This window comes from Canis aureus, chromosome 2 (assembly GCF_053574225.1).
Source record: "Canis aureus isolate CA01 chromosome 2, VMU_Caureus_v.1.0, whole genome shotgun sequence".
Lineage (NCBI taxonomy): Eukaryota > Metazoa > Chordata > Mammalia > Carnivora > Canidae > Canis > Canis aureus.
The window spans coordinates 48,661,225-49,237,940 of NC_135612.1; the positions used below are offsets into that span (position 1 = coordinate 48,661,225).

The window sequence follows — 576,716 nt, forward strand, 5'->3', positions numbered from 1 at the left end:
TATAGATTATTATTTTTATTTATCCTTTGTCATTCTAATATGTTTCTAGGAAGAAGGTGAGATATATATGTGAGTGAAACCTCCATTTTGAAACCGAAAGTCTACCCAAGTTTATAAAGCAGTGAAGAAATTGTCTTTTCTCTTTCTCCCGTATGTGTCTTCTCCTTTTTAATGCCACCACACCTCCCCCATTCCCTCATATTTTCCTAATTCATGACACATTTCCTCTCCCTTCTCTCTCCTCACAGTCTGTACTCTGGGCCTCTTAAAAAATACCTCAATTTCTGTGCTTTTTGGTAGTTAAATGCCAACCATGTGTCTCCTCAAAGCCTGTCATTTTCCTTTTTATTCCACTCGCTGACCCTGTAAATGACATTTGATGCACAAGAGCTAGAACAGTCATTAGCTCAAAATGATTTCTTTTTTTTTTAGGAAAAAATCTTTCACAGTTCTGAATCATGTCTAAAAAATTTTTTTTAAAGGCACCCTGCAGTAAACCCTCTTAATGTCCATTCCTGGCCCTGCTGGGGTTTGATTGCGCAGGAAGGGTGAGGAGCATTAGATAATGTAATTGTGTGCATAGTTAGGTGAATGACCAAAAGTACCCACAACCCTAAAGGAAGTCTCTTAATAGTGGCTATTTCTTTTTCATTACTATAAAAATAATCTTACTCCTCCCTCTGAAATTTAAAATCCAAGCTTCTATACTTTTCCTGTTTATTCAGTTTAAGTAGAATCCTTGGAAGAATCCAACACAAGGGAATGTCTGTTTGAAGACATATGTCTCCTGAAGTGAGTTGGATCACATCTTGCAGTTATTGCTAACTGAACACAGTAGGAAAGATCTCCTACCCCCATCCCCGGCTGGAACAAAGAGATAATGCCAATATAACATGATAATACTATTCTGTGTTAGGGTCTATCTAAGTTACTTCAGCCTGCACATTCTGCCAGGAAATAATGGTATATGCAACCCAGAGTATCCTGAATGGACCCCCACAAAGAACAGGTATGTCCATTCCTTTCTGTCCATATTCAGGCTGTGCCAACAAGCTCCATCCCATTTCCACAATTAGTACTTGAACTTGTCTCCCATGCTAATCTAAATCTGGAGTGCTTGCCTAAAGTGGTAAAAATGTTTCCTAGATGCCAGGAGGGGATGCCCCAGTGCTGGTCCCAAAGACAGGCCTAGAGGGTTCTGAGTCACTCTGAGGAATGTAAAGATATTTATGGAGAGAGGTACAAATTCTATAGGAAAATAATGGATAGCCAGATGTCAACATAGAAAAACAAGTCCTGAGATGGAATACACCAAGAGAACCACATACAGATTCAAGGTAACATCATGTATCCATTTGGAAATTACAGTTGTTTATAGGGGGAGATGACACATGCTATTAGGGCATAATTATGGGGTGGGTTAGGCCTGGATGTAGCACTGGAGTGAAGAATCCCTAAGGTCCCTTAGGGATAGTTTCCAAGATTTCTGGGTGGTGAGATAGCAGAATGAGAGCATTGCTGCACATCTGAAAGGATGAAGAGAGTTGAACATGATGAGTATAGCTAAGTGAAAGAGCACTGAAGAAGGCAGAGCAAACAGAGACCACAAAAGACCCCAAATAACCAAGCAATCTTGAAAAAGAAAAGATCTGTGGAGGCATCACAATTCTGGACTTTAAGCTATACTACAAAGCAGTAGTCATCAGGACAGGATGGTACCTGCACAAAAACAGACAGATTGATGGAATAGAATAGAAACCCATAAATGGACCCACAACCATATGGACAACAAATCTCCAACAAAGCAGGAAAGAATGTCCGATGGAAAAAAGACAGTCTCTTCAACAAATGGTGTTGGGAAAATTGGACAGCCACATGTAGAAGAATGAAACACCATACACAAAAATAAATTCAAAATAGGTGAAAGGCCTAAATGTGAAACAGGAAAATATCAAAATCCTAGAGAAAAACACAGGCAGCAACCTCTTTGGCCTCAGCCATAGCAACTTCTTACTTGGCACATCCCCAGAGGCAAGGGAAACAAAAGCGAAAATGAACTTCTGGGATTTCACTGTGAATATTACTCGGCCATCGAAAAGAATGAAATCTTGCCATTTGCAGCAGTGTGGATGGAGCTAGAGTGTATTATGCTAAGTGAAATAAGTCAGGGAAGGACAAACACCATATGATTTCACTCACAGCGGAATTTAAGAAACAAAGCAGATGAACATAAGGGAAGGAAGAAGAAAAAGGGAGGCAAACCGTAAGAGACTCTAACTTTAGGGAAGAATCTGAGTGTTGCTGTGGGGGAGATAGATGGGGGATGGGTATGAAGGAGGCTTATTATGATGACCACTGATATAAGTGATGAACCACTAAATTCTATTCCTGAAACCAATATTACACTAGATATTAACTAACTAGAATCTAAATAAAAACTTGAAACAAACAAACAAACAAACAAATAAACAGGGATTCTGGAATCTGCCAGCCATTAAATGATTTCTCAGCATTCTCTGGGAATAGGATGCCAGTAAAGGGACCAGAACTCAGAGTGGAAATGACAAACTCTGCACCCAAATAAGTTTTCACATGAACTACTTCCTGAACAGTTGATATAAAACTATTAACAGATCTCTGTCTATATAAGCAAAACACCATTTGTTTTTTTCCCTATTGCCTCTGTATACATTTCTGACTTTCATATGGTTCTATTAGTCTCCTTATAGATCTTTTATTATTTTCAATTTCTGGTTTTTTAAGTCTCCATGAGTCATAGTTTTTTAACTTTGTGGATGGCCTCTTTACCTTTTGATATTTATACCCTTTTGTAGTCCCCTCCTACACTGAATCTTTGGTTCTTTAAAAACAAAATTCAGTGGAAGTCAAGTCATTATGGTTTAGATTGCTTGCTCTGACAGAACCAGGGCATTTAAGAATTCCTGTGAAGAGGCACACATAAAGAAGGTTTGGGGACTCTAATCATTACCCGACACCAACTTGCTGGCCACATGAGTAAGCTACCTGAAAAGTAGATTCTGCAGCCTTATTAAGCCTTCAGATGACTATGTTCCTGGCCAATATCTGACAGTAGCCTTACGAGAGATCTTGAACCCAAGCCATCCAGCTGCCCCTGAATTCCTGACCCCCTAAAAATAGTGAAAAATAATAGTAATTATTCTTTTAAAAGACTAAGATTTGGAATAATTTATTATATGACAATAGTTAATAGGAAAGATAACAAGAGCACAGAGGGAAGGACAAAAAGCCAAAGTGAATCACTCCAAGGCAGTAGGACTGAGACCCAATTGAGGAACTAGAAACATGTGCTTGGCTAGATTTTAGAACTGCTATAGGCCAATGATTCCTATGTACCTCCCATCTTACCCTGTTGGTAGAAAAGTAGTTGTCCCTATGCCTCTTCTTCCATCATATATTCAGTGAGTTGAGGTAGAAAACATATATCTTTGGCTCAAACATATATCTTTCAACTCAGGAGAAGCTGCATTTGACCAGATATACTTAAAGAGCCATACCTGAAGTGTTTTACTCATGCCTAGTACCAATTAGAATAAATGATAATGCGCATAATTCTATAATAAATGACAGCTGTGGGGAGATCTTGGGTGGATCTGAGTGGATTTTGCATAGGTGAATAACATAAATAATTTCTGCCAGTGGAGAGATGGTAGTGGTTTTAAAACATATGCATAAATTCTTTGACTCCAGCCACAAAAAGTGGAGTCTAATTCCCCATCCTTTGAATATAAATCAACTTTGGGTGCTTTTAATTAATAGAATGTAGGAGAAATGATGTTATATGTTTTACAAAGCTAGGTTAGAAAAAACGATAGAGTTCCCATCTGGCTCTCATCTGTACTTTTGCCCTTGGAGCCCTTGAAACCCAATCACCATGTTGTAAGGAAGCCCAGAACACATAGAAAAACCACCTGTGGGTTTTCAAGCTAATAGCTCTAGCTGAGTTTTGAACAACCTTCAGGCATATATGAGTGGGGGAGCTTTCAGAAGATTCCAGATCTAGCCTCTAGCTCTTCGAGTTCATGCAGAGCAGAGACTGAACTATCCCCAAGCAACCCTACTCAAATGGTAGATTTATTAATAAAATGTATGCTGTGATTATTTTTGTACTGAAATATAGGTAAAATATGATATTACATTGGTTTCAGAGATATGCCATAGTGACCCAACAACTCTCTACCTTATGCCGTGCTCACAAGTGCACATAACCATCTGTTACCATACAATGCTATCACAACAGCGTTGGCTATATTTCCTACTTGGTACCTTTCATTCTTGTGACTTACTTATTCCATAACTAGTTGCTTGAACCCTCTTCCACCTCTTCACCCATTTTGCTCATCTCCCTCACACCTCCACTCTGGCAAGCACCAGTTTTTTTCTCTGTATTTATGGGTCTCTTTCTGAGATTATTTCTTTGTATTGGTTTTTAAGTTCCACATATAAGTGAAATCATATGGTGTTGGTTTTTCTTGGCTTATTTCCCTTAGCGTAATATCTTCTAGATCCTATATGTTGTCACAAACGACAGGATCTCAGACCTTGTAATATTCAATTGTATATGTGTGTGTATGTGTGTGTGTGTGTGTGTGTGTGTGTGTATATATATATATATATATATATATATATATATATATATATATCATGTCTTCTTTATCCATTCATCTGCTGACACTTAGATTACTTCCATATCTTGGCTATTGTAAATAATGCTGTAGTAGACATAGGAGTACATAAATCTTTTTGAATTATTGTTTTTGTTTTCTTTAGATAAATACCCAGGAGTAGAATTACTGGATCATATGATATTTTTATTTTTTAACTTCCATGAGGAACTTCCATACTGTTTTCCACAGTAGTTGCAACAATTTATATTCCCACCAATAGTGAATTGAGGGTTTATTTTTTCCACATCTTCCCAAAACTTGCTATTTCTTGTCTTTTTGATTCTAGCCATTCTGACAGGTGTGAGATGATCTCATTGTGGTTTTGATTTACATTTCCCTGATGGCTACTGGTGTTGAGCATCTTTTCGTGGGTCTATTGGCCATCTGTATCTCTTTGGAAAAATCTCTATTCAGGTCTTCTGCACATTCTTAAACTGGGTTATTGTGTTGACTTGTATCTATTTCTTATATTTTTTGAATGTACTAACCTGTTAGTGGATATATCATTTGCAAATATCTTCTCCTACTTAGTAGATTCTATTCATTCCCTTTATGGTTTCCTTTGCTGTGCAGAGGCTTTTTGTTTCGGTATAGTTTCAGTAGGATTTTTGTTTGTTTTACTTTTGTTTCCTTCCCTGGAGGAGACATATGTAGAAAAAAATGTTGTTAGGGCTAATGTCAAAGGAATTCTCACCTATATTTTCTACTAGGAGTTTCATGGTTTAAAGTCTTATGTTTAGATTTTTAACCCATTTTTTAATTTATTGTATATAGCATAAGAAAGTGGTCCAGTTTCATTATTTTGCATAGAGATGTTTAGTTTTCCCAGCATCATTTATTGAAGAGACTGTTTTTCCCTATTGTATATTCTTTCATTGTTGTATATTGACCATATAAGTGTGAGTTTATTTCTGTGCTGTCTATTCTATTGATCTATGTGTCTATTTTTGTGCAAGTACCATACTGTTTTGTTACTATAGCTTTGTGAAATCAGGGAGCATGATATCTCCAGCGTTGTCCTTTTTTCTCAAGATTGCTTTGAATATTTGGAGTCTTCTGTGGTTCTATAAAAAGTCTAGGATTATTTGTTCTAGTTCTATGGAAAATACTATTGGAATTTTCACAGGGATTGCACTGTATCTTTAGATTGCTTTGGGTAGTACAGACATTTTAATACCACTTCTTATCTATGATCGCAGTATATCTTTCCATTTGTTGGTGTCATCTTCAGTGTCTTTCATCAGTGTTTTATAGTTTTCAGAATACCAGTCTTCATCCCCTTGGTTAAGTTTATTCCTAGGTATTTTATTATTTTTTGGTACAACCATAAATAGAATTATTTTCTTAATTTCCCTTATTGTTACTTTATTAGCTTATGAAAATATGACAGATTTCTGTATCTTAATTTTGCATCCTGCAGATTTACTGAATCCATTTATTTTAATGGTTTTTTTTTTTTTTGGTGGAGTCTTTAGGGTTTTCTATATATAGTATCATATCTCAATGTAGTGATGGTTTTACTTCTTCATTACCAATTTGAATGCCTTTTATTTCTTATCTGATTACTGTGGCTAGGATTTCTAGTACTATGTTAAATAAAAGTAGTGAGAATAGACTTTCTTGTCTTATTTCTGATCTTAGAAGAAAAAATCTCTGATTTTCACCATTGGGTATGATGTTACCTGTAGGTTTCTCATATATGACCTTTATAATGTTGATGTATGTTCTCTCTAAATCCACTTTGTTGGGTTTTTGTCATGAACCAATGTTAAATATTTTCAAATGCTTTTTCTGCATCTGTTGAGATTATTTCATTTTATCCTTTATTATGTTAATGTGATGTGTCATGTTGATTGGTTTACAATTAACACTTGCATTTGAACCACACTTGCATCCCCCAGATAATTTCCACTTGATCATAGTAAATGTTTTAATGTATTATTGAATGTGGTTTGCTAATATTTTGTTGAGGATTTTGCATCTATGTTCATCAGAATCCTTGGAATGGAGTTATTGTGTGTGTGTGTGTGTGTGTGTGTGTGTGTGTGTGTGTGTGCTGTCTTCATCTGGTTTTGTATCAGGGTAATGCTGACCTCATAAAATATATTTGGAAGTTTTCTGTTTTGAAATAGTCTGAGGAGAATAGGTTTTAACTCTTCTTTAAGTATTTGGTAGAATTCACCTGTAAATCTATCTGGTCCTGGACATTGTTGGAAGTTTTTTTTTATTACTGATTCAATCTTATTACCAGTAATCAATCTGAACAGATTTTCTATTTCTTCTGGATTCAGTTTACAACATTGTAAGTTTCTAGGCATTTATTTCTTTTAGGTTATCCAATTTATTGACATAATTTTCCATAATAGCCTTTATAATCCCTTACATTTTTATGGTGTCAGTGGTTACTTCTTTTATTATTTTATTCTGGGGTCATTTCTGTTTTTCTTCATGAGTCAATTTTGTTGATCTTTTCAAAGAACCAGCTCTTTTCTGTTCGTTCGTTCTTTCTTTCTTTCTTTTCTTTCTTTCTTTCTTTCTTTCTTTCTTTCTTTCTTTCTTTCTTTCTTTCTTTCTTTCCTTTCTTTCTTTTCTTTCTTTCTTTCTTTCTTTCTTTCTTTCTTTCTTTCTTTCTTTTTTAGTATCTAATTTATTTCTATTCTAACCTTTATTTTCTTTTAACTTTGGGCTTTGTTCTTTTCTAGTTACTTTAGGCATAAGGTTAGATTGAGATTTTTCTTGTTTCTTATAGTAGGCCTTATCGCTATAAATTTTCCTCTGTTAACAGCTTTTGTTGCATCCCAAAGATTTTGGACCATACAAATTCATTTTCATTTGTCTCCATGTGTTTTGATTTCTTCTTTGATTTTCTCATTGACCCATTAGTTATTTAGTAGCATGTTGTTTAGCTTTTATGTGTTTGTTTTTCCAGGTTTTTTTCTTTTGATTTCCAGTTTCATAGGATTGTGGTCACAAAAGATTCTTGTTATGATTTCAATCTTATTAAATTTGAGACTTGTGGCCTACGTGTGATTTATCCTGGAGAATATTTCATATGCACTCAAAAAGAATGTGTGTTTTGTTTTTAGATGGAATGTTTTGTACATATATCTGTATGGTCCATCTGGTTTAATATGTCCTTCAAAGACACTGTATCCTTACTGATTTTCTTCCTGGATGATCAATCCATTGATGTTAGTGGGGTGCTAGAGTCCTCTACTATTATTGTAATACCATCAATTTTTCCCATTATGTCTGAGATTTAGGTCTTCCTTTGCTGGGTGTATATGTATTTACGATGGTTATGTCCTCCTTGCTGGGTTGCTCTCTTTATCATTATGTAATGTCTTTCTTTGTCTCTTGTTACAAGCTTCATTATAAAGTCTGTTTTATCTGGCCTAAGTACTGCTGCCCCCACCTCCCCCCCACTCCCCGCCACATACATACTTCCACTTGTATGGAATATCTTTTTCTATTTCTTCACTTTCAGTGTGCATGGGTCTTGAGGTCTGAAGTAAGTCATATAAATGGGTCTTTGGGTTATTTTATTTGATCTATTCAGTCATGCTATGTCTTCTGATTGGAGTATTTAGCCCATTTATGTTAATTATTGATGGGTATGTACTTACATTTTGTTCATTGTTTTCTGGTGTTTCTTTGTAGTTTCCCATTCTTCTCTTGTTTTCCTTCCTTGTGATTGATGACTTTCTTTAGTGTTGTGCTTAGCTTTTGTAAATTTATTTTTTCTGTATCTATTATGTTTTTGGCTTGTGGTTACCATTAGGTTCATATATACTATTTTAAGTTTGTATTAAGTTGGTCACCTGAGTTTGTACACATTCTAAAATAAGTTTTTTTTTTACTCCCCCCTCCATGTTTTTTATATACATTGTCATATTTTACCTCCTATTTTGTGAGTCCCCTTAATTTTTTTTTTACATGTAACTGATTTTACTACTTTTGTCTTTTAACCTTTATACTAGCTTTATAAGTGATTGCTATACTACTCTTATGGCATGTTTTCCACTTTTCATAATTTCTTCTTATTATGAATGTTGTTTTCCACTTAAAGAAGTCCCGTCAACATTTCTTCTAAAGCTGATTTTAGGGTGATGAAGTCATTTAAATTTTGTTTGGGAAACTCTTTATATTTTCTTCAATTCTGAATAATACTTGGTTGCAGATGTTTTTCCTTTCAGAACTTTGAATATATCATGCCACTGCCTTCTTGCCTATAAAATTTCTACTGAAAAAACATCAGCTTGTACACAACTACTTGTTCCCTCTTGCTGTTTTTAAGATTCTCTATCTTTAATCTTTGACATTTTAACTATTGTGTGTTGTGATGTGAACCTCCTTGGGTTCATCTTGTTTTGGAACTCTCTGTACTTTCTGAACCTAGATGTCTGTTTCATTCCCTAAGTCAGGGAACTTTTCAGCTATTATTTTTTCAAATACGTTTTATGCCTTTCTCTCCTATTTCTGGGACCCCTAAAATATAAACATTTATTTACTTGATGTTGTCTAAGAGAAACCCATATAACCTATTCTCACTTTTTAAATTCTTTTTGTTCTTTGGCTTGGGTGCTTTCTACTATCCTGTCTTCCAGATCACTGATCTATTCTGCATTTTCTAATCGCTGCTACTTTCTACTGCCTTTTCATTTCAGTTATTGTATTCAACTCTGATTAATTATTTATTGTTTTCTACCTCTTTGTTGAAGTTCTCATTGAGTTTATTCATTCTGCTTTCCAATCCAGTGAATATCTTTGTGATCATTACTTTGAATTCTTTGTCAGGTAGACTGCATATTTCCATTTCATTTCATTCTTTTTCAGAGGTTTTGCCTTGTTCTTTCATTTGGATCATATTCATGTGTCTCATTTTGCTTGACTTTCTGTGTTTGTTTCTATGAATTAGGAGGAAGGGCTACTTCTCCTAAACTGGGAGGAATGGTCTTGTGTAATTTTATCCCCTGTGTAGACTATGTGAACTTGGTGACTTTGACTGGCCACCTGGAGGTGTTACTGACATAGGCTGGATGTTCTGGAGTACTCTAGGGTAGGTATTTGCTGGTGGATGATCAGAGCTGAGCTGGGCACAGGCCAGGGTTATCCCAGGGCTTTCCACTCAGAGGGCACCCTAGCAGGATAGCTGAATCTGAAATGGGTATGAGCTGGGGAATCCTGGGGTGCTCCATGTGCTTCCTGACAGGGAAACTAGAGTCAAAGTAGTATGGGCCTGGAGTTGTTCAGGGTGCTTCATGCTTATCTCACCTTGGCAAGATGTCTGGAGCTTTAGTGAGTGCTGACAAGAGGTTTCCTGATGTGTGCTATATTGGGGCCACCATGGTCAGATGGCTTGAGCTGGAATGGGTTAGGACCTGGGGATAACTGAGGTGGTAGGCTAATGAACTCTACTTCTACCCACGCCAGCAAGGAGGGAATGTAAATAGAGGTGTTCTCCAACCCCTCTAACTGAGAGAGAGCTCTAGCTCTCTCAAACTGCCATTTGAGCAGTTCTAGAGATGGATCTTTTATATTCTAGTTGCTCTTTTAAACTATGGCTCTTTTTCTGTGACCCCAGACACCCAGGGCTAGCTAGGTAGGAGCCTAAGGCTCAGTGAGGTAGCAGGCTGGCTATGATACACAGACCCTGCTCCCATCTGCACTATCAAGGTGAAGGGGAAATGTAAACTGGTAATCACCACCCCCTCCAACCAAGAGAGAGTGCAAGTAGCTCCCTTACCATTTGTGTCAGACTTCTAGAGCTGGATCCTTTCAATTCAAGTTGTCTTTTTAAGCCATACCCTCCCCAACCATGTCCCAGAACAGACAAATCTGCTCATGGTCCCTCAGTACTATTCCTTCCCATTTCAGTGTTGAGGGTGGGAGTTCCCTTTGTTACCATGTCTCTGTCTCATCATTCTCTTTATGGTCTATTTTTGTTGTGCAAAAGCTGTATCATCAGCCCACAGTTGTTCTTCAGGAGGAATTGCTTTATAAATAGGTACAAAGTTGGGGATCCCTGGGTGGTGCGGCAGTTTGGTGCCTGCCTTTGGCCCAGGGTGCGATCCTGGGGACCCTGGATCGAATCCCACGTTGGGCTCCCAGTGCATGGAGCCTGCTTCTCCCTCTGCCTGTGTCTCTGCCTCTCTCTCTCTCTCTCTCTCTAAAAGAAAAAAAAAATAGGTACAAAGTTGCTGTGTCCATGGAGGAGGTGAGTTCAGGGTCTTTCTACATCACCATCTTTGCCCCTCTCCCCTCTTGTCATTGTTTTAAAGCACTAAGTGAAGTAGACATTTTTAAAAACTGAAGTAACTGGGAAATGTCCTCTTTAACTTCTTGTTTCCCCCCACTTTTTTTTTCCATCCTAGGTGGAAACCTAGGACACCTTCTGGAGTTCTTTTCATTTATTTTCTCATTATTGTTTCATTATTTCTTGAGGTAGGATAATAAAAGTTTCTGTCAGTGAAAAAAGCAAATGCAAGGACATTGTCCATTTGGAAAGAACATGCTCATATTAAATCACCTTACATTTTCTGTATCAAGGATATATTGTGAATAATTCCCATTTGATGCCCCTGTTCTCATAAAACTATGTTAACACAACAACTGTCTTAAGGTGGCAACTGCCTCAGAGAGGTAATCCATTTTATATATATATAATTTCAGGAATATCTCCCAATGGGGTTATGTATTCTCAAATCCACCAAATTATTGATTAAGAATTGGACAGCAGTAGCCAGCCTTAGTATTATTGATAAACCCAAACAATTCTGTATCCAGGGTCATATGTTGTTTCTCCTGTTGCTTACCATGCAGCTTCATGCAATAAAACTAATATAACCCCTTCTTCATGCATATGAACATCCTAAGTCTTTAAGATCTCTTCATGCTGATGATAGTAGTCTTGGAGGGAGCTAGCTCTCAAATTAATTTGATGCATCCTTTAGTCTCCTGCATAATGTGCTATATGATGATTAGTTTCAAACTGCCTCCATGGCTACAATAACAGCCATTCTGTTTTCCCTTAGTAACTCCCCTCGTTTTTGAAGTGCTAAGTGACTGTCCTGTTGGAAATGCTGGAGGTGGTGGATCGGGTTTTGCCCATGATCTCTCTTTTTTCTTTAATAATTTTTTTATTGGAGTTCAATTTGCCAACATATAGGATAACATCCAGTGCTCATCCCGCCAAGTGCCGCCCTCATTGCCCATCACGCAGTCACCCCAACACCCCACCCACTTCCCCTTCCACTACCCCTTGTTCATTTCCCCGAGTTAGGTGTCTCATGTTTTGTCACCCCCACTGATATTTTCACTCATTTTCTCTCCTTTCCCTTTATTCTCTTTCACTAATTTTCATATTCCCCAAATGAATGAGACCATATAATGTTCATCCTTTTCCGACTGACTTATTTCACTCAGCATAATACCCTCCAGGTCCCTCCACATCAAAGCAAATGGTGGGTATTTGTTGTTTCTAATGGGTGAGTAATATTCCATTGTATACATAAACCACATCTTCTTTATCCACTCATCTTTTGATGGACACTGAGGCTCCTTCCACAGTTTGGCTATTGTGGACATTGCTGCTATAAACATTGGGGTGCAGGTTCCCAGCATTTCACTGCATTTGCATCCTTGGGATAAATCCCCAGCAGTGCAATTGCTGGGTCTTAGGGCAGATCTATTTTTAACTCTTTGAGGAACCTCCACACAGTTTTCCAGAGTGGCTGCACCAGTTCACATTCCCACCAACAGTGTAAGAGGGTTCCCTTTTCTCCACATCCTCTCCAACATTTGTTGTTTCCTGTCTTGTTAATTTTCCCCATTCGAACTGGTGTGAGGTGGTATCTCATTGTGGTTTTGATTTGTATTTCCCTGAAGGCGAGTGATGTGGAACATTTTCTCATGTGCTTGTTGGCCATGTCTATGTCTTCCTCTGTGAGATTTCTGTTCATGTCTTTTGCCCATTTCATGATGGATTGTTTGTTTCTTTGCTGTTGAGTTTAAGAAGTTCTTTATAGATGTTGGATACTAGCCCTTTAACTGATACGTCATTTGCAAATATCTTCTCCCATTCTGTAGGTTGTCTTTTAGTTTTGTTGACTGTTTCTTTTGCTGTGCAGAAGCTTCTCATCTTGATGAAGTCCCAATAGTTCACTTTTGCTTTTGTTTCTCTTGCTTTCATGGATGTATCTTTCAAGAAGTCGCTGTGGCCAAGTTCAAAAAGGGTGTTGCCTGTGTTCTCCTCTAGGATGTTGATGGAATCTTGTCTCACATTTAGATCTTTCATCCATTTTGAGTTTATCTGTGTGTATGGTGTAAGAGAATGGTCTAGTTTCATTCTTCTGCATGTGGATGTCCAATTTTCCCAGCACCATTTATTGAAGAGACTGTCTTTTTTTCCAGTGGATAGTCTTTCCTCCTTTGTCAAATATTAGTTGACCATAAAGTTGAGGGTCCACTTCTGGATTCTCTATTCTGTTCCATTGATCTATGTGTCTGTTTTTGTGCCAGTATCACACTGTCTTGATGACCACAGCTTTGTATTACAACCTGAAATCTGGCATTGTGATGCCCCAGCTATGGTTTTCTTTTTTAATATTCCCCTGGCTATTTGGGATCTTTTCTGATTCCACACATTCTTAAGATAATTTGTTCTAACTCTCTGAAGAAAGTCCATGGTATTTTGATAGGAATTGCATTAAACATGTAAATTGCCCTGGGTATCATTGACATTTTCACAATATTAATTCTTCGAATCCATGAGCATGGAATATTTTTCCATCTCTTTGTATCTTCCTCAATTTCTTTCAGAAGTGTTCTGTAGTTTTTAGGGTATAGATCCTTTACTTCTTTGGTTAGGTTTATTCCTAGGTATCTTATAGATCCTTTACTTCTTTGGTTAGGTTTATTCCTAGGTATCTTATGCTTTTGGGTGCAACTGTAAATGGGATTGACTCCTTAATTTCTCTTTCTTCAGTCTCACTGTATAGAAGTGCAACTGATTTCTGGGCATTGATTTTTGTATCCTGCCACACTGCTGAATTGCTGTATGAGTTCTAACAATCTTGGGGTGGAGTCTTTTGGGTTTTCTATGTACAGTATCATGTCATCTGCAAAGAGGGAGAGTTTGGCTTCTTTGCCAATTTGAATGCCTTTGATTTCCTTTTGTTGTCTGATTGCTGAGGCTAGGACTTCCAGTACTATGTTGAATAGCAGTGGTGAGAGTGGACATCCCTGTCTTGTTCCTGATCTTAGGGGAAAGGCTCCCAGTGTTTCCCCATTGAGAATGATATTTGCTGTGGGCTTTTTGTAGATGGTTTTTAAGATGCTGAGGAATGTTTCCTCTATCCCTACACTCTGAAGAGTTTTGATCAGGAATGGATGCTGTATTTTGTCAAATGCATTCTCTGCATCTATTGAGAGGATCATTTGGTTCTTGGTTTTACTCTTGCTGATATGATCAATCACATTGATTGCTTTACGAGTGTTGAACCAGGCTTGCATCCTGGGGATAAATCCCACATGGTCATGGTGAATAATCTTCTTAATGTACTGTTGGATCCTATTGGCTAGTATCTTGCTGAGAGTTTTTGCATCTGTGCTCATCAGGGATATTGGTCTATAATTCTCCTTTTTGGTGGGATCTTTCGTCTGGTTTTGGAATTAAGGTGATGCTGGCCTCATAGAACGAGTTTGAAAGTACTCCATCTCTTTCTATCTTTCTGAACAGCTTTAATAGAATAGGTCTTATGTCTTCTTTAAACGTTTGATAGAATTCCCCTGGGAAGCCATCTGGCCCTGAACTTTTGTGTCTTGGGAGGTTTTTGATGACTGCTTCAATTTCCTCCCTGGTTATCAGCCTGTTCAGGTTTTCTATTTCTTCTTGTTCCAGTTTTGGTAGTTTGTGGTTTTCCAGAAATGTGTCCATTTCTTCTAGATTGCCTAATTTATTGGAGTATAGCTGCTCATAATAAGTTTTTAAAATTGTTTGTATTTCCTTGGTGTTGGTGGTGATCTCTCCTTTCTCATTCATGATTTTATTAATTTGAGTCTTTTCTCTCTTTAATAAGCCTGGCTAATGGTTTCTCTTATTAATTCTTTCAAAGAACCAACTCCTGATTTTGTTAATCTGTTCCACAGTTCTTCTGGTCTCTATTTCATTGAGTTCTCCTCGAATCTTTATTAATTCTCTTCTTCTGCTGGGTGTAGGATCTATTTGCTGTTTTTTTTTTTTTTTTTCTCCAGCTTCTTTAGGTGCAAGGTTAGCTTTTGTATTTGGGTTCTTTCCAGTTTTTGGATGGATGCTTGTATTGCGATGTATTTCCCCCTTAGGACTGCTTTTGCTGTATCCCAAAGATTTTGAATGGTTGTATCTTCATTCTCATTAGTTTCCATGAATATTTTTAATTCTTCCCTAATTTCCTGGTTGACCCTTTCATCTTTTAGCAGGATGGTCCTTAACCGCCACGTGTTTGAAATCCTTCCAACAAGAGGAAATATTCTCTGATTCTATATACTGTAAATCCCTCAACTTCCCCTGAAACTTTCCAGTGCTGCTTGGTCAATAACTTGCTTTTCCCCTATCCTCCCAGCTGGTCTTCTGGGGGAGGGGCTTGCTGTGCTGATTCTCAGGTGTGTGCACCTGGGGGAGCTGCCCAGCCCCCTGCCAGGTGCATGGCTCAGTGGGAGCTGTTTATCCTGTGAAGCCCCTGCTCAGTCCCAGGTACAAGGTGACACCAGGAGGAACAACAGTGGCAGCGGCCAGCTCTCCAGCCCTAGGGTCAGCTCCCGCATTAACTACCACAGCTCTCAGTCCGAGGGGTCCTGGATGCCCTGGGGGCGGGGCCGCTGATCTGCACAGCTCGGGGGCGCCTGGTGGCAGGAGCGTCCTTGCTGTCCTGGGCCCTCCCGGCCTCCGCCCGTCCTGGGGGAGCGCCGGATCCTGGGCTGTGTTCCCCAGCGCCCTGGGCTCCAGGGCCTGCGCGGCTGGAATCGCGCTCCCAGGGCCGTGCAGCCCCCTCCACGGAGCCGCCACCTGAGCCGCCTCCGAGCTGCTCCCGGGCCCGCCGGGCGCCCGCTGCAGCCCTTTAGGGAGCTGGGCCGCGGGGTGTTGCCCGCTCTCCCCCACGGCGCAGGTCCTCTGTTAGTGCCCCCGGGAGCCTGAGGGCATCCCCGCCCCTCCTGGGATCCTGCCCGAGCTCCCTGCAAGCGCCTTTCCGTCCGGGAAGATAGGTGAAGCTCCTGCTTCTCAGGGACGGGGCTTTCCTGTCCTGGGGACACTTGCCGGAGGCCTTAGCCCGGCTCCTCGTGGGGCCCCTCCCCCTTGGATGCTTTTTTATTTCTTTCTTTTTTTTTTTTTTCCCCATCTTCCTACCTTGATAGAAGCGCAAACTCTTTTCACTGTAGCATTCCAGCTGTTCTCTCTTTAAATCTCAGACCGAATTCGTAGGTTTTCAGGATGATTTGAAAGTTACCTAGGTAAGTTGGTGGGGACAGGTGACTTGGGGACCCTTCTCTTCTGCCATCTTGCTGCATATCGCCCATGATCTCTCTAGGGCAAGTGATAAGTTCCAATATCTTTCCTAGAGCCTAGAAGGCTCTTCCTGTTTTCATTTCTTTAAGGGCTCAAGAAAACCTCTAAATGCAAAGGAAGCAAGACATCAGTTTATGAACCTCATTGTCTGCCTTCATAGCCTCTCATATTTCCACCTTTTGCTGTAACCCTTGGAAAATATCCAGTAACCAACCATCCAACTTCAGCCAAGTAACTGTGGCACTGCTCCAGTGGGGGATCTCTGTCCCCCAACTTTCCATTTAAACCTTTTCTGGTTAAAAAAACAACACAACAAAGCATAATACCAGATCAATTGGCACTGGCAGGGATCCCTAGTGGGTACCAAACATTAGGACACAAGTGACCCACAGTTGTGATACCTATTGTGAACAAATTTATAAACATATGGAAGAAGAGTGCACAGGGGTGAGGTGTGTTTGAGCCAGTTGTACTAGAAGTACTGAGAAGACCACTCCAATTGAGAAAGTTTGCCTATATGTCTGCATTATTTTATTTATTGGGTTGGCTGAGAGAGGAAAGGAAGACTAATTTTCCAAATAATAAAGGGGTTTATTGTTAGGAGCCTAGAACTCAACTATGGAGTATCCATACCAGTGCTACTGATAATAGCTGGAGGCCTTGCTGAAGGAGGGGGGAAAGATGGAGATCTGCATGGATATTAGAGATAAAGGCTAATTTCTACTAGGCAGGTGATGAGACTCTTGAAGTGCTGGCACTGCTTTTGTTTAGACTGAATGAACAGGGTGGATAAAGAACTGCTTGAAGCACAGGTGCAGTGAGGACTTTGTTTACATGGTGTAAGTTGCCCTATCCAGCCAGTATAGGGCATCTCCCTAACAGCTTCTAAGGATCCTCTTGCCCCTATTCTTAAACCCCTCTGTGTTTTAATTTAGGTGATTCCTATTGACCAAGCTTCAAGCTGATTCTTTTCTCAGCTGTGTTGAGTCTACTGATGAGTACAAAAGGACATTTTAGATTCTTTTCACTGTTTTCCGTGGCTAGCATTTACTAATATCAGTTCTTACAGTTTCTGTCTCCTGAAATTAACCATCTGATCGTGCATGTTGCCCATGTTTCCACTAGGCCATTAATATATTAATATATATAGTTCTCTATCTAGTATTTCCAAAAGTTGTACAATATCTGAATCTAATGTTGATTGATTTGTCTCCTGATGATGTGTTTTTCTTTTTAAACACCACATAATTTTTGTTGGAAGTCAGATATTTTGTATAGGAAAGTAGAGACTGAGATAAATAGTTCTTATGCCTGGAAAGAAGCACATCTTTCCTTCTGCTAGGTATTTACAGTTATGAACTGAGCCAATCTGATCAGGAATTAAGCTAACCAGCCCCCATCTCAAATTCTGTCTTCAGCACATATTTCCATCATGACCACTGGTGGAGGTTTTTTTTTCTGTTTTATTTGCTGCAATGTAAAAACCAGTGCCCTAAGGGCAGTGGAGTTTGCTGCTCTCCCACAGTGGCCTAAGCCTTTTTGTTTGATAGGGAAAATAGAGGAGAAGCATCCAAATAGAGATTTCATATCCTTTCCCCTCAGTTAATACTGTTCCCATAAAGGGCTGCTTTATTAAAAATCTTGCCCTGCCTCCCATCTTTTTTTGTTACTCCCCAGTGAGGTATGTGGTAAGAGGCTGTAAGTGGGTGCAAATTCCCTTTATGTCTTTGCCCCTCGGTATCTTGTCTTCAGTCACATTTGGTCCTTACTAATTGGCTTTAAGAAGTATTAGCTGAATTCTTAGTGGCATCTGGCAAGATCTATCTCAGTTAAAACGTACTCATGCCACATCTTCTCTTGAAGATACTTATTTCTTAGGTTTTGTTACCCAGAAACTTCAGTTTTTTATAGGTTCAGGGTTATAAGTTTGGCTATCATCTTGCATTTTATTCTTGTTGTAAGGGTTAAAATGAAGCTCTTTATTTTTCTACATCCTAAGAGGAAACCGGAAGGTCTTCTCATTCATTTTAAATGAGTTAACAGAACTGCAGATATCCTCTTTAGTAAAATAATAATAAAAACAACAAGAAACCATCAAGTCATTTCATGAATTAAGCCTTTAATGTTATACCCTGCCTCATATTATTAATTGTATATGACACAGTATTTTCAGTTAAGGTCAAAAGTATTTAAAATCCATTTCTTAATCCTGTGTAGACATTTGAATCAGTTATCTGTTATTATTTCATCAAGGTGAATTTGCTTGGCATGTACCCAACGTAACATTATTTTAGCTTGTATTTTTCCTGTTTAGTTGTTCCTTCTTCTTTTTTCCCAGTTAATTGCATTTAAAAAAACTCCCCTAAGTCTTATATTCTCCTAATATGTTTTATGGCATTCCTATATAACAATCTGGTAGATTTTAGGTAACTTCACATGTATAAAAAACATAATATCTGAAATACCAGAGAACCTAGAATGATTGAAAATTTAAACTTAACTACCTCATTTTATCAATAAAATGAGAGGACATCCATTCTCTCCATTCTGTTTTGTTTATTATAGGATATGAGTAATATGGTGATAGATATATTTAGAAGATTTCAAATGATGTGTTTTATATTATATATCATGATGTATAATTTGTGAAATTTTCTGAGTACAGTTTGGATGGAACATGACATATATTTTGTGATGTTGATGGCCATTATGTAATCAATAAAAATCTAAGATTCTATAGTTGAAATTATCTTTGCCACTACAAGATCATGGCTATCTAGAGAGTGGATATCTCTACTCTGTAGAGAGTATTATCCTATAATCCTGAGGGAAACCATATCCTTGGCATTTCCCCCTTAGATATAGCTATGCCTGAAACAGTGTCGGTCTCCTGCTGAAGGAGGCATAAAATATAGATCTTATGATACATTTTAAAGGAAAAATTTTTATAAATTCAAGATTCTTTTGTGTTTTTGGAGGGAAGGGGTTGTGGTTTTGTTTGGTTAGATTTATTTTTTTATTTAAGAGAGAGGGAATGTGCACATGCCTGCACAAGTGGGGGGAGGGACAGATGGAGACTCAAAAAGACCACCCCTTGGTGAGGCTCATCTCATGACCCCTAAGACCATGACTTGAACTGAAATCAAAATTCAGTTGCTCAACCAACTGAGGTACCCAGGTACCCCATAAAGGATATTATTTTAAAACAATGTAATTCTTTAAAAAGTTTTTATTTAAATTCCAGTTAACCTACAGTATAATATTAATTTCAGGTGTACAATTTAGTGATTCAATACTTATGTACAACACCCAGTGCTCATCACAGCCAAAGAATGTAATTTTTTTCTAATTATAATTTCAAGTGTGAAAAAGCCCAAAGATTTAAGAAAAAGTTTAAATATTTTAAAAATGAAACAGCAAAGTCTGAACCAGTAGTCTTAGTGGTTGTGTGTGTGTGTCTCCAACCAAATATAAATAATCCTAATGCTTTTAAAATCATACATATATACATGTTTATGTGTATATAATCAGTGTCATGTATATAAATTTTTCTATCCTGATTTTTTCTTACTGCATCAGAAGTATTTTCCCATGTCATCAAAAACACTTCATAAATATTTTTAATACTGAATAATATTCTATTTTATAGTTGTGCCATAATTGAATATAAGCCTTTTGTGTATTAAAGTTGTTTCTGGTGTTTCTGTATTGAAGATAATGTCATGCTGAATTTCTTTATATATAAATCTTTGTCGTCATTTTTGATTACTTCTTTAGGATCCATTCATAGAAGTAAAATTACTGATTCAAAGATGATGAAATTTTTTATAGCTCATGACAGATATTTACAAATCATGTTCTGGAGAGCTTTAACAAATTGCGTTGCTACCAGTAGTTTATGAGAATATAGGTCTTAGTGAATCCTCACAAATATTGAATACTGTTATTTTAAAAATTTGTGTCAGTGGTGAATCATGAAGACTAGGATCTCCTTGATATTTTACTTTTTCATTTTTTTCCTTAATACTGGGTCCGAAATTTTTTCCACTTGTTTATATGCTATTTGCATTTCATTTTTTATGAAGAGACTGACAATATATTTTTTCTTCTTTCCACTTTTTCATAATTTTTGTTTTTCTAATGTGACTGTACCATTTTGCATTTCCAACAGCAGTATAAGTGCTTCAAATGTTTTACACTTTCTCATTGTGCTTATATTTTTAGTTAAAAAAATATTTTAGACATTCTAGAGGCATCTAGCTGGCTCAGTTAGCACGGAATGCAACTCTTGATCTCAGGGTTTTTAAGTTTGAGCCTCACATTGAGTGGAGAGACTACTTAAAAAATAAAATATTTTTAAAAAAACAAATTATTTTAGACATTCTAAAATATGTATAGTGGTATCTCATTTTAATTTGCATTTCCCTAATGGCTAATAACGTTGAATATTTTTTATTAGATTGGTTGTTTGCTTATTATTGAGTTTGAGTGGTTGATATTTATTCTAGATACAAGTCCTTCTTTGATACATGACTTGCAAATATTTTCTCCCATTTTGTGGCTTGTATTTTCATTCTCCCCAAGGTATGTGTTGAAGAGCAGAAGGTTTTAGAGTTGGAGAGGTGTAATTGTATTTTTTATTTAATGTATTATACCTTTGGGGATGTATCTAAGAACTCTTTGATAAATATCTCATTTGTCTAAAAGATTTTAGTTGTAGGGTGAAAATTTCAGTCTATAATCCATTTGGGGTCTAATTTTTACATGGTGTGAATGTAGTTTGAATTTTTTTTTCCACATACGGGCATAACACTTGTTCTAGAAACCTTAGAAAACATCCCTTCTTTACTGAGCTGCTTTGTAAAGTCTGTTGAAAATCAATTGATCATATTTGTGTGGATTTATTTCTGGAATTTTAAATAGTTTGATCTGTGGATCTAGCTTTTCACCAATACTACACTGTCTTGATTATAGTAGCTCTAAAATAGTCTTAAAACTAGATGATATGAGCATTCTTTTTTCTTTGTTTTCAGAATTATTTTGACTATTCTAGTTCTTTTGTTTTTCATATAAGTAACAAATTTATTTGGAAATATCTACCAAAAGAAAGTCCTGCTTGGATTTTGATAGGGACTGCATTGAAACTATGATCAATTTGAGGAAAACAGGCAACTTAAACAATATTGCTCCTTTAATCCATAAACATGATATACCTCTATTTATATCTTCTTTGATTTCTTTCATCGGTGTTTTGTAGCTTTCCAAATACAGTTCCTATACATATTGTTAGGTTTATATCTAAATATTTATGCGTTTTTGTATAAGTAGTACTTTTTAAAATATCCAGTTGTTCATTGTTAATATTCGGAATATGATTGATTGTTGATCTTGTATTCAGAGACCTTGCTAAACTTGTTAGTTCTATAAGTTTGTAGAGTCTTTAAAATTTTCTATATAGACAATTATGTTATCTGTGAATAGAAACCATTCTATATCTCCTTTCTAATGTATAGTCCTTCAATTTCTTTTTCTTTATTCTGACAGTAAATTTCAGTACAATGTTTAATAGGAATGCTGAGAGTGACACCAAATCTTTATTCTTAAGGGGAACATATTAATTGTCCAGTAGTAAGTATAATTTTTGCTACCGGTGTTTTATAGATTTTTAAAAAAGATTTTATTTGAGATAGGGAAAGGGGGGGGGGAGAATAAGGGGGAGAGGAGCAGAGGGGGCGGGAGAAGCAGGCTCCCCGCTGAGCAGGGAGCCAGCCAAAGGACTCAATCCCAGGGCCCTGAGACGGTGACCTGAGCTGAAGGCTGACACTTAACCAACTGAGCCACCTAAGTGCCCCTGTATTTTATATATATGTATATATTTTATCAGGTTAAAGAAGGTCCTTCTGTTGACCATGTTGCTAGAAAACTTTGCCCAGTGCTATGATTTCAAATCAATATAACTGGAGATAACACCCCTATATCACCATAAAAAGACTACTTTTGAATAACTATTTAAAAGTTAACAGGAATTTCTATACAAGATCATTAAATTTATTATGCATAAGAGCTTGAAATGAAGCATAAGCTAATTGCCAAAGAAATGCTTTATTTTGGTACCTTAAGAATAAATTGTATTTTCATGTCAACACAACACACACAAAAAAAGTTTTAAAAGATAAAAAACTCTAAGTGGGGTAGCCCTGGTAGCTCAGCGGTTTAGCGCCGCCTTCAGCCCAGGGCGTGATCCTGGAGACCCAGGATCGAGTCCCGCGTCGGGCTCCCTGCATGGAGCCTGCTTCTCCCTCTGCCTGTGTCTCTGCCTGTGTCTCTGCCTCTCTCTCTCTCTGTGTGTGTCTCTCATGAATAAATAAATACAATCTTTAAAAGATAAATAAACAGAAAAAATATAAAATTAAAAATTAAAAAAAAAAAAAAAAACCCTCTAAGTGGCGGGGGATTCCCCGGGGAGAGGTCCTGGAGGCCGGGCCTTGCACGGGGCTGAGTGCGTCGGGCCTCCCGGGCCAGGGAAGTGTAAGAACTGATGGCGGTGAGCCCGAGCGCGGGAACTAGACGAACAGGCCGGGGGCCAGTGTGGCCGGGCCTCCGCAGGCCCTGGCGGCCGCCGCCTGTCTCCTTCAGCCTTAATGGAGGAGCAAGAGCCGAGGCCCCGCTGGTTCCTGAGACAGCTTCTTGGGAGTGTGATCAGAGACGTGCAGAAGAATGAAACTAGACCATTCTCTTGCACCATACACAAGGATAAACCCAAAATGGATGAAAGATCTAATGTGAGACAAGAATCCATCAAAATCCTAGAGAAGAACACAGGCAACACCCTTTTTGAACTTGGCCACAGCAACTTCTTGCAAGATACATCTATGAAGGCAAGAAAAACAAAAGCAAAAATGAACTATTGGGGCTTAATCAAGATAAAAAGCTTCTGCACAGCAAAAGAAAGTCAACAAAATTAAAAGACTACAGAATGGGAGAAGGTATTTGCAAATGACCTATCAGATAAAGGGCTAGTATCCAAGATCTATAAAGAACTTATCAAACTCAACAGCAAAGAAAAAAACAATCCAATCCTGAAATGGGCAAAAGACATGAACAGAAATTTCAAAGAGGAAGACATAGACATGGCCAACAAGCACGTGAGAAAATGCTCCGCATCACTTGCCATCAGGGAAATACAAATCAAAACCACAATGAGATACCACCTCACACCAGTGAGAATGGGGAAAATTAACAAGGCAGGAAACCACAAATGTTGGAGAGGATGCGGAGAAAGGGGAACCCTCTTGCACTGTTGGTGGGATTGTGACCTGCTACAGCCACTCTGGAAAACTGTGTGGAGGTTCCTCAAAGAGTTAAAAATAGACCTGCTCTATGACCCAGCAATTGCACTTCTGGGGATTTACCCCTAAAATACAGATGCAGTGAAATGCCGGGACACCTGCACCCCGATGTTTATAGCAGCAATGTCCACAATAGCCAAACTGTGGAAGAAGCCTCGGTGTCCATCGAAAGATGAATGGATAAAGAAGATGTGGTCTATGTATACAATGGAATATTCCTCAGCCATCAGAAATGACAAATACCCACCATTTGCTTCAATGTGGATGGAACTGGAGGATATTATGCTGAGTGAAGTAAGCCAGTCGGAGAAGGACAAACATGTTTCATTCATACGGGGAATGTGAAAAATAGTGAAAGGGGATAAAGGGGAAAGGAGAGAAAATGAGTGGGAAATATCAGTGAGGGAGACAGAACATGAGAGACTCCTAACTCTGGGAAACGAACCAAGGGGTGGTGGAAAAGGAGGTGGGTGGGGGGTTGGGGTGACTGGGTGATGGGCACGGAGGTGGGCACTTGATGGGATGAGCATTGGGTGTTATACTATATGTTGGCCAATCGAACTCCAATAAAAAAAATATACAAAAAAAAAAAAAAAAGGAAAGGTGTTCTATATAAAACATTCACCCTAAATTCTGATTTGTCTAGTGGCCATCACTTCTCTTCAGACCTTGGCCAACCTTGGAGCAAGGATGATTTTGCAGTTATCTTGGCTCTCTGTGTGTAATAACATGCAGATATGCCCTGCTCTAAAGTGAGGGGACGGTATGGTTCAGTGGTCAAGAACCATCTGGCGCCACAATGCCTAGAGATAAAACCTGGCTTCTCTGCTTAAACAATTCCTTTACCTCCCTGAGCCTCAGTTTCATTACTTAAAGAATAGTGAGATACCAGACTGTATGGACTGTATGAAATAGATGAGATATGTATAAAGTGTTGAGCACAATGCCTAGAGCATGGTAAGTGTTCTTTAAAAGTCAGCCATTTTTACTATCATCATGGTTACTAGCTCAAGCTGCTCTGGCCATCAGGAGGCTACTGTAGCATTGGGGAAGTAAGTGACACTCTTAAGTCGTGTGACTCAAGACAAATCACCTCACCTTCCTTGGGCATCAGTATCCTTGGCTGTAAAATGGGGATGTCTCCCAGTTACTGAGAGAAGTAGATGAGATCATGAATGAGACTGCTTTGTAAACTACGGTAGAATTTCTCTTATATCTATGGCAACAATGTTGATTCATTTAAAAATCAACTAATCAAGAAATCAAAAAAGGTACATTCACCTTAAACATTTTGTTATAGTTTAAAATATATTAATGTTCATTCATCACTCTTGGTATGGAACCACAGCCTTCTCTTTGAGTAGGGGGCTGTTTATCAACTTTCTTACATGAACCACACACATACAGTAACATTTTGGTTTCCTTTTTTTTTTTTTTAATTTTATTGAAGTTCGATCTGCCAACATATAGTATAACACCCAATGCTCATCCCATCAAGTGCCCTCCTCAGTGCCTGCCCTTCACCCAGTCACCCCATCCTTCTGCCTTCCTCCCCTTCACTACCCTTTGTTCATTTCCCAGAGTTAGGAGTCTGTCATGTTTTGCCACCCTCTCTAATTTTTCCCACTCTTTCCCTCCTTTCCCTCATAATCCCTGTCACTATTTCTTATATTCGCCGTATGAGTGAAACTGTATTATGATTGTCCTTCTCAAAAAGTATGGAACACTTCACGAATTTGCGTGTCATCCTTGCACGGGGGCCATGCTGGTCTTCTCTATATCATTCCAATTTTGGTATATGTGCTGCCAAAGTGAGCACAGCATTTTGGTTTCTTTAAATTAGAGCAAAGGGTTCCTGAGTGACTCATTCAGTTCAGTATCTGCCTTCAGCTCAGGTCATGATCCTGGCATCTAGCCCTGCATCAAGCTCTCTGCTCTGTGGGGAGTCTGTTTCTCCCTCTGCCCCCTCCCCCTGCTCGTGTTCATGTGCTCTCTCTCTCAAATAAATAAAAATCTTGTAGTGGAACAAAGACTTAAAAACAAGTGGAAAGTAACGTGAGGGCAGATTTTTAAATTTTTACCCAGATTTACCCTTGATTGTCCCACAGCTAATTAAATAGCAGTTTGCTTAGTGCTTTTTTAAATCAGTCTTTACAAAAGTATTGAATGTACTTTTCATAGAAAATAAAAATGGGGCAGCCCTGGTGGCTCAGTGGTTTAGCACCGCCTTCAGCCCAGAGCATGATCCTGGAGACCTGGGATCGAGTCTCATATCAGGCTCCCCGCGTGGAGCCTGCTTCTCCCTCTGTCTGTGTCTCTGCCTCTCTCTCTCTCTGTGTGTGTCTCTCATGAATAAATAAATAAAATCTTAAAAAAAAAAAAAACAAACCCTCTAGTACGTCAATCAAGTTAATTCAAAGCTTCTACATATCTTTATGAACTTTACATATAGAATACCAAGATGTATTAGAAGAATTGCATCAACTTTTTACAGAATTAGCTACTCTTTAAATTTTCATTAAAATTCAGTCTGTTCATTAAAAATTGTCTGCTTACCAAAAAAATTCCCTTGCCAGTTTTCAGTGAGTTTTTAAAAATTTTGATTCTAGTATAATTAACATAGTATTATATTAGTTTTAGGTCTACAATATAGCAATTCAAGAGCTATATTACTCAGTGCCCATCAAGATAAGTGTACTCTTAATCCCCTTCTCTTATCTCATCCATCCCTCCACATACCTCCCCTCTGGGAACCATTTGTTTATTCTTACCAGTTAAGAGTTTGTCTCTTGATTTGATTTTTTTTTTTCCTTGTGTTGGTTTGGTTTGTTTCTTAAATTCCACATATGAGTAAAATCATATGGTATTTGCCTTTCTCTCACTGGCTTATTTTACTTAGCATTGTATTCTCTAGATCCATCCAGGTTGTTGCAAATAGCAAGATTTCATTCTTTTTTTATGGCTCAAAAATATTACAATATATATATATAAATTTCCTATATACAAAAATATAGAAAATATTGTTATATATTAAAATATAAATATATAATAAATCATATATAATTTATATAATATATAAAATGTATTTTCTATAATATATAATTTATATAAATATATAATTTATACTTTATATAAATTTGTAAAAATTATATAAGATATATAACTAAATATATAAATATAAATATTCATAAATATATACATAAATATATATTTATATAATTGTTGTATTATATATTTATATATACAAAATATTCCAATATATAATTTATATACATTATATCTATATCTGTTTAAATAAAATCTCATTTCTTCTTTTCCATTCACCTATCAATGGATACTTGGGCTGCTTCCATTGTAAATAATTGCCCCAATAAACATAAAGGGGCATGTATTCCTTCCAATTAGTGTTTTAGTGCTCATTGGGTAAATACCCAGTAGTGCAATTACTGGATTGTAGCCTAGTTCTACTTTTAACTTTTTGAAGAAACTCCCTACTGTTTTCTACAGTGGCTGAACCAGTTTGCATTCACACCAACAGTGTGTAAGGGCTCCTATATTTCCACATCTTCACCAACACTTGTTTCTCGTGTTGTTGATTTTAGCTACCCTGACAAATGTGAGATGATCTCATTTTGGTTTTGATTTTCATTTCCCTGATAATGAGTGGTGTTGAGCACCTTTTCATATGTCTGGGCCATCTGTAGGTCTTTGGGGAAATATCTATTAATGTGTTCCACCCATTTTTAATAGGATGATTTGTTTTTGGGGTGTTGAATTGTATTAGTTCTTTATATATTTCAGATACCTAATCCTTTTTTGGATGTGTCATTTGCAAATATCTTCTCCCATTCAGCAGGTTGTCCTTTAGTTTTACTGGTTGCTTCCTTTACTGTGCAGAAGCTTTTTATTTTGATGCAGTTTATTTTCGCTTTTGTTTCTCTTGCCTTAGGAGACCTATTTAGAAAGTTGTTGCTATAACCTGTCGAAGAAATTACTGTCTGTGCTCTCTTCCAGGGTTTTTACAGTTTCAGGTCTTACATTTAGGTCCTTGATCCATTTTGAGTTTGTCTTTGTGTATGTTGTAAGGAAATGATCCATATTCATTCTTTTGTATGTAGCTGTCTGGTTTTCTCAACACCATTTGTTGAAAAGACTATCTTTACCATTGAATATTCTTGCCACTTCTGTCAAAGATTAATTGAGCATATAAGTGTGGGTTTGTTTTTGGGTTTTCCATTCTATTCCGTTGATCTATGTGTACTTTTGCGCTAGTACCACACTGTTTGGATAGTATAGCTTTGTAATATAATTTGAAGTCTGGAATTGTGACACCTCCAGTTTTTTTTTTTTTTTTTTTTCCTTTTCAAGATTGCTTTGACTATTTATGGTCTTTCATGGTTCCATACAAATTTTAGGATTATTTTTTTTCTAGTTCTGTGAAAATTCCTGTTGGTATTTAGATATGGATTGCATTAAGTCTGTAGATTGCTTTGGATAGTATGGACTTTTTTAAAAAAAAAAAAAAGGTTTTATTTACTTATTCATGAGAGCCACACAGAGAGAGGCAGAGACATAGGCAGAGGGAGAAGCAGGCTCCCTGTGGAAAGCCCAATGTGGGACTCCATCTCAGGACCCCAGGATCACTCCCTGAGCTGAAGGCAGACCCTCAACCATTGAGCCACCCAGGCATCCCAAGTATGGACATTTTAACATTATGTGTTCTTCCCATCCATGAGTATGGAATGTCTTTCCATTCCTTTGTATCACCTTCAATTTATTTCATCAGTGTTTTATAGTTTTTGGTGTTCAGGTCTTCACCTCTTTGGTTAAGCTTATTCCTCGTATTTTGTTATTTTTGGTGTAATTGTAAATGGGATTTTAAAAAGATTTCTTTTTCTATGGCTTCATTATTGATGTAAAGAAATACAACACGTTTTGGTACATTGATTTTTTTTTTGTATCCTGTGACCTTTCTGAATTTATTTATCAGTTCTAATAGTTTTTTGGTGGAGTCTTTAGGGTTTTCTATATATAATCTGTTATCTGCAAATAGTGAAAGTTTTGCTTCTTCCTTACCGATTTGGATGTCCTTTATTCCTTTCTCTTGTCTGATTGCTATGGTTAGGACTTCTAGTACTATGTTGAATAAAAGTGGTGAGAAGGGACATCACTGTCTTGTTCCTAACCTTAGGAGAAAATCTCTCAGTTCTTCACTGTTGAGTATGATGTTAGCTGCACATTTTTCATATAAAGTCTTTATTATGTTGAGGTATGTTTCCTGTAAACTTTGTACTTTGTCAAATGCCTTTTCTGCATCTATTGAAATTATTTTGTGGTATTATACTTTCTCTTATTGATATGATGTATCATATTAATTTGGAAATAGTGTCCCACACTTGCATCCCAGAAATAAATCCCTTTGATTTTGCTGAATGATTTTTCTGATGTATTGTTGGATTCAGCTTGCTAATATTTTGTTGAGGGTTTTTGCATGTATTTTCATCAGAGATATTGGCTTATAATTATTTTTTGTTGTGACCTTATCTAAGGTTGGTATCAGGGTAACATTGGCCTATTAGAATGAATTTGGAGGGTTTTTTCCTATTATATGTTTTTGGAAATTTTTGAGAAGAATTGGTATGAACTCTTTTAAAATTTGGGATAATGCAGCTGTGAGGCCATCTGGTCTTGGACTTTTGTTCATTTGGAGTTTGATTACTGATTCCATTTCATTGCTGGTAATCAACCTGTTCAAATTTTCTTTCTTTCTGCTTCGGTTTTGGGAGGTTATATGTTTCTAGGAATTTATTCATTTATTCTTGGTTGTCTAATTTGTTGGCATATAATTTTGGTTGTTAACTGTCCTCTTTCATTTGTGATTTTGTTTGAGTCCATTTTTTTTTTTTTTTTTTAGTTTGGCTAGAGGTTTATCAATTTTGTTGATCTTTTAAAAAACCATCTCCTGGTTTCATTAAACTATTCTATTTTCTTAGTTCCTATATCATTTCCTTCTGCTTTAATCTGTATTAATTCCTTCCTTCTGCTGGATTTTTGTAGTGTTTATTCTTCCTTTCCCACTTCTGTAATTGTAAGGTTAGGTTTATTTGATATATTTCTTCTTGAAGTAGGCCTATATTGCTATAAACTTCTCTCTTAGAACTGCTTTTGCTGTATCCCAAAGATCTTGAATCAATGCATTTTCATTTTCATTTTTCTTCATGTAATTTTTTTATTTCTTCTTTGCTTTCTTGGTTGACTCATTGTTTAGCAACATGTTATTTAACCTCCATGTATTTGTGCTCCTCCAGATTTTTACTTGTGGTTGAATTCTAGTTTCATAGCATTATAGTCAGAAAAGATGCATGGTATGATTTCCGTCTTCTTAAAGTTGTTGAAGCTTGTTTTGTGGCATTATATTGTGATCTATTCTGAAGAATGTTCCATATGCACTTGAAAAGAATGTGTATTCTTCTTTTTAGAATGAAACGCTCTGGATACTCCTATTTAAGTCCATCTTGTCCAGTGTGCCATTCAAAACCACTGTTTCCGTATAGCTTTTCTGTTTGGATGATATTATATATGACATATAGATGTTATATACATATGTATTATATAATAATAAAGGATACAACTTCTTTTATTGTAAAGGGGAGGTTGTACCCTTTATTATTGTATAATGTCCTTCTTTGTCTCTTGTTCTAGTCTTTGTTTTAAAATCTTTTTTGTCCAACTTAAGAATTGCTACCCTGGCTTTCTTTTAACATACATTTACATGATAAATGTTTCTCTATCCCCTCACTTTCAATCTACAGATGTCTTTAGGTCTGAAGTGAGTCTCTTATATGCAGCGTATCAGTGAGTTTATTTTTTTTTAAATCCATTCTGCCACCTTGGGTCTTTAAATCCGAGCCTTTAGTCCATTTATATTCAAAGTAATTATTGATAAGTATGTACTTGTCATTTTGTTACTTGCTTTATAGTTGTTTTTGTAGTTCCTCTCTGTTCCTTTCTTCTCTTGTTCTCTTCTTTCCTTGTTTGCTACGTTGCTTTAGTTATATACTTGGATTTATTTCTTTTTATTTTTTGCATATCAGTTACTAGGTTTTGATTCGTGTTTATCATTGGGTTTGTATATAACATGTTCTGCATATTGTAGTCTATTTTAAGTTGATGGTCACTTAACTCTGAACCCATTCTTTACTCCTCTACCCCCTTCACTTTTTAGGTATATGGTGTCATCCTTTTATTTTTGTGAGTGCCTTGACTGATTTTTACAGATACATTTATTTTTACTGATTTTGTGCTTCCTTCTTTTTCACTCTCATGGCCTTTCCTTGCCATTGAATGAGTACCCTTTAATATTTCTTGTAGGCTGGTTTAGTGGTCATGAACTCCTTTAGCTTTTGTATCTCTGGGAAACTCTTTATCTCTCCTTTTATTTCTGAATGATAGCCTTCTGGATAGCATATTCTTGGCTGTAGATTATTTTCCTTTTAGCACTTTGAATATATCATGCCATTCCCATCTGGCCTGCAAAGTTTTTGTGGAAAAATTTGCTCATACCCTTATGTGGTTTCCCTTGTATGTAACTGTATATTGTATATTTTCCTGAGTTTAAAATTCTCTCCTTATCATTGCTTTTTGCCATTCCAATTGCTATGTGTCTTGGTATGGACCTCTTTGGGTGGATTTTGTTGAGGAATCTCTATGCCTCTTGGATCTCAATATCTGTTTCTTCCCCAAATTAGAGATTTTTAAGCTATTATTTCTTCAAATAAACTTTCTGGTTTTTTTCTCTCTCCTCTTTTCTGGGACCCATATAATGTGAATATTATTACACCTGATGGAGTCATTGAGTTTCCTAAGTTTATTCTTATTTTACATAATTTTTTTCCTCTCACCTCACGCTGATTACTTTCCGTTAGTCTTACATTACTTCCATTAGGTTGCTAATTCATTATTCTGCTTCCTCTAGCCTGATATTTATTCTATCTAGTGCATTTTAAATTGCATTTATTGTGTTCTCCATATTTGATTGGTTATTTTTTATCCCTTTCTTAAGAGTCTCACTGATGTCTTTCACTCTTTTCTCAAGTCCAGTTGAGCATTTTTATGATCATTATTTTAAATTCTCTGTATTAGTTATATCCATTTCACTTAGGTCTCTTGCTGTGATTTTACCCTGTTCCTTTATTTGGCATATATTCCTCTGTCTCATTTTGCCTAACTCTATGTCTGTTTCTGTGTGTTTGGAGTATCAGTATCTCCCACTCTTAAAAATAATGGCCTTCAAAAGAGATCCTGGGGTGCTTGGCTGGCTCAGTCAGTGGAGCATGCAACCCTTGATCTCAGGGCTGTGAGTTGAGCCCCACATTGGCTGTAGACATTACTTAAAAATGAAATCTGCAGTGCCACATGTTTGCCAAAACCTAGCACTTCAGAGATGTCTCCTATGTGTATTGTATGTGTCCTGCTGTTGTGTCCTGGCCATGTTTCCCTTCAGTCCAGGCATGTGCCATGTGTTTCTTTGCCTGCTATGGGCAGTGTTTGGTCCCCAGGTTCATGGGGGGCATGCAGTTTTAACAAGGTGAGCTCTGGCCTTCTTGGGAAATGATACCTGCTCTCATTGCTTGGACTGGGCTGGGATGAATCCACAAATTGTGTGTGTGTAGGGGGAGCATGCAATTTTAACAAGATATGCACCACCAGAACCAGGACCAAAGCCATACAGGGTGACCAAGTTGGGAGATGCAGTGTTGGCAAGGTTTGCACCTGGTCTTCTGAGGGAGTTGACCCGTAGCATTAGGACTGTGGCAGGTGTGATTGGAAAGGGCAGATTCACCAAAGAGCAAGGGGTGGGAGGGTGGAGCCTGGTGTAACCAAGTGATGTAGTAAGTCAGTGCCATGCTGGTTCCTGCAGATAGCCGTCTGTTTATACTGGCAGGTGATGGAGGAAAATGGTGCCTAATAGCTCCTTTGTTCCTGGAAAAGTGCCTCAGCAAAATCAGATTAGTAAATAACTCCCCCTCCTGTATGCCCCAGGCATTTTTCAAACTATTGTTTCTGTGCTGTACCTCTGTGGGGCTGTTTGTTGTGCTGGCTTTTTAAGGATGAGATTCAGCTTTCTATAGGGCTCCAGGATCTCCCAGAGTTGAACCCTCTGATTTTTAGTTTTAGGCTTTGAGTCCTGCTGGTTGTAAAAACTCAGGAAATTCAGCCCCTCCATCTTTCAAAGCCAAATCTTATGGGGAGTTTGCTTCCCTGTGTGGGGTTTTCTTTGTGATAGTCTGTTTCTTTTCCCTTTCCATGGCCAGGGTTCCTTCTCTCCCACAGACTGTTCCAGTCAGTTTTGCTCCCCACCTGTATCTCTGCCCTTCTATCCCCTTTGATGTGGTCCATTCTCTACCTTCAGTAGCACAGTTTGTCTTTGGGTCATTTTCTGGGTTATTTACACTGATGTGAGTGTAGGGTCCTCTTAGAACACCATCTCCTCAGCCTCTCTTGAGTTGTTTGTTGTAATTAAAAATGTGTTTTGATTTTGCCTAATTTGTTCACTTCATCTATTTTTATAACCATATGATTTTTCTTCTTTAATCTATTAATATTACGTATGCTGATTGATTTTAAAATGTTGAGTCAGGGGCAGCCACAGCAGCCCAGTGGTTTGGCGCCGTCTTTGGCCCAGGGCATGATCCTGGAGACCGGGGATCGAGTCCCACATGGGGCTCCCTGCATGGAGCCTGCTTCTCCCTCTGCCTGTGTCTCTGCCTCTCTCTCTGTGTCTCTCATGAATAAATAAATAAAATCTTTAAAAATAAAATAAAATGTTGAATCAATAATGCATTCCCAGAATAAGCTACATGTGATTGCAAAGTATTAGCCTTTTCATATATTACTGGATTTGACTTACTAATATTTCATTGACGATTCTTTTGTTTATGTTCTTGGGAGATACTGGTATGAAGTTTTTTTTCTTGTTCTTTCTCAATCTGTTTTCATATCAGGGTAATGTTGCCTTCATAAAATGCACTGAGAATTGGTCTCTATTTTTCTGTTCTTTGCAAGAGACTATGTAGTATTGGTAATTTTTCCTAAAGTGTTTGCCAGTGAAATAATCTGGGCCTGAAGTGTTCTTTATTGGAAAATTTTAAATTACAAATTTATTGTTTATAGTAGACATTGTAATATTTTTTCTTCTGGAATATTTTGTTAGTTTATGTCTTTCAACAGATTGGTCATTTTCATCTAGGTTTTCATATTGATGGGTACAGAATTAATTCACAATATTCCTTCATTATCTTTTTAATGTATATAGTAATGTACTCCCATTAATTCCTGATGTTGGAACATTGTTTTTTCTTCTTGCTCTGTCTGCCTCATGGTTAATTTTATTGATCAAAGAACCAGCTTTGGGTTATTGATTTTCTGTATTCTATTAATAATTTGATTTCTGCTCTTTATTATAGACCTTTATTTGTTTAAGCATTTTTCTATATTTTTTTCTGAGCATTAATTTAGTGGCATTCCTCAAATTTTGATATGTTGTATTTTCATTAAGCCAAGAATATTTTCTAGCTTTTCCTGACTTCCTCTTTTATCCATGGGCTAGTTAGAAATGTGTATTGTTTCATTTCCAAGTATTTGTGAATTTTCCATATATATTTCTCCTATCAAATTCTAATTTAATTTTGTTATGGTCAGAGAAGATACTCTGTATGATTTCGATACTTTTAAATGTTCTAAGATTGATTTAATGGCCCAGAATATGGCCTACCTTAATAAAAGTTCCTTGTGCACATAAATGTTTATTTTGCTGTAGTTAGCTGGGATTTCTATCCATCCATATCTGTTACATCAAGATGGTTGATAGTGTTGTTTAGGTCTTCTTTGTCATTTCTAATTTTCCGTCTACTTACTCAATTGATTGCTAAGTTGGTGTGTTGAAGTTTCCAAGTATACTTGTGGATTTTAAATTTTTCTCCTTTCATTTTTAGGTACATACACATTTAGAGTTGTTAATTCTTCTTGATGAAATTTCCCATGTTTTAGTCTGCCAGAACTGCCATAACAAAATACCACAGACTGGATGGCTTAAACAGATATATTTATTTTCTCACAGTTCTGGAGGCTAGAAGTCTGAGATCATGGTGCTATCAAGGTTGATTTCTGTGGAGGCCTTTTTCCTGGCTTGCACTGACTGCTTTTTTGCTGAGTCCTCACATGGCCTTTCTCCTGTGAGTGCATTACGTTTAATATAATTATGATAGTTGCATTTAGGTCTACTATTTTATTTTTTGTTTTCTATTTTTCTGGGTTTTGTTCCTCTGATTCCTGCATTAGTTTGAATTATTAGAGTCTTTTTTTAGTATTCCTTTGTAATTTATATGATGGATTCTCAGCTGTATGTCTTCACATTTTTGTTGTTCTAGGGATTATGATATACCCACCAAACCATTCAAAGTCTATTACTACAAGTACAAGGTAGGAGCCTTATAACAATACATCTTTTTACTCTTCCCTCTTCATGTTATGTTTTGCTTTCATACATATATAAAAGAATTTAAGATAGGAATATATATTTATCAAGATTTATTCATTTAAGAAAACATGAATAATTTTGATCATTATTTCTTTCCATTTTTTTTCTTGACAAATCTTTCTCTATTCTTTCTGGGATTTCCATTACATGAGTATTAGATCTTGTCATTATCCCAGAGGTCTTTCCAGACATGTTCTTTGTTATTTTTTCATTTTTCTGATTAATTCCTATTTATCTTCAAGTTATGGAATTTTTATTCTTTTTAAAAATATTTTATTTATTCATGAGAGACACACAGAGAGAGGCATAGGCAGAGGAAGAAGGCAGAGGAAGAAGCAGGCTCCCTGTGGGAGCCTGATGCAAGACTCAATCCCAGGACCTGGATCATGACCTGAGCCAAAGGCAGACGCTCAACCACTCAGCCATCTAGGTACCCTTGGAATTTTTGCTCTTTCATTTCTATTCTGCTTTGAGTCATCCACTAAATTTTTAACTTTACAAATTTACATTTAGTCCTTTAAAGTAGTTTTTCTGCTGAGGATCTATCTTTTTATCATTTTCTTGAGAATTTTTAAAGTCTTTATTTAAATTCCAGTTAGTTAATACAGTAATATTAGTTTTAGGTATACAACAATAGTGATTCAATAATTCCTAACAACATCTGATGCCCATCACAACAAATGCGCTTCATAATCCCCATCACCTATTTCACCCATCCCCCACCCAACTCCCCTTTGATAACCATCTGTTCTCTATAGTTAAGAGTCTGTTTCTTGATTTGCCTCTTTTTCTCTTTGTTCATTTGTTTTGTTTTTTAAATTCCACATGAGTCAAATCATATGGTATTTATCTTTCTGTGACTGATGTATTTCACCTAGCATAATCCTCTCTACATACATCCAAATGGCAACATTGCATTCTTTTTATGGCTGAGTAATATTTCATTTTGTGTGTGTATGTATCACATCTTTTTAAAAATTCATTTTTATTTATTTGAGAGAGAGAGAGAGAGCTTGGGGGAGAAGGGGGATGGCAGAGGGAGAGGGAGAAATGGACTCCCTGCTCAGCAGGGAGTCTGATATGAATTCCATCCCAGGGCCCTGAGATCATGACCTGAGCTGAAGGCAGACACTTAACCAACTGAGCCACCCAGGCACCTTATACCACATCTTCTTTATCCATGAGTTAGTCAGTGGATACTTGAACTGTTTCCATAATTTGACTATTACAGATAATGCTCCGTAAACATTGGGATACATGTATCACTTTGAACTAGTATTACTATATTCTCTGGATAAGTATCTAGTAGTGCAACTGCTGGATCATAGAGTGGTCTTTTTTATTTTTAAGTTTTTAAGAAACCTCCATACCACCTTTCACAGTGTCTGCAGTTTGTGTTCCTACCAACAGTGCAAGAGAGGTCCCCTTTATCCACATCCTCATCAACACCTGTTGTTTCTCATGTTGTTGATTTTAGCCATCTGACAGGTGTGAGGTGATATCTCATTGTAATTTGTTTTGTATTTCCCTGATGATGAGTGATATTAAGCATCTTTGCATATGTCTGTTGTCATATCTGTATGTCATCCTGAAGAAATGTCCATTATGTCTTCTGCCCATTTTTAAATTGGATTATTCATTTTGTGGGTATTGAATTTGATAAGTTCTTTACATATTTTAGATACGAACCCTTTATCAGATATGTTACTTACAAATATCTTCTCCCATCCCATAGGCTGTCTTTTAGTTTTGTTGATTATTTTGTTTGCTATATAGAAGCTTTTTATTTTGGTGTAGTTCCAATAGTTTATTTTTGCTTTTGTTTCCCTTGCCCCAGGAGACATATCTAGAAGGAAGTTACTACATACAGCATATGTCAAAGAGGTTACTTCCCGTGTTCTCCTCTAGGATTTTAATGGTTTCATATCTCAAGTTTTTTTTGTTTTTGTTTTTTTTTTTATTTATGATAGTCACACAGAGAGAGAGAGAGAGAGAGAGAGGCAGAGACATAGGCAGAGGGAGAAGCAGGCTCCATGCACCGGGAGCCCGACGTGGGATTCGATCCCGGGTCTCCAGGATCGCGCCCTGGGCCAAAGGCAGGCGCCAAACCGCTGCGCCACCCAGGGATCCCTCATATCTCAAGTTTAGGTCTTTAATCCACTTTCAATATATTTTTGTGTATAGTGTGAGGAAGTGGTGGTCCAGTTTCATTCTTTTGCATTATTATAGTTGAATTTTCTCAACACCATTTATTGAACAGAACAATGAAACAGGAACTGATTCTTTGAAAAAAATAGTAAAATTGATAAACTTCTGGCTGGACTACCAAAAACAAAAGAGAAGGGACCCAAATAAAATGACAAATGAGACAGGAGAAAAAACAACCAACACGGCAGAAATACAAATATTGTGGCTTTGATTTGCAATTCCATGATAATTAGTGATGTTGAGTATGTTGTAAAGTGCCTGTTGGTATCTTTGTGTTCTTTGTAAAAAATAATGATTTAGGGATGCCTGGGTGGCTTAGTGGTTGAGCATCTGCCTTTGGCTCAGGGCGTGATCCCAGGATTGAGTCCCACATCAGGCTCCTTGCACGAACCCTGCTTCTCCCTCTGCCTAGGTCTCTGCCTCTCTCTCTGTGTGTGTGTCTCTCATAAACGAATAAATGAATAAATAAAATCTTTTTAAAAATTAAAAATTAAAAAAATAATGATTCAGCCTCTGCTACTTTTTAATTGGAGTGTTTGCTTTTTATTATTGTTGTATAAGTTATTTATGTATTTCGGATATTAGTCCCTTATCAGATACATCATTTACAAATATATTCCCCCTTTTAGTAGATTACCTTTTCATTTTGTCTTTTGCTATGAAGAAGCTTTTAAGTTTTATATAGTCTCACTTTCTTTCATTTTCTTTGCTTTTGTTGTTAAAAGAAAAAAAAGTCATCCCCAAGACTGATGTCAAGAAGCTTATTGTCTTTGTTTTCATCTAGGGTTTTATGTTTTCAGATCTTAAAGACATTAAAGTCTTTAATCCATTTGAGTTAATTTTTGTGTATGGTGTAAGATAGCAATCCAGTTACATTCTTTTGCATGTGGCATGATATCTGTTTTGTTTCGTTTTTCCATTTTAACTGTGTTTACCTGTACCTCCTGGTCACTGCTGTTTTAAATTGTTATCTAGTAACTCTGAACTCTGACTCATCTCAAGGTTGACATTTGTTGATTGTCTCTTTTTTGAAACTTAGTCACATTTTTTCCTCTATATGGAGAGTAATTCTGTTCTGAACAACTTAAAAATTATGAGACTCTGGGTCTGTTAAAATTTTCTGGAGGATTTTGAATTTTGTTTGTTTTAGTAGGAAATCTGGTTGAGCTAAGACTGAAAGTTCTATCTTCATTTGGATGATAATTCCAATGTTAATTCACTTTTTAAGGCAATTTTTTGCTGCTTTGGCTCTGTCCCATCATTCACAGCTCAGGATTGAGTCCAAGATTTATACTTGCTCATATACAGAATTAGAAGATCCGTTTCTCCGTCTCTCCTTGATTTCCTCCTGATTATCTGGCTCACAATCTCTTTTCCTTGTTCTTTAGCCAGAAAAATGGAATTTCCCTTAGAATTTTACCTGACCATTTTGCTACCATAGATACAGCTTTATGATTAAGGCAACCATTAAGGAAAACTAAGAAAAGGAATGCCTGGGTGGCTCAGCGGGTAGCATCTGCCTTCCGCTCAGGGCATGATCCTGGAGTTTTGGGATCGAGTCCCACATTGGGCTTCCTGCATGGAGCTTGCTTAGCCCTCTGCCTAGGTCTCTGCCTCTGTGTGTGTGTGTGTGTGTGTGTGTGTGTCTCATGAATAAATAAAATCTTTTAAAAAAGGGAAAACTAAGAAGAATAAAATATAATTACCAGAATTGTTATATTATTAATATAATTTATTGCTATTTTCTCCCTATACTTTTTGGAATACTGACCTCTTTTACTGGTTTCTTTGCCTGGAAAGATAAGTTTTTTCCTCAGTGTTCCAGTTGCCCATGCTTTCATTGCTGCAGTTTAAGAACTATGGCCTACCTTTTGGTGCAGTGCCAGGAGAGAGCAAACAAGGAAAATATTGGAATCTTCTCCATCTATGATTCTCTGATCAGAAAGAAAATGTCTCTCTCTAAATTTTGTTGTCTGTAGCACTGTGTAACTTTGAGACTAGGGAAAACTTGGGGCCAAAGTTGTAAGAGAAAAGATGAGAATAAAATGGGAGACTAATCCCTCTATGGGTTGTTCTTCAGTTTTTCACTCTCCTACCTGATTCACTTTCTTTTACTCCGTTTTGAATCCTTGAGCAATTGCTTTTTCTTTTTTGTCTAGAGTTTTTAGTTGTCACAGTTACAGACATGGGTTTAATACAACTACTCCATCTTGATCAGCACTAAAAGAAGTCCTCCTTTTGTTTGAAATTCATTAATTTTACAAGAATATGAAATTATTGGATTCTCTTCCATTTTTTCTAGTATATATTGGGCTACTTTGATCCACAGGTCAATTTCTTCCTATAGTTCAAATATGTTCTCCTCTTTTATCTTTGAAAATTATTTTATTTTCTTTTTCAAAAATATTTATTATCCATTTATTAAATCTTCAATGTCTGCCTTCTATATATCTAGTGTACCCTTTTGTCCTGCTACTACTTTCTTTGTAGGTTTTCTTTGTAATTTTCTCCTCTCACTTAGTAAGTCTATTTTCCACACCATAGTTTTAATACTTTATAACTTCACATATTTTAGGGACACTCCAATAACACACTGTTGAATTTAAATAATTATTAAAACAATTCCAGGACTCTTATTACATCAGTTAAGTGTCTCATTACCTGGTCTCTAAAAAAATTTCTTGAGGACATAGTGGTACCAACAAAAATATCTCAAATAAATCTTCTTTAAAGTGTACTTTTCAAGTATCTTTTCAATGCTATGTGCATTTCCTATTTTTAGCGCACAGAACTGTTGAATATATTCTATACTGATATTCTGTTTATTGCACCAATTAATATGGGACAATTCATCCAAATCTTCAATTTACTTCCAAATAGTGTAGAAGGATTATCTTTTGATCCTCTATATGTTTTCCAATGTACTTTGAGAATATTTTTATTAACACTTAAGACCAGAGGTTTATTGATGTTGAACAATATTTTCAATTTAGTCATTTGTTAGCAAGTTTGTTGAAGAAGTTAAGGCTGTCATCTGAACCATATAAAAAACCTGATTTCCTAGTGTTTTTTCTCTGATCATTGGCCTAGTATCTCAAGATTCAGATCCTCCTCTCGTGTCACTAAAATCTTGCATTTTCAGAATAAACTCCAGATAATAACTAATTGGACTTTCAAAGTTCTGTCCAGCTTAATTTGAAAAAAATTAGAGTCTACACTGCTACTTGAGGAAAGTTGAATTGTATTTTTGTGTGTGCTATTATTGTCAATTTTGATCGGTTGTATGAGACTCATTTGATTTATTAAACCTGACACTTTCCATGTTAATAAATTATAAAAATGATAATATATACCATTTTGTTTGCCTAATAAGCCAATTCCTCTCTAGGTATTTGATGCGCATTATACTTTATCCTTGCAGTAACACTTTGAATAGCTATTATTTCAAATATTTTACATAAAAATTTTGAGTCTCAAAGCAATCTCAAAAACTTTGAGTCTCAAAGTCTTAAGTACTTTTTTCAGGGTCACATAAGCAATTAAATGACAGAGATAGATTTTAAATTCTCAAAAGGCATATCTAACATCCCTCTTTTATGAAAGCGTGAAAACTCAAGTCTTGGGAGTGAAATGCTTATATTGCAATGTTAAGTATAGTCAGAAAATAAGGAAACTCTTAAAACTATATTTACATTTGGAAGTACAGAAAACAGTGGCAGTAGGTAGGCAAAGAGAAACTTAGATATTCTAAGAGGAAAATAGAGAGCATTTGAACATTATACCTCCCAAAGTCTAAATTTCTAAAAGTATTCTGAGGAGAAAGCATCCCAATGTAAGTAAATTTCAAGTAAACCATGAAAGAGAGATGGTTATTTACAAGATAACATTTTCAGGAAAAAGGTTTATTTTTCTCTTTCCCTTTTCAAATTTTGATATATATTCTAGTTAGTATTTAGCATAATATTGGTTTCAGGAGTAGAATTTAGTGATTCATCACTTACATATAACACCCAGGGCTCAACACAAAAAGTTTATATTTGTGTCCACCAGTATGTTTTTACCTTCCTCAGTAGGAGCATTATAGGGTAGGCACATGACCAGAGTGCATTTCCCTGCAAGTTCTGTATTGCTTTTAAGCAGTAGTTGAACTTCCTCCATATTTTTACTCTGCTTTTAATAGGTATATGCCAATATTTATGAGGCCCTAACTGGGGATGGAGCTACAGATAAAAGGTGCTAGAGTCCCTGAGTCACTGAAAGTAGACCACTGCTAGTTAGGAATACTTGCCTTGGACTTCTGTGTGTATGAAATATTCCATTCCATTGTGTTTATAGTCCTCTCACAATTTGCTGTCAGTTTTTGCAATGATTTAGCATACCCTGACAAATGCATTTTTGTGTTGCATAATATGGTGGTTGAAAGCAGGAAATTTTGGAAGTCACAGAACTCAACTCACATAAAAACCTTTAAATCAATTCTGTTCTTATATTTAACTCCTTATTCTGATGAGGATATTAAAATATTAAGTGACATACAAATCCCAGGAATCACATGCTGAACTTAAAAAATGATAGCTATGTACATAAATGAGATTTCAAAAAAAGAATTATAAGTGGCTCTGAAAGACACCACCATGGTCATAGACAGTATGCCATTTACATTAGCTAAGAACCAAGAAGAGCACCAGGAATGACCCTAAGCTAACCTCATGCCCATTATTCACTAAAGAATGTCCTAGAATGGTTTTTCTTAGTAAATCTGGAGTTTTTCTTTGCTCATGGTGACTAAAACAAATAACCAGAAGTAGACTAGGCATTTAAATACAGGCTCAATTATCATAGAAAAGTAAAACAGTCTGATAAGAAAACTGATATTTAAAAAGAGTAACCTGCTCTGAATCATGCAGTAGTAAGTGGCTGAATAAGGTTTTAAATCCATTTAGATCTGAATTGTTTCTAAAAGAAACAATTTCTAAAGGATAAACAAATGCTTATAAGAAGTAGAAAAAGAACTCCCATGTCATTACTCGTCTTGGACCTTTCATGTTGGGACAAACAGGCCTATTAAATTGTTCATTCGATTCTTGAATAGTAAAACATACATAATGATGGATAGTGCCCATAAAGAATCATAATCTTCCAATATAGGGAAACCACCTCTGTTTAAGAGGCAAGGACTTCTGCTTTCAGAAAGATGGGGTAAATGTACTTTTCCCTATTCCTTCATCTGAGTACAAACAATAACCCTGGACATTATATACTAAACAAACGTAACAAAACTCTGGAAAGTGAAGAGATAGAGACCTGTGAGGAATTTGGGACTCAAAGAACAACATGGGAATAAGTACCTTTTGATTTTCATTTTGCCTGATATATTTCAGACTTGGCATATGGAAGAAGCCAGCAACCTAGAAATGCTGATCAGTATAGGAAAAACTCTAAAGCCCAAATAAAACCCTGGCCTCTCTATTCAAAAGACCAAAGAAAAAGGTTTTAACATTAATAACTCTATTATAGCCAAACAGCACAGTTCTATTACCACCAGACAGTGCTGAGTGGAGAGCCTAGACCTTTACCTTTACCTGGCTATAACAAGGCCGTGCAACATTCCTACTGGAATGGTGTCAGAGGAATCCAAGCAGGGAGTCAGGGCTTTCATCCCTGTCATCGCTAAGAAGGCTCTCCCACATGGTGTCAGTGGAGCCTATCTCCACTCCTATTTGGCGATAATGAAGTGCCCCTTACCCTCTCTGTTGAGATACTAACAGAGAAGGCCTAGTAAAGAGTAAGAACTTTCATTACCATCTAGTCATAATGAGGCCATCCAACATGCACAGTGAGAGTAGAGGCAATATAGGGAGCAATAATGAGACAATTCTACCCCTCCAGCAAGGAAGACATTAATAGAGGGCCTAGTAGGGAAATAAAATTCCCACATACATTCAGAAATAATGAGAAGCTCACCCTTGGTGTCAGTGGAAACCAACTGGGGAACCTGAACTTCTACCTCTGCCTGAAAGGAACAAAGCAGCACTCCTCCTTTTTCCTGTGAGAATGATGTCAGTTGAATTCAGCTAAAATGAAATATTTACATAAGATTAAGAGGCTCACAAGGTAGCACACAAAAGCACCAGTTTAAATTGGAAATCACTTTTTATGCCAAGGACCAGAAAGATCTCAAGCTGAATTTAAAAAGTCAATCACTAGATGCCAGAAACTAGATGATAGCAATATTTGAATTATCTGATAAAATTATCTGATGCAGCCATCATAAAAAAATGCTTCAAACAGTTAAACATACTTGAAACAAAGTTTCAGCAAAGAAAAAATTAAAGGAAAAAAGGAAAGGAAAACAAAATTTTAGAACTGAAAATAAAATAGCCAAAATTAAAAATAAAAAAATACATTGACTGAAAAGTATAATGGAAGTAACAAAGAATCTGTGAACTGAAAGGACAATAAAATTTGCCCAATCTGAAGAACACAGAGCAAATAGACTGAATAAGATGAACAGAATTTCAGGGACCTGTGGGACTATAACAAAGATCTAATATCAGAGACTTGGAAGGAGAGGAGGAAAAAGGGTGTGGCTTAAAAAGTAGTCAAGGAAATATGGCTGAAAATTTCTCAAATTTGGTAAAAGACATAAGTTTACATATTTAAGAAGCTAGAGAACCTAAAACAGGAAAAGCTTAATTGCCACAAAGCTCATATAGTCAATCTTCTGAAACCCAAGGACAAAGTCTTGAGGTGAGTTTGAGAGAAAAAAACCTTGCAAACAGGGGCAAAACCATTATGGCAACAGGTTTCTCATCAGAAAACATGGAAGTTAAAAGGAAGTAGCATAAAACTTTTTAACTACTTAAAGAAAAAAATGTCAATCCAGAATTTTATATATAATGGAAATATCCTTTAAGAATGAAGGGGAAATCCAGGCATTCTTAGATTAAGATAAACTAAGAATTTGTGACCAGAACGTATAACCGAAAAAATAGGTAAAGTTCTCAAAAAAAAAAAAAAAAAAAAAAAAAGAAAAGAAATAATAAAACATTTGGAACATCAGAAAGTAAGAAAGAATATGGTCAACAGAATTAAGAATAATTATAACACTGGCAGATGTGGTTGTAAATGCAGAGAAAACAGTTAAGGTTAATTGTATTATAAATGTAGAAGAGTTAAGAGATGTGAAGGGAGGTAAGATTTTTATACTTCTTTGGTATTACGGTAAAGTGATGATCCAGTAAACTGATAATTTGTGTGTATATAATGTACCTGGAACAAATTATAAAAACATTTAAAAAGAGATATACTAAATAAAATAGAATTCTAGAAAGTATTCAAGTTAACCCACAAGAAAACAGGATTAAGAAACAAACAAAAGGAGAAAACAATACATGAAATGGATGTCTACACTCACCACTTTTGTTCAACATACTACTGGAAGTCCTACCAAAGTTATCAGATAAAAAAAGGAAGGAGTAAACTGTTGCTACTTGCAGATGATATGATACTATATAGAGAAAACTCTAAAAACTCTATCAAAACGCTGTGAGAACTAACAAATTTAATAACGGTTCAGGATACAAAATCAAAATATGGAAATGTATTGCATTTCTATCCACTAGTAACAAAATAGAAAGGAAAATAAATAAAAATTCCATTACGGTTGCCCCAAAGAGAATAAAATATCTAGAAATAAATGTAACCAAAGAGGTAAAAGACCTGTACTGTGCAAATTATAAGACACTGATGAAAGAAATCGAAAGTGACACAAATAAATGGAAAGAAACACAATGCTCAGGGATTGGAATAATTAATATTGTTACAATGTCTATACTACTGAAAGCAGTCTATAGATTCAATGGTATTTCTATCAAAATATCAATAATGTTTTCACAGAACTAGAATAAAAAATTCTAAGATTTGTATAGAACCACAGAAGACTGAATACCCAAACCAATCTTGAGAAAGAAGAGAGCTGTGAAGGTAGCACAAATCTAGATTTCAAGGTCTCCTAAAAAGCTCTAATAATCGAAACGGTATGGTAATGACACAAAAAAGATACAAAGATCAATGGAATAGAACTGAGTACCCAGAAACCCACATATATTGATCAATCAATCTACAACAATAAAGAAAGCAAGAATAAACAATAGGGAAAAAACTCTTCAATAAATGGTGCTGGGAAAACTGTATAGCTACATGCAAAAAAATGAAACTGGACCTCTTTCTTATACCATACACAAAAATTAAACTCAAAATGGATTAAAGACTTAAATGTGTGAGACCTGAAACCATACAACTTCTAGAAGAACACATAAGCAATAATCTCTTGAAGATCAAACTTAGCAATATCTTTTTGGATCTGTCTCCTCAGGCAAGAGAAACAAAAGCAAAATAGACAACCTTTTTTGTTTATTGATGGTATTACATCAAACCAAAATGCATTTGCACAGTGAAGGGAACCATCAAAAAAGATTAACATATACCAAGGTAGACCATATCCTGGTCCTAAAATCTCAACAAATCTTAAAACAATTAAAATTTGTGTGACCTGTTGAAGCCATGCTGAGAGTGTTATTTTTAGTACTAAATACATACATTAGAAAAAAAGGAAAAATCTCAGATCCATAATCTATGGTCCTAACTTGAGAACTTAGAAAAAAAGACCAAAATAAACCAAAAGCAAGCAGAAGTAAGGAGATAGTAAAAGTAGAATGAGAAATCCGTGAAAATGAACATAGGAAATATTTTCTTTGAAAATAGCAATAAACTTGACAATCTTCTAGCAAGACTAATGACAAAAAGAAGACATGAATTACCTCCATTGGGAATGAAATACAGGAGTTTTACTGAAGACACTACAGACATCAAAAGGATTATAATGGAATACCACAAACTACTCATACACACAATAGTACTTTTTCATCTAATTGCTAAATTTACTTCCCAATATGAAATAAATTGCTCTATGACTATCAAATTTAACTTGTAATTTAAAACCTCCCCAAAAAAGAAATTTTTCATGTCCAAATGCTTTCACTGGAGAATTCTACAAAATATTTAAAGGTTGAGCATCAATTATATGATACCTCTTCCACAAAATAGAAGAAAAAGAAACACTTCCTAATTCATTTTATAAAGTTAATATTAACCTTATATAAAAGCCAGAAAAAGACCATACCAAAAACAAAACTACAGACCAATATCACTAAGGAATATAAACACAAACATTCTTTTAAAATATTAGCAAATAGAATTCAGTAATATATAAAAAGAATTATATATTATATGCTACAATTAAACAGTTTTTCCAGAAATGGAAGCTGGTTCCCATACAAAACCAATCAATGAAATCTACCATATTAATAGACTAAAGAGAAGACTATCATAACATCAATCATGATTTAAAAAACTCTCAAAAGTAGGAATAGACGTGCAACTTATTCAACTTGATAAAGAATATCTATTAAAAAACCTATAGCTAACATCATTCTTAATGGTGAAAGATTGACCAAGTTCTCTAAGTCTCTAAGGAACTGGGCAAGGATGTCTTTATTCCTGTCTCACCCCTCTGTTCAACATAGTTCTGGAAGTTCTACCCATGCAATAAAGAAAAAAATAGAAATAAAAGATATGCAAATCAAAAATGAAAAAATAAAGAATTTCCTTTGTTTGCAGAAAACAGGATTATCTATATAGAAAGTTACAAGCAATCTATTTTTTTAAAAGCCTTCTAGGTACACCTGGGTGGCTCAGTGGTTGAGCATCTGCCTTGGCTCAGGTCGTGCTCCTGGGGTCCTGTGATTGAGTTCTGCTTTAGACTCCTTGCAGGGAGCCTGATTTTCCCTCTGCTCCGCCCCTCTCTCTCTGTCTCTCATGAATAAATAAAATCTCTCTTTACAAAAACCTTCTAGAACTAATAATTATATCAGGAAGTTTGTAAGGCATAAAATATTGGGTAAACACACAAAAGTCAATTGTACTTCTACATACTAGTGATGAATACATGAATATGAAAGTTTTAAATATACAATTTATAATAAAGTGGAATTTTTTAAGTCTAAAAAATATGTACAGGTCTTGCATGCTAAAGACAAATACTCAGACGAAAGAAAAGATATGAATAGATGGGTGGATATACTGTTGGCACATGACATAATAAGGTTATCAATTTTCTTCAGATTGATATACAAGTATAACATCATTCCTATCAAGTATCAGAAAGGTTCTTGTCACTGTACATTATCTTAATCCAAATTTAAATGGAGAATGGACTCATTAGCCAAAAAAATATTTTTGAAAAATGGAACAAAGTGGGAAAAATCAGTCTGCTTAAATTCAAGACTTCTTATGTAGCTACAATAATCAAAACTGTGACATTCACAAATGGATGGACAACAGAGATCAATGGAACAAAATGAAGAATTCAATAGTAAACCCATCTGGAGACCCAAATGATTTTTTATTAAATTTCAAAGCAATTCAATGAAGAAACAATAAACTTTTCAACATGTGACATGAGAACAATGGGCTATTCTTACCCAAAAGAAATTTAAAATTAATCTTCTTCCTAAGTTTCATGGCTTTTACAAAAATAAACTAAAAATAGATCATAGATTTAACTGTAAAATGTAAAACTATAAAACTTTCAAAAAAAACACCAATTCTTTGGGATTTGGGTTAGGCTAATATTTTTTAGATTTGACACCAAACACATGAGCCAAAGTAGAATTTTATAAATCAGACTTAAAGACTTTAAGAGGATTAAAAGACTGGGAGAAAATAATTGCAAACCATATTCCTTACAAACGACTAGTGTTTAAAATATAGAAAGAATCCTTAAAAGGCAACAGTAAAAGAAAAATAAATCTGATTAGAAAATTAGAGAAGACATGAATGGACATTTCATCAAAGATGATATACAGATGGCAAACACAGGAAACATTGTTCAAAATCATTAGCCATTTGCATTAGGGACATGCAAATCAAAACCACAATTGGATATCACTATATCTATCTTAAAATGGTTAGAATAAAAAAAACACAGGAAAACACCAAATGCTAGTGAAAATGCAGAAAAATTAGATCACTTATTAAACATTTCTGATATGGAAAGTAAAATACTACAGCCCTACAAAGAAAAATTTTGTCAGTTTTTTTTTAAACCTAAATATTCCAATCCCATATGAATTGGAAATTGCACTCCAGGGCATTTATCAGAGCGAAGTAAAAAAGCTCTTTGCTCGCCAAAACTTGTACATTATATTTTTATTGTGGTAACATATACGTACGTAACATAAAATTACCCTCTTAGGGGCTCCTGGCTGGCTCAGTCAGAAAAGCATGCAACTCTTGATTTCAGGGTTGTGAATTCAAGTCACATATGGGATGTAAAATTTACTTACTTAGATACATACATACGTACACTTTATTTATTTATTTAAGATTTTACTCATGAATGACACAGGCAGAGAGACAGGCAGAGGAAGAAGCAGGCTCCCTGTTGGGAGCCTGATGTGGAACTTGATCCCGGGATTGCAATCTGAGCCAAAGGCAGACACTCAACCACTGGGCCACCCAAGTGCCCCACATACATATACTTAAAAAAATAATAAAATTTACCATCTTAAACATTAATGTTACACCTCAGTAGTAGTAAGCACATTCACATTATGCAACTATTACCTCTGACCATCTCCAGAACTTTTTTCATATTCTCAAACTGGAACTTCATACCCATTAAACAATAATTGCTCATTCCCCCCTGCCCCCAGCCTCTGAAGCCATCATCTTTTTTTTCTGTTTCTATGGATTTGACTACTCTAGGTACCTCATACAAATGAAGTTATATACTTTTTGTCCTTTTATTTAACCTTTCAAAAAATTCAAGTATAATTAACATACAGTGTTATATTAGTTTCAGGTATGCAATATAGTGATTCAACAACTCTATACTCAGTGCTCATTGTAATAAGTGCACTCTTAGCCTCTTCATGGTTTCACCCATCCCCCACCCATCTACCCACTGGTAACCATCAGTTTGTTCTCTATACTTGAGTCTGGTGGGGGGTTTTTTGGTTTTTGTTTCTTGGGTTTTTTTGCTTGTCTCTGTTTTCCTTTGTTCATTTATGCTAAGTGAAAGAAACATGTAAAAAAGGCAGATAATTTCTATAAGCATCATCCAAATCATGGAATTTCTCAGAATTTCTTTTTATGGATGAAGAATAACCAATTATATGACTACTCTATTTACATATATTATGAAAAGATCAAAATAAGTTTAGCTAACACTTATCATCTCATGTAGATATGAAAAAAATGAAAAGAACCCTGCTTTTTTTCTTTGTGATAACTCTTAGGATATTCTTTAACAACTTCACTTGTTAAATTTATTCCTAACAACTTTGCTTTTGATGCAAATCATTTTCTTCTTTTTCAGATAATTCGTTGTTAGTGTATAGAAATGACACTGAGATTTGTATGTTAACTTTATATCTTGCAGCTTTACTGAATTTGTTGATTAGATCCATTTTTCCCCCTGGTGGATTCTTTAGGATTTTCTGCATATAAAAAGTATGTCATCAGCCAATTTTACATCTTTTTCAATTCTGATGCCTTTATTTCTCTTTCTTGCCTTATTGCTCTGGCTAGAATTTCCAGTACTATTTTGAATGGGAGTGGTGAGTGTGTGCACACTTGTCCTGTTCCTGATCTTAGGGAAAAGCTTTCAACTTTTTATTATTGAGTATGATATTAGCTACAGGCTTGTCATATATGATCTTCATTATGTTGCAGTACATTTCTTCTATAGCTAATTTAATTATTTTAATTGTAGTGTAAAAATAGTGTTGAATTCATTTCAGGTGTACAATATAGTGATCTGGCCATATCCTATATTACTCAGTTCTCTTCAAGATAAATGTACTTCTAATCCCCTTTGCCTATTTAACCCATCCCTCCACCTACCTCTTCTCTGGTCTATTTGTTTTCTATAATTAAGACTGTTTTTAGGTTTGTCTTTTTTTTTTTCATTTTTGTTTTGTTCCTTAAATTCCACATATGAGTGAAATCATATGGTATTTGTCTTTCTCTGGCTTATTTCACTTAACATTATATATTCTGTAGCTCAATCCATGCTGTTGCAAGTGGCAAAATTTTGTTCATTTTAATGGCTGAATAATATTCCAGTGTGTATGTTTGTGTGTCTGTACATATACATCTTTATCAATTCATTTACTGATGGACTCTTAGATTGCTTCCATAACTTAGCTTTTGTAAATAAAACTGCAATAAATAGGGGTGTGTGTATCCTTTTTAATTAGTGTTTTCATACTTTTTGTGTAAATACCCAGTAGTGTGATTACAGGATCAGGTCTATTTTTAACATTTTGAGGAACCTCCAAACTGTCTTCCATAGTTACTGCACTCGTTTGCATTCCCAGCAACAGTGCAAGAGGGTTCCTATCTCTTCACATCCTTGCCAACACTTGTTTCATGCATGGTTGATTTTAGTTACCTTGACAGGTGTGAGGTGCTATCTAATTGTGGTTTTGATTTGTGTTTCCTTGATGATGAGTGATGTTGAGAATCTTTTTATATATCTCTAGGCTGTCTGTATGTCCTCTTCAGGGAAATATCTACGTGTCTTCTGCCCATTTTTAATTGGATTGTTTTGTGGGTGTTAAGTTGTATAAGTTCTTTATATATTTTGGATACTAACTCTTTATCAGATATGTCATTTGAAAATATCTTCTCCCATTCTGTAGGCTGCCTTTTAGTTATGTTGGTTGTTTCCTTTGCCGTGCAGAAGTTTTTTATTTTGATGTAGTCCCAATAGTTTGTTTTTGTTTTTGTTTCTCTTGCCTTAGGAGATATATGTAGAAAGATGTTGTTATGGAGGATATCAGAGAAATTACAGCCTGTGCTCTCTTCTGGGATTTTTATGGTTCCAGGTCTCACATTTAAGTCCTTAATCCATTTTGAATTTATTTTTTTTAATGGTTTAGCAAAGCAGTCCAGTTTCATTCTTGTCATGTAGCTGCCCAGTTTTCCCAACACCATTTATTGAAGTGGCTGTCTTTTTCCCATTACATATTCTTGCCTCTTTTGTTTAAGTTGAATTGACCATATAATTGTGGGTTTAGTTCTGGGTTTTCTATTTTCTTCTGTTGATCTATATGTCTATTTTTGTGCCAGTATCATACTGTTTTGATTACTATTGCTTTGTAATATAACTTCAAGTCTGGAATTGTGGCAACTCCAATTTTTTCTTTTTCAAGGTTACTTTGGCTTTTTGGGATCTTTTATGGTTCCATATATATTTTAGGATTGTTTGTTCTAGTTCTGTGAAAAAACGCCATTGGTATTTTGATAGGGATTGCACTGAATCTGTGGATTGTTTTGGGAAGTATGGACATTTTAACATTATTTGTTCTTCCTATCCATGGGCATGGAATGTCTTTCGATTTGTTTTTGTCATTTTCATTTTCTTTCATCAGTGTTTCATGAAATGTTTTAAGAGTACAGATCTTTGACCTCTGGTTAAGTTTATTCCTAGGTCCTTTATTAATTTTGGTGCAATTAAAGATGATCATTTTCGATTTGTATTTCCCTGATGGCAAGTGATGTGGAGCATTTTCTCATGTGCATGTTGGCCATGTCTATGTCTTCCTCTGTGAAATTTCTGTTCATGTCTTTTGCCCATTTCATGATTGGATTGTTTGTTTCTTTGCTGTTGAGTTTAATAAGTTCTTTCTAGATCTTGGATACTAGCCCTTTATCTGATACGTCATTTGCAAATACCTTCTCCCATTCTGTAGGTTGTCTTTTAGTTTTGTTGACTGTATTTTTTGCTGTGCAAAAGCTTCTCATCTTGATGAAGTCCCAATAGTTCACTTTTGCTTTTGTTTCTTTTGCCTTCATGGATGTATCTTGCAAGAAGTTACTGTGGCCAAGTTCAAAAAGGGTGTTGCCTGTATTCTCCTCTAGGATTTTGATGGAATCTTGTCACACATTTAGATCTTTCATCCATTTTGAGTTAATCTTTGTGTATGGTGAAAGAGAGTGGTCTAGTTTCATTCTTCTGCATGTGGATGTCCAATTTTCCCAGCACCATTTATTGAAGAGACTGTCTTTTTTCCAGTGGATAGTCTTTCCTCCTTTGTCAAATATTAGTTGACCATAAAGTTGAGGGTCCACTTCTGGATTCTCTATTCTGTTCCATTGATGAATGTGTCTGTTTTTGTGCCAGTACCACACTGTCTTGATGACCACAGCTTTGTAGTACAGCCTTAAATCTGGCATTGTGATGCCCCCAGCTATGGTTTTCTTTTTTAATATTTTCCTGGCTATTTGGGTCTTTTCTGATTCCACACATTCTTAAGATAATTTGTTCCAACTCTCTGAAGAAAGTCCATGGTATTTTGATAGGGATTGCATTAAACATGTAAATTGCCCTCGGTAACATTGACATTTTCACAATATTAATTCTGCCAATCCATGAGCATGGAATATTTTTCCATCTCTTTGTGTCTTCCTCAATTTCTTTCAGAAGTGTTCTGTAGTTTTTAGGGTATAGATCCTTTACTTCTTTGGTTAGGTTTATTCCTAGGTATCTTATGCTTTTGGGTGCAATTGTAAATGGGATTGACTCCTTAATTTCTCTTTCTTCAGTCTCATTGTCAGTGTATAGAAGTGCCACTGATTTCTGGGCATTGATTTTGTATCCTGCCACATTGCCGAATTGCTGTATGAGTTCTAGCAATCTTGGGGTGGAGGCTTTTGGGTTTTCTATGTACAGTATCATGTCATCTGCAAAGAGGGAGAGTTTGACTTCTTTGCCAATTTGAATGCCTTTGATTTCTTTTTGTTGCCTGATTGCTGAGGCTAGGACTTCTAGTACTATGTTGAATAGCAGTGGTGAGAGTGGACATCCCTGTCTTGTTCCTGATCTTAGGGGAAAGGCTCCCAGTGCTTCCCCATTGAGAATGATATTTGCTGTGGGCTTTTTGTAGATGACTTCTAAGATGTTGAGGAATGTTCCCTCTATCTCTGCACTCTGAAGAGTTTTGATCAGGAATGGATGCTGTATTTTGTCAAATGCTTTCTCTGCATCTATTGAGAGGATCATATGGTTCTTGTTTTTTCTCTTGCTGATATATGATGAATCACATTGATTGTTTTATTTATCCCCCCAGGCTTGCATCCTGGGGATAAATCCTACTTGGTCATGGTGAATTATCTTCTTAATGTATTGTTGTATCCTATTGGCTAGTATCTTGTTGAGAATTTTTGTATCCCTGTTCATCAGGGATATTGGTCTATAATTCTCCTTTTTGGTAGGGTCTTTGTCTGGTTTTGGAATTAAGGTGATGCTGGCCTCATAGAACGAGTTTGGAAGTATTCCATCGCTTTCTATGTTTCCGAACAGCTTTAGGGGGTGATTTGGTGACGGGCACTGAGGGGGGCACTTGATGGGATGAGCACTGGGTGTTATTCTATACGTTGGCAAATTGAACACCAATAAAAAATAAATTTATTTTAAAAAGGTGATCATTTTCTTAATTTCTCTTTTTGCTGCTTCATTATTAGTGTATAGAAATACAATAGATTTCTTTACTTTGATTTTATATTCTGCAACCTTACTGAATTCAACAAATCAGTAGGTTTGTTGGTGGAGTCTTAAGATATTTTTCTGTATATAGTATCATGTCATCTGCAAATAGTGAAAGTTTTACTTCTTTCTTATTTGGCTGTATTTGTTTTTGTTGTCTGATTGCTGTGGCTATGACTTCCAGTACTGTGTTGAATAAAAGTGAGAGTGGACATCTTGTCTTGTTCCTGATCTTAGGGGAAAATCTCTCAGTTCCTCACCATTGAGTATGTTAGCTGTAAGTTTTTCATGTAAGGCCTTTATTATGTTGAGGTATATTTCCTCTCACCCTACTTTTTTGAGGATTTTTAAATCATAAACAGATGTACTTTGTCAAATACTTTTTCTGCATCTATTGAAATGATCATATGGCATTTATTCTTTGTCTTATTGATGTATCACATTGTTTGATTTGCAAATACTGAACCATACTTGCATCACGGGAATAAGTCCTACTTGATCATGGTAAATTATTGTTAGATTTAGATTGCTAATATTTTGTTGAGGATTTTTCATCTATGTTTATCAAAGGTATTGGCCTATAGTTCTCTGTTTTTGTAGTACCTTTATCTGGTTTTGGAATGAGGGTAATGCTGGCCTCTTAGTATGAATTTGGAAAGTTTTTTTCCTCTTTAATTTTTTGGAAAAGTTTGAGAAAAATAAGTACTAACTATTTTTTATATGTTTTGTAGAATTCACCTAGGAAGCCATCTGTTCCTGGACTTTTGTTTGTTGAAAGTTCTTGGTTACTACTCAATTTCATAACTGGTAATTGGTTTGTTCAAGTTTTTTTACTTCTTTCTGTTTCAGGTATAGTGGGTTATGCTTCTAGGAATTTATCCATTTCTTTTAGGTTGCCCAGTTTGGTGGCATATGGCTTTTCATCATAGTCTTTTAGAATCCTTTGTATTTCTATGCTGTTGATTATTTCTCCTCTTCCAGTTCTGATTTTGAGTCCTCTTTTTTTTTTTCCTTTTCATTTCTTCTTTTCTTTTTTTTTTTTCTTTCTTTCCTTTTTTTTTTCCAATGAGTCTGGCTAAAGGTTTATCATTTTGTTATATTTTTAAAAGCCAACTCCTGGTTTCATTAAATTGTTCTATTGTTTTGTTTTGTTTTTAGTTATTTCTGCTTTAACCCCTCTAATCTTTATTATTTCTTTCCTTATACTGGATTTGGGTTTTATCTGGTTTTTATCCCTTTTTAAACTCCTTTTGGTGTAAAGTTAGATTGATTGATATTTTTCTTGCTCTTTGAGGTGGGCCTGTATTGTTATAATCCTCCCTCTTAGAACTATTTTTTTTTGCACACCTAAGATTTTGGTTTGTTGTATTTTCCTTTTTGTTTCTTTCTTTAAAAAAGAAAAGATTTTATTTATTTATTCATGAGACACACAGAGAGAGGCAGAGATGTAGGCAGAGGAAGAAGCAGGCTCCCTGACCCATTCATTTATCAGTAGCATGTTATTTACCCTCCATGTATTTGTACCCCTTCCATAGTTTTTTCCTTTTTTTTTTTTTTAACATTTTATTTATTCATGAGAGACACAGAAAAAGAGGCAAGACAGGCAGAGGGAGAAGTGAGCTCCCCACAGGGAACCCAATGTGAGACTTCATCCCAGGACCCTGGGATCACTCCTTGAGCTGAAGGCAGATACTCAACCACTGAGCCACCCAGGCATCCCCCATATTTTTTTCTTATGATGATTTCTAGCTTCATGGCATTGTGGTGAGAAAAGATGCATGATATAACTTTAATCTTTTTGAAATTGTTAAGACTTGTTTTGTGACCTAATATGTGATCTATTCTGGAGAATGTTCTATGCATATTTGAATTTGTACTCTGCTGTTTCAGGATGGAATATATTTATTAAACCTCTGAATATATATTTATTAAATCTCTCTGGTCCAGTTTGTCATTCAAAGACACTATTTCTTTATTGATTCTCTGTTTGAATGATCTGTCCATTAATTAGGTAGGGTGTTAAAGTCTCCTACTAATATTTTATTACTATTAATTAGTTAATTTAAGCTTACTATTAACTGTTTTATGTCTTTGGGTACTTCCATATTGGGTAAATAAATCTCTCTAATTGTTATGTATTCTTGTTGGTTTGTCCCCTTAATGATTATTTAGTATCCTTCGTTGTCTCTTCTTAATAGTCTTTGTTTTAAAATCTATTTTGTTCAAAATAAGTATTTGTACTTTGACTTTCTTTTCATATCCCTTTTCTTGATAAATGTTTCTCCATCCCCTCACTATCAATCTCCATCTGTCTTTAGGTCTGAAATGAGTCTTTTGTATGCAGCATATAGGTGGGTCTTGTTTTTTCACCAATTCTGTCACCCTATGTCTTGATTGGAGTATTTAGTCCATTTTCATTCAAAGTAATTATTGATAGGCATGTATATGTTGCCATTGTATTACTTGTTTTGCATTTGTTTTTGTGGATCTTTTCTGATCCTTGCTTCCCTTGCCCTCTTTCCTCACCATAAATTGCTTTCTTTAGTGATATACTCAGATACTCAGATTCATTCTCTTTTTTTTTGCATGTTTATTACTGTTTTTTTAATCTGTGTTTACCATTACATTTGTATATAACATCTTCTGTATATTAGCAGTCTATCTTTAGTTAATGGTTGATTGAGGTTGAAGCCATTTTTTTTACTCCTCTCCCCGCTGCCCTTTGTGAGTCTCTTGACTGATTTTTATAGGTATACTTTTTTTTTTTTTTACCTCTTTTGTACTTCCTACTTTTATTACTCTTACTCACGGTTTTTCCTCAAAGTGTCCTCTGTAACAATTTTTTCAGGGCAGGTTTAATTGTCATGAACTCCTTTAGCTTTTGTTTGCTGGGAAACTCTCCTCATCTGAATGATAGCCTTACTGGATAGCATAATCTTGGCTACAGATTTTTTCCTTTCAGCACTTTAAATATTTTATGCCACTCTTTTCTGGCCCATAGATTTTCTGCTGGGAAATCTGGTGATAATCTTATGGAATTTCCCTTGTATGTAACTGTATTCTTTTTTCTTACTGCTTTTAAAAGTATTCGTCATTGCTTTTTACCATTTTAATTACTATGTGTCTTGGTGTGAACCTCTTTGGGTTGATTTTGCTGTGGAATCTCTATGCTTCCTGGATCTCAATTTCTGTTGTTTCCTAAATTCAGGAAGTTTTGCCATTACTTCTTTTTTAAATTTTAATGTATTTATTTATTTATTTATTTATTTATTTATTTATTTATTTTGCTATTCCTCAAATAAATTTTCAGTCCCCTTTTTTTCTCCTTCTTCTGGATCTCTGCCATCTGCTCTAGAAACTTCTCCCTTCTACACATAGCTTTTAAAGAGTTTTTGTCATGAACTGATGTTGAATTTTGTCAAATGCTTTTCCACATCTATTAAAATAACCAAATGATTTTCTCTCTCTCATTTTATTAATGTGATGTATCACATTTATTGTATTTTGCATGTTGAACCATCCTTGCATCCCAAGGATAATTCCACTTGATCATGATGAATTATTCTTTTCATGTGATGCTGAATTCAATTTGCTGATATTATTTTTGAGAATTTTGCATCTATATTTAGGATATTGGCCTGTAGTTGTATTTGTGTGTGTGTGTGTTAGGCTTTGGTATCGGGGTAATACTGGTCTCAAAACATGAGTTTAGGAATGTTCTCTTGGAGTTTTAGGGGGGTTTTGTTTGTTTTTCTGTGGGTTTTTTTTTTTTTTTTTTTTTGGAAGAGTTTGTGAAAGGTTGATATTAAGTCTTTAAATATTTGGTAAAATTCAGGATACCTGGGTGCCTCAGTGGTTAAGGTCTTGCCTTCAGCTCAGGCCATGATTCCAGGGTCCTAGGATTAAGCACTGCATCAGGTTCCCTGCATGGAGCCTACCTCTCCCTCTGCCTATGTATCTGCCTCTGTGCGTGTGTGTGTGCGCGTGTGTGTGTCATGAATAAATAAATAAAATCTTTAAAAAATATATTTGGCAAAATTCACCAGTGAAGCCATCTGGTCCTGGGCTTTTCTTCTTTGGAAATTTATTTTTAAATACTGATTCATTGGTCCATTCAGATTTTCTGTTTTCCTGATTCAATCTTAGCAGTTTGTATGTTTCTACGAATGTTTCCATTTTTTCCTCCATTGTCTAGTTTGTTGATATATACTTGTTCATAGGAGCTTTTCATGATACTTTGTATTTTTGTAGTACCAGTTGTAATGTCTCCTCTTTATTATTTTGTTACTTTGAGTAACAAAGTAATGAGTTTCTTTTTCCTTTGGTTACTCTAGTAAAGGTTTGTCAATTTTATCTTTTCAAAGAACAAACTTTTGTTAATCTTTTATATTGTTTGGTTTTGTTGTTGTTGTTGTCCATTTTGTTTACTTCTGCTCTAGTCTTTATTAATTCCTTCCTCCTGCTAACTTAGACCTTTCTTCTTTTGGTAGCTCCTTGAGGCACATGGTGAGACTGAGATCTATCTTGTTCTTAAAGTAGATACTTATTGCTATGAATTTCCCTCTTAGAATTGCTTTTGCTGCATTCCTTAGGTTTTGATATGTTATATTTCCATTTTCATTTGTCTCAAGATATTTTTAAAATTCCTTTTATTTCTTCTTTGCTCTTTTGTTTAAAAGTGTTACAAGTGTTCCTTGTATTTATGAGTTTTCCAGTTTTCCTCCTGTTACTGACTTCTAGTCTCATACCATTGTGGTTAATGGAAATAGTTGTTTCAGTTTTCTTGAATTTGCTGAGACTTGTTCTGTGGCCTAACATATAGTGCATCCTAGCAAATATTCTATATGTGCTTGCAAAGAATGTGTATTATGCTACTATTGAATGAAATCTCCATAAATGTCAGTTCCATTTGATCTATGGTGTTCAAGTACTGGGTTTGGTTTGTTTTAAATTTTATTTTAAATTCCAGTATAGTTAACATATGTGTTATATTAGTTTCAGGTGTACAAATAGTGACTGAACAATTCTACATATCACACAGTACTCATCATGACAAGTGAATTCTTAAATCCTCATTGCCTATTTTACCCATCCCCACACCAAGTGCTTCGGCAGCACATATACCCATCCCCACACCTACCTCCCCTCTGGTACCCATCAATTTGTTGTCTATAGTTAACAGTCTGTTTCTTGGTGTTTCTCTGTTTCTCTTTCCCTCTTTTCATTTGTTTTGTTGTTGTTGTTTCTTAAATCCCACATATGAATGAAATCATATATGCTATTTGTCTTTGACTAATTTCACTTAGCATTATACTCTCTAGCTCCAACTATATCATTGCAAAGAAAAATATTTCATTCTTTTTTATGGCTGAATTAAAATTTTCAGTATTATGCTAGTTCTGTGAAAATGCTGTCAATATTTCATAGGGATTACATTGAGTCAGTAGATTACTTTGGGTAGCATAGACATTTTAACAATATATGTTCTTCTAATCCATGAGCATGGAATGTTTTTCCATTCATTTATGTCCTCTTCAATTTCTTTCATCAGTATTTTATAGTGTTTAGAGTATGATCTTTCACCTCTTTAGTTAAATTTCTTTCTAGGTGTCTTTGGTGCAATTTGTGAATGGGATTGTTTTCTTAATTTCTCTTTCTGCTATTCATTATTAGTGTATAGAAATGCAACATATTTATGCGCATTGATTTTGTATCCTGCAACTTTACTGAACTTATCAGTTCATTTATCAGTTAGTAGTTTTTTTATGGAGTCTTTAGATTTTCCTATATATAGTTCCTATATATAGATACTATATACTATATATAGTATCCTGTCATCTGCAAATAGTGGACATTTTACTTCTTTCTTACCAATCTGGATGCCTTTTATTTTTGTTGCTGTTGTTGTCTAATTGCTGTGGCTATGACTTCCAGTACAATGTTGAATAAAAAATGTGAGAGTGGACATCCCTTGTCCCTGATTTTGAGGGATAGCTCTCATTTTTTCCCCTATTGAGTATGTTAGCTGCAGGTTTTTCACATATGGTTTTTATTATGTTGAGGTATATTTCCTTTAAACCCTTTGTTGAAGGTTTTTATCAAGAGTGGATATTGTATATTGTCAAATGCTTTTTCTGCTTCTATTAAGATAATCACATGGTATTTATTCCTTATCTTGTTAATGTGATGTTTCACATTGATTCACAAATATTGAACCACCCTTGCATCCATGGCATAAATCTTCCTTTTCTTGGTGGATGACTTTTTAAATCTGTTGAATTCAGTTTGCTAATATTTTGTTGAGGATTTTTGTATCTATGTTCATTAGAGATATTGGCCTATAGTTTTTTTTTTTTTTTTTTTTTTAATGTCTTTGAGTGGTTTTGGTAACAGAGCAATGCTGGCCTCATAGAATAAAATTTGGAAATTTTCCTTTATTCTTTGGAATAGTTTGAGAAGAATAGGTATTAATTCTCCTTTAAATGTTTGGTAGAATTCAGCTGGGAAGCCACCTGGTCCTGGACTTTTGTTTGTTAGGAATTTTTTGATTACTGATTTAATTGATGACCAGTAATCAGTCTGTTCAATCTTTCTATAGCTTCCTGATTCAGTTTAGATTATATCTTTCTAGGGATTTTTCCACTTCTATGTTGTCCAAATATTTGCTTTTACCTGTGAATATTTCCTTTTATAATTTTCTTATGGTTGCAGTTATTATTTCTTTAAATATCTTTTCTCCTTTTCTCTTTCTCTTCTCCTGGAATTCCCATAATGCAGATATTGTTCTTTTGATTGTATCTCATAAGTCCCTATGAGCTTTCTTCACTCTTTGTCATTTTTGTTGTTGTTTTTGCTACTCTCACTTGATAATTTCAAATGTCATATATTCTAGGCCACTGTTTCTTCTGCCTGCCTGGTCAAGTCTGTTTTTGAAGCTCTATTCAGTTCTTCAGTTAAATTGTATTTTTCACCTTATGATATCTCTCCCTCTCTTTTTGATAGTTTCTTTTTTTTTTAAGATTTTATTTATTTATTTATGAGAGACAGAGAGAGAGAGAGAGAGGCAGAGACATAGGCAGAGGAAGAAGCAGGCTGCCTGCAAGGAGCCCCATGTGGGACTCGATCCTGGGACTCCAGGGTCATGCCCTGAGCTGAAGGCAGACACTCAACCGCTGAGCCATCCAGGCATCCCTCTTTTGATAGTTTCCATTTCTTTGTTAAATTTCTCATTTTGTTTGGTTTTCCCAATTTTGTTTAGTTGTCTGTGTGTTCTTATAGTTCACCTAACTTCTTTAGAAGGATTATTCTGAGTTCTTTTCAGACAGTTCATAGATCTCCATTTCTTTAGGGTCAGTTATTGGAGCTTTATTAGTTTCCTTTGGTGTTGTCATGTTTACCTGATTTTTTGTGATTTCTTTTTTATTCCTTATCTTGATATCTGAGCACTTAAATGCAGTCTCCTCTTCTAGACTTTGTTGATTCTTCTTGGCAGAGACAGTTCTTCGCCAGTCAGCTCAATTTGGGTTTTTGGATGTATCTGGTGGTAATATCTTTGAACAAATGGGGCTTGCTATCATTTTTTGGGGGGTGAGGCCACTGCCTAAGCTTTGAGATTAAGGAGTGGTGCTCCTGGATGAGAAGGGTTGGATAGGACTGCTGCTTTGTTTCCTACATAAGTGAAGGGGGCTGCAGGATTAGCTATGTGGTTACTTTAACCCTCTAGTTAGGCTTCCTATATGGGGTATTTATACTCAGCTGGGATATGAATTATCTTTCCTACCCTGGGATAGTCCCCAGTACCTGCATGACTCGTTGTTTGGAGACTAGAATTAGGCAAAATTGCGCACTAAATTCTTTCACCAGGCAAGGCCACTGATTTTGCTCTATAGATGAGGATGGCCATAGGCTTCACACTGTTTAAGTGCCACTGTAAGCAGGGTTGTTAGATGGGCTACATAGCTTCCTGTGTGTTCTGGTTAGGTTACCTGGACAGGCAAATTAGCAAAACCACTGGCTTGGACAACCACTCAGGTGCTGTAAGTAGAAACTCAGTCTGCCAAGATCTGCATTCTGGTTGCTGCAAGCTCCTCTCCTCTTCTTCCCCACAATCTGGTGAAGACCCATGGATTTCCCTATAGACCCCGCAGAGTGAGATTGGAGTTGGGGCTCCCAAGAAGAGACCCATACTCCAGGGCAACTAGATGTTCACCCAGGGCATTTGTTTCCTACAGGTGGAACTCTATAGGCTTAAAGGAAACCTCTCATTATGATGCTGCACTGCCTGGGAGAGGAGAATTTAGTCACATGTACCTGATCCTATTACCCCTCCAATGTGGTCTGTCTTGATCTCTATGATGCAGAGGGGTGCTTCAGCACACCATGTTCTAGGGTTTTCTCAGTGTCATCTTGTGCATGAATAGTTGCTACCTGTTTCTCTTATGAGGCAAATCTAAATCAGGAATGACCTATGGTGCCATGTTGGTGATATCATTCCTACCATATTGTTTAATCTATTCATCCATCAATTGAACTTGGGTTGCTTCCACCTGGCTATTTTGAATAATGCTGCTATGAACATGGGTAGACAAATAGTCAGTTTGAGTCCTGCTTTCAATTCTTTTGAGTATATACCCAGAAATGGAATTGCTGGTTTATATGGTAATTCTATTTTACAGTTTTTTGAGGATCCACCATGTGTTTCTTATGGCAGTAGCCCATTTCGCATTTCATCTAGCAGTGTATAAGGGTTCCAGTTTTTCTACATCATTACTAACACTTTTTTTTTTAATAATCACCATCTTAATGGGTGTGAAGTTGTATCTTATTATAGTTTTGATTTGCATTTTCCTAATGATTAGTGATTTTGAGCATCTTTTCATGTGCTTATTAGCCATTTATATATCTTGTTTGGAGAAATGTCGATTCAAGGTCTCTGACCATTTTTTGAGTTGTTTTTCTGTTATTCAGTTGAAATGTTCCTTTTATATACTATATATTAACCATTTTTCAGATATATGATTTGCAAGTATTTTCTTCCATTTTATATGTTACCTCTTCACTTTGTTATGTCCTTTGATTCATATAGTTTTAAATTTTGATATGATCCAATTTATATATATTTTTTGTTTCCTATGCTTTTGAGGTCATAGTCAAGAAATCATTGCAAAATCCAATGTTACAATGTTTTCCCTGATTTTATCTAAGAGTTTCATCATTATAGCTCTAATACTTAGGGCTTTGAATCATTTTGAGTTAATTTTTCTACAGTGTAGGATAAAAGTTCAACTCCATTTTCATGCATATGGATATTTAGTTTTCCCAACATTATGTTTTTAAAAGACTGTCCTCTATTGCATTTGACCATATATGTAAGGATTTATTTCTATGCTATTGTTTGTTTGTTTGTGATCTGTTTTTATTTTATGCTGGTTTTGAGTACTATAGTTTTACAGTTACTTTTGAAGACAGGAAGTATGAGATATCTATGTTCTTTTGCAAGATAGTTTTTCCTTTAGATTCTGTATACATTTTAGGATGGATTTTTTCTTTCTTTCTTTCTTTTTTCCTCAAAACCCAGTTTTGGGATTTTGATAGGATTTGCATTGAATCTGCAGATCACATTGGGTAGTATTGACATCTTAATAATATTAAGTCTTAAAATTCATGAATACGGGATAACTTCCATTTGTTTGTATTCTAAATTTCTTTCAGCGGGCAGACGGGGTTGCCCAGTGGTTTGGCACCGCCTTTGGCCCAGGGTGTGATCCTGAAGACCCGGGATCAAGTTCCACATCAGGCCCCTGCATGGAGCCTGCTTCTCTCCCTCTCCCTCTGCCTGTGTCTCTGCCTCTCTCTCTCTTTCTCTCTGCCTGTCATGAATAAATAAATAAAAGCTTTAAAATTTTTTTTAAATTTCTTTCAGCAATGTACCTGAGTTTTTATAGCAGCTTTACTCATAATAGTAAAAAACTAGAAATCACACAGATATCCTTCAAATTGTCAAAAAAAAAAAAAAAAAAAACCTGTGGTACATCCACAGCATAAAATATCATTCAGCAATAAAAAGGAACAAACTATTGATATGCTCAATGGCCCAGATGAATCTCCAAAGAACTATGGTGGGGAAACTCAATCCCAAAATGTTACATAGTGTATTATCCCATTTACATAACCTTGGAATGATCAAATTATAGAAATCCAGGGATTAATGAGTGGATGAGAGTGAGAGGGAAGTGGTGTATTTACCAAAGGTCAACTTTGACAGATCCTCGTGGTCTGGAAATGCTCTGTATCTTGACCATATCAATCTCAATATCCTGATTGTGATATTGTACCAAAGTTTTGTGCGATATTGCTGCATCATTTCTTATAACTGCATGTGAACCTCTGATTATTTTGAAATAAAAAGTACAATTTAAAAGAAAGGCAGGAAAACATATATCTTTTAGAAAGATTTTCATGAAATATTGTTAACAATAAAAGGAAATTTACCGCTATTTGGGAAATGGCTGGCTCTGATGATTCACTTTTCAAAGTCTCTGGAGAATCAAGTCTTTTTCTTTTTTCTTTTTTTTTGCTTTGTTTTAATGATGCTTAGAATAATAGTATCTTGCAGCAGTCACAGCTCTGAATGGCTTAGGAACACTGTTGCTATTAGAAACTAATTGTCACCAAAGATACTATGGAGTATCTGTCTAGTAAAGACTATGACATCCTTATCTAAGTCAGATGACTGTCAATTCTAGCTTAGCAGCATTACCCTGATGGCCTCGAGCAGGTGAGCAGGTTGGCACCTTACTTGCACTCACAAGAAAATCTGTACTTGCATGATCCTGAGAGTGAGTTCCTCCTTGATTGTTGAGCCCTAGGCACCTCACCTAACCCATCCTAGTCCTGGCCCTGTTCCCAGCCTTAAAATAAAAAGCTAGATGAGGAGCACCTAGCTACCTCAGTCGGTTAAGCATCTGCCTTCAGGTTGTGATCTCAGGGTCCTGGGATCAAGCCCCCATTAGGGCTCCCTTCTGAGCCTGCTTCTCCTTTGGCCTCTTAACTCACTCATGCTCTCACTCTCTCACTGTCTCTCAAATAAATAAAATATTTTTAAAAAGCTAGATGATCCAAACAAACTAGTTCTCAGCTATAATTGGGTAAGAGATTCAAGATCATCTCTAGGGTTTTAATTCCAAGATTAATAATAATAGCTACTGGGCATGGACTTCTGCTTTAGGATTAGGCATTTTATTTGCTAAATAATTTCATCTTCACTTTTGATGGGCATCTTATTATTATCTTCATGTTACAAATAAGAAAAACTGTGTTGGAAAGGTGAAGGAAATTTCCTGAGAACACACCATGAGAGGGGTAAGGAAGCTGTAAAGAAGGGGACCAATCATTCCAGTTTTCCCAAGACTGAAGGGTTTCCCCAGATGTGGGACTTGCAGTGCTAAAGCTAGGGAAGTCCCAGGTAAAATCAAATGAGTTGATTAACCTCACTGGGAGGCTAGTCATGAACTCCGATGATTCCAGAGTGTATATTCTCTCAGCTGTAGTATACCACCTCTCAGTTTAGAGACTGCCTGAGAATTGTCACTATTAAAACAAGCAAGACAAATGGTGTTTTTTCAAGGGGAAGTGAGTATAAAGATGCTACCTGGAAGAACAGGAGAAAATGGTAGGCAAGGAAACCTATATTTATATTTTATATTGTTCATTTTCAAAAGTAGTTGGTATAGCTTTTTCGCAACGGGTTTGCCGCCAGAACACAGGTGTCGTGAAAACCACCGCTAAACCTAAACCAAAATGGGAAAGGAGAAGACTCACATCAACATCGTCGTCATTGGACACGTAGATTCGGGCAAGTCTACCACTACTGGCCATCTGATCTACAAATGTGGTGGGATCGACAAAAGAACTATCGAAAAATTTGAGAAGGAGGCTGCTGAGATGGGAAAAGGCTCCTTCAAGTATGCCTGGGTCTTGGATAAACTGAAAGCTGAACGTGAACGTGGTATCACCATTGATATCTCCCTGTGGAAATTCGAGACCAGCAAGTATTACGTGACCATCATTGATGCCCCAGGACACAGAGACTTTATCAAAAACATGATTACAGGCACATCTCAGGCTGACTGTGCTGTCCTGATTGTTGCTGCTGGTGTTGGTGAATTTGAAGCAGGTATCTCCAAGAATGGGCAGACCCGTGAGCATGCCCTTCTGGCTTACACACTGGGTGTAAAACAACTAATTGTTGGTGTTAACAAAATGGATTCCACTGAACCACCCTACAGCCAGAAGAGATACGAGGAAATCGTTAAAGAAGTCAGCACCTACATTAAGAAAATTGGCTACAACCCCGACACAGTAGCATTTGTGCCAATTTCTGGTTGGAATGGTGACAACATGCTGGAGCCAAGTGCTAACATGCCTTGGTTCAAGGGATGGAAAGTCACCCGTAAAGATGGGAATGCCAGCGGAACCACACTGCTTGAAGCCCTGGATTGCATTCTGCCACCAACTCGTCCAACTGATAAGCCCTTGCGTCTGCCTCTCCAAGACGTCTACAAAATTGGTGGTATTGGTACTGTCCCAGTGGGTCGAGTGGAGACTGGTGTTCTTAAGCCTGGTATGGTGGTCACCTTTGCTCCAGTCAATGTTACAACTGAAGTAAAGTCTGTTGAAATGCACCATGAAGCTTTGAGTGAGGCTCTTCCTGGGGACAATGTGGGCTTCAATGTCAAGAACGTATCTGTCAAAGATGTTCGTCGTGGCAATGTGGCTGGTGACAGCAAAAATGACCCACCAATGGAAGCAGCTGGCTTCACAGCTCAGGTGATTATCCTGAACCATCCAGGCCAAATCAGTGCTGGATATGCACCTGTGCTGGATTGTCACACAGCTCACATTGCTTGCAAGTTTGCTGAGCTGAAGGAAAAGATAGATCGTCGTTCTGGAAAGAAGCTGGAAGATGGTCCCAAGTTCTTGAAATCTGGGGATGCTGCCATTGTTGATATGGTTCCTGGCAAACCTATGTGTGTTGAGAGCTTCTCTGACTATCCTCCTCTGGGCCGTTTTGCTGTTCGTGACATGAGACAGACGGTTGCTGTGGGTGTCATCAAAGCAGTGGACAAGAAGGCAGCTGGAGCTGGCAAAGTCACCAAGTCTGCCCAGAAAGCTCAGAAGGCTAAATGAATATTATCCCTAATACCTGCCACCCCAGTCTTAATCAGTGGTGGAAGAACGGTCTCAGAACTGTTTGTGTCAATTGGCCATTTAAGTTTAATAGTAAAAGACTGGTTAATGATAACAATGCATCGTAAAACCTTCAGAAGGAAAGGAGAATGTTTTGTGGACCATTTGTTTTTTTTTTTTTTTTGTGCGTGTGTGGCAGTTTTAAGTTATTAGTTTTTAAAATCAGTACTTTTTAATGGAAACAACTTGACCAAAAATCTGTCACAGAATTTTGAGACCCATTAAAACAAAAGTTTAATGAGAAAAAAAAAAAAAAAAAAAGTAGTTGGTATAGAAAGACTGGCAGACAAGCAATTAAACTTGAGATATATTAAAATGAGAAAATAAGGGAGATGAGAATGGAATTTATATATATTTTAAATGTCTTATAGAAGTTTTAATAAATAATGTATGCTCCATAGAAACAAATGCTAATAAAATAAATCTAGGAGGATGGCTTGCAGTAGGATTCCAGATCAGCAGATGCAGCACATTAATCCAAAGATTGGCAGAGTTAATGGCCCCGCACGCAAGAGTGCTTTGCTTTCTCAGAACTGTGGTTTGCACAGATTTAACCTCCCTTCTCTCCATAACCCTGCCTTTTGAATATGTGTTCTTTTGCTTAAAAAGTGTGATGCAATCCTTGGGGAGCGGAGTAGCAAATCAGGCAAAACACAGAACTGGCAACAGCTTGGAGAATGCCAAACCCAGTGACCGCTGGAGCAGAGTTGGGTAGCAGATGTTGTGTTACCATGGCAACCAGTGGGCGGCTCCAAATGAAGAAGGGACTCAATTTCCAAGGACTGAGACCTGAGGGAGTCTTTGACCCTGCCTTTTTCTAGAGCTCTGAAGCTTTGGAAATGTTGGGGGCAAAGGAAGACATAAAGGAGGGGCTATTACAGTTTTCTTTCCTCACTGCTATTGTAGTGTTGGTGAAGGAAAAAGACACTTTTTTTTTATATATCAACCTTCAACAGGAAACATCCTGCCAGCTGTGTATTAATGAGTTGCCTTGCCTCCAGGAGACTTGATAATCCCCCTCCCAGTTGAACAGTGGCTCCTCCTACAGCCTTTCCTCCACTTCCCTTGGCTTCCTAATAACTGTTGTTATTAGGAACAATAATTCCTAATAACTGTTGTTGGTGAGGGTTACACAATCCTGCAGAATGACTGCTCCTAGTCACAAAGGAGATTCTGCAGGCCACTTACCTCCTGGCTTCCTGGCTCTAGTGTCTGCCCTGAAGCACAGGCAATGGTTCCTGGGCCATTGCTGCAGGAACCCAGAGTCCATTTACTATGGTTCACATACACATCAGAGCCTCGATCACCAATGCTAAGGGAGGTTGTGCACACACCAAGAGACTGCAGTGAATGGAGACATGAACATACAACCTCCCACTTGTTCATTATTGTTCTACTGCCTCTGTGTGCTCAGAATTAATTTTTTCTAAAAAGATCTAATTATCTTGTGAATAGTATGATTATATTGCATTGTTTTTTTATGTTAGAAGCCTTTATTTTTTTTTGAAATGTAAACAATTAAAATATTTCTTGATATTTTAACCTTGTTTTGGCATTTCTTTGTTTTTGTTTTTGAATACATTGTGAGCCTCAAAAAAAAAAATAGCCGTGCTCTCTGATCTCCCTTATCCTCTGGGATACCCTGGAATCTGCCTGCCATGCTAGGAAGAACAAATCCTCTGCAAACTTTCTGAGCCTCAGCCTTTTCTTCTGGAACAGGGGTCTCCAAAAGCACTCCACTGGATCATGGACAGAAAATATTAAAATTTCTTCAATTTTTATTTTATTTAAATTTCAATATAGTTAATATAGAGTTTTATTAGTTTCACAGGCACAATATAATGATTCAATACTTTCATAAAACACCTGGTGTTCATCATGATAAGTGCCCTCCTTAATCCCCTTCACCTATTTTCCCTAACCCCTACCCACCTCCCCTCTGATAACCAACAGTTCTTTATAATTAAGAATCTGTTTCTTGGTTTATTTCTCTTTTTTTCCTTTGCTTGTTTTGTTTCTTAAATTCTACATATATAAAAACACTAATTCAAAGGGATACATACGCATTGTTTATAATGTTTATAGCAGCATTATTTATAATAGCCAAATTATGGAAGCAGCTCAAGTGTCCATCAATAGCTGAATAGATAAAGAAGATATGGTATATGTAAAATTTCTATTTTTCATCTCAGTCTATAAGTCTAGTTTCTGTATTTGTATTATAGTGTACATAGCATGTTAATGCAATGATGTATGTGTGTGCATGTATGTATAATTTTAAATTTAGTGAAGATTTGTGGAAGTTGTATTCTACAGTTTTTAAAATAGCTTTAATTCACATATAATACAATTCATCCATTTAGAATGTATAATTAAATGACTTTTAGTATATTCAGAGTTGTACATTGATTACCAAGATCAACTTTAGAACATTTCTATTGCCCCAAAAAGAAACTCCATTCCTCCCAGCCCCTGGCAGCCTCCTATTTTCATGTCTCTCTAGATTTTACTATTCTTGATATTTTATGTAAACAGAATTCTAATGCTGCTTTTGAGTCTGGCTTTTTTTTCACTCAGCATAATGTTTTCAAGTTTCATCTGTGTTGTAGCAGGCATCAGTACTTCATTCCTGTTAATGGCTAAATAGTCTTCCATTGTGGATATACCACATTTCATTATGTACTTACTGTTTCTCTTAGGAGTTAGCCAGATTTTGCTATAGACCTCTGATCTATATAATTTATGCACTATATGCACTGTGCATCAGAGACAACATTCAGAAGATTCATCAACAGCAAGATACTAACAACAACAGATGTTATAAACTCTGGAGCTGGTTTCTGGAAGCCCTGCTAATGCCAAAGTACAGTATTTGCTGGGACTTGGGAAACTGGGGGCAAGGTTCTCAAGGAACAGAGAGGAGAAGCTGTTTACAACTGTCATGGAAGGATTTCAATATTTCAACAACTGGTGTGGCCGTACATGTGTGCATATTTGCTGACCTCTCTCTGGCTGATCTGCCTTAAGGGTTAAATGAAGCCAGCACATGGAGAGACTGGGGGATCTTGCTCAGAAATATGTGGTGGCTTGTGACAGTAGCAAGCACAACTGCCAGCCTAGTGACTGCTCCTCATTCTCTTCAGTGTAGGACTGCTCCCCGCAGCTGAGTGACTCCCTCTCCTAGAAGCCTATTTTTATTATGCATCTAAAGGGAGTCCTAAGGTCTGTTGCATGTGCAAGTACATCCCACTGAGATAGCAGGGGGGAAATCTCTGGCGTGGTCCCCAGGGTTCCTTCCCTGGAAAAGAAGGAGGACAAATCTGGCTGGAGTCTGAGGGAACAGCCTGAATGTGAGGCCACTGGGATGAGCAATGGAAAAACTTCAAGTGAAATCCTGCTCTTTCTATTCCCTACTTGCCTCACCTTGGTCTTTATCCCCAGAATGTTCCCTGATTCAATCTAGGGCTTGCTGATCACTTCTCATTTTTGGCATGAAATCACAAAATTGAGGAGGAAACTGAGGCCCATGTGGGGAACATTACTTGCTCAAGATCACTCACAGCTAGCTAGTTGGTGGAAGAGCTGAGTTGAGGGCAGAGGTTTCCTGATGACAGGCTAAACCAGCCCTGCAAGAACAGCACATGTGATGGCACATCGTGACCTTCACTGAGCTCTTTCTCTGTTATGTAATGCTGCCCTGCTCCTGTGGGTCCTCAGGGTCTCCTCATCAGGACATCTCACACACCTAGCCTCTTCCTGGTCTCGCAATAACCATGTACAGTGGAGGGAATTTTAACCACAGAGGATTTTGGCAGCTTGAGGGACCTGGACTGGAACCAAATAGTTAAAAAGTTAGAAAATAATAGTTATGAGAATGGACAGAGGATTTAGTCTGAAGGAAAGAAGGATGAGGGGCAGATCGATGATGCTTTTAGATGTTTTAGACAACGAAGGTTAACTACAAAGGAAAGGGGAAGCTTCGCCCACTGCCCCAAGGTGGTGGAGGAGGAAAGCACAGTTGGGGGCCAGACAGAACTGACAGGTAGGTGTAAGCCTCGCAGATGAAGTTCCATGAAGGTCGGGGGTGGTCCTGGTGGATTAGGACTCTTCCCAGGGAGGTCTGTCCCCATCCCTTTGGGTTATTTGAATGCTCTAACCTGTTTGGCAGTGTTCTTCCAAAAGGAGAGTCAATAATTGGAAGCAGAACAGCAGAAATTGCTGCCAAATGGTGTGAAGGAAGTCACAGATCGCCTGGACCAGGGGCACCGGGCCACCTGCTCTTCTCCCATCTCTGGATCATTACCTGACATCATGTAGGGTATCTGGCTCCTCTGGGACTCCTCAAAGTGCTTGGAATCAGTAGAGACTTTGATCTGCAGGCAAGAGAAACCTCAGCTCCAGCTGGCTTAATCCATAAGGAGAGGCAATGTCTCCCATAACAAGTCATGGAGAACTGGGTCAGGATCCCTGGCAAGGAATGACAAAATGCTCATTGACACTGTCAAAGCCCTGGGCTCTTCATCTTTCTGTGCTGGTGTCCTCAGCTTTGCCTTCCTTCTAAAACTTTCTTTCATGGCTCTAATGTGGCAACCAGGAGGAACTCTTATTCTTGGGAGAGAGAAAATAGCCACTTGCTTTCTTTTTGACCTAGAAATCCTTTGTTTTCTTTGAGCTAAATTAGGTCACACATACCCACTCTTCAGGCAAAATCAGTCACCACAGAAATGCCACAAGCCAGCTGCTTCACTGCTGTAGACCAAAACCATGTGCATAGAAGTTTGGGCATTAACTGTGATGCCCATGACACTTCATTAGATTAGGACAAAACCGCCACACACAGTGCCTACCTTGATGAGGCATAAAGCTGGGCTCTCGGGCTCTTGAAATTATCAACTGGGATGTAGGCACTTCTGAATCCACATTCTGTCTCCTTTCTAGTACCATGTATGTCACACCCTCAAACTTCTGTCACTCAAATAACACCTTCACATTCTTTTTTGCAATATCAGGCCTCCATCTGTGGTATTCCTTACTATTTTTCTTTAAACAAGCTCCTTTTTTTATAAGTTTTTTTTAATCTTATCATCGTTGGAAATAGGAACCTGGTATCTCTTGCCAAAATTATAAGATTACTATAAACATAAATGATAAACAGTGTTAATTTTATCTAGACACTGTTGCCTGAAAAGGCACTGATTCTAAGACAGCTGTTTTAAACGGGAGGTGGGTGTTTGAAAGTGTTACAGACACACCAGCCCCAAACAGATTCTGTCTTTAAGCAGTTGATTTGAAAGAAATTGGAAAGAGGAATAGCTTTCCCACTGTATGATTCTGTGTTCTTTAATGACCTAACTGTGAACTACTTGTTCAATAACCAATGTGATTAACCAATAACCATAGCAAATAACCAGTTTTATCTCAATCAGGGTAAGGATAGACCTGACCCCATCTCAGGTACCACATGTCCTACTTTGGAGGAAGCTTTCTGTTGCATGAGGCTCCATGCCTTCAAATTTCACAGCTCCTTGGTAGTACTAAGGTAGTGAGAACAACTAGGAGAAATAGTGACATTGTTTGCTAGACATGGGGATGAAACCAGTGCATATTCATTGAGCACTTATTGTGATTCAAGAGGGTAGAAGGCCAGAGGCCCTCCCCTCAATGTACTTGCAATCTAGGTGAAGAAAGAGGACCCAAGGATTATAATGTAGAAGGGAGATGTGAGCGGAGATCAAAGTATCTGCAAACTCCCCCTTCTGCAGCTCAGAGGCAGCCTAAGGTGCCCAGAACACCTCAGTCCTCAGCTGGTGTCCAAGGGATGAGGAGCAGGGACCTGGGTCACTGCTTCGTTCCCCCCAGTCTGAGGTGGATTTTATGCCCGACAGCAGAGCTGAGAGCCCCACATTGTTCCTCCTCCCCGCCTCACCTGGATGCCAGCCGGGCTCTGAAGAGAGAGAGATTGTCTCACTTTCTAAAAATAACCTTAATGAAGTCAGCCCTGGTGGCTCAGCGGTTTAGCGCCGCCTTCAGCCCAGGGTGTGATCCTGGAGACCCTGGATCGAGTCCCACGTCCACGCCTGCTTCTCCCTCTGCTTGTGTCTCTGCGTGCCTCTCTCTCTCTCTGTCTCTCATGAATAAATAAATAAAATCTTTTTAAAAAATAAAAATAGCCTTAATGAGCAGCATAGCTGGGGCATCTTAATTTAGTTAGAGGAACTGCATACTGAAGTCTCCCTCCAAAGGTCAGGCTCTCACGGGAACTTAGCCAGGCCCTAGAAGCAGGAGAAAAACAGTCAGGGTATGGCCACCTCCCTAGATGAGCCAAGGTCCAGGGTGCTTCTTTATGTATGGAATTTTTTTGCTAAAGAGAAGCTTCCATTTACTTAATTTTAGAAGATTCTATGGTCTGTTCCCTGAACTCCTATTTGACTCTCTTGTCCTAGAGTTGGTTAGTGCACTGTGCTCACTGCAGTGGGAGGCATGTGCTTTGAAGGAGGCAGAGCAGGGTGGGGAAGTGAGTACACACTATGCCCTGAAAGATAACTTACTGTTTCAGGCTCTATCCGTGGATTCATTTTCCTCTGGGCCATCCAGTAGGGATACGGTTACTATTTCATACTACCCTCATTCATCCATTATCCTCAAAGGCTTATTGAGAGCTGACCCCAGTTATGCTCAGGCTCCACACAGAGGACCCTGGAACCCACTGCTTGGATCCTGCTGAAAGCGTCCCTTCCTCCCCCATGGGGCCATGGCTATGTTTCCTGATCTTGCTCACTGACCTCCCTTTTCATCCCCTCTGTCATCTGCTGGATTAATAATCTCTCCTTCCCACTCCTACATCAAACCCAGCTCCTGAATTATTTACCAAAACCTGACTAGCTCAAAGGAAGCCTTTTCATCTCCCCATTTCATGTGCTTTTATTCTTCCACTAGACAAGAAGTGTAGCTTTTTCTGGATTTCCAACTGGGACTTGGGAAGGATTTTTACTTTTTTGTGGCTTGCACCTGCCTTAGGCCTTGCTCTCCAAATCAGCTCTAGGTGGCCCTTCCCCTACCCCGGTTCTGCTGGCCCTACCTTTGGTTTCCCCCATGTGGTAAAAACAAAGATTAGGGAGCTAGATAGATACTGTGAAATTCTGGGTTGAAGCAATCCCTCAAACCCTCACATTTCTTACCTGTCAAATAGATGCAGCAGGTGCATATTTCACAAACATAGGTGTGTGATATATATAATTTTTATAACAATTTAATTTGTATTTTGAGTTCCTATTCTATATGCTATAAGACATGTACTATCAAATAATTTGAGATTTCTTGTGTTTCTCTCTCCCCCCACAGGTTTGCATTTATGTACTAGTTGACTTATTTGAAAACAGTATCATTCCAAGGCCCAACTGTCCCTTGATACCATTTGGGCATCTATTGAGCCATCCTCCCACTGTCCGGGTTTCTGTGGTCTATCCATGCAGTTGCCAGAGACCGTTTCCTACCTGGAGACTCCATCTGGAGCTCTCCCCTCTCCTCCTTAGCAGTTTTTGGGAGGACAGGAGAGGTAGACATTCTCTGACACTAAGTCGTCTTCTACCTCCAGTGGTATACTGATAAACACTTAACAACTAGCTTTGAGGGATGGAGGGCAGAAAGAAGTAACTCCTGATTTATAGTGTTTGCCAACTTCTGGGGGTATAAATCCTATCATCATGCTGATTTCAAGGTTCTACTGATTTAGTAATCAGCTCGCAAAATTCCTGAAAATTTACCAACAACTCTTGCTAACAGGCTTTAGCACACCATTGCATGACACATCTTAAAACTAATTCTCTGGATCTGAACTGTCTCCCTGCCACAATACCCAGTAAATCAGAAGTCCTTTTGCTCTCATATCCCAGAAATGAATCTGGGATTTTTACACCTATTCCAGGTCAATCCAGGGAGAAGGGCATAAGACTACTTTACAGGGGCCCCCAACATCTATGCTGCCTCTTTCTGCTTCTTTTCTGATTCTTCTTCCAGCCTAAGGAACATCTTTCTAGTTGGTTGGATGGCTTTGAGTTAGAGGTGGTGGCTTCTATTATTCAGTCCAACTATCAGGCTTGAGTGATTCCTACTGGCAAAAGGCCTTAGCTTTTGAAATGGCTGTGTTATCTGCTGCTCCCTGTTATTGTATTCCTCCCTTAAAGCAACTAATTACAAAATGGCCTACCTTACTGAAAAGAGGGAAAGGGCCAAGAGAGAAGAGCAAATACCAAAAGGAAAAAGTCATCAATATTTCAAAAGCACTATTTTATCATAGATATAGTAATACTTCTCAGGATGTTGGGAGAAATAAATGAGAAGTTGTGGGAATAGCTTCAGGCAGTGTGTGACATGAAAAAGATACTCCATGACATGGGTTATCCTTCTTTCTTTCCTCCAGCTGGAAGAAATCACAATTTCTACTGGTTTATATTTGTGTGGAGTCAGGCATGGTTCTACTGAGCATTGACCTTTTCCCTTCTCGTCCTTCCCCTTGAGAATATGGCACACTCTGGGATCAGAACAGACATTCCTGTACCTTTCCATTTAGAAGTTAAGAAACAACTACCCACCTGTTCAAACAGTTTAAAAATCTTGTGCACAGCATGTTTTAGCTAAAGAAGTTAAGTAGGAAATGACAATGCCATGGAGGGGTTAAACATATTTAAATTGTTTGAGACTGTATTTTGGCTCCCACTGAATTTTCTGGATGAAAGATATATTGATGATTGTACTCATATGCTCAACTTAAAAGATCTTGTCATTTTTGTTTTGTGTTCTAGTTAACTGTGTTTTCAACCTCAGCCTCCCTACTAGATGCACATCCCTGAGGATAGGCCTAGCACAAGAATTGGTGGTCAGAAAATGGCTGATGAACTACTTTCTTGATTTCTGGTTTCATTATGATTTTCCCTTTAAAAGAAACCATGCACTCAAGAAAGAGATTAAAATGTGTTTCCTCAACTATGCAGTGCTTGACTCTTGGCTTACAGCCTTTCCTGGGTCTATTGTTTCTACTGGTTCTAGTCTAAATGATCTTCTGTCCAGGGAATGCTAATTGTTCCTTCTCTGGTAGAGGGATTAGAACGTGATATTCTATTCTGGCTTTGTATAGGCTTCGATCACAGAGGTGCCTTTCAGCTTCTATAGGACAGGGCTATTTTTAGGAACAGAAATGGTCCTTGGAAACCAGAGAAGGCTGATTTTACCCTGGCATGGGAAAGGAAGGGGGTAGTTTCAGATTGCCTCATCGCCAGAAGCACAGAAACTCAGCCTGGATCTTTAGGATCTTGGAGAAATAGAAGTGAGAAAGAAAAGTGGGAAAAGGAATTGGAGATCATTGGTTGGCAATGAACTCTCCCACATCAATATTCACACTGGATTGGGAGAGTACCAGTTGACTGCAACCCTGGGTGGGTCCTTGACAAAAATAATATGGCCAGGCTCCAACCTACAAATCAAATCAAATGTGAGGCCAGATACTTGGCATGGGAAGATAATGAAGGGAGCTCTCAAGTCTAATGCAGTTTTCCTTTCAAGAAAAAGAGCTATCTGGAGATTGAAATAGGAGACAGAAGGTCTCTAAATCTTGCTGCAGATTCCCTGTACGCTTTGGACCTTAATCTCTATGCCTATGATGGCATGAAAATATTTTGTAGGATTAACAATACAACATGTTTTTAGTTACCCACACACACACCCTTTTTTAAACCTTCTAGTCTTTTCCCATTTAAACTAGCCTACAAGGCACCTACTGCCTCAAAGAAGTTTTGTTAGATCAGAAAAGTGGAAAGAATAGTTTAAAAGCTTGGACCTTTAAGTATCAAACTTCAAGGCCTTGAAGGATAGTGATTGGTCAGAGGTAATTTCCCTCCTCCTACTCCCCACTAAAAAAATGTTCTTATATGGGAGAGGAGAGAATCAGAGACTGGGGAGACACAGAGGTAGGTAAACTCTGATATGTGTTCAAAGGAGGTACCTTGAGTTCCTGCCCATCATTCCATGGTGGGGGCACTTAATGATGGAACTCCCAGGTAAGTCAGAGGATGCTTCAAGAGTAGCTTTGCCTTACTCCTAGATCAAAGCCTGGGGGAGTTGGTGAGACTTGCAGAATCCTCTCAAGACCAGCACAGCATGGGGAAGAATAGATTAGACATGGCCACTTGGTATTTCTTTAGGCATAAACATCCTTAAACAGTCTCCCAAGTTCCTTAGAGTATTCAGTAATGGTAGACAACAGCTGGAATTCCTCAGAAGAGTAGTAGTATGGAAGTAGCTGAGATTAGAGCTAGCTCTGGAGAGCTCAGTGATGACAAGGGGGATGTAAGCATGACCTTACTTCAGCCTCTATACTCTGCATCAGACTTGTTGTTATAGAAGAAACAGGGGTAGTGGCAGCAATTTCTTAAGGAATTTCTAATGATTGCCAAGGGATACTTTCCAGCCCTTTGACTTAGGAATTCTGCAGAAGACCACACCTCCAAGTTTCCTCATTTTCAAGTGGAGTATAGTGTGATCTTCTGGGTCTACGGTTCGAGTCCCCAGTATAGTAGCACTAATTGCAAGTAACCATTTGTTTATTTAAAGATTTTATTTATTTGTTCATAGACACACACAGAGAGAGGCAGAGACACAGGCAGAGGGAGAAGCAGGCTCCATGCAGGGAACCTGATGTGGGACTCGATCCCGGTTCTCCAGGATCACACCCCAGGCTGCAGGCGGCGCCAAACCACTGCACCACCGGGGCTGCCCTGCAAGTAACAATTTAAATTCAAGTTTAATTCAAATCAAGTTAAATAAAAAGTCACCTCTTCAGTTGTGCTCGCTGTATTTTGAGTACTCAAAATCACATGTGGCTAGTGGCTCCCATATTGAACAGTGCAACGTAGAGCATTTTTATCACCACTGGAGGCTCTATTGATCATAGCTATGGCTTTTGCCGCTATTTCTGCTAAGACAGTGACCACTGACCACATCCTTCTCCCCTGACAGGCACATACCCATACACAAGCAGGCTGAATCCAAAGAATTCTGTCACTAATCTCTGAGCTGGCATTTCCCTGGATGTGGCCTCATATCATCAGTGGTGGATTTTGGTTTTTGTTTGTTTGTTGACACTTCCTACACCCCCATGGTGCTCTCACCATCACCACCATAGCCATTTCTGACACTTTGATACTCAGTATAAGAAAGCCAGTGTCAGGAAGCCTTAGAGTCATTTCTGTGAAATCTGAATCACTTCATGACATGGATATCCCAAGACAAACAAGGCATCCTATGCCCAACAGAACCCAGAGTCAGCAACATGGTGGCTTGTATGAATGACGTTACTTTACCCTCCCAGGGACTGGTTGTCCCAGTCCAACTGAAATAGAAGGCTTTCCATTCAGCCTAAAGAGTACATTGGTCTCCGGAATGCCCCACTCCAGTCAAAACCATTGACTGACGTCATTCTCTCAAGATTGGAAAGGGGAAGATAATATCCTCTACTGGAGACAGAAGTCGTTGAGGTTGGGACTTGGACTCCAGCTCCGCCCATTCTTGACAGGGATTTTGAATACTTCTTACTTTTTTTGAAAAGTTAGATAATTGTACCTACCTTATAAAATTGATTGTGTGGATAAATTAAAACACCTAGGGCAGTGGCTGACACATTATTGGGTCTTAATAAATAATAGCTGCTATTTTTATTTCTTAGCTGCTCTCTGGGATAATCTGCATTTTTAGGGCAGAACAGTAAGGAGGAAAACCAGCAGTGGCTTCCTGCACTGCAGGTCACTTGATCTTGCAGTCTGGCATAATGAGAAATGTCCTGCTTAATTTATGAAAACTGTCTCATATCTCTGGCTGCACCTGGGTTACCCTGGTAGGTGTTGGGATATTTAGGTAGGACTATGGTTTCACGTGCCTGGAAAGAGTGCATCCAGTAGAAATTCTTGGGATCTGCCTTAAGGGTCTTTGTAGAAGAAATCCTAAACCTCTTCCCATGAGAGCTGAACATACATTGGGCTTAGGCATAGGTCTGCCTAACCTAAGGTGACATGATCTCAGCACTACCATGGTGGCCAAAATCCGGTGGGACCTCTGGAGGAGAGGGGAGTATAGTCTGTCTGTCTCTGAGCATTCAAGGTGAGTTGACCTTAGTTATTTAAATGGGCATCCTCATAGAGAAAAGGGAGAAAATACTGTTGACTTAACTCTTTCAGAAGCAGAGTGTCCCATTCTGCAAACTTTGCACTGGATAGATTCAGTGGAAATTTATAAATAATCCAGGCTACACTCAGTGTCTTAGAAGAATGTAGACCTAAGAAAAGGGTATGCATTACCCTCTCCAGAGCTAAGAGGATGCTGATAATCCCAAATGTCCCCCAACCCTGCCATTGTCCTCCCTGACATAAATGCTCTAATCTAGCCAGATGGACAAATCACAGTCATCTCCTGGAAGGATGGATGGAGAAGTGATTGATTGTCTACCCTTATCCAGGGGATATGAAATCTTATGACTCCCTGGATCCATACAATCCAACATACCCAAAAATGAAATCTTGGTATACTCAAGATGGGGTTGAGTATGGTCCTGTCCCATATCACCTGTACCTCAGATCAGGAATTGACTTCTAATTTCCCTGCAAAGACAGAAGTAGTATGATAGAAGGAAAAACACTGAACTCTTGGAGGAAGGATTTTAATTAGGTCCTTAATTTTAGCTCCATCAGTTATTAGCCAAGTAGCCTTCAGTAAGCTACTTAACCCCTGGAGCTCCAGTTATTTCTTTGGGTTGTTGGAGAATCAAGAAAGATCACAATGATTAGAGAAGAATTGTGGGAACTCTAAAGTCCTATCTAGGCATAAAGGATTATCAGTCCAGAGTGATTGATTGAATTAGGCTAAAATAAGATAGGAAACAAGATATTTTTAGTTCTGATTTTCTTCAAGTAATTTTAGAAGACATTTGGTCAATCATGGAAGATATATATGGTTAGAATGGCTTGGGGCTTCAGACCTTTGCCCCTGGCAGTGTTTTCTACCTTTGTAGGCTACTGGACAGGAAATCCAATAACAGTTAAAAATCTTTAATGTATTTTTATATGTGTAAATGTTATTTTAAGCATTGTCAGAGCTAAAAAATTAAACAAGATATAGATACCACTTGAACAGACTGTATCTCGATTGGAGAAATATAACATGGACTTAACATGATTATTACAGTGAGTGTGAGAGCAAAGGATTGTGGGATACAGTGGGAAATTATCACTCGTGGTGAGGGAGTAGTGGGGTGGGGATACAGATCAGTGGCATCTCCACTGACTCACCATTGAGCTTGCTGGTTTATTAAGAATTCCCCGGCCCAAGATTTCAGGTTGTACTACAAAGCTGTGGTCATCAAGACAGTGTGGTTCTGGCACAAAAACAGACACATTCATCAATGGAACAGAATAGAGAATCCAGAAGTGGACTCTCAACTTTATGGTCAACTAATATTCAACAAAGGAGGAGAGACTATCCACTGGAAAAAAGACAGTCTATTCAGTAAATGGTGCTGGGAAAATTGGACATCCACATGCAGAAGAATGAAACTAGACCACTCTCTTGCACCATACACAAAGGTAAATTCAAAATGGATGAAAGATCTAAAAGTGAGACAAGATTCCATCAAAATCCTAGAGGAGAACACAGGCAACACCCTTTTTGAACTCGGCCACAGTAACTTCTTGCAAGATACATCCATGAAGGCAAAAGAAACAAAAGCAAAAGTGAACTATTGGGACTTCATCAAGATGAGAAGCTTTTGCACAGCAAAGGATACAGTCAACAAAACTAAAAGACAACTTACAGAATGGGAGAAGATATTTGCAAATGACGTATCAGATAAAGGGCTAGTTTCCAAGATCTAGAAAGAACTTATTAAACTCAACAGCAAAGAAACAAACAATCCAATCATGAAATGGGCAAAAGACATGAACAGAAATCTCACAGAGGAAGACATAGACATGGCCAACAAGCACATGAGAAAATGCTCCACATCACTTGCCATCAGGGAAATACAAATCAAAACCACAATGAGATACCACCTCACACCAGTGAGAATGGGGAAAATTAACAAGGCAGGAAACCACAAATGCTGGAGAGGATGTTGGAGAAAGGGGAACCCTCTTACACTGTTGGTGGGAATGTGAACTGGTGCAGCCACTCTGGAAAACTGTGTTTTCCACAGTTCCTCAAAGAGTTAAAAATAGATCTGCCCTACGCCCCAGCAATTGCACTGCTGGGGATTTACACCAAAGATACAGATGCAGTGAAACGCCGGGACACCTGCACCCCGATGTTTCTAGCAGCAATGTCCACAATAGCCAAACTGTGGAAGGAGCCTCGGTGTCCATCGAAAGATGAATGGATAAAGAAGATGTGGTCTATGTATACAATGGAATATTCCTCAGCCATTAGAAACAACAAATACCCACCATTTGCTTCAACGTGGATGGAACTGGAGGGTATTATGCTGAGTGAAATAAGTCTATCGGAGAAGGACAAACATTATATGCTCTTATTCATTTGGGGAATATAAAAAATAGTGAAAGGGAATAAAGGGGAAAGGAGAAAAAATTAGTGGGAAATATCAGAAAGGGAGACAGAACATGAGAGACTCCTAACTCTGGGAAACGAACTAGGGGTGGTGGAAGGGGAGGTGGGCGGGGGGTGGGGTGACTGGGTGACGGGCACTGAGGGGGGCACTTGAGGGGATGAACACTGAGTGTTATCCTATATGTTGGCAAATTGAACACCAATAAAAAAATAAATTTATTAAAAAAAAAAAAGAAGAATTCCCCGGCCCGGCTTCTGCCTGTGAGATCACAGTGGGGGCACCAGCCTGGGTTTAAAAGGTGCTTTAACATGATCATTCAGAGGATACCTGACATGGGTTACTATGGGAACTATTACATGAACTGGCAATGTACTGAATGGGAGAAGATATTTACAAATGAAATATCTAATGGTTAATATCCAAAATATATGGCAACTATTATGTGAATAAGTATTGAGTCATTGGCAAAAAGCCAAGTTCCATGAGCTAATCCTACAGAGCACTCTGGCTCTGTACAATATTTGTGCTTAATGTTGAAGGGTGGGCGGGATTTAAATGGGGATATCAGGAAAAGGAGATGAAGCTGTGTGCCCAACCATGCTCTCTAAGCAGGTCATGATGGGGAAAAGATTAGGGGGTGGCCAGGAACCCAATTCCTAACCACCAGGGCTCCTGAAGACTTAAATCCTGTTATGCTATAGTATCTCCTTCCTCTGACCCCATCCCTTTACTTAGGGTAGGTGTTGAGAAATGTAATTTCTGGATTATACTATATGAATATTTAATTTTTTAATAGACATTGCCAATTTGTCTTATGCCAAATTATCTATATTCCAAATTGTCTTATGGAACACCAATTCACACTCAATAAGCATATGAGAATACCAGTTGCCTTGTGCCCTGACATGAGACACAATCAAAAGAAATCTTTACCAACCTGATAAGTGAAACATGGCATTTAATTTTTTAAAAGATTTGTATTTCCTTGATTACCAGTAAGTTTGAATACTTATAGGATATTTGTGTTTCCTCTTTTGTGAACTTGTTTATGTTATTTGCTCATTTTTTAAAATCAGATTTACAGAGGGGATGATAGGAATAGTTCTGGAAGTTGTGTGAATCAGCAGCTCTGGTGGTTTCTCTTCTGGTTAATATATAGGGAGTCCTTGTATTCGTGATGGTAATTCTTTGTCATTTATAGATATTTCAAATATTTTCTTCTCTTTAAATTTCTGCATATGCTGGGCTTTTATTCTTTTTTAGTTGACAAAGAATGTTACATTTGTTTCAGGGGTACAACATAGTGTTTGGACAACTCTATGTATTATGCTTACCACAAGTGTAGCTACTGTCACCACAAAACACTGTTACAATACTATTGACAATATTCCTTATTGTGCCTTTCATCTCCATGGCTTATTTATTCCATAACTAGAACCCACTCCCCTTCATTCATTTTGCCCATCCCCTACAACCTCCCCTCTTGCAATTAGCATTTTTCTGTATTAATGGATCTGTTTCTGGGTTCTTTGTTTATTCCCTAGCTTCATTTTTTAATATTCCACATATAAGGAAAATCATATCGTATTTGTCTTTCTCTGACTTATTTCACTGGGCATAATATCCTTTAGGTTCATCCATGTCACAAATGGCAAGATCTCCTTATTTTTTATGGCTGAGTAACATTGCGTTATTTATATTTACCATATTTTTATCCATTCATCTGCCAATGAATACTTAGTTTGTTTCCGTATGTTGGCTATTGTAAATAATTCTGCAATATATATAGAGGTGCATATATCTTTTCAAATTAGTGCTTTTGTTTTCTTTGGGTAAATATTCCATAGTGGAATTACTGTATCGTATGGTATTTCTATTTTTGATTTTTAAAAATATTTTATTTATTTATTCATGAGAGACACAGAGAGAGAGGCAAGACATAGGCCGAGGGAGAAGAAGGCTCCATGCAGGGAGCCCGATGCGGGACTTGATCCTGGGACCCCAGGATCATGCCCTGAGCTGAAGGCAGACACGCAACTGCTGAGCCACCCAGGCATCCCTATTTTTTATTTTTTTAAGAAACCTCCACACTGTTTTTCACAGTAACAACACCAGTTTCTCCATATTGTCTCCAAGACTTTTTATTGCTTTTTGATACTAGCTGTTCTAACCTGTGTAAAGGGATACCTCATTGTGGTTTTGATTTTATTTTCCTGGTAATGAGTGATGTTAAGCATTTTTTCATGTGTCTGTTGGCCATCTCTATGTCTTCTTGGGAAAATGTTTATTCAGGTCCTTTGCCCATCTTTTAAAAAACAATTTTATTGGAGTTCAATTTGCCAACATTTAGCATAATACCCAGTCCTCATCCTGCCAAGTGCCCCCCCTCAGTGCCCATCACCCAGTCACCCCAACCCCCCACCCACCTTCCTTTCCACCACCCCTTGTTCATTTCCCAGAGTTAGGTGTCTCTCATGTTTTGTCACCCTCACGGATATTTTCACTCATTTTCTCTCCTTTCCCCTTATTCCCTTTCACTAATTTTTATATTCCCCAAATGAATGAGACCATATAATGTTTGTCCTTTTCTGATTGACTTATTTCACTCAGCATAATACCCTCCAATTCCACCCACTTCGAAGCAAATGGTGGGTATTTGTCGTTTCTTTATTTTTTTTTTAAGGATTTTATTTATTTATTCATCGAAGACACAGAGAGGCAGAGACACAGGCAGAGGGAGAAGCAGGCTCCACACAGGGAGCCCGACGTGGGACTCGATCCTGGGACTCCAGGATCAAGCCCTGGGCTGAAGGTGGCACTAAACTGCTGAGCCACTGGGGCTGCCCATATTTGTCATTTCTAATGGCTGAGTAATATTCCATTGTATACATACACCACATCTTCTTTATCCTTTGCCCATCTTTAATCAGGTTGTTTTTTTTTTTCTTTTTTCTTTTTTTTTTTGGTCTTGCGTTCTTTATATACTTTGGATATTATCCCACTATTAGATATATCATTTGCAAAAATCTTCTCCCATTCAGTAGGTTGCCTTTTTATTTGTTGGTTTCCTTCACTGTGCAAAAGCATTTTATTTGGTGTGGTCCCAATAGTTTATTTTTGGTTTTGTTTCCCTTGCCAGAGGAGACAGATCTAGAAAAATGTCCCTAAGGCTAATGTCAAAGAGATTACTGCCTATGTTCTCTTCTAGGAGTTTTATGGTTTCAGGTCTCACATTTAGGTCTTTAACCCAGTTTGAGTTTATTTTTATGTATGGTGTAGGAAAGCAGTCTAGTTTCATTCCTTTGTGTGGAGCTGTCTAGTTTCCCAGCATCATTTATTGAAAAGACTACTTTTTCCCCATCGTATTTTCCTTCTTTTTCTTTTTGTCATAGATTAATTAGCCATATAAATGTGGGTTTATTTCTGGGTTTTCTATTGATCTATATGTTTATTTTTATGCGAGGCCCTTACTGTTTTGATTACCACGGCTTTGTAATACATCTTGAAATCTAGGATTGTGTGAATCAGCAGCTCTGGTGCTGATTGGAAATACCTCCAGCTGTGTTCTTCTTCCATAAGATTGCTTTAGCATTTGGGGCCTTTTGTGGTTCTATACAAATGCTAGGGTTACTTATTCTAGCTCTGTGAAAAATGATGTTGATATTTTAATAGGGATTGCATTGAATCTGTAAATTACTTTGGGTAGTATGGAAATTTTAACAATATTGATTCTTCCAAGATATTTTAATTTTGAAAATAGTCAGATCTATCATTTTATTGATGAATTTTTGTATTTTGGATCTCTTTAGAAAATCCCCAAACTATAAATGTGTTGTTTTCCCTAAATCCTTTATAGTTTTGAAATATTTTTAGCTATGTAAACCACATAGGATTTGTATTTTTCATTGGTCAGAGATAATGAGTTAAATTTGTTTCCAGATTGTCTTCCCAAAACATTATTTGAATGGTCCCATATTTTCCCAGTAATTGAAATGCTTTCCTTTAATATATTCTGTCTCCATATATACAAGTGTCTGTTTATGGAAGCTATGCTGAGCCTTTGGTATATTTATCTGCTCTGTGCAAATGTCATACCTCTTTAAGTACTAGAACATTTTTTAGCATGTTGATTTTTGAGAAGGCTACTTTTTGTATTTTGTTCTCTTTTATTTTTATTTTCAGAATTACCATGGCTGTTCTTTTTTTTTTTAAAGATTTTATTTATTTATTCATGAGAGATACAGAGAGAGAGAGAGAGAGAGGGAGGGAGAGAGAGAGAAAAGAGAGAGAGAAAGAGAGGCAGGCAGAGACACAGGCAGAGGGAGAAGCAGGCTCCACACAGGGAGCCCGACGTGGGACTCAATCCTGGGTTTCCAGGATCACGCCCTGGGCTAAAGGCGGCGCTAAACTGCTGAGCCACCTGGACTGCCCTCCATGGCTGTTCTTGGGCGCTTCCATTTGAATTTTGCAATCAGCTTGTGAATTTCAATAGAAACTCCTCTTCATATTTTCTTGGGGATTGCACTGAAATTATTTAGGGAGAAATTACATGTTCCAAGTTTTTATCCAACCAATCTGGCAATGCTCTTTATTTTTTGAGTTATTACCTTTGTCTTTGAAAATGGTTTCACGGTTGTTGTTGTTGTTGTTTTTAATAAATAGCACACCTTTCTGTTAGGCATTTTTATAGGTTATGAATGCTGATCTCATCAAGAGGACCAAATCATTGTGTTTACTATTAAGTATGAAGTAATAAACCTGTGTAAATGAACTGGGCTGAGTACAGCCTCTTCTGTAGCTATAATTTTGCATTTTTATTTTTTAGAAATTTGAAAGCTAACAGGTAGGGAATTTATATTTGTCAGTGCTCAAGCAACAGAACTATGTCTCTATAACCAGTATACTGCAGACAGAAAGTATGTGCAGATTTTTATCAGTAAAAATTGACCATGAATCTGAGCCTACACAAGCAGAGTAGTAGTGACATCAACTTACCCCATTACTAACTTATACAACATGTAACTACCAATTAATTCATTCACCAAGACAAGCCATCCATTCACATTAGTCTAGAAAAGATGAACTTATTATATTGGGGGAAAAAGACAATACAAGAATCTTTATAATATCAGAAACTTCAGTGTCTGGTAAATACTTATAAAGATCATACATGGTCTTCAAAAGAGTTGAGAATAGTACCAATTTGGCTGCCCTTTACCTTTAGTCTTACAGGCTCGATTTGGTCTGATGGTACATTTCAGTACCATTGGAGATTCCCAAAGCTAACAACGGTGCAGACTCACTCAGAGAACATTTTTGGGTGTGTGGTGAGATATTGGATGTACCCATTTTTACTTCTGCAAGATTTTTGTAGGAAAATTTCTTTTTCATGTACGAAAATGTAAAAGTGATTGAACTGCTCTGCCATACCAGTAGAAGCTTGTGACCATCTCTGACAACCATCTCAGAACTCAAAAACCAGATAGATGGTTTTATTTTCCTCTGTGATTACCAGGAAAGACACTTTTCCTCTTCTGGATTTTTTTTTCCAGCAGTAAAATCAAGTTTTATGCCTTTCTTATCTCTACTCCACAGACATTTTTCAAGTACTTAAGAAGTACACCAATGTAGCTTGCCACCCAAATTCACAAATGGCGAGCTATATATATATTCATTTACCTAACAGATACTAATTGTGACTTTTGGAGCGATAAACATCAGGCAAAGATTTAGAAATGAAAATGTCTACCTGTGGTCATAACTATAGGAACAATTAGAGTATTGGACATTAGCACAGAGGAAAGAAAAATTCCTTTATCATTCAGAGTCTGCACATTTGGTGCTCGTTATCAGTACTAGATGTGGAATTTATAAGAATTAAATAGTTTTTAAATTCAATTTTTAATTATTTTGATCCAGATTGGCATATGACCATTAGATACTTGGAGAGATTAAGGAACATAAAATATTTAAATTTGTGAAGTGACCACATTATATTCTATTCTTCGCCCATTATTTAAAATAAAATTCTCAACCCAGGTCACATATCATCCAAACAAATGTTTGCTGAATTGCCTTCATCAACAAGATGCTGTATCTTTTAGAGATCTATTCTTATACAAAGATGAAGAGAGTTGGTGTCTGTGTGGTTTATAAAACCATCATAGTCCTAGCTTCTCAGAAATACGTAGTGTTTATAAGGGCTGATTTGGGGAAAGGAATTAATACATAATTTGAATTCAGAGTAGAAGCTTTTAAAAATTATGATCCAGCTTGGAGAAGCATTTCTGAAATACCTCTGGGGAATAAATTTCTTTTATTAATCCAATCAGCCATTGATGTCATTCTTCCAATTTAATTACGTTTATCTGCCAATGGGTGACTCTGCTGCTTATGCGTGTAATTTCAGTGGGTACAAATGGTGATGGCAAATAATTGTCCTCAGGGAGATAATTGCTGTTATAATTATTTACCCATGCAAGTTAGCTCTATTAGAAAGTTCATCCTCTGTCAGATACCTGGCAAAATAAGGGAACATATTTCCTATGTACTAAAATGGAGTAAGAGCCCTTATATTTCTTAGACATCTTCTGGATATCAACCACTGTACTAAGTGCCTTATATACATTATTTCACTGAATTCTCATAATATTCCTACAAATTGGGCATGATTATCTTCACCATATTAATGAGAAAAATCACAGCTGTATAGATGGCAAGTAGAGAAACCCAGACTCAAACCAAGGCCATCAGGCCAGAAATGAAATGATTCCTATTTCATAGGGGATTTGCAAAGCTTAAATAAAGAGACAGTATTTGTAAAGAATATAGCCTAGTGCTTGCTATGTTTTTATGGTTATTCTTACGTCTGTTCATAGAGATTTTACCTCTGCAACCACTTCCTACTTCCTTCCAGAAACCCATTCCAGTGAACAAAGTGAAGCATTGTACATGGAGCCCAAAGGAAAAGAATGTTTTCCTTTGAGGTCTTTGCATGTCCTACCTCCTTAAGAGTGCTTCATCCAGCTGTTCTGGTCCTTAGGGATTTTCTTCTCTTTGAATTCCCATCACTCCTGGTCTCTTTTTCAATAATAGTCCCTTGATGTATATAGTGTGTCATAGAAGCCATCTTATTAGGGGCACCTGGGTGGCTCAGGTGGTTAAATGTCTGCCTTTGGCTCAGGTCAAGATCCTAGGGTCCTGTGATTGAGCCCCGTATTGGGCCTCCTGCTTGGTGGGGAGCCTAATTCTCCCTCTCCCTTTGCTGCTCACCCTACATGTGCTCTCTCTCTCAAATAAATAAAATCTTTTTAAAAAATTAGAAGTTGTCCTATTATGTGGAGGTTTGTTTTTCTTTGATCTAGTTTGTGAATTTATTGAGTACAGTCTTCCTTGGATCTCTCCACAGGGCCTTATAAGGCATAGGGCTCCACACCGGGCCCTGGATCAATAATGTTTCATTAAGTGTGAAATCTACAAATAATTAACTACCTGAGGACTACAAAGTGCTGAGAGCTCAGAGCAAGACAGATGTTCGTTATGAAAAATTGGAGACTTCTCATCAGATGAGGGAGTGTCGTCTATCATCAAAGCTAACTGTTGGCTGGCCTTTCTCTTTTGGTAATAGTAGTGCAAAGTGGGGTTTTTCCCTCTTGAGAAAAATTGTCCCTGTTAACACCTCTACCATATCTCATCTGTGCCCCTGCCATTATGCACAAAGGGTAGGAGAGTGGGTGAGAGGTGACCATTTGTGGGGGGAGAAGGGATGTTTGTGAAGCAAGGCATTGACTGGTTTTCTACCTCAAAATTGAGGGAAAGGGGACTTCAAAGTCTAGGGTTGTATTAAGGAGGGAAGACTGACATCTTGTACACTAGGTGCATGTACTTGCTGACTTCTCCTGTCATCATCGGAGCAGGCTGGGGAGAATGGGGCTGGGGTAGAGGGAGGCAAGGACAGAGCTAAGAAGCAACCTGTTACAAAGAGGTGGGGATAATAGCCTGGCTCTTATAGGCCCAGAGCCCAGGCTACGAGGGAAGGTGAGGTTGGAGGCAGCGGGTTTCCCAGGACCAACTCAGTGTAGGGCAAACCAGTGCTTTCTGCAAGGGAATGAAGCCCATAGCTGGTGATGAAGAGCCTATCTGAAGTTAGAGCCGCTGCTCCAAGGGAAGCCACAGAGCCCAGAGTTGCTTCTTGGAATGGAATCCTTCTTTCGCTTGGCTTACTGAGGCATGCTGCTTCCACACCAGCACTCCATAAGCAAGGGCTCAGTCAGCCGGGGTGGAAGCAAGCTTAGTTGTGGGAGCTCCAGTAAGCAAACTGGGTTTCTTTCTTTACTTCCATACCTTGGTCTGAAGGAGGGCTTGATCAGGGAAGAGGAAGGTGGAGGGAAATATCAGACCAAACTCCTCTTCCCTCCATGCCCCTAGAGCTATAAATTCATAGGCCTGTACTTGCCGGGGAGGGCTTGAACAGAATATGTGCTTAGAGTTTTCAAATGGACAGGATTAGGTCTTAACAAGTATAGCAATTTATTTTTTGAAACACTGAAGTATAGTTAACAATTTTATGTTAGTTCCAAGTGTACAACATGGTGATTCCATGGTGTGTTATGCTGTGCTCACTGAAAGTGTAGCTACCATCTGTCACCATATAACACTATTATACTATCATTGACTATATTTCTTACCCTGCAGGTTTCATCTCAGGGACCTATTCTTTTCATAACTGGAAGCTTAGCCTTCCCACTGCCTTTCATCTCTTTTGCCCATGCCCCATCTCATCTCATCTGGAAACCCTCAGTTGTTTGTATTTATATGAGTCTGTTTCTGCTTTGTTTTAGTTGATTTATTTTTTTTAGATTCTGCATATAAGTGAAATCCTAAGGCATTTGTCATCTCTGACTTATTTCACTTAGAATAATACCCTCTAGTTTCATACATGTTGCCACAAGTGGCAAGTGGCAGAATCTCATTTTTTATGGCTGAATAATATTCCATTACACACACACACACACACACACACACACACACACACACCATATCTTTGTCCATTTATCTATCAATGAACACTTAAATTACTTTCATATCTTTGGCTATTATAAATAATGCTGCACTATACATAGGGGTGCATATACATTTTGGAACTTGTGTTTATTTTGGGGGATTAAGTACCCAGTAGTGGAATTACTAGATTGTATGGCATTTCTATTTCCAGGTTTTTGAGGAACACCTGTACTGTTTTCCACAGCAGCTGCACCAATTTATATTCCCACCAACAATGCATGAGAATTCCTTTAACTCTGCATCTTCACTTAATGCCAACACTTGCTATTTCTTGTCTTTTTAATACTAACTATTCTGACAGGTGTGAGATGATATTGTGGTTTTGATCTGCATTTCCCCGATGATTGATATTGAACAGTTTTTCATGTGTCAGCCATCTGTATGTCTTCTGGGAAAATGGCTTTTCAAGTCCTCTGCCCATTTTTGATTGGTTTATTTGGGTTCTTTTGGTTTAAGGTTCTACAAGTTCTTCATAATTTTGGATATTAACCTCTTATTGGAGCTATCATTTGCAAACATCTTCTCCCATTCAGTGGGTTACCTTTTCATTTTGTTGACGGTCTCCTTTGCTGTGCAGGAAGCCTTTTAGTTTGGTATAGTCCCAACAGTTTATTTTTACTTTTGTTTTCCTTGCCTGAGGAGACAGATCTAGAAGTGAAGCTGTTTTAATAACTAAAAATGACTCAAAATTTAAGGAACCAACTGAGAGGGAGGAGCTACCCAATAGGACCAAGGATTTTCCAAAAGCAAAATGGTAGCAAATGCTGGTAAATAGAAGCTGTTTGTATTAGGTGGCCAAGGATGAGAACTCTCATTGAAACTCATTACTTCTTGAGTCCCACTGGGACCACTCTAGATTATACATACATGGAATTCTCCTGATGTCTTGCCAGGCAGGCTGAAACCTTCTCATCTTCGAGCCACATAAAGACAGATTCAGAGCAGTGACTTGACTTGGTAACCTGGCAAGGCTGGTAAGCAGCCGAGCTGAAATGCAAACTTGGTACCTGCTCTTTCCATCCTGTCCTCCTCCTGCTCCCAGCTATGGAGGGCCTACTGTGTGCAGGAAGCCTCACAGTCTTGTCTGTACTAATTAAAAATCATGGCTTCTCTTGAAACCTCACATCAGTTTGAAATATGGAATGTGTGTGGGAACCACTAACTGTCTCCCCCAGGGCTCAGATTATCAGGGAGCCTCAGATGCCATGAAGGAGAGGGTGGGACCTAATCAGAGAGAAGACCTACAAGAATTTATTGGTTCTGCCCTTCCCCAGTGTGGATCTGAATTCTGTAGCTCTCTTCCCCAGTTGTTGCCTCTGATTTTGAGGGGATTGATCTGCCAATATCATCTGAAGCAATGATTGACAATGCTATATGCATCAAGGGTCACCACTCACAGGGACAGTTGACTTTTAAATAAAGTCTTATCTCCAATGTCCTGCTCAAGACATATATGTCTCCTTTTCTCACATTACGTTGTGAGGTCTAATCATCTGCATACAACTTAAAGACCTAGGCCATGATTATTGTAGCAAATGGCTTCTGTCATGGCAGGTTTGAATTCCTGAGGCTGTTTCCTATATTCTTGGTCAAATGAATTCTTGCATTTGTCACTCTGCCTTTGTGCTCTGAGTTAATTGCCTTTTTATTTCACCCCTTCATTCCCTTATGAGGAAGAGCAAAGAAGTGGGATTGCCCATTGAAACACTCTTGAAGATCTGAAAAGCCCTCGTTTGGGAGTCCCAATAAATGCGTATTTGTGCATTTCATACTTTGGAACACTGGAACTCAGGGAGCTTATAATACTTTTAAAAGCACATTACAGAAAGCAAAAGTTAGTTTCCGCCCTATATGTTATCCATAGACATTTCTCTGCAGAGTTACAGAAATAGTTCTGTAGCAGTAGTTCCTGAAGTAGCAAAGCCTAAAAAGAAAAAAAAAACACAAGTTCTTTGTAAAGTGGGTATATTAGTAGTTTTGAATCTGTTTTTGAGGCCACAGAAACTGCCTATTTTTATTTTGGTTGAGTCAAATGCTTGGGTGCAGTCCTTTCACAAAGACTGAGAAAAGGGTCAAGTTGGATTTTCAGATATGGATCAAGATGGACCACATATATATGGAGTTCAAAGCCCCATTGGCCTTTGTAGCTGAGAGGACATTGCTGAGAGCTGGATGTGAGTTCAACCTTCAATTCTCCCTGAGTTGACTGAACAACCTTTGTGACCAGATCTCTTATGGACCTGCTTATATATTGAAGGATGACTCTCTTGATTCCAAAAAAGCAATAATGGGTCTTTGTGAAGTTAAGATAAAATGGATGGAGGGTAAGCTTTCCATAAATTTGACCACCTTTATGGGAGGAAAGGTAGCAAGAGAAAAGAAATGGAGCAATAGATGTAACACAAATGTGAAATTTTGGATTGAAAGCATGAATGCCATAAGCAATAGACTTTCCTTGCATCCTTCTGTCTCCTGCTGAATTTCCAGTGCAAATGAAGCCCTGCTCCTGGGAGGAACCACTAACCAATTTTTCAGCTGCTTCAGCATCTTTCTGAGTCAGGACAGAGAATGTTAAAATTGCATTTTCTTGGGATCTTTATGCCAGAGAGAATAAATCATGTTGCCTTGCAAACACTAAACAATCACATAAATAGCAGGGCTGGGCAAAAAAGAGTCCTCGAGGCATCGGTGTGCTGGGTAATCAGGCCTCAGTGAAAGTAACTCACCCAAGCACGCTCTTTCATGAGTCCATGGACTCCTGACCAAAAAGACAACAAAGGGCTGAGGTGAGTGAAGTCCTCTAGTAATATTAGCTTGACGAGCTCTGATTTCAGGTGAGCTCACCTACAAAGGATGAAGCTATAGAGGGCAAGATCCAAGCTGGAAGAGAATACGAAGAAAGTGCTAGCCCCATAAGAGGAGTGGGGCCATCCTATATCTCTTGCCCAGAAGACAAAATGCAAGCACCAGTTTCTGGAGCTGCAGTCTGGCCAATGATGTAATGAATGTATGACCCACGTTAGTCGCTGGCATCAACCTGACCAGTCTGTCCATATGTAGTAGGAGTCCAGCCAGTGAGCTCAGGATGTGGAAGAGAAAGTGGCCAATTACAAAGAGGCCTGGCAAGGACTAGGAAGACAACCAGAGCCCCATCTACAGGGTGAGGCTGATGTGTATCTGTGTGTGTGTGGGGGGGGGGGGGTGTCTGTGGATCCAGAAGAGGGAAGACAAATACTTCTGTTGCCTCTGTAGACTGGGACTGAAGACAAAGCCCCCCAGGCTGATGCATCTGAGACTGTTTATCATTCACTCACATGCATACTGAGCATCCACCAAATCCTCATGGGTTGGCCCTGAGAGGAAGCCATTCCCTGCTCTTCCAGTAGGAGAATTGGACAGGAAAACCAAATGTAGCAATAGGAGCTGCATCAGGGCTATGGAGCACCTCATTCTAGCCAGAGGTTGGAGAGGCAATGAATAATTACCACTACCAAGCAACCATTCAGTGCTAGAGTTTGGTGCATCCACCTGTGACCTCATTTAAGTCTTGCCACAGCTGTATAAAGCAGATGTCAATATTCCAATTTAAAAATAATAAAATTGAGTCTCAGTGGAGTCTGCTTACTTGCTCAACGCCACACCAGCATCAAGCAATGGGGTGAGGATTTGAAGCCAGGAACTATTTTGGCTCCAAAGCCTGTGCTCTTTTAAATGCCTCAAAGCCCACAAATCTACATCTACAGCCAGAAACACTCCCCAAAAGAATCTTTTAAGATCATTCTACCCAAAAACACAAGAGAAAAAGATAATAGAGATTACAGCATGAGACAAAGAAAGAATTAAAATAGTGCTTTTAATATAATTTTCAGCAAATGTACAGTATGTACTTTACATCACATATTTCTAAACTGCTCATCTGGAAAATATAAGCTGCAAAAATACAGAATACCACACTCAAAATCTATTGAGTATGTGCTTTTTTTTTGTCCCTTCTTGAAACAGGGTCATTTTTACCACTCCCCACCCCCACCCCATTGTAATCCAGCCTCAGCTGCTTTTGTTAAGAGCTGCTGGAGCCCTCCGTCAGAGTATTCTGGAGAGGGGGGATTTCTAAAGCATGTCAGCAGGACATCCCCACAGGAGCCAAGGGAGGGATGGACCAAAGGGAAATTGCACACCTGGTCAACATTACTGTTTAGCAACCCAGGAAATAGCCTACTGCAGGGGTTTGGAGGACTCCTGACCACAGACACCTCCTCAGTCCTCATCACAGGCCTACGCTTGGGGCCTCAAAGGACCACACACTGGCTGGATAATCCACACAGGGACCCTTGGGTTCTTGGGCAGGGCAGAGCACTCTAAGTCAAGCCTGCGAGGTCTGTGGATAGTGGCGGGCTGTTCTCTGGAGGAGGAGGATGAGGGCCAGGCCCTCAGCTTCTCACAAAGGAGTCTTCTGAAGGTGAATGTGACTCGGGGCAGGTTTTCTCAGTCTCAATGTCTTGGTACTCTGTGCCTAAAAGGGGAGGAGGGAAGAAGAGCCAAGAGGAAAAAGAGATCGGTCTTTTCTGGTTTTCCTACTTTTTTTTTTTTTTTCTTAAGGCTTATTATAATACCATCAGGGCTTTTCAGTGAAATGGACAAGAGCAGAAGTCATGCAAGGAAATACTGGGTTTTGCTCCATGTAACCCCAAGGAGCCAGATTCCAAGCCCAGAGACCTTTGTGAAGGCCACATCTTTCTGAGAAGCACATTTATCTATGTATCTATACCAACACTCAACTAGATGTTTCTTCTATGGGAATGAATAAGATGTATCCCAGTCATTAACTTGTCCTCATCTTATATAAATCACCAGTGACAGGCCTTGTGTTCTGGGACTCCAAGTGTCACTGCAATCTCTGTTGAAGATGTGGCTGAGTGCCAGAGAACACCCACCAGCATCATAATGTCATGCTTTCTCCTCCAGCATCCTGGACACTTGGTTTTCTTTTCAGCCACAGTATGCACCACATGCTGAGTCAATCTCCTCACTGGAGCAAGGTTTTTAAGTCTGTGCCACACTTCCAAAATAGATGCTGTGGCTTCATTTAAAAGGCATTAAAAACCCAGCTAGTCCTTGTAATGATTTACAAGCTGGGTAGGTCTCATCGAGCATGACATGCAGCTCTGCTGTTCGGTGATAGGCATAGTGGGGCTATACAAGTCCCCACTCATTTACTGGTCCTCTTTGGACTCCTATTCAGTGGTAGAAAAGGTGTGGAAATGTCACTCTTTTCCTCAAGATTTTGCAGCTGTAGTCTGGCTTATAGGAGGCAGCCCATGTGCTCAGGGCAGTTTGAAGCATCCTTCCTCCACTTTTGTGAGGATCAAGTTCTTGTGGTCTTGGCAGGGGGTAAGGGGTGGTGGTGGTGGTGGGGTTCTGCTGGAAGCCTGTGGAACAGGGGGTTGGGGAGGGTAGGACAGAAGCAAGAGCTGGGGTTGGTTAATAGAAGTGTCCAGAATGAATAAGAGGATCATGAGTGGCCAGAACACTTCTACCCATGTGGCTAAGGTGGAAGAAGGAAGGAGAAGTGTATTTAAAGGTCTCTAATGTTTAATTATTAAGGTAAAAAAGTTTTTCATTTTAGATTCCATGCCTGAAGGCAAAATTTTGCAGAGGTTCTCATCTCTGGCTCTTGGCTCATTTCTCTGTGAAACAGAGATTTCTGTAGGGGTTTTCCCAAGAGTAGATGCTCTGCTGGCCTCATCAGAGCTTCCTAAGAGGCAGATTTGTGCTCTCATTTTGGTGGAGATGCGGTGTAGAAAGAGCACTGGTTCAGGAGTCAGACAGACCTGGCATTGGCTCCTGGTGGCCTTTCTAACTAGTTGTTAGTCTTGAGAGGCTTGGGTTTACCAAACCAGTTTCCTGATCTATAAAAGTGGAAAAAATTAGACTTACCTTTACCTGGTGTAAAGCTGCTGGGTGCATTACCTGGGACTGTGCCTTATGGGACCTGGCAAGTGGTAGCAGGCTGTTACATGTGAGCTTCCCAGCCCCCTTCTCCTTTGATGTGCTGGACTAATCTATGTGTTAGCTGGGTTCCTTTTGTAATGCGACTTCCTACATTGCATACTTCCAATTCATCTTATGTCCTTAGATTATAAAATTGAACAGTTTTGACAAACATATCTCCGTGAGAGTTATCTTCTATTAAGTAGCATGAACTTAAGAAAAATATTATTTTGGGGGAATTTTAATGGGATGGCAAGATGTCAACCTACAGAATGTTAAACCTCCGGAAAATTTACCGTTCCATTTGCTCATAGGAGAAGAACATAATCACTTTGCCTTATGGAAAAATATTCAGAATTTATGCTAATTATCAACTACTGATTGTTGGCCTGAGTCATTAATGCAAAAATAGAAGCATCAAGAAACTGTGTTCCTAAAAGCCTAATATCTGATATAGAGAAAGACATATCCAACCTGTGACCAGTGTCAGGGTGTCTGAAAGTCCTGGGCCAGAGCCAAAATCCTGAGGTTGATGTTGAGAACCATGGCGGTGCCTGGTGGGATGTCTGGGGTCTCCCCACTGAAGCCGATGACCAGCACTGAGGAATGCCTCCCTGGCATGTCACAATGTAGGAGAGCGGGAGAATCTGTTTCCTTTTACCTGTCCGCTTCTGGTAGAACACCCTATAGAGACTGGGCTCTGTGGTTAAGACTGGGAACAACACAGGAAGAACCAAAGTCCCCGGAAGACAGCTGTCGTGGTGTCCTGGTGATTCTATTAGGGGGCACGTGAGAATGGGTGGGACCCACAGTCCATTTGAGCAGGGGTCTTTCTGATGAGGCGGTCCTTATGGGTGGGGAGCGGTGTCTCACATCTTGCCCAGTATGCAGGGGGTACCCGTAAAGGCTAAGATCACAGGCTTTGGATTCATGGACCTGGGTTTGAATCCCAGCGGTTTCTCCTGGTCCTGAGCCGATTCTGAAAGCCCTCCCTGCCTCGTTTTCCTCTCCTATACACTGATGCTAATAACAGTTCCTACCTCACGGAGCTATTGTTGAGATTAAATGAGCTAACACATGTAAGAAGCTGGTTCACAGTAAGTGCTTGGTAAATGTTAGCTACTATTATTAGTTGTTAATAGTGCTTACCAATTCCGCTGGCATATCTACTAGTTTCATAGTGCTAAGAGTTTGTGTTGGTGGAAGGGATGTGAAATACTATTTGAATCCTTTTTTTTTTTTTTTTTTACTCATTCCTACATTTCCTCCACCCATCCCCATTTCATCGCATAACAGGACAATTACTATGGTAGAACTATGGAGTATCAGAGCTTGGAAGGGCCTGGAGATCAGATCATGTAGCTCAAATTCCTCTCAGTCCATAGAGAGAAAGATGATGTTGCCTTCAATTATAAACCCTGACAGTCATGGGGTACTTACCTCATTCTTGGAAAATGGGATACTCGCATTAGATTCCCATGGGCAGTAACGTCAGGGCTGATGGACAACCAGCTGCAGGACCCCTCCTACATGTGACTTAGCCCATGCTAGAGCAGCCTTAGCTGCTGGAGCCCCCTGCCCCCCCCCCCAATCCCCAAACATGCTGTACTGCTTCAGAGCTCAGCACCCTACTGCCCTCGGCCACTGTCTTTGTAAGAAAAGCTTTATTGGAACACAGCCCATGCATTTGTTTACACATGAGCTGCTTTCATGCCACAACAGAGTTGAGTGCTTGTGACAGACTCTGTAGGACCCTCAAAGCCTTAAAATGCTTACCACCTAGCTCTTTACAGGTTTGTCAACTTGTTCCAGTGGCCCTCTCAGGAGAGGTGACCTCCTACCCCCTCTCCCTGGCAGACACGCACTGCTCTTTAGTTCTTGGTTCTAGACCTATGCCTCTCTCTCAAACCTTCCTGATTCTCGATGCCAGGAGGCTGAACTTTCCACCACCATGAATCAGCCCTCCTTGGGCCCAGTCAGAGCCGGGCTCTTAATATTATTATTCTATTGCTTTTGTTTGTGGTCAGGTCTGTCTCATTGAACTGTGAGCTCTTGGAGGATGGAACCATGTCTTTTTCATCTTTGCTGCTGGTCCAGGGCCTGGCATATTACCAGAATCTTAATAAAGGAACGAGTGCATAAATGCACTCGAGAAATTTTATAGAAATTATTTTTATATAAATTATCAAGCTTGTACAATATATCCCCAAATGGCACTAACCCTGCCAAGGGAAATCATGCTACCCATGTGGATGGTCCCCGAGAGGCAGGAGTTCTGTCCCTGTCTCCAGAGCAATCACATATCTCTGAGGTACAGGAGACTCTTTGCTTTTCTGAATTTCCCATTTTAGGCCATTCAACTCCTGTCCTTTCTGACATGACCACCAGGCACTCTGAGATCACTTACAAATGGAGAAAAGGGGGGGGGGGGTGGCTGGCTATGTGCAGGCAGTGTAGTTTCCAGTGTTACCTTGAGCATCAGGCCCTGTAAGAGGCATCTGAACAGAAATAGCTTCTTGCATATTCAATTGGTTAAGGATTCTTCTGTTTTGAGAATTTGTGAGCAACCATATCCCCCAGGGGTGCTGGGTCTGAAGGCTATCATTCAGGGCTAGTTAACTGCTCGAAGAGATTAGGTCCTTGCACCTGTTCAGAACTCAAGAATTTGGACTGAGTTGGAAGTGATGGTATAATGAACAAGGAGGAAGGGCAGAGGGAGGAGGAGGAGGACTATGTTTATGTTCCACACTAATTAATTTTCCAGGCTGAACTTAATTTTTGCTAGCACCTTCTCTTGGAAAACGTGGCATCTAGTAAGTATTTGACCTGGATTCTAACTTAAAGGGAAACACAGCTTATGGCTGAATGGGGGCTGAGGGAGAGGGCAGTGGGACACACTCAGCAATCAAGCCCTCACTGTGTGTCTGGAACTTTCTCCTGAGCCATCAAAATAATCAGATAAAAAGAGCACAAGAAAGCAAATATTTCTCTGTGGGGCTGAACGACTACTGGCCTGGTTTTCTTCCTTTGTCTAAACCAAACCAAATACACAAACAACTCTGGAGTGGAACGCTACCAAACCGTAACAGAAGTTTATCCATCCTCCTCCCTCTGCTCTTGACTATAGGATTTCTCTACATTGACCTTTATTGCTTAACACTGCTGAGAAGTGCTTAACACGGCTGCCCTGACTGGGTGGAGAAGAGATCATACTCATGAAGGCCTGAACAGCAGGCGGCGGGAAAGCAGCCCTGCAGGTTACAGAAGGTTTGTCAACTTGTTGACAGCAGCCAGCGACTACTTTTCCTCAGAGGGTTTCTCTGTGAGCGTGTATATGTGTGTGTGTGTGTGTGTGTGTGTGTGTGTGTGTGTATATAATATATATATATATATATATTTTGTTCTCCATTCCACATGTTCCTCAATGAATGGTCTGCTCTAGAAGTACAGAAGATAATCCATTAGGAACCATGGTTAAAACTTTTTACTGAGAAAATGCCTCAGGAGTGGTATGGTGGTCATCCTAGGGACTGGGTGGTTGCCCATGTATGGAATGTTTCTGCAGGTCACCTGAGAGGGAAAGACTTCTCTTGCTCCTTCATTAGCTGTGAGGAAAGCCTGTATGCTGTGGCCTTCTGAAGTGGTAGGTTTCCCTGGGGAAGGGATGGGAAATCTTGACATGTCCAAGTAAGGGGTCATCCTTGAAGATAGGGAAGGGGATTAAATCAGTGATCTAACTGTATAAACACTACTTTAAAATGTATAGGCCTAACTTTAAAAATCACTAGAAGAAGCCATTCTACTCTAAGTTGGTGAGAGAAAAAAGTGATTTTTATGGAGAAGCACACTCTTTCCTGTGTGGAAGACATTAACAAGTCTGTCAAAGGATTCCTTAGAAGCTCTTGACTTACCCTTATTATTTTGCCTAAGCACTACTGGAAAACTCCTTAGGGGGAATATGGAGAGGAGGTCTCTCTTGCTCCTTCATTAACTGTGAGGAAAGCCCACATGCTGTGGCCTTCTGGAGTGGCAGTGTCCCCAGGGTGCCTTGATGCTTCCCAGCCTTCCTCGGTGGAGGCGTGAAGGAGGGAGCAAGGCTGCTGGTCCTCCCTGACAGCACACACCAAACTCCATACCTCAGAGAGAAATCTACTTTTACAAAATATGTTTACTTCATATACAGGACTAACATCAGTCAAAAAACTTCTTGGTCTACATGTAGGAGTTACAAAAAAAATCTGTCAAAAGTTGCAGCAAAGAGAGAGATTTTTTCATCCATCTCTGGGTCAGTTCAACTAAGATGGTGGAAGAGTTAGGAGCAGAAGAGAGAGAGAAGCTGTGTTCACCTTCTAGGTTTATTCTATCCCTTACATTTTTGTTGTAAGGCCCATGTAGCTCTTGCCAGGACATCTTTTCATTCAGAATACCACTCAAAACCAAACAAATAACCAAGGAGCTGGATCTAATGTTGTAGATACAACGGTTCTTTGTAGCACAAAAGGAAACCTAACACCAGACTGGGTTTTCTGTTCTGTAAGTAGGAAAGAAATTAAAACTCTAAAAGGTGACACACCACAGTTTAGAGCCATGTTGAAATTGGGGGCTTTCAGTTCATATCCAATTGTTGACAAAACTGAGCCCTGGAGGTGTTTTCCTTTTTCATCTCAACATTTCATTCATCTTAAAATTTCAGAGGAAAAAAAAAATCCAAAATGCAAAGAGTTTTCAAAAAACTTTCTTTTTAAAGCAAATGGCCCCATGAAAGCACGAGGTCATCGGGCCTCACTGTGTGTGTACTGAGTTTGGAGAGCTATGCAGAGGGCAGTGGCCTATTAGCAACACATTTTAAAACACAACTCACCCCAAACCTGTACAGAACAGTTTCAAAGCCTTAGGAGCGACAGAGAATACATATTTTATGAGTTGGTTGGAGAACAATCCTGCCTTTTTCTAGTTAACACATTGAGGAGTGTCCCTATGTCCACGGACAAGGACAGACTAAGAGGAAACACATGAAGGGTGTTTTTGGAAGAATCCTGTCCCAGGCAGCTGATCACGGTGGGCCCGCACCACGACACGTTGTCCTTGCTTGGTGGTGCTTTCTCAAGTTTCGGGCTGTCACTCAAAATGCCCCATTTACAGGTTGAGAAATTTGGCACACAACGAGCCCACTCTTCTCCCCACTCTTTGCATTTCTGATTCTTCTGTTGCCCTCTGTGTGAACTGCAAATCTGTGTCTTTCGTGAAAAGACAAACCAACCAACAACCCTTGAGATCTTTCCCAGGGCCATGAGTGGCCTGGACAAAGGTCATGGAGGAGACATGAAAGGGCCTTAACAGAGCCACGTGGGTGCACACGCAGGCTCTCACTAAGCTCCGCCCCCTTATGGGAATGGTCTTATGAGGCAGAGACTCCTGCCTCCGAGAGGCCTCTCCCAAGATTCTTATCTCCAACTGCTGGAGGGTCAGCCACTTTCAAAACACAGACGAGGCCTCTTTGTTCAAGTCTGACCCTGAAAACAGTGACATTTTAATGCATCAGACCTGCGGTGGCTTCTACAACCCTGTGGGTCTATTCACCATCACAGACCCCACAAACCGATCAACAGCTCATGCCAGGGACTGTTCCTTCTCTTGCCTATCCCCAGAGGCACTGTGCCCATCCACACAACCCACATCTAAGCGTGTCTCCTCCACGGGCTGAAAAGAACGCTTCTCGGAATGTGAAGCATGAATATAAAAGGGCTTCCCATGACAGTGATCACTGAATCATGGGGAATAAAGCCAGAAGGCGAATTTGCAATTCATCACATTATCCCCTGTTGTCTCAAATGTGATTCTTTTAAAGGCAGGCTGCATAGACACTCTTAAAGCATTTTTTTCTTCATGTAGCACATGGTATATTCTTGTTTGCGCAGAATATCCGAATGAGGATAAAACGATAAAAAAAATTACAATAGATTAATGCATCCCTTGAATCACATTATATTTTTGGTGCATTAAAAAAAGGAGGAAAAGAGAAAGAAAGCAACCAGCATAATAAACTCAGCCTAGAGAAATGTGTTAGTGATTGAAGGGTTAACACGGATTTTAGAAGTGGTTAAAAATAGTATTAGAGGATTATACATACAACAGTTTGAAATTCATATGCATTGCGGTTTTTTCTTTTAAAAATGGCAAAATGTTTGGCAAATGTAAGCAAATGACTTGGACTGTGTGGGTTTCACCGGCTCTGAGAGAAGTCGGTCATAGCCAGGCGAGGCCCACTGCTTCCTGAGGTCACTCTGCGGGGCTGGGGGGTGCTGTGGGGGGAGGGAAGGTGCCACCCCCCCCCATGCCCGGCTCCCCCCTGGGGCCCTCAGTCTTGAACATGAACATGGAGCTGGTGAGAGATGCCAACTACAGACTCCAGCACGGATCACCCATTAGCATCGCTGAGAGAACTCTGGGGCCTTGAACCACATGCAGACTGGGTGAGTCGTCTACACAATGACCCATATTGCAAAAGTGAGAGGAGGGAACACCCGCTCCTGCGACTTGCGTGCCCCCCACCCTCGCGTGGAGGGGGCAGGTGGCACAGGGTGTGTCGCTAGTGCTTATCCTGGCAATGTTGTCAACTTGTGTTTTTTAGTAGACTTTTAAAAAAATTTGTATGTGTATGTATATCCAGAAAGGTCCATCCTCCAAGCGGGCCACCATTAGTTCCCTGAATTTGGCAGTGCCTGTTGCTTGCAGCTGTCGGCATCCCGAAAAAAACCACGAGGTGCCTTCAAAGAGTAGACTCTGGGCCCAGCAGGTCGCACGCCAGACACGCGATCCCATGTTCTCCTTATTCTGAATCCTGTCTGGCTCTGATTTTGAGAAAGAGGACAAGGGCTGTGTTGTGTGTGTTGTATGTGTGTGTGTGTGTGCGCGTGTGTAGGTGTGTGTCTCTGTACTGAGTTTTGCTTTTTTTTTTTTTGAAACTTTTTCTTTTTTTAGGAAAAATGACCCTTTGATTCCTAATACAGAGTTCAACCTCCTTTCGTCACTATAAAACGGACTCCATGTTTTCACACCACTCATGATCTTCAAGGTTATAGATAAATTTTGTCCTATGGGTCTGGCTTGCGGGCACAGGGTCCCTCCCCAGATTGTCTAGGGTCAGAGTAGAGGCAAAGAACTCACTGGTGCTCAGCCCGCCCTCGTGGTTTTTGATGTAGCGTTTATAGTTTTTCCTCAGGCACTGCCACGTGGTTGTGTAGAGGACAAAGGCGGAGGACTTCAGAACGATGGCGATGCTGACATACAGGTATCTGTAGGCCACGTTGTCATACAGGACACAGGCGCCTTGCTCCCCGCAGAACGTGCTCCAGAACAGGCAGGTGGAGTCAATGCCGGCCCCAAAGATGAGGGGAGGGGGAATGAAGCCTGCGAGAGGGGAAGAAAGACGTCACATTCATGCTCTGGCCTCTCCCCATCCATACGCATGCACTGCTCTCTTGACAGGACCACCGGGCTAGGGGGTCCCGCTGGGCTCCTGACTCCATGGCACAGGGCTGGAAAGACTGGAGTCCAAACTCCAGTTCTGCTCAAACCTGTGCCCAGTTGTCAAGTCCCCCTGGGCTGTTATTTTCTCATCTGCAAAATGGGGATAATATCACTCCTGCTGAGACTGCTCAGAAGACTGACCAAATAAAGCCATGGAAAGCATTTAGAAGGACACCTAGAACACAAACCAGATGAATGACAGCTGCTACTAGTCTCATCTGCTGACAGGCTGAGAAGGAAAAAGCTGGTCTTCTCTGGAGAGACCATTCCTCGTGTTGAAGCAGTGAAACCTCATCGAGGGAAATGCAAGGAGGTAGTGCACTCCGTGTATCGTGTTCCTGCACAGCGCTTCCATGGCTATGTGTGTGAGTGGAGGGAGCAGGGACCGGAAGGGACCAGAAGTTGAACAGGAGTACACTTTACCTTATGTATAGACACACACGTGTATACATGCATGCACGTGTGTAAAATGCACAGATAAATGTGTATGCATCCATCATTTAAGATGAAAAATATCTGCATGCAAGCTAACAATTTCCCTTCCCCTAGACATCACCACTGTATTGAATTCTTCTCATTCTGAGCTGAGAACCAGTTTTAAAACCTTCACCATGGAGTATTCCACATGCTTCCAACCAATGATCAAAAATGGCAGAGGGGATGAGAACTACTCTCCTTAACTCAGGTCTGTGTTTCTGGCCCTTGTCCAAGCCCGAAGGTCATCAGTCCTGGCTGCACATTTATAATCATCCAAGGTGTTCCATCCTAGAACAATTAAATTAGAATGTTTGGTGTGTGGCCGGGTCATTGGCATTGTGAAAGCATCTCCTGGTGATTCTGGTCATTGGGAGGGAGAGGGGGAGGGTGGGGGAAGCGTTTCATCCGTACTATGGGAAATCAGTAGATGGCCCATTAATACAAATTAATTGCCTCACACTAAAAGTATTCCCAAGACCAGAATGTGGTGCCAATCACATTCAGGGAGAGCCCTCAGGGCAGAACATGGAAGCAGGTGTCAAGAGATCTGAGATCCCAGTCCTGAGGTAGCCTGCGAGCTGGATGATATTTCTAGGGTCAGCCCTGGAGTATCAGTTGCACTTTGTGAATCTGAAGTGATGAGATATAGATCCTTCGCCCGGGAAAGTACATCTACCCCCCCCAAAAAATCACACCATGTTTCAGGGGGTTCATGGACCCCTGAAGTCCATTCATGATCACCAGAATGAGAACACCTGTGTCATCCATGCTGCAGACCCTCCTTTCGGATGGACCCTCCGAGGGCAGCCAGGGAGGGAAAGGACTTACTGAGGAAAACAGCCCTTCCTTTGTTTTAAGGACAGGCTCAGAAGGGCTGAGAGAGGGACCGCACTGTCCCATCAGTCCTAATGAGGTTGGCCGAGCTCCTGGCTCTCCAGATGCCTCAGCACTTAGCCTAGCCTTAGCACTCCTCAGCTCTGTCCCATGTTAGCCTGCAGAGAAACCCTGAGAAGGAATTTTAGTTGGAAACCTCATTAAACTGCCCAAGCAGCTCGATTCAACAAGTAAACTCCAGGCTCAAAATCCTGCAGTCAGCTTCCAGGTCTGCCTGGGCCCACCCCATGGAAAGTCCTCATAAGAAGGCTGCCCCAGGATCCAAGGCCTTCCTCACCAACCAGTGGGTACTCTCCCACCCCCCACCCCCAACAAATGCCTTTCTTCATTTAACTCAAAAGGAGCCCCCTGGGCTAACTGCTCTGACAACCACATAGGAGAAACTAAGTCACACTCCACATTATTTAAGTAAAGAAATGGAGAACTGGAGCCAATTTATATTGATGACTTAGGAAAAAGAACAAATCTGTTTCTCGGGCCCAATGGGATTGTGTGAATCCATTCACCTATTTCTCTGGATTTTAGGAGACTGTGATAGCCCCTCCCTCCTCTTCTGCCTTTCCTGAGGTCACTTTGTCCTAGCCTTCCCATTCATCACCAGGCCATGGGGATGCCAAGACCTGGATACCTCTGGCAACAGCTCTGCCATGGGAAGGGAGTGACAGCACAGAGGCCCCTCGCTCCTCAATGCAAAAGGGCTGAAAGAGTCACAAACACATCCACACTGGGCAAATGTGGTCCTATTTTCAACACATTGGAGGAGATTTGCAACATAAAGGAGTCATTATTTAATACCTGCTTGGACCAAAATAGCCCTCTAAATTGCCAATATGCAACTCCTTCATAGATCTGTATCTGAGTGAGGGTTTTTTAAATATTGTGTTATCTTTAAAGTAGGGCATCCTTCTTTGTGTTAACGTGTCAATTTTATCCTGCCTCCTGTCAAGCTCTATTACCAGATGACACAGCCCTGGAAGGAGTCAGAAAAAGCCTTCAAACTAGAAAAAGTTTTTTCATATTTTGGAGAACCTTTGTGATAGGGAAGAAAGAACCTTTGAGTCAAAAGCCTTAGGGGCAAGTCACTTCATTCCTTGGTGCCTCAGTTTCCTAATCTTTAAAATGGAGCTAATACTGAGCACCTAGCCAGGGTCAAGGCGAGCATTGGTACAGATGAAGTGTTATGCGCAGGTCTGGTCCTTCCACCTGGCCAGAGCTTCTGGCACCTGATTTATGTTATACAGGGGATTTGGGGTAACACTTTAGAATAAAGTCCAGGTTCAATACTTTCAGTATAACTGTTATGAGGTTCCTTTTCTATATGAAAAAAAATATTGGCTTTTCCATGGAATTCATCTTTTTCCTTTATAGGGACTTAAATTCTTCCCTAAAAGGGGGCTCTGGCTCTCAGGTGTGCAGAGAATACTAGAGAGGAAGAACAGACTGGATCTCATTCATCAGAGGTCATTCTAGCACACGCCTGATTAGTCACAGCAGGGAGTTCCACCTGATGGCTAATTCTCACGTGCAGGCACTCATCATTCTGTTTATCACTCAGGTAGACCAAACAAACCCGTCCCTGCAGGATCCTGCCTCCCCAGACACCAATGGGAGACTGTGGTGGTAGTTAATGAAGGGAAACCTCCTTAAAATGGAACAGGGAGGACAGAAGGGGGAGCCATATAACAAGAACAACTCAACTGTCAATTACAGACCCCCAACAGGGAAAGGTACACATTGTATCTCCTACAAGAAATGGACTACCCCAGCCACTGGCCATAAGAGCTGGTCTTCACCCTCAACTCCTGCTTTTCTCCAATAGACTTTCATTCAGAACCCCTCCCGACCTCTTGATTCTTCTCCATAAAGTAACCTTCCTCTCCTTTATGAACTTGCCTATGGTTTTGCTGTAGCTTACATATCCGGAACTGCAATTCTATTTATTATTGTTGATTTTTTTTTTTTTTGCTGGTAAAATAATGGGATTTTTAAGGTTAACACTATTTAGCGATCAGAGTGAGATCCAGAGAGAACCTGCACCAGCTCCATGAGCAAACTAGGGCTGGCACCCTCAGAGCCATGTGAGCTACTTTTCTGCTGACCTTAGACTTTGAAGGTAAGTTTTCTTCTGGATATCAAGCTCCACTCTGGGTTTTGAGCTCTCCAGACTTTATTCGAGATCTGTTTTAAGGCTTTGTTCTGAGAGCACTCATTTGGCCTTTGGTAGGATTCCTTTTGGAACTGGAATGTTGCTGTTGAAAAACTGCACTGTTTAGGAAATTTTTGTTTCTCTAAAGAACAAACCTCTAAGAAATGGGGTCCCAGCCTCAAAATGCTTTAGAGGGTGCTGTCCGCCTTCTGGGACCCCAAATGGTTTTATGTTGAAAAGCTGTAGTCTCTCTTCACATGCATTTCTAACTAAATGGACCAACTTCACCAAAAGAAATTTTCAATTTTAGTGGGGAACCCTTCCATTTCCTAAATTTACTTTTCTCAAAACTGAATTGGACAGGCCTGATTCTAAAATTGTCTACTGAATGGGATGCCTATATTGATTGCTATTTTTGAAGCTTCCAAACGTTGTCAGAAATCTGAAATTTATACTAGCTGCATCAAAGGAAACAGGGCGGCTGAGCCCACTTTCCCCCTTCCCTGTTCTCTTGGTCTCAGAATGTATGGCAGCCTCCTGGCTCAGGTACAGCCTCTGAGGCCATTTCCCTTATTGGCTCACCTTCTCTTTCCCTCTGAAGGAACGCCTCGCTCCTCTCCCTAATAAGCCCCACATTTCTTATGTTCCCTGGAATAAGGTCAAATTGTGAGCCAGTTAAAGAGTTTCCCAAAGTGACTGAGGACTCCTGTAAGGTGTGCTGAAGAATTTAACAGAGTTATTAAAATTTACCAACCTGGTTTCTCAGATTTATATTAGTCCACGTGCTTATTGCCGAGGGCCAGGTGAAACAATGGATGGAACTAGCCCAATGGGAACATCCTGAAGGGGATTTAGAGAAAACAGACCCCTAGCTTTTGGCAGGATGCTAGAACACTTGCTGGAAAGCTCCACTAAGCAATTATGGTAGCTTTGGAACAAAATTCAGATTTGCACACAAAAGCCTGGTGAACCTGTTCATAACTATTACAATCAACTCCAAATTGTCTTTTTTTAAATAAAGATTTTATTTATTTATTTATTTATTTATTTATTTATTTTTATTTATTTATTTATTTATTTATTTATTTATTTATTTATTTATTTATTTATTTTATTTATGAGAGACACACACACACACACAGAGGTAGAGACACAGGCAGAGAGAGAAGCAGGCTCCACTCAGGGAGCCCAATGTGGGACTCGATACCAGGACTCCAGGATCATGCCCTGCGCCAAAGGCAGGCACTCAACCGCTGAGCCACCCAGGCATCCCCCAAATTGTCTTTAAAGAAGATTCTGGTCTTCCTTTAGATGTAGAATCCACCTGGGTAGCATTGAACTCAATTTATTATTATTACTATTATTATTACTATTATATTATTATTATTATTATTATTATTATTATTATTGAAATGGAGTACATGAAAATCCCAAGAAGTCTTCCCCACTCAGCACAGAGCCCAATGTGGGGCTCGGTCTCACAACCCTGAGCCAAAATCAAGAATTGGGACACTTAACCTCCTGAGCCATCCAGGTGCCCTGGTATTTCTTTTTTAGTTAAAAGGACCAGGATGGAATGGGACTACCCATGCCAGATTTAATTTGGCAAACCAGCTCACTTGCACCCTAGATGAGTCATCCAAAAAGTACTAAAATTCTTAATCTTTAATGCTGGCAACCGAACATCTCTAAACAAAACTAACCCTCCCCTAATTTCCGTTATTACTGCCAAGGGCCAGGACTGTGGAAAAAGATGGTTACAAACTTAAGAGCTCCAGGCACCTGCAGCCTTCTATCTGGCCTTTGTGATATCCTCCTAATTCCCAGTGTCAGGGCTCTGAGGAACTACACCGGTTCTTCCCAGTCTTCTTGCCTGATCAGTTCAGAGAAATCGCTCTCCAGATTGGGAATGAATCTCTTTGTCTTTATCGACACCAGAGCTAAACTCTCATTGCTCAATACCCCAGCCTTGGATATGAAACCAGTTCAAATAGTGGAGGTCTTTAATAAACCTCAATAGCTCCCAGTCTCCAAACCCTATTCCCCCTTGTTTAGGCCTGCTAATACTCACCCTTTTCTCCTTATTTATTGGGCTGAGATTTCTTAGAAAAATATTGTGCCAGAATTTCTCCCAAAGAACCTGACAGTAGTAATCAAAATAGCCAACCAGGCGAATTAAATGACCTTTCCGCACCATTACTTGCTCTGACTGTGCCAGCACTATAGCAAAGTCTGGAAACGCCAACCATTTGCCCCTATTGAATCAGCTACCCTCCTTTTTATGGGTAAGATCTTCAGTTGATATTGGCAGAATCCAGAGTATACATCCCATCAAGGTTCGAATAGATCCCTCAAAACCTCTCTCCAGAAGTAATCAATACCTTATAAATAAAAAAACCCTTCAAGGCATCAAGTGCATAAAGAAGATTACAGGGCCCAAGGCCTTATTAGCTCCTGAACTAGTTCCTGTAGTATCCCTATTTTACTCTTGAGAAAACCCAGTGGCTGAGGATAAAAGTTTGTTCATGACCTCAAAGCAATAAATAACATTGGTGTCCCTTGGTACCTGGTAATTCCCAACCCCCATACACTACTGGCATCCATTCCCACTCAAAGCAAATTTTCACTGTAGTTGATCTATGCATTTTTCAGTATCCTAGTTGATAAGGAGAGTGAATATCTTTTTGATTGTACCTGGACAGTAATGCCCCAGGGGTTACACAGAGAACTTCTTTTTAGTTTTCACAAGCCTTAGAAGTCAATTTGGATGATGTCAGTTACAATACAGAGAGGATTTCCTTCTTTGTTCCCTTTTTCAAGCTTTTCTTTTTTTTAAGAGAGCGCGCGCATGCACACGCACGCACACACACACACACACACACGGTGTGGAGCCTGACATAGGGCTCAACCTCACAGCCCTGAGATCATGACCTGAGGCAAAATCAAGAGTTGGACGCTTAACCGACTGAGCTACCCAGGTCCCCCCCACCCCCTTTCTCAAACTTCTTTACAGAAAACAGCATCTACTTGTTTAAAACTTTTGGCCTTGAAGAGACATAGGGAAATTGCACCTTTGACAGAGCACCAGATTTCAGAACAAGGACTACATTTGAATCCAGGTAGTTTTTAGCATCTAGAACCTCCCCAAACCTAAAACTAAGCACCACTTAGCGAGGCTTTTGTGGACTGGCTAGCTACTGTTGAAATTAGATTTCAAGCTGTTCTCCAACCTCCATATGCTTTACTAAAAACTGACAAACCTGACCCTATTATTTGTAAAGATCAGGAAGGCACAGCTTTTGAGACTTTAAAGAAAAGCCTAATAAAGCCCCTTTTCCTCAGACATCCTAATGATCAACTTCTCCTGTTTATATGGGAGAGGGGAGGGAATGCCCTTTGAGCACCCACCCAAAACATGAGACATCAACCCCTAGGGTATTGGGGCCAAGAGTATGCCCCTGTGGCACACGGATATCCCCCTGCCTCAGGGCCATTCCTTCTACTGCCCATTTAGTGAAGGCCAGAGGACCCCCTCTAAACATCCTTGTGCCCCTGTAGCAGAGGCCCGAGTCCTGAATTCTCCTTACTCCATACTTGGCAGGAGGATGTCACAGGAGGTGAGGCAACTGGCTGCCAACTGCTCCTCATACAACCTTTTCACTGCAATAACCTTCACCTGCTCTTCTCCCCCTTCCTGGACCACACCTAACACAGCTGCTTAATGCTGACAGATCATGGTTCGACTCCTGTGACCATGTACAGGAAAGTCCTCTAACCCATGTAGTTTTCTCATGGTTTACTGATGGTGTTCTTATTTAAAGGATAAAGATGGTAAATATGATGGGTACATTATTGCAATTCCTTTTGAAGTCACCAAGGCAGTCCTTTTATCTTTGACTACTTTGGCCCAATAGGCTGAGCTATATGGTCTTTCATGTTTGTAGCTTAGCAAGGGTAAAATCGCCAACATTTCAATTGACAGTCCAGTTCGCCTTTGGGGTAGCTCATGGCTTTAGAATATTATTAAGGTTCCTGGGCATTCCAGACTTGGCCCCCTCAGAGGCCAAAGGAAAACACCTTGCTGATCTTTCCACCAAAAATGTTGCTTATAGGGAAACCAATAGCCAAACCTCTTTCATGGTCCAAAGGGATGTTCTCACAAATGATCATTTGGAAAAACTGAACAGTGATACCCAATAGTTGGTCCCAGAAAAGGAAAAACAGTATTAGAAATCTAGTAATTGTTGGTTCAGCAAAAAGAACTCTGCTTTGGACTAACTAACCAACCCCATCAGAAATTCTAAAATTCCCACTACTTACTTGCACATGTATTAAACCACTGGTCTGACAAAAAGATATTTCCTCACCAATATTGGTTCATAAATGCTAAGAAGACCAAAAAAATGCATGCCTCACTTGCACACCTATACAAAACACAATGCAGGGAAACCCGTCTGCATTGCTGTAGGATGCTTTCAATTACCTAATGGGCCATTTTAGGTTTGGCAGCTGAATTTCCTACAGTTTCCCCCATCTCACATTTATAGGTAAGTTTTAGTCATGGGTTTGTAGATTTTCTCACTGGACTGAAACTTTCCCTTGCAGACAGGCTACTGCTTCTTGTGTGACTAAAATTCTGTTAGAAGAAATTATTCCTACCTGGGGAACGCCTCTCAAACTTCAGTGAACCCATTGACCTATTGGGTGCTTTGAAGAGTCTGTACTATTTGGCCAGTTTCAGAGCATTCTCATTGTGCATCCCATCCTCAATCCTCACAGTTATTTGGGAGTACTAATGGTGCTATCAACACTCAACTGGCAAAGTAGAGACCCTCCCAAGACCTTGGCTGAAAGCACTACACTTTGCTTTCTGAGCCTCAGATCCACCCCCACTGGGATAGTCACAGGATATCCAATGCGCTGGGCCCTGCCTCCTTTTGTAAAAACTCTCCAGCCAGTCTTAGAGGTTAACTTGCTTCAGGTAACACAGTCCTTACCTGCTGACCTAAATCTCATGATGTTTAGCAGAACTAATTTACTTTGAGATTTGCAAACCACTGGCCTTGAGGAGGGGAGGACCAGAACTTTGCCAGGCCATAGAAGCCAGTAAGACTCTCTGAAGCAACCTCGGCTTTCTGATTAGCCTAGCAATCTTTTAAGAAAATGTTTTTCTGGGGATCCCTGGGTGGCGCAGCCGTTTGGCGCCTGCCTTTGGCCCAGGGCGCGATCCTGGAGACCCGGGATCGAATCCCATATCAGGCTCCCGGTGCATGGAGCCTGCTTCTCCCTCTGCCTGTGTCTCTGCCTCTCTCTCTCTGTGTGACTATCATAAGTAAATAAATAAAAAAAAAAAAAAAAAAAAAAAAAAAAGAAAATGTTTTTCTTTTTAGGTCACGCAAGTGATTTTACTGACCTCCCTCTATGTAAGCTGTAGGCCTTGCCCTTGCCCTCGTAGAACACAGTACTCCTGCTCATCACAAAACAAGAACTGGACCCCCGGCACTGAGATGATATTTGTGGCTCGCAGCATTGTGTCTGCATGTGATGTGGAGAAATGTTGCAGGCCATGGTACTCCCTTTGCTGATGACCCTAAACCCCTTTAAAAACCTCTGGACCAGATAGAAACCTCAGTGATGGCTTTTGGACAAGAGCCTGCCTTCTTCCCAGGTGGCCAGCCTCCTGAATAAAGCCCATATTCCTTTCCAATCACAAACTCATCTCTTTGAGTATCTCTTGAGTGATGGGAAGCCCAACTGGGTTTCGTAAGACTTTAACCCATCATTTATAAGATATACTTCAATACTGTAAAAGTCTAATTGCTTCTATAAAAACAGCCATGCTCCAGTTGAACAATCTTTTCACCATGCATTCCTGGGAGATGAAGACCGTGAGCATCACACCTTGTAACCTGGACATATTGTCTGTTGGAAAAGACATCTCCAGAAAGACTCTCTTCAGTCCTGCACTGCTAACCAACCTGTGCAGCCAAATGCCAGAGAACAGACTCTTGGATTCACGTGACCCATCCAAAGAGAGCACCCAACCCTGACTGGACCTGCACACCATCTGGTGACCTAAGAGTAAAGACTTCCCAGCACCAAAGCAGATGACATCTAATGGGATCTTTGGACCAGACCCATTAGAAGGTTCAGGGTTCAAAGAAGTCTGTCTATTTTATATGGATGTTAACAGACTCTAGAGTCTTATCCAAAGTTCATGGTTTCTGATTTTTCAACTTTGCTGTATTATTAGTAACATATCTGAGCTCCAGCAGTTCTTTTGAGATAAAAATGCTGTTTCTGTTTTTGTTTTGTTTTTAGATTTTAATTTATTTGTTAATGAGAGAGAGAGGCAGAGACATAGGCAGAAGGAGAATCAGGCTCCCTGCAGGGAGCTCTATGCGAGACTCGATCCCAGGACCCTGGCATCATGCCCTGAGCCCAAGGCAAACTCAACCACAGAGCCACCCAGGTGTCCCAACAATGCTGCTTTTAAACATCTTTGAAGTTTTGCTGTTTTGCAGAAAGTTCACCAACTATTGCTTTGTGTTTATATCCGTAGTGTATCCTCCCAAATGTACTGGGTTAATTCTTCCAAGGTGTTCTTGCAGTATCCGCTCTTCTATTCTCATGGCTGCTTTAAGTGTGGATTCTCAGGAGGCATATGTGACTCTGGGGTTTGTATTCATAAGGGGGACTCGTCTTCCCTAAGCTTGAATGAGTGCCAATAAATATTTTGAGTTGGCTATGTTCAGATCTAGGATCTTGTAAAATCTCATCATACAATTTGGGATGGTCATGTTACTTTTGATTCTGTACTTATTGCCTGTCCAACCTTTATAAAAACACTGTATCCACTAAGGACATGACTACAGATGGAAGTGCCTGAGACTTCTGCTACCTGTCCTTGTTACTCCAATGTGATCTTGGTAGGATTCCCATCTGTGCAGTGTCCCACCAACATGTGACATGATACCCAGGAAAGATCCTTCCTGGTCTGAGGAACAAAAAGGCACTGAATTCTGAAAACCTGACTCTTGCTCAGTGATGCTTTTGGAGAAGATCTCGAAGGGGGGAAATGTGTAAATTAGTAAAGGGACACCTCACTGAAATGGAACTGGGAAAGAGAGAATAGGGAGGCATACCACTCCATGTCAACTACAGGAAGAACTGTTAATTACAGACCCCAGCAGAAGAATTATCATTATAGGAGCCAAAAGGGAACAGAGTACATTGCATCTCCTTTAAGAAATCTACTGTCCCAGCAACTCAGCCATTGAGGATTCATTACCACTCTGGACTTGGGCTTTCCTTCAAAACAATGTCTTCCTATCTCCCCCTTTCTTGATAAAATTCCTCTCCTTTGTTTTCAATGGGACTTGCCTATGATTTTACAGTAGCTTATATGTGCCAAATTGCAGTTCTGGTATTTCTGAATAAACCCATTTTGCTGGTAAATAACTTTTTAATGCAGTAACTACTCTCTATTAACTGCCCTCTCTCCCCAGCCCTGCATGGGGCAGTACTCTAAATATAAGCCCCCTCCATAGCCCTGTAACACCCCCTATTTTATATACAGAGAAATGGAAGCTGAGAGAGATTAATTATTTGTCCCAGGGTTGACATTTCAAAACCCAAACCCAATAATCTCCTTCTTACTAATTCAAAGTTTGTTGATTTGACGAGAAGATTTTAGGGCTCTTATCAGAGATTTCCAGGGCTACAGAAAACATCTTATTTACCCTGCCGCTAAGCACCTGGGAATAACTGATTTGCAGAAGGCTGGTTTTGAAGCTTTCAGAGGTGAAACACACAGGGGTTCTGATCTTTGCAAAGCACAGAGGTGGAAATACACACACAAGGAGGTTCTGATCCTTGCAAAGTGCAGAGTCTTCTCTTCTCCAGGGTTGTTCATGCATCGAGTAGGCTGGGAGACTGTTTTGTAAGCAAACTCGGTATTTTGGAGAACACCTCAGGCAGTACTACTGGCAGACACTTGTCAGGAGGAAGAGCTGACAGTAGCCTTGCTTCACACAGGGAGCTCATGTGTGGAGGTTGCTTGGTGCGTGGGGAGGAAATGAGAGCTTTGAAACTAGAGACAGCACAGACTCTGGATTCCAACTCTTGCCGCTAGGGAGTTTGTGACCCTGGGAAGTCACTCAACTTCACTGAATCTCAGTGCATTGTTTATTAAAACGGGCACAAAATGCTTTCTTGTATTGAGTTTTTTTTTTTTTTTATAATTCTTTTTTTTTTAATTTTTATTTATTTATGATAGTTACACAGAGAGAGAGAGAGAGGCAGAGACACAGGCAGAGGGAGAAGCAGGCTCCATGCACTGGGAGCCCGATGTGGGATTCGATCCCGGGTCTCCAGGATCGCGCCCTGGGCCAAAGGCAGGCGCTAAACCACTGCGCCACCCAGGGATCCCTTGTATTGAGTTTTTATACAGATTAAATGAGATGGCATTTGTGAAAGCCCCTCCTGTAGCAGGGCTCCTAACAAATCTGGTTCCTTTCCTGTTCTTTGGATACCTGGAAATGTGTCCCCTTTTATTATCGCCAACTCCAGAGAAAAAGCTGCAGAATACTCTTCAAACCAAGACTCAGAGAATAACCCCAACTGGCAAGAATCCTTCGTGTCCTAAGAGTAAGTCTGTTTTGGAGGATAATCAGCCACTTCCAGAAGGGAGGCCGAGTGGATAAGATGTAAAGTAGTGCTTACTCCTGCTCTGAGCATCTTCATTTCATTGTGCCCTCAGTTATGGAAGAAGGGAGGAGAGTGATAATGGTAGAGTATTTTAGAAACTGCGTGTTTTAGAAGAACACTCTCCTCCTTGGAGGCTGCAGTAGCATCCCCTCCCTTTTGCCTTCCCCCTTCTATGTCTCCTGGGGAGCAACGCACATTTGGAGTAGGCAAGAACCAGCGTCCCAATGCCAGGACACTGGGAACCCTGCTGTAAGTTGGGGAGGGTATCCGAGGCTCAGTGCTGTTACAGAGAATATTAAAAGGATTAAATCTTGCTTCCTATTACACTCTGGCCCAAATTGCAGCTATATATATATTTTGATGCAAAAACTGCAATACTGTTCAAGGAAATGGTCCCTGTTTTCCTGAAATCTATTAATGGAGATTAAACCCCATGGTCTTCTATTTCGGCTATTTAAGTCAGGCCCCTCGTTGAAAAATGTGGACCTATTTATATTCTTTGGTCTAAACTGTAAAGGTGAACTTAAATCCACATACCTTTTTGGGACAAAATGGAAGCTGAAAATTGCTCTGCCATTTATATTTCAAAACCTATTGATTCCTCTCCAGCTTACCTGCCAAGACTTGAAGTCACCATGGAATCTCTCGTCAGCCTGTCAGAATGACTGTCATGTCCAGCACAAGCTACTGAGAGGGTCTGGAGAAAAACAGATTCTTTCTGCTTCAGCAGTGCCAAGTAAGAGAGTGGACTTTTGGCACTGGCCAGCATGGCCCAGGGGTACTTGACGTTCACGTTTCTTAAATCAGGGAAGTTGGGTAGTGCTACTTTGTTCTCATTTCATTCCTGGGCTCTTTGTTAAAAGTCACTAAGGCTCAAAGACCTTAAATATCCTGCCAAAAGCCACCTGGTCAGTAATGACAGAACTGGACTCAGAGCCAGCTGTATCTGCCTGCAGAGGGGTCCATGGTGAACAGGCAGTGCCACCTTAGCACACGTAAGGAAGTAGATCCTGGGTGGTGGGGATACTTCAGAATGTCAGACACACGCATAGATGAGTGGGAGGAGTCTTTCATGCATTCCAGCCATTGCCCCCCACCCCTGACCATCCCACAACTGGGTGCATGGCTTCTCTACTAGGGCTCCTGGCACGCTGTGCTTACTTCTTCCAAAGCACTCATTTAACGTGTTCTACTTTCCTTTATCCTTTATATTCAAGACATCATGGTAGGGCTCAGTAGAGGTTTGACGAGCCACATCAGGAGCTTCCCAGACACATGGTTCCTGGAATAGTTTATGAAATGACCCAAGCCCCAGGGACAGTCCGTTTAGGAATGCCATGTGGGTCCAGAGATACCCAGAGGCTGATGATCTCAATGCTTTTTGCTTAGCAGGTTGTTCTGAAAGCTAAGAGCAGGTATCTATGGGAGGAGAGTCTCTGGTGGCCAGCACAGCCCCGGAAATACCCTTGAGACAACTGACTGTGTCTCTTAGTCTATGAAGGGCTCCTCCATATGCCCAGTCCCGGGGGCTGAATTCCTTGGCTTCATCTTGTGCTTCTGTTGATTTTTTTTTGCTTTCATCTAGTCAGTTGCAGGGGGTTTCAATAGATGTTACCTCCACCATATGCTTCCATCTGTCCTTGCCTCTCCAGTCCACTGCTCTACCCTGGTTAGCTGCTTGTCCCTTAGGTGCTCTGGTTAGTTGTACCATGCCCTGCAGGACCACTGTGCACCTTGCTCCCAGGCTAATGTTTCTAAATCAGAATTTTCAATGTGTATCCACTCTCCCCTCTAAATCTGTCATTTGCTCCACACTGGCAACTACTTAGCCAAGTAAAATCTTTTTTCCCTTAAAATGCAAGGTCCAGATGCTTTCAGCACTACATATCCCTGATCCTTGCTTCATTCTCCTATTGGAACTCCGCCGAAGGCAGGATACTGGCTCCTGCATATTTTTATAATCATTGCAGCATCTTGAGCGGTGCCTTGAATGTAGCAGGATCTCATTGAATATCTGTTTCCATTAATTTAACTTGGTGTAACATCCACAGCATACAGTAGACCCCAGGGGCTAGCTTCTGGATCAGACATTCTAGCAGATGGTTTGCCAACACCCAGAGAGAAAAGCAGCGATCAGGGCATTTGCAAAAGGATGGAGGAGGGCGGATTTGACTGCATCAGAATTCTGCTATGAGTAGACCATTTAGTTTACTCTGAATTTACTGACTCAGCTTAGTGTCGTCCTCCTCCATTCAACTTCTGCCACTGTTCTGGGTGACATGGACTTTTTCATAGACATGGCAGTTCCTCACCTGGTCTTTCATCGATTCCTTCTCAGTGTCAAAGTGGTTCATTTCCTTTCCTCTCTGGCCATCCTGCACCCTGGGCTTTGTCCTGTCTGCCTTATCCAGCCTAGGTATCATGTATGGTCCACCATTTAACCCCACTTTGGCCATCATCCTTAATTTCTTTGCCCCACACTCTTTCCAGCACACCTGCCGTTGATACTACCAACCATGTCCCCAACTTCTACTGCAGGGCTTCTGGGGAAGCTCCCTCAGCTACACTGATCCTTGCCACTATAGTCCCTGCTCGATTAATTCCTTTCTACTGACGTTTAAAGCACCAAGGAAAAATAATCTCACATTCTGGGTCCTACTCTCTTTCCTTATACTCTTCATAGCCAAGTATCTGGGAAGAGTGGTCTCCTCATGTTGCCCCACTTCCTCATGCTCTGCCTCACTGAGGGTGGTGCATCAGAGACTGTCCAACATTAACAGCCCATGCCTATGTGTGGCTACCTAAGTAAAAGTTAGTAAAAATTTAAATTTATACAAGCCACATTTCAAGGGCTCAATAGTCACATGTGACGCAAGTATAGCGCATTTCTATTACTTCTGAAAGCTCCACTGGAACTGCCCGTCTACGCCATTCCCAAATTGCTCTTTCTCCTGGTCTTCCTTTTTCAATAAGCAATGTCCCTGTTCATCATGTGATCCCAGCCTTTTTCAGGAGCTGTCACTGTGGATTCTTCCCTCTTACATACACCATTGTGTAGACTTCTATTCAGAGACTAAGACTTGAAGGTTCTTCTTTCATCCATATCTCCCCTGCCGAGGCCATCAGTTACTCCATCAGCTACTCCATTATGCCAGTGGCATACTTTTCAATCCCTACATTCTTATTCTCCCCACAACAGATGGTGGGCTTTCCTCAAATGCACAACAATCTAGTCACTTCCTGGTAAAAGTCCATCAATGACTTCATCTGCCTTAGAGATAAAGATCAAACCTGTTGACAAGGCAGCAACCCTTCTGGATCATGTTCTTGATGGCCGCCACTCTTGCCCCATCTTCTGAAAGCTCCTGCTTGCCTCACACACTCCAGTCACACTGGGATCCCTGCAGCCCCAAACATGGTGCTCCCTTCCAGGCTTTTACTTCTGTATGCCCTTCCATATAAAGCATTCTCTCCTTGCTCACCTATATAACTTTTTCTCAGTCTTCATGTCTAAGGTAGACCTCACATTGTTTTAGACCCACACTCCAGTGTGAACCATGGCAAGGCCAGGTCCAGTGTCTCTTCCGTGTGTCCCCCACTGCACCCATGCTGACACCATCACGTATCTTGTCATACCAAACTGTGATGCTGCACTAAATTCCCATTTACCCATACAGGGCCAAGTACAAAGACCGACCCGACCGTGTCATGGAATCTGATTTCTTGGTTGACTCCTCATTGGTATGGTGGTTAAATCTTATTGGGTCCTACAGGAAATGAAATCAAGCCAATTGCAAAGACCTCTTTGGTAAGCTGCTTTTAAGTAAAAGATGAAGCTATCATATCCTGCTAGGGTAGAGTTCTCAAGACTGCGATTTGTGACCTATAAGTGGGAAACAAAATCAATATAGTGGGTCATGACCAACTTTTTAAAAAGCATGGAATAGAAGAGAATACATACATATTAAGGGTATCTTTTTTATGTGTGAAATTTTTGTTTCAGCTATTTTAATGCATATGTATGTGTGTACTGGGCCATAATGTAAAACTTATCTCTTGCTGGGGATTAGTCACTGAAGTTGAAAAATACTATTCTAGATAATGCCTGGTTGATTATTCCTGCAGCGACATACAAACAGTGGAACTGCTTCAGGGCAACATACAGCGATCTTAACGGTGTCATGTTATACAGGCTATATACTGTAATGTTCTGTCTTCAAATGTCCCATAATTTTCATTAACATTTCAGAAATATCTTACAAATCTTTTTTTTTTTTTCATTTTGTGCTAGCAAGTTATTCTGAAGGGAAACAAGTTTTTTTTTTTTTTTTTTTTTTTACCAGCTATATTGAGTCTTTAGCATTTGTTTAGAGGTGCAGAGATTTCCCCTAGAGCAACTCCACAGATGGGGGGACTCTCACCTTTCCTGGTCAGCTTATAAGAGTAGGAGGGCTGTACCCACTTACCTGGGTATGGTCCACAGAGCTCTGAACCCATTAGGTGCTCAATAAAGGTTAGTTTGTTGAATGAATGTGTATGTGAAATGATTTTGCTCTTTACAGAAATATGGGTCCCCAACTTGCTATCTGATGTTACACACTCCTCCATCCACCCAAGTCATGGTGGCAGGGGTGAGGCATTATGGCATATGCATACTCTACCTTCCCGAGGAGAAGGAAAGAGATCAACATAATTATTATTCTATGGTTGTGGAGTTCTATAAGCCACTAGACCTTCCAGGAAGGCCTACGTGTTTTAGTTTGAATTCCAACTGAATTTGTCTTAACTAGGTATCTTCATTACATAGAGCATTTCTGTTCTCTGCAAAATCGAAATATGATAAAGAAATGCCATTTACGTTTTCCTATGTGTACCACCATACATGGATTGATAAGGGTGAGAGGACTCTGAGATCTTGTCCTGGGCATGGGAGGAAGGATCACAGCAATCCATTGGAAACATTTTGCTATGGGCAGAGAAGGGAAGTAAGGAGGTGCGTGTGCCCTGGTATTTGCCATTCCCCAGGGAGGACCTTATGGATGATCTAAGAGAGGTATTCTTTTCTATATATCAATTATACAGGAATTCATCTCATTATAAAAGTAATGCACACATATAGTCATTCAAAATTTTAAAACACTTAGAAAAAATGATTTATAAGTTCTTTACTCAAAGACAATACACACCATGTTTGTGTTTAGCTTCCCAATATTCTTCCATGTTTATACTTTAAAAATGCTTGAACATATAGTATATAATAGACTTTTCTATACCCCCCCAAAACACACACACATCATGTGCCCTTTCCTAGTCTATAAATACTTTCCAGAATTTTAGAGGGGACCATAAATCCTACCGGAATTCTAGATCATAATGGATGTAACTAATTCCCAGCTGTTGGACAGTTGGGTGGTTGCCAAATTTTCATTTTTTTTTTACAAACATTTTCATAAGCACTTCTATAGCTGAGGCTTTGTGCCCATTCACAGTGATATACTTAGAAGGAGGGGTTTAATTTTTACTCTGAAAATACCATGGTTATCTCCCTTTGCACATTTATTTACCATATAATGTCCATTAAAGAAGACCACTAGGATTCAAGGGAAAAAAATTACCCTGTTTTGATCTTAGCCTTGACAAAGGGATATTCATAAAGCAATAGAAGTCTAGAGGAAGAAACGTAGGGCACTCCTAGCAGCTGGGTTACCTGATCGGCCTTTCCAGATTCCCTCCGATCCTGTCCCCAAACCCAGGGAGAACCATGGCATATTCCTGTGCTTGGTTTTCTTATCTTAAAAACGAGAGTGTTGGGCTTAACTCCTTTTATCCACACCAAACCTTGGAATGTACACTGTATAGCATGAAGGTCACATTTGCCCCATCCTAGAACCCCAAGGTAAATAAACTCAATCAGTTTGGAAAAATTTAAAGGGTACAAAGTTTCCAATTGTGAGGCACTGTAAGAATGCCTTTGTCCCAGCTGGCAGCCCCATAAATGAAGCATTTCATGAGCTGCCCAGGGTTTGCTTAATGAGGGAGCCACATTACACCATCAAATGCTTTTCCCATCGGGGCCATCACTTTCTCCTTCTTATGCCGCTGAGAATTCAGTGTCACACAAAAACAGAGTTTATATAAATGAAAACTTTGTGGTATCCAGAGAGTGGATAGGTCTAAATTCAGAGCTAAATTTACAGGTTTAAAGATTCTCTTTGCTGATAGTTATTAAATTTCATTGGGAAAAAAAAAAAAGGCAAGCTTAAAAATTGGGACAAATTCGCAGGTATTGACTCACCTGATCGTAAGCATCCAATTCATTATGGAGGGAATAAAGAGAGCATACATACCCAACAAACGAAGGAGGAGGAACAAGACTCCCAGGGCATAAGACTTGAGTTCAGGGCTGACTGTCCTACGTGCAAAGAGATGAAGAAAGAAAGGAAAAGATTATCGCTCCACTTTAATTAACAGACTCGAGTCATCCACTGCTGTCCATCAGAGCCATTCTTTAAAATTAATGGCTTTTTTTTGGCTTTGTCTGCCCAAAGTCTGAAAAATAAGTGCAGTGACAAGGTAAGTTTGGGAACTTAACAGTGTTCTTTAATAACACATGTCATTAGAAGGAACACATGCAAATGTGATCCCTAAAGTCTTTATTTAAAGACATTTTGCTTTTGCCAAGATAGGAAACCATTTTAAGTTGGTAGGATATATGTATTGGGGAAGTATCAACTGGGAAGATAATTTCTCTCATGCTTCACCAACAGCCAGACTCACCAACAATCTTGTTGTTCTCAGGTTATTTTGTGAAGTCAACCAGATGAGCATGGTTTGACACCCCTGATGGAACAACTTGCAAAATAATCCATTCATCTATAACCAGTTTTAGTGCCTTTTTAATGGGAAAAGTACCTTCAGATGGTCATAGTTCTTTGTTTTGAACTGACTCAATCACCCTAGCTTTGGTTTATCTAGAACAATCCATTTGAATGATTGTCTTGCACATTTTCTAGAATACTCTCCGACTATAACTTTTTCTGGGATAAGTCTGACAGTACAGGAGGTTTGGGAATGACCAATTCCAAATAGATGGGCCTCACAGCTGATCACATCTCTTTTGAAATGTCTCTTACTCTTGTAATTGGTGTTAATTTAATGTTTGTCTCTCTCCTTGAATCCAGGGATGATTTGTCTTGTTCATTATGAGTGCCACGACAATGTGTTGAGTAATATATAAGTGGGTAGATGGGTGGGCACATGTCTCCCACTCAGGACCCAGTCTGGCCTCATCTCTGGTGGAGTGGTGAGGGAATGTGAAGGGAGATGTATTTGACCAACTACATGCACACACGCTCAGATCATCCTGGACATTGCTGGCAGAGAAACTTCCCCTTGTGCCATTCCCATCATGAGTCCCTAGGGGAGATGGGGAGGTAAACACATAACTATGAGCCTTGGAAGGACTTGGCTAGGCCTAGCTCCTTTCCAGTGTGGCCGAGCCTTTGGAAACATCAGGAGCATTTCAATATGGCTTGAAAGACTAGAAGGACCCATGCAACATAGGGAAGACCTAGGCCATCAATTCTGTAGAAAATAAATGTTAGAAACAAAGTTATCAGTAGGATATCTAAGTCTACTAGGATATCTAGAACCTAGGATACATAACCCGACTCTTGACTTAGTAGCTAAAATTATACTTTACATGACCCCAGAGGTCATTCATCTCACCATCCAATGCCATCCATCCAATGACCTACCACCTGTTTGAGGCTCAGGTGGGCATGTCTTTTCTTTAGCTTCTTGGTAGGCTGGGCCAAAGGACACCATCAAACCAAAAGGAACATGGATGTAGTTTTTACAATCTTTGCCCTATTTCTAAGATTATTAGTGAAAAGTAAAAATGTGTTATTCTTGGGGAATGCCCATTTCTTCTCAATGGGGAAACCACTGTCTTGTTGATCAAGCCAGATGCCTGAAAAACGTCAATGATGAGATCAGTGTTTCTGGATAGAAATACAACTAGTTCTCTTTAGAATGTGCCGTGTTAGAAAATCCAAGTTCTTCGGAGCTATCATCAGCTACATGGCTCCGGTTTTTGTACATTCACTTGACGGTATTGACTTGAAAGACACGTAAATAAAGACAAATTCTCCTTTTCAAGAAAACGTGCTGGCATAATGAGCTAGAAGATTTATCACTCAAAATTTGATTTCCTTTCAGTTCTCATGTCACTAGGAATCAAATGAGCAAGGTGCTAAGATCCCCCTTCATGTCCTCTTGGGGAGCTGGTTCCCATGGGGGGAGTCTTCATTCTCAGATCTAGTTATAGAGAAATGGAAGGTTCCAGTCTGAATGTTATTGAAAGTTCCTGGCAAGGCCAGAGATGGGGTCTTAAGTCTATAATTTATGAGCTGATGACCTTGAGAATACTGCTTAACCCCCTCAGAGCCTCCACCTCCCTATCTGTAAAAGTGGAATGCTAATAAGGATGTAAACACATAATTAAAACAGGAGCCCAGTGCTGGGTCCAAAGCGGGGCGCAGCAGAGGTTACCTTTTATCTTCGCCTGTGGATGATCTGAGTACTGCTGTTGTGTGCGTTAGAATGGGGCCATCACTCTGGGACAGGGCAAGGGCTGTGGCTTAGACTGTGCCCTCGTGCCTGCCTGGAACATCTATGATGGCAAAGTGGACTAGAATAGTGACAGAATAAGGTGCTACCCCGATCATCTTGATGGGCACAACATGCGAGCCTATGCCTCCAACAGGCCCTAGCAGAGCAGGGGCTTATGGGGTAGCCGAGGTCCAGCCTAGATCACGGAGGCCATTGGCTGCTAATCTAGTCAAAGGAATCAAATGTTTCCTGAAAATCTCCAAGAGCTGTTTATCAAGCTGAGACTTGGAAGTGAATAAGATCTCAGCTTTCTGTATTTGCCAGTCTCCAGCAGTGAGCTGGCTTTTTGTATAGAAGTCATGGGGAGAGAAGAAAGTAGACTAGTCACTGCTAATGGTCACGAAGGTCATTTTTCCTGTACCTTCGTGGTGCCTTTTGTTTGTGACCAACACAATATAACTTCATGGGAATTTCTAATAATGAAACATAAGTTACCCATAACACAGCCACCTGAAACCCATACCTAGGATCTGATGGTTTTGTCCGTATGCATATTACACGTAATCAACCTCCGTAGGTAATTTAAGTGCAATAGTTCAACCCATAAATACTTTTCATTCTTATGAATTTTCATTATCCCATTGAGCTATGGTACAGTACTATAATTTAATTCATTATTCCAATTCAGGTTTTTCTGCTATTACAGTTAACATTGTAATAAAAATCTGTCTGCACTGAGCTCCTTTTTGGGTAGAGAAGTATTTTCCTAAGTGGTGAGACATAGGGTTGCCTCATAAAAAATCTGAACATTTTTATGACTCTTGATTCACAATGCTATATTGCTTCTTTGAAAGGAGCAATAGGCTTTTCAATGCCACCAGCAGTATGCAATCTGACCAGTTTTGCTACAGCCTTGCAAGCACTGGGGGTGAATATTTAACACTGATTTCTCAAGTTTAGTAAGTATAAAATAGCATTGTGTTATTGTTGCCTTAATGCTTCTGCACATTAACAAGGTTTTACTAATGACCTCCTTGAGAATAAACGCACTTTGTAGAAACACGCCTCCTCAGGAATTCATAACAGAGATCAGGAAATGCGGTAGGCATGGGGAGGAGAGAGGAGCTTGGATAAAGCAGGTGGGGACGTGTACTGGCATAGGTCACATTCAAGCATTGCACTCCCCTTTGTATTTCTAGCTCCTTGGAGTGAACTAGCAACATCCGAGTAAAGTGGGTCTGTGTTTGGTGTTACTTCCTCTGGTTCAACACAGACACTGGGTTACAGAGGGTTCCACTTTTAGGTTCTTCACACAAATCTAGGTAACTTCACAAATGTACAAGTATTTAGAATATGACCCCATAGTTCATCTCTGAGGCACCTCACCTGCCCTCAGAACAGGTCCCGAGAGACAGGGAGCCACAGCCTATGGGTGCTTTCTCTAACCATCTATTTGTATAGGAGTAATCACCACTGGCATACACATGGCCTCAGTGGGACCCACACCACTGCAAGAGGCCAGCAGGACCAATGATGTCATCACTCCCAGGTCCCAATTCAGAAACAAATCTGAGGGGAAAATGTGGCTGATCAGTGGCTGGACAGGGGCTGAACTTGGGGACCTACCTTGTCCAATGCCACTTACGTTTTATTCCAACAATGCTGCTTTCCATAAAAATCAATGCAGGATCAGAGTTCCTTTCAAAATCCCCCGCACAGTCCATTCTTGGGAGGATCTGAAAGTGTATCATCTCCCTTGGGCCATGCTTTCTGGTCTTGTGTGAGAGCCCTGTCAAATGTAACTAATTCCTATCAGCCTGGGGAACCTGGCTCGAAAGACTCACGCGGGACCTGAAGTTCTGGCCTCCCGAGGCGGCAGATGTGCATGAAGTGGGCAGAGGCAGGGCAAGAGGTAAGCCTGGCTTGCTAGTCCTGGTCTGAGCTCACCTGATAAGGATGATGACCGAGGGTGTCTGCGCCATCGCCCCAATCATACTGCAGACACACATCACACACAGGAAGGTGAGGAAGGCCTCTTGGCACCCAGGACTGGGGCATTTTCCAGGAACCACAGTCGTGTTCTCGGGTGGGACGGTCGTGAGGCACGCACAGCCGGTGAGATTCTGAAATGCAAGTGTTCAACCCTTTTAACTGGGGGCATCTCCGGTTTCCGAACCCAAAGCCATCCATCAGCTGGAGCTGTCACAGCCTAATTATGCATTCTGTGGCATTCCATTAATTAGGTCTGAATAAACGAGTTAGCTTTTTAAGGAAGTTGCAAAACACATGCAAATACAGGAATATTTACAGGGAGGAGAGCCCCAGCCCCATCTCCTGTGTATTTCATTTCCACGTTCCAGAATCCCTCAATAAGCTGTACCCTAGACAAACGTGTCCCCCCCCCCGCCCAATACAATTAGAGAGGAAGCTGTGCCTCCATAGTATGATAAAACATTGCCAAATTAATGTTATAATTACTTGCCAATTTGTCCTCTCTTTTATGCAGTGATAATTACAATGAAGTGTATTAAAAGAAGTAAATCAGGTAACCTGTATATTGTTGCTGGTTCGGTGCCCAGTGTGGCACTTGGAACAAAGGACGTGCATTGTCATGCATGTAGTTGCTGCTCTTGTGGGCCACTGGAGGGGGCAGCTTAATAGGACCATTCTCATGTGGCAGGGTAAGCAAAGAGGGCTAAGAGATGCCAGGAGCTTGCAACACATCGCACACAGGCAGGGAGCTAAAGCCCAAACCAGACACATTTATTAATACTTGATCCAAGGAGGGGGGAAAGAAAGGGACTGCGTTCCATTTGATCTTGTGGGTGGATTCTTGCCCAGCTGCCCCTGCTCCCGGGCGCGGTCCAATCCTCCCTTCATCATCAGAGGAATTTCTGATGGTAAAGGGAGGAGCAGCGGCTGGGAGAGGCAGTGCCAAGCGAGCGCCAAGCCAATTAAGGTTCGATAATAATAGTGCAGAGGCCTTTAATGAATACAATCATAAATGATTCATTGCTTTTCTTCTCGAGACTGCTCGGTTTTCAGAGCACATGCCAAGGAAAATCCTCCTGAGGGTCAAACAAATCCCCTTTGGCTTTCACATTCTTCTGCTTGTCCTCATTCCTCTCCATCCTCCTGTCCCTTCTTTTCTCTTCCCACAGAACAGGGCATAGGTAGGGGTTTTTCTCAGCCCAGCAAACCGTATGGGATGCTTTCAGGGGTGTCCTAAAGCCCTTAGGTACCTTCCTACCCCCTCAGAGTCACCCGGTGTGGCTGTGCCCTGCACAGGGGCCTTTATCCACAGGGCAGAGGTGAGAGGTGTGGGCAGACATGGTATGGGGCTGGACTTCCTTAGCTCTGTGTCCAGAGCAGGTGCCTCTGTTTAAATGGACTGGTTATAGCACCTTGTGACCTATACTGTAATTCCCCAGAGGTGCCGAGGCCGTGTCCCTCTGCCCCTCCCCATACATCCCTGCCTGGGTGCTTCCTAAAACTTCTGTAAAACCCTCTCCCTCTTTGAGGCTTCCCTTCACTGAGCCAGAATCCCCACTGGCCCTGAGCCAGGTCCTTCTGCGGGCCCTCAGGAGCCCAGAACCCCCCACCCCTGCCATGTGGACATACTCCACACCCCACACCCCACTGCTGGAGACCTCGTGGCTCCCGGCATGAGGACCAAGTCTTAGGCATACTCTCCTGAGCATTTCAGGGCACTCAGATACAGCAGGTGAAGTTTAGCAGATGATTTTAGAATGCATATGTGAATGAATCTTCCCCCGTGTTTAGCAGGAGGCAGGACTTCTCCCCACCTAGAACTTAAAATGTCACCTTCTCTCTACTCAGGGGAGGAAAAGTGTTACCCCCTCTCTTCAGAACTCAACTTCACAGCCAAACTTTGCTGTCTACACTCGCCACCTCCATCTCATCCACCGAGCTCCCACTCATTCCAGTTGGCTCCTGTCCTCACATGCAGGATCCAGATGGTGCTAAGCGCTCCGGGGACCTCCATATCCTGACTCCATCACCCACTTTTCTCTTACTAGAGCCCTTGGGACACGTGCCCATGAACCACTCCCCTCTGTGGCTTCCACAGGCCATAATCCTCCCAGACCCACATCATTCCTACTGCCTCAAGGCTCTGAGCATGTTGCCATCTCCACGCTGAACCCAGGAACAAATGTCCCGACCTGGATTCTGCACTGTCAGCTTGGCACTATTTCCCGTCTATGATGGGAACTACTTCCCTAGAATTCCCTTTTCTGCAGGGCTGAGAGCTGTTCTCAGGGAGGGCAGGGTGGAGGTGGGGGACGGCACGGATGAGATTTAGAAGGCAGAGGTGAAGCAGAGGCTACTACTGTCAGAAGGCCAGACACAGGGATGATACCCATGGAAATGCCAAGAAGGTGCCGGCTGGCCCTAGCATCCGTGTGTACACGGCCCCCCTCGTTTCCGCCTGCCCTGCTGACAACAGAGGCCCCGTAGCCACCTCTACTGATGTGGCTATATGCCCACTGACCTAGTCAGCACCCTGGTCAGTACCGTCTTAGGCTTTTCCCACAAACCCCCACATTCCCACCAGTGCCAGTGCTTCTGGGGATGGAGTAACCATCCTCCACGCCTTCATCTCACTCCTCCCAGATTTTAATTCTCCAACTCCTCTGTGTTCACATTAACTCTAACTCCCACACTAAACTCTTTATTTCTAACATAACTGTGGGTGCTGTTTTCCTGACGGATGCACGTTCCCCTTTCCCACCCCCCTTTCCCTCTGCATCTCTTGCCTGAGAAGTGGCATCCTATTAACTTTCTGGAAACTTTCTGATAATTCCGGACCCCGCCCCTGACTTGAGTGTGAGGCAAGTGAGGCCAGACATCACTGTGGTTTTGCTAATTTATCCTCAGCTCTAGAGGAGAGGGCTTGGCTCATGACAGGGAGTCAACAGCTATTCATCGAATAAATAAATAGATCTCAAGTCCTATTCATTTCATCATCTCCTAAATCCTTCTAAACCCTCAAATCCTTGTCTCTGATTCCTGTAGTAAGCTATAAGAAAAGAGAGATCCAGGTCTGTGGGGCTAAGAACCACAGATATAAATGAGAAACAGGCCTCTCAGGGATAGCTATGGTCTTGCTTCATCAAGCATCCTAGGAACTGAGCTCTGACTTACATAGCCTCTTAGGAATGTGATGTGAGTACTGGAACTGAGTGATCAGGCCAGGACCCTATGAATGAACCATGTGATTGCTAAGCTTTATTTAGTTTAAAAAGTAATCTGTAGTTGGGACCTATGTTCAGTCTTAGATCTTTGCCCAATACCTAGACTAGGGCTCAAATGCATGATATTTACCATAAAAGGAAAGTACCTGGCTCCTCTCTGTTCTGAGAAGTAGAAAACCCCTTCTGAAATGAACCTACTCCAAATTAGGTCTCTGCTCTTGGCCCCAGAGAATAGATCAAAATGAGATATCTTTCTCTTAGACTGTCTGACACAGTGACTACACAGCCCTGTATGGTCTGGGGGAGAGACAGGGAATGTGACCATGAAGCCAATGTCCTGGGAATGCAGTGAATGGACAGCAGAGTTGAGCCACCATGGGATCTGTCTGCAGCCAAGACAAAGGGAAGGTGACAGCACACAAAGCCAAGGAGAGGGAAGGGACAAAAACAGGCCAAGAGCAGCTTCAGGGCTCTGGGCAGAAATGAGGCATTTGTAATTTGTAATTAATAATGAGGGTCATTATTAATGCCAGAAAAGCAGAAGTGAGAAATGCAAGCAGTAAGATGTCAGCTTGCTGGTGCCAAGAGGAGAAGCTGGAAATGGGGTGGGGGGTCTCTCCCAGAGGTTCTAGGCAAACCTGTATTTATTTATTCAGATTTAATTTATTTGAGAAGAGCTGTGGAAGAGGCTAGGGAGGAGATAAGCCAGAGGGTCTGAGCAGGGGCCTGGATGCGGTCTCCTTTCTGGGCAGGTGACCCAGTCTGACATGAAACCAGGAACCGCTGGGTAGTCACACAGTCTGGGAGGCAGCTGGGACTTTCCTACGATCCTTCCAAGAGGGAATCTAAGGGAACATGCTAAGCCTGTGGTCATATGACAAGAGATGGGGAACATCCTTCATTTGGGCTCAGGTGACACAAGAAATGGACCTGGATGTCATGCTAAAGGAGGTGTGGGGACTCTGGTAGCAAAGGCAGCTGTTTGGGAAGAAACTTCCAACCACATTCATATATGGTGGGAAGAACCACGGATGAGGACCACACAGTATTATCTTTTCCAAAATTGCAAAAGATGACTTTCCACCTATGGGGTTTCACAGACTATCACCCTAAATAAAAAGGAAGTGGAGGGACAGCCCTTCTGCTGATACTACCTGGACAGCTGCATGGGAACTCCTAAACTTGCAAAAGCTCCAAGCAGCAGGAAGCTTAGAAATACAGAGCTAACCTGGGTGTGAAAGAACAATTCACTTTACTGAAGAGATGACAGAGGCTGGGATCCTAATTCTCACCCTGTTGGTATACAACAGTACCATCTGGCCAATCCAAAAAAAGCAGATGGGTCTCAGAAACCACCTGTAGATGGTCATGGCCTGAATGAAGTGGTACACCCAAAGCTGCTCTCTTTGGCAGTCCCCAATACATTTAACTATTAATAAAGTACACTGGGCTCCAGGAGATTGGTTTTACCATTCCTGATCTGGCAAATGCCCACGTTTTCATCCTGTTTCAAAGGGATGTCTTCCAAGTTCACCATTCTGTGGGAGGGAATGAGGTCTCTGCTGCCTCCATGAGAGCTGGATTCTCTGTCTGGGGTCACATATTGACACGGAAGAAGGGGGTCGGGGTGGGGGAAGAGGGACAGGGTCTGGCTTTACGGGAAGTAAGTTCATCCTGATTTATCATGTTGATAATCAGATAACCACTGTGCTCACAGAGGAGCTGGCCTGGCGAGGTTTTGGGACCAGTGCTGACCCAGAGGACAGAGCAGGACTGACTGGTAAACTCTAACAAGAACCCATCCTATAGACAGACTTGCCTGGGTACAACATGACATACGTACAAGAGCCACAATGCTGCTTGCAAGACCCAAAGTTTTGCAGCAATCTGAACGCCCATGATGCAGACTGGTTACATGGGCTCCAACAGATCCACACAACGGAAGATTACGTAGCTATAAAAAAGGTAGGAGCGTGTTCCTGACATTTATATTGATAGGAAAAGAACAACATAAATTACTACCAATGAAAGCCGCATGAACAAAGCACAGAATAAGAAAGACCTTGCAGATGCATTAAACTCCAGTCGGAATATACAAGAAACTTAAAAACAGTAATTACTCTACTTGGCGGAGTGGTGGGTGGAACAGTAGGTGAAAAGAAAACACAGGTGGAGAGTTCCCACTTCTTTTTTTGCTTTTTTTTTATACTTTTTGATTTCTGAACAACACAAATATTTCATCTATTAAAAAAATGAAGAACTGCAGAAATTACAAAATAAAGAAGAAATCAATGAAGAGTAGCGTAGCCACTGGAAATCATACTCCTATTCTACATTCAGTCATTAATTTAGACTGAGAAATGTTTCTATTCACATATAATGATGGGGATAAATAATTATAATAAAGCTGGAGACCACGAAAATAGAAAAATTACTCTTTACAATCTTGGATTAATTTTCTATTGACAAAGGAAATTGTAAGCATGCTATTTTGACAGCTCCTATTACAAGGGAAAAAAATACTTTTCAGCAAGGTTTCAAAAATACTGGCAAATGAACTTGTTCGTGTTTGGGTCTTCTTCCCCCCACATGTAATACTGGTGTCTCAATTTCTATGAGTCATACAAATAAAACTGATTCCTAGGTTGAAAGAGGACTTTTCCAAGTGGATGGCATGGGGGTCAATGAGGTTATGTGCGTGGAGAGCCTGCAGTACGGAAAGGCAGACATTCTGGAATATTCTTTTCTGCTTTTCTTTCTGTAATGTATTCAGAAATACTGAATACTGTTACTAGGCAGAAATGACAATTTCCATTAGAAGCCGGGCCCTAGACCTGTAGTTTGCTGCCTGTGAGACCCCTGACCCCTTATGCGTGACATCCTAATAAGGGGATGACAGATTGGGACCTCCTCCTTCTAGTGGCAACGTGCTCCTATGCATCCTAGACACCTACAGATTCTCTCATTATTCAGGAAAGTTCCTCCGACGCTCTCCCGTCATTCATTACTGTCCTTTTGTAGCTCAGAATCTCTTCACTGTATCAGCCCAACCCAAGCTGGTATTTTTAGGTAAAGACCTCAGAGCTCACGTGCCTCAAGGCAAAGGGGATATTGAAAACCTGCAAGAGGAAACACACTCTCATGTTCCCTTTCAGGGTCACGGGCTGAAGGGTAACAGCCAGGGAGAAACATTCTGGGATGAAAGCAAGACCTCCATCCACCTTTCGCTCCCATAACCTGTAATGCAGGAGCCAGACCACATCCAGGCAGAGCTTTAATTATCTCCTGCAGAGGGGGAGGAAAGGGCTGGTCTTTGGGGGAGTAGCAAGGACCAGTGTTTTGCTCCAGCTGCCTCGGGTAGGAGGTGTGGGCACAACGCAGAGGAGGAAGGATGTAGCTGATGCAGGGTGATGAGTATCAGGCCCCTATGCTTCTCCCTCTTCCATTTGGAACCTGTCCTCAGAGCACAAAGTCCAAGCCTCAATGCACACACAGTCCACACTGGACTGTCCTTCCGTGTCTCTCTGCCGCCACATACACACCCATCCTTCACCAGAAGGCCCCCTCCCCACTGCTCCTCCTTCTCTGGGGGAAGACACCCACACACTTCCCTTCCAGCCGCACCTGCCCTGAATTAATTCCCGAATCCCTCATGGTCCACTGATCTCTCCATGTGCCTGCTTCTTTCTCTTAGAATGTAACCATCTATCCTTCAATGGCGGGTTTATTTCTTTTTTTTTTTTTAAGATTTTATTTATTTATGATAGACATAGAGAGAGAGAGGCAGAGACACAGGCAGAGGGAGAAGCAGGCTCCATGCAGGGAGCCCCACGTGGGACTCGATCCTGGGACTCCAGGATCGCGCCCTGGGCCAAAGGCAGGCACGAAACCACTGAGCCACCCAGGGATCCCCGGTTTATTTCTTTTTGATAAAAAAGTTTTCTCCTCATTGAAAAAGCAATGCATGTTCACTTTGGACAATTTAGTAATATGTGGAAAATTTGAGAGAAACACATAAAAATTAATTTTTCAATCCCTAGCCAGAGGTAATGTTCTGTGAACAGCTGGCTATATATCTCTGGTATAGATCTTTCCATGTAGAGATATACAAATATTTAGATTTTTTCCTTTTTTTTTTTTTTTTACTAAAAGGGATCATAATCTGTATATCGTTTTATAATATGCTCTTTCTGCTTAATAGGCTAGCTGTCGCTTGTGGGTGTTCCTTTTGTACCCAATTCTATTAATACGTTACATCTCATCTCATAGTAAACATGAGCTCCTACCTTTCCAGCCCTCTATCTCTAATGCCTAGTCCAGGGCCTGAGATATATTAGATGTTCGGGGTTATAGTGCCCTAATTGGGCTTGATTTCAGAATATTTACGTCTTCTGACCAACCATTGCCTGAATGAGTATAGACTTTTTAATCTGTTCTGGCTCTATAAGAGAGCTTGCAAACTCCAAGCCTTTGAGGGCAAGATAGGAAACAGATAAGAAAACTGGCCCAGGTCTAAGGGATGGCCAGGTGTGGGGACTGTGCCTACAGAAGATCAAATGTCTTGTCTGTAGGTTTGACCATCTCTCAGCTCCAGCCAACTGCTGCCCTAGGGGGGGTGCCAGGATCAGGTCAGTTCTTGTCTGAGTTTTATAGAGAGGCCAGGAATCCAGATTTGTGTATGAAATGCACAGACTGTTTAAACCTTGGTTCAGGCCACAGTAAGCACACGTGAAGGGCAGAGGGGGTAACAAGCAGTTAGTTTCTTCTGTAATATGCTGATGTGGCCTCTCCAGTCTCTAGCATGGTTTCTTCAGTGCTTGGACACATAAAGGTGGAAAGGAAAGGACACTGAAGGCTCGGTGCTCAGTGTCAGCTCAGACACCATTTCTAGAAAGGTACAATTTTAGGAACCTATCCCTCCTCCTAGAGCAGAGGTTCTCGACCATGGGGGATTCTGCAGAACCCAAGCAGAGCCTATGGAAACATCTGGAGGCACTGCTGGTTTTGCAAATGTGCAAGGGTAACTATTGGCATCTACTAGTGGGTAGAGCCTAGGGATATTGCTGAATATCCTACAGTCCCCACCACAAAGACATAGCTTCAAATATCAGCAGTGCTGAGGTGGAGACACTCTGGAGGGGAACAGTGGTTCTCAACCTCTGCTACACACAAACACACTTGCGGGGGAGAAGTGGGCTTTAAAAAGTTATGGATCCAGTCGGAGAAGGACAAACATTATATGTTCTCATTCATTTGGGGAATATAAATAATAGTGAAAGGGAAAATAAGGGAAGGGAGAAGAAATGTGTGGGAAATATCAGAAAGGGAGACAGAACATAAAGACTGCTAACTCTGGGAAACGAACTAGGGGTGGTAGAAGGGGAGGAGGGCGGGGGGTGGGAGTGAATGGGTGACGGGCACTGGGTGTTATTCTGTATGTTAGTAAATTGAACACCAATAAAAAAAAAAATAAAAATAAAAAGTTATGGATCGTACTCCATAACAAAGAAATCAGAGTATCTAAGGATGAGGCTCATATTTTAAAAGTTCTCAAGCAATTCTAACACTGCCTGCATGAGATCCAGGAGAGTAAACAACAAATTTCCTGCATGCATCTATCATAGGCCCCCCAGCCCTCCGCAGAACCAACTCAGAGCTCTGCTCTAACAGGTGCTCGACACACATCTGGCTGCCTGTGTGGGGAGATAGATTAGTGGCCCGTGATTAGTCCCCTACAAACTTTGGTGCTGGATTTAGATGGACTTTCAACGTTCTATTGGTAGCTGATACAAGCCTTTCTTTTCTTTTTTCTTTTTACTCAATTATTCAGTACATCAAAAGGCTACAACTTCCAGCAGTCAGCAGCATACCAACATGCTTTCCATTGGAATAATTACTTCTGAGAGTGAAAGGTACAGAAACAATCTGGACAACATACTCATGCCAAAGGAAGCTTACAAAATTAATTCGCAATCTTTTTTGTCACCCCTCCTTGGTCATATGCAATGAGGAGAATTAGAAATTGTATATTAAACGCAATCCTGGAAACTTTCATTGCTATCACTCAAGGAGATGGGAAATAGGGAAAAACAAAACAAAACCCAAACCAGAGCAGCAAGGCAAGTCTAATAGCAGGAAACCACTCACACTAACCAGATTTCCCTATAACCAGAATTATTTGATGGGCAACTCACATTTAATCAAGTCAAGGGCAATTTTCACAGGTTCTGACAGAAGCTGTGAATGGGTGAGAGATGAACAGGGACTGGAGCTTTAGTACTGAAATCTCCACCATCAACTAACCTACCTGCCAACTGCTATTCAAGGGAATGATATTCTCACCCGTGGCTCCCTGGGTCAGCACGGGGGCCTCCAGCCAGGTGCTCAGGACACCTGGGGCCTTTATCCAGAGCCATGACACTGGACACTGGAAATGCAAGGGTTCACAGGATAACCCCATCCCTGGACACTGGAGCCTGGAGGCAGATGCAGGAGTAAACAAGCTGTTTGAATGGGGGTAGAGGTAGAAGGGACAGACTGCCAGACAGAGCAGGTGCTGGAGGACTCTATAGGGCAGGGCACTAATGCAGCCCTAGAAGAAGTGATGACCTGGGAGGAGGCTTCTTAGCTGCAGGTAAAGAATTATTATGCATCTGAAGGACTTGACTGAGGGCTCTCCTGCTAAAAACAGCAGCACGTGCAAAGGCCCAGAGATAACGGACAGCTGGGTATGTTGCAAAACCCCAGGAATTTCAACACAGCAAGTCATTCGTCAACAGGTGGGAGGAGTGGGGAGGTTGAGGCTGGAGAGGCAGCAGGGCCAGTCTGTGAAGGCAGAGGGTCCTGACTACATGGAGTACAACGAAGAGGTTTTTTCAAGGAAAGAAAAGATGAGAATCGCAAAGAGGTAAGTCGCAGGGTCAGAGGAAGACATGAGGTTGGTGTCAGACAGACAGACAGACAGACAGACCTCCATGTCAATTCCAGTGCCACCAGGTTCTGCATGGCCTGGGGCATGTGACTAGTCTGTAATCGGGGCATAAAAATCACACCTCCTTCCTCAGGTTGCTGTAAGGATCAGCAAGAGAAGCAGCACAGAGCTGGGCGAGCAGGTGGAGGAGTGGCTTCATTCACGCCTGGAGAGCCTGAGGACTCCAGCAGCCAGTGAAGGGAAGTATAAGAAGGGAAAGAGGGATGATGGACAAGGAAGCCTTTGGTTCCTGGAAAAGGTTTTGTGGGAGCACGGAGACAAGAAGGAGAGTAGGAACGAAGGAGGGAGAGAATGCACCAGGAATATATTCCACCATTTGGCATTTTCTCAAGATCCTGCAGCAGAGATATAAAAGACTGAAACTGCTTTCTGCTCATTTTTGGACGGTGGCCTGAGATTTCTTTGATTCTAGGCCAAGCTGTCACGGGCTGTGAGTGACGTGTGGAAGGCCTGTTGCCTGGCCCAAAAGGGCTGTTGAAAAAGTTTGCTGTTGTGAGCTTTAGGATTACAGCTGCTCTTAAGGCTAGATTGTCACAAGGGCCCCTTTGCACAATACATACGGCTCTGAGTTCCCAAATCCTTCACATTCACCTACTGGACGCCAGGGCAGGGAGAAATGTTACCCCCACCAGCCGTGGGCCCAGGTCTGTCTCCATCTCTGACTTGTAATCACAGGAGGAGAACCTCTCTGCTTTGCAGACAACATGAGGCCTCAGTAATGTGAAGAAAAGGCAGGTGTCTGGAGGAGAAAGGATATGTCCAGAGGGAAGCAGAGAAGCTCACTATCCAATAATTGCATTCCACAGCTTGCTGTTTCAGCAGCTGGAAGCAGTAATGGGCCTGGTTAGGCTCTTATTCAATAAGACTCTTGCACATGAAAGACCAAGGGAAATGCAACTTTTAAGACATTTTTTTGGGGGGGTCAGAGAAGGCTCTGGAATAGAGACTTGTTTGGTCTCAGGACACCAGTTTATAGAGTCCATTTACTTCTTAAAACAGGACAATAACCAAACATGATTTATAGAACTTTTTTGATATTAAAATGTTAATAAAGTGGCTGTCATGAAAACAAATAGCTTATATTTTTATTTTAACCATTTGCAAGGCCTCATCTCTTTTTTAAAATTCATTTCCATTCACATAAAGAAATTGCTTTATCATCTAATTGAAAAAAAAAATCAGATTCTCTCTCCCCCCCCTCCCCACTCAAGGTGATTTATTTTCTCTATGGAAAAAATGTTAATAAATGGCCAGGAATCTAAATGTTAAAAGCAAAGAAAAATGAAATCTTTGCAGATGAAAATAAGTGATCGATTTTTCTTCTTTCAGAGAAATTGCTGCTCCCAAAAGACACAGAATATGAGGAGAAATAAGTAATTACAACTCTAAATTCCTTTAAAGCAGCCACTCAGCCCTCTTCTTGTCTTTCACTTCACCTAGACATTCCTAGACATTTCTGGACAACTTCTGGATGCCAGCCCTCACTTAGGAAACTCACAGATCAGAGCAAATGACAAATACTTTTAGCAGATCACTGCAGTGAACTGAGCGTGCAGCCTCCAGCAGAGATAGGTGCTAAGAACCACAGAAGCAAGAACACCAAAGAGGAAGAAGAGAAGGGATGGCCTCACAGAGAAAGGGGAATTTGAGGGTATGAACAGGTGAGGAGGAGTGTCCAAATGGAGGAAGAATGAAAAGACACCTGTTGTGTGGGGGAAGGTGGATACCACAAACCAAAAGGGAGTAGAGCTGAAGAGATTGCATGAGGACAGATGTGTCCTGAAGACACATACAAAGCCAGGTCAATGCCTAGCTCTTATCCTGCAGGTGACAGGGTAGCACCAGAAGGAGTCATCGGCAGTTACAGAAATCATTAGAAGATGGTCCAGAAGGGGGCGGTCCTGAGCTGTGAGGCCAATTAGGCAACTGCTGCACAAGTGCCAAGCAAGACACCAGGAGAGCTCGCACCAGGGCCCTGGTGTTGGATGCAGAAGGCAGGCGGGTGTGAGAGACACCTGGAAGGTGGGATCAGCATGGCTTGATGACCAGTCCCTTAGGGTCAGATTTTCAAGCAGAGAACAGGGAAAACTGCAGGCTGACAGCCAACTGGACAATTCACACTGAGGAGGAAAAACAAAACCCAAAAAAACTCAAAACCAAAACAAAACAAAGTTTAGTGGGGAGTGGAAAAAGGTGGAAGGTATTTAGTTGGGAATAAAAAGGTAAAAGGAACTGAGTAAGGAAGGGGTTAAATTAGTGTTGATAGTCTCAGGCTTGGAGGAAGTGTCTGCTAAATGGTTCTCCAGCTTTTCTTTACACACTTCTGTTGATGGGGAGCTCATTACCTGTAGAGTCAGGCTATTTCACTGATACACTTTGTGAGTGCCCTGAAATACAATCTTTATCTCTGCCTCCATAATGTACAGCTTCCTTTGACATTTTTATTTTTAGTTGCTCAATGACACCCTTTGGAAACCTATTTGATTTAGCAGGAAGGTCTGAATGACCTGGGAGTCCTCCCATCCCGCTGACAGAGGATGCTCCACTGGAGCGTGGAGGAGACTGAAAAAAAGTCACAGTGCAGGCACACAAAGTATAGAACACATGTTGTCGCCCACCACTGCCCCTGACCACAGGTTTTAAGCTACTTTGGCTGCCTGAGTCCCTGGTCCCATCCCATCCCGTTAGAAAATCACCAATACCGTGCTGTTGCAGCCAGCAAAGCAGGCGGACAGGTAGGTGATGCCATCTGCCCCACACACTGGAGTGAAGGAATCGGTTTGGCATTCACAGTTTTTATTGCAGGGCGAGTAGGGGTCCAGGGCCGAGCCAGGTGCTGAGCTGGAAGAGAGAGGAAACACGGAATCCATCAGAGGAAGGTCAACTTCTGTTGGATCTCTCCAGGGACAGCCTTCTGCCCTCTGCTAAAATGAGGCACCTGGTACCCCTTCCTCCTCCTCCTCCTCCTCCTCCTCCGATCTTACCCCTCCCTGTCCTGAAAGGACCAGCCCAGCACCGCCACTGAGAGCCGTGCACAACGGTGGAAGGCTGCGAGCTTCCGAGCTTCCTCTGCCCAGAAGAAGAAGAAGCCTCTTCTTGATCAGCTCAGAGCCACCTCCACGGCAAGGCTGCTCATGATCACTGCAGCCTCAGCCCGTTCCCCCCTCCCTGACCCAACACCACTGCCATCGGGCACAGCCCAACACTGACTTCTCCCTCCTTGGGTCAGTTCTCGTCTGTCTCATTCCTCCCTAGCAGGCAGTGAGCTTTGTGATGCTCAACACACCACTACCACTACACTGGCTTCGATAACTCTCGTCTGTCTGATTGATTCAACTTCCTGAGAAAAATAACTCCAGTTATTTTAAATTTCCTTTTGTGCCATTAAAGGCACAATTACCTAGAGCTCGCAGACTGCAAAGGGGAAGAGGATGGAGTGGGTGTTTTCAGCTCTGTAAGAGAGGAAGTGTCATTTCCAGCCTCCCAGGGTTCGGACCACTTCATAGTAATGATGATCTAACAATTTATGTGCCAGCACCGTTGATGGTACCTCGGATATTATTTTACTTATTTTCCAAGTGACCCCAGGGGGTTGATAGAGAAGGAAACTGAGGCAAAGCCAGGCTGAGATCCCACCCAAATATATGTAATTCGTACATGGCAAAGCGAGGGAGGAGGGGGTGAGGTTTGGAGCTCTACCAATTTGGGCAGAGCTGGCAGTTGGATTGTAGGCTCTGAACTGTTTTTTTTTTTTTTTTTTTTTCTTTTTCCCATGAAGAAGAACCTCATTATCGTAAGACCCTGTGCTTTGAACCACTACAAGTTTACTACTTGAGAACTGGCACAGTAAGGCTGGCGGTCTCTCTCTCCAAATGCTGTTATTTATGGCATGCACAAAGCAGAAGGTGCCACATTTGGGAGAGGGAGGAATGGGGGTGGGATGCAGTGGGGGGCAGAAGAGGCCACGGTGCTAGTAAAGGGGATGGAGGGGCACACAGTGGCTGGGCTGTGCGTGGATTTACAGACAACTGCCTCTGCCTATGTTCTCCTATTCAGCTCGCTTGATCTTGTCAGGTGGCAGATAAGCCCAGCTCTCCTGTATCTTCTGGATACAGACTTACAGGAGAAAACCTGATGGCCTGCCTGGAGGAGGAAACTGGCACGAGGAGGAACTGGTATCCCACAGGTCGATTCTGCTACAGCCCTGATGCTCCAGGACTGATCCCCAAGCAGCTTCAGAGTCTCACACAGAAAAGGGGACAGCTGTTCCTGCTCCGTACATAAACGCTCTCCATAATTCCCACTGGGGGCAATTCTGATTGGACTCTAGATCAAAGCCTTGAGATAATAACTAGAAAAAAAGTGTCCCACAAGAACCAACTTTCTTTCCTTCTCCTTCTTTTCCCCTTTTATTCCCCACCCTCTGTCCCCTCCCATACTTATCAATACCTACTATGGGTGAGACCCTATAATTACTGTGGGAGCCTAATGGTAGCTTCTGATATTTTCTGGAATGGGTGAAATCAATTCTGTCTTTCATTTAGAGCTGAAGTTTAAAGGGTGCCTGGGTGGCTCAGTTGGTTGAATGTCTGACCCTTGATTTCAGCTCAGGTCCTGATCTTAGGGTCATGAGATTGAACATGAATCAGGTCAGCATTGGGCGTGGAGTCTGCTTAAGATTCTCTCTCTCCCTCTGCTTCTTCCCATACTTCGCTCTCTCCCCGTCTCAAAAAAGAAAAAAAAAAAGCTGAATTTTAAAATAAAATTCATCTGTATTATTTATCTTCAATTATTCCTAAAGCCAAATGCCAAAAATGGTAATAGGAGTACTGTGAGGAGTGAATGTGATGGTCTCCCCTGGCACGCTTCTGGCTCCTGTTGAGCGGAATCATCTGTGCTCTCCACCCAAAAGGTCCATGGTGATTCTTCAACCCTGAGAGGACAATGTGAAGGCATCATTGAACCCTCCACTCATGGTCACTAGGGACAAAGCTGGCTCCATTACCCTACCATGAAGAAAGAGTCCAGGCACCCCTGGGCAGGCAGGCGTGGAAAACGGCTATTTCTGGGACTTACGTGTTTCCATAGGGAACAGTAACCCCAGCCACAGGGCCCGTGTCACAGCCCAGGAAGAGGAAGGAGACGTAGCAAGCTGTGGACACCAGGTTGACGAGCATGGCCATCCGAATGGCCCCGAGGGCAGAAAGACTGAGCTTCTTCACCAGGAGACCACCCAAGAAGATCCCCAGACAGGCACATGGGATTGCAGTCATCCCTGGGAGAAAAACAGAGGGGGCGGGGACTGTTAGCAGGGAAAGCGGGGCCAGTCGGCGCTGACAGAGGGGTGCCAGGCTGGGGGCCGAGCCCTGCGCAGACCAAACTCCCAGTGACACCACTGCAATGGTACATCCCCCACGCTGCCCCCAAGTCTCCATGAGGGGCCTTATTTCTGCCCTTGGGGAACTCACAGAAAACTGGGGGACACAGACATGGAAACATTCAGCTATTAGGAGTCCAAGTACATATATCTATCTTGCTAAGTAAGGGATCCTCATGGGAAAGACACAGCTGGTGTTGGGAATGACCCAAAAGACAAAGAAGGACAGACTGGGAACATGCACGTGCGTTTTAGGGAAGTCATGATTGGGGAGCACTGACGTGCCATCGGTGCATTTTAGAGGTGATGTGGGAAAAGGGATTCAAGATCACTTGGGGATTTTCTCTCCTTTCCTCATTAGCCAAGGAGGGCTTCATTGAAAGGATCTGGTGGCTGTTTAAGCAAAGGTCCCAGAGCTCACCAGCCTGTGGACATGGTGTTTTAAACAGCTCCCAGAACTCTTGGGAAGTAGCATCAATCAAATCAATGTGTTTTGTAGCTCTTGGTGAGTAATTGGCCTAAAAAAATTTCCCCTCTCTTACAAACAGAGCTATCTGCAAGGCAGCAGGACCATAAACCTGTTATTTCTGACTCTCAGAGACTTGTGGAATTTCAGAAGGACCAAATGGTGCTAGGGTGCCAATCTCCTATTTGGCTTTGCTCTGTCCTGATTCGCTTCATCTAAAACTCAGCTTTAAATTACCGTGCGTCATTTATCCACCGGGTAGACTGTGCATGGCCAATTTCCCAGTCTAGGCTGTCTCCTCCTTGCCAATCAACAGACCTCTAGGTCAATCGACTACATCAACCAGCTGGTATGTGCTAAGGGAATGCAAATTAATTTTAATATTAGGGGAAGAAAAACATAATCAGGAAGGCTGAGCTCTGCAAGAAAATAGCACAAGTCACATTTAAATAAAAACGTATGATATCTCTGCATTATTTGATGCTCTTGGAATACCTATGCTTGGTTTTCTCTGGTTCTTGGTATAGGAATGACCTTTGTGATCTAGCCCCCATGTGCCCCTCTCTGCTCACCCCACCCGCCCCCGGCCCACAGCTCCTCCTTTTTCTCTCTGGGACAGGCCAAATCCATTCAGATCCCCAGGTTTTGCACCTGCTGCTCCCTCTCCTGGGACATTCTTCTACTGTGTCTCTACTTGGCTGGCTCTGTACCCCCTTCAGAGATGCCTTTCCCAGAACATGCTATCTAGAGTGGTCCTATACCCCACCCAGGTGCTCCCTATCATTCCTCACCCCGTTTTATTATCTTCATGGCTCTCTCCCTGCTATCTGCAGCTGCCTTATTCGTATTTGGACTTTTGGTTTCCTGTCCGCTCTCCTCCCTCCTGACGTGCAGCTTCCCTGAGCATAAGAAGCTTTTCTATCCCATTCAGTCCAGCACGGTTCCCTGTGCCTGGCACGGGGTGGGCACTCCAGGCTTCTTTTTGGGGTGAATGAAATGGCGAGCAGGTTGGACCTGTGTGAATGAACACCGGTGAGGACGGGCCCACGCCCAGAGAGCAGGCCTGGGCTTGGTTTCGTTTCCTAGCAGAGGAGGCTGTGGGGAGTGTCACCTGGTGAGGATGGTAACTATGGCAATAACAGGCTTTCAGCGCTTTTTCTCCCAACCATCATCAGGCCGCTCTCTTCCTCCCTGATGTGTGTGCAGCCTTGGCATTCAGTTATCAGAACTTCCCCGCAACTCCATCCTCATTACGTTAACCTATGCAGATTGAGTCCTTTTTATCTTCACGCATAAATCCATGCCATCAGTGCCTTAATCATCTACATTGCTCCTCTCTGGACTCTGCCCCATTTGCTGATGACTCCCAGGGGGGCCCAGGGCTCTGCGCTGATGCCCCAGCCTGCAGGGAGCAGGGGCTGAGCACCTTCTGATCCCATTACCTGTCTTTGTTTTGTTTTTGTTTTTGTTGTTTTTTAACTATTAACAAGACTTTATTTTTTAATTCTACAGCTACTGCAGATGGATTATTTAATCCTTTTACTCTCCATTGCCAAAATAACAAAGCTGGAATTAGCTGATGGTAAAAGCTCTCTATGTTTATCACCTCATCTCTTTTTTTTCCATTACCTGTCTTTGTGCCCTGAGTGCCCAGTGTCAGCCCCCATTGCAGGCAGCACTCTAGGGAGCATGCTGATTTGAGTGAGGCCCCAAGCAGGACACAAGAAGAGGCCATGCATGCTGCCAGCGTGGACTGTCGGACAGATGGTTGGACACAGGAGCCAGCAGGTGGCTTCTCTGCATGGCAGGAGAAGGTACCCCCCTGCCAAGCACTAGACAGAGTTGCTGGGAAAGAAACAGGTGAAGAGGGGGAGATTGTTTTTTTGACCTTCTGCCCTGAAGACTATTGATTTGTTTGTCGATAGAAACTGTCCTGAAAAAGAACAGCCCCAACATCGAAGCAACTGTGCAAATGTAATGAGAACATAGGAACAGAAGCTACAGAAATGAGGAAATGGAGAAACTCGGGCTGCTGGAGGGCAAAACCAGAGACATCCCAAAAATAACAAAGAAGTTATGACTTTAATTATAAAGAGACCCACTTTACCCTACCTCTGTCAGACAGGTACTGGAAAGCTGCCTGAATTTTGCTAATACTTCTTACAAGTGACAAGTAACAAAAAAGTGGATGGCAAAGTGTTATCTGTTAAAAAAGAAAAAAATCAGGTTCGTGGTAGGCTAGCCATTCCCAAGGAGACACTATGATCCAGGTGCGTCATTGTAGCAGGCTTTCATTTTTTTTTTAATTGATATACATTATGTCCTGGGAAGTGCACAAAGCTTAAGGAAACACCAGATTCCTTGCATCCATATATACCCCTATCACCACCACTCAGATCAAGTTTGGCACATTCCCAGAGGCCCAGGAAGGGTCTCTGGTGGCTGCCGCCTCCCCTTCTCTGGACAATAGTTCCCCCATCATCATAGTCTTTATCACTTTAACTAAGCTTTCCTTCTTTAAACTCATAAATCTGTACACTTTTGTGCTTGACGTCTTTCAGCTCTATCAGATTCGTCCACATTGAGGCAGGTACGAAAATGCTTCCTTTCTCCTGCTGGGTGATAGCACTGTGTGAACATTCTATAATTTATTTATTCCTTCTCCTGTCGACAGACATCTGGGCTGTATCCCGTTGGGGCCATCATGCACCAGGCTGCTCTGAATGCAGTTATATATGTGTATCTAAAGGAGTGGACTTAAACATTCATTTCTGTTGAGTCCATGCCCTGAAGTGGGATGGATGGATCCCCGTAACAGGTGCGCTGCCCAAGAGCTGTCCAAAGTGCTCACACCATCGGGCACTCCCAGCAGTGGTGCCTGAGACTTCCAGTTGCTCCACACCCTCACCAACATTTGGTGCTATCAGTTCGGTGGATGCACAGTGGTATCTCAGTGTGGTTTTAATATGTGTCCTCCTTATGATGGGTTGGTACCTTTGCATTTGCTAATTGGCCATTAGGCAAAGAGACAGGAAGTGCTGAAGGAGATCATTGCTCTCAGCAGGTGATCTACCCCTACATACCAGAGAAGGTAATTCATGGGGCTGGAGCTCTCTCTCAGATGCAGAGCCATACTAGCTGCATCTCAGTGGCCAGACTCACGTCTCTCTCCTCTTCACTGGCAAGACCTAGGCATGAGCTCTTCTGTCGAGGGCTGTCCATCCACAACCTCTCTCTTTCCTGTAAATCCCTTTCTGTTGGCTCTTCCCCCCCAACCCCACTGCCTTAGCAACCTCCTCATGTTTCCTAGCAACGCACCAACTCTCCCCCAGTTCCCCTCCAGGGACACACACCACCCACCTGCCATGGTCCCCTCCGGTACTCTATGGCTGAGCTTCGAGGAAAGTCCTGCAGCTGCAGACTACTCCTTCCCTCTTGGGGGCTGCTCTCCACACAGAGTATGGGCTCCCCACCACCATGTCTCAGACATAGCTCTGACACAGGCTGAAGGACATCCTGGTGGTTGCAGGCAATGGAGATGCTGTTGTCCTCATCATGTGTGTGCGCTGCTGCCTGCTTCCTCCTTGGAATCATCCTTGACTCCCATGACCTGTGGGATTCTTTGTGACTTCGCCTTGGACTGCTGTGTTTCCTCACGGTTGGGACTTTATTCTTCTTTTCCAATTCACTTTCTTACTGCGGAACTTCCACTCCACGTCCCTGACTACCCTCAGATTACACCGATGCAACCGAACTTCTATTCCCCAGCAGGGTCTCCTTCCTGAGCTCCCATCAAGTACAGGACCCCACAGGGACACACCACAGGTGTCTCACACTCAGCAACTTCAAATGTGGTCTCACAATCTTCCCTCATGGATTTGATTCTTCTCTGTTGGTTCCACGTTGCAAAACTGGTGCTACCAGCCATCGGAGCCCGAAATGCAGGTGTCTTTCCTCACTCTTCTGTCTCCTTTGTCAATCATGAAGCCACTTTGCTAACTACACATACGTAATGCTGCTTCCCACGAGGGCGAATTGGTTTTCCTTGTCATGCCAGCTCCAAATAGCAGAAGGAGATGCCTGTAGTCTCCTACTAAGAAGGATGGTCAGGCCATGCTTGAGCTTGGGGAGAAGGAGTGTCATGATCTATTAATTATGTCTGCCATGGGCAGGGGTCAGGAAGGGAGTGTGTGGCTTCCAAGTTCTGTATTTGCTGACTACGTGTTTCACGCTGCCAAGAATATTCTTACTTTTTTATGTGTCTGAGCAAAGCCTGCTAACCTTTCAGGATATATCTTGATTCCTCTCTTCCTTCATCCTGTCTTCTCCCAAATTCTGTAGTTCACAGCTATCTACTGATCTCCTGGCCTGTCACAATGCTTCCTATGTACATTTCATATTTTAGCTCTTTATTATCACATCCCTTTGGCAAGTTTTACTGCAAGAATAGACTAAAATTCCTTCTGCACACAAACACCAGGACTACTGCTATTGTTGGAGCAGCGGACTTGGGTTCTTTCTCTGATGGGCCTTGGTAAATTCTCAGAGTATTACCTGCATGATAGCAGCCCTCTTTCCACCCAGGGGGATGGAGAAGCAGACTCACCGAGCAGCTGGTTGGCAGAAGAGGTGGTAAGGTTAAATTGCTGCTCCAGGTACTTCCCCAAGAAAGCAGCGAAGCCAGCCACCACTGCAATCTCCATGCAGGCAGCCAGGATGATGCAGGTGAACACAGGGTTTGAGAGCAGGTGCTTGGTGACTTTCGGGATCACTGCAGGGAGAGAGAGGAAGAGGGTCATACACTGCACTTCCAGGCCTTCTGCCCCCAGACTCCCTTCTTGACACACTTTTGCCCATCTCAGTCAACAGCATCAGGAGTCACTCAGTTGTTCAGACTGAAACCTAAAACCTGTAGGTCACCCACAACTGTAGACTCTGGCTTTAAAATATATGCTGATATCTTGCCAATTAAGCTGAGAAGTACTATAACAGGAGAGACTATATTGTGCCTTTTCTTAGTTTACTGGAAACACTAAAATATTTTATAAGCAATGACAAATTATTTGCATCCCCCTCAAAAAAGAGTTTGGGGTTTCTTTCTCTCTCTCTCTTTTTTTAGATTTTATTTATTTATTCATGAGAGACACATACAGAGAGAGAGAGAAAGAGAAAGAGAGAGAGAGAGAGAGAGGCAGAGACACAGGCAGAGGGAGAAGCAGGCTCCATGCAGAGAGCCCAACGTGGGACTTGATCCTGGGTCTCCAGGATCACATCCTGGACTGAAGGCAGCACTAAACTGCTGAGCCACCCAGGCTGCCCAAGGGGGTTTGTTTCTCAAGCGAAAAAAATATATATAATTACATATTATAAATTATGTTATATCAAGTATTTCTAAGCATCTATATATGTAGACCTGAGATGAATATTTATAACTCTGTATGTGTGTTAAGAAAATATATTTAATCTTAAAAAGCTTCAAGAAAAAAATTGGAATTCTAGTGCTTATGTATATACATATATGTGCTGAGTCAAACCCCACCTCGTTGACTGGTCTATGGCCACCTGCCCAGCAAAACTTCCATGAGCTCTCATGTGGAGGACTCCCAGAGCATGGTTTTTCACTTTTGATCTGATAAAATCATTCCCTACATGGTAGCCAGTGAGATCAACTCAAATCAGTTTCCTGCTCAAAACTCCCCGATGGCCCATGTCTGTCTCTATAGCAGTCTGATGACTCTTCCTGCCACGTCTCTTTCTCCCTCCTGTCCAGCCTGCCTACCCCTGCTCTTTCTTGCTGGGTCCTCCTCGCCTTGTGCTAGGGGCTCCTCCCTCTCTTGGGATGCTCTGCCCACGGGTCTTCCCTGCATCTCTTCCCTCATTCTTAGGTGGTCTCTTATCATCACCCAGTTCCACTTTGAAGAAGCTGCCCACCCAGCCTGGTGCCCTGGACTTGGGTGAGAACTGATGGTGAGCAAAAGCACTTCGTGGCTTGCGTACTGTATTAAGCACCACCAGAGCCGGAAAACAGGTCCTGTTGAGGTCATACACTTCAATCTTATTTTATTATATTCTGTTTTTCTTGAAGTATGTGGTTTTGTAGACCACTTAGGATTTTCTGCTTACATTGGTGCTTTAAAAAACGTGACATTCATTGTTTTTTGTTTTTTTTTTAATCCTTTGAATGCAGTCACATTATTTGGATATTCCTGGTGATTAGACTCCTTGGTATCTGGTCTTCCACCCAATCTCCTCAACTGTGGTATGACAACGGATCTTAGCAGTATGCAAAGGGGCTCTGCAGGTATAGGTACCAAGGCAATCCTGTCGCTCCAACATTTGTGCTATTATTTTAATGTGTACTTATAAAAATGTCAACTGAGGGGCTCCTGCGTGGCTCAGTTGGTTGGGCATCTACCTTCAGCTCAGATCATGATCCCAGAGTCCTGGGATCGAGCCCCATATTGAGCTCCCTGCTCAACAGGGAGTCTGCTTCTCCCTCACCCTCCCCCCCCCCCCACTCATGCATGCATGCTCTTTCAAATAAATAATAAAATCTTCCCAAAAAATTAAAAAGTCAACTGAAACATAACTAATATATCAAATCTGTGGTTTCATGGCTCTCATAGCTTAAAATGATGCCAGGTTAAAACAATTAGATTTAAAGTTATTTAGAGAGAAGTCTTATGTAAATAATGGTACAGGTGGTAAGCAGATAAGGCAAAATGTATAAAGTTATGTGCCAGGGACTACAGTAAGGGGAACTCTGTTCTGCTGTAATCATAATAACATGGAATATTTGGCATGTGGTATACTTTCCACCTGTGTAAACAGAAGAGAGAAACTGAGTCCCAGAAGGATCAAGTATTATTCTAAGTCCAGGAAAAACCAGTAGGTACTCATGGTCATACAAAATAAACAGGTGAGCAGGGAGTCTAATACTGCATTCCAAGGTGATGAATTAGCCAGCTGTCCAAAAGAAGAAAGCTAATTACACAGACTTAATCTCATCTCCTAGGAGATGAAATCTCTAAATGGTCCAAATCATTAGAATAAAATAATAATAGAGGATACATAAGTTTTTAATAATGTTAACAGATAAGCTCAATAAATCAAAATGGCAGAACAATGGGTCAGCCAATGGCAGGTACACACAGCTCAAAACTGATCATTTCCATGAAACGTACCAAGTTTGAAAAATGAAAAACTAAAGAGAGGGACTTAAAGACCCTCCGACATAATAAAAGGAACTCAGAATCACCGTGGGCTGAGCAACCTGATCCTACATCCCAACTAAGAAACAGCCAGAGCTGGTGGCCTCTGCTTTTCTGTCATAGTTTCTCATAAAATTTACTAAAACTTGAGGAAGGTCACTCTTGGATGATGTAACTGTGTGCAAGCACGCATGCATACACATATGCCACAAAAACCCAGAAACTTTAAATCCATGGTATTCACTCATTTATACCTACTTTTTTACAAAGGCACTAGCCTTTACATGTGTTCTGTTTATTTATTTTGATTTATTATAAACAAAAATAAAATTTTGTTTATTTTATTTTAAGAATTTTGCAGGGTCTTCAGCATCTAAGATAATCTGACTTTTTAAGAAATGTCCTTTCAAATAAATGTCTAAAAGTGGTTACACTTACAATCTATGTTTAAGTGTTGAGAAATTTTCCTTCGTTACATCCACATTATTTTTTAAGAAATGTACAAATGTTTAGAGGAATGTTGACTGTGTAATGTTTAAAACCGTGAACTGCTACACAAATACAGAAGATGAATACGTTGGGTGTAAACAAAGGGTAACACGGTTTCTGTCTTTAAACACAAAAGCCTGTTGGATGTTAAGACTCCATCACCATAAATGGCTGCTCACAAGTGAAGGCTGGTTTGCTATTGTGCGCAGCACATTGTGACGGTATAATGTACCCATGATAAGGGACTTGGTTGACCCTGCCACAAAACACGAATCTCCACACTGTATAGGAACAGGTATGGATCACACCAGGCAACCACAGTGCCTCCTGGTAATGAGTGAATGTCAAAGCCCCTGGCTGTTTGTGTTCTGGTTTGGTTTGTGATAGAAACACTGTCACTCCATCATTGTGCTCTTTTGGAATTAAGACATCTGAACTCTGGAAACACTGCCAACAATCAATAGGCAGGTTGGGGGCATTCCAGGAAAATAATCATCTGCTATACTTTCATTATAGCCCTCATTTCCTTTGTTAGGGTGTAGACCGTTCAGATGGGGACCTCAGAAAGAAGCACCACAGCCCCTCTTGCTCACAAATAAAATTGTTTGATACCAGCAGCATCCTCCAACTAGGAACTGTGCTCTCTGGCTCAGAAATGGTGCCAAAGAGGATTTATGTCTGATCACATTATTGTGGTCTTGGTATCTCCTTCTCCTTGATCATGGCTATCAGATTTATTTGGGGAGGAGGGGGGCATGTCTTGACAAAGGCAACTCCAGTTAATGGAATGTTTTCATCCTTTAACAACCATTTTAATTATTCCAGAGATAATTCCACTTCAGTGGGGAAGATTCTTTGTTGAGATAGGAGAGCCTGCCTGCTTTTGTCTTAGTGTCTAATGACTAATTTCGTGTTGAATTAGATGTGAAAATCAGTAGGTTTGAGGATCATCCTACTGAAGACTCAGGGAAGCCTCAGTGGACCTTATTTGCATGAAGAACATTCTTTTTTTCCCTCTATCGGGCCGATTTGCTGCCAGAAATGACAGATTCCTCTTGCATTCAGCTCTTTTGCTCCTACATTCTTCCCTCCCATTCTAGGTTTTATTGCAATGACTCACAACACTCTCCAAAGATTCCTTTTCAAAGGTTCAGCCTATCCTCCAAAGCCCCAATTTGAAAAGGGGTATTAATTAGCTTGAACCTAGGGCCATCCCAGTATTTCAGGCTTTTTCATTCAATGGGTTGTTAAACCTATAAAATTCTAACCTTCCAAGGAGGCAGCAGCTAATGAGGTGGCCCAGACAAATAGAAACTGAAGAACCAAGGCAACACCAGGCCACAGAACCCCCGTGGTCCCCCGTAGCCAATTACTTCCCACCTACTGATTTAGCTTCAGAGGCTGGGAGCTGGGACAGGAGGTGGGCTGGCGTGCACCATGCCACCTCACCAGCTGGGGAGGACTTCACCTCTCATAGGGAGCCTGGTGCTGTCCTCCAGCAGGTTGATACAAAGAGCCAAACAGTAGCAGAGGAGAGTCCTCCAGGAAAAACAGGGTTTCCACTACTGTCTTTGGAAGACATTTCTGTAGGATTAAGATTTCCTGAAAACTTGTAGGCCCTCCAGGAGGGAGAAAGCCAGGTTTGGAGGAGTTGTGAGGACTGATACAGAAAGAGCATCACCTGGGTACCAAGTACTCTTCTAGCCACTCACAATCAAATTGCATAATCCTCATGGCGAACCCGTGACCTTGGGGCTATAACGGCTTCTGTTTCCAGGTGAGGAAACCAAGACAGAGAGTAGTCCCAGGGTGAGGGATGCATGGCAAAAACTCAAACCACGGCACCTGCTACTCTGGAGCATGCTCAGAGCCAGGGTGCTATTCTGGTTTGGGTTTTCAGAAATGCTGCTCGTGGTCAGAGGATGGAGCATGCAGAGACCACTCCCGATAATCAAAGGAGTCTTTCTTCATGCTTAGAAAGAATATAAAAATTCCCACTAGGACTGGAAAAAAAATGACTCCTGGGATTAGTCCATGTTTTTTTGGAAGAGGAGAGGTAGCACAGGAAGGGAGGGAGATGAATGAAAGAAAGGCTTGCAGAGCCCAAAGGGGAGGAGTCCTGTACTGCAGACAAGTTTGACTGAGCAAGGTTGTATAAAATAAGGACCTAGTTTAAGAAGTCGGGTCACTGGGACCTGAATTCTATCTTCAAAACCAAGTAGGTCTGGGTCCCAAGCGCACCTCTCTGTCCCATGGATTGTTGCAAAGATTAAATGAGACCCATGCATGCAGAGAATGTGACCCAGGGCTTCTGGCACACAGGTAAGATGAGAGCACAATGCTAAGTAATACAATAGAAGTACTTGTTGGCTATGTTAGGGAGCAAGCCCTGGGGCTCGAAGGACATTAGAGCTGCCCTAAGAATGCCTGTGTATGAGCAGATGTGGTGAGGAAGCAGAGGTGGCAAGAGACTGGGTGGGTGAATGGAGTTCCTGGAGCTGCCTTGGAGCTGCTGGCTTCCCAGGGACAGACATGCCCTCTTGCAGAGGGCTGGGTGAGTCAGGAGATAGGGGACACAAGTCCTTGTCCACCTCCCTTCCCCAAAACTGGAGGTGCTCTGGGAAGTGCTCACTGCAGGGCTCAGGCCTATTGCACTTGACTCTAGACATTTTAGCCCTCGGGCTCTCTACAGAAATTTGCCTTGACCTTCTTTTTTCTTTAATAACATTGCTGTCAATACACCATGGTTAATGCTCCCAGTGTGTGCAACTGCTTGGTAATTACGACAGTGACAGCTGACATTTGCTGGGCAACCAGCATCAGATGGGCCCTGAGCTGAGGGTTCCTAATGTCACTCCCACAGCTATCACAACAGGGACAGTCTTACTGTCTTGTTTCAGACATGAGGAAACCAAAGCTTCCTTAAGCAGCTGCATAAACCATGCTCCCAGAATGCAAAACCCAGGCCTGCCTGCACTCCAGAGCCCACCTCTAAATCTTTGGGTTTCTGTATGGGGACTTCAATCAGCGGAAAAGTGTTTATTTTCTGAAAGATAAGTCGTCATGAAGCGCTTCCCAGTGCACAGGACACAGAACCCAAAAGCAAAGGGAACAGAGAGGTGGAAGGAGCAGGGTGGGGGTGAGATACACAACAGTCTTCGGGTCACGACCAAAACCCAATGAAAAGAGGAAGGAAGAAGTAACAAAGATGTGGCCAAACACCACAACGGAGGCACGAGATTAAAGCCAAGGTAGGGTGAATCCTAGGAAAAATGATGTTTCCTGGCATGGCACAAACATTTGGCAGCCACTACGCTGGTTCCCTGTACCCGGTGCTGGCCGTCATTACTGCACCAATGTGTCCCTGGACACTCTTGCCTGGGTCCTCTGGTCTCTCCCACGTGAGGAGCCACCTGCATGCAGAGATGGAGCAGCCCCATCCCTAGATGTGGGCACTGTGCCCAGTAAGAGCAGATGCTTCATAAATGCAAGAGGGATTAATGAATTCAATAAACAAACAAATTGCAGTCTCTAAAGGCAACTGTCACCATCTCTTAAGAAACATTAACTGTGGAGACAGGGACCAGTTCGTGATCACATCATGGGTCACATTCCATAGGCTCATGGGCCATGATGGAATGGAAATAATTAGCGAATACGGCCATTTCCATTGCTGAGTCTAGAGTTATCTAGACTCCCCTGGATAGGGGAGGAGAAGAGCCTGGGAGGGAGGGGAAGCCTATGGTGCCAGGGACCTTCTAGAAAGGAGTGCCTATTGTGCACTGGCCTCAGACTGGCCACCTTGGGATCTCTGACCTTGTTGCTGCAGATAAGACTGTCTCCCAGTCTCTGTTCTGGGCAATCGAGGGACCCCCAGGTGAGCTTCCTGGACCCTCTCATTGCCAACTGTGAGACAGGTAGTTACCAGGCTTCCATCTACTGGTCTTGGGAACAGGCTGAAGGTCCCTTGTATGGAGAAGGTCATGGTTTGAGTGAACAAACCAGAAGCCATCAGCACAGGAAACAAGTATTTACACTGAAAGCCAAGCATCGATGGGTGTGGATTGGACAGGGAAACCCAGAGCCGGTCAGTTCTATTGATTCTTTTTTTTTTTTTTTAATTCCCAACTCCTTGTAACACCACCAAGAAATCGTGGGAGAAAAAGAGTAGTGTGGGGTCCCATTAGCTGGTGTAAGCCCAAGCACCCCCAGAAACACAGCTAGCTCCTCCCATTCCAGATCGGTGACCCCCAGGAGGGTGAAGTCAGAAACACAGGGTGGCGGAGCCAGAGAAGAAAGCCTGGGGAGTAGCAAGCTCTGTTTCAGATCCAACTGTTGTGCCTTTTCATGCCAGAGGTAGCAGAGGCAGAAAAGGATTAAAGAAATAAAGAGTGTCTCCTAAACAGAATGCCACTTTTGTAACTTCACACCAGCCCCTAGGAACCTTGTCTGGGAGCATGATGCGCCACCTCAGGGGTGGCAGGGCTGACTGCATTAAGCGTTCACAAAAACTCGACCCATAGGAGAATGTACTGCTCGAAAGACAAAGAGCAATGCTCAGAAAAGACATGGTGAATTTCAGCACCTAAGAGAACATAAATGCCTGTGTCTAAGCCGAGACTCCCTAGTGCTATCTCCTGAAGGGTTGGGTTTACAGCAGACCTTCTCAGAGCCTTCAATGTGCTAATGTCACTTACACACCTCCAAATGGGTCACATTGCAGGATGTCCCAAGCTTATTTCATAAGTAGGTCTCCTCCCCATGTTTTCATCTTATGGGCAAAAACTGCTGCAGAAACAGCTCTGATGGAAAGCCTCCAAAGGACTCCCACCACCTCTCCTATTTATTTTCAAGTAGGGGTACATTTAGAATTGCCTGGAAACTTTAAAGAAATTCAGGAGCCTAGACCACCTCCCTCTTCCCCACTAGACTCATGGAATCAGAAATCCTAGGGGTGCGGCCTGAGTGTGGGTGTGTTTCAAGAAACCCCCCAGGATGGGACACCTGGGTGGCTCAGAGGTTAAGCGTCTGTCTTCAGCTCAGGGTGTGATCCTGGAGTCCCAGGATGGAGTCCCACATTGGACTTCCTGCATGGAGCCTGCTTCTCTGCCCTCCACTCATAAATAAAAAAAATAAAAAAAAATAAAGAACCCCCCCCCCCCCCCCCAGGTAATGCTGATTCAAACCTCTAGGTGGGAAACAGTGACTCAAAGTCCACACACTTTAGAAGAGCAATGCAAAAGCCCTCCAAATTCATTTACAATTTTACTGGAGTCTTACTGGGGTGGCCTTAGGTGCTAGGAACTCTGCTGGGTGCAATAACAAGACACCATTCTCCCTTCTACCATGACCTTTTCTGAAGCCTAATCCCCCAAATGAGATGTCTCTCTCCCATCTACCACTCGGGCATTTCTGTGCCCTGCCTCTGCTCGCACCTGCCCCCCCTCCCGCCCAGAGCCCCTCTCTTCTCTCTATCCACAGGGATCCTGCTCATCTTTCCAGATGGGGCTGAAATGCTACTCGTTTTATGCACTTGTCTTCGAGTCCTCCCTATGGACTCAGCACATCCCTTTGAACTTCCCATGATCCTCACCACCTTCTATCCTGCATTCTAGCAACACTTCTTAAATGCCCAAAGAGTTAACATGAACAGGAAAGCTCTAGGGTCAGATGGGATAAAACAATGCCAGCCAGCTGGCCTTCCAAGGGCCTTTAATACTCGAATATACCATGTGGGTCTCCAAGAGGGTCACACACTATATAGACATTTTTTCAAGCTTATTTGGCTGTAATACCTTTCCTCCCTCCCCCCATTGATTTATATTTCCCCTGAGCATCTCCAAGGACTTCTGTTCCAAGGAACACCCATAGGGAAACACTGTCTTCTAGCAGTTTCCTTCCTTCATTCAAAGAACACTCGTGGGATATCCACATTGTGCCAGGCTTTGTGCCAGGTACCCTCTCATGTGTAAATCTCGGGTGCTTTGTGGAAATAACTTGTGGCCTGTTCACAGACATAACACCCCAGCACATCCTCCTCCACAGCTGGTAAGAATATGAGGAAGCCATTGGCCAAACTGGTCCTGGGGACCTACAAACATAACTCCTATGGCATGGCAGTGAATGAAATGCAGCCTGGTGCATGGTTCCCAGCATTTGGGAGGGCGGATGGTTTCCCTAGCCATGGAATCAAGAAAGAAGATTTTAATGGGAAATCCACGTGAGGGCAGAGCACAGTTCTGAAGACAAATGGTGCAATAAAAAACACTCAGCCATCTAGCCCGCAGAACAAGGGCTCTCAGATCACCAGGCTCCTCACAATAACAAGATGCTGAAAGGCACAGGCCCCTCATTACAGAAAATGTGGCAGGAATGGACTGATAGCTGGCAAAGGATAGAGGAGGTTTGGTAGAGTTGTAGAGGCTAGAGGCTAGAGGCAGGAGCCGGGTCCCTCACGCTAGGCCAATGCGTGTGCAGCTCCTGCTCAACACCAAGAGAGGAGCAGCGGTGGCGATGAGTGTGCACCCTGTTCCTGACCCAAACACCTGTCAGGGAACTCACACAGCCCAGAGTCACCAATGCAAGTCAACTGGAGCAACTGGGCCAGCAGCCCCATCCCCACACAAGCAGGTCACCGGTGGACCAGCCATGGCACTTAGCACAGATGGAGCCCCGGCTGGACTCGTGTCCGCGGATGGGTCAAACACAGGCCGAAACTCTGGGAGGGGCTTTGGGGGCGAGAACAGCTTGAAGGAAAGCAGCAAACCATGGTGGGCTTGGCAGGGCACGTCCAGTGATCCGTGTATCCCCTCATTTATCAGATATGTACTGAGCCCCTACGGACAAGAGCAGAAGCACAAACAGAGGAAGTCCTGGCCTTTGTGGAGCTTTCGGATGGAGTAAGTGAATAATCACATACAGAACAGTAACATGACCATGTCACGGAGAGCAATGTGCCTGGGGGGGGGGGGCAGGCAGAGAAAAGTCCTAGAGAACATGATCATGAGCTGATGTCTGATGATGGGATCAGAATTCCAGCTGAAGGAACAGCAGGTGCACAGTCCCAGGGTGGGGAGGAAGCCTGGGGAACCCAGGGGCCTAGACGGAAGCTGGTGAGGTGAGGCTGTGGAGGGACAGGGAGGCAGTGGTGTAAGCAGCGGCTGGAAGGGCAGAGGAGCACCACTGGGAGGCCCTGAAAGGGTTCCACCTCTGTCCCTTCGAGCTGGAGGCAGCCACGGGATCAGATGCATCCTGAAACCATCGTCATGTACAGACAGATCAGTGGGGTTGGGGCAGACTAGAGTGCAGGAGATAACCCGAGGAGGCTGGAGAGAGAGTCAGATGGTGAAATCAGTAGAACCCAGGGATGGATGGCTGGAGGAGGGCAGGATGGAGAAGGTAACAGCCCCTGGCTGGATTCATCTCCCCTGCAAGTGAAGGTCCTCTGGAACTGGGCACTGCATTTCCTCCCGTGGAGAGGGAGCAAGTGGAACAGAGAAAGGACCTGTGTCTCTGTGTCTCTGACACAGGAAGGGTCTTTGTTCAATTGGCCCCAGCCCCAATTGGCTGATTCCCCTTCCTCCTCAGGCAGTTCATTAAAGGCTGGTGAATCCCCCAGGGAAACACAGTGGAGAGAGCTTGGGGTGTGGAGTCCGGGGACCTTGCCCAGTCCCAGCTCCATCCTTCCCAGTGGTGATGACCTGGAAATGTAGTTTAACCCTGAGCTCTGTGATGGGATGGTTGGCATGGAGATCAGCTACACTCACACTCACGCATCAGCTGGATGGTGGGGGCCCAGTGGGAGGTACCTGCGAGTGCCTGGAAACTCGTCAACCACCCTCCACATTTTGGGGGTAGTAAGACTCTGAGCCTAAATCCCCCCTACCCCACCCCGAGCCCTGCCAGTTGGGCTGCTCCAAAAAGATAGTTGTAGCTATCTTTTCGGAGACAGGAAGAGGCCACTTGGCAGTCAGTGTGAAGTGTACAGAGACAAGAGTGCTCAGTTTTGACTGCTCTTCTCTTTCAGAGATCAAAGGCAGGGCCCTCCCTTCGGATTTTAAACCTCTGGAACAGTTACACTCATCCTAGCTAGAGAGCCCATCAGAGAGGGCCAGGACGTGCCAATGTTTGCAGGGAGTGGGTTCCTCCCGCCCTTTTAGCCTGTAGCTTCGTCTAGAAGACCCACTGTTTTACGGTACACCGGTGCTGTTGCAACCAGCAGCTGGAAATTTAAGTATGCTCTGCTGAAGTCGGCTAGCACCTGCTGAGGCCACTTCTCCATTAAGAGAGTCCATTATATGCCCCAAGATGGAGCATCACATTGTAGTTAGGAAGACAGGCACCGGACCCCTGGCCAGGGTTCAAACACCTTTCCTTTCAATCTCTAAGCCTCAATTTGCTTTTTTTGTAAAATGATACCAATGCCTTATAGGGTTGGAGGATTAAGTATGATAGTGTGTGGAAAACCAGAGTTCACCACTGGTGTGTGTGTGAGTGCATGCATGCTGGCAAGAGGATACTCGTTTGTTTGTTCATCCATTCATTCAGTTGGTATCACCTACATGCCAGGCATTGTGCTGTGCAATGGAAATAAAAAGATGCATGAAAGCTTTGTCCTTGGAGAACACAAGATTTGGGCAAAGGCAGATAAGCTGAGAAGTCTCCAGGTGGTGGGATAACAGGTGCTTTGCAGAGGCTGGGTATATGACAGAGGAATATAGCTAATCCAGCACTGGACATGGGGGGTGGGTGGCACATGGGCACAGTGGGGCTGTAGGGAGGGATTCCATGAAAGGTGGGGACTGAATCTAATCCAGAGTGGACCAACAGAGGAAGGGTATTCCATTCCTTTCTCTTCCAAGAAGAGAGAGGGGAATGTCTGATGTGTTGAAGGAACCAGACAGAGCATGATGGGGAAGGTACACAGAGTATGGCTGCTGAAGGAGCCTGGATCCCAACCATCAAACCCCTTCCAGAGCAGGTGACACCAGAGATGTGAGATTTAACATACCAGCTGGTGATAATATTATGCCTTTGTCTAACAGTCCCCTGAATTCCTTCTTCCCTCTGGGTTGAGACTTTAACAAAGTGTTCTACAAACTCTGGGCATCTAGATTCAGGAGGCCACATGGGTGCTCTCTAGCCCTCACATGGCTACAGCATAGAAAGGATGAGCGGACATAGTGCCAAACACAGAGGAAGGATGGGACGGGGTGGGGTGTGTCCTGAAAGATGAATCAGCCAAATGCTCTGAAGAAAATGGTTGGGGAAGAGGAGTGTGAGAGCCAGGGCACAAAGAAAAAGCTATTTGGTGGCACAGATGAAATGCAAAAATGTGTCTTGGGCTTGCAGACTCCCACACAGGAAGATACTGGAGTTTAACAAACCCAAGCGTTTGTTTGTCTGCTGCCTGCTTTGTTAAACAGTTATGTGACAGTCACTACAAGATGGGGACTTCTGGGCTGTGTGAGAAATAACAGCTTCTCTACACAGTTATAGAACACCACTCTGGGCCTTGTGTCTCTCCTCAACTTCTAAGAGTTGCAAACCCAATGATGGCCAACTTTGTTGGAAAGAGACCATCAAAGCCCACTTTTTGGAGAGGGGAGAGCACCCTGAAAAGTAAACTGCAAGCCTAAACTCCTATATCACAGAGCTCGGTTTCCTCACCTATAAACAGGACACCATATGTTAAAGCCAAGGGGAGTTAAGCGGTGTGGCCAAGACTGCAAGACTAGGAAGTGGCTGAGCTGGGTCGGAACCCAGATGAATAGCCCTGCTGCTCTCCCAAGAGCAGGGGAGATCGTCTCAGTCCCAGCAGGAGGGAGGATGGAGCAGCTGCTCTTGGGACACAACACCAGCTCTTCTTAGGAGCCTTCCCTATCTGTAGAGCATGGCAGGGGACGCGGACTGATGGCCAAAGAAGAAACCTATTTGCAAACTCAAATGAAACAGATGAGAAATGGCAACATACCTATTTTTAGACCAATGTTAATTCCTCCATATGCAATGCTACTCAAGCTTATCTGTACTGCACACTGCCTGGAGACCAGAGGGTCTTTCGAGGCTGCAAATTGGATAAAGAGTTTAGGAGCACCGGGTGACACTGCATGGTGCTTTCAGTGGAAATGTCCACGTAGCAAAAACACTGAATCACATGGAAAAATGAAGGATGTAAAGGACCATGGTCCCCTATCCATGTGCTGGCGTATGTAAAATTTGTTTATTAGCATAATAGCTCATGTCACCGTATTTTGGTTCCTGGGGATTCTTCTGGACACACTGCCTTCCTTTCCTGCTGGGACATTCTTTAGGTCCATTAATAGACCTACTGCCTCTGGGGATTGCTAATTCTAATTAAAAATCATTAATTATGAGAAGTGGAGTCTATGTATCTACAGGCCACAATTTATGATCACTATGGCTTGCAATGAGTCTCAGACCTGTCTATCCAACTGTGTACTTGTCAGCTAGGCCATGGAACGTCTAACATTCAGCTTGCCATTGCTTCAACTCTGCCCATTGTGTGTCACCCCCCACCCCCAATGGCTGCAATGTAAGTTCCAGAATATAAGCTGCCTGGGTTACCACTGTGTCCCTGGAGCCTAGCAGGATCTCAGTACATGCTGAACAAAGGAGTTAAGGGGCAACTGAATCATAATCCAAGAATTCTGAAGACCCAAGATGTGGGCTCTCCCCTGCCTGTCTCCTGAACGTCCATAAACTCCTCTGCTGCCTGGCTCTGCCATCCTTTCCACATTAGGCTGCCTTTGCTGGCTTACTGCTCTGTCCCTACGCTGGATGGTAAGTACTTTGGTAGTACAATTATAGCTTTTCATCTTTGCATCTCCAAAGATGAAAGTTAAGAGAAGACTGGGGTAGCTCTTGAAATTGGAGCTCTGGGCAATTACCATGGGACAAAGACCCAGAAAGGCTGCCACTGCTTTGGTCCAGGGTGTCTCCCGTTAAGGCTCACTTGGGTCAGCCCCATTTACTCCTGCAGATCTGGTTACTGGGACACTTTGTAAGGCTACCTGTGCAGTAGACATCACCCTCTGGCCAGCTGTTTGGGTGGGAGTTGGTGGGGGGCTCTTCTATTAAGCATAAACTCCTGGGAGTCCAAGCCAAGGCAACCCCTGAGGACAAAAAGTAGATGGCCGCCTCCTACTCATGCATTTCTGCAACTTACAGAGATGACTTTTAAGATCTTCTTTGGACAGTTCCAAATTTCTACTTTGGTAGAAACGATTGTGGAACATGGGTTCAGACATAACAGCAGATTATTAATTAGTCTCTTCTGGGAATTAGCACAAGTTCTGGCAATCCCTCCCTGACGAACACTATTAACAGACAGTCTTCTGCGGGCAGTGCTTTAATTCTCACGGCCACACTGTCACTTAGGAATGCTATTACAACTATACACTCGTGGAAATGAAGCGTGGAGAAGCTAATGATCTCAGTTCTCGTGAAGAGCAGAGCAGGGACCGGAGCCCAGGGGCTGTGATGAGCTCCTCCACGTGGCTCTCAAGCATCTCCAAAGACAGTGCTCCTTGTCGCACAAAAGCTCGGTGAAGAGACTCTTACCGTTTCTAAACTGGCCACTGGAAGACTGGAACTGCTGATGGGTGCACCCTGAACCTGCCAAGAAGTGGGTCATCCGCCTTCCCCCCACCCCAGCCTCACAGAGGAGGAATGCCCCAGCCTTGCTCCTTCCTCACTTCAAAAACTCAGCAGATTCTTCAAGGGACCCAAGAGAGGGGGTCCTGGAACTTACAGAGCACTGCAGAGACCCCACGGTGGGGAGGGGACCGTGACAGAAACCCAGCAGCTCCAGGCTGCTCTGGCACTGCTTGCCTTGAACAGAGCTTGCCAAATGTGTAAAAAACCCAGGGGCTAGAGTGTGTATGTTTGCAGGGGGTGCTGCTGCTTCTCATTCCACATCACTCCATTTTATCAGAAAAGATGCATCTGTTTTCTGTTAAAAACGACTGGGAGAGCTTCGCCACATTCTCAAGTGGGACTTTGTTATTAAGACTGAGTTCCTACCTCTTTCCAGAGGAGCACATCTTTCGTAGAGGGGAGAGGAGGACAGAGCGCTTCAAAGGAAAAGCACTTTGGATGTGGCTTTTGAAGAATGCCTGCTATCAGGAAAGGACTTCCTGATAAAAGAACAAGTACCTCAAGCCCCCAGAACCCAGTCCTGAGCACCACCCTTTCCCCCATCAGCCTAGACCACCGCCCCCCCCCCCCATTCCCCTGGCCAACCACATTCGAGGTGCGGCTCTACCTTTCAGCTGCTGGAAGCAGGAGGCACTGCTATCTGGCTCCAGAGGGTGTCTCAGGACCCCGTTGCTGGGCTTGGGTCTCTCGTACTCTCTTTCTGGGAGCATGGCCTGCTCGCTCTCCATGGCAGGGTCTGAATGTGGGGGCAGAGACTGTGGAAACCCAAACATCAAGAGGGAAGAGAAGAAGAGTAAGGCACCGCAGAGCAGAAAGCCACCCCACCAGGCTCCGATCCAGCGGGGGTCGTCCGGAGTGATGTCCAGGTTACCTGCAACCAGAAAGAAGACAGTGAGTAGGACGGGAGGGGACACAGCAGGGCTGGCATACGGCTAAGGGTCTGAGTCAGCTGCACACGAGAGGGCTCTGGAAATAGCCTTCAGGGCCTGGGGGGCGGCAGGCAGACTGGACCCTTCACAAAGCAGCTTTTTGTTCCACATGGGTGCTTCTGTTTCTCCTAAAGCTGAAGGCTGATTTCTTTCCCTCCTTAATTTTCTTGTCTACCCTGTGTTTGTATCAGTCTAAACAAACACAGTGAGAAGCCAGACACCCTCTGAATTAAGCCTGGAACTGATGGGCTTTGGTAGAACTGCCTAGGTGTGCTGGTGAAAGCACAAGGGCACAGAAACATTGTTCAAGGGTGTATTTTTTACTGTGTATACTCACTTGCACCCTTCAAAAAAGAAACTAACCTGAGATCCCATTCAACACCCCACTCCTGGTCTTGAATCAGGTTCACAGATCATAAGGGGTGGCACAGAATGAAGTCAAGAGGCAGGATGCCTGGAGTGAAATCCTGACATTTCTCAGCTTGGGACCTCAGCCTAGTGATTTGAACTCTCTGTGCCTGGCTGACTGATCTGCAGGACAAACCATGATGGTAATAGTACCTTACGGAGTTTCAGGGAAAGACTAAGTGAGCCACACCAGATAAAAATTGCTCAGAATAGTCCCTGGCACGTGCTTGAGCATTTAAACAGTGTTAGTGTAATATTTATGGTTGGGGTCCTGTTTCCAAACTGCTAGTGAGTAGGTTAATTCAAATCTTGGTGGTGGCCTGTGATTTGGGGAAGTCCTTTATTAGAAAGCTTTGCAGCCAACTTAATGTTTAAAGGCAGTGTACATGTGGTTTGGTTGTCTTGTACTATTATTTCTTTGATTGCCAGTTGAAGTCATGAAGACATAAACTATAGCTTACTGCTTTGCAGATTTTTTTTTTTTTTGTCTTTCTCTACAACTGCCTTTCTTAGAGCATTCCCAGATGAACTGCTTAGAAACGTCTCTTTGACGATAATCCCATACCTCTGGAGCATATAAGGACATTCTTAGATATGGGGTCAGAGCATTTTGAGCTAAGAACTAACAAGGCTGCAAGCCTAGACCAGATGGATGGACAGGTGTGGCAAAAGAAAGGACCACAGACACTCAGATGAGCACTTCACCATTTGTAAAATGTTCTCCCTAAAGTCTCTTCAGTTGCCACTAATGAAGATCCCAGCCATCATTTACTGAGGGCTTACTCTGCATTAGGCTTTACCCAGCGTGTATTCTTAACTGTTCTGGTCAACCCTCCAAGCAACCCTAAAGGTAGAGTCTTTTATTATCCCAGTCTTATACAGATAGAAAAATGGAGGCTTAGAAAGTTTAAGTACCTTACCCAAATTCACAGAGTTGAAGATTAAAAGATAGGCATTGAGATGCCAAGGGCCAGACTCCTTATTACTTTGCTACACTGCCCTTCTGAGCTGTCTGTCTAGTCTTTGTTTTGGGCTCCCTGGGGGGATGATTAATTCCAGTGCTTTGTGCAATGGGCCTAAGATCACCAACTTTGCTGCTGGTCTTCGGAGCATCAGTGGGTTCTGTCCTGGAGGCCTTGACATCAACGCAGGAGCAATATTTAGGGCACTACAATGGACAAGATGCTTCTGACTTGCTGCACGTCAGAGAAGAGAGTATAAACTTTGGCAGGCGTAGGGTTGAATCCCAGCTCTGCTGCTTACTAGCATGTGATGCTGGGCAAGCTACTTACCCTCTCTGAGTCTTACTTTGATCACTTGCAAAAATAAAGGTGACATCCACCAAGATCGCTTGCAAGGATAAGAGGTAATGAGCAAGGATCACTTGACACACAGGCTCTTTGTATATGGTAGCTCTTATAACTACTTCTAGGTATATATTTACATGAATGGGAATTTCATGATATAGGGTTATTATTATTATTTTTTAAGAGTATGGGAAAGCTTAAAAAAGGCAGGAGAAAACCCAAGGTGATCTTGAAAGCATCTTGATGCAAACAGAAGAAGAGAAAAGGAAGTCAGATCGCCTCGGGTAGCTGAGCAGGAATGTTTTCTTCAGTTACTCATTGTGTTTTTTTCACCTGCAGGAATGTTTTCTTCAGTTACTCATTGTGTTTTTTTCACCTGCTGCCAAGCAATGAATGAAAACAAAAGACGTAAAAGGGAGCTGTGGTATCTCCCTCCGTTGTTGATGGGCTCCATAAAGGGGAATTGAAAGCTGGCAGATGTGAGCCGAGAGAGAGAGAGAGAGAGAGAGAGAGAGAGAGAGAGAGAGAGAGAGAGAGATATCCTGGCGGTTGTTTAGAGGAACAAAATTAGTAGCTCGTTGAGAGTCCCTATTTTACTTAGGAAGTTAGTGCCTCTCTTCTATGTGTGAAGAAACATCCCAGGGAGAGATGCTGCAGTGGGGAGGTGGAGGTTTATGTGAACCTGTCAACTCACTCCCCATAGGTATGTGCTTGCATGTGGGAAGCCAACGTTCGCTCACCATTTGTAAGGCAGGGAAGAGCATGTGACCTGTGTCAGACTAGAGCATGCCTGTCATATGGGCAAGGAGAAGGAGAGGGGTCTGTAGGAAAGTGTGGGGTGGGGGGAGATTTAGGTAAATCACAGTTGACCATTTTAGGAAGTATTGATTCTTTTTTCCCCCTCTCCATTGCAACCATCCAGAGCACTTAGGCAAGGAAAGAAATAATGTTCTGAGGAGAAACCACTCAGCTTTGGAGCATGCTGCCCTCGGGTCAGGGTTGGCTTAGGGGGTGGATTCCTAGTCCTGATTTTGGCACTTCCCAAAAAGACGGCTAATGCTTGAACCCAGTCTGACAAAAGTATTTTCTGAGGCACTTTCACGGAAGTGATGGTGAAAATCCCTCCCCACCTGCCTGCAATCATCACTGGTCGGCAATTACTATCCTAGTATCACTAATGCTGAAAGAGAGTTTTTTAGATTGGCTGGCAAAGAATAGTGGGGTAGATGCTACTGATGTCTTTATTTGGATCTCCTCTTCTAGAACAAGGAGGCTTACCTGTCCCTTACCGTGAACTTAGGCGTAGTCACGTGCCACAGAATTTTGCCACTGAAATATGAGTGGGGGAATACAAGTCACTTCTGTGTGGAGCTACATATGAGCTGGTGCCTGACTCTTGCACTTTCTTGCCCTGCTTGATCATGGAAGCTCTGCCTGATTGTGAAATCCTCCTAAGATGGTCCCTGAGAGGCTATGATGAATGAAGGGTCACTGCACTGTATATACAGCAAGAATGAGGAACGAACCTTTAGTATTATTCTAAGCCACTAAGGTTTTTGGAGGTGTTTGTTATTGCAGCAGAACCAAGCCCACTCTGACTAGTACAAAAGGCTTAGGAAATAAAAATTCATGCTCTCTAAGAACAGTGATCCTGGGCAGGCTTGGAATCGTGAAAGTGTTTCAGGCACAGATGGGGAACGGGGTGAAAATGTCTTTTCTTTCAACGTAGCTCTATTCAGGTTCTTGATCTTAGAAAATTACTACCATTCAACTTTTTCATGAAGACTGTGGTAAGATTCCCAGAACAAAAATGAAAAGCACCCATCATTTACTTAGATGTACCTAATTGCCAATGAAACGGGGACCATAAAGGACAAAAAGACATTGAAAAGAATGGGATGGGGACAATATCCTAGAGTGAAGGTGCAGCATTAGCAAAGGCATGGCATCCTCAGGGGACTCTGGGCTGACCAGCTAAGCTCTACCCAGGCACTCATCAGCCCCTTGGTCATCCCAGGCATGGAAATAGACTAAAGGATCACCATGACGGAGGTATCTGCCCACAATGAGACCGGCACAGTCCAAGCCTGCCTTTGCATAGCTGTCTCTGGTTTGAAGAATTTCTGCTTTGCAAGATCCATTTTTCTAACCCTGCCATGTCTCAGAATCTGACATTTGGAGTGTTTTCATGGTTTTGTGGGGTAAAACAAGCAAGCTTTTGGGAGTTGTTTGCTTCCTCTGTTGAAGGCTGTGTAAACACAAGGGGTTGGGGTTTTTCTCCTATTTCTGAGGACTACTACCATGGTAGGTAGGAAAGAAAAATCACTGGGAACAGAGTCAAATCTTTTTTTTTTTTTTAATAAGATTTTATTTACTCATGACAGACACAGAGAGAGGCAAAGATGTAGGCAGAGGGAGAAGCTGGCTCCCTGTGGGGAGCCCAATGTGGGACTCAATCCCAGGAACCCGGGATCACACCCTGAGCCAAAGGTAGAGATGCTCAAAGACTGAGCCACCCAGGCATCCCTTTTTTTGTGTGTTTTATTCATTTTTATGTATGTATGTATGTCAAACCATTTTAAAACTAACCAACCAACCCATGAGGATACCCAAAGACTATGAGAAGGAGATTGAAGCAAATTAGAGACACCTATTTCTGACTCCCAGGCCACGCTGATGTGTAAGTGGTGCCTTGGGCTCTCCAAGCAGTTTTTCTTTTCTTTCTTTTTGTCCATTTACCTATTTGTTTAATCTATTTCTTGAAACTTTTGCTAGGAGACTCAAGCATTCCAAAACTATCATTAAGTTACAGACCAAATTAGAAACTGAGAACAAGGAGGGGCTGAGCAAAGAGGGCAGCATGGAATGCCCAGGATCTCGGCCATTGAGCTAATTAGCCTCACATGAAGGAATCTGACGACTCCTGCAGCCAGCCCTGGAGTGGCAGAGCAGGCAATTCCTGGCTGTTGACCTTTTCCATGAAGCAAACATACGGACATATCTTATTCCAGGGACAAATGCCATGCAGCCATAAGGGGCCAGCTGGGGTCTGCCTCAGGATGAGAGTCTGTGTGTGCTGATGAGGTTAGGTCATCTCAGCAAGGCCTTTGTCCATGGAAGGAGGCAGCCTTCTGGCAAAAGTCCTGGAGAAATTCTAAGGACACAAACTGCCCAGTTTGGAGTCAGACAGGGGCGTGTGGTTTGCATCCTACTAGCTGTGGAAATGAGAATCTTTGGCTTACCGTGTGCCTACTACCTACCAGGCACCATGCTACATGCTTTGCATGATTAACACATGTCATCCACACACAGACCCTCACAGAGAAATGCCCCCAGGACTGCACAACTTGGAAGGGGTGTAGCTAAGATTAAAATGGATGTCTGGGGATGCCTGGGAGGCTCAGTCGTTGAGCGTCTGCCTTTGGCTTAGGGTGAGATCCCGGGGTCCTGGGATCAAGTCCTGCATCGGGCTCCCCACAGGGAGCCTGCTTCTCCTTCTGCCTATGTCTCTGTCTCTCATGAATGAATGAATAAATAAAATCTTAAAAAAAGAATAAGATGGAGGTCTGATTCCAGCACCAGAACCCTGTAGAACTCATCATCTCTGCATAAGAAGAACTCCCCTGTTAAGTGGGATAACAGTAACACCCAACCTCCAAGAAGAATGTTCTAAAGTTCAGATGAGGCCATCTACATACCACTTTAATAAGCGGTCTGTTCAAGGCTGCCATTCTCAATCTCCTGATAAACCCACTGTTAAGGATGGTTGATTTGAGGATTTGGGGCACATTCTGATACCAAGTCCTCCTTTTTTCTAGGTTCTGTTCTGAACGGGTCTCAGCTTTACAAAGGTATCCTACAAAAGCAATTCCAGCAGCACCATCGTTCTTTCCCTGTGCTGTCACGAGAGGCATCTATCCTAAAGAAGAGGAGTATGAGGGAGCCATGCAGAGATCAGACACAGATGTAGAGCAGCAGAACCCTTGGTCTATGCATGGCCAGCTGAGTCCTCCCAGGGGGACTGCCCGCGGGGTCCATCCATCCCATGGCTGGCCTGTTCCTACAACCCACCACCTCCCTACCACACAGACTGCAACCAGCCTTCCTCGCTGGGTCCTCCCCTTTCACCCTGTCTCCTCAGCTGCAGCCAGGCTGCACAGGCACATCCTCTCCTCCATCTGCCCCACCACAAGGGCTCTGCCTCGCCTGCCTCGCCCGCCTGCCCACAGGTTCCAGAACACTGCTTTCTCCAGTCCCCTTTCCCGGCTCTCCCCTGTGTGCCTGGCCCTTTCCATTCATGCTTCAGGACACCCCCTCACAGGTTGGACAGCCCTCAAGAGGGACTCTGTCTTCACTGGTGAAGAAAAAAATACAGGAGGGTGAGCCCTAAAGAATTGAGAACCTCCTTCTCAAAATATAGCCAGGATCCATTCCAGATAGAACAACAAGTTTTAGTCACATGGTTAGAAATCATCAAAATTGCTAGAAACTATAGAATTCTGTCTTGTTCTCCAAGAGAATAAATTATATTCTTCTGCCCTCTACTGGTAAAAAGCAGCATCAGCCCTCCAGGCACCTTCAGCAAGGATGCAAACAAAAGATGGTGACTCACAGAGAATCCTTCCCTATCTTAGAGACCCACTGGATGGGATTTCCGCTATTCACTTGTGTGTGTGTGTTGGGGGGGGGGGCGGGGGTTGCCATCAGCAAGATGTCCAGCTGGACCAGGAATGCGCCCATCTGTCTTACAGCCAGGGAGGTTTCAAATTGCCGGTGATCTAGAACCACAGATGATGTCGATTAACTCAGGGCCCTGATGGGTGAAGAAAGATGCTGACCACCCGGGACTGTGGGCAGGACTCCAGACTGAGGGAAAAGCCCGAAGCAAATGAATAGCACACCGAGGGGGACCACGAATGAACTGGCTCAGCCCCTCCAAATCCTTGCCCACCCCTTGATCATTCCAGCATACAGAAAAGATGCTATTTCATTCCCAGCGGGACTCCTGACGAAGGGGCTGTGAAGTGGAAATGCCCATGGGCTTACTCAGGAGCCCTGGGTTCTATACAGATACACCCCTTGGACCTGTTTCCTCATCTGTACAATGAAAGGGCTGGAAGAGAATGATCTGAGGTTCCTGGCTCAGAGGTTCTGGTAACTCATAGGCCTTGATCCAAGGGAGCCCCTACTAATATGCTGAGGGTAGTTCTGCCTGGGTGCTTGGCCTCTTCTTCCAGGCAGCCTTCCCAATTGCATGGGGTGGGTGCATCCCCTTCCTTCACTGTTTTTTGCCTAAACAAGCAAGATGGTAGCCGCCTGCCACTGTGTATTGTTTCCCTGACCAGGCCACCCCTCATCCCACTCGCCAGGAGTATGGTTCAAAGGGTCAACCAGCTGCTGCAAAAGAGCAATATCCAATCACACTTCCTGAACAAAGCCAGCATTTTAAAAGAATAAGTAAATAAGGCTGCCTTTGATTCTTTTCTTTCCCCCCACTTGCAAATTTGTAACATCATTAGGTACAAGTAAATATATCAGTGGGATTAATGGAGTGAATCACAAAGTGACTTGATTGGATTTAAAACCACATTATTTCTTTGGAGTGAATTAGTAAATTTAGCACTGTCAGGAGATGATGGATTGAGAAGCCAGGGACTGAGCTCTTATTGATTCTGAGAATAGATCGGTATGGGGAGGAGAAGTTGGGATGGCTTCCCGTACTCTTTTCTCAGAGAGAAAGGAAACATGGCTTCTCTGCTCACTGAACTGCACAGAAATAGAGCGTTCTGTTGGGGGCTCACAGTCAACCCATGACCACATATGGCAGGTAGTATCTCAGATGGCCTCCCACGATCCCACCCCCTAGGATGACATGTCACTTCTGAGACAAGGTTATAAATGAACCATGGCTTTTGTCTCAGATGCTCTCTCCCCACTTCTTTTGGGTTGTTTGCTCCAGGCCTGTCGACAGCCTTGGGAATGAATTTAGAAGTTGGATTTCCTCCATTTGAGCTTTGGGATGAGTAGAGACCACATCAACACCCTGACTACAGCCTCATGAGGGACCTCGAATCAGAATCACCCAGCCAAGCTGCTCTGGATTCCAGACCCACAGAAATACACTGGGATATAATATTATAAACACCTCCCCGGTATTGTTTTAAGTCACTAAGTTTGGGGTAATTTGTTACACAGCAAGAGAAGACTAATAAACCATGTGACTTCTGTTTTAGCCACTGAAACATGAGGAGAAGCTTCCAGAAGCAATGTGCAACTCACCATGGCCTAATTTCCTGGAGTAACCATGATGAGCCAAGTCTCACCCTCCCCAACACTGCCAGTCTGTGCTGGTTTTACAGTGCACCCAAGAAGTAAACTTTGGTTGTATAAAACCACTTGAGGTTTGGGAACTGTGTGTTACCACTGCAACACCTAGCCTAGGTTAACTAGCCCACTGCTGGATCAAAGGGTAGCCCCATGAAACAGATATAATTCTTGTTACCCTTAATTTACAGATGAGGAAGATCCATATTTGAGGAATAAAACCAACTATGGGGTTATTTAGCCTCTGGGTAGACACTGGAGCCCAGACCATTTGAGCCTACACTCAGGTTCTTTCCTTTGATATTTGGTGAACCAGTAGATTGAGGTCCAAGTCCCAAGGATACCCCTTAGAAGGAGGGCTTTAGAACCCAAAGGCTGAAGGTTCCTTATAATGGTGGACATATAACGGGTTGTGGTAAGAAATTGAGATATACTCCTTACTTGTGTCAATAAAGACAGCATCCACGTAGATTTTGGTACAGAAAGAGCCCAGGATAAATCCACAGGCTGGTCCAAATACCAGCATCGTGAACAGGATTCCTGAAAGAAGAAGATGAGACAGAGATTAGATTTAAAAAGAAAAAAAGGCAGAAGCCATTCAATGAGCAAAACAGTCAAAGATCAAGGCTGTTATATTTCACATTGATCAGATGAGAAATCAGATTATACAAATGACATTACAGGAATTAGTCTAAAAATCCTAGAGGGGAAAAGCTAGTGCTGAAGCATTGTTATGAAGGAATTCTATAGTTTGAGGGAAGTTGCTCTGAAATATCTGTGGGCCCTGAATGCAGGTATTTTTTTAGAGGACTCTGTCCCATACCGTATCAACCATATTAAAATATACCCACGTCTGTATTAAGTTGTTTCTGTCCTAAACATTTTTGAAATGATTTTTTATAATTTTGCTTTCACATCTATTTGGCTTTCTGCAATTCATTTAATTTATGGTTGGCTAATATTTCTCAGCACTCATTGTACAAATTCAGGAATTGCTGTGAAGTGAGAAAAGTCAAAGCCACAAATTATTTTCAAATGTAATGAAATGTTTATGGGCATTAAATTTAGCAAAAAACAGAGTTGACATAATGGTATGCTTTGAGAACATTTAAATAGATGTTTTATTAATTTGAATTCTGCAGATCTCCCTCCTATATTTTGGAGTTGCTATCTATTGTCTTAATAGTCGTTCAAGACTTAACCTTTATTACAGGACTTGAGAAGATGGTAATAGGCACGAACAGGTGGACATAATATGTGGGATTTTGAACAACCCCTTCTATTCATTCTGGAAAAGTACTGAGTCCAAACTAAAACACACAGGCTGCATCTATGTAACTAAATTTCGGTTTGATAGAAAATTCCATGAGCAATGACAGTTCCCAAGGCCCTGAGAATAAAAACAGGAGTGAAGAAGGGGCCCTTCCTGCAAGAAGCTGGCTGCCGGTGAGGACAAACAGTATGTGGGTCCCTTCAACCCCCAGCAGATAGCCCAAAAGAGAGGTGTTAACAGGTCCATGAGGGTGCATGAAGAATAAGGTTGGAGATGAATTCAACCAAAGGGAATCTGAGTCAGTGGAGGGTACTTCTGGTCTGCCTAAAGGTGTAGACTGACTTATTCTGATTTCCCTCGGCGATATCAACAGGAACCACTCAAATAATCAATCAACCAATCAATCAATTAATATTTATCAAGCTTTTTTTAAAAAAAGTGATCTTATTTATTTATTCGTGAGAGACACAGAGAGAGAGAGAAAGAGAGAGAGAGAGAGAGGCGCAGAGACACAGGCAGAGGGAGAAGCAGGCCTCATGCAGGGAGCCTGACATGGGACTCGATCCCGGGTCTCCAGGATCACACCCTGGGCTGAAGGCAGGCACTAAACCGCTGAGCCACCAGGGCTGCCCTATCAAGCTTCTTCTATGTGCCAAGAAATAGTCTTGGGAATGGAGACTCAGCACTGAACCAGTTAAGAATCTTGGCCTTCCAGAGCTCAATGACTTGGAGGTGAGGAGAAGTATAAACAGAAGCTCAACTGGTCTATAAATGCTTGGCAAAGGAAGCCATGTCTTCCTAGTTAATAGACAGAAACCTAGGCCCCCAAGGAATCAATCACTTGAAGACAGCTTACAAGGAATGTTGTTTGATAGAAGAAAGAATGAAAAGAGGATGGTTTATATCATGGATTTGGGGTAGAATCCACTCTCAGTGAAATCCTATTCTGATTTGGAACAATCTAGAATTTCTAGAGTCTCAAAAAAATATCTGTTCCCATAGCTGCCCAGAGACCCCCAATCCCACAATTATTCCTGTTTCTAAGAATCTCAAGAGAAGCAATATCTATTTTTATTAGAACACGGACTCTGGTATGTCACAACTTAGATTAAGATAACCAAACCAAGGAAGTTAAGTTGGGGGTATCACTGGACAATTCTAGAATATGAGGATCTCTTAGATATGGACTAGAATTACAGATATGGTCCTTAGCATGGTAGGGCTGGGGATCAGAGCTACTCTTGGCCCCATTCCCTGGAAGGAAAATGAAGCAGAAAGAGATGCTGAGGAAGATCCAGGGGGCAGGGGTGGGGGCAAGGACTGGGGGGTGTCTAAGACAAGAGCAGCACCCAACATAGCCTAAAGGGATTTCTGCTTCAGGGCAAAACTGTGAAGCCAGCCATGTCCTCCTGTCCAGGCTATAGGCTGAGGTGAGTGACTGGTCAGCTACTGGTACTCTAAAGATGGCTCAGCAAGCAACCTATCTGCTCAGGCAGTTTCAGAGGAAGAGACATAGGGGACAGGAACACAATTCTCCTGCCATGGGTACTACAATGACCTTGCTGATTCCCCGTTAATATTCCAGCAGCTGCTCGAACCGCCCCCCAGCCCCAGCAACCCCCACAACTCATAATAATATGCCTTCTTTCCTGCCAAATAAAACCCCCAATCAATGTAATAATCACCGATGCATCACCTCCAGATTGAGTAACACAAATTATAGCCAATATTTAACAAGTCAAAGGACTAAGCTTTTAGTATCTTTGGAAGAAACAGTTGATGTGCTGAAGAAGTTGTGGAGATTGTACTGTTACCACCTCCCTCACCTGGGGGCAGTAGAAAGTGTGGACAGGCCAAACATCCTGGAAGAGCTGGGGACCCCAGGTCTGGGCCTCCTGCCCTTGTACCAGCTCTGACACAGAAAAAGGGGCATCTGTCAAGCTCGGCTGCATGCAGGAGCCCCATGGGACCCACACAGGCCAGCCATCCTTTCTGGCAGCTCGGGCAGGCAGAGGCCTACCGTGAGATGCCATGCCCCAAGGCAGCTTCTCCATCAGCCAAGAACATCTCTCATTCTGGTTCCTGGAGGAGAAGACAAGGGTTTCCAAGCTGTTGGATTGGGGCTTTCCATTTTAACAAGATGAAGTTCTCCCCCAAAACCAGAGAAACCTGATAGGGCCCAATTCCAAAAACCAATGAAAGATACAGAACACATGTGTCTTTGTATGAAGGGCTGAAATCTCTGGCAGCATTTTTTGTTTTAGTTTGTTTTTCTTTGAGAGAGAGAGAAAATGAATAGGGAGAGGAGGAGAGGTAGAGCCCCCAAGCAGACTCCTCACTGAGCAGAGAGCCTGACAAGAGGCTCGATCTCAAAACCCATGAGATCACAACCTGAGTTGAAAACCAAAGTCAGACATTCAACCACCCGAGCCACGCAAGCTTCTTTCTAAGCAGCTCCTCTCAGAGAGATGTTAAGGAAAGCTCTAGCAACAATGAGTTCTCGTATCTTTTCCAAGGAGCAATCCAGTAGAGATGGTGGAGGGGGTCTTCAAGCATCAGGAAACACCCTTTTTCTACCTCAGCGAGATCTTAGGAAAACAACTCAAATAAAGCAGTATGGCAGAGCACACCCCTGGGCTTTGAGGGGAGGTTGTTCCCCCGAGAGGGTAGGAGGCAGGCCATGATCTTAGAGAGGGGAGGGAGAAAGGGAGAAAGAATCTTTTTTTTTTTTTTTTTTAAAGATTTTATGTATTTATTCATGAGAGACATAGAGAGAGAGAGGCAGAGACACAGGCAGAGGGAGAAGCGTGCCCCATTGCAGGGAGCCTGACGTGGGACTTGATCCCAGGACTCCAGGATCAGGCCCTGGGTGGAAGGCAGCGAGCGCTAAACCACTGAGCCACCCGGGCTGCTCAGGGAGAGAGAATCTTAAGCAGATTCCACACCCAGCACAGAACCCAATGCAGGGCTCAATCTCACAACCCCGAGATCTTTTTTGTTTGTTTTTGTTTTGTTTTGTTTTGTTTTGTTTTGTTTTACAACCCTGAGATCTTGACCTGAGCTGAAATCAAGAGCCGGACGCTCAACCCACTGAGCCATGCAGGCGCCACTTGCCCTTAGTATCTTAATTATATTTTTCACAGAGCCCCGAGTCTAAAAGAAATACCTGGCAATGGACTTCTGAATGTGTTTCCTTGCTCTCCTTTCGATTCACCCTCCCAGGCTGTGATCTTGTGCTTGTTTTTTTTTTTTTTTTTTTTGTGCTTGTTTAATGAACCAATGCACATGTTGTGCCCAAACAGACAGGAAAAAGACTGTCCACCACGAAAATCCACAATCCTGGTGTCAAACAGTAGGCGCCTCCGGGACAGGAGAGGAGGTGCTTCATGGCCCGGTGCTGCCCCCTGCTGCCCGCCGGACTCAGGAACACGGGAGGGGAGGGGCGACGGGGCTTACAAATGGAGACACAGGAAATATTAAAAATAAAATAAGTTTTTTCTTTTAATTTACGTGTATTATTTTTTCAGACATTTACTAAGTAGTTTGAACTTAACTGCTTGCTAAACAGCATTGCCAGGTATTTCTTTCAGACTCAGGGTTCTGTGAAAAATATAATTAAGATACTAAGGGCAAGTGGCTCCTGCATGGCTCAGTGGGTTGAGCGTCTGGCTCTTGATTTCAGCTCAGGTCAAGACCTCAGGGTTGTGAGATTGAGCCCTGCATTTGGGTTCTGTGCTGGGTGTGGAATCTACTTAAGATTTTCTATCCCTCTCTCCCTCTCCTCTCTTAAAGGGGGTGGGGGGAGATACTAAAGGCACAGTGAACTAAGAAAGTTTGAAAACTTCTGGTACCAACTTGTCACGCAAACTGCAGATTAGCACTGGCCATCCTTGGACACCAGAGAAGAACAGATGAACTGGACAAGGATTTTGTTCTCAAGAAGCTTGCTGCCATCCTGCAGAGACTTTCAGCCATTTGTAATCATTCAAAATCCATAATGGCACCTGCGAGGTGCCAGGCACTGTGCTACCAGCTGGGACACAGCATGAACAAAACAGACAAAATTCCCTGCTGGGGATTTTTCCTGTGGAGTTTGTGTTGTGGAAGAAAGGCCATAAACTAGCCAACCTGCCATGCTGTACTCAGGGGTAGTACCAAAGAGGAGAGTGCATGATGGTGTAGGGCTACAGAAAGACCTCGCGGGGCACCAAGTCTTAGATGTAACACACAGCACGGTGTCAGATGTGCTACCAAGCTGGGCCCACTGTATGGGAAGCAGACTAATGGCCCCCAAAGACATACCTGTCCTAATCTTTAGAATCTGTGCCTGCTAGCTTAAATGACAAAAGAGAATTAAGGCTAAGATGGAATTAAGGTGGCTCACCAGTTGACTTAAAGGGATTATACTGATTATCCCCAAAGACCCAATCACACGGATCCCGTAAATGTGGAAGGCGAAAGAAGAGACAGAGTCAGAGAAGGAGATGACACAACCAGAGACATGGCATCCTGAGCAGGACGTGACTAGCCACTGCTGGCTTTGAAGATGGAGGAAGAGGTTATGAGCCCAGGAACAAGGACCGCCTCTCAAAGCTGGAAAAGGCAAGAAGATAGATTCTCCCTTCCAGAAAGGATCCTCCAGAGGACGACAGCCCTGCCGACACCTTGATTTTAGCTCGGTGAAACCCACTGCAGACTTCTGACCTCTAGAACTATCAGATCATATATTTGCATTATTTTAAGCCACAAAATTTGTGGTAACTCATTATAGCAGCAATAGGAATCTAATGTAATTATTAATCAAATTGGAGTAAATTCTCAGATCTTGCAACCATGAATATCCATGTGACTCTCTGAGAACAGGACATTGAATGAAGTTCTTTAATTACTTGACCATGAAACATTTTTTTGTGGGACATTTTTCAGTGCTGGTGTCGACTGGGCCACAGTCAGAGAAGCTGGGAAGAGACCCCAAGCCCTATGAGACAGAGATGGTGCTCTAGTCTTCTTTCTATTCCTAGATTGGCCTAGTGTAACAAAAAGTTAGTTCCCTGGCTGCAGAAAGGTGCAGGAAAGCAAACACTGGCTGTCACCATGCCCGGGCTCAGCCCCCATCCTGCTATTTCCCTGGACAGCACGCTCTGCACGCGTCTCTCTCAGTGTTGGGGACCCTCCCATCCAAGTGCCTCCTTCGACATACGATGAGCCAAGAGGACTCAAAGGACCGAATGGGTCTGGCCAGATGTGTAGAAGCCGAAGAATTTGGAAAATCCAAATGGAGGCTTCAATTTAGAATGTGCTGGCCCGGGAAGAATGAGTCAACTTAATTATATTACTGATACATGATAATTAATAAAAGCATTAAAACATTTTTTTTTGTGTTTGGGTAATGTGACACACTGATTCTAATTTATTTATACAAATTAGAAGGTCAAGAGTAGCCTAGATACCTTTGAAGAAGAAGAAGAATCAAGACTTGCCCTGCTGAATATCAGGACTTCTTTGTATTTTATTTCCAGGTCTTCTTTTTAAAGCTGTAATGATGAAGACAGGGAGTTTCTGGCTTAAGGAATAATGAATATACTGATAAAAGCAGAAGAGCAAGCCCAGAAACAGAGCCACACTTATGTGGACAGCTGATTTATAGCAAAGTGTGCATACAAAGCAGCAAGGGGAAAAGATGATCTTTCCATAAATGGTGCTGGGACAACTCAAAATTACAGTGGGGGGGGGGGGGAGCGGGGAGCCAGACTCACAACACATGCAGAAATCAATTCCAGGCAGATCAGAGACCTGTGTGAAAAGCAAAGCAATAAAGCTTCTGAAAGATAACAGACAAAAATACTGTCTTGATGTAGGAAGTAGGGAAAGATTTCTTAAACTAAACAAAGAAAGCACTAGTCATTATAAGAAAAGCTGGATAAATTGGTCTACATTGAAATTAAGAAGGTTATTCATCAGATTCACCCAAAGAGCCCACTGACAACGTGAAAATGTGGGGAAATATGTGTATAACATACATCCTCAAAAAACACAGACAAGAATCAGAGAGCTCATGTCTAGACTATATAAGAACTGCTACAAATTCATGAAAAAAAAGACAAAGCAGTTGAAAAGGGGACAGAAATCTTAACAGGTACTTCACAAAAGAAGGAATTCAAATGAATAATAGACTAGGACAAGATATTCAACCTCCTGAGAATTCAGGGATTTGTGCATTACAACCCAATAAAATGTCCTTAACCTTCTCAGCTGGTTAAAGAGTTTTGACCATACCAACTGTTGGCAAGGATGTGGGGCATCTGGGACTCTTGCACGCTGCTGGTAGGAGCGTAAACTGGACAATCCCTTTGATAAAACTTTGACAGTATCTGGAAAACTCAAGATGACCCACAATTCCTAGGGAAACACCTACAGAAAGTCTGACACATCCTGGGAGACACATTCAAGAATGCTCGTATGGAACTGGAGACCATCCCATACCCACCAATAGTGGAACAGAGAAACCAACTATCCATACTCTGCAATCACTGTAAAGCAAAGAAAACAAATCATTGACAACATGGATGAGCCTTCAAACAGACAATGCCGAGCAAAAGAACACAGGGGAGGATGCATACTGGGGTGACTGCACTTATCCAGAACTCGGAGCAGTAAAATTAAACTAGTTAGCGATATATAACGAGGTAGTCAGAGTAAAAACAAAAACGGGGAAATGAATATTGTACAAATTATGATCCAGAAGGAGACCAGGCATGGAGGGAGGCAAAAGGAGGGTGGGGCAGGGGTGGTTCTGGGGTGCTACTTTTGTGCCTGGTCTGTTTACAGGTTATATGAATGCTTGTTTCACAACAATCTGTTAAAGTATAATGTTTTCTGCACAAAGACATGACTGCTACATTTCTGACATATCTATGCATCTGTAACATAGGTACCTATATACAAATACTCGTTTTCTCAAAGTGAATCAAGGGAATCTCAGGAACCCTCCGAGAAAACCAAAGACTTCCCCTGAAGTGATCTTTCATTGTGTCGAGCCCAGAGCCCTCACCTCCGCCCTTCCCCTGCCCTGCTCTCAGAAAGACTGCATGACCATCCCTCTCCACCACCAACCCATGCCCCCCTCCCCGCCCATGGAAAGTAATGAGGATGGCACCTGGGAAGGACAGTGTTGGCCTCCCCTGGCATCTGTGTGTCTGAGAGCATAGTATAAATGCTATCTGCACCTCAGCTGCACCTCCATAACATGGGCTCACAACAACCCCCTCCCTTCTTGGGGGCCTCTGAGGGTCAAATGCTTGTGTGCACAAAAAAAAAAATGCTCCAGGTAAGTTCCTGGAACACCGATGTTCTCAAAAAACATTAGCTGTCAGCTATTCTTCTCATAGGACCCGCCAGTAGCAGGATTTTCTTTTCTGCTTGCTGAGTTTTACTTTTTTGGTTAATTTAGGTGGGAGATGCTTAACTGAATATGGAAAATACAGAATCATATAACAAAAACACTTCTTTCGCCTGTTTCCTTTTGGACATTACAGTATTCAAAATGTGTTTTTGCATTGGTGAGACCAGACAGATTAATGTAAAAACAAAACCTCTTCTCCTCATTTGAAAAGAAACACATGCTTACTGAAGAGTGCTGTGAGACTATAGTGGGGATGGAGAAACACCCCACATAGTGGCCAAGAACACAGAGCCTAGAAATGGCCAGAGTTGGCACTCGGTAGCTGTGTGAGCTTGGGAAAGGGACTGACTTTCTCTGGGCCTCCATGCTCTCACCTGAGGCCGGGGATCATAATGGTACCTGCCCCACAAGGTTGTTTCAAAGTGTAAGTGATCAGTGCATGTCCAGGGCTTTCCATAGCACCCAGCATATGGGACGTGCTTAATAAAATTTGCTATTATTATTATAAAGAAGATGGCACAAACCACCATCTCTCATACCACCCAGACAGGAACACTGATAATTCATTTAGATATTCCCTCCCCGTCTGGCCCCATATAGAAGTTAATTTTTTAAGAATTATTAAAAGAAATATACAACACATGTCTCCTAACAGAAAGTGTGGAAACAAATTATAATATTTTCTAGAGTATTTTTAAGAATAGAATTCTCTATTTAAGTATTATTTAAGGCACAGAGAGATAGGGATTTCAAGGGCCAGACATTTCTCTGCTGCTCTCACGGGGATGGGGAAGAAAAAGCTAATACGCTCTGGAACCACAGTGCCCAGCACCCAGACCTGGCTCAAGATCCCTCCCTGGCCATGAGGGAGGGCACCCAAGGACACGGTGATCTCATGTGACAGCAATGACTTCTTAGCAGTGACTGTGAGCACTGAGCAGGGCAGGGGAAGGGCGGAACGGAGGGCTCTGGGCTTGACAGAATGAAAGATCACTTCAGGGCAAGTCTGGTTTTCTCTGAAGGGTTCCTGAGAGTCACTTGATACAATTTGGAGAAAATGAGACATTCTCTCCAGCAGTATCTTATTGGGCTAGTACATGCAGGTGAGCGCTTCATCTTCTTTTGAAAGGAAAGTGGTCTCATCAATCCTTTGCTTTTGTCTGATTAAAAAAGAAACAGATTCAGAAAGCAGAACAATTTACTATTATCATACCATCTTGAGGCAATCACTTTCAAGTCTTTACCCCTTCTGATGAACTTACAGTCAAGCAAAAATTCTCACGACCACTTGATAAGGTACATGTTATGATACTCTTTTTGCACGTGAAAAAAACGGATGCTCAGAGAGGTTAGTCAATTGTCTCAAGGCTACACAGCTTCTACATGGTAGAGGTTAAGTTTGAACTCAGACCTCTAGGATCATCTAAGTTCTTAGAGACAGAAGAGTCAGGACATGATGGTACAGCAATGAAGCTCTTGAAATCCACCAGACCTAGCCTGGGATCCTGGTTATGCTTCTCAATTTCTGAATGACTCATTTCCCGACTCTGAGTCTAGGAATAAGAATAACTACCTTGCAGAACAAGGAAAATGAGATGCAATGCATGCAAAGCTTCTGGTGCCTGGAACGTAGTAGATGCTTTCTAGAATTTTCCTTCCATCTCAGGGATGATGAGCCCAAGAAGGGAGGCCTGCATGGCTGGTCTCCCCTAGACATGTGTCTCAGTCTCTTTGGCTGGATTCTGTAATTTTAACCGTGGATGGTCCCCTCAAGTGGGCAGTGGAGGAAGCTCGGGCTGGCTGTGGCTTCTTCCCACTAGAGGGCAGTGCTGGCCCAAAAAAGAGAGAGCCCTGCCTCAAACGTCCCTGTCCTCCCCTTCCTGACAACTAAAGCCTCAGTCCGAGTGAGTGTTGCTTTTCTCATCATCCACTTGCCTTCAGTGCCCTCAATTTATACAAATGTATTCTTCCGTGTTGGAATCTGCAGGCAGAAATTTCTCCCCTTAGAAGGAACATTCTGCATCATACGTGCATGAATAAAACATGATCCATAAACAGTAGGAGGCCTGCAAAACATGCAATACATATTTATCTGGTGCCTGCTGCCAGGAGCCTGGCAGTTTACATAACTGACCTTGCTTATCTCTGAGGGGGGAGATGGAGGGGAAGAGAGGATGAGGATGCGAGCAGTCACTGAACACAGACCATGGGCCAGACCCTGGATGCAATTCATGTAACAGAATTACCCTCATTGCACGGTTTACAAACAAAAGCCCAATGTTAGCTGCTATGTGCTGGAGCCAGAGCTTACGTGTCCCTTCCCACAGCATCCTACTGGTGCCCCTTAGGGCAGCTAGATCATGAGGTCTCAAAGTTGGCGGCACATTGGAAAATACTCGTGTGTACATCCCACCCCTAGGATGTGATGTTGGTGGTCTGGGAGCACAGCTCAGGCACTGGATTTTTTTCAAGTTCCTCAGTCCTGTGCAGCCAGGTTGAGCAGCTCTTATTTCACTGACCTTGACCAAGGAACCAGTTGGTAGCAAATGCATCTGGGCACGTAGGAAAAGGAAGGATGCAAATGTTATCTGATGTCAGCCTGCAAGGTGGAGGGGTAGCTGGACACCGGGCGTGGCCAGGCTCAGGTCACGGAGCTGGTGGCAGAACCTGAACTCTCAGCCCAGATGCCAGAAGAACTGTGAACTGGACCACAGAACACTGCCTGCCGTACCTGGGGTGGCCCCTAGCGCAGTCTGGTTTCCAGGCCTTACTTCTGTGTGTCCCCTACCCAGATTCCCCCTCTCCTCCAGGCCCTGAACAGTAAGCCAAAGGTCTACACTCCATCCAAAGCCTGTGCCTTCAATACCACCTCCTCCAAGGGGCCTTCCCAGATCTCCTCTCTTCTTCCTTCTCCTTCCGTCCTCTGCCACAGCACCTAACCTGAGGCTTTTTCTACAGGTCTGCTTACAGTCTACCTGGATGCAAAAATAAAGTTCCATGTCATAGGTATCCATGTCATAATAACTACAGGCTCAGGAAAGACAGAGACTTTATTTTTAAAAAATACACACTCTGGTTTTCCATAGGGGTGATGCAGCCCTTTGCCTGGAGGAGGAATCAAGTGTTTGGTGAACTGTGAACTGATTACTACCCAGGCCTGGGACAGGTGGGAGGTCCTGGCATTAGGCAAACTGTGCCTCTAAGGTCATGCTACAAGGCCAGGCTTCCTTGGGCTTCTAAGGAAGGATCTGCACCTGGTCAAACCAACAGGAGTGGGAAATCTTGACTTCTCACCTAACAGAAGCTTCTCTTCCTCCCCTTCTGCCCAGCAGGGCCTCATTGTAGCGAGGGCACAGGTCCCTTGCTAACCAGTATGTGGGCATCCTGATATGATGCCCTGAGGGAGGAACTCACTGTCAGCAGCAGCCAGGTTGTGGCTCCCTGGCCAGTGCCTCTGGGGACTGATGTGTCAGAGCTGGGACCACCATCAAACTCTCCTGTAGCTTTCTCCATACATGACAGGTACTAAGGGTAGGGCTGGAGCTGGCTGACTCTTCAAAGCAAGTGAGAGCATGCCTGACCCCCCCGCCCCCCTCCCCCACACACTCCGTGTTAGCCCCTGTTAAACCCTGGGGTCCCTGAGATTGCACTGGCTGATGAAATGAGAAATGCAGCTGGTGCGGTGAGGGCCAGGAAGCCATGAGCCATGCCAGCAGGAAGCCCACCCAAATCAGCAACAGGCTGCCCCTTCCTGAAGGGCCCACATCCTGTCTGCCAGCCAAGGAGCGTCTGACCAGCAGCTCTCTGAGGTCACAGGGTGGCTTCCTGTTGTTCCCACTCCCAGTCTCCAGCAAGGGGACAGTGGAGAGAGAGAGATAGTAGGGCCTGGAGTCCAGCGCCTGGGCTTCCACTTGGCTGGAGTGGATCACGCATGGACCTGCAGCAGCCCCTGGCCACACTCAAGGCACTCTGCCTCTCTTAGCTTTGGCAACTCCGGCTGTAAAATGCACACTCCGAAATCCATCTGTTGAAGTCCTGACCCCCAGACAGACCTCAGGATGTAGCTGTGTATGAGGACGGGACCTTGATTTTATTTTTTTCTTGAGGACAGGACCTTTAGAGGAGTGGTTAAGTTAAAATGGGGCCATTAGGGTGGACCCTAACCCAAAAAGACGCCTAGGGGGCTCAGTCAGTGAAGCATCTGACTCTTGGTTTCGGCTCAGGTCATGATCTCAGGGTCATGAGATTGAGCCCCAAGTCGGGTTCTTCACTCAGTGCGGAGTCTGCTTAAGATCCTATCTGTCCCTCGGCCCGTCGCACCTTCTCTTTCTCTCTCTTTAAATAAATTGTGTTAAAAAGAGGCAAAATCAAAAGAACCGGTATCCTTATAAAAAGAGGAGATGCTCAAAGAAAACACATGTGAGGACCCAAGGAGAAGGCGGCCATCAGCAAGCCAAAGGAAGGGGCCTCAGGAGAAACCCACCCTGTGGACACCTGATTTTGGCCTTCCAGCCTCCAGAACTGTGAGACCTAAGTGTCTGTGGTACTTCACCATGACAGCCCTAGTGACCAACACACCTCCCAAGACTGGGATGAGGATCACATGTGACGATGCAGGAGCAAGTACTTGGAAACCACTGAGTGCCACCCAAATGGTGTGGTGCCTTTGACACATAGGGTGAAGCACAGACATCAATGAAGCTGTGCCAGGACGCCCCAGGTGTTGGGATGAGATCAGCACACAGCACCCTGGTTAGGACTGGCAGGATGTGAAACTAGCAGGCAGGACTGTCTGTATGGGATCCTTGTCTGTTACCTCTGACCTCTCCCTGTGCCTAGCCAGGGACAGCTTCCAAAACACATCTGCTGGGGACACCGCAGGGAGCTGCTTCTCTCCCTCTGCCTGTGTCTCTGCCTTTCTCTGTGTCTCTCATGAATAAATAAATCAAATCTTAAAAAAAAAAAAAATACATCTGTTGAATGGTGCACATGTGACCAGGGTGAGCTTGAGTGCAGTAGAAGAGCAGCAGAAAAATCACAGGAGGGGAACACCCCATTCATAGTTTGGGGGGGGCGGAGGGCTGAATTTGAAGTAGGACCATTGGTGGGGGTGGTGACGGTGGTGCTGATGCAGAGACAGCAGAGGGCCCTGGACCAGCACATTCCATGCACTATCTCACTGCATCCTTAGGATGACCTTGTCAGCAGATACACACCCCTGGTACACATCGGAAAACTGAGGCACAGAGAGCTGAAGTCACTTGCCCAGTGACACACATGCCATAAGTGGGAAGCAGACATAAGAACAAAGATCAAGGGTTTAAGGGCAGCAAGGAAGGATGGGAAAGGTGGCCCAGGACAGAGGCCGGAGCCCTAGGACATCAAGCCGGCAGCAGAAGGTGGCCCCTGCACATAAGCGGGGGGGGGGTCTGTGACCTCGGCCACAGAGGTATCATGGGGTCAGGAAGACAAAGCTGGAGGCAGGACAAGGGGGAAACAGGCAAGGGAGCAGTTGGCAAGGAGGTCAGTCTGCACAAGCATCTGTGCATGTCCCCTTCTTCCCTCCCCCAGTGGGCGCTGCACCTGAAGTGGCTCCCCAACCGTGGGCATAGGAGACCTGGGACACCAGGTTCCCTGGCCCTCTACTAGCTGTCGTGCAAAAAGAAGGTACTGTTGAAGAGGTCTGTCTCGTGACCTCACGGGCACAGCCTGCATCTTCAAAGGAGTACAAAACCATCATGAATGTTCTCAGTGGCCTCAGGGAGACGCCAGGGTGGAGTCCTGTTATAGAGGTCACTGAGGTGACAGGCCCAGGCCTAGGAGGGGAAAATAGGACCTGGCTGCAGAGGAGGAGGGCCTGGCCCCAGGGCATGGTGCTCCCCACAAGTTAATTCCTAGTTCTCCATAAGTATTTCTACTTCACCAAAGTAGCCAGGTGTTCACCAGAGGTGACCTCATGGTGTCTTCACTGCTCAGGAGCTGCAAATCTACTGGTGCTCCACCCAGCCACACTGAGGTCTTTGCCAACAACAATACCACACTCTCTGCCTCGGAGGCCCTCAGGGGCCTGGTGCCGCCCACATGGTATATACGACTTCACCCTGACATGTGGGTCTTTCCACCTGAGTCTACAGATGGGGCTGAGGCACAGAGAAGTCAGGTTACCAGCCTAGGGCCACACATCTGGATAGGCCCCCACTCCTGCACTGCCTCCCACCTGCCATTCAGCAGCATGGAACAGCAGCAGAAGGGTTGAGGGTCACTGAAATCCTTCTAGTAAATTCTACAGGAATTGGAGTCTGCAGAGAACTGAAGGCCCCGCTCTGGGTCTTATTAGCCTGCCTGTCACTGGGATGCCAAGTGGCCTAACAGGGACAGTTGGATTCAAGCAAATATACATGGGGGCCTCATCCGTCCCCTGGAGTCAAGGGGACCTTTGGGCCTTAGTTTACCCTCCCTCAACTCAACAAGTCTAAGGCCCACCATCAGCGGAGAGGAAAGGCCAGTGCTCAGGCATTTCCTCTTGTCACCAGAGGGAGCCAGACACCATGTCATGCCAGGGGCTGCTGCTGCTTCCTGACGGTGGCAGGAAGTCTGTTCAAAATAGGAGGGTCACCCACCTGGTCTGAGGGTAGACTCCTCGCCTGTGAGGGCACGGTGGCAAGTGACCCAGCAGACCTGTGGGTATTAGTGAAGATCCTCATGCCGTTTCCCAAATGCCTGCAGAGGAGAAGGCAAGCCTTCCAGATCCTAGGAGGTTCCCCCAACTACAGTGCTTCAACCTCCCCAACTCATATAGTCTGTACGTCACTAGATGAATCTTAAAATTTATGGAAGCATATTCCTCTTGCGTGAAACCACCAGGGGCTCCCTACTTAAAGACACAAAGTCCAAACTTTGGCTAGGTACTGTCATGGGTGGAGGCAGGGTGCCGATACCAGGCTGCAGCACAGCCACCCGTGGTGGGGGATGAACTGGTCTCTGAGAGCTGGCTGGAGACAGGAGGATGGGCAAGGGCCCCATCCAGGGTCAGCCCCTGAGGGCACAGGGAAGAGCAGGGGTGGTGTTCATAGCAGCCTGGGGGAACTGACCGAGTCTGGGCAAGACATCACAATAAGGCACTGGGGCAGGGAGGGTGGGCTAGCGGAGGGGCCCTGGACGCTGTCCATCTGCCTCTCAGTGGCATCAGGCTCAGGTCCCTGGACAGGTAGCCCTTCCTATGAACAAAAAAAACCAGAAATCCCATTTTCAAAATTGTCCTGCATCCAGGAAAACTGACAACAATGAAGCCCCTGAAACAAGGGCTCCAGCTGCCGCAACTTCTCCCATCTAGGGGCAGGATATCCTGAGGTCCCATCTGGGAGGAGACAAGCAGACTGCAGCAGTGACAGCCAGCAGGACCCCATGCTCCTTTCACCCATTTCCAACCTCATCTGTGGTGGTTCTGCGGTGGTGGCCCTGACCCCAGAGCTGTGAAAACAGTCGAGGTTGAATGAAAATGCAAACCTCCCCCTGATTTATCAGCAAGGGGGACACAGTGGCTGGCTGAAATGCCAGTCTGGTGAGACTGACCCCTGACAAAAGCTGAGGATGGGTTAGCAAACACTGGGTTTCTATGTTCTGCAGGAAGGGCGCCGTCCTTGTCAGAAGTTGACAGAGTTCACCAGGGACGAGTCAGGCCAGACCAACCTCATTTCTTTGGTGGTTTTCTAATAGGGTCAGGAAACTAATTTAAATCTTTTTTTTTTTAATCTTTTTTTTTTTTTAATTTTTATTTATTTGTGATAGTCACAGAGAGAGAGAGAGGCAGAGACATAGGCAGAGGGAGAAGCAGGCTCCATGCACCGGGAGCCCGACGTGGGACTCGATCCCAGGTCTCCAGAATCGCGCCCTGGGCCAAAGGCAGGCGCCAAACCGCTGCGCCACCCAGGGATCCCAGGAAACTAATTTGATTGGGGGAAAGCCAGAAACACATTGCATCAGGGGGCAAGTGCAGACTGGACGGGAGTGCTCACTCGATGACACAAGACAGGGAAACAGCACCGGTGCTGGAACACAGCCGCCTCAACCTCCTCCAGTGGATGGAGCAGGTGCAGGCTCCTCTCCATCTGCATACAGGTGGCACGTTATCCTTATTTGAGAACAAAGGTCGATATGCCAGAGATAGATGAAAGACTCAAGATGAATAAAACCGGCCAAATGGATAGACCCAAAGGATCAGGATGAGATGCAGCTAGCATGCACCCACAGGTAACTTTTTTTTTTTTTTTTTTTTTTTTAAGATTTTGTTTATTCATGAGAGACAGAGAGAGAGAGAGGGGCAGAGACACAGGCAGAGGGAGAAGCAGACTCCATGCAGGGAGCCTGACATGGGCCTTGATCCCGGGTCTTCAGGATCAGGCCCTGGGCTGAAGGCAGTGCTAAACCGCTGAGCCACCAGGGCTGCCCCCCACAGGTAACTTGAGGGGAGGCAGGGAAGCTGCACGGCACCAGCTGTTCAAGGCAGGAAGTCTCAGCATGCATCCCCCATTAGTAGACGTTTGTCCTTAACACCAATGCCCCTTCGGTGGCATCAACAGAATCTGGGGTACAAGGGGGCAGACACCGTCTTCTCACATGATAAGCCTGGAATAGGACATTTAGAGAGGCCCATGCCATACTGGAGTATCTCCTAGAAAGGCACCTGGGGGAGAAGGGGGATCTAGAATCATCCATGCCATGAAATGACTCAAGGAACCAAAATGAAGAATGAGCAGGTGATAGGACTGAAATACTGTTAAGAGGAGTAAGAGCTCAACCACAGTGTGTCTTTCCAGAAGCCAGAACCAGACTCAGGATGTGGTAGTTATAACAAAGCAGGTGACTAGAAATCCTGGGCACAGATGAACTGATTATCTTAGGAATTAGTGAGCTCCTTGCCACCAGGTTGGGGGGCCGTGGGGGGAATTGTGCAAGTGGAGGCTCAGTGGCCAGGTGTCAGGATTAAAGGGCAGGGCTTTCCTGCTGAGTGGGACGAAGGCAGATAAGACAGTCCTCAATTCTAAGATTCTAGGATTTTCATCTGGGCAATCTTCCAGGAATCTCTCAAGCCTCTCCACCAACCCAGGGACACAGAGAACTGGAGATCCTTCTCACCGACTGCTTGGTGAGCACAAATTCCCTTCCCAAGCAGGTAGGAGTGAACTCGACCTAGAAAAGCAGGACATGGGAGGTGTCCACCAGAAAGCCATGTCATCCCTGGCCATCCCCCACTGCTCTGTCTGCTGTCTCAAGATTCTAAGGCTGAATTAACATCAGCTGCCTGATTTCTCTACATCTCAGTTCCAGAAGACGGCTTTTCTGGAAAATTATCTAGGCAGACACTAAATTTTTCTAGAGAAATCAGAGAGATGGGATTCTAAGTCACAGATCAGGGAGAGGGAGTAGAGCAGGTGTCGAGGGATGTCTGCTTTTAAAAAGGCAACAGGACAGATGCATAGATGGAGTGCAGGTCTTGGGACAGTACCACAGCCCCTGGGTGTGGCTCTTCACATCTATCTGAGAGCAGGACGGGAGAAACTATCCGAATAATGGACCAAACACCATGAGCCTCCTTTTCCTGGAAAATTGCTTGTGGTTCTGGTTGGAGATGAGGGAGAGGGAGGAGACAACTAGGCAAAGCAAGAAAAGTCTGGTTCTGTCTGTGTTAATTCAAGGACAAAGGAAGTAATATATGAGCTCCTCCCACCAGGAGCTCTAGGCACAGCAACTTGTGCCCACTCCCCAACATTTAAAAAATTTTTACAATGAGTATGGGCTATCACAGTTCTGACAGCTGACAGGCTAGCTCAAGAGAGGATGATTTCTCTAAAGCAATGGTTCTTAGCCAGAGGCAATTCTGGCCATGTCTGTATGACATTTTGGGTGCGGGGTCCTCCTCTAGTGAGTAGAGGTCAGGAATGCTGCTGGACGGCCGACCATGTATAGCGCCCACAATAAAGATTGATCCAGCCTAACATGCCACTCACGCCGAGGCTGGGAAGCCTGCTCTATGACAACCAGGCTCTCAGACCCTTGCTCAGCCCACATTCAACTTATGGTGCAAGCGAGTAGGGTGGGTGCAGGGTATGGGGTGATCACTAGGACTTACTTAACATGGGCTGTCATCTGGCAGTTAGAACTGAGTAAGCTTGATGGGGTGCCCTCATTCTTGTCAAAGAAAAACCACTGGCTCCCTACAATTCTAGAAGCTCCTGTCTTTGAAAGCCAGGGTAAACTTTCTTGTCCACTGGTTCCTGACCAATCCTGATGCAAAGTGGGATGGGTCCCCCTAACACCTGTCTCACCTGTTTCCACAGGGGTAGGGAATCATGAGGTGAGAGGAAACTAATAACCCAAGGATGTTGACCTAACTGAGACTACGCTCAACTCTACAGTGTAGACCTAAACATCCCATCTTTCACAGACGATGATACTGGGAGGTCAGGCTGTCTTGCCCACACCCTGGCCCATTTCCAAGCCTAGGCTTTGAAGCCAAAGTCTTTTGAGCTCTCTCCACTAAAGCGCTGGTTTCCATACAGGGCTCAGGTGCCAGGGGCTGCTGGCCAGCGGGAAGGGCAGGAGCTGAATGTGTGGAGGTGAGGTCTCGAGTGGGCTATCACCAGAGTCTCCCTCCTTCTCCATTCTGCCTCGGGGACTTTTGGGTAAGGTTTTTTTGTTTTTTTTTTTTTAAGTATTTTTTAAAAGATTTAATTAATTTACTCACAAGAGACACACAGAGAGAGGCAGAGACATAGGCAGACTCCCTGTGGGCAGCCTGAATGCAGGACTCAATCCCAGGACCCTGGGATCATGACCTGAGCCAAAGGCAGAAGCTCAACCACCGAGCCACCCAGGCACTGCTGGGTAAGATTTTTCTGGTGGGCTGAATGAGTCCCAAAAAGACATGTCTAGGTCTGGGAACTTGCAAATAAAAATAAAATTATTTTTATTGGAGAAAGGGCCTCTGCATATGTAATTAAGTTATGGATCTCAAGACATGACCACCCTAGATTACCCTGGTGAGCCCAGAAATCGAAGCATCCTTATGATATACACACAGAGAAGAGAAGGCCATGTGAAGCCAGAGATTGGAGTGATGCAGTCACAAGCCAAGGACCCCCTGGAGCCACTAGAAGCTCGAAGAAGCAAGGAAGGATTCTCCCCTAGAGCTTCTGGAGGGAGCACGGCCCTGCCAATACCTTGTTTTGGGACTTCTGGCCTCCAGAGCCAATACATTTCTGTTGTTTTAAACTGTCAAGTCGGGGGTTAATGATGTGGCATCCCTGGGAAACAAACACGGTTTTTTTTTTAGAGAAACGGTCTCATGGCCCAAAGTTTAAAAATCACTACCTCTCCTGGGCCATCTCCCCAGGCCTTCTAGTCACCTAAGTCCAGAGCAGAGACTCAGAACACAACTGGAGGAAGGTGATGAGAATGATGCTTTGAGGTTGGGCTGGGTCAGATCTTATGAATATAGGATTCAAAACCCCCAGCAAGGGGAGGAAAAAAAAGATGGCTGAATTTATTAGGCTTGGAATTCCAAATTTCATTCAAAAAGCCTCCATTTCGTCCCCATCCAAAATCCTTTGATGTCTGTGAACTAACTGGAAAGCTATTGGAATCTTCAAGGAAACAAGAAAAAAAGCCTTACTCTCCAGGCATCTCACATAGGGAAAGATGGATCTGTGTCACTAACTGCACCCCTGGTGACAGTGAGGAAGGACAGGCCCTGGGCTCAGGGACCTCCCTGGGTCTTGATGCAAGTTCCTCAGTGGGAGCAATAGGAGCCCATCAAACCCAGGCCCCAAAACCACAGCAGAGACACACCCCGTATGATGTGCCTGCCAGGATCGACCCTGCAAATGGCCTGTCATTGTGAGCTCAGGCACAGGGTACTCAATCAACTTCGCCAGAGATGGGTCGGCTTCTCATTTCAAGTCTTGGGTGGGGACACAAAGAGCCTGAGAAATGAAGTGATGTGCCCCCAGGTGTCACATCTGATGAATTAGGGCCAGAGAGAGGCCACAGCCCACCCAAGGATCCGCTGCCCTTCCACCCACACTGGCAAGTTAGCATTGCCCAACAGGAGTGCTGAGAGCCACCAATCATTCTGTAAACCGTAAAACTAGAGGAACATTATTTTTTTTTTAAGATTTATTTATTTATTTATTCAGAGAGAGTGAGAGAGAGGCAGAGATACAGGCAGAGGGAGAAGCAGGCTCCATGCAGGAAGCCCGACGTGGGACTCGATCCCTGGTCTCCAGGATCACACCCCGGGCTGCAGGCAGCACTAAACCGCTGTGCCACCGGGGCTGCCCAGGAACATTATTCCAACACGGGTGACACTTAGTTTCAAATGGCTCTGTCTCTGACAGGTATTTTTCAAAAGGCTCGAGGGGAGTGGTTACAGCTCCTGCTTCCTCTGTTCCTAAATCCAAGTCACTCAGCCGGGCACACAGAGGGCCCCACACCATCCTCTGAGTACCTTCCATCTGCGCACCATCATGGCCCATGGGGAGGACCTGGTATTCTCTGAATCCCTTCCTCTGCAGACCATGAGCCTCCCCAAACACAGGCCACACTGTCTTCATCCTCACATCCCAGGAAAGGAGCATCGGGGCCAGCCATTCCTCTCTCTTCCACCTTCATCTGTAAGCTCCTGCTGGGGACAGCACAGCCAACATCCCAGGCAAAGTCACCTCTCACTCCCAGTGCCCCCAGCCAAGAGAGCAACCATTCCCTTCCCAACTCCTCTGAACAACCTCCCAGAGCAGAAAACAGGGCATCGTGACTTGCTTTTTTTCCTCTGGTCCTGAATGTCTTTCTGTGCTCCCCTCTGCTCCAAATATACTGCTGATTTGAATAACTGGCTTTAGATATACATATGCATATTTTCTAATTGTAAAATTCGCATAACCCCAACTTTATCATCCTATGTATTTTGAAATGCACAGTTCTGTAGTGTCACAGATATGCACAGTTCTGTAGTGTTACAGATACGTCGTGCAATCTCCAGAACTCACTTGCGAAAGATAGACACTTGTAAAGGATGGAAATATTCAAATGTAAAAATTAAGAGGACAGACCAAAGTAACAAAGGTCCACATATATATCACTAGCTTTGACCATCATCAAGTCAAGGGCAGTTTTCCGGGACTACCCCATCTACTTCTCCTGTCAGTGTTATTTTAAAGCAAATCCCAGATACCATTTTGTCTATAACCAGCTTAGGACACTCTGGTGCTTTTTTTTTTTTTTTTTCAAGGGAGACCAAGAGAGGGGGAGGGAGAAGGGGAGGGGGAGGGAAAGAATCTCAAGCAGACTCCCAGCTGAGCACAGAGCCTGACACAGAGCTCCATCCCACGATCTTGAGATCCATGACCTCAGCTGATATCAGAGTTGGATGCTGAACCAACTGAGCCACCCAGGCACCCCTGAGGACCTCTGTATAAAAGGTAAAAACAAAACCACACTCCAACATTTAACAATAACTGTAGGGACGCCTGGGTGGCTCAGCAGTTGAGTGTCTGCCTTTGGCTCAGAGCCTGATCCTGGATTACCAGGATCGAGTCCCGCATCGGGCTCCTTGCGTAGAGCCTGCTTCTCTCCTCCCTCTGCCTATGTCTCTGCCTCTCTCTGTCTCTCATGAATAAATAAATAAAATCTTAAACAACAACAACAAAAAAAAAAAACAGTAACTGTAGAAACTCATTTAACCTTTGAATTCCCTTCACATGTCTAAACTGGTTTATCCCACTGTGTGGAGGTACCATCAAGACATTCCCCCTACCCAGTGCAGACCAAGGAACCAATCGATGCTCAGAGCGTCAGTGATTTCCTAAGAACACAGATGTTGAGACTAGAAGGTTCTGAATCAGGCTCCTCTCTCTTCACTCTTCCCTTGCCTCTTTGGGGACAATGACTTGTTGGGAGAAAAGCCGGTTCTGAATGAGCCTGATGCCCACGCAACGGAAGAAACTCCGTGTCGTGCCGTGACCTTCCTGTATTCTAATTTGGGTAGCCTCTCAGCTCGACTTCTTTAAAAAATTTCCACTTTATTGTCTTATTTTGAAAGTAGAAAAGTCATTGCAGTAAGTCATCTTAGCTATTTTACATTTTATTTTTAGTCCTTTGTGGGGAGAGGCAAGAAGAGAACCAAGAAACTGGATTTATGTCATATGGGTGGGTTCTCAGCCACGGCTCTTGGGGAGGAGGGCTTTCCCCAGTGAGTCACTGGGTGACTCATTTATAATTCAGCCTCGCAGAGCTTTGTACAGGGCTGGGAGCCTTCGGATGGGAAAGGCAGATGAACGTAGAGAAATGTTCAGTGCTGAAGGCCGCTTCCTCCCCCAGCAGGCCTGGCCCCATTCTGGGTTCCCTCTATCTCTGGAGCCCTTATGGACAGGGATGGGTTTTGATGGAGCTGGAACAGTCAGGAGATATCAGATCACATGAGCCAGCCTTCCATCAACCAGATCGACCCCTCTCTTGGGCAATGGATGCAAAGTCGACTTTCTTTCTCTGGATGCCTGCTACCTACGTGAGTCCTTGAAGAGGTATACAGCATTGCACGGAGGACAGCGTAGATGACCTATCACTGAACACTAGCAAATCCAGGCCACTGGATACCAGTGATTTATTTCAACACTCTTAACTTCTGTCTCACTGCACTGAAATTATTTGCTTAGACATCTGGGCTGGTCTACTTAGATCAGAGTTTCTCAACCTCGCCACTATGGACATGACAAGGCGAATCATTCTTGGTAGAGGGCTGTCCTGTGCACTGTAGGATATTTAGCAGTGCCTCTGGCATCAGCCTATGAGATGCCCCTAGTCTTGGCAATCCAAAATATCTCCAATTATTGTCAAATGTCACCTGAGGGTAGTAGCACCCCTGACTAGGAACCACTGATCTAGAACAGGTACTTCTTCACCTCCTTAGAGCCCAGCACAGTGCCTGGCACAGAGCGGGAATCCCAAATGTTTGTGGATCTCTAACAATCACCCTATGAAACGGATGTGCCACCTAGCTGGTGGGGCAAGGGAGGCCCAGAAAGGGTCGGGATTTCCTGGGTCACACAGCAAGTGAAGGACAGGGCTGGGAAGTCCTTGGCGGCATGGTTTCCAAGCCTGGGTGAGGGGTGAGAGCTGGCAGGTAGCTCGAAAGAGGAGCTCCGTTTGGGATTCTTCTGCTTCCTAGTTCTGGCTGCCAAAGGAGTGAGACTGGTAGCACCATTCGGACAGAACATTCCACATGCCACCAGCTATTAATTAACGAGCATGTTTCAGGGCTTCCTTCAGCATGGAGCCTCCGCACTGACCGGGATCAAAGTGACCAGAGCCACGTGGTCAAGAAAAGAGCAGGGTTAACTTTTTTTTTTTTTTTTTTTTAAATCTCAGCTTAAACCTGAGTAAGTGATAACAATTTGAATCAGGTTTACAACACGAGGCAGCCAGAGGAAGCCTGGCGCCCCAGTGCAGTCAGGCTGTGAATGAATTTAGTTACAGACTCGAAGTACTGTCTTAATTAGGTTTGGAGTCGGCTTTCCTGTTTGATGAGGGAAGCAGAACAGAGTAAACCATCTGATTCATCCTTGGAAGTGGGAGCCAGGTGGAGGTGGGGGATGGACTCACATGCTCTGTAACCTCATATGTGATTCGCCAGGCATATCTGACTCCATCACGGCCAGCCTACTGCTAAGTGTTGCTTTGTGAGCAGTGCCAATTATGAAAAACACAAATAGCTTCATGCATTTCTACCTTGGAACTTAATCAGTCCCTACCATGGGATGTCACCTAACAGGATCTTCGGTAGGTAGCGGGGCCAGGGGTCATTACTTCTAAGTGGTCAAGTGGCTACAAAAGAAAAGCAGTGGTCTGCCTTGATGATCCTGGTTCTGGAAAGCCAGTCCCAAAAGGGGTAGTGTGGTCAACCCACAGTCAGGTGACATCCAATGCATCTTAATGACCCAGCTGGTGACACCTGATACCAGGTTAATGCCTCAACCACATGGTGCTTGTAGTTCTCCTGACGGCCAATGTTGGGAGGATTCTCTTGGATTTGTGTTCCCAGAGGAAAAGAGAAGCCCAAGAGAAGTCGATCCCGGGCAGCACCATAGTGCCATCCCATCATCCGGCTTTGTCTGTAGTGCATTCCCTCACTTCTCCCTCAGGGATGGAGAGTATGTGGCCCAGGACCAAGGTGGTGGGTGCTGGCAGAATGAGGTGAGGGGGAGGCATGCAGGGCTAAGGATACCACACAGGAAGGGGAGGGAGGTGGAGATCGGATGTAGCCCAGAGCAGAGGGTCTGAGCAGGATCACAGGGATCACAGGGGACCCAGAGTGCTCGGCTCAGCACTAGGCCTACAAATAGCTGCAAGGAGGTAGAAAGGTTTCTGTGGAGAAGAACCATGCCCTGGGAAGGTTACCCCAGCAGCTCCCTGGGTGCATGTAGGGAGATTAAAAGAGAGAAGGAGAAAGATGAACACAGAGACTTTCCAAAATCATGAGGCAGATGCAGTAGACCCTACCAGGCTGGGATAACCCCAAGAGGAGGGTCCTTTTAACCACCCCTTCCTCACCCAATCCCCAGCAAGATGCAACATATCAAGCTCTCTCAAAAAGGTTTGTCGAATTGATTCAACAGAGCAGGTGTTTATCACCATTTTCAACCCTTTCTACCATTTTGGGGGAGTCTCCTTGCAAAGCAAACCATGTTCTCAAGTTGCTGATTGAGTTCTTGGTGGCAGGGGTGGAGATATAGGCAGATACCAAAGTCCCTAGGGCCACAAGTCTCCTATGGTCAAAGGTTCGGGCAGGACGTAGCTTCAGAGAACAGGCAATTACTTAAAACGTGGCCAACAGGTTGGAACTCCTAGAAATCCACTGTGGATGCTGAAGAGACGCTCGAGTCAGAAGCTGGTAAGAACATGATGATGAGAGAGCCCTCATCTGATTTTCAAAGACTAATGAGGAAGAGGCTTTCTGCAAGAGGTCACAAATCAGGAAGTGAGCGATGAGGATGCTGGAAGGACTGTCACCCCCTTTCTGAGGGTTTCATTTGCTTGGCCCTCCAATGGTGAGGAGTGTATGGTGAGGAGAAACAAGTGCATGGCCTCCAAGGTGAATGGACAAAGCTACCTACCCTCTCCTGTAGTGACTAGCCAGGGGGCTCAGCCCACCCAGGCCCTGCCCAGCCATCTGGGGCCGGGGGGTCACATCCTGCCATGCCTGGGACCTCTGGCTCAGGGATGAGGTGGCTCTCCTCCGGAGAAGGGTGTCTGAGAACCACAATGCTTCCCATGCTTGGAGACACTTCAGCCCAGAGAAGCCCACACTTTTTTTCTTTTTTTGCAGAAGTCTTTCTTCAAAAACCTCACATAGAAGACGAATCTAGAACAGAGGAATTGAAAGATGCTCTGATTCAGTGGGGTGAGCCTATCTGTTCCCATCCCCCCACCCTGTGGCTCAGAGGTACCTTGGTGAACCCTTGAGCTCCAGAGACAGTAACTTCAAAATCAAGGCTCTAATCTAGCCCAACTTCTTTATTTAACAAAAAGAAAGGCTAGTACTGCGATTCAGGTCAGGAGTCCTTGCTGGGACTCCAAGGCCCTTCCTAACGTGAAGCTAGAGCAAGCAGCCTGGCACCCTAGCACAATGCAGAGGGCTCCAAGGCCCCTCCACAATCTGTAGAAGGGGGTGTGATCACAGTGGGCTGGGCACCACAGGACACATCAGTGGACTCAAAGGACTGCCTTTGCACGCACACATACACGCCATGTGCCATCCACAGGACTGGTCCTTAGGCTTTTCCTATTTCAGCTCCAGCTCTGTCTCTCCCACTACTTACATACAAGGTGTGAACCAGCAAACCAAAACTCCCAAAGAAACCCTAGAACTGCATCTAAATTCTCATCAGGCTTTTCACACTAGGCCTGTACTTTCAAGGGTTCATGCATTCATCCAGATGTGGACTTTGATGTTAACTGAGGAAAGGGAACTTAATACCCACACAGAACAGCCAACTTTGATGGCACTCCAGCAGGTGCCAGACCTTAGCTAAAAGCCCTACATGAGTTGTCTCATTTGATCCTGCCCTAAGGCAAACACCATTCTTAGGCCCACCTTCCAGATGAGGAAATAGGCTGGAGAAGTCAAGCAACCTGTCCAGAGCTACATGAATATAGTAAACAGAAGAAAGTGAATTTAAACCCACCAGCAGGGCAGCCTGGGGGGGGGGGGCTCAGCGGTTTAGCGCCGCATTCAGCCTGGGGTGTGATCCTGGACACCTGGGATCGAGTCCCATGTTGGGCTCCTTGCATGGAGCCTGCTTCTCCCTCTGCCTGTGCCTCTGCCTCTCTATAAATAAATAAATAAATAAATAAATAAATAAATAAATAAATAAATAAATAAAATCTCAAGAAAAAAAAAAAAAAAAAAAAGACCACCCGCAAATGCAGTACCATTTTCCTCTAAGGAGCCAGATAGGTCTTTATGGTGTGTTCAAGGTTTGCATGCCTCAGATGCTGCTTTAGCTTTACCAGCAACAGCAAACACTGCTATTTACTGACCATTTACTATATCCTGGACCCCATGTCGTGCACACTGTTGTTTCGTTTCACAAAAATGCCACGGACAGAAATAACAGTTTTCTCCAACGTTGAGATGAGCGTACTAGGCTTAGAGTGGATTGAAACCTGGCCTGGCCAGTTCTTCCCCCTGGATCACCCTCCTCTGAAGATCTGGAGGACGGTATCACAAGGACACCTGCTCTCCATATCAACTCCCCTTTGGGATTTGAACTTGGGCCAGGCTTTTCTTCCCCACTTCCATTAGAGGGATGCAGGAGGTCAACTCTCCTGAGGCTGTCCATGTCCTTCCAGAAATTCTTGCCCAATGTTGACGATGTGCCCCCTCCCCCCTACCCAGGGACAGGAGCCTGGCCCCAACACTTGGGCCTCCCACAGGCAAACTAGATGTGACTGGGCCCCACTCTTCCTCCTAGTATCACCTGTGACTGCCTCCCATAAACCTCATCCTGCCTTGAGAAACTTCTAGCCGCCTAATGTAGAGCTTCCTTATTTTCAACTTTCCAGTCATGAGCTCAATAGGACCAGCACGTAACTTTTTATCCATTTTTAAACAGAAATAGGGGAGCTATAAATGTTTTAATGTTTGATTGTGGCAATGACCATACAACTCTGTAAATTGTGCACATAAAATGGGTGAATTTTATGGTATATAAATTATACCACAATAACACTGTTTCACAAAAAAAGGGGGAATAAAGTTTTTAGAAAGAGCTATAAAGGGGTTTGAACACATGGATCCTCTTTAATTACTGCAGGAAGCAGGGGCTATGCAAGAAAGCCTGGTCACATATTTATGGCAACTCAACTGAATGATCTAGTCTTTTTCTCTTTGCGGGGAAAAAAAAGGGTGGGGGGTACTGAGATTCCAATTCAGTCACAGGATTCTTAGCTCTGGCTAAAGTTCTGTAGGCAGGGGAGGAGGGGAAGATGTCAGAAACCCTAAAGCAGAATTTAGCTTATGCTCCATCATGGGGCTCACCCACATGAGGTGAAATTCCAGGAGGGCCTTGGTAGCAGTCTGTCTCTCTAATGCAGGGCCAATGGCTTGAACAGCTGCAAGGTCAGCCTGCTGGAAAGGTTAACTTGCCCTCCACCACAGAGAAGCTCAGAGTAAACACATCTCCAAATCTCATTCATTCCCTCTACAAAATGAGAACACTGGAGTATCAACTTTGTAACTCTGCCCTAAGGGTTAAACAAGATAATCCATAGAAAAAGCAAAAACTCAAAACAATGCCTAACTTGATGATTATTTTTTTTTTAAGATTTTATTTATTTCAGAGACAGAGAGCAAGGAGAAAGACAGAGCAAGAGAGGATCCCAAACAGACTCCCCACTAAGCGAGGAGCCTGACACAGGGCTCCATCTCACAACCCTGAGATCATAACCTGAGCTGAAACCAAGAGTCCGACACTTAACCGACTGAGCCACCTAGGTACCCCTTGATGACTTTTTAAAAAAAGATTTGTTACGTAGTTCAAGGGAACAAGTGTAGGCAGAGCCCTTACCTTGCTCCCAGCAGTGAGTTTATATGATTCATTCAATCTTCTCGATAACCCTTTGCAATGGCTTTTACTGTTCCCATTTTATAGACAGAGAAAGAGAGGCTCCCAGAAGTTAAGACACTGGCCCAGGGGTCTAGCAGGTAGCCAACAGATAGCAAAGATGCTGTGATTTGAACCCAGGCCTGACTTTGAAGTACCTGTCACTTCCTATGTCATTACAGGGACACCACCCACATTTCCAGGATTTTGATCGAAATGGGTTTAACTGGTTATCTCAACACAAGAGGGGCCCCGATGAGCATCTGTCACATTAACCACACACCTGTCTTTCCTGAGGTCCACACTCAGTTGTCATGGCCACATCCTCAAAAGGTGCCCGGTGACACAGCACAGCACACCAGGTTCCTAATGGTTAAACTTCCTCTAGCTTGGAGCTCAGTACTTACAAGCAGACGTGAACTAGCCCTAAGGGGCTATTTTTAGCTGCCCATTTTCCTTGTCCTTTTTGGGAGATCTGACAGCACAGGCCAGGCTGATGTTTTCTATCCTGCTGGTTTCTTCTCACCAACTCCTACCTCAGGATTGGCCCACTTATAGGGCCGCACCTCCTGGCTTCTCGAAAGGGAGCTAAGGAGGCAAGCAGGCCCTGATCCAGGTGCCTTCCCAGGGGTGCACTCGGCTGGGAGAGAGGTTGGATGGGAGCCAGTGGCTTCTGAGCACATTGATTTCCAGGGAAAGCCTTCATGAGCATCCGGCAGGGGGACCACAGTGATCATCTCAATGGGCTCCATCTGAGCCCTGAGCAGGCCACACAAACAGGAGCCCAAGAGCATGGCCTCGGTGTCAGAGACTGCATCTGGGCTCTGGGTCTCACCAGCCCCAAGTGCCTTCCATAATGGCATGTACTAGGATCTAAGAGCCCACAATTAGAAACTCACATCTTGGGCCAACTGGTCTCCCATTCCCTAAGCCCTACCCTTAGCTAGTTTTGTACTGTACAGCCAACAGAGTTGTGTGCTCTAAAACACAAATTTGGCCACACCAGCCCCTCCTCAAATTCATTTACACTTTCCTGCACAGTTCTCAGGGCCCTCTGGCCCTTCCCGGAGTCTCCCCCGTCACCAGAGGGCCGGTGTCAGGCACACCACACTCCAGGATGCTGAGTCTGTGTGCCCTTCAGAGCCTGACCTGACCTGGACTGCTCCAGACCTGTCCCCGTGAAATCCAGATGGAGCTCCAACGTCCCCTCCCCACAAAGCTGCCCCTACCAGCCCCACTGGGTCCTCAGGATCTTTCTCCTCTGAGCATAATAAATGCTCAAACCAAGTTTTCTGTACTGAATTAACTTAAGGCATCTGCCTTCAATTAAAACATGCAAATTCATCTGGAAAGGAAAGGAAGTATTCTTTAGTCAGTAGCATTTGTCAGTAGCATTTCTATGCCAGTGTGCTCATTGGGTGCCCCCCCTGATTACAGGATCTGAAGGCAGAGGGAGGCCTGAGGGCCGGTGCAGCAAGAAGGCAAAAGGGTATGGGTAGAACTCTGGGAATACAGTGCCTCCCTGCCTGGGCCCTCATGGAGGAGAGGCAGCCTGTGGTCCCTCCTTCCACACACCCCACCCCTCCCAGCTGAGTGTTTCCATATCTTGTTTTTCATAATGGTGTGATGAGATGTTATTAACCAAGCCACATTAAGACTTGACCAAAAAATAAAAAATAAAAAGAAGAAGCCTCTGCTAAATGACAGCACTTGTCCTCTGACATCTGATTCTTGCTGTTTCTGTTGAAACTGGAATTGGGGGCAGCTCAGTCGGCTAAGTGTCTGCCTTTGGCTTGAGTCATGATTCTAGGACCCTGGGATCAAGTCCCGCTTTGGGGTCCCTGTTTAGCAGGGAGTCTCCTTCTCCCTCTCCCCCTCCCCCTGCTTGTGCTCTCTCTCTCACTCTTTCTCAAATAAATAAATAAAATCTTTAAAAAAAAAAGTTGGAATCGAACTTGCAGTCTGATGGAAGAGACTAGGATGGGAACCAATCCTTCCAGAACAGTCTGTGCCCTGGTCCAATCCTTCCAGAACAGTCTCCAATGGGAGGTAAGTTTCTAACTCCCCCTGACAGTCTGCCACAGTCAAGCCTAGGTCTCATTTACAGATGGAGAACAAATGTTCTCTTCCACCATCTCTGTCTGGCCACCCCACGGTGGGTCTGACCACATGACATGAAGTTTTGGGGCTGATCCCTGGGTCCCAGGCCAAGTGGCACCAGATGCAAGAGGACTGTACTCCTGTCCCCATCTCGAGAGGACTGGATGGTACAGAAATCCAACCTCAGCCCTGAGGCTGACACAAGTATCATTCAGGATAATTTTCTAGCAAATAAAAAAAGTACTTCCATACAGAAAGGAAGAGGGCTGACACTGGGGTCCTCTGCTTTCCTGGCCCGGGGCTAAACATGGCTATGGGCTAATGTAAGCTAGTGTCATCTCCTTTTTGGTGTGCCCAAGGAGGTGGCCACATCCAGGCACAACAAGAAGCACGTGTGCAGCCCCGAGGCTACACACAGACATTGGCAGCAGCGAGGCAGGCCAGCTCTGGGGACATCAGGACAATGCATACCAACAGCCCCCTCCAAATAATCTTTCAAGAGCAAACTTTTATCAAGTGCTCACTCAGTGCTAAGTGCTTTGACCTTTTTAAGATAATAAGCAAAGGTCACTGCAAAATGGGTTATTTTTATCTGCATTTTCAGGTGAAGAAGCTGAACATCAGAGCTATTGAGCCACTTACTCAGGATCACACAAGGACTCATGGTGGAGACAGGATTTGCACCCAGAAAAGGCTGGTTCCAAAGTCAGCTCATTTCAACTGCTATGCCACCCAAGATGCCAGGGACGGGGCTCCACGTATCCTTCATGCCCAGCACAGGGCGTGCCTCCCAGTAAGTGGCTAGGGAGTATTTATGAATAAATGATCAGGGGGAGTCTGGGTTTGTGAACCCCCAGTATGCATTATTTGGGGGGATCATCAAAGGGTTAGGTTTAGTACCTCCTAACCAGAATTCCCAAGACACTGATAACCGGGGGGCCCCCTGAATACACTCAGCCACCTGTTCCTCCTTCCTCTGAGGAAATGCTCTTCTAGTGTCCAGACGGAGCCAGGAAGCACTGCCAACCCCAGCATCCCGGCTCATGCCCCTCCTGAGGTTTTCTCTGCCCTTTCCCCTCCTTTGCTCATTTTAGAGGCAGGAAGGCCATTTGGCTCCTGAAAGAGCAGGGCCAGAAAAGGTGAGCCTGCAGCCTCATCTGAGTGATCACATGAGAAAGGTCCTCCAGTCAGGGGTCCCCTCCCTCTTCCTACAGTCAGCTGAGGAAAGCAAATGAAAACCCCTGAATCGCTTCACAAGCAAAGAGTGAAGAGAAGAGAAACTTACCTTCCAGAAGGTTTTTAAGACACAGGCGTGTGAGGTTACACCTTCATCGTCAGGCAGAAGCCTCTCGGCCATGAGGGGCCATGGGACAGATCCCCCCAAACTGGGTTCTGGGGATCCTTGAGCCCACACAGGCTGTGCTCCTCAGAAAGGCCAGGGGAGGCCAAGCGCCCCAGGGTTCCTGGGCCAAGCCTGTGTCTCCAGCGGCTGCAGGGCAGAGAGGTGACCTTGGGGGCACCTGATCTTGTGCTCCCCTCTCACAGGAGAGGAGAAGCACAGCAGCCACCCCCACCCAAGCCAGCTTAAGACATAGACCTCTCTTCCCAGTGGAGGCCAGCCACTCAAGGGCAAGCGGCCCACACTGCCCACATTCCTGGGTGCTACAGCTTCACTGGGACTGCAGGGGGAGAGCCTGTACTCTGGTCCCAATGCAGCCACTGTCACCCCCTTACTTGTGCCTCACTCGGCTTTCCCAAATGGCTTTCCAAAATGGAAACACCCCTCCCTGTTCCCCTGGACAGATGCTACAGACAAACTGGATGATTCAAAATACATAAAACCCTCTGCTGCCCTTGGATTTCTGGAGAAAAATCAGCATCTGAGATTGCTGTGATGATCAGGAGATAAAACTTGAAATTCTACTTCAATTATTTTTCAGTGACTTTTTCACCTAAGATGCCAACAGGTGAAAGGAAAGGAAAATTATTATAACTCTAGAAGGGCCCCCAAAGGAAAATTTTCCTTTCCAGGGGCTCAGCTCCCAGTTGAGAAGCAGGATGACCTGGGGTAGTGCCCCTTCCTGATAGGTAACCCCAGGATTTGAGTGCATGCCACAACTTTGGGCCTAAGAAATTACACAGCTCATCACTGTAGCAAACCTCTGGAGCAAGTGAATGAACAAACCCCCAGGGTTTTTTGGGGTTTTTTTGTTTTTTTGTTTTTTCCAGGACCCTCAGAGGGGCAGCTCTTGGGGAACCAGGAATCTGATTTAAACAGGAGTGGAGGGGATCCCTGGGTGGCACAGCGGTTTAGCGCCTGCCTTTGGCCCAGGGCGTGATTCTGGAGACCCGGGATTGAATCCCACGTCGGGCTCCTGGTGCATGGAGCCTGCTTCTCCCTCTGCCTGTGTCTCTGCCTCTCTCTCTCTCTCTCTCTGTGTGTGTGACTATCATAAATAATAAGTAAAAAAAAAATTAAAAAAAATAAACATGAGTGGAGGAGGGAGGACTTCCTCTTCGATACCAGGAAGGGAGCTCAGCTGAGCTCTCCCACTCATCCAGGTCCCAAGGTTCATTTCTGTCCACTCTCAGGCCAGTACCTGTGGCCCTGAAATTCTGATGGGGCCGAGCCGTGGACGTGAGCCTGTCAATCTCCAAATACTCCCAGACCCAAGGAAGGAGAGCCCCCGGAACAAGACTCACTTGGGGTACACCTGCCATGTACCAGACCTAGTGCCACCGGAGCCAAGAGGGAAGCATCCATTAATTCACAAACAATAAGTGCAATTAACCTGTGTTAGGTGCCTCCTTGGGTTCAGGGGACACCAGGCTACAGGAGCAGTGCTGCAGACACTTCCACCCAATGCTCTAATGAGCACATGCTGGAGGCTTCTCTCAGTGCAGACTGCGCCCTGTTAGAGCTCCGAGCTCCCAATGCTGTCCTGATGCCCTAACAGGGCCTGCCATGCTCTTGGTGCAGAGGCCACTGCATCTATATACCAGTCCCCTCCACCCATCAAGGTATTTGTTTTCTAGATCCAGGGAAGCCGCCACAAGGCTTCTCGTGGAACGCTGAACACTAGGCTCTTCATGTACCAGCTGGTCAGGGGCACAGAACCCACAGTGGGCACATCGCCAGCCACTGCTCACAGGCTGCCTAAGGAGGGAAGTGACAAGCTCTCCCCTCAGGCCAGGCATGTGTCCTGCCAAGACCTGGAACGACGTGCTGAACATAGACAAGGTGGTGGGACGTCTCCAAGGAAGTACACATGCTGCCGAGAGGTTGACGCGTGTCAAGGTGGAGGAAAGGCTTTGGGAGTCAGTGAATCTGGCCCCCTGCCTCAGGGCAGAGGGAAGAACCAGCCCAGCTGTGTGGCACACATCTGCTTCCTGGGAACAGACAGATAACACAGTCCTTTTTAGAAACCTGTTCCAGGGCCTTTGGCTTCAGCCTTTCTTTTCCAATGAGACTCCTCCCCTAAAGAGGGATTCGGTCTATTTGATCTGGAGGCTGGGGCAGAAAGGGCTCACCACCCCCTTCTTACCCACCCTAAGACCCTTTACAACTTTCCGAACTGTTCATAAACTGTGAGCGAACACTGATACAGTGCATTGAACAGTATCCCCCAAATAGGTTTGTTCAAACCCTAACCCCAGTACTGGCAAGGCAAATGTGACCTTAATTCCATCTGCAGGGTAATTTCTCGAGAAGTTAAGGATCTCAGGATGAGATGGTCCTAGATTACTTGAGTGGGCCCCAAATCCAATGACTGATATCTTTATAAGAGGTAAGGAGAGGGAGACCAGACCCAGAGGGGAAATCCATGCAAAGACAGGGGGAGAGAATAGCGTGATGCATCTACAAGCCAAATAACCTCTGGAGGTCTGCCATTGACCTCCAGAAGCCAGAAGAGGGGTATGAACAGATTCTCCCTCTGAGCCTCCAGAAGGAATTGACCTAACTGACACCTAGATCTCAGACTTCTAGTCTCTGGAGCTGTGAGAGAATAAATTTCTGTTGTTTGAAGCCACCATATCTGTGGTACTTTGTGGGGGCAGCCCCAGGGCATGAAAACAACTGAAGATCTCAGCAGGCAAGTGTTTCCAATGGGGACTGTGGTGACGTGGGCTTCCAAAGAGCATGATCCCTAAGTGGATGGAACAATGGGCCAATTTGCTTGCTCTCTTCTTCACTGTCAGATGAGGCCACCCCGTGGGGTTCAGCCACACTCTGAAGGGCATCAGCATCCAGCCTCCAAGGTCATCTGAAGGCCGGCCTGCTTAGAGGGAATGGATTAATGATGTGGGTTGAAGCAACGATCTCAGTACCCTGGCTGATTTTAACTCATAGAGTAAAAAGGGGAAAAAATTCAAGAAATGACTCCTGCATGTAACTCTATGGGCAGGTTAGACCTCACAGAGCTCTTAATTCTATATAGTAGAGAGGACACTGGCCTTAGACCCTTGGGACTCGATACCCATTTCCCAGTGTGTGGAATAATATCCCCACCTCCCCATGCACCTGCTCAGACAGGAATCCAGCACAATCAAATCTCAAGGACATAACAGTGGTGATGAGGCTCAAGTCCAGGTCCAGCCTGACCCCCTCCCTAGCTGTGTGCCTATGGACAAGTCCCATACCTTCTCTGGGTCTTAGTCTTCTCATCTACAAATCTGAGGATAAGATGACACATCTTCTAGAGTTACAATAAAAATGGGAGATTACAAATGCTATGAGCCTTGAACCCTGTCTGGCACAGAGTAGGCCTTCGTTTAATGTTACACATGGTCACTAATCATTATTGGAGCTGGGTTTAAGTTCAAGTTCTGTTATTCTTTTGCTGTCACCTAGAGCAATGAGCCTCCACCTCTCCCTTCTGCAACCTAGCATCCTCATTTGTCTACTAAGGGATGGGAAGGGACAACTCTGAGTATCCAGGCTGCCTCTGGCCATTAGTGCTTCCTACGATGGCCTAGGACGTCCTACGGGAGACCTGTGCCAAGAAGCAGCAAATGTTTTCATCAATGTCTGAATGCTACACATCTGCCTTCTTCACCACTCTTTGAAGACCAAAGAGACCATAAGACTGAAGAACAACATCTGGTCTAGGCTGGGCTGGGCTCTCCGTGTCTCTGGGACTGAGGGTCCTCAGGGGTTGACCGGACTTACATGGATGTATGCGAGAGTGTTTTGCCTCCAGGAACTCAAGCACACTGGTCCCTGAGCCCACCTCAATGTTCTGATTGAAAATCCACTGCACTTTTTCTTCTCCAAGCACTGCATGGATGTCTGGCACCTGCCAGCATTCTTAGCCCCAAATATTATTTTCAGGAAGAAGCAAGCAGTTCAAAGGCAGAAAGAGCACAACTATAATAACCTTCTCTCAGAGCTGGCTTTTCCTGGGATGCCTGTGCTCAGTGAGATGACACATTGCCCAGGTGATAGTGGGGAAAGGAGCATGGGCTCCACTCTGCCCTCTGCAGCCCTGCCTCAGCTCCAGGCTTCCTACCTGCACCTGAGGACAGGCAGCCAAGCACGGGGGAGCTGCAGGTACAGAGGAGCAGCTGGCTGGCCACTCTGACAAACCAGAAGGGCAACTGCTGCCTACCAGAAACGGCATGGCATTTGTCTATTCACAACAAAAGAATGCACGGTGTGCCAACAATGAAGGAAATTAGAAGCCACATACTCGAGACACAAAAAGGGGAAGGAGCAGAGCTTTTTCTCCCCCCAGCAATTCTGGGTGCTGGTAGTGACCCTGGGGATAGTGAAGTCCAGGTGCCCTTAGAAACCCAGTCATGCTGCTGCCAGCGAGGTGTCCTTCAGTAGATGAGGGCTGCCTTCCCTCCCCAGGTCACCCAATGTGTGTGGGGGGTTTGGATGGACCCATCCCCATCATGGTAACAGCATGAGGACAGACCCACTCTAAATATAAGGGCAGCAGCTGCAGTGTGAAAGGAAACTTGTGAGTCAGACACTGGAGAGAATGAGCCCCTCAGAAATAAACAGTCTCCCCGCCACTACACAGGAGCCAAAAGGGAGGGGAGTATCTAGTTTAAATGAGAATTCAGGGGCACCTGGATGGCTCATTCGGTTGAGTGTCCAACTCTTGGTTTCAGCTCAGGTCATGATCTCAGGATCCTGAGATGGAGCTCATTAAGGCTCTATGCTCAGCAGGGGGTCTGCTTGAAATTCTCTCCCTCTCCTTCTCTAAAATAAATAAATAAATCTTAAAAAAAAAATAAATAGGAACTCAGATCAACCGAGAATGCTAATGACATGATGGAAGGCATGACCTGTTTTTAATGATGGACACAAGAGGGTGACAGGAACCTCTAAGCAATGGGTTTGGCACTATTACAGCCCATAAGGGGCTGAGTTCTGGAAAGTGAAAAACTCCTGAAAGGTATTTCTAAACAGGATGAAGCAGCAGCAAAGGATGGGGCCTCCAATTTATAGCAGATGGTTCAGCAAGAAATCAAACTCACTGAACAATGATTTTGTATGTTTTTTTTTTATATCAAGGAAAATGTTCTTCAGCCCTAAAAGAATGAACAAAAGTGGTTATGAGGGAACCAGAACACAGACATAAAGAAAAAAAAAAAAAGAAAGCTTCTAAACATGTTTTCCAATGACTTCAAGGCCCCTTGCTCACCCCAGGTATTGGATGCAGACCAAAGTTCAGAAGCATTCAGAAACTGCACAGAGGAAATATGTCGAAACAAAGAAAATACCACAAAACCAGCACTAGGCAAGTGTCTAGTCTGTAGAGACCAAGAAGCAGATTCTGGAAATGACATCAGTAAAATTACAGAGTGAATTTAACCAATGGTTCATGGACCTTTAAGGAAAAAAAAAAAAAAGGCAATAAATATCAGCAGAAATGGATTTCCTGAAAACAAACTGAACAACTAATCTCATTTCCTGCTTTCATAAGGTCACCAGATTAAATCAATTAGGGGAAAGCCGACAGACTGTGAATCTCATCTGACAATGTCTTTCCTTATGGCCCTGATTCAAGATGGCGGAATGGTGGTCAAAGAAGGGCCCCATGCAGACTCCCACAGACTGACGGTACCACAGGGTGGAGGCGCTACGTATGGCCTAGACCTTGCCTTGTCTGCCATAGGTAAGACTTCTCCTTCATATGGGGGGAGGCTATGAAGCAACATACAGGAATCAAGACTGTAGGAAATTGTGACAGGCTGCAATAATGAAGCAGACTACACGAGAATTAACAGGAAAAGAAAGTTCTGCATTAGAGAGAAAACAGGTATGGAACAAGGAGCTTTGACTTATGAGGAGTTTCAATGAAAAAAGAAATCAGATCCCTTTTGCTTGACTCTAAAACTTCAGTATGGTGAAAAAGCAATTTAAAATTTTTTATTAAAGAAGTATAGGGCGGCAGTGAAAGGAGTTAAGGGGGTCAAAAGGTACAAACTTCCAAAATAAATAAGTCCTGGGGCACCTGGGTGGCTCAAGGGGTTAAGCCTCTGACTCTTGGTTTCACCTTAGGTCATGATCTCAGGGTCGTGGGATTGAGCTCTGCATCAGACTCTATGCTCAGCAGGGAGTTTGCTTGAGATATTTTCTCTCTCTATCCCTCTGCCCCTCCTCACCTGTTCTCTCTCTTTCTCTCTCAAGTAAATAAATAAATCTTGGGGATATAACATACACCAGTGACTATAATCATACCACACTGTGTATTTGCAAACTGCTAGGAGAGTAGATCTTAAAAGTTCTCATCACAAGAAAAAAAAATTCCAACACTGTGTGATGATAGACATTAACTAGACTTATTGGGACGATCATTTTGCAATCCACAGATATCTAATCAGAAATTAATATAATGTTATTATGTCAATTACATCTCAATAAAGAAAAGTATCAGGATTGGAAAAGCAGTACCTCTAGTAACTCATTTAGTTTTCAGAATAACCTCATGAGACAGGCACACAAAGCATCCCTATTTTAATACCAGATGAGTCTGGAACATTGTATAGTTTGTAGTGACAGAATGTAAGGAAGTGCCAAAACAAACAAACAAAATAACGAAAATGAAAACCCTATATTGATGGGTATATGACAAAAGGACACAGAAAACACTGGAAAAGCACCCGATGGCCAAAGTTGGAACAAATGGCACAAAATAAAGTAGTATCGCATCCTAGCCCAAAGTGTGAAATATTCACGAGTCTATGCTGACATAAATCAGTAACTGAATAAGCAAACAAATGGGGGAAGAATGGGTAAATGCAAAAGAATTCTAAGTAATATATGTAGATGTAACGCCTCACTCCTTACTGAGGACTGCACATGGTGACTTCTTTTCTAAGACAACAGTATGGAAAAAAGGAAGAAAGAGTAACTTCACAGTGGAGATGCCCGACAAACACCCCCCCTCAGGAGGCGACTTAAGTCAGCACCCATAGTGATAAGTCATGTTGATGGCATGTGCTCGTGAGGCGATGGGGTCTGAAAATGGCCCTGTGGCCCTGCACTGCTCCTCCCCAAAGCCCATATCATATCCCCCAGTCTATCATGAGAAAAAATGGCAGAGACATCATACCCAAAAAGCCTACAAAATACCTCACCAGCAATCCTCAAATTGTAAGGATTATTAAAAACAGGGAAAGTGTGAGAAACTGTCAGGGCCAAGAGGAGCCTAAGGAGACCTGGAGTCTCAATAACATGGTATTCTGAACAGGATTCTGGGACAGAAAAAGGACATTAACTAAAAACTAATGTCCTCTGAAAAAGGTGTGGACTTGAGTTAATAAGAACGCATCATTGCTGGCTCATTAGTTGTGACAAATGTACTATACTAATACAAGACATAATGATAGGGGAAAGTGGGTACAGGGCATCTGGGAATTTTCCGTACTGTCTTCAAAGCTTCGCTGTAAAATAACAAGTGTACTGAAAAGGAGGAAAATGAAATGCTAGGAGGCCATATGTGGAATCACAGCCCTGCTTTGCTTCCCTGAAACCACAGTCCTGCTTATGAGACTTGACTGAGGTCTACTTCACCCATCAGAGCGTATCTTCAAGAGTGTAAGGACTGAGTCTGCTGTGTTCACCATCACATCCCACCTGAGCACCTAACACGGTGCCTGGCACATAGCAGGTGCTTAATGGATGCTTGGGGACAGACAAAATGACAAGCCTTGGTGCCTAAAATACAGATCTTAATGTACCCAAAGGGTTGCTGAACCCAGTTTATTTTTCATAATTCTAGAGCAGCACTGTCCAATAATAATAATAAAGTATAATGTGAGCCACATATGCAATTTAAATTCTTCGAGTGGTCATATTATTAAAGTGAATGGGTGAAACTGACTTGAATATTTTCTATTATAATTCAAGGTATCCAAATTATTTCAATACGTAAAAGATGAAACTATAAAATGAATTAACATACATATAAGATATTCTTTATACGTGCACACATTAGTGAGATTTTTTTTTTCATAGTCAGTGTTTTGCAATCCAGACCATATTTGTCACCAACAGCGTATCTCCATTGGGACTTGCCACATTTCAAGTACTCAGTAACCACAATGGGAGCAGCTACGACACTGGAAAGCCTGGCTCTAGAGTGCTTGAAAACCAGAACCTGGGAATTATGGGGGGGCCAGACTCCACAGAACGGAGTGCATGTAGCTCTGAACCCTATCTGTAGTTGGAATAGGGAGCCTTGGAAAAGAGCAAGCTCCCGGGATGCCTGGGTGGCTCAGTGGTTTAGCATCTGCCTTTGGCTCAGGTCGTGATTCTGGGATCCTGGGATGGAGTCCCGCATCAGGCTCCCCACAGCAAACCTACTTCTCCTTCTATGTCTCTGCTTCTCTGTGTGTCTCTCGTGAATGGAAAAAAAAAAAAAAAAGAGCGAGCTCCCTAAGACAAGAGGAATCCCAACAGAGGCTGGTGCGGCCCTGCTGGAGATGCCTGAGAAAGGGCTCTTTGATTGGCTTGGGTTTAGATGGGATGAACCCCTGAGGTGCCAACCAATTCTTACACAGCTCATCAGAGTCTAGGCCTGAAGCCTTAGAAGCCTGCTGCCATGATAATTAGCATCTGCATGGTGCCTTTCAGGATGGGAAATCCCATAGCACACAGGATCTCACCTGATTCTCAATTCTTTTCCAGTTCTGCAAGGTAGGTTATTACATTTTTTATTTTTTCTTTACTTATGAAAAATTATTTATTATCTATTTTTTTACAGATAAAGACATACAGTCTCAGAGAGGATCAGAGGCTGATCGATCACAAAGAGGCTGATCTTCACCTATACTTTGAAGAGTATAGGTACCCTGTCCCTGGAAGATTCTCTCAAAGGCCCCAGACTGCACACACCAGTTCTGAGCTTACTCAGCAGCCTGGGGCAAGGAAGGCTTGAAGGCATGCTGGTGGCCCCCTGCAGGAGCAGTATGGCTCCCACAACACAGGGAGAGGAGAGCAGAGTCTGGCTTTACTCACAGAGGCTGTGTCATTTGGTCCTTAAAGTCACACCCTCGTGAGGTCATCACCAACTGCTCCCCGGAACATCTGCCCAAAATAGCACTGACATCTGGATGTTACAAAAAAGACTCATCACTGTGGAATTGCAAAGAGCATCTGACCCTCATCATACCGTGCTTTTGTGTCTGTGTGGCTGGGACTAGCCAGGGAGGGAGAAAACCGGCAGTGGAAAATGTGTGTGTCTTCTTGGAACAACCTGCTGCTTCCATGGCTCTTGCCCTGGCCTTGCAGATCTCCCAAAGACAAGTACACAGAAATGCCACATGGCTATTCATAGTTCAAGATGGGTTCAGAAAAGAAGATCTCTTTACTCCCAAAGCCTCTCTTTGCTTCTCACTCCAAGCTGATCCTCCTAGTCTCAGCACACTCTCCCTTCCTCACTGGACTTGGCCCCCAGTTGTTTCTGCCTATTTTTATTTACTTTTTAAAAGATTTTATTTATTTGCGAGAGTGCGATTGAGAGAACAAGCATGAGTGGGGGGAGGGGCAGAGGGAGAGGGAGAAGCAGGCTCCCCACTGAGCAGGGAGGCTGATGTGGAGCTAGATCCCAGGACCCCAGGATCATGACCGCAGTTGGTAGTACACACTTAACCAAGCCACCCAGGCACCCCACTTCTGCCTATTTTTTAAAACCCGACTTCACTTTCAAACCCTATTTGTCCCACTGAGCAAATCTAGGAAGTCTTAGCACATTACTCATTGTGCGCTCCTCACTCTTCACTGTCCACAGGATGAAGTCCAGGTACTCTGGCATGGGGTCTCAGTCCCCTGCCCCACTCCCATTCCGCCTTCCTGTGTTGTCTGGGCAATAGACTTGCTGCCTCAAAGTGGTTTTCTGAGCATGATACACTCATTGGCCTCTGTGTCTTTGCTCATACTGTTCCCCTGCCTAAAATCCCTTCCATCCACATCTCAACCTAACAAGTCACTTCAAATTCCAGCTCAAATGTCATCTAAGCTTGAATTCACCTCACTGTAGTCCTCAAGCATGATGCTTTTTCTTAATGCATTGTACCCCTACCCCAGCAAAATAAATGAAGAAGATACTTCTAAAAACTATGAAGGAAAGCCAACAGGAAAATGGGACCATAGGGATGGGGTGAGAGGCAAATTTGGAAGGGTGGCCAGAGAGGTCTGTGGTGAGACAGTGGATTTGAGTTTAGGCCTAACAGATAAGAAGACAGCAGGTTTTGGCAGCCAAGAGCTCCACACGGAGGGAAGAGCAAGCGTGAAAACCTTCGTTGGGAGTGTGAAGGTCTCAGGAATAGCTAGTGGGCTGGGAGGCTGCATCACCATGGACAGTGGCCATGTGGAAGGACACGGGTCCAAGAGGAAGGTGGGTTCTCTCTATCGGTTCATGATAAGGAGTCTGGGTTTATCCTACATGGAACAGGAAGCCTACAGAATGTTCTGAGCAGGGATGTGACCTATAAGACAATTCTGGTTACGGTGCAAGTAACAGATGATAAAGTGGACTCAGGGGACGCTGCTGGCCAGTGAACAGGAGATGGAGAGAAGCCTTTGCAGTCAGAACTGAGAGCACCTAATGACAGGGACACAGCAGCGAAGGCAAGGGCTCGGACTACTTCTCCACCATCCCTAGGGTGAGTTCTTGGAGCTTAGGAGTCCCTTTTATGAATGTCTAGATGGTGCACCATACTCCGTGTCCCCAGGGATAACCCAGAAAGTGCTCCCCACATCTGCTATTTCTATTCCTGCTGGAACTCACAGCACACTGCAACGTCCTCTTTGCTCTCCAGCTAGTCATTCCTCCATGCCTGGGACTCCACAAGGGCAGGAACCAGGCTGAATGCCTACCAGGAGCTGACGACAGTACTAACAGCAAAGCAAGAGGCCAGGCTCATTTGCATGGGACAGTCACCTGCGTGTGTTGGCTAGAAATCAGCCACAATGACAGTTACCCAGTCACGGGCAAGGATCCGACTAACCCTAGATGACACCAAAGGGTTCTGAGTCTCTGGGGCCTGCTGGATTCATTCTGAGCTCGAGGAAATTCTGAGATGTGCTGTTCCTTCTGTTAACTCTTCTATGATTAAAAGACTCCTCGAACAACTTGTACTCCTGCTCAGAGATGCCAACGTCAGTGTGTATTACCAAGCTGCCACTTATGCTTCCCCCTCCTCCTTCCCTGTGCCTGAAACAACTCTGTGAATATTTCCTCCCGGATGTCTTCCTGAATGGCCCCAAATGTCAGTAATCTCTTGGAAATTGGCCACTGCTGCTGTTAATGTCTGGGTTGTCAGACCCCGAACAGCCTCTGGATTTGTCATGGGCTATTAAATAGCTAACTCTTCATTAAGTGTTGGTAAAGATCAATTTTCTGAGAGCCTGATTTCGCTCTACTTATTTGCTAAGTGGAAGAAACAGATGTGTCTGCTCACATTTCCCGTGGCTTCACTTCTTCACTTTGTAGGACACGGTGGCCTAGGTACTGGTCAGTAAAGCCCTTGCCCTCGAGGTGCTGGGAAGATAGTCTCTGTTGTCATGGTGACGGGCCAGCAAGGGCAGTGACAAGGGCTCAGCATGTCGGGGAGACCAATCACTATCTCCTCTCAGCTCCCAGGCCCAACCTGTTGAGCCAATTGTACTATTTCTCCTGGGAATCTGGATTCCTGACACAGACACTGGGGCATTTTAATGACTCTGGGGAAAGGGTTAGTACTGAAGTAATGGGAGAAGCAGGGACCAGGAGTGTCCTTCCAGCCACCAAGAGCAAAGATGCAGGCATAAGCACAGCCATGGAGCGCTACGAGGCACGTGTGTAAACTTGGCTCCCAACCTGCCGACTCTGTTTCTGTGACACCCAGTCCTCATTCCCTGTCTTGAGCTGCCTGCAAAATATCCCATGGTATCCTCAAAACAAACCCCACCAGTGACTTTTCTTTTCCTTGCAATCATACCTTCCCTAAGATAACAGGCTTCGACGTCAGACCAACCTGGATTCAGATCTTAGTTCTAGCACTTACTGCTATCCACTCACTTGTAACCTTTCCAGGTCTGTTTCCTTATCTGTAAAACAGGGCTGATGCCACTCTCTTCATGCAGTCATTGTAGGGATTCAATGAGTCGAGGCAGATGAAAGCACCAGCTTCCCAGTAGAGCTGCTCAACAATTCTCAATGCAGACTGAAAAAGAAGGTACCTGCCGCCCCTGCCCAAGGACACAGGACAATGTCTGAATACACTTTTGGTTGTCACATCAGCCGGGGACAACTGGCATCTAGTGGACAGAGGCCAGGCCTCCTGCAGTGCTCAGGGCAGCTCCTCCCCCAACAAAAGATGGTCCAGCCCCAAATGTCAATATAGTCAATAATGCTGAGATTGAGAAAGCTCTGCGATCAAGTCTGAATCACTGCTGTCAACTAGTGGGGAACTCCTCCCCACTGGCAACAGTGCCACATTTCCCATCAGCAACAGCACTCTTAAAGTGGCCCCCTTCCAAGGCCTTCTGTCTCCTCTCCACACCTCCTCCTCTGGCCTCCTGCCCTCATCCTACCTCCTCCCCTGCATCTCAACCCTCCTTTGCTTGAAGGTCATGAAAATGCCTTGTGCTCTTCAGAAAAGACCCCTTCCTTTCTCTGGGAGAAGCCCATGGGGAGCTGATCACGGAAGCCAAGGGGTAAAGACTTCACACTTACCTGTTCATAGCCTTGGCTAGAAAAGGAGGAGGGGAAGCACTGGGGAGGGAGGTCACACAAGGAACTCACCCTTGTTTTTCTCCCCTTAATTCACCTGTGCCTGGGGCTGTGACCTGTTAGATGGCCCAGCTTTATATGAAGGGTCTCATGATCATCACACTGTGCAGAAGGAACATGCACACCCTTTCAGCCAAGAGAAGTCAACATCACTGGAGCAATGGAAGATGGCTTGAGATCTTGGGAGTGACAGAAAAAAATGTGATGGTTTTCAGGGCAGCTGTGGTCATGAATATCTGGCCTTCTGCACAAGGATGGGCAAAGGAAGGGAAATGAGCTGGGGGTACACCAAGCCTGGGGGCTTCCGGGTTTTCCCTGGGAGAATGGGGGAGGTGGCAGCCTTATTTCAGAGTCAAATTCGGTAAGGCAAACTGGACTCCACCAGCCCTGGCTGCCAGTCCTGGTCCCCAGGTCTGATGGACGGGCAGGGACAGTGGCAGCAGCTCCAGGCAATAGTATAATTTGGAATTTGTGTGTCAGGGGTTGGATGTTGTATCTACAACAGGTTATCCAATACACCTTACACCCTGACACTCTGGATGCCTGGTAAGCCCCTCAGCGTTTTCGTTTATAAAATGAGAAAGTCTCTTCCAGCTCTAATTGGGTCTAAGATTAAGCCTAGAGGTGTCCATCTGTCAGCTCAGAGGATCTTCTAGCCCAGCTGGGAGGGGATGGTGAAACAGAGAGGCTGTGCACTCCCTCCATGAAGTCCTAGTGCTTGCCCACAGGTGGGCATTTCTGTGCATCCTTCACACCATCACTGAGGGCTGGGCAATGGGCGCTGGGTTTGGGATCAAAGGCTGTGCCCCACATCTGGACCTCATAACCTACTAACTGGACAACTTAAGTCAAGTGACTTGAAATACTGCCTGGAGCCACTGCAGGCTCTTGAGTAATTAAGAATGCTGTCCAGGTTGCATCAGTCCAAGTGCAGGACGGCCTGAAGCACAGGGACCAAAAGGAGGAAGTGGAAGAGCCGGGGATAGTCACTGGGTCTGGAGAAAGGAACTCTAGAGTTGGGATGCCTCTGGGAATGAAGATCCGGTAGGACTTCCATCTGCTGGGCTGTGAAGAAGGGAAAGGCTAGGAGGAACCAGAGGTGCCTCCCACTGGCTGACCTGAGAGACCAAGGAGGTGGCAGGGAGGGAAGCCCACGAGGGCGGAGACTGGATCTAGTGGTCCAGCGGATGGAGCACCGGGAGTGGGGGCTTATCTGGACAGGGTGAGGGATGAGTTCCCAGAGGCATCCAGGAAACTGGGGAGGTACTCATCCTTTGGGGGTGGCCCAGAAAGTGTGGAAGCACTGATCAGCATGGGAAGACAGGTGCCTGCCCACCTCCTCCCAGGAAGCTGAGAGAAGACAGTGTTCCAAGGAGGGTGATGGTGTCACCCAGTGACCAGGAGCCGCTGGTCACCTCTGAATCTCATCCTAAGAGGCCAGAAATTTGTATATTGGGCCATGGGGCCACTAGGTATGTTATGGGAAGAGCAGGAGCGAACCAAACTGAAGCTGGGAGGAGGAGCCAGGTCAAAAGAAAAGTTTTGACTTTTATGAAAAAAAAATTTCCTTTTATGAGGGGGAGAGGTGGAAATGATTGAAGGGACAGAGGAAGAAGGCTCTTGAGAAGTCCAGCAAAACCCACCAGGGAGGTAGAGACCCAAAGTGCTGCTAAAGCTTTTCTGAGCCTCCCTCAGCTGATCTCCACTACCAGGGTTACAATTTCAACCTTTGAGTTCTGAGTCAGGACTAAGTGAGTTATCAGACATAAAGCACCTGACATAGTACAGACATTCAGTATATGGAAGTGACTGTCATCATATGGAAATAAAATTGAGAGACCGAGCACGCGTGTGCACAGTGAGGAGGAGCAGGGGGGAGAGAGACTCCAAGCAGTGTCCACACTGAGTGCAGAGCCCGACATGGGGCTTAATCTCACGACCCTGAGATCATGACCTGAGCTGAAACCAAGAGACTGAGGTGCTCCTATGTGGAAATTAATTTTTAAAACTGGCTGAGATGCATAGATGGGAAAATGTGAACCAGGAACCAGATGAGAAGCTCTCCTAGGAAAACAATGCAAATGAAAACTAAGTTCTTCTGCACATAGAGCCCATTTACCAGCTGGCATTCACATCTGCGCACTGCTGATAATAAAAGGTATCAAGTTATGATTATGTGACATCAAGTTCTCCATCTGGGGTCGGATGGGGTGGCCCAAGGAGGGTCTTTCTGGGTGCACTTGATCTCCAGCAGCCTGCCTGGGTCAGTGAGGAACTTGAAATCCTAATACTTAGCACCTACTCCTTCCGGTTGGACTGCAGAGTGAAAGCCCCTGAGGCTGTGTGATGTGGTCCTAAAGTCTGGAGCATGTGTGTGTGTGTCTTTCTGATCTTCAAGAAATTGGCTTCTTCTCACAACCAAATTTATTAAAAAGCCTCTTCCAAGTTCAGATTCAAATCCAAGTAATGCTAACAGAATGAATGCAGGAAGAATACAGAGCATCTGTTAGGAGCCAGCTATTTGGCCACCCTTGGTTTTCCTGGCCTGTACTGAGGAAACAGTATCTAGAATCCCAAGGGTAATGCTCTCTTGCTGTCCACACTCTTAGTTTTAAAGCTGAAACAAGTCCAAGCACTTCTTCCCACCACTTACCCTTGGGGTTAGAGCCTCGCCAAGTCTAGCCTTAGCCAAGAAACAAAGTCAAGTCATCTGTGGAAAACAACATGCTTTGGACAATTACTAACATCACAGCCTCAACAACTCCCAGCTGATCAGAGAGCCATGGCTGTGTCAACAGCACGAAGGTGAGTCACAAGAAATCATGTCATTAAAAAAAAAAAAAAAGATTTATTTGAAAGAGAGAGAGAGAGAGAAAGCATGTGCACACACACGAGCAGGGGGAGGGGCAGAGAGAGAGAGAGAATCTCTAGCAGATTCCTCACCGAGCAGGGAGCCTGACACGGGGCTCGATCTCACAACTCTGAGATCATGACCTGAGCTGAAATCAAGAGTCCAATGCCTAACCGACTGAGCCACACAGGTGCCCCAAGAAATCGTATCATTAAGCCAGAACAGAAGAGCTCATCCTAAGCCTCTTGTTTCTAGAATCTATCCCTTGTCTTCTCTTCACTTCATGGACACCTGAGTCATGCTCCTAAAATATACATCTTAAAATCTGCAGGTGATTTGCTGTAGCCTACAAGATCACCTAAGTCCCTTGGGGTGGGGTGGGGGGATGTGGCTCCTCACAATCGAAATCAACTTTCTAATTCTCCTTGGCTAGGTCCTGTGCTCTCTGGTTTTCAGTGCATTGCTCTGGAGTACACCGTTACCTTCATACCTGGACACATACTATCCCCCCTGCCTGAAACATCCACCCTCTTCTCTGGTCTAACTGGTGGACTCTCCGATTCACCCTGGGAGGCTCCGCTTATCTGACCCCCACCTCTGGGCCCCCAGAAGACAGTCCAGAGCCCACTCTGTGCTTCATGACCACAGCAACGCCAGGTTCCTCTGTGAGTAACTCTGAAGCAGGACATGCCCCGTGAATCACTGGGGGCTTGCCACGAAGCTTGGAGCGTTCAGAGGTGCGTGCATGAGTCAAGGCCACCACACAGCCTCATCCACACGACAATGGGCCGACAGTCTCGGTGCTGACATTTCTAGGTGCCACAGCAAAGTGGTCACAGCCAACCCCTTCTGTCATCTCTTACTCCTGCTGCCAACAATCAACACCTTTTCACTTTTAACATTAATTTTAGGTTCGCTAGGCAAAATGATCAGGCTAGGTTTTGCACAGACTCTGCCTGGCACATTTCTGACACCATGTGAATTTCAGATGGTAACAGTAAAGGGAAGAGTAAAAGTGGATGGGAGGGATGCCAAGAGCTCGGTGGAGATGGGAACCCACACATACTACTGCAACCCCCATACTACTGCCAGGTTCAGGGACAGCCACTGAGGACCTTCTGAGCTGCCCAGGGCGCATCTGAGAGGCTGGACGTCTTGCCACTCCCACTCACTCTCCCAAGAAGATGTATTCTGCTCACCGTTGAGTTTGACGCTGAGTCGCATGGCTACTAAATTCAATAAACCTCCTACTCCTTCCTGCCAACCTTCCAATGATTAGATTCAAATGCATTCAGTCTATTCAGTATAGACTCCTCAACTAGGAGTCTATAGCACACAGATCTCCCAAAAGATTTAAATTAAGTATTTAAATGTCATTTCATTTACCTTCTGTGGCTTCAAATTCTGAATCTCTTTCTGGGTATTAGGGACTTCAGCTCGTTGGGCCTTTGTGGTTCTAATACTGGGCATGTGTTAGGAGGTAGATGGAAGGATGGGAGGTGGTGGCCTCACTGGATTAAATGTAAGATCCCTCCAGATTCTGTAACTCTAGGACTCTAATCACACACATATACACGTATTTTCAGTGAAATTCACCGGTCTCCATCTGCATTTAAAATATATGTGTTGGGACATGTGGCTGGCTCATGGGTAGAACATGTGACTCTTGTTATTGGGGTCATGAGTTCAAGCCCCATGTTGGGCACAGAGCATATTGGAAAAAAAAAATAAAATGTATCAAGAAGATCACATAGTTCATTCTAGAAGCAAGAGTAGGCATAGCTTACTATTGCTTTTCCCTTCCTCTAAATTTCTGTGTACAAAAGATTATACAATTTCATCTTCTTCGGTCCATCAGCTGATTTCTTAAGCGTTCTGTTTACTTAGCAAACATTATTAGGTTTATGCACTGAAGTCTCATCTCCAAAAACAGAGCTTCTGGTCCCCAGTGCTGGCAACTATTTTTGACACATCTTTTGTGTCTCCCTCCCTGTCCCTGAAATCTAAAATGCTTGCTTGGTAAGGTGAATGCCCAGGATAAAACCTAGCTGAGTGATGGAGACACATCTATATTATATACGCACAGAAAGAGTGGATGGGGACCAAGAATTGTCATACATTTTAGGGAACCTGAAATAAATCGGTTTTCTTTCTTGCCCAGGGTTGCTCTAAGGGGAAGATAAGCACTAATATTTACTGAGCCCTGTTGTGGGCTGGACACTTTCTACAAAGCCTCACACTAAATTCAATGCCCAGAGTGGCCATGTGAGATGGGCCTTGCCAGGGAGGATGCAGAAGGCCCAAGGCCAGCTCAGTGCAGACCCCACAGCATTTGGGGTCAAACCAGGACACACACTAGAGGTGCTTAATGTTGCTCAAAGCACTGACACCCAAATCAATCCTGATGCCTGTCAAAAATGCATGTTCCCAGGCCACAACCCAGACCAGGTCCATCTGGATTTGTAAAAGTGAAGCCTGGAACTGGGCCTTTCACAGAGCTCCCCAGATGCTCCTGCCGCTCACCGAGGCTCAAGACCCTCAACCAAAGGGCAGCAACGAAAGGCTTATAATAGCCTCTCAGCTCTCCTTAGCAGCTGCCCACCTGCCACCATTGGCAGGAATGACCCTAATGTCCCGAAATGCCCAGTGAAGGCACAAGCAATGGCAGAGACTGGTAGTGTCGTCCGGGAACTACCACTCCCTTCTGGACTCAGAGCACCAGGCAGGGACCGTGGGGGAGGATGGTGCCAATGTCACAGGGGGCCACCGCTCCTAGGACACATGGGTTTGTAGTTCGCTGTTCTACCCTGCTTACCCACTCTGAGGCAAGATCACAGAAGGAGGCTTTTAGGCGGGAAGCATGGCTCACATGGGGCGCACCCTCTCCTTCAGCCGCTACCCATTCCCTCAGCCTGGAACATAGGAAAGATGTGTGCGAGCTCTCACGTTACCCTGGAGTATCTCCTACTGCTGCAGTTCAAATGCCCATTACAGGACGGGATCACCAAACTTCCCTGGCCTAGCATGACCACCACCACCTGGACAGACCCTGAACTGTTCAAAGAACCGACCTGCTTACTTTTGTGAGAAAATGTCCTCTTTCGAAGCTATAATAATGGTTATTTTCGAAAACGTGAAGACATTCTCATCATTGGTATTAGTGAAACTGGGTGTCAAAATTGCACACGTCTTTAAAATGCCTGGTATCTTCTATACTTCCATGCATTTTCCTCTTCCACACATTATTTTTCCTGTTTCTACAAGATGAATAATAATCTCTCACATTTGTAAAGAACTTGAAAATTTCCCAAGTACTTTTACTCCCGTTATCTCAGATATTTCCTCCTGGCCAGCCAGGGAGGTTGCTCAGCCTGGAATCATTATCTCCATTTTAGAGAAGGCACAGGATGGGAGATGTGGCACCGTCCACTTGGCCAGCTCTACCAGTGCCCATAGAGAAAGCAGCACCAGAACACAGGCCTTCCAGCTCTGGACACTTTCTCTACGCTGTGCCTGACCCTCATGAGAGGGTCTCACTCATCTCCAAATAATTTTTTGCCATGAGCAAAGGAGGTCCATTCAGATCCATTACTGCATGTGTAAGGCCAACTGCTCTTCCCATGACACAGGACACAAGTGGTCCAGTGGCCATGGATAAGGATGCACCATCTCAGTAGTAATAAAAGGGACCCAGGTGATGGTAAGTCAAGACCCTGCTTACCACTAGGCTGCTATGCCTGTAAGTTGGGGAAAGCAATAAAAATCAGAAGCTAAGGGGAAGGAAGCCTTGCGTATTGGTATGTCAGGGAAATCTGGTAATGTTCCAGCACCAAATGAACCTCCAGAGCAGGCAGTAAGAGCAAAGGATGTCAGGTCTCTGGTTGCACCTTCCAGGGGACTGTATGGTTTCACTCCAAAAGTAATAATGCACTACAACGAAGTTTCAGCAACTCAACATCAGCGTTTTAGCAATGTACATACTGCTTTAGACATATGTTAGGAATCTGATTGATCCTGGGGGTAGAAGGTTGGGGCTGGCACCCAGAAGCCGTGAAGCAAGTTCTAGGTCTAGTGTTCTAGAACCTGACTCCCTGCATCTGGACACGCATCTTTATCGTTGAGAGTTTATGAAAGAAGGCTGGACTCAGAGTAGAAATTCTGAGTTAGCATGACCATTTCTTTTTTTTTTTTAATTTTTTTATTGTATTTATTCATGATAGGCACACAGTGAGAGAGAGAGAGAGAGGCAGAGACACAGGCAGAGGGAGAAGCAGGCTCCATGCACCGGGAGCCCGACGTGGGATTCGATCCCGGGTCTCCAGGATGGCGCCCTGGGCCAAAGGCAGGCGCCAAACCGCTGTGCCACCCAGGGATCCCCAGCATGACCATTTCTTAAGCATGACCATTTCTTAAGAATGTCACAAAGCACCAGCCTTTGAGCTTGAGATTGAGATTGCTACCCACAAGTAAGGTGCCTGGAGGGTCTAATCGATAAGGCATGAATTTCCCCCAAGTCAGGCTAGGAAGAAAGGACATTCTTGTTTCCCAGGGAAACATAGCATCTAACACAGACATTATTTTTTTTTAAGATTTTATTTATTTATTCATGAGAGACACAGAGAGAGAGGCAGAGACACAGGCAGAGGGAGAAGCAGGTTCTCCCCAGGGAGCCCGATATGGGACTCAATCCCCGGACCTCAGAATCAGACACTCCATCGCTGAGCTACCCAGGTGTCCCTCTAGCATAGACATTATTACCAAAACATCACGTAGGTGAAAATCACTGCACTGTTAAAGACCATGCTGCAAGCAACAGATAGATCACAGAGGGTCAAGGCCCACTGGAACACATACATCCAGCACCCCACAGAATCCCACGACACCCCACAGCATGTTGCTACAGTACAATCCCTGTGAGTATTTGCTGCTGTGTTCTCAGCACTCAGAATAGTGGGTGGCCCCTAGAATGCATTCGGTCACTATTTGTGGAAATAATGAGCGTCCTGAGCAGTCACCAGGAAGCAGGGAGCAGGCAAAGTTGGAACCAGGACTACTAAGTCAAAGTTAACCAAAACAGCCCTCAGGCCTGCCTCCCTCTTCCCATCTTCTTAGAGGTCACGTTCTAACAATCTGTTGAATAAAATCTGTCATTTTGCCGTGAAACCTGGGCACTTGCCAGCACAGCATAAGGTGAGCTGTTGTGAATCAAGAGTCCTAAGACCTCGGGGCTAGAAGACATTTCGGAGGCCAGTTCCTAGTCACAGAATTGGTTGCAGGAAGGCTAAAACTTAGAAACACAGAGTGGTAACTAAAGCAATGGTAAGTTTTTTAATTAGAAAAAAAAAAAAAAAGACTGGTTTTGAAGGAGGCATATGGCTCTCCACCAAAGTACCAAGGTACGTGAAAAGGTTGCATTAATTGCTGCTTTTGTGCAGGTCGGGGACATGCAGGACTGTCCGTTTCTCAACCTGACAGCAGTCCTCAGAGCCTCAGCCTCTTCATTCCTGGCAAAGCAGAAATTTTAGTGAGAAGAAAAACTTGAAGAGAATCATTAAAAAGCCCCAGAAGGTTTCTCCGAAGCTCTCCTGCCCTTCTTCAACAATTGGCTGGCAGAGGAGGCACAGAGATGAGATTTCCCAGAACCAACACTCAGGCTGGCTCAAAAAATTAGAGAAGGTGCTCCAGGCAAGACCCAGTTTGGGTTTCATGAAACCCGGTTGGCTGGAAGGACCATCAGAGACACAGGAGAAATCCAGAACACAGATGGGGTGCCTTCCTGTAATTGCAACATGGCCTGGCGGGGAGTTCTGCAGTTGGAGTGTGGCCTGGAGGTGCTGGTCCCAGCCGGGGGCAGTGGCCGAGCCCCAGTCTAGTCTACACTAAGCCTTGGGTGAGGACCTCCCACCCTACCCCCCGCCGACAAAACTGGGGATGGGGCCCCAAACTATGGCACTACCCAAAACTCCCACTCTCCCCACCATGAGCCCCCACACTCCACAAGCTGTAATTGCACTGGGCCCAGGAGGAGGAGGAAATAGGCTGGGCCTTTCTGGGTCAGGGAGGGGCACTCACACTCTCACAGACCCTCATGGATGGGCCTCTGCAAGCAGGGGGACCACGGGCTCTGGGGCTGCATGGACATTAGAGCTGGCTCCCCGTTGCAACCATGGGGGGGCGGGGGTCTGCCCTCTGTGCCTGAGCTGTCCTGGAGTGAGAGCCTGAGGCGGGTAGGACCCAGCCCCCTGCCCTCTGCAAGGTGGTGGGAGGAACGAACATCAGGCTGCAGCTGGTCTGGGGCTGCCTCTTAGATCACTTTGCCTGCCTGAGAGTCGTCCTGTGATTCACAGTTGTATATGTGTGTTTACGTGGGATTGTGTATTTTTATACTTAAACAGATCGGGGTTTCAAGATCCCTTTGGGCCACACGGCTTCTTACCAAACTTGGTTCTAACAAAGGAAAAAAGCATGACATTCACCTCTGGCAAAGTTTACCTTTGCACCAGTATCCTCACAACATATATAGCACAAAGTGAGTTTTATTGGAGTCGTTAGCAAGCTGGTCTTATTTCTTTACACAAATTCATCCAAGGGCCCCCCGGAAGGGATTGCTGAGGCCACTGGAGGACATGCAAGAGGCCCCCTGTGTGGCCAGCTCAAGTATTAAGGCCTAGAGCACAGCTTTCTCTGGAGCCCTCTGTGCCCACTGGACTAACTGCCCCCAGCATACAAACCACGTGCCCAGGAGCCCACCTCCTGGCTTCCTGATTCTGCTCCGCCCCTTTAACTTGGACCTTGAACGAGCCATCAAAACTCTGAGCCTCAGTTTCCTCTACTGGGAACCGTGGGGGCCGTGCGGCCCTGCAGTGAGGATCAAATGAGAGGAAATGGAGAGTACGTGACACATAACGAGCCATCAGTACTTACACGAGAGCTACATGTCGCTGCTGGAGGAGACTCAGGAGCCAGGCGTCCTCAGACACCACAGGATGAATCCACCTGCCACCTAGACCCAGGTGATCCCTCCTGCTCTCCCTGGAGGACACACACGCTTCACTCGGCTGCCCAGACGCCACACACTGCAGCTCCCGGCTGTTCCCTCTGGTTCTCCTCTGGCCCCTCAGCAAGGGAGGTTGCTCCCGGCTCCCCTTCTCGTCTGCACCCCGCCCTGGGCCACCTCACCCAGCCTTCAGCTGTTTTAGGAAACATCTTACGTGGACAACTCCCAAGCTGACATTTCTCCTGACCTCTGTGCTCCTGTACCCAAGTACCCAGTCACTGTCTTCTTCCAGATGCCCTGGAGGCTTCTGACACTCAACACAGCCTAACACAGTCTCCTGGCCATGCCCCCTTCCCAGTCAAGCTTGCTCTCTTTACAGCCCCTCCCCTATCTAATGGCAGCCCCACCCCTCCAAGTTAACGGAGACCCTTCTAGGCTCCTCCAATCAACCATTCTCCACAAAGAATCCATCCGAATATTCTGTCCGTCTTCCCCTTACGATACGTGCATGCTGCCCCCTGCTCCCGGCTTCCAGGGATCCCTTTGGGCCTCTGTAGAGAGCCCCACCATCCTCCTTGCCCTCCACAGCTCACTGCCAGCAGAGCACACAGGGGCCGTCAGATCCTGTCACTTCTCTGTCACTCCCCAATCATAAAATCATGATTATGATTCCCAAAGGTCCAGAAGACCCCACTGACTGTGCCTGGCCCCTTCCCACACCAGGCCGCAGCTAGGCCAGCCTCCCTGTCTGCTCTGTTCCTCCCGCATTTCCTCACCACCATGTGGACACCCCTCGTGTCTACCCAGCTGCCCAAGCTGATACAGGGCTACCTGTCCACTACCAGGGAGCTCGCGGAGGAGGCAGGGATCGCCCTGCTGCTCCGGGGGTGGCAGAAGGATGACAATCTTCCTCCAAGAGTGAAATACTGGGAGGACAGTATGAATTTCACTGCTTCCAGGTGCTCAATGTGCTCTGAAAGTGCCTTCAACCTCACTCCCAGTTCCAACTACCAACTCAGCTACGTAGACATGGCCTCAACATCCTCATCCATAAAACAGAGATGATCATAATGGCTCATCTCATGGGTTTTTTGGCATATGAGCTTTTTCTGTAAATTCAAAAATTGTACATAAATACAACATTTTGAAACTTTTTGTAAATTTCTTTCTGTAACACATCTTCTATGTTCCAAACCCCAAACCCCACACTACTCGCTGGATACGTTGACACAGACTTCCCCTGACACCTCCAAGTCAAAATGCTCAGACATGACTTGTTTTCCCTCATTTCTTCCTCTCTCCCCATTCTCGGTTTCCCACCCCACGCTGCCAGCTGTAAGGTGGTTGTCACCTCTTCCCTCTCTCATCAGCCCAATCCAACCAGACTCCCAATCTTTTCAGCACTGTTTCTGTGATGTTCCTCAAAGCTGTCTCCTCACTACATTTCTGACTTGGTCCTCATTCTCCTGATGGCTTGCCAGGAGTATCACGCCACCTTCCAAGGGGCCTGCCACCTGCAGCTGCTTCCCATCTCAACCCACCCAGTCAATGGCAGCCAGAGCTTTCTGCCAAAAACCCAGGGCATCTCTGCTATTCAAAAGTTTCCGATGGGTTTGCCCATTACACTCATACTAAAATCTGAAAATCCACACCCTCATCCAAAATGCTTCCCCTTCCAGACTCATCTCCATTTATATCCCCACCAACGCCTCCACATAGGGTGGAAGCCCAGCCTAGCCCTGAGACTGTAAGTAACATTGGACACTCAACTTCTCAGCCTTTACTATGGCTATTCCCCCCAGCAAGACCACCACACCAAAGCCCTCCTCTTCCCTTAGGATTCTGGGATTCCACCTCTCCAAGAAAGCATTCCCAGATGCTCCCAGTGAGAATTCCATTCTTTCTCCCATACCTGGCCCACACTGTGCACCATCTCCCCTCATCACAAGTGTATACCTGGTGTGACCCTCTGGGTTTGAGATAATTCTGGACAAAGTTAACATTAGCCCTCCCTCTTAGGGGACTGTGTATTCTGGCCCCTAACTTGACCAAAGATCACTACTGCAGAGACCCAACACAAGATGAGAACCCTATGGGCGAGGGCAGATGGAACATGGCCAGCACCAACTACAATGACCATCAACTGGCTACCTCGGCATGGAATCCTGTGCCAAGCCTTGGAGTGGGCATGGCTGATGTCCATTTTACAGATGATCTCCTGGAGCACCAAAAACTCTTAGCCACTTGGCCAGCAGCACAGCTCCCAGTAAGTGACAGAGCCCAGGATAAACCATCTGGGTCTTGCTCCAAAGCCTGGGCTCCTCCAACAACCCTCGGCTCCTCCAGGACTTAGAGTGGCGAAGGCCCCCTCAGGGACTGCCCTCAGACATGCCACACTTCCACATCTTGTACAGTGAAATCCCAAAGAGGGTCAAAGCTAGAGATCCAGGAAAACCTTCGGAGGCCTTAAGGAACATGAGGGCTTATTAGCAGAATAACTGAACGGCAAATGAGGTCCCCTTATTTGGGGTTGGAGAAAGTATTCATCATCAGATGGCTGGTTTCAACTCAACAAAACAGGCTCCTGTTCCCGCTGTGCGCCACACAAGTTCTAAAAGGTTAACATAATTAACACTTTTTCTTTTTTCTCATGCTTTCAAATTCTTTTTATACTGCTATTATTTTCTCCACTGACTCATCCCTTGTGTTTAGCTCCTGCAAAGCTTCAATCTATTTCCTTTGTCTTGCCTTTTCCTTGCCCTGACCTGTCACATGGGGTCCTGGCACAATTAAAGGGAGCCCAAGCAGATACCGGGGATCCTCCGTGCATAACATTTCCTTAAAAGGCTCAGAATGCTTGTGAAATGCCCTCCTCACATCTCTCCTGCACAGGGCAAGAGGTAGCGCAGACAAGATGCCAAACTGCAGCTAGTGGTACATTTTACACAATCCTAAATGTACATTCATTTCCATACAAACACACTGGGGGCTCTGGATATTGGCATCTGCTTTTCTTTTTCTTAATATTTATTTATTTTTGAGAGAGACTGAGCAAGCACGCGTGCACAAGTGAGGGGAAGGGCAGAGAGAGGGAGGGAGAGAGAGAATCTCCAAGCAGATTCCCTGCTGAGTGGGGAGACCAGTATGGGCTCAATCCCAGATCACAACCTGAGTTGAAATCAAGAGTCAGGTGTTCAACCCATTGAGGCCTCCAGGCACCCCAGGCAATCTGCTTTTCAAGTAATCAGACCTGAGCAAAGAGTGTTTCTCATTTCCATGGTACAGTCTTGATACCTCTCTAATGACCTTAGAACGTGAGAGGTCCTGGAAAAGTCCTGTGGGGCACAGGAGAGGCCAGCACTGGGCTTCAGGAGATGTGGGCTCAATCCCCCTCCACAGCAGTGTCTGGGACTCACCCATACTTCTGAACCCTGGCAGAGCCTGCATCCTCATCTGTAAATCTGAGTTCTAGGACAAGAGGATTTCTCAGACCCTGTGAGACCTAAAATTTCCTAAATCTTTTATCCCCTAGGACAGAGTTCCTCAAAGTTTGCAATCAGGTTTATGGTTCAATCAGTAGTGACGACACCAGCTTTTCATATCATTTTAGGTGAACGGTAGTGACTATGCTATTTACCTTGGCTCTGGCATGACACACAACCAAACAGGCCTGTGCCAACCCCACCGCTATCCCTCCCCACCTTCCCCACCACCAGAGGCTCTGCAGAAGGCGAGAAATTGTCCACTGTGGATTCCCAGGATGAAATTTTGTATTTTGCAAAGGTCTTTTCCCCTGGTATTTGTCTGAGAAAAGCATCAGTGCATAAATCTCAAAGCCACTGAAAGAAAAAAATATATATCCAACTGTGTCTAACACACAGCTTTTGAAAACCAACTAACCCTTGGGGGCATTTTGCAGAATAAAATACACAGAAAGAATCAACAGGAGGGTGGCATTTAAATTATTCAAAGGAACATGATTAAAGCAAACTTTGCTATGCTGGTGGGGGCCTGGGTAGAGCCCATGTTCAAGATAAATGCACAAATCCTCTGGGACTCCCAGTACCAATTGTTACAAAATTACAGCCCAGAACATTTTATTAGAGCAATAATGTACCTTAAGAACTGTGACTGGGCAGGCAGCTGAGATTCTGAATCACTTCTAGGTAATTGACCTGTGGCCTATAGGCTGACAGAGCCTTCACCTGGGCCTGGAAGGTGCCTGATTGAATCATAGATCTTTTACCATTCATAGTACTAGAAAGAAGAGGTTCCATTAAAATGCATAAAAAGGCAAGTATGCAGGCCTCAGATGGAATGGGAACTCAGCTCCTTGGGATGGACGTCATTAACAAAATCCTATAAAATCCCTTCAATCACATGGTGTTGGCTGGACTAGATATATATGATGGGGGGGGGGCGGGGGGAAGCACTGGAAAAAAAAACAGACAAAAATGTACTTTGTCCCTGTGATGTGGGAAAATAGAGGATTCTTATTTTTCTTCTTAGCCTATATTACGTTTCCAAATTTTCTATGGGGAGTATATACTCTCTTAGGAGAAAACATAAACATTTTTCAAAAAACAAATGTTCACATGGGTCTTTGCCCAGGCAATGACTACATTTAAGTAGGTAAATGATGCCAAATGGAGAGTTTGGAGTATGGACACTTATCAAGCCCAAGTATAATCCCTGCCCAGGTATCTTGAATCCCCAGATCACACCGACTCTGCCTCTCATGCTCACCACAGTAGAAGGGCCTGGCCAGGCAGGGAAAACAATCTCTGACAGCTGTTCCCACATCACCAGGGACAAATCCTAAATTTGGCATCCTCTAAAAGTGAACAAGTTTCCTATCTCCCCCTCCACGCCCACCCCCACCCCCCACTCCCGTCAGAGAGGAGACACGTAAATACAACAGGGTGCAGAGAATGTTCAAATAAACATCTTCTCCAGAAGAAAGCCATCCAATGATGATAATAGAACTTTCCCAGAAGAGATTCCATTTACTGACTCTTCTTTAAGAAAAGACTCGGCAACAGGATTTAATTTAATGAAAGTATTTCCTTGAATGTATGCCCTCTGGGGCCTGAAGGAAACAGGATATTCTTGTAAGCCACTGGCAGTCTGGGGGGTTTGTTTGGCCATGGGTCAGACTTTTTCTGATGTTTAAACACACACATGGGCACCCAGGTTCACACGCACACTCATTTCTGAAGCAAGAAGTCAAGATCTCCTAATAGATTTGCCAGCAAAAAGTAACATGTTCTCATTTCTGGCTCCTACAAAAATTCTTGGGAACGCTAACTTACTGGCATTCTGCACTTGGCCTTGGAAACCATGGAAAAAGCCCCGGTTGCAGCATGTTCTCCATGAAAATTAGCAGCAGTGATTTCATTGTGAAATAAAGTCCACTTAGGGGGAAAAAAAAAAGTCCTGACCATTCCAGCCTAAAAAATTTATTGTATATTTAAGCTGTTTGAATATCACATTAAATCTAACATCCCAGAGGGCTTCTTCCTGGGTTAGAACATTTTCCAATTTGAGGGTTGGTCTATGTGTCTTCTTTCCTTTTCTTTATTTGTTTTATTAAAATTGTGTCCCCAGGACCTATCCCCATTGTCTGGTGCTGCCGGGCTCCAATCAATATCTATTGATTAAATATATTTGCCGATTGGCAGAGCAAGTCCTGCGAGTGTCAAGGAAAAGGTGCCTGTCTCTGTTCCTGGGGCTGACCAGACCAAAGCCAGTTTGCAGGGGCAGATTTCAGCACCGCTGGGTTCCCTCTGTACTACCAGGGTATAGAGGCCTAGATTCTGGTCCTGATTACATCCACCCCCTGGCTGGAAATGTGAAGCAAATCACTGAGATCCCCAGGAGGCCCGTCCGTCGCCTGCATGCTGTTCCTCCCATTCCAGCCCTGTCTGGACCGGGGATACAACGGCCCAGTGTCCTACAGCTCACACCTTCCTCTCTTTGTCCACTGGCCCCCTACAGCTCCCTTCCCTCCACGGTGCCTGGCAGCACCCAGTATAACCAGCTGCAAGTCAGCGGAAGGGACTGGTCTGCTCACTGTTAATCCTCGGTACAAATTCTAGGGAGGATTCTCAAACAGGTGGTTCGTGCATATCACGAACACAGTAAACAAAAGGAGACAACGTAGGCTCTGAATTATGCATGTCCCCTCCACGTGCTCTGCTCTAAAGTGTCCCTCTGGCACATGTGTGGCTTACCTGGAAATTAAAATAAACTAAAAACTGAGGCACCTGGCTGGCTTAGTCGGTAGAGCATGCAACTCTTGGTCTTGGGGTTGAGGGTTCAAACCCCATGTCAGGTGTAGAGATTACTTAAAAAATATCTTTTAAAAAATTAAAAAATAAAAACAAAATAAACTAAAAACCAAGATGCAGAAATGTACACTTTGCAGTGGTCTTTGTGGTTTCCACCCATTGTTGGACAGACTGAGATCATTTTATGCCATCCTGTGCATTATCTGTTCCTCCAGCCCACACCAACTGTTTAGCTTATGTGGAAAAGTGTGCCTTTACAGTTTCATTTAGGTCATAGATAAGAATGTTGAAGAGCACAAAACAAAGGGAAGATCCCAGTAGCACTTTAGGGGCAAATCGTGCAGCTATGGTAACTGCTGAGAGGCAATGTGGCATTATGGGTAAGGGCATGGGGCGAGACTCCTGTTCTGCCCCTCCTGGCTATGCAGCGTTGAGCAAGTCGCTTAAATTCTCTGAGCCTCAATTTGCTCATCCACAATATAGGAAAAATCATGATAGCACCTTTTTCATGTGGTTGATCTGAGGATTATGTGAGACAACACAGATAAAAGCCTTAGCTGGTGTCTAACACATGATTTCTCTCAGGAAATGGGAACAATGTGTTGTTTAACAAGTTCATAAGGACATGAGAAGAAAATTTGTTACCATGTCTCCAGGAAAATTGCATCTTGGGCATCAATATGATATAACAGCAACTCTATCAGAAATGTAATGCATTAACTTGACTCTGTTTTTAGAGAACTCATGACAACTCCCAGTTATCTTCTAGCAAAACTCCCCATCTGTTTACTAATCCATCTACACATTCGGTGGGGAATGCTGTGACTCTCTCCTGAATATAGCCTATTGTTTTCAGAATCCATCTTTTCCTGCTTCATAAAAACCAAGACAACTTTGTCATCTCCTTTCCCTCCCATAATTTTTTTTTTTTTTTTAAGAACCAAGTTGTGGATCTATGAGCTCATTTCTCCAAACTCTCTTAAGAAAATAGAAAACAAGGGCACCTGGGTGGCTCAGTCAGTTAAGCGTCTGCCTTCGGCTCAGGTCATGATCCCAGAGTCCTGGGATCAAGCCCTGAGTCAGGCTCCCTGCTCAGAGGCCAGTCTGCTGCTTTCTCCCTCTCTCTCTCAAGTAAATAAATAAAATCTTTTAAAAAAGAAAATAGAAAACAGAATTCTGAGAGCCCCGAGGCCCCCCTGTGCTATTTCTTTTAAACATTCTGGATGGACTCCAGTTGCTTTGAGAACCTGTTTGCCTCACCCTTTCCATTTTAAGGCATTCTAATCAGTGGGAAAAATAAATGAAACATGAGCTGGCTGGCTTTACTTTCTCTGTCACCTGTTAAACTCACCACCTGCTCTATCGCTTCTGTCCCCAACGTGAGAAACTTCTGAACGACTCCAAAGTGGAAGAGCCAATTCAGAAAGCAGGCAAACAAAAATAAACACAAACCTGCCTTTCTCCTTCTTTCCCCAACTCTGTGGTAAGAAAACCAAGGCTCCTATCTGTCGCCTAATCTACTGAACCAATCAAACCAAGAGGTCATATTCCAGGCTGCGGTTCTCCAGCTCAAAATTCCTCGTGATGAACTCCAGGAGTCCCAGATATATAACCAAACTCTTCTGGGGACCAGGGGTGCATTCTGGCTTGGACATCCAAAGCCTCCTCTGCTGGAGAGGGCAAAGCTGCCCAGTGATACATGGACCAAGGCAGGAGAAATGGGCGAAGAGGTTGAGATATGTAAACAGAGCCAATAGCAGATCACCCTTGGCCAATAAAATGCCTTTATGAGGTAATTAGCAGTTCATAAAATCTGCTAAGTAACTTGGAAACCTCGGTACTGCTCCTTTAGTGTTAAAGGACCCTGGGGAAATATTAGCTCCTGCTCCGATGAATCACACAATGCTGTCAAGGTGGATAGCAGCCACTCATGGGGAGGATAGCTTAGAAAAATTCTGTCTGCCTGACAGTCTCAAGTGACCCCAGTTTTACAGTTAACTGTCCCAGGAGCCCACTACGGAGTGGTCAGGGAAGGAAGAGAATTGACAGTGGCCAGAAACGAAGCCTCGTCTCCCTCCCACATGGAGTGAGGTGGACCTGCCTTGCACAACAATCTCCAAAATCAGACATCAAGAGTGTACGGTGCCTGACTCCGTGCCTAGCACTGCTCCAAAACACTAGTGGTTATCACTGACACGTTTATGAGCCACAAATAGTGTTTTTTGAAGTCAGCACTGAGTGCCTGGTGTCCCCCAATATTCTTCCTGAGAACTCTCCAAAGCACCACCCATGGCTTTAATGTGAGAGCCTCAGACTTCAGGAAGGGTGGGCTTGACTCACCGTTGAGCCTGGATCATTATGTATTTCCTGAATTCAAAAGTCTCTCTGAATTTAAAGAATCACTCTTAGAATACAAAAATAAAATACTCAAAAGAAAAAAAAAGGCTCTAATAGCTCAAAAGCTCAAATGGAAAATAACTTCTACCCACCTGCCAGTAAGGGATGAGCATCTTTCTCCATAGCAATAGGGCATCCAGGACATTTGGGGTGCTGTGCCAGGGGATTTGCCATTGGGAGGACAGGCAGGCATGTAGGTGGGAAGGCCTTCCACCTGCAGGTTTCCTGATACTTTCTGGGCCCACTCCTTTGTCCCTAGACATTATTTTAGACAGAAAATAATGTCTAAACTCAGGATAACAGTTAAGTTGCCCAGCATAATTTTTTCCCCTAAATATCACAAAGGACCTGGGGCCCCATTTCCTTTGGGGACTATCTGGGGGTGGGAGGGTAGAAGGAGCCCTATACCGTGTGACCTCTCAGCCACCCACTTCTATTTAAAAGACTATAATCTAGATATAAATAGAAGAGGGAGATCCTGCTAAAGAAATCACTGTGATGAACTCTGGCCATGATACATAGAGTAGTGGGGTCAGTTTTTTTTTGTTGTTGTTGTTTATTTTTTCACTCATCAGAGGACAGACCTATACTATGGCCAATGTCCTGCAGTGTGGTGGACCCACAGCAGGGAAGAGACCATTTCAACACCATGTGTTAAACAAGGCACAGGGAGATGCTCTGGGAGCCCAAAAGGCAGAGGAACCAGGGAGGAGACTGCCCCATTGAGTCACTAGCCAGATCCAACACTGCCCGGCTCTACAGAAAACATGTCCTCCCTGCCCCCACCACAAATTCAAAGAAAAGCATTTCACAGCCTCACAAGACAAGAGTTCAAAAGCCATTCAGGGTAAGAATCAGTGGGATAAGGATCCAGCTCTCCAGAATGATTTCCTAGGAGGAGGGTAAGATCAGTCTCAGCTTCCAAAGTTGTTTACTGAAAGTCAGTCTCTCTTTTACAGACACACTTTCTGAAAGTTTGACTTTTCTTCTCATCCAGATTACCAAACGATGAAAAAGAAAATAAATGTTTTAAAGGACAATGAATTTCAATCCCCTAATTTTAAAACCATGACCAGGCTAGCTATTTGGCACAAAGGAGGCCATTTTGGATGCAAACAGCTACTAGACTCTTTGTATGTTCCATTAAGGTGGATTCCGTTTAGGTGGAGTCTTATCCTTAGAAGAGAAACATCAAGAAACTCTCGAGGAGCTCAAGCATGTCACACTGACAGAAGCCAAAGCCCAAAGGGAACATCTGGATTATGGTTCAGACTCTTCCCTAGAGTTGCATGACTTTGGGCAAGCTACTCCATTTCTCCAAGTTTCCTCTCCTGTAAAATGCGTTCTGGTTTGCCCCACACTCAGTGATTCCACATGACTGGCTGTTTGCAGGAATCCCATCATCTACAGACTCTGCCCCAGTGTCCTTGAAGGCAGGATGACATTGAACGTCCCGACTCCCTCAATAGGAAGATGTGGCTTGTTTCTCATTCCCAAACATAACTGGTCTAATCCGCATACTGCACCTAAGTCGGCAAGAAAAATTCTATAGCTGGAAGCTAAAAATAATTCTGGAAAAAAAAAGCACCTCTAAATATCCAACTTCCTTTGCTAAAAATCTGTCTTTTTAAAGTCAGTATTTCTCAGTATCACATGAATATAATAGACGTTCCCTGCCGCCTGCCCGCCCCCCCCCCCCCCCCCCCCCCCCCCCCGCCTCCCTCCAAAGGTTCATCAGGATTTCCTGTCCCATCTCTATGCCTTCTGGTTGAATCTAGTCCCAAAGCAATAAAATGTATTGACTCTGGTCTTCCCCCCACTCCCAGAAGCGGGGAGGCTCTCATTACAAATAGGCTTTGGCTTTTGTTTTCTGCAACCCAGGTGGTATGGAGTGGAAAGATGCTCTGCCTCCTTCCCACCAACTCCCTCCCCTCTAGAGTCCGCCCCGCTCAAGGTTCTAGATGCCCATGCCCTTATTGCCTGCTCCCCTCAGAGTCATCATTAGAGAAAGAGACAGGATTGTTTACAGGAAACACTTCTCCAGAATAGGAGCTGCTTCAGGGCAACACTGCACCTCATTCATTTTTGTGACCCTAATGCTCGGCACATAAGAGGAGCTCATTAAGTCTCTGATGAAAGAAAGAAAGAAAAGAAAGAAAGAAAACCACACATTTAGGGATGCCTGGGTGGCTCAGCACTGAGCGTCTGCCTTCGGCTCAGGGCATAATCCAGGGGTCCAAGGATCGAGTCCCACATCAGCCTTCCTGTGAGGAGCCTGCTTCCCCCTCTGCATCTCTCACGAATAAATAAATAAAAGCTTAAAAAAAACACACACACACCTTTAAGGCAGGTGTACTACTCTTGGGCCACCCAAAGATGTGGCACTACAGTGACACAGCAACAGATGGTATGGACAAATGGACAACGAAGAAATCAGAGCTGCCACTCCCTGAGCACCTGCTCCTGTCCAGGAAACCCCGTGCACTAACGGATTTAATCCTCACTACAATTCTCTGACCCGGACAGAACATGTCATTTACATGCAGTCACACAACCATGAAACCAGGATTGATTGATTGATTATTTATTTATTTATTTTACTGTCATAAAATCACTTCTTACATGCCACAGAAATGAGAAAACAATGAGACAGATTTCTAAGGTGGCTCGAAAGAATGTGTGTTTCTGGAAAACGCTACACTGTGCACTGGATTTGCCAAAGGCTCTACTGTTGCCCACAGTGATAAGATGTGGATACAGGCGTCTTCTGAGCACAGGTGTCAGAGACAAGGCAGCCAGGCTCCTGTCACCAGCCTGCTAGGCTCGCCCTCCCTCCCTCCTCCCTGTCCATCCCACTCACTTCTTCAATCCATAACACCCACACAGAATCCAGCGTGAGAGTGGATGGTCGTCACTGTTAACATGTAAGAAAATGAACACAAAATCTGACTGCTGCTCAGTGCTAGTTAGCCCCAAAACCCGTGACGCACGTCTTCACGTTGCCAGGGCAGGGGTCATGCAGGCTGGCTCACATGGTTTCAGGAATCCGGTGTTTCTGCCAAATAAATCGGCTGAGATTGTCCTGTTAATTCACTGACCTGACAGGTTTCAACATGGTTTCAAACCAGAAGCTTCAGGACATGACAAAGGTGTGTGCTTTGGGGAAAAAGTACTGTCTGAATTTATAAGTCTACCTGGCTGGCAAAAAACTTGACACGGAGAGAGGGAAGAATCCTGGACATCTGACAGCTGGGAAAATCTGGCCTCACCTTGAAGCTGGGATACATCCCGGTCGAGACAACGGCAAAAGGGTATGAGTTCTTTGGGAGTGTGTTCTCAAAGGCCCTCATGCATGACTCTTCCCCCACATGGTCCTGTGTGACCTGTGCTTTGGGGCCAAGAGGAGGGCACAGTCTTCACTGCCCTGACAGGAGGACCGCTATGATCCCTTTCTCTTCTTCCACTCCTGGGCACCAGCAAAACCTTAGGTCTGCCCCAGAGGACGCTCTATAGAAGCGTCCAGGCAGAGCAGAGCCACACCATGGACAACTGGGTTGGACTGGGGATTGGGGTCCTCCCATAAAACACAGGCAGGATCTCCAGGAGCCGCTGACAGGATCCATGCAGAGCTGACCTAGACAATGGTTGGAGGTTATCTTCAGGGAAAAGAGACAAAGGTCTCCTTTTGCTGCCTATGAAATTTCACCATCAGGTAAAGATCTGGAGATCTTCAGGTACACTTCAAGAGGAGGATGCTAGCATAGGAGAATCAGGCCCCCCACTCCCACCCCCCATCTCTGCCAGCATACTCTCGGTCGCCCTTCTAGGCTCACTCCAAAGTCTTCCTGCTGTACCATGAGCATTTCAAACTCCACTGCTTGCCCGGCCCAGGGCGGGCTTGGCCATAGTGGTGACTAACAAAGTTCATAAATCTCTAAAGGAGGGGCAGCCCTGGTGGCTTAGCAGTTTAGCGCCTGCCTTCAGCCCCAGGCGTGATCCTGGAGACCCGGGATCGAGTCCCACGTTGGGCTCCCTGAATGGAGCCTGCTTCTCCCTCTGCCTGTGTCTCTGCCTCTCTCTCTCTCTCTCATATGAATACATAAATAAAATCTTAAATAAATAAATAAATCTCTAAAGGAGAAAACTAGGGAAGGGCAAAGCTTGTATTTATTGAACACTTAACAATGAAGAATTCCACGCTTTACCTTTCTGCCTTTTCCAGGAACTTCAAGAAATCAGTACTCTCATCATCCCACATTACAGAGGAGGATGCTGAGGCTTCAAAAATGAAGTTAAGAACATGGTTTGCCCTAGGTCACAGGGCTGATAAGCAGCAGGGGCCAGATTCCAAAGCAGGCAGCCTGGCTCCAAAGCCCCATCAATTTGCACTCCCAGGTTTCCTCTGTACCAGCAAGTCGAACGGAAAGAAGCCCCAGAAATCTGGGATGCTGAAGGGGCCAGGCCGAGGACCAGGGGCCAGCCCTACACAGTTCTTCAGGACACAAGCCTGGTACCCATTTCCCCCAGGTGTGGAGAAAAGGAAGATCCCACGTTAAAAAAAAAAAAAAAAAAAACTGCAGACTGGTCTGACTTAAAGGTGCAACTTCTACTTGCGCAGATGACACGGGTAGAGCTGAGAGCAGCTTCCCAGGAGGAGCGGTGTCAGCCCCTCCCAGGACGCACACACCTGCACACCTCATTAATGACGCACAGGCTCCTAAGGAAGCTCTGCGTTCACAGCAGCAGTTCAGCCCGAGGCCTCTAAAAATAGCTTCCTGGGGGAAATTTAAAAAAAAGTCCCCCTGTGGCGCCCTGTCCCAGGCCAGGCACAAGGGGAGTGCCAGCAGTGCTATCAGATGCTGCTGTCACATTGCTAGAACTGAGGGACACCCAGGTCACAGCCAACAGCCACAGTGGCTGGGCACTTGGGTCTGCACACCTGCGGGTGGGCAGGGGGAGGCAGCTGGGGGCATCTTGCATTCGGTGCCCTCACCAGGCAGGTGCAGCCCACAGGTGAGACCAGGGCCGTCCCTTTGGGGCGTGGGAGGGGAGGGTGTCACTTCAGTGTCACTTTTCCTGACTTGCCAGGGCAGCTCTGGCTTATCTGCCAGGGGGATGTCAAGCTGCCAGGAGGCCAGGGAAGGCACGGATTTCAACCCCGCTGTGGAATTCAGAGATTCCAGTTCTGGCAGACGGGGCCTGGTAGTGTCACAAGGTGACAGTAGCCTGCTGCTGCTGACGCCATGAGCGAGGCTTGTGGGGGCACAGACGTAAGACAGGCTGGAAGGAGTTGCCAGCCCCCTGCTTGGAGACCTGGAGCACCCAAAGTCATGGCTCTGAATCATGCCCCAGAGCCCCCACTGGCCTACAGACCACCTCACACAATACCAGAGCAAGGGTGCTAATAGGAGCCCGGCATCCAAGAAAGCCCAGGGACTTCCCAGGGCCACACGGCTAGGGAGCCGCAGAGCTTCCAAGGCCAAGGCAGCTGACGCCCATCCTGTGCCCTCCCAGCTCTGCATCACCTCCCCCACAGACCCCAACTCGTGCCTTCACCTCCAGCCTGTCTCAGTCCCCCAGAGGGCCTTGATCTCCCATGGTTGGCTGCCTGGACCCATGTCACCACCCTCTCTACTCCACCCCTGTAACCTCTGTCTGCAGCCCCCTCCCCTGCATGTCCCACACAGCCTTCTCCACCTGCCACGCACTGAGTTAGCTCCCTCCTTTTAAGAAGTTCCCTTCCAACTTCTCCAAAACTCAGTTTGGGGCCTCCCTCTGCATTTTGGCTAGATCCCCTGTGTCCCTGACCTGCTCACCCCTTGGGAAGAAGCCTCCAGGCCTCCAGCCTGGTCTACTGGAGCAAACCCAAACAGAGCATCCTGTGCGCATTTCCCATCTTAACAGGGAGCACCGCGCATCCCCAAGGGCTGAGCTCACCCTCACAGTCCTCGCATGGATTCTGGAGCCAATGCTCCCACACAACAGTCACTTTGGAATCTCTTGCCCCTATGTGTCCATCTGTGCCTTCCCCTCAGCTGCTCCTGGCCCCTCTGCCAACACCTTCTCATTGCCCGTGCCTGAGGCGCCAGTGGCTACTTGCTGTAAGCACCCATTCTGTCCTCTATGCCCTCAAATATTCACTCCACACCCATTTTGTTCTGCTGCACCTGTACTTGAGAATGGGAATAGCTTTGCCATTGTAAGAAAAAACTCTCTACTCACATGCCCTCCCCCACCTCCAGCACATGCCCCATGCAGCGCCTCCTCACTCTCCAGCATCCTCAACACCAGCTCCTTCCTCACTGGGGAGCAGGACTTGGCCTCAGTTTTGGAAATATGTAGACCCCTTCACTTGGACTTTCTACCACCACCCACTTTCCCTATCCCCTTAAGTCCCAGTTCCTCCAGCACCATGGAAGCCACGTGCTTGAGAATTCTCTAGACCTTTGAGGGATCAGTTCCAAGAACCAGATTTTATCTTTTTCTTTTTAAAAAAGATTTATTTGACAGAGAGCAAAAGCAGAAAGAGTGGCAGGCAGAGGAAGACACAGACTCCCCCATCGAACACGGAGCCTGATACGGGACTTGATCCCAGGACCCCAAGATCAGGACCTGAGCCAAAGGCAGACACTTAACTGACTGAGCCACCCAAGCACTCCAATCTTTATTTTCTCTAATCTCCCTGCAGCAACCACAACTGTCTCTGTGTGGTGCTTTCTTCTTTGGACTCTCTTTCTCTGTCTCTCTGTCTCTCCTTTGCAAGCAGCACCTGAGTGCTTGCTGTGGCTTCTTCCTAACCTTGGGCGTTTCCTTTCTCGGCACCTTCCTCTTCAGTCCATCCCATATAGGTGCTGACTGGCTGAAACTCTGCATTCTTTTTTTTTTTTTCTCAATTTTTATTTATTTATGATAGTCACAGAGAGAGAGAGAGAGAGAGAGAGGCAGAGACATAGGCAGAGGGAGAAGCAGGCTCCATGCACCAGGAGCCCGATGTGGGATTCAATCCCAGGTCTCCAGGATCACGCCCTGGGCCAAAGGCAGGCGCCAAACCGCTGCGCCACCCAGGGATCCCGAACCTCTGCATTCTTTCCCTACACTCCTCTCAACCCAAGCGATCTCCACTATCACTTCTAGTGAGGTCTGCTCTGCAGGAATTTTCATGTATGCACTACAGTCCTCACCTCCCCTGTACCTTATCCTCACCTAACTCACCAGGAGGCATCAATGTTCATAACCACTGCCACCTCAACCCACCTGCTCAGAGCTCATCCACCAGCATCCTCTCACCTCTCACCTTCCCCTCTCCCTCCTTTTGTGGCGGTGCCTACCTGTCCCTCATGTGATCAGTCTTCGAGGCTCTTCCCCTGATCTCATCCCCTCTTGCGTCTGGCTTCTGTCTTGCTCGACAGATCTCTAGCATCCGTTCTCCACTGCGACCATCCTGGTTCAGGCTCTTGATAATGCATTCTTTTTTTTTTTTTTTAAGGTTTTGTTTATTTATTCATGAGAGACAGAGAGAGAGAGAGAGAGAGAGAGGCAGAGACACAGGCAGAGGGAGGAGCAGGCTCCATGCAGGGAGCCCGACGTGGGACTGGATCCTGGGACTCCAGGATTACGCCCTGGGCCGAAGGCTGAGCCACCCAGGGATCCCCAATAATGCATTCTTTAAGCCATACCACAGTTCTTTACTCTGGTCTCCGTCCATCCCATTTCTTTGTCTCTGCCGTCATGTCAGTGGACACAGGCCATGGGGACTCCTGCGGCTGCCTAAATCTTCCTGGGTCAGGACTAGTTTTCCCCACCAGCCTTCAGAGCCTTTCTTCTGGTCATAGCCAGCAAACCTGCACCATCAGAACCTGGTTTACTAACTCCTAGCCTAACCTCCCCAGGTCTTTCCCACACGGTACTCCTGTCCAGAATGTTCACTTCCTCCCCCTGCCCCCATAGTTCTCTTCAAGCCTGACAAAAATCTCACAAGGTCTAGCAGAAACTTCACCTCCTCCTTGAAAGTGGCCCAGCCTGAACCTCTTTCCCACTACCCTTTTGATCCTCTAACAAGTAGTGTCTCTATAATTCATTTGAGAATCACTCATGTGTCAACTTCTGGCAGCCACTCCTATTCATTCTTATGTCCAACTAAATTACCAGCCTCTGCCTTCAGCAGGTTTCCTGACCATTGTTTCTGGAGCTGTCCGCCTACAAGCTTCAAGAGCACAAGTGGCCAGGTGCCCTAGCCCCAGCAGCGAGCAGGGACCAGACTCAGTCTTATTGTCAGTGTGCAGAAGCAGGGCCCCCAACAGTTACCCTCAGCACGTGGCAGCCTGCTCACCCCCCACCTCATCACCAAGTCGAACCACTGGCTTCTGCCCAACTTCCTGTCCACTAAGCATCCCAGCTCTCCTGTGGCAATGGAAGCCTGTCTTTGACCCAAGCCTACTAACATGATGTATGGAAGGCTGCTGGCATACATTTACCAAAATGCTCATCCCCAGGCCTGAGCTCTTTCCTGCCCCAGCCTCCTTGAGGACCTTCCTTGATTGCCACATGCCATTGCAAAGGGTTCTCTCTGGAACTAGAAATGGCTAGTCATCTGCCTTCAAGGATCTCTTGCTGTCCAAAGTCTCCATGTACCATTGTCTGCTTTGATATGGAACAGAGTAAGAGAGTACCGACCCCTCTGCTTTCAGTGTGTGCTCTTCCCCTTAGGACCTACCTTGTGCTAGGTGGGTTTCCACAATATGAGAGCCCTGCCTGGTCCTCCGCTCTCCCTCCCCATCCCTCATCCTCTCCTCTTCTTCTTCACAAGCCAAGTTACTGAATTCCCAGAATGCCTTGAGTCTGAAAAAAAATTCCCCTGGCCCATCTCCCTCTCTGGAGAAGGGTAACATCCCAAGAGGTTCCCTTTCCCCCACCACCTCCAGGAGACAGCCTGGCACACCAGGCACTCAGTAACTTGTATTTGATTTTTGAAGGAAAGTGTCTGGGTGGGCAGACGGAGCAGGAGGCAGTGGGGCTTTTGGCTACCAGGATGGAGAAGAAGGCAGGTTTGCTTCCTCCCAGGGCTCTTTAACCATTAAGCCTCTTTCCCCTAGTGCTGTTTGAACACCACTTTGAAGAGGCCTGGCTGATTTCCTGTGTTTGCAGAGCCCGGGGCAAGTACAGTTCAGTGCCCGTAATAGCAATAAAGTATGACTGTAATTTAAACTGCAGGTCTGGAAGGAAACCCTAATCTAGGGCATTTTCACCCCTGCAGCCTCCCAAAGAATGCCAGTTTTCTTTCCAGCTTTTTCTCTGCCTCTTTGCACCCACACTTCACATGTGTGCCCTGGTATCTGGCTCAAAGTAGAGAAGAGCCAGCAGGTGGTCAGTTGCCCACACAGTCCAGTGAGTAGTGGAAGACCCAGGTAAGATGGCCCTCGGGCTCCTTCTTGTCCCTTCTTTATCTTGGGTGACGACAAAGATCCTGACTTGTGCCCATATAGTTCTCTCCCACCAATGTCCCGACAAAAGGAAATAGACTTATACTGAAGCCTCTACCTAGACTGGGGAAATGTTCAGGAAACCTCAGCCTGGCTCTTTGGAGGTTTTGTTGCCATGATTTCCACTTGGTGAGTACACGCTGCATGCCTAACCTTTCCCAGACGCTCTCTCTCTCAGTTTCTACTGGGTTCCAGCTACCCTTGAGTGAACATTGCTCTTACATCATTTGGCAAGATGAGAAACTGAAGCTCAGAGATGTCAAGTGTCTTGCCCAAAGTCACAGAGCCATGAAGGGCAAGTCCAGGAATTAACCCCCCAATGTCTGACTTCAAGGCCAAGGCCGTCCCTAGCATGCTCCTGCCACCATGAGTCTATGTCTCAGCTGGACTGAAAACCAAGTAATGAAAGCTTGATTATGAGGCAACTATTTCCATGTCCCTGGGAAATTATCTTTTGTAATAGTTTACATTCTTGGCTGACAAGTATAAGGTGGGTGGTGGCCTGGGCATGTCTCACCAATTAAGAGCTCCCTGCTCTGTGCTCCTGCAGCACATCAGCCCGCAGAAACAGAACCCACATCATCTGGCCTTGAGCCACAGTGAGGTCTCTGCGCGAGGAGGCCTACAAAATTGGGTACTCTGCCTGCCATCATGCAGCAGCCAGCATAGCACCTGGTGCAAAGGACAGGCCCATTATCACAGAAATATCAGAGGTATGGAATGTGCCCTCCCCACAGCAGCAGGCAGCGTGACACAGAGCAAGCCTCAACCTCTGTGAGCCTCTGTGTCCCCATCTGTGAAATGGGAATAATGATCCTAAACTCATCATGCTGCTGAGAGAACTGATGAGTGAACTGAATCTGAGTTTAGAATTCATACTCCCTTTACTCAAAGAAGAGCGCCTCTTTGCCAACTGGGGGGTTCTGGAAGAGCTACTCTGTCCCGTAGCTTCAGGGTCAACTGGGCACAAACCCACCCGCACATGGCCCTCGCTCCCCTTCTAGCCCAGCAGAGGCATCAGCCCCTCTTTCTTGGGGAGCTGTGTTGTCAGAACTGCTGGGCCACTGGCTCTCTTCCTGGCAGATCAGATGACGCAGAATCTTCCAGCAACAGTCTGACAGCCTCGGTCGATAAGCTGCTACCTGAGTTGTGCTTTTATAGTCAACGAACGACATCTTCCTTTTCATAAAGTCCTTCTCTGAAGTTACTCAACCTCATACACATTTGCGATTCCCTTGTACTTTCTCCAGCCTTCTGGGGACTCTCTGAAGATGCTTCTACCTCATTGGAGCAGCATCTCCAGTAGAAGCTCTCCCAATGCCTGAGCTTGGGCAGGTCCGTGGTTAGGACAGGAGGACTCCTTCATCATGTAGGAGGGTCCTCACTGCAGCCCAGTCTTTGAGAGCTTCACCATTTCTAGAGCCTCATGGTCAATGGCAGGAAGGGGACACTCTCCACAAGGCCACCACCACATGTGGGTACAACCTTAATTTCTTAAGTGCTTTGCTATGCTGACTCATGAAATAAATGATACCTGTAGTCCCACGGCTTCAAGGTGACTTTATTCCTAGAACAGTGAACCATCGGTGATAGGAAGAGAGTTTTAAGACCTTCCCTTGCAATTTGCTCATTTCCTGCAGGGAAATTGGGGCTCAGGAAGACTGGGCCCTTTCCTGCTCTAGCACCCAAACTGACCCCCAATCATGAGCTCTTTCCTCAAGTGCAAGGCTTGGAACAGAGATTAAAATACAATGGCATTTGTCAGAGGCCACAAAGATAGACCCCAGCAAGAAAACATTCATGCAGTAAATGACCATTACCATTACAAGAAGCCACCTAACAGGATGGTGGCTTGTCAGCATCACCACCTACAGTTCTGCAGCGCACCATGCTCAGCCCTCTCTGGGCTGTCCGCATGGTCCCTCCTATGTGCTGATGAACCCTGGGCTCCCACCTTCAGCTCTAACCATTTGGCTCAATATGCAACAATCTCTGAACCCCAGGCAAGCTTCCAGGGTGAGCTCCTCCAAACACCACCACAAACTGAGAAGTTCCTCAGTGCTCAACGACCTCTTCCACATAACCTGCCCTGGTCACATCACTCACAGGATAGTGGCCACTGTTACTCGTCCACTCAACAGCTAGATACCGAGGTCTGCCTGCATGACAAGCACTGGGCTGGGAGCTGGGGGTACAGCCTGCCAGGAGCAACATCAAGTCCCTTCTTGAGGTCAGCTGACACCCTCGTGGGCAGAGGAGACAATAAACAAACAACCAAGGAATTATATCACATGTCAGGCACTGATGGATGGTGCGGGGTGGAGTGGGGAGGGCTGCTATTTTATGCAGGACAACAAGCCAGGCTTCTCTGGGAAAATGGGCATTTGATAGACATTGGAAGTGAGCAAGCAAACCACTTGGAAGCCACAGGGAAGAGTGTCCTGGGCAGAAGGGAGAGGAAATGCAAAACTCACCTCCCCCCCGTCCTTTTCCCCAAACAAGCCAGAACCATGCCTGGAACATTCTAGGGAGAGCAAGGAGTCTGGGATGGTTGCAGCAGAGTAGGGAGGGGGAAGTGCAGGAACCCTGGTCACAAAGAGCCCTGAAGGCCACTGTCAGGACACCAGCATTCCCCAGGGATGGGACTGACTCACTCTGACTTGTGTTTTAGCTGGATCACCCTGGCTGCCGTGCCAGGAACTGAATGGTTAGGCAGCTATGGTGATGGTCCAAGTGAGCAGAATGAATGGTCGCTGGGTCAGGGTGACCGGCGATGGACATGGTGAGAAATAGGGAGTACCATGAAGAGATTTCCACTGCGAAGCTGACCAGATTACAGGGATTTGGGTTAAAATAATCAGGGCCTCTCTGGGACTGCCTGGTGGGTCTCATCTCATCATTCACAACCCACATGAGGCTCACAGCAGCTAAGGTGTCATCACGCGGAGATCAACAGGGCTTCTGAAATAGAAAAGTAAGATGCACCAAATGCTCGATCCCTGCTGACGTCAACGACAGAGCCGTGGGAGAAAGAGTTCCCTGAAGTTTGTTTTCCAGGCAGGCAAAGACAATAGCACAATGCCTACACAGGAGTCTGAAATCACATGGAAATGGAGGATTTATGATTACAAACTAATTCCAATCAATAGGCCATTGATTACTGCCTGCCAATATGTGTGTTGCGGGAAGAAGTGAAAACTTCCCAGACCAAATGAAGCTGGGCAACGCTGGTTTGAATCAAGTCAAAATGGGTTCTTCATACAGGACTTCTCAGGGCCTGGTTATGTTAACAAACATCACCATTCTCCAAAAAAGGTCTTTATTAAGATCCTATATTGTGTTGTTGCTGCTGTTGTTTTGACAGAGCCCCTTCCCAGAATTAATAATATTATTTGAAACATTTTAGGCAAACATTGAATAGATAGATTACATCACTTGAGCATCCACTCTGTGTACTGGCACCCCATAATTCAAAAACATTTTCTAGAGTCCTGTTCTGAGAACATGAAATATCAGTAGTGGTTTGCAGGGTCAGGGGGACCTGCCAGCCTCCTAGGCTGTTAGGAGTAAGGTAAGGCTGCAAGGTAAGAGTCAAGCCAGGAAACCTGGGGGAGTCCAGTCCACTGGACACTTCTCCATAAGACTTCCTGGCCCCACCGTCCCTCTTCATGAGCATACGGATTTGGAAGAGGCCTCCATGGAATGTACATCTTCATAAAGCATACTCTTCTTTTCACATTGCTTGCCCACCTGAACCAATCACAAGGCAGTGAAGCAAAGCAACACTTGCAGGACAAGATTTGTGTTTCCTTTTTTATATGAATCTCTTCCCTCTGATCCTCATTACAGCTCCGCATACAAGAAGCTCTGAGAAGCCTTTTACAAGCCTTTCCATGTGGGACTCCTGGGTAGCTTAATCAGGTAAGCATTCAACTCCTGATTTGGGCTCAGGTCATGATCTCAGGGTCATGAGACCGAGTCCCATGGTAGACTCTGCGCAGAGCATGGCATCTACTTAAGATTCTCCCTCTGCCCCACTCTGATACCATGCACATGTGCTTCCTAAAGGAAAAAAAAATGTTTAGAAGCCTTTCCATGCACCATCCATGTAGTCCTCAGAACATCCCTTTGAAGAAGGTGGGTATCCTTTACACTGGAGAAAAGTGAGATCTGTAAGACACTTGGTGACATGCCCCAGCTTACACAGATCACAGAGGTACAGCCAAACCCAGAGGCTGGGCTGATGTCCAAGCCTACTCTCTTCCTGATACACCAGCACCTGGTTTATTTATTACACAGGCTGTCCCCACAAGCATGTCCTTTTGGAGACCTTATCAAATTGGCCAGCACAACCCCCAAGATTGAGTAGGCTGGAAGAATTTAACCAAGGACAATGCTGAGAGCCTCAGCCGCCTAACCAGTCCCCTAAGTGATAGAAGGATGGAGACATGGCATAGCCCAGGGTGCTCTTTGTTTGTTCTGCTATGGTTGAGCTATGTGCCCTGGTCTGTGGCCCCAACAGAACTGGTTCTTGCTTATTTCAATTCCAGAGTTGTTCCTCTGGAAAACATTCTGATGGTAAGACTGAAAGGTTCACCAACTTCCTAACAGTAACTCAGCAGAGCACAAAATTTGAGGCAGAATGCTGTCCTTGCCCTGGACGTGGGCGACGGCTGGGGTCGCAGAAGGAAAGCAAGCCAGAGCAGAAAAATCTATACAGATGTCACTTTAGAAAAAAAAAAGAAGAAGAAAAAAGATGTCAGAAGTAATACATTTTTCATTCTCACTACAAATGACTCCATCCTATGATACGGTACAAACTCATTTTACACAACAGAAATCCATAAAATCTCATCAAATAGAGTCTCTACAGCTGAAATACTGCTCTTCTAGATAGGCAGGGAGTTTATTTGCCTGCTTGACCACAACTGATGCTATTCCAAGCAATCAGATTGCTTTACAAAAAGATAACATTTTTAGTTTGTTTTGCATTCGCATATATCCTAAAAATGTTCATGGTCCTATTTATTTAATAGGACCATTAATAAATTATTTAATTTAATCACATTTGCCAATATCAGTGCAAAATCTCATTGAGAAAACAGGTTATACCTGTGTGTCATCCTTATGTTCCACCAAGTTGAACACAAAATTTTAAACCTCTCATTATTTCAGTGTAAATGTTGACTTTCCAAACCCTTTGAAAATGAATCTAGATTTTTATGAACTAGCTCAGAAAGGTTAGGAGTTAACAGATTTAAAATGAAAACTCAAAACTACATTTTTATTTTTTTAGCCCATGGTAAAAAATGTGCCACACACCTAGATAGTATATAAATATTACTTTATCATCACAAAACCCAGGCAAAACAAGTGTTTGTATTGTGATTTTGAAAGAACAATCCAGGGAATCCCTGGGTGGCTCAGCAGTTTGACGCCTGCCTTCGGCCCAGGGCATGGTCCTGGAGACCCTGGATCAAGTCCCACATTGGACTCCCTGCATGGAGCCTGCTTCTCTGTGTGTGTGTCTCTCATGAATAAATAAATAAAATCTTTTTTTAAAAAAATGAAAGAACAATCTGTGAGGCACCTGGATGGCTCAGTCGGTTTAGCATCTGCCTTGTCTCAGGTCACGATGTCAGAGTCCTGGGACTGAGCGCTGCATCCCGCTCTGTACTCAACAAGGAGTCTGCTTCTCCCTCTCCCTCTGCCCCTCCCTCCCCCGGCTCATGCATATACATGCTCTCAAATAAATACAATCTTAAAAAAAATTTTTTTTTAATTTAAAATGAAAAAAGAGCAATCTGTGGATCAGAAAGAAACTGTGACTTACCCTCAGGGAGCTATGTGCTCCCTGAGGAGTGGGGCAGGTTGGATAGTTCTCAAGTGCTGGGGCTAGGTTTCAGGTGGACCCATTATGGCCTATGTAGAAGGTACTCACCCCAAGGCTCCCAATTGTGTATATGTTTTTAAAAGTGGGGGAAAAATTGGTATTTTCAATTTTGTTAGTTGGCCATTTGGGGACCAAGTACAGAGTTGTCCAGTTAGTTCACTCAAGAAATGATGTTGGCAATGGGATTGTCCAGTTTGCTGAGCTGACGTGAACATTGAAGGCAACCTCTCTGGCCCCACTGGAGATTGGACATGTGGTCCACTGGTGCAGGAATGCAAAGCCCTCCAGAGCTGTCAATCTGGATCCTTCTAAAGGCACCACCTTACTTTTTTAAGACCTTCTTTCTAAGATATAAAAAATAAACTTGAACTCTTTTAGAGCTAGCATCCTACAAACAGGGAAAGTATGGATCTCTGTTCCTTGGGTAAAATACTCAATATTAATAATTATAATATAGTAACATTATATTATAGTGATTATATATATTATAATAATATTAACATTAATATTGAGTATTTTACCCATGTTAATGTAATGCATTTAACTTGTGATGCCTCGATAATTACAGAACAGGAAAAATAAGATGCAGTCCCCTCCCTCTTTCACTATCCCATACAGTTCTTCTGGTTTTTAGAAGAGCCTGCTAAGCCTAAGGCCTCTAAAAACCCAAGAGGTTTCTTACCACCAATTAAAACAATCCACTTCCCTGCTGCCTCCCTCATTACCCGAAGCCATTCTGTATATACATATCCCAGAGAAATTCTGTGACTGGTCCCCAAGGCAAGACCCCCTCTACCTTCTCCCTATTCAAAGACACCCCTTCCTTTAGTATTAAACCACATCTGACACTGTCTCTTCTCAGAGGCTGCCTGGCCTCACATTCTAGCCAAGTACCCATCCAACACGCATGTCCACTCAAGCTCAGAGTCCAGTGATTGAACACTGTTGTCTTTTCACTATAGGACAAAGCCTGAATAGTTGGTGTTTATGAATTACACAACCCACTCTAACATTAACCAGACAGGTTTCAGGAAAACAAACAGTATCTCTCTTATTCTTAGCAGCATTTGACATGAATCAGGCCTTTACCTAGAGGAAAAAAATACATGGGCTATTATGTTGTCTTGAATGTTACACCACAGAAATACTCTAGTCCTCTTGTGTACAGGCTGGAATGTTGCTTTTTTTGATATATAAACTCTTGTACAATGCACACGAGTGCCTCATCAGCACGATCTGATGTGCAAAGTTATATAACCTGATATCACACAATTCCCAAACTCTCCATTAACAGGCCTTTCTGCTCCTTTCTTTGGAAATGACTTCCTCTGGGTAAAGGACTCTGGCCCTCTAAAACAGAAAGCAAATAAAGAGAGATATTGCTAAGAGGATGTGGAGCCAAAAGGCATTAAAACTAGCTCTTTCCCTAGACAGGGGCTCCCTGCTTCTGGATGGGACACCTTAATGAAGTATATTTACTCAGCAATGAGATGATTGTCTGCACAGAACACATCTATCCTGTTGATCAAGGTTACAGAGTTTTGTCTTTTGGGGAACTGGGAACCCAGTTTTTTAAAAGAGCTGATTCTTGATCAATAACTATAGTCTTGGACATAAACAGGACTTTTTTCTTTTCTTTTCTGCTGGATTTTTAAACTCAGCAGAACTTAAAGCACTTGAAAGAGTTGTGCTTGGAAAAGGAAAAGGCAGGATCCAGCAGAAATAATGCCTGATCTAAGCAGAAGACAGATGCCAACATGCAGCCTAGAATCTTTTTTCTTCTCTGATCAAAAAGCATCTTTCCTCTTGAACGAATTCAGTACCTGTACTAAGTCCAGTACAACTCATTCACATCTGACCAAAGAATTGTGTTATCTCGTTTGCAAGGAAGTTTTTGCTCACACCACAGATTTTTAGCTAATGTCACCTTTGTGCAGACCCTGGGAAGGCAAAACCATCTACTCGTCAAAGCCGGATGATAAAGAACCTCTTCCCCAGGTGCAGAAGGAAAGATGACTGGCAAAATTCTTAGGCAACTAACTCCACCACATGCAGGAATAGGGGAGTCCTAATTAACCTCCAAATGGACTATTTTCTGATTGTTGCTTTATAGGCTTTATGCAGAATAGATTAGTGAATGACCCAATCGCATTGCCCAACCATGAGACCAGAGAACTCGGCAGCTAACCAGGATACACTGAGCACACCTGGTATGATCAGTCTGCAGCAGAGTCAAGAGGAGAAATCTGCTCTACCTGATTCTGGGTTTCTCTCACCACACTGACAGGACACCCTCACAGAAGCTAAGATGACCGGGGCACAAGAGGATCATCCAGTAAATGAGGCTGAGAACTCTCTCAGCCTGGAAATAAGCTAGCTGGATAGGCTCCCCACTCCCCAGTGGGCAGGGCTGTACCCCAGCTCAACTGTTCACAGGATCAGGAGGCCCCCAGGTTTCCAGATGCAGGCCAGCTGGTATTTCTGAGCACTCCCTTAAAGAGCTAGCACCAAAGCTCAGACAGATGTTTGAGCCTAACATGTATTCCTCTGTGTATGTCACTCTCACGTTAGCCTTGAAACACAAGAGACCAAGAGGGAGGTGGCGTCTCTAACCTACACCCCAGATCCACTGTCTTGAGGCACAAAGTAGATGATGATGGCGACGGGGCCCACATGCCTGTTCATGAAAGAGATAGGGAGGCCATCAACTCTGGATGTTCCTGAAGTGACCACATGTGACCATCAATGCACTTCTGTACAAGCTCTGAATGCTGGGCTGAGGGCCATCCCAACCCAGGAACATTCATCCACCTGCAGATGGTTGCCACATGCAAACAGTCTGCAAAGCTACCTTGGTGGTTTTCTATTTATTTTTCAAAGGCCAATCACATTTCTGGGTCTCACTTCCCCACATACGGCTCTCTAAAAATAACTCAAAGATTGGGCTATTTACTTAACTACATGGTCTTCAAAATAAATATAATGCAAACATCATAAACTTTTCATATAACCAATGCCCTGCTCTTTAGTAAACTGTAACAAATCAAGGCACTGATGTTTATTGGCATTCAATATAAGAGTTTCAGAAACTCTGGTAGGTTTTTTTTTGTTTCGTTTTTCACTATTTCCATAAAGAAATAACCAGGGTTTCAGGGTTTAGAGCCACATGCCATACTTTGCCTGTTATTTTGCTTATTGCTAGACATTACTGCTTTAGGCAGGTGGTCATAAGCAAGCCTCAGGATGCTTTTAGAATCTGGGTTTCCCAGGATGAAAAATAAAAGAAAGATATTTTAATATTACAAAAATCATCCCAGTTCAGTTGGGACTAATGCAGTTCAAGGACAAGAGTGGGGAATCTCCAGTCACTGCCTCTGCAAGCTACATCAGCTTTGTTTCCCCAAATCACTCACTGGCTTCCATCCCCTGCTCAATTCAGTTACAGAACTCCCCTGAAAAGCACTTTGTTTAGTTTGCCAATGCATGGATGACAGTGACAGCTAATCCAGGAAAGTTAACATCTCTGGTTTTTAGTGTTTAATTGGCCAAAAAATGGCCAAGAACTCATTCCTGTACTCAACACCATTCCAGCATCTGCTTGAGCATTTGGGAACAGAATTACTGCAACACTCACCACCCTCATGCCTGGGCGCCATAGCCATTTTAGCATTGCATCACCAACCACCACTCCTAAGTGCCTGCTGATATCATCATTATCCCCATCACAGAGGAGGGCACAGAGCCCCAGTGGGGTTGCAGGCCAGAGCCGCAGAGCTGGCAGGTGGCAAAACCTGGACACACAGGTCCGACCAGCTCTAAAAGCCAGGCTCCTGTCTATTCCAGCATGGCTCTCAAAGTCTCCCGTGAACTGGAATCAACTGGAGACCATCAACCTGGTGCTTCCCAAGCCCCACAGGCAGACAGCCTCTCCCAAAGGTCTGGGTGGGTCCCAGGAATCTTCATCTCTAACAAGTGCCTGAGATGGTCCACATGCCAAATACCATGACGCACTTGCCTATCTTGCACGTTTCAGCTAATCTGGATGATCATCAGGAATTAGAGACAGAGGCTGACAGCTACAGCTGCTGCTGAGCAGCAGATCAGAGCATGATGTCCCTGGGAACCATGCCGCTGGTCCCCAGCTGTGCAGCGCTGCTTGGTAGCACCGCCCAGCAACACCAACCCCAGTGCCACCTACTCAAGCCACGGATACCCCCCGGGTATCATCCTCTGGCTGGTGGAGGGTGTATCCCAGAACCCGCATCCATGAAGAACCGGCCACTGTGAATACCTGACTTGTTCACTGTGGCTGCTTGGGGCATGAGTTCTATCAGGTACGAAAGAAACCTCCTCAACCCTACAGTGACCACCGCACGTCCCTAGTGATTTGATCCTGCTCTCACTTGCCATCCCCCAGCCTTTCCCATGAGGCCTGAGATTCCTCAACAGACAGCAAAGAAATAACAGAGTGTCCGCTGAAGGACTCATGAGATGTCCACTGCCGAGCAAGGGTAGTTAATGCCACGAGGCACAATGACCAGCTTTGTGGGTAGACACCAAGGCCAAAGTATGACAGGCCAGCTAAGGAAAAGTAACAGTGAAATACCGCTAAGCAAAAGGAATGTACGCTTCACAGCATGTACTCCCTGCAGCCAGGGTTGTTCATTAACACCAGCCACTGGGGAGGAGACTGGACACGTATATATTATTTCAGCAAACCAGTTCTCAAGCATCAAGTAACGTTGATTGAACTCCTATCATGCATGCAAGCATTCCTTCACTGAACAAACAGTACAACGTGCCTATGCTATGACAGACAGGCACTTGAGGATCCGGTGGTAAACTATATGATAGAATGTCCCTTCCCGCCAGGATGTTACAGAACATGTAGCCAGGGATGGGGAACCATAAACGAACATCAAATGCATTTCCTACTATTCAGAGGGGAGTTGGGCAATCTAAATTAATGCAGAAAGAGTGATATACTTACCTCGTTTCATCTTTATGACATTCTATAAGATGAGCAAGTGTTCTCATACCCATTTTACAGATTTGAGGCTCGGGGCATGTAAGTAACTGGTAACATCACATAGCTGGTAAATATAAGAACTGGAATGTGGTAATTCAGAGGACTCTGTGCAACGTTAAGACTCGGCATATGCAATATTACCATCATAGGTACCCCTTGTGTTTGACAACAAAAGATTTTTAATTAACTCTAAGTTCATTTAATTAAAAAATATAAGCATTTGGGAAGATAGAATTCGAACACTAATATACCATGTATGCCAAGCAAGTAAGATTGGATAATGCTGAAATCAGTAAGAAAAATTCTCGAAATGACAGGTAGAAACCAATGGACTCACATTCCATGTTAATAATGTTTTTTTTTTCTTTTTCTTTTTAATTTTTTATATTTATCTTATTTGAGAGACAGAAGCACAAGCAAGCTCAGGGGGAGGGGCAGAGGGAGAGAATCCCAAGCAAACTCCCCACTGAGTATGGAGCCAGACATGGAGCTTGACCCCAGGACCCTGAAATCATGACCTGAACTGAACTGAAGAGTCCAACACTCGACCAACTGAGCCACTCAGGCATCCCAATGGATTTTTTTTTTCCTTAATAAGAAGAGAAAAAGCACTAAATATGCTCCTGTTATACTGCTTTCTGCATCTGAGCTTTATAGAATTATAGGAACTGTTACCAAACCTGTAAAAATCCAGCTCTTTGTCCAGACAAGGCCTGAGCAAGCACTATGTTCTGGTGCCTTTTCAGAGTGAAATTCTGGATGGTTTCTCCCTCTTGTTGTCTTGAGCCAAAGCTGATATATGGATATCACCCGCCTGGGGACTGGGCCCTGGCTGGTTATCAAGTACAATCAACACCTGTGGCAGGTGGTGGAGCAATGCCTTCTCTCCCTGTGAACATCTAGACTGAGATTGATGGGAAAACTATGTGTCTACTCCACGGGTTAAGAATTATCATGTCCTTGGGGCTCCTGGGTGGCTCAGTCTGTTTAGCTTCTGACTCCTGGGTTAGGCTCAAGTCACAATCTCAGAGTTGTGAGATTGAGCCTGCATCAGGGTCTGCCCTGGACAGGGAGTCTAAGATTTTCTCTTCCTCTGCCCCTCCCCTGCTCTTTCTTTAAAAAGTTGGAGAGGTACCAACTTAGCTATCAGAAAAGAAGTCACGCAAACTTCCTGGGCTCCAGTCGTCACATTCTAAAATGCAAAGAGAGGGATGCCTGGGTGGCTTACAGGTTGAGCATCTACCTTTGGTCCGGGGTGTGATTCCAGGGTCCCAGGATCGAGTCCTGCATCAGGCTTCTTGCATGGAGCCTGCTTCTCCCTCTGCCTGTGTCTCCGTCTCTCTCTCTCCTTCTCTGTGTCTCTCACAAATAAATAAATTTTTAAAATCTTAAAAAATAAAATAAAATAAAATGTAAAGAGAAAGAATTCCACCACTATTGGCTGGTTAGGCTGTACCAGAAATCATTCATTGACCAGCTATAACATCCTAAGAATTTAAACCCTTCTGTGTTGATTAAGCATACACCTGCTAATTGTGTGTTCCTTCCTACATGTAGTCTTCAACTCAGTAAGAAATTTCCCTGGTGGCATATGTGAGACCAAGAGCCTACCCAGCACTTAGGTATCCCTGTCACATCAGTTTCTTCCCTGAGCCCCAAACACAGGGCTCCATCACTCCCAGTGATGGGCTGGAGGATCCATCCTCATGGTCAGCCAGTGGCACTGGTCCACACTGTAGTCCCAACCAGGCTAGGACCAATTCCAGCCAGAAGGTCCTTCTGGACCACACAGACCAGAAGACAGGCGTTTATTACACAGCCTTAACAAGGCAGCACCCAAGATGTGTGCTGGTGTGGATTCCCACAGCTCTTCCCCACGAGGCACTGCCAGAGCTTCTACGAGGCAAATAAAGCAGCTTTTCTCCATGGTCCTTAAAGCATATTAGTTAGAGAACATAGTTTAAGGTGCTGCATTTGGCTCATAGTTACACAGTAGAAATGGCCGGAAAGGAGATGTAAGAGCTGAGAGAACAGCTAATAACTGATCCCAAAAAGGTGAGCTGCACATTTAGAAGACAGACGGACAGACAGACTGATCAGCCTGGCTCCTGATTATACCCCCCAAAGGGAGATGAACAGCCATTGTGCAAAGCCATTCACCTACCCTGGATTCAGCAGACCACGGGATGTCCCAAGGTGTCAAGGCAACACCAGCTGAACACAAGACGAATCCAAGCGTGTGCACACACAAGCATGGGCATGGTGCCCGTATACAAGCTCCTCCCTATGCACAGGGACACACCTAAAGAGAATGTTCTCCACCACTAAGAAGGGAGGGATTTCCACACAGCTCTTCTGGGTGAATCAGAAAGGTGCTGCTGGCTATTGCTTCAAAGAAGAATTTTCAACACACGACTACAGAAAATAAATTACTAAAACCAAGCTTAAATTTAACAAATGTGAACATATTATTGACTTCAAGTCTCTTTTATTTTGATTCTTTTATTTATTTATTTATTTTTTTGGTGGACATTACAGAGGTGAATCTCCTTTTTACTCCAGGTTCAATCCAACCTCCCCTCCTCTCCTTCCCAGAGAACATTCTCCTCTGAACTCCAGCAAGTCTTCCCCATGCCTGATTTTGTAACTTTAGTCATCGTATGTTGCCATAAACAAAGTCAAGTGCTATTTTGTATTTGTTTGAAGTTACCAGACTGGAATACTACTTAACTGCAACTTTTTAAAGCAGGCTCCACCCCAGTGTAGAGCCCAACATGGGGCTTAAACTCACCACCCTGAGATCAAGACCTAAGCTGAGATCAAGAGTCAAATGCTTAACTGATTGAGCCCCCCAGGCACCCTGCAACTTCTTTATATGGGCTCATTAGGTTATCCAGATTTATCAAATTCAATCATTTAATAATTGCTATATAGTAGTGTGTACTTATTAAATTATACAGAATAATTAATCCATTCCCCAAATGATAGGCATTTAATTGGTCTCAGTTTTCAACTCTAACAATGGCACAATGAACATTATTGCAAACATAGGTTTCCTTGGGCTAATATACACTGGATTTTCTCTGAGGTCTATCTGTAGAGCTAACTTGGAGTAGAAACTGCTTATTCTTCCAAAGAGATTTTATCAATTTTAATTCCCAACAGAATTATATGAACCCCTTCCCATTTTTGCCAAATCCTGTTGTCAGATTTTTAATTATTGCCAGTTCCAGAGGTGTGGGATGATACATTGTTTTAATTTGCATGCCCCTGTCTACTAAAAATTTGAACATTTTTCATGCTTATAGTCTACTCTACTTTCTCGTGTCAAATTTCTTTCTGTCCCCATCTAGTACCCATTTTTCTATGGTATCATCATCTTTTTTCTTACTGATGTGTAGGAATTCTTGAAATATTCTGGATATTAATCCCTGTCTGGTTACATGTAGCAGATTTTGTCTCAAATTATGACTTTTTTGGGGGGGGGGGGAGGCACCTGGATAGCTCAGTTGAGTGTCTGCCTTTGGTTCAGGTAGTGATCTCAGGGTCTTGGGATCAAGTCTCACATCAGGTTCCCCACAGGGAACCTGCTTCTCTCTCTACCTATGTCTTTGCCTCTCTGCCTCTGTATCTCTCATGAATAAATAAAATCTTTAAAAAAAAAAATTATGGTGGGATGCTAGCGTGGCTCAGCCACTGGGTGTCTGCCTTTGGCTCAGGGCGTGATCCCATGGTCCCGGGATCAAGTCCTGCATCAGGCTCCCTGCATGGAGCTTCTCTCTCTCAATGTGTCTCTCTCATGAATAAATGAATAACTAACTAACTAACTAACTAAATAAATAAATAAATAAATAAATAAATCAAACTATGGTGGCTTTTAATTTACCTTATGGTGGTTTTATTATTAAGAAGGTTTTAATTTTAATGAAATCAAATTAAACTATCCTTTTAGGGCTTATTCTTTTCTGCCCAAAAGTCTACAATTTTAGCTTTTCATATATTTAGGGCTTCAATCACCTTTTTTAATTGGCTAAAATTGCAATCAATTTGGGGCATCTGGATAGCTCAGTCAGTTAAGCATCTGACTTTAGATCTCAGCTCAGGTCTTGATCTCAGGGGTCATGAGTTCAAGCCCTGTGCTGGGCTCCACATTGGGCATGGAGCCTACTTAAAAAAATGTTTTAAAAAAATGTTATCAATTTTCTTAGTGTGAGGTACAGGTTCTGATTTTCGTTTTGTTCCTTTTTTGGTTTGAGGACAGTTTAAGTATTTTCCTCACTATAATATCCCTGTTCTCATTTATATGCCTGCACATACAGACTGGCTTCTGGGCATGCCAGTCAGTTTAAATGGTATGCATTTTTATATCCCTATGCCAATACCACATACTTAAATTACTATAATTTATAATCCAGATAACTATCAGGGCAATTTCCCTCCCTACATCATCTGCATACACAAAACTATGTTAATTATTCTTGATCAAGCAAGGACTTTTCATCATGATCTAGGATTATCTTGCATGGTTATACACATAGGCATGTCCACACACACACACACACACACAGACACACACACACACACACACACACACACACATAATCCCTGTTTCCTTTTTATTGCAATAGCATTGAAATTAAAGATTAAATTTGGGGAGAAATATCTTTAAGATACAGAGTCATTTAATCCACGAACATGGTATGTTTTACCTTTTATTCAAAAAAATTCTTCTTTTATGCCCCTCAATAGGGTTTTATAACATTCTCCATAAAGGTCTTACCCATTTTTTGCAATTTTCTTTTCCCCTCAGGTGCTTTACAAGTTTTTGTTGTTAGTATACAGGTTCATTTTTTAAAAATCTCTTCTGCTTGGTTTTTGCTTCTCTAAAGAAATGCTAATTGATTTTCATATATCAATCTTCTATCCAACAAACTATTACTAATAGTTTACAGAATCTAATTTTTTTACAATCATATCAGATCTATAAATATGGAAAATTTCATTTGTCTTAATTTTATACCCCCTTTTCTGTCTTATTAAATATCTAGAACATCCAATGTGATACTGAATGGGAAACGTGAACATCCTTAAAATCCTCAGGTTTCACAATTAAGTATGACATTCACCATAGTTGTTGTGGACATTATCAGAATAAGGATGTTCCCTTCTATTTCTAAATTGCTAAGAGTTTCTGCTTTTTGTTTTTGTTTAAAGATTTTATTTATTTATTTGAGAGAGAGCACAAGTACACACACGAGGAAGGGGAGGGGCAGAGGGAGTGGGAGAAGCAGACTCCCCAGCTGAGCATGGAGCCCGATGGCGGGCTGGATCCCAGACTCCTGGGATCATGACCTGAGCTGAAGGCATACACTTAACCCACTGAGCCACCCACACGTCCCATCTTGTTCTTTTTAAATCATGAATACATATTACTCTTTTGTAAAAAGCTTTGCCCCCCAACTTTGTGTGTGTTGAGATATACAAGATTTTTAAAGAAAAGCTTTCAGGGTACATAACTACTTTCCTTCTCCAAGGTCAGAAACACAGACTTGAAAAGACTAAATTCTCCAGTGTCCCAGCCAACCTGGTCTAAGCATCCAAAGCTGGGGTCTCCCCTCCTACTAGGCACCTCCAAGGATCTCAGAAGTCTGCAACTCCTCTGTGGTTGCCTGTTGGAAAACCTCAACACTGTTTTGATCTGAAATCATTCCTCAATTTCCTCTGGGGGAAAAAAAATTTGAGCTTGACCTCCTAACCATTAGCTGCCTAGGATACTAGCTCTCCAATATAATCATTATGAAGAGAAAGGGAATAGGATACACATACATGGTACCCATGTTACCTCACAGGATCCTCCCAAGGAATGAATGAGGTCAGTATCGGTATTTTCCACTTAAAATCAAGCCTCTGAAAAGTTAAATAATTTGTTCAAAGTCTCATACCAGGAAGTAACAGAAATTGGATTTGAACCCAGTTTGTGTGACTTCCATGCCATCCTGCACATTTCGCTGCTGATGGTGCCACCTGCTAAACCTCCAGGTACACTCAACGTAATTACCTCTGGCTTTACAATGCAACCTCACAGAGCCAGCAGAGCTACTCTACTTCTTCTGTTTTATTTTTGTCTTTCTAGTTACTTTTTAAATTAGTGGTTGGGGTTCCAAACCGCCCACTCTGTAGAGTGCTGTGAATAATATAATTAAGCACAGGAAATGGTTCATTGTTCTCAGTTGGCAACTCAACCACCAGGGTCAGGGGATTTTTCCTATGTGGGGACTCAGGGTTGAGTCCCCAAATAGGAGTCTCCTTCAGAGAGCTGCAATTGCATGGGCTTTCCAGCAATTGTCAGACATCCTCTGAGGCTCAGAATCAGGCAGCATCCAGACTGCCTGGATGGCCCACGATGGCAGAACCCAAAGCAAAGAGCAGTACCTTCCAGAAGACCAAGTTCCCCTTTAGGGATGCTGAATGGAAGGTGCCTATAGCAAGGGAAAGAACTCAGGTCTATTGACACCACCCCTTTCCTGTTTTGGGACATTCATGGTTTACCTTATTTAATCCTCAAAACATCTCAAAATGAGAGCTGACACTTTCCAAGCTTTATAGATGGATGGAGGCTCAGAGAAGTGACTGAGACAAGAAAAATCTAAACCCCGGATGGTAACAAAGTTGGATTTAGAACCCAGTTCACTACTCTCCTAAAATCACTCATCTGATTTTACAACTGATTTCCTAAAACATGCTCCTCTTTGGCCAGACCCCTCAGTCAAACCCCAATTCAGCTTTATGCAAATTCTGTGACTTTGGGAAGGTCACTTACACATCTCTGGGTCTCAGTTTCCAAATGTATAAAATGAGAACAACAAGAGTATCTACTTCAAAGGGCTGGTATGAGGATTAATGGTTGAATATTTGCAAAGGTTTTAAAACAATGCCTGGAGCATAGTAAGGGATATATATCAGTTATTTATTGCTGTGTAATAAATGATCTCAAAACCTAGAAGGATTAAAATGGCAAGAAACATTTATCATCTCCTACAAGTAAAGGTCAGGAACTTGAGTGGTTCTGGCTCATGCTCTCTTATGAGACTGCAATCAAAATATTACAAAGCTGCAGTAGAGAAAAGGCTTGACTGAAGCTGGAAGACCTTCTAAGATGGCTCATTCACATGGCTGGCAAGTCGGTGCTGGCTGGAGGTGGGAAGCCTCAGTTCTCCATATGGGGCTGCCCTCACAACATGCAACCAGCTTCCCCCATAGCAAGCAATCCAAAAGAGCAAAGTGGAAGCAGCAACATCCCCAATGACCTAGCCTTGGAAGCCACGCATCATCATTTCCACGTTATCATATTCGTTACACGCAGATCAGCCCCATTCACTATGGGGACCAAAGACACAAATGCCAGGAGGCAAGGGTTATTGGGGACCAACTTCGCAGGCTGGCTACCAGAGGACCAGGTCTGTTAAATCAGATGTGAACTCTTGCGTTCTAAGTTCCCCAGTGGCATAGTGAGGTAATCAATACACATTTATCAGAAGAATGGACATATGGATGAAAAGAGGAAATCTCCATGTCCTCCCAGCCAAGTTCTATTTCAGGGCTCTGTCCTTTTACTACCTACCTTCTGAGTCATTTTCAAAGAAAGAACTATTGCTCTCAATGTCAACTTTAAGTCATCATCTCTATAAATTAGTTCTCAAATTTTATCTTCCTATAGAAGTGTTTCGAGTGGTAATCTCAAAAAGAAGAGTGCTATGTAAGTTTGTCTCTCAGCCAACTATATCAATATGACATACTTCCTCTGAATTCACAAGGCTCAAAACAAAGTAGAATGAAATGTTGTCTTGGTTGAAATGTCTGCAGTAATGTAATTGTGCAGTGACTGGTATGTGTTCCTAGACAATTGTGGGAAGGTGCATCCTTGCACAAATGCAAACTATCTGCTTCCTCCTCCCCTCACCAAAGCTATACTCAAGAGAGAATTCCTGGGTAAAACCCAGAGGAGGCTGCTCACAGAAGCAAGCTAGGGAGGGAGCACCTAATGATTAGGGAAGCAACCACCCTCTCTGAGGGCCCAGGATTCCCTTCAAGATCTCTCAGACTGCTGCTTCTGGAGCAGTGCTTCTTTCTCACATCAGATCCATGCCAGGGATTTCTTTTAAAGATTTTATTTATTTATTTCAGAGACAGAGTGAGAGAGAGAGAGAGAGAACATAAGCAGGGAGAGGGGCAGAGGGAGAAAGACAAGCAGATTCCCTGCTGAGCAGGGAGCCTGAAGCAGGGCTAGATCCCAGGACCCCAAGATCATGACCTGAGTCAAAGGCAGACACTTAAACCAACTGACCATCCAGGTGCCCCTTTGCCAGAGATTTTCAACACGGGACCATGTTACAACAATGGTATCCCCACCTGGCCACCAGATGGCCTTTCCAGTGATGTTGGAAGTTCAGCCCAGAGTGATATTCTCAATTGTACTACTGGCCTAATTCACCAGAGGTGTAACAGTTGGCTCCTTGAAAACACTGATAGTGAGCATCCTCCACAATGCAAAAGTTGTCTCCAAGGACATGACATTCAGGTCATGTAGGTCTGACTAACAGTCCTGAGAAGCTGTCATACTTTCTCTGGTTCCCTCCCAATAGCTTAAGAGCATAAATCATACCTTTGCCTCTACTAGGAGTAACAGTAAGACTCCTAGTATACTAGTGACTAGTATACTCCTAATAGCATGGTGTATCTAGAGTAGACTTCATTCTATGCCATGTTGTTGAGATCTTACTCTTGGAAGATGCAAACATGGTTTCCATGACCATTAGCTTCATGTCTGTAGCCTCAACAGATTCCTGATTGTACCAAGGGTGGAGTCATAGGAAACATAAAAACCTGGAAGTAGGGTCAAGAAAGGAGTCACCGGTGGTCATAATCTTCATTAGGGCCAAAGCTGACAACAGCTCCAGGAAGAATGTACAGTGAAAGCAGGTAAATACTGAATGCAAATGTTCATCTTTAGTAGTGAGAATATTTGCTAAGACTTGACTAAACAACGAAATTGTCACTGATTTCAGAATGTTCTTCTCCATTTTACACCGGCTTCTTCAATGCTCATTTGGTTTTTAAATGCCTAAGGACAAATGCTCCCCTTTGAGAAGGGTAACAGCAAAGTAAAATCCAAAGTATAATCCCACTTAGAACTTCAACTGTGAACTTCTGTGTGCACTCCTAAAAGAAAAGTCCTTTAAAAAAAACTCCAGGGCAGCCCCGGTGGCACAGCGGTTTAGTGCCGCCTGCAGCCCAGGGCGTGATCCTGGAGACCCGGGATCGAGTCCCACGTCAGGCTCCCTGCATGGAGCCTGCTTCTCCCTCTGCCTGTGTCTCTGCCTCTCTCTCTCTCTCTCTCTGTCTCTATGAATAAATAAAATAAAATCTTTAAAAAAATAAAATAAAAAATAAAAAAAATAAAAAAAACTCCAGTCAGCTATGCATGAGGGGCTTAGGAAAATCTATAATGCACCTCTCTGGTGCCACCCCAGAAATTTTTTTCTATATAGTTCTTTGAAAATGATGAGTCCAACAATTATACAAAGTTGTTACCTTCTACCTTGGTTTAATTATTTACTTCTACGCAAACATAATAAAGAAAACCGCCTCTTATTATATGTGCATAGAATTAATTATGGTTCTTCACCATTCAAAGCTGTGATTTTCTAGACACTAGCCACGTGAGGCTAGTTCAAATTGAGATGTGATATAAGTACAAACATTTCAAAGACTCAGTACATAAAAAGCAGAATGTAAAATAGCTCCTTGGTAATTTTTTTCTAAGGATTACACGTTGAAACATTTGGGTAGCATGGGGTCAAATTAAATAGAGAATTAAAATAATTTTACTTGTTTCATTTTACTTGTTAAAATGTGGCCACAAGGAAATTTTTAACTACACACTTGGCTTGCATAGGTCTAGGAGATGATGCTAGGTTGGGTACTCTAAATCAGAGATAGCAAACTGCCTGCTTGAGGTCCACACAGGCCTCAAAGACAAGTTTGTGTGAGCTCTTGCAATGTGAGGTCAAAGGGTATTTTCATTTCAAAGGATAACTAATGTGTATAAAGTCAGGGAATTAAAAACAAAACAGATCCCAAATTCTCTTTAAAAATAAAAAATGTCTGGTTAACTCTGGGTTCACCTTCCTACACGGCAAGGATAGCTAGGAGCAGCCCTATTTGGACAGGGCACCTGTCCCCACCAGGCCCTCCTGCTCCCAGACACTGTGGCAAAAGTCAGCTGCCATTTATCTCACCACTCCTGGCCAGTGTCACACATTTAAACTGCCTTCCTGGCTTCTGAAGGAATTTGGGTTTGAGAGCCTCATTACAGAGTTGGGGTGGGAGGGATTCTAGGCAAAGGCAAAGGCAGTGGGAAGGGGATGAATAGCACATGTGCAGATAAAAGATCTGGACAGAGAGGTGGGTTTCATTCAAACCAGTGTGTTAAGCTTGGGGATTTTTTTTTTGTTGTTGTTGTTGTTTGTTTTTGAGGCTGGACATCTAAGTGGAGCTGTCCCAGGGGCATTTGCAAAGACATAACTGAATATATATAGGAAAGCGCCGGAGGTTAAGAACAATGCCTTTGGGACACCCGGAGGTGAAAGGAATAAAGATAAATGCAACCAGCTCAGAAGTCTGAGGACAGGTGTAGAGTCAAGAGCGGAGCACCTCGAGAGAAGAGGTACAGGATGCCAAACCTGCTGGGAGGTTGCAGCAGCAGGCACTAGAAACTGCACGAGTCCTTGGATGGACAGCCTCAAGGAGCCCGTTCTCATTACCTTTTCATAACAATTATTGCTGTCAGGCAAAATTGGATTAGATATAAAGGGCAAAATTATCAAAGTGATTCTGCAAAATTCAATCATGCCACAATTTCTCCTGAACAAACTCTGCCTTCCCATGCCCACACGGTGACCAGCCCCCCCCCTCCCCCCACCAGGCAATGCCTGTCTCCAGACCAGCTACCCACTTCCTTCCTCTGGACTCACTGCCTCTCCGCTCTGTGAGTTTTTAAATCTATTGTATGTGCAGCACAGATGTGATGAGCAATGCTCTGGAAAATAGACAACTGACCCTCTGAAATATTCTACATGATTGCAATTCCGGGGCTGTGCTTTCCTGGGTAAATGGAAGAAATTTCCATTCTCATAACCGTTTTTACCATCTCAGCAAATATTTCCCCAAGTGATTACCTTACAGCCGAGGACTCAGACACTGGGCCCCGGACTCATTTGATAACCTAACACTGTGACCAAAATCTAAAGCAGATTACAGATGTTTATGGATAACTGTTCTGTGATATTCATTCATGTCCCTGGGCCGGGATCAGCAAATTGCTTTTCATGAGTAGATAAATGACACTTTGTTTCTTCCACGAAACAATTAATCTAAGCAGAGTTAGATTCAGACTTCAACGTGATGCGGAGCAATGTAATGGAAATCTCAGGACTTCTCATTATCATGCTATTTGCACCATGACTCTGCAACTCTTCTTCCAAATAGCCATTATTTGAACTGTCTGCATTCCATTTATTAGTTGTGCTTGCATTCTATTCATTTTTTAGACGGAATCTGGGATGCTTTCACTAAATCATCCAATCATGCAGTCCATCAATATTGACTGTGCACCTGCTAGTAGGCTGGGAATGGGGGCCCACGGTGCTGCAGAAGCTGTGTCTGATGCCTGGGAATAGCTCACACAAAGGTAAAGGGATGATACACATTACAGGTTATAATGTGTTAAGTGCTATAAGCAAGATTCCATGTTAGGAAAGAGAAGGGAGAGAGGAGGACAGAGAAACCAAGAGGAGCTGAAGGTTCTTGAAGAATAAGACCTTGCAAGGGATTAATGCAGAGGAAGAGTTTGATACAAGGGCACACAGCCAAATGAACAGCAACACGGTGGGTCTGGGAAACTGAATGCTGGTTCTGGCAGCTTCTGCAGAAGGGCAGTGGCAGGATATGAGCCCACAGGGAAGGGTCAGGTTACTGAGAGCCGAATTTTAATATCCCCACAGGAAAACACAAAAAGACTGGGTGACCTGGTCAAAGACATCAAGGTAAGCCCAAGGCAGCCATGAAAACCATAGCATAACTGATGTCTTTTCATCTCTAACTCTCTGTTCTGTATCTAGAACAGACCAGTCTCTAACTCTCTGTTAGACAGAGTCTCTAACTCTGTTCTGTGTCTAGAACAGACCAGTCATGCTCAAAGTGTGGTTCCTGGTCCAGCAGCAGCAGCAGCACCTAGGAGCTTCCTAGAAATGTCTATTTCTAGGCCCCACCCCAGACTTGCAAAATTACAAACTCTGGCATAGGGATGATAATCTATCATAGTACATCCACCAGAGGATTCTGATTTCGTTCCAATTTGAAAGTCACAGACACAAAGGCTCCAATTATTTCTCTCATGGAATCCATGTTCCCTTTTCTTGACTCCTTAAGCTGAACCATGCCATGTAACAAAATTTTCCTGTAGCTCACTTCATGTTTAATTTTTTCAATTCTAACTTTATTTTTAAAGGTTATTTTATCATTTGTTACTTAACAGTTGATGCCAGATTTTCAGTCCATGCCAGCTTTTTAATTTGCATCTCTTTCCCAGAAAACCCCACATCTGTAAATAAGAAACAATTGTTGGTCAGGTCAGACAGCAGCTCAAGCAGTAGGCTTTTGAGCCAAATTCAATTTGTGACCATTGTCTTAAATGGATCCCCTTAATACCTTCCCACAATGTGGCCAGCAGAATGCCTCCAAGAGGTGCTTTCAATCTCTTTTATGCCTGCCGACTAATTGTAGCTTCTAAGAATCAGGATGACTGCTATTTTTTCTCTTTCAGTGCTTGCGAGTAAGTTATATGTCAAATGGTCATTTGAGCTAGGCTGACCATAAGAGGTATTAGTTATTATTACTAACAATAAAGCAGGCTTCCCATCAATGACACAAATTCCAAGAGAGGAAGAACTCTGACTTGCTCACTGCTGTAACCACAGAGCCTAGAAAAGCATCCAGCACTCAACACATATGGGGCGCTGAATAAATACACCTGTTGAATGAATGAGTTAATACATTAGCATCTACTATGCCCTAGGCTCCAAATATGGAAGAATAAGGCAGATCTATGCTCTTCCATCACACAGCACCTATCTATGAGCAGAAAGCAAAGATTCTGGGTGCTGTGAGCCCCCAAAGATGAATAAGAAATGGTTCCTGCCTGTATGCAGGCATGGACATACTGTGATGGACAGTGTCTGATTTTCCCAGCTGACCACTCCTTACATTAACCGCTCCAGGCATCTACGAGCATAACCACAGATGGAGAGACTCACTTACCATATGCCTAAATGTTAAATGTTGAAAATCAAGCTAAAACTGTGAAATAAAATATGTCCCGGCCTCCTAATTTTACAAATACATCTTCATAACAGCAAAATTAAAACTATGTAAAGGCAACAGTTCATATCAAATAACCATGGTTAGTACAAATCCAAAATCAATCTCATTCCCACCAAAGAGCTGCCATGATCCAGCAGAGTAGCCAACGTGGCTGCTGGTCTGGACCTGAGAGATCTTATACACACACATACACACACTGGATTTTGAAACTGGAGAAATGTCAGTGTAAAAATAATGTAAATATCTTGTCAATGTTTTTTATGTTGATTACTCATTAAAATATTTTGGCTACATTGGGTTAAAAGACATTAAAATTAATCTCGCCTGTTTATGTGCACTCCTTTTAATGAGGCCACTAGAAACCTAAACTTACCCCCAACGCCCACATGATATTTCTGTGGGCTCAGGCTGCTCTAGGAAGACACAGCTGAGGCAGCTGTGGTGGGAATGGGAGGAAGAGAAGGGACCCTGCTGACTGACCCCACTGCCAAGTGCCCACGGCTGCTCCCTCTGCTTCCTATTCCAATTGCTCTGGAAATCCACAGGATAAACCCCACTTCCTGGTCTTCTTTACTGTGGGATGCAGAGAGGCAGTTCGCCTCCTGGCCAGGAGCGCCCCATCACCCTCCCTAGTCCCCCACTGGGACGCCTGGTGAAGAAGGAACACAGTGGCTGAGAGGCACCCATCTCACCTCACCAATACAAGCCACACAGACTCTGCCCCCAAATGCTCCAACACCTGCCTCCGCGGACTTCACTTTTTTCCACACTCCTCAGGAGAGCCTAAACATGGAAGACCAGGTCCAAATTTAGAATTCTCAGCCTCTTTAGCCCTAGAACGTGGTTCCTAAGGAGAGCTTTCTCCCCTTTCATCCTGGACTCCATCCTCCTCTGCAGAGGCCTCTTCCATGAAAATAGACTGAGGAGCCTCCAGGTACAAGCTTCATGTACTCATTGTTCCTTCCATCTCATCTCTGCCAAGAATCACCTCTTGGCCACCTTTAGAGCCTCTCTTTGTAAGACAAGCAGGCCCTGAAAGTAGCCCCATGGCCCCTGGCACAGGGCACTCAAGGGAGTAGGCCTCTGGACCCCTCAGACTTCTGAGAAACACCAGAGCAGAGTCCTGTAGCAAACAGGGCCTGGGGGACCCCTCATCTGACCCCTTGTGTTGACAGCACCCACCAGGACAGTCAAATTTAAATAAACAAAAATACTAAGCAATTGTGAGAATGGAGAACTGTTCCTCAGCCCCTGCTCATCTAGAAATGTGCACTGACACACCATTGTGGAAAACTTTGGGCAGTATCTACTGAACATGAAGGCACATTATGATCCAGAACTCCCACTCCTGGAGATCCTTCCAACACAAGCACCTATACACTGTCACTGAAATCCAGGCACTATCATGCTCACAGAGGCTCTGTTCCCAACAGCCCCACACGGGACACCGTGTAAATGCACAGCAGCAGTAGAGGGGATAACAAAATGAAGGGACAGGACATGGTGCTCTACTGTAGGACAATGAACTAACCAAACCATGCCCAACACAGGTGAATTCAACATACAGAAGGCATGTGTATCATTCCATTTATACCAAGTCCAAAGACAGGTGGAAGTTATATAAAGTAGTAGATATCAGGGGGGAGTGGTTACTCTGCAAAGAAGTGGGAAGAGACCAGGGAAACCATGATGGAAGCTTCTGGAATGCTCCATTTCCTGATCTTGGTGCTGTTCGCATGGGTGTGTACATTCTGCAAAAATTCATCAAGCTGTACACTTAAAACCTGAGTGCTTTTCTGTGTGTATGATATACTTCAACTAAGAAAAAAAAGTTCACTTAAAAAAAATGATTCCTGGGTCTCCTGGTTGACTCAATGGGTGCAGGACCCAACACTATACCTATATTCTATATACCTATACCTATATACCTATACCTATATACCTATATTCTATACCCAACACTGCTGGGTATAGAAATTACTTTAAAAAAAATAAAATCTCAAAAAAATATTCCTGCAAAGAAAGCATGGGTTGAAGACAATATCAATAATGCAAACATAAATAAAATACAAAACAAAACAAAAACAGGCAGGGCCTCTTCTTTCCCCAGGAAAAATGTTCATCAGCTATATTATGTGGTTAAAAACAGTGGCCAAAATTCAGCAAAAACATGTAAAATTATGGGGAAAATAATTTGAAATACACTCATAAAATCATTGATCAAAATCATTAACAATAAACATGACAATGTACCTTTTTGTCTTGAGATGGTATGAAAACATCAGGTTAGCTAGATGACATTTTAAAGTACTATTTATTTCATCTTTATCTCTTTTTGTACATTTTTTGCTTGCTCTATAATTTACATTCTTAATATTAAAAGGAATAAAAGTATATAGTTTACAAAGTATAATTGCTACTTCTGGAAACTTCCACTGATGAGGTTTAAGCAACCTTTCAACTTTTGGAAACACGGATCTAGATGCATGAGCATAAATATATCATCTTATCTCTCAAGGAGAGGGCACAGAGCTATCTACATTCTGTGGAAATTTCGGACTTTAAAAAATTATTTTGGAAATCTCCAATAAGGAAGACAGCTGATCTTTAAAAAAAATAAAATAAGAAGAAGAGCTGAATCTTGCAGGAAATCTGCTTTAAAATTTTTTCATTTTTACTTTACTTGTGAAAACACAGCTGAAGAGGGAGGTTATCAAAAGTAACTTTATCTCCCTTTGAAGCTTCAGAAATAGTTTGAAGATTTATGTCTCAGTACTGAGTTCCCACCACTGCCCCTTGAGAAAAGTCAACAAATTGATAGTCATGCATCTCGTGGCTTGGCCAGGCAAGCAAATAAAATCGAAGGTGCAAACCCGTCTTTTTCAGGGGGAACAACCGAGTGGGGATCTGACCCTGTGGCCGCCCCCCACCTGGATAAACAGAACCCCTGTTTGGCTGGGAGAGGGCCGGAGGGGTCCCAGCTGAAGTGGAGCACCCCGCGACCAGGAACCCGCCCACCCTGTCCAGGTCTCTCTTTCCTCTTAGCAACCGCAGGAGCCCCTGTACAACATCTGGCGGCATCCAGCCCCAAATCAGAGCGATGTTAAGATTCAGGAATGTACCACCGGGTGAGTCTCTGATAACAAGGCTCACAGAATCAGAGAGATCTGTACCCATGTCTGCAAATTCCAGCTTCCTTCCACCCGGCCTGGCCACCAAGGCAAATTTCACGTGCATCCCAGGCTCCTGTCCATCACCGCTATTTTATCGCTTTTTGTCACAAATATTAAACCGTGATTTTCACACAGTTACAATCTCCACGGCCTCCCCAGGCCACAGCCAAACAAATGTACTTTTACTGCCTCAAGAAGGTGATAAGTAATTTACTTTTAAAAGTGTGCTGAGCACTCGGGGGAAATTCAGCCTCACGCTTCCTTCTGATGGGTTTCGGCTCTCAATCCATCCAGGGGCGTCAACTACAGACTAAGTTGGAACTGGAAGGAAACTTTCTGTGCTGGCTCAGCTGGGGCAGCTCTCCCATTAGGCCAGACAAAGGATGAGGATGGAGGGTATAGACTCAGCTCTCTTCAGAGAGGCAGCCAAGGAAGAGGACTCTAGAAGAAAACAGCCCCCATCCCATGACTCTCATTCAGGGAAAAATGTGGGAGAAAAGCCCTGGGCTTCATTATTAAAATTCTTAAGCAAGACAACCTCTGTAAAATGAGGATGTTGTAAAAATGAAATGGATCACAGAGCACACAGGACCATGGCTGGCCCAGGGCGCGTGCTCAGTTACTGCTCACTACAACAAAAAGTCAGGTGCCTCTTGTACGCCATGGTTTGTTAGAATGTGACTGCCACTTTTGATTAGCCCCATCCCCAACCTCACGGAAAGCAGTCAGGGGATACACAGAGGGGACGCTCCACTTTGGATGAGGACAGTCTCCTTGCTGCTGCTCCCACAAACCCACATAGTGAATGCCATTCTGCAAAGAGACAGAACCTTCCAACTCCTGGACGGTGTCAGGATGGAGCTGACACAGGTAAACCACACCTGGAGGGAGTCCTATTCTCCTGGTCAGGTGCAGGAAGGAGAGCTTGGGCTTAGGAGACCTACAGGTCTGCTTCCAGGTCTAGCTGTGCCATTGTGGGCAAGCCCTGGAAGCGCCCCATACCTCAGCATTCATCAGACACCGCCGGTAGGGCTGGTGCACAACCAGAGCTCCTTCTGCCACTCTTACCCTGTACTTCACACACCACAAACTCTTTCTGATTCCAGGACCCTGGTCTTCCTTACTACATGCTGCTTTCACAGACACTCTAGAGAGGGAACCAGGTAGAGTACACACAGAAGAACTCGAAACCTTACCATCCCCTTCACCAACAAAAGCCCTAATGTTGTTGTTTTTCATTTTTGGACATCCACCTGAGATTTTATTTAACAAAGGACTCACTAGCTTTTAAATAAAAAAATCAGTTTGAAAATCACTGCTCTATATGGGATGAATCTCATCCTTAAGAGGACACTTCAGTGGGGCTCTTAAAATGTGGAATTGTCTTATCTACAACTATTTCTCGGATGGGACCTCCTCAAAGCCAAGGCCAGGCTTGTTACTTGTTACTTGAATTGGCAACTCCTGGGCGGGCTGAGTTAGCCTCCACCCTCCGGCATTGCTCTGATGGTTAAGTGCTCTAATGATGCAAAATAGGCCACTCTCCACAGTTGCAGCCTGAAGGAATGTGTGGTTGGCAGGAGCTGTAGGTGGTCCTTCTCTCGCAACTATCAACTGTTCCTGCCACAAATTTGGCAGGAACTCCTCCAGCAGCTGTCTGCAGGCAGAAGAGTTGGTTTGCCAGCTGAAATGGGGTCCACGCCCGGCGTGCCAAGCCTCTGCAATGGTGGGATCACCCCATGCTGGCGCTGCTGTGTGTGAACTTGAACAGACAGTACCAGGGGTCCAGAGGAACACACAGAGCGCGTGCAGCCCAGTGCCTGGCACACACATGAGCAAAGGCAGTGGCTCAGAGTATAAACGAGCACCACCTCCAGACAGGGGCCACTCAGGGTGCCGCAGAGGGAACAGTGGTCCTGAGGGAGCTTAGAATCCAGAGCAGGAACGTTTACACTGATGTCCAAACTCTGCAGCAGAGTGGGATCTGTTGTCACCTCTTTACCAACAAAGAACTGAGGGAGCTGGAAAGGGAGGGGGGCCACTCCTCTTCATACAAGCTTTCTGGACAGGGTGACCAGGCAGTTCTGGTTTGTGACTTTTGTTCCAAGAGAGTTCCAGTTTGGATGATAAATCTTACGACAGCTTTTCATAGGGAAGATGGAGCATGTCGAGCTGGGTCTGAAGGACCACAGAACATCCACAGGTAGGAAGCAATCCATCGAAGGGAGGTTAGGGGGAAACCAGCACCAATAGCCACAAGGTAGGAAAGCGGGGGGCAGGCTGGGGAAATGTCAAGGAATGGGGTTCCACAGGAGCACAGAGGTCAAAGGAGAGAGGAGAGAAGATCCAGACTGCAAGGGCTTCACGGCCTGACTTCACGCTCTCTGATTGGGCAATGGCACCTAGGATGTTTCTGAGCAAGCAGTGTGCTAGAGGTAGGTGAGCTTTAGCCCAGGAAGCAGGGAGAGAGGGCAGACAGACCTAGAAGAGGAAGGAGGGCCCAGTGGGTGAGACAGGAGCCTGGCATTCAAACTATCCCTCCTGCCCAGCCTCGCTGCCCCAGCCTCTACCCTCCAGGACTGTCACTCTGAAGAACACAGGCTTATTATTCTGTCTAACGGGAGGCAATCGGCTCAACCATGGACTGCCTGGACACATACTAGTCCCAGGACCATCTATTTTTGGCTCTCCCAGGCCAGGGTTTACAAAGAAAGGCACAGCTGCCAGGCACGTCCATCCCAGTGGGACCCACTGTTCCATAAAGGGTCAGGTCAGAAACTGAGTTCTGCCTGAGTTATGGTCACTTGGACTGGAGGGTCAGGCGGCGGGGGCGGGGGGGGGGGACTCTTTCTCAAGAGTCACCATGCATGGTCTTTCCAAAATCAGGGGAAAGTCAGCCCCATTGCCTATGTTCAGCTTGCACTGAACCAGAAACACAGTTACTCTTGGGGTGGTGTGTGTCTGAGGATCGTGGGGGTACCAGGAGAAACACTGCCCCACAATCGCTGCAGGATGCAAGGAAGCACACTACAAAGGGAGGCAGGTTTTAGACCTCCTGCAGAATGATAGAGAGGGAAAGGTATTCATAGTCACAGAGTCCTGTTTAAAAAGGACGGAAACAGGAATGAGTTTGCAAACTCCCTACCGACTAAACTTCATCCTTACCCAGCCTAGTATGCCCTCCTCTCCCCCTATCACCTTACTAACCCACTCACCATCTTTTGCTTGGATTTATTTTTTTATGTTTATTTTTTTAAGATTTATTTGTTCATGAGAGACACACAGAAAGAGGCAGAGACATAGGCAGAGGGAGAAGCAGGTCCCCCCCACAGGAAGCCCAAAGCGGGACTTGATCCCAGGACCCCAGGATCATGACCTGAGCCAAAGGCTCAACCACTGAGCCACCCAGGTCCCCCTCTTGGATTCCTTTAAAACTCTGGTTTCCAGGCCCCCACATTCTTGCCTCTCCAATATATCCTCAAAACCGGATCCAAGATGACAGCCCCTTTAAGGCAGGGCTAAGTATCAATCTTTCTTACTGTCTTTGCACACAGAATAGTACGTGTTGAGTGAGTGAATAAATCAATACACAGGGAGTGAATGAACATCCTGGGGCAGCTCCACATACGCAGAGCATCCTCTCCCACCCTAGCCAATCTCTGAGAGCTGGGAAGGGAACCAGAGTCACATGTACAATTAAAGCTGAGAGGGCTGGCTCAGAATGCATCGAGGGGTCGCAAGAACAGCAGACAAGAAATGTGCAAATCCTCCCTCTTGGTTGCCTTGCCTTTAGGAATGATTTTAGGGCACACATGTGGAAAGTGAAATCCTGAATTTATTCTCTCCAGAAAGATACATTCGCAGTGGCAGGGGGTTTGGCTGATAAATGTGGGCAGAGGTGATGAATGCCATGATCTTGGCCAATAGTTTGCAATCTCAGTAATGAAACCACCACCGGGATCGTGAAGGTAATAGACACGATCATTTAGTGATACTGTGGGTGCGAGACATTATGCTAAGTGCCAGATATGCACTACTCAGTGAACATTCACGATACTGCTAGGAAACAGATAATATTTTGATCACTACTTTTACAGATTTAATGAGCTTAACCATCTTCCTCCAGGTCACACAACTCAGTAAGTGGCAGAGCAGTGGTTTAAACCCAGGCTGTCCGATGGCAAATTTACCACTCCACTGTAGTGCCATTTAATTTTTTTTCCCCTGCAGATAAATGGTCATACTCTTTGGGGAAGAGGTAGAAAGGAGGAAGGAAATTCTCTTGGTGCAACATTCAATACTAAAAACTATATACTATCCCCCTTTTACCATAAGAGGCAGCAGTATCTCAGGGAAGTTAAAAGGAGGTCTAAAGTCAAGAGTGACCATCAGGGGCATCTGGGTGGCTCAGTCAGTTAAGTGTCTGTTTTCAGCTCAGGTCATGATCCCAGGGTCCTGAGATGAGTCTTTCATTGGGCTCCCTGCTGAAAAGCAAATCTGCTTCTTCTGCTTCCTCTGGCCCTTGCCTCACTCATGTTTTTTCTCTCTTCTCTCGCTCTCAAATAAATAAAATCTTAAAAAAAAAAAAAAATGACCATCAGAGTCCAGATGAGCAGTGGTGAGAATGACAAATGACTTTGGTACCAGTAACTATAATGGGGTTGAGGGGGCTTTCCTAAGTGTCAAACTGGATCAGGGGACAGCAAAGGTTTCCCGTGAAAGGGCAGACAGTCCAAATTTTAGGTTTTATGGGCAAAAACAGCATTTGGCCCTGGGCCATGATCTGCTAACCCCTGAACCGATATGGTGATGATACGTGGGAACTTTAGAATCTCAGGAGAGACTCTCATTCCTAAGAGCAGCTTTCGTATATGAATTCATTCATGATTTCTAAGAGTTTATTGTGTTCTATGAACCCAGAATCATTAGCATAAATTGTCAAAAGGCAAGCCCTTGGGTAATTATGGAATCAGCTCCAGTGGGAAAACTCCAAGGCATGTATAATTTTTATAGTGGGAACAGAAAGGAAAATACTTCTCTCTGAATAGGGAAAAAAGTGAGCGCACATTCCTGTCTTCTGAGCCCTGAATACAAGAAGATTCTAAGACAAATCCACTTCAGAACCCTTCACTCCTCTTTGGTGTGTGGATCGGGGGACACAGGCAAGTTGGGGGGCTCTGAGTCATCAAGGACTCTGAATATCACTGGCTTTCATTCCAAAGACCACATATTCACAGAAACCTTCATCCTTGGATGCCAGAAACATCTGTGCAGTGCCATTCTCACTGAAGGAAGGGGAGCTTAGACCCCTGAGGAAAGAAAGAATTAAATGAGTGGGGGCGCCTGGGTGGTTCAGTCGGTTGAGCGTCTGTCTGTCTTTGGCTCAGGGTACGTTCTCAGGGTCCTGGGATCGAGCCCCATGTCAGGCTCCCTGCTCAGTGGGGAGCCTGCTTTTTCCCTCTCCCACTCTCCCTGTTTGTGCTTGCTCTCTCTCTGTCAAATCAATTCTTTAAAAAAAAAAAAGAAAAAAAAAAGAATTAAATGACTAGAAACACCTAAATCAAAAATAATCCATCCTTATAAGCAGCCATGGGATACAGGGCATTGCAGAAGTGAGGCTATCCCTTCCTGGTAAGAAAATCCCTCAGGTCACTGATTTATAAATCACTTTGACCAGTGACCTCTAGAAGACAGGTTTCCTCAGTCTGACAGGTCTCCGAAACCTGAAAAACTCCCTGAGAAGTGGGTGACAGGAGAAAACCAACGAGAAGAACAAAGCAGCATTTATTTAGAAGATTATCTGGTGCAGTATCTGATTCGCTAATCAATATTTCTTTACTCACTATCTGAGTCAGTGCTCAATGTCGACTGAGTGCCTACCCTGGACCTGGCCCCATGAAGGTTCGAGAAGACAACAGTGGACAAGACAGCCCAGGTCCTTGTCCTCAGAGCTTGGAGTCTCCTGGGAAGGAGCTTTAGAGAATAAAATTCTAACTTCAGCCACTAAAAGGCTACTTAATAAGGTCTGCCTTTGATCCTCTTTTACCGAGGTATCGTAAGACACCACTTTCCTGGGGTATGTTCTCAACAGCCGTTTCCTTCCTCCCCAGCAAGTACAAACCGAAATGGGCTGCACTAACTGTTTTTTTCTGGAACTTTCAGGAGGCACCTCTTCTAAGTGTGTCACTGACAACATGAAAGGTAGGATATACTCAGACAGCCACCTTGCTTCTCTCCCTGGACCATAAGGATAAAGGTATTTTGAAGCAGAAGCAGTGGGTCACCTGCAGGCAGAGGAGCGGAGGCCAGGCCCACCTCAGGCTGCTCCTCAATCCCCCCCTCACCATTCCACCAGAAGACAACAGCTGTACCACTGCAGGAGAAAAATCAGTGGGGCACTGGGTGGTTCAGTCGGTGAAGCCTTTGGCTCAAGTCATGATCCCAGGGTCCAGGGATCAAGTCCCACATGGGACTCCCTGCTCAGGATGGAACCTGCTTCTGTCTCCCTCTGCCCCTCCCTGTGCTCATACTCTTGCTTTCTCTCTGTCAAATAAAATCTTAAAGAAAAGGAAAGAAAATGACTAAGTTTTCTACCTGGACAATGTATTATGGAGGTATAAAAAAAAAAAAAACAGAACCAGAAAACCTTTTCATATGCTGAAGAACTCAGATATCTATCACTCACATGCCTTTACTGAGAAAAGTTTTCAAAGACCTATTCCAGCTGAGTAGCTGAAATTCAAGAACTTGGGGACAGGAAAGTCCCAGTACACAAAGAGGGGCAAGGAGCAATGACATCACCTAAATTTAAAGAACTAAGTATTACTGGCCATCAAAATTATGGTTTCAAAACTGAATATAAAAGCCAAAAGTTACGCTTGAAGAAATGTTTTATGGTAAAAATAACTTTGCAATAACCTCTGTGTATATAGAAACTCTATAACCTTAGATTATTTTAACAGTTGGAAATTGGCAGGGGGCAGGTTGAAAAAAGAAGAGCAATGAATTTCTTGTTTTGTCACACACCCATCTTTTTCTATTCTTGTGTTTAATGATTAGGGAAATAAAAGCTTACAACCTGATGGAAAGCATTATTACAGCTTAAAACAAGCTGTCTATCTTCTAAATCCTTGCACAGTTAATAAAGGGAAAGACAAAACATGAACAGTAAGTACACATAAACACAAAATTCCATCATAAAAGGACAGAAGACCAAAGTAGAAATTTTACTAAAAATAAAAAAAAATACAGAATGAGTTTAAAAAATACATAAGCCCCAACCCAATTATATGCTGATTGACAAACACAGAACATAAGAAAGATGAGATGTCACAATAAAACAAATGGAGAAAGAGATTTCAGGCAACAAAGGAGAACAGTATTACAACAGACACAAAGTAAAATTCACATTACAAGAGCATTACCTGGCACCATTCAATGTAGCAATCCCACACTTGAGTATTTCCTTGGGAGAAATTGAAATTACAGGGGCCCATGGGGTTCACTCCACATTATTCATAATAGTCAAACACTGGGAATACCCACTGTCCCTCCACTGGCGAATCAGCCAACAAATTGTGGTAGATTCACACAACAGAACACCATTCTGCAATAGAAAGGAACAAGCTCTGGCTAACTGTGCCCACATGGCTCAATCTCAGAAGCATTAAGCGGAATGAGAGAAGTCAGGCACAAAAGACTGTCTGATATGTGACTCCATATACATGACATTCTAGAAAGGTAGGTCTACAGGAACAGAAATCAGACTAGTAGCCACCAGGTTCTTGGGGAGAAGAAAGAGGGGACTGAAAAAAAACAAACCAAAAAAAACTTTAAAAAGTGATGGAACTTCTAAATCTTCATTAAAGGAGTGCTTATAGAACTGTCCACATTTGTCACAATTCATCAAACTGTACACTTGAGGGGCACCTGGGTGGCTCAGTGGTTGAGCGTCTGCCTTTGGCTCAGGTCATGATCCCGGAGTCCTGGTATCAAGCCCAGCATCGGGCTCCCTGCATAGAGCCTGCTTCCCACTCTGCCTAGGTCTCTGCTTCTCTGTATCTCTCATGACTAAATAAAATATTAAAAAAAAAAAAACACAACACTGTACACTTGAAAGTGTAAATGTGCTTAAGTAATACCTCAGTAAATCTAACTTTTAAAAAACAAAAGGAAAATATAATTAACAGGAGCAAACAAAGTCCTTTTACAGAAGATACACTGTGTGAAGTCTTATTTTAGCATCTGAAAGTTACAACGAGCAATCGGAGAGGTCATCATCACATGGGTGGGTTTAACACTTCTTTGATCAACTAGATTTTTTTTTAAAAAAGGACACAGAAAATAATCATTTAACAAAACCATAAATGAATAACAAGAAGTAAGCAATAAAAAAAAAAAAAAAGCAAGCAACAGAAAACTCTACCAATGGGAAACCAACAGATTCTAGCCAATATAAGTCTTATCTCATTTTTACCTATTTTCCATAACGCTATCAGATGGTCACTATGCACAGCTGGCAGGTAATGACAAGGATACACCTAATGACAGGGCAGTTGGCCAAGTCCCATGGCCAATGGATTGTTGTCATTGTCATGACAATGACAACCCTAATCCTAATAATTATAGTTCCAGGTCTGCCACTATTAAACGTGTAAAAAAAAAGAAAAAGATATTTCCTTACATCTCTTCACTTTATTACCACTCTTCTGCTGTACAATAAAGCACAAAACAAATTCACATGAAACTTTTTCCATTAAAGGTTCTGGAGTCCAACCTCTACCGAGTTATGTGATCGGATACACTTCAAAATCTATGTGTTTACAATCACATAAATCCCAAACTGTATTAACCTGTGGATTGAGAGAAATGTCACCACTGGTAAGTGACAGCCAAACATGCAGAAAGGGGACCCTATAGAATTAGAGTAGAGGGACTCTTGGGTGGCTCAGCAGTTGAGGGTCTGCCTTTAGCTCAGGGTGTGATCCTGGAGTTCTGGGATCGAGTTCCACATCGGGCTCCCTGCATGGAGCCTGCTTCTCCCTCTGCCTGGGTCTCTGCCTCTCCCTCTCAGTCTCTCATGAGTAAGTAAATAAAATCTTTTTAAAAACAAAAGAATTAGAATAGAAAGTAAACTTATGGGGGCACCTGGGTGGCTCAATGGTTGAGCATCTGCCTTTGGCTCAGGTCATGATCCCGGGATCCTGGGATCCAGTCCTGCATCAGACTCCCCACAGGGAGCCTGCTTCTCCCTCTGCCAGTATCTCTGCCTCTCTGTATGTCTCTCATGAATAAATAAAATCTTCAAAAAAAAAAAAAAAAGTAAACTTTCAGATGTTTCTTCAAATGTTCCTTTGGATTACCATTCATAATCATCCACAGTCACACTGAGCCAGCCTAGAGAAGGATGGAAGGTTTAAAGAGGCCCTGAAACTTTTTTTAATCTGAGGACCACACCTACAGGACAGAAAGTTCTAAGAAGCAGTGTTACCACACTGATCCCCCACAAGCATCAATCCCCCACAAGCATTAACTGTCCCCTCTCTCCTTTCTCCCACAGTCCATGGTATGCCCCAGGGTCTCTGCAAGAGAGGGCCTGTCCCTGACTACAGGGTCAGAAAACTCCTCCAGGAGAATCAGATGCCAGACCTCACTCTGGTAAAGAAGCAGGAGCTGAGTCTATTCCAAGGAGAACCAGAGTGTGATGAGCAGCACAAGCCTTGAGGGTCAAGAGTCCATTCTGGAAGCATCTAGAATATATGGCTGCAGCTCTGCAGTCCAGGCAGCAACCCCACACCTGCTACCTGGCCCAGGCTGCTGGTGGCAGGGCCATAATTTGAGGAATAATACAACGTGCTAATTTAACTATTCTGAGCTATTATTTGCAGAGTATTTAAAAAAAAATTAAGTCCCTTCTGCATATATTGCCTCCCCTCTGAGGTCCCAGCAATTACGTGAGGTACTGCGAGCCATAGTAGTTCCCTGCTCAGGAAGTGGGCTGCAGTGTTCTGGGACTTGTCCAAGGTCACACATCAGCCTCGGGTTCTGCCTCCAGAGCCAGCAGTCCCTCCTTGCTCTGCCTCTAGCTCTGCTCTTAAAGCTGACACTGGGTGGGTGGGTGTGTTTTGGGCAGGGGGCGGGGGTGTGTAGGTTGCATCTCCTGCCTGGAACACCAGCTGCTTGGTGGGGTGAGAGTGCGAGAAGAGAGGTGGGCAAGGCGGAGAAGAGGTGAGGCTGTGCCAACACTGCAGGAGCAACGTCAAAAACAGGGCTGGGCCTAGACCCAGGCCTGTGTCCACCAGCTGGAGTCACAGGCCTGCAGGGTACCCTCTTGGCCTTGAGAACCTGCTGCCATGGAAACTGATAATCAATGAGCTCCTGGACAGAATCCAGCACTGAAAATCCCCAACTGCTTTACGAACAGTGCTCACACCCATGCATGTGGGCATCACAACCAGCTCTGTTTATAGCTAATCCTGCCAACAGTCTCTCCTCCACCTTCTCTCTGCTCACCACAACTTCCTGGGTTCCTTGCCCTACTGTCCACATTGCCTAGAGCAGAGGACACTAAATTTGCAAAGCAGGACAGGTTTGGGACGAAGGGTGGGGTGCACAATGGATGCTGGATCCTGCTGGCCCCATGCAAAGGCCTTCAAGTTCAATTTTGTTTAAAAAAATGCACAAGTGACAGCCAAGTGTAGCCTAAGGGCTGCTGGTTCTCAGGCTCAGGCCTGAAACTCAACACGGTCAGAATTTCTTCCACTGTCTCTCTCAGATGGTAAAGAGGAATTTGCCCCAGTGAATCACACTAAATCATTTCATCTCATAAAAATCCCAGGGTGTAGATGCACTTATTCTACTCATTTTATGGACAAGAAACCGCAGCTCAGAGAAATTAAGTGAATTTCCTCTAGTTGCACAGTGAGGATGCCGAGATGCTGGGACAGAACCCAGGCTCTCTGGCTCTCCCCCTCTGTTAAGGGTGTCTAGTGCCCAACAGCTAAGTTTGCTTCTTGAAGAAAGATTTCTCTATAATGATGTGAATAGGGCACTGGTTTCATCACACCTCTTGAGGAGAGATCACAGCTTCCCTGCTGCAGAAGGAATACAAACAGGTCCACCTCCTCAAGGGGATGCTCCATCTCTTGGAGAGAGTTTCCCTTGAAGCCTCAGAGATCATTCTGGAGGAAGCACCCAATTTTCTGCTGCCCTGTGAACTCCCTGCAGCCTCTTCTCACCCTTGACCAAGGCTGAGTACCTACCCACAGCACACTCCAACCCTCTAGCACTTTCTTCCCCCCACCTGGACTCCTTTCTCTACCTTCTGGTCCCAGCAGCGCCTTGTGCCACTCCTTTGACTTCTCCAGGCTAAGGCACCTGTCCCTTCCTCTGTGCTCCAACCCCCCCTCCTGCCCCGCTCCCAGCATTTGAAAAACACTTGTCCATACAGGAATTTGCAGGGCTCATTTTCATTCATGGGTCTGTCTGAAAATGCTGCAAGGTCCCTCAGGACACACTGTAAATGCTAAGAGTTAGAGAAATAAAAAGCCAATGGTGACCCTTTAGGTCAGCCTGAACCCCTTGGGAGGGGCCTGGTTTTTTGGACCTCACTGCCCTAGGTCCTTCCCATTATCTCATACCCCAAGGAGAGGCCTCACAACACCCCTGAACCCTAAGAGGTATCCCACACCTGTGGTCATTTCACAGATGGTGCTGGGCCGCTAGCCTGGCCTCTCAGATCCAGGGACGCTGTCCCTCTGGCCTGTCTTGTCACCTGTGTCTGCTGACATGTAGGGACACAGCTCGCAGACACAGTGTGTCTTATTTAATATAAAGAAGGTATCAAAAAAGAAGTGAATTGAGCCTGGAATGATAACAAGTCAGAAGGAAATACTCTTACTAAAGTTTCCAGAGGGCAGCAATTTTGCAGCAGAGGAAATGTTATCAGGAAACCCAAAATAAACCCTTCACCTTCTGCTGTCACAACAGTGGGTTCTCCCTTGGGCCTGTCTACAGGCCCCTCTGGGGTCTGACCCGCAATATCCTGCCAGACTCTGCTTTCATCTTAATTCAGGTATTCTCAGCCTTGGTATTACTGACATCTTGGGTCAAATAATTCTTTGTTGTGAGGGCTGTCCTCTGCACTGTAAAATGCGTCAGCAGCATTCCTGGTCTCTGTCCATCAGAGGCCGTTAGCACTCCCTCTTCCCCTCAACCCCATCAAGACAACCAACAACCAATAACAAATCCAGACTTTGCCAAATGTCCTTGAAGGGGCAGGCAAAACCATCCCAGGCTTGAGAACCACAACCTCGACTCACCCTTGTCCCCTACAATCACTCACTTAACTTCTTCATTTCCCTCAAAGCAACTATTATTATAGACCTCCAGACAAGAATCCCACCTTCATTCTCCATTCTTGCTGCCATTCCATCTGATTTCCCAATCAGCCACCAAATCCCATTAGTTGTATCACTGTTAATCTAGGCTTACATCTAAATTCTAGCCCTTATTAGCTGTGTGTCTTCTGACAATTCAGGCAACCTCTCTGTGCCTGCTCTCTATCACACAATGGAGATGATGGTTGACTCAAAAGGTTGCCGTCAAGTTCAGATGAGAGCCAATGTGCAGTGCCTGGCAGCAGCAGGCACTTGGGAATTGGCTCACTGCCTGGATATCCATAAGCATAGCCAAGGAGGGAGAGGTAAAGAGAATGAAACCCTATTCCTTCCTTCCTTCCATCCATCCATCCACCCATCCATCCATCCATCCATCCCAGTTCCCCACACCAGGGTCCCACCCACTGTCTCTTCCTATGTGTCCCTGGATGGAGGCACACAGCTCATCTCACAGCTGAGATTCATGCAACCCATGTAGTGCCAGGAACCAAACTGGAGCCATGTCCCAGTTCCCCGGTCCTCTGTCCTCACCCAGAGTACACATGACTGTGAGCACCACTGCCCCCTTCAGTAAGTCATCTACTGCCAGATGAGGCAACCACACTGTCCTGGGGCCTTGGTTCCTGGCGGTCCCCACCTCTCATTACCAGCCCCATCCCAGCACAGACATGTGTGTGAGGGCACCACTTGTGTCCCAGAGGCCATACAGCTTCAGCCAAATGTTCCAAATACGGTACCGACCATACGCAAAACTCTCCAAGCACTTTACAGAGCTGATTCACATTAATTGCGGTTAGTTATGTTCTACAAAGTTGTGCCAAACACTGAATTAGTGAATGCTCCTAGGGGAGTCCACAGTCAAGTACCTATGAGCCTCTGGTCAACAATTTCATCAATAGATCGCCATATAACCCTGTGGTATAGGCTTCTGCTTAAAGACACCTTATCTAATATATGCTGTAGATTCATTAACACTGATCTTGCAAGTCAACAGCTCCACAGCTTGAAAGAAGCCTATCTGACATGCATATTTTCTCCAAAAGACACATTACAGCCTCCCTGCACTTAGGAACACAAAATAGCACTTTAGCACTACACTTGAGAGCCATTTTAAACAACGAAACCACCAACAAAAAGCACAAAAGTGCAGCATTAAATAGACCACAAAAAGGACAATTGTTTATAGTACGAGAGCTGAAACAGGGAGGCAGAAAGTGGCCTTATGTGACCTCAGCTGGGAACACTCAGCACAGGACAACTCAAATTTTTCACCACTCAGTGTAGATGTCTGCAAATGACCACAAAAGAGCTATGGATATGGATTTTGAGTTTACAAATAAATGCTAACAGGCAAAATTGTAAACATGGAATCCACAAATAATGAGGACCAACTGCAGACATCTATACCTATCTGAAAATTTTCACATGCATCCCTCCTCTGTGCCTACCAGCATCTCAACACAGGCATAGGGCTGGGGGGCGGACCCCCAGCACCTCAGCTCACCTTCCTGGGTCAGGCAAACAGGTGACAGCTCCATCTGCTCTTGTGCCCAGGGGTGGCTGCTGGCTGTCAGAAAATCATGCCTGCATGAGCAATGTCTAGCCAAGGCAAAACACTGTATGGTGATGGCACCCATATTCATTGCCTATTTTAGGTCAGGAGAGACCTGGAGGTTTGAAGACTTTATGGGAGAAAAGAATCTACTTATCCAGACGACAAAGAAAGAAAAGCAACCACCTTGCGTTACTGGAGCTCCTTCTGGGTCCCTGGAAGCCAGACACAGCCCATCTCCAAAATGCCTGCTTTTATTCTCTAGGACTGTTTCATCAAATGGTTACAGACCTCAAAATCCACATCAACTATTTGGCATGCCAGCTACAAAAACAGAAGAGGACCCCAGGTCTCTCCCCCATCCTGTAGGCACCTGTTAGTGACCCCAGCAGACTTGCTGGCTGCTCCAGGATGTGCTGTATCCCAAACTGCCCAGGCTTGGGGCCAGCTCACCAGCTGCAAATTTCATCACAACTCTCATTGTTTGAGAAACAGAGCCCAAAGACAGGCAATGCAAATATACTGCACTGTGACCATATTTTAAATAACACATTAAAATATAGTTCAGAACATACCCTATTCTCTGTCTTACCCATGCTATTTGGACCTTGCTTATGATGTGTTTTAAACAGCTTGGGGAAAGCATGCTTTATCTCAATACCAGTGTCTTTTATTTTTCCTTTAAATGGCTGTAGACCTTTTTTCTATTTGAGCTAAATGCTTTTCTGGGTGAGCAGGTAAGGTTTTTTTGCCTTTTAGCCTTTAGCTAAGGGGGGGAAATGCTATACTTCCTGGTCACCACAACAAATAGAATGCTAAAGAATTTCAACACATAAAGCTGGGAAATTAGCAGCTGCACCAACTATGGCTCCCAGCTCAAATTTTCTTCTAGACAGCAATTCCAAAGTACCAATCCTGGCGAACTCCCTACCACTCAATCCAGATCCCTCAATCCAGCCTCCACCACCAGGAGACACATAAACATAGCTAAATCCCTTCCATGGGGGAATGGAGATTTCTCTTGAGAGAAGCAAAAAGTGAGGTTGGGAGGTGCCAGGAACACTTCTACCAGGAAGTAAATTATATAGGTTGAGTGGCATCAAGTCAAAGTAGATTTTGGTAATGGTCTTCATAGTAAGACAGTAATAATTATAAGAGACAAACATGAGAATTTTGATCTACAAAAGCAATTAGTTCTTAGTATGCATATAGCAGTCAGATAATTTGCAAACTGCAACCTCCCTCCCCCCAAAAAAAATCATTCACTTACTTATTCATCTAACAAATGTCTACTAATTGGTTATAAGTGCCAGGTACATTTATACACATATTTTTTTTGTCCAATGAAAAGACATGGTTTACCCCTTGAGGTATAGCAGGCAGAGGAGTACATGAGCAGCATCACAGAACAAGGACAAAGGAAGACAATGCTCCATGAAGACAGTGCTGCAAGTGGGACCCTGTGTGTATGGCAGGTGATGCGCAGAGAAGGCTTCACAGAGAAGGGGACCCTGGAGCTGACTCAGTAAAAAAAGAAAACATAAGGGGTTTGCTTGACCCAATGAGGGCGAATTCCATGCGGAAGAACCAGCACATGCAAAGCAGGAACGCAGTATAATACTGTAACATACAGGGATGCTGAATCACTAATGTAAACACGGTGCGTCAATTAGGTTACAATTTTTTAAAATCTTAAAATACTAAAAAAATGAGTATTATATGAAATAATCATATTCACACACACACAAAAAAGAGTGCGCATTAAGGCACGAATAAGCAAAGCCACCCTCAGGGTGACCAAAAGTCATACTGGGCTGGATAGGCATGTTTGTGGGGGCTGTGGTCACCATGGGTGTGTGAACACATGCACAAATGCTCTGCATGGGTGTGTGCGCAGTGTGGGTGTGTGCGCAGTGTGGGTGTGTGGGAAGAGTGGGTAGAAATTTCCCTAGTAAGTGGGGGTTGTTCAGCTCCATCCTGGCTCCTTCTCACTGCCTGCCTGTGGCTGAACTTCCCCTGTCTAGCACCAGAATTTGGTGCACCTGACCTCATGGTGGTCTGTGGAGCCTACGCATCTGATCTAGTGACCAGATGCAAAGGGTAGAGGCACTGTTCTAGCAGAAACACCTTCATGCTGCGGAACACACACAGTACAGAGAACTCTAGTGGGCCAGCCACACCTGGTCTCTAATAACCCCAGCAGAACTCCAAAGGGTTTACTTGAGAGAAAACACACAGGAGGCTGAAAGTGTCATCTGAAGGATGCCCACTGAACTCCCTTTCCTCCCCCTCCTCCTCCTCTGTTTTCCAAGGTGGGGAAGTGAGAGGGGCAGGGAGCCCTATGTACACAGTTCTTCCAGTCTCAGGTCTTATGCTGAACCGGGAGCACTGCTCTCCTCTGCAGCTTTTAGGAGTATTTCCTGTTTGAGAAAGTGGAGGTGCATGGCACTTTGATGGATGGGCCATGAGCCGTTTGCCTGGATACTTTCTGAGGTGATTAGGCAGAGGAATAAAGAAAACGCTCAGATGGAAGCATCTGAACAAATAAGGCAATCAGAAGGGAAAGAAGATATGTGCTTTTCAAAGCCATCTTGCATCTCTGCAGGAAGAAGAGAGAGAAGAGGAGGAAGTGAAGCCTTCCTCTTGATTCAACAGTCTGAAGATCTGTCTGTGAAAACTCTTGGCACCGAGTCTTGCAGACAAAATAGACAGGAAGAGAGTTTATGCCAGTAGGATTTGGGAAAGTACTGAAGAAGTGACCCTGAACTTTATGCCTGCCACTATGTCCCAGCGGCCCCCAGATGGTGAGCTGATCGAAAGGACCACAGCTCAAAACTGTCCTTTTGATATTTTATAGATATCAGGATCTAGATATATGATAACAGGATCCAGGAAAATATGATAGATAACAGGAGCAGGCAGTCAACAGGACCAAACAGTCCATCTGTAAAACAGGTTTAATTTATTTCATCTGGTGTAGCACCTGGGTGGGGTAGTTGGTTAAGTAGCCAACTCTTGGTTTCAGCTCAGATCATGATCTCAGGATCATGGGGTTGAGCACTGCATCAGGCTCTATGCTTAGTGGGGAGTCTGCTTGAGATTCTCTTCCTCTGACCTTCCCCCTGCTCTTTTTCTCTAAAATAAAAAATAAATCTTTAAAAACATTATTTCATCTGGGATTATCTGCATACCATGTGGCTCATTCAAGAGTGGAGTACCGTTAGATATCTATCTATCTATCTCAAGTGTTATCTGTTCTCATCACACGGCAATGTTCTGGATTATGTCCCTCCATCAGCTCCAGTATCCGAGGGAGAAAGGGAAGAGATAAAAAATATTACTATCAAAGAAAAGCCTAACTAGGACAGACACTCTAACAACAGAATGCCATATAAAGCTTCAAGTGGGGACCTGATGTGATCTTCTGGACTAATCTGTCCCACAGTTTGCTTCTAGGTACAGCAAACTAGAAAACCATACTCTCTGCTTCTGGATACCTCCTGGTCTGCTCTGATAATTAAAAATAAAAAATCCAAGTGATAAAGGCACAAGAGCTATTGTATTTATTTAGACAGATTCCTATGCTCTAATCACTTCCTTGCATATTTAAAAAGGAAAACATATGAAATGCAAACAGATGAAGGTAATCCAAAACTTCTCCAGAATCCAACTTTTCTGGATCATTTCCAAAGACAGTTTTTGTTACAGACTACATGTATGTATTCCCAAAATTCATGTTCAAATCCCAAGCCCCAAGGTGATGGTATTAGGAGGCGGGGCCTTTGGGTGGTGATTAGGTCATGAGACCGGAGACCTCGTGAATGGAATTGCTATCCTTGTAAAAGAGACCCTAGAGAGCTCTCTCATCCCTTCTGCAACACGTGAGGCCACAGGGTGAAGATGGCTCTCTAAGAGCCAGGAAACGAGTTCTCACTAGCCATCTTGATCTCAGACTTAGCAGCCTCCAAAACTGTGAGAAATAAATGTCTGTTCTTCAAGCCACCCAGGCTATGGTATTTTTATGATAGCAGCCTAAACGGAGTTAAACGGTTTTAAAACCATTTATAAAGTTATTTGAAAGCGGAGCTCAAAAATACAAATTACGTCTCCTCTCTCTTGCTGTTCAAAAAAACAAACAACAAAAAAGAACCCACAACCAAACAAAAAACTCTACACCAAGGTTTTTGTCTTCTCTATGACTAGCACTGCTTTTTGGAAGTAAGATGCCACACTAATGTGATTTGTGTTACAGCAGCCAAGCTCTTTGCAGAAGCAAGGGTTCGAATTTTTTATGTTCTACAAAGCCACCACCTTATCACTCAGCCTCGGGTTGAAACCACCACTTTGAGACGTGCCAGCTGCTGGCTTTGAGAAGTGTCACCAAGGCCCAGGCATGAATCCCTTCCACTGCTGAGGCATTCAAATACACCCAGGTTAATTGGGATCTGAAAATGCTTATGGCTCCTTAGGGACCCATTCAAATAAACGTTTCCGAAATTTGCATTTGAAAAGCACATCTCTGCCTCCTGCTTTAATGCCAACCTGAGCCCATAAAATTGGGTGCGAGGCTCAATACTTTGGTGGGATCATAGGCTGAACTGCTCAGAACTGCAATTTTGTGCCGATTCAATGGGGATTTTTTCCGCCCCGTGCACCGTGGGGACATGGTGATGTTGCAGCGTCTGCAGCGGCGAGAGCAATCTGGCTCCGAGGGCTGATGCTCAGGACACAAGGGAAGAAACCTGTAAGCCGGTGACGGGAACCATCCTCAGCTTCAACTCTGGGCCGTCCGGCTGCCCCCTCCCGAGCACGCAGCACTCCGGCAGCGCTGGCGGCGCCGCTGGCTCAGCGGAGCTTCAGCTTGTCTTTCCTCCGTGTCCCGAATCTGTCACACGGCAGAAGCGGCCTGACCTCGGCGAGAGCCACAGGCTCGGCCACCTGTTTCTGTCCAGGTTCGTTTCTCAACCTACCTCCACCTTGTTACCGCAGATCTGAGCTCCCCGCAGCCAGTCGGGCACAAGTGTCCTGAGGCCATCGGAATGATGAGCCCTGGGGCCACTTGCACGACGCACTGAAGAGCCAGGCGGGGCTGAGCTACACGGATTGCTAAAGGCGATGCCGGAGAAGGGCACTGAGGGTGGCAAGCTTCCCCGAAACCCCCTCCGAGCTCCTCCTGGAGCTCCCTGCCTCCTGCCGCCAAGGGCTGGGAGCTGGAATCCAGGCCCTCAGGCCCACCCGGCTCAGGGGTGGGGCTCACGCCTTCCAGATGCCTCCACGACCGAATGGTGGGAAGCAATTGAGAGCAGACGTGTCCAGTGCCTTCTAGAACTGCCCCCAACACACACACAGATTCACACACAGACATATACACACTTACATTCAAACATAGATCACGCTCACAGGGACACACACTCAGACTCACAGGCACACATACACAGATTCACACAGGGGCACACACTCAAAGGCACATGTACCAAATTCACACATACAGATTCACACTCACTCTCATAGGCCCACGTGAACACAGACTCACGTGGACCGTGGACACGCTCAAACTCATGCACACATATACTCACATGTATACTCACACCGAGACACTCAGACTCACATGCACATATACACTCACATGTACAGACTCACTCTCAGGGACACACTTGGACTCACATGCACACATAAACTGACTCACACTGACACGTACAGACACACTCAGACTCATACACACTTTCACTCCTTCACAGACTCAGATTCACATTCTTACACACAATGTGTATGCACTTCCATGAACAGACTCATATTTACACACTTTCACTAAACACACACACACACATATGCAGATTCACACTTAACACAAACTTTCACTCTTCAAACACACAGGGGCACACACTCTCCCACATTCACAAACTCACAGACTCACACACATTTGTGCACACACACATGCACACACGCACACACACTAACCTCCCACAGTCCCGGAGCTCTGGCACACTGCACCTGAGTAGTCCCAGCCTGGGGCCAGGCCGGTGAGCAGAGGAAGCAGTGAGCAGGATGGCACAAGAAAAGCAGGGAGACGGCAGCCGGGGTATGAAGTGAACAGTTAATGAAGGCTATTTGTAGAGAGCCCGCAGCTGGGAAGGCCTCAGAGGCCCAAATGAGATTGTGCCTCACGATGGAGGATATTTATTTTGACCTGTCAGGTCTAGTTTTAAAACTCTTCCTTCAGTACCGCATGGAATTCCAGGATTTGAACAGAATCTTGGGCTTTTCACTCATTACAGGACATCCGGCCATCAAGGGGACCCTGGGGTCTCTTCGGGGGTCACTGGAGGGCCAAGGTTGGCTTTGGAGTTCCCAAGCACAGGTCAAAGATGGGTCCTTACGTGCTCTTCCCTTTGATCATGTGTTTTCTGATTACCCCGCCCTCTGGGGCCCTGGATTTTAATACACAATTCTCTTTCCCTGTAAGTCTTTACAAACCCTCACTACCACTCAGCATCCCCACTGACCCTCCCTCACCTGGTCTGTGTGCTGCTATGAGAAGACAAGGTCCCCCTCAAAGCCTCTCAGATCGGGGTTAGGATGGGGATTGTCCCAGGAGCTACACGGCACATGGACAGGAGTCTGAGAGTAGATCTGACCACATTCAGAGACTTGTGGAAAGAAAGGACAGGGTAAGGCATGGAATGGGACCCAGGAGGGCCTAGATTCCAGTGCTGTCACCAGCATCCGATCCTCTATGACCAGGAGCAAATCCTGGTCCTGGTCAGGAAGAAGCAAATCCTCTATGACAGATAGCTTTCTAAGCCTCCATTTCCTCATCTGCAAAATGGGGACAGTAACCCCTTTACCTGTGAAGATCAAAGGAAACAGTTCTCAAGAATGGGCTGTCAAGTACACAGAGGGCTATATAATTCAAAAGGATCCTTGTGGTTAAAAATACAGAGTCGCTGTGGCAGCAAGGGGCTCCCAGTGATTAAACCTACCTCTGCTCCTCCCTGGGCACACGGCTCAGCTGGCTTTCCTTGCCTCCCAGGGAGGCCGCAGCCGGAGCCTGGGCCACCAGAATGTGCGAGGAGTAGCATGTGCCACCCCCAGCCTGGCCCCCACAACTCCCCATGCCCCTTCCACCATAATCTTTCCTCCTCCTTGACATAGACCAACATGGCAACCCTGCAAAGGACATGTTGAAAACAATAATGCCAAGGTACAAAGAGCCACCACTTGGCCGAGAGCAGCCCACCTGTTTTAGATGTCACATAAGCAAGAAATAAACATCAATTATAGGGATGACACACGTGGGGAGTGGAGAGGTTTGCATATTGCAGCAGCCGGCCATCTGGGTCTCAACACACACTCACCACACCCAAACACGGACATAGGGCATCAGACACTGTTAAATGTTTTATCTAAAAATGGCCAAAACAAAAAGTCAACAAGCAAACAAACCCATTACAAATGACAGGGCGCTGTATCTACTTTTAGAGTTGACCCCTGGTTTCTCACACAGACGGCATGGGATTTTGGGATCATCCCAGGTAAACTGATAATCTCTGGGGGGGGGGGGATTTGTGATACCACGACAAGGCTCCCTCTTCCTGCAAACTTATCTCCACAAATTGAAGACACACAGATTCCCCATGCGAACAGTTAGCATCTACTGCAATGAAATCACAGGGTGCCATGCATTCCACTGTCAGGCCAAGTGTGACTTGTGGTATTCATGCCATCACCCATGACTTTCTCATTAGCACAACGATCAAGAGTCAGTCCTGCTAGGCTGCAATCCCTTCCAACCCTCCAAGTGCTGGACCCTCCTGGGAGGACCATCTGCGTACCAGGCTGGGAAGGCTGAGGGGGTGATACACGGGACAGCCTGAGATGATTAGGCTGGGGATGGGGGGACAGGGCACATGGGAAAGCCTGAGATGATGAGGCTGGGGGTACAGAGGACAGCCTGAGATGACCAGGCGGGGGGCGGGGGACATGGAGAGCCTGAGATGATCAGGCTGGGGAGGGTAGGACCAGGGTACACAGGACAGCCTGAGAGGATCCAGTGGGCTGGTCTAGACTGCATTCATCATAGGGCTCCTAAGAGGCTCTGTAGGGGCTTCCCTCTGGTTTACAATCTTCCACAGTCACTTCCAGTATCATTCTCCCCCTGCCCCCAGTCCCTCCCTCAGCACAGTGTCTCCCACTGCTGTTTCCTGAGTTTCTGCCATTTCCTGATTTCCCTCTCAGGCCACAGGAAATCCTTGCTCCATAACCCTTTAAAATCTCTACTCCAGTAAGGACTTCATGTGCCACCTTCTGCCATCCATGACATTTTCTGAGGGTTTCCAAATGACCTATAGAGGACATTCTCGGACCCTGGGACCCAGGAGAGCTGAGCTCAAGTTACCTCATGACCTGCAGTAATCATCCCAAGGACCAGGGCTTTTATCCCCCACACAGTAGCAATAATAGCACCTTTGCCTTAGAGTTTTTAGAACACTAAATGCATCCATTCATTCACTCGACATGTATTTAATGCATCCCTTCCATGTTCTGAGAACCAGCTAAAGCTCTAAAGATACAACAGTGATGTGAGTGATTGATGTGCTCTGCTGAGGCCTATGTTCTGATAAGGAACAACCACCACCATGAAATAAATATATAATATGGAGATAAAGAAAGTCAAGTAAGGGGCCCCAGAGTGAAGATGGGGGTCAGGAGAGATGGGTGTTCGGGGAAGGCCCTTCTGAGGTAGCGACAGATGAGCAGAGGCCGGGGTGAAGCTGCGATCCATAACATGACATAGAGAAATATACGATGAAAAGTGCTCAAAGAGCACAAGACAGTGGGGTGCCTGGGTGGCTCAGTCAGTTAGGCATCTGACTCTTGATTTTGGCTCAGGTCTTATCTCAGAGTCATGAGTTCAAGCCACACATTGGTCTCCACACTGAGTGTGGAGCCTACATAGAAAACAAAAAGCCAAAACAAACATAAAAAAAAAAAAAAAAGAACCCATGAGACATGACTGGACTCTGGAATCCCACACACCTTGGACTAAAATGTTTCAACAAACCTTCATGCCTAATGTAAACCGGTGCTACCTTCCTTCGTTTCCTCACAGTAGAGCTAGAGGGCTGATCTTTAGCACCACCACACTCCCCCTTCAGGAAGATCTGCACTGCCCCATGTGCCCTTCAGAGAAGAATCAGGGAACTCAGGACTTCCCTGGAGGAAAGGAGAAGCTCAAACACTGGTCCTTGGCGGAGTGATTCACACACCTCCTTTGTCATCACTCCCTCACCAGCAGCCAAGACTTAATGAATCTTCTGAAGTACTTATTTGTAATTCTACTGGGGTCGAGGGTAATGCAATTAGGAGATAAAGAAATGTGCTGGAATGAGATGAACTCAAAAACTCAAAGATCGTGTTTCAGACAAGTCCGCTTTGAGTCAAGGGTTCTCAAAACAGAATGGCCAAATTCATTCAGCAAAGGGCTGTGCAAGGAAGGTTCTAAGAATGGAGTCCACTAAAGTCTAGGGGCTGAGCAGAACGTGGCCTAGAAGAGGCATCAGCATAACCAGTGTGAGCCAAGACGGGGATGTGCAGATGGCAAAACCACATGAAGAACCAGCTAGTCCTATCCTTAAGTGGAAAAAATAATGATAATCCTCCATCAGAAGAATGTCTGCTGAGATGAGTAAGATAGCTCTGTAAGAATACAATAGTTTGAGGAGCACCTGGGTAGCTCAGTCAGTTGAGCATCCAAATCTTAGTTTTGGCTCGGGTCATGATCTCAGGGTTATGAGATCAAGCCTTGCATTGGGCTTTGTGCTCAGCGTAGACTCTGCTTGAGATTCTTCTTTTTCCTTCTTCCTTTTCCCCCTTTCCCTACTTGTGTGCACTCTTTCTCTAAATAAAATCTTTAAAAAAAAAACACAATAATATGAAAGGAATGAGTTTAGTAGCTACTGGGGGGTAGGGATGTGGTTCGAAGCATGAAGACTTCTCAAAGAAGGCATCCCCGTACTGGCTTGGATACGTCCAATAAGCCCTCTGCTCCTCTACACAACACCCCTACACTGAGGTTCACAGCAGCATTACCCATAGGAGTGAAAAAGTGGAAAGAACCCAAGTGCCTATGGATACATGAATGGATACAAAACATGAAAGAGATTCACCTGATGGAATATTATTTGCCATAAAAAGGAAAGAAGTACTGATGCTTATTATAACATGGATGAGCCTTAGAAAAGACACTGGTCACAAAAAGCCCCATGTTGTAGGATTCCCTTTATAGCAGATGTCAATAGGCAAATCTATAGGGACAGAATGTAGACCAGCTGTTGCTGGGGCCTGGGGAGAGGGAGTAACGGGGAAAGACCGCCAATGGGTACAGGCTTCCTTTTCGAGGGTGATGGAAATGTTCTAAAATTGGATTGTGCCAATGGTTGCGCAACTCTGTGAATACACTAAACCACCCAACTGTATGCTTCAGATGGGTCGATTTTATGGGATGTGAATTATATCTCAATAAAGCTGTTTTTTAAAGGCCTTTTCTCTGTTTGTCCAACACAAAATTAGTACAGCATATGGGCTAACGAAAATTCCTCCAACAGCCCACCAGGCAAGCCATGTTCCCTCAGTTCTACAAGTGAAGACAAGGAAGACCAAAGAAGAAAGTTAACTCGCCCAGCAATACCTGACTAGGGAATGGAAGAGCCAGCATTCAAATCCAGGGCTGCTGAAATCCGAAGCTCTTCTTGGCTCCGTGACATGCTGAGGCAGTGGAAGAAAGCTGGGTGAGCCTGGTGGTCTGGACTCAGTCACTCAACCTCATTTGTACCACAGCCTCAGTAAGCACCTGTCACGTACCAACCCTGTCCCACGTGATGAGAATACAGCCAATAAACTACAGAAAGTCCTTGCGCCTGTGGCACTTCTGTTTTGGTACAGCAGGACAGAAATGAAACACATACATAACTAACCATGTGCTATGACCAGTGGAGCCGAGTTCTATGTAGAAAAAAAAAGCTGAGAATGGGTGCCACGGAGTGCAAGGGTGAAAGAGAGCATGAGGGCACTGCTTTACATAAGGCTAACAGGGAGAGCAGCCTCTGTGAGAGTATGTGAGCAGAGCCCTGAAACAAGGGAGGGAGGGCCCCCAAGATCTGTGATGTGAGCCCAGTAGAGGACACAGGAAATGCAAAGGCCCTGAGGTAGAAATAAGCTTGGAATATGTAACAAAGAGCAAAGACACCAGTGTGGCCCATGCTAAGACAACAAAGCAGGAAATGAGGTCAAAAAAGCAAAGAGGCCATGATCACATGGAACTGTGTGGCCCTGCTCACAGATGTAGCAGATCGGACTCACACTGCATTTACGGGGAGACCACCCTGGTGGCTGCAATCTGCAGAGCAGAATAAACAAGGTGCAGGGGCAGAGGACAGAAGGCTAGAAGAAGACTGTAGTAGTGGGTCCAGCGGACAGAAAGCATGGTATCTTGGAAAGGAGGGACGCACAAGTCACTGGACAGGGGAAATACAGTTATTTATCAAGTTCTCAAACAGAGCTAGGGTTGCATTTTTGGCTCTCTCCCCCCAGGGTCTAGCTTCAGCAGAGAGACAGCAAGTTCCTCTCTCTAAGATGATGCAGGAGCCAAACTGCATGTTCAGACAAGGTTAAAGACCTCCCAACGCCAGGGGCTATTTCCCATTGCCAGATGAGCCATTTATCCAAAGTTGTTTTATTTTCATCTTTTGCAAACTGCTTTCCTTTGAAAAATTCTGCTTACTCCACTTCCAAATAAGTATGCCAGCAGATCTGCAGAGCTGGAAGGAAAAACCCACAAAGCTAAGGCAATCCACCTGGAAGTGGGGAAAACGGGTCCAGACCAACATCCGATTTTCATCCCTCAGGTCCAGGGCCCATTCTGCATCGAGACCCTCCCCAATTATTTACTCGCAGACGTGTGCATCGGGTCTGGATCTCAGACCTCCGGCAGAGGGGCCAGCGCTCAGAAACCAGCTGGCCCTCGCATGAGGTCGAAGCCAGACCCTCATTCATGTTCATTCTCCAAAAGCTGATCTCTGAACCCAATGTGCACTCCTGGGGTGGGCCTTCTAACCACCTGCCTTGGGAATCACTCTCCTCCTCCTCTTGTCCTCGCCTTGAACCAAGAGCCCCAGCCCAGGACTTGGAAAGCACACACCCCAAGAGACTTTTGCTTTTGGTAACAGCAAAAACAGTACCTCCCACCAGCAAGGGACTTTACAGTGCACGAAATCATTTTAGGAGTGCCTTCGCCAGTGACCGGGATGGCCTTAGAACCTATCCATCCAGTCATTACAAACCTGCACCTCTGCCCTGAAAACCACTGGTAATTAGAGCTTCCAAACACATCAACAGGTGATATTCATCTGTCTCTGGTCTGCTCATCTGGCCATTTCCTTAGCAACAGCACATGCCGGAGGCCTGACACCCAGGCAGGCAAAATACAAAGATGACATTTATTTCTTAAACCTCTGGTGAGCACCTACTAGGTGTCAGAACGGAGGTGCGACCATGGGGTTCCAGAGCTGGAAACAAAATAGCAAAGAAAAAAAGCAGCCAGAGTAGTGGTTAAGAGTATATAGGCCTGTATCCCAGTCCTACCACTCCATTGCAAAGGATCCTGTGCAACATCCTTAACCCCTTTGCGCCTCAGTTTCCTCATCTGGAAGATGGGGATAGAGCTATTCCACAGGGCTATGGTGAGGACGGAACGAGGAAATGTTGGGACGGCACTCAGAGCAGTGGTTCATGGAAGGAGTATGAGTGGCTAGGACTTTTATGAAAGATACAACAGGGACCACAGGTAGACCAGGCACCCGGGGCGTGGCGGGAGAGGAACAAGCGGGCAGGGGACACGGAGGACCTGACCAGGGTCCACAGGCAGATGGAAGAACGCAGCTCGAGGCACAGATGAAGGAAGGGCTGGCCAGGACCTGGGAGGCGTGACTGTGTGCAGCCCTGGACAGGCAGTAGAGAGCAAGGGACCCTTGCAAGACCCCATGGAGGGGGGCTCGGGGTGCAGCATCCAGGCCACCAGTGGACTCCTTCCACTCAGGCCTGTGCTGGGAAGGGACGAGCAGAGGATGCTCTGCAAGGCCACTCCCGTCCCCTGCAATGTGGCCACTGTACCCCACACACACTGCACTCCTACCACAGGGGCCTCTGGCCTGATAAAACCATACAAGGCCACTCTCCTGGTCTTCATGTGACTGCTGTCCCCTTCCTCTTATGCTGGGAGCCTGGATTCACTTCCTCTGGGAAGCAGGAGAGCCCCTGATGAGGCTCAGTCCTTGTAGCCCCCGCCTCATATAACCTTACCACAGCTGCAATATAAATGCCCACTTCTATAATCCTTCAAGGAAGTTGGCCCCCTGGAACTGCAGAGGGCAGGAATTACCTCGTGTCATGTCCCTCCACCCCCAACACAGTAGTGGAGACTTGCCAACAGAGTCGGTGGATGCTTTATGCTGAGTGTATGTACAAATCTTCTAATCCAAAGGAATCCACCCTTCCGGGGAGGGGGGTGTCTGTGAGGTCAAAACTATTTACATAATAGCATTGTGACCTTCTTTGCCTTTTTGGCTCTCATCTTCCCCACAAGTGTGCAGTAGGCGGTTTGTAGCCATCACTTATGGCTCCTGGAACACATGCCTGTGTGTTCTCAATCTAAAAAAAATTTTTTAAAGATTATTTGAGAGGGGCGCCTGGGGGGCTCAGTCAGTTAAGGGTCTGCCTTCAGCTCAGGTCATGATCCTGAGGTCCTGGGATCAAGCCCCGCATCGCACCCCCTGCTGTGCTTCTCCATCTCTCCCTCCTGCTTGTGTTTTCTCTTTCAAATAAAATATTTTTGAAAAAATAAAGATTACTACACAGAGCGAGCACAAGCCGGGGATTTGGGGGGGGGGGAGGAAGGCAGGCAGAGAGAGAGAGGGAGAGAGAATCCCAAGCAGATTCTTCCCTGAGTGGGGCTTGATCTCACGAACCTGAGCTAAAACCATGAGTCGTCCACTTAACCAACTGTGCCACCCAGGTGCTCCTCAGTTTTAATTTCTAATTAAATACCCACAGATTTAACTCTTATAAACACAGGATCACTGGGGTCCTCGAGATTTGAGATCAAGGTCCTACGAACAAAAAGTTTGAGAACCACTCACTGTTGCAGTCCATCCATTCCCACCTCCTCCACCAGGGAAGCTTAGTTTTAAAGACAAATGAGCTTTAGAGAACAACTGGATGGGGTCAGGTGCTCCAGGACAGGGGGGCAGGACAAGCACCCAGACAGACCCACGAAGCAGGGCCGGCAGGATGCCACTACCCCACGCTGACACCAGCCCTGCAGAGAGCTTCCCTCACAAACTTCCTGCCACTTCCCTACCTCCCACCCCCAATGCCGCAGAGCTGAACAGTGGTGGGGACATCCCACCTGCCAATCTCCCTCCACCCTATTCCTGGTGGCAGCCCTCAGCCACTATCACAGGAGACTCCCTGCAGTTCCCATCCACACCCCACAGATGTAGGTCTCAACAGGAACCCAAGCCTCAACACTAACCGCGGGCCTGTCTACCAGATAAACACGGACTCCTCCCTGCAGGCTCCACACCCCCAGGGGACCCCTCCCTAGGCTTAGCAGAGAGGCCTGACCCCATCCCACTGGCTATCCCTGGCTCTTCTCTGCACTCTGCCGCCACCAGGCCTGGGTTCTACTGGAAGCTCCTGGAGAGCAGAGGCTGGCCTCCCTTCACCTCAGCAGCCCTAGCACAGTCCCTTCCTGGGACACATCACGAGCCCAATGCATGTTCATTCGTGGGACGGAAGACTGAGTGAGCAAGTGAACAAGTGAGCCAGAGACTTACACTTTCTAAGGTGACGGTTTATTCGACATTCACCACTTTATAAATAGACATCATCCTCTACAGGAATGACCCAGGACCTCTTTCTAGGATTCCAGAAGCCTCCCTCCTGCTCCTGTCTACAGAAGGAGAAATCCTCCATCCAGACTACTTCCTGAGGCAGCAGCCTCCACTGAGGTAGAAACACTACCTGCTTCTTTGGATTCTCTGATCCCACTTCTCACAGTGACATCATTCCACCTTGTCCCTAAATCTGAGATTCTCCCAGATGTCTCTTCCCTGAACTAGGTGATGGTAATGGTACAGCTGGCACCTGCCCGAATGTCTCCCCCTCTTCTTCTTGGTAATTTGCTGAGGGGGTTGATGAGGAGGAGATTTGCGAGCTGGGGTGGAATGGTGTGGGGGCAGGAGGAAATGTGCCAATACTTGCTGAGAGGACAGAATCAATAGGTGACAACTGTAATTTGGGGCATGATAATTACACCACGTTTACAGGCCTCTGCAGAACCACCCTATTGATTCCGGAAAAGTATATTTACTGCATCAGAAACATAGGTGCAAGCCCAGCTCTGCGCTCATCTTTCCCTTCATTGATCTTGAAAGTATAACCAGACACAAGATGCCTCAGTGCGTAGGTCTGTATGTCTTGCTTCTGGGGTTTCAGCTCATCAATTTATTATCCTCTTCCACTTACTTTACCCAGATCCCTCTTTACCCTCATTAAGCGACAAAGGAAAACCATTCATTCATGTACTCAAATCACTGGTACCCGGTAGGTACTAATGATGCAAAGATGCCACTGTTCTCTGGTGGACTTTCTGGGCACTACCTTTGTGGCTACCGATGGCTCAATGTTCTAGTGAAAGGCACTTGTTCCCATGGATGCTTAAGACAACCCAGAACGGGAGAAAACATTCCCAAATTATATATCTGATAAGGGACTAGTATCCAGAAAATATAAGGAACTCTTGCAACCCAACAACAAAAAGACTAATAACTCAATTTAAAAATAGGCAAACAATTTGAATAGACAGGTCTCCAAAGAATATATATGAGTGGCCAAATAGCACATGAAATCATGTTCCACATCATCAGCCATCAGGAAAATGCAAATGAGAACCACTTCAATCCACTAGCACAGCTCTAATCAAACAGACAGACAATAACAACTGTTGGCAAGCTTGTAAGAAATCAGAACCCTTCTACATGACTGGTGGAAATGTAAATGGGGCAGTCACTTTGGAAGACAGTTTGACAGTTCCTCAAAATGTTAAACATAGTTACCATATGACCCAGCAGCTCCATTCCTGGGGATATACCCAAGAGAGGTCAAAACATATGTCCACATACAAAATGACACATGAATATTTAGAATAGCATTATTCATAAAGCCGAAGAGTAGAAACAACCCAAATGTCTACTGACTGATGAATGAATGTCTAAAATTGGTTACATCCCTACAATGGAATATTATTTGACCATAAAAGGGAATGAAGTTCTGTTGCATGTTACAATGTGATGAGCATTGAAAACATGATGCTAAGTGAAAGAAGGCAGACATTTATATGAAATGTCCCAAACAGTTAAATCTCTAGAGACAGAAAGTCAATAAATGGTTGCCAGGGGCCCACAGAGGATATGGGGTGGGCGGAGGATGAAAGGCGATTACTAAAAGGATTTCTTTGGGGGATGATGGAATGTTCTGGAATGAGATAATGGTGAAGTTGCACATCCCTGTGAATACACTAAAAACCACAGGATCCTACATGTTAAAAGGGTGAATTTTATGGTGTGTAAATTACACCTCAACCAAATGATGTATATTTAAGGGTGTGAATAAAGCAAGGGAGATTCAGCAAACACCTCAATGCCATGTCACCCCCAGGGAACTTTAGTATGAAAATACACACCATCGGGACGCCTGGGTGACTCAGCAGTTGAGCATCTGCCTTCAACTCATGGCGTGATCCTGGAGACCCGGGATCGAGTCCCACATCGGACTCCCTGCGTGGAGCCTGCTTCTCCCTCTGCCTATGTCTCTGCACCCGTGTGTGTGTGTGTGTGTGTGTGTGTCATGAATAAATAAAATCTTAAAAAAAAAGAAAGAAAATATGCACCATCGCTGAAGCTCTTCTGTCAAATGAACTGAAAGCCAGAGAAATATTTCTTGCTGTTTTCTTTCTCAGACTGGATATTAGCTACCTGTTGTTAGAGTCACACAGGGTGGCTCCCTGGCTGTTATTTCCCAAGACATCTTTGTCATCAAATTACTAAAGGCAGAATCAGTGTGCCACATACTAGAAAATTCAGCATTGCCAAAGATACCGAACAGCAGCACACTTAGCAACCTTCACCCCAAAAAGCAGGAGTACTAGCTGTGAAATGCAAGAACAAATGAAGTGGGACAAAATCTAAATTTGTTCCAGAGGGAGAAATGGTGGGAAAATGTGGTACACGGGTAACCGGTGAGAAACCAGGTAAGTGCTAGGGACCTCGGGTGACTCGCAAGAACGGGACCAGATGATGAAGCCCATGGCAAAACACGAGGGGAGCGCGCACCTGAGCGCATCCGCATCCAGCCTGCTGATAACCAAGCTTCCCCCACAGCAGCTCATCCGCCCTTCCCTACACCCAGCGCCACATCACAGATCAGAGACCCTGCTCAGTCAAGGCCCAGGACAGGGCCGGACTCCCCCTACCTGCCAGGCCACCAAAACACCTCTGGACTCTTCCCTGGCCTGGGCCAGGGCACACCTCGGCTCCTAGGCTGCTGTTCCCCCACCCTCTTGTCCTCCCCTCCACTGCACGTGCAGCCTAGCTAGATTCCGACCATCAGAGCAACGGGCCTGCCGGAGTACTGGCTGCTGCCTCTCTGCCCCTTATCACTTCTGCCTCGAGGGCAGCTTCAACTCCCCATTCTCCTAAAATCCCTCTGCTCAGAGCTCATCTTCCCTGCTCTCATTTCTGCAGCAGGGCGTGTCTCCCTCTGGTACAGACTCCACCGCCCACGGATGGGGCCTCCCAACCACCAGGCACTGCCATGGCACGTGCCGTAGAGTTAGCCCTCCGTTCCTCCCGACAGCCCTCCAAGGCAGGCACCACTCTTACCCCTGCCCACCGGGGAAGAAAATGGCACAAGGTCACACCGCCAGGAAACGGTAGATCGGGAGCCAAGCAGGCCTTCTGGTGCCAACGTCCACATCCCTCCCCGCAGCCCCAGCCTCCTCCAGAGTGTGTGTGTATCAGAGTCATCTGTGCACAGAAGCATCCCCCACCCCCTCGCCCAACCTTTTCTGGATACTTTTATTGCCCCTCTCTCTGACACTAACCCCATCCACATCCAGACACACGGGGCAGAGGGTAAGCAGTCAATGAGTGTTTTAGAGAAGCTTATGGACAACGGTGACATCTTTCAGAGGACCAGAGAGCCGATGCCGGGGGTGAAGATGGAGGGAAGGACTCCCACGAAGGATGATGTAAGCAGGAAGCCAGAAAAGGGCTTTTCTAAATATTCATTCCTTTATAGATGACCGGTTCCAAGGTTATTAGAGGAAATAAAGATGTGGGGCCTCCCAGGTCTCTGAAACCCAGAATATCTTTGGGGGCATCAGTCAGGATACAGAACCCCATGAGTCTGACCCTGACCTTCGACTTTACCAGACGTCCTGGGCGAAGTCTGAATTTCGGTCACCAGGCCTCTCCTACTCTGTAGCATCCTCCTGTTCTTGGAAAGCCCAGCCCGGGTGTCTGTGAGCACAGGACACCAATGTGGCCCACTCCGGGGAGCCCTGCTAGAAATCTCCACATTCTCTGGAAAGCTTTTCAGTCGGGGACAAACTCCCGATCTCATCAGCAACTACCCAAAGTACAAGGAGATGTGTTTCCTACAAAGCCCTGTCTACCTTTGGCCCTCCTGGTGAGCACTCCCTTGGAAGAACACGGAGGTTCACATGGAGTTATCCCTACACTCCTAACCCGTAGACTCCTGCTGTCCCTCAGTAAGGCCATGGGTGCTAGCACCTCTGCAGGGTCTCTCAGTGTGTCTGCAGGAATGGGGTATGGGGTTGGCATCACACTCTGGGCCTCTTCTCTAAACCTGGCTAATAAGCTCATGCTCTCAAAACCCTGCATGCTCACAACACCTCCTGGGAACATGACGCAGGGTCACATTTGGGGCCACCATGGATGGCTGGTGAGGACTTCCACATTCCCAGAGTAGGGCAGAAAACTGACAGGAAGGCAATCACTGGAGGCCTGGCCTTACACCCACCTGCTGGCTCAAGCTGGTATGAGGGTGTGGAAAGTGGAGCAAGCAACACAGAAGCAATCTTTCATCTCTCTCTCCTGGGCAGTATATCTGCCATCGGTATTCAGCTGCTGCTCCCATTGCCCTACTGGAACATCAAGTTGGGAGGATAAATCACCCCCTCGTGGAACTGGAAAGACTACAGCCATCGGGGCTGCAGCCTGTTCCCATAACCTGCAGGGGTGGCGAAAAGGAGCAGCACCCAGGACAGCACTCTACAGTGTATGGACCGACCAAAGGTCCCTGAAGTCCCTTGCCTTCTGGGGCCAGCAAGGGGTACCCCCAAGGACAGCAAAGTGGGCAGGATCCAGCCAAATGGAGAAAGGGAGTCCTGTCTAGTATGAAGCCACTCCTTGGCTCCATCACGATCACCCCAAGAGGAGCCCAAATCGAGTCAATGTCAGGAACTAATTCCTGTTTCCAATAAACATCAAAGCGGGTTACACAAACAACAGAATTACTAAAGGCTGAAGGCTGCTGGCTTCTGGTGCAGAGGATAAGGGGCACTTTATAGAGCCCATTTCCTGCCCATGATAACCAGGCTTTTCGTTTCATTGTCTCAAGACCCGTGAGTGTTTGGGCTGCCACAAAAACAGAGAACAGAGAAGAAAGGGAAAAGGAGGTGCTGGGTACTCAGGCAACGGGGCACCCCCTAAGCGAGAAGCTGTACGAGGCTAAATCTGCCAGCAGCACCCAGACAGAGGGTTTATGAACCTGTCCCAGGAAGGCCAGGCCCAAGAATCCACACTTCACAGAAGGACCTGTGCTCAAACTGGGTCCCCAGGGTGGAGACAAAATGCTTTTTCTGCATGAGTGAGTGTGACTCTCTGCCAACAGGGCATTCTGAAAAGGGCTAGGCTTGGCAAGGAGGGGTCTTATCACCACAGGTGCACCGGGAGGGAGGTCCCACAAAGGGTGGGTGTGGTGATTTCAAATTGTTCCTCTATGTGCCCCTCCCCCACCCTCGTGTCATTCTGCCTTCCATGGTGCCATCTAAGGTCCAAGGAGAAAATGCATAAGCCCGAAAGCTGATGCACACAGCCCCATCCCCACATCCATCCTGTGGTCATCCCATCACTCAGAGGCCCATCTGTGAGCTTCCTCTGTACCACTTATGCAGTACCATGCTGGGGACACAGAAGAGGGCTCCGTGAACACCTGCTGCCTCTGAGTCACTAGTCAGTGGTCCCCAGCTCCATCCTTCCGCTGGCAGGTTTCCACTGGCTCAACAATCCTGGAAAAATGCCTATCTGTCCTCCCTCGGACAGGAATTTTGCTCACTCGGGTTATCTGCTCTTTCTCGCTGGCCTTTAAACACCACAACTACACCAGGAGAATAGGTTCTCATTGCGTTCTTTTTAATGTGACAAAACTAGATTAGAGGCATGTCAAGGAAAAAACAGTATAGTAGTTCCAAATCCTTTTCCTTAAGTGCACTGAACACCCAGCCTATACTCCAGTTTTGGAATCTGTTTCTTCATTCACTTCTCAACCGTACACATTCCAAAGTCACAAAATATTCCCCCAACCGTTATCTTTAATAATCGCAGAATACCCCATCATTTTCCTAGATCATAACTGACTGAACCTACAGGAGGTCTCCTCAATTCTTGCTATGAATGAATGAGTTCATACCTTTGCTTTTTCATGTCTGGACCATTGAAATGTTCTTCTGGGGCAAAGGAGCTTGGGACCCACATCAAGTGAGACCCTTTGTCCATGTAAATACAGGTCACCCTCAGTTGCTTCACTCTCTATTTACAAAGGACCTTATAGGATTTCTCTGTAATAGTTTTACCAGGTAAGCTGACCCCTTGAACAACACAGGTTTGAACCATGTAGGTCCACTTATACGTGGATATTTTTCAACAAATATGGTCCAGTCCTATAAATGTATTTTCTCGTCCTTATGATTTTCTTAATAACCTTCATAACCTTCTTCATAACCTTGAGGAAAGACCTCCAACTTACTTGAATATAAGAATACAGCAGGTAATACATACACCATACAGACTATGTGTTAATTGATGGCCTGTGTTACCAGCAAGGCTTCTGGTCAACAGTAAACTATTAGGGGGCGCCTGGGTGGCTTAGTGTGTTGAGGGCCTGACTCAATTTCAGCTCAGGTCATGATCTCAGGGTTGTGAGATTGAGCTCCGCGTCAGGTTCCCTGCTCAGCATACAGTCTGCTTGTCTCTCTCTCTCTCTCTCCCTCTACTTTCATTCTCTCTTTAAAAAAAAAAAAAAAAAAAAAAAAAAAAAAACCAGTCTTTATAAGATAGGCTATTATCTTTAATAGCCTAGGAGGAAAAAAAAATAGCCTAGGAGGAGTCAAACATTATAGTGGATGTTTGACTACATGGGAGGTCAGTGCCCGTAACCCCTGCGTTATTCAAGGGTCAACTACATTTCTTAAGAGATTAGTTCAATGCTTTTGAAGGAAGCCTCCTCATCAGAGGAAGACAGCAGGGGGAGAAGTGCATACTTGGAGATAAGGCTTTGCTTCTGCCTCCACAGATGGCAAATCGTACCCTGAGTTTCCAGGTGGAAAAACACCTTAAGGCTCTTCCTTTCTCTCAGACCCTGTAGAGATGAATGTGCTTGAGTGAGTCGCCCAGCACCAGGGACAATCAAATTTCTCCCATTTGCCATGAACTCCAACAGGCGTTGCTACCCACCATGGCCTAGAGCAGGGTCCACGGTCCTACAGCACCACCTAGCACCTGGGGGTATCTGGGAAGTGCCAGGCGGGGACATCACCAGGGCTCCTCTGTTTGCCCAGAGCTGATTCCTTTGGCAAAACTGCAGCCTGGCTCCTGCCACTGACCAGCTGCGCGACACCAGACACGTTACTCAACCCTGTGGAGGAGGAGCTGAACTAATGATCTTTAAATCTTCTTGGCTCTCAGGGTATGAGAACCTCCTTCATGGGCCAAGGACCCAAGGTGACATGGGGCCTCATTCCTGGAGAAAGGAGTCCACACTGGACCCACAATCGTGCACTCATGCAAAACGCTGCCTTACCATGTCCCTTTGCCATCACCAGGTAATATGCATATGTTCAGAAACGGTTAGATAATTCTTAACCAAGATAAGAGGGAAAAGAGGTGGCATTTGAGAAAGCCAGAAACACTAGGAGTTACCCTGGATTCTTCCTTTTCTCCCTCTAAGTCCTCCCCCTCCTCCCACAATCCAGCAGGAACCACTACCAGTGCTTCCCATCAGGCACTGCCTCTACTCAGGCAAGGCCGCCAGCATCTTCACCCAAACTGCAACACCACCTCCTGTGTTGCTCACTCATCGCCCATTTGCACAACAGTGAAGCATCAGCGCATCAAGTAACTCCCACCTAAAACTTCCGAAAATAGCTCCTCTTGTGTGGAACTTACCAATACCCTTCTGCAGTCAGTGGGGCCCTGCAGGATCAGCACGGCCACCTCTCCACCTACGCTCTCTTGTCACCCTCCTGTTCACTCTGCCTCATGGCTTTTATTGTGATTCCTCCTGCCCAGTAACTTCTTTCTTCTGCCTCAGGGCCTTTGCACCTGCTGTTCCCAGTATCTGCAGGACTCCCTTTCCCAGCATGCATTGCAACCTGTAATTATTGTGCTCCTTTGCTTGCTTACTTATGTATGCATTCACTCATTCATTCATTCATTCATTCATTCATTCATTTTTTTACTATCTTTTCAACTGCCCAAGGCCAAGGCCCCTATTATCACATTGCCAATTCCCAGCCTGGTGTCAGTCACAAAGAAGACACTAAATAAGTACTGCTAAATGAATAAAGAACACAGTCCACAGCTCAGAATATTAACTGTCCAAAGAATTGCTAACTTTAAGGGGAAAAAACGGGAGAAAAATTCAAATCTGAATGTGAGAGGAGGATCTTAACGTGCACTCCAGGAGGTTTCTGGGGAAAAGTGATGCTCCTGCTGCACCTGAATACTGTGCATGTGCGTATGTGCATGAGCATGTGAGTGCATGCCAGTGTGCATATGTGTGCATGTGCACATGTTTATGTGTGCTTTTGTGCGCATGTGCATGCACGTATGTATGAGCGTGCAGGTGTTTGCTCCACCTCTCCTCCTCAGATGGCCACCATCAGTCCTACTTGGCAGGACAGCCCCCTCTACTCCCACATTCCTTCATGAGTATCTCAGGCATTCGGATCTCAGAGAAGGCAGGCTTCCTCCCTGGACAGGACTGGAAAGGCACCTCTGGGCAAAGGGGGAGCAATCATCAAATCCTCCATATCAGAGATCCAAATCCTCCAGGATTCGCTGTGTCATGTCTCCACCGGCTGCCTGCCAAGGGCTGAGCAGAGTGACCAGGCTCCAAGGGGAACTGGACCTGTGACAGATCATCTGCCAAGTGAGACACAGAGGCCAAAGCCACTCTGAGCCCTACCCCACAGCTGCTGGCTGCTTTACCAAGCTGGTACTGAGGGCAGGACCCAGCACAAGCTGGGGGCAGTCAGCTTGCCCAATGCATCATCTCCAGTGGATAAGCCTTAAAGCATCCTTGATAATATTGTCTCCTCTTGCCGACTTCTTGCCACTCAGCCCAGAAATCAGGAGCTGCTGAATCCCTGAAGGGCTCACGCTTTGATGGACGAGCCCTGGGGGCTGAAGCCAGCTGTACTGTCTTAAGAGGAGCCTTGCACAAGGAATACAGAAATCATAAAAATGATAGCAAACGCTTACCATAGACCTTTCTATGTGCCACTGGCTGTGCCAAGCCCTTCACGCAATACCAACATATGCCGGCAACCCGAAGGAGGCATTTTATGGATGAGGAAAACTGAGATATACTGAGGTGTGCAACCTCCTCCCCTCCACCTATCCTGAGTGGTTGCATCAGTCAAAACGTGTAGGTAGCAGAGTATACTCCAAAGTTCCCCCTCAGGACCACCTACTGAAGGATATTTACAGATGGGAGGGACATGTCCACCAAGGGACGTGAAAGCACCCAGGATGAGCAACAGTGACAGATAATCACCAACCCTTAGGCCTAAAGAGGCAAAAGGCGGGCACGAGGTCAGTGGAACTCAGCCAAGACCTCGCCTCGGGAGAGAGAGCAGCTCTGGCAAAGCCAAGGCCCAGCAAGGAGGGAGGAAGTAGAAGGACCAGGTTCCCAACCCTCTCTCATTCAGGGTCTGAGGTCTTGTGGGAGCCTCCTCAGGGGCCTTTATAAATAAACTGGAGAAAAGAAAAACCATACAGCTGCTATGGATACCAGTACGGCAATTTCAAAAAAAAAAAAAAAAAGAGAGAGAGAAGAAAGAAAAGAAAGAAAAGAAAAGAAAAGAAAAGAAAAGAAAAGAAAAGAAACAGAATTCCCAAGGGCCCAGCAATTCCACTTCTGGGTTTTATACCCCAAAAACCTTGAATACAGGTTCTCAAAAAGACCTGCTCATCACAGCACTATCCACAAGAGCCAAGAGGTGGAAGCAGCCCCGATGTCCATCCGTAAATGAATGGATGAGCAAAATATGGTCTATACACACACACACAAGTATTATTCTAATCTCTGATAGGTTTGTGCTCTTTAAAAGCAAAATTCAGCTGAGTAAATTTAAAGACCACGTTGGTCTTTAAAAGGCCTTCAAAGGCGGCAATTTTAACATGTGCCTTAACATGGATGAACCCTGAGGACCTTAGGCTAAAATAAGCCAGTCACAAAAGGACAAAATTACTTTAGGATTTCACTCACAAATGGTACCACCAGTAGCCCAAAGCACAAAGAGTAGAATGGTGGTTGCCTGGGGAGGGGGTGCTGTGGGGAATCATTTAATGGACACAAAGTTCCAGAACTGCCAGATGAAAATGTTCTGGAGACCCAGTTCACAACAATGTGAAATACTGTATATGAAATATACAATATTATATATGCAACACTACAGAACTGTGCACTTAAAAATGCCAAAGATGGTGAATTTCACGTGCTGTACCTTTTACCACAATTTTAAACAAAAAATGGTAAAATCAGACTAGACAGGACGTTTTCATTGCGTCCGTGGAATCCTTGGATTACAGCGACACAAGGTTCCCAGAGATGCTTTTAGGAGGAAGGGGGCGGGGGGAGGGGGCGGGGAGAGGCCAAGAGCTGGTCTCTTGGCCCCACACACACGCAGGCAGAGCACTTCTGCTCTCTTGCTCTGACGTTGGGAGTTCCACCTAAGATTTCTAAGAAGCAGGGGCACCTGGGTGGCTCCGCAGTTGAGCGTCTGCCTTTGGCTCAGGTTGTGATCCCAGGGTCCTGGCATGGAGTCCCACATCGGGCTCCCTGCATGGAGCCTGCTTCTCCCTCTGCCTGGGTCTCTGCCTCTCTGTCGGTCTCTCATGAATAAATAAATAAAATCTTAAAAAAAAAAAAAAATACATAACCTAATGGCAGTTTTGGCCTCTCCCGGGAAGGCAACCTTTAAGCAGCCAATCTGGAATTACCTGGTCAACACTAGCGAGGTAACCCCCCTGGCCCCCATCCCATCCCCACAGGTAGATGACCTAAGCCTTAAACAGTCCACTCCCTGCCAACAAACTTCCGTTTTCTGCACATCTCTGCCTGTGAAACCTTCCCTTTTCTGTAGCTCTCTGAAGCATATTTCTTTTTGCTAGATGGGATGTTGCTCCAACCAAGAATCAGTGGATAAAGCCAACGTGGTCTTTAAATTTACTCAGCTGAATTTTGCTTTTAAACAGCACAAGCCTATCAGAGATTAGAAGCTTCCCACCTTGCAGGATGGAGGGAGAGAAAAAATATCCTTTATGGAGTTAAAGGCACCTCCAAGATGCTCTTATTTCCAAACCTTCCTTCTATGGAGAAGGAAAAGGAGACTCAGGGGAGCTAAGTAATGTGGCCAAGGTCACCCAGACTTAACTATCAAAGTTGAGGCCCGGCCTTCTGCAAGGTCAGAAGGAGAGAGTCCTGCTCCCGGTGTGCTCAGGGGAGTTTCAGGGCCTTGGGCTCAGTCCTGGCTGGTCACCTATTCAGTTAATCACACACACACACACACACACACACACACCAGCAAGCTCTCCAGTCCCTTCACAGGAGCAGGGCACAACCTTCTCACCTGTGCAACAAACCGCTTTCTCCCTGCCCTGGAGCAGTTTCACCCACAATCACACGGGGAGGGGGTCCTGCAGAATTAATTTCCCATTGTAGCTGCCTAACGACCTCTAATTGCATAGCCGGAGGCTTACACATTAATGTGGGCAAAACCAGCCATAAATTTAAAAGGGCGATTTCCTTCCCACTGTCCACCTCTGCCTGCCTTTCAATAAATCACTCATCTAAAATGGCAGAGTGGCAAAGCCCAGGGCCAGAGGTCAAGGGGGCCCTCCCCTAGCTGGATCCCTCATTAACATTTAGCAGAGCCTGCCCAGAATGTTCTGAAGAACTCCCAGGGAATGCCCAGAGCGCTCAGGAAGTGGCAGAAACAACTCATGGAGGCAACAGTCAGGATGGAGGATATTTACGCAGACCCCTCCAGAGAAAACGAGACGTACTCAGCACAGAACACTTGCTGCCCTGGGCGCACGTCGCAGGAGCTGTGGGCACAGGACACTCCCTGGCTCTAGACGGCTGCCAAGGGAGCCCGCGAGCCACGATCCATAACCACGGGTGCACCGACACAGATGAGCACCAGAGCAGAGCCCCAGGGAACCCCCACCAGTTTTGTTTTGGTGGCGGGGGTTGGGAGGGTCCCAGAGTGAAGCTCGAAGATGGATCATTCTGCTACAATTTCCTGGGCCATGGAAAGTGTCCTGTTCAAATACTGATTTGAAATTCACTATGGACTGTAAGTTCATTATAAGTCAACAGACTTATTTCCATAGACACGAGAGGCCACCAGGCCTGGAGGGGGTCAGCCCAGGGTTAAGCCTGGCTCCGACCCCATTCAGCCAGCATCCCCGGGCCTCACGTACTCACCTCTTCTGTAAAACCTGGACTTGGGGTCTAGCACAATGTCAGCACAGACTTAGGCTTCGTAAGGAAGGTGCTGTTATCTAATGCCACTGGGTTTGTTTGTTTGTTTGTTTGTGAGACTGGACAGATGTCAGGCCCCCTATGGAAGGTACCAGAAATGGAGAGGGGGCTGATGTGAGGCCAGGCCGAGAGAAGTGCAGAGACCCGAATCGCTCCAATGACAGAGAAATCTGCTGTTACCAAGTGTGCTCCACGGAGGCAGAGCAAGTTAGAAGGCACAGGGCAGGGAACAGGGAGAAAAGAGGAAGGAAGAAAGGCCTCAAGAGGAAGCAAAGGGCTCGATGGGAGCGTGTGGTGAGATCATCTGGTACAAAGGGAGGGAGGGAGGAGGACTGCTGGGATTCTAGGCTTGACCCAGCTACTCTCCAGCTGTGTGACCCTGGGCAAGTGACTTGGCCTCTCTGTGCTCAGCACTCAGACCAGGGCTTCGCCCACGGGGAGGGCTCAGTCACTGCTCAGTAACTCACGGCAGCAGGCTGGCATGGCTCTGGGCAACACCCTGCGGATGTGGGGCTGCTGATGGTTTTACAGCAGGAGGCAGGTGGTAGGCAGAGGTGAGGAGGAGGGAAGAGAAGCAGGAAGGAGTTTAAGCTCTGGGCCAGAGGCTGAGGGAAAGGAAGAAGCAGAGGCCTGGCAACCACCCTGGCTCCACACGCTCACCGGCACGTGGACCCCATGGAAGGCTTCATCAAGAGGTGCCAGAGCTGGCAGCTGTGGCCAGTGTCTGCCACCTTTGCAGGAAGATGTGTGGGAAAAACCAACCCTGCAAAACTGGGCACAAGGGGAGTCCTGCTGCAGGGCCATGTTCTCCCCCCAACCCCGATGCAGCCTCCAGCAGGAAGGCAGGCCTAAGTTTAGAAACCCTCGGGGCCTGCCCTCCGCCACCCAAATTCTCTGGACAAGGCTAAAACCTACTGGTGACCTAACTCTGCTTCCTTTCTCTATTAACCCTCTTGTCTATACCTCTGTGGCTCCGAATCATAGGATGCTTGTAACACATCAATGCTCAGTGTAAACTGCAGTCCCCAGCCAAATCTAGAACGGTCAACCACAGAGGTGAAGACACAGATTCTGGGGTCCACGCACCTGGGTTCAAATCCTGACTCCACCACACACCAGCTGGGTGATCATGAGCAAGTCACTTAATTTTTCTGTGCCTCAATTATCCGTACAAAGGGAACAGTAGTCCTGCTCCTTATGGCTTTCTCAAGGGTTGACTACATGGAAAACACTCAGAGCAGCTTGGCACACAGAAAGAGTTACTGTAAGCACAAAAGACGCCGTCTTGAAACTATGGCACGAATGTCCAGATACCAAAGATTTCTCTATTTCTCCAGCAAGGCACCTGAGCTGCTAGACTCAACTTGCTTCAAATGTCATTCCACCCCATTACCCTCCCGCTCCCCTGGCTTTCCAGGAGACTACCAGGGAAGCTGGCTGGAGAGGAGAGGAAGAAATGAAGCTAACTGGGTACCTTCTGTCTTTCTGGCCCTGTTTTAGGATTTATGCACAAAATCTCATTTAAGCTTCAAGAGGAGACCCATAACACAGATGGATGCCATTCTCCCCGCTTTAATGAGGGATAACCTGAGGCTTAGAGAGCTGACATGACTCGCACAGGGTCAGTGGCAAAGCCAGCATCTGAACTTTGCTCCAAAGCTTATTTCTCTTTTAACACAAATACTAGGAGAAGGAAGAAAGGGCAGTGATGACAGCTAGTTTTCCTCGAGCACTTCCTCTGAATACTTCCCACATGACAACTCATCAGTCCTCAAATCAACCCTCCAAGGTGGTTGCTGGGACTACTCCCATTTTACAGATGAGAAAGCCAAGGTTAAAAAAAAAAAAAAAGAAAAGAAAAGAAAAGAAAGCCAAGCTTAGGCAATCTACCCAAGACAGTGTAATTGGAAGTGGTAACGGTGGTGTTCTCGTAAGCTGTTCACTATTTCAAATTAAAACTTCCTGGTAGAGGGTGTTTTTCCTGGAATATCCCCTTCTCTTCTCTCTCCTCCAACTTACCAGGTTCACACCTCGTCTTGAAAACGCAGCTCAGAAACCCCTTCCACCAGGCGGTCTCTCCAGAGCCCCTACTTGCTCCAAGGGCAGGCAGAGGTCATAGCCTTACCTCTGGGCCCTTGCACCTAGAGGGGGGCCTTCCTCCTGCTCCAAGGTCCACAGGTAGGGCACAAAGATGACAGCTGAGCTCAGAAGTCCTATCCATGTATCTCTAATGAGCCCTCAAGAGCTCATAGCAGAAACACATTTTAATGCAAGTGGCTGCTTCCCTTTCACATCCACAGCTGGGGAGACAGCCAGGGATTTAGCTACAGAATGCAGCTCACGCCCTTCTCACAGAGCTAAAACCCAAAGGAAAGAGAGGCACAGGTGCTCTGACTCTCCAGCTCCAGTATGATGGACCTTCCTTCTTGGCCAATTCTGAGAGCACAGCCAGGATGGTATTAACTACCCGTACTCAGCAAATGCATAAAGGCCCTTAGGTGTCCTACATCAGGGTGACCACAGTTTAGGGACATTGATTGGAATGCACAGAGCCTAGGAAGGAAACAGAATGGAACAGCAGAACCTGAGAATGTCCCAGGACTGCAGCAAAGGAGGGACGGTGGCTTTGGGGAGCAAGAGGGTCTGCAGGGGCCCAGGAGGTTGAAAGGCACATTGGTGGCCCTCAGCCATTCCTGGGGACAGCCCCTGCTTTGTGCACAAGAATGTCATTAGGCTAGCAGTCGCCAGGAGATGCATACCCCCATAACTGCACTACACACACTCTTCTCTATTTGTAGAAAGGATGCAGAAAAGGGATGCTACCAGGAAAAAAAAAGTTCCAGAATCAAACACTCCACCATTCTAATGCCATCGAATCCCTCAGGGGCAAACCCCTCCAGAACAGAACTGCCCAAAAGAATTTTCTACATGACAGAAATGTTCTATAATCCACACACTCCGAAACGGTAGCCAAGAACCCCATGTGGCTCGTGAGTCTTGAAACTTCGCCAGTACAGCTGAGCAACTACATTCTTAAATTTTATCTGGCTTGAAGGAATTTAAACAGCCATGTGTGGCTAGTGAGGGCTCCCGCGTTGGACAGCGCAGCTCCAAGCCATGTTTAGAAAAAAAGATTAGAGCTTACATCTAGAAACCATGTCAGTTAGTAGGCCAGGCCTGTGCCAACATGCTGTCCTTTACTTAACAAATACTGAGTGCTTACTACATGCTAGCAATGGCACATTTCATGTTCCCTCCTATATCATCACATCATCTCTAGTAAGAGAAATGGTATCATTATTGCCACCATACCTAGGAGGAAACTGTAGTCACCATGCTCGGTTAAGTGATGGGAGCCAGGGCCAGGAGTAGGTGGTACTAGAGCACCTGTGATTCCTTCCTCAGTGGTTGGCATAGATAACAGGTTTATTCTTCCCACCCAGACCTATGCTTGCTTTATTTTATTTTTATTTTTTTAAGATTTTATTTATTTATAAGAGAGACAAAGACAGATGCAGAGACATAGGCAGAGAGAGAAACAGGCTTCCCGCAGGGACCTGATGCAGGACTCGATCCCAGGACTCTGGAATCATGACCTGAGCCAAAGGCAGTTGCCCAATCACTGAGCCACCCATGTGCCTCCCTACGCTGGCTTTAATAATTAGGTCTATGTTCCCTCCTACGTTCCCAAGGCTAATGGCAGTGGGACCTCCCCTGAAACAGTTTTAAGGACCTAAAAGATCCCATGAAGCACAATTTAAACAAGCCCTTCCAATAAGAAGTCCAATGAGAAGCATAAAAGGTACTAAAAGGGTGTGTAGGCAATGCTCAGTGCATACTCGTGTGAAGCTCTCCCTCAGAATTCACCAGCAACACCTGATAGATATCCTCTGGGAACTCCATGCTGCCACAGCCTTATTTTCAAAATTCAGGAGAGAGAAGAGGCTGAGGCTTACCGCCCTCTAGCAGACACATTAGATTTTTAAGAGTGGGCTAGAAGAAGTAAACAGTGCTGATCTGGAGCTAACAGAGATGGGCTAGATTTTAAGGTAGTGGTACTGGGTGACTTGGACCCTTAATAGTTCCTATTTAACATAAGAAACTCGATCAGAAAAGTCACACAGGATGCCAAACTGGAGACGGCTGGCTTCCAAGAGAGTGTTACCATTCAAAGCCCCATGTGTTTCCTATGAAAAGGTAAAGTTATAATCAGGGTCTTAGGGAGGGCAGTAATTTACAGATTAAAAAAAAAATCACTGGCCAGAAAAACTGGACTCAACCTTGAAAGGAGGTTCAGCCCAGCAAAAGAAAATAAAAGGAAATCAAAACAAAACTCTATTATGTAGCGAAGAAACTGATCGATGCTTGTCAACCTCATCCATCTGGCTGGTTTCAAAATATTACCTGTCACAAACAAAAAAGAAAACTCATGGGTTTGCAAGGTGGCCAGTGTTTAGGATGCATTAAAGGTGGCCTTCAAAAGCAATCTGACTGGGTTTTGGTTTTGCTACAGTTAAGAGTCTGAGAAATACAAAACCTACCATAAATGTGTCAGGGAATATTGGCAAATGTTTTTAAAAGCTGTAATTTGTCAAGGAAATGGTATGGGTACCCATCTGACTCTTTGTTCTAAAACAAACAAGAAAAGTACGAAGAAACATCAGGAGAAGCAGTCCTCTAAGGGTCTCTAGGCTCCCACACATCCTACTAGGTGTGCCAAGAACACAAGGTAAGAGAAAAGGCTGGGGCTTACCCTCATCTAGCAGACATGTTAGATGTTTAATATCAGGCTTGTGGAAGTAAACAGTACCCATCTGGTAGCTAACACAGGTGGGCTAGATTCATAACCCAAACATTTCTCAGTGAGCAACCATAAGGAATGAGACAACTCTATCCTCTGGACAAAGAGTAGGGTTGCTTACTGCTTGCTATAAAAGCAGTGGATCCTCCAAATTTCGTATTCCTCTCCGGCACATGACTTCCTGCATACCTGACATACATCTGCACCTTCAGCATCACCTCTGTGGTACTTACAAGGCAAAGGGAATAGTCACAACATGCTGATGACTGTGCCAGGAGTCACAAAGTCCTTTACTGACCCAGGAGTCTCATCCCCTGAGCACACATGACATAACAATGGGCCAAGTGTTTAACTTACAATAAGATTGAATTATAGACTCAACAAGCAGCTGCAAGGCAAGCTAGTGATCATCTGAAGAAGTCATAAATCTAAGGACATGGGTACACAGTAGCGACACCTTTAGCATAACTGCCTAAGGGCTATAACTTCTTTACTCGTAAAACCAAAAAAAAAAAAAATATCAAACTCTGGAAATTCTAAAACAATATAATGTGGTATAGGAGAGTGGATACCTGAATCCAAATTCCGGTCTGCCACTCACTAGGTCTGAGACTCTAGGCAAGGTACCTAACCAGCTACCCTCTGCCTTGGCTTCCTCATCTACAGAATAGCGACAAAATACATACCATAGGCACGGTAATTATGAGAATCACTGAAAGAGTTTATGTAAAGCACAGTGCAGAGAACAGTGTAAATGCCACGTATTTGCTGTTATTACCACCAGCTCTGAAAAGCAAATGATTCCATACATCTTTATATAATGCCAATTATAATGCTAATTCTTTATAATGCAATATTCCTTCATAGGATACACTGTCCAGTGACAAAGCCAGGTGGGAAAAATGCATATAATAACCTACTTTTTATAAAGAAAAGGGAGATGTTAATATATAAATGTATTTGGTAACATTTTTAGGACAAAGATAAAACTAAAAACTGGAAGAAAAATGGCTGTGTCCAAGGTGTGGGAGGGAATAACAGTGACAGGTTTGGAAGCCAGAATTCTCAGAACATTCCTATTTTGTAGATGTGACTTTGACACCATGTAAATAGTTTACATAATTATTGAACAAAATTGTATCTCTACATTTAAAAAGTAATCTCTAAAAATCAAAAACAAAATGGAATACATTTCATTCTTCATCGAATTAGAGTCCCAACCACATACAGAAAAGCCATTTTCAATAACATTTAAACAGTAATTTATGTATCCCTAAGAGGATACACTTTAAGGACAACACAAAAATAAAAATAAAAATAAAAATAAAAATAAAAATAAAAATAAAAAAGACCTCAAGTTGTTTTTTGGTAATCATATAATACTTTTCCTGCTTTTTTTCAAATTCTACCTACAGGTAATAAAATATTTCAAATGAGGAACTTTCTCTCAATAGACTTACAAAAGAAGAAAAACAGAATTTTAATGTCCCCACTATTTAGAGGCCATGACCATGAGCACTGTCAACACTACAAAAAGAGAAAGCCAGATCTTATGTGTCTCATTAATAGAAATAAACATCACCTATGAAGTTCTTGCCCCCACCCCCGCAAAAAAAAAAATATATATATATATTGATGCTGAATCTTATCAGTCCCCTAGAGCTAACAACCAATTTACAAAAAAATGCAGGTGGAGGACTGAAGAACATGTTAAAAAGCACCATCCCAACTGGACAAAACTGTAGGATAAATGATTCCATTTCTTTAACCTGGCAGAAAGAGAGAGAGAAAAACCCAGAGATTAAAAGGCACCTAAGAGACAAAGCAACTCATTGCAAAGCATGGAGCTTTTTAGATCTAATTAAGTGTGGTGTTTTGGGAAGGCAATTGGAGGAATCCAAACACTGAGTACATAGTTGTTAATATTAAATTATCATTAGAGCTTAAAGGGAGACTGGGTACAGGTACAGACAAGAAAGGCCATGAGTTGGTCACAATTGCTGATGATCACACTGAGGTTCATTCAACTATCCTTTCCACTTTTGTGTTTCAAATTTCCCATAATAAAAAATCAATTATTCCACAAAACCTCAGCGTTGGACCAGACACAATCAGTAGATACTACGTTCAACTGTGATCACTTCCTAAAAGATGACAGACTTTAGACAAGTAACCAACTCTGCTGAGCCTCAGTCTCCTACTCTGTAAAATGGTCATGATGCAGAGGAAAGGAGAAGACTCCTGAGTGCCTGGCACCTGGTGTGCACTCGCCCAGTGGAGGCTTCCCACCACCCACGGCTTTCTAAGGCAACAGCACAGCAGGCAGCAAGCTACCGGACCAAATCTTCCACCGCAACTTTAAAAACCTACTTAGTGCTCGTGCATTACTTGTTTATAATCATCTCCAGCAGGAACGAAATGTATTCTTAAAAGAATATGCTTGTGTTCTGTGTGAGGAATAGCAAATCCCACCAATGGTGCAATCTCACTCACACACACACACACACACACACACACACACACACGGCTAGGTGGTCCCTTTCAGGTCAGCCCTATGTGATTCATAGGAAGTAAAGACCACCTCCCCAGCTGCAAAGGCTTACAAGTTTTGAAAGCCCTTTCCCCAGACATCCAGACTGCCAGTTCAAAGACATCACCTTCCTTTCTGAGCCTGGGCGATAGGCTTTGTCATGTTACTTCCTTGACCAGATGATGCATCACATCAAGGAATAGCATTTTGACACCTACGAAAGACAGAGTTTACACAAGTCCTTGCTTTGAGAACACGCAGAACATGGTTTCCTTTCTCTAACAGCAGCTATAGTTTGGAAGACAGTGTGTCTCTTTGCAAGGCACTGAGTCATTACTCACACTTGTAAAATATTCCTGAGCACATTTGGTGAATATTTTCCAACTCAACATATACAAATGCATGTGTAGGTTCTTATCAGCCTGGTGTCTCATCCTGCCCTCCTGTGTTTCAAGCTCTTAGATTTCATGATAATTTCACGTAGAGCTTGCTGGGAAGCAGAGGAACACATCCCTTGGAGAAAGAAACCCCAGCCCCACCCCAACCCACCTCAAGTTTCCATACTGTCCCTTACTGGGCCAGTTACCCAATCTCTGTGTTTTAATCTCCTTCCATAAAACATAGACAAGAAAACCTAAAAGATAGCTTGGAGAATCACACCAGATAATATACGTAGAGAACTCTACCCAGCCTCTGGCCCACAGAACATGTTGCATAAATGTTTGCTGATATTACTAGTCTTATGGGCTAGGTCTGATCCATCTGTGTATCCCCAGCACCGTGCACTGGGATTGACCCATGGTTAGCTCCCAGGATTTGTTAAGTCAATGCACAAATGCTATGTAAACAATTAAATTTAGTAGGTCTCTGTTAAAAAGGAGTCAGCTTATTTTAAGTCTCTCGAAAATGTACAGTACTATTATCTTAAATATATGCATTATTTTAATACACATAACCGTATTTCGTTACCCACTGGGCATATAATGAAACCCAGTTAAATTCCATGCAGAGGCTTTGGAACTTTTGTAACAAAGGTTCCAGAACAACATGAATCTCTTCAGGTTTGTAAACGTTCAGAGCCTGCTCTGGAGCTTCGTGATGGACACCTTGGACATAGGTCAGATTAAGCTTAAGCATCAAAGGTAGACACACTCCTCCTAGGGAGAGGTAAGGAGGGCCTGACCTGGGGGTACTGAAGGGGAATGAAGAGAGGATGGGCCCAGACACCAGAGACCTCCAGAAGCCATGATCAGTAAGAGGTGGTGGCTTATTTTTAAGTGCAAGGAGTAAAAGGACACAGTGAATCTATGACAAAGCTAACTCAGGAGAAAACTTAAGGAGGTGAATTTTGGACTTACAGAGCTCAATACCATCTTAGGACACCCAAGTGGAGAGCTGTCTCTTAACGAGCCAGAAATACACTGCACACAGATGTTGAGCAGCACTACTCACCACTGCCAAGTGGTGGAAGCAATCCAAATGTCCACGGAGGAATAGACAGATCAACAAAATGTGTTATGGACACACAAAGGATAAGATTTAGCCTTTAAAAAGGAAGAAAATTGTGACCCGTGCTGCAACAGGAATAGACCTTGAGAAATCAGCCAGTCACCAGAGAACAAAAACTGTAGGATTCCACCTAGAAGAGGTAACTAGAATAGGCAGACCCCACAAAGACACAACACAAAGCACAACACACACAAAGCACAACAGGGCTGCCAGGGTCGGGGTGCAGAGTTTGAATAAAGCAAGATGAGAGAGTTCCGGAGGGCTGCCACACAACAGCATGAATACAGGTAACACTACTAAACAGTATATTTTGTAAATGGGTAAGATGGTGAATTTTAGGTTATTTTGTTTTTACCATAATTTTTTAAAAAGGAAGCTGAAAATAGGGATCTGGAGTCATGAGCCAGAGGAGCATCATCTCCCAACCTCCCCTCTGCACTGACATTCCTTTTTTTTCTTTTTAAGATTTTATTTATTCGAGAGAGAGAGAGAGAGAGGCAGAGACACAGGCAGAGGGAGAAGCAGGCTCCGTGCAGGGAGCCTGACGCGGGACTCGATCCTGGGACTCCAGGATCGTGTCCTGGGCTGAATGAAGGCAGGCGCCAAACCGCTGAGCCACCCATGGATCCCCTGCACTGACATTCCTAATTGAACACCTGGTGGCTCGATCCCAGGGTCTGCCCTCTGAGCCCGCCCTACACTCCCCCAGGTGGACCAACAGGAGACAGTCATTTGTCTGCAGGCCACCTAAACAAGCTCACAGGGCAGTGTGGATTAAGGAGATCTGCTAGGAAGAGTGTGCAGCTACTTGGACATCCCAGTACAGGACAAGGAAACATGAGGAGGTCTCTGCCACCATCTGATCCACCAGGTCACCACTCCTCCTGTTGCCAGTTCATTTCCATGGATCTTCTACTCTGGAAGGTCTTTGGGACACCATAGGATTGGCCAGACAGGCTGCTGATAGTTTCCCCACGATAAAAGGCCTTGGGCATCACAGTATTCCAGCCCACTGGTCTCTGCTCGTTCTTTCATCTTCCTATCTCACCTGTTCCTCCAAGATCCACAAAGCCTTTTTTATTCTACCTTTTTACCATTTTCGTCCCAGCTGTAGCCTAGTGGGGGAGAAGATCACTCCTGCCTTGCAGAGCAAAGCCAGCCAGCTTGGCCACACCTGGGAGTGAAAAACCCCAAGTCCAAGCTGTGTAAGAGCAATGACTGTACACCAATTAAAGGCTACAGGGCCCAGAAAGTAAACAAAACTGTCTGGTGAGTGTCTGTCACTTTACTACAGGGAGACTGTGAAAACATCTCTCGTGGCTTTTGTCATAGGAACAAAGCTGTATCTGATAAGAGTTTTCAAAATTCCCACAAAGAAGCCAGGCCCTAAGCACCATACACCCATCACCTCCCCTGGCCTAGATTCTCAATACCCATTTCATACTTTACTGTAAGAATCAGGAACATTTCCAGGTATTTGGTATAGCAGAGAGAGACAGGGAGAGAAACATGCATGTAAATAAGGAGTAGTTGAGGCACCTGGGTGGCTCAGTTGGTTAAGAATCAGACTTGGTTTTAGCTTAGTTCATGATCTCAGTGTCCTGTGATCAAGCCCCATGTCAGGCTCTATGCTCAGCATGGAGTCTGCCTGGGACTCTCCCTTACCCTCTGTCCCTCCCCTACCATGTGCATGCACTTTCTCTAAAATAATTAAAACCGTTAAAAAAAAAAAAAATGAAGTCGCTGAGTGAGGGCACATTTAATACTAAGTAGGGTATGCTTGGAGTCCTCTATTATGCTGGTGGGGCACAGCAGTGTCGAAGGACAAAGGAGGGGAGCATATGGTGGAAAACACATGCCCTTTGGGATACTAAAGATGAGGATTACCAGCTGGGCCTTGCCACTCACTAGCTGTAGGACCCTGGACAAGTTGCCTGACCTCCTCTGCCTCAGTTTGTTTGTGTGCACAAAAAGAACAGCAACTCCAGTCTCCCTGGGTTTTAGGAGAAGGGAGTGAGACCACGGGCAGAGTGCCCATCCTCTAGGTGTCATACAGCAAGACGCCATAGAGACCTAGTGAGCCCAGTGTTGTTAAAGTCCTTATTCAAACCCACATGTGCTTTACACACTAGTCCAAATAAGCAGACAGCTGTTCATTGTTCTTTGTGACCACAATGACTCCTAAAATTAATCACTTGTTCACCACCACTAACAAGGTGGATATTAAAAAATAAAAGCACCGACACAGGAGACATTTTGTTCTCCTGCCACCCCCTGGCTTTTGAATTTTGCCCTCAGCCCCAGATTCACAGGTATTAATGCATGCTTAAGCCAATTCAATTGATCAGGTTGGATCAAGGCAAGGTTCTCCTCCTCCCCTGCCCCATGATACCAATGTACAGACTGGGTAGGTGAAATAATTTAGATCTAATAATAGACACCAATGGGTTTCAAAAGGTTCCAAGTGTCCATACACAATTTTAGATTCTATCAGATCCTTGCTGTGCTAATGAGACCTCTTGCTGGGAATCCAAATTCCCTTTGTAAACTCCATCAGCAACCCACAAGGCAGGTGGGCCAACATGTGTCTTATTGGTAATGCCTTGGGCAGAAAGGGAGGCACTGGGAAATCACATCCACTTGTGCTCAGAACATTAGATTGAAAGTATGTCTCCCCCAAGCCCTTCCCCCAATCCCATACCTGAAATAAGAGGCAATGGGAATTGGTAAAGATAGAAAGGGGGTTAAGTGCAGCAGTGATCCCAAAAAGCATGGGATAAAACATTCTGCCCATACAAATTTAACCAAGTTCATCCATGTCCCCAGATGATTTTTTGGGGTCTCTCAGAACTTTTTCCCTACTGGTCTGTTTTTAATTGCCCCCACAGAAATGTTCTTTGTAAGAACACATGGAAAGTTTTGACTTCGAGAGTTCAGATTCCATTAATGAACTGAGTACATTTTTAAAATGTTTTTGCCTTTAGAGAAAAAAAAGTTGATTTTCCTATCGGTGCATCAGTTCAAACCAGCACAGAAAATTTGCTAAATATTACCCCAAACACCCACAGTTAGGCTGAAAGAAGGGATGGAAAATTTTAGCCCCAAAGGAATTTAGGGGAGGGGGTGGAAAGGGAGGAACAGGAGGAGGAGGAAGGCTGAGAGGATGTCTCCAGAGTCATGCGAACACATTTTGACTTTTCACCCACATTGCCTGAGTGATGCTCCAAGTGCTTCCTGTTGGAATTACAGCGGCTCCCCAGGGAGCAGATCAAGTTGACAGCTGAGCAGTGAACAACATTCCATCTCACTCTGTACAGCCCATCACCTCAACTATCTTTATTTCACTTACGTCCAGTTGCTCATCATTGGGGTCTGCCCCATGTAAGGGCTTTGTGTGGCCTTAACCTTTTTTGGGTCATGAACCCCTTTCTTGGAGTAGCCAGTGAAAGCCTCCCCACAGGAGTACACCTGCCTCTCCGTATAATTTTAGAAGGTCATGGATCCCTGCCCCAAAAAGCACTCTCAGGAAGCTTTGGGTTCAAGCAGCCCAGTTATGTAGCCTCCGATTTCTCTTCACACTCTTAAGGCAAACTCCTGAACCCCAGCTCTAAAAACTATACCTAATTTTTTTAGTAGTCCCCCTTAGCCACCTAACACTTTGGTGTGTTCAGATTTTCAGCTGCATGTGAGCAAAAATAAGAACGTGCACACACACACACACACACACCACAAAGCGCTTGGCAGGACTGAAACAGCAAAGCCAAGTTACAAATGGAGCATACTCATTTAGCGTCTTCACTCCTGACAATATGACATTACAGGGAGTTAAGGTAGCTTTGGCGATATCAGTCCAGTACAGGAGCCAGGGCTGCTTAGGTGTCTTCCATTCAATAAACAGCACCACTGAATAATAAGCTGATATGCTGGACGCTCTCCTGCCCACATACACGACTTGCCATTCAACACTTCCTGCTCCCGCACAAAGCCTGCTTGCCAACCAGTTATTTTTAAACACTTTGTTTGTTGTGGGGTGGTTAGGGAGAAAGAAAGCAGAAAGGGCATCACTTTTGGCCTCGAGGTCCTTATCCTGGAACTTAAATGCTATGAAATAATGAAAAGATCAGAACTTCCAACACAACCCTTTTTATTGAATGCATAGGGTCAGGAGTTTTTCAGTTCTTCAGGGGGCCATGGGTGAACAGCTTGGCATCATAAAAGAGCTAGCTCTGCGATCAGAGGACAACTGCTCTACATGTGTGTTTCCTTGCCCAGGAACATGGTCTTTGTCGGAAGGTGTGTGGTCAGATCTGAAGAGGAAAGCAATCCATCTAATAACTCTTCCATAACCTGACACGGCATCCAAGCCTCTGGGCTGCAAATGTTGTAAAGGACAATTTATGTGTTCAAGTCACTGGGATTCCAAGAGCTAGATGCTCGATTTAGGCACAGGTGGATCTGAGGAGCCCTCTTGCCTTCTCTTCCCCCAGTCTGCCTTCCTTTGTGCAGTCTTCATGCCTAGGTCCAGATCTCTGCACAGAGCCGCAACGACAGACCTTGGCCTCTCTGCTCACTGAGTGCTTATAGCTAGCAGTCCTGGAAAAGCAAGTGACCTCTGTCACTGAGTCCTTTTGTCCCACCTCATGGTAGACTTGGTTGTCACGCTCCTTGGGCCAATCCCTGTACATGAGAGCCCTATCCTGTATTACAGTTGGCCACGCCTGGACCACATGATCACATCTGCAGCCTAGGAGAACCACCTTGGGGAAAAGCAGTTTTCCATCACAAAAAAAAACAAGGTGTGGGACAAGGAAAAAGCAAATGTCCACAACAACGACTCTGCCGTAAGACCTTTCAGCACAAGAATCCTCTACAAAGGGGCACCTGGGTGGCTCAGTGGTTGAGCATCTACCTTTGGCTCAGGTCCTGAGATGGAGTCCCACATGGGGCTCCCTCAAGGAGCCTGTTTCTCCCTCTGCCTGTGTATCTCTGATGAATAAATAAAATCTAAAGAAAAAAAATTCCTCCAGCAAGGAAGAGCTCACTTCCCACTAAAGAGGAAGACCATTAACCTCTAATGCCAGTGTTAAGAGCAGCAAATCACAACTCTCCACAGAAACCAAACCCTTCACACAGCTGCTCTCACTCAAGGCTTCTTGCAGGTGAACAGGAGGAAAAAAAAAAAAAAAAGAGATAAAGCCAAGATTATTCTAGATAAGAAGGAAATAATCTACAAATAAAGAATATGCATGCTATTCAGGAAAATAGCTCAGAATCTTTTATATTTAAGAACAATGCCTGTGTTACAGTTGAAAAGAAAAACAAAATGAGTCTGCTTTCACTAGTCAGGTGCAGTAAGAGGTTGGCAGTAAAGAAATAATGAGCCTTTGGAGTGCGGAAAGAGGGACCACCCCCTCATCCCCTGCATCTTTCACCCTCCCCGAGAATCTTCTCTAGCGGAGTCTGGGCCTCTCTGGTCTTACACCTGGTCTATCAAAACCTCGAATACTAGCTTCTAAAATCACTCAGCAAAGATGCTCACACACACAGGAAACATCCACAGGCCCCAACAACCCCAAGACAGTACTGGTTTCTGTATTCCAACACTCCCTTCAGGAAACTCTGAGTGGCACTTATCTTCATCCAGACATGCTTACCTTGGAAGAACGGTTCCACATCTTTTCCACTCTGGGATTCCCAGTCTAATGAGGCAAGAGAGCCGAGCCTCAGCCAGACTAGCACCCCGAGAGGCTCTGGAGCAGACATCCACTCTGCTCCATTCTACCACTGTGCCCTGTGCAAGAGCCCTCCTTCCCCTCCCCAACCCAATGCCCATACCACCTGGAATCACAGTAGAGGACACTATTTATTCTGGCTGTGGCATCCATATGTGCAACTGCTCTCCTTACCACCCCACTTCCTTTCTTGTTTCATTTTTTCGCCATTCAAAAGGTGAATGCAATTTGAAGAGTGAAGAGTCCAAAACGGCAAGCCACCGACATGTTTGAGCTGGCTTACATGTTGTTGACTCATACAGGGTTTTTTGGAAGGGATCCCAAAGAGCTGGCACTTCAGTCCACTTATAAATACAGATTTCCAGTCACTCTTAAAAATCAGAAGGTTTGGCAAGATGGACTTTGCATTCCCAGGGAATCAAATGGCAGGGGATGAAGCGAGAACCCCTGGATCCTCAGCCTCCAAATAGTCTGCTCTTTGTCATTTGCAAGGTGAGCTCCTGCAGCAGTTAAGACTGCTTCCCTGAGTGGGGTCTGGGGTGCTCAGTTGGTTAAGTGTCTGCCTTCAGCTCAGGTCATGGTCTCGGGGTCCTGGATCGAGTCCCGCATCGGGCTTCCTGCTCAGAGAGGAGCCTGCTTCTCCCTTCTCCCTTTGCCTGCTGCTCACCCTGCTTATGTTCTCTTGCTGTCAAATAAATAAATAAAATATTTTTTTAAAAAGCCAAGGTTGCACCCCTGATCAGCAGATATGGGAGAGGGCTGCAGAACAAGGGCATCAACATTCCTGGCTGGCCCAAAGCCTCTTTCAGGACACGCTTCTGCCTCACTATTTTGGAAAAAGTCACAGCAAGACCCAAGGGCTGCTTTTCTAGCTCATCTTGAATCATCTACAGGAACCTGAGCTTTTAAAGTTTTCAGCAGATGTGAATGTGGCTATCGCCACAAAGATGTTCATCACTCAAATGTCCAACATTTCCAGATTAACACCCTGCAGTTACCATAATTCATTAATTTCACATATAACTGATTAATAAATTTACAATACATCAATTAAAAGTAGGTGTACATATAGCATTGTATATGTTTTTAGTTAAGACCAAAGAAAAAGGCTGGAATATACCTAAAGACTGACGACTTTCTATAGGTACCTGGGCTAGAAATTATTTGTCTTATTATATTTTGGGTTTTCCCAGCTTTGCTAAAATGAGAATACATTCTTTTGAAGAACTGAGCCAACTTTAAGAAGCAAATTAGGAAGCAATGTGTCGAAACCCAGAGAGCTAACCAGTATACCACATCGTGGCAATGGCCTTACTCTAGAGTGTCCCTGACTTAACATGGAGCAGATCACCTGCTGCCTGGAGCCCTGCTAGCACTTTACATACTTTGAGATGAGCCACAGGAAGGGGTCTGCAGGCTAAGAAGATCCCTGCTGATTTAATTCAGGACTGAAGAGGTTGCTATTCTTAGATCCACTAGATGGATTATGTCTCAAGCTGAAAATCAGGATCCAACTACCGTGGTCAAGAGACGTGCCTGTGTATTTCAAATAAGTCACTCATTCTCACCTCCTTTCTACATCAGAAATGGTAAGGATAGGACCATAAAAATGAACAGGACAGTGTTTATCAATCTCCACCGTGAACAAGATCCTAATACAAAGGATACAGAGGCAAAGCCTTGCAAGGTAGATCCCAGCCTCATTTTACTGCTTAGGAAGCAGGTTCGAGTCAACTAGAAAGGTGTCCAAAATCCTGGTGGCAGGTCTGTGGGGGAGCCAGGATTTGAATCTCAAAACTGTCAGACTCCAGAACCCACGCTGGGAGTCTCGTCCAAGGTCATGCAGCCAGTGAGCACAGAAGTAATTCCATGAACCACGGGGCATGAATTATGAGCAGCTGAAAATGAACAAGAAGCATCTAGCAGCCCAGGCAATATGGAAGCACCAGATAAGAGCCACATGCACGTTTCCTAGCACGTTGCTAAAACACACTGAGAATGGCATGTGACCAGCAGCTGGGGAGAGGGGGTGGAACAGAGCCAAAACAAATTGACCAGTTTTACAGTGTCATTTATTTTAGAAAAAGAAATTAATGAGGGTAACTTCAATATCAATGAAGTTGCAAGACTGTAATGAGCTATGGTTGCTCCCATGAGGGAGAGCTTTTTAATTATTTTTTCAGACGAACTACAGTCACAGTGTATTTGATCCATACCCGACCCACACTCTTTGGAGAGTTAAAACACATTTTACCCAATGTCAAGTTAAAATAAAAACTCATCAGAAGCAAAATAACTCTGGGCTCCCAGGGCTCTGACGAGAAGTCTGGCTCTCTCTGGTTGCTGGCTGGTATCATAGTGACCTTTGCACTAAAACACTTGGCAGATGAAATCTGAGAATAATTCCTCTTTGCATCAACTGGAACACAGAGGGCTCCACTGGGTTTCGATGTAAGTGATAAAAAATAAAACACAACAAGTTTGTGTGTAATACGTGTGCCGCCCGACTTGGGAGCAATTGCTCTGTGTGTTCGGGCAGTCTGCAAGGGCCCCCGCGGGAAGCCTTCTCGAAAACTCGTTTTCCTCTAGCCAGCTGCCATTCTACCTAAAACTTCTCTCTCTCTCGATATCCTCCCTCTGTGTATGCACACATGTGCGTGCATGTATTACTGCTGCCTGTGTGTAGGTCCGCCAAACACACAAGACTCAAAATGATCTGGTTTCTGCATTTTGAAGACCTCCCACACACATAATAAAATTGCACGGAACTATATACATATGCACACAGACAGACACACAAATAAGTGCACATAACACCGGTAAAATCTGAGTAAACTCCATGGACTGTACCAGTGTTAATTCCTGGTTTTGATATTGTGCTACAGTTAAGTGCCATGTTACCACTGGGGGAAACTGGGTGGAGGGCATGGGGGACTTCTTTGTATTTTGCAGCGATTTAGGATTCTAGCATTATCTCAAAATGAGGTATTGGGACAGAATCAGAAGCAGCAGCGTGTGTGAAGCTGTAAACCAGATTTCTAACACAACACAAGCACAATTACCTAATGGCTATCATGGTTCAAGAAGGGAATGAACATCCAGTTGGGGGGGGCGGGGGGAGTGCCCTGCATCGCTGGAGACAGGGAAGCAGAAGGCGGAATATACCAGCTGAGTGACAGCTCTCATCTACACCCACGTCTACTCGGAGCAGCAGGAGTTCCAGAACCCTGCGCTGGACTATTAGCCCGAACCACCCTTCCCTCTGCCTCCCAACTCCCCCAATCTCAGGCTTTGACACACACTCCCCATTCTGATCCCACCCTCTCCCCTCGGCTGTGAGGCACACTGTGCTCTTCCCTCCTTGCCGGGCTCCTGCGATTTTTATTTCCTTAAGGCTTCATGCAGTCTTGTGCAATGTCCTGACTTGTACCTGACCCCTTGGACCATCCACCGCCCCCCCCCCCCCCACCGACAACCCCAGCCTTGTGACAGGCCCTAGACGTACATGGGAAAACCTTCACCGTCAGACCCAGAGTCTGGCTCCATTCAGCTAAGTATTCTCAGGCAGGTCACTGCATCTCTCAGAATCCCTGTTCCTGTCTGCCTCATTAACAACAAGGAACCCTTTAAAAAAACACATGTCCAACAATAGAGGGCATTAAACATTACGGTAGAGATCTGCAAGAGAATGCTACATATGCAGTAGCAACATCACAGAAAAATATTTAGTAACACACGGCAACATGCATCAAATATTGAGAGATGCATTTATTATAAACACAAATTTTTTTAAAGATTTTTATTTATTTATTTATTGAGAGAGAGAGAGAGAGAGAGAGAGAGAGAGAGGCAGAGGGAGAAGCAGACTCCATGCAGGGAGCCCGACGTGGGACTCAATCCCGGGTCTCCAGGATCACATCCCGGGCTGCAGGCTGCGCTAAACTGCTGCGCCACCGGGGCTGCCCTAAACACAATTTTTTAAAGATCTCCTTATTTTGGGAGAGGAGGGGGAGAGGGAAAGAGGGAAAGTCTCAAGCTGCCTCCACGCTGAGCACAGAGCCCAACACGGGTCTCAATCTCAGGACCCTGAGACCACAACCTGAGCTGAAACCAGGGGTCGGACGCTTTACCAACTGCACGCCCCGGTACCCCTAAACACATTTTTGGTAGAAAAGCATACCAATGCGGTGTGGGGGGGGGGGAGAACTTATATGATCATAAAGCTAAGAGTAGTGATTCTTTCTTCTTTCTCTGTACTTCCAAAGTTGTCAACAGTTGAAAAGTTGGAATACTTTTCAACCAGGAATAAAGTTATTTTAAAAATCTATCACTCCCATTTCACCTTTTCCCTCAAACAGGACAAGGTTGCAACCGACTGACCCAGGGACCTAACAAAGGACACACTGAGTGAGTCCATTATATTATCCTACTTACTCTTGCCTACAATAGGACTTGCCAGGTTTTGAATTTGGGGAAACAGAACAGCTAACAAAACTGAGCTAACAGGAGGTTGTGTCATGGGCCAGAGGCTCACTGAGGAGACTCCCAAAAGGTCGACTCTTGGACCCTGGTCATGTGTCATTTCAGATGGTCTCCACTGCCACTCGGCCCCATCAGTCCCTCTAGGAGGAAAGGATGCCACGTGCCAGCCACAGCTCATTGTCTAGCTGCTCCGTGAGGCTTGGCTCCACACTGTACGGTAGGGAGAAGCCTGCCAGCAGAGACGTGTTCCCATTCAGCGGGTTTTGTCCCTGGTAATGAGCTCCCTTGGCTCCCTCCCCACACAGAGGGGCAGCTGCAGAATGGTGCCAGCCAGAGAAGCCCCTGGTGAATGGCCCATCAAGGAATTCAGGAGCTTGGCAGTGGCACGGCCACAACAGTCCAAAGCAAACAGTCACTCCAGAGGACAATATCGGCTTGACTTGAGATGGAATGCTTCAATTTCTCCTTCATTAGAGCGTCCACGACGTGGCCACAGGTGAGCCCCCAGGAGCGACTGGTGACTCAGAACATGCACAACCCAGGGGTAAGTCTCACCACCCATGTCCTGTGGCTGAGCCTACATGGTCATCATCCCCTTTTCTGTGGACATTCACAGGAAAAGGATCAGCTGTGAAGAAGTCTGTGTTTTACAAAGGCAGTATTTATCATCTTTTCCATCTCCAATCCACACTCACGTTTTAGGCATATGACCAGATGGTTGTGGGCCTCACTCTCTTCACCAGCTTTGTAGGAGCTGAAACCAGGGGACACACATGCTATTCCACCCTGGTGGGCACACATCTAGACAAACAGTTCCAGTGCCCATCCCTTCTGACTTTCCTCCTCTCTGCAGGCAATATATAAGGCCATAATTCATCTGTCCCATTCAGTAGGTTCCCCCATAGACATCCCAAAGCTTTAAGTGGCATTAAAGCCATTAGAGCAGATAAATGCTAAAATATTCTCATGATCACAAACATTGTTTTTAATGTCCTGTATGACAAATGAAGGAACCAGTTACACTCTGCATATACTGTGGTCTTCTTAGATTGTTCCTAGAGAATCCAAAGCATGCATGGGATAAGACCACCTACTGAGGCCTATCTCTGCAGAAGGCTTCCTCTTTTCTGTTCCCTGTAAACAGAGACCCATGAAACCAGTTCAGAGGCACTCAGAGAGCCCATCTCAATGGCTATGTACGGTCATGTTTTGGAATTTGCCAGATGGACCAGTGCCACCGAGAGGTCCATGCACCACACAAATAGACACTTTCAACTCTGTTTAGCTACCACAGAAGAAAAAAAAATGGTGCCCAAGTAGAAATTAGCCTGAAACATTCTTGCTAACAAAGACTCACAGCGAATCCCACAGACATGGATGCGGCCTCAACTGGAAAAGGCCCTTTGCTTTGAATGGTCAGCCCTACTGCCCATGTCTCCATCTGCTACACACAAAACCAAAGTACCTCCTCACTTTACAGCTTTGCACCTATAAACCAGGCCCTATGCACTGCGGGGAAAGACCATGGTCTAACTCAGCAGGGTAGACTTCCAGAAGAGGGTTTTGGGCCTGCTGCCCCAGGTAGGAAGCCCCAAGCAGACGTGATTCAGCACTGAAAGGACTTAAGGAGGGATCGTGGGGAGAAATTTTTCAGCTTGAATCTATCCTCAGAAACAAGACCTCAGCTTTTCATTCCCCACTTCCTTTTCTGTGCTTTATCTACCTGCTGTTACTGCTACCAGAAAACATCTCTCCCAGGGTCTTAGGGTAACATCAGTCAAGTCCAAGACCAATTATCTGACCGAACCCCAGGAAGCTATGTGGCTATATGCCATAGCCCATGTCCTAGTCTGCAAGAGACTCATGTGGGGTGGCTGTCACTCCAGCTGTAGAAACAACAAAACATAAACAATGTCCTTAGTTCCTACCCTGACCATATGGGGAGAGGGTCTGGCCATCTTCAGCCTAGGAAGTTTTCTGTGTTCCACATCGTAATGAAAGCTAAGTCACAACCAGGCTCCAGCTGCTCTATCCTTGGACAGAGAGGCACACACTCTCCACTTTCCTCACCAAGCCTGTTCAGAGAGCAGAAACCCACATTTGCAACATATTTTGTCCAACAAAAGCATTTACTCCATAGCTGAGAAAGCCTCAGCTCGGTATGGAGGTATGTAACTATGCCAAACCCTGCTATCTCAGAAACCTTGGGCAGACAGAGCATGGTGGAAGCTCAACAGGTACAAAGCTTTATGCCAAATTCTATCTTATTCTTTTTTAAGATTTGTTTACTTGACACAGAGAGAGCATGCACAAGCAGGTGGAGCAGCAGAGGGAGCAGCAGGTTCCCCACTGAGCCGGGAGCCTGACACAAGGCTCGATCCCAGGACCCAGAGATCATGACCTGAGCCGAAGGCAGACGCTTCACGTACTGAGCCACCCAGGTGCCTCTCTAGTTCTATTTCAACCTAAACCTTTACATGGCAATTAACAATACTTCGAGGCACAGTGCTTTGGGAAGCAAAAGGCTTCCACAGGTAGGGGTAATTCTGTCTTCTGAGTGGGGAGAGCTCGAAACACCACCACTGCCTGCAGAAGGCAAAATTACACTTCACGAACGGGGAATAGAAATGTTCAGCAGGCCTACACCCTATGAATGACCATGCCCCAGTGCCCCAAAGCTGTGACCGAGGACCCCATTTGTTGTAAGGACTCCCGTTTCAAGGTTTCTTAACCTTAGACCGATAAACGGCTTCCACCTTGCCAGCACAAAATATCAGAAGCCATGATGCAAAATAATTTTTTTTTAAAAAACTCACATGTACATTATTCCTTCCTAAATATCTAGCTCCTGCTTATATCCTCATTACAGAAAGTTGCCAGAAGTCACCGACTTTGAATGATACCAAATGCGGGAAATACCATCATCTCCCCCTTTGAACTTTAATAGGATGAGAAGCAGAAGATCGTTCTAATTGTTAAAAACTGGGGTTTCCAACGTGTAGGGCCCAAGTATGGCTAATGCACACACACGAAAGGCAGATAAATACACCTTACCCCCCCCCCCCCAACACACCACCACCACCGTGGCTTCCCATTCACAGCTTCTTAACGCTCCAGCAAAGGCGACCTCAAATTCCACTGCGCGCTGAAATCACCTGGGGAATATTTTTTCAAAAACCCAAACAGTCCACGCCCGCCCAGGTGGCACCCCAGACCAACTACACCAGACTTGCTGGGGGCGCAGCTCAGGTGTCCTGCATCTTTCCGAGTTGGGGCAGCCCACGCGCGCGGCAGACGTGCCGCCGAGGCTGAGGAGCGCGGGGCCCGGGGCGCGGGGCCTGGAGAGCGCGCAAGAGCCCCCCGGGGCGCGCCTACCTATGTAGAGCGAGGAGTCCTTCCTCCGCACGTGGTCGTCGATGTAGGAGACGCCCAGGGGCTGCACGGGCGTAGCACCGATGCCCAGGAGCACCTGGGCGCCAATGAGCAGCAAGTACATCATGTTGGTGGCCGTCCGGCTGCGGCAGATGAGGTCCGGGTCGGGGCCCTGGTCGCCGCCCGAGCCGTTGGCGGCGCACACGTCGCGGCCCTCGGCGCCCCAGCGGATCTCCCCCGCCTCGTACTTGTACTGGTGCGTCAGGAACTCGGGCAGCGCCGACAGCAGCGCGCCCAGGGCCATGACGATGCCGCCGCAGCCGATGAGGCGCGGCCGGTGCCCGCGCGCCCCGAAGTAGCTCACGAAGAGGATGAGCGCCAGGTTCCCGATCTCGAAGCTGCTGGCGATGACGCCCACGTCGGCGCTCTGCAGGTTGAACCTGCGCTCCAGGGTGGTCAGGACGCTCACCTGCGGACACAGAACCACACGTCAAGGCCGGGGCTGATGGACACCCCCGGGGAGGACGCCCCCCCCACCCCCCGCGCCTCGCAGTGCACCGGCCGCCCCGCCCCTGCCCCCGGTGCAAAGGACTGAAACCTGAAGAATCCGAAAGATACCTGGCATGATAACCCTGACTCGACGGTTAAAGAGTTAACTTTCCCAATGGCAGGGCGGTTGGTTGGTTGGTTGGTTGGTTGGTTTCTGGGCACCTGTTTCCATCCTGAAAGATACTGTCTACACTTGGGAAACAACATCCCCTTCCCCACACGCCACCACCATATAGGGCTCGGGATTCCCGTCCAAGCCCTGAAGTCCATTTTCGCAGGCTCCCAACTACACCCTATTTAGAAGGTCCACGCTTCAAGGGCACGGGGCCAGGGGCTCTTCACTGGGAGGTTAGCAAAGCATACCTAAAGAAAATAAAACAAAAACCTAGCTGGCAAAATGGACATGCTAAATTAGCTCATTGGGATAATCATTAGCTCTGTTTCCTTCTGGAAATTTCCAACGTACATTTCCCTGGAGACCTTCAAATGAACACATCCTCAACTGTTCTGTGTACTACAGACCTGCCAAGGGCCTCTGGATGGAAGGTTTTTAAGGCTTTCCCCACCTCTGTATTCTAGTCTGCCCTCCATCTGTTTTAACAAATATTAAACCTCTACTTGTGTCTTGGCAATTCCCTAGACACACACACACAGCAAAAAGGAAGAGGTGACACCTGTCCCCAAGAAGCCACCTTGCAGAAAGGCAGACAAGCACAGCTATAACACAAAGTGGATATTACATTCATGCTGCAACATCACAGAAGGTGGGAGGTCAAGAGGAGATGCATTATTTTAGGGCTTTTGAGCTACAGAGAAAATGCAAATGCCCCCCACCCCCTGCTGTTTGCGAGTTCTATGCAGGGTATTATCAGCAAGAGTCCCTATAGTCCTAGGAGATCTGATAGGCCTAGTGGGCAGGGAAAAACATTCCAGGCTAAAGGAACAGTGTGAGCAAAAGTTGGATGGCTTTTTTACCATGATTTAATAATGGTATGGAAGATGTGGTCTATATATACAATGGGATATTACTCAGCCATTAGAAACGACAAATACCCACCATTTGCTTCAACGTGGATGGAACTGGAGGGTATTACGCTGAGTGAAGTAAGTCAATCGGAGAAGGACCAACATTATATGGTCTCATTCATTTGGGGAATATAAAAGGGAATAAAGGGGAAAGGAGAGAAAATGAGTGGGAAATATCAGGGAGGGTGACAGAACATGAGAGACACCTAACTCTGGGAAACAAACATGGGGTGGTGGAAAGGGAGGTGGGCAGGAGGTTGGGGTGACTGAGTGATGGCACTGAGGGGGGGGCACTTGACGGGATGAGCACTGGGTGTTATGCTATATGTTGGCAAATTGAACTCCAATAAAAAATATTTTTAAAAATTTAAAAATAAAGAAATAATAGTATGGAAAGTGGTTGGAAAGGTGGATTGGTAACAGATTCTCAAGAGCCACAGATGCCACCCTAAAGAAATTAGATAATCTCAAGCAGTGCGGTGGGAAAAAATGCAGAGCACAGAGAGAGGAACACCTAGTTTGAATCCCAGCTATCATTCCCTTAATTAGCTCTAGGATTTTGGTCAAGTTGCTTAATTTGTCCAAGCCTTGATTTTTGTGAAACAGGAATAGTAACATCAACCTGGCAGGATGTCCATGCAGATCAGAAATAACAAAAGGTTCCTTAGCACAGAGGAGCCTTTCCCTACCTTGCAGGAGAGTGCAGGGAGAGGGGTACAGAGCCAGGGCTCTGGGGCCATCCTGATGCTGTGACCTTGGGCAGTTCACCCTATGCTTTCACTTTCTCAGCTATAAAATGAGGATATGAGTGCCAGGAACCAGGAGCCAACAACATACAGGTGTAAACGCTGGTTAGGACTGTCTAACCACTATCACTTATCTGTGGGCATCCAGCAACATCAAAGCAAAAGACATGCCAGGTGTGGCCATCATGTGGCAAGTGGATGGTAGAAGGGTAGAAAAAGAATGCCAGCAAACTATTACTGAGAACAGAGAGACAAAAGGCACAGCACAGTGGCAAGAGAAGTGCACAGGAGAATTTGTGAAGCTGCTAGAAGCAGAATTCTATCTCCGGAGACACTGGGCAGTGTGCTAAGGAATGGGAGGAACAGAGTCATGCGGATCTAGCCTTCTTCCAAACGTGTATGTGCGCCATTGTCAAAACCTGCACATCCAACAGCCTCTGACCCACACACAGCTATACCTGTAAGGAGGAACATGTCTCTAGGTACCTTATGAAAAAAAGAGTAGTCAGGTGATTCCTCCCAACCTCACCTTCAACCCCACTTGTTGAAACACTCTTTCAACCCAGTGGTTCTCAAAGCCACCTAGATTGGAAGCACTTGAGAACCACTTAAGAGCTCAGATGCCTGGTCCCTCCCCGAGTTTCTGACTCAGCTGGTCAGGAGTGGGGCCGAGGGTGAGGCTGCAGCCCCCAGGGGGCTCAGTCTGGGGTCAGCAGCACAGCACTAATGCAAGGGCACCCATATGCTGAAGGAGGTGGACTCTTCGTTCAGCGATGGCCCTGTGGGTGTGCTCAGCAGGACAGGGTCCTAACACTGGTATTGGTGATGGGACATCTGTGTACCCGCTCTGTTGCCCACATTCCAATCTAATTCCTGTTTGCACTGCACTTTCTAACCAAGTCAAGGCCAGCTTACCACTCAAGTCAGCCCTGGTTATGTGGCTAGCTCATTTTTCAGGCACCAAGTATTTGCAAATGTCAAGAAAAGAAATTTATTAGCCAGTCTGGTCCCATCAAAATGGCTTTCAAATACTCCCAAAGAAGTTCTTTCTGGAAGGCCTGCATGGGAAAAAACAAAGGCTTCCTTTATTCACTCCTTTGCTTTGTTAACACAAACAAGCACAATGGAACAAGGGCTCTACCTGAGGCCTGTAACAGCTAAGGCCCTGCAATAGCTAAGGTGTACAAAAGACCACAGTCTATCTGCCTGGGAGGCTCCAGAAGGCTTCATCCGGCCCTTTGTGCAGAGTCCTGACAGATGCCCAGAAGAGTCTGGGTGCAGGAACGCATCCAGGCAGGGTCCTCTGGGTGCGCTAGAGTCCTCTCCAGCAGCCTGGTGACCTCCACGATGGGAGTAAAGGACAACAGAGGTAGGAGGGTAGCAGGTGGGAAGGGTTGGAGCAGAAGTCATTTTTCATTCCTGCCATGAGGCTTAATGACATACGTATTAGGCGGCATCTCTGAAACATGACAACAGCTCTGTTCTGGCAGGTGTGCCCTGTCATAAAATATCACACAGGTGTGGACATTTATGATGACAGATAAGGATGGTGGGGGTAGAGACAGCTGTGGGCAAAACAAAAAATAATCAGCTCTTCTAGAGCTGCATGTGCCTGCAGCTCTTGTCCTGCCTCAACCCTGTTCTTTGCAGAGAACCCACAAGGGGTGACAAAAAGTAGTAGGATCCTCACCTCCTTGACCTGTAGTCTCTGACAAACCCCAAGGATGCCTCTGATCATGTTTGCTGGGCCCTGCAAACATCCTGAAAAGATGTTTTGTGGATCAATTAGATCAGAGGCTAATGTCTCCACTCACTTAAAACACAATTTTGAGAAGATGAACTAATTAAGTATGCATGAGGCCATAAAATCCACTTGTGGCTTTTATGTGGCAGTGAACAATCCAGCAATGAGAAAGATGTGTGCTAAAGGGAATGACTGTCTGTACTTAATGGGTAACGAACGGATGGAAGATGTCTTGGTAATTAGAGACGAAGGAGCCATAACTCCAGGAGGAAAAGAAAAGTGTCCTTACCCTGTGCCAAGTGGATACGAAGTTATTATTAAAAGAATGCAATATTTATCAGGTCTCTACTAGCAGGATTCAGGAAAAAAAAAAAAAAAGCAAAAAAACAGAAAACTTGCATTTCAGAATCTCCTGGAGCACTTGCTAAAAATACAGCTTTCCAGACACTGAGATGAGCCCCAGGAGGCCGAGATTTTGTAAGACTCCAGGGGTCCACCTGGGTACTCACCATCAATCTAGGGCAGTGCTTCTCAACCTCGGTGACACGAAAACCACACGGACTGGATCCCTGCCAGATCCCAACCTCAGCGTACCACCGGGTCTGGGGTGGAGCTGGGAATCTATAGTCTAACCCGCTCCCAGGTGATGATGGTGGTGCTCCAGGGACCACAGTTTGAGAACCACTGCTCTACCAGCCTTCCCATCATCAACAAACCTGTCCCTGCTCAAGATTAGAAGTCTGTCTTTTAAAATTAGATACAAGTTGAAAGCACTCCCTCATCTTCAGTTCACACAGACATGCTTACATGGGCAAACGGGTTGCATTTTGGGGAGGCTCACCTCTTAGGATGACTGAGGCATACTCAGGCCAGCTGCAGCAAGGAGGACCCTGCCCAAAAGGGAGACCTCCAGTCCATGCTGTCTACCCCAAGAGAGGAGGGACCCAGAGACCATGGCCACGTACAGATGAGCCCTTCCTCACCTTCAAAAGCTTGGAGGTAGTCGGGAACTCACTAAGAAGAGAAGTTCTTCATGAAGACTCTTAACTCTGGGAAACGAACTAGGGGTAGTGGAAGGGGAGGAGGGCGGGGGGTGGGGGTGAATGGGTGACGGGCACTGAGGGGGGCACTTGACAGGATGAGCACTGGGTGTTATTCTGTATGTTGGCAAATTGAACACCAATAAAAAAAATAAGTTTATTATTTAAAAAAAAGAGAGAGAGAGAGAGAGAGAAGTTCTTAGGAGGACAGCCAATGGTCAGGAGAACTCCCAGGAGCCCTCCCAGGGCTGCGAACTTTCTTACTCTGGCTTGGGGACATGGGACCTGGAACGGAATCACCTGAGGAGCTGGTGAAAACACTACTGCCTTCCCCACCCCCCGGGGACTCTGATATACTTTGTGAGAGCTGGGTCCCAGCATGGGTATTTTCAAAGCTCCCAGGTAATTCTAAGACACAGGCAGGTAGAGGTCTGTGTGTGCAGAGACACCCTATATGGACACAGCAGAAGGGTTGTGCATGCGTGGATGTTTACCACAGTGCAACGTGGTCATCTGGGTGCAGCATGGGAGCAAGGAAGCCTCCAGTTCAAATCGGCCTTGGACAGCACCATAAGTGAGCATGATGAGATCATGATTCAGCAGCTGGTGCACAGTAGGTGCACCACTAAAAGGGTGGGCCTCATCACTGGTGCACATGTTCTGCGTGACTTCCAAGTTGCTTCCAGAGGGCCTGCTCCATGGCAGGTACAAGAAATGTAATTCTAACTGAGAAACAATCCCAACCCCGTGGGACTGTATAATCTGGGGAGAGCAGAAAGCAGCAAACAACATCACAGGGGAACAGAGTGTAGAGGGTTCAAGGGAGTGAGAGCATATGTTTGGTTGCACTGAAGGAAAATATTTCCAGGCTTCTGGGATACGACAAGGATGAACAGGGGGTGATGAGTGGGGGTCACAACATTCCAACAGCAAAGATCAATGGGGGTGGAGGGTACAGTTCAGACCAACCTGGGATAAGGCGGGGAAGATCTTTTGGTCTCAGAACACTGTGAGGAATAATCAGAAATAAAACAACCTTGAAGGCCAGGCTGAGGGTCTGCCCTTGACTTGGAGGTCAGTGGGGAGCCAAAGAGGTTCTTGAGCAGGAGCAATGTTATGCAGGCAGTGGGGCAAAGCATGGAGTGAGAAGAAGCTGCCAAGACAGCTATCCCAACAGTACCGTGGGAAGTGAGGCTTCAGCAGGGTAGCGCTGGTGAAACATCAGCACTGGTAAATGAGGCACCTTGTGTGATTTGTTTTTCATCTGGACAGCAGCTCCTTGGAGCACGTAATTTAGGCCACCCGGGAAATGCCACATACAAGGCATTCACTTGTGAATTCCAAGATGTGAGGTTTGCAGAACCAGGTAACAGAAGACAACATCTCCTGTAATTGGCCTGCGGGCAAACAGATCGCTCATCTGCCTCACACGTCAGCTGGGGAAAAGAGACATTTAGTCAGTGTTGCTTTATTTCTGGTGGGTGATTTAGCCCATATTACGACCGCATAATAAATGGCTGTCATCTTCCAACCATTTTTCTCAAAAAGCAAAGTAGGAATTACATAGAGAATCTCTGATTTAGACATAACTCTGGGCGTCAGCCCACACCAAAGTCATCAGAATGTGTGAAGGGGGCAGGTAGAAAACACGAGAGATTTAGAGAGCCAAACATTACCTGCGGCACCCTATGCAAGGCATTTAACACACTTGTGACTTGCTTCCCCTGTCTGTAATACGGAGATGAAAATCCTGACCTCATAGCTTGTCACAAGGTTCAAATGCAGGAGAAATGTTCTTTACCATGTTCATCACTGTCACGGAAGTTATGCCTGGGGTTGCGAATATGCAACGTGGCTTTCCCCTTCTGCACAGCAGTGTCCTGAGAGCCCAGAGACTGTACCTGCGGTGACAATTCCTCTGATTACTGAGAGTCACCACCTGTCTCTCCCTAAGCCTCGCTGGTCTCTACTCTAAGCCTCTGTCCTGCAGTTCCCTACATCCTTCTCCATTTAATTATTTACATCTTTCTCAGGCTATTTTTTCCCCTCTGCATCTCATTTCTTAGTTTCCCTTATTTCTTCTGCTAACCCTCTTCCCTAAACGGCCCTAAAGTACAACAAAAACACACTTTTCATTGCTTATATGTAGCAAAATCTTATGTTCAATTAATTCTATGAGAATATGTAACATTTTATGATTCTCTTCTAAAACAATCTCCTACTTACAAATTCCATCACTGATTTTTCTCTGTAGCTCAGTGGCCCGTCATTGAAAAACAAAGATTCTCCATCTCTGCTAGATACAACTAAGCTTTATAGTCATTATCAGCAACGTCTGCATCAGGCTATTATAAAATCATTTGTTTTTAGCACCTTTTATAACTTCAGTCATTCTTTCAATTCACAATTTATGTAGTGCCAGGTCTCTTCTACTAGAGAAACTTCAAGAACAAAAGGAGTCAAATGATTTCCTCAGCATTCAACAAAAACGTTTAGAGGACCAGATGCAGTCTTAAGAAATTGGTTTCTAACACACTAACAACTTATGCAGGCAAATACACCCCCAGGCAGAATGGTTTTCAACATAATTTGACTTCTCTATATGCCCTAGGACCCAGACTCGCTGTCAGCTCAGTTGAAAAACTCCACTCTGAATACCTGTACCCTACCAGGGTCCAAACCAGGGGCTGGAGATGCCCCCAACCAGGTCGCAGAATCAAGGAGATGGCAACTGTGAAAATAAGCAACGATCACAAAGGGTGAACATGTTCTGAAGCAGAGTCAGCACCCAAAGAAACAGTGTAGTTAGTACCCAGTACCTCGTTGGAATGTGATATCACAGCAGGCTCCTCAACAGGGGTGACACGCATTACAGTCATCTCCAACAGTTATTATTAATTACTTACGTGAGACAGAGTACCGAGCACTTTACATACATTGACATGTTTTTCTACACTACGACTCCATGAGGTAGGTGATACTGATACCACAATTTTACAGATAAGGAATTGGGTGCTGGAGAAAATGACTATCCTGCTGACAGCCACACAGCTAGTGAGCAGAGGGAGAAGCCAGGACTGATGCCCAGTCACTGGCCCCACACCAGAGGGATGGGGCACCCCACTCCCTGCATCAGTGAGGTTTTACCCATCCATGTGGTTCTATTAAATAGCCAGAGGCAGCCTTATGCAACTGGTAGCCAAACTTGCTATAAAAGCAAGAAAAAAAAGGGCACCTGGGTGCCCCCTGGTTGAGCGTCAGACTCTTGGTTTCAGCTCAGGTCATGATCTCAAGGTCGTGAGATGGAGCCCCGCATCAGGCTCTTCGCCCAAGTGGAGCCTGTTTGAGATTCTCTCTCTCTCTCCCCACCTTTGTCCTCCCTCATGCTCTCTCTCTGTATCTCTCTTTAAATTTTTATAAAAAACTTAGTTATTGTTAAAAGCTATGCAGGGAGGAAAAGAGCTTTGAAGTCATATATAATTTTGAAAACCCTGGGTTAAACAAAGATGCACAGGTTTCCTTACTACTAGACTTAGGAAAGATTTTCCAAATGGTGCCATTCATTGTTAATCATCAATCAATATATAGTATGCAGCATTTATTGAAACTTTGCTATCCATTTTTTTTAAATACTGAACATCCCTTGAAAAAAATATATATATATATATACCTTCAGAAACATTGGGTTAAGGCGGATAGGAGAAATGTGCTTAATTAAATACTACAAAAAGGTCTACTTCTCCTAGGAACTAATTTTTTGGCTTCTCCCAGCCTCACTACCTCCAACCAAAGGCTATTACACAGTTCGATTAGAGCTGCATTTCCATTTTTGCATTGCTTACCAGGAATCTCAGACTCAAACCTGCAGCCATGCTAGAGAAATGGAGTGGCATGCCAGGGCTGCACACAAGCTTTTTGTTTCCTTCCTGGTTTTCGAATTCTACTTGCCATTCCGCAGGAGTATGCTACATACAAACTGTTTCTGCCAGAACAGGGTACAAAATCATTACGTATAAATTCCTCAAGAGCAAGCCACCAGACAGGTTTAAGTCCTAATACCTAAGTCCTAAATACCAAGATAATCTGCTTCCACTTAATTATATCCTCTCAAAGAAATGAACCCCACAAATAAGCTGATAAGAAAATAATACAGTCACCCAAGCCTGAGCGTCCAGGTGTAAGATAAACACAGGTCAGAACAAAACAATGCCTGTTCATGTGCGGTGCTAAAAAGCTTCTAGAAGAGTAAGAAAATCAAAACTTTGGCATCAGAGCAGTTAAAGGAAACAGTCACACGCAGTAAAGAGTTGATCTCCCTCAACCTGCTCACACCAGCTCCCAACTGATTCTACTGTTCATCCTTCCAAGTACCTCCCAGGCACAAAACACCCTCAGCTTCACCTAAGACACGTGGTGATGGACGAAGGAACAATGGGTATTAAGGCTAAAATGGACAATGAGTATGATCCAGTCCATTACCCACATCTTAGTGGGAGGAACCAGAAGCCCAGAAGAATGAAGTAACTTGCCCAGGATCATACACCTGTACGTGACAGGGATGTCTCCTGATGCCCAGTCTAGTTCCACACATCCCCCCCTTCCCCACATTGTTAGAATAAAAGTAGACCTATCACTACTTGGTCTCACTCTACTGTGAATAAAACAATCTACAACATGTTGGATGCATATTACCTTGTTCAAGATGCTAAAAATGCTGTGCCAACATATACCAAACAAACTAGGTACCAAGGTACCAAAGCTGTAACTGAACAAAGTCATGGAAATGTTATCATTAGTGCAGGATGTGACAATACTGACTCATCCTGGCCAAGCCAGAAGTGGGATCCTGCTGGCAGGAAGCATTAGGGAGGGAACGCCTGCAAGATGCCCAGCTTCGCTCCACCTAGGGAAGGAGCATCCCTGCCTCCCACTCGGCCTTTTTGAGTTATTGTTTTCACTTTGGGGGGGACATACCGCCAGTGGAATCACTGGACCATCTGGTAGTCCTATTTTTAATTTTTTGAGGAACCTCCATCTTGTTGTCCACAGTAACTGCATCAATTTACATTCCTGTTGCTGCCATTCATCTTCCCTTCCATCAAGAGGTGTAAGGAAAGTCCACGTTTGCTGGGTAGACTTCCCTGTTTTCAAAGCTCAAGTCAACCCCCAGCAATCAGGCTTCACTACTGCACCACAGCCATGGGAAGCTGCACTTGGTCCAGGTCCCCACTGAGCTCCTACTTCCTAAATGTGATCGCTATGTTCCCTGCCCTTCTCACATGGGGTTTCTCTGATTTCTCACACAGCTGTCAGGAACAACTGGCTGTCCTCCACTTTCCTCCAGTGCCCCTCCACCTGCCCTGGAACATGCTCCCCCTCCTCCTCCTCTTCCCTTGTTCGAGATGGTCAGAGTTCTCCAAGATCACATCCGACGGTTTCTGAATCACCGTACAACCCTTCTGGGCAGATTCCCCACATTCCCTTGCCTATCTCCAGCATGATAATGGCACCCAATCTCTCCCTGCAGCCATACTGCACCTCTATGCTCCAGACCCCTCTCCCCAGGATAGCCACAGCACCCAGCCTCCATGGGTCCCAACAGACCATTCCACTCTCCACCCCCTCCACCATCCCTGCCCTGGGTGCAGCAAGCCCAGCCCTTCTGAAACACCCACTTCATGAACATCTGTATTTCCCTGACATCTACATAGTTCCAGGCCCCAGAAACTGGACAGTCACCCCTGGCTCCCCACCCTGCCCAGCTCAGTTCTGTTCCCCAGTCCCTCTTCTCTGAAATTTCTCCAGTGCATCCTCACTGGCCACTGTTCTCTTTCCTGTCTCACCTCATTCAATCCATTCCCAAGTAATTCTCCTTTTAAAACCCTCCAGTGATGCCCACTGCCAACCAGAACAGCCCAAGCTCCTTGCATCAGGGTAGGCAACCCAGACATCTGGCCACACTCTGCCTCCCGGCCTCCCCACTTACAGCAATCCCTAGCTGCATCTTTCCTACACTGGCCTGAATCTGTCTCATCCCTCAGCTTTCAAAAGGGCCAAAATACCACCCAGCCCACTCCACTCACTTCAGAAATCCCTATTTATCCAGCAGTTCAGAGCCACCTACTCCACAAATCCTCCCTGCCTTCACCTTCTCCCTTACAACCACAGCACACTATACAGACCTCCATGTGTCCCTCATGAAGTCCCTCTTTGGGAGCAAGGACTGCCTTATGTCTGCAGCCCTGCTCCAGAGCACAGAGTGGGACACACAGTGGAGAGCCAGGTCACCACATACAGCAGTGCAAGACATACCCTTTCTTGCACAACGGTGTCCCGCCGAAGTGGTGAGTGAGCACTGAATCCAGCCGGTACTCTGTTCTCCCCACTTACATGCACTGGAGGAAGGAGCACCGATTTCCCACTGGCACGATGGCTCCCTATGGGTGAGCAGGAGACACACGCTCAAAGTTCCCTGCCCTCCCACGGCTCCCCAGTGGCCCTTTCCTTTGCGCAAGAGCCCAAATAAGCATCACAGCCAAGCTGCTCGATCCATTCCTGGAGGTGCCTGATGCAAGGAAACTTTGGAAATGGTGGCAATTGTGCTAATTAAGTTCTTGGAAACAAACACAAGTGGGCAGACCTGGCTCAAACTCAATATGGTATGGGAGCAGCACCAGGCATTTTAGGCAGTTCCTGGGGCTGAGAGGAAAAACATATGAGCCCAAGACAAAGAATGGCCAACATTTGGCCTCAACGAGACACAAAGCCATCTGTTCCTTGGGTCCCCTGCAGTCTCTCGTCCTTTACCTGGAGTTACTCCGAGCACTGCCCTCATTTCCCCTGAATGTCAGGCATCACTTAATAAAGATGATCCGAGGGTCTGAAGAGCTGGTGCAAAGTACCAGGCCAAGGATATGGGCGCTGAGATCATAAATAAGATAGAGTCCCTCCCTCAGTGAACTAATCAACTGACATTTTATAGCATTTACAGTGGGCCAAACACTGCTCCTATCACACTATGTATATTAAAATCCAGATCATTCATATAACAACCCCATTACGTAGGTACTATTTTCTTTTTTTAAAACTTTTATTTCTTTTGGGACGCCTGGGTGGCTTAGCGGTTGAGTGTCTGCCTTCGGCTCAGGGCATGATTCTGGAGACCTGAGATCGAGTCCCACATGGGGCTCCCTGCATGGAGCCTGCTTCTCCCTCTGCCTGTGTCTCTGCCTCTGTGTGTGTGTTTATGTGTGTGTGTGTGTGTGTCTCATGAATAAATAAATAAATATTTTTAAAACAAAAAGATTTTTATTGTTTTTAAGTAACCTCTGCACACAACGTGGGGCTCAAACTCAGAACCCTGAGATCAAGAGTCACATGCTCTGCCAACTGAGCCAGCCTGGCACCCCAGGTAGCTATTACTATACCCATTTCACAGATGATGTCAGAGAAGCCCAGAAGTTAAGTAACTTGACCAAGGTCCTGCAGGTAGTAAATGGCAGGGCTAGGATTCACGCCTTACCCTACTGGTGTCAGAATCTATCTTATTAACTGCCACATGATTTTTGCTCTCTAGAAATGGGAAGAGACAATGGGGCTGGAATGGCAGCATGAGAAACTTGGCAAATTCTCTCCTCAAGAACAATAATAAAACTGGACAAGGAGCACCTGGGTGGCTCAGTTGGTTATGCAACCGACTCTTGATTCCAGTTCAGGTCATCATCTCGGTTGTGGGATCGAGTCCCTCAGAAGCCTCCTGCACTCAGCGGGAAGTCTCCTTCTCTCCCTCTCCCACTGGCCCTCCTCAGCCTCGTGCATGCACTCTCTCTCTCTCTCTCTCTAAAATAAATTTTAAAAATCTTTTAAAAATTTTTTTAAAAACTAGACAAAACTGTGAGATAGACAGATAGATAGATAGATAGATAGATAAATAAATAAATAAATAAATAAATAAATAAATAAATAAATAAATAAATAACTGACTGACAAGACAAGACAAAACCCGCCATTTCAAGACTCTGGAAATCAAGTAAAACATGCAACAAATTGAGGAGCATTTGTTCATGAGAAAGTCTGAACCTCTGGTTAAGAACAGGAGGAATCCGGGTGCTTTTCCCTCCCATGTGGGTTGGCACAATAGTTCTGTCACATGAGTTGGCCACACAAACCAACAGCCTTGCGCTGGAAGGAGTCCACCTGATTCGAAGTGGAACATGAAAAAAACCCACTGAAAGGCGCTGTCAGGAAAAATAGCCATCTCAACAGCAAATGAATGGCAAACATCAGCTCCTCTAGGGTTGTGGTGCTGGTTAGGGCAAGCAACAGACTGGCAGATTAGACAGAAATTCAACAGCAAGATCAGCCATACGAGCCCCGGATAAGCTCTCCATGTATCTCTGGTTGATTGAAAGGCTATGAAGAAGCAGAGGAGAAACCAGAGAGGGTCTGTACTTTCTACTCCTTTTGGGCTATCAGCCTATGTTCATAGACAAAGGAGATGCAGAAGGACCCAGAAGAAAGGAAAAGCTGGAGAAACTTAAAGAAGAAAGGAAAAGCTGGAGAAACTTAAAAACTGCTTTGATTTTGAGGGGTGCCTGGGGAGCTCAGTCAGTTGAGTGGCCAACTCTTGATTTCAGCTCAGGTCATGATCTGAAGGTTGGCGAGATTGAGCCCCGGGCCAGGTTTTATGCTCAGTGGGGAGTCTGCTTGAGAATTCTTTCTTTCCCTCTCCTCCTGCCCCTCCCCTTGCTCACATTCTCTCTCTCTCCCTCTCTCTCTCTCTCTAATAAATAATCTTTTTTAAAAAATACCTTAATTTTGAATGCAATTTTAGTGTTTAAGGCATTTGAACAAAAACTCTGACCAATCATTGACTATGCTGACACAGAGGCAACCCCTAGGAAGCCAGGCTTTAAAATAAAAACAGGAATTTACGACATGCAAAGAAAAAGAAGAACCAAAAATTTAAAAACTATGCCAACACACCAATGGCCACACACCACAAGAGAGACAGATACCACAGATTTAGTTTAGGCAAGTAATGAAACAGAATAAAAACAAACCATGGATGGGAATGGAGGGCAATGATGGGGCGGGGAGGGGGACAGAAAACCAAATCCAGTGTTGCTAGAGTGTATTATCTAAAATGTCCAATTTTCAACAAAAAATTAAGAGTCATGTAAGAAACAAACAGGAATCATGGCCCTTCTTTACTCAAGGGGAAAAGAACAGTCAATAAAAGTCATCTGGGAGCACCTGACTGGCTCAAAGGATCATGGGACCCCTGATCTCAGGGTCATGAGTTCAAGACCCATGTTGGGCATAGAGATTACTTAAATAAAAGAAATTTCTAATAAAATAAAATAAAACTCATCTGAAAGTGGGCCCCAATTTGGACATAGCAGACAGACTCAAAGCACCTACTATAAATATGTTCAAAACACTAAAGAAACCCAGGTTTAAAAAAATGAAATACCAATATGATATTAATAATCTAACAAACAGACTATCTGAATAAGGACAGATCTCTCTCTCTCTCTCTCTCTCTCTCTCTCTCTCTCACCAAATGGAAATTTTAGACTTGAAAAGTATAGTAACTGAAATGAAAAATTCACTAGAGGGGCTCAATATCAGATTTAAGAAACAAAAACAATAAGAGATTCTCAATAAAATTAACAGCTGACTTTTCATAAGAAACAACATAAGTCAGAAAGCAGTAGAATGATCTATTTAAAGAACTGAAAGAAAAAACTATCTACCAAGAATTCTATATCCAGCAAAACTATCATTTGAAAATGAAGGCAATAAAGATATTCCTAGAGAAACAAAAACTGGGAGATCACTAGTGATGACCAGCAGATTTTCCTTGCATGTAATACTAAAGGAATTCCTTCATGTGGAAAGAACATAATACCATATAGTAACTCAAATATAAACACAAATACATACTAGGAAATAAAATAAAGAGCCCCAGGAAAGTTTGATATGGGAGCAAATACAAAATGCCGTATAGGGGCGCCTGGGTGGCTTAATAGCGGAGCATCTGCCTTTGGCTCAGGTCGTGACCCCTGGGGTCCCGGGATCAAGTCCCATATCCCCCTAAGGAGCCTGCTTCTCCCCCTGTCCTATGTCTCTGACTCTGTGTCTCTCATGAATAAATAATTTTTTAAAAGGCTGTATAAATATATTTTTCTCCTATCTTCATTAAAAGGCAGAGGATTACCTAAAGCAGTAACACTGCATTGTTAAAAATCATAATAGATAGGGCAGCCTGGGCGGCTCAGCAGTTTAGCACCACCTTCAGCCCAGGGCCTGATCCTGGAGACCTGGGATCAAGTCCCACATCAGGCTCCCTGCATGGACCCTGCTTATCCCTCTGCCTGTGTCTCTGCCTTTCTCTCTCTCTCTCTCTCTCTCTCTCTCATAAATAAATAAATAAATATTTTTTAAAAAATCGTAACAGATATAGATGTGATGTATATGCTAATAACACAAACAAGGGAAAGTAATGGATCTATATTAAAGGTTTCATATTTTACAGGAATTAAGTTGGCAATGATCTGAAACAGACTTTGATAACATGTATATAGTAGAAGCAATCACTAAGAAAGTAATTCAAAACACAGGGAGAGAAGGAATTAAAATGAAACTCAAGAAAATATTTAACATATAAGGAGGCAATAAAGGAGGAACACAGTAACAAAAAAGACACAAGACAGAAATTATGAAATGGCAGATGTGAACCCAATGATAGCAACACTAAGAACCCCAAAACACATGAAGCCAAAACTGACAGTGAAAGGAGAAATGAACAATTCAATGATAACCACTGGAGCCATTAATATCCCTCTCAATAATGGATTAAACAACTAGTCAGAAAATCAGTAAGGTTAAAGATGATTTTAGCACCACTTCCTATTAACCTTACAATAATAAAATGACAAAGAACCCAATTTTAAGAGTAGGCAAGTAATCTTAATAGACAATTTCACCAAAGACAACATAGGAATGTCTAATAAGCATTTGAAAAGTTGCAAAGAAAAGAAAAGAAAAGAAAAGAAAAGAAAAGAAAAGAAAAGATGCTCAGCACCATTAGTCTGTAGGGAAAAGCAAACAGAAATCACAAGGTGCCACTACCCACTCATAGAATGGGCATAATAACAAAACAGAAACAATACTGAGGATTCAAGTGCATGTTGAAGAACTGGAAGCCTCATACATTGCCAGCAGGAATGTAAAAAGTAAAGTGGTCACAGCCTCTTTGGAAAACAATCGGGCAGTTTCTTTAGAACTTATACATGGGGCTGGGTGGGTTAGTTGGTTAAGCGTCTAACTCTTGATTTTGGCCCAGATCATGATTGCAGGGTTGTGAGATTGAACCCACATCAGGCCCTGCACTGGGCATGGAGTCTGCTTAAGATTCTCTCTCTATCCCTCTGCCCCTCCCCACTACTCTCTCCCTATCTATAAAAAAAATAGTTATATATGAATTTACATGATCCAAGAATTCTACCCCTAATCTACCCAAGAGAATTGAAAATATATTGTCTCAGAAAGACCATGACAGCAGTATTCATAATACAGGAAACAATTCACATGTCCATCAATGGTCACTAGGTAAACAAAACACGATATAGCCATAAATCAAACACTAATCTCACCCAGTTAATGCAATATCTACTAAAACCCAACACCAAAGAAGAGTATTTAGCAATAAAATGGAGAAACTGCCAATACACACTATAGCACAAATTAACCTCAAAAAGATCATGCTAGTTGAAGGAAGCTATAGGTAAAAGACTGTTTGTGGTATTATTCCATGTCTATGAAATGTCCTGGAAAGGCAAAGAAAAAGTAGGTTGTCTCGGGCTGGGATGGGGCAGGTTCTGACTGCAAATAGGCATGAGTAAACTTTTTGGAGTGATGGAGATGTCTTAAAAATGGACTCTGATGATGGTTGCATTATTTTATAGCCTAACTAAAAAATCATTTCATTGTATACTTAGAATGGATGAGTTTTATGGTATACAAGTTATGCCTCAAGAAAATGGGAGGAGAAAAGACAACAAGTGCAAATAGTTAAAACGTAAGGCAGAATGTATAAGTGCAGTAAGAACACTGGGTAGGTTCAGGAAAGGCTTCCCACAGGAGGAATCATAGAAGCTAGGTCTTGTAGAACAAGTGGAATGTGGATAGGTTAAGAGGAAAAAAGGGAATCCGAATGCAGAGAGAATCTAATAAGCAAATGCATGGAGGTGTGAAAGGCTGAAGTGTGTTTGGTGAACCAGGCACCGTCTGATTTGCTAAAGCACAGAGGAGGTGAGGTGTGGTGAAGAGAGGTAGGAAGAGTAAGACCCATAGGACAGTCTCACTTTCTGGCTCTGGGTTAGATTCTAATCTCAACCACTTGCTCTCCTTGTTATAGATCATTCATTGAGGGATTTCATGTCAGGCTGGCTACTTAGGAATCACCCAAAGATGTCTAGAGCTCCAGAAGATTCTGGGGTACAACTGGGCAGGGTCCAGGCTGCTCTTTGGAAATCTTTCTGGGAGACTTTGATGCTATTTAAAACTCTTGGATGGGTTGCCCCAAAGAGTTCTGAACAGCTCTTTAGTCAGAAACACAGCAGCTTACCCTCCTTCCAGAAGTACACCTGGTGATATCTTCACCCCAAGTAGAGAGCAAGGAGTTTCCTTTTAGGAATTATTTTTTTGTGAATAAGTAATATGAAGCATCAAGAGTAAAATTCTATAGCCGTGTTTTTCAAACCTTTTTTTCATGATCACCCTCAAAGAGCCTTTGAAGACATTTCTCCCTAATTGGCCCACAGGAAATTTTAACAACCTAGACACACTGTATATGTTTATAAATTGGATGTAAATCTATACTTAATACATAAAAAGTAAGTTTGTGTACCTCTCCCTACCCATAAGAAGCAATTTTCCCTCCACTAGGGGTGATTTCACTTCCATCAAGAAGGCATACTCTGGAATCTTGTGGTGAAGGAAAGGGAAAGCTGACCCCAGCCCACTGAATATAATGCTAGTATCTTGTGTATCTAAAATGTTAAACTCCTTTCGCTGGCTTTTTCCAGATCAACTGGAAATGAAGAAGTGAGTACAGCCTTCTCTGCCCCTCTAGAAGAGACCCAAATGACTCTGGAGGCCAGAGAAGAATAGAATCACCCCTGCCAAGGAGAACTATTACAGAAATGAGATCTTTGAGATCTAAAAAAAGCTAAGAAAGAAGAGAGACACAGTTTGGGGAAACTACATAGAGAAGCAGGTCTAAGCTGGTATTAGAAATATTATCAAATGGAAAAGAAAATGCATTGTCTGCAAAGACTACAATCTCCAGCTTATAGAACAGAGGAATTTGCCTCTCCAGTTGGATATATAAGACAGTGGATTCTTCAGCTTGCTAAGAAAGTGGCTACTGCCCAACTCAGGACCAGAGCACTGAGAGCAGTGTTGCTATGTGCACTGGCAACCAGGGATCATGGTTCTGTTTTTGAGCAAGGAGCCAGCCCAGTGTGTGATGGATAGGAACGGATGCATCCCTTGAGAAGGCTGCAGCCCTATCATATTAACTGGGTCACATTATCTCCTTTTGACTTCATGCTTAGAAAATAAGATGTGTTGAAAGAGACACCTTCACACAAGCCAAGAACACCAGAAGAAAACCATGAGCATGTGCTATCTGCATCTCATTCAATTTCTACTCAGAAAATGCTATGCGTCTAGAATAAAGACTCCCTCTTTCACTCACCTTCACCTGGTTTTGCCCCTGGAGTTATATGGCTCCCACATACCTCCTCATGTTAACATGTCACCCGTGGCAAGATGCCTCAGCAGAGCAGAAAACAGAGGAGATGGTCTTGCAATTGCTGGCCTTGGACACCTAGTTCCAATACTGTCCTTGGCACACTGCTGTCAGAGCCTAGACTATGAGGCAGACTCTGCTTGGCGCACAGGAGCAAACCCATCCACTCAGCCAGTGGTGTCCAGGGAGACAGCTTTATCGAGATAATAATATTCCTAGCATTTGCATCAGCAGAGATACCTAATGCAGTGTGTTCTGAGCTATTCTAAAGGGCCAAGATGAAGAAAATGGTGAGAAATTAGGAGAAGTTTGTTTTATTTTGATACAAAGAACATGAAATTAGGAGAAGTTTAGGCTTATTTTGATACAAAGAACATGAAAACAAATCCTTATACAAGAGACTAGTTGTAAGACCCAACTTAATATTTTTGTTTTGTTCCGCCTTTTTTTATTTAAGATTTTATTTGAGAGAGAGCGAGAGAGTTGCAGGGGGACAGGCAGAGGGAGAGACACAAGCAGACTCCATGCTGAGCTCAGAGCCCAATGTGGTACTTGATCCCATGACCCTGAGATCACGACCTGAGCTGAAACCAAGAGTCGGAGACTAAACAAACTGAGCCACCTATGTGCTCCAGTTGTTTTGTCTTAAAGACAATAATCTGTAGACACAACAGTAAAGAGTATGGTAGGAACTTACCATAAGTCATTTGTTAGTTCTCATTGCTTTCCAGCTGCCAAGAAGGCATTACTCTATTTTCTGGAGGAGACTCAAGATCAGAACAGTCATGTATCTTTCCTAAGATCACACAGCTAGAAGGCAGCAGGGACAGATTTCAACCTAGGACTGTCTGGCTCCTAAGCCCGTGATACCTCTTGGCAGGATCCTGGCTGTCACCAGAGACATTTTCTAAGTACAATTCTTATCATTCTGTTACAAGACATGGCATGTCCTGATGATAAACATCTTACATAAGGCTTGCCTTTATTCACACAGGAAAGTCTGTCCTCCACAGACATACCTCTGAGTATCATTTCTGCCTGGAGTCCCACCTCTGAGAAGCAACTATCGCCACACCACGGATATGACTTTTACTTGCTTGGCAGATAAAGTTTTTTCAGCTTTGTGATCAGAGCCATCACTCTGAATCCTCATTCAGGAAATCATGTGCTGCTTTATAGAGTACAGGGTACAGAGGGGCATGTGCTTCTGCTGGGAGCATTTCTATAAAAAGCCCCTGCCTTATTTCTAGGACCATGTTATGAACTAAAGGCCATTTCATTAAAGGCTCTCAGACCGTGCCAGTTTCCTCCTAATTCAGCGCCTTTCCTTGGAGTTAGCTGTAATTCCCTAAAGAGAAGAGAAACAAATGAGGAAAACAAACATCAAGAATTGGAGGAATCAGGTTTCTCTGGAGGAGTAAAAACCACAAACAAAATGAGTGGCTTTACTGATTGGCTTCCCACTCAGACAAGAGAGAGAGGGTCTGGGTCATCTTCACGGAGGTGGACCAAGACAGTTCAATATCCCCCACTCCGCCAAGTTAAATCTATGTGGTCTCTAAAGGGAAGATTTGCATGTATTAAAAGAGATGAACGTCATAAAAATGCAAACGACCACATGATAATTTAATAACTTGATAAATGCCACAGCCTTTGGGAACATAAAAGATTAGACAGAAGGAAGCTGGAGTATGAGCTTGGTACAATAACCCTCAATGTTTAGATGAGGAGGCAAGGAAATAGCTTTAGTATCTCATCTAGGATGAAATGGGACAGGTTATTAAGAACTACTGGAGGTACTGTGCGTGAATCAATGGCATCGGCTGGGAAACCAAATAACAAGTCACAGTAATTCTCTCCCAGTAATCAAATGTTAGTTTCATTTACAAGAAGCTTCCATATGGAGTCCTGCCTCAATAAAGCATTCTGTGCTGGCCCCGGATGATCAAGACGGTTGAGCTAGCCCCTTCTACAAACAAGGGAGCACACTCGTTTTGAAACGAAACCCTAACTCCTACAGCCTGCTGATAGTTTTCACTTACAGTAGTGCTCCGCCAGGAAATGCATCATGTGAATCTTCTTGACGCTTCCTTTCCCGTTCCATTAAGAAATGGATCCAGAGCTAGAGGCACCGCTCTGGAGGTGCACCTCCTCTCTGCCGAAACCCATCATCCCATTGTTAACATCTCTGGTAATCACGTTTCATTTCTCCCACCCAGACACCAAGTAAATGCATTGGGTTAATAACACAGGGTCGCTTAAATCCAGGCAGTCTCGTGCCTTCTTGCCCACAGGTCGTTTTGCTTTAAAGGCCTCTTTTTTATGTAAAATACATCCCCTCAAATGTAGTTCTAGAGATTGGACCTGAAGAGATGAGTGTACCCGGCTACAGGCTGTGAAATAATTGCTGCAGAACTCTGTTCCCAAAGGACAAAGAGGACAGGGTCTCCTGTGTCCACAAAGACAATTCCTTGAGTCTCTGGGGAGGGCCCTTATAGCCACAAGTCCAAGATGTCCGTGCAGAAGAATGGGCTCAGCTTTGAGAGTGCTTCCTGGCTTGCTACGACCCGTTCCTAAGACGCACCGGGTCTGGAGGGTCACTGTTTTGTGCCTCTGTGTAGCAGGAACATATAATAGGAGGTGAGTAAGCCTTTAGGAGGTAAAGAGGATAGCACTGGCATCACCCAAGAGCCTTTCAGAAATGCAAAATCTCAGACCCCAGACCTAAAGGAGTCAGATGCTGCATTTTAGCAATATTCTCCGGTGATGTGTGTGCTGCCGTGAGAGAAACACGCCCCAGGCTACATGTGTTCTAATCCCCTAACCTACACTCCATGGTTTCACAAAGCTTCTAAGCAGTCTCCTGAACTAAGATGGAAGGAAGACAAGTTTATTCAGTCACCAGGAACTCCAAATACCCAGTCTCGGTGTCTAGGTATATTTGGGAAGGAGGGTACATCAACACTCTCCCTGCAACCTTCACAGGTCCAAACCACCCATTAGTGAGTTCCATCAGCTCTGCCTCGGTAGATCCCCATCTGTGCACTCTTCTGTCTCCACTGTACCATCTGTACCCCAGCCACCACTATCCTCTCCCCGAATCCCCCATATGCTACATGTCTGGCAGTTAAAGAGATACATGCAGTACAATGGGCAACGCTCAGTATCTTCCGACAGCTCCCCACAGCACTCAGAATAAAAATCCTCAACTCCAGAGCCCAGCCCACAGAATCTTGAAGAATCCCACCCACCCGTCCTAATATCATCTCCTGCCACAGTCCCTGAACACCAACCCAACCATGCAACCTTCTTCCTGATTTGTAAACAGGCCAAGCACAGTGCCAACTTCAAGACCATTGGCTGCTCCCTCTGTCAGGAACACTCTTATCCCAGGTCATGACAAGGCTGTTTCCCCACCAACAGGTTCTAAGTCAGGTGTCCCTGAGGGAGGCTTCCTTAAACACACACCACCATCCCTTCCAACCCAGCCACCACTGCAATGCCCTTTGTCCCTATTGCTTATTGTGTGCTTTCACATTATCTACTCCCTCAGCAGCAGGCAAGTTCTTTGAGAGCCAGGATCTCTCTCTTTGCTGACTGCTAGTGCCGAAAAGAGTAACTGGCATACAGCAGGAACTTAATATTTACTCACTGGATGGATGGGCAGATAGATGGATGGATGGATGGATGATAGATGGGTGGATGGGTGGGTAGATGGCTGGATGGGTGGGTGGGTGGGTAGATGGGTGGGTGGGTGGATGGATGGATGGATGGGATGAGAAGGTGCTGGCCTAAAAGTTCCAGCCCTGTGGTTCTCAATTCTGGCTGCATGTTAACTACCCATGAATGTGTGTAAAAATGCCAATACCAGACCAACCAAATCACAACCTCTGAACACTCGTGTTAGAGAACTGTGTTGTCCAACATGGTAGCCACTAGGCACAGGTGGCTGTAAGTTTAAATTAAGATTGCACAAAATTTAAAACACATTTCCCTGATTGCACTATCCACATGTCAAGTGCTCCTTAGCCCACAGGCAGCTAATGGCAACTGATGGGAGTTCAGGGCAGGCCATCCCAAAATGTGCCAATCTGATACTTTGAATTACAGTTATACAAGAAAGAGCTAATTTAAGTATACTCTGGCCACCCTTTTCTCCCTAAAAACCGGAAATAAATCTCCCATGTGAAAGGCACTTTCCCTGCACCAGGAGGAAAGGAGAAATCCTTATCACCAGGGATAGGGAATCTGGAGCCCAGAAGACTATGTAAACAAACCTTGTTGCTTCCTTGTTAGTCTACCACCCAAGCTCAAACTTCTTTGTCGTGTCAATTCTTCACAAATTTATTGTTTCCTTGTCAATAAGGTGTAAAGGCTGTCTGCTTCAGTCACTTTTTTTGGGTCTCATATCTTTAAGGCCCCATACATATAAAATTAAATGTATTTATCTCCTGTTAAGTTCTCTTCTATTATAGGAGATGTCTCTGTCAAGAACCTAAAAGGTTGGGATCCCTGGGTGGCTCAATGGTTTAGCGCCTGCCTTCGACCCAGGACGTGATCCTAGAGTCCCGTGATTGAGTCCCACATCAGGCTCCCTGCATGGAGCCTCCTTCTCCCTCTGAGTCTCTGCCTCTCTCTCTCTCTCTCTCTCTCTCTCTGTCTCTGTCTCTCCCTCTCTCTCTCTCTGTCTCTCATGAATAAATAAAATCTTAAAAAAAAAAAAAAAAAGAACCTAAAAGGTCTAGGGAAACTTATTTTTCCTCCCCTATGCTACCCCACTGGACAGCACTGGTACAGCTCATTTCCATCATCAGAGCTCATTTCCATTGGAGAGCACCATTCTAGAACTTCATCTGAATCTGATTTATTTTGTGACTCCTTTATGCCTTGAACTGCACTTACTGAGCACCTATTACTAGCCAGACACCATACTAAGTGCTAAAAACATAATGACAATAGTAACAATAACAAAAACAGTAACAAAAATAGCAGAAAATACTATCACAGTGCTTACTATGTATCCCCAGGTATTGTTCTGCAAGCTGTACATATACAAGTTCATCTCATTTTCCTATTAGCCATGTTAAAGATACTATTATAATCCTCATCTTACACATGAGGAAACCGAGACAAAAGGGATTTAAGAAACTTGCCATGATCACACGGCTGGTGAAGGAAGCTGTCAGAATTGGAATCCAGTCCCTGTTAAATGGCTGTTTACAAAGGCAGAGTGGGAAAAGACTGGAGAGATCCTCCACATTTCTTAAGGGTGACAACAGTCTCGGGCTAACCAGGGGGCTTGCTCGGTGGCACAACCAGCAGCGGGCATGACCCAAGAAAGAGCTCCCCCACTGTGGTATAAGCTGTTCTGACTTCCTACTTCTGTCAGAGGGATGCAGCCCAGGAAACAAGGTCCAGGCTGGAATATTCCTCTAAATCCTGAATGGAGGATGCCTGGGTGGCTCAGCGACTGAGCATCTGCCTTTGGCTCAGGGTGTGGTCCAGGGATTCCCGGACTGAGTCCCACATCAGGCTCCCCACAGAGCCTGCTTCTCCCTCTGCCTGTGTCTGCCTCTCCCTCTCTGTCTTTCATGAAGAAATGAAATGAAATGAAATGCAATGAAATAATGAAATGAAATGAAATGAAATGAAATGAAATGAAATGAAATGAAATGAAATGAAATCTGGGTAAGAGCTATCTGCATTCACATTGCCCTGCTCACAGGTACACCCACCTATTTCGTGACAATTTCAGGACTCAAGGCAGAGAGAATACGGCACTGGGCGGGGCCTCTTCAAATACCTCTGGGCTCTGTGAATCTGCATTCAGCTGTTTCACCCAACAAAAGCTGTTGGGTGCTTTTCTCCAAACAGCGACTCAAACCTCTATCCCCATGTTTCTCATGACTCAATGAGACAGGCTGATGGAAGGGGAGACAGCAAGCCTGAGAGCCAGGTCTACCATGCTCACTTCCAGGGACCATCATCTACTTAAGTAGTAAGACCACAGAGAACCTTCATTGATCCTGGTACCTCCCCCCCTGTGAAACGGTAAAATGAGCATCTCGTGGGCAGCTACAAGATTTAGAAATTAAATCCCCTAAGAATCAAAGCAGGAAGGATGGAAGGCAGCTTGTCCTTTTAGTGTCCTACCAGGACACTGTTTCACAGACCTACCCACAGAGAACTATCTAGGGCAAGAGCCAGCACACTACAGCCCTCTGGCCAAATCCCACCCTCTACCTGCTTTGTGAACATAGCCAAGTCACCAAGACTACTTTCCTGTTCCAACAGCAGCATTAAGAGGTTGTGTGAGAGCAACAGAGGTGTGTGGCCTACAGAGATTAAAATATTTACTATCTGGCTCTATATGGGTCAGCCAAACCTGGATCTAGAGAAGTATACCTGGATTTGATTTTCTTATTTTCTATATATTAAAAGGCTTGGACACTGTGAAGCTACATGCTCACTTGTAGACTTCCATATCATAGAAAATATAACCCCAAAAGTTACAGGAATATTACCCTGTAGGGAGTTCATTAATTTTTTATCTAACTGTGACAGACTAGACTCCTTAGGAGACAGACTCTGAAATGGTCACTTCGGAACCACAAGTTTATGAAGGAATGTTGTAGCGGTCAAGCCCAAGAAGGGAGGAGGGAAGGAAGCAGGACTAAGTAAAGAAAGAAAGAAAGCTGGGACACAGTTGTCACACACCCTGGTTGACGCTATGAGCAGTTCTGATCATAGGATGACCTAAGAGACACAAGCAGGTGGTAAGAAGTCTGTGCTTTATCCCCACTCATGGATCAGACACTGGGTACAGGCTGCCCTGAGAGGAGCATGTCTTCAGGCCAGGTCTTCAGCCAAGGCAATCCCTGAAGGGAGCTGACAGCTAAAGGCTAAAAGGATTCAGAGTAAGTCCTCCACGCTCCCCAAAATGCAGCACTTTGGCTTCTGGATTATTTAAAGCTGAAAATAGTCAAGGTCCAAAAGACTCAGGAAGAGCTTTTAACTTCCCCTTAATGCCTCTAAAAATTTAGATAGAGGACCTAGTTCAGGAAGAGAAGTATCACCAGAGATAACTACACAGAGTCGGGACAAGGTGGGGTAATGGGTGGCGGGCTCATAGGGCCTAACCTGTTCAACTCCTCTCTGTGTCCCATTGTCTCTGCATGGCACAACAAATATTTGTTTACCAAACATTTGCTCTTCCCATCTCCCTATAAATCGTCTTCTTTCCCTTTGAAGCCCTAGATCCCAATCCCTCCTTAGCTAAGGATTGCATATAAGCCTCAACTGCCTGTCTCAGAGCCTCTCAGATCTCTCCAGGATTCCAGTATATATGAAATTAAATTTGCTTTCCTCCTGTTAATCTGTCTTATGTCAATTAACAGAACAGCCAAAAGAAACTAGAAGGGTGGTGAAAAATTTCTTCCTCCCCAACAGAGCTTCCTGCTGGCAACACTTCCAGAAGCTGGGGTGCCTCAAGGCTGATCTGAATGGTACCCTACCATTTCCTCCACACCTACCTAATTATTCTCTTCCACCCTTTTTCTTCAGAATGCCTATAAATACCTAGTTCCTCAAATGCTCTTTGAGTCAGCTTTACTAACTTACTGGTTCCCTCATTAATGATTTAAATAAAATGTTTGACTCAGGTTCCCTCTATAATTATATGAGTGGCATGTTTTTCACTTTTTCCAAATTATTTTTTGACAGAATGTACATGCTAAATGGAAATTACTGCAATAATATTATAAACATAATGGAGAAAGCCATTATTTAAAATGAATGGGAAGTTTACTCCCAGCAAGGCCTCCATTCTTACATTCTTTCTCAACATCCCCCCCAGAGCAGAACTGGGGCACCAGTGAGTCAGGACACCAGTTAACTGCTTCTCCTTGAAGACAGTCTGATGGCTAGCTAGAGGGGCTGGGGAGGCTGCCCAGACTGGAGAATGCTGGAAAATAACCAAAGGAGAAACCTGAGGCTAACTCAGGAGTTGGTGTCTATCAGAGCCTTTATCTGTCTGGTGCTATGGGATGGGGAGCAGACAGTATTTTCTGGGGAGTTAAGTTTCTATGTGTGCAAAAGCAAACGGGTAGATAGAGCATCTTGAACACCCTTCCTTCAAAATGCACAGTGAGAATCAGAATTGTTAAGGCCATATCAAGAGGGATACAGCCCTGGGAGAGGCCACTGGGTGGTATCTGTGCCTGCTGGTGAGGCTTCCTGCCTAGTCATAAGTATGTGTCAAGAGGAAAAGCTCAGGGAAGACTCAATATGTAATATATGCTTTCCACAGAGTACATGGTTAGGGGCAGCATGCAACTTACTTAGAAATTCAACAGCAGAAGGATGGAAATGAATGCAGTAGGGAGAAACAGATAATTATTTTAAAAATATAGCAAGACATTAACTACAGAATCATAATAGCAGGTATATGGATATTAGTAACTGGACAATTCAGGCTTTTACATGTTTAAAATATTTCAAAATAAAATGTTGGGGGGAAATGACTACTGATTCACAGAGGGAGCAGAACATAATCTCAGTCCTAATGTGTTCCACATATTAAATGTGTACATGTTTACATACATATTTACATGCGTGCAAATATAGATATACACATTTATATACACATACACAGTCATCATAAATGAATAAAACACGAATATAAGCAGAGGACTAGGCATGTAAACAAAAGGAAACATACTCATTCTGGGTTTTGTATTTTGTTCTGACAAGAAATTAATGGCACAGTGTTTCCTAGACAGCAAAAATCAAGAAAATGTAGACCATCTCCCCTTAAAGTCGTTTACTCTTAAATGTAACAGAAATTTGCTCAGGGAAAAAGGTATTTATGAACTAGATGTCATAAAATAATAACAAATCTGAATGATCCCAAAGAAAATCATTGAACCTATAAAGGAAGGAAACACAATTCAAATATCCTACAATTGCCTTAACTCCATATTGACTGGCTGAGGCCAACAGCCTCAATGAACATGTAGAAAGCAAGGCTCACCATATTGTTATTCAGATAAATCTGGGTGGATTCTAGGTGTAAATAATTATGCTGTCCTCGACACTAAGAGAGTAACAATCACATTTGTAATGAGCCAACTTTACAGAGATTATGGGCTAGAAAATTCATAAAAACAAGCCAGCACTGTGTGTGACAAGGCATGGAGCCTTCAACTATAAAGCACAAGTCCCACTACCCAGCACCAATGGCCACGATCACCCGCAAGTATAAGGAGGGGAGAATGTGAGCTCAGGACCAGACACCCAGGGAATCTTAGGGGCTGTAATGAGGCCTGAGCAAGGAGTGGCATTTTAAGGAAAGGTATCAGGGGTACACAGTACTCCAAAGCCCACAACATGCTATGAATACACCCCAGATTCAGAGTGACCACCCATAGTCCTTCCCTGGGGACAATACAGAATTTACTCCCATCCAAGGAGTTTGCATTTCCAACCTAATAACCTCAGTCAAGGAGGGGCACCTAGGTAGCTCAGTTGGTTAAACATTCAACTCTAGGTTTGGGCTCAGGTCATGATCTCAAGGTCATGGGACTGAGCTCCAAGTTGGGCTCTGTACCGAGTGCAGAACCTACTTAAGATTTATCTCTCTCTCTCTCTCCCTCTGCACCCCTCAATGCTCTCTCTCAAAAATAAATAAATAACCTCACTCAAGAAATAATAGGGTTTGCTGTACAGAGAATTAACAATGTTCACCTGCCTGGAATATATTTATTCAATAAATGCTCATGTTTTACCTATCATTAATATTAATACAAGCACTTTTACTGAACACTTACTATGGAGCAGGTTCTGTGCTAACCACTTTTCTGCGTCAATCCTCCTCATCCTCATGCAATCCTGAGGTAAGGGCTATCACTACTCCATTTTACAGACAATGGAACTGAGGTTCATTATGCCCAAGGCCATAAGTGAGAAGTGGACTGGAATCCAGGCAGTATGACCACAGAGGCACACTAAATGCTCCCACCAACACAAATCACAGTTGTGCATAGGTCACATGCACAACTGGAAGTGCATAATGGAAATTAAGTGAACAAAAAGCAAAAGTACAAGAGCAAGAGCACCTACGAGGCCCAAAAGCACACCTTCTGAATTTGTAACAAGAGGTCCAACAGCCCGCAGGGGCTCAGCAAACCAGGCCCCAGGCCACACACTATTCAGATGACACTGCCAAACCCCATCTGCAAGGAGGGGACTCAAGAGCTCCTTGACAAAGTACTGACTTCCCACTCTGACTCCCGGCCAGCCCTGCACTTAGCAGCAGCAAGACAGCCGAAGTATTCTCAATTCAGAAAATATCACAACCAAACCAAACCACAAACAAGGGCGTAATTAAAGCTCTTTTACTTTTGTTTATATGTATCTGAAATCTGCCAAGCACAGATCACTGCAGAGAGCAAAGCAGCATGTCTTGCAGCTTATTTGGCCTTTTCTTCTCCTGCCTGGGATCCTATCTGAGAAAAGGAAGAAAGTTAATTATCTACTGAGCATAGACAGTGTGCCAAGACCTGGACGAGGTGCTTTCCACAAACATTATCTCATTAAATCCTGACACAAACTGTGGAGCACAGGTAGTATTAACTTCAATTTAGACACGGGAAGAGAGGTTCAGAGAGCTTCAGTCACTTGTTCAGGGCAATACAGCTAGCATGGGACAAGGAGAATTTAAACTTCCAGCAGCACATCGGGCCTGGATTCTTTAAATCGTGTGGTTACCTCCAACATCAAAAAGATGGTCAGAAGACAGGGTGAGGGCAGTAGGTCTTCAGAAGTTCCTGGGATTGAAATCTGTTAGTACAAACTGGCAAATCACCTCTGCAGGGCAGCCCAGCAACCCTGGGACCAGCTGGGTTTGAAACAGCCCAGGCCACCAGGCTACTCGAAGATGCCACAATGAGGCTGGCTGTTTGGCAGCAGGTGCTGCGGGCTCCCATGCACACGGGCAGTACATGTTGCTTGATGGTGTAGGGTATGGGCGAGGGGTACAGGCTCTGTGGATGCAGCATCTCAGCAGGCAGGCCAACAGGACTCTGATTTAAACCTTCAGGGTGGCCACTGGAGGCACTGGGTGGGAAGGGGTGCTCGGACAGCCGAAGTCCATCGGGACACAGCTCATGCGTTCCTGCACTCAGAGGGAAATGGTAGAGGGAAGGGAGAGAGGACAGTATTCTAAATGAGAACGGGAAAGTACTTAAGGATAAAGCCAAAACATCATCCATCCATGAGCAAGGTCTGTATTAACTCCGAATCTGAAGGATTTTCTAAACCCATCCATGACCCCGCCCTGAGGAAGGAGGCACCTGAGAGCGATCATGACACGCGGCGTTCGCACATGTCACACATAAAGGCTGGCAAGGATTCCGCTGGGAAAGGGAGTCTTGGCCACCACACAGACGCACCCAGAAAGGAAAGGGAAATGCGCTCCTGCCTCCCATCCCGGTCAACCGCAATGCCAGCTGGAAGCAGAACTCTTCCACCTGCAAGCTTCGAGTCCTGAACAAGTATATAAAGATGGCAGGATCAGAAACGGAGGACGTCAGGCACTTGTCCACACCTGCCGTCTCATTTTCCCAACTTTTACAGAAAATCCACAATGCACCATCATATCATACCTTCAGCGCTCATCTGGAGGTAAGCCAGACTGATGGAGTTGATGTGAGGTCATAAGAACCAAGCCACAGAGGTAAGGACACCAAATGCCTCCCTGCACTATGGGACTCAGCAGTCGGGAAACACATAAACAGGGCCACCGTGTAGAAACATCACTGATCGGGATATAACATGTCTTTGGAAGGGCAAAGCATTAAGAGGAAAATCACTCGTGTCCATGTTCATAGTCACACAGGGCCCCCAGACAGGGAGACTTCAGACACTCGCCCCACAAATGAGGAAGCCACCCTGACCCAGGGGCTCATAAGTTTCTCACCTAATAGTAGGACTATGTGTTGGATTAAAGGGGCCCTTAATTAAAAGAGAAGCATAGGAGATGGGCTCTAATGTCATTTTTCAGCTAGTAAGAGTTAGCTCGTGGAAAAAGACACAATCCTCTAGCTTCCGATATGGATTTTTGTGCAATATATTACTACTGTAGGGAAAACTGTCCCATTGCACAGTTAACAGAGACCATGGGGAAGCACAGCACATACAGAAGGAAAAGTGAACATGCAAAGGCTACTAGGGGCAGCTGGAGAAATGACTGATCATCCCTGCCAGTCCAAAAGAATACATAAAAGGGATAAATTCAGCCTTACAATGGCTCACAGGGATCTCCACCGGTGAGATCTGCTCTTCGCGCTATCACTTTGCTCTTATCTCTTACCACTTTCCCCTTGCTCCCCCTGCTAGAGACTCACTAGTCTTTCTATTCCCTGATCACAACACACATGGCTCAACCTCAGGCCATTTGCACTTCCTATTCCCTCCATCTGAAACACTCTTGCTCTGAATAGCTCTGATTTGATCCTATACTTGCTTCAAATCTACTCAAATGTCACCTGCCCAGACAGGCCTTTCCTTAACACCCCGTACGTTAGCAACAAAATAAGAAGGGGGGTGTGAGGATCAATTCAGGCAGTGCTGCTCACCGTGCTGCTCACGGTGGGGATCCACCCCAAACTGCCCAATGGAATCAAGGATGCACATGTCCAAGGGCCATCCTAGGGCTTTAAGGGTTGATGTCTTACAAAAGCTAAAACCCAAACAAGGGCCTGTTCTCAGCATTATTAGAAGACCCTGGGCGTTCCCAACCCAGCTGCCCAGCAGAGAAAGGTTCTGTCTTCTTGTAACATGTAAGATTTCAGACACTCTGGTGTTTGGCTGCTAAAAGAAAGTGGAGTCTGCCCAGCTTCTACTGGAGACATAGGAGCCAGGACAACTTTGAAAAGGGTACTCCAGCCTCTGATGTCCTGTGTCTTCCCTTGAGAAGCTCTTGCCCTCTGAGCTCGTTCAAGGAGAAGCCAGCACAGCCCTCCTGCCCTTGGGAGTGAGCTCTGGGAAGGTAGCCCTGGAGAAGGAAGGCAATGATATAAAAGGCAGAGTCGGCTCTGGGGCTGCCCAGTGATAATGCAAAGGGGCAAAGGAGGAAATGACCTCTGTTCTGTGAGGACCCGCCTACTAGCCAACCCAGGGTAGAAAGGCATGTTCAGCACCCCTGAGCCCCTCATGAGCCATTTTCTTCCCAGGCACCCACATGGGATGGGTAGGCCTTTTCCTACTAAATGAGCAAGAATCATTTATATAACCCATATAGATGTACCTTTTCCCAGAAAGCTTTCCTGATGTACTGGAAAAAGACCTCAGACTTTATGCTCCTGGAACCCAGGTGAATTCTCCAGGAGGCCTCCAGCTGCTAAACCCAAGCAATTTGGAGAGGTTCTGATGAGTTCACCTCTGTGGAGCTATTTCCTCAGCTCTCAAAGAATTTTGCTATTTTAAGAGTTAAATGAGACAACATGTAGAAAACACTCAGTACAAGGCCTGGCACAAAGTGGGTATTCAAAAAGTGCTAAATTTGAACAATCGTGATGATGATTTAAAAAAGGAAATGTCAAAATTAGAACCCAAATCTAACTATCAAAGCTTTCTAGACAGATGCAAATTGTGGAAATCACTTAAATTCCATTTAATACTAGAAAATAGGCATTTCATAATAATTTCTGATTTTAGTGATTCATATAATCTCTGTTGTAGAAATTAATAGGGTCGCCTGGGTGGCTCAATCCATTGAGTGTCTGACTCTTGATTTCGGCTCAAGTAATGATCTCAGCGTCCTGGGATCGAACCCCATGTGGGGTCCTGCACTGGGTGCAGAGCCTGCTTAAGATTCTCTCTCTCCCTCTGCCCCTCACCCGACTCTCGTTTTCTCTCTCTCAAATAAATAAATAAATATTTTTAAAAATTAATGATGCTTTCTTTATTTTTTTAAGATTTATTTATTTATTTTTTTATTCATAGAAAGAGAGAAAAAGAGTGGCAAAAACACAGGCAGAGAGAGAAGCAGGCTCCATGCAGGGAACCCGACACGGGACTCGATCTCAGGTCTCCAGGATCACACCAGGATAAGCTAAACCGCTGCGCCACCGGGGCTGCCCCTTTCTTTATTTTAAAACAACTTTTTATTATTAAAAAAAAAAAAGGTTCTGGCGTTGAAACACACGCTTTCGGTGCCCAGTAGTGCCAACCAAGTTGTCTGACCCATCAAGAACTCAGAATCTCTATTTATAATCATCATTCTTATTATACAAGATTTTGAGATGATTAAACAGATTGACAGATGTAAAAACTTCGGAATAGTGTTAGATAGTATCACTATTCTTATCATTCATTGAGACAATTTTTATCATTAGTGCAACTTTATGTGATTGCTACAGTGGCAAAACTTTCTGCTCTGTGCAACGTTTCTGTGTATCAGTAGGAGGGTTAAGTAGATGATACATAGGTACATGAATAGCATTTAACACAGTTCCTGGTACAGCATACAGAACTGAGTAAGAAGTGGTATCTCGGGGCGCCTGGATGGCTCAATGGTTAAGTATCTGCCTTTGGCTCAGGTCGTGATCCTGGGGTCCTGGAATCAAATCCCACATCGGGCTCCCCACAGGGAGCCTGCTTCTCCCTCTGCCAACATCTCTGCCTCTCTGTATCTCTCATGAATAAATAATTTTTTTTAAAAATCTTATTAAAAAAAAAAGTAGTGGTGTCTCAGGATGCTGCTCTCAGGGATATTACCAATATGACTCTGCTTAAAACAGTTGGAACCATAATTTCCATATGCAAGCCAGTAGAACACATGCAATAATTATGAGAATGTGATTAATGGGTGAAAAGATTGCCTTAGTAATTATTCAGAGATATAAATCACAACTTGGAATTTATAACCAACAGCAACTTATAAGGATGTATAATGGTATAAAATAATTACAAATAACCAAGAGGGGAAATCCCCATGGAACCAACTGCTTACGTGAAAGGAACTGCAAGGGGATAGAATGTTTAAGACACAGCAGTTTCTTTTTTCTTTAAGATTTTATTTATTTATTTAGAGAGAATATGCACATGAGTGGGGGGAGGGGCAGAGAGAGAGAGCATCTCACACAGACTCCATGCTGAGTGAGGAACCCAATGCGGGGCTTGATCTCATGACCCTGCTGAAATTAAGAGTCAGACAGATGCTCAACCACTAACTCACCCAGGTGCCCCAACACTGCGGTTTCTAAATGCCCCAGCATGCCAAAGCAAGGCAGCCCATCATCCAAAAGCCCCAGCATCTGAGCAAGAGGGCCAGGCATAAAATTAATGTTGTGATCCCAAACAGGTGTTTCTTCTACTGAGTACCCCAGGGTTTCTGAACTTTCTTCTGATGCCTCAGCCGATGGAGGGGAAAAGGTAAACCAGAAAAAGGAGAGGCTAGAGTCTCAGTACCAAGTTTCCTTTTCATTTTCAGGACAAGCGAATTTCACAAAGCAAACATCCCAGGTGGCTGGTGGAAGGGAAATTACTGCCTATTGCTAACAACAACAACAACAACAAAATGGGGGGGGAGAGAGTGGAGGGAGGAGGAGAGAGTCATTTTATTACCCACCAGCCTCAAAGCATTTTTGATAACCAGATTAAGATGCACTGATAGATAAGCCCAGGATCCGAATGGTCTCATCCAAGTCCTTACCGCTCACCTGCTTACAGAAGATGGCTCCACCCTGGGCCACACTGTGGCTGGTGACCCATCTGCTTTTTTCCCTTACACACCAGGGGCTAGGAGTGTAGCCCAACCAACTTCTTAAAGAACAAGCTGATATTACAGCTCCTTGAGATACTTGGTGACACCTGATCGCAAAGAAAATTCTTCTTTCTAGGCCATAATGTACTAGCTTTCATGGAGTTATATTTTTTTGCATATATTTGGTAAAATCGGAGGAGGGCTGAAAAGTCGTGTAAGGGTGGCCATGGCAGAGGGGGATGGAATGCATCCATCCCATATTAGCAAAGTTCATGTCCCTCTGCTTGATCATTCACTCATTCAGCAAATATTTACCCAATATTACCATGCCCTCAACCCTGAAGTAGGAGCTGTAAACACAGAGATAAGCAAATGCACACCTTCAATAACATATTATCTAAAGAGTGTGAATGGTTTATTCCCAATTCCACTCATTAAAGGCATATCCTGAATGTGTGCTTAGGAAGGGAGATGTGAATGTCACATCCTCTCACTGAGCATCAGTCCCCACGTACCCTCTTTCTGTACTTGTACCTCACTGATGCTGAGCCCGATTTGGGGCTAAGCACTTCTCATACAGCATAACCCCTAAAGACACTATTGACCTTCCAGGCAACTGAGGATTGTCCTTAGGTGAGACCCCACTACACATAATGCTGGTATCCCAGGCTGCTCTAGAACTAAGCTGCCCAGTCAAGAGCAACCATCCTTCACAGCACTGATTAAAGGGTTTGGTATCAGGATAGGGATGATGGCAATGGAGGACCCAAGAGAACAGCAACTGCCCTGAAAAGTGATGAGGAAGGTGATGAGGGGGAGGGCACAAGTCTCCCCTACTCAAGCATGACATCCCAGGTTAGTGCTAGAAAATGATAATGAGATTGCCAGACAAAGAAATCACATTGTTTATGCCAAGAAAATCATCTCCTGAAGAAAACATGAAGCAAAGGTACATATTTCTGTTTCCCATGTTCTGTTTCCCACCTCTGCATGCTGCTTATTTCCCACAGGGACTCCCATCCACTGTTCAGTGCAGGCAAAGTCCAGCACACACTCTCTGACCAACAAGTATTGTTACTAGAAGTTTCTGTTTCATTCACCAGGTTTCTCAAAGTGGATTTTAAACCTCCAGTCCCAATGCTAAGACCCCCTTCCTTTCTTTAGGTCAATAGCTTGAATGGCAGAGTTGATAAGGGGAGAGTCTGCTGGTTGCATAAAACACAAGGTAAAGAAAAGTCTTGAGATGCCTGGGTGGCTCAGTGGTTGAGCATCTGCCTTCAGCTCAGGTCATGATCCTGGGGTCCTGGGATTGAGTTCTGCATCAGGCTCTCTGCTGGGAGTCTGCTTCTCCCTCTGCCTGTCTCTCTGCCTCTCTCTGTGTCTCTCATGAATAAATAAATAAAAACCTTAGAAAAAAAAGGATTTTCAGGGGGAGGCTCGACATCAGATCACAGGGTCTATCAGCTTGGGCCACTTCCAATGAATCTCAGACCAGAAACACAGTCCTCCCCTCATCCCCTATAGTAGGCACTCTGAGAAGAAATTTGGTGTTTAAATTCTGTCCTGTGACTGCTGAAACAATCACTGGGCCTATTTTTAAAAGTCCAAGCACAACACTTTTTGAAATGAAAATCAATCAGTGAGACCCAAGATCTGTCCCAGAACCAGAGTCTAGGTTTTGGTTTCCTCCAAAAGGGTTTGGGGGTGGGGGTGGGGATAAGAAGGCTGATGAGCAACCTGGTGTTACAGCTCTTTTTATCCAAAACATAAAGTACCTTCTTCCATCAACTCCTGGAAGACAAAGCTGCTTCAGTGCAGGTCTCAGAGCAAAAAGTGCTTCTGCTCCCCTCTGCAAACAAATTAAAAAGACCAGATACCCAGGCCCACCCTTGAAAGGAGACACATCAGCTGGCTAGCCAGCTCCCCTGGGCTTCAATCTCTCCCTACCTGCCTGCTTTCTAAATAATCCAGAAAAAAATCCTGCTTCTGGAAGAAGCCCTGCTGAAAAGTCCAAAAAAAAAAAAGGAGACAAAAACTGGATCCTTTCGAAATGCTTACCCATGGTGTGCTGTTGGGACCCCATCAAATTTTCTCCCAAGTATTTTCTGTATGAAAAGCTAAGCACAACCTAATGTCCTTGAAAGACCGATTGTTTAAATAAGCCCAGTACATCCATACCATGGAATATCATTCAGCAATATCACCTGGCGATCCTAGGGATCCAGGGCTCACACAACTGGAGGGTTTCTGCTGTGTGAAAAAAGCCAATCTCTAAGATTACATGCTGAATGATTCCACATATGTAACATTCTTAAGGTGACAACATTTCTGAGATGGAGGACAGATTGGGGACTGCCTAAGGTTGGGGGCAGGGAAGGGCGTGGCCACACCAGGACAGCAGGAGGGATCCACCAGGGGGAATGGTTCTGCACCTTGACTGTGGGGGCAGTCACATGAACCTACCCACTAGATGAAACAGCAAAGATGAAATACACACACATACAAATAAGTGAATGCGTATAAAACTGGGGGAGTCTGCTGGTGGATTGTATCTGTGCCAATTTCCTGACTATGGCAATGTACTAGAGTTATGCACAATGTTACCATTGAGACTGGGTGTCCTTCTGTAGTATTTCTTGCATATGCATGTGAATGTACAATTATCTCAACATTAAGTTTAAAAAGAGAGAGAGAGAGAGCAGTTTTGAAGGAGAACACAGGCCAGCTTCATTCACACTCTGCACAGCACGCTGGACAGTATGATTAAAGGGATCCAGGTACCCTTCCTCAGACTCAACATCTCGCCGGTCCTGTCACACACGAGACAAAGCTTCTGGAACCACTGGCACCTTTTCGAGGGATCTTGTTGAGAGCTCAGCTGCACATCATTCATCGACCACTGCCCAGAAGACAAGTGTCACTCAGAGAGCCAAAGACCTATCCTAAACAGTATTTTCATATGGAGAAAAATGCACCATTACTTATGTAAACCACACCCACAGAGGGAACTCTATGCATCTGCTATAACCCTGAGCCTGCACAGCTAGAACAATTGTATGAATCCCTTGGCCTTCCTTTCTCTTTCCTTTGTATATTTGTCTTAATTTTCAGGCATGTTTTTGTTCGCAACCTAAAAAAACACACAAATGCTGACTTTTGTTACATGCACACGCATCATGCTAGCTGTGATTGTATAAGCATGCCATTGTCTCAAACATACCTATAATTTTCCCCAAGTGTCATATAAATTTCAAACCATTAAATAAAATGATTTCATCCCGTCCTCGTGAATGTTACTAACCCTCACCCCCACCAGTGACATCACTGTTTCCATAGTAACTAATGTACTTCAAAGTGGAAAATGCAGATGGTGGCTTAAAAAAAAAAAAAAAAAAAAAGACAAAATAAGTGATAGAAACCAAGCATCTCACAGTATAAGTGGTGATGCATCATGTACCTGCATTATGGGGTGCCAGCTCAGGGACAAGCAATAAATATTTTAGCAGAACCCTTATGCTAACAGCTATTCTGTGTAACAGTAGCCCTCTCAAATTACACGATTGCCTTTGGACACATGGCTGCCCAATTCACTGCATGTGGGTAAAAGCATGTGTTCAACAGCACAGGTACAGATCACAGGCAGATTTTTCCAAACAGAGTCACATATTCTACTTTATAGTTATGCTGTAATTATGCCTTACTGAGAAGAGCTATTTCAGGAAGAAAGAACACAACTTCTCACAAGAGAAACGGAACTGAGGAGGAAAAGCATCGCAATTCTTACTTCCCGAAGGTAAAAAAAAATGATTAAAATCTCCATGAAATGCAACATTTCTCTTTGTAAGCATGAGGTCCTTCCTATGAAGCACGGGGGCTTTTTTAGTGACTGTACATCTTTCTTTGTCTGGATGACAGTGAATGAGGGTTTTTCTGGACATGAAAGCCCACGCTATGAGTCGTAAGGAGTTGTAAGGTAAGGAGGTGACAATTCTGGATGCTTTGACACAAAACTGGATCTGGTTTTAAAACATACCCGAGTGTTTGATCTGTCCCTGTCAAAATGTCACTCTTCACACTTAATATTTAACATATTCAACAGAAGCTTTCATCGTTTCATCTCTGTGCTATGTGGAAGCCAATATTTAGAAGACCATGCGGGAAAACTATGCCCAACAAACACTCAATGAGCTCTTTCCTTCCAATGCCCTCTCTGGCTGCCAACCAGGACTAGGAGGTCATGTAGCTGATTGAAAATGCCCAACATCACACCCTGCTTAAGATCTCATGTGACAGGGGAGGAGCAAGATGGCGGAAGAGTAGGGTCCCCAAATCACCTGTCTCCACCAAACTACCTAGAAAACCTTCAAATTATCCTGAAAATCTATGAATTCGGCCTGAGATTCAAAGAGAGACCAGCTGGAATGCTACAGTGAGAAGAGTTCGCGCTTCTATCAAGGTAGGAAGACGGGGAAAAAGACATAAAGAAACAAAGGCCTCCAAGGGGGAGGGGCCCCGCGAGGAGCCGGGCTGAGGCCGGGGCGAGTGTCCCCAGGACAGGAGAGCCCCGTCCCGGAGGAGCAGGAGCTGCACCGACCTTCCCGGGGGAAAGGGGCTCCTGGGGAGTTGGAGCAGGACCAGGAGGGCGAGGAGGCCCTCGGGTTCCCTGAGACAGTAACAGAGCAACTGCGCGCCCAGGAGAGTGCTCCGAGCTCCCTAAGGGCTGCAGCGCGCACGGCGGGACCCGGCGGGACCCGGAGCAGCTGAAGGGGCTCGGGGGCGGCTCCACGGAGGGGGCTGCGGGGCCCCGGGAGCAGCTCGGAGGGGCTCGGGCAGAAGAAGAGGCTCCGTGCGGAGGGGGCTGCGCGGTTCCAGGAGCAGCTCGGAGGGGCTTGGGCGGCAGCTCCGCGGAGGGGGTTGCGCGGCCCGGGAGCGCGAATCCACCAGCGCAGGCTCCGGAGCACAGGGCGCCGGGACACAGCCCAGGATCCGGTCTCCCCCCGGGACAGGCAGAGGCCGGGAGGGCCCAGGACAGCGAGGACGCTCCTGCCCCGAGCTGAGCAGATCAGCGGCCCCGCCCGGAGCCTCCAGGCCCTGCAGACGGAGTTCCTGCCGGAGCTGAATCCAGGTTTCCAGAGCTGCCCCGCCACTGGGGCTGTTCCTCCTGCGGCCTCACGGGGTAAACACCCCCCACTGAGCCCTGCACCAGGCAGGGGCACAGCAGCTCCCCCAACTGCTAACACCTGAAAATCAGCACAACAGGCCCCTCCCCCAGAACACCAGCTAGACTGACAACTTCCAGGAGAAGCCAAGGGACTTAAAGTACACAGAATCAGAAGATACTCCCCGGTGGTTCTTTTTTTGTTTGTTTGTTTTTGTTTTTGTTTTTGTTTTGTTTTGCTTTTTGATTTGTTTCCTTCCCCCACCCCCTTTTTTTCTCCTTTCTTTTTCTTTCCCTTTTTCTTCTTCTTTTTTTTTTTTCTCTTTCGTTTTTTTTTCTTTTTCTTCCCTTTTTTTTTCTCTTTCTCTTTTCTTTCCTTCTTTCTCTCCTCTCTTTTTCTCTTTTTCCCAATACAACTTGCTTTTGGCCACTCTGCACTGAGCAAAATGACTAGAAGGAAAACCTCACCTCAAAAGAAAGAATCAGAAACAGTCCTCTCTCCCACAGAGTTACAAAATCTGGATTACAATTCAATGTCAGAAAGCCAATTCAGAAGCACTATTATACAGCTACTGGTGGCTCTAGAAAAAAGTATAAAGGACTCAAGAGACTTCATGACTGCAGAATTTAGAGCTAATCAGGCAGAAATTAAAAACCAATTGAATGAGATGCAATCCAAACTAGAAGTCCTAACGACGAGGGTTAACGAGGTGGAAGAACGAGTGAGTGACCTAGAAGACAAGTTGACAGCAAAGAGGGAAACTGAGGAAAAAAGAGACAAACAATTAAAAGACCATGAAGATAGATTAAGGGAAATAAACGACAGCCTGAGGAAGAAAAACCTACGTTTAATTGGGGTTCCCGAGGGCGCCGAAAGGGACAGAGGGCCAGAATATGTATTTGAACAAATTCTAGCTGAAAACTTTCCTAATCTGGGAAGGGAAACAGGCATTCAGATCCAGGAAATAGAGAGATCCCCCCCTAAAATCAATAAAAACCGTTCAACACCTCGACATTTAATTGTGAAGCTTGCAAATTCCAAAGATAAGGAGAAGATCCTTAAAGCAGCAAGAGACAAGAAATCCCTGACTTTTATGGGGAGGAGTATTAGGGTAACAGCAGACCTCTCCACAGAGACCTGGCAGGCCAGAAAGGGCTGGCAGGATATATTCAGGGTCCTAAATGAAAAGAACATGCAACCAAGAATACTTTATCCAGCAAGGCTCTCATTCAAAATGGAAGGAGAGATAAAGAGCTTCCAAGACAGGCAGCAACTAAAAGAATATGTGACCTCCAAACCAGCTCTGCAAGAAATTTTAAGGGGGCCTCTTAAAATTCCCCTTTAAGAAGAAGTTCAGTGGAACAGTCCACAAAAACAAAGACTGAATAGATATCATGATGACACTAAACTCATATCTCTCAATAGTAACTCTGAATGTGAACGGGCTTAATGACCCCATCAAAAGGCGCAGGGTTTCAGACTGGATAAAAAAGCAGGACCCATCTATTTGCTGTCTACAAGAGACTCATTTTAGACAGAAGGACACCTACAGCCTGAAAATAAAAGGTTGGAGAACCATTTACCATTCGAATGGTCCTCAAAAGAAAGCAGGGGTAGCCATCCTTATATCAGATAAACTAAAATTTACCCCAAAGACTGTAGTGAGAGATGAAGAGGGACACTATATCATACTTAAAGGATCTATTCAACAAGAGGACTTAACAATCCTCAATATATATGCTCCAAATGTGGGAGCTGCCAAATATATAAATCAATTATTAACCAAAGTGAAGAAATACTTAGATAATAATACACTTATACTTGGTGACTTCAATCTAGCTCTTTCTATACTCGATAGGTCTTCTAAGCAAAACATCTCCAAAGAAACGAGAGCTTTAAATGATACACTGGACCAGATGGATTTCACAGATATCTACAGAACTTTACATCCAAACTCAACTGAATACACATTCTTCTCAAGCGCACATGGAACTTTCTCCAGAATAGACCACATATTGGGTCACAAATCGGGTCTGAACCGATACCAAAAGATTGGGATTGTCCCCTGCATATTCTCGGACCATAATGCCTTGAAATTAGAACTAAATCACAACAAGAAGTTTGGAAGGACCTCAAACACATGGAGGTTAAGGACCATCCTGCTAAAAGATAAAAGGGTCAACCAGGAAATTAAGGAAGAATTAAAAAGATTCATGGAAACTAATGAGAATGAAGATACAACCGTTCAAAATCTTTGGGATGCAGCAAAAGCAGTCCTAAGGGGGAAATACATCGCAATACAAGCATCCATTCAAAAACTGGAAAGAACTCAAATACAAAAGCTAACCTTACACATAAAGGAGCTAGAGAAAAAACAGCAAATAGATCCTACACCCAAGAGAAGAAGGGAGCTACTAAAGATTCGAGCAGAACTCAACGAAATCGAGACCAGAAGAACTGTGGAACAGATCAACAGAACCAGGAGTTGGTTCTTTGAAAGAATTAATAAGATAGATAAACCATTAGCCAGCCTTATTAAAAAGAAGAGAGAGAAGACTCAAATTAATAAAATCATGAATGAGAAAGGAGAGATCACTACCAACACCAAGGAAATACAAACGATTTTAAAAACCTATTATGAACAGCTATACGCCAATAAATTAGGCAATCTAGAAGAAATGGACGCATTCCTGGAAAGCCACAAACTACCAAAACTGGAACAGGAAGAAATAGAAAACCTGAACAGGCCAATAACCAGGGAGGAAATTGAAGCAGTCATCAAAAACCTCCCAAGACACAAGAGTCCAGGGCCAGATGGCTTCCCAGGAGAATTTTATCAAACGTTTAAAGAAGAAATCATACCTATTCTCCTAAAGCTGTTTGGAAAGATAGAAAGAGATGGAGTACTTCCAAATTCGTTCTATGAAGCCAGCATCACCTTAATTCCAAAGCCAGACAAAGACCCCGCCAAAAAGGAGAATTACAGACCAATATCCCTGATGAACATGGATGCAAAAATTCTCAACAAGATACTGGCCAATAGGATCCAACAGTACATTAAGAAAATTATTCACCATGACCAAGTAGGATTTATCCCTGGGACACAAGGCTGGTTCAACACCCGTAAAACAATCAATGTGATTCATCATATCAGCAAGAGAAAAACCAAGAACCATATGATCCTCTCATTGGATGCAGAGAAAGCATTTGACAAAATACAGCATCCATTCCTGATCAAAACTCTTCAGAGTGTAGGGATAGAGGGAACATTCCTCGACATCTTAAAAGCCATCTATGAAAAGCCCACAGCAAATATCATTCTCAATGGGGAAGCACTGGGAGCCTTTCCCCTAAGATCAGGAACAAGACAGGGATGTCCACTCTCACCACTGCTATTCAACATAGTACTGGAAGTCCTAGCCTCAGCAATCAGACAACAAAAAGACATTAAAGGCATTCAAATTGGCAAAGAAGAAGTCAAACTCTCCCTCTTCGCCGATGACATGATACTCTACATAGAAAACCCAAAAGTCTCCACCCCAAGATTGCTAGAACTCATACAGCAATTCGGTAGCGTGGCAGGATACAAAATCAATGCCCAGAAGTCAGTGGCATTTCTATACACTAACAATGAGACTGAAGAAAGAGAAATTAAGGAGTCAATCCCATTTACAATTGCACCCAAAAGCATAAGATACCTAGGAATAAACCTCACCAAAGATGTAAAGGATCTATACCCTCAAAACTATAGAACACTTCTGAAAGAAATTGAGGAAGACACAAAGAGATGGAAAAATATTCCATGCTCATGGATTGGCAGAATTAATATTGTGAAAATGTCAATGTTACCCAGGGCAATATACACGTTTAATGCAATCCCTATCAAAATACCATGGACTTTCTTCAGAGAGTTAGAACAAATTATTTTAAGATTTGTGTGGAATCAGAAAAGACCCCGAATAGCCAGGGGAATTTTAAAAAAGAAAACCATATCTGGGGGCATCACAATGCCAGATTTCAGGTTGTACTACAAAGCTGTGGTCATCAAGACAGTGTGGTACTGGCACAAAAACAGACACATAGATCAGTGGAACAGAGTAGAGAATCCAGAAGTGGACCCTGAACTTTATGGGCAACTAATATTCGATAAAGGAGGAAAGACTACCCATTGGAAGAAAGACAGTCTCTTCAATAAATGGTGCTGGGAAAATTGGACATCCACATGCAGAAGAATGAAACTAGACCACTCTCTTTCACCATACACAAAGATAAACTCAAAATGGATGAAAGATCTAAATGTGAGACAAGATTCCATCAAAATCCTAGAGAAGAACACAGGCAACACCCTTTTTGAACTCGGCCATAGTAACTTCTTGCAAGACACATCCACGAAGGCAAAAGAAACAAAAGCAAAAATGAACTATTGGGACTTCATCAAGATAAGAAGCTTTTGCACAGCAAAGGATACAGTCAACAAAACTCAAAGACAACCTACAGAATGGGAGAAGATATTTGCAAATGACATATCAGATAAAGGGCTAGTTTCCAAGATCTATAAAGAACTTATTAAACTCAACACCAAAGAAACAAACAATCCAATCATGAAATGGGCAAAAGACATGAACAGAAATCTCACAGAAGAAGACATAGACATGGCCAACATACACATGAGAAAATGCTCTGCATCACTTGCCATCAGGGAAATACAAATCAAAACCACAATGAGATACCACCTCACACCAGTGAGAATGGGAAAAATTAACAAGGCAGGAAACAACAAATGTTGGAGAGGATGTGGAGAAAAGGGAACCCTCTTACACTGTTGGTGGGAATGTGAACTGGTGCAGCCACTGTGGAAAACTGTGTGGAGGTTCCTCAAACAGTTAAAAATATACCTGCCCTACGACCCAGCAATTGCACTGTTGGGGATTTACCCCAAAGATACAAATGCAATGAAACGCTGGGACACCTGCACCCCGATGTTTCTAGCAGCAATGGCCACGATAGCCAAACTGTGGAAGGAGCCTCGGTGTCCAATGAAAGATGAATGGATAAAGAAGATGTGGTTTATGTATACAATGGAATATTACTCAGCTATTAGAAATGACAAATACCCACCATTTGCTTCAACGTGGATGGAACTGGAGGGTATTATGCTGAGTGAAGTAAGTCAGTCGGAGAAGGACAAACATTATATGTTCTCATTCATTTGGGGAATATAAATAATAGTGAAAGGGAAAATAAGGGAAGGGAGAAGAAATGTGTGGGAAATATCAGAAAGGGAGACAGAACATAAAGACTGCTAACTCTGGGAAACGAACTAGGGGTGGTAGAAGGGGAGGAGGGCGGGGGGTGGGAGTGAATGGGTGACGGGCACTGGGTGTTATTCTGTATGTTAGTAAATTGAACACCAATAAAAAAAAAAAAAAAAAAAAAAAAAAAGATCTCATGTGACAGGGATGCCTGCGTGGCTCAGTGGTTGAGTGTCTGCCTTCGGCTCGGGGCGTGATCCTGGGGTCCTGGGATCAAGTACTGCATCGAGCTCCCCACAAGGAGCCTGCTTCTCCTTCTGCCTATGTCTCTGCCTCTCTCTGTGTGTGTCTCTCATATGAATGAATAAATAAAATCTTTAAAAAAATATCTCACGTGACGATGGTTTGATTTCTGGGCTGCTAGATGCTGTCCCATTGTCTCACCACAGTTTTCTATGTTTCAGTAAAGCTCTGAGACAGGAGGACAGTCTCTGTGTGGCCTTGCAACCCGTGCATGGAGGATGGGGAGGTGGCCCAGCTACACCCTTCCTTCCTAACTTCTGGCTGCATGCTTGGGCCAGACTATGGGCCTCAAATCCACTGAGCTCTGTTCTTCCTAAAACACCTCTTTCCACAGGTCCCACCACTTTTTTTTGCAAAAAATCTAAAATGACTCCTCCTTGCCTACTAGACTGAGTCTAGAATTCCAGGCCTTCTCTGACCTAAATGCAACCTCTACCCAGCAAGGTCCTCCTCCTTCCCCTGCCTTCCTCAGCTGGAGGCCTCCCCTCAGTTATTACCCCTCCTCTTCCCAGGGCACATGTCCCCCTCTGCAGACGACCCTGCCTTTTTGTGGGGTCCACTTCAATGTCCTCCCCCTTCTTGGCCCCATGAAGGGACCTTTCAACATTCAGCCACACACATTTGCTCCTTGAAGAACCTCAGCCACTGCTCTGATGTCATTTGCAAAGATTTTGAGGAAACCATTGCCATGGAAAGCTCCTTCTGTGCATTTTGATAAGTGCTCTGTCCCCAACCCCTAGAAGAGGACCCGGCAAATCACAGACACTCAGTCAATGGCCTTGATTAATAGTAGATGTCACAGAATACAAACATCTTAAATTTTGTTTAAGGGAAACAGGAGACGAGAGCAGGACTTGCTACCAAAATTTAAAAATATATACAAGGAGAAACGCCATTATTGCTTCCAGAGGCTTCACGCCAAATTAATTAAAAACATTAAGTAAATGATTTACATGGTAAGGAGTCGATATAAAATACAAGAGAAAGGAGGCTTCCACATCGGAATTAAATTTAATGCCTCAGATCAATAAAAAACTATCTTAAAGACTAGAAAATAAATCAAGTAATATAAGCTGCACACCAGAGAAAATGACTTTGGGAAAGTGGTATGTTGCCATCCAAATGCAGAAGTAACTGATGGAAATGAGGTTTCTCATTCAGTGGACTTGAATCAGTTCCATTTGGGTCAAACAGCAGGACCCCAAACATATTGGCAGAAGCAAAATACCTACAATTAGCTGTTACAGTGTTTGAGGGCCAGGAATATGAATAGAGGGAAGGCCGCACTACCCCCCTCCATCACAGAGTACAATCACAAGGGACGGGGGGGAGGGGGGGTGCAAAGGAGCTCCCCGGAGGTCATCTAGAGGATGCCGTACAAAATACAAGCAGCAGGCCTACTTGACTGACTGGTAGGAGGCAAGACCCCAAGTATAGGAACCTCCCATGTGAGGCCTTCAGGACCCCAGCAAAGAACATCTGTGAGCACAAAGGTGGCCAGCCTAAGATCAGCAGGAGGGGCCTGCCTGGAGGAAGAAAAGATTAGAAAGATGGGGAACACCATGGCATCTCTGGGGATGAAAGCTGCAGCAGGAATTCACCAGAAAGCAGCATCTTCTCAGGGGAGCCAGGACCCACCAATCAGAGACCACAACTCTCAGAACTCTAAGATTCCAGAACTGGGGTCTGCAAGCTTATTCTATAAGAAACCAGAAAGTAAGTATTTTATTTAGGCTTTGCAGGCTATATGGTCTCTGCTACAACTACTCAACTCTACTGGTGTAGTGCCAAAGTGGCTGTAAACAATGATCTGTAAATGAACGAGCATGGCTGTGTTCCAATAAAACTTGATGTACAAAAGCAGCCTACAAGGCTGATCTGGCCTGCAGGCTGTCATTTGCTGGTCCCCACTCTAGAACTATCGTCACTACTCTGTATATCCTCCAGATTTCCAGCCATCGGCAGTGTATTTCTTCACAGGGCATTACAATAGAACCCTCAAGGCAAAAAGCCTGAAGAACTGTCTTCAAGGACCCATGGAAGGGGTGACAGCAAGGAGGCTGAGATGTATTATGTAGCAGGAACCATACTAAGCCTTCCACATATGGAAACTCACACTCATGAGAATCTTCTGAGGCAGGCATCATCCCCAAATTACAGATGAGGACAGTGAAGTCTAGAGGGTGAGGAACCAACTCAGTGTCATGCATCATGGGTAGAGCTAGAGTTGGAACTCAGGCAGCATGGCTCCAGAGCCAAGTCCTCACCCCGTGGATACATAAACTAGACAGACAGTGCCCACATCAAACCAACTAGCCTGGTAGAGAAAGGCCATGACCTATCAGAGGTAGGAAGCAGTACAAGGAAAGAAAAGCAGGATGGGGAGGGGTCTGCAAAGTGTCTTCATAACAGAAGGGCAAGTAAGGTTCCCAACACTGAGTTGCAAAATGGGGACAATCCTGAAGGATTAAGCGAGAGAATGTGTGTCAAGTACTGTATTGGTGCCCGCAATAGGTTCATCTGTTAAAAGGATAGTAACAACAAAGATTCATTTGCCAACTTCAAGGGAGTGAACGTGAATGTCCCTTTCACATGGAAAGGTCTGGCAGTCACTACCCACATCAACCCAGTGGTCACCCTTAGCATCACCAACAGGGGATCAGCCGGATGTCTAATCTGAAGTATTTAAAGGAATCCCTTAGCATTTCTCCAATGTAATCAAACAAAACAAATCCAGTCAAGAAAAAAAATGAACTTCCAATCAAACCATCAAGGAGTAATCAGATAAATTCAAAACAAGGAACATTCCATAGAATGTTCTATAAAATGACAACTGGACTGACATCTTCAAAAAGTGGACATGGTAGGAAAGGGGGGAAGAGCTATTCTAGATTAAAAGAGACTGAACAGGGGATCCCTGGGTGGCGCAGCGGTTTGGCACCTGCCTTTGGCCCAGGGCGCGATCCTGGAGACCCGGGATCGAATCCCACGTCGGGCTCCCGGTGCATGGAGCCTGCTTCTCCCTCTGCCTATGTCTCTGCCCCTCTCTCTCTCTGTGTGTGACTATCATAAAAAAAAAATAAAATAAATTTTTTTTTTAAAAAAGAGGCTGAACATTGTACCCTCACATTCACAGCAGCATTACTTCACAACAGCTAAATTGTGGAAACAACCATCATCGGAAGAATGAAGCAAAATGTGGTACCTCCATACAATAAAATACTACTCAGTTGTAAAAAGGAAGGTAATTGTGGTACAGGTCACAACACGCATGAACTTTGAAGATGTGATGCTAAATGAAACAAGCCAGACACAAGAGAACAAACACTGTATGATCCCATTTACATGGGGCATCTACAGTGATCAAATTCACAGAGTCAGCAGGTAGGATGGTGGTTGCCAGAGACTGGAAGGGAGAAGGGAATGGAGGTAGTGTTTAATGGATATGGAGTTTCAGTTTTTCAAGACAGAAAGAGTTCTGGATGGTGAGTGATGATGGCACAAGAATATAAATGTACTTCATGTCAGTGAACTGTACACTTAAAAATGCTGACATGCGTGGGTGGCACTGTTGGTTAAGCATCAAACTCTTGGTTTCAGCTCAGGTCATGATCTCAGGGTTGTGAGACTGAGCCCTACCCTGGGTTCCATGCTCACCACAGTCTGCTTAAGATTTTGTCTCCCTCTTCTTCTGCCTCTCCCTGTCACTCTCTCTCTCAAATAAATAAATAAATAAATAAATAAATAAATCTTATAAAAAATGTTAAAGATGCTGGGTTTCATGTTATGTGTATTTTGCTACAATAAAAAACAATTAAAAAAAGAAAAACAGAAACTAAAAGTCATCTAACAAATGAAATGCAGGATCTTTCCTTGGTTTTTGGTTGCCTAAAAAATAGGTGGAGCATTCTGGAGATAGAGCTAGGTATGGAGCAATGGAAGTCAATAGCAACGCCAATGAAGATATTTTGGGAACATCTGGAGAGAAGTGAATATTAGTTCAAATGAGGGAATAGTTACCTTCTTGGGAGGGGTAATAAGGCTGTGGTTTTATAAAGATATGATCATACTGTATGTGGAATCATAATGAAGTATTTAGGTATTTAAGTGTAACATGTCCTTTCTATAATGTCCTTTAAGGTGGTTAAAAAAAGTATATGTATATATATTTGTACGTGTGTATATATACGTGTGTGTGTGTGTGTACTGTTCAATACATTGTTCAATTGTTCAATCCTAACTGGCAAGTATATGGGTATTCACTGCACTATAATTTCTATTTTTCTGCTTTGTTTGAGAACTTATAATAAAGAGTTAAAAGTAAAAGTCAGTCAAAAATACTCCACCTATCTCCCTGGATTGCCATATAGCTGAAATGACATAATCCATGACAATACTTTGAAACTCATTATACATTCCACATACATAAGACAGGCATCGTATTTTCATTTTTGACAATAAAATAAATAAATGATATTCCAATCAGGAGTCTTTCGGTACACATCGAAATGTTACTGTCCACAGGTCCTGCGGAATACTTTTTGAATACGGGACATGTGATTTTGTACTAAGGTCTTATAAAATGACCATTTGGTGAAGAAGTAAACATTAATTAGAGTGTCTGTTCACACTGGCATGGAGCAGTCTGTAATTTTGTGGGGGCCATTAGGGCCGGATTCTTACATAATGGCCCTTGTTTTTGAGTGTCTGGCTGTTCAGAGGAAGAAACACAGTTGAGGGGTGAGTGCACAGGTAACAACATGCCCAGAGCAGGGGCCCTGTGACATGGCATGGAATGTACAAAGACTCATTTTCAGAGCTCATATCTTCTACAAATGCCATTTTGTACTCACAGCGAAAAGAGAGAGGGAGAACACAGTTCTCTATCCCCAGTGAAGTCATGTTCAAAATTCACTACCAGTTTAAAAAAAGAAAAAGAACAGTGTTCTCTTACAAGTAGTAACATGTTAAAATTATATTAAAACACCAAGCATGCTTAAGTATTCCAGTGGGCTGTGATTTCTTAAGGAGGTGTGGTTTGAGGAAAAGAAAGGGATTTCAAAGCAAGGTAAAGCTGAGAGACCAAAGATCAAACACTACTGGTGTCACTCTGAGCAAGGTATTCAACTTCTCTGACCCCTCATCTCCTTATCTGTAAAGCAGAAGCAGAAATAATGGCAGTTACCTCACAGGGTTGTTGTGAGAATCAAATCAGACTACTCACATGCTCCCTGGCACACAAAAGACCCTCAGAAAACAGTCCCCTCTCCACAACTGTGACCATACCCCTAATCTCATCAACCTATATTACAATTCTAAAAAGCAAAACAAAAAAATAATGAGGAAATCTGGATTTATGTTGGCAAAACAAAGCAGTAAACAACCTATTGACAGATACATAGGAATGAGATACAATATAATATTATGCAAAGTTTTAAAGTGATACAAGGTATTTCTCAAGTAAAATGGTAGAAACTTCTGCACAAAATCTTACTCTTCCAAAATCTGACCAAAAAAAGAAATTAAAAGGAGAAATTTTTTTAAATCACCAGTCAAAATAAAATGAAAACAAACAAACAAAAAATGAACACATCTCAATGTCATAAAATTCAAATACTGCCTGCCAGGGAAAGTAAAGGAAGATTCTGGAACAGACTGGTATGGCATAGCAAGGCTCAAAATCCTGTATCCACTGCCCTCAGGATGATGAACTAGTGACTAAATAAATAACCAAAGAGTTTTCATTAATATCACCAGATCTGAAGAAAAGCATGAGTAAGTATCAATATATTCCTCTTCTCTGACCAGAGAATAGTGAAAACATCCACTAAGAAGAAAAGGATAAAAACAAGGCCATGAACCATGATGCTGATTACTTCAGCTGGGAAGAAGTAAAGGCTCTCGGAGTACACAATGAAATTCGGGGCTGATCAGAGGCCAGAGAATACTGCCCAAGGGCATGCAGTGTGTACTCCCACATAATAAGACTGAACCCACCTAAAATAACCTTTAAAACATCCCAGAAGTAAAAGCCACCAAGCCAACATCCAGCCACATCTAGTCAACACCGTGCACACCACCTGTTATAATTTAGCCAGTCCAGGATGCTCTGTAGGCCCTCAGGGTGCGGAAAGCATGAACAGAAACAAAAAAGCCAGACATCAAATTTTAACTCAGTGGTTAAGGGGGCAAAAAAGAGGCTTCAAATCAACCAATCCGCCCACACCCAGAATAACAAAGATCTGCTTAGACACACTCAGTATTTCTACAGAGTAGAAAAAAGCAAACAAAAAGGTCTGGTCTCTACCAACACAGAAACCTGGAAGAAAGGACAAATGAAACACTGTATCAAAAACAAAGAATTCAGTCTAAAGGAAAACCGAACCCAAGAAGAGGAATTCCCTCAAAAGACCTTTAAGCCACAGAACTTAATATGAATATGAGTACAATAAATTGAGAACTCAAAGGCAACATTAACAAAAAAAAAAAAAGCAAGCAAAGAAGGGGAAAACAGATTGTAGACGGAAAGAAATAAATTGGTACTATTTAAACATTAAAAGTTAAAAAGTAATAAAGTAAAATCTACAGTGAACTAAAGAAAGATGGCTTCACATCAATTTACTGACTACTGGAAAACTAAAATAAAAAGTGAATATGGATAAAAACAAGTGATCCAAGCAATCAAAAAAAAAAAAAAAGTATGGAGTTCAAAGACCATCCAACATACAGATAACTGGTGTCCTTATAGCAGAGAACTCACTGCAAAAAGAACCAAGAAAGTCAGAGACAATATAAGAAAATTCTCCTGACACTAATAAAGAAATCTGTCCACTGAAAAAACACAGGGAGTGCCACAAATATGTAACATACCTCATGCAGTACTAATATACATTGTGGTTAAGTCAGATACCCAGAGGGAGTTCCTCCAGCATCTTACGTAGGAGCACATAATCTATAAAGGAAGACAAAGCAGGCTGGCCTTGGACTCTTCTATGGCAACATTCAAGGGTAGAAGGCAGTTATTTCTTCCACAGTTTAATTAAGTCTTCTGTTAAATCTGAAGAAGTTAAATTTTCTACTTTGTATTTCAAGGACATATATTTTACAAAGTATATCTAGCCAGCCAGCTGATATTCCTTGGAAGAACAGAAAGAACTCTGAAATGATATACTGTTAATGATAATTCTAAGAGGGAGTTACTCTTTTCTCTTCTCAGAACCCATATCTCTATTCATACTAGAGAACCTCTACTTTCTGGAAGAAACAAAGAATAACCACCTGCTCTTCTGACTTCCTCATTCAGTTCTCCCCAAAGAGGGCTAGCAAGACTTATCTGATCAATAAAGTTGTGAAAGGAAGCCTAGCAGGCTTGCCCTAACCTCTTCCTTTTCCTCCCCTTTTGTAAAGAGTCCTCAGGATGCACGCATTCTGTGGTCCTGCAGGACGTAAGCTTACCTGAGCTTAAGGAAGAGAAAATACATTTATATATTTTCTCATCCCTGCAGAGTCAGCCTATCATTCTGACCAGGAGCAAAGTAGTGAGAAGCCTGAATCCAGCCACAAATGGAGTTTTGCATTTCAAACTCCAAATTTCTCCATACAAAATCTAAGCTGATATTTTCATATCCCTGTGGCTGGCTAACATGTCTACCACACAACTGATTATTAATTGGTGGGGGGGGGAATAGAAAGGTAATTAATTATCACCCCTTGAACATCAAAATGTTTTATCTGAATGGTAAGATTTAGAATTTCCTAAAATATTTTTATCTGAACTTTTCTTCATTTTTAAAATTCTTCATGGTGGGGGTGCTTGGGTAGCTTAGTCGGTTAAGTATCTGACTCTTGATTTCAGCTCAGGTCATGATCTCCATGTCCTGGGATTGAGCCCTGCATCAGACTCCACGCTCAGCAGGGAGTCGGCTTGAGATTCTCTCTCTCCCTCTGCCTCTCCCCCCACTTATGTGCTCACTAAATAAATAAAATCTTTAAAAATAAATAAATAAATAAAATTCTTCATAACAAATATTTATCATATTACAGAAACATGTATACATTACAGAAACAGTAGGGTCATTTTTCTTTATAACCATGACACCAAAGAGCATCTAATGTTACAGAAAAGTAATCACAATGGTTTAGGGGAAAGAGTATATTCTTAAATAGAATGTGCAGTGTGATCTGATTTTATTATAGAATAATATATAACAAGTATATATATATATACTGCAGAGGCACGGCTAAGCACTCTGAATGGATTCATCAGGGTGAAGTAGGTATAAGTACCAGGCCAATCTTAGAGATACAAATGAAAAGTAAAGTCATTTGCCCAAATTAATGGGCAGATGTGAACTATACAGGTCCGCTTGTATGCAGATTTTTTCCCATTAAGTACATATAGTACTATAAATGTATTTTCTCTCCTTATGATTTTCTTAATAACCTTTTCTTTCCTGTAGCTTACTTGATTGTAAGAATACAGTATATAATAACATATAACATACAAAATATATGTTAACCAACCTTGTTATCAGTAAGGCTTCCAGTCAACAGTAGGCTATTAGTAGTTACATTCTGAGGGAGTCAAAAGTCACCCACAGGTTTTCGATGCTGCAGGAAGGCAGGTGGGTGTTGATGCCCCTAATCCCCGCACTGTTCAAGGGTCACCTGTACTCTGTCCTCAAAGTCACAAAGAAACACAGGTAGACCCAGAGATTGAAAGCATGGGCACCAAAAATCTTGAGAGGATACCTCTAGGTTCTGGCATTATTGATGCTTCTTCTTTTTTTTTTTTTTTTAATTGTATCTATGTTTACTTATATTTTCCAAATTTTCAACACATGTAGCCCTTATGTAATAAGTAAAACAATAAGGTCCCTATATTAAGAAAAAAGCCACAAGCATAAACTTGAAGTTCACTAATGGTAGAGCCAAGTGATGAGGCCACACAGGGTTCCTGAGCTGTCTCAGCCTATGTTGGGATCAGCCATCTGTGGGCAACAGGTGTGGGCCAATAGGCCAGAGGCATTCTGGCCAGACTTCATGTGCCCTCTGCATAGGATGTGAAGATGAAGGGCACGCAGCCCCACCAGCCTCCGAGCCCCCTCATCCCTGTAGCCATTTGGCTCTGCTCAGAGGATGGCTTCCCTCTGGACCCTCACGGTTACTCCAAGGAGGAATGCCCCCTCTCATCAGTTTGCCAAGTCCTTCTCAAGGAGAACAGGAGGGGAATCTTGAATGGCCTCCATCCAATTTTTAAACTGTAAACTGCACGCCCACTTTTTGTTTGGAGACATTTCCTGTGTGTGAACACAGTTTGTTCTGTTACCAGCTTTAAAGTTAGCCAGAACTGATACATCCGAGGCCAAGCTAAAGTGTTTAAAAAAAAAAAAAGTCAAATATGATAGGACCTTTTCCTAATTTTAGCTCATCTTGCAGAAATCTCATTTGAAGATAACTCAAAAGAGAGGCTGGATACAGAGGTGCCATTGTGTGTGGATGCTACAGCTCTCCCTCCTCCTCCCTTGCCCCCATCCCGGTGAGCACAGCGTTCTGGGACAACCAGCTGTCCTTCAGCCCCTTGGCTATGTCATGCGATGTGGCCATGCTTGCTTCTAGCTAAGTCTGAGAATGCCCTGCTTCCTTCCATATGCTGGCAGAGTGGCTTCTCGCAGCATTTTAGGGCACTGCTTCAAAGCTAGGGGCAAGGGATATAAGCCTTGCCAAGAGAGGTGCGACAGCCCCCACACTGCTGGCTGAAGAGCCTCCGGTGCTAGTCCTGACATGCTCCTGTATGTAGCTATGGCCCTGTTTCCCTAGCCTGCCCCTTCTCCATCGAGGCTATTCCCATCCCACCTGCAAAGGCTCTCCTAGGCAGACTCTTGCCACGTCAGCCTGACATCTTCTGACCAAGGTTGAGAAAATTATTTTACATGTGCAACCATAAACAATCTCCTCTTCTACCCACAGGCCCATCTCCAACACCACCTCACATCTTGACCCAACACGTGGCTTCCATGGTGGAGACTTCATTGTCCTGCAGAAGCGGATACGGCTGGACCAGCTGGAAGGCTCTCCGAGGTTAGAGCTGCTGCCTGGCCCGAATGAATGAGTCATTAGTGAAAAAAATATAAACATGCCATCCCTCCCACCAGGATATATAAACTCCGCGAGGGCCAAGAACATGCCTTACTGAAGTCAATGTTGCTCACAAGCACTTAAAGAAGTTGTCCAAGATAATTAGTTTGGCAGAGACTAAACTGAAGCCTTTTAAAAGGAGCGAAAGCTGAGAAACTCCGAGAATCAGACAGCTCCCACCACCACCAAAAAAAAAAAACATGGAGAGGAATCAGATCAGAATACAGGTGTCTGGCCCTAATGGAACACATATCTGACCAGACCTGGGATGGATGGCACAGTGATAAAATTCTCTTCCAGTCTCACCGAATCAGATAGGACTTCAGGGAGGGGATGGGGCCTGCTGGACATTTCACTGGGCCTGGTTCCTTTTAAGGAGTCCCGGGTGTAGGGAGCGGGAGAGATGTACTACACACACTCTAAATATATACACACATAATGCTCACCCACGTGTATTTCTAGGATGGTTTTTTTTAACATGCATTTCCCTTAATCAGATGCCGTACTCAGACAGGCCAATCCCCACACTCAGCTATGCCCAGAATCAGGAAAGGGTTTGTTCAAAGCTATTCATTAATGCAAATCAGGCTCACTCCCACAGCCTACCCTACCCGCCACCTCACAGACAGAAACAGAGTTATCCCCTTACTTATTCAGAAAGAAAACAAGGACTGTCATAGGGTAGCATTTCTGTAAAAAATGATACGCCAACCAATAGCATCCCATAATCTTCCTACCCAACCCAAAACCCTAAAATGGGCAAAAAGTCTGTCTTTTTCTTTCTTTTTCTTTCCTTTTTGTACTATCAGACCGCTTATGGATCCCTTGATATTTTTCTCCTGTGGTATTACAGGTTGAATTGATTCCCCCAAAAAGGACCGTGTTGAAGCCCTAATTCCTGGTATGTCACCCTATTTGCAACAAGGCCTTAGCAGATGTAGTTAAGGTAAGATGAGGTCATTAGGGGTGGCCCTAATCCAATATGAATGATGTCCTTTTAAGAGGAAGAGAGAAGACACAGCAAGAAAATGCTATTTGACCTCAGAGTCACATAGGGGAGGGGAGCAGAGACTACCTAAGGAAATATCATCAAAGATCAAGGGCCACCACCAGAAGCTATAAGGAAGCAAGAAAGCATTCTACCCAGAATCGCAGAAGCAGCTTGGCTCTGCCAACACCTTGATTTCAGACCCCTGGCCTCCAAGACCACCAGAAAATAAATCTGCTATTCTAAGCCTAGTTAGTTATTCTAAACTAGTTTGTGGTCATTTGTTTCAGCAGAACCCCATTTCTTTGTTCAGAAACACACTGGGAGACACATTCATATCATCCACCTTTCTACCCCCGAGTCCAGGTGTCACACCTTTCTATATCTAAGGGAGAAGATATAATCAAAATTTAATCTAACATCTGAGATAGGGGATCCCTGGGTGGCGCAGCGGTTTGGTGCCTGCCTTTGGCCCAGGGCGCGATCCTGGAGACCCGGGATCGAATCCCACGTCGGGCTCCCGGTGCATGGAGCCTGCTTCTCCCTCTGCCTATGTCTCTGCCTCTCTCTCTCTCTCTCTCTCTCTCTCTCTCTCTCTGTGTGTGTGTGTGTGTGTGTGTGTGTGTGGCTATCATAAATAAATAAAAATATTAAAAAAAAACATCTGAGATAGAGGAAAATGTCTAACAGTACCCCTATCACCCTCTGAATTCCTTCCACAGGAGGAAAATGTTTAAACAGAATTTGAAGACCCCACTCCCAAATAAAATACAACAGGGTCCAGGAGGGCTAGAATTAACATGCAGCCCATGGTCCAAGGTGGGACCAGGTCTCTCTGGCCTGAGGGCCCTAACGGAGAGCTCAGCTGTATTACCCCCTGAATGAGGCTGGTGGGAAGCCAACAAAGGAAGGAGCTGTTAGTCAGATACCGACAATGCCTGTGCAGAAGCCGGGCATGAGAGTCCTACTGGGGAGTGACCAGGATTTTGACTCCGGGGAGCACTCCCTCACAGAGGCCTCACAGATCTGTCTGTGACATCCTGCTGGGGTTGGTGGAGCGTAGCCCTATGGAGTCAGGGGCCCGCACAGGGAGGCAAGAAGAAAATTAATGAACAACCAGTTGGCAACAGAGCTGAGCTGACCACCATGACCACTGGGGCTTGGCTCATCTGGCACAACGAGAAAAGCAGTTACAGAGATGACAGGCCATAACACGAGAACACTCGGCTTCCTTTTGGGGGATCTAAAATGTGTCCCTTGTCACGCACAGTAGTCTCCCTGACAGCCTTGGGTGCCAGGAACCCTTGAGGTATTAATTGCTGCCTTGGCCCTTAAGTGACAAAAGGATTCCCCAGTGAAATCTGAAGTATCAGAAGACAAGAGAAATACAAACATCTGTATTTTTATCTGCTCACCCAATTAGGAATAGGTATGATGCCTTTTAGAAAACAGCGTCTGCTTAAAAAAAAAAAAAAAAAAAAGGAATATTTTAAAAGACAGAAGTCTTAAAATACTGGGTTTTTTCCAGTATTCACCAAACTATTATTTTTATTTATATGTGTATAGAATCATTATCTCCAAAAATAAAACTCTTCTTACTGCTCACCCCTGCTGGTTAATGTGGGCTAGCTCTGGAAGGCGGAATCACACATTTAGGGAAAGTACTTACTCCTGTGCCCTGATTTTGCCTAAGATGAAAGCAACAGGGGCAGAGTTTGGACAAAGTTTTGAGTTTTTAAAGATTTTATTTATTTGACAGAGAAAGAGCACAAGTCGGGGAGCAGCAGGCAGAGGGAGAAGTAGGCTCCCCAGGGAGCCCTCTGCAGGACTTGATCCGATGATTCTGGGATCATGACCTGAGCCCAAGGCAGACACTTAACCGATTGAGCCACCCAGGTGCTCCTGGGCAATGTTATTATTAAAGAGGCCTAAGAACACAAGCCAAGGTCAACCTTGGGACACAGGGATGGTATGTCAATTAGACAACCCATTGCACCTGTGCATCTCAGAAGGTTCACAGAGCTGCACGTGCTTTTAGCCCAAGTGCCACTGGCTCCCCACACCACTCTAAGCCCATGTGCAGCAAGAAGGCCCTCCCCATCTGCTCCCATCAACCTCCAGCAGCAGAGCTAGGAAACTGCTTACGGACTTTTCAATTTATATGCATCTCCATGGATTGGCAAAGGTAAAGCGAAGGTGTTAATTTATGGTTTTTGTTTCCAAAAGATATCCTCCCTTTGGCTGGCTGAAAAACTGTTGGCATGTGAAGCCTCCCAGCTGATATAGTATTTACCACACTGGGGAGGCAGCGCAACATGCCACATAATAAATCACATAATAGATTGTGAGTCTTGCCCTCAATGTTTTGCATAATGACAGCAGAGGCCTATCTGAAGCTCTCCTAGACCTGTTTCAACTGGTCTAGTCTCCTTTCAGTCTTTTCTCCCAGCACCCACCCTGGCCACAAAATAAGCTGCTGTCTACAGTTCAGGAGGCTGAAAATCTGGAATGGACCATGTGGTGTGCCGTGCTGTGCACCTCACACACGTATGGCTTTGAGAAGAGGACAGTAAGATGAGCCACAGCAAGACACCAGCACGTTATGCAAAACAAGACAAAATACATTCCAAAGGCATCATCACAGCAGCACTTAGGGAAATGAAATGGCCAAAGCATGAGGCCCAACACAATCACAGTGGTTGTGTTCCCAGACCCACCGCTGAACTGCACAAGCCATCTCTCAAGCCTCCATGGGCACCTGCCCTCTGTGACCTTGAGAGTCACGATGACCACAGACCCAGGGCACACCGGTGTACCCCCAGGGAGAAGGTGCTGGTGGTGAAGCAGCAGGCGGGCAAGTTCCAGGGGGAGAGCTCTAGGTGGTTCTGTGAGTCTACTTCCAATAATTCTCTGACCCAAAAAGCCAACGGAGAGATGAACTAATCAACACCACTCTTTATTTTACAGGTTGCATCACAATCATTGAAGCTTACATAATAAAAAACATATGGGTCCATGCTGCTTAGAAATCCCTATCTTCATTAAGAGAAGTCTCAGCAAGGTAAACACGAGATTTCAGGTACAGTGGTTGAAAGCTTATATAATCAGAGGGCAGCTTTCCAGTTTCGACTTGCTGATATTCAAGGTGGTAATTTCTCATTCTAATCAGCCTAAGATGGGGAAGCGGCAATGTCAGGATGGGGGAGCAAATCCAACAATTAGAGAGGGAGCAGTGCCTATTTTATATAAGCCTTTTCCAGAGTGGGGGGGGAGGGAGAGACAATAGCCATTCCCAAGAACATTTTACAATAGTCTTTAATTGAAAAGCACCATCGTGACACTGTTCTCCCTACACCAACCTTGCAAGTGCAGGAATGGAGGTAAAAATAATCATTTCTATCTTGCTTAAGTTCCTGTAGTTGTGTGGGCAGGGACTGAGGGAGGAGTTTGCCTAATATTCTATTATATTCCCCAGGACGATTTGTTGAAAGCCTGCTCTTGGCTCCTTCCTTTTTTTTTTTTTTTTTAAGATTTTATTTATTTATTCACAAGAGACACAGAGAGAGAGGCAGAGACACAGGCAGAGGGAGGAGAGGCAGGCTCCATGCAGAAAGCTTGATGTGGGATTCTATCCCGAGATTCCAGGATGACACCCTGAGCCAAAGGCAGAGGCCCAACCACTGAGCCACCCAGGCGTCCCTAGATTCCTTCCTTTTTCTGCTAACTCTGCCTATCCGGGAGCTCGGGTGGCCAGGAAGTGAGAACCACAACGGGCTTTAGACCTACCAACAAAAAATGTCCAGAGTCACCTGGACAGCCAGGTTCATCACCCAAAGACCCGTCCCAAAGGGCAACTTGCCAGACAAATGAGAACCTGCTACCGTGCATCATACAGAACTCACAAAGGGAGTGTGGACGGATGGAGAGACACAAAGAATGGACCCATTCTATTGCACAGTAACTCGGACGTGCTACCAAACCCTAGGAATGCAGCAGTTGCACCCCTGCCAGCTTGGATGGGCTGTGGCCACAGCTTGCCTCCAGGACTCACAGAGCGCCTGTGGTAAGATTTTAACAAAATCCAACACTAAGGAAAGAAGACATCCCTGTTATGTTTGATACCCTTCCATTCTGTGACCAGGTATCTTGAAATGCCACCAGGGATATGACATCCCAGAAGAACAGAGTATTGGAATATACTGCCAGGTTATTTAGGCCAAATCATGAAGGTAGAGGGGAAGAGTGGGATCCACCCTAGCCAGCCCTCCCCCACCAGCCCAATACAAAAACTATGGCTTGCAGCAACCTATGTTGCCTTTGGCTTTTAAATATTTTCAGTAAGTGTTGACCAGAAGTCATAAATGAGACTTTTGTAAAAAGTCCAAAACAATTTTAATGACCAGCTATTATGTCTTGGTGAAGTAACTATTCCCTTTTCAAAAGGGAATGCCTGGTCATTTCAGGAAACAGCTGGCTTGGTTATCATCACTTCCATTAAAAAAATTAAAAAATTAAAAAAAAAAAAACTGAGCTGCTAAACTCTCTGTTAGGAAGGGCTTCCCTTTTCAGAAAGCTTCGGCTCAAAGCCACAAAGAACAGAAATAAAGAGGCTGGAAATAGCCAACTGCAGAGACGCCGCCTGCACCCAGTGGAAGGTTTCCGTTCTGTCTACGGTCCCTGGAATGCCCACGAAGAAAGCCCCCTGAGCTTGCCCACTGAACAGCTGTGGCTACAGAAGGTCCAGGGCCTTGGGAAGCAGATAAGGCCTCCTCCTCAGTGAGGTCGACACCAAGCCACCAGGGTTTGTGGATGCAGTGGTGCTCAGAGAGAGCATATGCTCTCTCGGGAAGCCTGTGGCACTCAAGCATGAATCGAAGATCTCACCCCTAATAGCTACAGCAGTTTGGTTCACTGAGAGGAACCTGGTTCCTTCCTCATCCTTCCCAGGGACAGAGGTCAGACCTGGGGAGGAAAAGTGGGTGGCTCTGTGCAAAGGTAGCCCCCTACACAATCATCATCAATGAAGGTGAATGATCCAGAGGAATGAGATACAACACTCTATCAAGAGCTCATTCCCTCAGCTTCTGTAAAACCGAAAAGGATCAAGATGAGGAGCACGCCCACAATCGTGCCTGCTGAACCCCGCTTCATACCGCAGGAGGATCAAGGTGAGGCGGTGGGTGTGGCACAACACCTGAGCCCCACCACCCCCACCCCCATCATCTCAAACAAGGTTGCCCAGAGGGCAGCCTATTTCCATAACGTATGTCCCCCTTGATCCCGATTCCTGACACCCCACGCTGCCTTGAAGTGGCTACGCTTCTTCCAGAGAAGCAGAGCAAGCTACGAGGGCCCAGATCTCCGATTTAAGAAGCAAACTCTCGGCCCCTGGGAAGGACTTCTGTTGTGCCAAGGTCAATGAGTAGGGTTATGTCACTAGTGATAAAGCAAGTACTGAATCCTGTACTCTATGAGAAACACCCTATCACGCATCCATTTATTTAAATCTCCCAACCACCTATAAGACAGATGAGGATATTGGGGCGCAGGTAAGTCAAGTCACCAGGAACTGGTAAGTTGCAGGTCCAGGTTCAAATTGCAGGTCTTCTGACTCCAAGTCCAGAACTCTTTTTACTGCTCCTCAGCTGCGTACAATGTAGAAGACTGTCAAGTATTCCGCATCCTGTGGCCACAGAGCAGAACAACAGATAACAGGGCCTCTCAAAGTGAGACACCAAGGCACCTGTCCCCTCCCAGCCGTGTGAACACCATCCCTGCTCCATCCAGCTCAAAGTACCCACTGACTATCAATGCTCAATATAACCATTACTATAGTGAGCTCCTCGCCCACATGACTGGTAATTTTTATAGCATCTTTAAGATAAAATGGATTGCTATATTTATAATAAGGGAATAAATGGAATTAGCAACTGGTACTTTTTTTTACTACTAAAAACCTTTTACCTCCCAGACAAAATGTTCATGCAGAATAGGGAACTACTTGAGTGTACAATTTGCTACACCCAAATCAAAACTTGATTGAAATGGTTTTATTTCTCATTTGTTGGGGCTACAAACTGAATGTTTGCAGTAAATATGTATAACCATGCCATTATTAATAGCTAGTATATATCAAGCACTGTGTGCCAGTTAGCATTCAAAGTGCTTTACAAGTTACCAACTCCATGAATTCTCATAGCATTGTTATGAGGCTGGGTACTATTAGGATCCCAGTTTTAAAATGAAAAACCAAGGCACAGAGAGTTTAAGTAATCAGCCTAAGAAAACAGAACTGAGAAGGGGAGAACATGGGTCCCAGGTCTCCTGAAGCTCATCCATTGAGCCACAGCTGCCACAGGTGCTTATCAGTGTCCATCTGGAAGTTTTCACCATTTAATTTGGAGTTTTAACCATTCAGCAATACGGCCTGTTACATTAACACATAAACACTTAGGTTACAAGTGTTTATAAAATACAAGTTTCTCAAACCATACCCATTCATTTCTCCTGTGAACCAAAGTCAGTTGATTCCACTCTTTTTTTCCTCTTTATTACCAATGTCATAGATACACATAAAGAAACAGAAACCAAAACTAAATTACAAGAACAAGGATGCCATCTTTCTGGCCTTCAGATTACCAAAAACATTTCTGAGATGGAACAGAATATAGATGCCTTGTCTTCAGGGCAGTTCTAAACCTATGTTTAAGCCATACAATCAAAATTGCCATTGAAGTGTCCCTCAACATCTTCCAAAAAGGACAGCACACAATATCTGGTGTATGTAGCCTCGTCCAAGAACATGTATATAAATATATGATGCATATATTAACATAAATCTCAGAGTACAATTAGAAAATATGAGTGAGTACAAGTGATAAGTACTTTGACTCTACTTCAGAGGAATGTGGTTATTAATTAAATGATGAGTTGCAGTTCAATCTGTGCAAGTTAAATGTATTTGCCAAGTAGAAGTAGAAATACTGCTGGTAGAGTTTTATTCTCTACCCCAACAAGGGGTGAGCACCTTCCACACACCTGCCTGCCCAGCCACCTGGCGGCCCCCGCCCTCCTTGTCGGACACCTCAAGGAGCGAGCCCTCCTTAATCCAAGGAACAGGGTCAGTTCAGCAGGACTCCTTGCTACTTCCCCCAGCCTCTGCAGGAGGCCTGGAACAGACTCTGAAAGGAACACCAACGTCTGCAATTAAGCGGTAACATTCACAGATATTTTTTTCTTTATTCAAGGCCTTTTTCTTCATCCAATGTAGCTGTATCCTCTTTGAGGTTTTTTTTGCTGCATTATACTTACTCATCCCCAGTCCATTAAGTGAGCGCATTCCTGAGCAAAGGTAGTACTTAGATGCTTGCTTTCGGTGAGCAAGAGAAATCCTGAGACCCTCTTGCTCCAACTGCCTTTGTGCCAGTGGAAACTTATCCAGCTTAATACAGAGCTATACCTATTACAGCAGCAGGTAAGGAGAGGAGTTTAAATGCTGGTCATCTGATTAACAAGGGAGCACCTCTGGGTCATCCTCTTTATAAGGAATCTAAAATAGAAATACAGGAGAGTTACAAAATTCAGGAAAGACATCTTGCTCCCCTCACAACAGATTCTTTGATTGTTAAACACACAAGAGAAAACCCCTACGGAAACTAAGCTGGGCACACAAAGCTGGTTGGAAGGAATTTTCAGAAATCATTTTTTCCCCTAAATAATTATTAGCTGAACATTTGCAACCAAACAGCAAGAAAAAAAAAATCGGGGTAATTTTCTTTCTTACTACCTGGGGCTATACAGTAATTACGCAAATGGCAGGGAATGTGTCACTTTGACTAACCATAAGTGTGTAAAATAATTTAAGTAAAATACAGTCGCCTTAGTCATCATACTAATTTGACAAGGACTTTAAAAATGTCTCTCAGCTGTCTGCTTCTGGGTAAGAGACGCAAAAACCCATCTTCAAAACGATGCTTCTTTAGGAGAGGGAAAAGAATAAAGCCAGCAGTTTCACCTTACCAGTAACCACAAGCCATAGAATGTTCTCAGGCCTAATTTTTTTTTCCTTTTTAAAGATTTTATTTATTTATTCATGAGAGACACAGAGAGAGGGGCAGAGACATAGGCAGAGGGAGAAGCAGGCTCCCTGCAGGGAGCCTGATGCAGGACTCAATCCCAGGACCCCAGGATCATGACCTGAACCAAAGGCAGACGCTCAACCACTAAGCCACCCAGGTGCCCCAGGCCTAAAATTTTTTAAAAGGGGCTACCGACATCAATGAGATACAGCTCTATGATATGCACTCAGTCATCCTGCTCATTATCTCATCATCACAACCTCAGACTCAATGTGTACAAAACTCTCAATAGGGAAATGCCCACCCCTGGGGTCACAGGCCCAGCCTGCGCTCTGCACCCTGGAGACCCCACCTGCTGGCTCAAGTTTTCATACTGAAGAAACTCAAATGCCCTTGTATGGGAGCCGCAATCATGATGCCCAGAGGTGTCAGAGGCTTTCATTCCCTGTATACATCCTTATCTATCCCAGTCCTCTGCAATTTGAGAACATATACGAACCTCCACACTCAGGGCTGTCCTCATGAATGGCCTGAAACATCTCAGTGGGTCTCCACACATCACCATGAAGTGCACACAAAATGCCTTGCTCTCCGTGCAGCTCCCACAGACCTATGCCTGCTCCAAAGTGCCTGAGACTTGAGCAGATGTCACATCCTTGCAAGTAGGTCAGTTCAGATTGGAGCCACCCAAAGCAAAGACCCAAGTCAAGGAAAAGCGTATTCTTTACTCAGCAGCCACGGCAATCAAACTGGACAGGTCTCTTAATGGTTCATGCTAAAATATATATATATATATTTCATGGACAGTCAGGCCATTGAAGTGACTAGAACAGCCCTGTGACTGTTGGCTTTTCTGAAGCATGATATCCAGCTCAAACACTTGCAAGTGTTAAGAGATTTCAGAATCCACAGCTGCCCTGGGGTTGCATGATGATTACCTGATCTCCCCAGATCAGAGTCTGAGTGTCAGGGTCAATAGCCTTCTGCACTCCCCTGGGAGAACCCCACATCCAGGCAAAAAGCTGGTTCCTTGCTCAGAATAACAATTAGTGTTTGTCTTATATACAAGTATCCCTAGAGTTTCCTCTCTATGCAGGTTCTTGAGAGAAAACACACACACACACACACACACACGTACATATACACTCACATACACATAACACAAAGTCCTGCTTTTCAAAGTTACTTCTCAAATCACAGACAACTTCCTGCTTCAGTTCTGCCATTGAAAAGCCTATACACTAGTGTCATTGAAGACACCGGGGAATCTGTCTTTTCAAAAAGTAAAGGGAGAAATGAAATGAAGCCTCTAAATGTACAAAAAAAAAAAAAAAAAGCATCTGGGAAGACAAAATAAGAAGGTAGCTGCATAGACTACTGGGATCAAATAGGAAATAACATCACTGGTATAGAACTTTCGACCACCCCCCATCCATCAAAGCAAGCATTGCTGGCTGTGTGTCCCAAGGTGTGCCCTTCCTCAGGTATCTGAAAATGCTTCATCAGAGGGACAGGCTGACTGCCAATGCAGAGATCATATATAACACACACTTTGCACACCGATCCCGTGTGTGTGATCACCTACAGAAGCAAGCTCTCCGGTTTCTTAAGAAAGCCATGATGCATTAACAAGGAGAAATTTGCTTTTCCTGCATCCTAACAATGTTTTATTCCCAAGTTATCCATAAAGAAGCCTCATACAGCTGAAAGACTAGCAAACTTTTTATTCTACCTCCAAAATAACAGATGAACAGAAAACTCCCAAGTGGCCCAGAAGAGCAAAACCCATAGCGAGCTGATTAGGTCAAGCCTGGCAAGCAAACTATTTATTTTCATGAGGTTCAGATGACAAAGGAGAGTCCAGGGCAACTGGGCAAGGCAGAGCTCGGAGCCATTACGCCTCCACTCCTAGTAATCAAAATGAATTCAATTTCCTAGGCCTGTCCTCTCCTGGGCCCCCATCTGCTCTCTGCTGGTCACCTGTTGACTCGGGTTACCCTACCCCTCTGAACCGGGCTATCAGCCCAGGCTGAAAGTGCCAGCAGGAACCCCCCCCCCCCCTTCCGCCTTCACCAGGTGGACTGCCTGCCACTGGCCTCTTCTGGGATGAAAGTCAACTTCCTATCTCCTGATGCCAGCCCCGCCTCTACATATCCCCCTCACCACCAGCCCTCTGCTTAACTTTATAATGTAACTTAGGCTACCCAGCCTCATGCCTTTCTAAAACCCTTAGATCATTGTGAGCTAAAACTAAGCCCATGCCTTTATAATTCATGGCGCAAAAAGTTCTGTTGCTGTTCGCCACACATGAATAATGCACTCTACTGAACAAAACTGGTTTCAGGCTAACAACTGAAGGCAACTGTTGATATACCAACTACCTCCTCAAACACAGGCCAGGTTAGGTAGTACATACTTTGCATATGCTCCCAATACAGATGCACAAATATTTTGTTAACATGCATTTGCATCCTGGTAATGCACATACCTATTTTAATATCGTAACAGTCAAATTCTCTCCATGAAAGGTCTGATAAACTGACCACCCCCCCCCCAACCAAGACACAGTCATCCCTACGTCAGAACTCCCCAGGGCCACAGGTATTGCCTGTACTGTACATATAGAGAAAAGTGCAAATGTATATCCAAACAGAAAAGAAAATACGCTTTTGGCCACAGGGTTCACCTGCAGCACACAAGTCAAGGATGCACAAAGACAGGGATTTCAAACACTTTCATCTCACAAGGAGCAAACGAAATGCATCTGATTTTCAGAAGCCGGGTAAGTTTGTCACCCCAGGAACAGAGAGCTGAGCTCAAACAACCCTCTCTCGGAACCACAAAACTGACTTTACCTCGCACTAGAGACCAAACCTGTCCGTAGTTTCCTCTGACAGCAAGCCCCCGAGTCTTTGGAGACAATTTATGAATGGTGCCCTGTCTCAGCAGTTTGGCTCCCATTAACTGTATCCCAAGGCCAGGAAGGAGGGATCCGAGGTCCAGCAGGAAGAGCATGGATCTATCTGGGGATGCGGCTATCCAGTAGGCAAAATCTTGTCCAATTCTACCTTCCTCAAACTTGTTCACTAACAAAGTCACTGCCATTTGATTCCGGTTGTGGGTCAATCACCAAGTGATGGCTGAACACTATACACTGTGGGGGGGAAAAAATCTCCTCCTGCTTAGGCAGGGCTGTCCTGGGGTCTGGAAGTGCACTCTCTGGAACTCAAGTCAGGACCACCTGCGCAGGGCAGGACAAAGCGACAAAGTAGGTATTTAACAGTTGCTGAGTCACTACAAGCTGTTTCCTCTGATATGTTACGCACCCCTGGGCCGTCTGAGCACTAATATGCCCTTTTGGAAGGCAAATGAAATAGATGCACACAGTGCAAAATGCTGCAACCCCCTTGTGGGCGAGAGACCACGCTGAGGCACCGAGGTCTGAGCGCGGGGCGCAGAACTACACAAACTCGCAGCTGCTCTCCAGGTACCGTATGTAACTTTATCCCAGACGCCGAAAGATGGCTATCGGGATACGGAGAGGGGCTGTCCCCCTGCAGCCCTGGCTCGGGTCGGGGCCACACTCTAAGCTGTTAAATCCCCCCGTAACTGGCGCATGGGGAAAGCGCTGGGAGAAAATGATGCATAATGGATTTGTTCTCCAGGCGGCTGGAACGGAGAGCAGAGGACGAAGGATGCTCACTGGCTCTTCTTCCCATGTGCAGGTCACCTCAAAACCGCGCCGCCCGCCTCCCCACGCAGGGGGCTCCCGAGGTCCCTCCGGCCGCGCTCTCCCGGCGGGGAGAGGCAGAGCTTCACGCCCACCCGCCGGCCGCCTCCCGGCCCCGGCCCGCCCCGGCCCCGGCCCCGGCCCCGGCCCCGGCCCCGCCGGCCGCGCGAGCCGCTGCCGGCATCCGCGGTCCCGCCCGCTCCCGGCTCCCCGGCTCCCCGGCTCCCCGGCTCCCCGGCACCCGGGCCGGCAGCTCCCCCGGCGGCCGCCGCGGCGCCACTCGCCAACCCCCGCGCCGCGCCGCGCCGGGCCGAGGTCATGCCCGGTGCCCCGGGCCCGGCGACCCCCTCCTCGCGCCCGCCGGCCCGCCGCGGAGTTGGCGCGGGGACTCACCAGGTAGGCGCCCACCGTGCCCTGCGCCAGCATCAGGGCGCACTCGGACACCAGGAAGATCTTGATGTTGGAGAAGCAGGACACCTTCTTTTTCTTCTTCTTGTTCCTCTGCGCCTCGTCCCCCTGCAGCTCGCCGCTCCGGCCGCCGCCCGACGAGCCGCCCGGCTTCTTCCCCTGCATCCTTCCCCCGCCGCCGCCGCCGCCGCCGCCGCCGCTTTCCCGCTCGCCCCGGGAGCCGGGGCCGCTGCCGGGCGGGGGTGTGCGCGGCGAGGCTGCGTGCTGTCCCCGCCCCGGGCCCGCGGCGGCCGCCCCCGTGCACCGGGGCTGGAGAGGTGGAAGGCACAGCTCCGAGCCGCCGCCGAGCCGCCGAGCCGCCGCCGAGCCGCCGCCGCCGCCGCCGCCGCGCGCGCTCGCCCCCTCCCTCCTCCTCCTCCTCCGCCCTCCCCGCGCCGCCTCCTCCGGCTCGGGCTGTGCCAATCACAGGGGCTCCTCGCGCCGCCCGCCGCCGCCGCCGCCTCTCCGCCCGCGGACGCCCGTCGCTGCCATCGCGCGCTCCCCCGCGGCCCCGCGTCTGCCCCAGGCCCGGGCCGCCCCCCGCCGCCGGGGCGCCCTCGGGGAGGCGCGAGGGGCGACGGGCGCGGACGGAGGGAAGGAGGGGGCGCCCCGGGCGGGGAAGGCGGTGCCCGGCCCCCAGATGGCGCTGCGGGGCGCGGGGCGGTGCTGCGCGCGGCGCCGGGGCGCGGGGGTGGGGCGCGGGGGCAGCGCTCCCCGGCGGGAGGGAGGACGGGCTCGGGGGGCCGAGGGGTGGCTGAGACCCCGAAGGGTGGGCGCGCTCCCCGCCCCGCCCCGCCCCGCCCCGCCGCGTCTCCGGGCACCGCGGTGGCGTCCCGGGGCTTGGGGCGGTGCCAGAGGCCGGAGCGCTGCTCGGCTCCCGGGGCCCGGGGCGAAGACAGGCACCGAATCCCGACGGGGAAGCCCGTTGGCCGCTCGGGAATCGCACGGCCGCCAGTCGCCGCAGCCGGGGTCCAGGTGGCTGCAGGGTCGCCGCCACCCAGCAGGGGGCCCGTGCGGGCCTCGTGCGCCGGGAGCGCGTCCTCGGGACCCGCGCGGCCGAGGCCGGAGCCCGCGGGAAGCGCTGAGCCGCAGCCGCCGGGTCCCCGCCCCTGTGGCCCGCAGGCCCGTGCCCCGCGGCGGCCGCCCTCGGTACCGGTCCCCGGGAGCTCGGCCGACAGGGCACCACCAATAGGACCTGCTCCTCGTCCGACCGCTTTCGGAAGAAGACCTGGAAAGGACTAGACCACCACCAGGAAGCGCTCAGCAACTTGTGCCTGGGCCACGGGGGGCGGAGGGGAGGGGAGCGGGGGGCCGTGCGCCCCCAACCAGTTATTTAGAAAGCCTTTACTTAATAACGTGGCAAGGAAAATGTGCCATCTCCTAGACTCCTCTGTACAAATGCAGACTTAAATGTGAAACTGAATAGCAATTAACACTTCCATAATGTTTACTTCCTCCCAAAGAACTTGAATGGGAATGGATGGTGTAATGTGGGGGTGTTGTCTTGCCATAACCATTTAAATATAAACTGCTTCATCCTCTGGTTCCAGACATGATCTCACCTAGACTTGGTGTCCCTTTCACATGCTTCCCCTCTCCTTGTCTCGGCTGTCTGCTATCTGAATGGGCTCCCCCCAGCAGAGGGCTCTTAACCATTTTCACCATTTCTGTCCCCAGGGCCTGTGCCATTCCCCAGGAGTCTGTCACCTTACTGCGGCCCCTCCCCTCCTCCCTGCACCCTCCCCTCACTCACAGCTGAATTTTATGCTGAGCTGAGGCCCTGGCCCTCCTCTGGGCCCTCTGCCGGGCCCTCTCCAACACTCTGGCATCAAGGGAGCACCTCCTGACTTTTTCCTGAGAAGACCCTGGATGGGCTAGTTGTCTTCTTGCCTCTGTGACTTTGCGCTGCAAAGCTGAGATGTCTATTTGTCCGTGAAACTGTTGAAACGGTATGCTGAGTGCATTTTGGTCCTTAAGTGTTGTTTACATACTTGGTAATAAGAGCTAAGATTTCTCCTGAGCTTACTCTGGCCAGGTCCCATTCTAAATGCTCTACCTGCCCTTAAAATTCACTCCTCACAATCATTCTCTGAACTAGATACAATTATTAGCCCATTTTACAGGTAAGAAAACAGAGGCCCAGAAAGGTTAACTAACCTTACCGATATCACGTATCCAGTCATTGGCAAAGCCAGCCTTTGAAGCTAGTCCGGGTTCTTAATGACTCCCTGTCTTGGGCGCAGCAGAACTGATATGGTTTCTACTTTATAAATGGAGACTCAGAGATACATAGTGTCACACAGCTCAAAAGGGACAGGACTTGAATCCAAGTCCAGCTCTCTTCGTTGTATACCACAGTGCCTTGTGTACAGTCCAAGAAGGGCATGGGTTTTTTTTCTGTTTGGGTTATTTATTTTAGGTAAAAAGTGTCTTCGGAGAAATCAAACACTTCTGCTGCCAGAGAGAGGATTCCGGATTAGGGTTGTAGCTTCTCCATATAATTAATGGTAAGCAGCCATGAAAATAATCCTGTGCCTGAAGCCTTAAAGCGTAATCACAGTCAGCCTGAGGGAAATCAGGTGTCAGCCTCACAACCATCAGAAAGAAGAATGTAACACATTCAATTTCCTTCCCTCCTTGCTCATCCTTGATTTACTTGTAGATCAGGGCTCCAGGGTTGATGAGGTGGGCTTAGAAGCAGCAAGAGCTTCTGCTTGGCTTCTCTCCTACGCAGAGGAAGCAGCAGAGAAACAGTGACCATTCTCATATCTGAATAGCACGTGACTGCTGATTAAGTATGTTAATCTCACAACAGGTAGAGCTCTTATTAGTCCCATTTCACTCATGAGTAAAAGCAGCAAGTGGCTTTTAGGAGCCTACAGCTATCAAGTAGCAGGAATAGAAAACTGCATTTTCCACCCCAAATTGGTAGGAAAGCTCCGGAGGAGGAGAGAGGTCTGTCTAAAGGGGATTGAGCCCCACCATGATCTGTTGTGTCCCCTGCCACTAGCCTCTGAAACAGGCCATTAACCATCATGTGGCAAACAAGGCAAATGGAGCTCTAATCCCAATCCATGCCTCAAATGGGCAAATCTTAAACGTTGCCTTGGAGAAATGCCACAGCCACCACTTCCAGCCTAGGCCCTTTTTCATCATCTACCCCCTAGTGGTGGATGGTGAATTTAGGAACAGTAAGCAGGCCCCTTGGGATTATTTTCACCTCTCTACTACTTTTCTGGACTAGGTTCTAAATTGGACTTTCCTAAATTAGGTGAAAATATTACTAGCTAGGGCTGGAACTTCATGACTCTCTCTTTGTTGGCAACTATAGATATTCCAAACACTGAGAAGCCATGTAATCTGGAAATGTGATGTAAGGAAGCATGAAGATCAGGTGACATGGGAAATAGACTGGCTTTTGATTCTGAAAACATTAATAAGCTATACGTAAATGCTTGGTGATTCGGATTTGGAGAGCTTTTCTCCCCCACTTTGGAAAGGACCATCAATTCATTTATGTGGTACAGAAGTGGGTTAACTTCACGGCCATGGAAAAAAAAAGTGACAATATCTTTCACTGTTACTGGGCTGTGGCAAGATTTCACAGCAAGCAGCTTCAATGTAATTCAACACAATGAGAAACTGTTGTTCAAGTAATTCACATGAAGCATCCTTTGCCAGCTTCAATTTTGTTCACAGGCAAATACAAAGTTGAAAAATAAATGCAAAAGAATGATTTCTGATTGTCACTCTGATGGAAAATAGATACTTAGATTCTCACCCTATAGATGGATTTCTTTTTTCTTTTTCTGAAAATACGGCAATCGTGTATTGTGTCCAACCAAGGATAGAATTGGGCCTAGGCCAACTTCTTTGGCTTGAAACTAATATTTGGGCTGAGCTGAAGCTTATTTTCTCTACCTCAGAGTTTTTCTCTCCCTACCCCCACTTTACAGTTAGCCTGATCCATATGCCTTTCTGCCACATAGCCTGTGTTTGCTACTAACTATATTCATAGTTCTAAATTTTAAATTATATCTCTTAATTTGAATATATCCTAAAGCTCAGCAGAGAAGTGAAAAGGATAAACATCAGTGTAGATGCAATTTTAAGAATGTGAATCCAAAATCCAACGGAAGGAAGAAAAAAAAAAACATTCGGGGAAATTGGAGAACAGATAGGAGAAAACTCAGGATTGAGAAATGTGTTTTATTTACCCAAAATGAGCCTTGAGATGAAGGAAGCAATACAAATGATAAACATTTACCAATATTAGTGTATTTGGGGAGCTTGTTGTTGGCTGCCTTCGATTGGTATGTGGGTAAATAGAATGTGTTTACCCAAAGAGACTGTTAGTTTCTTAAGAAACAGTAAAAACAGAGTGTTTTACTTTAAAAATAAAGGAGCCTTTGTCCTGCTCAGTGTCTAACAGGCCTCCTGCCAAAAGGCTTAATACTTCTGATTAGGACAGGAAAACGACCCAGTAGGTATCAAGGCTTAGAGAAGTTCCTTGCAGGTATTCTCTCCAGGGACCTGCTTCTCCATCCCTGTGGTTCCTCCTGTGGACAACAGGACTTGTCCTCCCAAGTGCCTCTCATTGACACAATGCCTTTTCTCTCTCAAGGGCAAGTGTCCCAGTTTTGCTCCCAGTCTCAAAAGTGTGCACACACCCTTGTGTTTTAGATGGCTACAGATAGTAAATGTGAGCAAATGAAATGAGCCAGCCCTGAAAATGTTCAGAAGGCCCAACAGCATCTCTGGCAAAGGAGCTGTGGGGTTTCAAGGTTGATAACACTCCAAGAGTCTCGTGGGCCCAAGCCCAACAGAAAGTGGCCACAGCTGTCTGCCCTATAGAGGGGCAGTGGTCTCTGGCCCTGGGTATCCCAAGTGGTCATGGGGCACTGCAACCCACGGACCCTCTAGCCGATGGAACAAAGGGCATATAGGAAGAAAGACCAGGAAAGAAAACCCACACGTGGTAGGCTGCCACTAAAATTTAAATCAAGAGTAGAAGTATCAGAGAAAGCATCCACAGATGAGGGAGTGAAACACCCCTGCTCAGATTAAGTTCCTCCTCCATGCCCAGCTTCCTTCCTCCAAAGCCTGTCCAGCTGCTCCCCTATGGAACAGCAAGGGAGTAAGAAGGGTAGAAGACAGCAACAAACTGAGCAAGAAGGCCATCCTACCCACCCCACAACTCCCTGTTCTGGGCTGGACTGTGGCCCGCCAAATTCATATGATGAAACCCTAACCCTCCGTACCTCAAAATGTGACTGCATGTGGAGGTAGGGCCTTTAAAGAGGTGATTAAGGTCACAGGAGATCTTTAAGGGAGTCTTCATCCAAGAAGACTGGTGTCCTTACAGAAAAAGGAGATCAGGACACAGAAAGCTCAGACAAAGGTGACCATGTGAGGACCCAGGGAGAAAGGAGGGGCTGCAAGTCAAAGGGAGAAGCCTCAGACTCAGAAGACACCAAACCTGCATACACCTCCACCTCAGAATTCTAACTACCAGAATTGTGAGAAAACAAATATCGGTTGTTTAAGCCAATCAGCATGTGATGTTTTGTTAGGGCAGCCCAAGCAAGCTAATATACTACCTTAGTCCTCTCCCCAGCCTTTCACCCACATGGCATGCTCTGGCCATAATTAATTGCAGTCCCTTGAGCTCACCATGCTTTCTCCTTCTCCAAACATTGGCACCTGCTATTTTCTCTGCAGAATGCCCTTCCCTCCTCTTTCTTCAGCTGGCTCACACCTACTAGTAGTACCTGAAGATCCAGCTAAAATGTTGCCTCTTCCGGGAAGCTTTTAAAGAATCTTGTTCTTACCTTCCCAGCTCCCCAACTACCATCTACATCTCCTTACCACCTACATCATCCTCTACCCTAGCATTTATCCCGTTGTAGAGGGCACTCACTGCCCTTCTCCCTGAGAAGCCTCTGATCAGTGTCTTCCGTCTCATTATTTTTGCCCCTGGAGGAGCCAAGCTCAGAGCGATCAGTAGTTACTGAACAGAGAACAAATTAGTGAGGACACAAGGAGTGACCCTTCCCCACCTGAGCTATCCCACAGCTGCCGGACAATATGGAAGGAGGAGCCGATAAGTACTGGGAGGCAAAAAGACAGGGAACATAAGAGTGACAATAGCTGTAAAACCACATCTAGTGGGACAGGAAGTGAGAGTCTTTGGGGACTGCCTCCAGGGTGTGGGAGCAACAGGAACTGCCCAGAGCCTCACCGCTCACTGTGTGCTGCTCAATGGGAACTTGCTAGAAATGCAGATGCTCAGACCTCAGCCCAGATGTTCTGAATCAGCATTTAAATTTTAACAAGATCCCCAAGCAATTCATATGCATCTAATGATTTCTGAAGAATAGAACCCGCCTAGGCTGCTATCAAAAGTATCCCAGAGCTAGGTGACTTCTAGCAGGGTTGTAGATTTCTGCATGTTCCCCTTTTCCTCGTAGTTGGGGCTTTAGAAGGTAGGACAAAGAGAGACAACTGGCTCTAAAGAAGATGCTGGTTAGGACACCTGGGTGGCTCAGAGTTTGACTGTATGCCTTTAGCTCAGATCATGATCCTGGGGTCCTGGGATCGAGTCCCTGCAGGGAGCCTGCTTCTCCCTCTGCCTATGTCTCTAACTCTCTCTGTGTATCTCATGAATAAATAAGTAAAATCTGTTTTAAAAAATAAAACAAAATAAAGAAGATGCTGGTTGTTTTCATTCTCCTGGAACGCTCACAACACCGGGTCCCACAGAGCGCAGGTGACTGACAAGCCAGGGGACCCAGAGAGGGGTCCATTTTGCGTCTGTTGTTTTGGCAACACCTCTGAACCTCAGAATGAAAGCTAGAACACTGTACTTCAAGATCGTGAAGGCTGCCTGGACTTCCCTCTCCTAGCTCCCCTTAAAATACCCATGAAAACCCAAAAGGGCTGTAGGACTTAATCGGGCTGAAACCCCAAGATCCTAAATATGGATTATCCAGTTTTTCAGAGAAATGACTCTTAACACAGGATGAATGGGATGACCAAGGAAGAGTGCCTCCTTCCTCCATCGGGAGAAAGAGAGCTCTGTATCGGGGCCCTGGGTGGTCCCCAATCAGAGAGCCTGTCAGTCACCTCTTGGCTGCTGGTGGACACTCAGCTCAGCCCTCTCATCTTTCTAAAGTCTATACAATTGTAAATCCCAGAAAAGTACAATGGGCCTCAGTGCAAGAAGTGGGTGGTTACAGAGTATGACCTGAGATGTAAAGTAATATAGTAACATAGGGAGTGGGTAATATAATAATATAGGTGAGGGTGGGGGTGGGGATGGAAAGCACTTGTTTTGGATTATCTGATGCTATGTAACAAGCCGCTCCAAAACTTAGTTGTTTAAACAATGATGTTCATGTATTCATTTTGGTCAAGAATCTACAATCTGGGCAGGGCAGGGTGGGGAGAACTAACTGGACTCTACTGGCAGGCTGAGTGTTGAAATTATTGGGGGTCTCACTCATTCATATTTCTGCATTCTAGGTTAGAAAGGGGGCTGGAATAGCCTCGCCTTCCTGGAATCTCCACTTGTGGTCTTCCTTCATGATCTCTCCAGCATGGCAGCCTTGGGGAAGCCAGACTTCATACATGTCCATTCAGGAATCCTAGTGTACGTGCCATGGGACTTTATGACCCAGCCTTCAGTTATGCAGCATCATTTCTGCTGCATTCTGTTGATGAAGACAGCTACAAAGCTCCAACCAGACTCAAGGGGAGAGATCACAGAACTCACCTCCCAATAAAGGCAGGTCAGTGCCACATTGTTAGAAGAACATATGGGATGGGGAGAGTCCGGGTGGCCCAGTCAGTTAAGTATCTGACTCTTGATTTCAGCTCAGGTCATGATCTCAGGGTCATCAGATCGAGTCCCGCCTTGGGCTCTATGCTCAGCAGAGTCTGCTTGTCCCTCTCCCTCTGCTCCTCCCCATTTGCACACACACACACACACACACACACACACACACACACACATTCTCTCTCTCAAATAAATAAATAAATAAAATCTAAAAAAGAAGAAGAATCTATGGGATGGGATATATATTGCTGTGGCCATCTTTAGAAAATACAATCTGCTACATATATTGAGAGCATTGTATTCTTGAAATCAAAGCCCCCCCTGAACTGTTTCAGCCACAAAAAGACTACGAAATATTTCAAGTTATTTACTAGTTAATTCACCTCCCATTTACAAAGAAACGGTTAGGGAAGCAGAAAAATTTCTGCGATGATCTAGCAGTACCCATTGCTAGCTCGACACTGGAAGTCACAGTGGAGGGTATACACCATAACTTGCTCTCCATTTTAATACTTAAGAGGAAGATTCTAGCAGATTCAGAGTGCAACCAACTTGGAGAAAGAATGAGTGTGCCTGTGTTGGGAGGTAGGATAAAGATACATTGAGTCAATAAAAGTATTCTGTAACATAAAATAGACCTAGACCAATGAGGCAGAGAAAAAGCATGCTTGTTTAAAGAGAAAAGAAAACTTGGCTAGATAAAACAAGAAAATATTTAGCCGTGCTGTTTTGTGTTCTTAATAAATACTAAACAGGTGTACTTTCTGAAATAATAAATAAAGCATTAGATGATGCTTGAGATTCTAACTGAATTCGAAGAGGAAGCTGGCAGATAAGAATAGGACTCAGGTAAGCTACAAATAAATTGTGCAATTGAAATCTGATTTAGAGGCAGTAAAGATCAGAATCAAAATTGCAGAAAACCAAATAAATGATATAGAGAACAAGCTAGGTAATTTTTCTACCAATGTAGAGAAGAGAAACAAAGATAAAAATGATGAGAAAAAAGATGGGTGATTTGGTAGATCACAAACAAAAACTTATATGGATAAGAAAAACACTCTCCCACCCCCGCCACTGCCTTGCCAAGAAAGATATAACCAGAACAATGTCACTGCAATATTGAAGACAAAGAATGGAAGAAAACTTCTCAAGCTGAAAAAAAAATTGCACAATTTTAAAAACTGCACCATTTCCAGACAAAATTAATGAAGAAAGATTCACAGATATAATCAAGCAAATATGTTTAAATATAAAGGATTTTTTAAAATTCTGCAAACCTCAGACCAAACATTAAAGTTACTTATCATTAAATGAAAACAGGCTAAATCAACAGTGTATCATAGGACTGGATGCCAGGTGATAACGGAACAAAGTCTAAATGATGCTGAGAGAAAATGCTTATGACTCAAGCTGAAACGTTGCTAATTTGCAAAGAAAACAAAAAAGGCATTCTTAGATATTCTAATCAAGGGCTCAAAAAAGATACCACCCCTGCACTTTTCTTCAAAAATTTACGTAAAGATACGTTCACATTAAACAACACAGTAATTAAAGACAAAAAATCAAGAATAGCAGAAGTGGGTTCAAAAACATTGTGACAGTCCCAGCTGAATTAGTAAAAAAAAAAAAAAATAGGAAAAAAGAAAAGAAAAGAAAAATTATTGTAGATAAAATAGCAGTACAAATGGAACGTTTCTGTCATTGTTTCTTGAAATAGAATAACTAAAAATAAGACTGATAATAAATAGGTCTGTAATTCCAAATGATATTGGCAAAGGAGAAGAAAGAGTATGTGGGGAAGTAGAAGGGCATTCCATTCCTTATCTTACAGAAGAAGGAATCAAAAATTATCATAGTGCTCATGAACTTGATAGTTGGAGAATCTATGTATTCAAGTGTGATTTGGAAAAACCTAATTAGAATAATTCAAGAGAATATATGCTTGTAAATATTGGGGAAAATGAAAACCAACAACAATTATAATGTTGAGAAGAAAACAGTATAACACAATGTTCAAAATCATGGGCTTTTGAGTTAGGGAAATTTGTTTTTTGAAAATGTTCTGGCACTTACTCACTTGTTCACTTTGGTCTGGAAAATTCAGAGCCTCTCTTCCTGTCTGTAAAAGTTATAACATGGGGGTTGTGGGGATTAAAGGGAATCTTTATAGAAGGAACTTAGTCCAACGTCAATAAACCAGTTATTATAAATTGTTGTTGCCAATCACTATTTTTTCTTTTAGTATCATTTATAGTAAAATATTGAAAATGTGTAGGTCTCTCCAAGGGTCTCCCCAAGCTTCCCCAGGAAGCACTCCTGACTCTGTTTTCTGAACCCACTCCTCAATTGTCTAATCTTTGAAAAAAAATTTTTTTTCTTTGAAAAATTTTTGATATGGATCCTGTTCTAGATTTCTGATCAGTTCCACAGACACGACACTTAGAATGTTCCTCTCTTTGCAAGATGGACTTGGCCACGACCAAGCATGAGTCTTCTGTGTTTTCATGCCTGTAGCTGTTTCTCCTGTCAGTGTCCAGACTCTGTTCCCTTGAACTTCACCTGAGTAAACCCCCAGAGATCCTAAATAATTATCCAGGATGAGGGGATGGGACAGTTTTAACAACAAATATAATGATTTATCATCCTACATTAAAATATTAAAACTTAAAGATTGAGCTAAGAAAATCCAACTGTGGGCAGCGTGGGTGGCTCAGCACTTTGAGCGCCTGCCTTCATCCCAGGGCATGACCCTGGAATCCTGGGATCGAGTCCCATATCGGGCTCCCTACATAGAGCCTGTCTCTCCCTCTGCCTGTGTCTCTGTCTCTCTGTCTCTCTCTCTCTCTCTCTCTGTGTGTCTATCATGAATAAATAAGTAAATAAATAAATAAAATCTTTAAAAAAGAAAAAAGAAAATCCAACTGTGACCTACTCACAAGAAATATACCCAAAACAAAATGATACAAATAGATTTAAAAATGAATAAATGGTTATCAGAAAAATATGAACAAGAAAAAATATATTAATATTAAATTCATATGAGACTGAATACATGAGTCAGAGGGTGCAGAAAAATGTGCAGTCTTCAATAAATATATAAAAAGAATATATATTTTATACACCAAATACATAAAACAAAGATGTACAAGAAGAAATGGGCAGAAACACAATTATTTTATGCAAGCCATTTATGGAATTACTAGACTTTGAAAAAAACAAGTAGATAAAATAGATACATTTCAAAGGATTTGCACTATACATAATTAACATATATTTAAAACAAGGAAAACAGAAGAAAAAACTTTCTAAAGATAAGCATAGAAAAAAATGAACAGATTATTAAAAATAGAAACAGTAAAGTAGATGCACAAATTCAAGAACTGATATTTTTAAATGCAATTCAAGAATATATGAGAAGTAGAGTGAGAAAACAAAACTTAAAAGTAAAAAAGAAATGTTAAAATAAGAGCAGTGGAAAACTTTAACACATCAAAAAGTTTTATTCAAAAACAATGTCAGAAAATTTGGAAAACTGAATAGTTTCCAATAGTTAAATAGATATTTTATTGGCAAACTTGACCTGACCCTAAGATAATTACCTCTAAAGATATCCTATTGCATTAAAATTTTACCAGTGATAACTTTCAACTTTCATAAAGACAAGTAACTCCAAGTGATATGTTTTGTTTTTCCAGATATAAAAACAAAAGCTGAAAATCTAAAGATTCACTGTGCGAAGTTAGTGTAACACTAATATAAAACCGACAAAGATAGCCCAACAAAAGATCAATAAATACTATTATAATTTTGCAGTGACATATTATATATCTCAATGATACGATGAAAACCAAAAGACAAGCCAATACTATCTGGCTTATATGATGCAGTCATTTTACAGTTCATACAGATGAATATCAAGTAAAAAAAAAAAAGAAGAATATATTGAAATGAGAAAAGTGGGGCAGTTATATTAAGGATACATATCCTACCAGCTATTAAAATATATCGAAAGCAACATCCGACAGAGGAGTATGGTTTGAGCTCAAGAACTGGTAGACAGATTGATAGGATCAAGCAATCAGCCCTGAAATAGTCTCTAGTATATATCCCAGCTTAATAAAGTAATCACAACAAAGAAAAAAATGCCAAAAGAACAGGTTATTCATCAAATGGTTGAGAAAATTGATTAACTCAAATTATAGCCTTGCTGGTGCAATAGCCCAAAGCAAAAACAACAATAAAAAGAAATGGATGAAAGAACCACACATAGACAAAAATATAAGTGAATAATTATCAGATCTCTGGGGAGGGAAAGGCATTCTACGCATAAGAGCAAACAGAAGTAATTGCAAAGGAAAAGCTAGATAGACTTTACTATAATACAATTAGAACTCCCCTACATCAAGAAACATCACTGGCAACAATAAACTCACTAATTGGGAAAAGCAGTTGAGCAACAAGGCAGAAGGGTAATAACTTCGAAACATAAAGTGCCCTTACAAATCGATAAGTAAAAGTTTGATACTCAGAAAGAAATGTGGGCAGAGGATCCACACAGAAAATTTAAAGAAATGCAAAATCCAACAAACATGCAAAAATATTCACATTCACAACTAATCAAACAAATACTAATTAAAGCAAATATAGGACATATTGTATTCACCTTCCAACATGGCAAAACATTTTTTTAAAGAAAATTTTCTGTGTGGCTGAAGCTCTATGAAAAGGCTTGTTAATGAAGTGCTGGCAAAGGTGTGAATTTGTGTCTGTCTGAGGAAAATGATAGGGTGATGCCTATCGTGGTAGTCAAATTGTTCACTTCCATTGGCTCAATAATTCTCCTGATGAATCTGTCGAAAGAAAATAATCGGAGACACAATTATAAATACAAGTACAATGCTTTATTGTCTGTTGATTAATGTTTATTGAATAATTATTTGTGACACTGAAAAATTGGGAAGAATGTATATTTTCATGAATAAGGGACTGGGGAAATTAAGTTACATTTTCCAGAAAAGACAGTATTTGACTATTTTTATTTCTGCTTTTTTAAGTAGGCTCCATACTCAATATGGGTCTTGAACTCAACTCTGAGATCAAGAGTTGCATTCTCTACCGACTGAGATAGCCAGGTGCCCCAAGCATTCACCCATTTTCTAAATGATCTTTGGTAAAACATTATAAGAAGGGGGAAATGCTCTTAATAAATTAATAAGAGAGAACAAAAAAGGAGGATTCCAGATTTTATGTGTGGTATCATCCAGTTTTGTTACATGCACAGATAGCATGTTTAGGACCGTGTGCTTGTGGTCAGACTATCTAAATTTGAATCACCTGAATTTGAATTTACCATCTATTAGTTTATGACCATGAATAATTTATTCAACCTTTCTAAGCATCAATTTACCTATCTTTAAAATGGGAATAAAAATAAGACCCTTCTCTGCGTATTGCTATGTGTATTGGAAGAGTTATACAATATCCAGTGCCCAGCATAGTGCTTGACTCACTCCTGGCAAGTTTTATGTTCATATACATTTCCGAGTAACCATTTAAAAAAATAAATATGCATTAGGATTATAATTTTTTTACATTTTATTCATATTTTAAAAATTTACACACACTCCATCATTTCTGGACCCAAACATTACCTTGTGTAACGGGAAGCCTCCAGCCAACTGACATTTCTCATGTGCACTGTCCAGCTCAAAGGCATAACATGAAACCCAGGCTGCCGTCAAATTCAAACTCCATCCTTCTAAGGTTATTTTTTTTTATATTTTATGTATTTATTCATGAGAGAGAGAAAGAGAGATGCAGAGACACAGGCAGAGGGAGAAGCAGGCCCCATGCAGGGAGCCTGACATGGGACTCGATCCCGGATATCCAGGATCAAGTCCCCTGGGCCGAAGGCGGCGCTAAACCACTGAGCCACCTGGGCTGCCTTCTAAGGTTATTTTGAAAAAGAGATCGGATATGTGTCCTTTTGTATTCTCTTACTTTATATCTCTTATCTCTTTAAGCAAGTGTTCTCCCTTTTCCTTGTCCAGAGCCCTCTTCCTAAGTATAAATGTAACAGGGTATTTTTGGCATAACTTCCAAGGGAATGTTAGAAGCTAAACCTGTAGTAGCCAGAGCAAACTCTGGTGGCATTCCAAATCACTTAAACAAAGGGATCAGTAAGTCTTGAGTTACCAAAGAAGATATTCATTAAAAATATAAGAAAACAAGGACTTCTAGAAGGTAGTATACTAACTGTGTTAAAAGAGGGAAAAGGTGCTACTATCTTTTTCATGTTGTCACTGAGAATATCCAGAGATCACATCTCTCTTTCTTTGTCAAATATACTGGACATCAATGACGGAACATTGTAGGGGTAGATATAGAATTGGTGGTAGGGGAACATATGGGTGAAGGGAAATCTCGTGTCCTCCAAAACTGAATCCCCAACAGAGAAGAGCCTTCAAATATGGTGAAGTCAAGTCTTTCTTTCTTTCTTTTCTCAAAACTGAGAAAAATCAATATGCCACCATCCAATTACTCCTCAGGGGCAAGAAACACTTAGGTACATTGCCCAGGGGCCGAGAATTCATCTGGGATGAGATGGAAAATCAGTGACCACAATGAGATCGTGAAACAAAGACCAAGTGCTCAGAGTCCCTGAATGTCAGTTTGATGTGAAGACAAACACAAAAGCCAATATCATTGGTAGAACTATGAAAAAAGAAGGTTCAAGCTGAGGTCATGTATTGCATAATATATATTTATTACAGAATATGTTAGAGGTCAATAAAACTTCATGCTGCAAGGTGAGTGAAGTACAGAGACTTAGTTATGTTAATAATACTAGAAAAAAAATCAATGTGAACATGTGATGTTAAAAAGCAATATTTTTCCTGCTAGAAGTGCTTCGACAGCAGCATCATTCTGTTCACTGCCTGGTTGACAAGAAGTCCTAAATGCCCAGATTTGGATCTCTCATACTTCACTATATAGAACTGGCATGTCTGGTGTACGTGCATGTGCATGGTGGCACACAGATACACACAGAATAGAATGGTCCTGATATACCCTATCATTGCCAAACAGCAGAGATGCTTTCAAAGATGCCAGGAACAGTGCTGAAAGAACAAAAGAGCTAGCTTAGAGATCTCCCACCAGCCAAATTGGAATTTGAGTATGAAAATAAGTATAATAATCGTGGTTAATTGAAATATGTTGAGTTTGGGAAAGGCCATAATTTCATAATGACATTAAGAGAAAAGTTTAAATTTAGTACACTAAAGGTAATTAGGATGAGCAGAGAAGTTGGCTGTAAAGGGACCTGTTTAATTTCTTATTAATTTTAATGAGAGGAGGTTAACATAAATTGGTATTCTATTTCTTCTATTAATGGTTTGATTTTAAAACACAGACATAAAAGTGATGTCTGAGTAAGTAGAAGAGGAAAAATATACGGAACTGAGTTAGCCAAATCACCCTGGGAAAATATACAGAACCAAGAGCAAGAGAGACTTAACTGGCACCAGTGCTCATACAAAATAACTCAGCAGAAAGGAAGCTCAAAACTTTGTTCCAAGATGATGAATAGGCCAAATGCCTTTAAAAAAAAAGAAAAAAGAAAAGAAAGAAAAGAAAAGAAAAGAAAAGAAAAGAAAAGAAAAGAAAAAAGAAAAGAAAAAAGAAAAGAAAAAAGAGTGCTCATTGCATAACCTTGCTCTCCTGCTCCTGGGAGATGAAACCATGACTTATAATGAGACACCAGTACAGCACCCATACATTTTAAGTAATGCCAATAGACCAAGTTATCACAATGACCTGGTCATCACAATGACGAAACAATGGGCAATGTCATGCTGGCCAAGAGAGACTTCAACATTTCACGGGGAAATTCCAAGCTACCAAAAACAAAAAATCCATGGGAAAAGCTTGGGACCTACATTTTTTTTCTTAATTGATGTAGGAAGAAAAGATTATCTTATAAAGGAAGCTTCAGCCTGATGTCCTGGCTTGGGTTTGAATAGCCTTGGGAGAAATAACCTGCATTTGGGCCATAACCAGGAATCTGACACTGTCGGTGTGGCTATCTGATTTGATATTCTCTCTGGTCTGGGTAAGAATACTATGCCCTTGGGAAGATTTGTAATTAAGTACTGCTGCAGTTTTAGGAAGTTTAGAAGGGATATTAAAATAATAAAGAGGAAAGGAAATAAGATGTTAACATTTTAGGAACAGGTTTAGGGATAAATGTTTTTTGTAACCATTATTATTTGTGTATGTTTTACTTATTGCTTGATGTGTTTGAAATGCTCAAAAGAATGTCAACTAAAACAGGGAATGAAAAAATGTTTTTTGGGACACCTGGGTGGCTTAGTGATTGAGCGTCTGCCTTTGGAGGGCCTGATCCCAACATCCAGGGATTGAGTCCTGCATCGGACTCCCTGAGAGGAGCCTGCTTCTCCCTCTGCGTATGTCTCTGCCTCTCTCTGTGTGTCTCTCATGAATAAATAAGTAAAAAAAAAAAAAAAAATTTTTAAAAGGATATTTTTTAAAGACACTTTTAGGATTTTTTGTGAATCTCTTAAGGTTAGTTTCCATTACCTTTGGGGGAGCAGAAGGCAGATCATAATGGGTTAAAGAGTAAATAGAATAGGGCCAGGACTTTAGTAAGTCAAGTGAGGCATTCTCCTTGGGAGCAAAATCTAAGGGGGTGCTAAAAAACGAACTAATCAAGATTAATAAAATATTAAGGCAGTATTTTTAAAATATCAAAATTAATTGCAAAAACTCTGTGAGGAGCAAAATATCAGCATGTTTTAAATACTGACAGGGTGGAGATTAAGAGATGTGGACAGTAGGTACATACAATGGGTTCTTTTTCTGAAGCCCTCTGTGCAAAGAACGAGGGAGGTTTTGAGAGAAGGGAACCCAACCCAAAGTCAATGGAGGTGAGTTGGCTTGCTTATTGATTTAAAGATGGGAGACACTTGAGTGTGTTTATATACTCAGGAGGGGGCCTGAGTCCTTTCCTTCCTCTTCCAGCAGCTTAATTACAAGGAGGTGGAGGAATTTTGGGCAGTCCAGATGGAGCTAGGGGACAAACGGATTCTTCCCAGGTGCATAGTGTTACAGTGGGAGGAGGAAGGGAAGGGCTATCATGGCAGAGCTGATGTCCTGCCTCAAATGACATGCAATTCTCGCTGTGTAATAGAGACACAGGGGGTCTTCAAAACATGCCTATACCTGGTTCTCTACCTCTGACCCCTAGAGCTTGACTTAATGGGTCATCCTCATGCCCCTCTCCAGCACGGGCTGGGTATCAAAAGATTTTAAAGCTCCCAGGTAAAAGCTCCACTGCTCTCCATCTCCTGTGGGTACACTTTGTAATCTAGATCCACCTTGTGAGCTCCTCTCCTAACCTCTAATGTGGCCATTGCCAGGAGAAGGGCAGAGGAGAGAGGAAAGAATCCTTTTTTCTGCCTTTGACTCAGGGTCATAGGTAGGCAAGATCATATGATTTTCACTTCAAGGGTTCTGTGCCTTAAACTTTTCCACCGTGAAACCCATCAGTTGTCTGATGAGTATATTAGTGGCAGGTCCTGCGTGGTCCTCAGTACTGGGTTCCCAGAGCTGCCGCACCTGAGAGTGCTCACTGTTATCATTCCTCTTTGAAATTCTGATAAGCCCTTTAGGTTGGAATAGCCCTGTGTCCCGGGCCACAAGTCTTTAGCTTTTATTTTCAAATTTCAAAAGTTAGCTTTGAAATAAAAGGTTTATTTCACCACACAAGCCTACGGTTTCTCCCAGGTGAAAGAAATTTAGGTTTAATCAACTTTTTTTGGAATTTTATTGCTGTTAGTCCACCCTTTTCTCTGAAAGTGCTTCAGGACTACAACAGCTGAATATTTGTCTTATTTTTATCTTTGAAGGAGTACAGTGGCTTTGTTCCACACTCTCTGAAATTAATAAATGAAATCAGTGGTAGCCGTTCTGAAGCTTCCTCTCTCTCTTTTTCAAACCAAATACAATTATTTGATCTAATAATCAAACAAAGAAAGCTTAAAGTAAGAAGGAAGAGTAGAGGAGAAGAAGAAAAGGAAAAAGATGAAGTAAGGCTGCACAGCAGCCTCAGTGGAAGAGACGCGGGAACAGAGTGTGTCTCATACATAAAACAGCACGGAGCATCTAGTAGGTGCCTATTAATTACTGTTTGCAAAAATGAATGATCAGTTAGTCTGCCCTCACTACTCTTTATCAAAGCCAAAGTCTGTTCTCTGCATGAGATGATCACAGTAGCACGAAGTAAGAGAAGAGGGTAGGGAAGTTTCTTTCGGAGTGTAAATAATGGCCAACCTGGGGTCTTGATGAAATCAAATTAGGGGTTGGCTGGTGAGAAGGTCTTGCCTCTTCCACCCAACTTAAGATTTGGTTACAGGTAGAGCAGCTGTCTCACATCTCATTGCTGGGGACCACCTCCCCTATTTCGATTTGAGGACAAGGGACCAAAAAAGCAGCTCATTGCAGTTTCCCCAACTCCCTGGATGAATGTGCCCTTGCTCTGAGGGAGGGACCTGCCAAGGAGTCTCCCAAGCCCCACATTCTAGCCTAGGAAATATAGATGGGCATTTAGGTCTGCCTATGGCACTACCCAAGGACAGAGCAGGGCAAAAGCTGAACACATTCCTAGGAATTCACATGAGTGTTTTTGATCACTAAGGTCAGAGCACTTGCTTGAAAAAGAATTGAGCATTTCATCTGGATGAGCTGTACTGTAACTGGACACTTCTGCAATGACAGACAGCATTTGCTTTTGTCAAGAAGCTCTTGTAGCAGAACTCTGAAAATACAAGTATGCCCTTATTGTCTAATACTATAACAGACTGGAATTTCAAATCGCTGAGTTTTGAGATGGCCCAGTAAAAGCAGAGAAATCCATGGGTCCAGTTTGCTACAGAGCCACATATGTTTAAAAAAAAAAAAAATGTGTGTGTGGGGCAGATTGTGCTTTCCTGCAATCACTTTTTTTCATTCACATAAGTTAACACATGGTGTTAAATTACTTTTAGGTGTACAATATAATGATTCAACAAGTCTTTTTTTTTTAAACAAAAGATTTTTATTTATCCATGAGAGATGCAGAGAGAAAGGCAGAAAAATCAGGCACCCTGCAGGGAGCCTGATACAGGATTAGATCCTGGGACCCCGGGATTACAACCTGAGTCAAAGGCAGACAGTCAACCACTGAGCCACCCAGGTGCCCCAGATTCAACAAGTCTATACCTTTCTCAGTGTTCATCGGGGTAAAAGTACTCTTAATCCCCTTTATCCATTTCAGCCATTCCCCATCCACCTCCTCTCTGGAGACCACTGTTTATTCTCTGTACTCAAGATTTTGGTTTTCTGTTTATCTCATTTTTCTTTGTTTCTTAAATTGCATGTATAAGTAAGATCATTTGGCATTTGTCTTTCTCTGACTGACTTATTTCACTTAGCATCATACCCTCCAGATCCATCCATGTTGTTGCAAATGACAAAATTTCTTCCTTTTTGTGGCTAAGTAATATTCCATTGTATGTGCATACCACAATTTCTTTGTTCATCTATGGGTAGACACTTGGGCTGCTTCCATTTCTCAACTCTTGTAAACAATGCTGCAGTAAACATAGGTGTAAAACATAGGGGTAAAATCACTTATCTTTGCAAATAATTGATTTTGTTTTCTTTGGGTAAATACCAAGCAGTGGAATTACTAGGCCATATGGTAACTATTTTTAATTTTTTCAGGAGCCGCCATACTGTTTTTCACAGGGGAGGCACTAATTTACATTCCCACCAGCAGTGCACGAGGGTTCCTTTTTCTCCACATCCTTGCTAACACTTATTTCTTGTGTTTTTTATTTTAGTTATTCTGACAGATGTAACATGCTATCGTATTGTGATTTTTAATTTTCACTTCCCCAATGATGAGGGATGTCAAGCATACAGATGGCCAATAGTTACTACCACTTTGAAGTCCCAGGAAACACATTTGAAGGAGTGCTGGGATGGGCATGGGCTTTCGCATTGATTTCAAGAGGATGAGCCAAGAGTAATGGTGTCCTCCATACACCAGATGGAATGTGTCCTTCTATGAGTCTGTTACAAATCATAATGTATTCCACAGACTATTTGCCCTATCTGCGATGCTAACCCCTGGAAATGAGGCTATTCTATAAAAGCAGTGAGAGGAAATGGTTTTAAAACCACCCCATGCAAAAGGCATATGTAATGATGGTAATTTATCGTGTTACAGATCTGCATGTCAATTCATAGTGCATTTAGTACAGCAACAGAGAAAAAATTCAAGTACATATTGAGGAAATCATGGGTGATAATTACAATCAAAGAACATAACCCTATTTACTTTTTAAAAATCTGTTTTTTAGAAGTAATTTGTAAAGAGGAATCCACCATATTTCTATTTCAGGCTTCAAGAGAAACGGATTCATTGAAATGACATTCTTTCCCTTTGGAGATTTCACACTAAAGGAATTTAAAATTAACTTTGGCTTCCTTATCTCAATGGGCTTTGCACAGGCTGCTCCCCCTGTATGAAATGCTCAGCTCCTGGGTCATTTGGTCCATTCCCCAGGCCTCAGCTTATGTTATGGGCTGGGTTGTGTGTCTCCAAAGTTAATATGTTGAAGTCTTAACCCGCAGTATTTTGGAACGTGATTGTATTTGGAGATGGGGGTCTTTAAGGAGCTAATGAAGGTCAAATGAGGTCGAGTGAGTGGGTCCTAGTCTGACCGCACTGGTATCCTTATAAGAAAAGATTAGGACAGGGACACACAGGAAGAGACCATGTGAAGACACAGAGAGGACAGCCATCTACAAGCCAAGGAGAAAGGCCTCAGAAGGAATCAGCCCTGCCGACACCTTGATTTGGGACTTACCTCCAGAACTGTGTGAGGAAGTAAATTTCCGTGGCACCCAGTCTCAGCCCCCACAAACTAGTACAGTTTACCTATCACTTATTTTACAAAGGCCTTCCATCTAAATTAGGTCAGCCTATACACCTCCTTGGGCCACTCTGCATTATTCCTTCACAATTCTTACTGCAATTTATAATCACTGTAATTCATAGAATTTAAGATGCCATTGACTGTAAAATGCACCATTATTGTATGGACCTATAGGAACGTTTAAAAAAGCTCAAAGTTAGCTCCTGGGAGAAGGAGGTAGAAAAATCTCTCCTGACAATTATAATACAGGCTTGTGGTCTGAAGTCCGACTACAAGTGAGGTCCAGAAAACCTCAAGCACAGGATGTAGTTTAAAGGGGAGGGGAGCAGGGTGGGTTCCATGTTGGGAGTAGCTCCAGGTAAAAGAAACAAGTGCAAATGCTTTCTGGAAGAATTTGACTTCCAGGTCATCTCAAAAGTAAGACTGGTTCTAGCAGTCTTGATATTGGATATGCTGAGATGTTTAAGTAGATAGTTGCATCTTGAAATAAATGACATATGCTATAATTTATTTGCACAAATAGTTGCTTAATGTCTAAGATTCACAGATAGTATTGGTATCCCTTTGCCCACACTTTTATCTCCTTTTCCTGGTAGAGTGCTGGTATATAGTGGGCACTCAATAAATGGGAGTGGAATCAGTGAGTGAGTAAAGCAAATTCTTCTTGAGCTTCATCCATTGAAGTTTTGCTTTTTTATTTTTTTGAGCCCCCGACACGAGGCTTGAACTCAAGACCCTGAGATCAAAACCTTACCTGAAAAAATTCTAATCCTTTTTACTATTTACTTATTCGTGTTGAATAAACTTTTAATGCAGTGGCAAGAATATAAGACCTGGAATTCTGGAAACTTAGATGTTGGTCTTAGCACCTTTATTGATTAGCCCGAAGATTCTGGGTAAAGGCTTTAAGTTTTCTGGTTCACTATTTACCTCTCTTGCAGAATGATAAGGTTGTGTTCTATCATTTCCAGGGGCCCTTCCAATTCTAATAGATTGTGCTTCAAGTGTGTCATAAAAATGTCAAGGAATTGGGGATTCATGGTCATTATTGTGACCAACTGATAATCAGATAGGCAGTTCACACAGGGCTGAGAACTTGTTCATACAGGAAATCCTCATACAAAACTCTCTCTTCATTGCTACTAACACCAAGGTGATACTTTGATTGTTTCAGATATTTTCACACAGTGATGTAAATAGCAGTGGACTGATGATAAAGGGTAGGAAACTGAGCCTGAGGAAAATAAAACACTATTGGAAGAGTCAGGTGTTTGTCATGGATAGGAGAAAGCCCAAGGCTTTGAATCAAGGCAGAGACAAACAACTGAGATCAAGGCAAATTGTATGTAAGAAGTAAGGTAGATTTATAAGAAATAGGCCAGTTTAAATCCTGAAGCTCTGAGCCATGCCAAGGACAATTTATGGGCAATCAGGAACCAGAGGATTCTTTTTTCTTTTTCTTTTCTTTTTTTTTTTTTTTTTAGGAACCAGAGGATTCTTAAAAGCTGAAGACACAGAGCAAAGCGAAGAAGAATACAAGGGAGAGTCCATATATTAGGAGTAGCATGCCCATCGCTGCCCTGGTTCAGGAAAACTTTTGGTCCATTCTGTCAGTCTCATTGGTTTCCCCTCTGCTCATGAAAGCTCAAGATTCTGTTCAGGTGCTAACAAGCGTCTACTGCGTTGTCCATAGGCAACAGGTAAGACAAGGCAAAGGACCCTGGTCTAACCTCTTGGCCCTGCATGGTTAATGGCTAGAAGACCACTGGCTGCATTGAATGATCCTGCTCAGCAGCAACCAGGCCTCGCTGGCTCCCACTCCGTTTCCATCTTCTCTTACAAAGGAAGTTCCTCCCGGCATGCTTTGAGGACTAACTATAGTCACTCCTACTGATGAAGACACCCCAGGCTTTCGGCTGGCACTGGCCTCATTCTATGTATGACCCATTCTTCAGCAGCTATGCATGCTCAGAGAGCTTATTCTCAGTCTTCCTTCTGGCCAGGCAATGGCTTCCAGTCTTCCTCTCTATAAGGTGGAATGCAAATTTGGAATGCTGAATTTGTCCCAGGCCCTCCGTTGTTGACCTGAGATTATGCCATGGAGATGGGTTTGTTTTCTCCTCTAGGAAGGAATTTCTTTCAAGGACTAAGAATCCATGGAGGGGCCTTCGAGATAAAGATCTATGACTCTCTCGGTCTGCTGAGAATCCTGCAGTTCTGCATCCGTGCCTGCCCATCCTCTCTCAGGGTTTTGAACCAGGCCTCTGTAGCCCTCCTAATTTTTAACAGATCCACCCTGTGAAATATAGGTAGCTATGATATGCAAGCTATTAAACTTCCTGGGAAAGATGTCTCTCTAAACATAACTGGGTGAGGGTCGGGGAGGGGCAGCAGGAGCATTCCTGGGAAGCCAGGGAATGGAACAAAGCTCAGCCACCACCTGTTTCCTGTGCCACACTTTGGAGGCAACAGGCAGGATGAGGCAGGTGGTGGTGGCTGGAGAGCTGATCCATGCAGAGGAAAGCTTTGCCTGGTTGTGTGGCCAGATCCCACTGAAGACAGAGCAAGGATTAGGAAAGTCAAGTTTCTTGAGGCTAAGAAAGGATCCCTATTGATGGGAAGTGAGACTTGCAGCCAATAATGAGGTTCATCTGGCCAGACTCTGGGGGCTGGACAAAGACATAAGTGCAGGATGAGATCTAGTTCCTACTTTCTGGAAGGAATTAGCTTCCTGCATGAAAAGAAATGTGCTTAGTGTGGGGGCAGTGTACAAAGTTTATCAGGGGGAGAATGTAATGAAGATAATTTTAAAAAATTATCAATTTTTTAACAACAAACAATTGCGTGATTTAGTCTCCCTAATATACTAAGCAACAATACGGATATAATCCCAGGGAAGACAAGGAGGAGAATGCTACCTCTGCATGAGGAGGGCAGGTTTATAAGCAAGCCCCAGAGAAGAGGAAGAAGGGAAAAGCCTCTTTGTTTCCCCTGGAGGGCTATGGGAGCAGAAGAGGATGGAGGGAGGGGAAGCCAGAAGTCAGACCTACATGTGCTGACAACCTTGCTTTGGGTTGACAATTATGTAGTATCTTATGAAACCCATGGCCAGGCAGCCATCCCTCCTGCCTTCATTCACATTCAACCCTTGTTTTTTCTTCTGCATATTTAATTTAATTTGTTTTTGAAATTTTACTGTGTGTGTTTTGTAATCCATTGCAAATCTCTATGGAATGAATATGCATTAATTATGGAAATACATAAAAATGGAGAAAGAAAAAAACAGTCCTAGGCTCAGTCCAGATAACTGTAAGGTTTTCAGCTTTAGGAACAAACTGAGGGCCTTGAGGAGTTTATTTTGGGAATTTAGGAAGTACAGTAGAATCCTAGATTTCTATTTTTTCCCCTGAGAAATCGTGTGGCCTATGCACATGCACAAGTATATATATGCACATGTGTGTGTGCATATGTTAGGGGAATACAGGCATGGAATTGGTGCTAAGAGTGGTGAACATCACACTTGCCTGTAAAAGACAATTATGTAGTTCTTATATGTTTTCAAGGAATTGGAACATATCAGGCACACACACACACACACACACACACACATGCCATATGTCAGTTTTTGGAGACTTAGAACATGATCAAATTCACTTAACACTAAAATATGCTGAATGTAATTTTAACCTTTCTTTGATAATTTAGAAGCTATTTTAGGTTACTCATGTGACTCTGGGTTATTACTATGAACATAAATTATTATCATGCAATTCTTCACAATCTAGGTTCACATTTTTCTGGTTATTTTATCATGAATGAATTGGAGCCCTCTATAGTACTTTAATTATTATGAAGAACTAGTAATGAATGTGTAAGTCATTGTAGGGTGTGATTGGGTCAACTTACAGAAAAAAATAAAACTTGTCTTAAAGTAGAAATGCATATGAAAACTTTGCTAGTTATACCTTTTGGGTGATTGATTTCCCATATCAAATATCCAAGAATTCCAAGGAGAAAGTTCATATTTACTTCAGGAGATAAGAGAACATTTTAGTGAGAAGGTTGCATTTGAGCTTGGCTTTGAGGTGTTAATCAATTAATTAATTGAGACGAGAGAGCATTCCAAGTGGAAGTAAAAGGAACACAGGCACAGAGGTGGTTTAGATTGAATCCCCCACAACTCAAAGCTATGGTCTGTAGAGCAGAGGCATTGACATCACCTAGCCCTCACTCCAACCCTACTGAATCAGAATCTACATTTGGAGCAAGATCCCCCAAGTGATTCATAAGCATATTAAGTTTTGAGATATCCTAGCATAGGATGTTATACCTTATTTGTAAATAAGGCTGAAAATGGTGTCCAGTTATGTAGGCCCTGATACCATGACAAGGAATTTAGTCTTTATTTGCTAGGTCATGTCAATCATTGACAACTTTGTAAGCAGACACAAAGATAGCAGACACATGTATAGGCTGAATAATCAGGTGGAATTGATGATGGTCTTACTTTGGAGCCAACATCTTAGAAATCCCCTGATGTCCCAGGTTCCTCCAACCTGAGGTCTTGGAGAGGAAGAGTGGTGGTAGGTAGGTAGGCAGGGCATCACTAGGGGACTGAATCAATGGCTATTTACCAACAGCTGATGTGCAAGTAATACTTTAGGAACTTTTCTCTGACTTCTGTGCTTTGGATGAATATTAATGAGATGACATAGAACACAGGTAAGAATAATTAACAGCCTCTGTGACAGTATAAGTAAGAGACTTGACTCTATTTTGGGAGACTACAGAGAGAATGGGAATGAGGACAGAGACAGCTGAGAAGTTATAGAGGTAAACCAACAGAACCTCATTTATCCAACAAAGTTTGAATTTTTACCCCCTATGATGTACCAGGCATTTTGTTAGACCTTAGGGCATCAAGAGAAAGTATGTTTTTTTATAAAGTAATTCCAAGCTTGAGATAGACACAGGCATATGGCAGTTTCAAGGGTGGCCAAGTTGATGTTAAGCCCAGGAATGTTGTAGAAGTAAAAGATCCCCATCTGAGTAAGCCCGTGGAGGCAGAGGAGTGGAGGGTTGGAAGAGCATGACCAACTCGAAAAAAAAGTTTCACATCACTGGACATAAGGTTTCTAAAGGGGACTAACAGGAGACAGAGCTGGCAGGACAGGCTGGAGCAACGTCCAAAGATCCAAAGGAAAATGCCAAAGGATTCTAAACAGGAGAACAGTAGGGGCAGAATTGGATTTTCAATAAATAACTTTGCCAACAATGAAGGTGATGAATCAAAGCAAAGCAACACAAGTGAACCTGGAAAGAAATTTGAGAAAGGAACAGTTGACTGTGTAGAAACCAGGAAAAAACCCAACTGGCAAAGAGCTGGGTGGGGGGAACAGCCCATTGTTTTGTCAATGAAAAGGTTATTGGTATGCTTTGAGAATATCCTTTGGATTCAGCAGAGAGCAGGTACATAATAAACAGCTGAGGTGTGTTAAGGAGGAGAGGGAAGAGAGCACCTGTAAGCAGTATTTGCAAGTAACAGAATATGAAGTCCTGTAAAGAGAAAACAGATCAAAGGTGTAGGTTTGATTTTATCTCCAGATTCTCTCCTGTGGAAACAGAGGATATGGCCTTACATTTTTTTCCAGGATAGTGCTATGCATATATCTGATATTTGCCGAATGAGTGACAATTTGCATAAATGGATGAATAAAACATTTGAGTCATTTTGCTTGACCTTGGAGTCTCTTCACCCTTCAATTCAACCTTTCAGTTCAACCCTTTTTCATTCAGGCTTTTGAGTTATGGTGATGAATGGAGCTTGGTCAATTTGACCAAGGTTCAGTTCTTTTCTTCTCTTGTCATTATGGTCTGATAATGCTAAAAATGAGTAGGTGTGTTATTCGCCCCCCCCCCCACTTAATTAGTTCAATTGGGCTTCAACTTTAAAAGCATCTGAAAGGCCTCTTTACTTCTGAATGCATATAAAGGGAGAATGAGGGCATGTTGGCATTAAGTGGCAGAGTCCTGAAAGTCTGTGTGTAAATACAGTCAATACATGTTTTTTTTTTTTTTTTTAAAAAGGAAGAAAACCAACATTTATTGAGTGTGTGCCAAGTGTTGGTTACTGGGCTAGTGACCTTCATTTCATCTCCACGACAGATTCATGAGGTCATTTTCACTCTCCTGCAAACACATAAGAATGGGGCTGGCACTGGTTATTTGCTCCACATTCCTGGGGCCTGAGTCATAGGATTCCAACTCAGGGCTGCCTGACTCTAAGGGCTATGACTTTGCTCTGTCACCATGAGGAAGTAACATTCAGGAATTCTTTTTGTTATGATAGGAACTAAAATTTCCTATAAAAGGAAGAGAAAAAGGAGAAATGAAAAAGAAGAAATGCAGGACGATAGGACTGTGAGAGTCTCTGGCCATTGAGCTGATTTTGGATTTGCCATGCTGTAGGGGGCTACCTTAGCATCTTCAGAAGACACTACAGACATAAGTGAAGCTAAAAGCCAAAAAAAAAAAAAAAAAAAAAAAGGCCTCATCAAACAGGAGTTGGGTACTGTTATAGAATAAGGACATTTTTGTAAGATAACAATGGGAGATTTTGCTCAATGATTGGATTTGGAAAGAACACAAACTGTAGGCTAGTGATTTATCATTACCAGTTCAGGGCTAGTCATATGACTGTGAGCTCAGGGATCTGTATCTTCAGGAGCCTGTTGGCTTCCTCTGAGCTCCCATTCTGCCCTGGGTGATAACAGCCAATGGTGGCCACTTATTGAGTGCTTAAATGGCCAGGTCCATGCTTACTGCTTCACATTCAGACGATTCCCATTTGTTCCTTATGACTGTCATATGAGGTAGGTAGTTCTATTTACACTTGGACAGGTGGACATTGGAGCTTGGAGAAATGAGAAAATTTGCTTAAGGGCACATTGTCAGTACAAAACCATGGTTTATACTCAGCCCTGTGTTAATCATAAGGCTGAATTCCGAGGACCTCTATGCCCTACTGCTTTTTATAGATCTAGTTTATTCTGTTTATTTATTTCAACAACTTTTTCACTGGACTGTGAGCCACCTGAAGGCAGAACTGAATCTTATCTCTAGATACCTGAAGTCTAGGATGGTGCCCGACTCATAGTAGACATTCGAGAGACATCAGAAGGAATGAATGGATGTATTTCATCAAGCAAAGGAGAGCTATTTTTAATATTTCATGTCTATCTTGGTCTTTTATAGATATAAACATAAATATTTCTAAATATTTGATGTGGGAACATCATAATATACATACTATTTTGTAACCTACCTTTTTAACTGGTAGTTCTAGTGAGCTTCTATGTTACTAAATATTCCTCCAAAAAATATTTTGACATTAAAAAGATGTGTTCCACATTTCCCTCTTTTCCCACCAGAAAAATAAGTTGCTTATTGGGAAAATATCAAAATGCATTATCACAAGATTCTCTCATGGGCCATAAAAGCTTCTGGAACTCTATTCAAAAATTAATTTCACACACACAAATAATTAGCCATCTTAAAGGAAGGATGAAAGATATTAAGGGCAAAGATTGGTAAGATTATTTCCAAGTTTAAATAACTCATCCCAGAGTCACAGCATTTCATGAAATGTGCAGAAAGTCCCAAAACAGCACAAAGGGAAACTCTCAAGCTCTTCCTAAATTACACTGGTGCTCCAGATTTTTATGTTTTAAAAGGAAAACGTAGGTTACCACAAAGACACTGTGTATTTAGACATGAACATATCTGGTTGGTGTTCACTACAAATTGATTGTTGATTGGATCTGGTAGGTTAATCTCTTTTACCCTTGTTTTCAACAGCTCAACATTTTTCCATCAAGGCTTAGAGAGGGACCACGAATGCAATGTAGAGATTTGGAGCCTTAGAACTTGATCTCTGGAATATGTGGACTGCATTTGGAGAATCCACACAGACTCTTGTGGATCCTGCCTAGATCTGGGCGCTTTGCTTCTACTGTTCTGAACCAGCCTAAAGCCTCGCTACCAACGTTAGAGATTTGACTTGTGTAAAACCATAGTGAGACAGACAGTCCCTGCTGAGAGGGACAATGCTTTTTCCTATTTGCTCTCTGTGGGTTCTGCCCATCCTTCCTCCTCTAGAAGAATTGGGTCTTCCCATCCTTAGCAACCAAGCTTGTTCTCATGCTTCCATGCAAGAGCATATGGCAGTTACACCTCCACGGGAGCTTTGGCACGTTTCGGTTCAGTTGTCAGAGTTCTGAGGTGAGGTGTGAGAAGAACATGTCTCTAGCTGATAGTACGGCAAGTTCAAAAACACATATCATGGTGGCTAGACCTAAGTCCATGGGACTGCCACAGACTCCTGTGTAAGCCTTAGGTCCTGGAGTCACAGAGATTCTACAACGTGCATACATAATCTTGCTTCATCTCACATTACTTACCTGTAAAACAAATATAAAAAATATACTGTATAGAATAGTTATGAGAATTACATGAGAAAATACATGTAAAGCAAAGAACATAATGCCAGTCAATGTAATTAAAGTCTTATCGTACACTTAACAAATACATAAGTATTGAGCACTGACTTCGGGCTATGCACTGAGATTCTAATGGTGAGATGCAGACATGATTCTTTTTTTTCAATATTATATTCTACTAAAGTATTACTAAATTTTTGTGTTACTGTTACTATGTGATATATTAATTATCTATTACTATATAACAAATTATCCCCAAATAAGGAGACTTAATACAGCAAACTTTTATTTTCCTGGTTTCTTTGGGCTAGGAATTTAGTTTAGCTAGGAGATTCCAGCTCAGGGCCACTCAAGATGTTGGCTGCAGATGCAGTCATTTGCCAGCTTGACTGGGGCTGGAGGATTCACTTCCAAGATGGCACAATCATGTGGCTATTGGTGGAAAGACTTTGTTCCTCACATATGGACCTCTCCATAGGGTTGTCTGAATGTCTATACAACATGGCAGCTGGCTTCCCACAAAGTAAGAGTTCTAAAAAAGAGGAATGATGAAGCTGAGATATATTCTATGTTATTTTTAGATGCCACTTCCCCTATATTATATCTGTTAGATGTGAGTCAAGAAGTCCAGCCACATTCAAAAGGATATAAGAAATTAGCCCCACCTTTTGGAGGGCAGAATTTCAACTTGTGGGTGTATTTTAAAGCCACCACATAAAGTACAGGGGAGAGATCAGAGCAGGTGGGGATATTGGCGGAGGAGCCAGGCACAGAAGCATCATGGAGGGCTTGCTGAAGAGTAGGAGAGTCCCAGCTGGAGGCAGTGGGGACTATCCTGCTACTTTTGTTTATTTGTGTTTTAAAGATTTTATTTATTTATTCATGACAGAGAGAGAGAGAGAGAAAGAGAGAGAGAGAGAGAGGCAGGCACAGGCAGAGGGAGAAGCAGGCTCCACACAAATAACCTGATATGGGACTTGATCCTGGAACTCTGGGATCACACCCTGAGCTGAAGGCAGATGTTCAACCACTGGACCATCCAGGCTTCCCATATCCTGCTACTTTTGTAGAAAATAATACATGAGCATCAACTCTGGAAACAGGACACAGTGAGATCATGGAGCAGCCTTATTTGAATACTCTCTGCTGTTGAAGGTCCAAAAAAAAGGACCCATTTTCTAGAATGTTCTTGGTTCCCCATCCATATCTGTGTCTTTTAAGTTCTGTTTTACAGCCTTGTCTTTTCTGAAGTACAGGGAACTGAACTCAAGATTCTTTTCCTTTTTAGTCTGTAAAGAAACTTCTTTCAGTTCAAAAACTTAATATTCATAACGACGGAAGTAGTCACAGAATTTCTGATTTTCCTTGAGCACCTCAGGTGCTCAAGTTCTTTCTCTTAGGCCACAATCCTCTCTCAGAGCTGATGAGCATATGCTCAGTTCAATAAAAGAAATGGAACCCACTTTGGCTTGCCTTGTGTATTTCTTCTAGGGGAACCCTGTGTATCTAAAAGGGCCTGGGGTCCTTTAACAGAAAATCTCCCCCACATCATGCAAAACAAAACAAAACAAAACAAAAACACCAGCAGTCACTTAAGCTTGATGGATGTCAGTAATTCATTGGTGTGTTCGTCTTTATGCATGTTTAGTCATACTAACTACCACACTGGGTGAGTAGATACCTCAGATCTGTTGCTTTATTGACAAAGCAAATAAAACTCATCCATTTGTCGTGTAACTGTGTTGTAAGAACAACTGAGAAACTGGGCAAGATTTCTACTGGCAAAGCATTTTAGAAGCCAAAGTGGGCCCTTCGTGGGTTTTCACATAATGTTCATCCCTGTAGACTATTCACCCTATTGCTAAGGATCAATACCCTCAAGGAAAAAAAGCATAAAATGCTGCCTGCTTGTTTCTTCTGTTCCCTTGTGGCTCCATAAGGTGGGTGTTTTACTTGACCTCATTTCCACTGACAAAGTAAGGAAGAAAATTTGTATCTAATTTAGTAGCTCAATGTTTTTCCCTACTCAGAACTTTTCAATGAGGTTCCGTTGCTCTTAGAAGAAAATTCTTCACTTTGGCTACTAAGGCTCTACATGGCCACTCCTGTCTTGCCCTCCAGCTATATTGTCTACCATCCTTCCCTCTGCTCTTAGTCCCTCATAGTCCCCATCATCTTTCCTGCCACAGGACTTTTGCACATGCTGTTTACGCTATTCCCTCTGCCTGCAGTAATCTTCGAACCTCAGCTTCAGACACATCAGGGACACCTTCCCAACCTTTCTGACTAGGTCAAATCCCTCTATTACAGGCTCTCCAAGTGCCATGTAACTCTCTTGTTTCTAGTTCCTCTGTTCATTGCTATCTAACATTTTTTTCTTTTCTCTTTCTTTCTTTTTTTTTTTGTTTTTTTTTTTTTTGTTGTTGTTTTACAGCTCATTCCTATTCCTCTTCCTTGGTAGATGGAGATTAAAGACTGTATCTGTTTTTTAATCAGCTCAGCACCAAGGTACTTAGTACCATGTCTGGAACATCATAGGTCCTTAAACAATATTAAGTCAATGTGTGAATGCACCAGGGTTTGCCCTAGACCACTGCCATTTTCTAGCTGTGTGACCTTGGGCACATGACTTAAATTTTCTAGCTTAAATTTTGTTCTCTTCAAATGGAGTTGATAATGTCCATTGACCTCATGAGACTGTCATGAAGATTAAATGAAGTAATTAATGTAAAAATGCTTAACACAGTGCCAGGCATGTAGCAGAAAATAAGTGGTGGATATTTGTATTCCTCTTCAACCATCATATGTCCCCTCAAAACAAAACAAAACAAAACAAAAGTGGATTTTTTTAATCTTTGAAAGTCAATATGGAATATGGTATAGGTAAAATGTGAATATGGCATCTGCCAATCTCTGTCCTTGGAGAATATTCCAGCAGGCTCCTAGGTAGTGTGTTAAATTAGATGCCTGCCCTTCAGGCTCGAGGTTCTTATATAAACAAGCACCTCTTCACTCTAAGTTTGGATCTTGGGTATGTGCATTGGGTATGCTGAGTTTTGTGTCTGCCACCCCCACCCCCCACCCCACCAGGGGACACCTCTTGATCTTCTGGCTCTGGAAGCCAGGGGAGCTTGTGTTCCTGATCCCGGGAGAATGCAATAATCTGTGTCACCCAAAAAGGAGTTGACACATCCCAATTTTTGCAACTCCTGCCACTAGACACCTCCATATCACTTTGCTTCTGTGGCCAGTGGGGCTTATGATGGCAGGTCCCACAGGACTCTAACCAACTGAGAAAGAATTTTTAAACAGCTGTCACCCCCAGGGCATAGCAAGAGACCCAGGAGCTCAGATTTCTATGAGGGAGGCCTATTAAGCTAATCATCATGACTGTGTCCTGAGGGGCAGGCCTCCAATTATGCATTTTGGGGCTGACTGTAATCCTTTCCAGAGACCTGAAAGGCAGGTGCTTTCTTCATGCTCACTCTCTGCCACATTCCAGAGTGCTAGTATCTCCTGGAGGGAGCTTTACCCACGTCTGGGTGTGGTGCCCTGCTCTTTACACTGGCGCCCCAGTTTTTATGGTCACTGCCCAGGGAACACCTCCAGATCGCTGGCAGCCAGTAAGGACTTATGATGGCAGTAACAGGACTGTATGTATTTGCATACATTTATTATAGATTTAATTTATTTGAGACAGAAAGTGAGAGTGAACGAGCACGTGCAAGGTGGGGGGCAGAGGAGGAGGATCTTTCAAGCCTACTGCACGCTCAGCGTAGAGCCTGAGGCGGGGCGGATCTCATGACCCTGAGATGATGACCTGAGTCAAAACCAAGAATCCAACATTTAATCGACTCAGCCACCCAGGTGTCCCTATATTTGCATACTTTTAAAAGCTGCTGCCTGAGGGTCTGGCTTCTAGTCAGCCTGAATCTAGGTGCTGACATTCTCTCCTTTGGGACATTAACGTCTTGGCATATCTTTAACTACTGGGAACTATTAAAATATAACAGGCTGCTTGGACAAGCAACGGGGTCTGAGAGACAACCAAAAGCTGGTACAGGGTTGAACAGCAAGGTTCACTTCCTACACTAAGCCACTCCTACAGGACTGGGAGATATGGTTGCATAGAAATAAACAGAAAAGGAAGCAAAACGAAGAAACAGTGGAATATGTTCCAAATGAAAGAACATGATGAAACCTCAGGGGGAAAAGAAACCTTAATAAAATGGAGATAAGCAGCTTACCAGATAAAAAATTCAAAGTTATGGCCATAAAGATGCTCAGTGAACTAGGGAGAAGAATAAATGAACACAAGGAGAACTTCAACAAAGACACAGAAAATATAATGACCATTGTTGAAATGTCCATACTACCCAAAGCAATATACAGATTCAGTGCAATCCCTATCAAAATTCCAATGGCATTTTTCACAGAAATAAAGCAAACAATCCTATCATTTATATGAAACCACAAAAGATGCCAAACAGGCAAAGCGATCTTGGGAAAGATGAACAAAGCTGGAGGCCTCATATTCCCTGATTTCAAATTATACTACCAAGCCATAGTAATTAAAACGGGTAGGGTACTGGCATAAAGACAGAAACATAGACCAATAGAACAGAATAGAGAGCTCAGACATAAACCCATGCATACATGGCCAACTAATTTCCAAAAAAAGAGCCAAGAATATACCATAAGGAAAGGACAGTGTCTTCAATAAATAGTGTTGGAAAAGCCACATGTAAAAGAATGAAACTGGATGGCTATCTTATACCTTACACAAAATTAACTCAAAATGGATTAAAGATCTGAATGTAACATCAAAAACTATAAAATTTCTTGAAGAAAACATAGGTGGTACGCTCTTTGACATAGGTCTTGAAGATGATGGTTTTATCTGACACCAAAAGCAAAAGAAACAAAATAAAAATAAACAAGACTAAGAAGCTTCTGCACAACAAAGGAAATTATCAACAAAATGAAAAGGCAACCTACTGAATGGGAGAAAATATTTGTAAATCATGTATCTGAGAAGGGGCTAATATCCAAACTATTAAACTCATACAACTCAATAACAATACAAAAAACAATCTGATTTAAAAATGGGTAGAAGGTCTGAATAGGCATTTTTCCAAGGAAAACATACAGATGGCCCATAGGTATGTGAAAAGATGCTCAACCTCACTCATCATCAGAAAAATGCAAATCAAAACCACAATGAGATATCATCTCTCACCTGTTAGAATGACTAGTATCAAAAAGACAAGAAACAACATGTGTTGGCAAGGAATGTGTTGGATGTGGAGAAAAGGGAACCCTTGTGCACTGTTGGTGGGAATTCAAATTGTTTAGCCACTATGGAAAACAGTGTGGAGGTTCCTCAAAACATTAGAAGTAGAAACCTATGATCCAGCAACCCCACTTCTGTGTATATTTATCCAAAGAAAATGAAAACACTAACTTGAAAATATACATGCACCTCTATGTTATTGCAGCATTAATTACGTCAGCCGTAATATGGACACAACCTAAGTGTCTACTTATAAATGAATGGATAAAGACCATATGGTTCATACACATGATGGAATATTATTCAGCCATAAAAAGGATGAAATCTCGCCATATTCAACAACATGGATGGACTTCAAGGGCATTATGCTAACTGAACTAAGACAGAGAAAGAAAAGTAGTGTATTATTTCTCTTAAATGTAGAATCTAAACAGAACAAAACAAAACCTCAAGCTCATAGATACAGAGAACAGATTGCTGATTGCCAGAGTCAGGACAGAAATGAGTGAACTTTTTTTTAGGTCTTGACAAATTGAATAATAATAATAAAAGATCAAAAGGGCTTCCATTAATTCTCACAGACTCCCATCAGCACTGTGTCTGGCAGGTCAAATTTCCCTATGGGCTTTGTCCCCACCATTGCTTAGAAACCAATAATACAGTTGAACTAAAGAAGCCTAGCTTATTATTGGTCCTCATATTGTGTTATCAATGTTATACAATAACACACAATATTAGAAAAACAAACACAGCAAAAGGGAGTTCTTCATAACTTCTTTATTTCTTCTGGATTTAAATTAGTCCTGGCAGAAGTGTGAGCAGAAGAAGCAAAAGTGGGTTTTTTTTTCCATTTTATAAACACATGCAATACAAAATCTCCTTAATTTGGAATACATTTGGCTAAGCATCTCTGGGTGGGGACCTCTGAGAGATGTGTAAATGTAAACCCTGCCTTGATCTCTGTTTCTTATACAATCAGTTGCAACTATTAATGAATCTATAACACCAGGGTGTGAGACAAAAAAAACAAAAAAACAAACAACAATGTAATATGATTTTTAAGAGTCTAGACTCATGCATTCCCATTTTATAGACAAGGAAATGGAGAAATAATAAGGGTTTACTTTCTTGCCTAATGTTAGTGGTTACCTAAAGTCCATTCTTAATTTTAGGAATGAGGACATCACTTTCTCAAGTACAAAATTCACTCATAAGTACTGGAGGTAAGAAGCAGTAAGCTCTCTGATTTTTTTAGTCTTGTAGTCTTGGATGCCTTTTTCTCCCTATCAGAGCTTCCTCCCTCATTTCCTGCCCCCCTCCATGGTCCTCTCTTTCCTCATGATTATACCTGAAGCAATAAAGTAATATGAACACCCTTTCTGAAAGATCTGAATTTGGGTTTTCAGAGAGGACTGCATTCCATTGCTTCCTTCACCTTCATGTTCACAGAAGCCCAGCCCCAGCAGAGGGGAGGGAAAGATGTCATCTCCATGGATGGATGGCATCCAGAAGCTCCTGTCAGACAAGCTCTATCCTGGGGACAGGAAAGGAGCTCCAAACTCACTCTCTGGTAGAGAGTATTGACCCACTTATACACTTCAACAAGACTGACCCATTCACATACCATGTGACTCAAGACCAGTAGAGACAAGCTACAGGCATTTCAGCTTTCCTAACACACAGCTCAGGAATCACTTCACTCCAATTCAGATTCTTGATTTTGTCTACTATTTTTGGTACCTGTGCCTACCCTTTAGACTTGCCAATTAAGGTTGAGATCTTCAGCATGGTCCTCAGCCCAAATGATGATAATGATGATAGAATAATAATTCATATTCATCACATACCTACCATGTGCCAGACACAATATATATTTCTTACAACCTTATAATAGCCTTTTATTATACTCAGTTTATAGACAAGGAAATTGATGGTCATAGATATGAAATGACTTTCTCAAGGCCGTACAATTTATAAGGGACAGAATTGAAATTTATATGCAGGCCTTTCTGACACCCAAGCTTTGCTCTTTCTAACACATCTCAGTGTTACTCTCCAACTTTTTAACTTAGGCACATTCTCTTTTTGGTTTTGGTTTCTTTGAGAGACTCCTCCTCTCAGAGGCCAAACCCTGGATGCTGGCTCATTTGGACTATCTAGTCCCTAGTAAAACAGATTGTAGTTTCTTCACTACTGCCAAACACAGACAACATTGTCTCACTACTTAGCTTAAGTCCTTTCATACCTGCTAATTATGGGCAAATCAGAGAATGAGAAAGGAGATAGGAAGGAGGAGATATGTGGGAAAGTCATGTAGCATGTAGATTCTTCTATGGCACAACAACCCATTAAACTTCAGAACCCATTTACAATGGGAACTCATGCAAAGTTTCATTTATTTAATCATTGTCCCTTCCCTCTCCCACCCCCACAGGCTCCTTGGGTATTCTTAGCACTGAGAATGTATGCTCTTATTTCATAATTGACTGGTCCCAGAAGGCCTGAAGACCAGCAAAGGAGCCAGCTCACTGGAAGAGGGACAAGAACAAGAAGTTTGTGGTTACCTTAATGTCTCTACTGAATGGGCTGATCAAGGTATTGGAGACCTATGGTGATGACACTTAAAGCATAAACCATGTGCAGATATCAAAGATAATGTTATATTTCAGGATCATTATAGCTTCAGGCTATTTTCACCAAGCGTAGTCCAACCCTGGTCTCAAAATAGCTGTTGTCTTTTAACACCTCCGGGGGATAACGGCCACATCTTTTCCAATCCATGAGCCGCCCTGAATCTCACAGAAATATACCGGCTTCTTTTATCTTAGGCAATGTCTCCCTTGGACAAGGATGAGACCAGTATGATTCTTTGTCTTAACATGGTTACAACAATAGGCCATGGAGCAGAGACCCCTCACATTTGACCTAGTGCTTCCTACGAGCATCTTGACAAGCCAAGGCAGATGACAGCAACTCAACCTTTCAATTCAGCCAACTCTGATTATCTAATCTCCTAAAGGCCCTTGACTTTGAAGTCACAATATTCAATTTAGGCCTCTGCAGTAAATTTATGGAAAATGTGTTAGGAAACGGAAATCTCTCTTGATATGGACAAGGCCCAAGATAATGTCAATTCCCCTCTGGCCAATAAAGAAGTCCATGTTGTGTCTGTTCTGAATTAGCAACATGTGGAGGAAGTAATTCTGATGATGATAACAGAGCGTTACATTTCCAGTATAATTGCTGCTTTCCAATAGGCTTTTAGTGACATGAGGCTCATACCAATAGCAAAAGCCAGAGTAATTGCTGAGATGTGGTCTTTCCATTGCTTGTTAAAGCTATTTCCTCTCTATAATAGGAATAGAACAGTGCAAGTAGTACAAGCTTTGGTGGATCTCATCATGTAGCCATTGACTTTTATTTAATAATGACTATAAAAAGTCCAGAAACCTGCTACCTCTGAAATTAATATCTTGTCTTCTTTAGTATTTATAGGAGCTATATATCTTCGATTCATAGTTCTCCAGACTTGTTCCCCACTTACCTTCACCTTTCATTCACTGGCAACCATGGATTGATTATTATGCCTCTTTTATGTTATACCTGTTGCCAATTTTAGGAATCTGGAAACATTTTGTCAACCCTTCCTGCTTTCCTAAAGAGCTGTTTCATAGGCGAGATTCCTAATGGTCCTTCAAAGCCCAACTAACTAAGCACAATGAGAGCAGTGGCGGTGACAGAGTCACTCTGTTTGAACGTCACTCTAAAAACCATAGGAGGGAGGGACACCTGAGTGGTTTAGTTGATTAAGCAACGAAATCTTGATTTTGGCTCAGTCATGATCTCAGGGTCCTACGATGGAGCCTGGGGTAGGGACTCTGAGCTAAGCAGGGAGTCTGCTTGAAGAATCTCTTCCTCTGTCTGCCCCCCTCCCAGTCTGCTTACTCTCTGTCTCTCTAAATAAAATAGATGAGGTAACTGGAATTAAGGAGGGCACATGATAAGATGAGCACTGGGTGTTTACTATATGTTGGCTAATTGAATTTAAATAAAATATAAAAATAAATAAATCTTTAAAACCCATAGGAGGGAAAATTCTCAACTAACTTCTCTACTGCCTCTTCATATATACCTGGCATGGAAGTAAGAGTTCAAGAAATATTTAACTCTAAAAAGTTAAATGTGTCAACCTCACTTCAATCAAAAACCTTAAAAATTCAATCACCACCTTCTTTGAGAAGTTCTTTAAAACACCTAGTGTGCACAAATGTGGACCCAGGAAAGCTTGGCATTGAAAGAGTGTGTGGCTACCATAACAAGAGCACTATAGCTGCAATAGTGTGTAGATTTTCATAAACAAGAGGAGGGTCCTAGTTCTTAGTATAAAGACATCTGGAGCAGATACACTGAGAAAATAGAGGGGATTGGAGGTAATGTTTTTTAAACTCTTGTACTTTAATGTCCCCAGTTTAATGCCCACTTAGTTTCCAACATATACTGCAGTGTATCACACACACACACACACACACACATATACACTACACACACACACACACACACACACATATAAATACAGTGTATCTTCATCTATAGCCCTAAACTTTCCTGTTGGCAACTAGAGGAGCGATTATGTCCCATGCTTTAAACTGAGTGATGGGGCAGCCCCCGTGGCTCAACGGTTTAGCGCCGCCTTCAGCCCAGGGCCTGATCCTGGAGACCCGGGATTGAGTCCCACGTTGGGCTCCCTGCATGGAGTCTGCTTCTCCCTCTGCCTGTGTCTCTGCCTCGCTCTCTGTCTGTCTCTGTCTCTCTCTCTCTCTCTGTCTCTCATGAATAAATAAATAAAATCTTAAAAAATCTTAAAAAAAATAGACTAAGTGATGAACACATTGCTAGAGGCCATTTTGGGTACACTATTCCCTATCTGTTGAAAGTATAAAACTAAATCAAATAAATATAAACAGAATCATCCTGGGCAGCCTCCAGGCCAGTTTCTGCACAGCATAACACCCAAAAGACATAAATCAGACTCAAAAGAGCCTTGAAAAGTCATGTAAGCATTTGGAGAAGTTTTTCTGGAGGAGGCAAAGATGAGGAAAAAGATAAAAAATACTTTCAATCACAACATTCTTAAACCTCAAAAGATTGATCCAGTAAACTCAAATCATTAGTATAAGTTTCTCCTATGGCATGCGTTTGTTTCCAATTTCTTAACCTCAAAGCTACATATCTAGACTGCAAACAAAGATATCTGGTCAATAAGAGAGATACAAGTGCAAGGAACAATACTGGCCTCAGAGCACTCGGGTGGCTGCATATTATACATGACTGGAATTCTGTAACAGTCTATTTAATCCAGGATATCCAACAAGCACATTTCATATTTATGTCATTTTAACTTTATAACCAGGGGACTTTAGCTTGGGAGAGGATAGCTTTCAGGAAAAAAGTTTAGTCTATGGAACTATCCCTACTTCTTACAAAGAAATTAGTCTATAAAACATGAAAAAAAAATCTCTTCCAATGACATTAAACTGTCATTAAACTTCTAAATATGAAAGAAAAGAACAAAAGGGAATGTCTCATTTTGCTCTCTTCAGTACTTAAAAATCAAACCTAAATTAGGAATTCCACTAATGACTGTATCCTATTAGTAACTGTGTGCTACTGAATGCCATCCAACTAATATATGTATAGTTTCTTCAAAACTTAGATGTGCACATCAGTAAATCAAATAGTAAATTTATTACTGTGGATTTAATAATAACTAATAATGAGACCATGTTGTAGCTCTTTAAATTTTAGTTAAACTTGATTTTTTGAAAAAGTAATGGTTAATTAGGCATTTTTTTCTGTATTTGTGGTTTTCCCTTTATAATTTTTTTTTAAAATTTTTATTTATTTATGATAGTCACAGAGAGAGAGAGAGAGAGAGGCAGAGACATAGGCAGAGGGAGAAGCAGGCTCCATGCACCGGGAGCCTGATGTGGGATTCGATCCCGGGTCTCCAGGATCGCGCCCTGGGCCAAAGGCAGGCGCCAAACCGCTGCGCCACCCAGGGATCCCCTCCCTTTATAATTTTTTGAATGTACCCTTGGGATCAAAATGGATTCCTGTCTATGCTTCAGATATTCAATGTTAGCTTAAAAGTAACAGGTTCAGTCTGGAAGACAAATTCGGTGTGAAATGGGTAGAAGACCCATCCAAGGAGATCAGGTTGAGAGTCTTGGAAATCAGGTCAACCTGGAAGGTCCTACACTAGTCTCAGAGTCTGTTGCCAAAGTGTAGTGTCATGAATCCAGTTGAAAGGAGCCAGGGTAGTAAATGAGGAAAGGTAAAGAAAGAGGATAAACGAAAAAAAGAAACTGAATGTTGGTATTGGTGGCCAGGAGAGGCAGATATACACAAAGTATAAGGTGCAGTTCGGATGAGCACTCTGGGCTTTATTCAAGACAGAAGTAGCGGTCAGAACCTTTTGTATCAGTGTCGTAGAGGTAAAAGTCGAGCAGAAGGTAGCAATGAATTTTGTGGAAGAAATGGTTAATTATACACTAATATCTCTTCTCCCCTTCCTGGTACCTGAAATATTAGCTGGATACTTGAATGTCAACAATAAAAGTCTACGTTTCTCAGATTTCCTTGCACCTAGGTACAACAATGACCATGTTCCTTCAGGATGTAAGCAGAAATGGAAATGCCTTGAAAAGAGAAAGCCCTACTCTTCTACAGTTTTCTCTTTGGAATGCAGACATGATGGCCAGAAGGGAGCAGTCATCTTGGGCCACCCATTGAAAGCAGCCAGTTGACAGCAGATCAATAAGGTGGAAAGATCCACTTTGGGCTGTTTCAATTCCCATGAGAAGGAAATACATACTCTTCTGTTTTGTTTCTCAGACCCCTGTTATTTTATGTTTTCAATTATCTATAGTCAATATTGAATAACAGAGGTGGAGAGGAAGGAATGAGTGAGAGCAGGAGTCTGGTCCATGTTGTTATCAGATGCGTGATTGTCACATTCCCTTTTCTTATTTTGCTTCCTTCCTTCTCAAAGGGTGAGGAAGTGAAAACTTGATAGAAAAACTTGTATGGACCTGGAGGGGGAAAAGGCTGAACCAGAGATTCCTGGAGTTTGCAGACTTATAAGGTTATTTCTGGCATTTCAATTTGGGTCACAACAGCCTCTGTGCTAACAGACCATCAGATTTAACAGAGAGATAAAGTTCTTCTGGTACCAGTGCCCCTCATTCCTGGGCTAGACTTCAAGGGACACAAAATTTTTTTCCAGATCTTCTCTACCTTTTCTCAAACTTGCTTCCCAGGCACCCTTAACGTTCCTCTTGCCTCCAAAGTTGGGGGAGGTATAGTGAAGTGTGTCTGTAGTTGGCAAACTATAGCCCAAGAGTCAAATCCAACCCACTGCCAGTTTCTGGCCTTTTTTTTTTTTTTAATGCTAAAACAATCATTCTTTATGAAATTTTATCAAGAATCAGAGTTTGGCTAATTGTTAACATCAAAGCTGTTAATAAAATGAGAGATGAAGGAAGAGCAAGAAATCATTTATCTCCACATGGAAATACCTAATTTCAAATAATAATTATGATGAAAGTGACAATCATATATGACTTCTCTGTTAGTAAAACATATGAAAAACGAGAACCCATTAAACAGAAATAAAAATTGAAGTAGTTTACCTTCACATACAAGCAAAACTGCATCAGTGATAGATCGGTCTAAAGTAGCACTCAAATGAACTTGCATAGTTCAATAGGAAGGTCATAAGATAGATATATTATATGTATCTTATATTACATTATATATATAATAAGAGTAAGTACATATATGTAGAGCTTTCAGCTAAAAACGGTTGCTGCATTTTTAATGGTTAAAAATAAAAATAAGAGGGATCCCTGGGTGGCGCAGCGGTTTGGCGCCTGCCTTTGGCCCAGGGCGCGATCCTGGAGACCCGGGATCGAATCCCACGTCGGGCTCCCGGTGCATGGAGCCTGCTTCTCCCTCTGCCTGTGTCTCTGCCTCTCTCTCTCTCTCTGTGACTATCATAAATAAATAAAAAAAAATAAATAAAAAATAAAAAAAAATAAAAATAAGAATATTTGTGACATATGAGAATTCATATTTCAGAGTCCATAAGTGAAGCTTTGTTGGCACATAGTCATGATCACTGGCTTATTTATTATCTGGCTGTTTTCCCATTCCATTGTTAAGGTTGAGGACTCAGACCAGAGACTGGCCTGCATAACCTAAAGTATTTGCTATTTGGCCCTTTCTAGAAGAATGTTGCCTTTCTAGAAGAATGTATGCCCCAGTCATAGGTAAAAGCAGCAGATTTGGTCTAAATCCTGATCCTATCACTGGCTGAGTTGAATTTGGACTTGTCCTTAACCTCTCTTATCTTTAGTAGTTTCCTTCTATGTAAAATTTGTACAATAATACCCTTTAGGATAGAAATTTGGAAGAAGAAAAGGAGAAAAACACTTGAGATTGCCTAGCTTGGGGTATACACTTAAATGTGATAGCTGTGATATGATTATCTCAAATGCTCTACTTCATGAATGCTTGAGTCTTCTATGAGAGATAACCTCTCTCCATGCACACATGAACAAATTTTATTTCAAATATCATTCTGAGTAGTTAATATTGATTATAAGATTAAAGCAAATGGCACTGCATCTCCAAGAGAGTTTTTAAATCTCAGTAAGAGCTCTTGACCCACATAGATCTTCGTTTGATGAACGATACTGGTGATATATCTGTTGAGTTATGAGTTCTTGGGTATTTCCAGTTTATTCTGATAAAAGCTATGATTGCACTGGTCCTCAGGAAAGAGGTAGAGCCTGACTTTTTTTCTTTTTTTCTTTTTTTAAATGGGGGCAGCATCCTTTAGAAGGGAGCTCCGTGGAGCTCTACAAAATGGAGAGATTGTATAGGCAGAAATGGGTTTTGGAGGAGAAGAAGGGGAAGGGGACCCTTAGGGGGAAGGGCAGGGAGTCTTATCCTGCAAATTACCTCACTTAGTGCTGATCAGGAAATTCCAGACTGATTGGTTTAAAATTTCACTCCTTGGAGAGGCTGAAACTGCAGGGAGAGTATGTATTAAGTTTTGGGGAGGCTTAGCAAAAGTGACTCCATTTGGGGCCTATTATTTCTTCTAAACACTAGTATGTTCTTCTGTTCTCTGCCTGAGAAATCCTAGACTCCTTCAGGGCTCACATCAAACATTAGCTCCTTTAAAAAATATTTCTAGTCTCATTTCTTGCCCAGCAAGAATGGAGTGTCCATCCTCCGTGATTCTGTAGCACTTCAGTATAGTACTTCTCATACAGCACTGTAATTATGTGCTTATATATCTGCTTCTCCCATTAGTCCCTGTTGTTCCTCAAAGATGCACATTATATCTTACTCATCTTTGGATCTGCTGCTTCCATTGCCTGACACTTATCAGGAGTCAGTTTAAGTGTTGGATAAACAAATTAATAAGGAAAGTACCTGATAGGAAATCAAAGCTAAATCAGGTTTGTCCAGGGCTCTGCTTTGTCAAGATAAAGATCTGGGATCCCCACTGCTGCTCCTTAGATGGGGGCAGGGTCCCAGATTCCCTCTCTCCCAATCACCAAAGATTAAATCTATGATTGGTATGATTTAATTCTGACTCCTGCTTTCTCCTCGTTCTGTGTATCAAATGCTCCAATTGGCTTTGGCCTCTTGAAAGTATTAGAAATTTCTCATTGGCCATGTTCTTAATTCCTTGCCTCCCCAATCTATTGCTTTACTGTTAGTCATTTAACTTTTTTTTTATACTTCTCTCCAATTTTAGTTGGCTCTTTTTTTTTTTTTTTTGTTGGCTCTTGAGAATGAAAGGAGACAAATATGTGCTCTGTGTACCCATATAAACTAGAAACTCCTAATTTTTAAAAAGGTAGATGGAGGACAGGGAGAACAGAAGATCTCTTCTCAAGGCATTCCACTTGAAAATGAAGGTCTAAAGTAATCTTTTGTGTCATATTTGCAAATCATGTGATGCAGTAGTTTAAAAAAAATCAATATAGGGGCACCTGGCTGGCTCAGGCAGTAGGGCATGGAACAAGTCTTGATCTTGGGGTCATGAGTTCGAGCTCCATGTTGTGGATAGAGATTACTTTACAAACATCACTGTAAACATCATGTGCTAATAGAAGCCCAGTGTCCATATGTAGGAGGCAGGGCAGACTAGCTCATTTCATTGTCCCCCAGCCGAATCTCACACGTCCAATGTGTTCACTTCAACAGGCATCATCCAAATGGAAATACACAGGATTCCTTGCTCCCTGAAAGGTCACAGCCTGGTGTCTGACAAGAGCAAGTTCAGCAACAGGCTCTGGTCAGGAAGCCTGGGACTGTACGGTGCTCTGGGAGTGCTGTCTGCTGGCTCGAAGCCCTCCAGGTACTTAATACTCAACACATTCTCCCACAGAAGTATTACTGTTCCCAGGAGTAAAGATAAGAATCCAGGAAGGGCCAAGGATGCTTTTCATCCATAAGGCCCTGGGAGAAATCCCTTCTCCCTGCGAGATGAGACTCCGAACACATATGGATGGAGAGGACAATCAGACTCTGATAATGAGTCCAATCAGGATCATAGTACGCTGATGAACACAGAAACCAGCCATACTCTTTGCCCATCTTCCTGAGATTTCAGCTGATACATTGCAGGAGCTGCTCCCTCCCCCAGGTGGGGCATCCATGCTTGCCTGCAAAAACCAGGGAGGTGAGGCCTCATTGCACTTCTATCTTGCTTTACAAAAGCTCAGCTTTTAAAATGCAGACATGCAAAACTGGGTAATAATTTACATTGTAAAACAGCTCCATTTACTTAAATGGCCTATGAAGATCCTATCAGGCATGATTTGGGTTGTGAAAATGCCATCAAATCAAACTTTACACCAAAATATGAAATAGAAAGTAAAAGACAGCCCGGTCTCACCTAATGGGGCGGAAGCTCACGGTGAGAGAGCACAACAGAAACACAAAATATTGGAAATGTTTGCGACCGAGGTGCAAAGATTAAAATACATGCCTCGTTGGCTCTTCCGCACATGGGGTTGACAAGGTTTCTAAATCTGCCCTGGCATCCTCACCTGGCCGGTGACAGTGACGTTTTTACCTTTGGCCATCTCACCCTCCGAAATCTGGGGCAGCCTGCAACACTATCCCCAACTGGGGCAGTGGAGAAGTGAGCCCCCGCCAAGGGCCACAACCAGGTTATTGCCTGGAACATTCTCAGATGGCTGTTTAATGTTTTAAATCCACACTTAACCCTTGGGCCCCAGGCCTGCAGTGGTTCAAAGCAAGGGCACGGGAACAGCTTGAGCTGTTTGTGTTGCTACTTCGGGAGGATCGGATGAACGGATCACACCGCACACCACACCAGTCATACAATCTCAGCAGGAATTTATTCTGGGCTCCGTTTCACAGATACTAACACTCACCACTTGGTTTGGGGACTGGAAATAGCACGCCCTTTTTAGAACCTCCAAAGGCCTCCCAAGAAGCTCACCTCGAATAAAAAAACTGAGCCTCGTTTTGCAGCTTTGTCGATGACTGATCTGCAAACCTGCTTCCCTATCCTGATAAGATATTCTACTCATTTCCCGCCTTTAAGCATCTACCCCTCAGACCTAGAAAACACTGCCAGGTTCTCCTGTGAAATTAATGCCTTTCTCCCTCCATGATCCTACCAGGATTTGACCCTCATGAGAACAATGACACCATCTGTCTATTTTTACTTAGAGTTGTCTCTCGGTACATAGCCCACTGCTTGACTCACGCCTCCTGCGACTGTACTACCACATGCTAAGACAAACTCAAAAGTCAGGATTTAAGCCAGTGTGGAACTGAGGCACAAATAAACAGATTCCCGAGACAGAAGTGATAGCCCAGGAACAAACCGAAGGATCTGTAAAAAGATGGTTCTGTAATTTAATCATTCTACAAATACACACTGAGGAAGTGTACATACCACACATGATAGTGGGAAAAAATGGTGAGTAATAAGTCAGGTGTGGTCCCTGCCCTAATGGAGCCACCAGTGAGTGGTGGGAAAGCAGACTTTAAATAATAGTTTTATTTGTAATAAGTGCTCAAAAAGGAGGGATTGATACTCATTGCTCCCTTTATTTGGAATTCTCTTCTTTCCCCCCAAGATATTAGCTTGTTTCTTCATTCAAGTCTCTTCACTGAATGTCACTTACATAGAACTGCCTCCTCAGACCACACTTTCCTAAATTTTAGTCCTGGTCAATCTCTACATTGACCCTTTTAAATTTTGTTGTTGTTGTTACACCTATCTTACCTAATAGTATGTTACATAATCCAGGGCTTGTTAATCAATCGCCTGTCCCTGCCACCTGAGTGGAAGTCCCCTGGGAATAGGAGCATTGTTCAGCTTTCTATTCCCAGCCCCTGGAATGGTGCCTACCTAGTGGTAGGCACCAATCAAATATATAGTGAGTAAGTAAGTATCAGCATGATGCTTTTCCAATCAGCAGGAAAAGCACACATTAATCAGTAAATAACTTGGGGATAATTCATTTTCTGCATATCCCTTCATCATTCTACATTTATCAATAGGTTAAACTCCTTAATAAATGTATTAATGAATTATAAATGAAAAAAGAGAAGAAGGATGCCTGGATGGCTCAGTCAGTTAGGCAAATGCCTTTGGCTCAGGTCATAATCTCCAGGTCCTGGGATAGAGCCCTGCATGGAGCTCCCTGCTCAGCGGGGAGTCTGCTTCTCTCTCTCCCTCTGCCCCTCCACCTGGCTTGTGTGCACAATCTCTCAAATAAATAGATAGATAGATAGATAGATAGATAGATAGATAGATAATAAAATCTTTTTAAAAAGGAGGATGACAAATCATAAATGTTTAGCCAGAGAGTTTATCACACAGTGATTGCCATGTAACTACCACCCAGATGTCCAAAGAGAGCCTCATCAGCCCAACAGAGGCACCTCTCGGAACCCTGCTGGTTAGGGTGACTGGCCATCCCAGTTTGCTTGGAATTAACTCTGTTTTAACACTGAAAATCCTGTGTCGAGGTTGCTCAGCCCCAGGGAAATCAGGACGGTTGGCCACTGCATGTCCAGTTACCACGGTACTCTTCTGTCAAAATTACCCCTCTCCTGATATATAGACACCACAGATTAGCTTTGTCTGTTTTTGAACTTTCTATAAATGAAATCATGCATTTTTACTCACATTTTGTATGAAGAAGGAACTCATTCATCTCACTGCTCTAAAATATTCCATTTATTTATTCATTCTACTACTGAGGGACATTTGGGTTGTTCTTAATTTGGGGCCCATTATAAACAAGGCTGCTGGGAGTATTCTTGAACATGTCGTGTTACTCAACCTATGTGTACATTTCTTCTCGGCACATGTATTCGTAAGAATGGAACTACTGGATCATGGGCTGCAAGTGTATTCAGCTTTTGTGGAATACCAAATAGTTTTCCAAAGTGGTTGCACTAATTTATACTCTCACTGGGGATGTATGAGGAATCGAGTTTCTCCACAACTGACCAATATTTGGTATGGTTAATCCTTTTACCCATTCTTCTGAATGTGTAGGTAGTATCTTACTGTGGCTTTTATTTGCATTTTCCTAGTGTTTTTTTTTATACTTTTTTAATGATTTTTTAGAGAGAGAGATTGAGTGAATGAGAGAGGAAAGGAGGGCCAGAGGCAGAGGGATAATCTCAAACAGGCTTCACATTCAGCCTGGAGCCTGATGTGTGACTTGATCTCATGATCCTGAGATCATGAGCTGAGCCGAAACCAAGAGTCAGACACTCAGCGGACTACGCCACCCAAATGCCCCAGTTTTTATGTTTTTTAAGATGCCTGTTCAAATCCTTTGCTCATTTTTTATTGATTTTTTTGTTTTCTATTATTACTTTAAAAAAAAAAAAAAGATTTTATTTATTTATTCATGAGAGACACAGGCAGAGGGAGAAGCAGGAAGCCCTTCCTCTCCGCAGGAAGCCTGACGCAGGACTCCATCTCATGACCCCAGGATCATGACTTGAGCCAAAGGCAGACACTCAACGACTGAGCCAGGGTCCCCCTATTTTCTATTGCTTCTAGTGATCTTTTCCTTATTCGTATATTCTCTCTAAATTCTGAATAGAAGTCTTTTTGCTGGTAATATGAATTAAAATATATTCTCCATATCTGTGATTTATAATTCCATTATTTCAATAGTGTCCAATGTATCTATTTTTCCCTTAACAGGTAGTGCTTATATTTCCCCATTTAAGAAATCTTTGCCAAACTAAATAGTCCTGAAAATATTCTCCTATTTCTTCTATAGTTCATTTAGAATTGAGTTTTGTATGTGGGTTAGGGTATGGCTCGAGTTTTTGTTTCCTTTGTTATTTTTGTTGTTGCTGTTCATATAAAATTTCAGCTGATCTGGCATTCTCTTTTGAGCATCCTCTTTTCATTCTGTCAAAAATCAAGTACTTCAGTGCAAGGGTCTATCTCTGCACTCTTATTCTTGATCCAATTGTCTATACTCATACTAATTAATAACTTAATTACAATGCCTTTACAGTAAGTTTTAATATCTAATCAGAAATATTTCAAGTTTATCTGGCTACTTAAGGATCACTACATTTCCACACAAATTTCAAAATTCAGATTGTTCATTTCTACACACACACACACACACACACATGCACAAGCCTGCTGGAATTTAGGTCAACATGGAAAAATTTGATAAATTTACATCAGTGACTCTTCTAATCCATGAAACAGAATACATCCTTCCAATTCTTAATTTTTATTAATGTTATTTTAATAATGTTCTTTCTATACTATAGAAATCTTGCCTATTAGTTTGGTTTTGGATATTTGAATTGTTTTGGATGTTCTTCTACATGGTATTATTTGTTTAATTCATTTCTTAAATTGTTGCTGGTATATGGGATTCAAATTTATTTTTGATATTAACCTTGTACCCAAAAAATTTGCTATATTCACTTGCTAATTTTAAGTTTGTAGATTTTAAATTTTTCTGTGTATACAATCATGTTGTCTGTGAATAACAGCTCTATTTATATTCCATTTTAATCCATGTACATTTACTTTAATAATGTATGTGTGTCTATATGCATTTTATTTAATAATAAATTGAATGGTCACAACCTCTTATACAAGATCGAACAGGAATGGAGAGAGAACAGTCATTGTTTTACTTCTAGTCTCTGGTAAAAATTGCAATAGTAGGTCATTAAATATGATGTTTGCTATTGGTATTTTGTAGACATTCTTTTTATCAGTTTAGGGAGGTTCCTTTTTATACATAGTCTGCTATATTGTTTTTAAATTATAAATCAGGGTTAAATTTTGTCAAAATAGTTTTCTACAGTTATTGACATAATTATTTTATTTTTCTCCTTTATTATGTTAGTGGGAAAAATTATCAATAATGAATTGACTTCTGAGTTTTAAAACCAACCTTAAATTCTTGGAATAAGCTTAAAACTAGTCCTAATATATTATCTTTTCCTATATTCTTGATTTCAGTTTGGTATTTAATATTATTTACCTATATTGATAAGAGAAATTTACCTATAATTTTTATTTCTTAGAATGTCTGTCAGTTTTGGGACTCAAGGTTATACTGGTCTCATAATATTAATTAATTAATTATAATTATTAATTAGTGTTCACTCTATCCTCTGAAAAATTATGTTGAAGAGTGTTGTGATCTTTTCTTTAATATTTAGAAATATTTATCAGTGAATACATCCAGCCTTGTCGCTTTCTTCAGAAGGTTGTGTGTGTGTGTGTGTAAATAAAAAATATTTTATTAATTTCCTAATTTTGTGGATCAAAAATCAGGCAAGGCACAGGAGAAACAGCTTTTCTCTACTCTGTGATGCATAAGAAAAAATGCAGCTATTATTTATAGTCAGAATCTTAGGACTAGGATTATCATTGAAGATAATCTAGTCTATCTGGTCTGGGAGCCAGCTTGTCTTGGAATTTTCTTTGTGGGAAGTTTTTTTTTTAAATTATTTTTATTTTTTTATTTTTATTTTTTCTTTGTGGGAAGTTTTGTTTTGTTTTGTTTTAAACTCTACTTAAGGGCCAAATAACTTTTTGAGTCTTTGATTTGATGCTTTTCCTCAGTTTTATGGTTTTTTTCTCAGTATACCATCTTTTCAAATGTAGCTTCTGTCCTATGCTTTCCTATTTTTTTTCTTGTGCACCAATTATCCAAATATTAAATCTTTTTTTAAGGTTTTATTTATTTATTCATGAGAGACACAGAGCAAGAGAGAGAGAGAGAGAGAGGCAGAGACACAGGCAGAGGGAGAAGCAAGCTCCATGCAGGGAGCCTGACTTGGGATTCAATCCCAGGTCTCCAGGATCAGGCCCGGGGCCAAAGGCAGGCGCTAAACTGCTCAGCCACCAGGGCTGCCCCAAATATTAAATCTTATTAATGTAACCTGTATATCTAATAAAATCTTTTATGTACCTTGATGCTTTTTTGTCTCCATTATTTAGTCTGAATATTTTCCTTAATATTTTTTTTTTTTTTATTTTTATAGAGAAGAAGAGGGTGGAGGGGCAGAGGGAGATGGAGAGAAAGAATCTTAAGCAGGCTCTACATCCAGCCAGGAGCCTGATGTGGCACTTGATCTCATGACCCTGAGATCATAACCTGAGCTGAAATCAGGAGTTGGGCACTTAACCACTGAGCCACCAGCTCTGTCTGAGCTGAGCTCAGTCTGAGCCACCCCAAGTCTGAATATTTTCTGTTGACCTATCTTCTAGTTCACTAATCCCCCTTTCTGCTGTGTCTAATTTACTGCTTAACTCAACTAATTAGCCTTTAGTTTTTACGTTTTCAGTTTGAGAATTTCATTAGTCTCTTAAAAAAAACACTAATGAAATCTTCCAGCTTGTCATTTATTCTGTCTTCTCTTTTGATTTTTAATGACCGTTTCTAATTCCTAGCATGTTCAGTCACTTTTTTTATTCAAGGTCAAATATTATGTGCAGAAAATTATCAAGATCATATGAATCTCTGACTGACATCTTCCTCCATAGAGGGTTTATTTTTTCTTTACAGCAGCCTATTAAAATTGGGTCAAATCTCTTTAATCCAGTTTGGGATTGAGCGGTTTGAACAACAGTGTCAGTTTTTATGGAAGATGGTCTATTTCTAGCTTACATTTACTCCTAGGTTTTATTCCTGCTATGTTTCAAACTGGAAGTCTGGGGTGTTTACCACATATCCTTCTATTTTAACATCAGTCTTCCAAGCTCTATGAAGTTACCAAAATCTCTGCCTACACTTTCAGTCTCTTAGATGCCACTTTATACCCTGCTTTTTAGTCTCTTGGCTCTAAGCTGCTTTAGAATTAGCAAATGCCTCGATGGGAAAGATATCTATAATGTCAGGCTCACATTAATGTGTTACTCTTCTCTGTTGCTTTGATAGCTCTCCAGGCCTTCACACGGGATTGTCTGAACTGTGACTAGATTTTCTAGAATTTCTTGCTTCTTACCTTTTATTCAATAAAGGGGGATTTCAGCAACTAGTTGATGTTATCTCAGTGACAGGTATTTCAGTGAGGAGAATGAAAAATCTAGAACATCTTAGAATGTATGCATGTCATAAAACAATTCAAAGAAAGAATATCATTAAGATTCTGAATGTTGGTGAACTTTTAATCAGTCAAAACCAACCTTAACTCCAATACCATTCCAGGCCTCAGAGATGAATGCAATTTAATCCTGAGCACTCTATATTATTTGGGGGAAGGAGGAATCCTTACATTGGAAATAAAACTAATAATGATTGAAAATGTTGAACACCAATAAAAAATAAATTAAAAAAAAAAGAAAAAAAAAGAAAATGTCTGAAGACTGTCACTTACACAAATGGGAAAACAAATGGAAAATTCAATGTGAATGTTTGTTGAAAAGTTAACTAGGCAGCAAGTACTCAGGGGTTCTTGAACTCAATGTAATAAGCAATCGAGGTGGTAATCAAAATAAAATTTTGGTGGATGCTGTGCTAAAAATTTAAACTCACCAGCTAAATCAATATATTAGGATGGCATAAGTCTTTCATTTCACGTAACAAACACAACTAATTCTCAGTGAAATACCGGGGGACTATGTTGGAAAGATTTTGAGGCTGATTCTGAGCTCAGGGGAAAAGAGAACTATGATCAGTAGTGACTGTCTCTTATTGATAGCACTTTTGTTGTGTGTCTGCCATCTGTGATGTAGATGTCACACACAAAGATATATTTATGAGCATAACAATGGTGAATAATCAAAATTGTCTTGAGATAATCCCCAAGAAAATAAGCTCTTATATTTTTTGGCTATGTTTTTGTTACATTAACCATCTGGATCCAGCATTCCTTATGTCATTTAGGTTTTGAAGCTTATTACTTTTCTGTGAAGTATGCATCCCTGTACTACACACATACATCTGCATGCCTACACACTGTAGGTACTGCATGCCTACACATTGCTGTTCCTTCTGGCTTCAGATCTTTGCACTCATTCTCCCACTTTGAGCCTCATCTCATTCTTTAGACCTGATGTTTGAGTCTGCCTTTTCAGCCAAGACCATGCTTCCCTCCTTGACTAAAATTCCCAATTGACTCTCTTTCCAGTTACACTGCTTCAGGTTATTCCACAATAATGATGGGCAGAACAGATGGGACAACATGGAATTTTGAAGATGGATGGTTTGGCAGAAGTGCACATGGTCCCAAATGCTCTCTGTCACAGAGCTCGGGGTTCTTTCCTGTATTTTTCAGTCAGATTCTCCACTATGTCACTTTTTCTTCTTTATCCACCTCTGGTATAATTCTTCTTCATCCTTGATTTTCTTTGTACCTTCTCTTCATATGGTTTTGCTTTTTTTATGTCATTAGCATGTGCTCAGGGTCCCATAACAGGACACACAGGTGTAATCTTCATGGTGACTTCTGTTCTACTTGCTAGATTGTAAACATTTCCCTTTCTCACTTCATTGTATGGGTCTCAAGAATATGGAATTTTCATGGAATTTTACTCTGCGGCACCATACTTGTATCTTCAACTGATTGTTGAAGACTTCTTTCCCTAAATCTACAATACTAAAATACCATATTTTTACATTATATCATAAAAAATACCTATAAGCAAATTTAACTGCACAGTTGTACCTTGAAAATCTTCTAACCATATGTATTTTATGTATTTAATTTTTAACCTAGTCAATATCTCAATTCCAATATAAGAAATTCTCTTCAAAAAAAAAAATTCTCTTCAGTTAATACTACCCTTCAAAGGGGCAATGACACTGAAAGCATATATTCCAAAGGCCAAATTTGTCACTTTTTTTTTGTAAGTTGAATAATGCTGGCTTGGTCCTGTCCTGCCCTCTGTCCCTCTAAGTCAGAGGCTCACAAATTATGACCTATAGGCTAAATGTAGCCTTACTGTCATTTTTGTAAGGCCTTTGAGCTAAGAATGATCTTTATGTTTTTAAATGATTATATTGTAAATGGATCTATAAGGACCTACATCAAATATTCAAATTTTAAAATAATTTAAAATGCATATTAGAAAATCTCATATAAAAACGTGCCCTTCACCAAAATGAGCATTGTAGTTTCCTCTTTCATAGTCATGCCACGTCAAACGAAAACCCTAATGAAAACAGAACTGTACCTTCCAGTTTAGGATTGTTTTGGTTTCCATAGTTAACATTCTGACAATCTTGCTTCTCTAAGCTGCAGCAAAGGGGAAGGAGTTGGGCAGGGAAGGTAGTTCATTGTAAGATGTGACATTTTGGAATCTGTTCTTGGTTCTGTAGGCACAGGAGCATGACTTCTCTTTTTACTCAGGTCTGATCAGGCACTTGAGCAATGACTCACAGTAATTCATCTCACAACCAGATGCCAGTTTGTTCATTTTTACTGGGAGAAGAACCCAGGGCTGGCTGTTTATTCTGTTGGAAAACTCTCTCTCCACGTGAGGGTGAGTTGATACACGAGGCCAAATTGAGGTTGTTAGCAGTCTGCAACGACTCAGAGATCCAGATGGTTTTTAAGGCTATTTGCATTATATCTTATTGTCTTTTAGTACATATCTACCTAAAAAAACTTGAGTTCATCTAGATCAGGGGTTGGTCAACTATGGCCTGTATTTGTAAGTGGAGTTTTATTGAAACAGAGCCATGCCCATTCATTTATGCACTGTCTGTGGCTGCTTTCTGCAACAGTAACTCTGTGGCCTGCAAAGCCTTAAAAAATTTACTGTCCAGCCCTTTACAGGGGTCTACTGACTCCTGATCTAGTAGTCTAGAGTTTTTTGAGCAGCAGTTATGACCTAATATTGCTTTTTGAAACAATTTAAGGAATTATGACCAGCATTTTTTAAAGTAGAATAAAAAAGAATGGAAACATCAGAGTCCATTTTTTTTTTTTTTTTCAAGATAAGTATTATTTTGTGAAACCTTTGTTTTGGTGTGTTGTGATGGTTCATTTTATGTGTCTGTAACACTGGGCCAAGGGACGTCCAGGTATCTGGTCAACATATGTGGATGTGTCTGTGCGAGAGTTGCCTGGAGAGATTAACATTCAAATGGATGATGGGCACTGAGGGGGGCACCTGACGGGATGAGCACTGGGTGTTATTCTGTATGTTGGCAAATTGAACACCAATAAAAAATAAATTTATCATTAAAAAACAAAACAAAACAAAAACAAATAGGTGGACTCAATAAAGCAGATTGCCCTCCCCTCAATGCAGATGACAGCATCCTATTGGTTGTGGGCCTAATTAGAACAGAAAGGTGGAGGAAGGTTGGATTTGCTCTCTGCCCAACTGTTGAGCTAGGACATCAATCTCCTGTGCTTGCTTGTGCCTGGTTCTCTAGACCTAGACTGGAATCTACACAATTGGCTCCCTAGGGTCTCCAGCCAACTGATGGCAGATCATGGGCCTTCTTAGCCTCCAAAATTACATGAGCCAATACCTCATAATAAATCTCTATGGATGTATCTCCTATTGATTCAGTTTCTCTAAAGAATCCTGACTAACGCATATGCATATACACAGACATATGGATATGGATTCTGGCTCACAGTGCAAAATATTTTTTCTTATTGAGGGTCATGTTAAATAACATTTCGAAAAACACTGACCTAGAAAAAGACCTTTTTTCTTAGACAATTCTGAAAAACACCAAGGAACTCTGACTTTCAGACTCCCCTTCTTACTATCATTATTACTCATAATTTATAACAACAGTATTGTGTGGCACATCATCATTTTCAAATGCCTTCCAAAAAATCCCCACAATGTCTCTATGCCAAACATGAGAAAAAGAAGTTCTTACCCTTGATTGAGGGTCCAGGAGGTCATGGCCCCAGAAGTCAGCTGCCTTGGTCAAGGCCACAATTCTCAAGATCAGAGCATGTCTTCAAACCCATGTCTTCTGACTCATTGTCTAGGCCCTTCCCTACCCTGCCCTGTCTTTCTAGGGTCTACAAAACTCCTTCCTGTCTAACACTTTTATCAAAAAGGAGAGGAAGGAGGGGGGAGGAGATATTTTGAGAGCTCTAGCTTCAGTGCCCATAGTGGGTGAGATTGCCTAAGTCTGAGGCCCAGGCCTGCCACTGCCACTCTGAGGCTGAGCACAGACCACCAGCTTCTCTCAATCTGAGTTGTCATTGACAGCTGTGGGGAGCCAGACTGAGTTCATCTGGGTTAGGGCCTCTTGTGCTGTTTGAGCCCTCAATGTCAACAGCTAGTCCTCACATTCACTCTTGCCTCCTGCTATTTGTCCCCAGTTTTCTTAGCCCTCCAGACAAGGTCAAGGCAGGAGGCATTTTTCCAGTGCCAAAAGTGAATCTCCCAAATGATGTTTCCCAATTCTCCAGCAGATTCAAGAACCCTTCTTTATGTCTGAGAATTTTATAATTCATTCCCCCACTCCTGGAAAGGGACAGCAAGGTAGAGGCAAAATTGCGTCTGAGTGGGTCATATTAATTTTGCTCTTCCATGTAGTAGAAGGTTCTTTGTAAGTCCTTGGTGATCCTACATGGTAATAAGGAGGACTATGAAGCTGCCACATTCCAGTCTGCCAGGGACAGAGCTATAGGGATGGTTTCAAAGAGAGGCATCTTGGGACACCCAGGTGGCTCACTGATTTAGTGCCTGCCTTAGGCCCAGGACGTGATCCTGGAGTCCTCGGATCGAGTCCCACATCAGGCTCCCCGCATGGAGCCTGCTTCTCCCTCTGCCTGTGTCTCTGCCTCTCTCTGTGTCTCTCATGAATAAATAAATAAAATCTTAACAAAAAAACAAAGAGAAGCATCTCTAGGACATTTTATCCCAAGGCCATTAGCATGAAAGGGATATAAAGAAGATAATCCTGAAAATCCTAAACCTCAGAGTGGCAGTGGCAGCCCTGGGCCTCAGACTTAGGGCAATCTCACCTCTCTCTCTGTGTCTTTCATGAATAAATAAATAAGATCTTAAAAAAACAAAAAACCCAACGTGGAAACAGAGCCCCTCCTCCAACTTTAGGCAAATGGGTGTGAGGATTAAACTCTTCATGTGGTTACTTTGATACTCAAAGGAAGACATCTGGTTTGAAGATGATGGTACAAAGTCACCTCCCCACCCCCGATGCTCCCTCACTCCCCCTCCTTGCTGTAAATCAAATATAGAGGAGAATGAGAACCCCAAATACCAACTCATTTTCTGCACTGGGGCTCATCTAATAACAAGGCAGATGGGAGGTATCCAGGAGCACAGGGATATTTTGAGAGCTCTAGCTTCTGTCCCAAGCTCTGAGGTTCTGCCCACATAAGGCCAGTGGCCACAAAGATGTTGGGGACGGCAGGAGATGCCAACTACTCCCCAGTGCCCTTTAGCAGACCATAGCTGAAGATGTTTTCTGAAGATCCTTCAAGGACTAGCAGGTGGCTAACACTTAAACAATGAGGGACTGTTCCCCAGGCATTGATTTTAGATGTTGGAGCTTCCTTACCTAATTTTTTGCTGACCATTATGAGGTGTTCAAAAATAGGCTAATCAAAGATTGTGACTTTTAGCAGTCACGTTGGTTTGGAAGGATTGGGCCATTAAGTAAGTTAAATCAGGGTGGATGACTTTTTCAGGAGGAAATCCACCCGGGGCAGGGGATCTTCCAGCCAGCATAGTAGCACATCCTAGAGACAATTGGACGTCTCTAACAGGACCCTCAGGAGTGATGGAGAGGAAGGAGGGGGGAGGAGAAAGAAAGGAAGAGAGCTGGAAGTGTTGTCAGGGAGGAGAGGAAAGGAGAGGAAAGGAGAGGAGATGTGAAGGAGGAGGAAGCATTTTTCTCAAGGACTCTGAACTGGCAGCTGTGACGTACTGCTTCCAAGTATCAGAGAAGTGTTTTCAAGCAGGTAAACCTCTCAGGTATTTGTATATTGATTAGAAAAGGTGCTCATTTATAAGCTTTCCAGTGCCTTCTGAGGACATCTAGGTTACAGTTTATCCTGAGCCTCAGTGGTCCAAAATCAGACCAGGAGAGAGATAAATTTTCTAGGAGAGAAAAAGCTTTTCTCCCACTCTCTGATGTTCTCTTGCTGAGATATGTGAATCAAACTGACAACAGACAGGTGAAGAGGCATACACATTTTATTTGAAGTTGACTTTTATATGTCTAGAGAGGCAACCATGGAAAAGAAGTGAAGACCCCCAAGGGCATTGACACCTGGGGACTTATAGACCTGGTCTAGGACAGGAAAGGGGGCTTGGGCTTCTATGTGTAGCAGATACATTTTGAGGAGGTAAATATTTGGGAAGAAATGAATGGAAGATAAGGGTTTTTTAGTAAGATTTTGTTTGTGCAGACTCAGTACTGTTTCCATTTCTGGTGATAAAGAACATTCTTCCCTTCCTGACATGAGAGAGGGGAAGCCTCCTCAAAGAGAAGTATATGCCCTCTTTCTAGGCACATAGGGGGAGCGAGCAGAGCTTTTCCTGCATCTGCTTTTTCTCAGTTGTCTTCAGCTCAGAATAACCCTTATGTCAAAGTGGCATATTTGGGGATGGCATAGTCTAATCCCCTTCAAGGGGAAAGACTGGGGGTGGTAGTGGTGGTAGGGGGTGAGAAGATCATTTGAAGCATGGCTTTGAGGTAGAAGTTGATATATAGAGATATGGCACAGAGCAGCATAACTACTTGTGACAGAACATCCAAAGACTCAGCTTCTGGCCATGGAAGAGATGATAATTGACAACATTTAAAAATAGAGTAAATGATTATTTAAAAAAAAAAAACTTCTCCTGTGTCTCTGGAACAAGGTTGATATAGGTAACTAAAATAGCAAATGTGCCACCTGCTTACCCACCGGTCCATCATCCATCCATCCATCCATCCATCCATCCTTCCATCCATCCAATCAAGTCTGTGCCAAGAACTACACAAGGCCAGCTAGACCGTGAGACACATAAATGAATATCACATACTCCAAATACCCCCAAACCTGGTAGTTCTGCACAGGACAAAGATAACTGCATGAGTAATTACAGGGAAACTCCATTAGTGATATGATCTGGTTTACACCCAAATAAGTCAGAAGAGCAGGGTGTGGTGTTACCCCTGAGGTGTGGCAGATGTTTCTTACCCCTCTACCAGAATCACAGAGCTGGGTGTGGCATTCCATCTCTTGTTTGAGGGCAGACACAAATCCTAAAGGGGCTTGTTAGCCCTGTCAAAGGACTCTGCTTTGTTTCTTTCCACGGCAACCAGGTAAACTGGAGCTACAGGTCCAACCCAGCCAGTGCCAAGTTTAAGGACTGGTAACTAATGAACTCTGGGGAAACTCTTGCCAGCAAGTGTGTTTACAATAATAAGACAGTGATATTAATTCAGTTTAGCAATCATAATTCCTTAGTGAGGAGAGGCTGGAAATTAATGCTGGAACCAAATACTTATGACATTTGCAATTAATTTGAGGTGTGGTATGTATCTGTGTATCTGTGGGTGAGTGTGTGTGTCTACCTATGCATGCTTAGGTACATAGAATCTGGACATATAATAAGTATATGTGCATAAGCCTATTTTATGGACATATGTTTTGACTTGTCAGCCTTTTAGCAAACCAAATATTATTTTGTACACTTGAAATCATTTTTTAAAAAGGGCATGGATTCAGTTTTTCTTAAAAATCATTCTCATTAGAATTTTGAAATTCAAAGAAGGAATGTTATATACAGCCATCACTCACTAAGGGCTTACTCTATCCAGACTCATTTCTTGCTCACAACTTTTTGAAGTAGGTATTATTGATCTCATCATAAAAATAAACAGAGTCTTAAAAGAGGTTACATTTAGTACATTGCCCGCACAGCTATTAGTTACCAAAGATGCTATTTGAGCTCAGCTTTCATGATTTGGGGGTCATTTTTCTTTCTATTATTTTACACTGCTGCTTCCTTTTGAAGAGAGAGGTCTTCAGCCAAATGATGTAATGCCCTAGGCTTTAGGATTCTGGTACCTTAGATGAGTAGATCATGGAGGTCTTGCAGAACAGACCCGAACCATATTGCCCCCCCAAAATGGCCAACTTCCCTGCAGCCTCCTTCTGTGCAGCCAGAGGACAGCATCCACACAGAATAAGCCACTTGCCCACCCCTGAGGTTGTCCCTGAGCCTATTGAGACCATTATGGAGCAAGCCAGGCCATACAAGTCTTATAGAGTATCACTATTCAGGACTCTTTGAGAAAATGAGTTTAAAAAATAAAAATCTTTGATCTGAAGATTCTCATACAATTTGAAGAGAAAGACAATTTTAAGTTATGTCAAGCTTTCATGAAAATACATACCCAAAGAACCCACAAATATGGAGGCAAGAAAACTTGCCCTCTGCAGAATTCATACTTAGGAAATAGACACATAGGGGGGGATTATTTGTGTTCCAAATGATTGTTTTGCTTAATAAAGATTTCCTACTAGATAATAGCAAGCTGTCATATGCATATTTCAAATATGGTCTGGAGAACAACCTGGTTTTCCACCCCCTCTTTTGGGAGATATGTTTTGATGAAGAAAGGCCTGCTAACTCTAGCACATCACCCTATATGCTCAAGGGAAAGGGGATTCAACAATGAAGCCAAGCCCGAGAGATCTGCTCTTGGACTACTTCATGGTGAAAAAATTGTCAGTGATCTTTAGGGACAGAGCATATACAAAACATTGGAAAAATAGGGAGAATGGGGTATGGCATTTTCTTAATAGGTTCTGAGAATTTTATTTTATTTTATTTAGCTTTTTATTTAAATGCAATTTGCCAACATACGGTCAAACATCCAGTGCTCATCACAGCACGTAACTTCTTTAATGCTTGTCAGTCACCCAGCTACCTCCCCCACCTACCCTTCGGCAACCCTAATGAGATACCACTTTACACCAGTGAGAATAGCTAAAATTAATAAGACTGACAACAATAAAGGTTGGCAAGGATGTGAAGAAAGCGGAACCTTCTTACACTGTTGGTAAGAATGCAAGCTGGTGCAGCCCTCTGGAAAACAGTGTGGAGATTCCTCAAGAAGTTAAAAATAGAGCTACCCTATGATTCAGCAATTGCACTACTGGGTATTTACCCCAAAGATACTGATGTAGTGAAACTACAGGACAACTGCACCCCAATGTTCATAGCAGCAATGTCCACAATAGCCAAACTGTGGAAGGAGCCACGATGTCCTTCCACAGATGATTGGATAAAGAAGATGTGGTATATATATACAATGGAAGATTACTCAGCCATCAGAAAGGATGAATGCCTACCATTTACATCGACATGGGTGGATCTGGAAAGTATTATGCTGGGTGAAATAAGCCAATCAGAGAAACACAATATCATATGGTTCACTCATATGTGGAATATAAGAAATAGTGAAAGGGACCATAAGGAAAGGCAGGGAAACTGAGTGGGGAAAAATTAGAGAGGAAGTCAAACCTTGAGACACTCCTGGCAACCTACAGAATGGGAGAAGATATTTGCAAATGACATATCAGATAAAGGGCTAGTATCCAAGATATATAAAGAACTTGTCAAACTCCACTCCCCAAAAAACAAACAATCCAGTCAAGAAATGGGCAGAAGACATGAACAGACATTTCTCCAAAGAAGACCTACACATGGCCAACAAGAACATGAAAAAATACTCCTTATCACTTGTCATCAGGGGTATGGCATTTTGAAGCCAGATGTGGGCAGAATGGATAACAAGAAGCTTTGACTCCATCGTGTAGAGGAGAGTCACCCCATCCTGAAGCTCAGTGCTGCAGCCTCTACTTCCTGATCCCACACATCTCCTTGTGATCCTTATAGCAAAATTCCTACATTCCTGAAAATCCCACCAGCTACCCTCCTTTGTCCTCCTGCCACCAAAAGTCCTGTACCTTCTCTCATTACATGACAGCTGCTTCTTCACTCCCCTACTGGGGTCCTTATCACATGTGACTTGATGTCATTACGAGTCCAAGTGTGTCCCATCTTTCTCTACTAGATTCTAAGGTCTATTAGGGAGAGCTGGGGGCTGTGTTCCTGAGATATCTAGCACAGAACCCAACTGTGATCTCTTTACACCCAGAGCAGAACTTGGCCTGCTACACAGTAGTGCAGTGACACTAGCTCACAGAGGAATGGAAGAATCAAAGGGCCCAAAGGAGCATTTGGTGGCTCAGTGGGTGATGTGATGACTTACTGAATGTGAAAGGAGTCAGTAATCCTGTTGGCTTCACTGAAATATGATCATACTTGGGCTCTGCCTGAGGCCTTCACAGGGTCAATGAGCCTCACATCTATACAATTTGGCAACCAGTGACCTAAGATAACTGAGACTAGTCCTGAGGGCTCAGCCTCATCCTTGATCCAGGCATACAGGGTTCCCAGGCTGTTTACTTAGCACCTCAGCATCTTGCCAAGCTTGGCCTAGGTCCCTCCCAAATCCTGAGGCTCTGTTCTAGTGATTGAGTGTTTGGTTCTCTGTCTATTCTCTGTCCTGCCCTCCAGTTTCCAAACATATGGAAGCTCTAGTCCTGAACATCACTCTCCTTGAACCTGTTCTATACCTCCCTGGAACCTCTTTCCTGCTTCCTTGAGCCTTGCCAAATGTATCTGCTACATCTATTGGCCATTTGGCTTTTCTCTGTTAGTTAGCTTGCTGTTGCTTGGGCACTGCCCCTAATCTAAGCATTGGGTTTAACCTATTCTACACCTTCATCTGGCCTGGGCCAATACCTGATCTCTCGGTGTGGAGTCAGGGGAAAATCAGCACTTTGGAGGTCCCCTGGCCAGGGTTTAAATTTGCACTCGAGTGTGTGATCTCAGAAAAGTTACTTGACCTCCTTGAGGCTCAGTATTCTCAACTGCAAGAATGTGGATTTTAAAAGATTTTATTTATTTATTTGAGGTGGGGGTGGGGGGGAGAAAGACAGTATGTGCACAGAGGGTGAGGGAGAAGCAGACTTCCCGCTGAGTGCAGAGCCTAATATGGGGCTCAATCCCAAGATTGTGAGGTCATGACCTGAGCTGAAGGCAGATGCTTAACTGGCTAAGCCCCCCAGGTGCCCCTGGATTTTTATATTTACCTAAGGGTGATGGTAACAAATAAAAGAGATATTCTGAGTTCAGAATCATCTAGTGCAGTGCTTGGCATAGATAGTCCGCAGCCAATGCTCTTTCTCCTTTTCTTGTTCGTCTAATTATTTCTCCCAGCACAAGTTATGAGGTAGTCAAACCCAAGATTTTTTTAAAAAATGCTTTCATTTGCCTTAAAATATATTCTTTTTTTTTCTTTTTTTCATTTGCCTTAAAATATATTCTTAACTCTTCTGGAATGCTATGACTACAGTGACTTTTGAATTAGATTTACAAGCAGGGGCATTATCAATTAAAGTTGAGTTTTCTGCCTAAAAGGAATTCTTTGTTGGGAGCATATTTTCAGTTTTGATTTAGGGAGCTAACTGATTTGTAAATGTCATCCCTGAATTGTGAACTTTGAGGTAGGTGATGTCCGGGGCTGAGGCAGCCTTTGGCATGGGGATATGAGGTGGGTGAAGTGAGAGAAGTGGTCAGAGTATCGGAGTGGGGAACAAGCCTACGGATGAATGGACACCCCATCTGTCTTGACCTGTCCTGCTAGGTATGATGGGGGTACCTAGGTATGATGGGAGTGGGGGGAGGAAAATGAAAACAACAGACGTCAATCCCAATAGCTGGCGAGAAGAAGCCAGGGTGCTGTAATGATCCTTGGCATGCTCTTGAAGCAGGGGGGAATGGTATCGGCATTAAGCATGAATAATAAAAGGCCAGAATCTTCCATGTGCTCTAGAGAAAGAGTCTGGAACTTGGCTCTATTTTTAATACCAATTTTCTCCCAGCCTTGCCCCCTTCTCATATATAAAGATGACCCCAAGTGCAAAAATACATTTCCACTAAAGAGGAAGAGAGCCAAAGAATGTCTAGTAGATTAGACTGGGAAGTTTTTCCCGTTACCACTACAGTTAAATAGATATTGGCAAAGAGTGTAACCTGCGGGGAATGAAACAGAGTGTGGAAGAGCCTGGTACATTATAATTAGAAATATACATCATTCCCCTTTTCCCAAAGAGCAGGAGAGTCTTATTTAAAGGGACAATGACACACAATCCATGAACAGCCTTGACTTAGCAACAGTTGAGAGCCACCTTAAAAATTACTGTACATTTTGCAAATGTAGTTAAAGCTCTTTCTCCATAATGTTTTACTAATGCATGTTAGCCTAGTCCATGGGAGTCCAGAGGCGTGTAAATGCAAGATGGTTACATGTCAACAGCAAATTGCATTTGCAAATATACAGCCCTTTTATCTATAATTTGCCTTGCACTTGCATGCATTGAGGAGAAAGATGATTATCCTGTCACCTAGGGAAAAAAATGAGATAAATATATTTAAAATCCATACATGTAAAAAGACCTGTTCATTCCTCCTGGCTCTGATGAAAATAGTACAAGTGTAATTTGCTTATTTGTAAATTGGGTCCAATTCAGTATTAGACAGTCATTGATTGAGTGCCAACCCCATGCTAGGTGCCCTGTTGAGGGTGGAGGGCTGAGGCAAGGTACTGAGCAGGAAGATGAACAAGACCATCTAGCGGAATGGTTAAGTTCATGAACTTTAGGATCTGACATACTGGACTTGAAACTTCCCTCTGTTCCTTCCTAACCTTATAACCTTGAGCAAACTATTTAACCTTTCCAACCCTGCTCTCATTTGCAAAGTAGGGATAAAAATAATGCCTAGGCTTTTGAGGTGGTTGATAAGAGATAAAAGATGCACAACAACTTTTTAAGAATTTATTTATTTGAGAGAGAGAGTGGGGGAGGGGCAGAGGGCAAGAATCTCAAGCAGACTCTCTGCTGAACATGGAGCCAGATGTGGGGCTCCATCTCAGGGTCTTGAGATAGTGACCTGAGCTAAAATCAAGAGTCAGACACTTAACTGAATGAGCCAACCAGGCACCCCAATGCAATAGCTTTTAGCCAGCAACATTGGCTTTAGGTCCACCTTGGAGAAAGCCCCCATGGTGGAGGCGAGCATGCAAACAGGACATTTCAAAATAATAATGTAAGGACAGGGGTGCCTGCGTGGCTCAGTCAGTTAAGTGTCTGCCTTCAGGCCAGGTCATGATCCCAGGGTCCTGGGACCAAGCCCCACGTTGGGGCTCCCGGCTCAGTGGGGAACCTGCTTCTCCCTCTGCCCCTCCCCCACCCTCCTCATTCTCTCTGTTTAAAATAAATAAAATCTCTTTTTAAAAAGTTTTATTTATTTATTCATAAGAGATGCAGAGAGAGAGGCAGAGACACAGGCAGAGGTAGAGAAGCAGGCTCCTCGCAGGAGCCCGATGTGGGACTTGATCCCTGATCCCAGGATCCGAAGGCAGCTGAAGGCAGACGCTCAACCGCTAAGCCACCCAGGAGTCCCTAAATAAAATCATTAAAAAAAAAAAAACAACAGTAAAAATATATAATATAGTAAGGGCTATGGTAGTGCTATATTCTCATATAGGGAACACTCTAGGGCTTAGGAATTAATGCCCAGCTTTCTGGAGCCAGCACCTGAGCTATGTTCTAAAAAGGAAGAAGGGATAACCACACAGAAACAGCCATCATAGATGCAGGGGATAACTTGCACAAAAGCGGGAGGTCCAAAGCACCACAGAGGAAGCAAAGAGATGACCGGCAGGGCTGACCTGCAGCTCTTCTGGGTGCTGTGGAGCTGATAGCAGAGAAGAGCAATGGGTGGGGAGCAAATAGGCAGGAGCAGAGCAGGGCCAGCTGAGCAGGAAGTGACAAAGCCACAACAATCTAAGCTACTTGACATTTGCTCATCAAACAGTTTCAAGGTCCCAAGATTTTGATAGAAGACACAGCTGCATGATAAAGACAAGAAAGAAGCTTTGGTTTTTTCAGATTGCTTACGTGGAGCTGTGCTCGCAATGTTCGGTACGATCATGAATTTATTCTGGAATGTGTTAGAATTTGGCAAAAGTAGGACTACAGTTGATGGCTCAGCAGAGTCGCAAGGACCAGGGTGATGGCACCATATCAGAACACGAAAAAGAAGTGCCGACTGCACCCTCCTGCTCTGGAGAAGAACATAGGGCTGGGAGCCTGACTCTGGTCTTCCTGGTGGGGCAGGGGAGACTCAGGACAGCTCATCTTCCTAGGAGTCTGCTCTGGCACTGATTCTGCTGCAGTATGTAAACCAGCAGGTAAAGAAATAAATGTAGGCTTCTTATCTGCATGCTAGGTTGCTGCTGGGGGCACTAGGCTCTGACAGGCTTCTACTTGGGGAAAAAACCCTCATTTCATTCAGTCTTAGGCTGTTACGAGAATGACATGCCGCCTCAAACTGATCCCTTCCAGTGAAGGCAGCTCCCATATCTGTTTGTGCTTCAATATAATAAAATATTTCAAACACAGACGTATATCTAAATAATAATAATTTTACATACAATTCCAGAAGGTTCAATCACCCCTGAAGCAAATCTGTGTATCTTGAGTTAACACCACATTGTTGTGTCTCACACGGGATTCGGGAAGAAAGATTAGAGAACAATTTGCCCTATTGAATTATGTCTAAACTTGGGACTGGGGGGGGGGGCAAATGTCCCATCACCCTAAAGATTTGTGGGAATTTTAGTGAAAAGTAATGTTTTTAGGGTTGTTAACTGTTCTTAATATAAAATTCCAACTACACTCCATGATGCAGCAGAGTAGAATGGAAAGTATTAATACTTAAGAGTCTATGGTGCCAAGTCCAATGCTGGCACTTTTTATTTGGGTAAGAGATATAACCTCTGCTGGTCTCAGTTTCTTCATCTGTCAAATGGACTCCTATTTCAAAGGATTCTTGTGAGGGTTAATCAAACCTATCACAATGTTTGGAATGCGATAAATATTGAATAAATGTTTTTTTTTTTCCTGCCCTGACTTAGCCCTTGAACATCACCTAACAGATCTATAAACAGAGGCTGACATGACTGATCCCTGAGCTATTGTGGGCTTTGATGAGATTGCATTTGTAACATTTCCTATGCAGAGGTGACCACCAGTATATGTTTATTTCCTCTAGGAACATTATAGTGGGGGCTATGTTTTAGGGAGAGAGCAAACATTTAATTTTATTTATTTCCTGCATTTGCCCGATATTCTGCTATTAATGGGGATCTTCATCACTGGCCCTTTGACATCCCCCTAAGATCCTTTGCCTTCTTTTCCCACCAGGCTGCAGCTGCCTCTGGTGACCACAAAAGAGTGCTTGGCATTCCCTAGTTGGTCACATCACAGAAGAATTATTATCTAGGGTGCACTCTGGAGGTTTGGGAAAGCTCCTGATTCCCCACATGTCTTTCAAAGGCATTCATTGTTTTAGTCACCTGTGAAAGTAATACCCATGGATTATTTGCAGATAAATATTAATGCTGCATCTATATTGAAGCAAAGCGCAAGTTGAATAGCTTTATCTACATAAGGCCCCAAATAGATTTAATAGAAATTTCTTCCCAATTCATATGTTATTTACTCTTGATATTCAGTAAAAATTCACACCAGTGAATATAATGCTTTTGACATATTTCACTTACGAACATTAGAAAAAAGGTCTTGGGAGAGATTTAAATTATGATTACTAATCCTGTGCCAATTCTGTCTCTGTCAACTCTGAATTGCTAGCAGGAATTGCTTTTCTTGAAATGAGAATTGCTATTTTGAAAACATATATTGATAACAAGGAATTCCCTGCCCCTAATCACCCCAAAGCATTCCCGAATCAGGGCTGAAAGGGACTGCAGGCGTTAGCTGCCCCGAGGCTCTTGTTTCCCAGCTGCCCAGAAAATGGAAGTAATTCATCCGATATCACTCAGAGTTAGTGGTAACTAAGGAACAAGACGGTATGTCAACAAGGTGCTGTGATTACTGGCATGATGGTTTGGAAAGAGAAAAATGAAGTTCCAAGCTGCTTCCATTATGTGCCAGAGTATCAAGCAAAGTTTTACCCATAATGAAAACTGGAAAGTGTGTTGAATCAAGTAGAGAATTTGGGGTAAATTATTTCAAAATAACAAACATACAAAAGATATACCCTACCCTTCCTCTATATTGAATTCAGCCAAGCCATCCATTCTCTGCATGAGTGTGTATATATGATATAAATAATATCTTTACATCTGGATCTAGAGTGATCTAGTGATATTTCTCTCTCTCCATATATCTGAGATGAGAGAAAGAGACAGAAATATCACTAGATCAATTTCTCTCTCTCTCTCTCTCTCTCTCTCTCTATATATATATATATATATGATGGGGGTGGAGCAAAATCACCACTAAAGAGAAAGAAAGAAAGCGGGTAGAGACAGGCTAAATTGTTGCTTTTCAGTGGCTTCTATTTTTTTTTAAAACAAATTTATAATAAAATTTTGAATCTTTCATTATATTACCACCAAGACATTTTAATAAAAAGAGATATGATTTTCCATCTTGCTGACTTTGGTTGGCCTATGGGATATCTACCATTCACATAAACATGTCAGTGACATCAATAATAAAACCAGTATTATTCATTCAGCCAGGCGGAATGTATATTTTCCTGTGAGGCCAGTGTTGTTCTAAGTTCCATTGAGCCACACTCTGAATCCCAGGAGAAGGAGGACACAGTCCTTACCCTAGAGGTACTGGATGTTCAGTTTGCAGAGAATATAAAGCTGGAAGGGGAACAAATGCAGTCTAGTATAACAGAATCAAGAGTCACAGTGATTTTAATGGCATATATTCTGAACCAAAATCATATAAAATATACATGAAGTTTTGTCCCTGGGTATAAAAAAGAAAGAAAAATTGCACAAGATGGGAGCAGGGGGACCTGACTTGTAGAAAGACCTTGGAGGGGCATGGATTAGTTTTCTGTCACAGGGGCAGCTCTGACAAAGTGCCAGAAGCTGGGTGGCTTGAACAACAGAAATGTCTTGTCTCACAGTTTTGGAGGCCAGAAGTCTGAAGTCAGGTACCAGTAGGGTTAGTTCCTTCTGGAGGCTATAAAGAAGAATCTGTTACATCTGTTACATGGCTTTCTCTTAGGCTTGTCTCTTTGGTTTGTTGACAATCTTTGGCATTTTTGCCTTGTAGAATCTCTGCCTTCACCTTCACATGGGATTTCCCTGTATGTGTACGTGTTTCCAAATTCCTCCTTTTCTAGAGGCATTGTTCATATTGGATTAGGACCCACCCTAATGACATCTTAACTGTTACATCTGCAGTGAGCCACATTCTGAGTTCCTAGGGGTTAATTCTTCAACATGAATTTGGGGTGGAAGACACACTCCGATCTATAATGAGGGGCTTTCAAGATCTAAGTCATAGTTTACGTGATATATTTATAGTCTAATTAATACAGACTAAGTCTAGCATAATGCTTGAAACTATATTAAAGTATGGTTTACAAATTATAGCAGGGGTGGCCCCAATGGACTCTTACAAAGCAAATTCAGATTGTTGTGCAAGCAATCTCCAGACCACTTCAAATTGTAAAAATGAAACTTTGTACCCATTAAAAATAACTCCCTATTTATCCATCCCCTGAGTGCCTGGTAACCATCATTCTACTTTCTATTTCTATGAATTTGACTATTCTCAGGAACTCATATAAGTAGAGCTTTTTGTAGTCCTTTGACTGGCTTATTTACTTAGCATAAAGTCCTCAAGGTTCACCCAGGCTGGAGCATATGCTAGCATTTCCTTCCTCTTTGGGGCTACATAATATTGCACTGTGTGGATATTCCAATAGCAACAGACTGCTAATAATTTGACCTCTTGGGTACCATGAAAGTTGCCTGATACAGATAATGGACAGACCATTGGAGGTATTTTGGTGATCAGAAAGGGAAAGGGAGTCAGAGTTCACCTTAGCCAGGGTTTGAGGAAAAGACTTTTGTGTTATTTACTAGGCAGGGAGTGAGGGTCTCAGGGAATAAGGAAGAGAAGGAGGCAAAGCCAATACAAGATAACTTACTGGGTCAACCATGGCCAAGTGACACTGGTTACCAAACTCTGAGAGGCCCATGGATGAAGGTCCTCTGAAAAACCTTATAAATGGTCTCAGGACCATAGAGGGGAGAAAGAGGGAAGAATTTATTCTGAATCTGTCTCTCCTTGGTCAAAGACTCACTCTGTGGTGGTAATCTCTCCACTCTTCAAGGCTGTGCACAGATGGGTGCCAAGAAGCATTCTGCAGCCTCCCACACCTCGGAGTCAGCAGGAAGAGCCATGTTAAAGAGGTGCAGGTATAGGCAGGAGGAAGACACTTCCAGGTTGTTTCTTCATGGAGTTACTCAGAGCTCATGCAGAGCTGGCTACTGTTGCAGTAGCTGGAATACAAACAGGTGAGCATCTGAAGATTTCAGGAGAGGAGTCTGGTACAGAATGTGAGAGAAAACAAGTGATGTGTCCTGGGTCCCCAAAATGCAACAAGGTGCTTTTCAGGTAATACCTAATGCAACTTATGTACCAAACTGGATATTATTTAGGCTCAGTGAAGTTAATGAACTTGCACAAAATCACGCAGTTAAGACTACAGGGGCCAAGTTGGGATCTAGAGGTAATTCTATCCTATTGCTTTTGAATTGAGAAATTGGGCTCCTGTTCTACCCATGAATCACATAGTGAATTTGTTTGAATTGAGTAGTCCATTTCAGGTCTCCTGGCTAAATTGGGTCTGTGGACTTACAAAGCTGGGAACCAGCATCTGGGGTATAGTGACCTCGCTGAGGATAGCTTCTCTCTGTGGTATCTCTATCTTGTCTCTCTCTACCGGTTCTAAAATATTAGCAAGTCTGTCAGAAGACCTGTTTTGAGTTGCTCCGGAGAGTATAGATTGCTGGGAGCAAATTTCAGCTTTATAAAAGGCTTCAGAACCATAGGCTGCCTGAGGAGGTGAAACCTTTTGATGTTAAGTGACCTGGGTAGACCAGAGCAGCACTAGTTTCTGTGAAGAGAAGGATCTTCTGAGTGGTAGCTCTGTATGTGAAACATGAGGGAGAAGCCATATTTTCTTCTCTAGGCATGGAACTGATTTCACTCAAGGAAGATGTGAGTAGCTGTGCCTCATGACCTTTCAGATACTTTCCCCCTTTTCCTCTTTTCCATCTGCCCCTTTCTTCTGCCTTTTTTCACCTCTTTCCTTTCGATTGTCCACCCTCCTTTTCTGCCATCTTTCCTCCTCCTCTTGCAAACTTCCCTCTGTCCATCCTTCCACTCTTCTTTACCAGAGATGATTCTTTGCAAGCAGAATATAAACCCTTAGGACTTTGAACAGAAGAGACTTCTGGGAAAGGAATTAGGAAACATTAAGAACCAGCAATAAGGTCAGAAAACCAGACTTGGGATCAGGACATCATGAGACTGGGACTATCAGAGCTTTTCGGATAAGAGGAAGGAAACCCAGCAATTTTTAACTCAAACCCAGTCCTCACATCACTTTGATAGGAAACACAGCTCTAGGAGAGTGTAACCAATCAGCCCACCAAAGTGCATGCTCTGTGATCTTGGATGAATAGAGTTCGAGTAAAGAAGAGTCTAGCAGAAGGTCTTTGCAGGGATCTCTCAGCTTCTGTGGTAGGAATTCAGGGCCCTTTCATAGCACCCAGTGTATGGGGCTGAGGGGTCAATTACCAAAGGAAATCAAGGTATAGTTATGAAGGAAATGGATGCCCAGTGGCCAAAATTTTTTTTTTAAATATTTATGTGTCTTTACTCCCATTCCCCCCACCACCTTCTTCAACTACCTCACAACAAGAAATCTTGAATGTGGTTTTCATGAGCCCTTGCTCCTGGTGGAGGTCTGAGGCCACATGTTCTGACATTTCCTTCCAAGTGATAATGCATTATATCATATAGCACCTTGCAATCTATCATGTACTTGAAAATCTATTATCTCATTGCATACTTGCATTTGCTCTGGCTATGAACTACATTGTGTTCCTGCCCTCTCCCCCAGATGCATATGTTGAAGCCCTAACCCCTTATTTCTCTGAATATGACTCTATTTGGAGATAGGGCCTCTAAAGAGGTGATGAAGGGGTATCTGGGTGGCTCAGTTGGTTGAGCATCTGACTCTTGATTTCATCTCAGATCATGATCTCAAGGTCATAAGATGGAGCCCCGCATTCGACTCACACTGGGTGTGGACCCTAGTTAAGATTCTGTCTCTCTCTCTTCTTCTCCCTTGCCCTTTCCCCTTACTGCTTGAGCATGTGTGTACACATACTCTCATTCTCTAAAAAAAAAAAAAAAAAAAAAAAGGGTAATGAAGTTAAAACAAGCCTATTGGAGCAGGCCCTGATCCAATCCATCTGCTGCTGCCCTCTTTATAAGAAGAGGAAATCTGAAGACCCAGAGAGACACCAGGGTGCACACTGAGGAAAGACCATATAAGGACACATGTGGAATGATAAGGCAGCCATCTGCAAGTCAAGGAGAGAAGCCTCAGGAGAAACCAACTCTTGAGTTTGGACTCTAGCCTTGAGAGCTGAGAGAAAATAAAATTCTGGTGTGTCAGCTGCCCCATCGGCGATTATCTATTATGGCAGCCCTGGAAAACTCTTGCATTCTGTATGCAATGACCACTATGACTCAGGGGAAGAAACCAAGGCTTAGAGAGGTCATGTTGTTTGTCAAAGCCCCACAGTGAAACTAGGTCTCCTGGTTCTAATCCAGGTCTCTCTCTGCTACATCAATTTACTTCTTTACTTTCTGCTGCCATCTTCCCACTGCTGGAGATCAAGCCTGTCCTGATGGGTCTGTCCCTCCCCCCTGAGTCCTAAGCTCACAGAGGGAGTAGAAAGAGCCTGTGGCCTTTTAGTTGGATTTAAGCTGTTGAAGACATCACCATCCATAACTGTCAGCCCGAAATGTACTTTCTCTTCTTTGGTCCCTCTAGCTGATGAAATAAGACGAGACTCAGTGACTGCTGTGACAGCAGAATAGCTGACGTGGTACTTACTCTCTCCCAAGTGTTGGCTCTCTTACCAACTGTGCAATATGGAGCTCTAAGTGAATGTGATTTATTGCTGATTTAATCAAGGGCCTTTAATTTCAATAGTGATTAGCCGTCTTGTTGAAAAAAGTCACAGTAAATTTGATGATGCCTCTACCAAGATTATATACAACAAACAGTAATATTATATTAAAAGGGGCCCTTGGTCAGCCCAGAGGATACTGGGTTTATACTGTGAGTCATATTACGTTTCGTAATCTTATCCTTATGGGTTTAACCTCTTGCTCCCATCTAAACTGTATATTTTGAACTGGGGTGGGGCATATGCATCTATAAATAAAGAACTCTCCTAGAGGGAGCTAGCAGATACCAGCTAATGAAACAAATCGTCTTATGTCATCACCCATTATCTACTTAGGTATTGGACATCCCATTGTATCTTTGACTTTGACCTTCACTACAGCCATTCGTTCTTCCTAACAAGCTACCTCAAAAAATAAATGTACACTTCATCCAATTCTGAAACCTTATATTTCAGAGTATAAAGTCGATCCAGATGGATTGCTCCTCAGTGTCACCATGATGTGTGATAGCATACCTAGCAGGAGAATTTGTCACTCACAGACATGCAGTCCTGGAATAACTGGTGTGTGCCTGGCCTGGGAGGGCTCAGTGTGTGTTTGCACAGATGACTTCCTTAGGACTGTAGCCCCACCAGAGGGTAGAATTAGTGAGAAGTACTTTGGAAAGTCCTGAAAAATTCTTAGCACAGTCATATTTTCCTTTCTTCCAGTGCAGTGCCTCTCACTTAGCACTCTTAGACCAAGAAAGAATGCTCATTGATTCTGACATGGTGGAGGACAAATTGCCCCAACACGCAGAAGTGCAATACTGTTAACCAAATGAAACAGGAGCCCGAATAGCACAAGTCATACGAATAAAGGCTGATCTGAAGGAAAGGTGAGCATTTGTTTTCAATTCAATAAAATAGGCTTATTTTCTCCATTTGCACCTGCTACATAAATAATGGTTATTGGTATACTTAGCACAGTCTTAACAAGAGGAAATTTTTGTGAGGGCAGTCATGGACTTCAACACTGAAACAGAAGAGCTTGTGTGCATAGAATTTTGCCTAGTATTAGCTAAATATCCATGATAAATGTTGGAAAAACATATAAGGTTATTCAAAACCTTTAAAATTATCAGACTCCAGCTGTTAGGATAAACAAACCCTTACCAGGAATTTGGTTTAATAGTGTTCTGTCTTTATAACTGGCCATACCAAATTATCAATGGAAGTTTCATGGCTATCGTAGGTTTTCATGAGTTCTGTGTTTATACAAATATAAACAATTTTTCTTTTTTATCCAGCCCTGTTCCCATGATTGGAGCAATAGGAGTGTACAAAGGGATGAGAATTGACCCTTAGTGTTTGATGATAATAAAGAATGAGATTAATGAAAGCATAAAGCCACAAGTATAACCTTATCAAGTGTCAGGGTGTTTGCTAAGTGAATACAATATAAAAGAGCAGAGAACTTTAGCCAAGTGGTTATGGTATCTGTCCAGTGGGATTTAAGGGTGAGTAGAGATGTTTCACGGATGAGTCAACACCAACAGGTTCATATTTCAAATTTTTTCAAAATCATATTTTTACACAAATACTTCAGCTAGAAAGCAGCTTCAGATAAATTAAAAGAAGATAAGAAATCATCCAAGTTGACCTTATGCAAAGACAAAGTGTGTGTGTGTGTAGTTGTTTTCAAAATGGGAACATATAACAATAATGTATGAATGGCTTTTCATGTCAGTAAATATATTTCCACAATGTAATTTTAATTGTTGGGTAGTGGGCAGCCCTGGTAGCGCAGCGGTTTGGCGCCGCCTTCAGCCTGGGGTGTGATCCTGGAGACCCGGGATCGAGTCCCACATTGGGCTCCCTGCATGGAGCCTGCTTCTCCCTCTGCCTGTGTCTCTGCTTCTCTCTCTCTCTGTGTCTATGAATAAATAAATAAAACCTTTTAAAAAATTGTTGGGTAGTGTCCAATAATATGAAATGATTTCTTTAATTCCCTATTGTTGGGCATCCAGAATGTCGTAAGCCTATCATCAATAATGCTAAACCGAACCACTTTATAACTAAATCTTGGTGCTTACCCCCAGGAACAAATTTAGAAATGGAAGTGCTGGAGCAAAGCATATACACAATTTTAAAGCTTTTGATAGGTATTGCCAAATTGTCCTTCAGAAATGTTGTACCAAAGTTCACTCTCACCTGTAATGAATGAGCATGTCTGCCTTTTTATATCTGTTGGCAAAGAGTATTATAATTTAAAAAAAATCTGTCACATGATTTCTGTTGAATTCACTATTTCTGCATTTGGATGGGGATGAACCTGCTAATCCCTTTGCCCCAACACAGGCACACACACACCCACACCCACACACACCACACCACACACAGGCTTGTCTAACTGAGACTAGACCAGTGTTGGCAATAACATTGTCAACTAATTATCAGACCCCATTCCCCATTCCCCACAGTATGTGTGTGTATGTGTAGGTGTGGGTGTGTCTGGCTTGTGTGGAGGTTCACTGGGAGAGAGCAAGGACAAAGATACTGATGACCAGAATTCCAGAAAAAGGTCCAAGATGTCGTAAAATCAGAAAAAGGCTGGAAGGGAGTTGAAAGTCTGAAGTCTGAGATGAAAGGAAAAAGAGAGAAGCTCTGATAGACATTGCCAGATATCCCATTCTTCTCTAGATCTGAGCACTGGGAATTCTGTACTTTTTAGCTCCTTTCAGTTGGATGGGGCCATGTGACCATTCTGGCCAATGGTCACAGTGAAAGTAGTATTTATCCTTCCAGGTTGTAGATTTTGAATGGCTAGAGCATGACGTTCAGTCTCTCTTGCCCTGCTCCAGTGACATGGAATACTTGGATTGAGATGTTAGAGTATGGGTCAAACCGGGTGCCTCAGTATCTGGTGGAGCAGAACTCTCTGCCTACCTGTGTGGGTCACATAAGTTGGTATGTGTAAGCAATAGCCATTGTTGTGGTAAGCCACAGAGCGTCTGTGGTTGGATTATTATTGTAGTCTAGTCTAGTCTATTAATACATAAAATCAAGTAACTGATTCCAATAAATTCCATGAAAAGTAAGGGAAAGATTTCTAAATAATTGCCTAGAAACTTTTGTTATAATGGACACTTCGGTTCAACAGTCTTCCTCAGCAGCCCTATGTGTAAAACAGAGAGAAGCAGAGCTGCCTTGGAGAAGGAGCCTCTTCATAAACCCCAAAGATGCTGGTTTGGAAACACCAGCCTGAAAATAAAAAACTAGCATTTGCATGCTGGCAGGGGTAGTGTGCTTAGAGGTCCATCCAGTTTAGATGGTGAGTGCTCAAAGGCAGGCAACAGTCACTACTTTTTTTTTTATTGCAAATAAAAAGTTTAATTTCGGAAACTGAATTCACCAGTTATTAATACACTAAAACATAGTCAATGCAAATTCAGATTAATAATAGATACAATAACTTTTATATAAAAAGATAACTTTTCTAAATGGTCGTAGGTGAATGAGTGAATTGTTTCACCCAGAATATTTCATTAATTTGAAATAAGAACATGAACCCTTTAGTAGATGTGGAAGCAAAAACTCTGAAGATATTTTTGTTCAAGGAATCTGACAACTGATACTTCATTCTGATATCCTTAACATTCTAAAATATCCCATTGATGGCTTACTCTTCCCTGTTCTTGAAAACAAAAATCTAAACACCTAAGGCTATTCTTACATGTTATAACATAATCTTTTTCCCTGTTAATGAGCTATCTCTTCTAAAAACAATTTAATACAGAATTTGATCAATTTGCAGATCTTTTAAGGTTCCCAGATCCAATTCTGACATGGTCTGGGGAGGATGCCCCTACATACAACACCAAATGATTCGCAGACACCAGCAAGGTGTCTCACCTCGAATCTGACACTCTACCCAGAGACAGTATCAGATTCCATGGGTTAAAGTTTCAGCCTTGCAAGTCTGCTTCCATTCCTACTTTACATACCAGGTGCAAGCCCCAGGTAACATCTGTGCTTCTGACACATCGGCTAAACGTTGGGGATTCCAATGACCTCCTTAGGTTGGATTGATTTGCTGGTGCGGTTCACAGAACTCAGGTAAACATTTAGTCTACCACTTTATTTAAGTCTACCACTTTCTATTTATAACGAAGGATATAAATCAACACCCAGATGTAAGAGCTGTATAGGGCAACATGGAGAAAGGGCATGAAGTTTCCATGCCCTCTCCAGCCACAATGTCATTCTCTCTGCAACTCCATGTGTTTACCAACCCACAAGCTTGAACTCAGCTTTTTGGGAGAGGTCTTTAAGGGAGGCTTCCTGGAATCACCTTGATTGACTAAGCCATTGGTCATTGGCTGATTCAACCTCCAGTCTCTCTCCTTTCTCCTCCTGTGAGGTCAGGGATGTGGGATGAAAGTTTCAACCCTCCACAGGGCTGGTTACCATGGCAACCAGCCTTACCTTGGTGGGGTGGCAGGCAGTGTCCAAAAGTCACTTTCATCAACATTAACAAGGGTTTGGGGAGAGAGCAAGGACATTCCAAGGGTTAGGAAATTCCAAGGGTTTTGGGAGTTGTGAGCCAGAAACTGTGGACAAAGATGAAACACCTATGAGAAATATAATTTATAACCTGAAATATATCTATATTATTTAATATATATTATATAATATATTATATATATTATATATATACATATTTATACTTCTTATAAATCATAGGGGGCCAGGGCACAAATTTCACAGGTAGTTTCATAATGTAGGGACACCAAACAGGGTTCCTGAATCAAGGGCCAGTTTCTAGACTTGAGGTTTTGCCAGTTGGCCAAAAGCACAAGAAGTGTTGCCAGAATCAAGCCTTGTCCCTAAGGCATTAAGTGAGGTGCACAAGGGAGTGGTCAAGTGGACACTTTAAGGGGAGAAAAATCTTAATTAAATCTTGATTCTCTTCCAATTTTGGAAAAAGGGTTTTGTGTGGGGATAGGGAGATAGAAATTTTTCTACCTAAAATGAAACTCCCTGGGGATTTCAAGCAGCAGGAAGCCCAGTGCAAAGCTCACCATTAACCAATTAGTGTGATCGATGTGCAGAGCAAAGACTGGTAAAGAAAGCCAAGAGGAAAATCACCCCAGCTCTGAATTAACGGGATTGCCTGTTTACATCCATTGGGTCTGAGAAGTGATTGCCAGAACATTGTTTTAGTTTGCCGTGTGTGGGCAGCTGTAAAAGTCTGCTCTGTGCAGGAGCAGGATTTTAATGATACATATTTTATAAAGAATAGCCACACTCTGCCTTGAAAACTTACCAGTGTCAAGTCCTCTGATGTCGGAGTATTTCCCCCTCTCTCATTATGGGAGTCCTCAGAACTTCTTGTCACAAGTTACAATCTTTTGGACCCCTTCTGTAGATCCTCGATCACATTTTACTGATCACATTTTACTTTGCTGCCGAGTTATAAGAAATTTAGGCAGTTAGGGAAGTGCAAATCAGACCTTCTGAACTCTGAAGCCTTTCCTTATTATGCGTCTTATGCATCCAGTTTGGGGTTGAGTAATTATCTTTGACACTGCAAATAACAAAGTTTCCAAAGAAAGCTCTACCATATAGAATGCAAATGCCAAACTGTATATCAAACCAAGTGTGATGATTAATTTTTTGTGTCAAATGGCCGGACCACGCATGCCCAGATATTTGGTCAGACATTAATCTGGGCATGTTTTGTGAGGGTGTTTCTGGATGAGATTACCATTTGAAGTGATAGACTGGGTAAAAAGTTGCCTCCATGTTGTGGGTGGGCCTCATCCAATCAGTTGAGGGCCTGAATGGAACAAAAAGGGTGATCCTCCTAAGACTAAGAGAAAATTTCCTCTGCCTGACTGTCCTCAAGCTGGCACATGGTTTTCTCCTGTCTTCAGATTGGAATGGAAACATTGGCTCTTCTTGGGTCTCTAGCCTGTAGGCTTTTGAGCTAGAGCAACATCATCTATTCTCCTGATCTTCAGGCCTTCTGACTCAGACTGCAACTAACTCACTGACTCTCCTGGGTCTCCAGCTTGCTGAATACAGATCTTGGGACTTACCAACCTCCATCACTGTGTGAGCCAATTTGCCAATTCCTTTTAATAAATACCATTATAGATAGATAGGTGGAAACGAATATAAGACAGATACAGATATAGGTATCTTACGGTTTTGTTTCTTGGGGAGAACACTTGACTAGTAACAGCAGGAAATGACATCTTGCCTTGGTGGAGGGTCATGATGCTTTTTAGTACCTGGGAAACAGGATACCTAAAATAAAAACATACTTCCAACTTTATTTTTTTTCATACTTCCAACTTTAAATTGCACATTGGCAACACTGCCTCAGGATCTGTTTCAGATCTTGTGTATTGTTTACTTAATTAGGATAATTTCCAGAGAATATATACAGTGTTAATATATTGCTCTGGAACAAATAATAGCCAGGAGCAGAAACATCTGATGCTTTCCTTTAACAAGAAGCCTGATAATATCAACTTCCCTATAGTTAAGAAGTGTGAATTGGTTCTTGCTTGCCCGAGTTTTCAAATCTTTGGCAATTAAAAAAATCATACCACTGGTTCATTTTACACTTGACTCAACCTTAGAGTACAAGATCTGAAGTATTTGCACTTCTGGCCACTCCACTGTTGTCTTGCATCCACGTACCTTGGCGCATTCTATGTCTTTGGCTTGGAGAGAAAAAAAAAAACGCTACATTGTGTAGAAGACACTCCTACTATTTATCCTTGATATTCTAGCTCAAGGGCCACCCTCTCTGGGAGTTTTCTTTACTCTCTAGAAAAAGTAGGAAAATTCTAGTCTTCCCAGATGCACTCATTTCTGCTACAGGAATTGTCCTATTTGTTCCATCTGCTTATTTTAACCTCTGCCTTCCCCCTGGGTAGAAAGTTTCTGGACACAGGACCTTATTTTTATCTTTTCATATTGTGTTGCTATAATATGAATGCTAGCTAGCACTTATTGACTACTTATATTCTAAAAGGTTTTTCATGAATGAATTAATTCAATCTTCATGATGATCTGATGGGGCAGATTTTATTAGTATCTTTATTTTAGGCTGAGGAAACTTACATGAGAAGAGTTTGGACACATTACTCTTCTCTTCTGTTTGGTTGATCTACAGAGCTTTCAGCCAAGACATTTTCAGTCATTCTGGAATTTCCTTATTCCTGAAAAATCTGGCTTTTGTTAGCTGCAGGTGAGCTACCCACAACATTGAGTGTGGGTCTTATCACTGAAGAGGGGCAAGTCAGTTCAAGGGAGCCTGGTATAGCAATTCAATAAGTACTCCAAAATTTGTTACTTTCATTTTTTTCCAGCTTTATTGAGGTATAATGGACAAATAAAAATTGTACCTATGTAAGGTATACAATGTGATATTTTGATATATATATACATTGTAAAATAATCACTATAATCAGGCTAATTAACGTATCTATTGCTTCACATAGTTTCTTTCTTTCTTTCTTTCTTTCTTTCTTTCTTTCTTTCTTTCTTTCTTTCTTTCTTTCTTTTTAAGATTTTATGTATTCATCTATGAGTGAGAGAGCATGAGTGGGGAGAGGGGCATAGAGAGAAACTGACTTCCCACTGAGCAGGGAGTAGGACATGGGGCTTCATCCCAAGACTCCAGGAACTCCAGGATCATGATCTAAGACACTTAACCAACTGAGCCACCCAGGTGCCACATTGCCTTTTTATTCCTTCCTTCCTTCCTTCCTTCCTTCCTTCCTTCCTTCCTTCCTTCCTTCCCTCCATGAGAACACCTAAGATCTACCACCTCAGCAAATTTCAAATATACAATACAGTATTCTTAACTATAGTAACCATGCTGTACATCAGATCTCCAGAACTCATTCGTCTTGTATAACTGAAATTTTGTTCCCTTTGGCCAGAATCTCCCCAGAGCATTTTTCCCCAAGCCTCTGGTAACCACCTTTCTCACTCTCTGCTTCTAGCAGTTTGACTATTATAGATTCCTCACATAAGTAAGATCACCCAGCATTTGTCTTTCTGTGTCTGGCTTATCTCATTTAGCATAATATCCTCCAGTTTCACCCATGTTGTTACAAATGGCAGGATTTCCTTTTTTCTTTTTAAAAAATTTTAAGGCTGAATGGTATTCCATTGTATATATATGCTACTTTTCTTTACTCATCTGCTGTTGGATATTTAGCTTGTTTCCATATCTTAGACATTGTGAATAATGCTGTGATAAACATGGGAGTGCAGAAATCCCTTTTAGGTACTCTTTTCATTTCTTTTGGATAAATATTCAGAAGTAGTATTCTGGGTCATATGGCAGTTCTACTTTTAATATTTTGAGGGCTCTCCATACTGTTTTCCATAGTGGCTGAACAATTTACATCTCACCAACAGTCAGAAGGGTTCTCCTTTTTTTCACATCCTCACTAATGTTTGTTATCTTTTGTCTTTTTCATAACCTTCACTTCTTTATTCATTCTTTCTCTCTCACACACATATGTATGTATAATTTCCAAATTTCCTTTTTAATGGCATTGTTGAGGGGCTAATGGAGAGGACTGGCATTGAGAAAATCCTTCTTTTTTTTAAATTTTTTTTAAATTTTTTTTATTTATGATAGTCACACAGAGAGAGAGAGAGAGGCAGAGACATAGGCAGAGGGAGAAGCAGGCTCCATGCACCGGGAGCCCGACGTGGGATTCGATCCTGGGTCTCCAGGATCACGCCCTAGGCCAAAGGCAGGCGCTAAACCGCTGCACCACCCAGGGATCCCGAGAAAATCCTTCTTGTAGGTGAGAATGAGAGGGGGGAGGGAGACCAAGGCAGTGGAACACTCCTGTTTTTCTCAGGGCTGTCTTTCTCATCCTCAACCCACCTTTATCTTCTCCTGCAGCATCCCTTTAGTTGTTGCTTGGTCTCCACTCCTTGGATCCCTCTAAGGCTATAATGGAACATCTCAGGGAAATCCCTGTGGGTCAAGTAGAGGACAAGTCCCTCCTGAAAAGTGTCTTGATTCTGATTGGTAGGTTAAGCATTGGAGAGAAAGCTTTGTTCTTGTTGTGAGGAGTTGCCAACGTTTCTCCTTAAACTACTCAAGGAGAAAGCCAGGTTGTCCAAATGGTGTGCCAGCTCACAGAAGGCCTGGGAAAGATTAAATAAGGATTCATCTCATGCTTTACAAGAGCCACATGTCTGTGGGAAGTCTCTGACCTTAGACAATCAAACTCAGTTTGGAAGATTCCAGTTTCAAGATAGTTGAAGCAAATTAAAACTTGATACTTGTCTGAAGGAAGACACTTTCCTGCCTATCAGCATCCTCCCCCTGGAACATCAACCAGCGATCCTTAGATGTACATTATATATCTCATCATTTCTTTGCATTTATGGGACTAAATCTCTGGGTAAATGAGTGAATCTTTCAAAAAAGCCACTAAGAGAAGACTGATGGCCCAGAAACAGGACCTGCTAGTGGCCAGCAAATCTCTAAAGCAGCCTTGGGTTGCTCTCCTTTGATAAAGATGCAAATTACGTTTGGTATGACTTCTCAGAAGATGCCTGCCTTTGGAATGGGTAAAAAATTTTTTCCAGGTTCTTGAGGAAAGAGACAATAAATGCCTCTGTGCAAAATGTCCATGTTGTTTTATAGTCCTTCCCATGACCAGGAAATAGGCAAGAGGTTGGATTAACAATTAAGCAGTAGCATGTTAAAGAGATTTCCTTTTCCATAGTAATGTGAGTCCAACACAGAAGATGCCCCTAACATCATATTGAATCATCACTTGATGATGTCAGTTGTTCCAAATTTTATGAAACCCAAAGGTGTATTCAGAAAATGAAAATGTGGATTCATCCATAATTTTATTCTCTGGTGCCCACCTGCAGGGTGTTCCCCGCTTCCAACATGGGTGAGCATCTCTGCTGTAGGAAATAAAAAAGATACGAGGTCTTAGGGGACCAGCTCAGCTCTATCTTCACAGACTCCTCTTCAATCAGAATGCCTATACTTTCTTGCCAAATCATTTCTACTTGGCAGGTCCTCTTATGTCTGAGAAGAGAAATCCTTATTAAAATTTTATATACACGTATTTTTCTACAAGATAAAGGAAATTGGACTAAGAGACTAATTGTGGTCAGTGCTTTCTGGTTGAAGGAGTCCATACTCTCAGGAGAATAACAGGAAGTCGGTAGTGGTATCCAAGTGGCTCTAATGGTTTTAGACAAACTATTATTGTGGATGTTAGGACCCCAGACACAGGGTGCTTCATTTAATGCCTTCTCTAGGTGAGAGAACTTTCTACAAAGGGCACTGATGTCACCACTTCCAAACAGAGCATGTCATAATCTGCACTTTTGTCCTGTGAGCTGACCCAGGCCACAGTGTTCCCAAGGTGGGAATTCAGGGGTATCAGTAACTCCCTTATCTAATTAGAAGGGTCACAGACACACCAGATGACCTCATTGCACTTAAAATTGATATTCAGAACAGACTTGGGAGTGTCTCCCTATTATAATTTTATGTGCAGCTATCACTGTGACCAGTATAAAATGAGAATTTGTGACAGGGGCTTATTTTAAATGTCCTTGCCAGTCAATGCAGATTATGGACCATGGGAGACACAGGGCTGCTATTTTCTTGTAAAATGTAGCTAATAAATATGTAAATCAGACTATCTTTATTCATAACCTGGCAGGGATCGGACACGAGATAACAGCCAAAAAACACTATGTTATCTATAATATTAAGTGATTTAATATCTGAAAACCTCAAACACTAGGAAAAATGGCATGAAAAAAACATTTTTTTTCCTGATCAACTTTTTTGGTGAGCAGTATTTAAGATGCCTGTTAATTCTTTCTGTGCACAAGCTTGGAACTTGAAATTATATATATATATATACACACACACACAGATACATTATATATATATATATATTTTTTTTTTTTTTCCTCTCCTAAGCCACTTTGTACTTTCAACAGAGGCAGTACTCTGTCTTTAAAGGAAGAAGCTTTCTCTCTTCTCATAATTACCTCCCTGTTAGAAGCTGCTTCTTCAGCTGTGGCCCATCCTTCTTATTTTGATAATAGGAGGCTTGGAAGCACCAGCAAAATCCCTCATGCTTTTATTTTCTTCTTGGGTCCAGGACACCACAAGGTGGAGGAAGCCCCTTGAGCCAAGCTTCTGTAGCCCCCCATCTAACCTTCCCCTGCCAGCCTGCTGATGGCAGCTTCCCCCGAGGTCTATGCTGCCAGGATTGCTGAGAAATGACCTTCTTGTTAGAAACTAAGGGACACATTTCCTTTCAGAGATGTGTTTTTCTCTGGGTCATCCAATTATCCTCACCCAGAAGAGTAATCACTGAGACACGGAGCACTCTTGGAATTGGAGGAATTTTAGAGGTCATCTAGCCGGGTTAACGCTTTAGATCCCCTGGGGAAAGAGGCTCAGAAAGACGGAAATGGATCCTCAGCCCAGTTCTGGATTTCCCCCAGTTCTCTGCCCTGACCTTGGGCAAGTTACTTCACTCCTCAGTCACAAAACTGGGATAATGATGCTCAGTGTGGAAACAAGAGGAGCTCTCTAGAGAAGAGAGCTGACACAGTAAATGGCCCAAGGTAGGCACTCAACACATGTGAATTTCCCTCCTGGTATCATTTTCATGTCCAAATGAGGAGTTTATGTTAAACTTTGGACCATGCAGATGAGCAGATTCTTCTTCAAAAAGTAAATGTTCATCTAATAATGGTTTATGATATATATGTCCCTTTCACCTGTATTGTCTCACTGCATCCTGGGAAGGAGAGGTAGGGGATGTCACCCCCATTTACCTGTGAGTGTGCAGAGTCGTGGAGAGGTTAACCACTTGTAGTCTTCCCTCATACTGCTGTGTGCATCCTCTTAATCCTGCTCCATGTTTTCTCTCCCCTAGCATTTATCATTTTCTAACTTACATGATTACGACCTTTACCATGTATTGTCTTTCCATGCCTGCTAGAATCTGAGCTTCATGAGGATAGCTGCCCATTCTGCTTATTTCCTAAATGAACCTGAAAGCCCAGAATGGTGCCTGGAACTGAGTAGACAGGCAATATTTGATGACCAAGCTGTGTATGTAATAAGTGAGTGACAACGAAAGGCTCAGACCCAAGACGTCTATCTCTAAGTTCCATTCACCAAGTAGCAAGGGCATGATATTGATTACTTTGAAAGAGCATGATCCAGATGAACATATGACAGGGAGGAAGGAGCTGGGAGGGAAGGAGAAGGAAGGAAAGAGATGAGGGAAGGAGAGAGGAAGGGCAGGTGACCCTTTGGGGAAGTACTGCCCAGAGTGGTACAAGGCTCTCTCCTCCAATGCACCAGGTAGATATCATCACCTCCACGTCACCTCTGCACAGTGGCTTTGCAGACAGATGATAAGCAACAAGGTGTCTGTCCTCGGTTCTCTCAGCATCACCTCTGCCAGTATTTCAGCTCCTGGCATCACCTTCAGAATGTCACCATGATACCAGATGCCTCCTACTCAGCTCTAAACATGACCCACAGGAGCAAGACGAACTGTTTTTAACTGTGCAAATGCAGGGTTTCATCTTTGATGAGAAGATCTGGGCAGGGCTTAGTACAGTCCCAGAGGTGGATGTCCTCATCTGCCACAACAGATACAAAGCAGTCATCTTTGGGACATTTTCGTATCTCTCTGAGTACTATCTAGAAGGAGAGACATGGGATGGTCTGGCCAGGAAAGAAGTAGAATCATTTCCCAGAAGGTACACCATAGTTCCAGGGGAAGGGGAAATTGGAATGAAGCCATTTTGAGTCTACATAGGCAGCTTTCTGAAAGGGCAAGTTTGTGTGCCACAACCCCAAACCCAAAACCCAAAAGTCCATTCTCAGAGACCTTTTCTTATTTTTTTTTTTTTACCAGTTATGGAGACATCTTATGCCCAAACCCCTGTGGGAATATCTCCTGTCTTGCTTGAGTCACCAAACACAAGAGCAGAAGGCCTTCCCCCCTCCACCAGGATGTGGCCTCCCCCAGAGGAGTTTTTATTGTCCTTGTACTCTTCTCCCCACCAATTTGGTTACACACTGTGGGCCTCCCTGGGTCATTTTCTTCCTTGTGCAGCCAATTCCTGTTATTCGAGGTACCTAGATGTGTAAAAATCACCACAAACATCAAAATAGCAAATTCAGAAACATTGTTTCTGGGGGAAGTGCAGGGTTAGGTTTTTGCCAACCTCTGATCACATTTTCATCCATCCATAAGCTTGTTTTAGATATGTTTCTGTGTAAAGGCACTTTATTTATTTATTTTAAGGATTTTTATTTATTTGGCAGAGAGAACAGAAGCAGGGGGAATAGCAGAGGGAGAGGGAGAAGTAGGCTCCTCACTGAGCAAGGAACTTGATGTGGGGCTGGATCCCAGGACCCTGGGATCATGACCTGAGCCAAAGGCAGACACTTAGCCAACTGAGCCACCCAGGTGTCCCAAGACACCTTATTTATAGTAGATGTTGTTGACTCATCAACACGGAGCTCACGACCAACAGCAAAAACTCATGCCTGAGCAGAGCTTATTCACACACCTATTTTCTCCGTGGGGCACATTGCAGCCTTCTTGCACTTAGGACCATGGGACAGCGCTTCAGCACTATGCCTGAAGGCCATTGTAAACAGCGACATCACCAACCAAAAGCACAGAAATGTGAAAAACATGACACTAAGTAGACCATGATAAGGGCACTTGTTTACAGAATGAGAGCTGAAGGAAGAAGGCAGAGTGGTACCTTGTTTGAACCCAGCTGGGAATGTGCACATTGGCAACTCGAATTTTTTGCCGCTCTGTCTGTGTCTGCAAATGACCATGACAGTGCCATGACTACTGACTCGGAGTTACAAATACATTTTAGCAGGTGGGTGAATTGACAAATTGGAATCTGTGAACAATGAGGACGGGCTGGATTTGCAGAAGTGGTTGGCAGGGTGGTGTGGTTTCTGGGAGAATACATCCACAGCCTCCAGCCAGCAGTTCCCTACCAAGAGATACCAAGGGGTAGATCTTCCTACCCCTGAGGGAGATACCAAGCACAACAGTCGTCAGTGGTTTCACTAAATACTCTGTGCTCCATGACGTCATATCATAATCAAATGATCCCACATTCATTCCATATTTGGTCCAAGAAGCCAGGGTGTGGCATTGGAGTGTGAGGGGCCAAGTCAAGTGGAGATCACCACCACCACCACCACCACCACCACCACCAATCATCACCAACAACAATAAAACAGGAAGCATTTACCTTGTGCCAATACTGTTGTAACCACTCTACACGGTGAGCCTTCACAGCAACCCAGTGAGGCAGGTTCTGTCTGTAACCTTACATTATCAAAGAAGAAACTAAGTCTTTGTCAGGTTAAGTGTTGGGCTAGTTTCAGTAAGGCCAAGTGTTTACAGTAGGTGAGTTTCTCTTAGAAGCTACATGGTATGGCTGCCCAACACTGTGAATGTACTTAATGCCGCTGAACTATATGTACACTTTACTTTTTAAATTTTATTTATTTATTCATGAGAGACACAGAGAGAGAAGCAGAGACATAGTCAGAGGGAGAAGCAGGCTCCCCGGTGGGGGGAGCCTGATGTGGGACTCGTTCTAGGACTCCGGGATCATGCCCTGAGCTGATGGCAGACTCTCAACTACTGAGCCAAGCAGACATCCAGAACTGTACACTTTAAATGAAAAGTGTTATGTTGTATATATTTTGCATATGTTTTACCACAATCAGCACACATATACACACACAATGCATAAAAGTGTCTATTTCTCCGACCCCATCATGGAGTTTGAAAGCCTCTGTGCCTTTGCCATGCTGTTCCTTTGTCTGAACGCCCTTTCTTGGGTTGTCTGCTTATTCACCCTTCAAAATATGCCCCCAGCCGGGTCATCTCTTTTGTGAATCCTTTTCCTTTCCTGTTTTCCTTACCCCCTCCATCCGTAGAATGAATCACTCCTTCCTCGAAAGCAATTCTGAATCTCCTACATATTTATTATTATTACACGTGAGATAGCAAATTGCAAACATTTGCCCATGCATCTTTCATTTCTGTTCTTGCCTGTGACTCCAGTACCTAGTACAGTCTCTGACACACAGCAAATAATCAATAGATGTTTGTCAGATGGAAGGAAATTTTCACTAACCTATTTTCAGTATTAGGCAAATGATCATACCTGCCACAAGGCCTGAGATACCAAATGAAGGGAGAAATTGTCATCCCGAGCTTAGACCAAAGTTTCTGTCCAGCCAAGACGTTTGTTTGAATGTGGCAATTGCTTTTTATTACCAGGAAGGCCTGTCTTCCGTGATTCCAATCTAAAAGTCATTTTGGAATGTCATCCATGAAACTATCTCAACTTTCCTGTACCAAAACTGCTATCGTATGACATTTTCATTTTACTTAGAGCTTTCATGTATATCATTTTATTTCACCATCACATGTGCAAGGTGGCAGTCTGAGGTGGTGACCACAGACATGCTGGGGTCCCGGATTCCAGTCCCCCCTGCTCCGCACCCCCCATACTGACCAGCTCTGTGATTATGGGCAAGAACTTAGAAATTCTGGTTCATGGACTTACTCCCTGCAATAGAGGAGTAATGCTCCTTTCTTTGTCTTCTTATCCAGATCATTCCAAGTATCAGTGAGATAGTGTATGTGAAATGTCTTTGAAATTTGGAAAACATTTTGAAAACAGAAGGTGTTTCTGTAATTTGGTTTATCAGTATCCTGTTTAGCTTCCTTTACCGCAAATATGTCTCTTTTCAAGATCTAGGCATGTTCTACTTTTCTAGGACCCCGTGACCTAGCAGAGAGGGTATAGTGTGGTATGCTGACTGCCTCTCACCTCCATGCTCATGGCAGACATCATTAATCAACCACAGCACTATTGCCTGGGCTCTGGATGCTTCTGAGCACACTGCTCTGCACAGGGCACGATTTTTTCAAATCACCCATTGTGAAGAGCCCGTTTTTTCTCTCTTTAATTTCCCACTCACAGCAGACTGGAATGCAGTCCTACTACCCACGACTAGTACACAGCACATGCCACAGTAGACTCACCACACGAGTTTGCAATCCATGGTGTGGTCCATACCCTGCCCAGTGAATCAAGTCCACTGATCACACACTAAGGTGTTCTGGCAACATTAAATTGCTGTACGAGTGCCTGAATGCTTATTTTCCACTTCTTGCACTTGGACTGTACTTTGATAGCACTGCCCTAGGCAGCAAGGCTCAGTTAATGTAGGTTAGCCTGTGAGATTAACTCCCTTTGCTGCTTCTGACCCTGACTCTTCCTCTGTAGAATGTGACGAACAGCACCAACGTCGCAGGTGCCTTTATGAGAACCCAATGAGACAGGATGTGAGAAAGCTCTTTGTAAACTCAGCCATGTTATCCAAATGTTAGGATATTACTGCAATCCCCATATCTATTGCCTACTCTTTGAAAATTATGTAACAATACATGTAAAAGCTTTGCTCAGCAAATGCAGGGTATTTTCTCATTATTATGGTCTATCTCTTTGTGTTTGTTTTCCTTGACCAATATGTTCATAATTTTTTTTTTCTGTTCAGTTCTTATTTGCCAGCACTTCAACCCTATCGTGGGAGCATGTTAAAATGTCACTCAGTGTATCTGAGGCTTTCAGCAGGTCATAAAGCCTTAGAACAGCACAATAGGTGCCAAGTACCCCCACATCCTTAGCAGGGCTTGCTGAGAGATTGGCAAACCAGTTCTGCAAGCCGCAGCCCTGCAGGCACTTCCACGCTTAAGGGAGGAGGTAGGGAATGGTGCAGGAGGGCTTCTTAGACGGGGTAGTCAAGGGTTCTATGCTCCACATGTGTGCATGCACATGGTGTGTGTGTGTGTGTGTGTGTGTGTGTGATAAGCATGGTGAGTACCCTGCAAAAGTGCCTGTGAGGGCAAAACCTAGCAAACATGTACCAACCACCTTCTATCCAGAGGGATCAACTCAGATGAAACTGATCAGTGTGGAAGATGCTTCCCTTTCTTCTAATCCGCTCACCCTCTTGGCCCTGCTTGGAACAGCAGAGACCAGGCATCCAGCCTGAAATAAGCTTGCATTGGGTGAGGAACTTACAATGCTTTGATCACCGTACTTTACTCCACTAACAATAGGTAATATCTACATTGGACCCTACATGTTGTTGTCAAAACAAAGGGATTATTTATTATCTCAGAAAACAATTTATGTGGCACCTGGGTGGTCCATTCAGTTGAACATTTGACTCTTGATTTTGGTTCAGGTCCTGATCTGATAGAGCATGGGGCTCTGTACTCGGTGGGAAGTCTGCTTGTCCCTCTCCTTCTGCCCCTCCCCCTCCCAAACAAATAAATAAATGCATGTTAAAAGAAATTTTTTTTTTTATTTATTTGAGGTTGGGGGAGGGACTGAGAGAGAGGGAGACAGAGAATCTCAAGCAGACCCCTGTCTAGCATGGAGCCTGGTATAGGACTTGATCCCAGGACCCTGAGATCTCGACCTGAGCTGAAAACAAGATTCGGACACTTCATCCACTGTGCAACCCAGGCAGCCCTAAAGAACAATTTAAAAACAGAAAATCCTGTCTGAGATTTCATCCAGGAATGGGAGAAAAAGTTGAGTTTGAAGGGACAGAAGGAAAAATACTTAAATTGATCTTTTAACCCTCTATCAAGTTAAGTTGATCCAATATATGGGTTTCATCTTCATGATTATAGTCCCTCTTCCCAACATTCTGCAGCTATAGGGAGTGTCATGACTGGATGACATAATATCAGGTGCAGAGCTAGAAAACTAATGAAGTCCTACATGAAGAGATGGTTTTCCATACTTCTCACATATTAGAATGCTTTTGCAGAGACCTGGTCAACTCTGATCACCAAACTAGTTAGAGTTGTATTTCCTCAGAAGTAACCACCCTAGCTTTAATAATTAAACACAGTGCATCCAGCACCCACCACCTCTACCACTGTCATTTTCCCCACCATCACTTCCATCATCTTTACCACCACCTCCACCATCATGCCACCTCCGCTACCATCATCTCCAACTTTGCTTCACTTCCATCACTTCCACAACCATCACTGCCATCTTTCCCCATCATCAGCTCCATCACTTCTACCACCACCTCCATCATCATCTCCACCAACATCATCTGTATCATTGTCACTTCCACCTCTACCACCACGATTACCTTCACCTCCACATCCACCATCACCTCTACCACCACCATTGCCTCCTCCATCTTGCCATTATCATCACCTCCACCTTTCCCACCATCACTCCAACTCCACCACTACCTCCACCCCCATCACCTCTATCAACGCCTCCACTTCCAACTCCATCAGCTCCACCTCCTCCACCACCACCCCCATCACTTCTACCATAATCTCCACCACTTCCACCTCCAGGACTGCCACTACCACCACCATCATCATCTCCATCATCACCATAACAATTATTGCCATCACTACTGCTGCCACTGCTGCCACCCCACCTACTGTTCTTAACCCCCTGTCACCAGCAAGATCTTCACTACCATCAGAGTCATTACTACCAACACCACCATTTCTGCCACAGCCACTGCCACCACCATCACCCTGCCACTGTTTATTATATATTAGTATGTCCCAAGCAATGCTAAATAATGCATGTGCAATATCTTATTAACCCTCATGTCTGTCTTTGTAAATAAGTACTATTATTATTCTTATTTTACAAAAGAGGAAACAGAGGGTCAGAGAGGTTAAGTAACTTGTCCAAGGATATAGAGATGCATTGAACTCTACTGTAGCTTGGTAAAACAAAGAAAATCATAGAAATGCAGTTCTTGGGGGAATCTACACTTGAGCAGCATCTTTCATTAGGTAAGACTAAGACATTCCTTCTTCTCATGGTTTATCCCTTTGAAGTTACTTTTAATGGAGATTTAATTAACAGGGAAAATATACAGGAAACATCAAATTTCTAAAATATATCTCAAGGCTAAGTATCCCCTAAATCCTAATCCTAAAATGCTCAAGAGTGTTTTCAAACACTTGTTGACAGTGAAAAGGGCAGCCAATGGAGGAGGAGAAACTCTGCTTTTCTGGAGATAGTGGGGGCTCTGTGGCTCCTGGTGGTTGCTCTATTATTAATTTCCTGAACCATTTACTTGTTCCCTAATGACAGTGGTTTTGCGCTTCTTGGCTAAATCACTACATCAATGAGGTAAGTGTTTTTGGAAACCCTTATCATTATTTAATGCAGAAGAAAATGATCGCCCAGTCTCAGTTCTATCTTCAAGCCTCCTTTCTAGATTCTTGCTCTCTGATTACTTCCTCTCCTGTACCGGCATCATCCTCTCCAATCCCCAGACACACCCCGGAGGTGGTTGTTCAGCTTTCTTTTTCCTACCCCCATGTGCTCTTGATGAATATAAAAAGAGTTGCCCCAGCCACCCACAAGAGGACCTAGAATTTGAGTTGGTTTTGTTTTGTTCTTTCCTAACTGACATCTCTTGCTTAAGTACCCCTTGTGAACAACAAGGCATACCTATAGGGATAATGATAAAACTATCAGCTAGGTTCTGAGGTATAATTTGTAGATGCAGGATTCAATTGAATTGTTACAAAGATGGAGGTATTGGAAAGCATAACTTTGCATCAGAGTCAACAGGGGCTGAGGGCTGAACTCCAAGATGAAATATTGATTGCCAATAGATGCCACTTTTGAGAGCCAGCTCTTGAATTTCCCCCTCAAGTATGGCATGGTAAAAAGGCAAGCACACATAAAATACTTCTGCTACATATGGAGCATGATGCTTTCCTAGAGGGAAAGCACTTATATAATTGTCAATGTTAAGAGCTAAAGTTGCTACTTTTTTAAAAAAATAAAAAGCCAGTTTTACTTGAAAAATGACAAATAAATTCTGGTTGCTTGTACTTGGGCATTTAGAAAACATTTTTCTAAAAATATATCAAGTGAAGCCATCATGTTAAGTACAATAACTGAATTTTTGTTGCCAAAAATAAAATTTAAGGTTTCAAGTGAAAATCAGACTTTTGGAAAATTTGTATTTGCCATCGTGAGCTTGACAACTTTCCAATAATGACTTTTTTGATGAGATTTGTGGTGATGTTATGTAATTTTACATATGGTATAATGAAATATGACACTTAGAGGATCAGCATAACTCAGTGAATTAATATTTTCTAAATGGTTTCTGCGCCATGTTACAAAGACATAATAAGTTGAATATCTATTCAAAGTACAAATTAAACTGATAGATTTTAATGTAATAGTATATGAAAAATGTTCATTAATAATGTTTCAAATTCTATATTGCAACTAATATTTAAGAAATTGCAACTTGCTGAGAGTTGATGTAGTAGTAAAGACAAATATGCACAATTACTGAAAAAGACTATTAAAATCTCTCCCAACTACAGTTGTATGGTGCCATATTTTCTTCATATACTTCAAAGAAACCAACATATTGCAGCAGATTGCAGATATGAGAATTCTGTTGTCTTCTTTAAACTAGACATTAGAGATTTTTTTTTAATGCAAAACAATGCCATTTTTCTGACTAAATATGTTTTGGGTTTGGAAATACAGTATTTTTCATAAAAGTGTGGTATTTTTATTAACTTGTAATGCATTTGTTTTTTTAGTAAATTATTAAGTTGATATTTTAAAAAGTTTTCCAGTTTTAATTCTTAGTTGATAAGAATCAGCTTCCGCCACCATATATATTTATAGTTTATATTTAGATTTATAGTTATTTATTTATATTTATAGTTGATAGATATATATAAAGTATATATTTAAATATGTTAGTATATATGTAAATGTGTCTGTGTTGTGCATATTAGATAAGCAGCTCTTTGAGGTCCTAAATAAATTTTAAAATGAAAGGATCCTGCAACCAAAAATTTAAGATTGTTGCTGTATCTCATAACAGTGTGGTAAAAGAAACTATTATGTATTTGTCTCCCTTTTTATTTATCTATTTAGGTATGTATCAGAGCATTGATTGAAGATTTACTGTGGGCCAAGTAAATCAGGTTTGAGGAGATACAAAGAGAGATATGACAATTTCAACAACATCCTTGTGTCAAGGGAATTACTGTTTTGTAAATGAATATTAAACGACACAAAGAATTAATTTACTCTTTCGACAAATATTTCTAAAAGGTGTAAGTTCTCATGCTGAGAGTGAGGGCAATGTTGACGAGTCTGATAGTCATATTCTGGAACTTAGATGCTAGCATGAATTAGTCAATTAATTATTTTTTTTTCAATTAATTACTTGAACAACATGCCAGCTCTAGGAGAGTTCATCAAGAAGTAGTTAATCAATTAACAGCTGATGATCAGTTAAACAGGGCAACTGTCACAGAGGAAGTGATGTTGAACTGAGATCCCCAGGAAGAACAGGAATTATCCCTGAAAAGGAGAGGAGGGAAGGAGAAGAGTTTCTCAAATAGAGTGGACAGTAACGTGAAATTGAACTGAGCAGGAAGGGCACTTTCTTCCTCGAGGCGCGTCATGAAAGTTGCTGTTAGGGATGAGGAAATCAGCCCCTCCATGATGAACAGATGTTCTTGACTCATTCTCTGCAAATATCAGCCAAAGAGAGCCTTAATGTTTTACTGCCGTGGGCAAATATCTTGAACCCTGTATAGAGCTTAAATGCCTTACTCTCCTGGACAAATACTGTAATCTCTTATTGATCCTAAATGCTGTACTGGACAAATACTTTCTTTAAATACATGTTCTCAGAGCCCCTATATAAATAACCTTTTGCTGTTTGATGGCTTATGTCAAGGGTCACCTTTCCCTCCCTAGTGAGTATCACCATGTTTCTTCTTCCCTACCTGAGCATTACAAGGTCCTTTCCTTTGCGGACTATAGTGCAAATCTTGGAGTGATCCCTTGTTGTACCTAGATCAAAGAGAAAGCCTGTCATTTTGATGTGTTAAGAACTGGGTAGACGTTGTCCCTGACCCTTGGCAGGTAAGATGTCTCCTTCCAATATAGTTTTTATAAAAGGGGAAGCCTTGTTTTCAAATTCTGTGGGTTTTCCCCTCCATAACATCATCCCACAGAAATCGAAGGGAAGGGCAGAACTGAATGAAGTGTCCATATTGTTGAGAGTCCTGTAGATTTTGACAAACATTTTATATTTCATCTTAAAAGAAGAGGGAAGGATAAAAGGATTTAAAGTTTGAGGAAGGACACGACCAAATTCATATTTTCAAGATGATAAATTTGACTGGAAAAAGGCAAGAGTAGATACAGAAAAACCAACCATCTCCAGGGGAGAGATGATGTCTTCACCCAGTGGGGTGTCCATGAAGATGGAACAAAGCAGGTAGGTTTGAGAGACCTTTTGTAAGAAGAAGCAGTAGGACTGGTTAATGTACAGGATATATGTAGTATGATGAAGAGGGAGATGGCAAGCCACGTTCCTGGCTTATGTAATGATGGAGATGGTGGTGACACTCGCTGAGACAGGAAAGCAGAAAGGGGGCTGGGCATGGAGGAAGGGCCCGGAGTTCTGATTTGCATACACGAGTGTAAGTTGCCAGTGAGTGATCATGGTGGACACACTAAATGGGCAACTGTATGCACAAGTTTAGAGGTCAGAGGAAAGTTCTGGAATGTGGATATATATTTGGAAGTCATCAATATACCGATTGTAACAGAAGCAATGGGTGTAGACAAGCTTGCCTAGGAAGAGCACACAGAGTGGGAAAGGAAGAGTGCTGGTAGAGCATTTAGAGTAAGTCCTGAGCGAAGGATGAGCTGACTATGAAAGTGGTTCTTTGCAGAAGTGCCAACTGACACATTATTCCTGTAAAACGGGAAGGACTGCTTAAAGAAAAGATTTTTTGTTTTTTTAGGAAAAAAAGCAATATATGACTAGTGTAGAAACCTAGGAGAAGAATAAAGGAACACAAGAGTCAGTCATCATTGCATAACTCATAGATGATTAATAATAAACATTTCAGGTGCTTCTCCCCAGCCACTTAAAATATATTTTATATTACATATTTTTATATCAATGAGATTATAGAACATAGTTCAATATCTTCGTCTGCTTCCCATGACATTACAAATGATTTGAAAATTCATTTGAATGTATGCCTAATGTCCCATCATGTGAAAAATGAACACTTTGAAAATTTCCCCCGATAGCCTGATTCATAGGTAGAAATTTGTCCTCTCTCTGGCTATCGGAGTGCAGACTGCGAAGGGAGAAGAAGGCCCATTCTGAGAAACATTTGTGCAGGAAACTTGAGGCTTTCCTGGAGTTATAATTACCTTCTATGAGCTCAGCCATTGTTTTCCTCTTTAAAATTAAAGTTGTTCCTTCTGTTTTATTTTCAACTGCATTAGGGATCTGGAGGTTTGAATATAATATTGAGTTCCAGAGACGTTATTACAATTACACAAGAATAAATAAAAGACTGCCTAAATTACATGCAAAATAAGCCATCTCTTGCCATTTTTGGTTTGCCATAATGAGAAAATTCCTGTTACAAAAGTACTGCAAGACTAACACACATTTCGGCATCATCTAAAGGAAGAAGTAGCCACATGGAAAGTGATGTGCATGACAAATGCTTCCTGCATTTGCATTCACACATAGTTTAGAGTCTTAAGAATGGGAAGGATTTTATAATGAATACATGGAGGAGGGGAATCAAAAATAACAAGACAATAGCCCCGAATTGGGAAGGTATAGGCAAGAGTAGAGACCCAGCGTTATTTCCAGGGAAGCCTGTAAAACTGGGCGTGCACTCATCCTGGGTTAGTGATGGAATTTGAAAAGCCAGTGCCCTAATAGCCTCATTGGTTTGTTAGAAACTTGCAAGTTGCTATCCTGAGAAAATAGACCAACAAACAGCTGTTCCTTTTCTTTGTAGCTTGGTATTAGTGGCTAAATTGGGTTCCTCACCATTGTGACCAAACAGGCATCCCATTCTAGGTCGGAACCTTGACGAGTCACCAAATGTCCTGAGCCTCAGGCTTCTCACCCCAACCGTGCTGTGAGACAATGTATATTAAGACACATCGTAAACTGGAAAGTACTATGCAAATGATAGTGATAACTTTTTTCTAGCAATTTTGCAGATGTGATAACAGAATTTTATAGACAAATGGATCTGCCAATATGATGCATTTCTGCCCATTCTAAGGTAGGTCACAATGATAAGGAGGGATTCTTTTTTTTTTTTTTTTTTTAAGGAGGGATTCTTTATCCCCCCCTCACCATTAGAAAATGCCCCTGAATTGCATTTGATCCTTTGTACAGTAATTCCACTTGCTCTTGGAGTCCAAGAAATGGCCACTTCATGTACCCCATGACTCTCGTGGGATTGACTTTCTTTGAGGTTTAATTGTGGATGACAAGTGCAGAGGCCCATGGAACATTGTGGTAAGAAATCTCCCCACACTGTGGGGAGAGTTAAGAAATGAATAGGTAAGTTCAGGCCTAAATTTTTCCCCCATAGGCTGTGACCCCAAATCTTTCATCACTGGGGCTTGGTTAGTGATGGTGATGGATAGTATGTAATGTGGACCAAGTGCTTTTCACACACTCCTGGAGACCTGTGGGGCTGAGCCTAGTGTTTCACATGACAGTGACTTTCCTGCTCAGGTTCTCTTGCTCAAGCTCAGGTGTGACATCACCTCCACTCTACTTACTCAGTACTTCAAATACCTCTCAGTGACAAAACCTGAGAGCATCCAACAAATATGTAGTCCAGCGATGTACCAGCCAGACATAGGAACACAGCAGCTAGTGACTCCAGAGCTCTGGCCATACTTCTTTGTTGATACACTTTTGTTTTCCTTTTCCTTTTTCTGCCAAGAATGACTGTTGTATCATCCATTTCTATGATAGAGGGCACTCATCTCCTACCTTCCTTCACTACCAAACACGATATCTAGGTGTTCCCATCTTTTGCAGATGATTTCACAGGCTTATCTCATCCTACGCTGGCTAATGTTTCTTTGTGGCCTTGGTCCCAAATTTCTCTGCCTTTCTTCAACACTCCCTAATCTAGCTGAACAGTGGGCTCACTCCCTTGTCAGTGGCCAAGAAATCCCTAAAATCCTTCACATGTTCTTACTTTTCTAAGTTTTGCCAACAGCCTTGCATCTCCATGCCCTTTGGCATGTGTTCATTTAATGGATTGGCCTCAGAGCCTGCATTATTCAAGTTATTCACTCTTTATGTTGCTCTTATGTTTTTCCCTTCTACTTTCCTTTTTGGTGTAGTTGAAGTAATGCAAGTAAAACGTACACATGATACAACTCCAACTCCATTCCATTATTTGGGATCAGCCCATGTGCTTGACACATTGATTTCATCATTCCAGCTGCAACACCATATTCCACCTGTTTCCATTCTGCCCTAGAGAGGAACTGGATACGGCCAGGGTAACATTCTGGCTCCCCTGGCCATGTTTCTGTGGACCAGACTCTTTGGCCGTCAAGGTTTGGCTGATGTTCATCAGATTCTAAGATCTGGGGACCCGTTGCAAATGCACCAAAGCCTATGTGCTTGGTCTCCTGCTCTGGCCTTTCATTGTTTGCATGAATTCAATTATTCTGGGGCATGTGTGTCTTGGAACATTACCTAGAATTCAGAAGGCACAGAAATCAACCCCATATGTGCATGTAGCTAAAACTCCAAGCTCCTTTAACAAAGGATTCTCAGGCTGTTTTTTAAAGAAACCCTGATGGTTTTTCAACCTCTTTTTCTAAGTTTAGTAAGCAAACATGGCAGAAAGCTGGGAGGCCCCTGGGCTCTTCATAAGGATGATCACCAGGTGTCTATGGACATCTCAAAGAAAACCTACATGGACGAGTATGTATTAATTTGCATGAAGATGCTTTATAACTTCCATCATATTCTCAAAGGAGTCAGGACTTCCCCCCAGTTATACACCACTGATCTTTTTTTTTTTTTTTAAGATTTTATTTGTTTATTTGATAGAGAGATAGAACCAGAGATTACAAACCAGGGGAATGGCAGAGAGAGAAGGATAAATAGGCTCCCTGCTGAGCAGGGACATGGGGCTCAATCCAAGAATCCTGAGATTGTGACCTGAGCTGAAGGCAGGCGCTTAACCAACTGAGCCACCCAGGTGCCCCTACACTACTGTTCTGAAGATGTGCGCTCATCCAGTCATGGGATTGCCCCTACATCTGATAACTACCCCTGACTTCTGAGTCAAAAAAGAAAAGTAAGACTACTGATTCATTTTAAAATAAAAATTATTATTTAAGACAACATGCCTTATTTCTAATTTGAACTTAATATGTATGATATATAAACATGATTTTATATTTCATATCTCTATATAATTCCATATTTATGTATATATAAAGATATACAAATCTTAAATATAAAAAGGTACATATATGTCTTTTTATATTGTATGCCTTTTTATATTGTACATCAGCTACAAATCATATATATATATATATATATATATATATATATATATATATATATAATAGAGCTGAAGTTTAGTCACCCAATACCCTCACTGCCTGTTTGAATTTTGTTTTCATTTCTGGAACGTATTCATAGGGTTGTGACTCCAATGCTTTCTGCTGTGCCACCTTCTGTTTATCAAGCATCTCCCTACACCTTTGTAAGTGTGTTTACTGTCACTTTTGGGAAAGGTGCTGTAGGTTTGCACTGAACCTGCTGTTTGTGCTTCTGCTCAAGAGACTGTTTTCTCATATAACCTACATACTTTTTTGTTGTTGTTTTTGAAAAGAAGAAAGCATTTTCTTGTGACTTGAGTGGAGAAAAAAGTTAAAAAGATATTTCCCCAGATTCGATCTTGAACAGGTGTCTCTGCCATTGAGAATTGTCACTTCCTTCCGATGTTTACATGTAACGAAGAGCATATCTTCTAAAGGGGAAATAGCAGAGCAAATTGGAGTCAAGTAATAATCACATGTTGTTCAACCAATCTCCCATTTTTTTTTAAAGTTTTTTTTAAACAATGACCTTTGGGCAACTTCAAGGCATGGGGGTATAGGGTATGTGCTGTGCAACCACTCCCTGTGAATATTCCCTGTGAATAAGTAGTGCTGTGTCTGGGAAAATGCTTGAGATCTGAAACCAGGGAAATACAGATTTGGTGCCCAATTAACAAGGTGGATTAATGATTCTGAGTCTTAATTTCTCCATGTCCAGCAGTAATGATAATAATGCTTATTTTGTAGGGTTGGTAAGAAAATAATGATCGAATGGTGATGGTACGTGGTGGTTGTGATGGTGGGTTATTTCTTTGAATTTCAGAGGCAAGTGTTCAATAAATATGCAGTTATTACATGCCAACTGCATTGAAGAGGTGTGGGTCCCACTGCAACTCATGACCAAAGGAAGTCTCACTGAGCTGGAGAAGACACCGCTCTTGACTTGACTTCTAAGTAATCACGTTTGCCTCCTTTGTTTGTGGTATCCATTTGATCTCTCTACTGTGTTCACCAGAATGATGAGCTGCAGTGGAAACAGACCTGAGAAATGCATCAAAAATATTCACCAAAGAGGCCAATTTTTCAGGCAAATGGATAATGGAGCTTCTGATTGTCTCAAATGATTTATCCCAGTGACTATTCACCGGGGGTGGTACACTATATTTTTCTGGTCAAGTTGGAGATTTTCACAAAGATGTAAGACCTGTGGTTTTTATGACTACTCAGAGAAAAATTTAGCAACGGAACTGGCAGATGACGGTAGCATCACTGAATTTATTAAATTGTGCACAGTTTTAATCGTGCAGGCTCTTCAGAGCCGTCTTTATAAACTGGAGAATTAATTAACTTTTTATGATTTTTTTAATCCTTTCTTTATTTTGTCTATAAAGGGGACAGAGAGGCAAATTTTCTCTGGCCCGTGGCTAAATGTTCCCAAGTGGAGAGTACCCAAGGAAATTCTGCTATGACACAGAGGTGGTCTAGTACAGTGGTCTGGTTTTTTTGTGTGTGTGTTTTCTTAATTTTTGGAAATTTCTTTTTCTTTGCAATAATTTTAGATTTACAGAAAAGTTGCAGAGTTGATATAGACAATTCCCATATACCTTTTGCTCAGCTTTTTCTGATGTTGATATCATGTATGACCATGTTATATTTGTGAAAATGAAGGAGTTCATATTGGCACAGCACTTTACAGATTTTATTTCACCAATTTTCCTACATACTGCCATATTTTTGTTATGAGATCCAACCCGGGACATCACAGTGCACTTAGCCATTGAGAAACCAGGATTTCTCCATCTTTCCTGTGTCCCCATGACCTTGACAGTTTTGAAGAGTGCCTGTCAGGTATTTTGCAGAATGTCCCTCAGGTTGGATTTGTTTGATGTTTTTTCACCATAGACTGAGGTTAAGAGTTTTTGGGAAAAATGCACAGTTGTAGTGCCCTTCTCACTGCAATGTTTCAAATAACCCAAGTTATCAATGTGACTTATTACCACTGATGTTAACTTTGATCCCTTGCTCTCCCCTCCTGTCAAGTCAGTGTGTTCTTCTTTCTATAAGGTACTTTTTAAGTACAGCCTGAATTCAAGGGGAAAGGGATGAAGTCCAACCTCTTAGAGGAGGCAGAATCTGCATATATTATTTATAATTCTTCTGTAAGAAAGATTTATCCCTTTTCCTCCATATGTTTGTTTATTCAATCAATTATTTACACAGTTGATCCTTGAACAGCACAGGGGTTGAGGGGCTGACCCCCTGTGCAGTTGAAAAATCCAAGTATAACTTTTGACTCCCCCCTCCTCCTTATTTAACTAATAGCCTACTGTTGACTGGAAGGCTTACCAATAACATAAATAGCCAATTAAGACATACTTTGTATGTTATAAGTGCTAAATACTATATTCTTAAAGTAAGCTAGAGAAAAGAACATAATTTAAGAAAAATCACAAGGAAAAGAAAATACACTTACAGTACTGCATTTATAAAAAAAAATCTGCATATAAGTGGACCCACACAGTTCAAACGCATGTTGTTCAAGGGTCAACTGTCTACCAGTATGGATTCAGGGATTTTTGTTTTAGTCTGTGGGTCTGTGGGTTACAACCCAACTTTATTGTTATTGATTTAGTTGCTCAAATTGTTCCAGCTTTGGCCACTCAGAGCTTTTTAGGTTGGCTTGTATGTTTTTGACAAACATGTCTGTCTTCCTCTCTCCCTCTTCCCTTCCTTCCTTTCCTCCCTTCTTTCTCTCTCTCTCTCTCTCTCTTTTTTTTTTTTTTTTTTTTTTTTTGGTGAGGGGAGAGGCACTTCCTTATTTTCTGAAACTCAAAGATGTTTCTGGCTCATCTTGTATTTTCCTTTCTCCAACCCTAGAAACAGCTATTTCTCCAAAGAAGTACAGTGTTAGTGATTTGTTTTGTTTTGTTTTTAAACACAGATTTGTGTTTAACTTGTGTTTAACTCTGAACTTGGCCAGAAAGCCTTGAGTTCAGTCCTTGTCCTGCCACAAGCTAGCTGACCAGTTGGGGCAAGTTCCTTAAAACTCCTCAATCATCATTTCAGTGGATAATAATACTGCCTAAATCATAAGGTTGTGATGTGGACTGATCCATGTGAAGGATCAAACACAATGTCTTGACCGTAAATTCTCAATGCCTCACTTCCTTTACTGGCATAGGCAGCCAGAGGGATAGCAACAAGAGGTAAAAGTAGTTCTGGAAATCCCTGAAGGGCAGTGCTGCCAGAATTGTTGTAGGAAAGGAAGAATATGTATCTGGAATATGTATCTATTACTGTGAAAAAAAGTGTTACTCTCTCCACCATATAAAGGCCCTTATATACTCAGTCTACTGCCTGATCGGTCCCCCAAAGGAATGGTCCCATGTCAGGGACTCAATGTTGGCTTCTCCTATTGAGAGGTGGGCTCTCTGGCTGAATGAGGCTAAGTCAGGGAACTCCAGGCTTTTGAGCCATGTGTTTTTTCTATCTCTGCCATCAGGGCCACTCTGTTCATGGCCCTTGAAGCAAACACTAACATAGAGTGAGAGAGACTGGCTGACATTTACAGGATAGATAATCTAGTCTATGTAATTGTTGATACTTACTCCAGTGTGTTATATTCCCTGGGGCATTTATGTGAAATATGATTATCTCACATGCTGCTACCAGTTGACTCACAGGTGCCCCAAGGAAATGGTACCATGTGGGTGGCCTTACTCCCAAGCCCTATGGGTTTGCACAGTGATTCTTCCTATCTGGGGATCCCCTTCCTAAGGAATCTCTGTCTGACCTAGATACTCTGAGTATCATTGAATTTGCTGCATCATAAGAACTGAGTGGAGATAAACCTCCAGGAACTCAGAGCTTATGAGGAAGGGAAGATGGTAGAATCTGAAGGGGAAAATGGAAGATATTGAGCATGGAAGCTTCCCTTGACCACCTTACCTAAAGAAGATCTCTGACCCCTCACAGTGTCTCTCAGTTATTCACCTAGTTTATTTCCATCATAACACTTACAATCATCATAATTTATCTTATTTAAATACTTGTTAATATGTTTCCTTTACTAGTGTATAAACTTTATGAGGGCAAGTTATCGGCATAGCTCATTCATTTTTATTATTCTTCAGATGTAGAAGAATGCATGGCACACAATAGTACACAATAAATATTAGTTGAATCTGTGATTCATTGTAAGGTACCTGCTAGCTCTAGTATTCTATCATTCATTTGTGTCAATAAGCACTCAATAACCATTAAGTATTCCTATGATGGCATATTTTATTTCAACTCATCACATAGTCTGCATAGCTCAGTGGTTCTAGAAGGCTATTATTTTCTGCCAGTCTAGAGAATCTCTTTAATGAGATAGCCAGCTGTGCAGTAGAATAACTATAAACCTCAGAATCGGGCGACACATCTAAGTAACTGTGACCCAGTATGAGGCCATAAAGCATTTTTCAAATGTTTGCCATATATGCGCATGTGCACATACACGGACACACATATAAGCAAAAAAAGCATAGCATTTGCTTTCACAGAATTCCAGGAAGGCACATGCAAGCTGCTTTTTTCTTTAGTGAGAATGAGCCTTTGTAACAGGGGAAAGGACCTGGTCTTCATCCAATGCAGCATTGGGGAATTCCTCAGCCTAAGATCAAGAACAGGGACACATTGTTCCATTGGACCCTGTGTCTGGGTTATCTTAACTCCTCAGTTCCCATATCCACTTGACCCCAACTGGTGTCACAGGGACAGCAGCCAATCTCCATCTTCTGGGAAGACTGGGGTCCAGTTAATAGTGGATATCCCCAACCATCCATGCTGATTAGCAATGGAAGCCATTGTTTTTAAAACTGAGGTGGCCAAAGGGTCACTGGCCAGGATCCATGTTGAGGAGGCAGTCTTCAGTTTATGTTTAAACCATAAAAATGACTCAAACAAAAAAATTAAAAGATTTTTATAGACAGTGACCATACCTCCAGTTTTGTTTTCTCCTTGCCAAATGGCTTCAGGATCTGAGTTCCTTGTCTTGGCTCCATCATGAGGGCCAAAAGGCAGATATGGGGATGGGATGAAGAAGGGAATCTCTTGACATACCTTTCAAATCCACCTTATCCTGGGAACATTGCTTTGTAGAGAGGTGTGACCCACCTATGCCCTTCCTGGGACCCTCCTAAAGGGTGTGGGACTCCACAAAATCATCCTCTATTGGCAATTTGGTGTAGTTCTCCTGATGGGCTGAAGATCCTTCGCCCCTGAGGGCTGAAAGCACATTGAGAGGGAAAATCCCGCATTCCTTTCTTAAGTCTATCCTTCCATCTCCATAAGACTCATACAAGGGCCCATGTAAAGTTCTTTGCTGAGCAAGGGAGGACATTTTCAGGAAGGAAACACAATAAAGTTCCAGCTAAATTAGAACTTTACCTCACACAAAGGAAGATGTAGGCAAAGGTAGTGTATCTTGGCAGTAGTGTATTTGCAAGAAGCTAATGAAGATTTAGTTCCTGGGTCCCTCATCTCATGGCCCCCCACAAGGCCCTGGGAGGAGGCCTAGAAATGTGTTCAAGTGCTTATAGGTTTCATACAAATGGCAGAGGTAAGATATTTTAATTATATGCAATAATGAACCACCTGCTATTGCCATTCCACTTTATTCTCTGTCACACACTCCCTCAGATTCAGGGCCATTAGTGTCCATAGACAGTTGTGTTTCAGTGTAAAATATTTATGTGGTTGCTCTCACTATGCACTGCTGTATAGTTACTAGTAGCTGTTCTGTATTGGAATGGCTTCTAGGAATAGCCAGTGTGCCCCAGATGTTGACTTATTTAGCACTGTCCCCCAAAGAAGTATGTTTCAAAATTATGAGAAAGTCTCATATTTGTCCAGAACCACAAGTATGGAGGTGGGGGGCGGGGTTAACACAAAATGCACAGAGTTAGATACTAGCCTGGAAAATTCCTTCCAATGTAACAGCTCATAGAGAAAAGAAAGAAAATATATACTGGTATTTCAGGAATTGACAACAACTTGAAAATCAGCACATGACATTACTGAAAGTAATTTTGAAGCTAAATGAAATTTCCTAAACATTCGATAGTAAAAAATCACTTTTACCCTAACATGCTAAAAGAAAGGCTGAATTACCTTCCTTCTTCTCTCTGAAGGAAATATTTCATAATCATCCCAGGTATGTAGCCAAAAGCAATGGGTAAACGCAACTCAGGAGTGTCAAACAATCAAAATATTATGTTATTTAGTGCATATGGGTGGTAAAGCTTTTAAAATTTGTAATTTGTTGTAATTTCTTTCCATGTTCTCAACAAATAATCACCTTTGAAACTATAATTTTTGTGTCATCACTTTTTTTTTCTAGCAATATTACTCTCAAATTGTGTGTGTGAAGCACTCTGAAATCTTGAGCTGCCCCTGAAAGTGGACCTGATCTTTCCTTCTGCTTTCAGGATGGCCTTGCCATCTGCCAAGCCCATTACTGGCTTTGGGAAAGCCCACCCCTTCCACAAAAAAGATCTCATCTTCCACCTTCATAGATTATTCTGGTCTCAGCCTCCAGGTTCTGAGACACTCCCTGGGCTCCAGCCGGGTGGCTGATACTACTTCACAGGCACTGGGAATGAATAGTTTCAGTTGTATAGGCAAGAGTAGGACTAGATCCTTCTATCCAAGTGTCCTTTTCAGTTAAGCTCCGTGAGTCCCTTGGTCCAGGCTATGAAACTTATCATCCAAGCACGAATATTTATTTTTTCTTGAGACTGATCATATAAAAATCACAGCAAGGGAAAATTATTTCTCCTTTAACAGGGCTATGATTCTGCCTTGAGAGGTAGTCAACTCTATTATTTACCTTAGAAGCACTAGGTTTCTTTCTACTTAGTTTGAGATAGAGGTGGGAAAGGTTGCTGACATCTCAAGATTGTTTCACTGAGTGAGATTGTACCTGACTTAACAGAAAAGTGGCTGATGAGGTCATGACCTAATACTGCTGATGGAGATCACTGTTATTTTGTAATCAATGGAATTAAATAAACCACATTGAATGCAATGTGTTGAATCAAATCCCTTCAATTAATCTATTCCATAAATATTAACTGAGTAACTGAGCACCTATTATATGCAAGAGAAAGCAGAAAGTCAGCCCTTTTTACATTTGGGTAAAATAGTAACTCTAAAGTCACTAAGAAGGAGAAATAAAAAGGATACCGAAATCAGTGCAAATAATGTTAATTCAGTGTTAGCTAGCTCTTTGTGTTACCATGCTTTAGGCACTGGAAAAACACCTCACATATATTATTTCATTAAGTCTTTGCAATAAACATATGAGGTAGGTATTATTGTCATTCTATATTAAAATGATATACCGAGGTTTGTAGAAGTTCTGCAAAGTCACAGAGCTGTAATTCAAGCCCAGATATGACTGCAGATGCTATTCATGCGACCACCAGATCATATCTACACCTGATATCACGTGTTCCTTCGTACCAGTGGGTATGGCCATCCAGTATTCTGTTTTCAAAAGAAGGAACAATGAGAGGTGGTTCAGTCTGACATCAGCCCTAAAGGTAAAGATTGTATCTCCTCTTTTGATTATGATAAAAGGCACCAAAGAAAAGTAAAATCTGGATTTTAAAAATATTTTATTTATTTATTCATGAGAGAGACACAGAGAGAGGCAGAGACATAGAGGGAGAAGCAGGTTCCCCGCGGGGATCCTGATATGGGACTCAATCCCAGGACCCCAGGATCACAACCTGAGCCAAAGGCATACGCTCAATCACTGAGCCCCCAGAGCCACCCAGGTGCCTCTAAAAAGCTTTTGAAGGCATCATAGAGTAACCAAGGCATCTGGGTTTTGAGGGGCTGAGACACTAAAAGAACAAATTAAAGTGAGCACTACATTCAACACCACTTTCCCCCTCGGGGTGGAAGATGCTAGAGGTATGGAGTACAGAGATTGAAGGCTTGCAGAAGGGGAAAACATGACATCAGAATTTAGGGCTGGTAAGGGAGTCAGGATCAGAAAAGTCAGTAAACCAGAGAAGAGGTCACTGTGGAGAAATGCACTAACTTCCTCTATGCGTAAAAAGTAGAAAGATAAGGTAACTTTCCAACCTGTTTCCAATCTGTTTTATAAGGTTAGTATACCTTTAATGAGCATATTGAACAAAGACATCAGAAGAAAAACCTATTTCCCATCTCTCTCAGGAACTCAGGTACAAAAGTCCTAAACAAAATTTTAGCGACTAGAATCTAGTGATGTATAAAAAGGATAATACATCACAGGTTAGTTGGGATTATTTCAGGAATGCAAGGTTAGTTTCACATGGAAAATCAAATGACACAATTCCCCCCAAAAATGATAAAATAGGGCAATGTGATTATTTCAATAAGTGCATGAAATATGCAGTATGATTCACGTTCATTCATGATACAAACTCTAAGCAAAATAGAAGTAGAGGAAATCTTCCTTAATGTGGTAAGGGTTATCTAAAAACCCCAAACAGAAAATCTCATAGTTAATGATGCAATATTGAAAATGTTCTTCCTGAGGTCAAGAATTAGACCTTGGCCTCTACTTTCACCATTTCCATTCAACATCTTGCTGAAGGTATTAGCCAGTGCAATGAGACAAGGAAAATAAGTGGCATAAGGATTGGAAAGAGAGAAATAACTTGATTCTTTTTTTTTTTAAAGATTTTATTTTTTAATTCTTATTTATTTATGATAGTCACAGAGAGAGAGAGAGAGAGGCAGAGACACAGGCAGAGGGAGAAGCAGGCTCCATGCACCGGGAGCCCGACGTGGTATTCGATCCCGGGTCTCCAGGATCGCGCCCTGGGCCAAAGGCAGGCGCCAAACCGCTGCGCCACCCAGGGATCCCAATAACTTGATTCTTGTTTACAGAAGATATGATATATGTAGATGATGTATACAGATAACCCCCCCCCAAATAAACAAGTAATGTATTAGGATTAATAAGTAATACTAGCAAACTTGCTGTCTGTGAGAAATAAGCTTTATGTTTCAACTCAGCAGTCTTCGTAAAGCTCTTTCCCATGAATAGCTCTGGTTCTTCATTCATATTTCCCATTTTGATTATTCCTGTCCTGAAACATTTACTCCACACTTAGCCCTGTTAAAAAAAAAAAAAAAAAAAAAAAAAAAAAAAAGGTCCCTGCAAACTCCTCTGCTCTGATTTGCAGACTGGTAAGCCCTTCTATGACCGACCTATTTTTATTTGATTCCTTAGAGTCCTGATTATGACCAACAATTGAAATCTCAAACCTTTCTCTCTTAATTGCCTCCTAGTTCTTTAGCAAGATGCTAGATGAGACAGGTGTTAATACTCATCCCTGAGGTACCCCATACTTTCACCATCTTAGTACACAAAAGGATGTTAGGAATCACAGCAAACTGATAAAACTGGGCTCAGTGCAAAGTCTAATGTGGGATCTGAAACCTTGGTTGCTTGCTCTTGGTCTGCCCAAAATTGCTGCCTTTCTTCTTTCAGTGGAGAAGGGAGTTTGGAGAAACAAAGGCTTTCAAGGTTCTCGAGTAGAAGTGTGGAGTCAAGAAGGGAGAGGCCACAGGTGCAAAGAGTGGCCAGAAGTCTTAGAGCCGTGAGGCTCCCTCCTTCTTTAGCCCACATGACAGCTCTGCCCCACCACCACGACCCCCCTGCCCCAGAAATCAGAAGACAGGTTGAAAAAATAATGGAAGATCAGAGGAAGGAAATGGAAGTCCCCATCTGCTCACTTTCTCTACCTCCAGAAAGGCGCAAATAGCTGCATTTAGTAGCAAATTGGCTGGCATAGATACCACCAGAAGAGCCTGTAAGTCATCCTGAGGACATTTTGTCTTGGACACAGCTATGCTCAGGCCTCCAGAGTCCTTTGGCTGCTCTGGCTCAATTTTCCCACTGGTGATAAGATGGCCACTGGTGTGGATAAACAAAAACCATCTAAGGGAGGCAGTAAAGGGAAATCCAGGGAGTGGGAGACATTCACCAGACCATCTTGTGGATGGAGGGAGATGGAGGGCACATTGGCCACCTTTGGGGAGTTCCAAGAACTGACGAGGCAGAAAGGGAAGGAGAGGAGCAGATGAGGAAGGAGGATGGGGTTGGGTGAAGGAGAGGGTTTGGAAATGTGGTGATGGGATGAACAGCTCTTCTGCTGGTGGCAGCATACCAGGGGGACAAATCAACAGTAAGGAGGGATGGACAGTCAGAAGTCTGCCTGTCAGGAGCAGACAGCTGCCCAGAGGAGGAGGCCTTCTGCAGTACCAGTTCCAGGCTTCTTTACCTCTTCTCTGCCTCCTCTGGCTGGGTGTGAAATGAAGGCTCGTACAGGAAGGACAATTTTGAGCATCTCAGCACAAGGGTATATAATACACTGTTATGTCTTTTCCTATCATCTCATTTTGGGCATGCATGCATTTAGGAAAAGGTGGACTGCCCAGAATAATAGACATCCCCAGATATGCTACCACGGGTGATCCTAAGTGAGACATTGCAAACATGGTGCTTGGCATTCTTGGGGTTGCCTTGAAAACCAAGTCAGTGAGCCAGCAACACAGAGAAGTGACAAAATAAATTCTGCCAACCTCTGGCAGTTCATATCTTCAATGTATTCTCATTCTTAAAAAAAAAAAAAGGCAGATTTATTTCTTACCCCCAAATTTTCAATGAGGCTTAAAGCCTTTTTCAAGACTTTGAAAAAGATGAACATTTTCTCCGTGGACAAAAAGTTTCTTCTTAGCTTTCAATTTATTAGAAAGGATCTGAAGGAGCAATGAGGCTAGTCAAGATGTATCTGTGCCGACTAATAATCTAAACCTAGTGAACAGATTTCATTTGATTTGATTTTTATGAACTGTTCCAGAAGAGGGCAGGAGATCTGATTTCTTGTCTTTTTGTGAGATGATTTAATTTATGCATATGTCAGCAAGCTCAATATCCAATCAGGTTTGTGTAAGATCTTGATTAGATTTGTCATTCTGGTCATTATCAAATTTTAGCAAAATGTCTAAAAGGCAAGGAGAGAAAGGATTGGTGTTTAGTGGGCCCTTAACCTAGGAGATTTAGACTCTGTACCCACAACTGTGTTTTTTCTGTCATCTTTGGCATAATCCCTTCATGTCTTGGCCCCTTTCCCTGCAAAAGTGGCCTCAATACTTCTTTTTGTGAATGCCTTGTGGACAAAGAACAGGTCCAACATTGCAAACTGCCTGGAAGCAAATATTGTATGATCTATCCATTATTTTCTGTAAAATAATGACTTCTCTATAAGAATTCATATGCACACCATGGCTAGGCTATCACAGAACATTATTTATGACCCTCTTGCTCTGAAACCAATATTACCTTTTCTTGTTTGGATATGTGGTTGCCTTCAAAATATCTTTTCTTATTTAAAAAAAATCACTTGCAAATGGCAGAGACTGGCAACTCACATCATTTGAAGTGGGTCAAGACTAGCTGTGGGACCTTGGAAAGGCTTCTGTTGCTTCTTTCCGATAGATAACTACAGTTCTCATTCTTTCTTATAATGTCAGATACCTAGATAAAATCCCTGTAAATATCTGTCAGTCTCATTTAAATTTTCAAGAAGGGTGCTACATGGAGTGAGGCAATCTTGTTCAATTATTAAGCTGGAATTTGGAGGTAAGTGTTGGCTTTGTCACATATCCTTGGTCATTAGAACATGTCTTCTAGGGTTAATGCCAGCCAAAATTTCTCTTTTTCAGATAGCTAAAAACAGGGTCTTCAGACCCAGTGGAAAGTGGTTCTCTTGTCCTTTCAATTGCCTGGGACCCTTTAGAGACAGAGCTATTAAATGTAGTCAGAGCCTAAAGCATTTCTTTTGAATATCCTTCATGGTGGTAAATCTTTGTTTGGCTTTTTTGGGAAGTGGCCTGAAGCCATTTAGAACAAATCTGATATGAAATAAGGAGGGCAGTTATGCTGGTGGTGAGTACCTTATTCTGGTCAGAAATAAAGCAAATAAATCAAATCATGAGAGCAGCTTCTTCTCGCCACACTTTCTAGCTTCTCCTCGTGGACCTGAGTGATGTGTTCAACAAATGTTTGGGGCAGGTGAGACAAGCAGCCATCTATCCAGCAGGTGCACTGTGAAGCGTATCACGAAACTGAAGCCCACTGGAGAGAGAGATGACTTACTACGTGGAAAGGAGATTGATTTTAAAGTCAGGCTCACCTGGGTTTAAATCTGGAAAATCAATTGTGTGGCTCTAGAGAAATAACTTGAACCCTTTGCATTTCTGTTTCTCTACCTGTATAATTGGAGGTTTTAACACACATCTCAATAGGTACTGTGAACGTTGAGTGCTCATATGTTTGAGGGACTGATAAAGGGTCTATCACAGAGCAGGTTTTCACGCACTGGTCGTGCTGGTCATCACTTCACCTCTGAGTCCTCATTTGTCAGCTCTGTCCTTTAAGAACAATTCCTAAGGTTTGTCAGTTCATCCTCAATATGTTGCACTTATATATACTTCACACCCTGTGCAATAGCTTTCTGTATATTTTTCAGTCTCCCCTAGTAGGTAGTGACCTCCCTGAGAGCAAACACTTGTTCTTATTTTTATCTCCTGTACTTGAGTACCTATATCACAGGGGATGATTGAAGTTTGGGTAAATGACTAAACAGATAAATGAAGAACGAAACATCTCCATTAGGATAAAGACCTGGGCACCTGGGTGGCTCAGTCGGTTAAGTGTCTGCCTTTGGCTCAGGTCGTGATCCCAGGGTCCTGGGATCAGGTCCTGTGTCAGGCTTCCTGCTCAGTGGTGGGTCTGCTTTTCCCTCTCCCTCTGCCCCTCTCTACTGCTCATTCTCTCTCTCTCTCTCAAAAAATAAGTAAAATATCTAAAAGGAAAAAAATAGGCTAAAGACCAAAGCTGTAACTGCCAAGAAAATAACAGCCAACAATATAGTGGCTTAAAGAACCTGGCTTATTTTTCTCTTTTGTATCTTTCCCCAGGTGAATCGCCCACATCATTGGGTAGCTCTGTTCCAGGTCTGGTCTCGCAAGGAACAGTTTCTCCCATGAATTGCTCTCCCTTCTCCTAGGGCATATCACTGGTCTACTCAGTGAATTCCAAATCCCTCTATGGCAAGCCCAGGAATAGGAGAATGGTCACACAGCGGAGGTGTACCCACTGATGTGAGCCCCGAGCTTTGAAAGGGCACACATGATTTCTGCTCATACCTAAAGGAGAGAACTTAATTGTGAGACACAGCTCACTGTAAGGGAAGTCGGGACATGGAGTCCAGCCTTGTGCTCAGAGTGGCTGGCTCATGCCCTAATATGCATCACAGGAAATCTCATCTTCCACACTTCCTTACCTCCTGGCTTTGGGTGAAGTTGGTATGGGTGGAAGATGGGAGCTCAGGAGCAGGAAAGAAGACTGGTCAGTACCCATACCGCCCCATCTGTTTTCCCTGTGTTTCCTCATCACTTCACCTCCTGCCAGACAGTCCCACCTTCTGTGGTCCTGGATCTCTCAAGACTTGGCCACTGTACTTCTGGCTTTTGCCTCCTTCCTTCATCCCTTTAACCCCAGAGGTAAGGGTGGCTTTCTGACACTGCTAATTTCTCTGTTATCTCATCTTACTCTGTTGGTTTCTCAGCTTTTCTATCCCTTGTGAAACAAATTCCATGTTAAATTCCCTCTCCATGAAAGACCTAGTGGGGTTTGTGTTTTCCTGATTGGACCCTGATTGAAACACATGAGAAGAAGCAGGGAATGGATTTTTATGTATAACGATCTGTCTCTGACACAGCCCACCCTCTGGCCGCCAAATATCCATGTGTAGTCTTCTTCCCACCCATCGAACAGAATCACTTTTCCCCAAGGGAGACAATCTACAGTCTCAGCCAGTTTCCAAATTATGCTTAAAGTTAAGAATCACAGGCCTGGGGCAGCCTTGGGTGGCGCAGTGGTTTGGCGCAGCAGTTTAGCACCTCCTGCAGCCCAGGGCCAGATCCTGGAGACCCCCGATGAGCCCCACGTCAGGCTCCCTGCATGGAGCCTGCTTCTCCCTCTGCCTGTGTCTCTGTCTCTCTCTCTCTCTCTGTGTGTGTGTGTGTGTGCCTCATAAATAAATAAAATCTTAAAAAAAAAAAAAAAAAGAATCTCAGGCCTGACTTTGGCTCTCTCTGGTTCAGTAACCTTTAAGCAAAAAAGATAATTTATTGGCACCCCCACCCCTCAATACACAATAAACAAGCAGGACCAGGGCAACTGCAATAAAGACTCTCAAAGAGAAAAGGAAAGCATATGGCAGTCCGGGATGTTGTGAGGACTAAGGAGTGGGTTTGGAAGCCAACACCTTCAATTCTAGCCTCCTCAGTCTGCGATGGATGCCTTTGTTTGACTTTGACTGGAATGACTTAATAGATCTTTGGAAGTGAGAGGTTTGAACACTTGTCCTCTCCCTAGCTATCTGGGGCACAAATAGGGTGGCCATTTAATCAATCATCCAAACAGAATCACCCTTGACTGGGTAAAGAAGGACTATCTCAAGGACTGACTGGCTCAAGGAAACAGGTAGAGAAGCAGCTGCCTTTCCAACACAGTGAAGACCTTTAATCCCTGGGCCCTCCATTGTTTTCCATCTCTGCTTGCACATTGGCTAATCCTTAATGAAGCTCAATTTTTCTTGAACCACCTTGCAAGGAGCAGCCAACACAAATAATCCTTTAGTTTTTTATAATCCCTTGAGTTACTGGCTTGGTAGGTCTGTAGTCTCACTTCCAAGTTATAGAAGGTAACAGCTTTATTACATTCCCCATCCCCCCGCCCCCAGGCATTAAAAAAAGTCAACTTTGCAACCCACAAATCCATCAGTTAGCCTTTGGTGCAAGAAACAAAAATCACCTCTGGTATTTTAAGCAGAGAGAAACTCTGTTCAGGGAAGTAAGTGCTTATGAAATTACTAGAATAGCTGTAAGAGCAGGGAGCTAAGGAGCTGTTACTTGGCTTTAAAATCCTGCCACAGCAGCTGTGACCCGAGGCTCCCTGTTGCTACGTCAATGTTACAGCAGCCTGAGTCCATGAAGTTGGTGATCAGAGGATGGAATGTGGAGTTGGCTGCTGCAAAACCTATGTCTACTGGAGCCCAATTGTCAGCCACCCCTATTACAGAGGAATTAATGTCTCCCTTCCTTCCACTTTCCAAATCTCCTGCCAGAACATCTTAGAGGCAGAACCTAAGTATCATCCTGAACCCTCAAGGCAAAGGAGTCTGGAAAATAAACATAGGGTGTGTTGGTGAGCGTCTGTCAGGGAACAAACACCAGGATGGGATCAGAGAAGATTAGATGTGCAAGATATTTATTAGAGTTACTGCTTCTGAACAATAAAGGGGGTAAAGGCAGAGAGAGTCTTTAGACTCCAATGCCCACTTGGCACCTATACAAGGAGAGGGGAAAAGAAGGATTGAATAGAACAGACCTCACACTACACTTCTAAGAAAGTCTTGACTAAGCTAATGGTTGCCCATTAAAGGAATCCCGAGTTGGCAGTGGGTATGGGCTGGCCCAGGATCCCTGCTGCACTTAGCCACCAGCTGTCAGCCATGTGAGGGGAGTGTGGTCTCAGCACACAGTAGATGCAAACAGAGGGGGCATGTGATGCAGTCCTCCAACCCCACTGTAAGCCCTCTTGGATATCCAAGGGGCACACATCCACGACCACCGCACCAGTTTCTGGGCCCAATAATCTCTAGACAGCATCTTTGTTAGGTGTTCCTTTGATGGTGCCCTCCTCACCTGTCTATCTGAAATAACTGGCACTTCTAAAAGTAAGAAATAACTATTTTGCTCTTGTATTCGTCTTATCAGAACTCTTAGGGGGAAAAATTCATCAAGAACATTATGTGAAGGGGATCCCAGGGTGGCTCAGTGGTTTAGCGCCTCCCTTCGGCCCAGGGCGTGATCCTGGAGTCCCGGGATCCAGTCCCACATCAGACTCCCTGCATGGAGCCTGCTTCTCCCTCTGCCTGTGTCTCTGCCTCTGTGTGTGCGTGTGTGCGTGCCTCATGAATAAATAAATTTAAAAAAATCTTTAATAAAAAGAACATTATGTGAAAATAAAACGATTTTAATGAAAAGTGCTTTGATCTAATTAAAGAAGGCACAAAAGTTCGGCTTAGATTAATACCCTAGGTAACCTTTCTAGTCCCTGTAAAATTCTTGGAATACCAATCCAAGTTCAACTGCCTTGTTTTCTGAGTTTTGCTGTAACTCCACGCCCTTTATAAAGAAGGGATTTTTATCTAAATCTACAATGTAGTAATGATCATTGAAACTAACACTTGGTAGTATCTATTATGTACTAGGCTATTTACCAAGTAGTTTGCTTACATTCATTGATTTAGTTAGTATCACTATCATCATTCTCGTTTCACAGTGGGGAAACTGAGAAAGGTTAGTAGCTCAACAAAGGTCATGCAGGAAAGCGGTGGAATGGGATTTTGAACTTTGCATGTTGGTGCCAAGTCTGTTGTCTGTGGACCTGCTCACACTCCCCGAGCCCTTTCTGTGTGCTGGTCACTGCTCTCCACCCATGGGCTGGGTTCTACACGCAGGTCTACAGTCTCTTATCCAGGACTCCTCAAGGCCAGATGCTTTTCATAATTCAGAGTCTTCAAATTTTAGGAAGGTAGAGTGATTTATATACTATGTGTAATGTAACCCGCCCCCCCGCCCCCCCGGCCCCTGTGAGGTCTGCAGCAGCACTCCATAATCAATGCGAACTTTATACCAAGCAGGATAGACACAGATTGGAAATAACTGCCTGTCAGGGGAGGTCAGGTTTTATCAACAATGGAGTTATAGGGAAAACTCTCTGGTGCTCTGAAGTGTTTGGATTTGGAAATTGTGGATTATGGGTAGTGGACATATTCTCATTTGATAGGTAAAGAAACTGAGATAGGAAGAAGTTTACTGGCCCAAGATCCCATGGTGAGTAAGTTGCTAAGCCAGGATTTAACTACTGGTATTTGAACCAAGGCCTGGCATGTCCCCTCTTCTTGATTCCACCTGGAGCCTAGAGGGACACTGACTACCTGTTATCAGGTGTTTGTTCAGTCCCAGGCCCTGTGTTAGATCTTTTGCATACCCGTCCCATTAAATCCTCTCAATCACCTTAGAAAATAGGTTTCATCTCCATATCTCTGCTGAAGTAGCTGAGTCATTTCTCCTTGACCTCCTGCTCAGGGGATGGCTCTGCCAAGATTTGAATCAAGTTCCAGTGGACTCCAAAATGCCACACCAACTTAGGTTTAAAAACACAAGCCCAAGGCATGCCTGGGCGGTGCAGTCAGTTAAGCATTGGACTCTTGGTTTTGGCTCAGGTCATATTCTTGGGGTTGTGAGATCAAGCCCCACGTTGGGCTCCGTGCTCAGTATGGAGTTTGCTTAGGTTTCTCTCTCATCTGCCCCTCCTGCTCATGCACTCTCTCTCTCTCCCTCTTTCTCAAAAAAAAAAAAAAAAAAAATCTTAAAAAAACAAAAACATAAACAGAAGCCCAATGAATGCCCTTGTAGGCTTACCAGCACTTTTAGCACCAATGCATTTAGCTACACTGGCTGTTGTCCTATTCACAGGGCAGCTGGAGCTCTGTGCCCATAGTCCTCTTGTCCCTGAAGAATGTCGTAGCATTTCTGGCCTCTCGGGCAATGCCTTTTGTGTACTTTCCTTTGATGGCAAAGAGCAATCTGAGATTAACAGGGCTGCTTTTGCCTTCCCTTCTCTGTCCTCTTGACAAGAAGCCTTAACCCTAATGAATCAAATGTGTTACTGCCTGCATCTCTGTCCCAGCAGACTCAGGATGCTGACCACTGACAGTTTTGTCTCTTCACCAGTTCTGCATCCTTTTTTGGGCACCTGCTAATAGATGATAAAGGGAAGAAGTGCAGGTTCAGAGGATCGTGTTTCACTGTTCTCTCCCAGCTAAGTAGGAGACTGGAGACCAAAGGCGCTTGTTCCAGGTCAAGTCCACCAAAGGTCACCCTTCAGTTTTTCCATTTTGCCACAGAGTTTGTGCCAGTTGCTTGGCCAGGGCTTTTCAGCACAATTGAAACATATATTACATGTATATCTTATATAGTCTTCCATTGAGTGACTGGTTATTATACTGTTACTGTGTTAAGCACGTGTAAAACAATTCCATTCAATCCTCCCTATAACCTTAGGTGGGGTTATTAGAGGGCTCTTAACCTATTTTATAGATTAGGAAAGTAATGCTGAGCAAGATGCATAGTTAACGAGAGGCACAGAGCCAGGATCCCAGCTCAAGTCTATCTCCCATAAAGCCCACTTACCTCAGCAGCACACTGCACGTGTCATACCTCAGGCTCTGATTTGGGGCGTAGAAATCCTTAGCTCTGCATTTGTTACAATTCCTGCTCTCCTGATGTTTGAACCATACTCAGATTTCACCTAAACTTTGGTCTAATTACACTTAAAATATCCCCCTCCCCAAACATGATGGCCAGTCAAATCAGATTTATGGGTGGGCAGAGGAATGCTGTATTCTCTTGCCATTAGCTTCTTTCATCTCAAATATGTGTGTGGGATCAAAACAAGTATTATTATCATGTTGCAAATGAGGAAAATTAGAGCACAGAATGTTTTTCACTTAATCACTCTTGTGGATCATCCTGTGTCTCCTAAAAAGGATATATTAAAGTCCTAACCCCCAGTACCTATGTATGTCACCTTATAAAGAAATAGGCTCTTTACAAAGGTAATCAAGTTAAAATGAGGTCATTAGGGAAGGCCTTAATCCAACATGAGTGGCACCCTTTTCTCTGCCATCGTGGTGGGTGCAGTTGATTGTCCCTTGCCAGGTCTTCTCACAAAACTTTCAGGGTCAAGCAACAAAAGCAGAATTGTCCCATTCCCCAGTGGATTCGGATGAAAACTGGTCATTAAATCAGGTGCATTAGAGAAGAATGAAGCTGGATCTACAAGGGATCACACATGAGATGGCACACATTTATGCTGCATGAAAGTCATGTGTTCCTATCCTGTTATTCTGTAAACATCCCTCCTACTACCTGAGCAACAGACACGTTACATTGGGGAAATTTTTCTCAGTGACTCTGCTTCTGCATCAGTAGGTTGCGTCAGTAATAAATATGTGGGACCTTATGTTTGGGGGGAGGGGGAGGAAATCTAAACACAGAGACAGACAAGTCATTGTGAGGACATGCAGGGAGAAGCGGCTGAGGGATGTTATCTATGAGCCAGGGAATACACACACAGGATTGCCACAAAAAACAGAAGCCAGAAGAGGCTGGGATGGATTCTTCTCTCCAGCCATCAGAATGAGCATGGCCCTGCCAGCAATTTAACTTCAGATTCTGGCCCCCAGAGCTGTGAGAGAATTCCTCTTGTTTTAAGCCACTCAGTTTTTGGTACTTTATGCAGGCAACTAATATAATCATTATTGTGTCCATTACATGTCAGGCACTGTATTGGGCTAGAAGTAGAACCAAAAATAACATGTAGAATTGGCAATCAGGCTCTGGAAACATATTTAATCAACACGTACACAAATAAATATTCCTGTTGTTATTCATACGAGAAGCTTCCTGGGCACAGGGAAGCTGCTATGCGCTGCCTCTTTTGAGGGTCCGGAGAGGTCTCCGTGAAAAAAGGAGCTTTGAAGCTGACACAAAAACGGTCTCAGGATTTGGGAAGGAGGATGTGATAGGCACAAATAAATATTCTAGGCAGAGGAAGTAGGTTGTGAAGTCATGCATACAATGACAGAAAGAAGGGAGTCTGATTGCAGGCTCCTAATTCCAGGATCTGGTTTCGTGCCCAGCACCCATGCCACCTGAGCATGGCACCAGGTCCTTCACTGCTCAAGAGGAGTTGGTAGCTTGTATTACCCAGCTGAATTTTCACTTGGCCCCTCGGGGACCACCCATCTTCGGCCTTGTCCAAGTCTCCGTCACAGGGGCACCAGCTGGGAGGATGGATTGCAACCCACTTTGTGCTTAGCTGCCATTCCCCAAACACAAGAGTCTTGCAAAGGTTTCCTTAGTTACAGTCAAATGGTCTGTAACTTCAGTTTATTGCTGGAAGGGTCTTTTTTTTTTCCCCGGCTTCTTAGATTTCATGGCTCTCATGATTTCATGAGTAAAGGAGTGTCCTGATTCAACATAAAAGAAACTGATTTATTATCCCCGTTACCTGATACATGGAGACCCTCAGGGCCTGGGGTACAGACCCAGGGTGGTACAGCTAGGGTGCTCCGTCACATTCACTGAACCTTCGCCTCTGGCTTCTCCTCAGCCAGGTGAAGAGGGAAAACAGTAGTGTCTGCTTCAGACTGAAGTCCTTGTGACGATTAAATACAAATCACTTAGCAGAGTACCTGGTCCTTAGTAAGCACTCAATTGATGTTAAATAGTATTAATATTATGACTATTATTATCATTAATTAAAGACGGCTACAGCAGGGGCACATTTTTAGACTTTAAGGTGACATAGTACGTTCATGTAATTCTTTACAGTCAAGACTGAGCATGGGTAAGTGATTAGTGGCTATGTTGTTAATTAACTCCCTTCGGTAAAAAGGGACCTCAGAGAAGTCTGCACTTAAACAGCTGATTGCAATACAATAAGCTCTATCATGCAAAGGTCCTCGTTGGCCCTCTGCTTTCCACGCAGAGAAAACAGAAGTTAGACAGCAAAAAGATCACCACTCCCCTCCTTTTTAATTAGAAAGCACTAAGAAAATGAAAATGCATAATAAGCCTCTGCAGTAGTTAAGTGTAATTCGAGTAATGTGTGCCTGGGGACTCTCTCCATCATTGCTCTTCTGTGCAGAGTAGCACCGTTAAGAAGTAGCATGTCAGAGTTGGGCAGTGCCAGAGTTCAGATCTTAACTCAGCCACATCCTAGCTGTGGGACATTTTCAAGGCACTTCACCTCTACTGTGCCTCAATTTCCTCATTGGTAAACATGACAATAATCTCAGTGTACCTACATCAGACCGGATGGGTTCAATTCCTGTCTCTGCCGTTACTAAGTGTGTGACCTTAGTCAAGTTGCATTTAATGCTTCCATGTCCCCACCTGTAAAATGGGTGTAAAATAGTGCTTACCTCCTTGGGTAGCTGACTTGATCCTGTGCCTAGCACGTGCAAGCATTTAAAAACATTAGCTACTGGGGTGCTCAGTTTGGCCCAATTGGAGGACCACGTGACTCTTGTACAGGATGGTGGAGACACTTTGTGGACGCAGCTCTGACTCATGGTATACTAGAGCTAACTCTTATTGGCTGGTGGGAGCCAAGTGTTAAGTTTTCAGAAATTCTGTGACTCTGTTGTTAAACAGCCATTAATAAAGTCAGAGGAAATTGCAATTAAATAAATATGTTAAGAAAAAAGGAAATACATCATCATCATTTTCTATTATTTTACTACATGTTCCAATTATATATGCTCTTGATATTATTTATATCTGTTCTACCTACATAGTCAAACTATTATGTAATGAAGTAATACTGTGCATCTCTCCCCGGGTCCATGCTCCATGAAATTGGCCATGGTGGAAGTGTGTACACCCACAGAAATGGGCAAAAGCTACAAGACAGGACTCCTTCCCATCGCCCATCTCCACCCATCCCCTGCCCTAGAGCCAGTTGGTAACAATCAGGGGGCTTAACATAGGCTGGTGGTTCGGAAAGTCTTGAGGTGACCAGAGCAGAAGCCCAGGCTGTGGGTTACGGTACAAGGGTGGGTGCTGGAGACACGACTATGAGATGCCCATGATCAGAAGGAGGGCTAAAGTGGTGACTGGCTGGGGAGTGTGAAACCCCACAGGAAGGGGTATAGGCCTGCCAATCAGGACAACCTAACAGGTATATCGGCACCATAGAAAGCCTCCCAGTGGGTGCAGGGGAGAGAACAGGCAGCTGAAGGATTTTCAGATGCCAACCCGGATCAGCCAGGGTCTACTCAGGAGACAGAAATCACACCAGTTACTTAAACAGAAATTAATATCAAGAATGATTAGCTAGGTATAAAGTTGTTATGTGGTTAAATGAGAGGGCGGAAAACAGTTCAAAAGTTTCAAAGTGTTGCAGAAGTAGCAACCACCTCTAGCGCTGGAGGAACAAAGTGAAGAGACTGGAATTTTTTCAAAGATAGAGGTGGATTCCTGTGGAATTTAAACTCAGACCCTTTCAAGGGGATATGGTTTGGGTCTATGAGGATGGAAGGTACAATAAGCTATTTTATGCAAATATTGAAAATATTTGTATTTATTTATTCATATATCTGTATTTATCTGTAGCTGTGGAGGTGAAGCTACCAAAACCTAAAAAGAACAAAGAACAAGGAGAAAGGAACAAGTTCCTTCTTGCTCCTACAGCCTCAGAGGCGCTCTCTCGTGCCCCCTATCTGCGGTGCCGACCTGGCCACAGCTGGCCAAGTGGCAACAAGATTTGCAGATTGCTCTGAAAACCAGCAGCCCCAGACAGGGTGCAAGGCTATTCCTACACATGGGAGGCTATTAAGCCTCTCTGTGGGCAAGATGTGAAGGTCAGTGGCAGACGGTGCTTGTTTCTGCTACATCTAAAACCGAAAAAAGAGGAGGTCTCCCTGCTACCTGGCCAAGTCCTGCTTTGACTTCTCTGTTGTCAATTTAGGAAGGCAAAAACACTGCTTCAGCTTTTTTAAGGGTTGAAAGATTAAGGAGTGGTGTTTGGGAAATGAGACAGGATTCTGGAAAAAGAAAATGTAGGTGTGTGAGAGGGCAGGATCTGAAGCCAAGTGAAAGCCCTGATAAGCACATGTCCTCTGAGTATTTATTTAAGTGGCCCATTTAAAATGGGTTTCTGTTAAGCTATTTTGCATTAGACAGGAATTTAGTCATTTTATGTGGTTGAGATTTTTTTCAGTATATTTGAAGTTTCAGGCTCTTCTCTTATTCCCAGCTGACCTCTTTTCTAAAAAGAATTGAAACATCCATGTCTTTGCCTTGGTATCTGGTGATTATCAACAAAACCCTAGGAGGTCACCTTTTGGGATAGCAATAAAAGCTTTAGTAGAGAACAACTTTTGTCCTCTTGAAAAGTATCTTAGCAACTGAATCTCAATAGCTACAAGCTACTGTGCACCTTCCTCAGGCCAGACTTCGGGTTAGACACTATAGAATGAAGCAGTGGCAAAGGAGATCTGTTTCCTGCCCACAAGAAGTCACAATTTAATGGAGGAGGCAGCAACACACTCAAGACAGTACTTATAAGAGGATGATTCTGCATTGGATGGGATAGGAGGGCTAGAAGTGGATAAATAGTGGGAAAACCACAGAGAAAATTGACCATTTCTGGTAGACTCTGAAGAAGGAGTAGGAGCCTGCCAGGGAAAGAAGAGACAACATTCTACACAAGGAGAACTTGCAGGTGTGAGAGAGTAGGAGTAACAAGAAGGGGCTGGAGAGGTCTCCAAAGGTGCAAGGAGGCCAGGTCAGACAAGCATCTTATTTGTCCTGTTGAGGCAATTGACACTGATCCTGCAGGTGGTGGGAAACCATCAGAAGAAGCTGTTTATGCAGTTGCTGTGCAGATGCCAGATGCGCAGCTGTCCATCAGGCAAATCACACCTGAAAATAAAATCACTTTAGAAAAACCCTGAGTCCTACCAAGTCCTGACCTCCTCTGTGCACATCTTAACATTAGCTTCATCGAACTTGTAGCCTCTGATTACAGATTGATGTGTTTCCCTTTTGTGGCATGGCTGGCTGGGGATGGCCCACATCAGAGATATCTTCCTTCCCCTCTTTCCCCTGAAAGCTACACTTCCTACTCCACATGACTTATTGCACAAAAACAGTTGCTAAGGTTTGGACATATGAACTGCAGGTAAGTGGAGGACTGCATGGCTGGCATTGATGCACATGCAAAAGCTAAGCATTGGCTGCTCAGATTGAAGCCTCCAAGTGGGACCTCTTCTGTTTGCTTTGAGTTGTATTGATTAATTATTGTTGTATAATAAACAACTCCATGGCACGGAGCTTAAAACAACCATGAATTATTTTTGCTCATGTATGCATTGGCATTGTGTGGTTCTGCTCTATGTGTTTCAGATACTCCTCCTAGGATCTGTGGGCTAGTCTGGACATGATCTTTTCAGAGACAGCAAAAGAGCAAGAGGGCAAGTGGAAACATGTGCAGCCACTTAAGACCTAGGCTCTAATCTATCTCATTATCCCTTCTACCTAGATGTTATTGGCTAAAGCAAGTTTCAGGCCACGCCCAAAGTCGAGGCTCTCGAAAGTACAACTTGCCCACCGTGAGGCAATCAAGGGTGTAGATGAAGGGAGAGGGTGAGAAATTGGAGCCAATAATGCAAACTTCCATAGCTGCCTGATAATAGCATTCTATGGTTCTTCTGATTCCCTCCTCCTCATGTGTGTGTGCCCTAATTAAGATGGAAGCTCAGATGTCAAAATGGCACTCAGGTTTCACTTGGGTTAGGCTGTTGATAGTATATCTATTGTGGAGACTGTGTGTAGTGTCAACTTGGCTAAACATTTCCCAGAATTCCCACTCCTATCCCATGGCTCCTGGTGAGGGTTGGCCATAGGAAAAATTAGTGTCAGATTTGGAAGGTCCGTGTTAGATTATCAGGCAGTGTTTTAGCTCATGGTCTATTGGCTTGTCTTACTGGCAGGGAGGAGCAACCATGCCTGCAGCTTCTTCAACGTGTGTCAGGTCTCTTCTGCCAGCTGTTCTGAATCTTGACCAATGTAAACATGCAACTCCATGGTAAAGGTACCAATATCACCTGCATTATTGGGGTTGGAGGTAGACATGTGTACCAATTGTTCTCATGGGTTCCAGTTTGTCCTTGCTTCCCGCACTTCCTATCCATTTATCCTTCCCATCTGCCTGCACTGCTGACTTCAGCCCTGGTATCAGATGAAGAAGCAATAGCTATACACTGTTTAATCAGCTTTCACAATTGTGTAAGGTCCAATTCTTATAATAAATCTCTTATCCTGTATCACTCATTGTGGTTCTTTCTGTTTTTCTGATAAAAACCTGGTTTTTTTTCTAACTATGGTTATAATACGTACTTTAAAGTAGTTGAAAGGGGGCTGCCTAGGTGGCTTGGTTGGTTAAGTGCCTTCAGCTCAGGTCATGATCTCGGGGTCTTGGGATTGAACCCCACATGGGGGTCCCTGCTGAGCCTGCTTCTCCTCCCTCTGCCGCTCCCCCTGCTTGTGCTCTTTTGCTCTCTTTCTCTTTCTCAAATAAATAAAATCTTAAAAAAAAATAAAAATAAGGTAATTGAAAGGTAGACCAATGGTTGGTCAACTTACTTGTTCATTCACGATTTCATTCATCTCTCCATGTATTAATTGAGTATGTGCTACATGGTAATCCTGTTATTCTAAATATTGGAGGTCTATCATATAGATTCTATACAATAGGATTGCTATCCTAGAAATGCAGTCTATTCATAGCAATGCAATAAGGAATTATAATGCAAAATGGTAACTGGGCTAATAAAGAAGCACAAAGCACCACTGGAATATAGAGAAAGATTTCTCTCATACTGCTTAAAGGGATGAAAGATTTTCCTAAGAGGTATTAGATGATGAGGAACTGAAAGGATAAGCAGGACTTCACCATTGGATAAAATTGAGGAAGGCTTTAGGAACGGCCATCATTATTATGTTCATGGATGGGAAACCACCTCTGAGAAGTGTGTAAATGTTTGAGTAATGGCAGTGAGTTTCCTTGCCGCAGGGCTTATTCAATTCATGATTTGCAGTTCTTTTGGAGTTTTAGGATGATTTAGCACCAATGTGTGTATTTGTACATTCCATTGTGAAACTGAGCTCCGTTCCCTCTTCATTCCCTACTTATTATGTCAAGTGTCCCATGGAAACAGGAAGAAATGTCAGACAGTGGAATTGCAAAGGAGTCAGTAACACAGATCCCAATCATATGGACTTTAGCACTGTAACAGGGAATCCTGATGTGCTGTCCCTTTGGTCACCAGTATGAAATGGGAGCTACCATTTGACTTCTGCTATTCACAGATTTGAGCTAGTAGTACTTCCATTAAAGAGTATTACTGTCCCACTCTAATAGCAACATGATTTAGGTTAGAAATCCATAAATTTTAACATCGTATAACTGGTCATGAAACTGGTTTCCTCTCTTCAATTAGCAGTTCTTGTGTACTGATGCATTTTCCTCCAATCCTACAGCTGCCTTGAATATTTGACACAGTTACCATACTTCCTGGGACCTCCTTCACCGATACACACTGCTAGATGGTGTGAGCCCATTGGTAGGAGCAGATCAACCTCTTGCACACAGCTGCAAATTTAATGTTGCTTTATGTGCTTTATGTACCACCTCTTACCAGCAGCATAACTTGGACAAGTTACCTAAACTTGATGCCTCAACGTTCTTCTATATTGTATCAGGATCATAATTGTGCCCACATCACAGGATTTCTGGAGGCTAAAAGGAGCCACAGTGCTTACTTAGGAGGATGCCTGGCTTATCTGGTGAAGCCTCTAGAAATATTAGTTGTTACTGTTAGAACTATCCTCCTTCCCATCTCTTTCTGTCCTCCGGCTGGCCTAGAACAATGGAATCACACTGAGAAGAGCAGTGAGCAAGTAGAATAAGATATGAGAGAACACAAGCTCCTGTAGTCCTGAAATACAGTCTGTCTAGTGAAACAAAGGGCTAATTAGTACTTGAGAGACTGTGATGGCATTCTGGTTTCCTACAAAAGCACTGAGTGTGCTTTTTAAATAGTGGCCAGTCTTCTCTTTCTTGCCCTTTCACAAATGCACTGTATTTGCAGAAGTTCTTAGAGGCCAAAAACTCCACGGTCATAAAATATTACAGCATCAATAATGGCCCCAACCCAGAAGGAAACAATCAGAGTGAAGCCTCACATTATACAGGAGCTGAGGTACTGAAGGTGGGGAAAGAGGGAGGCTGTAAACGGTGTCAAAATAATGGGTTTACCCAAAAGAGGGACCACGTGATGAGAAAGATTATAGTGGTACAGAAGTTGAATTGTATAAAAGAAGGAAAAGAGAGAAAGAGAGTTTTCCTGACAATGAGGCAAACAATTTGTTGATGTGAGGGGGGGAAAAAAAAAGCGTGAGAAAACCACAGAAGTGTTGAAGTGTGAACCGAAATTTCAAAGTCCTTTGTGGGTGTATAAGAGAAGAGGGAAGTCACAGATTTGCTAGAGCTCAGACCAGGAGAAATGAGAACAAAAGTCAGGCCAATAGAGAGAGGCATAGATGGCACCTAACTGGACGTGGCATCTGACTCACAAGTGAAGTTAGGTGAACAATCAGCATGGAGAGAGAGTCTTGAAAAGTCAGAGACTGGGGCACCTGGGTGGCTCAGTCGGTTAGGTGGTTAAGTGTCTGACTTCTGCTCAGGTCATGATCTCAGGGTTCTGGGATCAAGCTCCATGCTGGGCTCTATGCTCAGCTTGGAGTCTGCTTTTTCCTCTGACCCTTCTCCCCCCAAAAAAATAAATATGTAAAATCTTAAAAAATAAAGCAAAAGAAAAATCAGAGACCAAGGTTTGTATATGGGAGGTGGAAGAAGAGGGTTTTAAGAATTCGTAAAAGAAGGGAGACGCCTGGGTGGCTCAGTGGTTGAGCATTTGCCTTCAGCTCAGGGCATGATCCCGGGGTCCTGGGATCAAGTCCTGCATCCGGGTCCCTTTATGGAGCCTGCTTCTCCCTCTGCCTATGTCTTTGCCTCTGTCTCTGTGTCTCTCATGAATAAATAAATAAAATCTCTAAAAAAAAAAAAAAAAAAGAATTCATAAGGGAGGAAAATGCGGAGAGAAAGAGGATCTCTCAACACAATGTCAGGAGAACTCCTTGAGAAATAATGCTTCCACTAGACAACATTTATGGGGCACCCGTGGTAAGCCATGAGCCAAGCAAGGTATGTGCTAGGTGTGGAAAGTTTATTTATTTATTTTTTATTTTTTGGAAAGTTTAAACCACAGTGACACCAACCACCAGAATCATGACCATTGTCCTCAAAAATTTGCCACTTCTAATGACACACCTCTGAAAGTGTTCACTCCTCAACTGGTTTTAGGAAAGATATCTTACTCCATTCTCCTTACAGCCCCTGGGGAATAGAGGACAGGTATTATTTTAATTTCACACACTAGGAAGTGCAAGTCAGGAGCAATGAAGCGAACGGCCCATTTGGAAAAGAGGCCAGATGCACAGTAGGACCAGGATCCAGCCTCCTGACTCCTGCCCCCAAACCTGTGCCAAGAAGCTGCCGGATAACTGCTTACCATTTGTGTTGATTAAACCCGGGGCATTTCCTGTGATACTTATAAATCTATATTTCTATTTTTACTTCTAGAACATTATTCTTCTTCTAAGAAGCCTGAGGCATTTTACACATTTTAAATTCTGAGTCATTTTCTCCTCCTTGGGAGATAGAGAATGACACATGATTCCCCAATGGTAGGTGCTTAGTGGAAAAACAGAAATCCCACAATTTATATTTCCTTGTAAAACAAAAGAAAGGAAAACAAAACAAACCTATGACCTCCTGGTAGGAAAGTAAATGTAAATTAGTAATGAAATGAGGTTAGAACTGATAACGAAGTAGGTACATAATGAGAGAATCCCAAGAAAGAACCCAAATATTTGTATTCAGAGCGGTTTAACCCGAAGGGTCCCAAGGCCAAGAGCATGAGACTGAGGCATGACCACACAGAGCAATCACATAAACAGGATCAGAATAATGTCAAAGTTGGATGTAATCCCGGAAAATCTGTCTTCACAACGTGGCCAGGTTTTTTCTTCTTTTTGTAATTGCATTTTTCATGCCACCGGGTATAAATTAATTGATTTGGTTTGTCAGGAGCTCATATTTTCAGGGCTCTCTGGTTGTAACTTGCCTTCTGAAATATATGTGTTTCTTTTCATAGGTTTGGTCTGTACTTTCTAAGAGGAACTTGATCTTTTTTTTTTCCAGAAAAGGCAGTCACATGGACGTGAATATAAAATGCCTTCTTTTTTCTGAAAACTGTCTATGACTGAGTTTGTGAATCCTATGACATAGCAGCAATCTGGATCATTCCTTTCTCCCACACCCCGTTCACTGACCTCTTCCTTTGGGGGCAGGCTGACCCCTCGCTGTCCTGGGCATCTGGACTTCAGGTCATCTGCCTCAATTCATCCTCCACTCGACCAGTTTCCTTAAATACTTTCCTTAAAGTAACTCAATGGTTCTTTATGGTCTTCAGGATAAGGTTCAGATCCCTTCATTTTATGCACAAAGTCCTTGAATTTCTTTTTCTTTTTTTAAAAATATTTTTAAAATTTATTCATGAGAGACACAGAGGGAGGCAGAGACATAGGCAGAGGGAGAAGCAGACTTCCCATGGGGAGCCCAATGTAGGGCTCCATCCCAGGACTTTGGGATCACAATCTGAGCTACAGGCGGATGCTTAACTGTCTGAGCCACCCAGGTGCCCTGTAGTTTTAAATTTTCTAAATTAAAATATTTCCTAGAAGGCAGTTTCAGAAGTGAAAATAAAACCCCAGGTGATTATTTGTAATAATATATTTTATTTGGACACCTGAGTGGCTCACTCAGTTAAGTGTCTGACTTTGGCTCAGGTCATGATCTCAAGGTCCTGGGATTGAGCCCCAAGTTGGGCTCCCTGCTCAGCAGGGAGTCTGCGTCTCTTTCTCCCTCTGTCTCTCCAGCTACTCGTTCTCTCTTTTTCTCAAATAAATGAAAAATAAAATCTTTAAGAATATATATATGTTTTATTTAACCCAATATATCCAAAGTAGTATCATTTCAGCATGTAATAAACATACATTACTAATGGGACATTTTGTAGTCTTCGTTTCATACTAAGTCTTAGAAATCCAATGTGTGTTTTACACTTTATAGCACATCTCAGTGTAGATGATAAATTTTAATTGGGAAGACTTGATTCCTAGTTCTACTTTGTAACATTTAGAGTTCAAAAGGAGCCCCACATTCTCGAGTTATTCCAAGTATACTTAGAAGTTTTCCAGTAATGGAAGAAGGTCTTCATTTTATTAATTTTTATTTTTTATTATTTTTTAAAGATTTATTTATTTATTCATGAGAGAGACACACACACAGAGACAGAGAGAGAGAGAGAGAGAGAAAGAGAGAGAGAGAGACATAGGCAGAGGGAAAAGCAGGCTCTTTGCAGAGAGCCCAATGCAGGACTCATCCCAGATCCCGGGATCACGCCCTGAGCTGAAGGCAGATGCTCAACCACTGAGCCACCTAGGTCTTCATTTTAAAAGTAAAATTAATAAAAATTAAGGAAAATTACAAATTCAGCCCCTCAGTTGTGTTTTGATGCCCAATATCCACAGGTGGCAGCTGCTAGGTATCAGGGAGCAGCCCAGGCAGTGAGGTTCTTGGGCAGGGGGTCCTCCCAATTATGCAGCTCCGGGGCGCCCCCTCACTCTGCTTTATCCTGTAATGAGACAGCCTTACAACATAAATGGTATCTTTCTGATGTTCATGCCTCCAGAACCCAAGATAGATGCCCAATATGTGTTTGAATAAAGGGATAGCTGGGAATGTGGCTTACTGGTGAGGGCAAAAGAAATAAATTTAAGTTGGACTCATTTCCAGTGAAGACGTGTGAACATAAAGAAGCTGCCAATTCTCCTTCTGAGTGACAAGAGACTTCATATAGTGAGATTAAAAAAAGAACAAAAATCTCTTAGCTAACTTTATTTCCAGAAAGTTTGTCCAATTTTTAAGTGCCTCTGTAATTCTGAACTCTATCCAGACCCCAATAGGGCACTGTTGGGCTTTAAAACAATGGCAGTTCAGTGGCAGGCTGGTCCTGGTGGGAAAGTAGTTCCGGAAATGTGACAAAGGTTTCACATTTTCCCCGAAAAGATGTGAGAGCTTTGAGTAATTTTGTAATAAGCTTGGAAAGGAAGAATCTGATCACCTCATTGCTTTTGGTCTGAAGAGAGCTTGTGTTAGGATGAAGCAGTGGCAGGAGGCAAAGCCATAGCTACCTGACCTTCTCATCCCTTGCAGGGCAAGAGGTGCTCCCATTGTGATGGCTCCATCACTCCATCAGCACAGCCATCAGGAGAGAAGGCAGGGAGGAGGGAAGGAAAGTGGAAGGCTTGGAACTCTGGAAAAATAGTATGAGTGTGTCACCAAAAGGGTCATGGCTGCCCGGAAAATTTATTCAGAACATTAGTGTTCGCACAACTCCATGTATAACTGATGGGCAAAGATGGAGAGCCTGTCACTGCAACAGGCACTGCCACTTAGATGAGTAGTTTGAGCCTGACTGGGGGAGCACCTGAATTCTTTAAAAAGCCTGGACAGTGGGCTTGTCTCTTAGGAAATGCCCTCCCTGCAGCCAACCTAGCAGCAGCTCTGCGTGGCTTACCCAGCAAAATCTCGGTGACTACTTGAAGCTCTGGGAGCCTCCCTGGCAGTCATCCCTGCACTTCAGCTGAGGGCATATGGCTCAGAGGGTAGGAAAGGTACAAAGGAGCTTTGGCCCACAGCACTGTCCAGGACCATAAAACTCCCTGATACTCATCTATACTCACCACTCCCGATTTCTAAGGGCAAAATCATCCATATATTCTCATCCTTGGGAAATACATTCTTTCTTGAAGGGACAGAGCATTTCTACTTGCCTTTCCTTACCAGTCAGCACCTGTTGGTGATGGAAAAGGATCTTGTTATTGGGAAGCAACCTCGCCTCTAGAATCTTTTTGCTTCCCCTCCCCTCAGGTCCCACCTTCAGAGCAAAGGCACTCATTCCCCACCTTCCCCAAGGGTTTCCTTGGGCTGAATTTCTGATGCTTGTGACTGAATTTCTCCCCAAAGGTGGCCCTTCATCTAAGGTTGCTCCCATTACTGGGGCATCCTGCATCCAATAGTTGGTCAGTGCGGAGATTCAAAAGTTCAGCCCCATTGCATGAATTCTAGACAACTCCAGAGGGCCATCCTAGCTCTAGAGTTCTGGGTGGGATAGGCTGAGGCCTCTGTTGAAACTGTATTGCTGATCACTTCCCCTTCTACTGAATCCTACTTCCAGCATTTTCTCCCTCTGGCCCTGGAGTAGATCATCTTTGCTTCAGTTGAGCACCAGGGAGAAGTACTTGGTTCAAGGTAAATCCATGATACAAGACAAAGATCCATCTGCAAGTACCAGCATAAGCTTCCAGGGGGAAAGATGCCTGCAGGAACCCGGGCTCACTGAGGGCATATAGTATTTAGATCTGCCAAACCATGTTGACGTCCTGTAGCAGAATCCATGATGCCTGGAATGACTTTCGTGTCGGGGGTGGGGAGTGGTGAAGCACATGTAATTGAATCCTTGCAACATCAGAGTGTGTATGGTGTACGTTTACCCTTATGTATATGCCGCCCTCACTAGACTGAGGACAACTGGAGGAAAGGGATATGTCTGGCTCAGGGTCTGGCACACGCAGGTGCTCAAGATTTCAACTGGACCCAAAGGTGTCCCTTGTTCCCTGTCCACTCTTGTTCCCTATCCACTCTTAAGCATCAGTGACCTTTCCAATAACCTGCTCTTAACTGCCCAAGCCCTTTCAATGCTAGTGACTGATTTCACTGTTTACCCACTGCCATTCATTCATTCATTATTTTATTTTATTTTTTAGAGAGGGAGGGTGAGGGGCAGAGGAAGAGGGAGAGAGAGAGAATCTGAAGCAGGCTCCACACCTTGATTGGAGCCTGACATAGGCACAATCTCACAAACCTGAGATCATGACCTGAGCCAAAACCAAGAGTCAGACACCTAACCAACTGAGTCACCTAGGTGTTCCTCATTCATTATTTTGAAAGCTACTTTTTAGCATCTTATCTGTGCCACACATTTGGGAGACCAAGATGCACAAGATCAACAGTCTTTGCCTTCACGGAGCTTACCTTCTAGAAGGGACTACAGATAATGCACATTGTTACATGGTTACCATTGTGGTAAATTCCTCGAAATACATGTGTACTATGCAAGGAGAATTTATAAGAGTGAGACCCAAACTTATCTGGGAGCTCAGCAAAGCCTTTTTTTTTTTTTTTTTTTTTTTTAGCGACATTTCAGCTAAGGCTGCAGGGTGAGTATAAGTCAGCCTGGAGCAAGGAGCAGAGGCACAAATGCTCCAGGCAGGGTGTACGCGTTAGGGACCTGGGTGTGTGGCTGGCACCTGAGGAATGCAGAGGGGGTGGCAGCAGGCTACACTGGGAAGGTGGGAAGAGAACCTGTGTGCAAAGCTATGCTTAGGGTTTGGGATTTTAATCCAAGGTAGAGGTGAATCATTGAAAGGTTTTAAACAAGGGGCACCTGGGTGGCTCAGTAGGTTAAGCATCTGCCTTCAGTTCCGGACACAATCTCAGGGTCCTGGGAAGTCTGTTTCTCCCTCTCCCTCTGCCTCTCCCCATTCTCTCTCTCTCTCTCTCAAATAAAGAAACAAACAATCAAAAAAAATCTTAAAAAAAAAAAAAAAGGAAGGTTTTGAACAAGACAGTGACATGATCAGATTTAGGTTTTTCAAAACAGTGCTTTGGTCCTGTGTTGAATAGGGCCAAGAGGGCATCTGGGAGGTGAATCAAGGCTACCACAATTGTCTGAGGAGAGAGATGATGGTGGCATGAAAGGGAAAATTTTAGTGATATTCAGAGGTGCATTGGTGGGGGTTTGAAACCTGACTGGGTCTGGAGACAGAGGATCTGAAGACAGACACTTAGCATGACTGTATCTGGGGTGATTTTCCACCAAATAACTCTCACTTTCCACCCCAGAACTTCTCAGGTTTGTGGAGGTGACCTGATTGGCCACATAGTAACAGACACACATTTCTGTACACACACTGAAGTTAGATAGACCTCAGCTTCAGGGGAGCAGGCTATCCACAAAGTTTTGAATTAATACCAGAGCTGGACGGATGATCAGAATAGTTCTTGGGTCACAGGAAGGCTACCGGGATTGGCTCTTGGGGTATTTAGGCACAAATGGCAAGCGACAGAGCTACAGTGTTGCTCAGGGAAAGACAAGTCACCCTCGTGGCACTAGTCAGAGTCACTAAAGTCAGCTGGATAATAGCAAACTCATCGTCCCAGTTTTTCATTTTTCTCATGAAAAACGGATTCAGCCCTTGTCTCTTTTCAATATCACCTACCATAATGAAAATGGATGGGACAAGAGCAACAATGAAATTCTGCTCTGTGTCATTGAAAACCAGAACCTTTACCACCTCCAACTTACAACTTGCCCAGAACGTGCTAAGCTGGTTCTCAGAGTTGCCACTCTATCACTCTCTGTGACTATGGTTGGTGAAGTCACATAGACAAGATAAATATTAACATTTTTATAGCAGTTTCTTTTCCAAACACTCTGCACTGACACCTTGAATTATGTGGTACATTAATTATTACTTACATTATTATTACATTAAGAATGAATTATTAATTGTAGTAATTAATTATTAATTCAATAGATGTTTATTGAACACATTATATGTAAGTGAAAGTTTATGAAATGATGCATAGCATGTATGAGTAAAGCTTCTAAAAGGGAATAATCAATAAGAACTACACTGGAGGAATTCAGCTGGGGCTCCCACGATGAGAATTAAGGTAGAGATAGCTGTATTGCTTGGATCCTTTGGTAAACGGTGGCAGCCAGGGAAGAGCTACAGAAGAAAAGTGCAGGAACTGTGAGATCTTGGGTTCTGCATTTGAAAACTGTTCATAGTAATTGCCCGAGACCCGGTATGGTCCCTTCCATTTCTGGGATTCTGTACATTTTACTGTGAATTTTTGTCTCATTCTCCTCTGACACACGGGGACTTGCACATTGCAGGGAATGTGCCTCACTGGAAGGCACAGTTGCTTTGGGGGCTGGCTTCACTACCCCCCCACACCTCCATGAAGTATCTGGCAAAGCCTTTCCAACATAGGAAATCATGCTGTTCAAAGTAAAGAGACAAGGAATTGCTATTTCTATTTCAAACAAAGCACAACATTATCGACATAGTGCTTAGAAACAATGATTTAACTATTAGGTCTTTCCAAACAATCTGTTTGCAAGAATGTATAGACAAAAGAATACTGGCGAATACTGGTGACAGAAAAGGTCCCATCACTGGTTTTTAAAGGACGTTGCTGACACAACCTGAGGGAGCCATAGGGGTATGTTAGCCACTTCCATCAGCCATGGAAAAGGACACTCCCAGTGAGGCATGAGGAACATATGACCCCTCCTGGGCTGGCCAAGGCAGTGCTGAGCGGCCGGGTGTTACTCTCCTTGCAGGGGCCAAGCCACAGCCTGAAAATCACTTCTGAGACACCAACATGTACAAGGAAACCCCTTGTGTGATGATCTCTTAGAGCAAGTGGCCAAAAATGAGTCAAACCACAGCATTCCGATGTTCCATTCTGCAGTAATATTTTGGGATGGACTTTTCCTTGTTTGCTCCAGGTGTCCAAACCCAAGACTAAAGCCTTCTGTGGTTCAAAGATTGGGGAAAAGATACAAAAACAAAAACAAAAATAAAGCAAAACAAAGCCTCACGTTTTGGGGGCTCTATGGAGGCCAGGACTGAGCTTCCACCATAGGCCCATCTGCCTCCAGGACTGAATCTTATCTGATCATTTCCATGGCAACAGCTGTGGGATTAGAATAGGCTGAAGGTTTAGGAAGAGTTGCTGGAATTCAGTCCTAGACCAGTGAGGATTATTTAACTACACACTTGAGTTTCCATGGAAACGCAAATTTACAAATCAGGCAGGATTTTTGTAGCTCCGTAGCATGGTATTATATTCTTAGGGCTGCTTCAAATCCCCCAATTCCATCTCCTCTCCCATGGGGCGGGGGGGGGGGGGGGGGGGGCGGCGGGGAGAGAAATATCCCACCAGACACATTTAATTATTCACCGAATACTTTCTTTTTTAATTTTTAAAGCAGAAATATGGATAGACTATTATCAGCATCAAAAGAATTGTTTTTAAAATGCCTGTTTTATTTTTTAAAGAGAAATTCAGCTTAGTGCAAAGAAAGAATCTCAAACAGATGATGGTGAACATACTCATGTAAGAGTCAATTAAGTATCATATAAATCCAAACCCAAATTTTGCTGATTTAAAGAAAATAGTTATTTTGGGTAGGGCTCATGACCCCTGGAAAATTAATTTAACAGCAAGCTAATTTTAGGAAATCAGTAATTCTTCATTGTTGACCACTCTGTTAGAATTTACAAACCAGGAGCAACTGGAGGCTCAGTGGTTGAACATTTGCCTTTGACTCAGGTCATGATCCCAGGGTCCCGGGATAGGGTCCCTGATTGGGCTCCCTGCAGGGGGTCTGCTTCCCCCTCTGCCTGTGTCTCTGCCTCTCTCTCTCCCATGAATAAATAAATAAAATCTTTAAAAAGAATTTACAAACCACTGTCATCACCAACAATAATTTGTTTGACTTCACAACAAGTTTATGTGGACAGAGAGCCAGGAGTCAGGAACTGGATCTGGAGATGGGAAACTGTGGTATGAAGTGGTTCTCACTCATTTCCCATTTTTTCCCCTCAATCTCTTTGGTCTGTTGACCGGTATACCTGTTGAGTCTCCAGGGAGGGCTTCATTCAACTTCTTACAATGTTACTTACAGAATCCCTCAGCAATGGACTCATGTTATCTACCTGTCCTTCCTCAAATGGTGCATCTTCTTGGACAAGCATATTCTTTGAGCTAGGAAGACCAGTGACCCTTCCACCTATGATTTATGAAGTGGAGCAGTGAGAGTGTGGAAACAGTATGACAGCATCTTAGAACTCTCTAGAATGGGGGGATCCCTTGAGTGCAGCAGAATGAGGCAGATGGAGACAGACCAGCCTCAGAACTGTCCCACTTCTATGGTGTAGCAGGGTCTCAGGGGCAGACCCACCTTACATGCAAGAGAAAAGTCCGTTGCAGGAGCATGGTGATTAGTAGTTGGTGTGGGGTGACAGCTGGGTGGTGTGGCACACAGGGTAGGGGGTGGAGAGGTCCAGCAGTGGGAAGAAGGCATGCACAAGGGCTGGGCTGAAGAATGGGCACATTGGGGCCCCACAAGTCCCCATGGCTTGGGGCCTGGAGACCAGTCAGCCTCGTCAAGTTCCCCCACCTGCTAGAAATGTCATGTCAGGCCAGTTACTATATTTCTCTGTCTTTGTTTTCTCCTCTGTAAAATGGGGATAATTACTGCTTCTACATCACTGGTTTGCTTGGAGGATTGAATAAGCTAATTCTTACTAATGAGCTGATTCGGATTCTTATCATTACTGTTATTAAGTGCTTAGCAGGGTGTGTAAGCCTACAAAATATTTAATGCAGGCATAGCCTGTATGATTCATACTTCTTACTATTCAGAATAGTATCTTATCAGAGTCAGAACAGGGTGATAGAGGAAACACACCACTGGCTTGAGGACTCCTTGTTTTGATGGGTCTAAGGGTATGGCAACCCTCAGTGGATAGGGCAGTGATCAGCTGAAACTAAGGAGTGTCCACCCCTGCCCCCAGGTTAGTCTGAGGTCCCCTGAGAGCCCAGTATCCCTGGACTGCTGCACATGTGCAGGTACCTGCCTGGCCCCTGTAGGTGTTGGAGGTTGTGACCCTAAAACAACACCCTCCTTTTATAGCTGAGGAAGAGCATGTCCAGAAAAGTTAACTCCTGCCCCTCTACCCTTCCCAAGGATCTCCCCTACCCCATCTCACCTCTGCTACCAGTGTTAGAGTTGAGCCTCAAACCTGCATATTGACATGGATCCTTGGATCAAAAGCTTATGAACAGAAAGTATTTTCTCTTCATCCGATGTCACTTCCAGGTCATTTGTGTTAACAAGTATCAAAAATCTTTTTTTTTTTAAATTATCTATTCATGAGAGACACAGAGAAAGAAGCAGAGACATAGGCAGAGGGAGAAGCAGGCTCCATGCAGGGAGCCCGATGTGGGACTCAGTCCCAGGGCCCTAGGATTACGACCTGAACTGAAGGCAGAGGTTCAACCGCTGAGCCACCTAGGAATCCCTTTTCTAGCTGGGGCTGGAAATTTGACCCCAGAAGAAGGTAATGTGATGAACAGGGTGGAATCCGGGTCACTTGCAATAGCCTAAGGGTGTAGGACAACGGGACCTGATCCTGGTATGTAAGGGAAGTTAGTCTTTGGCATCTTGGATTGTTCTATTCCACAGTCATCCTTTTCAAGAGTGACAAACCCATGCCAGAGCTGAAACCACAACCCTTTTAGTTGTATCAGAGCATCTATAAGGAGAATCAAAAATGTTCACAAAAGTGTTCTACCCTGATTCTTATTGCACACTCAAAAGTAGGCATTTATGCCCACCTTCACGGCCCTCCCTACCCCTCCATGTACACAAATGCTCAGAGCCTTGCACACATGGCTAACACTACCTTCCGCCCCTGTCATCCCCACCAGCTGCATAAGTCGATGTAGTGACAGAATCTGTCAGAAGTTCAGTGATTTCCTCAAGGTTAAACAAGGGGGAACCAGGACCATTAGTCAGAGAAGCATGAAGTCAGAACATGAGCTGACATGGCCCTTTTTGGACAGTAATAGGCCATCTGCATATTGATTGTGTCTCTGGTGCAAGTTGTGGAGGTCCTGCTGTGGAGAAGGAAAACTTTAAAGAACAGAGGACAAGTGAGCATCTTCCTGGGAAGAAGGGGAATGGTGAGAATAAACCCTGGCATTACAGCATTTGTGCAGGATTTCAGCCAGGGCAGTGCTTGGAGCTGGTCAGTGCTCAGGGCTGAGAGAGGGTGGGACTGTCCCAGGCTAAGAGAGCTTTCAGAACACACGCGGGCTCCCACATCCCCTGGGGGTGGGGTTGTGTGTGGGGCACAGTCTAGTCACATTTATCCCCATCCAAAGGCACATGGCTTTGACTCCATGAACACTTCCTAGTAATTATCCTACGCCAAAACACAAAGCTGTTTACTGGAGTATCATTTATAATAGCAAAATATAAGAATCACCCACATCTGGAAACAACCTAAATATCTTAATAGGGAACTGATTATATAAATATGTCATAAATATTCAATGAACCCTATGCTGCTGTTAGACAGATGCAATCGGTCTGTATGTGCAAACATGAAAAGATCTCTGAGATACACCACAAAATGAGACAAATGAGATGCAGAATAGAGTGTGGTCCAATCTGTGTAAAAATATAGGCACCATATGGACATGGGCTATGAATGTGTAAATAATTTCCAAAGGGGCCAATAAGAAACTGTTGATTGCAGTTACATCCAAGAACGGGATGGGGGTTCAGAGAAGAGTAGAAGCATTTATGTCTCATTGTGTGATTTTCATACTCGTTGCCATTTTAACACTGTGCACATGAGTTCCTTATCAGGAAAAACTAGTTTACTAGAAAATACAGGAAGGGATTTGAACTGGGGGAGCAGACCAACAAAAAGCTGGGGAAGGAAAAGAGGTAAAAGAAGAAAGGGGGAGAAAAGAACTAGTTTAATTGGCAGGAGTGAAATGATCTGTAGATAGTCTTTGTAAAAAAGTATTTTAACAGCTTTGTTGACATATAATTTACATACAATAAAATTCCATACCATTTGAAGTGCAGAGTTCCATGGTTTTGAAACATATTGATAGAATTATGCGATCAGCACCATTATTTAATTTTAGAACATTTCACCCCCTCGAAAGGGAACCTCTTAACCCATTAGCAGTCACACCTTGCTCCCCACCTCCTTCACCCCTAGCTCTAGGCAAACGTTAATTTGCTTTTCGTCTCTATAGACATGCTTGATCTGGATATTTCATGTAAATGCAACCAGATAGCATGTAATCTTTGGTGACTGGCTTCTTTCACTTAGTGTTTTCGAACATGAGATCAAATTTTTGATTATCCCAAAGTGTGCACTTGTGGTCATAGACCCCAGGAACGGCTCCACTGGAAAAGGGGACAATGATTCCATGGTCAAATAACCTTGGGAAATGCTGCATACCCAGTATGCATCATGGAGACTAAAGGCTCTGAGAAGGGCTGCTGCAAAAAAACCCAGTCAGCTTGTTGAATTCAGCATTTTTTAAACATGTGAAGTCCAGGTCCAGGATAAAGAGCCCCCTGTGTGTGCTAAGGGCAGAGACCTGATGGAGGCAGTGGATTCATAGCACATTGTAGAGATGAAAATACGGACAGAGGAGGTAAGCCCATTTGTCACAAGAAAGGTTAATTTTATTTTAATAATTTTCCCATAGAAGTCAAGCCATGAAGATCCTGTGGGTAGTCGGCTGCCTTCCAACAGTCCTAAAATAAACTTTCCTTCATTGAATAAACAGCTATCCCCTCCCTGCACAGAGCCTGTGGAGCTTCAGACACTCGAACAGGGTTTTAGCATCCTCTTTGTAGAGACAGTTCCTAGACTACCTGGAAAGGTATGGGGCCCCATGTCAAACCTTTGACATCCCTCTGTTGGTTGAACAAACTGTGGGTAGGTGCTCTTCAGAAATCCTTTAAAATGCCTGTCAGCTTTGTCTCTTAGCAGAAGCATCCCAATGTGGCAGGTCCCAGATCCAGAGGAAGTATTTTTAATCTAGATCTAAAATAATTAAAGCATTGAATTTGAAGTGTTTTCTGCAGGGAGAGGGGTCAAAGGAATTTCTTTCCTTATATGTGGTGTTGCACCACCACCTGTTAGATTTAGGCAAGGGAATAAACTGATTGCAGCCCACTGGGCCAGTCTTTCTTTCTTTCTTTCTTTCTTTCTTTCTTTCTTTCTTTCTTTCTTTCTTTCTTTCTATTTACTCATGAGAGACACAGAGAGAGGCAGAGACATAGGCAGAGGGAGAAGCAGACTCCCCATAGGGGAGTCCTGATACAGGACTCAATCCCAGGACCCTAGGATCATGACCTGAGCCAAAGCCAGACGCTCAACCACTGAGCCACCCAGATGCCCCGGGCCTTCTTTTTTGTCATTTTTCCTTTGATGCACATTCAAGGACTATGTCTTATGCCTCCTTTTCCCCAATTACACTGAACACTCTGTTATAGTTATTGTGTGTGCTCAAAAATTATAGAATCAGAGGCTGCAAAGATGATGTTTGAGAGCAGTCAGTGGGGGATTTCTGGTTGTCTAAAACCTTGATTATATTATTGACTACTAGGCTTCCTTTACTCTAGGATTAATCATGCTACGTGATGTACTTCATTTTAGTGCTCTTTGATTTCAGCTGAGTTCTTTGATATTCTGGTTCTAAGACATTCCTAGGTGTTGTTGATTGCACAGATGGATGTCCCTTCCCTCAGGAGGCTTACAGCTTAATGAAGGAAAAATGACCATATGTTGTATATTAAACAAGTAAGTATAGGGAATCTCGGTGCACTGCTCAGAAACAGACAACTAAGACTTTGAGGTTTCTTAGGGGAAGTGACACAAGGCCCAAGAAGAGTCCTAAGAGACAGATTAGAGTTCCCAATGCCAACAGAAGGGGAAAGGCATTTTTTTTTTTTTATTTGCTTATGATAGTCACAGAGAGAGAGAGAGGCAGAGACACAGGCAGAGGGAGAAGCAGGCTCCATGCACCGGGAGCCTGACGTGGGATTCGATTCCGGGTCTCCAGGATCGCGCCCTGGGCCAAAGGCAGGCGCCAAACCACTGCGCCACCCAGGGATCCCGGGAAAGGCATTTCAAGAAGAGAGAATTATGTGATTGAAGGCTTACCAGCATGAAATAACACAGGGCAGTTGAGGATCTCGGTGCCATCTGGTGCTGGTGGAACATAAACCATAAAGGAAGTGGTGATGTGGGTGGCTAGTGGTGGCCATTACTGAAAAGCAACTGGTTAGCCATGGTCATATGGCTGTTGCAGATTTTTTTTTTAAGATTTATTTATTTATTCATGAGAGACACACAGAGAGAGGCAGAGACACAGAGGGAGAAGCAGTGTCCCTGTACGGAGCCTGATGTGGTACTCGATCCGGGGACCCCAGAATCACACGCTGAGCTGAAGGCAGATGCTCAACCGCTGAGCCACCCAGACGTCCCAGCTGTTGCGGATTTTAAGCCCAACCCATAACAAGCACTCTTTAAGTATTTGTCACTATTATTATTAATTTTAAGACTTGTGCTAGTGGGATCCCTGGGTGGCGCAGTGGTTTGGCGCCTGCCTTTGGCCCGGGCGCGATCCTGGAGACACGGGATCGAATCCCTCATCGGGCTCCCGGTGCATGGAGCCTGCTTCTCCCTCTGCCTATGTCTCTGCCTCTCTCTCTCTCTCTGTGTGACTATCATAAATAAATAAAAGTTAAAAAAAAAAAAAGACTTGTGCTAGCATCTAATTATATAAGACTTTTCTAAGACACAGAACTTCTGAAATTATCTGTCTTGAAACTATTAAAAAAAAAAAAACACAACAACTTTGGGGCCCCTGGGTGGCTCAGTCAGTTAAGAGTCTACCTTCAGTTCAGGTCATGATCTCAGGGTCCTGGGATTAAGTGCCTGATGGGGCTCCCTGCTCAGTGGGGAGTCTGCTTCTCCCACTTCCTCTGCCCTCCCCCTGCTTATGCTGTCTCTTTCTCTCAAATAAATAAAGTCTTAAAATTTTTTTGCCAAAATAAACTCATGCTACATAAAATGCTTTTATTTTCTTCTTTGGGAAAGTACATGAACACCTAAACAGTGTTTCAATCAGAAACATTCAATCAGAACTTTCTTTCTGTCACTTCTGCCAAGTATTTTTATCTAGTATCTAGACAAGAGGGAGGTCTGGAATCATGTGTCTCTGAGCAAGCACTTGATTCCCGGGCTCGCACAAAAATACCTGCTTTTTCACAAGAGAGGAAGAGAAATCAGGCTAACAGATTTGTCAGCTAATGCTGTAGTTGTTCTCCAGGGTGGTGGTGGGTAAAGCCCAGGCTTTGGAGTCCGGCAAAACCCAAGTTCAAGTCCCAGCTCTGCCACTGTAGAGCGGTGAGAACCTGAATGAGTTGGCTGAGATCTCTGAACCTCCTTGTTCTCATTGACAAAATGAGACCAAAGCTGCTAGAGTTGTTCTGAGAATTAAATAAGATAATGCAATCTAAAGCACCTAGTGTGTCTGGCACATAGTGAGCCTTCCACTAATGACAGTTATTATTAATCAGTATTATCATTCAATCAGCCTCTGTTGACAAGTAGTAAACCATAGCAGAATTTAGAGCCTTGTATCTCCTAAGGTTTGTATTTTAGAGCCACAATGGCCAAGGGCAGGAAAGGGCATGCCATGTGTCAGGACCTGTCAGACAATCCGTTCAGAGGCGTCTATTCTTGAACAGTTATTGAACACCTACTAGATGGCAGGTATTTTCCTAAATATTGTGGATGTAGCAATGAACAAACAAGCAAAAAATACTGCTCTCATAAACCCTATGATCCAGTGGAGGAGGAAAGACAATAAAACTTGAGTAAGTAAAGCATATAGTAGTGCCAGATGGTGATAAGTACTATATGCTGAAAAATAAAGCAAAGAGACGCAGGAACATGCATGCTAGTTTGGAGGAGGGTTTGTAGTTTTAAACAGCGCGGTCAGTGCCAAAAAGCTCTCTGTGGAGGTGATTCAGGATTTGTACCCACTCACAGAACATCCTGCCGAGACCCAAAATGGCACCTACAGCTCCAAGCAGAAATCAGGAGCCAGAAGGGGGACATGTGGTGGGTGGGGGGACACCCCAGGGCAGACTCCTTGTAAGCCACTCAGCTGATGTTTACTGCTAGAGCTTTTTGTTGTGTATCATGATCACAACAGTCCTTTAGAGCAGGACTGTCACACACAAGTCATAAATGCCCACCCAAGAGTGTTTGAGACTTGGAGAGGTCCCTGCTGCCATCTGGAGCACACTTGGAGAGGAAGCTTCAAGTAATGGAGCCAGTGCTTCCAGGCACCACCCACCAACTATGGGATTTACTCCCATGCCAGAAATCACCATTCTCATTCCACAAAGTCCCGGGAAAGCATGAAACAGTATTCAGAGATATATCCTGACAGGAGGAATTAGAGAGGAACAGACTTGTCTCTGGTGTGAATTTCTCAGTGGGACTTTTATTCCCAGTGGATTTTCCCCTTCTGATGGGAGTTACGCAGTGGTTTTGCCAAGGAGATGGCACTGTGATTCCTTGCTTTCTGGGCTCACATACAGAAGGGACTTCATCCAGTGAAGAAATTCCTTTACAACATTCAAAACTGCCTTCTCTGCCCAAGGTATTAAGAAATGGAATGTTACTCAAAGCTGTGATCTCTATGGGGAGAAAAACACTTAGCAGGTATCTCTTCCCCAGAAGTAGGTTAAATGAATAGGCTACAAACTTTTTTCTTTCTGCCTTTGTCAAGGGGAATTATCACTTAGGATCTCCTATTGAGTGCCAGGTATAAATGTAACACAGATCTCAGCTAGGCATTTATTTAGCTACACACAGCAGAATGCCCACTTACCAGCGAATTGCATGATAAATGTACTTAATTATGTAAAGAGAGACAGTGCAGGGTTGATGTGAGGCACAATAACATTATGCAGAACCTTGGCTCTTATATATCTTTGCCTTGCTATCCTTAACTGTTGAACTTCTCCGTCCTCAGAACTTTTGCCTCTGTTAATCAGCATTCATGGCAGGAAGAAAGAAAATGGACAACCCAGCTTTATCTGTCCCTGTTATTAGAACATATTCCCCTGTGTTTCATTGGCCAGAGCTAGCCACACACAGTCATCCCTAGGTGTGAGAGAAGCTAAAATCTGGTCCAAAGCGGTGATTTGGAAAATTGAAGAAGCATGGAAATCACCTGGAGGGTTTCTTAGAGCACAGATTGTTGAGTGTCACCCCTAGACATTCTGATTTGGGTCGGGGGTGGGGGTGGGGGGTGGGGTGGAGGGCAGAGCTGAGAATGTGCATTGCCAGCAAAGTTCCTAGGGAAGTTTCTGCTGCGGCTCCAAGAACCCACTTTGAGAACCACTGATTTAAAGGAAGTCTTTTGACATTTATATTAGTGCTCTCCTGAGCAGATCCTTATGTCCTTTCACTGAACTTTTGCCATAACCTCTTTCCTATTCTTCCTTGCTTTGATGGCATATTAATTTATTTACTTATATTTATTATATGTGTCATATTTACTTTCCAAATTTCAGCTCTGATCACATTGTATCAGTACTCAAAAACTGTCAGGGAGCCCTCTCTGCTTAGTATTCTCTGGAATTTAAGGGGTCCATGATTGAAAAACCAATGAAAGTATGTTTCCAAACATTCATTGTTCACAATCTACGCTTCATTCATACATGGCCCTTAAAAAAGGACTTTGCAAGACTCAGTTGTATCAGGATGACATCTTGCTGAGAATCATTACAAAATCTGGTTAAAAAAAAGGCAAAAATGCTATGTGAAAGTATCATAAAGTAGCCAAGACAGCTGGATTTTAGAGGCCAAAATCTAAGAAAAAAGAGAAAGGCGTAGATAAATTTTTCAAACATTAAAGGAATAAAGAGCCCCAATATTACCACAAATCTTCCAGAGAATAGAAAAAGAGAGAGGGCATCACAACATATTTTATGAAAGGAGCATAGCTTTGACAGTAAACCTGATGGGTACCTTGTGAGAGAGGAAAATTATTTGCCAATATCTCTCACAAACATAGATGCAAAGATTCCACACAAATGACAATAAGTTGAATCTATATTAAAAGGATAACAAACCACAACCTAAGTTGAAATCCAGGAATGCAAGTTTACTTTTAACACTAGCAGAAAACAAGGTGAAAAAGTCACACGATCTTTTTAATAACTGCGTAAAGAGAAATGTTGACAAGAATTTGAGGTCTCTGAAACTCTCATAAAGTCACTGCTGGGATTGTTAACTGGTGCACTCACATTGGATAACCGAGCACTGTCGTATCCTCTGATCCAGTAATTCCACACTCAGATATACCCAACAGAAATGTATGTCTCTGTGCTTACCAAATCACATACAATTTCATGACAATATTGCAATAGGCAGAACCTGTAAATAAGAATATACAATATGGTTTTACCTATATAAAGTTTATAAACAAGCAAAACTAATCTTTGGTAACTCATGTGGAGACATAGGTTACTTTTAGTGGTCACAACCAGAAGGCAGGAAGGGGCTCTGGGGACTTGAAACATGCTGTTTTTTGGTTTGGACTGTGATGAACAGGATACATTTACTTTAAAGATGGTTGAGATTTGTGCACTGTTCTGTTTGTATCTCACACTTCAATGAAACATTTACATGAAACATTTAAACAAAACCAAAAATAACAAAAGAAGGGAACAAACAAAACTCTGGCTTATGTTTGGAACATCTCCTTTGCCAAGTATGCTCTTCTCCCTCCTCTCTTTCTCTCTCCCTCTCTCTGTATCTCTCTGCCTTTTTATATCTATCTAAAGCTAGAAACCCCACTCGCAAGCCCACTTCCAATCTCCAAGCTAGTTTTGGCTTGGATTGCAATAATCTCTGCAATCCCATAGAACTTTGTTGTGATCTTCAATGTGGCTCTAATGCCAGCTCTGTGTGCACTTCTAGTCTTCCCTGGAACATTGCAAACTTGTGAAGACAAGGATGGTAACGGGCATCTGCTATGGTTCTTGAAATGTGAGGAAAACAAAAGTTCCTAACGGTGCTTATGGTCTCAAGAAGAGAAAATATTTATACATATGGAAAAAAAAAAAAAGAAATCCAAACAGCAAAAAAGGAAAGACTTAATTGAGGTTAATGAAGTGTCAAAATAGATAACACAGAAAATAGTGTAATGGGTTGTCAGCGACAGACTGTCTTTAAACAAAGGCTCTCCTTTTTTTCTTCCAAGTTTTTATTTAAATTCTAGTTAGTTAACATATAGTGTAGTATTGGTTTCAGGAGTAGAATTTAGTAATTCATCATTTACATGCAACACCCAGTGCTCATCTCCAGTGTGGTCCTTAATGCCCATCCCATATCTAGCACACCACCCACCCACCTCCTCTCCAGCAACTCTCAGCTTATTTTCTATAGTTAAGAGTTTCTTATGGTTTGCCTTCCTTTCTGTTTTTATCTTATTTTTCCTTCCCTTCTCTTATCTTCATCTGTACTGTTTCTTAAATTCCACATATAAGTGAAATCACACTAACCAAAGGTTCTTCTGAGTCCTCTATCTGAATAGGCTTTCCCTTGGGGTGTGTTGCTGGCCTGGTTATTCCTACTAGGTCAGTTTAGAGAAAACTCTCACCCTTCATATCTGATCAAATTCCTCATTCTTCCTCCTTGGTATGGACCAAAGTATCTGATTAAATTCCTTATCCCCCACCAACCCTGGATGTCTTACCGCCCTGGTATGTCTTGGCAAGAAGCCTATCACGTCAGATTAGCCAGAGCTCCCCCTCTTTCCTGAGGTTTCTTCTTAGCCATTACCATCCAGTACTTCTCTCTCCCTGCTTCCTGGCTATAAATTCCTACTTGTCTCTGTTGTATTCTAAATGGAATCCAGTTCTCTTCTGAGGTCTTTCTCCCACTAATGCAATAGTTGTTAATTAAATATGCCTTTGTCTGGCTCTAGGATTTTTTTTTTTTAAGATTTTATTTACTCATAAGAGACTGAGACAGAGAGAGAGGCAGAGGGAGAAGCAGGCTCCATGCAAGGAGCCTGATGTGGGACTGGATCCCAGTCTCCAGGATCAGGCCCTGGGCTTAAGGCAGTGCTAAACCACTGAATCACCCGGGCTGCCCTAGGATTTTTTGATAACAGAAATAACAATGAGAAAGAAAGGGTAGGGAATAAGGCAAGTCCAAAGGCCCCAGGTCTGGGAAATGGCTTGTCTTGTTTTAGAAACTATTGGAAGGCCAGTGTGACTGGGGCAAACAGAAAGGAGCCAGGTCACCTGGGCCTTCTGGGCCCTGGTAAGGTTTAGTGTTATTCCAATTCAGTGGGAATCCATGAACTGTTGAAAGTAGCCAGGCAAGACACAATTTCTTGCTTCTTGGCTTAGGGCCCTGAGCCACCAGCCCTCTCCCAAGCTCTCAGACCTATGCTGATTAACATAGTGTTCTTCCAAAGAGGTTGGCAGAGCCCCTACTCTCCAATGAATGATTTGGGTAAAAGCTGAGTGAGTACTGGAATAGAAATGCAAATTTCTGATTAACATGATCAATGGATATGGGATATGCTGATTGCTGCTTTATTATTATACAAATGTATGGCCTGTTCCTCAGTCAATCTGCGATTATTAATCTACTGCAGAAACACTCATGATTTAGTTGTTGAGAGCACAGATTCTTGGTCTAGACCCTCCTCTCAGGCCAAGTGAGGTCTCCAGGGACCAACCGCAGAGTCAGCATCTCTTTATCCTCTTAGGCTTGTAGAATCCGAGGCCCAAAGCGGACTGGGTGAATCCGGAACCTGGCATTGAGGTCCAGCAATCTGGGCTTTATCACCAAGACCTCTAGGCAACCATCTTGCATTCTAACATTGATCTAGACTGCCTGGGTTTCAACTCTGGCCCATCATTTAGCAACTATATGACCGACAGCAAATTTCTGAAACTCTCAGTGCCTAAATTTCCTCATTTGAAAGTGCAATATAATAATTGTTCATTGGATTGCTGTGCAATACCTGGCATTCAATAAGTGTTATTACTGTGGAGTGTTTGCTGTAAGCTCAACACCGTGAAGCTAAAAAAGTGGAGGCCATAGTCTCTGTCTTAATTTTTTTTTTAACATTTTATTAATTTAAGAGAGAGAGCATGAGCAGGGGAAGGGGCAGAGAGAGAGAGAGAGAGAGAATCTTAAGCAGGTTCCACTGAGCATGGAGCCTGATATGGCGCTCAGTGTCACAACCCTGAGATCATGACCCAAGCCGAAATCAAGAGTTGGATGCTTGGGCAGCCCCGGTGGCTTAGTGGTTTAGCGCCGCCTTCAGCCCAGGGTGTGATCCTGGAGACCTGGGATTGAGTCCCATGTTAGGCTCCCAGCATGGAGCCTGCTTCTCTCTGTGTCTCTCTCTGTATCTCTAATAAATAAATAAAAAATATTAAAAAAAAAAAAAAGTTGGATGCTTAACCTACTGAGCCACCCAGGTGCCCCTAGTCTTTGCCTTTCTGAGCCTGCCTTCTGGTAAAGGAGATAACACACAACCTGTACCTGAATTTGTATGAATTCTTCTCCCAGGCTCTATAACTGGGAGTGTGCATGGGCTCTAAGGCTCAGTTTCTCATCCATACAATGGAGATAAAAACACTATTTCCTGTACAAGTTTGTTATGTGAATGACTGAGGTTATATATATTAAGCTCTTAGCAGAGTGCCTGGTATATTTCCAGCGCTCAATAATATTAGCCACAAATATTACTGTGGACATAGATAACTGGAGTAGGAACATGGATTGTAAGGTTAGATTGATTGCTCATAAGGGAGTTTTAAGAAGAACACATATTCTTGAAAAGCCTGTGTAAGTTATTGCTGGGCTTTATTGCACAGCATTGTTCTTGGCCAAAAGCCCTGAGTAAGGATGGCAACCACCAGTTAAATAAATTAAGCATTAGGTTAAAAATAGCTTTCTTCATACACTTGTTGCTATCTGTAAGACTATTATTCATTTTCTGATTCATGATCTTTTCCTCTCCCATTCAATGAGAAAGCCCATGGTATTAGAGATGGTACTCACTTTTGTCTATCATGATAGCCCCAATGCCTGTCCAAAATAGATACCCACCGTTTGTTGAAAAAGACAAGAAAGAAAGGCACAAATCCAATCCACAGTTTTTCTATGCAGATGTCAATCTGCACTTGAGATAAGGAGAGTGGGATAGGGAGGGAAAATATTTCATACGTTGTTTTTCCATGAACAAGTATGGCAGGGAATTCTGAAGTTACCAACATGAACCTGACACCTAACCTGCACTCTCTGTGAACACTGGAGGTATGTGGGCAGCATCATGAACATCAATGCACAGAGGATGGGCTGGTCAAAGAGGGAGAGCAAGGGGACATCTGAGTCGTTGGGGTAGATCCAGTGAGTGATCCAGAAGGCCAACCTGATGGTAAGGGGTCAAGTTCAACTCTAAAGGTCAAGCAAAAAAATAAATAAATAAAAATACAAGAGGTCTAAAGTTAGGGCAAAGAGTAAATAATCAAGGGAGGGAGAGTACCTGTGGATCCTAGAACATAAAGAGATGCGGTCAATCCTCGGGCTGTTTTCAATGAGCATTTGTTCCAATTGTAGTAAAACTGGACTCTATACAAACTGAGCTATATACTGTCTTTTAAACCTTGGGGAGGGATCCCTGGGTGGCGCAGTGGTTTGGCGCCTGCCTTTGGCCCAGGGCGCGATCCTGGAGACCCAGGATCGAATCCCACGTCGGGCTCCCGGTGCATGGAGCCTGCTTCTCCCTCTGCCTCTCTCTCTCTCTCTCTCTTTCTGTGACTATCATAAATAAATAAAAATTATAAAAAAAAATTAAAAAAAAAAATAAACCTTGGGGAAATGACTTAACTTTCTTAAGTCCTGGTTTCTTCATCTGATAATGGTATTATCTATTTCATAAGTAGGATTTTTTTAATGATTTAAATGAGATAATACATGAAAAGAGTATAGTATATCACTGGACACAAAGTACGTGTTCGATAAGGTTGCAAGCCCTGTTCTTATTACTAGTTTTCCATAAATGAAGTTATAGTATAAAACAATGTGCCACAAGGTAACATAGGATGACACTCAAGACCAGTCACACTATCATCCCAACCATCTTTTTCAACATTTTCTTCAACTGTTCTCCATCTATTCTACACTCACTGTCAGGTTTATTAAATACTTACCGTGTACATGACCCTTTACTGGACTTTGTGGGAAGATATGAATCAAAAGAAGGGATTGTTTCTGAGCCAGAGGAGTTATTTTACAATAAAAGAGATAGAAGAGGTCCAAATGAATAGGAAGAAGCTGTAGTATTTACCTTGTCAAGTGTATGGGGGGGAGGGGAATAAATCCAATTAGGAAAATTGGACTTATCTCAGTTTCTATGATCTTTATAAACTCACTGAGTTTCTGGCTCTTGGTTTCTTCATGTATAAACTATATACTATTTTCCTCTTTCATAATCCCACCCTCAGCAATCTAGTCATCAGAAACTTAAATGCAGCCCCTCTGCCCCCTCTCTCCCCGATGATTCTAGTTTGGATCCAAGGCTTAGAACCACTGGGCTGTGTCAGAGAGGAAAGAAACAGGGATGAATGACATGTAGCTAGCAAGGGCCCTCACACAGTAGTCTAAGCAAACAGTGAAAAAGTTAACCAACCTCAACAATTCCTGAGGATTAGTGAGGCAAGAATCAGGAATTTCCCTGGGATTAAGGGGACTTTAGTGGGGACAGTGGCTGGTCATGTAAGACCAGGACTCTGCATCAATCAGGGTCCCACTAGGAAAGAGATTCATATTCAAAGTATGTAAGCTTGCAAGAATTTAAAGTTCTGGGCCAGGGATAGGGACCTTAAGAGATAGTATGGTACCTGGGGATCGTGATAGTTGGGTCTTCTTACCATATCTTGACATAAAGGGGCAAGGAGAGACAGGTACTGAGAGAGGATTTGGGGATGAGGGCCACCTGACAGGAGCTGTTGCCTTCAGCTGAGGAAGCCATCTAATGGCAACCCTAGGGTTGGGAGCTAGGGAAACCTGGTCTCGCTTAATCAATCCTGTCAGCACTCCAAATCTACTCAGAAGCCAGAGGGGAAAGGAGTTCATGCATGCAGTCCATGTAGGGCAGCCTCCTGCGACTCAGTGCTGTGTGGAGAGTAGACCTGAGGGACAAATGTAAAACATCCAGTATGGCTCCTTTCCAATAGCCAGAATTGAGAGCCCCCACAATCAGGGACAATGGCCACTCTCTTACCTTCTGGAATGGTCTAGGGTACTAAAGATACTCAAATGGAGAGCAAGTTGAGTACACATCATTAGTCTCCAAATATTGCATGGTAGGCATAACAGAAAATATTCAGAAAGTAGCCTAGTGTGTTCAACCTCAGATGTCCCCGTAGCCCTGCTCCAGGGAGCCTATGCTGAAGAAAAAGCCTGTAATTTTTCAAAGCCACTTGAAAACAAGGAATGTGTCACTAGACATTCTTCTAAAGATAGCATGCCAAACAATTTTGCTCTGTGGACTCCTCAGAGTCTAAAATGGACAAAGGAAAACTATTTCTCTATTTCATAAAAACACAACAAGAGCAGAATAGTAGGTTGCCTCAAGGACTAGGCATTAGCAATAACCACAGAAATGCCAAATGCCAGGAGCAGAAGGAGTCATGACGATCTATTAGAGTGCCAGTGGAGGCACACTGTCTCTTAGACATGACTCTCTTGGTTGCAAGAAACAGGAGTCCAACCAGAATAGAGAAATTCAAAAAGGTTTTCAAAAAGGAGGAAATGTCTACAGCTCACAGAGACTGAGGGTGTGCATTACACTAGGGCCAGTTTGTGTTCCTTTGTTATGGCAGCCCTAGTCTTCGGACTTCATCTCTGAGTCAAGGAGAGAATTCCATTGCCTAAGTCTGGATCAGAACTAATCAGCCATGGAAATGACTCTCCAAGGCCAGTCGCTAGACCAGCAGCATCAGCAATGCCTGGGGGATTGTTAGAAACAAAGATTGTCAAGCCCTACCCCAGTCTTATTGAATTAGAAGTTCTAGAGATGGTCTTCTGGTGATTCTGATGCACCCTCTGATTTAAAATCCCTTGAGCAATGGCAAAAGGAAGGGGGTTGGGTTGTAGGACAGTGGGAAGAAGGTTTATAGAACATGTCCATGACTTCAGGGGCCTATTTCTATGAGAGTTTTTAGGAAAAGAAACTTGGGAATGGAGAAAAATCTCAGAACATGCCTTTTGTTCCTCTCCTCCCGAATCTTAAGAGAGGCATCTGAGATTCTATCCATTCCACTGGGGGATGGTATCAGAGATCTAATATTTTGTTACTGCTCTTCTGAAACTATTATATTCCACTGCTAGTCTGAACTGGGACAGCAGAGATCACAAATAAGAACTTGGGATACAGAGATACTACAGGAACTGGGTAAGAGTTGCTTTACTAGAGTATTCCTCAATCTTGGCTGCATATTGGAATCACCCGAAGAAGTTGAAAAATCCTGACACCTGGGTCTCACCCCAACCACTCTGATTTAATGGATCCAGAGCAGTGAGCTGGGCATCAGGATTTTTAAAAATCCCCAGGTGATTCTCATGTACAGCTAAGCTTGAGAAGCAGTGGGCTAAAAATCTATCACCAAGGCTGTGAGACTTAAGTATCTTGAAGATGATAAGGAATGTGATTTGCTCTAGGTGAGTTTTCCAAGCAGAGCAAATAAATGGTGGGAGTTGGAACTGGTGTGCAGTTTGCTTTGGTAAAGCAGAGAGGTCTGTGTACAGTAGGAGATGAGGTTCAGTTCAGTTCGAGCTTCCTGTGTCAAGCTCTCTGCTGGGTGCTAGGGACACAATGCCAAATAAAAGTCCTTGTGTTCGGCAACCTCTTTAGGGCAGGAATCAGGTATCCACATGCTCTGCGGTTTTTGTGTTGTTTACCTATCAATGATTCTCAATTTTGGTGTTCCAGTGCATTAGTGAGATCCCCGATTTCCATAGAATTTACTCTAGATAAATAAGTTATGGTGCATGTGTAGCTATCCCCAATAATGTCGCTTGTCCACGTAAATTCCAGCATTTAATGAGAATTAGAGACAGTTACGGCTGGGAATTGTTCATGACTCACACAAAATAACCTACACAACCTTAAATTATCTATGGAAGATCCAGTTACACCTGTTGTGGATCAATTTTCTCAGTGAATTCAGCTTATTCAGTCAAAATGGTGAGTTGATTTGTCTCAGGTGCAACTGTCACATATGTGAGGGGATGTCTGCCTGATAAGATGGAACTGGGAAACATATGGATGGACAGAATGGAAGCCAGTGATTCCACATAGTTAAAGTGGTACTAAAAGTAACATGGAAATAGATTCCTCATCTCTGTGTTCCTGGCAGATTACAGCACAGAAGGCCCTGCCTGGCACATAGTGGGTGATCCACAGATGTTTATTAATGTTGAATTGAATGGCAAGATTTCTGGGTAATCCAATATCACAGGATTGCCATCATTGTAATGTATTGGTCAGGGCACTGGGGCTGAAGATGATAGAAGCCTCAGGCCGAGGCAAGCACAGCTCTGATGTGTCATTAGGCCATTACCTCTGGCTCTAGGCTCTGTAGTCTGCTGTGTTGGCTCTAGATTCTCTCTTTGTAGAGGTCAGTTGGCCATCCACTGCTCTGTGTCTACATTCTATTAGTTTTAAGGAAAATAATTATTGTTGGTTGCAGCAATATTCTGGGGAGGCGGAGGAGGATTAATCCAGATTGGCCTGGCTTGGGCCCCATGCCTCATGGGATGTGGTCATTTCATTGACAAAGCCCTTGAACCCACCCATGAAGTATGAGGTGGGCTCTGAATCATTTGCTGAGAATAAGGAAGGGATATTCCTAAAAGGAAAACTAGTTGCTATTTCCAACTCTACAAGTAGGAGATATTATTTGAAGTAGGCATCATTTGAAGAAACTGATGTTCAGGAAAATAAATGGTTTGCCTAAAATCATATGGGTAGTAAGTGACAGAGACAGACGTGCCCTTAGTCTGCTTACCTCAACAACCTGGCCTCAAGAGTGGAGTACTCTTGAGGCTAAAGCAAGTGTAAGCTTCAGGCCTGCTGCCCCCCACCATGTATATGGAAGGGCCCTATCATTTAAAAAAAAATAGCTGGATATCCCTTTTCTCAAATAGTGTTGTGATACCTGAATAAACTTCCAGTCTCCCCAGAATGTGAATTTAATTCCTGCTTATCACCCTTGTCATACCTGAATGCCTCTTCTGTTTGCTGTAACAGCATGCTTTGGAAGACAATTTCCCTACTTTTCAGTACTTAACACCACTTCTGGGTTGAAACATTCTCTGGACTCAGTAGAATGTGATTACTTCCTATCTATAATACCTTATTTGACAATCTTCTAGGACATTTATCAAGACTCCCTTGTGTTGTTTTTACTGTTTGTGTGCATATTTTATCTTTCCTACTAAAATGTAAGTCACTTTTAGGATGATATTTGTTTTCCTGGTCTCCACAGTGGATACGTTGCTTATTCAAGTGTGTGCATCCACTACATGCATGTTGTATGGATGGATGAAGGATGAATGCATGACAGGAGGTTCTTTGTGGGATCTTTCTGTAACTCTTGACTATTTTGTATTTTGGGGCAATTCTTTATTTTAGTTTTCCAAAAATAGGAAATTAGTTGCCCTATGTCAGTGGATGTTACAGATTTTCTAAGTAGAAGCTTTGAAAGACAAAAGTGTGAACTATATTACAGACCAGATATCCTTTTAGTTTTCCAGGGGTCATAAAGGATGCATTAAGGGAGATGCTAGAAATGCTATCTCTTATAATTTTCCTGTGTTTCTCCCCTGTGGGACACTTTTGCCACTCATTTGAATGCTTAAAAGGTGGTTGGGTTGTTATCAAGTCCTTACTGGTAAATATTTAATCAGTACAAGCCTTCTTTAAATCTCTCTAATGGTGTATGTCCCAAATAATACAAGAAATAATAGACTTCTCTCAAATGTATCTGGACTACCTATAGGAAATGCACAAATCTCCAGATTCAAGTGGGCGATTTTTTGCCCATGATAACCTGACTATTCTCTTTTGTGTTAGATAAATCTTTAAGCACTGTATTTTTTTCTAATTAATGTAAATGCAATTTATTTTTGCTTATTGCAAATGTAATGCATGCTTATTATGGAAAACACACAAAAAATATACACCAGGGTGAAAGGCCCATATGAATACTTTCTTTTGTAGATTTCTAAAACATTTTAACCAAGGTTTTTAGTGCATTGGTAGAACACTGATAATTTCCTTTTATGCTATATTGCTGAGTGTGCCCCCCGAGAGACCTTAAGATGCTATTTTAGAACAATCCAAAAAGAAATATTACTTCATCAACCAGTAGAAACAGCCTTACCAATCTGTTAATAAATATGATTTTTAGAAAAGCTGGAAGGCCAGAGAAGCAGGTGTACACATGGTAAGGAAGGTGAATCAGAGCCTCTGTGGGCCGTGTCTCTCTGCAGACTGATCTTATTTGCATTCAGGCTCTACTTTTTCAATTCCGATGAGCAGATTATACTCTGGAAACATCCATTGTTAGACTTTTAGAATTTTCTTCATTACTAGTTTTCTCCAGTAAAAGCTGCTTTTAGAAAACACCTAAATTCTTCTGCGTGAAAAAAGAAGGAAAGACAGTTTTTACACTGGGTCTTAGTGCAAGAAGAAATCGGGAGCCTTTAGAAACCAGGCATGGCATTGATGGAGCCTGGACCTGTTCTTGAGAGGCTGGGAGCAGAGTGTGGGGTCATCGAAAAGGATCATGTGCCACTGAGCATTTCCTTACATCATCTGCCATGGCCGTCAGAGATCTCTGCCACTTCATAGACCACTCACCAGCAATATGTAGATGCCACCCACATCTCCAGCCTCAACTCCGAAGAGTGCCATGCCCATGTGAAAAACCATCTCACTGTGGCCACTTCCTTCAAACTCTATATGACTGATCTGCAAACATCCTTATTTCTACTGAATGTACATGACCCTCACCCCCACCCCCACACCCCACATTCTCTTCATATTGGGTTAGGGACAAGACAGGGCTAGACAGGGAAAGATAAGGGAAAGGCCCAGAGTCAGGTTCCCACAAATCTCTGGGCTCCCATAAATCCCAAGGACACTGAGGGGCCTCAGGATCAGGCTCCCATAAATCCCAAGGACACTGAGATGCAACAAAAACAGAGAGAAGGCAATCAAAAACAGAGATAAGGAAGTAAATCTGGCCCCTGGCTCCAGAATGCAAGGGAGTATCTTCCTTTGACGTCTATCAATTAATCACTGAGACTCAAAACAGTCATGTCATTCACACAAGACTTCTCAAGAAATCTCAAGGCCATAAACGCCCTAGTCAGGTTTTCTATAAAAGACCAGCCAAAAAATCCCTCAGTGGCAGCCCTGTCAGGACCACTCTCACTTCTGAGAGCTTTCTCTGTATCCTCACTTAATAAACTTCCATCGCTTTACTCACTCTCCTTTGTCTGCGAGATTCATTCTTTGACTCTGAAACAAGAATCAAGCTCTTCTGCTTTAATATCCTCAGGCTATTACTAGTCACTTTTGGATATTCCGTCATTTGCCTTCTCACACCATCTCTCCATCCCTCACCAAAATAAGTAATAGGTCCTTATTAGTTAGTCCTTATAATTAATTTTTTTCCTTATAATTAATTTTAAGTCTTTTATTATCTTACTACATGTATTACCGTGTCTTCCCCATTGGGTGGCTATCTTTAGTTATCCCTCACTGGTCCCACCACCAATATAACAAATCACCATATTCACTATGTTCTGTCAATGTTATCTTGCTGTATCATTAATGTCCATTTGTAAAAACATTCTGACCACCCCGACCCCCACCCCAGCAGGGCTTGTTTTCATTGCCTCACCCTCATCCCATCCTGCTCTCTCTTGTCGGTAAACCACCTCTAACCTCTGGGCAACATTGACTTTCCTTTTTGCCCTGAGAAATGCTAAAAGCATGGCTTGATCCCAGTACAGGCCCTTCTCTTTGCTTTCATGTAACCCTCACAGACTCCTTCCACCAGTCTTTCATTCTTTAGATTCATAACACATGAGTCAGTCCTAAGGCAACTGTTTAACTCCTTACCCAAATTAAGGGGACACATATTACGAACTCTCTCTCATGGTGAAGAGGAGGTATCACTCCATCCATCTCTTTTGGAAGAGTTAGGATTCCCAGCATTCAAAGCTATCTTTAAATATTTTTACTACGAATCTTCTATTTGGATTCCTTATCATCAAGCTTGAGTCCAACAGATAGTATCCTTGTGCCTAAAACTTTTACAGATTTGAAGGAGGTGAGGGGTCCAGTTGCATAACTAGTTTTTAATGACCTCCTTTACACATTCTGTATAAGGTCTAACAACTTCTTTAAAATAACTACTATTTATTGCTTCATGATGTATTGATGGAAACTTCTGTTTAATAAAGGAATAGTTCTGTAAATAAAAATTGGAGTGAATAATATGGAGGAAGGGGTGTTGGCCAGGCAAAACCATTTACCCAATCTATAGTTTATACCCATATGACCCCCACATTTATATCTCTGGCCCATAACTCTCCCCTTGAGCAATAGACTCATCAATCCATCTGATGACTTGATGTCTCCATTTAGGTGACTCAAAGTGTCTCTAATTCTACAAGGCCAAACCTATTCATAATCTAGTTCTCTAAATCTTGTCTTCTCTCAGTGTCCTCTAACTTAGTGGGTAACACCACAATTCATCTTTCTTTCATCCACTCAATTATCAAGGCCTACTTATTTTATTTCCTAAAAACACTGATAATATTTCCATATCCCTTGATTGGCACTGGTCTCATCTGAGCTTCTCTGACCAACCATCATCATCTGCCACTTAACTAGCCTCTGCCTCTACTCTTGACCAGCTCCAGGCTCTTTGCTGCACTGAAGTCTAAATTATCTTTAGTAAATCTTGTTTTTCCACCCATATTAGGGTCCAGTCAGGAAGAATAAAACACACAATGATTAGAATAGGGAAAACTTGAAACAAACAATTGTTAACCATCTATAGATAATTAGCTATAGAGATATAAGAGATATAGAGATATAGCTATAGAGATATAGCTTATTAGATATAAGAGATGATAAATACTAAAGAATACATCAAGGCTACAGGGGAGTACGCAAACATGGGAGAGAGCCTTCCTACACAAGTCAGGAATCCAACCTCAGTGGGCAGGATGTGGTTGCAGCCCACTAGATGGCAAGGAAGTTTACTGGGTTGTCTTGACTAAAGCTGGTTCACAGTTGGTGGGTTGGGGTTGACAGGCAGAGAACTGTGGGTTGAGGCTGGCAAGCTGGAAGCCTCCTGTTGGGGTACTGCCAGACTGAGGCTGGTGGGCAGGAAACCATCTATTCATATGCTAGCAAAATTTACTGGGAGGCTCTTCATGGTGAATGCTGTTGAACTCACTGGGGAATTGGCTGTGGCATCAGTAGGACTCACTGGAAAGCCACCAGAAAGCCACCTGCAAAGGATATTGCTGTACATGTTGGGAAATTGCCTGAAGCATCCTTGGAACTTGCTAGTAAGCTACTCTTGAGGGTCCCTCTGAAGCTTTCTGGGCATGAATTCCACTGGTAGCTCTCATGCCAGATGAGTACTGCAGAATCAATAGAGCAGTCACATCAGTACCAGAAGCCCTTTCCTTCTGCAGAATCTGTCTGCAACCTCTCCCAGCAAAGGAGAAAGATTTACAAGATCCATCTCCAGTACCCAAGCAGGAGCATGAAGGGTGGATTGGGAACTGAGATATAATAAATTGACAACTGCCATACCACCTGTGCTTAAACTTTTCTGCTTCCCATTTTTATTGTTCTCTGGTTCAAGTCAGAAGTGTTCTATACATATCTGTGGAATGAACATGTAAATGAACAAACACTTGGGCCCTTGCACTAACCTGTGGTTGTCATTAATGTTGCTCATGAAATATTCCTGTTCTCTGCCTATAAGATGGTAGGATTGGATTTCTTGATCCCTTTGGGTTTATGTTGGCCAATGAGTCGTGAGTGAAGGTAAAGTGAGTCCAGAGGTACGTTGGTAAATGTTTAACAACTGGCTCTTTAGAATAGGGAGGGAGGCATGATTTGTAGTGCTTGCCAATTTCTGTGGTGCAAACATTCCTACCTGGCTGATTTCAACCTACTAACTTGACATTGCTGAATGTGATATCCAATTGTGGATAAACTGGCTCTAGCACACTACTCTATGATTAACTTCAGTGTCAAAGCATTTAATTGTTGGTGTGAGACCCTCCAGGGCTCTCTTTTGCTTTGTCAAAGTTTAAGATAGTGATACCATCGTCACTCTATCAGGCTAGATCCCTGTGTGAATATGAAGAGCAGAGTTCCCTCTTTCCTAGCAATGAACAGGTCATTTGAATAAAAAGCAAGCTTTTTTTTTTTTTTCTGTTTCTTTGTTTTAAGACACAAGAGTTTGGGGGTTGCTTGTCTCTTTAGCATAATCTAGCCTAACCTGTTTTATAATCTAGCTGGCTTGATTGGAGTATTTTGTACTCTTTCCAATTATTCTTTTATACGACTGCCAAATTAAGTTCTATAATTATGTTTTCTTCATATTTCATATCTAATTAAAATATTTAATGGTCCTACTCTATCCCTTGCCTCATGACAAAAATACAAAGTCCCTACTTTCTTGGCAGAGCTCAAAATTCTCCAAATGTGTTTTCACACTGCATTTTCTATCTTATTGATCATCATTTCTTTGTACAAACTCACTAGTTCTCAGCTTTCTTTCTTTCTTTCTTTCTTTCTTTCTTTCTTTCTTTCTTTCTTTCTTCCTTTTTTTTTCCCTTTTTCTGTGCTTCACCTTTACCTCTACCTGGCATTTAGCATAGTGATGGGAACATGAAATGTTTGTTAAATGTAATTTCAGTTTATCTCCACTTATCTTAATCAACCAATTCTGATTTTAAGTGTAGTAATAAAGACATAATTACACAGGCATCTAGAGACAAAATTTTCTGGTTACCTTCAAATAAATGTGGAGTACTCTCAGGGTCTGAAGGTGTTCACTAAGCAGAAGAAATCTCTCTCCCTTAGGAGCCATGAATATATCTTAAACACACTCACATACACATGATAATGCTTAGAGGGAGAAAAGCACAGTAAAGATAAAATTGAATAGAGAGAAAGAAAGAAACAAAAAGACAAGAGGAAAACGAGTGACAGACAACCCAAACCAAAAAGACTAGGAACAATGATGAGTAGCCAACTCACTAAGAATACCAAAAACCAGTGATTGGGAACAACAGCACATTTCACAAAGGAGTGTGCAGAAGAAGCATTAGTAAGGAAGTATAGTGCCCATCACAATGAGGAAAACAAACCACTAGCATTGTTAATGTGCCAGGCACTGGGAAAAGATCACCTTTTCTAATTCTTACCTTTCTGTGAAGTGCAGGTATTTTTTCTATTTTTCAGAGTTAGAAATTAGGGCTTGAAGATGCTATGTAATGTGCCCAAGATCTCACAGCTAGGGTTCTTCTCCACCCACCGTCCTCCATTGTTTTTGTTAAATCTGGGGTTTTGCTTATCCTTCTCCATGGTACCAGGGGCTTCAGTCCCAGGGGATGAATCCTGATTGGTCTAAACCGACCCTGATAATTCTGCCCCCCTTCCCCAGCAGTGATTGCCTAAGAGGTGTGCATGTGAGCCAATTCTACCAAGAACACCCAAGGAAAAGGAGATCCTGACACTTCGGGGAGAGGGTTTGTTCTTTTTGGAAAGAGACCCAAAGAAGAGACAGTCTCTCATTTTACTGGATGCTACTTGTGGCTAACTGGGACATTATATCCCATTATAGTGCTATAATGTCCCAGTTATAATGGGACATTATGTCCCATTATAGTGCTATAATGTTCAGCTGTTGTCTGAGGACAAACCCAAAACTCTAAGGCAGACCAATAAATGAATGAATGAATGAATGAGTGAATGAAAGATTGAATGACAAAGAATCTGGGTGTGTGATGACTTCCTGAAGTGACAAATTAACTAACTCTGCAACCACCCTCCCTCCTGTCTTCTTTAATTTCTTTAGTGTGTGAGGTACAAAAGTTGAGGGTTTTAAGTTACTGGCACCCTAAAGCATACTGATACAGCAAGGATTTAAATTCAGGTCTTTTATTCTCCAAACTCTGTGTTCTTTATAATCATACATGCCTTACCTGTGTGACAATTATCTGATGTTCCCAAAAACCACCCTGGCTCATGAACACAAAAGTAAATCGTGTCATACATGCTATCTTATTTTCTTAAGCAAAAAAATATATGTCAGCAATTTTAGGAATGGATTTTTTTTTAAAAGTACCTCATGAAAAAATAAATAAAGCACTTCATGACTTAAAAGGATAAACTTTAATTTCTTAAGATCCACTCATTTAAAAGAGGTTCCTCTTCATCTTTCAGAATTCCTCAGATGTTACTGGTGATTTTGCCCAGCCCAAATGGGTCATTCTGTGAAGACTTCATGGTCCCCATACACTAGGTGTTAATGAATTTTAGATATTTAGTAATACCGTGAAGTATGTCAGCTCCTTGTAAGATAAATATGAGGTGAGGCCAAAGTAACATTATTCATCAAATTGAATAACCTATTATAATGGCTTATAATGATGATGATTTATTTTTAGTGCTCCCTCAGTTACTTCAGTTACTCTCTATCTCTGATAATAATTCAGATGACAGAAGTAGAGTGTAGTTGATATAATGTATACATCCAAGTGGTTGACTTGGCGTGTTTCTTAATGGTCAAGAGTCATTATGGTTATTGAAGAGATACCGAGTATAAGCAGTATGTATTTTAATTTATAACTGTATGAGGGCACTAAAATAGATGGGTGGATTTAAAAATAGTAGGAAAAAAGCTTTAGAGTCCACACTTTAAAAGAACCAAAGTGTTTAGACAACTGATCTCTCATCCTAAATTTGAATCCTGGAAGTTCCCTAGGTCAAAAATGTAGAGATACAGTAGAAAGAAGAAACAGTAATGGAAGATACCTTCCTTCCTCAAGAAAAAAGCACAATTAAAGATGTGCAAGATGTACCTATGACGAGATGTAGACCATGAAAACCAGTTAATGATGTATAGTGGGATTATAAATAAGTTTGAAGGAAATGTGAATCTATTCAGTAGTCCTTCGTAACTCGTGATTTGTGGGCGTTCTCCAGGTGTCTCTCAGGTCTCTTCTGACTCTGACTCTCAGAGAGTCAGATGTCTCTCAGGTGTCTTCTGACATGACAGGATCATTGAAATGGCCTTGTAAGTAAGGGATTCACAAAGTATTATGAGGGAAAGCAGGACACAATTTTAGGTGAGAGAAATGTCATATGCAAACATAGGAAGAAACAATGACCTAGCATAATGGTAGCATTTGAGTAAGATCGTTACTGAAGATATTTGGAGACATAAAGAAGTTGGTGAGATGCTAAAGAGATACGGTGAGGTGTCAGGGGAATCCAGGAATAGGCCAGTCAAATTAAAATGTTATGTGGCAAAAAAAAAAAAAAAAAAAAATGTTATGTGGCCTTTTATCTGAGAAGTATCTGTGTATCAGTAGAAAGAAACTTGGGGTTAGAATCCAATGACCTGGAGTTAGTGGTTTATTTCATTACTGCCTCCTCATTTATAAAATTAGGATGATGATAATATCTAACCTGCCTAGTCACTATGCAAATTAAGTAGGATAAGGTATGCAGATGTATCTAGCTTAGTACTTGACACAGAGAAGATTCCATGAATGTTCCTTTTTGCAAGTTATCCAGAATTAAAGCATATACAACCCAAATATGTTTATCACTGACTTGTTTCTTGTTAAGACAGTATAAACAAAGGTTAGAACCCATTAGCAAGTCAGCCAGCTAGTAATGGATCTGCATGGATTGAGTAGCCAGATCAGGTCAGGTCTTGAACATCTTTGTTCTTAAATTAGTTATTTTATTGCTTAAATGAATAAATTGTGACTTCTGAACTGAAGAAGTCCCATGGGGTCAGCACCTTCCACAGAAACCCACCAGCCCCATACCAGCGCGAAGCTGACTGCAGGTGGTCTGGCGGGGCTTCCTTTGCTACACCCTTGCCAGTCAACAGGTGGCGCTGTGCAAGACAGTCTATAAATGGATTTCCTGTGGAAGGGCTCTTTTTTCCAAAGTTTCTACCCATAAGTAACCAGCACTGTAATCAAGCTGACATCACAATTTATCTTGCTCCCAACCACTGTAATTCCCTCTTGTTGCCCACAGAGTGTTGTGGCCCAATTACTTTCCAAGATTTTCTCAGGAAATGCTCTGTGAGCAAATTAAAGGGAAGACAGAAGTAACTGACAATTATCTATGCACTAAACAGCACATTGCCAAGTTTTCTTGTGGTCACAAAGAGGAAGCATTCAAAATGATTGAGGGGTCTGAGTGTGCACCCCACAGCTCCAATGGCTACAGCAGTAGAGAGAGGCATTTGGTGGCAAGGAGAAAGGTGTGTGTGGGCATCGGAGGATCATGAAGTGTTAACACAGACTACACAGTAAAGCTTTCATCCTTAATTTTCTCATCTGTGAAGTCAGGATAATTACTCTGCTTTTCTCAAAGGCAGAGAATTCTAAAAGGCAGATTTTATATTCTAGAACAACTCCAGTAGAAATGGTGTTGGACTTTAGAACAAGTCCAGTAGAACTTTCAGCAATGTTGGAAATGTTATATATATCTGCACCATTCTACATGGTGGCCACTAGTCACACGTGGCTATTAAGTATGTGCAGTGTGGCTAGTGTGACTGAAGAACTGAATTTGTAACTTTAATTCAAATAGCCACATGTGCATAGTAGCTACTTCACTGGATAGCACAGAGAAGTTATCCGTTCCAAACTACACTTCTTAAGCCACATTCTTCTTACAAGTGTCCCACATCTTTAATCAAGTCTTTGGACACCTCCAGTGGTGAGAAGATCATGGTTTCCTAAGATGCTTCCTTCTACTTTGGGCCCCTATGAAGAGAAAGGTAAAAGTATTATTGTGTCCAAGTTAGCCTTTTGATATCTTTCACACTGTCATCCCAGTGCTTCCTTGTGGGACACCCATAGAGGGAATTCCTCAATCTAGCTGCAATGCAGTGGGAGGAGGGAGCTTTGGAGAACTTGAAAACATTTAATATGTCACTGGTCAGTCTCTATTCCAGACAAAACATAGTTTGAATACTACCTAGTGCTTAAGAGCAGCACATCTTCTGGAATTAGACTGCCTGGTTCTAAATCTCGGCCTTATTACTTACCACATATACAACAGAGGACGTGTTACCAATCATAATTCCATTTGTGATTTCCCTCATCTGTAAGAGCATAGGAGAGCTGAAAGAATTAAATAGGATTGAACATGTAATACCATCAGTAGAGTGCACGGCCCATTGTGCACACTCCGTAAGTATGAGCACCTCTTATTGTTATTGGTCTCCTCTGGACATGCTCCCATTTATAAATGTCTTCTTAAAATGCAATATCCAGAACGGTGAAGGTGTGTGCACAAGTGCTTCATACACTAAAGGGCTGTAAAATATATCGTGTCCTGTTTCGCTCATATTGTTATGGTCACTAGGGCTTCCCCTCAGCTCTTCATGTCTTACTTTAGTTAACATGGTACTTTGAGATTCTTCTGTATCCTGAAGTAATACAATAACTCCTTGGCTGGAAGAATCTTAGAACATTTTTATGGATTCAAGCCTGATACTGAGAGAAGCTTTCACAAACATTTGTGATTAAAATATTACCATATTTCCTATTCTCTATTTGTGAGTTGTTCCCTTCCATCAGGCCAGATGCCAGAAAGAGTTCGAGGAGAAATACTTGAAAAGAGTGTAGTCACACAAATTTTTCTTCTTTCAGGTGGCAAAATTTATACCCATATTTCAGCCAAGAAGTAATTTATTTGCATTTTACATATCAGTGGGACTGGAAAAAATAATTATGGGCAATAAAAAACAGAGCAACAGAACAGTATTGATGCATGTATGTGATCACCAAAACTGCATCTTCAGGTGGTAATTCACAGCAGGGAGGAAAGAGCCAGCGTTGTGCTCGAGTTGGCTCAAAGTGGCTTGAGGGAGCTAACTGTTAAACTTTCAGGAATTTGGCAAGCTGGCTGAGTTCACAGTGGTGGTAGCTTGAAATTGGCCATTTGTGAGAGTTTTCATATCATGGAAACCAGCAAATGCTCTATCTCCCACCATCACCACCTTGAGCTTCTTTCCTATTTCAATCTCCTTGCTTCATTTCTATCTCATTTCTGCCTTGAATGCAAAAACAAAGGACACTCACTTCATGAGTTTAGCAAGATGTTTTGGAAGCTTTGATATTACCAGGTCATCTTGGACTATGTGAAATAATCAAGCACCCAAAGAAGATAACTTTTGATACTGTGTTTGAAATATCTTTGTTCACATATCTAGCAGACTAAACTTTCCTTGCATTAGGTTTGTGGACCAGTTAGTACTTAGAGACTGAGGGCTAATGCTGCCTGTGTCACTTGATCTCATGGTGGGATCCTGGGGGAAATCAGGTAGTCTTTGATTAGCTGCCTGGGCAATGGTCATCTTCTCAAGTCTTTCCTGATATGGAGGTTAACTAGAGAATAGGGTCTAGATTATACTGACAAATATAAAACAGAATTTCCTGAAAGTCTTGTTGATGGCCAACTTCACTAGGATACTGGCCATGTGGATTCTACCATGAAAGGCAAGAGCATTCTGGGAGGTAATAGCCAGTTCTAGCTCAAAGGAAGCATGGAATATGTCAAAAGAGCAATATCAACCATCATTTCCAGTGGGGGAAGTGTGAGACCAGAAGCAGTGGACAGAGCACCGTTGAAGCCAAGTGGTGTCATTTGTGGTCTACAAGGGATTCACCAGTTCTCATCCAATGCAGGACTGAGATGTCTATGGCAAATACAATGTTGACCAAAGAGAAAACAATCAAAGCAGTTCTGAACGGATATAAGAATAGATGGATCAATGTAGATACATTGGGGAAGATCTATATACACCGAGACCTAGAACAACACAGGCTTGAACTGTGAAGGGTCCGCTTAAATGCAATTTTTTACAGTACATTTCTGTGAATGTATTTTCTCTTCCTTATGATTTTCTTTTTCTCTAGCTTACTCTATTGTAAGAATAATACATATCACACACAAAATATGTATTAACTGTGTATATTCTTGATAAGGATTCCAGTCAAAGAGTAAGTAGTAGGCTATTAGTAGGGAAGTTGGAGCAAGGACTCAAAAGTTAGAATTTCAGCTTCACAAAAGATCAGTACTCCTAACCACTGCATTGTTCAGGGGTCATCAGTAATTTGGAATTATAGAACCAAGCATCACTCCAACTACGAAAACTGCACAGCAGACATTGAACCTGGAGTGTAGCATCTTATATTGGATGTGATGGGTTAATTTTGTCACTGCTATCCTTTAGGGCCATGGCCTTGGTCAGACTCTAGTCTGTTGTCCTGTTTACAGGAGTCAAGTACTCATCATGAGACCAGCATCTAAGTCTTGCCTTTGACATCTCGCAAGGCACCACACAACACCCAGAATCATAAGAATCATAGACACTGTATGGCCTGCCTCACTGAGACTTCCTGTTCTTTGTTGAATTGACCTTCCACCACGGAGGTTAGGCAGAAAGCTTGTCCCTGGAACAACTGTGTCCTTCCCTTTTATTTCCCTTGTTCACAATGAGTGTACATTTTCTGCAGAAATCCATGTTAGACCTTGCATTGGGGAACATTTTTTTTAGTTTCTCCACTGTTTCCTTCTTGACAGATGGTCAGAATCAAGAATACCAAGGCTTCAGGAACCAGAAAGGCAGTGGAGGGTTCAAGAAAAAAGTCAGAGGGACCAGGGTTCCTGCTTTCTAGGTGGCAAGTCAGTTGATTTAAAAGCATATAATTGGGCTGAATAACTGGAAGTAGAAGTAAGACTCAAAGGGACCAAGAATCATTGAAGTGTTTCATCATTTTTATAAGAGTGTTAAGATCTATTTTGTATGCTGAGTACTTGACCCTGGGAATCCTGAATAAAATTATATTTGACAACACTTAGCAAGTGCTGTATTGTTAGTGGGACTTTGGAAGCCAGTGATTTCAGAGTAATTATGATGTTATATGGAATGAGATTTTAGGGCAGACTTTTTCTGTGTAAGGCAGGGATAACATTCCCTTCAAATGCTGCAAGTTCTGGTTTGTTATTCTGTGAACTGTTACTCAGAACCTCGTGTTTGCAAACCCCTTTGTAATCCATTATTAATCTCTTCCAGGATCACTCTTTGGTTATATCAATTCCTTCTCTTCCTGCTTCTTTTATTTTGTCAAAAAATCTATATAGCAGTAATGTTAATTTTGTAAAATAAAAGTTATCCATAATCCCCAAATTGTAATACAACTTTCCTTATTTGCATATACTTGTCTAGCTTTTGCCTTTATGAGTAAAAGCTGCAACAGAACTCTATGCAAAATTTAATATTTTTGAGTTAGCATTGTATCATGAAAATGACCTTTTCCCTATGTAATTTTGACATATAATTTTAATATTGGCTGTATTTATGCAAGCCAATGTACCATAATACATAAAATAACTCTTCATACTTGAACATTACGGTTGTTTCCAGTTTCTTCTGTCACAATGAGGGCTGGAATGAAGACTTTCTTGGAATGAGTTTCTCATTCATTTTCATCTCTGCACACTCTAACACAGAATCTCGTAGGCAATAGGCACAATATTTGAAATGTTAATTAATGAATGATAGTCTTGTTTCCTTCTAATGAATTATTTCTTTAGGATGAATTTCCAGGATTAAGAGAGAACACTGCGTCACAGGGAATAAACATTCTGGAATTCTTAACATGTCCTCTAATACTGCTTTTTAAAAGAGTTGTATCAATTCTTTATAAAGCTTTTGCTATTATTATTTCAAATTTTGGCTTGGTCATCAAAATGGTGCCTCTAATATTTTAATCTGCATACGGAAATAACCATAGCATCATATTGTTTTGGTTATTTTATATCTGCTCCCCCCACTGGATGTCTGAAGAACACCTTGCTCTGTCTCCAATTCCTGGTGTCCAGCACAAGGCATGGTATGTAGCTGATGCTCAGTGACTCTTAAGTCAATGAATTGCAGAACATTTTTGACCATTTATGCAGTGTAATTTATTTTGGAATATCTAAAAGGAAAGATCAAGAGTAGTAGTTAAAACGAAACTTCCAAACTCTGCTTTATTTGTCTATGGGACCAAGTGGGTTAAGATCTATAAAGTGGAGATATTAATATTCCTTGTCTCATAAAGTTGTGGCAAGGATTACATGAGCTAATATAGATAAGTGCTTGGCTCAGTGAAAACACTCAACAAATATTACCTACTTTTATCTGGGGCCATTTATCTGTGGAGTCTTCCTGCTTACTTTGCAAAATGGAATGAGCTTTTACTGCGCTGCAAATACTAATTTCTAGTTTGTTTTATCAAATTTAGTGAGGAGTTTTTAAATATTGTGTACTTTTAAATTTGTGTTTTATTTTTATTATCAGATTAATGTATTTTTAATATTTTATGTATTTAAATGGTCAGTCTTATATTTAGTGATTTTTTTTCCCTTCATAATCAAGTTGAAAAGGTCTTGATCATTTCCCCAATTGCCTGGTTAATATTTTAAATTGTACTGTTAGTATGTTTATTTTAATTAATTAACTAATTAATTAATTAATTTAGAGTGTGAGCAGGGGCAGGGGAAAGAAGGGACGGAGGGAGAGGGAGAGAGAGAATCTCAAGCAGGCTCCACACCCAGTGCAGAGCCTGACACGTGGCTCCATTCCAGGACTTTGAAATCATGACTTGAGCCGAAATTAAGAGTTAACATTTAACCGACTGAGCCATCCAGGTGCCCTTGTGAGTGTTTTTAAAACTAAAATTTAAAACCCATTCAGCATTTTAAGGTAACCTTAAAAACATAAGTTTAATGTATTTTGGTGCATAGTGTAATATGTAAATCTAAAAACTTACTCTCCCCTCCTTCAATTTGCTACCTCATTAATTAATGGTTCTTTTTTTATTTTCTTGACTTGAACATGTTAAGCATTTATGCAATGTTTCATATATTGATCCATTTGTGAGGACTGGCACTTTTGGTGCCAGTGCCATACTGTTCAATTGACTTTGGTTTATAATATATTTTAATATTTAGTGAGCTAGTGTCCTCTATCTGCCCTCTTTCCACAATGATCTTACTTGAAGTTTCTTTTGAACATCCTGTCTCACCAGTTTAAAATAAGTGTGGTTGAGATTTTGATCGTAATTGTTTTAAATGTATGAATTAACATAGTCTATTTAAAAAACAAGAATCTTCACTCTTGGAAATGATGAACAAAGAAGGCTTTGTTATACTTAAAATGTACATGTCACTTTTCTGAAGTTTCCTTGTGAGCCTTTTATGGTTTTTGATTTTATGAACAGTAATCCATTTTGTCATATTTTCTAGGTGAATTTCATACGTGTATTCTAATGCTATCACTTTTTAAGCATTTCTTTTGTGCCTAAGCATAAATGCTTATTTATACTTCTAGCATGTTGTATATTTTTCATGTGTATAATCATGCTGTCCATGAATAATGATACACTTGCCTTCTTTCACAATGGGGAGTTATTGTTTAATGATGATTATTATTGTTTAATAGGTTCAGAGTTTCAGTTTTGCAAGATGAAGACAGTTCTAGAGATAGATGTTGGTGCACAACAATGTGACTGGATTTAATGCCACTGAACTGCACACTGCAAGATGTTTAAATAGTAAATTTCATTTTGTGTGAATTTTGCCACATTAAAAATAAATTTTAAAAATTGTAAAATAATGATGCTGTGTTTTTCTTATTGAATTTAAGGTAACACTGCTCTGGCTCCATGTTGAGTTTAATATCAGTTTGGGTTGAAAATACTAACCTGATCATGAAAGATTCTCTCTATTCTGATATAAGCTTTTTATTTGGAATGGGCACTACATTTGTCCACTGCTTTTTCTGCATTCTTTGATTGATAAATCTTATTGAGATAATAGGTTTTCTTAAGTGAAGTTGAAATCACATAACATTTATTGAAGACCTCGAACATACCAGACCCTCTACTGGAAGCTTTGTTTAGCCTGAAAACAGCTGATGTACTTTGTGGAGGCTGTAACTGAGAGCCAGGTGGTCTAGCAGTACCCCAGACCATTGGCAGTAATGGGTGGGCCAGGATTCCTTTCTTCTGACTTCCAGAGTAATTCTTTTTTATTTTACTAGTGGTAGTTGCATCCATACTCATAGAAGTGATTGACTTGATGAACAGAGTGCTTTAAGGAATTTTGAGCCAACATTTAAAATTTGCAGAATTTGTGTAGCCATCCAAAATGTGTTCCCTTTCTTAGCAGTTGGTGGATTTTCTGCATAGTCAGTTCTTGAAGGTTAGCCATCCCCTTTGGATGGAGCACCTGCCCCAGGCCTCTGTAGGCTCAGCCACCCCCTACTCAAGGAGGATTTGGACAATGGCCACTTGTCACTTGCTCACACTGGTGTTTCTTTCATAGTGGAGAAGATTTTCTCTGCAAATATGCAGACTTAGGGGGATGATGGAAGACAGACTATTTCTTTGTAGAAGCAAAGTTTACACTGATGTATGTAGTATGAGAGTTACCTAACCAGTCCTTCGATGGGTTTAGAAATGCTGCAGGATATGAGCAGCCTACTTGATCCTTGTAGGATTCTCCTTCTTTGCATAACCAAATTTTAATTTCCATTATAGTAGTTTATAAAATGTTTCTTTTGCCAAGAGTTGAATTATAAGGCAATTGATTCAATGAGCATAAAGATGCTTTGTGCTTTAGAGTTTCAGCTTGGCAATAACCACATTATTTTTCCTTCAGGAGTACCAAGAGCAAAGGTATTTTTATAGCTTTAAGAGAATAGCTATACAAACTCAACATCACTGAATGATACAGTTTTGATCAAATGGAGCTGATACGTAGATATAACGGCTTTTCCTTTTCTATTCCTGCTGACACCATTATTGGCATGAAGACTCTTACTTACTCTTTGGACCTTTATTACCCAATGAACAAAACTCAGAGCCACTCAAACAGAATTGTCTTATAGCTAGTCCAGTGGCTCTCCCCAGCATGAGTTGCTGGTTCCAAA

The 576,716-nt window shown here is 43.3% G+C and overlaps 1 protein-coding gene, 5 long non-coding RNA genes and 1 other non-coding gene across 10 annotated transcripts; 2 read left to right on the forward strand and 5 right to left on the reverse strand.

Annotated features, from left to right (window-relative positions):
* Positions 1-25,309: 25,309 nt before the first annotated feature.
* On the reverse strand, positions 25,310-25,416 carry LOC144304204 (U6 spliceosomal RNA). The gene has a single exon (XR_013371152.1). It is a non-coding gene; the product is annotated as a U6 spliceosomal RNA (small nuclear RNA).
* A 69,290-nt stretch (positions 25,417-94,706) lies between these two features.
* Positions 94,707-404,845, reverse strand: SLCO3A1 (solute carrier organic anion transporter family member 3A1). Of its 2 annotated transcripts, XM_077871178.1 has the most exons (11): positions 404,642-404,844; positions 335,912-336,377; positions 172,071-172,169; positions 163,269-163,532; positions 147,889-148,053; positions 142,516-142,714; positions 140,142-140,280; positions 127,180-127,355; positions 122,967-123,031; positions 104,031-104,273; positions 94,707-95,385 (listed from the first exon to the last, which is right to left on the reverse strand). In XM_077871178.1, the coding sequence occupies exons 1-11, from the start codon at positions 404,819-404,821 to the stop codon at positions 95,303-95,305; spliced, it is 2,079 nt and encodes a 692-aa protein (XP_077727304.1). In that variant the 5' UTR covers positions 404,822-404,844; the 3' UTR covers positions 94,707-95,302. The 2 variants fall into 2 exon arrangements, with proteins under 2 accessions (XP_077727304.1, XP_077727294.1); XM_077871168.1 differs by lacking the exon at positions 94,707-95,385 and having other exon boundaries at positions 101,201-104,273; positions 404,642-404,845.
* On the reverse strand, positions 196,940-204,795 carry LOC144297291 (uncharacterized). Its single transcript, XR_013364345.1, has 3 exons — positions 203,846-204,795; positions 198,541-198,683; positions 196,940-197,717 (listed from the first exon to the last, which is right to left on the reverse strand). It is a non-coding gene; the product is annotated as an uncharacterized LOC144297291 (long non-coding RNA).
* On the reverse strand, positions 268,265-286,706 carry LOC144297286 (uncharacterized). The gene is made up of 2 exons (XR_013364344.1): positions 286,480-286,706; positions 268,265-268,391 (listed from the first exon to the last, which is right to left on the reverse strand). It is a non-coding gene; the product is annotated as an uncharacterized LOC144297286 (long non-coding RNA).
* A 951-nt stretch (positions 404,846-405,796) lies between the features above and the next one.
* Positions 405,797-408,388, forward strand: LOC144290648 (uncharacterized). Its single transcript, XR_013358232.1, has 3 exons — positions 405,797-406,644; positions 407,115-407,202; positions 408,027-408,388. It is a non-coding gene; the product is annotated as an uncharacterized LOC144290648 (long non-coding RNA).
* A 6,230-nt stretch (positions 408,389-414,618) lies between these two features.
* LOC144297295 (uncharacterized) lies at positions 414,619-457,011 on the reverse strand. Of its 3 annotated transcripts, XR_013364355.1 has the most exons (3): positions 456,914-457,011; positions 417,199-417,385; positions 414,619-414,654 (listed from the first exon to the last, which is right to left on the reverse strand). It is a non-coding gene; the product is annotated as an uncharacterized LOC144297295 (long non-coding RNA). The 3 variants fall into 3 exon arrangements; XR_013364348.1 differs by lacking the exon at positions 414,619-414,654 and having other exon boundaries at positions 417,168-417,385; XR_013364359.1 differs by lacking the exons at positions 414,619-414,654; positions 417,199-417,385 and adding an exon at positions 433,234-433,998 and having other exon boundaries at positions 456,914-457,005.
* A 16,550-nt stretch (positions 457,012-473,561) lies between these two features.
* LOC144290656 (uncharacterized) lies at positions 473,562-499,243 on the forward strand. Its single transcript, XR_013358241.1, has 4 exons — positions 473,562-473,637; positions 475,161-475,344; positions 478,750-478,916; positions 499,123-499,243. It is a non-coding gene; the product is annotated as an uncharacterized LOC144290656 (long non-coding RNA).
* The last annotated feature ends 77,473 nt before the right edge of the window (positions 499,244-576,716 follow it).

Bases quoted from the DNA above. Each gene is read 5' to 3' on its own strand.
- SLCO3A1 (XM_077871168.1), bottom strand. From the start codon at position 404,821: ATGCAGGGGAAGAAGCCGGGCGGCTCGTCGGGCGGCGGCCGGAGCGGC. The intron at 172,170-335,911 runs GTAGGCGCGCCC...TTCTTCTTTCAG, and splicing joins GGACTCCTCGCTCTACATAG to GAATCCTGTTCACGATGCTG. The intron at 123,032-127,179 runs GTGAGCTCAGAC...CTTTGCACGTAG, and splicing joins TCGGTCATCATCCTTATCAG to GACAGTCAGCCCTGAACTCA.